The sequence below is a fragment of the Hesperophylax consimilis genome, chromosome 9, assembly GCF_061612785.1.
Source record: "Hesperophylax consimilis isolate HC1 chromosome 9, BYU_Hcon_1.0, whole genome shotgun sequence".
Taxonomy (NCBI): Eukaryota; Metazoa; Arthropoda; class Insecta; order Trichoptera; family Limnephilidae; genus Hesperophylax; species Hesperophylax consimilis.
In genome coordinates this window covers 21,878,168-22,323,758 of record NC_142844.1, presented here as the reverse complement: position 1 = coordinate 22,323,758, position 445,591 = coordinate 21,878,168, and the positions used below count along the sequence as shown (strand labels likewise).

The 445,591-nt window shown below is 33.6% G+C and overlaps 3 protein-coding genes across 3 annotated transcripts; 1 reads left to right on the top strand and 2 right to left on the bottom strand.

Moving 5' to 3' along the window:
• Nucleotides 1–11,511: 11,511 nt before the first annotated feature.
• On the bottom strand, nucleotides 11,512–12,648 carry LOC149421068 (uncharacterized). The gene has a single exon (XM_089635363.1). It carries the CDS (start codon nucleotides 12,518–12,520, stop codon nucleotides 11,852–11,854), a length of 669 nt encoding a protein of 222 aa, XP_089491489.1. The 5' UTR covers nucleotides 12,521–12,648; the 3' UTR covers nucleotides 11,512–11,851.
• A 6,013-nt stretch (nucleotides 12,649–18,661) lies between these two features.
• Tbc1d15-17 (TBC1 domain family member 15/17) lies at nucleotides 18,662–39,200 on the bottom strand. Its single transcript, XM_089635789.1, has 9 exons — nucleotides 38,915–39,200; nucleotides 31,175–31,367; nucleotides 30,302–30,742; nucleotides 29,607–29,769; nucleotides 26,836–26,932; nucleotides 26,216–26,632; nucleotides 25,441–25,628; nucleotides 24,567–24,693; nucleotides 18,662–22,141 (listed from the first exon to the last, which is right to left on the bottom strand). The coding sequence occupies exons 1-9, from the start codon at nucleotides 38,939–38,941 to the stop codon at nucleotides 21,815–21,817; spliced, it is 1,980 nt and encodes a 659-aa protein (XP_089491915.1). The 5' UTR covers nucleotides 38,942–39,200; the 3' UTR covers nucleotides 18,662–21,814.
• A 69,247-nt stretch (nucleotides 39,201–108,447) lies between these two features.
• On the top strand, nucleotides 108,448–396,785 carry dac (dachshund family transcription factor). Its single transcript, XM_089635788.1, has 15 exons — nucleotides 108,448–109,092; nucleotides 156,499–156,525; nucleotides 217,232–217,371; nucleotides 246,841–247,039; nucleotides 251,176–251,235; nucleotides 284,137–284,210; nucleotides 286,089–286,178; nucleotides 289,013–289,237; nucleotides 299,866–299,946; nucleotides 300,001–300,138; nucleotides 332,972–333,055; nucleotides 383,165–383,323; nucleotides 386,345–386,402; nucleotides 386,454–386,662; nucleotides 396,578–396,785. The coding sequence occupies exons 1-15, from the start codon at nucleotides 108,518–108,520 to the stop codon at nucleotides 396,706–396,708; spliced, it is 2,250 nt and encodes a 749-aa protein (XP_089491914.1). The 5' UTR covers nucleotides 108,448–108,517; the 3' UTR covers nucleotides 396,709–396,785.
• The last annotated feature ends 48,806 nt before the right edge of the window (nucleotides 396,786–445,591 follow it).

The following is a 445,591-nucleotide window of genomic DNA, read 5'->3' as shown; positions in this document are numbered from 1 at the left end:
TAATATAATGTATTTACAGGGTACCTGAAGGAATTTAACCTGCCATTTCTGAGTATATTTGGAGTAAAAACGTAAATGTCATTTTGATGTACGAAAATTTACTGTCATATGTCGCCACTGATCACTGTTCGCAGTTTTTTTTATTTTTTTATTTATTTTTTTATTTTTTATTTATTAACATTTAAACCTGCTAAACTACTTATGTAGTATGTCAGCAGGTACATAATGACAACATTTTTGCAATAACATGGTACAATGGTAAACAGTATGTAGGTATGTATAATTTTGATGGTAAATTAACAATAAATGATAAGTTGGTTAAATTACAGAATTGTATAAATATAATTATGTAAGAAGCAGTATAAGCCTCATATAACAAAAACAAGCACAATGAATTTAATATGAACAAATGAATATAATCAAGTAAATATAATCAACAAGTACTTCTATGGTTTTAATATACATAAGGTAATACAAATTTATAACGATTTTCCATTTCCCTAGAATGTGAATTCCAATTAGGAAAACAAGGTCTTCAGTAGTGCATCAATATAGGTCCTCATTATCTAATAGCCATTTCCTTAGATTATATTTGACTTTGGCTGTAAAAATGTTTATATTTTTAATTGTCATTGGTGGTTTATTAAATATTCTGGGTACAATAAAGTTTAGGGTTCTTTCACCGTATTTATTGATACATTTAGGGACCACCAATCCTTCATTTTGGGTGAATCTTGTATTGTGTTTATGGAAAACTCTTTCCCTATACAAGGAATCAGACTATATAAGATGTTGACTTACAATATTATAAAACAATAATCCTCTGACAGGTAAAACATCCAGAGACTTGTATATTAATTTAGTGTCGTTTCTGTGTGCATTGGTATATTTATGGATTAACAATTTTGTAAGGGAGTTTTGTAATGTTTGGATATAACTTATATTAGTTTTACAAGAATGTCCCCAAGAAGTGATTCCATAACGGATTGTGGATTCAGCCAGAGATAGATAATTTGAAAATACTTACAGGCACAAAATATTTTATTTTATAAATTCTACCCACAATAGTGGATCAAGTTATTCGCGCTCGTCTGCAAGGTGCTGTTGGAACGAGACCGAGTGCGTATCACGTGACCCGCTAGGTTGTATCCAGTGGCGACGTGTGATGGACTTTACTTTATTTTTGTTTTTAATAGAAAAAAATATCAGATGGACAGCCAAATGATATCTACATTTTAACTTCAAATATGCTCAGGAATCGGTAGTGAAAATCCTTCGAGTATATACGTGCTGGTTCACCTGTGTATACATAAATCAAAAGTGTTATGAATATTGTTAAGTTCTTTTGTATGCTATTCCTTAAATTCAGGGCTTCCCAAACTTTTTTCAACTGTGACGCCCTTGGGAAGTTGCCATATTTTTGCGACGCCCCCCCCCCCCCCCCCCCCTAAAAATCTAAGCCCCCCGCCGCGCCGCTCATTTGTACCAAGCGTAGTATTTTGAAGCCCCCCCCCCCCTGAACGGGTCACGTAGTATGGGTACGTTACCTAATAACAATTTGTCAGAAAAACTCCAAATAGTATCTAATTTTTTATTAGAAAATAAAGAACACAACATAAAAACAAAAATGGAAGCAAACAAAAAAGCAATTTTTTTCTTTGGTAGTGCTTGCTTTTCTGAGCATGGTTTCTCAAAACGAGGTTGAAGTTTCGAAATCGCCACTCTCGTCTCTGCCTCTAAATTTATTTTGATCTGTACTTATTCTTAATTACTCCGACTGCAGAGAAACCTGTCTCACACAAGTATGATGTTGCAAATGGTAATAAAACCCTTAACGCTGCAGTGCTGATGGAACGATATTCTCGCTATAAAGATTGCCTCACGACGCCCCTGGGATGATCCCGCGGCGCCCCGGGGCGTCGCGACTCACAGTTAGGGAAGCCCTGCCCTAAATATTAAAATTATATACAACATTTTGGTGGAATAAATATCAAAAGGCTTTACTGAACAGAAAATAAATCTAATTTTTTCCTCATCCACATTATTGCTTTTTAAAAAACATATTATTAAAATATTATGTACCTATATATCTATGCGAGAATAATAAAATCAACGTATCTTTTAATATTAAGATTAATTTTTGTTATTTCAAAATATCATTAAGTACAATTAAAAATTGTGTACATTTTCATAGCCAAATAAAAAAAATTCAAAAAAAAAAAAAAAAACATTGTTGATCGAAAAAGCAACCTTCCAAATCAAATACAAATGCGGGGAAAATGACCTACATTACGAAGGCAGTCTATTAAAATATTGGGCATCTACCTGCTAAATCACTAGTTAAATGTATAGGTTCGTGTCAAATGATGTAGGCAGATACCTCCCGCATTACACAAAATCTAATGCTGTTTGTAAACTAACTGCATAACTTTCACAATGTCTACTGCCTTCTCCCAATTCACACCATTTCTCGTTTTCTTGTAATCTGGTCGCCCTATTTGCATTTATTATGTTCTTACTTCTTGCCTACATGGGCATAATAAACATAAATCTTCCTCGCTTATGTTTTTTTAATAATATACTAGGTGTTACCCATGAAAAATCATGGGACGAAACTTGACTTGCCTAAGAAATATTTATCGTCTCCAAAGCAGAAAATATATATTTTCCCAAAAAAATTCGCAATAATTGCAAAAATTAGGTACCTTTAAAATTAAGAAAAAATTACTTCTTTGATGGCCTATTTTTAATTAGTTAAATAGTTTAAAACAAAGTCGATATCCGCGTCTGTCTGTTTATGCGCTTAGTTCTTCTAAACTATGCAACGGATTTTGATAGGGTTTTCACTATCATTTAGAGAATTTCTTCCGGAAGGTTTATATATATACAACATTTATAGAAAGTAGAGAAAATCGATGTTTTGTAATCAAGTCGTAATAAAATATTTTCGCGCGCTTACTTTGCTAACACTGTCTAAACCTTATGAGATATATCAAAATAATGTACTACGAAATTGTATACCTTAAAAAGACCTCACAACCCTAAAACTTTACCCCAAACCATTATAAGTCCCCGAACAACGCCCGGTACATGTCAGCTAGTATTTTATAATTTAAACACATAAACAAAGTACCACATACGTAATAAATTTTTGCTTCACCTTTTGATTAGAAAAATAATTATTCAGTTTGGTCAGATGTATTACAGGGAAACCTTTATTTTTACTGGTTGCTTTTTCGTAACATATTTGGATTAAGCAAAACAGACAGTCGAATGACGTTGAATATTAGAATGATCAAGGGAAAAATAATTTTATGAGTTGTAGGAAATATTTTTAGTAAGCCTCTTTATCCCGTCTGCTATGCGTGTGCTATTCGTATTTTTTTCAAATTGATTTTTTGCTATTGAATGTTTTTTTTTAATTACATTAGTAAATTATACCCGATAATTTTGTTTTATAAAAAAAATAAACGATATTTTGGGGATTGAGTTTCGTTTGAAATCGCTTTCGGGACGCGTCGTTTCAAAAATACGAATAATATTAAAAATTGCTTGAATTTTTATTGTTGTAATGCAATTGGCCTTAATATATAAATAGAAAACTTCGTCTTTAAATAATGCTTGCCGAACTCGATATTCGGGGATTTATTTTGCCCTGGTATCCCCAATATACCGACACCGACTGCAAAATTATCATTGTCAAGCTATAGGGTATATTGAGTATACTGGGGTTGGTTAAAACAGTTTTTCTTTAACTGCGTGTAGTAAAGTATCTTTTGTATTTACAGGTAAAATGTTTTTAAAAGTTCAATTATAATGTATCTAGTTCCTAAAAAAAAATACCCGTACAGATAAGCTACACTAAACACTTAAAGAAGACGGGGAAGTGTGTTTCGATTAAACCCTATTAAAAATGAATATTGCTGATTTATTTAAAAAAATCTCTGAAAATTATTCGTGATCCGATAAAAACGGGATTGCAGGCCGTTTCCAGTTAAACTTTTAGTACATTCCTAATATATCGCAACACGAGTTTATGCACCTGCAACAAGCCTTGATTTTTATGGACACGTGTTCCGCATCGCGATAGTACATTCCTCTTTTAATAAAAGTTTAACAGGAAACCTATCAATTCATTCGTTAAGGGCCTACAGCCTATTTTTAACCGGATTACGAATAACTTGAAGAGATTCTTAATAAATCAGCAATATTTATGTCAGTATTTTTTCTCCGTGTAGGCTCGATCGAAACAGTGTTTGGAGTTGATTGAAAAACTCAAATATAACTAAGTAATTAGTAATAATTTAAGTAATTTTCATCAGTGTTAATTTTCGTAATAACAATAATGCTCAATTAAATCATCACGAAGTTATTAAATATAACATGAATATTTTAAAACCTGTGTAAATGTCTTAAAATTGTACCCCAGGGGAATTTCCGACAACGCAGGGATTTTTTTAGATTTATGTCCATTTATTAATACATAGGTACTGCTTCTTCTGTTATTTAAATCTGTTATTTAAACGTTTTCTTTGTGATATGCTATTAAGTACTTTGATATATTAACTATGAGTATTGGGTAAAATCAACATAGTTTTACTACGAAATCATTTTAGAGCAGAATATTATATGAACATATATTTTTATCTTCACCTTATTTTTATGTTTTATTCTTAAACCAAAGAAATGTTATAATAACTACATTCTTTAATACAGGCTTTGCCTTTGTGGGATATTTTTTTAATAAACTTGTAGTAAATACCTCAAAGTGCAATAAATTATCATTTACACGTAACAAAAATAAAATTTCCTTTGATTATACATTAAACGGGACACAAATCAAAGAAGTAGATTCTATCAGAGACCTTGGGGTAATACTGGATGTGAAATTAAACTTCATTCAACACACTGATGCAATCATCAACAAAGCCAACAAAATGCTAGGATTTATAATACGTTTAACGAAACCTTTCCGCAACCTTAAGACTCTATATTCCCTTTACACAGCGTTCATCCGTCCCCACCTAGAACACTGCACACCGATCTGGACTCCTTTTTACCAAGCCCACATTGAAAGAATCGAAAGAATTCAAAAAAAAATTTTAAACACATTAATTATAAACAAAACTTACATTTCTCAAATTACGCCGATTCTATTAATTACCACAACTTCAACTCACTTCATACACGACGTTTGGTTTTTGACCAAATTTTATTATTTAAAATTCTTAACAATGGCCTCGACTCACCAGAGCTAATGTATTTAATAAATATTCATATTCCAACAAGATCAACACGGCAATCCCATTTGTTTCATTTACCTACATGTAGAACTAACTTTAGAAAAAATTTACCAATTCCACGTATATGTGCCCAATATAATACTAAATTTCAAAACATAGATATTTTTAGCAATACACTTCACAAATATCGATTAGAAGTAACTCGTACGATCGAAAATTAATACTGTAGTATGGAATGTATACAGAGCATCTCCTATCCTCATCCTAAATTCCTATTCCTCCCCTCCTCACCTAAAATATATATATATATATTTTTTTTTTATGTAATAAAACTCCATCTCCAATCAATATTAACATAGGAGACTTTTTTGGCTTGACTGTTTTTAACATGTATATATTTATATTTGTATTTTATGTATAAGCTGTTTGTCTCTTACCTTTACCAATAAATAAATAAATTATTTTGCTAGATTTTATTTTTATTTGTGTAGCTGTTCCAATGCATTAAAAATTTTACTAAAAATAGAACCCCCGTTTTTTTTTCCTGTTGTATCGCTCAAGTAGGTAGGTACCTAAAACTTGATCCCATCTCTTCGATTTTATAATTTCTATGGTTTTGGACTTTTCGGTGTGTGGAGTGTTTTTCTCTTTATCGACATGACAATATATTATTTTTAATTCGATATACCGGTCTATCAATGTTTGGCGACACCTCGCGAAAAGGCCAACGGTCAGATCGATAAGCCCGAAACAATGCAATATCATTTGCGTACATTGTCGTCCGCATCTAATAAAACGGCAGGTGTGGGCGAGTATGGAGAACCCAGTGAAAGCAAGCACCGGACCGGGCACCGAATGCATTCAGGTAGAAATACGTGCAATTCTGATTGCATCTCGAATAGATTATTATGCAATCCTGTACCAAGCTAGATTTACCTACCTTACTAACTTTAAGCGCGTAACAAACCATAGCTGGTAGGCCTAAAGTAAGTTGGTATCAGAAGCGTTTCGTGACTTTACTGCGTTTAAAAAAACTTTGTTTATAGATAATAACATTGAATTAATTTCCGGAAAGGGTTAGGTGCGTGTGTTTCAAACTCTGTATGGAGCAGTGGCGGTTCTTCTCTTAGGTCAATTGGTGTTTGACCCCCCAAAATTATAAGACAACAATAATAAATATAATAATCAATTATGTGCATCAAAACATTTAAAATGTAACGCGAAACAGCGGCGGCGGCGAGTGACTAGCAGTGACATCTGTTGTCTCTAATAGAAGCTTTCATTCACAAGTCCACACGATTCGCTGGGTCAATTTAAAGAATGTCCAATTTGGCATCTTCTGTCCCTACGCGCGCCATAGAATAAACGAGATGGCACTATATTTTTCGTCGAAGTAAAAATTAGCTTCCGAAGAAAGTTTAGGGACGCTTAGGTCATGACCGTGGGGGAGACAACACGGTGAATATTATATGTTTTACAGAGATGGTGACATAAACAAATGTCGTTTTTTCATTTTACACGCTTGTAGTGTGTGGAACAATGGTTGTTTTTCAATTGCATAGTTCGGGAAAGGATTAGAATAATTATTTATGTTGTTATCGATTTAGAATGAAACAAAACAAAAAACGTAAAAAATCATTGTCAAATAGAATCAAACACTGATTTTATTTATTTTAATGTTGTGGACAACTACATTAAAACTTAATATCTTAAAAATAATTTGCCGTAAGTACATGGATTGTGTATTTATTTCCAATTTATTATATTAACATAATATTTATTTAGAGTCCGCGACTCTAAAACTCTATAACAAATTGATATAGTTAATAATATATCGGCATTTTTCACAATATCAAATAAAGATTAGTCACACATTTTTTTCAAATGACCTACCACGACTGAATCCCTAGAGCCGCCTCTGGTATGGAGGAAAATCATGTATATCAAAAATGTTTTTATCATTTTACGAAATTCGGTAAAATATCACCCTCAAACAAGAAACGCCGAAACTTTCCATATTCCTTTACAACGAACCATCTTAATCTTCTCCCAACCGCTTGTGTTGTGCGAATGTGTCAACTATACAATATAATATCCCCTATAATGGCATGATTTTGGATATAAAATAAGCGATAGCCCCCATAATCCAGTGCAATTAGCGATTCGCGATCTTAATTATTCCTTTAGTCCCAATAGTTTTATACGTTTTATAAACTGGTCCCCTGAAGTAAAATCTGAGTTTCCGACCTTGGCGAACCTATGCTCACGCCGCCATTTTGAAAAAACCGGCCGAAATCGCGCCAACATCTAGTTTTTCCCAAATATCTCATTTCCAATGCAAATTTCGGCTAAAACCTTAAATAAGTATAGTAGAACATAAAATTACCTACATCTTTTATTACAATAATTTTCTTCTATCTTTAATAGGTACCGAGGTAGAACGTCGTAAAGGGGCGTATATTTTTGAAAAAACAAGTTTTTTGCGCGACTAGGTTTGGTTTTTTTGTAAATACCTCGTTTCCAGTACAATTTTGTGAAAAATGTATTGATACTTATTTTGCATAAAATAAAATTTCGTAAAAGAAATAGGTTTTTTATTGTTTTTTTATCTCCATTACCTATCCAAGCTCTAATACACCAAAACCAGGCGAAAAATTGAAACAGGTAAAGTGTTTTAAACTTGGCATTCCTTGATTTTATTTTTCTTTGATAATTATCGTTCTAAGAACATATACGTTGATAAAAATAGTCATGCCTGTGTCAGACCTAGCTATAAATATAGTATATGGCCTATTTCAGCATATCGGTCGCCATAAATTCCCAATGGGAAGACCACTAAAATATGCCAAGCCACTACATTTATACTCGCAGCTAGGTCTGACATCCCTATCAATGTACCTAATCACAACATAAATCTAAGATTATTTTTTTTATTTTTTTTACCATAAATATAAAGTTTTTTTACAGGTGCTTTTCGATGTCTGTCTCACTAGGATATGCCTGTGTCGCGACAGACGTATTGGATACATAAATTAGTGTTAACATATTATTTGATAAATATAATATTTCATTACATTAAATGACAATGTGAAAATGATAAAAAATAATAAATAATACTAATAAATGATAAAATGGTTAATCAGCATCTAGTTGGAGTTCATACTTATGAAGGGGTTTTTATAGAAAAAATGATCTTGGATCTTCCTTGGCTGATGATCCAAGACTTGGTGTCTGTTTTATATTTCAAAAAAAATTGTTCAGTCTAATGGCTAGCATGTGGGAAAGCATTATACAGCCTTGTTGCAAAATATCTAAAATTTCTCTGGCCAAAGGTTTTTTTAAGCGAAATGGATTTGTAAGAGATTATGTCATTTTGTTCTAGTATCACGAGCAGTTTAGACACTGTCAAAAGTAGTTTTGTGTTTGAAGAGGTATGCTAGTATGTTTTTGGCATAAAGTTTCCTAATGTCCATAACACAGATTTTCCTAAAGATTTCTTTCGAGCTGCTTGTGATCGGTAGTTTGAGGATAATCTTTGTTATAAGTTTCTGAGCTTTAGAGATTGGATCAATGGCGGCAGCGTTTGCTCCTCCCCATGCTATGATACCATACTCTATTAAAGATTAACAAAGTGCATAGAAGATTGTTTTGAGCTGGTTTAGGTTGAGAAAGTAGCGAGTTTGTCTAAAAAAGTAAATGAATTTTCTAAGTTTGTTTGCTATAGTGGTTATATGTTGTTTATTATTGATGAAACAAATTGACTTGAGTTCCTCACTATCCAAAAATAACTGTTTTAAATAGATATTTTTTAAATCATCTAGCTACGCCACCTACGGCAAGGTTACTTGCTTTAGGTTTTCATCTATTCATATACTAGTTATACCCCACCACGCGTTGCAGTGGCTCAGTCTGTCTGTGCAGACAGATAAACGATAGCGCGCTTTGTTTTTACGTCCAAAATATGGCGCTGTTTTTTTTAAATGCAAGCTGTTTTTCAAATTCACGCTGTTTTTCAAATTGTATATAAAACACGCGCGTATTCGAATGCAAAGTTGTGTCAACATTTCAAAGCAATTGGTGAAGAACTTTCCGAGTTTTAAGATTTTGAACAAACAAACATTTACATTTTTGTTTATGCTGAAGATTACATTAATTACTACCTGAGACAGATTTTTTTAAACTTGCATACTAGTTTGCAAAAACGTATTCTTAAAGTAGTTACTTTAAGAATATCCAATGCAAATAAATATAAATAATATATTATTATTTTGCACGTGTTGGCAGCCCCCACAGACATAGGAATTCAATTCATATGTCTATGGCAGCCCCGGAGTTTTGTAAATTTTACCTTACTACCGCCATCTATGTCCAGAATGTAAAAATAAATTCATGCTTTGCAATCAATTTAATAAATTTATAGTCAATAAAAATAATGTAAATGACTAATAGTCTATTTAGATGTTTCTTTAACGTTAAATATATTCGCTCTCCTATTAAACTTCAATTGGAATTGTCAAACGCGTTCCAGAATAATACAAATTTAAAACATTTTCCCTACTTTGAATAAGTTTCTTTATAAGTTCACCCTAAAGACAAAATTTGTATGTAAATTTAATATTGCAGATTATCACAGCAAGATGTCTGGAGCAACCTCGGAGACAATGCTAATAATTTGTTTGATAACCCAATTGCAGACGATCACAGTAATTGACTGGAAGATCTCGCCAACGTCTAAAGAATTAAAATCAAACCCATCTAATCTAAATTTGTATGACAAACACATATTTTTCATGATATGAGTTCAAAAATTCTTCAAAGCACTGGGGTAACCACCAGGGCACTTATTTATTACAAAAAATAGGGTAGGATACTGCACAAGAGAATTTTTTTCTTCAAAATGGCTTTTCTTCCAAACCGCAGTGGTGTTACCGTGTCGTCACTCATCTTTGCTCAACAATTGTAGTTATAGGAAAATTGGATTCTAATTATACAAGAGCAATGAATTTAATGTTACTCTTTTTAAACTACCAAAGATTTAACACATTTATTCAGAAATGTTCCTGGCGGGACAAGTGCACTCTTTCACTTTCAGAGCATAGCATGGGAAGCTTATAGTGCAAACAACGCCAATCTAAGAATACAATCATCACTGCCATGGCTGTCTGGATGGAGTCCCCCCTGACGGCCCTCTGGAGACGGTCAAATATCTTCCATAAATGACCATTGCATAATTGCTAATTAATATGTTCACGTCTTTTCTGTTTTTATTTCATGCATTGTTATTTTGTTTTACTTGTGAACTATGGAAGTGAATAAATTAATATTATTCAATGCTCATGGATTTTGAGAGAAACCTTGTAAATGAAAGTCCTTCTCCTCCATCAAAGCCTCTTTTCAAGAAACTCGCAGTCCTAGACATTGAGCCAACTATATATCGAGACAATTCTCATCCATATCTGGAAAAAAGGTTTGATAAACTCTACACAAAAAGATATACATACAATACTCAAAGCATATAAAATGAAATTCTTATAACAATAACCACCTCTTCACAGAAACAATACTCATACATCGCACCTAAAATATTCAACACCCCAAATAACGATATTAAGATCAACAACAATTACTCACTTTGCAACCGGTGTACAAAAATTGATTTCTGAAAAGGGGCGAAATTTCTTTAGGAACATATGAATCTATACCACCAGTAAAAAAAAATTGTATTTAAATATATAAAGTTTCCAAATTTCTCCCAATAAATCATAACCAAAATTTCCCCTGATATCATTAGATTTGTAAGTAGGTACTTACATGCCTACCTACCTACTTAATTAATAAACATGGCAATACAACGATCGATCACATTTAAAAAAAAAAAAATTATCAACCGTTAACTCGTCATGTGATGCGGTGTGGAATCTATTTTCATAAAAACTTACTTGTTTTTGAAAAATTATGTTTCTGTAAATTGTACCGTCTTACTGGGAAAAATGTTAATATATTTTTCATAAATATAGTACAAAATATAAATAGTATAAATCTATATCCAAGTATTTTCCCCAGAATAGCTATTTATATGAAGAGAAATGATTTTTTTAATCGTGCCTATTGGTTACTGCGGCGCGCGACAGGTTTAAAAGGCTACCATCTTTAACATGCATCTGAAACATAACAAATAATTTTATAGAAAGTCAAAATGCAAAATGCTCTAGTAGTCAGAGTTAAAACAGGACTTCGCTATGCTAAGCCAAATTAAGAACAAATAATCAAAGTTTCACTGTACACATTTATTTTTAAATAAGATAAGACTCATTGCATTTTCAATAATACATTATCGTAGACTGCAAAATATCATTGGCATGTCACATCAATAAACATACATTGGCAGAATAAAGCAATAATGTTCAATGTACTGGAATCATCCAACAAAAACAGTTTCATTGTGTATGTTCAAATGTCCTCCGTATGCATAAAATCGCCATCGGCTTTTTGTTCCTCCTTTAAAGTTGTTAAATTGGAATTTTTGATAACATTATTGATTTTTAAAAATAGTAATGTTCATTTATCAAAAAAGTTAACACTTGATGAAAATAAAAAAGCTAACCAAATTATATATTGAGCGGTATGGTGGGCCACATGTAAGGTTTATGTAAATCTTTATAACAATCGAAATTAAGTTGAAGCTTCGTCTCGAGTCCGTTGACCAAGGTAGCAGATTCTCCATATAAGCGAAGGCGTTCTTCTAACCTATCTGAATCAACTGGTTTGGATGGAGGCAATGTAAGATCTTGTTGTATTGTATCATTTTTCGCCTTGTCTCTCTTCATTTTATGCTGTTCACTAGCTTGCAGAAAATGCAAAAATTCTTCATCCTTTTCAGTATCAACTTCAGGATCATCTTCATAATCTTCCTCATCTTCATCTATACAATTGCTTTCTACGGTATTCCCGTTGTTGTGTGAATTTTTTTGCAAATAAATATTATCAACTATGCTGTGCAGTATTTTGTTTTCATAATTCAAGGCCTCAGCTTTCGATCTCCAATACGCAATTTCGTGTTTATATTGCCATTCTTTAATACTTGAAGAAAATTGAGCACAATTAGCAGCCGATGGCCAGTTCACCATCTGAGGAATTGTTTGTGGAGCGGAAGCAAAATCTTGTTCCGTTGGGTTTAAGTCTGATTGACTTTGTTTTCTCTTTCTTTGCAGCATACGTTTCCTGCGATTTTTAAGCTTTTTAGTGCGTTTATTAACTTTAGAATTCATGTCGAACATAAGATTTACTTTCTTTCTTTTGATAACAATGTCGTCAACCAAAACTATTGATATTTCAAACGTTTCGTCACAGGAAAGTTATATGTTACAAAAATCCAAACTGATACAAACTTCGTTCGCAATCGCAAGTGATGGAAGTTGGAAGTCACAGATAAAAACACTAAATTTGAACGTCAAATAGAGATGGGAAATACTAATGCGTTCTTGCGGTATACCTAGGATAAAATCGAAACATACGTTTCTGAGGCAGTCATAACCCCTACTCTTATGGTGAGAGGGTCAGAAGGGTCTATGAGCCAGTCTAGGACCTCAGGTATTGCACTGTGTACTAGACATGGGCAGATTTATTAATGGTAATGAATCGATTCAGTCTGATTCCCCTTATTCGTATTTATTTAGTGTAAATAAAAACTGAAATTAAAAATAATTCTTCATATTAATTTTTTATTCACAGCTATTAAAACAATATCAAACAGTCTTTCTGGAAGACTGCATTCAAAACGATGCGTGACAGGAGTGTATAATTTATTAATATATGATACTTTGACAAAAAAAACACGCGATATGTTAAAAAGTGACTAGGCTAGCACAGTTGCATCTAAGACTTGTTTGCAATTTAATAGGTCAACGATTATAATTTTTTTTAAATTTAACATTTATTATCTAGTATGTCACATGATCGAATTTAATACATTCATTCAATTTTGCCCACGTCTACTGTAGACCTCATAAATCTCGAATGAATTGGGCGAGCATTCGTTGACCACCCATTGGTCTGCACCGCACCGCATTCACACATCGCAGACTCTCTAAGACCACACCTATGTATTACGTGGGCACAGTGTCAGTGGGAGGACTTTATCCTATTGCGGACCAGAGTTTAGCAGGCAGTGCCCAGGCTGGCTCTCAGCGGGGTCGAGCACGAGATGAGCATTTCCCCAGTCTACCGATTGCCACTCAAGTTTCTGCATATCTTTTAAAGTGAGAGGTAATGGGAGGAGCCTTTCTGCTTCCATTAGAAGGGTTTTTGGGACTTCACGCGGCACGCAGGATCAGAGATGACATCATCGTGCAAACGTATTGTGCTTTTTTGCAGCGCCTTCTTGTATTTCCTCAGTATTCGTATGGGATTCATCCAACCCCGCATAGTTGAATTGCTGATTTTCTCAAAGGAAGAACAATTCAAACCGTAGTTGAGGGCTCCGCTTCCTCTCCGCACCAAATCAATTTAGGGATGCCACAAAGATCTGTGCTATCTCCGAGGCTGTTTTCATTGCACGTCAATGATCTCGTTGAATATCCACCAATTCATTGCTACGCTGACAATAGCACCTGGGGTAAGACCAATCTTGTCAGTTTCAGCGTCTCGAAAACCCGAGCGTGTCTGACTTCGGCAAAGAAGGAAGTCAATGGCTGTCTGGTGCAATTTGATGGAAACACCCTCCCCAATAAATACTCCATTGAAATGCTTGGAGTAATCATATCAGACCGGTTCAAATATCGGGGCTCTATAGAAGCCCGAGTAAATTTCACTTCCAAGAAATTAGGCGTTTTGTATAGGGCTAGCAGATTCTTCAATAGTAACCATCTGCCAACCCCATATAAATCTCAAGTATGCCCTACAATTGAATTTGGGGGGCACCTCTGGGCTGGAGCCCCACAATGAACCTGCTTGATTATGTGCAAAGGAGGGCGGTCCGTCTGATTGACAATCCATTTTTAACAGACTGATTGCCATTTCAAATACCAAAACGCAATATGGGCGTGCTGAGTCTGTTCCACAGGTATTTTGATGGAGCCTGCTCTAAAGAGCTGGCAGCATTGATTCCCGGTGCAACGGTGCATGTGTGTGAAACTCAACCCGTTCACAGTTGATGTTGGCTTCATAAGAACGGGGCGCTTCTTTGACTCGTTTTTGTGTAAGACGGCTTGTATGTGGAACGAGTTACCAGCATCTGTTTCTTCCTTCATGTAAATGTTATTTTGAATATAATATCAATACATTTGTGGGTCCAAAACGGTAATTATATGAAATTCCCTGAATAGAAAAAAATTGCAAAAATATGTTCCAAAAATTATTAAAAAAGACATCTTGTTTTGTTATTAAAGATTTTATGGATAGAAAAAATTCACAGTGTATTTTATGCAACTCAGGCATTTGTTGGGAGATTTTTACTATATTTTGAACGAGTCGTGTTAAATATTTTCAAAATAATGTTCTTCTAACTATACTAGCATGTTTTTTATGATTGTTAGTTTTAATAATTTCCAAATTTGATATTTTTTGGGTCTCCTGAAAATGCACCAAATCTGTAGACGTGACCCGTGACGTCACCAGTTTCAAAAAGCCAACTTTTGTTTCAACCGGCGCTGTATTTTGTATGGGAGTCGAGACGTTTTTTTATTCTCAAGATTACCCGCTTTTAATATTGAAGAACACTAGGTAAGATGTTAGCATCTCGTCAGTGATATTGTTATATTGATCCAAAGCACAAAAATACATACACGACCGCATATGATAGATGATCAGGTACATTTAAAAAAAAAATCACTTTTATGATCAATCAACAAAACAATGAAAGTGAATAATATCGTTATGTAATGTATGTATGCCATATATATTAGTTATTTCTAGTTCAATAAGTGAAAATGTAATTTTCTTTTATTTAGAATAAAACAAACAAAAAAATAAAAAAGAAATTTTTTTTACAGGTATTTAAAAACCGGCTTTACAGATTTTTCAATGGTTTTAGTATAAATGTGTAACAGGGTTGCCAATGCAAATTATATTCTAAAATTCCCAGAAGTGTTGAAAGGTTGTTAATATTCTCCACTTTTTTAAAAAATTTGCTAAGAAAGAAACCGAAAAATAGTACGTTCTCATAATTTTTGTAAATATATTTTTTCAATATGGTTGGACAATCAAGACACGCCCAGAATCCCCGAATTTTCACCACAAAAGGGATCTCCCAGCATAAAACCCAATTCTTGAAAAATGTTGAAATTCCCTGCAATTTGGGGAATTCTTCGTGAATTGGCAACCCTAATAAAGATATTGTAGACCATAGATAATCACGTAGACTGGTTCTGATGAATCAGCAGATTTAGTCGTACCAACCAACGGTGTGTTTGATTAGTTTTAAAATGATTATCAATAAATTTTATTTACAATAAAAATTATTTATTTCAGAATCAGCGTTTGCTGATCTATAGCAGTAATATTTTTCACTGGAGATGCTTATTTTCGCTTAGTAATTTTTTTTTTGCACGCGCACTATAACGTTCGTATTTAAACATAATTTACAAATCTCCCTTTCAAACCATCTTCTTCTTATTTTTGAACGCTCACTACGGATCCTTCGAACCAGATTCAATCTGTGTTGTCAGTGCTAACTAACACCTGTTGAGAGTGATTTATTTATGCACGTTCGTACTAACGAAGAGGAAGAATTAAAATTTGTGAAAAGACTGGAATACTTTCAATTATTTTGTAAAACATCACTACAATTTTTTGTTCACCCACTAAACAACTCACCGATGCGCCCAAATCCATCAGCCGCCAATAAATGGACAGCTGCCCAAATAATGGAACGGAGATGGCAAAAATAATAATTTTTGTTTTAATATATTATTATTAGTTTTACCATGTAATTGGAATATTGTTATCATATTATTCTTATTTCGGTAAATATTCGAGATCGCTGACCACGCTTAATACGTTTTTAAAAAAAAAATAAAAGCCTTTGATTCATCTTAATTACTATAAAAGGAAACCATATGCGTTTGAGAAAATTTTAATTATGTAAAATGAAATTTCGCTTTGAAAACTTCTTGCTTATGACTTATGATACTAAATAAAGGGATGGGTTTGTTATAGATCCATAAATCTAAACATCATATCATCCGACCACTTAATACATTTTTTAATTGAAGCAGTTGCCATGATGGTAGGTACTAGGTACGAATAAATAAACCACTTACTAGGAACGCCTAACGATGGCCTAACGTCTACTTTCGACCGCAGGGAACTAAAAATCACAAGCGACTATAAACATTATGGTCACACGTTTTGATTCTGCAAGAAAATCGAACGATGACTCATACTTGAACAATAAAGCAGACGGGCTTTCAACTTTCGTCGCTCAACTAAAAACTTGATCAACTCTGCTAAAAGGCTATTCACACTTGTCGGTTAGCTTTCAAGTGTCATTCAACACATACTTGATCAACTAAAATCGCCCTGTTTGACTCGTATTAGCCTTCAAGTGTCGGTCAATACAGACTTGATCAACTAAAATCGCCCTGTATGAATGGGTTATAATGGACCGTCTTTGAAATGCAGGCACCTACCGGAATACCGGAAAAATAGTGCGATAACAACCCATTACCAACCGTAGAAAAATTATTATTTCAATGACAATATTTTGACATTTCACCGTGTTTGTTCTATTATCAGTTGTCAGAAATTCTTTGCGAATCATAATATTATTATGTAGTTTGCTTTGGCTTATTTATCGAGATCTTTTCATACTTATTTAGTTTCATTGTACTGTGCAACGGTTTATTTATGTGTGCAACTGAAAGCTGAATTTATGGTTACAGTAAATAAAAATTATGGATTTAGAAAAAGTTTGTCGCTGTTGCCTGACTGAAAAGAGGGAAATAAAAAATATACACTCGTATCTAGAGATTGATGGGAAACAAGAGATTATTTCGAACATTTTCATGACTTGTCTCAATGTAGAGGTTAGTTTGTGAACTTTTCATATAAAAAGACTTATTGTGTTTGTATTCATTTTATTATTCTTCAGAACATTTTTTATTGCCCAGTGTTTTACCAACTGATAATTTATATATTTTTAATTCATTTTTAGATGTCCACAGATGATGGGTTCCCACAAAACATTTGCGTATTTTGTATAACAACGCTTCAAATGTCATTTTCGTTTAAAAAGGTGATTGAGAATTCTACAAATATTTTACTCCAATATTTGGAAACTAACGACTGCAGTGATCCAAATACCAATATCGATTTTCTCTGTGTCTCCAATGAAACAGAAGATGTTAAAAAATATTGTCCACAAATTGAATGCAATATGGAGGAACATAAATTAGAAAAATCTAACATTCCAAACACACACATTTATATCCCTCCTAGAGATAAACGGAAAAGCCAGCGAAACAAGGAATCTGATAAATATTTCTTTTGCACTGTTTGTAATTACAAATTTTTAGAACCGATAAAATTATACAAGCATTGCAACTCTCAACATCCTCAATCAGGAATGACCGGTCGACCGTGCGACTATTGTAACGAACGGTTTCAAGATTTCAAGACGTTATTAGTTCATAGAAGAAAGCATATAACTCCATACGTTTGCACAGTGTGCTGGAAAGGCTATATGGAATTATCAGATCTGAACGAGCATAGTATATCTTGTAAAGCTAAGACGGAAAGCACAGATGAGCCGCAAGTTGAAAGTATGCCAAAGAGAATTATGTGTCATATCTGTGGAAAGTCATATCCGACGACGTATATCAAAGTACACATGTTGATTCACAGTGAAGGCAGCATACAATGTAAATACTGCGGTAAAACTTTCAAACAACCGTGCAGCCTCAGTTCACATATTCTTTGGAATCATAAAAGAGAGAGGGTACACAATTGCGAGTATTGCCAATTGGTATTCATAACCTCGAGCGCCAAGAACCGGCATGTGAGGAAGATTCACAAAAAGGAGAAAAAGTTCACCTGTAATTCTTGCGGTAAGATGTTTTTCTGTTCGTCAGAGTTAAAGAGACATATGCTCACACACAGCGGAGTTAAGAACTATGTTTGCGATCATTGTGATAAGGCATACCAAACTAGGTACGGGCTGAATGTTCACCTTAAATCACACGAAGTACAGATAACATAGTTGTGACATGTATATGTAACATTATGTAGAACTAAGAAATGTAAATAAATATTAAATTATGTAATATTGTGTTTTACTTACAAATATTTTGTCTAAAAGCATCTTTATTAATAGAGAATACATTTGTGCAACAAAACCTGATTGTGTGACTATTGTTGGGTACCTACTGCGATTCTTGAAAGATAATGGACAAGTTCAAAGAAAAACACTTTTTAAACGGTACATAAAGTAGGTGTAATAAAATTTTATTTGTATAAAAGTTACAAATATAACGCTTAAATTTAAAATTCTAACAATACTCTTTCATTTAGTAACAAAAATAATAGTGACAAAGCTGACAATTTCAAATGTGTACTTTTCATGGTTCATTGCATACTAATATAGATTTCATGCATGATGATTTTATACATTATTTTATTCACATCACTTAAGATTAGGTCGGTTGTTTCACAGTACTTGCATAATGGAGAAATTGAACAATTCATCAAATTTCAAAGTTAATATTCGAGTTCTGTTATTATACAAGTACTGTGAAACAACCGGCCCACGATGAACTAATAACAGAACTTGAATTTCAACATTGAAATTTGAATTGTTCAAATTCCGTGATCCTTAATTATTTTAACAAAATTAAAAGAATCAATACTTAAAAAAGTGGTTTTCTAGTTTTTGATAAAATTGAGATGTTAATTTGATAAATCAATGATATTTTATGTTGACTTGAAAAAACTGCGTGCAGAAAAACAATTTTGATATATTTTATGCGTAGTTCTCAATCGATTTCAATATCCAAGTAATTTAAATTGAATTAATTTCAAACAATTTTTTTAATGCACTATTATTTAATAGAATATGTACTTACTTATTGCTTCATAAATTGCATTAATAACTCTATTCTATCTTTAGTAATTGAACTGATTATGCAAAAATACGCATTCAGATATTAAATTAATGAACAATTTGTATTTTTTCATTATTTTACAAAAAATCTTGTCATGGTAATTAAAGAAAACGATTCTGTTTTTAATGGAAATTTTGGATTTATCTACTGTTTATTGGACTTGTGAAGTGCAATGTCAAAATATATTTTTAAGAATATATAAATTCTATCAATCAAATTTCTATAGTGTAAATCTTAACATTAAAACACCAGATGGACCGGATTGAATTCTTTATTTTACATGCATACTTATATGTAAGTGCAGTAGAAAGTAAAGTTAATTGTCATTGTAAACTTGGATATCATTCCACACCCAAAAGTTGGCACACTGTATAATGTACCTTAATACTAAAAACTAACATTTGTATAATCCTCACATGTCCTGGAAACGGTAGGCATCGGGATTCTCCACAGAAATTCTGACGAACTCTAAATTTGCTCCCGTAAAGAAGCAGATCTGCAGATAGAGTAAGAGACATATGGGACGTGGATATTCATACACTTGAGATTAAAGATCCAAGATTATTAGATGCCTGCGTATTGACATCAAAATTTTAATCAGGTATTGTTCAACATTGTATTTGAAAATGGTGTTCTAACCATACATACAAAACTTAGTGCCCAAAGTGGCTGCAGCCAAGTGGAGTCCGCGGGTTTCACAGCTACATTCACTACTTTAATCTACTGCCAACGGTCCATCACATACGAATTTCGGCTTGCATATTAAGAGCGAGAGCGGTCATAGTTCTGCGTTCTAGTGACCGTTGACCGCTCAAGAGTTCCAAAGCACACAAGCGGCGTTCAAATTCTCGCGTTCTAGTTTCGTTTGGGTCTATGCAACATGTCACTAGAAAGTTCATCATCCGATGAAGAATTATTGCTCTTGTAAAGCTTAGCAGCTTCTAAAAAGAAAAGGAAGTATTGGGTGCACCCAATCAACACAACGCGAGAAGAACAAGGCGAATTTACTAGTATTTTTCAGGATTTACTTAAAGATGACCAACGATTCTATATTTTTATAATTTACATCACTTAAATCGTATAATAAACTCCTTTCCCTAACCAATTCAATTAACTTTTCCGTGTTTGTAACCTCAGACATCGCGGCGTTCTTTGCCTCGGCGGGAAAAGAACTCTTAGAATGCGACGTTCCGTTTTGACCGCCGCGGTCTGACTACCCGCTGTGTACGTTGTTGTTATAGTATCAGTACATTCTAATGAACGCCGAACGCGGAACTCGTAACTCCTGACCGCTCTCTGTGTGCTCCCGCTCTAAGATATTGCAGGAATAACATTGAATGGTTTACATGCAACCACCACAACAGGGCAGATTACTCGCGGCGTTGTGTAGTTGCCGAAAAGAACCGAACCCATGGTGGCATCATGCACCCCCCCACAACAAAATGGAACGAGCTTTGAATTTGCATTTGTATGGGCCTAACAACTATTACAATAGATTATAATGTAGTTTGTATTTTAAGGAGCGTGTCATTGAATACTACTATATTTACATTTACATGCTATATAATACACAACGTAAGAAAAATCTTCCGGAATAGGAGCACCGCAGAACATACTAATAGAAAATAGTTATTTTTCCTTAACTACTGGCAACAAACATACAGCTTAACATTTCTTCTTATGGGCTTTCCTTCTAATCTAAATTCGTTTATTGTTCAGCACCCTTTGAAGTTGATAACTCAGCGATACTACTCTCCAATTACCAACTGCGACAAGATTTGCAACTTCTGTATGCAAACATTTAAGGCTGCTATGAATTTGTAAAAATATTATATACACAAACAACATGTGTAAAAAATATATCAATCTTTATGTTAGCCTCTTCATATCCATCACAATTTAAGACAAGTGCAATAATATTTTTATACATAGAGTGTACAATGATTTTTTTTGTAGAAAACTAATTCAATATGCATTAACTATGCAAACCAGGCATTACCAGAAAACTAGTATTTGGTGATTTTCAGCTGCTTGATTGACATTTACATAATAGCCGCTAGGCTAAAATATAAGATTTGAAGGTGATCAGTTTTAAATTGCAATCACCTGCGAATTTATAGACATTATGTATACCTTACAATGCACTGCTATGTGTTGTGCTAGGATTTAGAAACTTAACAGCTAATATGTTCAAAATTTTGTGTTATAGAAAAATGTCCAAACCAAAACTTAGTCTACTCCTAGCCCATCTATAAAACCAGATGCCACCATTTTGTGTTTAGAATCAATATTCTAGTTTGACAACATTATAAACCAAGACAGAGGTTCTACTACATATACAACTGGGCACATTTAGTAAATATAAATATGCAAACCACAACTCCCCAAATACATCTTATGGCTTGAAATAATATGTATCATGGACCATTCAAGAAATAATACAACTTAAAAAATCATTCGATTAGGCAAGATATGTTACAAATAATTAAAATCTATAGATTTCTGATACGATACTTCATCTTTGTCAGTTTGTAACGAAATTCCGTTAGTTGAAGTTTCCGAATTGGTTTTCTTAAGCGAGTCTTTCCTAAGATTATTATCACTAGTCCGCGTGCTGCCGGAGGGTAGACAGAGGTCCTCGTCATCACTGCTGTCGGAGATGGCTGCCTGTAGCGGCTCCATGCCTAAAATTATTTTGATGGGATCGGAGAGCTGGGATGATGCTATTACTTGGTGATAGATGCCTTCTGCTTTACTCAAGATGTTTTGCAGCTCGATCTGCATGGATAGATCATTGACATGCTGAAAATAAACAAAAGATGTAAATATTATTTTCGACAGTGAAAAGAAAAGGGAGAAACCAATAATTTTTTTTTACAGTAGTCAAGTTTATTGGATGTAAAATATTACAATGCTGGCATTTTCAAAGGAATTTATATTCCATCACGTTGCATGCTTTGATACACTGTGTATGTAAGTGTTACTTCATGGATCAAATAAGCTACATCCGCGAACGGCTATAGCCGCCGATGGATCACATATCCCTTTGCAACCGGCAAAAAATTTCTTAAATGTGATGGGCCACACTAGTGAAGCTCTTAGTTGATTGAATAGGGCTGGGCGACTCACTGGTTAAAACACGTGGGCGTGAAGGTGCCCTGTATAAGCAGCTCTCGCATGTTCCTTCAACACTGGTTCCGTTCTCAAAACCAGATTTATTTTCTGTTGGATTTTTTCAAAGACAAACTCACGCTAATATGAAGCCAGTTGTGAAGGGATATGCGACAGCCACATGAATCGGATTAAAACAATTTCTTAATGGACTTCGAGGCTTATAACATATTGCTAGGATGTACACATGGCCACCAAGGATGTAATATTATGTTTGATAGTAGGCTGACATTTCATGCTCATATCGAAATGACGTGTAGTGCTTCACTGAAAATGCTGGGCTTCGTCCTATGCATTGCGAGGAATTTTAGAGACACCCGGGTTCTCACAGTGCTGTATATTGCGTTGGTTAGGAGTAGGCTTGAGAGTGGGTCGGTGGTTTGGAGCCCACATCAGGTGAAGTATTTCCTCATGTTGGAGAGTGCAGGAGAAATTTGTGAGATTCCCCTACCTGAGGGAGTATGGCTACTACCCGTGGCTCTATCCTACTTTCTCTTGGGCATGCTCATTGTATCGTGCATATTGTATTACACTTCTTCAAACTGATTGGTGGGCGGTTTGAAAATTTGACTATCATAGAGAGTATTAGTCTCAGACAGCATAGATTGTTTTATCTCCCGGCCTGCAGGACTAACTTGCCTGCAGGCACAGACATAGGAATTAATAGACGAGAAGATAATGGCGAGGGGTAAAATCATCTGTTGAAGAACGAAGGGCGTAAGGCTGACTGTGATTCGTCAATAAATCAATCTGACAGTAAATAGACATCTCGCATTATAATATCACCATTTACTTCTTAAAAGTAAAATCTGCTTTTGAATGAATAGACATTTTTACATGGGAGCGCAAATTACTCGCCACGTTATGAACAAATTTGCGAAGTCCAAATTCGGCAAAAAAATTCGGTTCTATTTTCAGAGTCGAATATTTCGTTTAAGTATTTAGTTAAGACACTTTTATAAATGTTCATAATTTACTTCCCAGCAACCAACCAGCTTTGTGTTTCGCGTCCAGACGTTTCTCGATGTGATAGTATATGTTTCTAAAACTGATCTATATTATACGATGTGAATATGCTTAAAATAAAGTAAAATAATGCTTATATATGGAATGTAATACGACAATTGGGTTTATTCTCTTTTTCACATCTATTTTTACAAGTTTTCATAGTACAAGTCAACATTTTGAGGTGTTATTTCGTAAAATGAACCGATGATGCCTCGACCATAGTTCGCACAAGAATGATGACGTCACGTTTTCTAAATTTCACTTGAGGCCATACGCGAGCACAGCCGGTTCCAATGGAACCGGTATGGGGAGTGGGGATAATACGCTTTTAATCACTTAGGGTAGGTCTACTAATATTCATATGTCTATGCCTGCAGGTCATGACAGTGGGGAGAGCAGTCTTGCTGTTGAACAGAATCAATTTGGATATGGACATATTTAGCTGAAGGTGAAGCTGCCTTTAAAAGGCAAGCTCTATTGATGCTGGTATACTTATTTATTATGTAATAACATTTTACTTAATGTACTTAAAAACAAATTAAAACATAATTTTGTAATGTTTTTAAAGGAATAAACAAATTGAATTGAATTGAAAGCAAAAAGGTGAGAACTATTACTAACTACGAACCCATTATGGTATTGGCAGTAAAAATTGATAAGGATTTATTTTTATTTTTTACTAACTGTACCCTGCCACGCATGGCTGTGGCTCAGTATGTCTGTGAAAAACTATGGCGCGTGTTGCTTTTACGTCCAACAGATGACGCTGTTTAAAAAAAAGAGCATGTTTTTACCTCTCACAGGTGGCATCTGCATAATATAAAAACATATGTTTATTCAAATGCAAAGTTGTGTCAAAATGTCAAAGCAATCAGTGAAGAACTTTCAGAGACATTTGAACAAACAAACAGATTTTGTTCAAATGTCTCTGAAGAACTTTCAGAGACATTTGAACAAACAAACAGATTTTGAACAAACAAACATTTTTATTTATATAGATTAGTGTACATAATAATACATAAAATAGTAAAGTAATTGAATTGTTCACCTTCAGAATCTCAGTGAAACCGTATCCATTACCCATCAAAATGTCCTTTTCCGTGTCTAAGATTGCAACTGATATAAGAAGATGGAAGTTGGCACACGGTAATCCAGTCCACAGAACTTCCCACAACCTAAAACAGATGGACAAATAAACTGACAATAATTCTAATATGTAAATGAAGGCAATACAAAAGCGGCGCTATAAAAATTATCCAATATTATTATTATGACATTGTAGTGGAATGCACTTAACACTTTCTCACCCAGCATTACTCTGAATACTGTCTCCAGGAGAGTCCTAACTGTCCAGAGCTAGTGGGACTATGGCATCCGCATTAGGCAACTTGCACACATTTTATAATGAGTTAGAAAAAAATGATCTTTTTACTAAGATTTAGAAAAAGCTACAAAAAAAATTTATAGCTTTCAAATTTTTTTTGTCAAATATTCTAAATCTTAGCATTGAGGTATATAGTACCTAAATATCTCAATGTAGCCATCTTGAATATTAGTTCTCGAAATTATGTTTATTATTGTTGACGTAATTTGCATGGATTAAATCATATCCGACAAGCGATAAAATAGGTACCATCATTATTTTATTTTAATAATTAAACATTAAACACATTTAATATGTGTTTTTCTTTTGTTTACATTTTTGACAGATATAAATATGAATAATGATTTTTAAAGTTTACTAACGTTGTTCATTCTATAGAGAAATTTCTGTTTGTGTCTAATTATTTTTCCAATGGCAATGATACCGAGGACAACATTTTATTAATACTTTCAGCTTCAAAAATCCTACAATTATAACATCCTGTGATTTTTATGGGTTTGCGCTAGTGATTATTATGATCAGCAAAGCAATGATTTACCTCATGATATCAGATTGGGAGAATTCTCTCTTGAAGAGGACCAGCAACCACCTGAAGCAGAAGTACATGTTCCCAGAGTCGTGTTGGGTGAGATAATTGGCCAAGTCCGGATTGGTGAAGGTAAGGAGCTGGTGTAGACTTTGCAACTGGTACTTCATGCCGGCTTGGTCGATTTCAAAATTGTTTTGCTGAAAAAAAAAAAAAAAAAAGAATTGTAATTATTTAATCATGTTGTAGTCAGGTCGAAAAGATACTTTCGCTATCTTGAGGGCGTTGAATCATTGCAGGACTAGCTACTCCTCGCGCAGCCGCTTCACTTTATTCCCCCAGCTCGTGTTGACTAAGAAAATCGATACATAATTGTGATTTGAGGAAATGTAAAGAAAATATGTTAAATGCCCCTGCACCCTAATACCTTCTACAGGCTCTGTGCGGCTAAAGTTTGAGACAGTTTATTTAACAGTCAAAAAGGCAAAATGAAGTGTATGAAATCATTCACGACAAAAATAATATTAATGCTTTACTATTGCTCGCGTTTGTCTAGCTCATATGTCGCACACCGTATCTGGATGAAGCTACACTAATATAGTTTTTGACTTTCAGTTGGGGCACGACATAGGCACTGTCAGTCCGGTTGTAATCAACAATGGATAAAGAAGCTCTGAATTTTTAACTGTAGTCATACTACCGTCACACGCAAAGAGGTAGCTGGAAATTTTCAATTCACATTTTGATAATATTTTAAAATAATTATTAAGGAAACTGAAATACTTACAACTTTATCCATGAATCCGACAAAGCACCAAAATGCGTCAACTTCATTATCCATCAGACACAAGATAGGAGAGAGCAAATCGCTCATACCTTGCACGTAGCCCAAATCAAAATTGTACATTACAAACGTCATCAGAATATCAAACAGGGTTGTTAAGTTGGGGTTATTATCTCCAGCATAATAAGGGTGAGTTCTGTCTGTCCTATTTACGTCTTTTTCTACGAGACTCTTCCTGTCGTGGAAGTCTGTAAACCTGCTCTCCTGAGCAGGAGTCAGAGATTTCCACTGCTGCTTCATGGTGTAGTACTCTTGAACTTTCTGCTTTCGGAAGACTATTCGTTCTACGTGAGACATGTCCCACGGGTAATAGTTGAGCAGGTATTTCCACACTTCGTATCGGAGTGATGGATGAATTCCCTGCAATATAAAACATATTATCAATTGTTAACTATCTGTGCGGTTATTCCCTTTCGCGGATGTCGCATTATGTGATCCATGGAGTTATTGTGTCAAAAGTGCTATGTAAAGGTTAAGATAAGATTGAAATTTAAAAATAATTATTATAACAACACAAGTATCGAGAGAAGTGATAAAATTATTGAGTGTAATCTGAAACTTACGCCTCTAAAAATAACATGCTTCACAGCCTCTACCTCTCGGATTCTTCCCTCATTATCTTGGAGAGATTCCCATTGACTGCTATTTAAAGGTGACCCCCTGAAATGTACAAAAACAGTGTTAAACCGAAAACTGCACTCATAAAACGTCCTTTAACCTTAAGAAAGCCAAGCTAAAATGCCCAAATGGCCCGCCGCACGCCGGCTGACACTATTTTCGTATAACTTACTTGTTTTTTGAAAAATTGTTTTTGTAAATTGTACTGTCTTACCAGATAATGTGTTTACACATTTATAAAAATTTGGTATATATATCCTACGTTGTTTCCCCAGTATAGCTACTTGTATCGAACGCAATGCTACCCAAAGGCTACAAAGCAGCTTTCTGACCATAGAAAGATAAGCTAGTATTTACGTCGCATCCCCTATCTTTTGCCCAGATGAAGCCAGGCCAAAAACTGACCGGCGACCGTCAGCCAATCACCGCGAAACACGAAATGGCTAATAAAATATTTCTCTGTTCACATATAAATGCGCAAATTAATGATAGATTTGTGTGAGTCTCGCCGCAGTAATATAAAATAAAAATTTACAGGTTGAAAGGCTGGACTGGCGTCTATGTTGTAAAGTAAGATTGAAATACGTAAACATTAATACTAAGTAGTTATAAGGATTTTCTCACACCAATGTCGGTCTGAGGACCCACTGATTCATATTCTACAATTTATTATAAAAACATTAAAAATGCTAGGGAAAAAGCAGTTTTCATGAGATGAAGCTGCGTAAAGAGTACTACTGAATAAATAATTTAATATTGACTATTAAAGTCATGTGAAAACACACGAAGCTGCACAAAAATGCACCTCCTTAACGTGGGGCAGTTCTTACGCGCGCACACTGATCTGTGCACGGTCCCGCTATCCCCTTTATATACTGTGAGAAAGCGGATCTCAAGTATCTCTCTTCCGACATCTACTCTGACCGCTTCACTCTGGACTGCTTCTCCGCTGGAACCACTACAACCGCCTTTGACATCTGAACTTGCGCTTCATTGGACTACCGACTGCTCTCTCTTTGGATATACGTAGAGATGGCAAAATTTCGTTTTAACTAAAAATGCGAAAAAATATTTATGTATCGAAAATAGGGCATTTATAAGTTTTCTTTGCGTTTCAAGGCATTTGAAAGTGTTTCCAGTGATTTCTATTTCGCGAATTAATGCGAAAAGCGTGATTTTGGCCGTATTTCAGCTAAATTATTCTATTTAGCGAAATAGGCGCGAATTTCCCGAAAATACCGGGTATTAAAATAATATGTGAGAATTTCAAAAAATCGATATTTACATTACGATTTTTTATAATTTTGTTACTATTTTATGTTTAAATATTTAATATTTTTGTACTGTAGGCTAAAATTGCTTTTTGACATTACACAAATTGAGCGAAATAAATTACGCCTATTGATGTTAACCGCAATCTGCATTTGTTGTGTTTGTGTTCGACCCGTACTTAGAGTTTCCTTCCTTATTAATTTAATATTAAAATTAATTATTTATAATCTTTCACATGGAAATACTTGCAAATGAAGGTTAAACATATATTTTACCAAACATACTTAAAATATGCGCTAAAAACATTCAGGAAATACATTTTTTTCTATTTTGCTACAAAACGCTAAATTATGCCTCAAAATGCTATAAAACGCTAAATTTCCAATTGTTAATGCTAAAAAATCTGAAAATTAATGCTAAATTTTGCCATCTCTAGATATACGACATCACAGCAACCGGATCAGACACTGAACCTATAGCAGCTCACCGATCAGAAAACCCAGCACCGCCTATTTACAGTCAATGTCTGATACAGCTACTTATAATCAGAGAAATGTTTTTTTCTCTCTAATCTTATTAAAAAAAATATTTACTTGAGTTTTATTATATTTTCCAGATAAATCAGCTTACTTCAAATAAATAAATACAGTATGCTTCTATACTTAGTTCATAAAAATCATAAGTTCATTCTTATTCAGAAAATTGAATTATGGATTTGACGCAGAATTTGCGTTGCGTTTTCTCACAGATAAAATAAACATGTTTTCAAGTGACGAAATGACAAGCTTGAATAATACTAAGATACATTGTTTCCGTGCCAAGCAAATAAAATATATTTTAGTACATTAGGAGAATATTTAAGGTTCAAAATACCATAAAATTGAGGCAAGTGCGGTGAGCTACTGGCATATCCGTTACATATAATTTGTGTCTTTTAAATTTTGTATGGAATCTGACACGAGTACCTACATAATAATATGTAAAAATTACTGTAGTCAGAAATTCAGTTTCATATAAAAAAAAATTAACAATGAAAGGAAAAAAGCAAAACTATATAGCAAATAAGAAATAAAAATCATTAGAGATACATTTGCAAAATGTATATCAAACTATTTTTATTACTTTTTCCCAATTGTCGAAAGTTTTCCATTATAGTTTCGATTCAAGTTTGTACATACAAAGCAAAGTAAAATGTGGTAAATATGAATGTTTATATTCATTGAACAAATAGTTTTACTTAAATAAGTTATATTTAAATGATAATTTGCTATTTTGTAATGCTATAAGAATCAATTAATAATTATTAAATTGAATATAATTGACGGTATGCAAATAACATGAACAATTTGGAAGTCAATAAGTGGTGAAAACAAAGTACATATTAAGAAACATTTAGTTCAAATATTTTGTTAGATTGCAGTTGATTGATAAGGAATATAATCACCTTAGCATTTTGGGTCGCGGGGGCAAGATTGGAAATTTGTTCACAAGTTCATATTCATCATTATTTTGTGTATTCGTATTAGTAGTTTCTTCCGAATTGCTCATCGCACTCTTTGTCACAGTGTTCACAACTTGTTCATTATCAAATTCAGGAACGTGATAAACTGCAAAGAGACAAATACAATGTTAAAAATAATGCCTTGTTCATATCGAGTACAAAAGTATAGTGTTTTTTTTTCATTAATATCACCACATCACTTGTAATTAATTGGCTAGAAAAAGATGCCAGTGGTTTTTTATTGAATTTTATGGTGACCGGATAAATCATAAAAATGATAATTCATCACATCTTTAAAAAGTTATACAAAGTGATGAAACAAAAACTTTATTAACTGGGTTAAGTAGGTTAGGTTAGGTTAGGTTTTGTTTTTTTTCATCGTTTTTAATGACTTTATATCACTTTTTAAAAGTGTGTTGAATAGTCACTGTGTTGAGTTAGCATGGAACCGAATTTTATGTATATATTTTTTTTATTGTTACACCTCACAAGAGCGCATCTGTCCGTACAGTGTAAAGACAGGGGAACTATGTTATGAGGTAGATGAAAGGTTTTTATATGCAATATGATGTGTTATGATTGATAACAATATCATGTAAATAGTAGGTGGTTCAAAATAAAAAGAAAAACTACTCAACGATAACGAGGTATATCAGATAGTTTCGAAAAAGCTTCTAAAGCAGTCTCATATGGCCGTTGCTTCAAATTGCTGACGATATTGCCCACAGAATTCCAAGCAACGTAAGTGCTGTGATCCTGAAACAGGTCCAGCTCGTTGAACGACTTATTGATGACTTGCATCTCAGCGTTGGGCTCCACAATCAGAATAGTGTTTTTGTCGTATCTGTGCTTCACAGTCTCGCAGTGGGACTTGAGGTGTTGAGCAAACGTGTCAGCGTTGGCCCACGGGAAGTAGAAGGTACAGGACTCGTTGCTGTTCTTCTTGGTCAAGGTTATCTGACGATTCTTGCTGGAGATCTTGAAGCTGTGAATGTCGTTCAGGAAGAACTGGATGATCCGGGAGTTGGATTGCGGATCATTGTTGAATGTCCCGCCGCTCAGGGTACGGGAACGCCTGCCTGAAAAATTAAAGCAAATTATTAATATAGAAGAATTTCAGAACATAACACCATCATGAATTATAATTTTTTCACATTTTTGGATAATCTATTTATAACATATAAAGAGTGTCTGGTGATTGCTTTGTTTTTTATTCAGCGATTGATGAAATTTTGCACACTTGAGCTTAAAAAAATTATGGGTTATGGCCTAGATGATATTTCAAAACCCACCCCATCCCCTTTTCTTGATAAAATTTTAAACACTTTCACATTCAAAATAAGAGAAATATAACTGTCTGTAAAAATTTGCCAGGCAACACCAGAAACTTCAGCTTCAGAAAGCTTCAATGATTCGTTTTGTCACTGTTCTGTTTTGTCATGTGCCCAGTGCATTTGCAGTATCGATCATCAGAGCAGATGGACGTTGCAAGAATATAAAAAAATGTTTACCAATTGAGTCCACAACGGCCCAGTCTGCGTCCTGCGCATCAGCCTCTATCATGATGAGGTCGTTTGGCCGCCATTCCATGGAGATCTTGTGGTCGAGGTACTCCACTATGGAAAGGCTGCCGCTGGCGTTGATGTCCGTCACATGGCTTTCCGATGCCAGCTTCAGGAGTACTCCATCTTGGATGAAGAGCTCCTGAAATCAATAAGGTAAAGACATAAGGTACAGGGATGAGGAAGCTTTAGTTGCAGGGACGGCTGCAGATGCATTGCTTGAACACAGCATAAAGAAAATATCAGTGAAAGTGAAAAAAGTTCATTTAAAAAATAACACATTGTAGAACTATTCAAATTTGATGGACATATTCATTAGATCTCCCTTTCTCGCTGATAAATAATAATAATAATATTTGGATGATTTGTATAGCGCCGTCTTTGTGCAAAATCATCTGTAGGGCGATGTACAAATATATAGTATATGTCTACAATCATATTTCTTATTGCTAACTGTAGACAGTCAAACTACGAGAATTATAAACTTATTGCATCCACTGGTTTGTTGATCAATAATACAAAACTATATGTACAATGCATTTGATCAATGTGATGCTGCGTTAGAATGTACACATATTATTATTATTATTTATATTTTGTACAGGCAGATAATATACAGGACCTCACTTACCTGGGAGGTCACTTGAGATTAACACTGTTTATTAGAGAAATTTAGATACAGTTTGTACACAGAGGACATAATTGTAAATTCCATTAATAATTCCGGTATTTATGTTCTTTAATGAGTGTGTTTAGGAGAGGAAAAGCAAATTTTATGTTCGGCGGCACTGCAGTACAAGGATTTTATGTTCGGTGCTACAACAGTACAAGGATTTTATCAGAATTTATCATCCTAAATGTGATTTGTCCCTCAGCATGAAACAGATTTCGAATAATGTAAAAACAATAAGAATGCTACTCTCAGGCAGGTATATTTAATTTAAGGGTGTTAAAGCGTAAAAAGGTAAGTTTTTAGTTTAATTCTGTTGGGCTTGTTACGCATCTTAGTTCCAGAGGGAATTAATTCCAAGCCTTCGGCCCAGAAACTCCGAAAGCGCTATCTCCAAACTTAGCATTTGGCTTGCGCTTAGGTTCCATCAGTCTGCGTACAGCTGATGATGTTGCTTATCTAAGAGTTGACTGCCTCAGACCAGTGCTTTCCGGGACGCATTGTTCGGAGATGTAAGGTGGGGCCGTTTCATTGATGGATTTAAACACCATCCAGCACAAATAGTACTGGATTCTTTTAGGGAACTTGAGCGGATCCCTGGGGTAACCTTGAAGAAAGTGTTGCGAAGTTAAGACAGTTTATTTTCGACCTTCACGGCCTATAAGCGTTTGGATAGATAGGATGACAGCCAATTGTTGATCTCGGAATTCAAACCAAATGTTTACTCTGATCTCTTGATAGGGAAGTCATGATCAATCGTGTCAAACGCTGCACTCATGTCTATGAGTGAGATAATTGCTAACTTACCTGAATCTATGGCAAGAGTTATGTCTGACAGCATACAAAGTAGTACGGAACTTTTAGTATGCAGATTGATGATTTGTGAATAATTTATTTGAGTTCAAGTGACTGGGTATTTGTGCAGCAGCAATTTTCTCCGGGATTTTTGATATGAAAGGCAAATTTAAAACAGGTCGATAATTATCTAAGTTATCGGCATAGACCAGTGACTTTTTAAGTATTGGTGTATGGGGTATACCCGTGCTGAGAGATTTATTTAAAACGTGAACTAGGAACGGAGCTAAGATTAACCTGTTAACCGGGGAATTCCGTTTTGAATTATGCAGCATATAACGGGCGCGAACTCTTTCAATAGGATGTGGCAGTACGTCACACCCGGAGGACGGAATTTCATATAATTATTTATTTTATTTATGCTTAAAATAAATGAAAATACAAACAAAAAAATGGAAACATCGAATTAAAAAATTTGAAATTTTACAAAAAATTGTAAAGATTACAAAAAATATTAAAAAGGTAACAATTACAGAACAATCAACAAAAGCATCCAAATAAAATGAAAACATTCAGATTAAAAAATTAAAATATGTAAAAATTCAAAACTCAATTTCCGTGTGATATGCTCCGCCCGTTTCAGGGCGCAACATATATTTTAAGGACGAATTCATATGTCCTACCCGTACCCGATACTGTTTACGTTTGACGTATTTATACGTCCCGCTCGGTTAACAGGTTAACCCATTGGCCTCAAACGACGCCGTTCCGGCGTGTGTACGGCGATGTGTCTTAAAATCAAACGACGCCGTCCCAGCGGGTCTAATGTCTGTCGGCTTAAAAACGAAAAAGGGATACATTATTGACATCTGTGTTTAAAATTTTAAATGCCAATCGCTCTGTAAATAATTAAGCATTCATTTCGTAGTAATTGGCAGGACTCCGTTGGTACAGTTTTTTACTGATATTTACGATCGAAATTTTGTTATATTTCAGTGTCATTGAATTTTTTCAAAATGGCGTTTGGTTCGGGAATTGACAAGCTTGTTCGTAAAATGCGTGGTGGGCGGCTAACATGAGCCCAAATTGAAAAAATATATATTATGGTAATAAGTATGATTAATGTAAAACTTTTCTTAATCCAATTATAAAAAAATGAAAAAAAAATTGGTTTTTATAAAAAAAATATTTTTATATCCTCGTTTAATCATATTATTATTATTTTTTTAAAACTGCATATATTTTTTACATACCTTAATTCAATGCACAAGTAAATTTAAAAAAATTGTTTCGTTTGCATGTTTAGTTTAAGGCAGGCAGGTTTAGTTTAGTTTAGTTTGATGCACTACGTCGTGTAATATTTTAAATTGAGCCGCTATCAATAACAACCGCTTAACACCATCCGCCTGTTTTGATATATGCAAGAAAAAAACATGGCCAAAAAGTGCCTTTTCTTTTATTTTGTGGATGTTCAGGCATAAATATTTAATTTTTTTTCAATCATTATATAAATAACTTAATTTTCCACATTATAAAATAAAATCGTAACCGAAAATGGGTTCGTAAGTAGGAGATTTTGAACTTTAAATCAGTTTTCAGAGGCTCATACATTGTTTTTTTCTGGGCTTATAAAAAGACTTATATAAAAAATACTTGATTATTTCAATGGCCAAGATGTATTCTATGTATTCGCAGTATTTAATTAAAGCATCTGAAACATTTCTAGGCGACCAAATTTTCAAACCAAAAACACATGATTTTGCATTACTACGTATGGCATCGCCTTAAAAGTTATGTAAGATTTAGTACACCACTGCAGATTTAAAACTTTGGTACAAAATTAATTCGGATGTGAAGGACAATTTTTTAGCTAAACAATTCGGAGGCCAATGGGTTAAGGATGTCAGAATAAGATCAAGATTGGATTGCTTATTTGGCGAGCTTGAATTTTTTTTTTATCTCCAGTGTTGTGGGTTTGAAGGAAGACAAATTTCCTTTAGAATTAACAGTGAATATTGGCAGAGGGGCGTAAGATGTGGAGGCACGAATAGATTCAATTTTTTCCCGAAAAAACTGTGAGAAGGCATCCGGGGTAATATTTATCTTCGTTGGAACAGTGACTTCGGAAATTACAGTCTTTATTGGGTTCCAGAGACGTCGTGGGTTGGTTCATTCTGAGTCAATCTTTTCTTTCCAATACTCTGATCTTTTGGAATTTGTTTTACTCACATACTGTTTTTGAGCAAGGATCCGCTCGTCGCTTGAAGTTACAGCTTATTTCAGCACTCATAGTCAAACCAGCCGTTAGACATTCGAACTTTTCGTGTTTTTGATGTTGTCGGAGCATATTTGTTTAACAGAAATGAAAGTGTTTTATTATACGTCTTGATAAGTTCTGTTGGCATCTTTGTTTCCCAAACATTGGGTGTACATAATAAAGAGGTCTGTAACTCTTCCAGAAAATCACTAAAGCTAAATTTACGTCATTCCCTCGATACAATTATTGTTCTGTTAGGCGGGTTAAAGTTAATATCAGTGCAATCAAGCCGATGATCTGATAGTCCTATATCCCGAATATCTGCTAAGAGCGTTCATAGAAATTAGTATATCTAATGTACCACCAGCATCGTGAGTTGGGACATCGACTAATTGGCAGCAACCAAAGCTGGCTAATATATCTAAGTATTTAACGGTGTTTGGTGACAAAACCGCGCTTTAGACAAAAAAAAATTAAATAACTCATTACAAAATTTGACTGAGATTGGTTTCGATCGGGGCATGTAAAGGGTGCACAACATGAACAACGTTCCTGAAGAAGAAACCCTGCATCCAATATATTCAAACGTGCTAAATGTACCAAGAGCTACTTCAGTTAGCCGTAACCCTTGTCGAGCTATTATCGCGATACCCATGTGATTCACGTAAGAGATGTTGTTTGATGGTTCCTCAGCACTAAGTCGAGCTTCTAGCACCACATACCCTAAAGCTTGAAGTCTCTTAATTGAGTACGAATCACTTTTCTCATGTTCTTCGTCTCCAAAATCGTCCACCACCTGTAGTTTGTTGTTTAGGGATCGCGCATTCCAGGAACCAATCGTAAGTTGTCTGCTTCTATAGTTGGCATGCCGTTTTAAACTAATCTCATTTAAGTTGTTGTGGAAATTAACAGAATGGCGGGGGGCTTGAGACGTCAGGTCATTCTGTTCGTCGGATGATGTGACTACTTGAACACCCTGTACTGACGGAGAGTTATTATTTTTATTAATTGTTGAAACGTGTTGTTTCTCCCTGCATAAATATTTTGATTTTGGTCACAGCGGCACCCCTTACATCTAAGTTTCACAATAGGATCACAGACTAGATTGTACAAGGTAAAAGTAAGCAGGCATAAGAAAGACAAAATACTGTTTATCAGCGGCGTTTGTAGATATCAATGAGGAAGTGTAGATGTATGCACCAATATACACAATCTTAAGTTTGTGTTGTTCGTCTCGATTCTAAATGTGCGACCTATAAGGATCCGCGAATAAAAATGAAATATATTTAAGAGGTGGTGCGAGAAGTTTCCGACCTGACACATAGATGGCACTAGCAGGTCTAATTTTGTACTGGTATTCTATAATATTATTCTTCACTAGGTTGAATCCCAAATATCACGTCAATAGCTCTCTTAGTATACGTTTGACACCCTTTTGTCATTTTAGTGAAAATGGAAAAATCGGAAAGCGCATGGTTATGAAATACTTCTATTTGAATCGTTTAACTCAGTTTCAAATCAAACAAGAAATGGATTCTACGCTTAAAGGCTCTTCTCATTTAATGGGTTTCAGAATTTAAGAAAGGTCGCAGGAGCACTGATGACGAACTATGCTCCAGACGCCCCGTTGAGGTTACAACTCCCGAAATGATGGAAAAAATCTATAATGCGAAAGGAAGATCGCAGATTAAAAGTAAGTGAGACAGCTTAGCTGTTACAATGTCAACTGAATGATTGTGCAATATTTTACATAACCATTTGGGTATGGAAAAGCTGTGTGATAGGTGAGTGCCACGTTTGCTAACAGATGACCAAAGACTGTTTCAACCGAGTATTTCGCGCTGTACAAGCAGAGTCCAAGCAAATTTTAGCGACAATCATAACTGTTGATGAGACTTGGATCCACCACTACACTCCTGAAAATAAACAACAGTCAAAACAATGGACAGCAATGAACCAACCCCAAATGAAAAAAAAAACGATTTTGTCAGGTAATAAGTTTATGGTAATTGTTTTTATTTGATTACCTCCAGGAGGGTAAAACTATCAATGGTGAGTACTACGCAAACACACTGTTGTTAAGTAAAAAGAAAATGACTACATCAATTAACAATATGGGAGGCAGATTTGGGTACCACCACCCCACGGACCATTTGTTAGATAACCAACACCTATGCCATAGGTCACCCCCAGTGGTTCGCTATGTTTGGTGATTTAGCAGGGGTGCAGAGGTTCATCGGGTGAGGTGTGTCCAGGATGCGCTGGCCCACCACCAAAAGTTAAGTTTATCAAATTCCATTCAGCATGAAAAAGAACATATTATATTGTAAAATGTTGGGATTGCTCTTTTGCAAGAAAACAAGTAAATAAAAAAATAAATTACATTTTTTTGAAAAAAACCTAATTGTTTTGAAATCCTGTTTTAAATGAGTAAGTATACCGAAATTTTTTAAAGAAATAAAATAATGAGCTCGGCTGACGTTCAACTAAGAGGAGGATTTTTTTTAATCGGTACCCGAAATAGAACATTAATTTGAATAACATATTGGATAGATTTCTCGCACTTTCAGAAAATTTTTAAAAATATAATCGGCAGTTCTATAAATAAGTATTCAAACAAATCAATTTCTTGGGTAGGCACTCGTTTTAATAAGAATTGGTGATCGTTTCTCACAAGTCAAGATAAGATAAGGCCATTATACAGGGTGTATCGGCAAGTACCTGACAAACTTTGACCAGCTATTCCTCAGCACATTTGGAGTAAAAAATGTTATGGGCGCTTTGCTGTCCGGTAACATTTTTTTTCCATTAAAAACAAAAAATAAATAAAAAATCCACACTCCGTCACTGTCATTTGCATTGTTTCTCGTGTTCAATGTGATAAAAAGTGTCCTCGCTCTTTCGTACACACTAAATAATAATAGTTAAAAATGAGACGAATGGTGCCGTGCCATTTCGTTGTGATTGTAAAAGCGCGCCAACGTAGGTACGTACGTACATTATTCAACGAAACTCGAACAAAATATTGCCAGACGGGTTTTCAAACTTTGACAAAGGATAAAACATTGGTGACATGTGGTGAAAATATGAATAATACATTTTTTATTAAAAAAAATGTTACCGGACAGCAAAGTGCCCATAACATTTTTTACTCCAAATGTGCTAAGGAATAGGTGGTTAAAGTTTGTCGGGTACGTGCCGATACACCCTGTATAGTTCTCAGATTTTAAGAATTTATGACAAAAGAATTTAATAGTTTACAGATGATAAAAGTTATTAGTTATTACTAATTCCACTGTCATCTCAGGAGACACATTCAGTTGTAGTGAAAAAACCAATAGATGTAGAAAATGTGAATATTAGGCTGTAGAGACTCCAATTCACCTTTGATGCCAGAGTCCCACTCTGTTGGAAACAAGGCTCAGATACTTGGGAAGACACACTGTAGAACCAGAGGACATGGCCACATATCCAATGAAAATCCTGGTGAACTTTATAAAAGGGACCAGTTTACTGAAGGTAAAATGGGAGATAGCATAATGGGCCTATGGCCTAAGTGCCCATGGGAACTTTACGTCAACCATCTCCTCTTAAAAAAATAAAATAAAAAATGAATGTGATGTACGTTATGAAAGGCGATTACGTAGATAGGTAATTATAAAAGAGCCATAATAACAACATGACACATTGTGTTTTGTAAACAATTACTTTTGTAAGGGATTCGTTAGTTTCATACGGTAGAGCGTGCATTTCGATATACGAACGACTTTTCATAAGATATGTATGATAAGTATGATTGGCAAGAGGATATAAAGGCTGTAAAGGAAAATGCCATGTGTAATCAACTTTCGAGCAAAGCAAGCGATGGGCATTTTGTTTACAAATTCATGGAAGTGTTGCGCAACTTCAACAGCACTTAAATATTGAAAACTTATAATAATATCGATGAAATATATATGCAATTTACCTTTCCTTGATCACGTGCCTCATCCATTGTAAAAATTGTGTTTATTATTATGACAAAGTAATGGTCTAGCAAAAAATAGACGCATAGTAGATTAAAACAAATGCACGTGCGTCACAGGATGACTCTACATTATTAACAATAAACTTCTGAAGCACAATTAAATAACTTGAACGGTTAAAAGTCGTAATTATTCAAAAAGTTTGATTCAACGAGGCGCAAACCAATAAGTAAACAGAAACACGATATTCATTGACAGAAAACAGAAATGACATTCTTATTTTGGTGCGTCATAGTTGGTCATAGTTATAAAGCTACTACGCCATCTACACGAAAAATACGTAAGCAGTAGTACAGAAAGCAGTCGGTAATGTAGTTTGCTGTCCGTGAACAAACTTCGCGTTGTCTTTTCAAAAATATGAATACGTGTAAAAGCTTACGCTACACAACGATAGATGGCAGTGTAAAAATATTGAAGTTTAGCTTTATTTTTGTCCTTGATAACTCCAATTCATCATCTCTAATTATTTGACTAGGTAAAAACATAACGGTAACCACGAGTGACTTGAAACTTTAATCAAATTAGTAAACGACTCAATGGATGCACTTATGATAACACTGATAACGTTCGGAGTACCAAATCATAGCAAGCGATTTTCGGAGTTCTAAAATCTATTTCATTCATTCTCCAGTCCAAAGGCTACATATAAATAATATTAGAAGTTCTAAACGTAGAAAAGACTCCGATCTAATTTGCATATTTAAAATAATCAACAGTATAACCGACTCACCTGAACTGCTACAACTCATTCAATTCAACACCCCATCCCGTAGACTCCGAAATAATGAATTGTTGTTCCTCAATCACCACTCAACTAACTATGGGTACCATTTTTCTTTGTCCAGAATGTCGAGACTTGTAAACTCAAGTCAGAGCATTGAATTTTTTGGTGTAAGAAAATGACTTTCAAAAAGCGATACGTAATGTGTAATTTTTCACAACTTAATCGTTATTGATGCTCTGACTTGTAGTTATTTTCTATATGTACATTTTCTATTTTACATTGTCTTTGCACTTCACATTCATGTACTCTCCATTCACTGTCATCTATGTTTTCTTATTCGTGTCAATATTATGGTTTTAATGGACATATTGTCCGTAAATTAATAAATAAATAAAATAAAATTAGAACTCTGGCGGGAAAAAAGGTAGAATTCAACAAGGTTACCGTCTTGAACCGGAACCGGAACGTAACAAGTAAATTTACAGACAGATGAAATGCCAAATAGTCTAGTTAAAACTTAAAACAGGACTTTGCTACGCTCAGTCAATTATGCCATCGGAAATGAATTCAGTTCTGTTGATATTTTTTGTATAGATAATATTGTTTTCCATAGTTCCATAATAAAACAATTCATTATTTCTGTTTCGCATCTAGAATCTTCGCTATAATTCGAACCGTAATTCCACTAAGCATAGTGTTTTATTTTATTTCTCGTCATCTTCCTTTCACATTTCTTTACTATTGGTAATTCCGGTTAAAAATGGGATTACAGGCTTTACGAATGAATTAACAGGTTTCCCGATAAACTTTTAGTAAATTACGAATATAATGGAATGGAATATAATATGGAATGCTATGGTTTATACGTGCCCGAAAACTTCAGCCGTAGTCGTCGACACGACTTATTCAAAATACCATACGGCAGAACAGATATTCTAGCACAACATAGCATGACAAGAGGAATGGTGCTATTGAATGAAATCTCAGAAGCACTAGATATATATATATAATTCTTCTTTAAATAGCCTAAAGTTTTTTTTGTATAGTAATTATCTTCATAGGTGTTAAGATTGTCAAATTGAGAATTGTACAGTAATTGGATAATCTATCTGTTGTGCAATAAAAAAAAATATATTATCGTGAAATCGAAACATCGGAATTCGTCACCGGTCGGTGGCTGAGTTGACATCGTGTTCGGCTCCCACCCAAGCGTAGTGTGTTCAATTCCTCGTCTGGCTAAGTCCTCCATCACAACACAGGCAACATTTTTCGCTTACTGTGGTGGTAGTAGAATATTTTCAAATATTGTTAGGTTATTCGTAACCCGGGAATGGTTGTCTTTCTTTTAATAAAAAATATATATTATTAAGGCAAATCGCCTTGCACTTGTGTTCCGTTATCATGACAAAATGTTCTTAATTTTTCCAAAGATTTATTTGATAACCAGTTAATTAATTTGTTATGGTCTGTTTTCAATCCAGTTTTTTACCGGATCACCAATAATTTGAAGAGATTTTATTAAATTAGAAATACTCGTTTTTCTTCGTCCAGTTGAGGACAAACACAAAACAGTAATTATTATTTTTGATTAGTTCACCTAATTACGTTATTTGTTTTTTTACCAGTGACTCACTTTCCACATGATTTAAATTACGTTATTTCTTTTTACCACTGTCTCGCCTTCCTCGTGATGACAGACGGCCACAGACTGCCTCGGAGATTGATTGACCTCGATCCATGACTACGAATTCAAATCCCGAAGTGCACAAGCAAAATTTGATTCATTGTACTCGTATAAGTGTTTTTTACAATTTACTTAATAAAAATAGTGTATGCGACACATTTCATAGTGTACGGAGAAAAATGAATACTGATTTTAATAAAGAAACTTTTAAAAATGTGACTGCATGCCCATTTCCTAATAAAATATCAGTCATTCAGAATATGTGACAATAACAAATCGTTTATGAACACATTTGTATTTAGCTTTTACCCATTCTTATTTGTTATTTACTTATGCATATTTAGCTTATTCATTTTGTTACTATTTTTGTTATTATCATTTTGTTAATATTATGTATTTAACAACTTTTGGTCAGAGATATTTTAGATATTTTGCAACAAGGCTATATAATGCTCTCCCACTAGTCATTAGACCATAAATGAACCACTCACTAGATCAATATCTTCGGGTTTTTTCGTACTGAGCCCATGGGTCCTAAAGTTTGCCATAGATAAAAGTCTGTAACTGAAAAATATACGTCACTATACGACATATTCACCATCGACTAGGACTGAACGAATTTTTTTTGAAATATAAAACAGACATCAAATATTGGATCATCAGCCAAGACAGATCCAAGATCAAAAATTTTATAAAAATCCCTTCATAAGTATGTACTCCAACTAGATGCTGATTAACAAATTTATGATTTATCATTATTATTTATTATTTTTTATCTTTTTCACAATGTCATTTAATGTAATGAAATATTTTATGTATCAAAAAATATGTAAACATTAATTTATGTATCAAATACGTCTGTCTCGACACAGGTTTATCCTAGTGAGACAGACATCGAAAAAAAAACCTGTAAAAAAACTTTATATTGATAATAAAAAAAAATATTTGAAAAAAAAACATCCATGTATGTAAATTTTTGGGCACCATGCCTGTTTTATGTACTCAAATAAAAATAAATAAATATATAAACACGTGTTCACGAAGGTGGCTTTGTCCTAATGAATATTATAATGGACGAGATGCGAAAATAACACAATTTTTCAGAACATGTGTTTCGGCTTCCTCGTAATTTATTCGTGTTTTTCTGATAGTTTGTTACAAAATTTGTCCAATCATTCGTTATAGGCCTGCATTCTCATTTTTAACAGGAAAACGAATAATTTTACCAGTTTTTTAATAAATTAACAATATTTTATTTATGTTAATTTATTTATAAGTACATGATATTTATAGACATTTTTTATAAAACTAGAAAAAAAAAAAAAAAAAAAAAATATATATATATAATTTTTTTTATAACCATGTTGGTTATATTTTCACCACATGTCACCAATGTTTTATCCTTTGTCACAGTTTTAAAACCCATCTGGCAATATTTTATTCGAGTTTCGTTGAATAATATACGTACGTACCTACATTGGCGCGCTTTTACAATTACAACGAAATGGCATGGCACCTTTCGTCTCATTTTTAACTATTATTATTTAGTGTGTATGAAAGAGCGAAGACGATTTTTGACACACTTGCTAATAACAGCTGTTGAACACGAGAAACAATGCCAATGACAGTGACGGAGTGTGGATTTTTTTATAATTTTTTGTTTTTAATTGAAAAAAAATGTTACCGGACAGCAAAGTGCCCATAACATTTTTTACTCCAAATGTGCTAAGGAATAGCTGGTTAAAGTTTGTCGGGTACGTGCCGATACACCCTGTATATATATTCATACACATTCAAACATATATTTTAAATATGGTAAATTTTCTCCGTGCAGCAGTTGAGACTCTTGTGCTATACTTATATAAAAAATACAAAATATGAAATGTAAAAGCCATGAAAGGCGTATATGAATAAACTACTAAAAAACGAATGATAATAATAATTCCTTTGTATTTTTCATCAAAGGCAACAGCGTAAGTTAGAATATAAAGAGTATCAACATCAGCGTCGGTAGCTAAATATTACAATATATTGTAAATGTATATATTATATTATGTTGAACTGTGAGAATTCGCGTATCTATCGAGTATCGAGTGTATTGTGTTTTCCATTTTCACATAGAGTACCTACCTAATAGCGATATCCCGGAGGGGGTAATATTATTGCTACATGGAAAACATCTCTGTTTGATAGTTCTCCTGATGTTTACTGCGGGCTATACTGAGGTGGAGTGGATTTTATAAAGAATGTAAAGAAAAGCTTTTTTCATATCACATTGTTATGTATATTTTACATACCAAGTAAGATATCTAAACTGTGCTAACTGCCTCGGACTACGAAAAAATATTTTCAAGTACCTAATATTACATGTCTTGTTTTGATTGAGTGCGCAATTAAATGAATGGATGATTCATAGATTTTCTCTAATGGAAAAGTGGAAGAATTCGAACTGTTATGTGAAAAATGATGAAATAATTATGTAACTACCAATAATAATATTGATCAATTGGAACGTGAATAATAATTTTCTGGAACTGTTGATGAGCATTTTTATGATACACTATACCTACGGTTCATTCACATTCGATTTGTATCGACATGATAGTTATTATTTTGACAGGGCAGTAGGTACCTACTTTTTTCAAAGTGTATGTGCTTTTAACTTTCACCACTAAGCGTTTGTTTTATGTGGATATAAAGCTATACATCATATTGGAACTTTGTTATAAAATGTTCCCGTTGTTCCCGCTCATTAGAAATCGAAGTTTTTTTCAAGAAATCTTTCGAAAATTGAACTTTAAAATAGATAGGTATTTAAAAAAGAGAGTATTTCGTTAGTGGGTACGTAGGTAAGTAGGTACTTACCCGCCTTTAAAACATCCCACGCGTCACATTTGAAAAGCTTCCATCGTCCGCCGCGGAATGCCTCTTACCTTACCTTCTGAAATATGGCGGCCGTTTTTCACCTTTCCCGCCAACCGGTCCGCGGGGATAATAATATCCCACTCGGTCATATATTTCCCTTTTATCGGCAGATTTTATTACCCACTCGGATCCAAGATTGAGGTCCTCCGCATTTGCCAGCCATGAGATGTCCATTTGGAGGGAGAGTCTTTTAAAATATGGTCACACTTGTACTAGGGATGTCATCGGGTATCGAAAAATGGCGGCGCGGTGGAAAAACGTAACCCTTTTACCTGGGATGGCACTTTGCGTATAATGTCGCATTTTAATGGGATGTCTCTATGAGAAATGAGTTATCTTTCGAAAGTAAAATCTACATACTCCACACATTTTTATGGAACGTAAGGGATCTGTGGGACTTTTCGTGTGATCATATTATTATTGTTGGTTTCATATAAAATGCCCCAAACACGTTTAAAATTTTAATCGATTTTCTGTATTCGTCGCAGTGATTTCTTTCACAGCGTTTTCTGTCCGAATTTTCTCAGTCAGATTTTAGGGTATATTGAGCCAAACACTTTCAAATTTCTACTCAAAATCTCAACAATAAAGCAGATAATCTTATCCCATCCAATGGAACTGCTCTGGTGTCATTAAAATTGCCTAGACTGTTTTGCTATAACTAAGAAAAGATTATATGTTATCAATTAAATTATTGTAGAGATGTTCTGCATTTCGATCAAAAAAGAGTTGATGTAGAAAATGGCTTAGGTATAAATAGTATTAGCCTCCATAGTAAAGTAATTAAAGTGTAGGTAGGGTAGGTAGATATAGCTTCATATTTGTTTTATCTATGGATTAGACAGATTCGAACGCTGGAAAGGCATAAAGAAAATATAAAATCTGAGATTATGGTTTAATGCAGCCAACTTTAAGTCGTTTACGAATCAATCCCGTTATCTGTGGAATAATGGTGATCGATGCGCGGAGATTAGGGCCGTTAAGCGTCACTCCAAGTGTCATATTTTTGAAAATAAAAGTTGATACTCCCCTATTTTTTGAATGTATAATATGTGATGGTGGAAGAACTATGGGTGTCGTGTATTATTGATCCCGGGGGTCGTACTTTTCAGATGTGAAGATGGACTATATTTTTTGCTGCCAAGTACCAAGTGTGCTACATGCTTCTTGATTCATAAGCGAAAGTTTAAAATCACAGCGTGGTAAATAAATAGTTTAAATATAAAATAAAGATTTTTTTACTTCTTTCCAACGTAAAAAATACACTTTCATTATCGCCCCGAAGGAGGACGAAGTTTTTTGTTTAAGTATATTTTTTAATCATATTGTGACTAATTTGTAAGGTTAATCTGTGATAAATTTTTACATAGGAATCATTATAAAACATGAACATATTACCAAGTATGAAGAGATGAGAGTGGAAAAAATTCTAGATTTAAAAAAAAGGCTCTATTTGATTTTTTCTATATTTTTATTTTTTTTTTCGAAATATCTACAATAATGACAGTTCTAATTGCGCTTGTAAGTTTTTAGACTTGCAACAGGTTATAATTTTTTATGGTCATAGACATATAAGGAAGAAAATAAAATCGGTAAATCACAGCGATTCGAAAAGTAAAATATTTTTTCAGCCTTTGTTGTAATAAATATTGTCAATTAATCTTAATTTATTGAAAATAACATCCTATAATATAACATTCCTGGACGCATCAGTAGCTACTTCCAGAATGATGTTCTGTCGTATAGGATATACGTATCTACTAAGATACCTGATCAAAATATGACAGGACTTGGACCTCTGCAATTATATAATCCCAGATAAAATGTGACAGAAACCTTTCGGGGATATGGGCACACATTGTGAGTAGATACTCGTATATTATATCCAGCGGATAAAAACCTATTCTTTTCGCCTCTTTCCACTCTTTTTCAAGCAATAATTCCAGAAAATATGGGCCGTATAACATTCGATAAGCGAGCAATAATCGGCATTAGGCGAAAATATGCTCTTGAATTATTGGGATCACTATTTGCTTTATATTTTATATGGAAAAGGCTGAAGATGAGCACGTAATCGCTTTACCCTATTATTTGAAATATGTCAGAAGATTTCTGATGTAATAATATATTTGTTTCTAAATCGATGTACTTACTTACTATCTAGGGCTTTTCAAAAATGATTTAATTTGTTTTGATTTATATACCTACTTCTAAGTAACTTTATTTATAACAGAAATATTATTATTAGTATAAGAACATACACGTAAGAAGAAAGAATATACATTTTTTGAGAGAGAGTTATATTAAATTAAATTAAGAGGTGAGAAACGTACACGTTAAATGTTTTCAAATTAAAACAAGGTAAGACCCGGATTGCTGGCAATTAAATTATAATTGAGTAACCTTAGGTTCATGTTATTTAATAACTTTAGTAAAAATAATTGAAAAAATAGCAAATTTTTACAGTGGGTAATATTTTAAAGAGATGCGTTTTAAAAAAACTGTCATAAAATCCAATTTAATAATTATTATTATAAATAGATAATTTGTATACCTCGATTTGAGTCGAGAATAAAATTTAATTGTAAAAAATAGGGAAATTTTGGCGATTTTTTAAACATACCGTAAATTACGTATTTCCAACAAAATTAGATACAAAGTTGTGGAAAACTAATGGCTTTGTTTTATTTCTCTATTTAAAGGTCTGGATATGATTTTAATTAACTTAGTTATTCTATAATTATTATGAATACCTAATAAGTTTATGATAGTAATCCACAAAAACAACGTTTCTTGTCTTTTCATAAGATATTTATTTATATTTATATTTATTTGAGACTGCTTGAGGAAGACCTTTTAACATCTCCAGCAGGACTCTCTCGGAACACGAAGGATGAATTCATAAGTCCGTCACTCCTGGACACTTGGATTAAACTCAAACAGATACCTATCTTATACAGGTATAAGGCACAGCTACTCAAAATACTCAAGAGCAAATAATAGTAAAAAAATCATTATAATACGTTAGGTCCATTATACTAATGATGTCATTCGTTGAAACTAAAGGTATCAGATATCTATTAATATTATTTGCATGTCATTCGATTTACTATTTGAGTGAAAATACGAACAAAATCGACCTTAGCCGGGAGTATAGCGTGGAAGGGGTGAAGGGGAAGGGGGGGGGGGGGGGTGGCGTAGGGTGCAGGGTGTCTTTGGGAATTATGGGGGTGAATTGTGATAAAGGACAATCCCTTTAGTCCGTATTGATGAAGGGGGCAGTATGTCATTTTTACGGTATCGTTTGGATATATTATTTCATTGTTGAAAGGATCTTGCATACTTGAGGGATAGATTTCAAAGGTGATCTCGCATTTTTATTATTATCTTATATTTATTAGGGTAATAATGGTGGAATTTAGAGTGGTATGAATGTGACGGAAGAAGGCTTTTCGTATTTTAAAAGTTTATTGCATCACCATGACTTAGATATATAGATAATTGGAAGGTAGGTATTCTGGAATTCTGGTAGTGAATTTGAATCAAGGAACACTTTTTAACCCAGTGAATTTAAATTTAAGCCTCCAGACATTAAACCGTGTTGCTTCTACTTTATTTCGACTGCCTACACCTACCCACTCTCAGTACCCCGTTGGTAGGTAAAGATATGTACTAGGTTCCTATAATTCCAAATGATTTATTATGTCTTTTCGCACGTAAACATGTTTAAGAAACAAAGTAAATCTTTAAAGAATTGCCATATTTTAGCATCAATTCCAATCAGACAGAGACAGGAATGCATAAAGTAGCTCTTAACAACTGTTGAAGGTAAAAACATTTTAATGAAGCCGTCTACAGCCAACAGCCAACAGCAACAGCCACAGTCTTTATCATCAAAAGTAATGACCCGTGCACTGCCATTGAATATTTTACGGACTGGTGCAGACTCAGCCGCAACGCTGAAAAATTGCATCTCACGGGACAATAAATGCTGAAAGGTTTCAGGAAGGACGAGAGCGTTCATTTACTGATCCTTTCCCTGCAGACAAAACCTCTGGAAAGTCTCGCCGCGCATTTAGCGTGCAGATTCTTCTGTGAGAAAGGGAGTAAAAAAGAAGGGGTGTTTCTAGGTTCTACAAAGGACGTGTGAACACCTAACAGCCCGCCGCGCCGCCTGCCATCCATATAATGTCGTATGTCCTACCTGCGAGCAACTCGTGGAAGTAGCGAGTAGGCACGTGTCGGCTACTGCCTCCCACCGCATAGAGGCGGAGGCCAGAGGCTGGGGGCTGCGGTTACTTCTCTGCACATTATGAAAGGAGCCACTTTTGTCTGCTAAAGTGGGAATATTCCGAGGCAAACGTTTGCCGCTGCCCTCCGCGCGATTGCCGTCCGGCGCTTTGTGATATTTGCGACGGCATCGTTTGATGTAAAAATAATTTTCGCTGAAGAGTGTTTGCGATATGTAGAAATGGTGGAACTGGAGTTTGTATGCATACTCTCCGGTTGGCATAGTGTACTTCACACTGGGGGTGTGACCTGACCAAGCGAGAGACAGATTAAAGGCATACAAACCAATGTACATTTTACCTGTTTGCTGACTTTCTCTTTGCATTTCACTTTGATCGTGTTTCAGGATATACACGGCGCATAGAGTTTTACATACCAATGCATAATTTTCTCTAAGAAAGTATAACACAAAAGCCAGGAAAAAGTGATATTTGGTTTGCAATAATAATGAAATATATCAAAATAACATTTTTCCCCACCGATTTAAACATGCTCATTCAAATGCTAATAAGTTGAAAACAATCATTCCACAAATCTATGCTGAGACTGCGATTCAAAAGTGGAACAAATGAGCAGTGCGAGTAGTGAGAATATGAACTAAAGAACTAATTTATCTTGAACAGTAACCACAAACTTCTATATGAGCAAGGTAGCCACCAACCATACATACAAACAAGCTGTATAGCCACTAAATTGAAACACACAACGATAACTTATCATCAATATATTCCATAATGTGTTCAAAATAAATCTACCTCACTTTAGGCCGTAAACACTACAAGTACTTACCAACATACATACTTAAGTATCTTCTTTCACACAAGGTATTGTTGATACGATACTTTTCACGCATTTAAATTGCGATGGTAAAGCTAGTCAGGTACCAGGGGAGTATGAACGAACCATGGTATTTGTTTACATCAATTACCTAAACTTAAAGCATCAAAGGGGTTGATTTGTGAGTAGGTACCCAGCTAGACGCCCGTACACTGATGACCCGAACACCTCCGTAGTGTTCCTAGTAAGGGTAGGTACCTATAAACACTCGAGAAATGAAATGGAAAAGGCAAAGGGAATACTTAAACTGGAATGACACAAAGGAGTTAGATTTATCTCAATCGTGATACACCCCAACCCTAAACGACGCTTTCTCATTGAATGGGAAAATTAACCCTTTGCTTCTAAGTGACTTTTCACAGCTGTGAGTGAGTACAAGTAGGTACTAGGTGTACATACACGCTGTAAGTCACGGACAGCCACTGCTATAAATACATTTTTCATGTGAATACCGCACAATAGTCCGAGACTATGGCTTCCGCAGTTGGGGTTTGTTGTGAGGCTGAAGATATTAGGGAGGGGAAGGAGATTGGAAAGAGGATGGTGGGGAAGTAAGGCTGTTCAGATTTCATCACCAAACACGGCTTAAGCCATTTCATTTCAGATTTTACACCAAGACGATACTGCAAATGTCTTCCATTCTGGAACGTGTCGCAAATAAACAAAGTGATTTGTGAAATGATACAAATCAATCAAATAAAGTTTCCTTGTCCACGTCAGGATTTGATTCCGCTACCTCCGGATTGCCAGTCGAGAGCCTTACCCCTCGACCACGGAGGCATAAGATATGGCGTCATAAAGTATTATTAAGTTCTGCAAGTATTTTAGTTTTCATTATTTGCTGTTTGCCTTGAACTCCGAAACAGCTGTCGCAATAATAAACATGAAAAATATATTTGAGCATTTTAAATTTTTATTTTACCTCATGAGCTATTCGAATTAAACACAGTACAAATAAATACTTCACTTTTATTAAATTAATAACAAATAAGCTTCGGAAATGTAAGTTGTTTTGCCGATTTGCACAATTTTTCAATCGACTACGTATGCGTGAACCTGAACGGTGATCTGTTTATCAGTCGACTAACATCAGAACACAATATTTGGAAAAGTTATTCTTGCTTATTGAAGGGCTTAAAATTGATTCGGAATATCATTACACCCTCGAGCGCGCCGTGTGACATGAGCTTTTTCTCGCAAGGTGGAAGGGGCCGTCCCATCCTCCCACACGTACATTTTAGGCTGGACCCTCAAATATTTTATTCAAATTCATATTATAATAGGTAACGTAAAAAAAAAATTGAGAAATAATATTTAATACCAATTTAATTTGATAACCTAAGCCTCTGCCGTAGGTCACCTCAAGTTTATCGCTATGTTTGGTGACTTAGCAGTGGTACCTGGGTTCATGGGGTGAGGTAGGTCCAGGTCTCACTGTTGCAGGGCGGGAGAGGCAGTTAAGTGAGTCCTTTTGACCCCTTCAGCCGGACTCTTTTGACTCAAAGTCTTGCACCGCGTTGGAAGGGATGGATTCATACATCACTCTTGGACACACAGACCACCAGTTATTTCCCACCCTCATACCCTTTTCTTTCCCTCCACGTGGTATCCCCAAAGATAACATGGGCCCTGAGGGAAATTATTTTTTATGTGTGCAGTTAATGTAAAAAAATGCCTTTGTCCTAGACTAGAGGTCAAAGTTAAAAAAATGAAACTTTCCGTTTGTCATGTCACAAGTTAAAACATTGAAATTATGGACAACTGTATTTGACCGTAGTATTTATGTGTTATGTATATATGTATGTATATATGTATGTTTATATTTATGTACCTCCTACGTCTGACTAGACACAGGTACATCCTAGTGGGACAGGCATCGAAAAATCATTTGTAATCATGTTTAACATAGATAAATATAACAACAACAAAAAACATAATCTAACATCCCCATAACTAGTACGAGTACATACCTATATACTTAAAATGTATTATCTCTTTTGCGTGTATCTTTGTATCTATATTATAATGCTAATTTTTATGTGCGACTTTTGATGCCAACCAGCGATTAGATATTTCAAGAAGAACTGTGGAAAATCAATTGTTTGTCACAACCGAGTCACAAAACTGCTGAAACGTAAATTTAATTTAAATATATGAAAAAAAAAACTTTTTAATATGTCTTCAATTTTATGAGATTTCTTAATTTTTAGATTTTTCTAACATGAGATACATAGGAAGTCGTAATACAATGTAGCCCGTATTAGGCATACCCTATCTGATATAATGAACTAATTTTACGGATTGCAAATATTGGGTTATTTTTACTAAAACTAACTAACCATAGTAGGCCGAGAGGACGGACCGCCAAACAACTCGGTCTTGGCACACACTCCTTGCCTCATTCACATTCATACATACTCTTCTATTATTCTCACTCTTGACATGGCCCGACTCAAGTATATGATTCACTTGACCGTGCCATGTATTCATCGGGCGTCCTCGACTTCTTGCACCATTCACATTTTGCGTAATATATTCACCTTACACTCCTTTCTTCGTTCATTCGCTCCACAGGCCCATTTATATTCAGCCATGGATTCTTTGCGGATCTCCACATTTCTCTCACGTTCAAACATGGTTTTACCACACATACGCCTCAGGGATCTCCTCTATACAGCATTCCGTCTACTCCCATCATTCCTCTGACAGTTCCATGTCTCAATTCAATTCAACTCAACTCAATTCTAAGGAACAAAAAATCTTTACTTAAAATCATATTAGCAAATCAAAAAAAAAACTCACACATTAACGGCCCACCCTGACGCATATGTCTGACGAAGGACGTTTCATAAATAAACACGGAGAAGAAAAATGAATCCTCCATGTGTATTGTGTATTCCGCGGTTTATCTCGCACAAATATAATATTCGCTCGGAAGGATGAATGACTCGGCGGCGGCGGGGCAGACGGCGGAAAAGTGTCAGGGGTAGGCAAAACCAATAATAAATAAAATAGGTTTTTATCAGCGCGCCCCCACGCCCGGTGTCTAGCGGTGATACGCTAGCTTGACGGCTGGAGTGCTTTTTATTGGCAACAGAAGACGACAGAACGTATTGGCACGAGAAGACGACAGAAAGTATTGGCACGAGAAGAGAGAGCCGCGCGAATTATCAACTGCTGGAACTCTCGAAGAAGGGAACGTTGATATTTGCCAGTGAGATTATGCTAAACTTGTGGAAAAAATATGCTCCCTTAACTCTCTCATGTGTGGGTACTGCGTTTATTGGATTTCGGGTTATATGTATATGCATGGTGTCTGTAGTGCAAGCGGGGAACTGGTGAATTTACATCACATTTGGAGTCGATTCTGTGGATTAATTATTTTTTTGATTTTAGCTTTCCTTTTTTGAGTAAATCGAGTCCAAAGATGGAATATTTTAGGTCAAATCTGAAAATCGGTTGCAGGGGGTTAAAAACAGCTGTTTAATATCTTTTTAGACGTTTGGAAAATTTTCATTCCCAAAATTTTTTTAACCCCTTAGTTGACGAAAGAAAGGAAATTAAAAAAAAATAATAATACAAATCTAAATGTAAAAAAAATAAGTTTTTAGGTTCTCAATGGGTCTCTGTGGCACAGTTTCCCCAGCTTCTCGCTTATACCACTATTTTCCAGACACCGTGTACATATAATGAGTTGATTACTGTGAGCCATTTCTTTTTTGAATCATTTGGTAAAATTTTGAGTGTCACCGCTCTGACGTCAGTTTTTTCGAAATATCGGTGCCTACCTTAAATAACTTTTTGGCACATTTTAAGGAGGCAATAATGAGTTTTGAAATTTTTTTCACTATGATAAAGCCATTTGAAAACATCCGGAGATTATTACACGTTACTTAAATATTTTACTCTTACATCGAAGGTTAGTTAGTAAATATAATTTTGTAACATGACCACCCTCATAAAATTTCTACGAAATAAAACACGACGCTCTGGTTGAGTTCTGGCTTAAGACAACTTACAAAATTTGCACAACTTTTTCTGCCGGAAATAAATAGGTTAACGCAAGTTTTTTTAATCCTACTAGCAAATAATCAATTTCTATCAAGAGCTGTACAACATGTAAGTGTCCATTCTATCAAAAAACTGAATGCAACATTGTTTGTTTCATAAATTGAAATATGTTTCAATCCAAATCTCGGTCGTGGTTAAATAGTAATGCAACGTAGATATTTTAGTAATACGAGTATAATAAAATTTTATGTTTCGAGTTGTTTTTTCACCTGGGGCGGCAGAAAACGAAAGAATTCACACATATATTACAATCGATGCCCATTTTTAGGCAATAAAAATAATAATTTTTAATCTCTAAACTTTTCGATTTTCGTCATGTTTACCCGTCGAGGCCTCATTGTCTCTGTTGATGGATCGGAGAGGCGTAGACATATAAGGCACAACAGCTACCAGTTACTATTACCAGTTGCCGGTGAAGTTACCCTTAACTTTCATACTATTGATCTTTATGATATATTTTTTTCATCTGGCTCTTTGAATTAAAAATGAAAGTCTTTTTCGAATGTATGTTGTTCGTCAAACCTAATTTCATAGGGGTGGTTCGTAATAAAATTAACTTATCTACCTATAAATATTATTAACAATATGTTTTGTATTAGTTATTCGAACAGTAGACCTCTCGCGCAAAAAAATAATGTCTCTTTTTAAATCAAAATTTTTCTGAAATCATAAGATTTGTAAGTAGCTTCTTAATTACCTACGTACTTGATTTAAGATTTTCACGGCCAAAAGTATTTTTGTTTTTTGTTTTTGGGGTGTTATGCCGTGTTTAGCGAAACACGGCATAACACCCCAAAAACAAATAGCAAAAAACCTACCTACTTAATTACAAACCATATATTTTATGCAAAATTTATTTTCTAGAATTTTACATTTAAAAATGTATCTCAATGACAACTCTTTTTTGAAACTTTCTACAGGAAGATGGTTCACATTTGAAAGAATGTGAACAATAAGAAAACGGATTACTTAAACAAATTTTACAGACAGTTGAAATTCAAAACGGTCTAGTTAAAACAGGACTTCGCTACGCTCAGTCAATTCATCTTTTTAGTTCGACTAAAATATAGGATGTTTGTTTTGGCCAGTCGAACTCTGTTTTTCTTCTTCTACGGAAAATCTTAAATACATTACTCTATAAAATTGTATCTACACCATGACCTATGACACTGTATATATAAGACACACTAGAAATGCCTTTCATATAGATTTGAATGGAAACCAATATCGCATGTCAAGTTAGCGCGCAGTCTTTCTATCTTACACTTGCCTGACATTTTTATTAATTAATTATGAAAAAATAGTAAACACAAATACATTTCACAAATAATTTTAATTCATAACATTACATTTATTGCACCATCGGAGAAGCAGCCTTGTGTTTAAAATATATTAGTTGAAGTCAATTAAGTTTAACTGAAGAATGTCTGCCTCAGAAGAAATGTGGTTGAAAATTGTAGTTATTCTCCCCAAAGGCATGATCATTGGTATCATATATTGGTACAATCCCATTTGATCAAAATTAAAATTTCACAACGGTGTTGAAACATAGTTCTGCATATGAATTTTAAGCAAAGAATGGTCAGACTTTTGGATCACGAAACACGCCCACATCGCTTTTCTTGAATTCTTCTTTATTATATGTCCTATGACACATATTATTAAAATATATTTAAAAAAGCATTGTTATTTCGAAGCTTCATAACTTACAATGAATATACTGTTACGAGATGAAAATCATGAATTTACACTAGAAATTATAAATAGAAAAATCCTTTCATTACTCCTTCATTGACGAAAATGTCTACTTCAGCACACTCTGTCTTATTTTATAGTCAACACATTTTGGCCAAATAGCTAAAATAAGCGATGAAGCTTTGAACAATACATTAATCTAAAAAAGAAAGACAATATGATATGATATTATCATTGTTAGTTACGTCAGTTTTAAATAATATGTTTTTTAAATAAATTCAACTAGAAAATAAAATCGACCTAGGACGTTTAATGTAGGGTAGAGAGTTACTAGTAAAAATAAATCCTTATTTAAATTTGATATTTGAAATATTCAATTGAACCACCTTGTCATTCAAAATATTATTTCTAAAAAAAACATTCAAAATTCAGACTACTCGGCACGCGCTGTCATCGCCAATATTGGCGAATATCTGGAATATATCCTTACGAGTACGTGCATTCACTACCCCCGGCATTAGGGTTACTCGCATTGTCCTTTTGTTGCTACCACGGCGCATCAATCAAACTTACGTCATGGCGTGAATGCGGCGCGGCGTGACTCTAGCCGTGACTTTGGACTCGACTTTTCCCGCGCGAGGCTAAGCTGACGGCGCGGCGGCAAATATGGCGGTAAGGAGTTGATGTGATGTCATAGAATATTAAAAAAATATATATTTGATCTAACCTAAATATGAATTTTTTCCATTGAAATTGATTATTGTTACGTTTTTTTGACGAGAAAGAATATATTGTAACAAATGCTTACCTTCTTTTTATTGAATTTTAACTATTAATTGCTAGCGATCAGTTGTCATGTCATGAATTTTGCACAGTTTTTCTCTTTCTGGAGTTTTAGGTTAACGTAGATTTTTCACTTACTGCCATTTCTACAGTGAGCTACGGAGCTTTGAAATATGTATTTAAATGCGTGATAAAATCGTGGTCTATATGCAATAAGGTAAATAAAATTATAAGTAAAATTGAAAAGTTGAAGTCATTTTTGTTAATCCATTTTGATTCAGTTCCATAATTTTTTTACAGTACTTTTATGCCAAGCCAAAAAAATCAACAACACAAAATATATACTAACCAGGTATACATTATAACCATCATGTTCCTTTTTTTAATGTGGATACTGCAGAAGGGTCACAACTGCTCCTAACCGTCTGGAGCCAGCGAGACTATGGCATCCCCAATTGAGGTATATTGTGAGGCTGAAGATAGTAGGGAGGGAAAGGAGATGATACGAGGAAGGTGGGGGAGTATCTGGCTATTCAGATCTAGTCACCAAACACAGCTAAAGCAATTTCAAGCAAATTTTAAATTCTGAAATTGTCTTACATTAGGGCGATACTGAGAGTATATTCTATTCTGGACATCATTTTGGAAATAACACAAATTCATCAAGTAAAATTTATTTGCGTACGCCGGGGATTTAAACCGCGACCTTCGGATTGCTAGTCGACAGCCTTGCCCCTCGACCACGGAGGTCGTCACACTAAAGTATATTTTGCAAATATAAAAATTAATCATAAAAATCTTCACTTTCGAAAGAAAAAGTTCACCGTCACTCAAATACACACGCTTAACTTTGCAAACAATACCTATAATAAATCTCCACTCTCCAAATAAATAGTTAAATACGCTTTGAAAAATCCCGTTCTCTTTTTGTTAAATCGGTGTTATTTTTCATATAAGAGCTATCTCTATTCCGTAGTATCGTATTCAAATTTTAATAGTAAAATATGCCGCAACACGGTGTTTGGGTCGTGAAAAAAATGTCGGTGCATTTTTGGCGGACGACATAAATCATAGTTTGACAGCTGTTCCCCTACTCCCCTTGCCCGCCTCTCCCCTATTCTGTGACCGCTCTTACCCCGGTTGACTTTCTGTCCCGCTTCCCCCTTTTACCCCTTTGTTGGGATGCCTTTGACATACGTCACGCTGGGATAATAGTAGACATGTGTGTTGATGGTTGCGATTAAGATGTTTCAGAAAGATAATAGTAGATGGTATAGGATCAAATTGACACCTTGTTTTCAATACCCATGGTAGAACAGAAATTACAAAAATCTTCTAATTCCCAACCCCTTAAGCCGCGTACTCATCTGCGAGCAGGAAGCGCAACTCCACAACTGTAAACGTTAGCAAAAATCATATTGTGTACGTTAGCGATGAGTCGTTCATGAACGAGCGGCACAATTGAACTAGCTCTTCTTGATGAGGCTTATTTGTACGACTCCCGGTAAACCATACCACGGCTCAATTAGTCCGAAATCTGCACTTGGGACATGTGTACCTACACCCACTAACTACGTAGCATCTTTTTTATCTCGTGGGAAGAGGCGGCGCGCGTACCGGTACCAAGAATTGTACGAGAATTCATACGCTTACGTTGGGTAGCCGCAGTGGGGGAACCGATTCGGGCGAGCACTGTATTCTCATTGCTCATGCACTCTAAACTCACGGCTCACGTTCAATTGAGCCGTATTTCAATAGAGTCAACTCTTTGGGTCGTATGAAAAATTGAGCTGGTCCCGTGGCTCCCGCTCTTAATAAAATGAGTCATGAACCATCATTAGTGTACATGGATGTGGACATTGCGTATACACTAGACCCTGGTTACTTTGTCTGCAACGGTTACAATTACAACTCGCAGATGATATTTACTTAAGGCGAGACAATACCCTAAAATAAAGCTAGAATCTTAACAATAAAAGTGAAACAACCGTGTAAACAAATTGCGGCGCACGGTCATAGTGTATTGGTCATACCTGCGGTAGAATTTGCCTTATCAAATCTGTAAAATAAAGTAGAAATCTTAACGACGTAAGTGATGAAGTCGTGTAAAAACAATATTTGGCGCGCGGCCCGGTGCAATGGACGGACCAACGGTCGACTTTACCTTAGCATGCCTTGAAAATCGATCTTTTCGTGGGGTTTATTTTAATTATTTCTGGTGAACATAATACTCGAATCTCAAATGTTTCTAGAGGGATCCCTCAAGAAGTTACTAATTCTAAAAAAAAGAAAATCGGGTGCTTCCCACTAACTTTATAGTTAACGTATGAAGAACATTTTTTTAAATTTTCGAACCGTCTGACATAACCGTTCTGTTTTTATTAATCTAAAATATGAATAATTTGCATCCATAGGGATCTCTCTAGAAACATTTGAGATTTTAGTAATATGTTCATCAGAAATAATTAAAATGTGAGCGTCGAGCAAACCCCCGTTATTACAGTCTTATGTCGCCTTAAAAATGTAGGTAAGGTCGTAGGGTCAAAACTGTGAAAAACTTGACTTATTACCACAGCGTGGGTATAGTTGATCCAGCTTTCAACCGGCTTAACTTTACCTACGCTGAAACCGCGCGTAATAATCTTATAAGAAAGGCGTTTAAGAGGAAACCGGGTGGTGTTTTTTCCATACAAACGTATTCCTCATTTCCCTCTCTGGATTTTGACACTAGAGAAAATATTTTTTTTACATAATATGAATATTGACTGCAAGCGTGTCGGTACGTTTTGATTTTTTTGATAAGTTACTTTTTATAGGAGTTATAACCCTTCAAAAATTGTTAAAATTGCCTTTTTTAACGCCATCAACAAACGTTCAGTATACAAATAAGACGATGTATTTTTAAAAAAAGCAAAACGTACAGACATAGAATGTTTTCTTTCAATACATTTGGTAAAAAAAATCTTGGAAATCGGTTCAGTTTTGGAGTAGAAAAATGAGGACTACAAAACCTCGATTTTGACTATTTTATTTAGGTATTATCAGGCTGAGGTGCATGTGTCCCTTTCTCTCAGTATTCGGGGGTGAGGGGGGACGGAGAGGGTTTTGTTGAATACGTATACAGTCAACGAAGTGATGTGACATTCTCAATAATTATATCGATACACTAGTCCACTAGTGTTGTCATGTCCCGAGTTATCGATGTTTTTTTTAAATTATTTTTCTGTTTGGTGACTTATCTTGAGTGTGCCAATACTTACCGAGCTTATTTACTAAAGATATTGTGACAAATTTAATTTGTTTACGTCAAATAAATTAATCGAAAAAAATTGAAAAAAAAAACACCTGTTACAGAGAGACCCCGAGATGATTCCGTTCCGTATTGCCGAGTTGGATATGGAACACAAAAATTAATTAAAATATTTTTTGATAACTTTTGAAGGTTGTACTCAACATAATATTATCCCTTTGTAGGACACTTTTTTTTAAGATACAACTACCGAACCAAAAAAAAACTTTTATATTTGACTATATATATTGTTCTAGATTTTTTTTTAAAATTATATTTTACAAGAAAATGTGTGATGGTAAGTAAGTACATACACCACTGATCGTTTGATGGAATGCTGGTACAGCGTATGTTCAGTGGTACATGCATCTACCACGTGTTGTTGAATCGATTATGTTATTATAATATCATATTATACAAATGAATATTGAAATATATGTATAAGAGGCACCATATTGTTTATTGTGCTACATATTAGGTACATACACATAACTAGTTTAGTTTTTATTTAACTTTTTTAATACGTTATATTATTACAGAAAAATGCACTTTTGGGAATACCTCCTACATCACTTGACATTTTCAATCTTCTTCAATGATCTAATATTTTTTGTTTTTAAACGCTTTATTGTAAAAAAAAATACTGTTTAACATCTACACAATGAAATTAAAACAATTTATGGTCCAGACCTTTCCCTCGCCGGTAAATTTCTTGGTATGCGACCGTCAATTATTTCTGGTAAAAGGCATTGGTGGTAGAAATTTTCTAACAGTGGAACGATTTTTTGCCAGATTTCATCGTCCCCCTCAATTTTTTCATACAGCAAACCTTTTGGACTCCACACAACAAAATAACAATAATTACGACGAGTAATATGTAACTGGCCTTGTACTTGGTAGAAGTAATTATGATTCCGTTTTAATGTTAAAGAATGGTCTTCCAATTTACAGTAATCAATTATCTTTTGTGCAATTCCCTCTTCTGGTGACATATTTGCTACACTATAAGGGCATTTAATTTCAATTATAGAATCCTCACCGATAAGGCCATCTGGACTTGCCGCTAAAAAGTTTTTGGTTTTATCGATAAATAGCCCACAAGCGGATACCTGCAAACTTGTTTTTTTTTAAAATTGCTCTATTGCTAGGCTTTCGACATGACTTTTTTATGTGTGCAGCAACCTGTATACACGCACCCACAAGTCTCATTTACTTGACCGTGTGCAGAAGATGAGCTCGGAGCAGGCAGTCACATGTATATAACTACGCACAAGTCGCGATGTGACTGAGGTGATGAGCGAACAGCAGGCGCTCTAGTTGCGAGTTGCGACGTGACTTTTTGTATGTTAATACCGCACAAGAGTCCGAACTGCTCCCGTCTGGAGCCAGTGAGACTGTGGATTCCCCAATTGGCGACTTAATTGGACTAGTATTACAAAACCCTGTAAGCTGATTTGGCCGTAACTAAGTTTTGGCCGTAACTAAAAAACCACAGCTTGATGCCGACAACCTGGGTAATTATCGACCTGTATCAAATCTGCATTTCGTAGCTAAACTACTAGAAAAAATTGTGGCTTCTCAAATAATCTCCCACTTAAATCTTAATAAATTAATCACAAATCATCAATCTGCATATAGGAGGTTCCACTCAACAGAAACCGGATTACTTCGTGTCCTGTCAGATATAACCCTTGCCATAGAGTCAGGTAAGTTGGCACTTATTTCACTTTTGGATATGAGCGCTGCATTTGATACCATTGACCACGACTTTCTCATTAAGAGACTAGAAGTAACGTTTGGCTTACATTCTAACATCAAATATTGGCTAGAATCCTATCTATCCAATCGCTCGCAAGCAGTAAAGGTTGGAAATAAACAGTCCAACTTCTCAAAACTCTCTTCAGGGGTACCCCAGGGATCCGTTTTGGGTCCACTTCTCTTCATTCTTTTTACAAATGACGTCGCAAAAATTATCGAGTCATTTGGCCTTTTATCTCACTGTTATGCTGACGATCAGCAAATATACTTTTACTGCTCACCAAATGAGATCGACGGCCTAAAAATTCGCACAGCTGAGTGTCTAGAAGCAATCAATCTCTGGATGTCCTCAAATAAACTTAAGCTAAATCCTTCAAAAACGGAGTTTCTCTGGGCAGCCACACATAGACGCCAACATTTAATAGAAAACTCACCAATCGCTATTTCCGGCAACGACGTAACTGCTAAAACAACCGTCAAACTTCTGGGAGTTTATCTGGATTCAGACCTTTCTTTAAAAAGTCAGGTAAATAAGACCGTTAGCACGGGGTTCTTCTACCTTAGACAACTTAAGTCAGTTCGTAGAAACCTTTCAACAGAGGCAACTAAATTACTTGTGAACTCATATATAGTATCACGTCTTGACTATTGCAACGGCATTTATGCAAATCTTCCTAAATGCGAAACTGATAAACTACAATCAGTGTTCAACGCCGCAGCAAGGCTTATCACCGGGGTACCCAAGTTTTCGCACATTTCGGAACACCTCCGAAATCTTCACTGGCTGAAGTGTCCTGAAAGGATCCAGTACAAGCTATGCTGGATGGTGTTTAAAGCTATCAACGAAATGGCGCCACCGTATATTACTGAGCTATGCATTCCGGAAAATACTGGTCTAAGGCAGTCAACTCTTAGATCAGCGACATCATCTGCAATTGGAAGGTTGAAAGAGCCTAAGCGAAATCCGAACACTAAGTTTGGTGATCGTGGATTCGGGGTATCCGGCCCCAAGGCTTGGAATAAACTTCCTATGGAATTGAGATGTATAACCAGCCCAACAGAATTTAGATCCAAACTAAAAACTCACTTTTTCAGACACTCATTTCCATAAATCCGTCATTCTATCCAAATATTTCTTTTTTTTCATTTTTTTATACCGTAATTGTTACATTATCTAGCGATTCCGTTCATTCAATTTTGCTATTGACTTGCCTACCAGTGGACAATGGACAATATCAGCGGGAACATAACAAGTTAATCGGTTTAATTGTTGGCAGATGAATCATCTAAATGCGTTTAAGATTGGCGATTGATTTATTTTATTCATTAATTTAATTCATTTAACATATAATATATCCAGCTAACAATAAATCCACCCTAATATAATAGAACTTCCTTCTTCTTCTGGCGTTAGTAAGATTAAATTGTTAATTTTAATTTTAGTTGTAAGTTGCCAAATATGTAAATACTCGTGTATATGTCGTTAAGATAGTAGTTATAGGCCTTAGTCGTAAGTCACTAGATATAAGTCTTAGAGATAAGTCAGTAGTTCTAGTATTAAATATTTAAGAAATATATTTGTACAGCGCCCTTGAGGTGATTTCTCACGAAAACGGCGCTATATAAATTAGCCAAATATTATTATTATTATTAAGTCGCCGCGTGTATCATTATTTCTCCAGGCAATTATTTTATATTATATTTAATTAATATTCTTTTTAATGAATATTATTTTTAATATTGTGAAACAACATAAATTAATTAAAATCAATTTACTTGCGCACGCCGTGATTTGAATCCGAGACCTCCGGACTCGAAGTCGAGAGCCTTACCCCTCAACTACGGAGGCAAAATAAATGTATCTACGTACATATTTGTAGTAAGTAATAATAATAATAAAGTTAAGTACAATACAATATTAAATAATGTAGACATCACTATTTTATTACGAATATGTACCTAGGCACCTACTTAATTTTTGGAATAAATGAATAACAGTAAATGAAATAATAAGAACTGATCGCGATAATTTGACGCGAAGTCGCTATCGGGCGCGGCGCGACGTTTCGTGCTTCGAACACCTGCAGCCACGCACACACACGCATTGGGGTTCACCAATACACCGATAGCGCTTTTGCTGTCTCCGCTGAGATGAACGAAATAGAAATAATTTTTACAAATACCTATCGTTAAAATTTCTCGGCGCTCCTGCGCGCTCTTAATATCTCCGTATTTTCACGGGGTTGATGTCCCCTAACCTCTTCGGACCTAATTCATTGTTTCTTTGTCAACAATAATTTATTTTTCTTTGAACATAATGTCATATAATAATCCTCACAAAAGAAAAAGAAAAAAAATAAATTAAGAACTAAAAGTTTTTTTTTTTAAATTTTCATGATAATGCTTCACTTTAAATATTCATTGAATATGGCTCGCATTTTACTAGGCTTTTGATCATCAGTTTTATATATTCAACATAAAAAATAATTATTTCCTTATATACCAATCCCAGCGAGAGGTCGTAAGTGGCGTCATCGTTGTAGTATCGTCTCTCTTTTTCGTTTTCAAACAATACGCTTGAGAAGGAAGAGGACGATTGTCGTTGACGCACATACAAGTATCTAGCTGCGACTAGCATATTATTATTTCATTTGTAAAAAGGATCCAAGCGTTTTATCATTGGGATTTAGTGCCAATGTCATCAGTATTATTTTGCTAGAGGATTAAGTTTGAGCGTCACCCATCCATCATCTTGTCTATTGTAGCTAATGCAATAAAATATTCCGGAATTTCATTTAGAAATCATTGATCTCAATACAAAAATAAATCTTTTAGGTCGGTAAGTAGTTACATGCTTTACACGAGCGGTGAGTCGTGGTGACTTTTCAAAACATTTGTTCAGAAATATATCAAAATATTTTTTTTCTTTTGCACCTTTTAATTTACAACAATAATCTAATATTATCTTACTCTTTATTTTATTAATAATCTAAAATTTATTTTACAACAATAATCTAATATATATCGTGCTTGTTTAATATTTAAACAGTTTTTGGACTATTCCATATCCCAAAGTCCTGTTCAAAATATTGTCATCTCCCTTGTCCCTATCCTTCCATAGAGTATTATCCTTCCTTTACATGGGAGGAAAGGAGAAAATAATATAGAAGACTTTTTTGGTTCAGCGAACAGAGCGTTAATTTACATAGGCACATACCTACCTAGATTATAACCCTTATAATCTAACCATGTGTCGATATTCTACGCGAATATAGCACAATAACAATAGTACATAACGTCTCATCTTAACAATCACTCTACATTAAGGCGATGCACTACGTTATGTAACATTTTGAGTCAAGCCGCTTACAATAACACCCCCTTTGTACATGGCGATAAGGTTTAAATTCCCGCTTAACACCATCCGCCTGTTTTGATTTATGCAAGAAAAAAACAACGCAAAAAAATGCTTTTATTTTATTTTGCGGACATTCATTTTTTGCCACATTATAAAATAAAACCATAACCGAAAATGGGTTTGTAAGTAGGAGGTTTTGAACTTTAAAGCAGTTTTTATAGGCCTGGTACATAATTTTTTTCTGTGCTTATTATACAAAGACTTATTATTAAAAAACTCAAATATTTCAACGGCCAACTGCTCGCAGTGTTTAATTGAAGCATCTAAAACATTTCTAAGCGATAAAATTTAAAAAAAAACATTATTTTGGATTACTACGTAGTGCATCGCCTTAAAGGACATTATAATTCTGTTCACTTATCTTAAGATTGAACTTATGAAGGTTATTCAAAACTAAGAACATCATTGTATCTATCGCATATTCGCCTTTAAACTCAAATCAATTGTTTGAATTTCGCAGAACTGATAATAAGTGTTGTTTCGTGGTTTATAGCCATCCATTACAAAATTAATTGTGATTATATGAGGTGTACAACTATAAATTTTAAGTGTTTCATGCGATGGTATTTATCAAGAAAAAAAACAACACAATCAAAAGGTAAAATTTTATCCATCCCTCCTATTTTCCTAGTGATTTTAACCCGATCGAATGAAATTTAATTTTCATTCACAATGCATTTAATCACCATTTGGGAATTAAACAATGTTTATATCCTTTTTGGTCTGTGCATAAATTATTAGGTTAAAAATCGAAACAAAATAAAGAGAATTTTGTAGATGTGAACTAAAATGTCAACTGAATTCATGATAGTGAATTTTGTGATGTTATCAGTCTGATGGCGCTCTATCCGATTTTAATGCAATCAACAATAATACAAATTGACAAATTAAAGTATAGATAGTATAACTATTCTATAAAACACTATTATGGCATATATAAAAATGTACTTGGTACTTATTAGGTTTTAAGAAAAAAAATACCATTTTTAACAACAGTTGAAAACAAGGTAAATCTTTATCAGTATATTTTAATAAGATATGTGCAAAATCAAAATCTTAATCTGAAACCTTTTTTTATTCCTTATTAGCATTATGATTCAATACTAATATTTTGATGAATAATAAATAAAATGGTAATATCACAACCTATCGCTCTAGTGGTCATATAACATAAATTTTTTTGTCAATACAATAATTGGTGTTTTTATTAACATTTTTTTACAAAAAATACAATATTTTTTACAGTACAACTCGTATATAATACTACGCAATATTTTTTTAAATACAATACAATATTTTTTACAATATAATACAATAATTTTTACAAAACAATACAATAATTTTTATAAAACAATACAATAATAATAGTTTTTATAATAAAAATTGGGGAAAACTTTAAAAGGTTAAATATTTTTTAATATTTTACTCGAAAATCAATAATATAGACAATAAAAATTAAATGGAAATTATATACATATATATCGTCTGTAAGTGGCTTCACTACAATTTGATAATGCCTTCGGAGGGCGAAACAGCTGTCATACCTAATAATAATTACTTTTGATTTGTTTAATAAAAAAGTGTTTTTTTGAAAATTTTATAATAATATTATTGTATGTATATACCTGTAAAAGAAAAAAGAAAAACTAAAATAAATATTCAGGTAATAATATTTTTGGCGTGTAAAATGTCAAAATACCATTTTTAAATATTTTATTAGAATTACACAGTTTAATTTCTAGGGAATTACAAGAAGCAGATAATTCCACCATAGAACACTGCATCGGGTCGCAAGTTGCACAACTACAAAAGCTAGCTGACTATTGAGTCTATGATGGGAACAGGAAATCTGGTCTACGACGATACGGAGTAACGAACCTGCCGAACAATGGGAGAGATACTCTTCAGAGAATTAAATAAACTTCCATCCAAATTTGTGCAGTAGGCTTTTGTTCGGCTGGGAGCATATTGGGCACTTGCCTTATTACCACGTAAGTACTTATTATTGTTGGGTTACTGAATATGGTTCACCAGTAGGTACCGTTCTAATTCTAACTCACGCTGGTGGAAGTAGTTTCCGAAAAAAACTAAATGTATATTCCTTATAACCTAAGAATATAATTGTTTTCTGACTTTTTCCGGACTGTATTTGCGAATATCATTTTCCAAAGCGAATGCAAAATTTGTATTATGTAATTGCTGAGAATTGTTCTAATTACTAATCCAATGTGAACTTTTTCATTTGTATGTAAAAGAACATTTTTTGTAAAGTTCTTACGTAGTCTTGTTGAAAATCGTTTAGTTTAAGGCATGAGTAATTTTATACAATCGCTAATATGACATAATTACTTCTGTCTTTTATGTTGTTGTTGCTTCTATGCTTTTTTTACATTAGCTCAACACAAGAGCTCCTAAGGAAAACCATTTCCCTTAGAGCCTACGCCATCATTGGGGATGCTGTGTCGTGGGGAAAAAAGGTCACAGCAACCATCATACCATCAATGGGTGTGTAGAAATCTAGAGGTTAGTGTTTCCAGGAGTGACAGATGCATGAAGTCCGGCTGGAGAAGTGAAAGGGTCAAACAAAGGACAAACCTTACCCCAAAAATTTAGGCACTCCTTCTAACCAAACGTACCCAGCGAATTGTGGGATAGGAACGAAGCAACAGCAAATGCTTCAAAGTTGCTTAATTCCTTTTCCATAATTCGAGGTACGGCTCGCGTTTCGGATCGCAAATATATACGCAGCATAACAGAAACAGTAATCATTTTTAATAAAATCTTATAGGTACTTATAAAATACTACACATGTTTAATATTTTCAAAAGAAAATATTTAAGATACCTAGGTACGCAGAACAAAAAATCCAAACAACTGAAGATCCCGTCATCGAAGAGACATTCGTTCAAGAATCAATAGGATTTCCCTTTTTTCCAAGAAAGAGAATATGAACGCATCTCTCAGTGGCAGGACCGTATTTTTCATATGAAATACTAAGATATTCGAACATTCTAAGCAGATAAATATAGATCGAATTCATTAATAAATAATGTTTACCAAAAATGTATTTAAAATGTACAAATGTACCTGATAGTATCCAGTAACTAGATCGTCATATCTGCTACATTTCGAAAACTTTGTAACCAATGATGTTACAGTAAGTACCACCCCAGTAGCAAGGTGAATATAATAAAACGACGTGTGTTCACGAACAATTTTATCCGTGTTCCGTTTATTCAGCGCCGTCGTACAATGTCCAGATTGTTCCCTGTCATACGGTGTGCGGTGTGCACCTAGCCAAATAAATGCTCTATGCTAGTACCTACTTATTATCTCGTACTTACCCATCACATTGTACTCATACAGATAGCTTCATTTATGATGGAATTTCGAAATTTTTGAAACATAATGATTTGAATAGATTCAAATTTTGTAGGTAAGCCAAGCGTAACATTATTGGCTGGTGATAATTTTGTGGAAGATGGCAAGATAAGAAGTTGCAAGGGATAAAATAGAATATGTATAATAATAAAACATAAACCTACCTTCTTTAATGGTATGTGTTGGGAAGTGAGTTAGCTAAGAGCTTCAAAGATGCACTCATAGAAGGCAGTGCAAAAGGGCTTGCTTGGAAGTCCGCAAGATGGCAGCTAGTAATCAATATCGCTAGTGCCAGTTAGGGTGCTTCCAGATAAACATGGTGTTTGTAGATCTCATTTAGCCAGCTTCTAGTTAGGTCGACCATCGAAGTCACTCTTGTAATACGCCAAGTATTGAATAAATCCCTGATTTAATAAAAATATTTTTTTTTAAATCTCCTTCCACGAAGAGTTGGAGATTTGTTTGTGGGAACACAACAATTTGTTACATAATATATAAGATAAGATTTATTTTGCAATATTCCAGGTTGTAGATAAATATACGTATTACAATTACGTATTACGCCGTCATCACATCAATGTGATGTCATTAAATTTTATTTGATTGAATTGTGTTATTTGACAATTTACAGTAAAAAAATAATATATGCTAAGGGAAAAATCCAGAGTAGAAGATACTCTCAGTATTGCCATGGTGTAAGACTACAGTTCAATAGCCAGGTATTTCTCCACATTCATCTTCCCCATTACCTACAGCCTCACAACATACCGCAAGTTGGGGATGCAATAGCGTCCTTGTCTCCAGGCGGATGGGAGCAGTTGGCACTACTTACATAAAAAAGTAATTACACTGTACAATGGGTACCAGTTTCCACTTTGGGTTGGGAGCGTTAAGGTTTCGATAAATAAAGTAGGTACTTCAGAAGTTAGAAGCTGACCGAGGAATGCGAACAAATTATTATTAATTATCTTTGACTTAAAGTTTGCATACGTGTTTTAAATGTAGATAAAAAAATATGGATACCATTCACCAATGTCCAGATTGTCCAGACCTGTCAACTCAAGTTAGAACCTTGAGTTTTTGCTGTAAGCCTAATCGAATTTTGTCAGTCATTACGCAAGTAATATTTTGTATTGATATGACTTAAGTCGTGAACTCCATCAAAACCTTGATCCTGTCTTGACTTTACATTATCTCTATGATTTTTGGACCAATTTTTGTCATAGCATCTTTTATTGTAATATTTTTCCTTGTATTGACGTGTAATATGTAATGTGTTAATTGGACTTGGTCCGTTATTAAATAAATAAATAAATATTACGCGGTCGGTGTGCCAGTTGATTTGTAATAAAAAATAGCTTTACGTTGATTTTCTGGGTTTCAGTATTTGTCGTTCATTCAAGAATGAAGCTGACTGTAGCAGATTTGTAGTACTAGTCCTTCTCCCCGTGCATCGGTGGGGATAATTTAAAGTGTTCAGTAGAACAAACGCCGTGGACCGCATTGTGTCTTGGATTATATGGCCGAAGAGAATTAACCCAAGATAATCAGGAAGTATTTTGCTTTAGAGTAATTAAACTTCGTTCATTAGATAGGTACCTATGTTTAAAATAAAAGTTTAGAGTTAAGGTGAAATTAAAATTTTATTTATAACTAGCACAATAGACATTATGTTCAACATAAATGAACACAAAGAGATAACAAATAATAAATACCAACCGTTCAAGTGTGTACAACAATATGAAAAAAAAATAACATCCTTACTAATAAACACCATGAAAGGTTTTTCAATTGATAAACGCCCTTGTATGTTATAACCTTAATAATACAGAAACTTACATAAAATAGTTCATGGAAATCTGTATACATTGCCTATCCAGCCAAAGAGGGTTATTTATCTGTTTTATAAACTTGAATTAATAATAATTTTTCGTCGAATTTCGGAAAATTTTCAAGTATTTTAAATGTTCTATATAATTTTAATTTTGAAGATGTCGTAAAAACAAGCACCATTTTAGAAACTATATAAAATTACATAAATTTTTGTATTTGAAGTATACCTAATATTTAAAAAAGTTGCAAAAAACAACTTAACAAAAACATTTTTAGTCAAAACGTCGAGCAATTTCAGGGAATTCTAAATTCAAAAAACACACTACTTAGGATGGGTTGTTTCGGAGATTTTGAAAAATTCTTCAAATTTCAAAGTTAATTTTGAAGTTCTGTTATTATTTCAGTTCTGTTAAGTAACTGGCCTATAATGATAAAATTACAGAAATTGAATAGGATATTCACAGAACTCGCAAATTAAAGTTGAAATTTGATGAATTGTTCAAATTTTATGAAACAACTCATCCTAAATACTAAAAAGTTCAAAATTTTCAGGTCACTTGGTAACGGTTAGCTTTTTGTTGTTTTCGTTTGACACGCGCGTGGGATTACGAACAGAGGGCAATGAAAATAATAATACATATTTGTAAATTGGTGAAAATCATTTTTCCGAACAAAATCATGAAATTGTAACATAGCTACAACCCACCATAAAATAATCCAAACCACCGTATCGTCCATTTTTACTTCATCTAAGCTTTGTGTTAGCCTACTGCATATTATATTACATACAGCGTTCTACAGTGCACTCTGAGTATGATGTACTTGAACAGTCCGCTCACTGTGTTTGGGGAAGTATGTTGTACTGTAGCGTGCACTGTTCAGTGGGGGCACGGCCCATTGTTGCTAGCGTTATTGTTTTGATAATGCTTCATCAACCGGCAGTGACCGCAGAGGCTGCGGTTCGAACGATCGCGCGATAGGGCCTGCCACCCATTTGCAAAATTTATACTCGCAGACAGCAAAAAAACAGTTCAAAAGTAAAAAACATTCGTTATTAATTAAGTTTCAAGCAGAATTATATGAATTTTCACAGTTTTATTTTATTCTTGTAAAAAAAATTTCAATTTTTTTTTTCTTTTAAGTTGTTGTGCGTGTTGATATTTGCATAATACACAAGGTGTCCTGGGATAGAGTACACTAACCTCGGGAGATGATTCTACATGATAGTATAAGTAAAAAAAATGATATATATACATTTTTAATAAATTTGAACGTTTTAATGTAGTTTTCAGGTAAAAACGTTTAATATTTGTATGGAAAAAGTTCTTCCACGAAAAAAATATTTTTGTAGAATTTTACCGTGTACCTGTACAGGTAAATTATTTTTAAGTGCGTTTGAATGTATTTGTGCTAACCTGATTAGCTAGATTTAGATTAAATTCAAGCTGATTAGTAATATTTTATAAACTGTGTAAAATTATTTGTATACATGAACCGACATAAATAGATACCCTCCGTTACATATTAGAAAATACATGTAAACTTGTTACTTACAAAAATGAAAGTTAACAAAATAATAGCACCCCGTAAATCACCCGTTCTAACCATATTTCCTTATTTTGACTCCACCTCCACACCTCTTAATACAAATCTCCACCTCCACCACCCTCACCAAGCAATATGTAATAATAATAAATGTATTTGTATAATTTAAAGTTAGTTTTAAAATGCTAATGAATGAAATGAAGAATCGAAACCGGTTGTAAATTAAAACTCTACAAAAAAAAAAGATTCTAAACGGTTTGGAACGACCGCTGGTCTCCTCTTAAAAACTTCTCTCCTCGTAAACAGTAAAGCAAATTATTTTATTCATAGTCCAGGTACCCAGGTATGAAATAAACGAAAGAAATATTTTTTTGATCTGATGCAACATTATTACCGTTGTGGCATGGTTGTCTACTTGTTCAACGTAACGTTACTTTGCGTAGCCTAATTATGGTAAAGTAAACGGATTTTTCCTTCTCGAAGCATTGTGGCATTACGATTTTTCATTTCTATTTTGCAATGAGGTCTGTGCTTTTGTATATAATGTAATACTTCTTTGAAAATTATTACCCTGCCTGCCCGTGTCCGTGCATAGTATATAGATCCGATCCTTTGACTGGGAATATACCGTCTGCTACAGTAAGAAGTCGATGTTTTTTTCTGTGAGAACTATGCAGTCTTTCTGTTGCAGAAATTCACGCACCAGGCGCTAACCATCGTAGCCAGGCAGCCGTTAGAACCATGATTAATATTTACACATTTCTACGATGCCAAACGTATTATGGCAACAACAAGACAACGTGTACTCATATTTTAAATTCCCAATGGTAGGTCCCAATGGCCTAGTGGTTAAAGGAGTTGTTCCAGTAAGACTGAGATCCTGAGTTCAACTCCCAGTTGAGACCGTGATCTTTTTTTTATTTTTAGATTCATGTTTCGTTTAGAATGAGTATTATCTTCTTCATCAATGATATATTAAATTCGTGTTTTCCATAGTTCGTATTCCTAAAGCAAAACATTTTTACATTTCTGCCAGCCCTGTTTGCCGGAATGAATTGACTAGATATAGATAATTAGATTGGGCAGCGGACTTCATTTCGGAGGCATTTCGGAGGCATTTCGAAGAGCTAAATAACGAGATTATCGAGGTTATGTTAGTGGTGCTTTTGACACTTAAAACATTATAAAAGTTGCACCGATTTAGGCTAAGATTTTAAATTTATTGTTTGTGAAATGAACAATCAAGTTATACACTTAAATGAAATAAAAAAATAATTTTAATTTTAATTAAAAAAAAAAAATATGTTAAATTATTTGGTCCTGTATAATTACTCACCTATTGAACAGAATTATTGACACAAGTCACATTCCAGCTGAACTAAAATGCAGCATCATAAGGCCCATTTTTAAACATGGAGATCACACCGTAATAAATAATTATAGGCCCATTTCCTTATTACCCGATAAGAAAAAATATTAGAAAAATATATATCTATAAATTTGGATAGATATTTAAATAATTTGGGCATTATTGATGAATGAATGTCAGTATGGCTTCCAAAAACAAAAAAGTTGTGATAAACTGCTCAAAAAATTTTCCAATTATATAAATTCAGCGCTTAACTCAAAAAAACCTGTACTAATTGATTTCCCAAAAGCTTTCGATACACTCAGCCATACACAATTAATCAAGGTACTCGATATCATAGGAATCTGTGGTAAACTCCTATCATTTTTCAAAAACTATTTAACAAATAGAAAAATGTATGTAAAGATTTTGAATGTAATGAGAAATTTTAGATTTATTAAATCAGGAGTGCCACAAGGGTCAATTTTAGGACCAAAATTATACATGTAATATAATATGTATTATATATGTAATTGCCATGTCTAAACTTTTTAAAATAGCCCGTAGATTCATTTTTGCTGATGATACTGCACTAGTTGTCTCTAATGAAAACCCTGAAATAGCTATTCAAGAATTACAAATAGACTTTAACGAGCTACTTAAATGGTCTCATGATGAAGGACTAATTATTAATGTCAAAAAAACTAAATGCTGAACTTGGGGACACTCGAGTAATATTAATATTAAATACATTCAAAATTTACATATTGCTATAATTAAAAAATTGTTAAACCTAGCATTTACAAACAAAGAAACAACTTAAAATTACTGTATGGCTCTGAGGGCCTACTTCCAATTAAAGGGCTTCTCTGGTTTATTATAATTATGGATAATCCGGGGAAAATGCGTGCAAAAAGTCATTGGTGCATAGTCACAAAATAAGATTTACTGAAAAAAAGGCCTAAAAATTCCACTAATATCAAATAAGTATGGTAGCAGAACACTTGACTATTTGATACCTGTGATTTATAACAAATTTAACGAAAACTTCAACTTAAAAAATAATGAGGAACCCTGCCCTAAACTGACAAAAAGTGGTTAATAAATGAACAAAACGTTTATCTATCCTAAATATTATATTTGGTATTCATATTTTTACTTAAGCTAATGTGTATTATGTTATAACATTAAATGGTAGAACCAACAGACAAGCTGATTGTCACAGTTTTGTGGGACAACCCATATCTCATATTGTATTAAATGTAATTATAATCAATTTAACAAATAAATAAAAAGAAAAAAAAGTTTGATTATTACTTAAATAGAAGCTCCAGATAAGTACTCTATTTGGAGATAACCTCCGTAGTATTCCTTAGTTCTGGGCCCAGAAATTGCGCGTTTCAAATCTGGCGCGCCTAAACAAAATTGTTGAAATAAAATGGGGATTTTCAAAAATCAGCATGGATATATCAATTTCGATATTTGTATGAACACGTGTTCCGCTATCCTCACAAAACATTCGCTCGTAACTGATACTTTGTTTGGAACTCTGTTAATTAATTCGTTAAAGGGCTGCTGTCCCATTTTTATTAACGAATAATCTGACCAGTTTTTTAAAAATAAATAAACAGTATTAATCTTAATTATAAGAATAAATTCATCAAATTTTATTTTCGACCGGGGAAATTTGAGTTAGTTATGAGTACACGTGGATAAATATTTAATTTAGGTAGATATTGTTAGATATTTAAAGATACATTGACTGTTAATTTATTATCCTCTGCTTTGTCATTTTAGCGCAAGGCTTTTAATTTTTCTCGAATTTGTATCAATCCATTCGCCCTCCCTACTTATTTGATACTCCTGAAAGTTTCAATTCCTTTCTTTCAGTAATGCTTGTATGACAGATAGATCGGTATCACATGTAGTAATTTATATCACGTAGTAATTTCCCCAAGGCTGGGAATACACGGAATGCTACAAGCAGTCGATATCGGCAGCTTTAAGCTCAAAATGAATCTCATTTCTCACACTATGTATGTAAATATATGTGAGTTATGTTTTATGCCTTTTATGAGATGTTTGGGATAGGGATTGCACCAATCTCATGTAGGTACATGCCTAAAATGCATCTACGTAAAATTAATGTTTCCACGCAAATTAATTAATTGAAATATATGCAGGTGTTTTTTTTACAATGATACTTATAGTTACCGTCACGTTAATCGGAAATTAAAATACATATTCGCCATACAAAACAAAGCGTGCAATTTGCATGTTCAGAATCGCACGTTGTTCGTCCAATAGTTGTTGAGATTATCTCGATTAACGTTTACGTTATTACAGAATAAACGGAATTAGCGCGCGTCTCATTTGCCCCGCTATATTGCAGCGGACCGATCGCTGAGCAGGGACAGTGGCGTAGCGATACATTCCCGGACACATTGAAATATTTGCTTGGTGTTTTTATTTATTAAAAATAATACATATACATAGACATATGAATATTAGTAGACCTGCCCTAAGTGATTAAAAGCGTATTATTCCCCACTCCCCATACCGGTTCCATTGGAGCCGGCTGGGCTCGCGTATGGCCTCAAGTGAATTTAGAAAACGTGACGTCATCATTCTTGTGCGAACTATGGTCGAGGCATCATCGGTTCATTTTACGAAATAACACGGCAAAATGGTGGCTTGTGGTATGAAAACTTGTAAAAATAGATGTGAAAAAGAGAATAAACCCAATTGTCGTATTACATTCCATATATAAGCATTATTTTACTTTATTTTAAGCATATTCACATCGTATAATATGGATCAGTTGTAGAAACATATACTATCACATCGAGATACGTCTGGACGCGAAACACAAAGCTGGTTGGTTGCTGGGAAGTAAATTATGAACATTTATAAAAGTGTCTTAACTAAATACGTAAACGAAATATTCGACTCTGAAAATAGAAGAAATTTATTTTGCCGAGTTTGGACTTCGCAAATTTGTTCATAACGTGGCGAGTAATTTGCGCTCCCATGCAAAAATGTCTATTCATTCAAAAGCAGATTTTACTTTTAAGAACTAAATGGTGATATTATAATGCGAGATGCCTATATACTGTCAGATTGATTTATTGACGAATCACAGTCAGCTTTACCCCCTTCGTTCTTCAACAGTTGATTTTACCCCTCATCTTTAATTTCTAGTCTATATATTCATATGTCTGGGTACATATAGTATGTTTGCGGAATGTTTCATAGTGGTGGATACTTTTAGTATCACCCCGTTGAAAGACCACAATTTATAATCAAAACATTGCTTGAAATTACCAGATCTAACTAATTACAACCGCCATTGAAAATATGACATAAACTTTTTTACTTATTGAACTACCTACATAATATTTCGAGGCTACGTAGTAAATGATGTATACGTATTGATGTTTAGTCAATGTGTATACGTCATTATGGGCTGTGTTTACCTAGAAACATGAAACAAAAAGTCAATGCAACTTTCACGCTAATGATTTATTATGATGATATATTATATTATTAATTATAATTATGGCGATTTTTTGTTTTAAAATCGAACAGAGTTATAGATTTCAATCATAAACTCCGATACGAAAATAGTTATGAGCTTCCCTCCCATTTAATTTCTCTCGGTGGAGGTATACATACATATAGTATATATTTTTCGAATCCAGGTAGTTAGTGTATACCACGCGGTGTTCCAATTACAAATAAATATTTTCAAAAAAAATATTTTCAAAAATCAATGATTGATTGATGATCTTGATTTTTTTGGTTTGACTCAAAATTGAACCTTCCTACCCAGGAACTGAACTACCCAGGTCGGCAACTCTACAAACCTCGCCAAACGACAATTGGGTAGTACCGAGTGTTATCCAATTTCAAAGAATGCACATATGTCCGCGTGTGTATCCGTGATTGCCACCATTGACAGATTACATTGTCATCGTCAGCGAGTCAATCTGCCAAGTTTTAGCTCGATCGAATTTCGGGAAATGGAAAGTGGAAATTTCCGCTTCCGATATTTGAGTTAATTCATATTCCCGAGAACAAAGGTAAAATTCAAATAGGTGTAGGTATTGACAACAAATTTCTTAATTTATTTTATTAAATAAAAATATTTAAACTTCCGGTTAAATATTTTTATTTATTATATATTTTTCCAGACTCTTGTTACCCGGGCTTTCGAATCGATGTCTGCTACGCCACTGACACTGTACAATATTCGTTCCCCGATAACGGGACACTTATTATGGAACTGTGAATAGTAATTATAGGTTCGTTTAAATGGGACATTGTCAATGTTGCAACAGCGATACGATTTAGAAATGCATCAGATTAAACAGTGTGAATGGGCTGATCTAATATGTGGGGAAAATTTTGGTACTACCTACTACCTATCTATTCTGGGGTATCTGCGTATTCTACTGTTGTTATTCGTGGGGTGTTTGTACCCTGTTCACACAATGCGGTAGAACGACGGGAAAGGGATTCAATTTTATACTTTGAGTAAAGAAACAAAAAGTTAGATATATTATTGTTAGTTTAAAAAATAATAAATAGTTTCAAAATTTTTGCTAACTGTTCGTGGTAGGGAAAACTGTAGCGTTCTAGAAATTCGTGATTTTGTGGGTTGGGGGAAGTAAGATTGAAAGTAGTGTCACACGTACATCAGTCGCGTACGTCGGTCGAGTACGTCGGTCACTTGCGGTAAAATGTAGGCGAATGAATGAAGATCTCTAGTGCAATTCGATACGCGCTGCGTAAGAGGACCATCGGTCCAGCTCATCAGCGCTTCGTCGCCGATCGACCGACGGTACTCGAGCCACTATTTCCAGCCTAAATAAAGTAAATTTGTAGTTACCTACTTATTAACTTAATAAGTGTCGTGCTGGACATTCGCTACTATGTCTTTTTGTTGCATCAATTTTTTTTTTCTCAAAAAAACTACATTATATGATTTAACAAAATTAAGCATGTAGGCCCTTCGTCCACAGTGTACGTAGGTATCTGGTACTCGATGGTCGCACGGTGTCTTCATCCCGTTGGGATATCGTGAATTTTGACGATATATTGAAATTGACACCTTTCATGATTGAATATACTCTTTCATGTTTATCTTGATAAGATTTGATTGTTATTTTTTTAATTTCTAATGCTAGTAATATTGTTTATAATAATATTTAATGTTGTTTCTTTTAAATATAAAACATCTCTTGGTTTTATTTTTTATTTTTCTACATTTTTACGTATATTTTTTTAATATTTAATGCTTTATTGATTTTTTACGATCTCGAAAGTAAAGAGTAAAAATTATAATTTTTTTTTCTTAACTAAATACAGTTGTCCACCTGGATCCTCCAGGAAACCATTATATATCTGTAGTAGTAAGAGGTTTCGAAATTTCAGCTGCAGATATCTGCGGAAATAAGTTTTTATTAATTTTACTCTATTTGGAGAGAAATATCAAATTTTTTATTTGTATTGAGAAGGTTTTGGTTTGATTTCAAAGACTCGTTTGGTTATTATTGCTTATTTTACATGTAAAACATCTTTTAAGTTATTTTTCTACATTTCCACATATTTATTGAATTTTTATATTTCATTCTTTATGGATTTTTAAGGTCTTAAAAAAAAATGGTTTAATATATTTTTTTAGGTAAAATATAGTTTGTCCACCTGGGTCCAAGAAACCAATATAATATATTTTATCCATATTTTGGAAAATATGTAGGTAATAACTATTTTAGTTAGAGGTCGCAAAATTTCAGCTCCGGATTTTTGCGGAAAGGTAATTTTTATTAACTTTACTTTATTTGGAGAGTTAATTTATATTTTTGGAATCTTCAGAGATCTGTATCGTGAATGTGGATTATTATTATTTAAGTCTACTTTTATTATTTGGATATTTTCGTATATTCTCGTCCCTTTCTAAAAACATTTGATGATGTTTTAAAGTTTTGAAAATGATAATGAAATGCACCAAAGGAAAATTTTGAAAACACAAGATTTATCAATATCAGAAAAAACAGATTTAAAAAAATAATAACAGATATGGACTCCCATAGTAATTTTTCTAATTTAGTGGAAAATCATGAATAATGGAGATGATTTTTATATTTGAAGGAAGGAATTAAAATTTTTCCGTCTTCTTCAATTTATACCTATTTCTCAACACACAGACAATAATAATAATCTACCAGTCCACCAATGAATGCTGGTACCTATCCTGATGTATGGCAGTGAGGTCCGTCGTCTCTGCCTACCCCTGCGGAGAAATGGAGTGTTGGTTAGTTAGTTACTTAATTCGTTGTAACGCTTTCTAATTTCAGTAGGTGCGAAACATTTTGTGATAAAAAAAACGTATACATAATTCAAATTCCAATCTACAACTAAGACTATTATTATAATTATTTTTAAATGGTTGCATATTACAAAAATAACATAAACAGTAATTAATATTCATTAAACCGGACACAAAATCCAATAAAAATAAAAAAAATAAATGGTATTCATAAATTATTGGCACTTTAAAAACTAATCAACTTGAAGCGTTTGTATGCAAATGCTACAAGTATTATCGATTTGGAATAAATTCAATTGATTGTCAATTATTGACTCTAGGGCTGTCCGTTAGCTGATTTGGGGGGATTTTAAACCCAGGTTTGAACCCTTGATCTCACCCCTCTTGTTAAGTTTTAGGTAGAAATTCCATAAACCTTTAGTGACCTCCTCCATGTAGCGATCCATAAAATTTCACTGTAAATTTTTTCATGGTTAAAAAAAATATTCTCATAAAAAATCACTGATCAATTTTTCAACTGATCAACGAATTTCAAAATTTAAGGGAAGTTGGTGCCACTGAAGTAAATGTGGGATAAAAAGGAGACAAGTAAGAAAAACATTGAAGTGAGTTAATCATTTCCTCAAATTTCAAAGTTAATTTTCAAGTTCTGTGAAAGTTCTTTTTTTGTTTTGTTATTAATTCAGTATTTTCAAGTAACTGGTCTATAATGATATGATAACAGAACTTGAATAGGACATTCACAGAACTCGCAAATGAACGTTAAAATTTTATGAATTTTTTAAATTCTCTGAAACAACCCGTCTTAGAGGTAGCTAAAGATTTTTCAAGAGCATTATTAAAGACGGGTTGTTTCACAGAATTTGAACAATTCGTCAAAATTCAAAGTTAATTTTCAGGTTTTGTGAAAGTTCTGTTTTATTTCAGTTTTAACAACTGTTCCACAATGAAATAATGATAGAATTTGAATAGACCTTTCACAGAACTTGAATTTTAATTAAATTTCATGAATTGTTCAAATTCTGTGAAAAGACCCATCCTAAGGACGGGTTGTTTCATCAATCAAAATTTCTATAAAAATAAACACTATAAATGTGAAAACGTAGGTAAGTAATATACCTACGCCGTATATATTCGTTCTTTTGAAATTCACGGGATCTATTTATTAAGAAATTAAGATTGGTCGTCGAAATTGTGCATTTCAACATGAAAATCGAGTTCATCTCCCCACTAACCTCCCCTACACAATTTTCAACCGATGTCGAGAACTCTCGAATTGGAATGAAGAATGACCGCCGAAATTTTATTTGTTTATTTAATATTATAATATCGAAAAGGAAAACCATTCATACGTAGAATATGCAGCTACACGTAGGCAGCTACCTACACGGAGATAACTTCCTGGTAATGTAAATATTGCTAATTTACTAAGAATCTCTTCAAATTATTCGTATTCCTGTTGAAAACCGGGTTGTAGGCCATGAATGAATGAACTGATAGGTATCCTGATAAACTTTCAGTTAAATATCAATATTCTCTCACGATGTCCCAACACGTTCATGCGTAGCATAACATGTCATTATATATTATTAAGACAAACGCAGGTTTAAATTTACTTTATCAGGAAGCGGCTTGCAGTCCCGTTTTCAACACGATTACCAATAATTTGAAGAGATTTTTAATAAATCAACATTAATCATTTTTCTCTGTGTACCTACTGTGTAATAATATTATATGAACATTCAACAGTAATCTTTGAAAATTATAGATGGCGCCACTTCTGTTGGAATGCGGAGCGAAACGGTACCTCAGAACCTTCACTTAGTAAATTGTTTTAGTAGGTACACTAAGGTTTTTATATTGACTTGTTTCTTTAATGGGGTTTTCAGTCATGTTTATTATCTGAGCTTTTAGTAATTTGTTTTTATGGCGAGAAAAAATGAAATAAAATAAATAGTACTATTAGATGTTGAATGACAGTACTTAATTAAAAAATATATATATTATAAGAAAGGCTTTCCGCACAGTTCTCCTGTACCAGAATAACAGAAGAGTATGTGAGAAGATGTTTGACTGTGAATGAAAACAGGAGAGTGTGCCAAGACTGGTAGACTAAAAAAATTGTGTGGTGGTTCACCTTCTGTGCTTACTCCTACGGGAAAATGGCGTGATGGTAAATTAGTCCACTGTGTTGTATCGAGCTGTGAAGTGCAGATTTGAGATAGACCTAATGATAGCTGAACCTCTGAAGAAAGAAGATTGACATATATGACAAGATGAACGTTATATAAATGTCTTTCTTGCTAAAAAATAATGTTTAAGGTGATGCAATGCGAATTAATGCAAAATCATAACATGTTTTGTTGTACAGGGTTTTCCAATAGAAGGTATTATTTTGAATAGCCCGCTATTTCGGTAGATGTTACTTTTGAAGCTGTCATTTTTTGACATTTGACAATTAGAAACTACGCCATTAATAAAAATGGAACGATACACGCTTCAACAACGCATTGAAATTATTAAAATTCACTTGAGTGAATCAAATGCAAATCACCTTGAGTGATGAGGCCCATTTCCACTTCAGTGGCTTCGTCAACAACCAAAATTGTCGCATCTGAGGCTCGGAAAACCCAAGAATTATTGTTGAAAAGCCTCTTTATCCTCAACGTGTGACTGTTTATTGCGGTTTATGGTCCGGCTGAGTCATTGGACCTTATTTTTTCGAAAATGAGACTGAAGCAACAGTTACGGTGAATGGATTGCGCTATCGAGAGATGATTAATGATTTTCTATGGCCGGAATTAGATGGTATTGATCCGGACATAATTTAAACAAAACGTTGCTACGTGCCACACAAGCAACGAAACCATTGATCTTTTACGATTGAATATCAAAATAACACCTCTTATTGGAAAACCCTGTGGTTACCTACTTTAATTAAATACTGCAGGTAGAACACATCTCTGTCTTTGCTATAAAAAAGCGTTTGTTTATTAGTGTTTTTATAAGTACATCAGGGCAATACTGAAAGTATCTTCTAATCTGACCTTCGGATTGCTAGTCGGGAACCTTACACCTCGATCACGGAGTAAGGAGTTCGTGATTCCGAATGTTACACGTCGAGTTGGATTGCCTTAAATTATTAATGGTCAAGTAATCCATAATAATAATTATTATTTTATGAGTCAAATCGGTTATCCGCATGGTAACTTCCACAAGTACCGGGGTGAAATAGCGAAGGGGTTGAAGTGGCACACGTGAATCAGCTGTGTGTAGGGGGTGGGGAGTGTGGGTGGGGATTCGAGAGTGGGTGGAATGGTATCGTTTGATAAACACCATGAGCAATATGATTGTGTCAACATTAGAAACAAACATATGAAACAACTTTGTGTCCCGTACCGGTGGCTCAAAATCCGAACACTGAACAGTGCGGGACACCCACTGACGAAATCGGATAGAGTTATATTATACTGGCATCTACTTAAATTATTTATTTTTATCGTATAGAGATTTTGATGAGGGAATTTTCATTTTCTTATTAAAGAAATGACGATACTTATTTGAATAAAATGCTTGTGCATTTTCTTAGGTTTTGCATTGAATTCTTTTCCCTTTAAGTCCCTTTCAGCATGTTCCAGTGTTAGCCGCGCATTCAAAGTTTTTGCAGTGCTTCGATAATCCGTGAGAAAATCCGATATATTTTTATATTCTCTTCATTCTTATTTTGCCTGAATTTTTGCAGATCCTTTCTGTACTCCCAGAGTGATTGCAATGTATTTCTGAGTTCCAAGAGTTTTTACAGTGTCTTATTTTATTCCATGGGTTTTTAATGTGCCTTGTTGTGTTCCACAAGTTTTTAAAGTGTCTTGTTGTGTTCCATTAATTTTTGCAGTGCCCCGTTGGCGTTGTATACCAAAAGTTTATACAGTGCCTTGTTGCATTCCATAAATTCTTGCAGTGTTGTATACCAAAACTTTTTAGAGTGCCTTGTTTTGTTCCATAAATTCTTGCCGTGCCTTTTTATGCACCGTCAATTTTTTGTTTGCCTTGTTGTATTTCACAAGTTCTTGCACTGCCTTGTTGTATTCCGCAAGTTTAGCATAACTGCTGCAGTGGTTGGCCTCCTCCCACACAACCTCTGCACCAGTCCGAGTGTAGCTTGCAACTTGCACTTTGTCACAGAGTACTGAGTGTGAGTACTGACTGCACCAGTGCTGGGTGGGTACAGTACTGGGTACTGGTGGCGGGTGTATAGAAACAATATGAGTGGCTGCTCAATATTGCATATTATTCTACCCGTACGCGAACATGGAGGCGGCAATATTGTGGATTTAATACTCAAAGTTTAGGCGTTTTTGTTAGTAGGAAAATGGTGGAAACATTGTTTCTGCTTTACAAGTTACAATGCGAATTATTACCAATTTAATAAATTCCCTATAAATTAAATCAAAGCATTTATTACAATGTAGGGAAATCTATCAGACGGATTGGCTGCTATGCGAATTTATTTTGATGATGCTGCATATAATCATAGGTGACTGTCTTTTATCGTACAATACAACAATTCGGAGGTCTTGTGATTTATATACTACTATGGTGTCTGCAGGCTTTATTTCTGATCTTCAATGGAGCCTCCGTTCGTGGGGTGATCCCATCCAGACTCCAAATATTTGACTATTTTATAAAATGTGTAGCGATCGTAGAATCATCTAGATTGTCTCGCTAAAAGTAAACAACACGACGAGCGAACTACGAGTGAACTACCTACTCGCGACGTCTAGAGCTACCTACGACAATACGTTGCGAGTTGGTCTAGCATATTTAAAAAATCTTTGATATACAATATTGAGCTTCCGGTGAATTCCACTGGCATTGCTTGTACCAGAGAAATAATATGCATTTGCGTTCCCAATACGAGTCGACTGAAGCGCGGTGCCTCGAAATGCACTGCGGGAGTTGAATCGTTTGCTGCGCTGCAGTTTGCAGTTAGCAATTTAATTAAGCCTATTTAGCGGCACTCATATTTGTTCTATTAATTAAATGGTCACCATTTACTCTGCACGGAAGGGCGAAGCTGTAATTGTTGTGCGGAAAACAAACAAACAAATCAATGAAAGGGAAATATTATGATACAAGGGTGGTATTTACTGAGTGCTTTCGGTGGAAACCCATTAATATCGAATAATAACGAGATATATTCATTTTTTGCTTCATAACATGATTTAATTTTTTCGAATGTTGTTTTTTTTTACTCTTTTAGAATATACATCAGTAGAATGTTCATTCAAGATCAGATTTTGCTTGAAAAGTGATAATGTTTGGAAAGAACAAAAAGTTCTTTCCCAATCTTATAAATCTTCTCCATCTTCTTATTGTGGTATCATCTCCTATTTAAAGATGACTATCATCAATACAATCTCCTCCGTGGTCAACGAGCAAGACTCTCGACTAGCAAGCTGTAGGCCGCGGGTTCGAATCCATAATAAATTTTATTCGATTAAATTTAGTTATGTCATAAATTACTCTTTAAAATAATATATAGTATATTTGCGCCACGTTCCAGAGTGAAAAATACTCTCAGTATCGCCCTGATGTAAGACCACCATTCAGAATTGTAACGTTACTTGAAATGGCTTTGGGCGTGTTTGCTGACCAGATCTGAATAGCCAGGTACTTTCGCACCATCACTTTCCACATTTCCTTCCCCCCCACTACCTTCAGGCTCACAACGTACCCCAATTGGGGATGCCATAGTCTCACTGGGTCCAGACAATTGGGAGCAGTTGAGACACTTGTGCGGTTTCACATTAAAAAAATCATCGCTCAGCGGGCTGATGACAGACACTGGAAAACTTTAGAAAACTTTCAAATAGTCAACCAAGTTTCAAAACCATAAGCTGTATCGATTTTTTCTGTCTCGTCGTACATTTATCTTCCTCCGGATTATTAATTAGGAACCCCTTGTATACGTTTCTAGTTTTCACTTCCTGGACAGAGGAATTATTCGAAAAGAGGACATTCTTTACACAAATTCTGTTTAAGGAAACGGTTTAAAGATGTTTCTTTACAACAACAAATTTTTCCTTATTTCTTGATATAGATTTTTTTTTAAAGAAAGACATTCCTGGTTTACGATTAACCTGACAATATTTGAAAATCTCCCACTACCACCACAGTAAGCGGAAAATGTTGCTTATGTTGTGATGGACGAATTAGCCAGCCGAGGAATTGAACACACTACGCCCGGGTGGGACCCAAACGCGATGCTAACTCAGCTACCGATCGGACATAGATTGATACTTTATTCATCACGTATACTCAATTTCAATCAATGATATTGGCTATTTGCAGCCACTATAGCAATACACATTCTTGTATTATTTTTCAGTTCGTAATTTTATGAAGCAAGCTGTTCGACTAAATTAACAAGATTTCTTTCACCACTTTCTCTTCGAAATTGAAATCTATAATAGTTTTCACTACCCATATTTATCACCTTATAGCAAGTACCTATTAACGATATTTCAATGTTATATTTCTTACATATCTGTGATTTAATAATTATGCAGAGGAGCTTCATACATTAAAATTGATACATTTAGCAAACGAAGGCATCACATAGATGCATTATTCCTGTATAAATTAGTTTGCAATGATATTCAATGCCCGGAATTGCTAAATAAAACAATAAAACCAAAAAAAAAGATCTTGCCGAAATTTACTACACTTTTATTTTTACAACACCAGGACACTGTCTTATCAAAATCCTTTTTTCCCATAGACATATGAATATTAGTAGACCTGCCCTAAGTGATTAAAAGCGTATTATCCCCACTCCCCATACCGGTTCCATTGGAGCCGGCTGGGCTCGCGTATGGCCTCAAGTGAAATTTGAAAACGTGACGTCATCATTCTTGTGCGAACTATGGTCGAGGCATCATCGGTTCATTTTACGAAATAACACGGCAAAATGTTGACTTGTACTATGAAAACTTTTTTATAAATCGATTTGAAAAAGAGAATAACCCAATTGTCGTATTACATTCCATATATAAGCATTATTTTACTTTATTTTAAGCATATTCACATCGTATAATATAGATCAGTTTTAGAAACATATACTATCACATCGAGAAACGTCTGGACGCGAAACACAAAGCTGGTTGGTTGCTGGGAAGTAAATTATGAACATTTATAAAAGTGTCTTAACTAAATACTTAAACGAAATATTCGACTCTGAAAATAGAACGAATTTTTTTGCCGAATTTGGATTTCGCAAATTTGTTCATAACGTGGCGAGTAATTTGCGCTCCCATGTAAAAATGTCTATTCATTCAAAAGCAGATTTTACTTTTAAGAAGTAAATGGTGATATTATAATGCGAGATGCCTATTTACTGTCAGTTTGATTTATTGACGAATCACAGTCAGCCTTACTCCCTTCGTTCTTCAACAGTTGATTTTACCCCTCGCCATTATCTTCTCGTCTATTAATTCCTATGTCTGTGTTTTTTCCTTTCCCCGTTCCAAGACTTCACAGTCTTGGAAATAAATATTCTGATCTGGGAGATATATTTCATCTTAAAAATAATCAATATAAATATTGTTTATTTCAATTCTTTTATATATCGAGACACAAATAGACATCTATAATTTCCGCAATATATATGTTTTTATTTTTATTTTGAATATCTATTTATGTGAGACTTCTTATCATTTTTACTAATGTATCTTATTTTATTATATGCTTTTGTTGTAACATTTAATATTTTTTCTTTTTTCATTGTATTATGTTTCCAATATTGTTTTAATTTTGTAGAATTTATAATTAATGTGATACTCAACTATTAAACCTTGTAGTGTGTAAAAGCCCATTATGGCGTGTAAAAATAAATAAATAAATAAATAAGACTGAATTTAATGTACCTGCGCGCTCAACACGATCTTCTTATCCAAAGTGGAGCAATGCAAAACAAACTGTAAACAAAAGTCTTGCTTGAATAGAATATGTAATCATTACAATAGCATAATATCAAAAATGGACATTTTCTACTGCGAGCTTAATTAGTATAAAAGTCTATAAAATAATTTTTTTGACACGTTATAAGTGACTTTTCTGATGTTAGTTCTGTTATGAATTTATTTATTTTTGTGTACTGTGTTATGATAATATCATGTTAATTCTCTTCATATCTTAATACAGGAAGAAATCTATAACTGGTTGTGTTTTTGGAATAGTGTAAAAAATTATAAAATTTAACAATTGATTTTCCATAGATTGACAAATAAATACAGAAATAATAGCAATTTTTTTTAAGTCAGAATACAAAACCAAATTGCATAAAATGGTGTTGAATTAATAATGAATTAATTTCATCGTGCTATTAAAGGTGGATAAGTTTAACATTCTAATTGCCAAATGTAAACAATTTCATCATACGCGCAAAAAAATATTACGAAATTACGACACGCGCTAAGATCGGAATTTTTAAACATTTAATGAATGACGACAGTCCTCTCATCGTCCATTCATTATCTGTTAAAATTATTTATTATCATTTATTATAATTTATTGTTATTCCCGGCCGTTGTGCCGCTAGGGACGATCAATATTCCCAACAGTGCGGCCAATTTCCCGCGGTGGTTTGTACAACAAATGGAAAAATGTATTTATTCTGGTGCGTCCGTGTTTATTTTTTCGTGTCTGGTTCGCGGTCACTGTCCGAGCTGGATTAATAATTGTCTCCCCTCTTTGCCCTACGGACTGGTCCGTTGCAGCACTAATTAGCACGAAAATATTCAGAACACTCCGTAAAAGGCCTTATCAGAAACAAACGATTTTAAAAAGAAAACCACATAATGCTAAATCCTTAGGGGTGAAGCATTAATTTTCCTTTTTCTTAATTAGATTCATATTTTGCACATGAAAAAAAGAGTTTTAATCTTAAGGCGATGCCATACGTAGTAATGCAAAATAATGTGTTTTTGGTTTGAAAATTTGGTCGCCTAGAAATGTTTCAGATGCTTTAATTAAATACTGCGAGTAGAATACATCTTGACCTTTGAAATTATCGAGTACTTTTTATATAAGTCTTTTTATAAGCCCAGAAAAAAAATAATGTATAGGCCTATGAAAACTGCTTTTAAGTTCAAAATCTCCTACTAACGAACCCATTTTCGGTTATGATTGTATTGTGTAATGTGGCAAATTAAATTATTTATAAACTGATCCGAAAAAATTTAATATTTATGCCTGAACATCCACAAAATAAAATAAAAGGCACTTTTTGGCCATGTTTTTTTCTTACCTAAATCAAAACAGCTGGATGGTGTCAAACGGGAATTTAAACCTTATCGCCATCTACGTAAGGGTTGTTATTGATAGCAGCTCAATTTAAAATACTACACGACGTAGTGCATCGTCTTAAGCATTTAGAAAAATTCAAACGTTAGGAAATCTTCGTAGCAGTATCATTCAAATTTTAAAAATTTTTATTGATTGGGAATGAGTGTCTTTTTTTAGGATACAATTGTACATGATGTTTTTTTCAAAAAGGGTTGTTTATTAATTGAGTTTTCAATGCGATTCAATAAACCGTTTTGTATCTTTCGACAAATTGTCCCCGACTTTTTCTCTGCTCTATTCTGGTTGCGAATGGCCATTAATATGATTGGCCAGATGCTGTTTGATTAGGTACCTGGCCAGATTTTATCTGCGGTGTAATTTATCATAACGAGTGTTAATTATGCACACGAGGGCGAGGGGGTGAAGTATGATAGAATGATAATAGTAACCCTTTCGATATCTGCGTCGTTTTTTAATGTGGCGATGAAAGTGGTCTGTGATTTTGTATGATCTGGCTTATTTATAATGAGGTATTTACATCATTAACACTATTAATAAAGGGACGCTCAGTTGGTTTAGACCTGATCATCATATACATAGAGTGATTAAACAGAGACAAGTGTATCATGGTAATATAATAACCTAGCTACATAACAGAAAATCAGTTTGCACAGTTTTTCTTTGTGGTATTTTGAGGACAATGTTACTATTCAAGGATCTCCTTAGCATCATTTGAGATTTGGAGCTGTGAAGTCCACCAAGCTGTCTAAAATTTTTATTTTTATTTTGTAAGAAACAAACAGCTTTTATACAATATATAATGATAGATATAAATATACAAGTTAAATGAAGTTTTAATATCTTGAAATTAATTTGGTGTTAAAAGAAGGGGAGAGGAAAAGGAAAATAGGAAGAGGATATGAGATGCTCCCGATACATTCCATACTCTCATATTAATAATCGATCGTACGCATTACTTCATATCGATATTTCTGTAGGTTATTACCAAAAATGTCAATGCTGTAAAGTTTTGTATTATATTGTGCACATATACGAGGAATTGGGGATTTTTTTCAAAGGTTTGTTCTACACGAGGGTAGATAAAATAAATCAGATTGTCGGGTTGATCTAGACGGAATATGAAGATTTATTAAATTGGTAAGTTCTGGTGAGTCCAGACCATTATTTAAGATTTTAAACAATAAGATTTGATAAAAAATTAGACGTCGTGTTTGGAGGGAGTTAAAATTATGAAATTTAATGGATTCGGTATAATTTGAGAAGTGTAAGTTTAGTTTATAATTTATGTGTTTAAATTTTTTTTTAATTCTTTCGATATGGGCTAGGTATAAAAGAGTCCAGATCAGTGTAAATATGACAAGGTGTTGAAAGGGAAAAAAAAGAATATTTATCGTAGCATCTTCATGATTCTAAATTTTACTCAGTTGTTGAAGACTGCCTTCTGTTGAAATCTTTTGAAATCACCTTCCAAGTACAAGCACTCAAATAAATTTATTATAATTACGAATTCGCCGGAAATGCTTTTGTTTTCTTCTCGTATTAATGTATTTCAGTACAAGTATTATGAATGTACAGTACCGGTCAGCTCAAAGAACCCGGGGCGACACGTCCCGGCTACCACATCACCTGACTTATGGATCCTTTTTAACGATCATCGCAATAAGCAACACCTCCGCACCGCCCCCGAAATTATGAGCGGCACTGTAGCTGTAGATGGGGTCTAGATTTATGATAACAGAACAACAAATTGCTGGAAAATAATATCAAGAGAAGCTGTAAAAATTGCTTGCGAATTCTGTCCTCGTAGAAAAAAATGTACTCACTTTTATACATAAAGATTACATATTCAAAATTAATCCTTTTCTACTTCTCTAACAAAGTCAATTTTTAAACACCGCATAAGAGTCTCAACTGCTCCCAATCGTCTGGAGCTAGTCATTGTATGGAATCCCCAATTTGGTATGTTGTGAGGCTGAAGATAATGGGGAGGGGGAGGAGATGGGAAAGAGGAAGGTGGGAGAGTGCTTATGTGGAATATTCTCTCAGTATCGCCCCGGTGTAAGACCACCATTCTGAATTGAAAGGTTGCTTGATATGGCTTTGGCCGTGTTTAGTGACCAGATCTGAATAGCCAGTTACTTACCCACCTTCATCATCCCCATATTTCCCCTTCCCACTTCCTTCAACCTCACAACATACCCCAATTGGGGATGACATAGTCTCACTGACTTCAGACTGTTGGGTGCAGTTGACACTCTTGTGTGGTTTCACATTTAAAAAAAAAAAATCATTCAGAGCTTATGAAATTTTTGGGGATGCTGTGTTGAGGGTCTTTTTGAGAAGAGGATGGATTGGTTAAAGGAGGGAGGAAACACAAAGGACGGGAAATCGTTCCACAGCCATGCTGTTGAACTCGAGAACAACAGAATCGACATGTTCTCTTGGTGACAAATGTCAACCATGTAGATATGAAAATATTGAGCGCTAATTTAACTTGTTCCCCGACTACAGGTGCCAAGGATCAGTGACCCTAGGTCCTCGGAGCATCTTTAGAAGGAATACCGGTAGAACAAGGGCAGCTTACCCACCTAAAGATTGCAATCCGTTCGTTAAGATGTCTCCAATGTCTTTCATTTATCTTCCCCTGGATGATGTATTCGATTAATGAAATCAATAGTTCGTATTTTTTAAATAATGATTTTTTTATGATTCTATTATTGGTATTACCAGTTACCATACTTCCCTACCTCCTTGAATAACAAAATGCACACTTTGTGATTTGTGACATGATGAACGGGTAATTTATACTCTTCAATCTTAATTTTAAAACACCAGTCATTTGCTCTTCCTTGTTACAAACTGACCACAATCCTTTTAGCATTTCGTTTCAATTAAGATATTTGCAGTATTTACAATACATCATAAACAAGTCCAGCATTATAACGGCCTCATAAATCAGGGCGAAACGAGTTGCAGTATTAAATGCTTAATGCAATATCGCATCTTCTCTGTCTCGGAATATAGAGACATTAGTCAAGGGCGAATGAGAAATGATTCTCTTGCCAGCCGTTGAAAGAATATTTTATTGGTTCTCAAATTTGAATTCTTTAATTGGCTCGGGAGATGTAGGTTGCCTCCGTTTACAAATGCACGAACAAAATGATTATGCATAGTATTATTTATTTATAACAATGTATTGCGACAGCTGCAAACCGCTTTTTGTAATTTCCAAGAAGCTTCACAGTCGACTTTGACTTCAAAACTGGCAGCATACATTATGGGACAAATTAAACTCGATGTATTTTATCGCTTTTACGGGGACTAGAAACTCAAGAGCTTTTATCAGAAGGCTGCTACTAGACCTCTATTACAATGGTAAACAATACAAATATGTATTTGTGGGGCACATTATGTTATTGTACTACCAGTACAAATGTTTGTGTTTCTTTTTTAATTTTGAACACGAACACGATGCCTTTTTTCCTCCAGTTTCCATATAGGTCGTCTTTTCTCATGGATTCAGGTCGTAAAAATTACGTGTGCAATTAAGATGGCGGTCATTGTTTTACGTAACTATATTATATTGAAATGTTGCATGTTTATTTCGGTTTATATTTAAAAGATAGATAAAAAGACCATAATATGTGTTTATTACCGATTGTGTACATGGATTAGAGTTAAGTATTGTAAATTGTTGACGACAACGGCAAAGGCAAATAACAGATGTTTTTTTATGATCTGTTGCTGGTTTGCAGTAAAGCAAAGATTCAGTATGAGGAATGATGTGAAAAAAGCACCCTGTAAAACGTCCCTAAGACGTCGCAAATCATGGCATCGAAACTTACGTCACTTTTATTAGCTGCAGGGTTAAGACTTGTCTTATGATGATCAACTTCTGATAGGGGAAGGGCACCAGAAGAAAAGGAAAATTGGTTTATTGCCTCCATTGCAATCCTCCGTGGTCGAGGGGTAAGGCTCTCGACTAGCAAGCTGGAGGTCGAGGGTTCAAATCCCAGCGTGGCAAGTATATTTTATTTGATTGATTTGTTTTACTTTACAGATGACTCAAATAAAATAAAACATAGTATATTTGCGGCACGTTCCAAAGTGGAAGATACTCTCAGTATCGCTCTGGTGTAAGGCCACCATTCAGAATTGAAACTTTGCTTGAAATGGCCTGTGACCAGATCTCAATAGCCAGGTACTTCCCCACCTTCCTCTTATCCATCTCCTTATCCTCCCCACTACCTTCAGCATCACAATATACCCCAACTGGTGACGCCATATTCTCACTGGCATCACATAAAAATATGTATTTCGTTCTGCGTAGATAAAAAAAATGCTTAAACATTTCATGAAACCACAAACACTGAAAAAACGATAAATAAACTCGATTAGAATAAATTAGTTAGGCGTTAAGAGAGATATAATCAGAAATCATTTCTAATATTTGTTTACCTTGAGGCTATCTCTCTGAATTTATATGCATGTTAGCAAGCAGAGATTTCCAGATATGAATTATGATAACGCTATATCGATTCGTTTGTTTAGATGAACATACTAATATTATTTATATTCACCTGGATCCGAGTGTTTCAAGGATTTATCAAAGACCAAGTGGCGTTTATTAATGGTTTTCCTGCAATTAATCGCTTTTTATTGACAAGTAGTTTTACAACCTGTAATTATCCAAGACAATGATGCAGTAACGCTTTGATGACGGTAATCTGTTAGATATCATGTTTTAACTCAATAGTTTGGTATTTCATCTGTCAATAAATTTGTTTGTACGTTTCGTTTCCTATTTCGAAAATCTGCTGCATTCACAAATCACTTTATGCAGGGCTTACTTTGACTAGGTGGCCAACTTTGAATAAGTTTTTCAATATTATATTCATACCTGTCCGAAGAATGTTTTAAAAAAGAATTCTAGTTGAGATAGTGACGTTTCTTTGGACAAATTGTATATTAGCATGGTTAATAATTAAGTACGTAGGTAGGACTTCCGAGGAAAATTTTGTTATGATTTATTAAATAAGACAATATTAGAAATATGTTTTTTTTCTGCGCGTGGTCTATTTAATGTTTACAGAATTACTAGTCATTTAGGTATGTTTATAAGGTGTTGGAAATAAAAGAGGCCAACTGTATCGGAGGCCGTACTGTTTCAAAAACTTGTAGCCTATTTGGTCAAGGTAACTTATCTTTAGGGATGTTGTATATTTGGTATTTTAATGAAAATTAGAAGATAACCCCGGGGAGTACGTTAGAGAGCATTGATTAACCGGTGAAACAGACACAACAGAGAAATCTTTCAAGCCAATCTGTGGCCTGTTTTAAGCGAGATTTTGTCGACCATATTATGCTTGGAAGTCTACACCGCGTTGCAATCACACATCGCCGAATATTTCAAGACAAACCTTGGGTACACTAGCTGTAGCAGAGGACCAGAATTTAAAGACAGTGATAAGTCAGGCTCTATCATTGGAGTCAGAAACGCATTGTGTATTTTTTTATGTTTGTTTGACATCTGAGATTATTTCCTATGAAAATAGAGAGTGAGGATTAATCATATCAACATGTTTATGTATTCTTCCAGCTACCTTGAACGGTGTGAACTTGAAGGTGACCGAAGGAACTAAATACCTTGGACACATAATCACCAGTTATCTGATGGACGATGATGATATAGATAGACAAAGACGAGCTCTCAGCGTTAAAGAAAACATGCTCAGTAGAAGATTTCGCCTTTGCAGTACCGCAGTAAAAAGGACGCTCTTCCTTTCTTTCTGCGCAACGTTGTACACGTGTGAACTATGGGCAAACTATAAAAAGAGTGAGATAGAAAGACTACGGGTCCAATACAACAACGCCTTCCGCACAATGTTTCGTCTCCCCAGATACTGCAGCGCTTCCCGTATGTTCACGGAGGGGCGAGTTCCCAGATATGCAGCCCTTATTAGAGTCAGGGTGGCAGGAATGAGGGAAAGGATAAGAAGCTCTGGAAATATCCTCACTATGGAAGCCCGCCTCTCTCCATCCTCCAGCATTGACGCACACTGGAGAAAAATACTAGCGCCTAATATAGTCACGGCTCCCTAAAGGCTTCAATTTTCTATTATTCTATTAATTTTACCATTTTATTCTATTTTATTTTCAATTTATTCTGTTTTTCTTTTTCTTTGTTTTTCTGCTTAATTTTTTGTTTTTGATCATATATTTTTTGTATCTCTATATGGAATGTGTAGAACTGCACTAACCTCCCCACATACCGGAATAAACACTTTTATTATTATTATATAATTAATAAAATTTTCGAACTGATATTTCTTTCATCTATTCTGTTCAGAAGAGCTTCATAAAACTAAGTAGAAAGATGATGTTGTGACTACGTTTAGCTGTGTATAAAAACATCCTTAAATTCAATATAGTAGATACTAGATCTGTACAAATTACGTCATTCCTCTACAAATTTACCCCCTACTAATAAACTTTATATAAATTTTATACGATGAACAACCATTTAACCTACATATCAATGTAGGCGACTCATTATGCTATACGAATCATGGATTGGCCTATTTAAGCGTATCGCTCGCTATACACTACCAATAGGAATGTATGGCAAGCGATATGCTGAAATAGGTCAGGCCACGTAAATATAACGCGCTTATAGCGTTGTCTATCACAGGCTCTCAGTTGTGTAAAATTTTAAACCCGTTTATTCGAAAGGCTCTTAGTATAAAAATCACGCAAAGATCGTAGTAAATATATAATGTACCTACATACTAACCTTATGTTATGTAGGTAGGTACTTTAATTAGCAACATAGTACAGATAACACCATGTGCGACGTAGGTATATAGGTATACACTCAGTAAAACGTAAAGAATGGAATTTAATATTATTATCATTGTGTAATATTTTTCAAGGATAGTTAAGTATCTCATTAGATAAATTACATTATTTTACACCTCTAGAAATCTGTTGTATGGTCTTGACGCCTCGTGGAGATTCTTTTGGCGGAAGTGTGAGCGGAAGGAGCTGATAAGACGAGATAACATCATAATAGATATCTTGTTGTTTGCGGTGTCTTCTGTTGTATCATTATCTCTCCTGACAAACAGACTTGTAGTACCTGCCTACCGTGTTACTCCCACACTACTCTTATTTGAAGAGACCAGACACGAGAGATACACAGAAGTCTGTATTTTTTTTTTACTGAGAAGACTTATTTTTTACGCACGTGGAAATGCCATTCCCACTCTTTTATTATTAACTAGCTGATGTGTTTCGGGCGTTGGACGGGGTTGTGAATGCTTTAAAGTTTAGAGTTTTTGAATTCTTGAATAAATATTGACTTTTCTCTCTTTTATGTTTTATATATTGTTAGGAAGCTTTGTAGATGCACGCACAGATGGCAGTGCATAGAGCTTGCGGGGAAGTCCGCAAGATGGAGCCAGTGGCCAGTTGTCGCCATGGACAGCGCGAAGGCTTTCAGATAATCTCACTGGTCCAGATTCCAATTAGCAAGCTTCTAGCTAGGTCGACTATCGAGTCACCAATATAATACGCGGAGTATTAATAAATCCCTGATTAATATAAAGAATCAATTATTTATAAAACTCCTTCCACGACGAGTTGGAGAACTGTTTGTGCGAATACAACATATATGAAAAGAATATACGTAGTGGGCTATCGAAAATCAAACTATTTTTTTTAAAGAATGATCTAACAGTAAACTGATAAACTGAATATGAAACAATGTTAGTAAAACATGTAACAGTAACGAATGTATGGTATGTAACTACCTGTAAGTGAAATACTACAGTTACGGTGGTGTGAACTAATAATTGTTTGTTGAGCAGAGTATAATCATTGTTATTTCTTGCCACGTTTATTTTGCTTCGTGGTATATCGCCAAACCTAAATAATTGTAAAAATAGAAGGTGGGTGTGGGTGTACAGGGTGTACAGGGTGTTATGGGACGTACTTGCCTTCTAAATTTCATTTAAATTTTTAACTCCAAATAATTTCAGGAATCACCGGTTAAAATAAGTCATGTACCTACGTCCCTTAACACCCTGTATACAAAATAATAATTATAATTGTAGAATTAGTTGGTACCTGCCTATTATCTGAACATTGGACATAATCAAAAACATGTGTACCGTTTGCGAAATCAAAAAATAACCAGTTATTAGTAGAATATGTGCAACGAATCAACGAAACTGTTTCATTCCCGTATTTGGGGAAAATTGTGAGACTGAAAGATATAGGGGAGAGTGAAGAGACTGGTTAGGGGAAGGTTGGGATGTGTCTGATTATTCAGATCAGATCATTTACCTAACATAGTCACAGCAATTTCTACATAGATTTAGTGGTAGTCTCAAACAATATGAATTAAAATAAATCTTTCTGTGTGTTAAACTTTTTGGAAATATTCCTATTCTAACATGTTGCATGTAAAAAAGTGACGTTAAAAAATACATTGTACACTGTGCATAACATCGTATCTTAGATTTCACTTCATCACTAATAAATTAACAGAGGTACTTACCAGAGACCTTGCGGTACCCGTGATCAAAAAATCTCTACTTCACATTTATATTTATATATATTATACACTCATTTTACAAACGTTTGATATATGTACATAATAATTTAGTGGAACATTAAACAAGACGTAAAACTTGATATTAGTTTTAAAGAAATTCAATTCAGAACAATAATATTGTGCTAAGCTTAATTATTAATATTTTTGAGGTATGTTAAGTGCAATTCTATCTACTATTTCTGCGAAAGTATTACCAACTGCATATAATCGAGGTAAAAGCGAGTATCTAAATGACTCAGTCCTATTATCAATAATTTTTATTATAAGCGAAGGATGTTATTAAAACGGATATTATTATAATAATATTGTTTTATCAGATCGATAAATAAACTTGTTGCTTGCATACGTACGCTTCTGAAAAACCTCCTATTCTTCAACAATAACTTACCATGCTTGTCTATTATTAGTTATCTTGGCCTCCGGATAGTAGACGGCTGCGGTTACGTTTATGAACGTCAGACTGCGCGGGCGTTCAGAATCACTGACCGTCTTGCAATGAGATCTGCGTGGCGGGATGGACCGTCGAAGGTCGTGGGTAGATTTGATATTTCGTATTCAAATTTATCGACCAATTTCTCAAGTTCAGATTAATTTATCTGTAAGCAGCAATGACGGTCAACTAATTGTATAAAGTGCTTGAATTCTCAAAAGCATTGAAATAAATTTGGACATTTTTTGACAATGGCTGGAGGGAGTTATTCGTAGCATAATTTAAAAAATGATTTCGATGTTTATTTCGGAGCTAGATTATGTTTTTTTTTTGCTTCAAGAGTTGGAATTGATATCAATAATGTCTAACGATGATTCCGAGAGAAAATCGGTCAAATTATAAATAATTTTTCATTTCTAAAATAAATGCTGACCTGTGTTCTGTATTCACCGATGTAGGTTCGATTCTTGACCCTTTCACACCCGCATTATTGTTTCCACATATATAAAATATGTAATACTTTGTAATAGGTACCTACCTCAGAAAATTATTTGAAAATTTCATGTCAAAAATGCACATTTACAATGTAGTGGTACAAACAAATAACATTTTAACTAAAATTCATTCAGAAATAATCTAGTATAGTAAATTTTTAAAAATTCACCATAGATACTAGCCGAAAACATGTCCGTCACTATCAGTGTTCATTTGAATGAACATTAAAATTAATTTACAATATTCTGGGAAATGACTGTGAACAGTGAATTGAACTGATGTTATTATTGTACATATGCGTTAAAATGTTTGTAATTCGAGTAGAAAATATTGAAATCTCACTTTAAATTAAGTAATCAACGACGGCAGAAATTCGATGAAACTCACAATCAGTCAAAATATTTATCGTTGTTGTGGCGGGAATAAGGATTTCAACCGAGCTGAAAAAATAGACGCCACAGAAAAAAACTACACTAAAACTAGAAAGCTATGTATAAAAAAAACAAAAAACATGGCTTTTCAAAATCGTTACGGTAAAAAATTAACAAAGTTCACGTAAATTTGAATTAACACTGGGGCTGAAAGGGTTACATGCTGATATTAAAAAGTGAAACCGGTTGGTAAAATATATATATATTTTTTTTACAGTGAATACCTCACAAGAGTCCCAACTGCTCCCGTCTGGAGTCAGTGAGACTATGGCATCCCCAATTGGGGGATGTTGTGAGGCTGAAGGTAAGTGGGGAAGGGAAAGAGGAAGGTGGGGAAGTACCTGGCTATTCAGATCTAGTCACTAAACACGGCTAAAGCCATTTGGAGCAACGTTTCAATTCTGAATGGTGGTCTTACAACAGGGCGATACTGGTAGTATCTTCCACTCTGGAACGTGCCGCAAATATACTATATATTATTTTTAGTTAATTAATTGTGAAATAACACAAATTAATCATAATTATAATATTTTTTATAGAAATAAGTACACCTAAATAAAATAAAACTTGTGCGCAAAATGATACTTTCTCATAAATCGCAAAAAATATTTTCGTGAAAAAAAACCTTGTGTACGGAAACAAGTTTCGTTGTAATAATAAAATAACATAATAATGAGTTGTCTGCATTACGTAATGAGGTCATCCACCCATTAGGTGCCATCGACCCACTTTCCCAACCTTCACCCAGAATCCGCTAGATGCCGCCAGCCATCCACCAACCTACCGCAAGCAAGCCAGCCACCAAGGCTGCTTGTACTTGTAAACACGGAGCAACATCTGTGGATGTCGCTAGTGAAGGGTGCTGATTGTTTTTTTTTTAAATTATAAATTTAACATTATGCAATCATTCACCTGAAAAAAGCTATCTGATAACTCTCGACAATTTTTTTGGCCGCCTCGCCCTACGTTATCCATTTATTAAATTAAGGTTTCGACCCTTAAAAATAATTTTTTTGAAGTGAAACTTCAGACTCCATACGGGTATGAGACTGTTAACACGATAGATCTTTTCCAAAACGGACAAATATACGGAAATATTTTGAAAAACGACAGATATGACTTCACAATGCCGATATATCTTCGATTCGACCCTATATAAAGCGTTAACGAGACGTTATTTGATATTATTCATTTGCCGTGTTTGAAAACGAAAATTTTCGCGGGACAAGTCAATTGAGGAGTACACGTTGTATACGCGGTTCTCGTCGCGCGAGATACCTCTCCTCGCGGTCTAGAGGCAGAGCGTTCGACACTCGTTATGCAGGACCCGGGTTCGAATCTCATATTTTTATAACTTTTAATTTTTTTATCAGATGCTACTTATAAATATGTCAATAGACAGAAAAAAAGAGAGAAATGAAAAGAGAGAAATGAAAAGAGAGAGTGAAGAATACTAAAAGTTTCACTTCCGTCGTGCGTAGGCTTGCCACACACTGTATTTTTTTATAAGTTGTGCCCTTTTTTAATTTTTAATTTTAGATATCAAGTACCTATTCAAAGCTGCTTCAGTGGCATTGGGACCGCTCATGATTTCGGCGGGAAGTTAGATTAGTGGCAAATTGAGATTGCTTATTTATTGAAAATCTCTTCAAATTATTGAAAAAACGAGACTAAAGGCCGCTTCCTGATAAACTTTTAGTAAATTCTTAATAAAATCCAAACACGTGTTCATGCACCTGCGTTGTCTTAATAATAAATAATGACGAAATGCAAAAATGTTAGGATTTTTATGAACACGTGTTCTGACATCGTGACAATTCATTGACCTATCAATTCATTCGTGAAGGGCTTGCAATCCAGTTTTTAACCGGATAACGAATAATTTGAAGATATTTTTAATAAATTAGCAATATTTTTTTTAGTAAGTTTTCTCCGTATATGTACGTATAACGTAATACCGTACCCTAAAAGAATGCCTTTTTAATGATTTTCGAGAATAGTTCTCTTTTTTCTTTGTTGAACACAAAAAATTGAAATAACACTCGAGTTGGTACTTGTACTTTGCCGAAGCCAATACAGTAGCCAATTTGATAAATCCATCGAGGTTGTCAGAGAGAAGGAGAAGCGAGCTAATTCAGATCTTGTTACTACTAAAATAGTATGAAGGAAAATATTTCATTTCTGAATTTTAGGCTTCACTAGTCTAATTCTAGGAATATCTTCCACCCTAAACATTTACTTGGGTTCATTTGATGTCCATACAAAGCTTTTATTCGCTGGCGTTTATTTCATTTGCAGAAATATTTTAAGTTGGTTAACCTCATTTCTGATAATAAATTAAACTACCCGAAATTTTTTCACCTTAGACAAGGTCATATATTGGAACACCATGATCAAACATATTAAGAATACGTGTTATGATGAATTCTGTGTTATCGTTGTGTTCTGTTAAATATCGCTGTGTTCTGTTAAATATCGTTGTCAAATTTGATCAAAAGAAAAAAAAAATTAAATTGCGCTGTAAATTTTACACTTCGTTACACATTCTTATTTAAGAGTGGTATGCAATCAATCTTTAACATCCTTAATAAAATGTTAAATTTAGTGGTCTCGAAACAAGAAGTAACGAGATTCTGTTTTCATTTTCGTTATAATCTGCGGATTACGTACCAAATACATCAGAATCCGGGTTATTCGGCACGCGGTTTTCACAAATAATAATTAACCGTGAAAGTTGCGTTCGATTTGGGGTAAAAAGTGGTGGCCGCGGCCGTAGGGTTCGTCACCCTCGCACTAGCGCCGCGCCCCCGACACACTATTATTCCAGGACTCTCAAACAAAGGGACAGGGGTCGCGAGTCGTTGGGGTATGAACATTTCTCTCTTCTCAGATAATCAAATATTTATTATTTATCTATACACAACAATGTAAAGCTTTCTATGAAACGTATTTACTCAGCAAACGACTTTTTTCGTTTTACTCCACTAATTGCCATGACAAATGAAAAAAAACAAAGAATTAGCTGAAAAAATAAATCACAACACATTTCGCACTGCGATGGAATCCGAATCTGCATTCTGACCACTCAACGGAAAACATTTAGTCTATTTTTCCACAGACACGTAATTTTTTAGTTAACTGATAAAGTTTAATAAAAATGCGATTTAAATAAAAATAGGTACAAATTGAAAAACATACTAACCCTTTGAAGAAAATAATTAAGTTTTTTTTGCGTTAGTGTTGTATTGATGGATGTTTCTGAAATATGAATACATCAAATATGTAGTATCATTGCCCGAATACAGCACCTGGCATCGCTTGAGATCACTGTTTACTCGAAATTATTAAAAAAATAATAAAAATTTCCCTGTGTAACCAACTCCACTGTATTGTTTTAGAATTATATAACTTTAAAATTGAAAAAGTCCTCCACAACACAGGTGAACTCCTAGCGTGGAGGACAATATACCATACCATTGTAATGCAAATATATTTAAGAATAAATTAAAAAAAAACTTTTTTACTAGATATTGATAAACTGAGAAAAAAGAAATGAACATTGTCGTCCTGTTTTACCATTTATTGTTTATAATAAAGTGTTTATTTTTTTTGGAATAACTTCCTGTCTATAATGAATTTAGTTCGGGTTGAATCTTGCGATCATACATTAAGATATTTGCCAATAAAAAATGTACGGTGAAACAATGAAGACAATGTTGGTAGTTCTTATTCGAAGTATGATACAGTTAAATGTGACCGAAGGGGATAGGGTCCCATTAGCTCAGTGGTAGAGCGGTGTCCAGGCAAGGCAAGGGTCCTGGGCTCGAGTCCTAGATGTGACCGTATCCTTTTTTGATTTTTCAGATTATCGTTTAGAAATCGCTAATATTGTCTTCAATAATTAAATAAAGTTTTTAATAAGGTTACACATTTCAAAGCTTCTTAGTTTAAATCAGGTACCGTAAATTGTTTTTATTCTGCAAAAACGAGAAACCTCCATATGACGTAAATTATAGCATATCAAATATTGTCAATATTTTATATAAACTTAATGTCATTGTTAATGCTCTAGTAAAACTTTTCGTTATTTTATTTAGGAATTGTATTTATTGCATATTTTTTATTAACTTCCTCCCTTTCTATTTTTTTTTGCTTTACTGTATATTAGGCCTCCTGTGTGTTGACGGGAATACAATAATAATAATATTTATTATTAGTTTATGACTATTGCTAATTTATTCACAATCTCTTCAATCATTAGTAATCCAGTTAAAATAGGATTGCAGGCCTTTAACGAATTAATTAACGGGTTTCTTGAAAAAACTTTTCGTGCTAAAAGCTTATAGTTTTTAGTAGAATTACCAATAATTTAAAGAGATTCTTAATAAATTAGCAATACTCATTTTTTTCCATGCAATAGATGTTTAAAAGTTTAACATTATTTTGTTTTTCTTTAATGTTATTATTTTGTTTATATATATATTTTCAATCTTACAATATTTTTATTTGTTCTTTATATTCTATATATTTTATCTGAGATCTGGAATAAACAAGTAAAAAAAAAAGCAATTCTCTATTTTCGAGACCCTCACACATATATTTTCCCCAAGAAAGCGAAAGATGTATTGAAAGCGTGTTAAAAAATAAGAAAATCATAGTAAAAATATATATTATTATAGATCGGTACAAATGTTACGCGTACCATTGGTTACGAACTTCACCTATGGCTTTTAGATCCGTCGATAGATTACTTGGCCAAAAACTGTCCCAGGCCCATGTCGATCTGCGATAGACGCGAATCGGACACGACGCTCGCCAGGTATTTACGAGTTTGAACCGCCACACAATATGTATTGCCATTGCTCCACATTCGGAGCGCATGGTTCGCGGTGCGCTTTTTATGCAGCCGATTGTGCCATGCAATATGCAATAAATTAAACGCCACTTTTGATACGATATGCCAATTCCAACGTATTAAAAAAAACTTTTGTTGAATAATAATTTGTTCGGTTTTGTTAGTTGTAAATGTCTATTTAGTGATACTGTAATTTGATTCTAATAATAGATACTATCTAATATATTATATGTTTTTCTTGAATTTCACTTAACTGTTGCTTCAGAAGTAATTGAACTATGACCCTCAAAAAGTGGTACACGGAGAAAACTTACTGTTATGAAATATTGATAATTTTATTAAAAATCTGGTCAAATTATTCGTATTCCTGTTAAAAACAAGACTGCAGGCCTTCGATGAATAAATTGACAGGTTTCCTAACAAACTGTCAGTAAAACACGAATTGTTATTAGGATGTCGGAACACGTGTTCATGAAAATTCTAATGTTGTAACATTTCGTCATTACATTTATCAGTAAAAGGACACCTTCGTGAACATGTTCTCCGATTCAATCTGAATCGGCTAATATTGTTTTAGGAAATGGATTATAATCACGATTTTAATAAGATTTCAATAAATCAGCCACAGTCATTATTCTCCGCGTATTCCAATAGATTTATTTTTTGTAAATTTGTGTAGTAATTTATTTAAAAAAAATGTTTTAAGTTTTTAAACCAGCAGGTCTGAGAGCATGGTGCAATTAAAGTCTGCCAAAAAAGGTACCAACCTAATGATGACATAAAATTAAAATAAAACAATATACTCATGTCAAATAAAATTAAAGGGAGGTAACCTGAAAATGTTGCACATTCAGTGGAAAGCTGAGTCACTCGGATGCAACCACGACAATGACGTTTAGAGATCTCTAGACCGAGGGCCAAATCCCATATCGTTCTGCACGCAGAGTTAGGCGAACGGTAGGCATATAAAACAGTTTAAATTTTTTCAATGGGTAGCTACCACGGAAAAAAGAAGTGCTGTGTTCCTAGGTATGTAAATGGGTAGTTAAGTACCTAACTATCCAATATTGTGTTACATTCTCGGAGTTGTTCGACTGATTCTATAGACCTGACGATTTGGGTAGAATAATATTTTGGATATAGTTAGTTTCGGGTCATTACTAAAGTTTAGTTTTTTGTAAATTTTCCAGAAGAAATTCTTTTCGTTAATATTTTCACAGTAAAAAATTTAAAAATTGTTAAAAACAAAGTTTTCATCAAACTTTTTACAAACCTAAATTTTATCTATAGCATATTCTACTTATTTCAGGAATTCGATAATTAAATAAAAAAAATGTGCTGAAATTTCTCAAAAATGGGGAAAAAGTATCTGTGAACTGTGAGATGTAGACAAATTATCTACATGTACAAGTGTCTTACAAATAAACTTGTTTTAAATTTTACAAAGCTGATTAAAATACATTAATGTGGGGAAAACGAAAAAAAAATCAACACGTTTACTAACTCTTAGGACGGGTTGCTTGACAGAATTCATCAAATTACAAAGTAAATTTTCATGTTTTGTAAAAGTTCTATTCAAGTTCTGTTATTATTTCGGTTTTGTGAAACAACTGGCCAATTATAATATAGAAACAGAACTTGAAAATAACCTTTGCACAACTTGAAAATTAACTTTAAAATTTGAGGAATTGATCAAATTCTTTGAAACAATCCGTCCTTAGTACCTAATACATGTAGATAGCCTTCTAAAAAAATTGTATTTCTCAAAAAACAATTTTTGAGAAATATTAGGTAGGTACCTAATTTTATTTGTCAATGCCATTTAAAGTTTGCTCCCTGAAGATAAACAGATACCTAATATTTTATTTGATCTGGTATCATGTTGGAATACAGGTTAGTACGTTTACGTCCCAGAATGATTATTTTATTACTCTTTGTCGTACGGAATATCATATTAATGTTCAGGATTTCAGGAAGTGGACGAGGGGTGTGGAGCATACAGTCCAGAGGGACGGGGAGGGGGAGCGGGAGGGTATTCGTCACCCGCGAGGCCTGATATTTGCATGATATTTTAAACTGCGTTCTTATTTTAAATCGACCTTTATTATTTGTTCTATCGTTGTTTCTTTGTTTTCTTTCAAAGAACATTGGTAGATGGGTACTTACCTACTTACCTATATGGAAATTTTAATGCCAATGAGTCTTGAAATTTAGTTAAGCCCCTAAATTGTCTTTGAAATGTAAGCCACCGCCTACTTAATATGACATACGTAGATTAGAAGAATGTCTTGGTTAGGTACCTACTTCGAACTTTTAAGGTTAGTTAGTGGACTAAACTACCTACCCAGGGTTCTACATAACCTTTTTTCACGCATGAATATAGTAACAAATAAAGGATTACAAATGATTGGCTTCATTCTCCTTAATGGCAGAGACTTAAAAAAATATTTAAAAATTAAAAATGTTTTTTAGATAATCTTTTTAAAAAAATTTCACGGTATTCAATGTTTGGATTTTGTCATTAATGCTTCTAATTTATTCCGGTAGTCGAATGAAAAAAGTTCTTCACTGATAAACATAATAATTATCTGCAAATGAAGTAGTTTAAAAAATAATTTCAAATTGCATGGAAAAATATATTTAAATCCAGTACGTTTTTAGTTAAAAATTGTTTACTTTTCTGAATTATTGAATTTTTAGGACGAGTTGTTTCATAGAATTTGAACAATTCATCAAATTTCAATGTTCATTTTCGAGTTCTGTGAAAGTCCTATTCAAGTTTTGTTACTGTATAATTATAGGCCAGTTACTTGACGGAACTGAATTAATAAAAGAACTTGAAAATATCTTTCACAGAACTTGAAAAATATGTTTGAAATTTGAAGAATTGTTCAAATTCTGTGAAAGGACGATATGTACAAATCTTTAAATGAAGGTATTTGAAATTCTTCGAATAAGCGATCCATTTTTATTATTTCATATTGGGAGAAGGTTAGTTTTGTACGCGGAAACCCAACTAACGATATTATTAGTAATTCAGATATGCGGTTTTAATATACAAATTTCTGATTCTTAAATTTTTTTTTTTTTTTTCAAAATTTTGAAACTTGACTGATTTGGCCCTTTCATTTCAGATTTTTATTGATAATTGGTCCTAGATATTTGATTAAGTTTTTTATTTTTAATATTTTGCAGTTCCAGACACCATCATTTTTATTGTTAGTATTGGATATATCATACAAAATAATGTCAAAGCTTTTAGGGGTATCGTTAGTGTGTATGCAAATAGAACGACACATGTTTTTTCACTATTCAGTGAAAGATAATGTCGAAGAACTTTCGAGTGTTAATGTTTTAAATGGCTTTTAATGTTACGTTTTCCTAATTAGTTTAGTTTATTATTAGTACCGTGTGGTAAGCGTATGAAAAAGTTTGTCCATGTAATGATTGAAAGAAAATATCTTTAATATACATATATGGTAAAAAGAATTGGTCCAAGCCCTGTACCTTGGGGAATTCCAAAGTCTGAAATTTCTTCCCGATTGAATTTTACTATCTACTTACGGGCGATTTTTGCAAGTGGTAGAAATAAAATATTGTGATTCGTTGTTTTTCTTAGGGAAGGTACAGCTTTTCAGCCTTTATGGAGTGCACGTCAATGCTGTCTTCATAAAAATAATACTTGTTAACAACTAAAGGAGAAAATAATTTTTAGATCGGTGTGTTTTTTTAAATTTAATTAATTACTCTGAAATAATGTTTACCTTTATTAGATTATTTTAACAATTTTCTGTTTTTAAAACATGTTTTTTTTTACTTTTCTAATCACGACTTTTAAATTGTGGTAAAAAAATCCTGTGACTGTTTTTATTAATTTGTGGCTGCCTTAGCTATCCATGCATTTTTAACTGAACAATCATTAACTTGTTTATTTGGTAGGTAGGTATGTAGTAAATGTACCTACTCATACCTATATTATATTGAAATTTAAAAATATATATATTTTTTAAAATTATTTTTAATTAAATCTGTGTATAAATTTACTGTAAGGTTTTATGTTCAGTTGTATCTATCAAATATTTTTTGGTTATTAAATAGGAATGTATTATTGGCTTTAATATGTAAGTACGTATTTTACTTAATCCGCATACTTATGGACAATTGAATGTTATACCAGTGAATGGTAACTACGATTTATTGGTTTACCATTGGTAACGCACTACTCGATTAAAAAGAAACATAAATAAACGAGTCGCTTAGTGACTAAAAATCTTTTTTTATAAAAATTGACAAATGTGTATTAAAATGTTACCATAACTTTTGTCTGTATTGCTTAATTCATTTTGTGTTTTCAAAACTTTTAAGGCTTTTTATTGTTTTTCATATTTAACATTTCAAAACTTTTATAGCTTTTTACTGTTCTTAATATTAATTATTTCAAAAGTTTTAAAGCTTTTTATTGTTCTTCATATTTACCTACCATAACTGTTTTTTTGTCTATCTATCAAAGTTTTTTTAATATTATTATGCTAGCCATAAGTATTTGTTGTTCTAAACTTTAAAAGTTTATCTGAAACACAACTTCAATGGGGAGGTAGGTAGGTACCTGCCTCTCGACCGGCGTCCACCCTAAAGTTGGGTTAAGAGTTCTGGGGGTTAGAAGGTTCCTAATTCCGAAGAGTCGAAGGGGTAATTTAAACACCAATATGGAAAAACAGTGTCAAACTTGAAATATGTAATTTCTATTGAAACACCAAAATGACATAAAATAAATATATTGTTTTCAATATTTTTTCAAATTTCTTTCACAACTTTTTTGGATATTTTAACGATACATTATATTCGTTTTTTCTTATTTTTTTTTCTTTTTTCCTAAGAAAATTGTCGTTTGAAATAAGACATGCAGATATTACTTCTTTATCTAACTTTTCATTGCATTTTACTTTTTGGAGGAAAACTTAACGAAAATTAAAAAGAAGTGTAATAAGTAAATAAGGAAATGAAAGAAAGAAAGCTCGGTGATTAGTGTTGGTCGGAGAGATGGGAGGCGCTTAGTGCAAGTGGCGAGTGGCGCATATCGATTGCCGGGTGACATTCTTTATCAGCGCGGCGGAGGGCGGCTCCGGCGGTGAAGGGGCGTGGCCCCGACAGGCCCGGCCAATGGGGAGCGCACCCGCCCAGCGCCAGCCAATGGCAGCGCGCCCGAGTGTGACGCCCAAGGGAACTCTACCTACGGCGAAGCCTCTTCGGTCTCTTTTTATTTATTACCATCGCGAGTGGCTCCCGCCGCAGTCGCTCGCGGCGCAGTCACAGAGCTTCGGAGCTCTCAGTCGCGTGTCGCGTCGCTAACTGTCAGCATCGCTTCCGTTCCGCATACGTACATACAGCTGAGAATCGTCAATCGGTACAGGTACTGAAGATACAGAATTGTATAGTGCGATGGAGTCCGCCGCGGACTCGGCTTCTACGGGCAGCGACCGCAGCGTGTCCCGCTCCCCGCGCCGCTCCCCGCTGGCGCCGCTGCTGCCGCTCAGCCCGCCCGGGCCGCCGCTGATGCCGCCGCGCCTGCCGCACCTGCCGCCCCCGGGCCTCGGGCTGCTGGGCTCGCTGCAGATGATGCACCACGCCTCGCCGCTGGAGCTCATGGCGGCCGCGCACCACCACGGCCCGCCGCGCTCCTACAACAGCCCGCCGCCCATCAGCAGCTCGGACCCGGCCGCCAACGAGTGCAAGCTGGTTGACTACCGCGCGCAGAAGGTGGCCGCCTTCATCATCCAGGGCGAGACCATGCTGTGTCTGCCGCAGGCCTTCGAGCTCTTCCTCAAGCACCTGGTGGGCGGGCTGCACACCGTCTACACCAAGCTCAAGCGGCTGGACATCGTGCCGCTGGTGTGCAACGTTGAGCAGGTGCGCATCCTGCGTGGTCTGGGGGCCATCCAGCCCGGCGTCAACCGCTGCAAGCTGCTCAGCTGCAAGGACTTCGACGTCCTCTACCGGGACTGCACCACGGCCAGGTACGTGCCTCTGCCTACTGCCTACTGCCCCTGCCCCTGCCCCTGCCCCACCAGTGCTTGTTCTGTTTTGTTTTACCTATTATTACTTCGTGTGCGCCTTTATTTCAGTAAGTTTATTGTTTTGTGTTATCCCACCTCGTCTACGACGCGTTACTTATAAATATATTATTCCTAGTGGTAGATAAAGTGGTGTTAATTCTCGCGCTTATTCCCTCCGAGGGCGAATTAATAATGTAGATGTAAAACGGTGGCCGGCGAAAGGGTTGAAGAAAGAAATCAGCACTGCTCTGCTCTGGTTAGAGTTACTTACATATTAATGGAAGTGGGGACCGAGGATTTAATTGCCTGGTTCCTGGCTCCGTGCCTCCCTCGCCTCGACATGCATTTTTAAATACTCATTTTTACCGTTCGGTTTAATTTAAGAATGTGAGACGAAGAAAATATTAAAAAGCATTATTTTTTATACCGGTCGTTCTATGCAAATAAAATGCAGACTGGTGTTGTGTAGGCCTAATATCGTCAATTACCGCCCCCCACCCACTCCCATTGTTTAGGATTTATTACATCGTATTGTTTCATTGCATTATTCATATTAATTACTGATGAATCATTGTTGTTTGTCAGCTAATTCCATCTACCTGCTCGTTATCCATATTTGGAATAATAATTAAAAATCAACTTAATCTGAACAGTTGAATTCAAGATTAATAAATTGATGTTAAATAAATAAGTTTCAAAATTTAGTTTCATTCAATTCATCCCTCGTCCAAAACGGAAAAAAAATAAATAATACAAATTCACGTTCGGTTGTAAAATTCAAACTAATCAACTGCCGCTTTAATTAACCTTTTTATGATTAAAAGAAACACAAATATTATACTTCTGAGTGTTTTTTTTATTGCCGAGATGATTTATCTTAAGAGATGCAGCCAGTGAAGTCTCACAGACGTTATTTCATAAACTGACCGCCTTTACTGATGATATAAATGAGAGATGAACACAGGTAGAAATGATCTCGGATAACTCTGCTTTGTCATTAGCGATGTGAGATAGCTTTTAAACTTTTTCTTGAAAAAAATTGTTACCTACCTCGATATTATTTACTTCAAAACAATAGTTTTAATGAAGAAAAAAATTAAAATTATTTTTTTCTCATAATATTTTTTTCGAAGAAATGTTTAGCTTTGTCGAATGATATATAGTACAAGGACATAAGTAGTGAGGTACTTACTTATAAGTTTTGTTTTTGATTGGTTATAAATAAAGAGGATAGGTACCAACGTATCTTAATTTATTTATGCTTTCAATTTTTTTGACAGCAAAATTAAACATCACATCACAAATCAAGAGATTTTTTAAGCCATTTATTATTTACGTTTCTGTATCTTACAGTAATTGTTTGCTAAAATAATGAACGTTTTCCTCAACTCATTGATTTATACGCAACGTACCTACCTTCATTTAGATAGCAGTAGGTAGGTACTAATAATTTAATTTATTTTTTTACCACTGCCTACTCGTATCTACCAAAGAAAGACTTCGGTTATTTTAATTGAACCATTTAGGCAGGTAGATATCATCAACACAGTAATAAAACAAAATTTCTTATAACTCAATGATTTGACTTACATAAAATATATACTTTTACATAATACCCACTGTACCTATCTTCAGTATAACATACCGATATCTAAAAAATTTAACATCGGACAAAATAATCCGTCACACGTTACCACGTTTTATAAACAATCATATCAACAAACATAAAAATATCTCTCATAACTTAAGCAAAATTGCGGTATAAAAAAATTACATAATTAAAATTAACTGTAGTATGCATAAATTATAATGAAAGAAAATGAAAAACAATGCGTGCAATATAAGTTATTGTTCCATGTTTTAGTTCAGTTATTTCTGGTATTAAACATTAAGCACATATTACGCAATTATTTCATTATTATCTTGGCTACTTCTGCGACTATTAAACCTTAAGAGTGTCATTCACGGCAGAGAAAACAGCGAAAAGGCGGCGTCAGAATGAAACTAATTAAAAAAAATAATTGTGTTTGCTTTACTAATTTTCTTTAAACTCTTATGAATATTATTTACGACATGGGGAAATGTATAAGTATTACCTAATTAGTTAATTCTGTAATAGGAAATATATTCACATTGAATCAAATGAGATTTAAAATTAAGTAAAAATTATAATTAATATCTAACATGTTAGCAATGTTAAATTATTATTTATTGGATGGTCCTTTCATTCATTTTTATTCAGTTCAAAAAATATATTTTTGCACATTCAAACATTTTTTTAAATCAGTAGGTTACTAGCTTAAATATTAATTAGTTTATAAATAGGTAGGTACCTACTTTATGAAAAAAAATTGTTTGCTAGATAGGTAACTATACTAATTTGTTTAGTCAATTTAGGTACCTATGCACGTGTTATTGAAAAAAAAAAAATTTCACAAAAGTAAATCGTTTTGCCTAAAAAAAGGGAACATAAGAGAAAGGTACCTACGTAAAATCACGATAATGTGAGATTTAATTTAAAAAAAAGTGAAAAACTTTTTTCACGACACGGCTACACAGTTTCATATCTTTTCAAAAATTAAATACATGTAGGTATTTTAATTTCGATATTGTTTTCGTGAATAAATGAGTGCACATTATCCAATTTTTTATCCGACATCTAATCGCGCTGAAACTCTAAAAAACACTTTTCAGTGACATATACCTACGCATTTCTCTAAAATTGGATGATATTACAGCAGTTAATTTACTAAATAAATATCGGTCCTACCTAGTCAGGATTCGACTGCAGTGCCTGGGGAGGAAAGTTAAATCCTCAGTCCACCAATTTTTTTTTTAATTTTAAAAGTTCACCGTTGTCAAGAGCCAGTACCTGGAGAGGATGGTTCAATCCTCAGTCAAATGAAATAAAAGTATTTATAATAAAACGAACAAAATTTTTCCGGTTTGTTTTTTTAGATAAGTAGATAGAATTTACAAAATTTTACAAAGCGCCAAGGAAAATATGCGAGGGACAGAAATAGTTGAATAATTTAGAAATAGCAAAAGGAACGATCTGTAGGTATAAACTTCAATACAAAAGTTTTCTGCTTTATCGCAAATTCTACTTTGTAGTTGAGACATCATAAATTTGAGCAAATACGTAGGTACTCTTAATCAAGTTCTGCTTTTTGTTCTCTATTGATTGTAAAATCACGAACCTATAGTAAATAATGAATAGGTAGGTACCTAACAGTGTACCTGTGGATCGATCGATTCAAGGCCCTGAAATCGATCCGATCTATAATCCGATAACAATGACAGATATGCATCAGATTAGTTGAGTTTTCGAAGTAAATAGTATAAACAAAAGGTACCTATACACCGACCAAAAAAATACCTGAAATCGACACAATCTGGTTCCAATGATATTGGTTTTTCGGTTTAGAACGATATGAGTAATGTGTAGACCGACCAATACAAGAGCTGAATCGATATAATCCCCAATCATCAATCAGTTTCCAATTTTATCAAATTATTTGTTTCCTCGGAAAAGAACTCGGATTATTAATTATTTTATATACCTAGATTGTCCTAATCGACACAATCCGATTCCAATGATATCGAATGATTTGTTACCTCAGAATGGGACGATTAGTGGTAGGTATACAGACCGACTGAATCAGATGAATTTTGACGGCATGGAATTTCGAAGTAGCAGCGTGCGCAAGTAAATTTTATTTGATTGATTTGTGTTATTTCACAATTTACTAATCAAAAATAATATATAGTGTATTTATGTGACATGTAAGAACATACTTTCGTAAAATCAACATGCAGACTTGAAACGTTGCTAGAAATGCTTTTAGCCGTGTTTAGTGACCAGATCTGAATAGCCAGGTACTTCGCCACCTTCCTCTTCTCCATCTCTTCAACATACTCTAATCGGGGATACCATATTATCACTGACTGATGGTTGGGAGCAATTGTGAGGTTTCACATTTTAAAAAATCCGATTCCAATAATATCGGATAATATCTATGTGTTTCTTCGGAATAGTGGTAGGTACCTATTTATATATAGACCGACCGAATCGAGACCCAAAATCCAAATCCGATTTGACCGATATCGGATTATTTGTTTCCTCCGTTGTGAGAACTGAGAAGTGATTGTGGTGATAGATTAGGGTGAGGCTGATCGCCCCCCGGAGCCTGGAGCCGGGCGCAGTCCTACATTTCTCGCTTCACTAATTGCCCAACGAAGATGATAAATCGAGGGTATTAGGTTACAACTGGTGGTATTTCAGACTTTAACTGAGAAGGACCTTATACTACTTTCAAATTATAGAGTTATCATAACAGTATATTGGAAAACAGCTATGGAAAACTTTTCAGTGTGCAATCTTATTGACATGGACTTTTGAAGTATCCAGTATGAAATTTGGGGACGCAATATTATTAATATTTTCAATAGAAATAAAAATAAAACATGGCGAAACCGGTTGGTAAACATTAGTATTGAAAATACGATCAGGAAAAACTAGATTTTTATAGTAAAGTTTTGGTTCGATAACACATTTTTAATTTAATTGTAAATATCTACAAACTACCGTATAGATAAATAGTTAGACAGTGTGGAACACTATAGTTTATATTCTGGTTAATTTATAAAAACGAATAAATTAAATATTCACTTTGTAGCGAATAATTTAACTAAAATATTGTATGATTATACGTTTATCTTGACAAAGAAAACAATACTCTTTGAAATAAGTCGATTATTTTAATTAATTACTAGTGGTGTAGGTACACAAAGTTATTTATTTAAATCTCTTAAATTCTTAAAATGTAATTCTATTTATATTAAATTCAAATCAAAAGACAGGTTAAAACATACTTTATCTATGGGATATATGGGACTGCATTTACCTCGCCACATTCTGATATAAAGATGTTTTTTTATTATTATCATAAATTATTATTTATAGCCATATTTTCGATTATGTCTGCTTGATACCTTTCTACATGGATAGAAATGATCCTGTTAAAGAAGTGATAGCATCCAACTTCCAGATAAAATATTAGTCAGTCAGAATATATATCAGCGAACACGTGTTCTTGTCTTAATAGATATGATGATGGAATGCGACAATATCAGTATGTTTATATCAATATCAGTATTTATATGAACATGTGTTCCGCCGTCCTCATAAAACATTCACTTTTGACTGATAATTTTTTAGGATATCTTTCGAAGTTGGTATTCGTTATAGGCCTGAAGTCCCATTTTTAACAGGAAAACGAATAATTTGACCAGATTTTTATTAGATTAACAGTATTTCATATCAATGGGTTTTTTCGTGTAGTTGTATAAATTGTTTATAATGCCGAATTCAGTAAAAGATATCCAACTCTCAAGTTCACAATTTTACAAAATTTTGCTGATTTATTTGTCTTATTTTCTCTAAAGTTCGTTCATCACTGAAATGTTTAGTCTTCTCTCACCGCCAGTACTGTCAGTATCACCTTTCCGCCGGATAAGGAGTTACCTAGCCGCAGAGTCTGTGGAGTTCCGACCGCCATGCATCTCACTTTGGGACTTTATTGTATTCGCGGATTTTGCTATTGCCTCACTTTATCCACGGAAGATTTACTCTGATTCCGTAGAGTGGAGGGTGCATTCTTTTCGAAAGATTCATTTCTTTTTTCCTAACCTTTACCCCATTTTGTTGCCATTACAAGAAAAGCAAGTTTCTTCTTCTTATTCTATCTTACCGTATATGTGTAGGTTACACCAATTATATCCATATAAAAATTTATAAATTATGCTAAAGAATTCAATTGAAGTCATTGTCAGGAATTAATTTTAAAAATAACTTCTTAGTTGCTATTCTAAAAAATGTTGAAATTTTCCCGGCGGAAACTTTTATGCTGTTCCTTAGATGGCCTCTCTAATATTTGGTTAGGTTTATTGTTTAGGTAATGACCAACGTATTTAAAAAGTTGCATATCTGCGTATAAGAAATATGAAGATAATAATCATAATGTTATTTCAATAATCAAAAAATTGTAACACACCTACATACCTACCTACTAATATTTATATTAACAAAAAGATTTGCTAATTATACACGGTGTCAGGAATTTCGAAGTACAAGTGGAAAACAAGTGAATATACATTGCATAACCAAAAAAAAAACTTTTTTTTTCAAATGTTGTTTTAGATTTTTTCTTCATATTTTTCGGCAACTACATGGTTAAAAAACATTTGAAGCCGGGTCTAAGCTTCGAAAATTTTTAAAATAAATTAATTAAACGCCTGCAAGCCAATTTTTTCAAATTTAACCTAAAAATTCCAACCCTAGACTCGATTTACTCGAAAAGGAAAACTCAAATAAAAAAGTTATGCTACAAAATCCACTTCAAATGCGAGGTAAATTTACCAATTTCCCCGCTTTTACTCGAGTTTCCAGACACCGTGTATAACATTAAAGGAACTACTCGTATTTAGGGTATGAAACACATGTAATTTTAAAAAAAACTAGTGTTAAGTTAAGTAAGGCAAAGGTTTTAAAAATCTCGCAAAACATTCACTTTGTTTTAAATTTATCAATCTATTAAGGAAAATACAACCTCACTGATAAATTTCTGAACTTTCAGACTCTACGTTTAAAATATAATGAAACGATAATTCATCCCATCCTTATTAAGTTGGTACCTACCTACAAGTAGGCTTAGACGCCTCCCAATAACTATATCTAGGGGCGCGGGGTTAAATAGCCACGGAGTTAGCAGTAAGATTTATCTGAAGGTTGCCACGGCCGGGATGCTGGGCGGGTGGCTGCCGGCCGGGAGATTTATCTGTGTTCCCACAGGTGACCTCACCGGGAGAGGGCGAGAGGAAGGGCAGACAGAGGGTCGGAGGGTTGACACTCATTAACCGCTACTACTAATCCTGATCTGGAACTTGTTTGATGATAATTGATACTTTTTACTATGTAGCATCGATGTTTCATTTAATACAGTAACTACGAGTAGGAGCAAAGGTTATTTTTATCGATTGACTTGAAACAAACCTTAAGGCGATGCACTACGTCCTGTAATATTTTAAATTGAGCCGCTATCAATAACAACCCTTACGTAGACGGCAATAAGGTTTAAATTCCCGCTTAACACCATCCGCCTGTTTTGATTTATGCAAGAAAAAAACATGGCCAAAAAGTGCCTTTTACTTTATTTTGTGGATGTTCAGGCATAAATATTTAAATTTTTTTCGATCATTTTATAAATAACTTAATTTGCCACATTATACAATAAAATCATAACCGAAAATGGGTTCGTAAGTAGGAGATTTTGAACTTTAAAGCAGTTTTCATATGCCTCTACATTTTTTTTTTGGGCTTATAAAAAGACTTATCTTAAAAATACTCGATTATTTCAAAGGCCAAGATGTATTCTACTCACAGTATTTGATTAAAGCATCTGAAAAGTTTCTAGGCGACCAAATTTTCAAACCAAAAACACATGATTTTGCATTACTACGTATGGCATCGCCTTAAGATTTTTTGGTGTAAACATGTGTGAATACAATTCATAAGAAATAAGTTTCAAGTTCACCGTGAAATGATTTCATGCAGAGGCGTAGCGATCATTTTAATGCATAAAAATAGGTGCAACCCAGAAATGATTAATATATTACTATATGTTGTACAACCGTTTTTGCTTGTGGCGCGTGTATGAATGTTCATTACGATAAAAAAATGAAATATGTTCATATTATTTAGGTATCATGTGAATGTGTCAGATTGTCTAGTTTGCTCCGGGCCCGGAAGTTTCACGATACGCCAATGATCTCGCTAATAAACTTCAAACATTATCATAGCGGCAAAATTAATTCACGCCATCATTATAATTACATACCAATTATTGCACTTTATTTTAACGCAGTATGCTATCATTTGCTGGTGTTCTGTGTTGTGTTTATGCATTGGTGTGTCATTAGATTTAGATGTAAAATTGATTATTATTGTGAATTTATAGAAAATTCATTTTAACTAATAAAGGAACCTTACGATATTGGCGTGAAGAATTAATTTTAATTTGAAATCGAATTGGTATGTTTATATTTGACTTTTATGACGTCAGAATAGGCGCAAAATTAATTATTTTCTTTCCAACGCAAACCGTGTTTAGGTATCTAAAGCTTTATTTGTAGCGAACATCGAAATATAACTAGGTACCGACTACTCCTACCGTAGTGTATCAATTACACAATAGAGACGAATAACTCCTATAAGATGTTAGAACGAACTCCATGTAGTTTTATTTATAACAGATAGTACCAACTTATAATATGTAAACTTTTAATTATAATAGTTACGCATTTTTTAGTATAATTAGTTAAATTTAAAAAGTTAATTAAGGTTTTTGTATTGACAGACGATTGTCTTAATATTTTTTCATCCTTGTCCCTTCTTAAATAATAAGATTTTATATTTATCCCATTTGCTAAAAACTGAATGTCACCCTATCTGTCTTTATTATGTACTTTGCTTTTTCTTTTGAATAATGATTAATGATTAGTTATTGTTGAAATATTGTTACAATATACTGTCGAATTACCCATCTGGTAACAACACATCTAATACTCATTTTTTCTTTAATTTTGAAATATTTTGTGTTTGTATGTAGAATTACTTTATGTTTGTGATACTCTTATGTTTGCTTCACTCAATAATAATAATAATAATACCTGGATGACTTTTATAGCGCCGTTTTTGTGCAAAAACAGATACAGGCTTAGTCCTAGTGAGGTTGATTTTTATGTGAAAAAAAGTGTTTTATGTATATTGAGATGCAATAAATAAATAAATAAATTAAATTATGTAAATACCTATCATATTTTTAATCTACGAAAACCTTCAAAGTAAACCAGGTAGTTAGAAGTTACAACCCATAAATTTATTTAGTATCAAAGCAGAAATGTTCCAAATGAACGCATCCGTTTTTCCGAAATCCCCAAAGAGCAGAGTTTCCGCCAAGGGATCCGAATGGGGAGCCACAAGCAACAAGTAGACGATATCATTCATTCGTATTCCGGCGACAGTCGTAGTAGGTAGGTTGTAAATAAATCGTCTGATTCTCCTTCCTCTCTTCTTCTCCGCCCCCACGTAGCGTTCCCCGCCGGATTGCATCCAGACCTAGACCCAGACCCATTCCCACTTCATTCATTCTCCCATTCATCCGTATTTCGGCATTTGTATTTGTACTACGACTGTGCGCAATCGTAATGCGACTGGGACGTCTGTGAATGTGAATGGAAAGGCCCGTTTTTCAAAGAATACCTCAAATATATTTTATTTTCAATACAGTTCGATGATGGGCCATTGATTTTTGTCACTCTTGCTTACTTCACTAGCCCTCTTCTACCTACGAACGTCGTAATCAGCTTACACTGTTACTAAGATTTATTTGGTGTTTTTTAAAAATATTTATTTAAATTAGTTTTTTGTTGTTTATTCATTTAGTGTTATTTATTTATTTTTTAATTACCGGACTTACATCCAATATGTTACAAAGCGACACGAGATTTAGGACAATGTACAATGCAAGAGTAAAGGAAGGTATATAAAAGCAGAGACAAACAGGGAAAACATAAGAAAATAGAAATAAAATAGTATAAGTGTCAAGTCAAGTCAAAACCTTGCTAAAACTAAAGTGATACAAAATATCCCCAATTGCATAGTGAGCGACAAAAAACATTCTGACTTATACCAAAAAACTCAAGGTCTTGACGTGAGTTGACCATTTTACATATATATAATCATATCATCATATATATCATATAGTTTCTGTCTTGAAAAATAATAATCAATAATATTTATCAAACACGTCTTGCATGAACTAAATACTGAAAACAGAGTTAAAAAATTATACCTAAACTCATCTTTCATCTTTAAATCTCTTATTCATAGTGTTCTAGCTTGCAGGATTTTCTTCCTTTATTTTGTTAATCTTGTTTGTTTGTATTTTACGCATAACACTTCTAAGGTATAAAATTTGTTTAATTATTTTGCAGGAAAAAAGATGTCTACTATTATTCTACTACTAATAATTCACTTAAATACATCATAAAAAAATAATGTCGTTCTATTTTTTCTTTAATTCCCGAAAAAATATAATTGCAAAAAACCATTTTTAGCAAACGGAACCCCTTACAATCCAGAGTATCCGAGTCCATTTCGACTGTCTGTTTCCGCCCGTGCACTTATTGCGGGCGCGGAGGGGCGCCGCGACGCTCGTGCCGTCTAACCGACGCCGGGACGCCCAATTCGAGAGGCGTCTCTCACTTTTTCGTATTCGAATTCAGTCAAGTATTTACATGTTGCGCGAATGCGATTAATCCAGTTTTATTTTTGAAAATACCTAAGATTGTTTTTTACCACAAAAGAATCAAGTAAGTCAGTAACTAGTGAGCTGATTCGTTGAACGTTTTTTGAAAATTGGTAGAAACTTTAAAATCACTGCTTTATTTATTACTTGCACAAACAGTCTGTAATATCAAGGATAATTTTAAAGCTCTGTTTAATAAATTTATACGAAAGATAGGTCGAGATATTTAGAGTTTATTAAAATAACAATATCTATTTACGAATTTCATTTCTTTGTAGGATAATGTATATAGTCTAGTCTAGTCTAGTCATCAAAAAACACGAGCCAATCAACTCATCAATAATTGCACCGTTTAATTTTTCATTGTACGATAACAATGCAAAAACTTAATTAACACAATTATAATTAAAATTTTTGTTCAAAAATCTTTAGTATTATTAACTGGATACTGTTAGAGAGCAGCTAGAGAAATATCAATAACACTTTTGTACAAGGTAGTATCTGCTTTTTGTCCTTCTATTATGTACGTTCTGACATCTGACGGGTGCAAAAAAAGAAATCTGAAGCGCTTTTAGATGCTTTTATTTTTGATTTGCTGTTAAAGTATTTTTTGAGTTATCTACCTACCAACTTTCATAGATTTTGTTGGCTTTCACATTATCATTGTGCTGGTAGACAAGTAATTATTGGCATTTATGTTTTTTTTTGGTATTCTCAATAGTTTTATTTCTTAATCATCCAAGACTATATTAATGTCTGAATGATTAAAATGGAAAACGTGAAACAGCGACGAAAAAAAAATAAAACTAGGAATTGAACCCAGTACCCTTTCATTGCTAATGAAGTGCTCTGATCACTGAGCTAATTCGATAATATATCATTAAGTTATTGGACTATAAATATTCATCAGAGATTTTAATTTTTATTAATATTCATTTTTTTTAGTGTGTTACATATCTTGACTTTTCTACAAGTCTCGGATGATTATTTATAGTGGAATAATTTAATGATTTATGATTGAATAAGCTCAGTTGTCATTGTCAGAACACTTCATCGGCAAAGAAGAGGTCCTTCGTTCGATTCCTAGATGCGACTGCATCTTTTTGTTTCTTTCCTGTTTCACTTTTTCAGTTTGCATCGTTAATATTTTCTTCTTCGATTAGAGGTTTTACTCCTTAAGTTATTCCATTATATATAGTTTTAATTTTATTTCATATCTCTTATTGCTTTGATTTTAATTACTTGTCATAACTACACGGTAGATGATCACCTAACCTGAAATTAAGTCTGATTTTACTTATGGATTGGTGTTTAGTTATGTGTATGTTATAATATTTCCATCTTATATTCTAATGCCTATTCAACCGGAACAAATTTCAACTTGAGCAAGATGTCCGAACACTCAAACTGCCAAGTCGACTAAGTTTGTTGTGACGTAGCAGTAGACACGTAGAATATTGATTTTATAGTTGTGACAGCTCAATATAAACACAAGCGGTACCTACGTTAACCAATATAGCCAATAGGTAGATGGGAAGGTGCCTACCCAAATTATGGGACGGAACGATGACGCGTCGATACTTAAATTAACAACTACATCTTTATCATTATTTTTCATTGTTTATCTTCGGGTCGTCTACTCCGCCGTTCAAGGGTTGCTTTTGGTAACATAAAATAACCACCCACAAGTAAAACTTTTATAGATTTGTAGGTATCCTAGCGTTGTTAAGTTATTAACTCACTTTGCTTAGATACAATTTCGGCTCAAGATCAGCAGTAGTAGTTACCTACTTTTCTACTTGTAGTTCTGTGAACAGTGGATTTCTATTTGATTACTTCGACTTGACGTTCGCAAGAGTCGCAGCGCTCATGCGCTCTGGTGGAATAAAAATGTACTGTCAAACAGGGCTACCATATTTACAGACAGACGAAATTGGTCGAAACAAAGGAAAGTGGTCGAGTCAAAACAAGACTTCGTCACGCTTAAACAAATATCAACCTACATACTTTTATTTTTAACATTACTCAAAAGCTTCCTGTTTCTTCCTTGAGTGTGTCATTGTTGAAAATGTCTTAAAGTTACGTATTTTCTATGAAAGTAGGCACATTCCATTTTACTTCATACGCACAACTTCATCAGTTTTTTTTTTCATTCCGAATATAATTATTTTTATAGTTTCTATCATGAGAAATCCACTTGAATTTATCCATCCACGAAATCTAATAAGTATAACTCTTAATTATTCTGATGTGTGTGTAATGTAATAAACGTACCTTTGCCATTGAAAGTGTCCTCCCCAAAGTAAGATAATATGCATTCTAATATTTATAACATAATTACAACTCAGTGAACCAACCCACGTTGGATTAACAACACTTTGATTTTACTTCTATTATTGAGATCACATTGTGAGATAGACTCGCAACTATATTTGCTGAGAAATAATAAGCATATTTAATGCTAATGTTCTTGCCATTTGATGTTCTTTGTCTATTATCAATCTCACGAATCTGTTGAATAACAGAAAAAAAATTGTAACAACTTTTTACTGGAACGGAATTATTGTTCGTGTGGGCAATGCCTCATTTAATTTTGATTGAGAGTTTTATGTAGATGCGGAAAATACACCTTTTTATAATTAAGTGAAGATAAATATTCATTGGGCACCTTAGTAGATTGTGTATCTTTACCGGAATAGTGGATGGCCAAGGAAAATGAAAACGCAGTCGGGTAATATTATTTATTAATTTATTATATAAATTACAAACAATACAAAACAAAATGAACCTTTGTCTGTCCAACTGGAAAGGATTCCCGTTCCAGGACAGCCAAATTGTGTATTTAGTACATAATACATAATATTCTTACAATGGATTGGCAATGCAGTCAAATTTTGAGAACATTGTTGATTGCATTCGAAGTGACAGGATGGTTTCTTTATCCTTGAAAGAATCGCAAAGATGTAATTTATTACCAGGGTCAATTTGGATAACATTAGTAATTGCATTCAGAACAGATGAATGGTTTCTTTCGGGACATCACAAGTCTGAGATTCTTTCCAGGGCATTTTGGAGAACATTTAAAATTGTATAGTTAGAATTTCCACATTTATAAATCAGTAAAAGACATATCCTATACTACTATATTTTTAGAATTTCTTAGGTAATAGAAATTACACATTACTAGACCAAAATATATGCCGTATGACATATTAATTTCCAATTTTAAAATTTCGAATTATTGTAACGGATTAGCGCTTTTTTATCAACAGTGTGAACCTATAGAATAATTGATATTCAGAAATTCAATATTTCGCTAGGTATTGATTATCTTGCATTCTGGTTTTCAATAAACAACCTCGTCTTATCATTGATGTTCTACCTAGGAACCTACAAGTTATATAGGCTTTGATATCGAAAGATATTCAATAATTTTCCTTACGCAGCGCGGTGGTCGACACTTGCCGACTTTTTACTCGATTAGAATAATGCGTGGCACCTCTGTACTTGCGTGGCGTGGATTATTTCTCAGTGTTGGCACCAACTTGCGAACGGCAATCTGGTTAACTACTGAGAGCGCTCTATTCTTGCTTGTCTGACATTTAAACCGTGCATAGGCTTGTTACTGCACACTTAGTGCGTCGGGTAATTGCTCGTAATATTTATTACCACTTCTCTGCATAACCTTCAATTACCGTAATAAAATGCGTTTTCCACCGCTCTGACGAGGATATAAACATTTTATTGAATGCGCGTTAATAACATTAAGAGACCCGAAGACAATGCCAAAATAAATTACACAACGATGTAGAAATTAAAACTATCTATGAATTAACCTTACGGTCTTACAGTGAACTAGCAATGGTGAAACAATGACTAGTTGTATTTCCGGCTTAATATGATTTATTTAAAGCCTTTATTACAACAAAAAATGAACAAGTGCCGTATAATTCGCTTTAAATCATACATTTCTATAAAAAAATCTTTCCATTAAAATGTTTAATAGTGCCAATTTATGTAGAGTAAAATCACGTTCCACTTTTTTATAGTTTTAATACTAAACTTGTCAATGTTCGGCACCGTAAACTAATCATTCTAATCTGAATAAATCCAGCCACTTCTTCAATAGTTTGAAAACAATTTTGAGGCATTTTAATTAAAAGGCAATAAATAAGATAAGTAGCAATTAATAATTTTTAACCGCCGTATTAATAATTATTATTCTTCCTCATTTATTGTTATAATTTTGTCTCATGATAAGATGCTTATGTGTCTGTGCCTATATGATAATCTAATTTGCAGTACCTATATTTAACCCTCGATAGCTAATGTTCGTCAAAATGACGAGCATCAAAGGCAAATCTCAACTTGTGTCCGCTAGATTCGTTCGAATTTTGGTTTTATGTAGTAGTTAAGCTCTTGTTATTTAGATACATACTACTATTAATGGGTTTGTCAGTTGTTCGAAAAAAAACTTAAGTAATTCGGTTGAATAATTTTTACAGTTTATAAATTTTCTCTTCACGACGTCAAACAAAAATGGCAAGTTTTCCCAATCGTAGTTCTGTTTTTAGTGTTGAAAAGTGAAATTTATTTAAAAAAGTAATGTTATTTTATATAAATGTGATTTAGTACCTAAATAACAATTGATTTTGTTATTATGTTGCGAATAATGATGACTTCATTATTATATATATTTCTACATAAAATAAAAATAAAAATGACCAAAAAAATGTTCGTCAAAAAGTCGAATGGTAAGCTTATTAAGCTACATTAACAACGTTAGCTACTCAGGGTTAAATCATATCGAGAAATGTTGATTTCAATCTATTTATATTCTGGTGAGAGCAGGACACCCACCGCCTATCGTCTATATCCAATATTATAAGTTTTAACCAACACCAGCTTCCATTTGTACATATTTACGAGTATTGATAGATGAAAACGTGCCGTAATAATTAATTGTTTGATACATCGTTTTGTATTCTGTTTATTGATTTCAAAACACGTTCCATTAATTGAAACGGAAACAACCTACACACGAACGAGGTGAGATGATTTAGAGACTTTATGAAAGATGGTCTCGGGGGGTTTTTAATGAAATAATTGATACTAGATAATAAATAATTGATTACTAGATTATACCACTGACGGTTTACCTCACAATTTCTGCTGAACGAAAAAAAAACTCAACTTCGAACAAATACCTATATGTATAAATAAAATAATATTCATTGACTGAGAATTCCTGTTTTAACTCAACCGTTGGCATTTCGTCTGTTTTTAAAATTTTTTTGTACGTGCCGTTTCTGAATTCGAAAATCTGTCATCCACTATCTTATTCAAGCAAACCTTTTTTTTTAAATTATTATTTGGTACAATATTTTTTTACATTTCAAAGTTTTCCAGTAATGTTGGCCTCACTGGGTGGCTTGTCCGTGCTGAGGCCTTCATTTTATAAAATGATAATATAATCTAAATACAATCTACAACATAAGATAAAATAATACATTTAATATATAATCTTGTGTGTTTGTGAGTGATTTGTGTTTATATTGGTTTTGTGTGATACGTGTAGGTTTTATTTTTATTTTATGCCATGACATTTTGGTAATATTGTCTTTTTTGTTCTTTAATCAATTTTGTAATTTTGTGTGTGAATTTTACCTTACTTTGACTAGATGGCTAACTCTGACCAGGTGGCTAACTTTGACTGAGCTTTTCAATGTTATAGTACCTACCTAACTAGCGTAGGTAGCACCTTTTTGTCTGATGAAAATTTTAAAAAAGAATTGTCATTGGGATACTTACGTTTCTTTGGAAAAAGTGTATAATTACATATTGAATTTAAAAAAAAATTACCTGAAATATATTATTGTTTTTCATTAAGAAGGTACGGTACCTAGGTTTTAAAGTATGTGCATACAAAATATTGTTTTTGATTTATTGAATAAAAAAAAAAAAAAAATGAATGAAGTCTACTACGTGGTTGTCGCCTGTAATTGATTTTTTTCCAATATTCAAGACCAAATTCTGGTACAAGTGAGGTAAATAACCTAAGATAAATGAACTAATTCATTTGTTCTGTTACTCCACATAGCGTAAATACAGAGTTGTAGAAATACTTTTATGACTTATTCATTGTTTGTTCATATTGGTACGTAGCCCAGTTTGTGTCTCTGAGAAAACTGTAAATAATTACTTACTAACAATAAAACATTAAAAAATACCGTAATAAATGGTCTAAAATGCTAGTAATTTGCTTTAAAGCGTAGATAACTCGACCAAGTGGGTGTGATTATCAAATTCTTATAAAAACATCCCATTGTTTCATAGGAATCATCAACTTAGATCCAACTAAAGTAATTCATTCAAATGATTTAGTTGAAACGTTATCTTTTAGGAAACGGCTCGAAATGGGTTTAACGTGAATTGCATTTGTTCACAAATTGTAAGAATATTTTACAAGCCATTAAATTTAAAATTTGTTTTATACGGGGAGATAAATAATCATTTTTTTTAATTAACGGCTAGCTGATTTCTAAAAAGTTAACTTAAATTTTTTTTCCATTTTAAACATTGTTTTGGCGTGTAAACAATGATTCAGAAAAAATAATAAAAGAGAAAATAGCAAGTCTATATCTATGTATTGTAAAGTCATTTGTTTTGACACTTTTTTTTTTCCGAAAAACTTTTTTCTATTTTTACTAATAGAAAAATATCACACCAAAATTTTTGCAACTTTTCTAAATGTTTACAAAGTTTTCTACGTTTTGCAGTAGCCTTGATGGCAATGGCGTTCTGAGCTGAAAATAAATGCTTTGCAGTAAAACTTCCAGATAGACAAAGTCGTGAAATTTTTTTAACATTAATCTATTATAAATTATATCAGAATCTGCTTCTAGGTACTTAAGAATTGATTCGATGACTTGCCGTGTTGTAAAAGACATTCATTTCACACCGAACCAACAGATCTATATTTATTAGCGTCAGTGGTTATTGAAGTTAATTATTACGTTTCGGACCTAATGGTGGCAATAAAATTTATGTAAACCATTGCTCGTTGCCGGAAAAGGAGTCCAGCTGATGAAACGCAGAGAAGATAATGTTATGTTATTAGCTAGAAAGGCCTCAATGTTAAATGGCCAGACCGTGGAATGAACAAGAAGACAAGAAATAATTCGATGTGGGCGTGTTTTGTGGTCCAAAAGTCTGGTCAATTGGGCCTTAAATTTTATATACATTCATTCTATATTGGCTAAACCATAAGTCAGTGGTGACATTGGTTTCCATTCAAATCAGACGGAAGATATTTTTAATGTGTATTATCTACTCAGAGGGCCAGACTATAAATTTTAAAAGTAATACATAAGTCTTTATACCTAATACCGACTCTTATAAGTTGGCACGTATCAAATATAAAAAAGAAAAATTAATCATTGGAGAAGCTATCTAATACCAAAATGTTGGTAGCTTACGGTCGAAACTGCGATGGTTACATTTTTATTTTGTGTCTTTATCTATTTAATATTTTATTAGAGTTGTTGATGTTATCTTCTTCAATGATTAAATATCACAACTAGGTTTATAAATAAGTCATTCCTAACAAAGTACAACAAAAATGGTTTTTGGTATGTGATTGTTACGAACTGAATATGACATTTTAAAGATAAAACATGTTTTTCTTTTTTATTAATTTAATTGTTTCAATAATAGTTATTGTGTTGAAATATAAAATCAGATGAATTTATAAACACTTAGGCAAAATACAATAAAAATAAAATACTTAGCATTGATTTATTTTATTACTGCCGACACAATAATAATTTTATGTTCATTTAATTAATTGGTGTGACCAATTAAACAATGAGTCTCGCAGATCATCTGAAACAATTCTTAGATAATAATTTGCCTGGTAATATTCAAATTAGTAAAATATAAATTTAATTATTCATCGAGGAAGTATCTACAGACATACACAAGTTACATAGACACGCGTAAATACTTTTGTACGTAGCAACACGTGATACACTCACACAGTGGAGGTTAGATTCGTATGCCCACAACACAAATAGTTACTTTCGTGTAGGTATATGTGTATTTGTTCTTACTAATACAGAGAAGTTCTGCGCAATTCCAGAGATACCAACGCACACACATACAATGTAAGAAAAGCAATTAAACAATAAAACTTATATCTCTGAATGATTCGGTTCCCTAACTTCTTTTGATTTCACATTAGATTTGTGCTATGATTTACAGTACTATTAAACGTCTAATTATCTCAAAATAATTCATATTTGAACCTTAATTTATTGTGTGTTACGATAAGAACAAAGCATGTGTTTTTTATGCTTAGAGACATTCATTAATTCACTGTCCGCAGTGTTGCCAAATAGGAAAAAATATTGTTACATAAGTACCTATTTCGAGAACAATAATAATATTATGCAAAGACAATAATATGTTCTCATGCACAGGTAGGTTTTATAATCGAGCGGTATTTTTTATTTTAAAAATGTTCCAATCACTTGTTCGAATAATAGAATTTTACACAATAGTTGTTAGCCAATCAATCTCAGAGGCCGAAAGTTATTTCAAGACGAATTTAAAAACTTGCATGAAAATTTTATTAAATTCTTGAACATAAAAGTTGTCCTAATTAACGTCCATTTCTTTTTGTTGGATACTATGGCAAACGCTAAAGATAACGGGTTGGTTGGCCACAAAAACGCCAGAAGTGATTGGTTTGTGCAACGAACACCTTCCAAGGCAAAGGTGAAATTCCCAGTTCCTAAAATTCTCTCCTTCTTTTGCCTAGTCTCCTGGTAGATAGCTCGAACTTTTGTATCCAGGAAACTTTATTAATTCCGCATCGGTAACTTTTTAACGGGCCGGTAATTTAAAAGTGCTGCTGCCGTATGGTATGTAAAAAATGATTCAATTAGCCGGAAAACAAAATGCTTCATTTTTATTATATTTTTGAATTTATGCAACCAGTTAGGAGTTGAAAATTATTTAGAAAACCGAACATGATATCGAAAATTTCACTGTTGAGACAAAAGCTGACTTTAAACCACTCTTAATTACAAACACAGAAATACGTAGTTAAAGCAAAAAATGTTATTCTTTTACTTATTGGCCTTATTGCTTTTTAACGGCTTCAGAATACTCTTCGATTTTTTTGGATAAAAGTTTAACTAACGTTGAATACAGAAAGAAGCATTTAAAACTTCGTCGTTAGATTGGAGTTTTTTGAGAAATCTTAATGAAAAAAAACAAAAGATTTACTTTATTTTTCTTCACTTAATGTAGGTACTTACTTTGTTGATTTTAACCTCACCCCATATCGACAAAACGTCTTGCAATTATACAACTTTACAAATAATAAACCGCCCTTATGTTTGACTTTCCTAATCTATTATATCACCCGCAAAGAAATAAATAATACAAAGCATTTACTCCTTAATGTCTTCACCGAGCAATCAGGGTTGGGACGTTTCAATCAGTGGTCGTAATTCATCGCACACACGAAATGTCCCAATAATTCAAAAAGGTGGCGTACCCCTCTAAAGGTTTATTATGTAACATAAATGCCAAACTCTAAAAGAGTTGGAATAACAAAAACTAACAATACAAGCGATTTACGACTCCTAAACATAAATTATTCAACAGAGAAGTAAAAATGCTAATTTGAACGCGATAAGCTCAGAACTACTTGGAGCAAATGATTTAAACTTTTTTTTGGTCGTTTTACTCTACACAGTTTTTATTTAATTTCTTTTACCCGTGATTGAATGACACGTGTTGAGCTGAATAGAAGTTTACTTAAAAATAAATAAGTAAATCGTAATAGATTTCTTTTAAACCTACATACTGGATATTGCGTTATAAATATTATATTCACCTTGAAAATAATGTAAATATGTTTAAATAAAATATTCATACTAGACATGCAAAAAAGTCAATAGATGTCGCACATTAAAATTAAAATAAGATATATTTATCTAAGGCACTCTCTAGATTGCATTTAATTGGAGTTGAAACTTGCGATCATATATAAAGAATGTCAATAAAAATGTGCGGTGAGAAAATGAAAACAATTTTATAAGTTCTTATTGTTCTTACGTAGAATGATATAGTAAAATATGACCGAAGGAGATAGGGTTCCATTAGCTCAGTTGGTAGAGTGGTGCCCCGGAAAGGCAAGGGTAGTGGGTTCAAGTCCTAGATGTGACCTATCTATTTCTGAATCTAATTCTTTAATCATTTGTTTATTTATAAAAAACCAAAGTTTATATTTCGAGCAAAACCGGGTAGTAACTACTAGTGAGTGACTCATAAAATACGTACAACCTTCTTGAAATTTAACAGTGAATTTTTTCACGATGACCCTGCAAACAGTAATCTGTACATCTAAAGTTACATGCTGGTAGTTGAGTCCGTATTACATGAGTGCGTTTTAATAGTCTATTATTTGGTTGCGTTTAATATTCTCATAACACTATTATTCCACATGGGAATAAAACGGAAATGAGATTTTCTCGTTTAATTTCATAACTTTATCTTGCATATTATTTAACGCCACCTATTGTTATTATCGAGTAATTGAGCAATCAATACGTCACATTTTTGTACACATTTTAGTTCTTGGTTAGTAATCAAACCATTTGACTACGGCCTTTTATTGCCTACAATTTTATGGATGGATTAAATATGGTAATCTTGTTGTAATAAAATTCACACACAATAATAATTGGTATTTTTTTATGTCCTAAATGATTGGCTTTATAATGGTCGGCCACTGTGAAAATGACGGCGAATCGAATTGATATAAGTAATGTGTTGTTTTTCAAACGTTCGTCATAATCAAATATTAACATTTATTCTACGTTGGGGGTGCTTATAATTTGTAACTAGGACTCTTAAGTATCTGTTTATCATTATCTCGGAGAGGAAACTCGTCAGAAATTTTCCTAGTTCTTCTCTTGAACAAGATATGAACGCATTTATGTGATCCTAAATGTATTTATTCTGACCGCGTAAAAATGCAAGCGTCACTGAATTTTCATTGAAAATAAATACATACCTTTTACGTCATAAATATATTTTTTTATGATTAAAATTCTTTGTTGCTGTCATTTGTCACATTTTTGTAAGATGTGTTTGGCTTGACAAGTGCGTCAAATGCCATGAAAAAATTTCGTAAAATTATAGGGATATTAAATAATTTCAATGGAAATAAATTCTACTAGTTGTTGTCAAAGTTATTCTTGATGCTTTTGTTGTTTTTAGTGCAAGGTCCGTAGATCGCAAATTTCCCTGTTGTTGTAATGCCGATAATATTTTAATAAAAGACAATTAGAGAATTAATTAAGAGCAATGCACATGAGAAACAGATAATGGATAGTAAATATGCATACCTCATATGGTAATAAAAAACTTTGAAACAAAACTGACTAGAATCTAAGTAGATGAAGGTACAAGTATCTACGGGAGGAGGTTAATACAAGGGTATTGACATGGTACAAAAATTTAGGGCATGACCGGTCGATACAACCTACATCCTAATAGGGCCGGTTAGGGTTGAATCTGTGTCTGAGGGGAAGAGAAATCCCTACTGCACTCCACCGTGAAGGGATGATGGGATAGGGAGGAAGAATGGTGGGAAAACTACCCTTGGTAGCTTTGATTCTGGGTGTACATATCACTACAGGAGGGTAGACATTATGGCTTCTTGCATACACGTACCTTTATTAATACATAAAATTTATCAGAGTTTTAAAACTATTTTCGATTCCGACCAAGTTGTAAAACTTAAATTTTGTATAATGTCAAAATATAGATTTGTAAAAATTGTTGTCCGAAAAAACTACATTTTAAAATAAGGTGAACCATCTGAACTTATTGTCCGAATCACAGAATTTTTAGTAGTAGGATTTGATGAAAGCCGAGCACCTTATCCGAACGTGCATAAATGAGCTTTCATTCATGGAGCTTTCGAAAGATGTGCTCCATTTTTAGCCGGAAAAAACTGAAAAGGCTTTGAGTGGCCGTCTTAGTTTGTAAAGTTTATGAGGTTATTACTGCCTTCCGTACAAGGTTTGGCCACAAAACAATTTAATATCGTGTTAAAAGTTTTAACTATCGGTTAAATAAATAAAGCGTCTGAATATAAATCAGAAAGATAAACATGCTGATTTTTTTAATGCTGTATTATGGTACGAAATAGGTTCAGTAATGCGTATATATTAGGAGCCACTACAGCTGTCGGGTAAGATACCTAAAACAAAATTAACATTTTCAAGAATATTTATTTGCTTTTATTCTTAAAGCGATTTTTTAAATCGCTTACAATTGTCTGTCGTTGACAGATTGCATAATAAAACAGATAAGTTAATACTTTTTTATGTGGATACCGCAACAACTGCCCCAAACAGTCTGGAGCCTGTGAGACTATGGCATCCCTAATAGGGGTATGTTGTAAGGCTGAAGGTAGTGCGGAGAAGAAGGAGATGGAGTATAGGAAGGTGGGGAAGTACTATTGTAGGCTATTTTGATCTGGCTACCCAACGCAGCCAAAGCCATTTCAAGCAATGTTTCAATTCTGAACGGTAGTCTTATACGATACTGAGAGTGTCTGCAACTCTGGAACGTGTCGCAAACATACAATATATTATTATTAAAGCGATGCACTACATCGTGTAATATTTTAAATCGAGCCGCTATCAATAACACCCCTTACGTAGATGGCGATAAGGTTTAAATTCCCGCTTAACACTATCCGCCTGTTTTGATTTAAGCAAGAAAAAAACATGGCCAAAAAGTGCCTTTTATTTTATTTTGTGGATGTTCAGGCATAAATATTTAAATTTTTTCCAATCATTTTATAAATAACTTAATTTGCCACATTATACAATAAAATCATAACCGAAAATGGGTTCGTAAGTAGGAGTTTTAGAACTTTATAGCAGTTTTCATAGGCTTTATACATTATTTTTTTCTGGGCTTATAAAAAGATTTATCTAAAAAAATACTCGATTATTTCAAAGTTCAAGATGTACACTACTCGCAGTATTCAATTAAAGCATCTGAAATATTTCTAGGCAACCAAATATTAAAACCAAAAACACATGAATTTGCATTACTACGTATGGCATCGCCTTAATTATAAATCGTGAAATAACACAAATTCATCAAATAAAATCTAATGCGAACGCCGGGATTTGAACTCGCGACCTCCGGCTTTCTAGTTGATCGTCTTACTCCTCGACCATTAAATAAACCATCAGTTTAAAAAAAAAATCTTGACAGATAGCAATAATGACTTTAATATCAATTCGAACGCCTTCTTGATATTATGACGTTGTCTTTGGGATTCATTTAGTTGAACAAAAGATTCACTGGTAATGAGTGCGTCGACCCTAAATAATGACGGTGTCTTAATTATGAATTTATTGATTTAGTACAGGTAGGAGTTAGAAGTAGAAGCTAGGTATAAAGGGATGTGGAAGATAAAAGACAGAAGCCGCTATCGCGCAACACAACCATAGGTTTTCAAAATGTTATAAGCTTGATAATAAAGTGGGTGTCATGGGAGTATCACAATTCTAGCCACATACCTAATCGTCGGAAAATATCTTTGATATCTCTGAATTCATGATATTTGCATAGCCGAAAATTTATAAATACCTACATTTACGGGAATAAATTTCATGAAGATTTTTGAAATATCCAATAACTGTAAAAAAATGTTTTTTGATGTTTGTTCCATATTTTTTCAATAAGAATAACATTTTTTGAATCGGACCTTTTTACTAGTTTACCTCTCGGACCTAGTGAGCTCTGACGTCAGGAAATTTGCCTGGCCTAGAAATTATAGATATCCATTATATAATTCTATTTACATCGAGCTTTGAAATATCTAATAACTGTTAAAAAATACGTTATTTTATTTGTTACGTATTTTTCAATCATTCAATAATATAAAAATAATGTGAGGAAAATTCGGTTATATTATATGAACAGGTGTGTGTTTTTCCTGCTTTGTCGACACCGGGCTATCAACAGCCAAATTAATGTTACATTTTCTGGTAAAGAATTAATACCTACCCATCAAATATGTATTATTTTTTGTTACAAGCCCGTGTAAATAATCAATGTATTCCATGGAAAGCACTCGATGCGATTTTCATTAGAGCTTTGTTTTGGAAACGTAGCGATAAGCTTTCGAGCGCTTTCTTTGTCATTGGCTGTATATTAGGCATGTAAAATCTTTATATGTAATGTTTGTTGATTGATACGTTATCGGTTATATATTTTATTAATAATTTTCGCTTACATTCGCGGCGGGTTAAGGCGGGAGCTCCCGACCGTAACCCGCTCCGACGATGCCTAATTATTATTGTTATCGGAACACGACGGTGCGGTTTTGGAATTATATAATAATTAATTATCAATATTTGTGAATTTATTATTAGATGTTGTTATTAGTCTATGCATACACAAGTAGATATGATATATGTTATTGATAAGTGATTTGATTAATGACATAATTTGGATGCAAAAGTTGCTAAAATTATCAGATACAAACATAACATGGATTATGTAATAATGATGCGATTCTCAATATATTATTACTGAGCTTTTTCAGATAGGGAAGGTTGGTAGAAATAAGAAAAAGGTTTTATCATTATTAACTTTATATATACAAAAAATTACACACATAAACTAAATTATTTGAAATGGATCTTAAAAAAAGATGTCATACTGTAAACTAGGTAACAACTTCCCGGTTTTGTCGGAAGTTTGACACTTTTTTGTGACGCAAATAAAATGGCGTCTTATCTAATAATTTGACAGAAAATTCTAAATTTTTACAGCTTATGATGGAAATAATAACGCAGCTCGCTGAAAAGCGTTGTTTCAGAAATTCCAAACATTAAAAATAGTGCGAATTTAATGATACTAACACTAAATATTCGTTAGTTTTTTTAGTGAGATATATAACTTAAACAGCAATCTAGAATATAATCAAACTATTAGTGCCTGACTTTTACACTCGAGTACGTCGCCACAATTTATTGTACTGTCGAGAAGTCATTCAAATCTGCATCGGAATTTACCCATGGGAAGATTTCCTCTTTATCTAACTATGTTAGATTGATGGCAAATTCGACATATTCTTTGAAATTTACAAGATTTTCGGGACTAGAATATCTAAAAGTCCCGAAAATCTTGTAAATTTCGGGACTTTTAGATATTCTAGTCCCGAAATTTACAAGATTTTCGGGACTTTTAGATATTGGTTAATACCGTTGTTACTTTTAGATATTTTCGGGACTAGAATATCTAAAAGTAACAACGGTATTAACCAATTATGTTAATTTATAACCGAAACGTTATAAAAATTTGAACTCGGATTAAATGTATAAATAAAAGACAAAAATATTTTCTGCTTAACTGTTAAAGATCAAAAGGTTGAAGAAAACATGTTCTTTATTCGATATTAACTACGTAGATCTTGGTTAAAAGGGTATATCTCGCATTTTTGCTTAAGTGGAGTTAAGTATACAGATCAAATGTTATTATTTATTATTTTTCTTTGTCATTTGAGTAAAGGATAATATCATTAATACTTTCTATAAGCGGAATGAGGATACGTGAATAGGAAGTTAAAGTAAAAAGGTGAAGTTATGTTTGAGTAAAGGGAAATAATTAATGATACATATTTTTACCATAATCATCTAGTAAAAAGAACGATAGAGAAAATAGCTTTACAGATGAATCTCTGGTCACGTTGACGTTTAATATGATTTAAGATTTTCATGGCCAAAAGTATTTTTGTTATTTGTTATTGGGGTGTTATGCCGTGTTGCGCTAACTTCTTCTTCAGCCAACATTTCGGACGTTTTGCTGTCCAAAACGTTGGCTAAAGAAGGAGTTAGCGCAACACGGCATAACACCCCAAAAACAAATAACAAAAAAAAGTTCACGTTTTACTAACAGCATCGGAATATTGATTATTGAAGTTTTACTTACAACCATTAGTTAACCTCAAAATATTATTATAAGCCGTATATTGTAGTTCAATATTTGGGTAAAAGGGTATATCTAAATACCCTAAAAATTTAAAAATAATAATAATTTGTGTACGTAACATCCAACACATTTGCAATATGCATCATTCGAAAGGCGATAGCCTAGGAACGGTTTTCCTAGAAAAATTGAAAACTTTTTCTTTTTTTCCAGAATAATTAAATTTTACTGAGATATACCCTTTTAACCGGTAACCAAGAAACTGTGACAATAAATGTTAATGTTTCGTGTAATCTTGTCTTATAAGTAGGTACCTATTTGATTTTGTCTCTATGGGATCTGTCTTTAGGTATAGTATAGGTAGTGGGTAGTAGGCTGTCGTCGGCTTTACTTTGAAGCCTCAGTGAATTTGAAGGCCGACCCATCAACCATAGTGGCACACTCCGAGCGCATGGCAGCCGGGCCGCCCTATCATTAGGCCAGTCATCGTGCGTCACATTCGTACGTCGATCCGCGCCCGGAATTCTAATTCATGACGGGTTACGGATGGAATGATTTAAAAAAACGACTGGATCGATGACGATTCGAAATATAACCAATGTTTTTATATGGTTAAATAATTTATTTGAATATATTAAATAGCTACCTTAACCAGAGACACTATTTGACCTGAAAAAAAACAGTAAACGCATTTTTTTTAGCGATAGTTTTTTTATTATTAGTTTCAAATATTTAAATAATTTTTATGTATGCAATGAAAATGGGTTAAAAAGTATGATTAGGTACGTGTTTTTAACATATGCTATTTGATGTCTTCGGTCAAAATGAGTGAAGACATACAAATATTACCTCGCTTATTCGCTTCATTTTAAAATTATGTCCCACAACCCTGTTTTGAATTTTAAAAAAAAACAAGTTAAAAATAAAAATAATAATAATAAGTGTTTTATTATCTTTTTTTGTTACAAATAGATATAATGATATCCTCACTGGGATCTCCCGTGCTGAGGATTTCATTAATAATAATTAATAATAATAATTATCACATGCTTATCTATGGTCAAATACAAAATATATACATTACATAAGAACATTTTTTTATCCCTTAATTGGCTCTATTTCTAAACGTCACCGGTTCAAATCCAGCGGAGCACATTTATTTGGACATCATTCCAAGTGGAAGATACTCTTAGTATGACGATAGTGTGAAACCACAATTTGAGACTGAATCCTTCACCTCAAGACTTAAACCTTTTTATCTTCCCATCACCCATTTTTCTTCCGGTACCCAAATTACAAAATAATAAGTGGGTGCTATAGCCCAACTAGCTTTGGTAAGTTTTGCGACTCGTTCACATAACGTAACAAATAAACTAGTAATGGCTAACACCGACTTTAAAACGTATTTACTGCTCCGTAAAGTGTTTGTAGATTTTAAGTCAATAATTCTTCATATTATTTTGGATGATGATCCCTTTTTTGCCCGTGGCAGTTAAACCCATAATCAATTAAGACGTTTTAGAACAATCATTTGAATAATCAAAAATACGTTCCAATCCAAAGTACACATTAAAATCATCGATCGTGTGCTGTCGGCCAAACTCAAAAATGATTTCGACACACGGGGCAATGATTTGGTATTATTTGAATTCGACTGCCAAACAAAGGCAGAATGGAGTATTTTGAATCTGATTGATGTGAGGTGTAATTAGGAAGACATTTTAATAATACCATTAGCAAGAGATGGTGAGGGAGATGTTACGGAGATGGGGAGGGGAAGGATCTTTTACTTTGAGACAGAGGTGGGAAATATATCAATAATTATTAATACAAATAACTCATTATTTCATTTACGAATATCAAAAAAAACTCAATGTATAAAGCCTATTTCACACTTTTATTTTATTTTATAAATATATTCTTTTTTTTTTTTACAACAAATTATGTTTTATTTTTGTGGAATTTTATGTATTTTTAAATGATATTTAGACACATTACAAATTTCGGATGATAAAAAATTATACCTTATAACAATCGGAAAATATTAATTAAATAAATAAAAAATGTGATTAAAAAAGTCTCAACTGTCCGGAGTTGTGACTAAGGACGGGTTGTTTCGGAGAATTTGAACAATTCATCAAATTTCAACGTTCATTTTCAAGTTCTGTTTTTATTTCAGTTTTGTCAAGCAACTAGCCTATAATGATATAATAACAGAACTTGAATAGGACTTTCACAGAACTTGAAAATGAACGTTGAAATTTGATGAATTGTTCAAATTCTCCGAAACAACCCGTCCGACAAATCTAATTTGAGGATTGTTGTGAGACTGAAGGAGAAATTGGATAATGGGATGGCGATGAAAAAGACTAAGCCTAGGTTGAATAAAACCTACAACCATCATCGTTTTTAGTAATAAAACCTACCAGCAACACAGTTTTTAGTAGTAAAAACTACCACCGATAGTAATAGTTTTTAGTAGTACCTAAAACCTACCACCGATATAATTTTAGGTAGTAAAATCTACCGCCAATATAATTTTAGTACTAAAAACTACGACCAATATTGATAGTTTTTAGTGGTAAAATCTACCACGAATTTTTTTTTTAGTAGTAAAAACAACCACCAATTTTGTTTTTAGTAGTAAAACCTAGCACCAACATAGTTTTTAGTAGTAAAAACTACCATAAATATTTATAGTTCTTAAGTACCACCAACATACTTTTTGGTAGTAAAACCTTCTACCATGAAGTTATTTGCAGTAAAATCTATCACCGATAGATTTTAGTAGTAACATTTACCAATACAGTTTTAATTATAATGAATTAATTCATTAAGTAATAAGTTACAAGCATTTTATATGCAAATTTCTACTGAAGACCGATAGTGTTCTTGGCAATTTTCTTTTCGATTTCGCTTCACCATCAGATAAATTCTTCCATTTTGTACTAATAACATCTAGAAAAGGGCAATTATTCGCAGATACTTAGATATTATTATTAAATTACTTATTATCCTAGTACTGACATCTGGTCAGTAGAATGTAGAATGATTGCATGTCGGACAGGATATGATTGCAAGATAGATTCACGGCAAGATGCGGTGGGCCAGGCGGAATTGATTATTTTTACTAGACCAAGGGTTTGTTTGTTTTCCACACGCGAGGTAATTTTAAACTGATTAAATGTAAAATGATTAAACTAAGAAAATCTATTAAACTAGGCTACCGCCTTTATTTGACTACTGTTCCATCACGAAGTGGCAAAATGAAAGAAAGAGAACTAAACCCAGATAAGAAAAAAAAACAGATTTTCAGCAATCTTGAACCATTCAAAATGTAGAACACACAACTTGCTGTTTAAAAGCTTTATATCTCGTAATGAAAATGACGCAGCGAGTTGTAAGTAAGTGCGTTGAACTAGAAAATCCAGACACCACAATATTTATAAATATCATAGTGCCACAACTCACCGTTCGATAGTTTTTGCTGCTTTAAACAACAGCTTTATAGTAATTTTTTAAACTGTATTCTTCATGTTCCATAATACACTCGTTAATAATTATAAATAGGAAAAGGTTTTTGACTCCTGGTTCCCGAAGAGGTCAGATCTTAGCCGTTCTCATTCCGCTTGTGTCAGTTTTAATTGCATTTTTCACCTTAAGCACTTTGTATGGATGTCGGAGTTATGGAAATGAACGTTACTCGCTTATATTTAAATGCTCTCGAGAACATTATTATCGATTGAGCTTTTTAACGAAATATAAAAAAAGATAGTTTTCACTTCCACAATTCCAATTGCTACGAATGACTTAAATAATTTACAGTAGAAAAATAATATTTGCTTATGTTATTCATATTGTACCTCCGCAATGTATTATGTCATTTTAAATGTAAACCCTTTCTACATAGGTATGTAAATAAGGGTCGTTTGTTACTACCTACTAACTTTCAGACCTTCCTTTTTATTTAGTTAAAACATGCAAATGTTTTATTTTAAAAATGGCCGCCGGATTAAAAAATGTTAAAAAATTCATTTTCAAAAGGTCACAAGTACCCACTTCATGATGCCAGCCGAAATTAAACCGTATCGTCTACACAAGCCGTCGAAATGAGTTTATCATTCAGATTTTTGGCGATTCATACTGCAGCCGTATTCAATTTCACAGCAACCGTTCTATTATACTTTGAAAAGTTGATACAATTTGATTCCTTCCATCAAAATAGACACAATGCAAGGGGCTGTTGAAAAAACTGCAGGGGGATGTGGATATTGAAATAAAAAATGGTTTGAAAACTGGCGGCCGACAGGGATGCATGTTGCAGGGGCGTGTCGTTCACAGCATGAACGATTAATCGCTGATTGTTTGTAGAAATTCATAAAAATTAATTAATTTTCAAATAAATAATTTTTTCGTCAAAATAATTTATTTGAGTCAACATAATATTTTTTGAAAAATTATAATAATTCCTCCCGGTTTGCTTTTAACTAATTTTCATCAGTGCAGCATTTTCATTTTTATATTATATCGGGCGATAATTTACATAGTTTCAAGTGAAACCGTTTCGCTTAAAACTTGTGAGTGCAAACAAGGCCACTAGTATTTATAAAAAAAAACACATTCAATTGATCAAAAAGCTTCGAAAAAAGCTTAATTAATCTTTTAAAAATTTAAAAGCATCACTCAATGTTTATTTATTAAAAAATAGATTGTTTTTATTGTATTTATTGTTGTCTTGTTTAAAATATTGCAAATTGATTAAAAATCTGTTGAAATTATTCGTAATTCGGTTAAAAAAGGGACTGCAGAACCACGAATAAATTGATAGGTTTCCTATTAAACTTTTAGCAATGTATTCTCGCGATGTCGGAACACGTGCTGATAAAAATGGTTATGTATTCGAGATTCGTCATGACATGTCACGTCATGAACACGTGTTCTAAATGTACAATGAATGTAGGAATGTACTAAAGGCTTAACAGGAAAGGGCCTGAAATTCCGTTTTTATCTGGATTTTAATAAATCAGCAATAATCATTTTTCACCTTGTATATATACCAAAGATATTAGAAATATACGTTTAATGGAGAATAATCTTGGATGTTATGTTCGGAAATGAAGTTAATTAATAGTTTACCGATTTAAAAAAAAAAAGAGTTTTCGTACGCCACTGGTGATATGCCAGCAGTAGGGCATGTGAAAAAAAAAACATTTTCAAACATGGCTACTGCAGTTGCGTTGTTTTGTTATATCATTGTGGAGAGTTTGGACCCTTAACAGGCCACTTATGTTGATATTAGGTAATATACTGGCTCCCAACAATGCTGGATGGTATCAGTTCTTACGGATCCATATTTGTGCAGTTATTATGCATTTCTGCATTGTAAATCTGCAACGGAAACGAAATAATTCCAATTAAACATAGCGGAGCAACGGGAGGAAGTCCCTGTCAGTTTGTTTGTTTTAACATTCAATAACACATAACATACCACGATGCCACGCGATATTAAATAAACGCTTTGTAATAAATAAACTCATAACTCGTTATTTGTTTAGTGGACTGGTACCATATCTATAGTAATGTGAAACATTCCCAATATAACATTATAGTTTAATCTAATTATTAATCCTAAAATATTTCTTGTTATCGGTGGTTGGCTGTCGTTATGGCAATCTTCATCCGCATAATTCATACAAGTATGGTGGGTTTCAAAGTCACAAAATACAGCGTATTCCTCTTTTTTATCTGATTGTTGCACAAAAGTCCAAACTGCCCATAGCCAGTGGGACTATGGCATCCTGAATTTGTGATACTTATCTTGTGAGATTAAAGAGGGCTGGGAAGGTAAAGAGATGGGGTAGAGAAAGGTTAGAACGTATCTACCTGGCTATATAGATCTGGCCACTAAACACGGCTCAAGTAATGTTTGATTCTGTTTGGTGGTCTTTACATGATATGTACTAACACCTTGATACTGAGAGTAGATATATACCACTAAGTAAATAGGTACCTACTTCTCCTTCTTTTGAAGTCCTGTCCTATCAGAGGTTGACTATTATAATTTATCAGTCATTCTTCTTCTCAATTGTCTTTTGGCCAGTCTTGTAATAAAATATCAGTCCACGTGATGTGACCAACAGCTACAACTTACCGTGATAAAATCTATGATCTTCGAACCATCTTAACTTCTAAGTTTTACGTTTAAAAATAACTGTGCTAGCTAAAGTCGTGATAATTATCGTTTAAAATCCACGTTTATCGTTAACAATCATCTACAAAAGCCACACCACACTCTTCACGTCCTTTCAAGTATTTTTTCTCTCTCATTTAAGTACCCAACGCACATCAAGTACCTATCTAATATTGCAGTTGGTAAAACGCGGCTACCTCATACAGTACTATATTGTATGAGAATATTCTGTATGAATTCTATGAGAATACTCTGTGTGTATTCTATGAGTGTTATGTATGTATTCCACTAGTGTTGTATGTATTCCGTGTGAGATATAAATGTGTTAACGTATTCCGAGCGCCGTCAATTTCATTGTTGCCCCATCATGATGATCTGTTACATTTAATATTAGTTCTTTTTATTCAAAAGAGATTATTGTTCCCGTGGCAATATTAGTTTTTTTGGATCCGTGCACCGTGCCATACCTTGTATCCACTCCCAGAATAGTAATTAACAATGGGGACTACCGAATTTAAGGCCATATTCATATCTGATGATGGCTAGAAGGAGATTTTACATTTGGTATGATCGTATTTACATTAAATAATATTTTTGAAGTGAAACTTCTTTACGCGCGTTATGCATTTTTGAGGACCGTAGTAAAACCGACTCATGACCGTCACGAAAAACCGTGATCATTTCGCTATAGGAGCCTAGCTAATATTATATACCTAGTTTAGGTCACTCTCCAAACTCAGCTTCGCGGTCTAGAGGCAGAGCGCCCGACTCTCGTCGTGAAGAACCGAGGTTCGATCCCCGCTTTAACTAATTTTTTTTTTCTTTTTGTGATTTTTTTAATACGAGGAAAAGTGATAAAATGCTCTCGTGCTGCGACTTTGTCAGGCATACATATAAGAAGATATCTACATGATTGTTGTCAAAAATGCACATTTATATTTTTTTATTGAGTAATTTATTTTTAGAATTTTTGCGATCGAACCTTCTAATTCTGTTTGAAACGATCGATTGAAGGAAGCGAATTTTGTATCGTAATATAATATCATACTCCGTTATAAAAATAAACGCGGGACAAGTCAATTGAGGAGTACACGTTTCATACGCGTTTCTCGTCGCGCTAGATACCTCTCCTCGCGGTCTAGAGGCAGAGCGTTCGACACTCGTTATGCAGGACCCGGGTTCGAATCCCATATTTTTATAACTTTTAATTTTTTTTTTATCACATGCTATAAATATGTCTTTTTAGGAATCTAGTTAAACGTTCATTTGTTAACAACACGCCTATAAATAAATTTATGCTTTTTAAAACTATAATGTACAGCATTCTGAATAATAATAATATGAAATGAAAAGAGAGAAGAATACTAAAAGTTTCACTTCCGTCGTGCGTAGGCTTGCCACACACTGTATTTTTTTTACATTTTTTTGATTTCGTCTACTTTCTATCAAGCTAGTTTGACCGTGTTGTAGCAAGTTGTCTACGACTTCATGTTTGTTCAGCAAAAACTTATGAACAGTGAACTTTGCGTCATGAAATTTGCACCGCTAATTTTCAGCTCGCCACTTCAGTTATATCATAAGGTGATTTTAAAAATCGGACTTTTTCCAAAAATTAAGTCAAGACATTGTTTGTTCCACATTATTATTTTTAGATCGATCAAAAAAATGGAACTCGGAGAAAGTCGGATATAAACACTTTCACACCAACCGTCTTTGTAGGTAAAATATTTTTAAAAAGATACTAGAACCTCTGTTTCAAATAACAGAATTGTTCTGAAAGAATTCCCTTTTGTTTGTGTTTTAATGAGTGCCTACTCGTGTTTGATTGACTCGAGTATTTGCATAAACACCCTCCGTAATGTCGGTAATTCTACATGGTGTAATATTTTCGCAAATTCTTTTCGCAGATATTCAACCCGGGTAAGTGCGGGTAGGTACCTACTCCGTACTCGAAGGGTAGGTACTTTCAAAAGCGAGGGTGGTAATTTTAAAAAGAGAAGGGGTTAGGAAAAGGCCGCAGTTGTAATATGAACGAGTATATCCAGATTTAAAGAATGTGATTAATTGCTGTAAACGAAAAAAAAATAATTTTTAGGATAGCTTGGGCTCACTCTATCTCACCCATAGTCAGGTATGATGTACAGGATGATTAAAATTTGGAATGAGAATTTTAAATTAGAACAATGCGGCTGAGTCGAGGGCTCAAACTGGGGTTGAAATAAGTTATTGTAATTCATTTATTTGTTTATCATTTTGTGAGGCACGGGATTCTTTTAATTTAACCTTTTTGACACGATTGCCTTAAATGAGTGCAAATAATATATTAAAAATTGTAGGTTGCTATCTATCTACCTATGATTTTCGTATGTTCCAGAGGTATTATTTTATTTTTCTTTTGATACATAAAACTTGCATGGGGCCCAAAAATTAAATAGTTTTAATAGATTTTTAACAAGTGGCAATAATAATTTATTTTATTAACAGAAAATATATTTAGAAAAGTGGCTTTAATTAGTCGTTTGACTGACATTAATTATATTTAGTTAAACACAAAGTAAGGAGATAGGTCCTTAGAAAGAAATAAATATATCAATTTTTTTAAAATATTTTAGTGTTTATTGCTTCAGTGTAGTTTTTCAAACGTGATTTGTAATCATTTCAACAGGAAACTCCTTTATCTTCTTGTAAATGATTATTTTTGCGTTCTATTGCGTGTTTCCTCGGCTACTTACTCCACAAACTCCTCGGGTCATTGAGGAGCTCTTGTTTGAATTATTGCAATCAAGTGGGGAACTCCGAGCATTTGAAGCGATCCTGTCAGACACTTCAAACGCAAAGGGAATCGCAGTCACGACATTCAGAATGGTCTTCTCTTAAGACACGAATGAACCATTCCACTTCTACCCTTTACCCTACTAAATAACCACCATGTAACAAAACGACTGCATTAAAACTGCATGCATTGCACAGTGCACACCTTTCCACGGATTCACGTAACCAAAATGTAATTATACATGCTAATCTATGCCTTATCTCCATGCTCGAGATTAAAATTACTTTAGACGTCAATAAGAAAAGTGCATTGAGCACGAATTACAAGTTAAATTTGTATAGTTGAATTAGTTTCAAAGTCGTTCGTAAAATGTACACTATAGCAAAAAAACTTTGTTAAAAAGTTTTTACATTTATACGTTTGTAGGTCAATTTTTATATCATTGATCAGCACTTTTTTATGAGTTTTCTTATTTTGCTTGGTTATTTTGAGAACAGGAAGCGAACGCATCAGGTTGCGGAATAACGTCAGTAAGTTACCTTCTTGTTCTCCAATTATTACGTCACACGAACACTTGAAATGCGAATATCGCAGGGAGCCAACTCGCATTGCATGGGGCTATTCAGACATAATCGTATCCTATCGATTTCGTATTTATGTAGGTATAACTTTAGTGCCTATTAATTGCTCCCTGCTTCTGAGGGTAATTCACTAAACGGCTCGTTCGAACGCAATTATTATTAAGTACATACGTACCTACTTATTTACCTGTAATATCGAGGTAGAACTTTGCTAAGGGTCCTCCCTTACCTATCTCAATGAAACCTTATAATACCTATATTTATTTATATTTGTTGGTCGTTCGGTTGTTTTACGATAACCACAAACGTTTGCTTTCAAAATTTAATTTGTATTGGATCTTGCCTCGCTGTACAAGTATTGGTCGCAAATTGCGATTCGCAATAATGATATTAGGTTTGTAAAATATATAGGATGTTAGGTAAATTTGAGATATCAAACAATTTGCTTTATATATAGAAATATAAGAGATCACATGTTTACTCCATGTTTAGTATGGAAGTAACAGAGGATATGCATGGATGGCAATGAATTGGCATTCTATTCTCTCTGCTCGCCACTTCGGGTAAATGGCGTGAGAGTTATCTAGTAAAGACCAGAATACCCAATTTCTACAGATTTATAACAAGTTTCTAGTCAACTCTTTAAGTTTTTAAGTTCCAAAAAAATACATTTTTGAACATAATATCTATACATTTGTTATGCCAAAACTTTAATTATATGAAATTCTATTGATAGAAAAAATTCGCAAAGAAGGCTCCGAAAATTTTTCAAAACAGGTTTTGTTCTGTCATTTAATATGTTATAGGCACGAAAAAAATCACAGAGTATCTTTAAATGAAACTAAAGCATTTTTTGTTCTGTTTCAAACGAGTCGTGTTTTACCAAATATTTTTACCATTTTCGCTTGATTATTATCGTTTTTTTAATACTAACGCGCTACCTCTAACATTTATATTTATATATCTCCCTTTCAAAACATCTTTGAACGCTTACTACGGGGCCTTAACCACCACCAAGCCGTTACATGTATTCGAGAGAAAAAATACGAATTTAAACCGTATAAATTAGACCTTTGAATCGTGATTCATTTAAAAAAAAAACATGCCTGACTTGCTGTTATAGATGCATATTCAATTGATCAATACTTCATCTGGCCAGTCGTCAATTTGTTGAGATTCAGCATGGGCAATAAATCAAGCAAACACATTTTACATCAAAAATCACATTCTTTTGCATCCGGCGATAATAGAACTCGTGACTGCGTGATTAGAAAACCAAACTTTCGATGGCTGGACGGTCTCAAGCCATCAAATAACGATGCTAAATTATTTAGAAGTAATAAAAAATTATCATCAAAGTTTTCATCTTCATCTCTAAAACAGTGAATTTTCGAAATATTTTAATGAAAACGAGCTAATGCATTTATCTAGAAAGTTAAGCACTAAGCCCTGTTTCTCTATAAATCATACTATTTTCTGCAGGGAAACGTTGAAAATCAAAGCATCCCTTTGTATGAAATTTGCATTCACTTCATCAGAATTCTTAAAACTTAATATCTACAATGTCTTAATAAGAACTACTTGCTATGTAAAGGTATCTAGAAGTATTATTTCAACATACCCAGACCTCACGTTACATAGGTTCCGATGATTGCAGTGGAAAGGAAGGGTAGCGTGCAGACATTTCCGTAATCAGAGGATGATTTATGATTACCGTAAAGGTATTCTACCTACAGCTTAAAAGCACTGGAAAAATAGAAAACAGTTGGTTTCGCATGTATGAAAGATACAATATGTTTTTTCAGTTCATTGAAATAAAAATTCTTATTTTTTTTGGTCTGTTAGCGATCAATATTTAACCTCAAATCAATATTAAACCTAAAATCACATGAATATAGAATCAATTTAAAAAAATCAATTTTTACGACCTACTTAACGATATGTGTGAACAAATATTTTTGAACAAAACAATCGGCCCTGGATCTGCATTAGTAAGTTTATTAAAGTGGTTTTAAGTAGACTTATTTGTAAGATTTGTTAAAGAAAAATAGTTACATAAATAACCTTTAATGTGTCAGCTAGACTTTTTTCTGTCATCTTTAAATCTTGTTTTTCTTTTCTTATTTATTTTATTTTTATTATTATTTAGAATATTTTATAACTTACACAAATTTATTATTTGTGTATATATTCCATCACCAAATTCATCTTGTCTCTTAATAGTGAGGAAATTATATCATTTTGTCTTCATCACAATGTAATAATAAATTTATATTTATTGTAAAAAATAAGATTTATTGAAAAAAAAAAAAATCATTTTCTTATAAGCAATTATTTTTTTTGTACCTTCGGACTTATTAACGTACCTAAATGCTGATGTTTGCATGTAAGTCAACTCCTCGATTCGTTCGTGTTTCGTTTTATACACGAGCATACGTATAAATATCCTTTATCGTCATCAATTTAACTCGAAAACTCCACAACTCTAGGAAAATGTTTTATAGGTATAATTTAATACGTATAAAAAGTTCGATACTAAAACCATTAGGCATTTTTATGGGTATTTTATCGCAAGCAGATTTTGATATGGTTAGCTTATTTATTGGGTGGATGACTCAATCTGATTGGAGGATATTTAAGGTGACTGACTAAGCAAGGCCAAGAGGTTAGTATTATAAGGATGATCATTTGGTTACGAACGGTATTTTATCACCTGCTTCACGCTTTTTATAGCCTTTAGATGAAAACATACAGCAAAACAAACCATTACTTAGTTATAATGTGTCAATTTGTCGCTAACGTGTATGCTTTAATTAGATCTATTAATTATAAAATAAGGCTTTTAGAATTGAACAGTTTATGACGAAAAGTATCTTATTCAACTTTTCTAAATCATTATTTTGAAAACGTACATTTTAGTACCTCTAATAATACGAATGTACTATCAAGGACTAAGTTAAATAAAAAAGTGTATTTTTTAAATCTGCTTTTACAGTTTCGTGAATCAAACAATTTCCATACTCTTCAAAATAAATTCCCAGAGATCATTTTTTGACAAAAGTTGATCCTTTTCAATCGCAAAAGGTTTACTGAGAATAACATAAATGTCTGAAAACATTTTGCGAAACATAAAATCGAATTTATCTACCCAAATAAAAACATTTAATTAAAAAAACCCCAGTTGAAAAACGTAGCGAAGGTCATTTTTTATTAATTTTCATGTGAATAGGTACCACACAAGAGTCCCAACAGCTCCCAACCGTAACGAGCCAGTGAGACTATGGCATCCTCAATTGGGGTATGTGGTGAGGCTGAAGGTAGTGGGGAGGCGAAGGAGATGGGGAGAGGAAGGTGGGGAAGTACCTGACTGTTCAGATCTGATTGCCAATCACCAGATCAATCAACATATCACGAAACACAGCCGAAGCCATTTCAAGTAAAGTTTCAGTTCTGAATGGTAGTACACCAGGGCGATACTGAGAGTATTTACCACTCTTGCCGCAAATATATAATTTATTATTTTAAATGAATAAATACTATTCTTTATTTTGATCTTCTTTATTCTATGCTGAAGACGTATTTGTTTTAATATTAATAAATTTGTAATATTTCTAAATGTTCTGTCGTTCAATTTCCTATACGGTCTCATGTAACTAATAGGAAGCCTTCCTATGTAGTTCCTCTTGAGATTTGCGAGTAGTCCAATGTTCGTGTTTTCTACGTATTGTAGAGAATAATTCCAAGTCTGTTATATTGTAGAATGCATTGCATGCGAGAATGTAAAACAAGATACATAATAATATCGTAGTGTTTTCTTCTTTGAAGTCTGAAGGGAACGGCTGGGCGACCTTTTTCACACTAAATTCAAATTTGTATTTGCGGCCAAAATACTTGACTAAACTGAATAACATTTTTTTAAATCAAAAAGTGTAGCAAATACCTGGTTCGGGTACCTATATGTTTCGTTGTTAATATTTCAAATTAAAAAATCATTTAAAATACAATTTTTTTCTACCTACTATTAAAATATAAAAAAGCATATTTATAGGTTTTTTTATTTAAATTACATACGACAGATTTACCTGGAATACAAATTTATGGTGTAAATATTTAAAAAAAGAAATTAAGTTTTTTTTTAAACATAATATTTGAAAAAAAAGTTTGTTCATTTTTTGTTTATACATAGTTAATTCAAATTTGAATAACAATATTATTTTTTCATAATTACCATTAATTCAGAAAAACTTGTAGAAATGGCCCAAAATCATGATAAATTGAATTCTTTAATGGCCCATATATTCTAATTTTAAACAAAATAAGAATAGTAGCACTGGATATTTGCTTTACTTTGTGATTAAAAAAAGAATTATTAATTTTGGTCAAGTATTTTGACTTCAAATCCAAAATAAAGTTATGACTGAAAAAGGCCGCGCAGCCGATAATATGAATACATGATTGTGATAATATAACGGACTTTTGATATACTTTATCCTTTGTTAGATTTAGGCAGTTAATGTCACATTCGAAGTTATTTATGTAGTATTTTGTAAAATACTTTCCTTGTGGTGAAACTTTAATAAACATCACGTAATCTTTGTAAGACCACTTTAATACTTTAATTAGATTTCAACAAGTTTAGTTTTTAGACATTTACGTGTTGTCTTTACTAGTTCTGCTTTAAATTCGAACAAAGTTTTGCGTACAAACATTTCTCTTATTTTTTATTAATGTTAGCTTAATAATACATTTCGTTATTTAATCCCTTTCTTACGAAATTGATAACTTAAAATTTTTTTGCTAAGGAGTAAGAAGATATTAAGGAAATATAAATAGGAAGCTTATTAGGCACTTAAATTAAGCAATTTCGAGAGAAAGATATAAATGAAGGTAACTCAAATACAAGCAAAGGGTTACAGGCATTAAACTCGGGGCATTATTTTTGAGATTAAGAAAATGCTTAATTTGAAATATGTATGTATCTTACAAATAATTCAAATTTAATCACTGCATTTTTATGTTAAATTTAATGAGAAAGATACATAATGAGACATTAATAATACCATGGAAATAGTAATAATAATATGTGAGATAACTTTCATATAATATTCTTGAAAGAAAATTATTAATAATTTCTTTTTAGAGCGCCGACAATATGTAATTAGACAAACAAGTAATTACAAATTTTAATTTCACTTAATAAGAAGAAGGTTGTGTATTTAGATGAAGTTTTTGAATTTTTGAAAATTGTTATTTTTATCCCCACGATGCAAAACAAATAAATTAGTAGATAAAATAGATAGATTCTTGAATAATAATTCTATAATCCAATCCTTCATCCTTTTCAGTTCTTTTCAATAGCTTTGTCAGGGATTATTTTCAAGAAGGCTTCAGTGTTTACGATTGTGAAACAATAATAGATAATGATGAATCGTTCGTTGTGTCATAATACCTTAAACTCTCCCAAAGAATGATGTGGAGAGGAGGGGGGGAAGGGTTAAGTCGGTGTAATTCTTTAATTGGTTCGTTCCTCGGGAATATACCATTTTTCTACTATTAAGCTTATTTGTTTACCCTAAATCATGTTATTCAGAAAAAAATAAGAAATGTAAAAGACGATTTAAAAAATATATATGTACATATAAATAAAAACGCTATTTTTGCATTTTTTATATAGTGTGAGCTTTCATTCAACACATTTAAGAGCTATTAATTATAAGGTAGTTTAGGATTTCCTGATAATAAACCCCCGAAAGAGTGAACGGAATTCACTAAAAGATGCAAACCCAAATTAAAATCATAATTTCATATGCCAAAGTTGTTAATAGGAAGAAAACTTGAATCGTTTCGCAGAAAGTTCGTTATGAATTTCATCCGAAAGACGGATTCAAAATCAAATATTCAGAACGCAATCCTAGTAAGTTAGGGGTAAATAAATAACCATGGCATCACTCGTTCCAACTGATGATGTAATTCAAATTTATAACGTACTAGACAAATCTACAGTTGTGATTACTGGTTAATTATTCATGCATGTAGATTACCGAAGGAAAGGCCCAAAATATTAAACGAATCCTGATTCCCATTATCAAATGTAACGCAAGTGATCTAATATTAACGAGCAATAAAACAAGGCAACCCTAAAATACAGAACACACGACCTTATACTCTTTCACTTTATTAATAATTATTCCAGGTATTCAAAAACACTTGTGATGTTCAAAATCAGAACATGAAAACAGTAAAATGAATTTCGTAAATATTAAATTTTGTTGTCATTGAATCAAAAGCTAAATAAAGTTAACAATTAATCAAACTTGATTAATTGCGCTTAGTGTAATTTCGTCAGATTATATCAGAGAGTAATCAGATTAATGACCTTTCTAAGTGAAATTCAAGGGTCAAATGACTCATTTTAAAAAGTAATAATAACCGGCTAAGAAATGTGTAAGGAGGGAGGGAGGGTGGATAATTCTCCTCTTGGGGGGGGGTGAGAAAGCGGAATATTTGATTCAGTCTAATTAACATGCTTATAACAAGCAACCCAAGACCTTCATCTTACATTTCTACTGCAAGGGATTGCTCGCGACCCCCAGATAAATTAAATGAAAAATTATGACATAAATTCATATTTTAAAATTGTTTGTTTACACCTTGAAATCGTGAAAGATGCTTTAATGCTCTAGTTTATAGTAATTTATCGAGCTGTACTCGTAAATTAAATTATTGACTTTATAATGATATTAAGTAGCTCTTTCAATCGATTCTGCAAATAATATTACTAACTATAATAAGTATGTATACGGCACATTATTTTTTATAGAACCGAGTGCTGTTTGATTTCGTAAAATATATTTTTTCTTTTGTTAATTTTTGTTGATTAATATATATTCTGTTTCCCTGTTTTCTCAACCCGAATCTAAGTTGCATGGCTGTCTTAAGTAGCGATGACTGGATGTAGAAATGTTATAATATCAAGTTACGCTCAGTGTTTTCCTTCATAATCCGCCTTCCGTTTGGGGGCGGGGGTGGCTTGGCGCCCCCTTTCAGGAACAAGAACAAGGGCAGATATTCCCCGCAAGGCACAGCCCCTCTTCTCAAGACTACCCCCCTCGCCTGGGGGTAACTGAACCCGAAATCTTGTAACTCGCAAATTAATTCACCAAAAATATGAACTATTAAACGTCATTAGTCAAGACTCGCAGAGGGTTCATGAAAATTTGAGCGTGTTTATTTTCGGAGGGTAAACATTGCGATGTGAGTTCTATTTGATATTTCCCGCGTTGCTTCTTGTATAGATTCTAGATTCGCGGTTTTGTCGGAGTTTATTATTTTTATGTAAACATTCATATTTTTCTAGCATAACCATTGTAAATCCAATGTAAACGTTGGATCATTTAGTGTATTTCTTTTGTAATCGTAAACGATAGGTGCTATTGATGATTACAATGCAAGGAGTCTGAAACTATTAGAGATGAGAATAACACAAACAATGGGAGAGATTTCACGAGCGAATTCACTTGAAATTTTAATCAAGTGTTTAATGGTGTGCGTTTATAGAAATGATTGCTCTTTCAATATAGAGAACTCTACAAGTCTCAACATAAATTCAGGATAACTGCCACATGCTAAAGTCTTAAGTAATAACATCTGAAATAATTCATATCAGATCGTTGGATATTTTTCAAAGCTTCCGAGAACGGATTGATTAGATTTTAATTTGTAGACTTGTTCCGGGATGTTCTGATATGCCCAAGACCCATTGACTCGGTGACCCTACTGACACCGGTGACACCAGTGACACCCCCACCGGACGCGGTGACATACAAATCAGCGGGACTAATCGCCAGTTCACTTGCAGCACATTAATACACTCGCACACTTAATGCACATAAACGCTACTGCACTGGTCTGCTGCTAGCTGACTATTATCTGACTTCAAAACGAGCGGAAAATCAAAGATAGCATGGAGGAGTACAGAAGAACCGTTGCGATTTCTGAATTGAACGAAATTACTCGATTTACACAGACTTTTGATTTTAAGAGGAAACAGTCCAATTATACATAGCTTCGTAGCACCTACCTAATCTGCAATTACCAAGATATTCGTTAGTACGAGTCTTATTTAACCTATAGAACTCGGGATTCGAACCCGCAATCTTCGATTCAAAGTAATATTAATAAACTACACTTCAGAGTTCATTTGAGCAATAATTGCGAACACACAGTTGCTATTCGATTTCATAATAATATCAGGTTAGATGTTTACCATTCTGATAACGTCATTCCACATTATATAGGAATTATGAAGGAAAATCGTTTCTTTGCCCACGGTTGAAACTATTTTATCAAGAACTTTTTGGAATCAATGAAATTAAATGCTATTAATTGATTTGTGGTAATAACGGTTACCAACAGGAAATGAACAGTCAGAGAAACAGGGAACGCATTCCCAAAAAGGTATCTGTAAAAAAACTGATTTATTGATGCCGACTCTTGACAGTCGAAATTATTGATTAAAAAACTTTTTGGAAACTAGATATTTAAATGCATAAAGTAATATCACACATTTGTATGGTGTTTATCCGTTCAAATTAAAGATTTTTTTAATGAAGTTTGGATCTACCTACTATTAGCTCAACTCGATTTTTTCTTAATAATAGTTTATTTATCAACTTTTCCATATTGCATGTGTCAACATGAGTAGCTACTAGCTATCCATAATCACATAATAATATTTTTCAAACTTTTATTAGTTAAAAATATTAATTAATGCAATAGTTTTGTAGCTTCCCATTACGAATTTTTTTTCTGAATTCGTCGGTCACAGACAAAGAAACATAAAAACAAGGCATTTTGTAAAAAAAACTGTTAACTTTTTTGTTGGGCCCAGCTGGGGTTCTAAACGAAACAAAAAACAAAATAATATTTATTTTCCTTTTGAAAATAAAATTATTCCATTCAAACAGGTTTCATTCAGGGCTTTATTCGCAAACCTTTGGTATTTAAAAAAAATATATATATAATTTAAAAAAGCAAAAAAAAATAATTAGTTGTTACTACAATACTCATTTTTCAAAATCAAAATCATTTTTCTGACGAAAAAGTCAAAACAAATATTTAGGGTGTAGAAATTATCTGAAAGATGTAAATAAAAATGTTTTTTATTTCTGTCTTCTGACTTATGCGAACGCAAAGGAACAAATTAAATACAGCGATATATTTATTTGAAACAATCGTTCATAGCAAAAGTAGTAAGGGTTGATGCAGATACCCATCTGACCGTTATGATTAATTGTTAAATTGGTTTCGCGGGATATTGCCTACAACCTTTGGGGCGTTTTTAATTTAGCCGATATCGTTTCTTCATTATAAAATATCGATTTTCTTATAAATAATATCATTTTAAGGTTTAAAGCACAAAACAAAAAAAATCATATGCATTTCAATGAACAAATACGTATGTTTTGAATGAATGTGGTAGAAACTTATATAGGCGCATGTTAGCAATCGTACCTATGTGATTATTATCTTCTAGTAGCGACCACGAATGTAATTAGTTTTTTAACCTAACCATTTTCTACGATTCATCACTAGGCAATCAATCATCCTTGCATTATCATCAGAGATATTCTGTTCTCCTGAACAGCTTTTTTAAAAAAGCTCTATGAATAACAATGGGTAATGCAATAATATAGCCAATCACCATCAGTCATTTCACTACGCGAAATCAATATGACAGTATGCATTTTTATGCGTTTTTATATCTGAACAATGATGTATTGATTCTGCATTCAACAATCGTAACAGTTTGGCCTTTTATCGTTTAACAATGATTGTAATATTTACCAATAACAAAGCTCCCGTTCGGTTGTTTTTTTAATCCACAATGGCGATGATATTTTTTTGGATTTTTAAGGGGTCAAATTCAACGCTTTTATTGTTCAGTTCAATATCATAATTGCCAGCTCCCCCAACGAATAATAATAATAACACAGATATTAGGTTCTGTTACGGGAATATTTTCATAATTCATAAAATAAACAGTATGACCTTTATTTATCGGTTCTACTGGCGGTATCTAATAACATGTAAGCCAAATGGAAGCAAATAATTAAATTGAAATTGAATCAGTCGTTCAAATGGCGGGGAAGCTTTTACCAGCTCTCAAATTATAAATTGTTCACATTTTGTTATGTAATGATTTTATTTTAAAATGGTGTAACGTGGGTAAAATTATTCACATAATACGTAACGAAATCGATAAACAAATTACCAATACATCTGGAATATAATATATCTCGCTTTTAAATTGCAATATATATTGTTTAATTATTGAAGACAATATAAGCGATTCATAAAGGAAAATTAGAAACAGAAAAATCAGAAAAAGATAAGGTCACATCTACGACGTGAACCCAGGACACTTGCCTTGAAGGGAACAGCTCTACCAACTGAGCTAATGAGACCTTATCTCCTTCGGTCATATTAAACCGTATCATACTTCCAATAAGAACTACAAAAATTGTCTTCATTGTCAAGATTCAACCCGAACTAAAGGCAATCTAGACAGTGTCTTAGATAGATATATCTTATTTATTTCGTCCTAAATGTGACCGTATCTTTTTCTGATTTTTCTGTTTCAACTTTTCGTTTAGGAATCGCTTATATTGTCTTGATTTATAATATTACAATTTGAGGTTTTACTCATTAAGTTATTAAAAAAAAGCAATATTTTTGTCTTAATTAAGACGTTAGAACTTTTTTTTCTTATTTTACAACTCTTTTTTATTAACAAAGCATTTCGGTGAACTCATTTCCTTGACTTATGAATATTTCTGTATTTAGAAAATTACCTACTCTATTAAATTGAAATCCGTCGTGGAGTTTAATCAATCAAAGCTGTCTAAAGTATAATTCTGTGTGCGCATTTTACAAATGCCGACCATTTATTTCTGGATGTACGTTTCGCATGTAAACCAACAATGGGCTTCCATAGAAATAATCAAATTTCTTGAAGTTTGTCACCTTTCTTGAAGTTTGTAATAGTTATTACACCAAAAAGCTTTTCAGTGTATAAAATCATTTGATGCAATTGTTTGTATCATTTGTGGACTGGGTTATTGATTGATATGTGGAATAAAAATGTCATTCTTGTATTTCTGGAGGGGAGTTCATAGTAAATGGTGCGATTTGTATTCTCATGAATGTTTTCAACTTTGTGCAAAAATGTAATATTTTAGATCTTCAGTTATGGTTGTTCGACTACTCTTTGAAATTAAAGTAAAAATGTCACGAGGTAAGATAGTATTTTGTATGCATGGTATGATGTTTTTCATAGTCGGCCTCCACTAGCAGATTGAAGCGTTCCCCGATAATTATCTTTCAACGAATTGGATGGAATTTTTTCTTTTTCAGGTGCCTGTCAATGAAAGCGCCCGACAGGTATGAACTCCCCTCGTCCCTCCCCCGCGGTCAGTTAGCCGGAAGCTTCCGTTGGCTTTCCGGGAGATTTCGTTAGCTTCCCGGGAGCTTTCGCGAGCTTCCCGGGGGCTCTCGTCGGCTCCCGGGAGCTCTCGGGCGCTCCGGTAGCGGGGCTTAGCCTGGGTGCGCTGCTTGCTGCAATCTGCAATCTGCTCCGGAACCAGAACATACCTATCTCTTCCGAACAAGCGGCAGGTTTACTTAGGACGGATTACCACGGACTAGCCTCTAAGCGCAGAACTTGCCAGCCACCGAGACTACGCGCGTGCGTGCTCCATTTTGTCAATAATCTCTATACTGTGATCGAACAGTCTATTCATCTATTCTCTACACCCAAGAGTTTTAACTAAAGCTCAGAATCCATCGCTCACACACATATATTAATCGACATCATTTCTTCAACGTATCTACAAATTCAGTTCTTCTTAGAGCTGAATAACGAAATAACATGTTTATTTTCGTCGGTAACAATGTACGTATTAAAATGGCTGCAGTTCTGCGCGTAGACGGTTTCAGCGGATCTTTGAGATTTTCACCGTCTCTCTCCGCGTTGATAATCCGTCCATTTTTCTTATCAAAAGCTTGTAGTTATGTGTTTCATTCGTGCAATTTTTTGTTATTGTCCAAAATGTCTTTGTGTTTATTCAGAATGTTTTATGTCGATTAAACTAAGTAATTATGCTAAAATCAATCAGTTGATAAAAATATTATCAAATTTCACCAATTTTGCAAAGCAAGTACCGCAATCCAGGTTACACCCCAAACTGTTGATAGTAAAGTTATGTATTTTATTTTCTAGTAAAGTATCTGCATACGATATTTAATTTACTTCTCTGCATGATCCGTATTTCGTATTTTGATATTGAGTATAAAACTTTTTGAAATGCTTGTATAAATGTATGTAAAATGTTGCCTACCTACTAGCTCTAGTATTGGAATTTCTTACGTATGCAATGTCTGGAATATTTAACGCAGCATTGGAATATTCCACGTCTCGATCAATATGTTGGGTAAATATTACACTTAAGTAACAAGAGATAAGAGATTATCATGTGCAATTATTCACATAAACCGTTGACATAACAGTGACTTGGCTGCGTAGAGAGCATTCATATAAAGTACGACGATAATCCTAGTATTGTCCGAAAGTTATAAACAGGGCAGCGCTAGTAGGTAGAAGATAACTAACTCTGAAATAGGAACAATGCAGTATTGGCTGAGGTCTTGGGCAGTTTAAAGGTGAGCGCTCACTGGACCGACCCCGACAGATCTAGGGATGGTGCAGCGGGCCCGAGCTAGTCATGCGTGGCGCTAGTTACTGCATAGTTTGTTAGGCGGAGGATTTCACGCCTCTCCAGGCTTGTTAGGGCCTTCTGGCGGAGCTTCCGTGGCTCCCGCTGGGCAGGACTAAGCCTCCAAAGCTCCGATACGTATATCCAGGGGTAGCGAAACCACTGACCGCGCTTACGATTAAATTTAATAGCAATGAGTTGACGAATAACAAAAAATAAAATAATCTTCATAATCACGTTTATGTAGAATCAATAAGAAAACTAATAAAGAAATATAATTAAATGATGTATTGGCACTTTATTCCGAAGTATCTGGCATATTAAAAGCAGTTAGTTACAATGTGGAATGCCATAATTTTACAAAACTTTAATTGCATTACGTCTTTTTTCAAACTGCTTAAATTCAATAGATTTTGGTGAATTTAGTCACAAATAAGAAAGTACCTTCATAACACCATTTAAACTCCACAAAAAATATTTTACACTATGCCCATTGGAACGAAAAATAGTTAATAATAATAACAGTGAAATCAATTTATTATGAAAGGGTTTTAATTTGTATACAAATAACAACATTTAAAAAGCTTTACATTGCATTCATATTTTTTGATTATCATATGATTTTGCCAAAATCATCTCTCAAAAGTGAATTTAACATTATTCGAACACTTTCCAAGAATTATTTCATTGTAAAGCTCGTCTGATATTATCCGAATAATTGTATATTTATTTTCTTATCATTCTTAAATAGTTGAGAGCCCCTGCCATCAAGTGCGATCCTACTCAACCTCTATTCGCTACTACTATAATAGCTGGCTTGTGATGCGAATAACCTTTTACCGTGCCCATTGTTCCTCTGCCGAATTGCGTGTAGTTTTGACAAAACATGACGACACGGAATGGTGTTGCCGTGCAGAATAAAAAAAGGAAAAAAGCTTTTTTTCAATCGGAGCGTGCTTACAATGACAACCCCAAACACAATGACAGTGGGACACTTACAATAAGGATATATTAATGCGATTCAAAACAAGTTTTTTTTTCATAGAAATCTGTGCGTTTTGTAAATAGTTATTATTACGTTCTCATGCATCTGTTTAGGAAATTTAGAGATTTTAAAATTTGACTAAGGATATCAATGACACTGACAAATAAAGTAACATATAACTAACGCATTTTTAATACTTGAAAACGTAGCATAAAAAAATTGGAAACCTCTCAGGTTTTGCGCTTAACTAATGTGATATTGTAAGACATTCAGTTCATTGTCCCATCGATTTAGAATCTAACAGCAAGTACTTACCTACTCATTTTTAGAACAATGTTTACTTTGAAGGTCTAAAGGAACTTTGTTATTACTACCAAACACAATTTATTATTAAAGTAAATTTGGTTAATATATTTTTGTTTTTCGTCAAAAACATATTTTTTAATTAATAATTTTAACTTTACAATTTTCCTCCTGAATACCGCACAATAGTCCCAACTGCTCCCAACCATCTGGAAGCCACTAAAAGAATTCCCAATTGGGGTATGTTGTGAGGTTGGGAGAGTAGGGAGGGGAAGGAGATGGGGTCAATTGCAGTAAACACAACCTTCTTTTATTTAAACAGTCCACAATTAAGCGGATAAACATTCCTTAAGTAGATAGGATAAATATCTTTGAAAAAAAACAACACAACAGTTATTTAATTTCATCTTAATTAGTGAACACATTAAAAAACATTTGAAGTTTTTACTGCGGAGATCTGAGATCTGGGAGAAACACAGATATCATTAGCCACAATTATCATTAAAATAATTACTGCTCGTTGTCGATTCAAGTTATTTATGAAGCATGTAATTTCGTTCCTCTAGTTAACGCCTGGCATACAATGGTCTCTAAGTTCAGTGGTTCGTGTGAGAATGCTTTCGACATAAGCCTCAATTATTGTTTTGAATAATACACAGAATGCAATATGCTTCATGTGCAGTTTGTCTGCAGCTGCGGATGTATTATATGAACAAAAATAATCCCATCAAATGATAAAAAATAATACATCGTTGGAACTATGAAATCATCCTTTAAAATAGCGAAACCTTTTACGCACCTTTTACGCACCCTTGAAAAAGCAACCATGGTAACTTTTTTGTACTTTGAAATGGATACTGAAAAGTGTATTTATTAATATTTTCCTTGCCTTAATGGAAAAAAGGCTGATAATTTTACGGAGACACATTGTGGAACCAGGACTAATAGAAGACACCCGATGACAACCCTGGCGAAGCATGGAAAATACGATGTAGAATTGTAGATCTATGGAATAATCATAGAACCTACACCATATATTATCAGGGGGCCTTATATCATGAACATGCCACAGATCATGAGTGCTCACTGTAGCTATCCAAACCGTCTTCATATCAATGATAATCTTAATATTAGCTTGTAAAAATGTGTTTACATTATTATGTTTTTTTATCGTGACTCGTGCATACTGAAACCATTAAAACCTTCGAGGAATAATTATTTAAGCAAATAATAATGTGTACCTAAAAGCTTGAAAAAAAAACGGAAACAGATTATAAACACTCTTTTATGATTTGTGTCGGTCGGGTAAAAAATCGTGTTTCGGGTAACAAATGCACACATTAAAAAATACAGTATTGTAATGCATGCTGGCTGTGGCTGTATTTCTGTACGATATTTTGTTTGTGTTATACATTATATGGTACGAGTTGAGTTTAGTAGGTTGTGTTGTTTGTTATTTAGCCGCTAGGGGCGCAGGGCTGGCAAAACCCGGTTCGTGGGCGGATGGAGGTGTCAGGGAGGAAAGGACGTTCGAACAGGGGTAAAAACATCTCATGGCATCACGTGGGCTGGAACAACTTAGGGTTGTGCTAGTACTTGTAATCGATTTTCATATTTGGGACAGCCGCGCCTCGCATCTGCGGGTTCTCAAGTGCTAGCCCGAACAAATATAATAGTGACGTTTATGTTTTACACGTGGAACTTTACATTAGGAAGTTGGTACTTATAATAATAATAAGAATTTTCTGATGCGATTGGAAGTAACAATACATCTATCTTTTAATATTAAAACTTTCCAATGTTAAATTTAGTTTAATAATTATTGAATTCTGGTGTCTTAACTTAACAGGTGACTTGAAAGCTTTATTTAAAATAAGGAAATCCGGCTTATGTTACATTTTTTCTACGGGTATTATACATTTAGGTGCTCTGAAGTATTAACGTCAATGATTTCTTCGGTATTATTGCACATATAAACGCTAACCTTACATTCGTATACAAGAACGGGTCGCTTTCACTACTCGTAGAAATAAAGATAGATTTAATAATATAGAAGAACACAGAGTAAATAACGTATTGCAACAAGCTTTCTTTCATATGTGGCTTGGGTTAAATTTGTGTTTTACATAAAAATAAATTTATAACAAGTCACAGTATGAAGTATCCTAATATTTTTATAAAATTAACGCTAACATACAACACGTTAATTATATAAATTAGAACAATGAGGTTATTAAGCATGAAACTACTGCTGGTGAATTTTTCCCAATAAGCAACTATTTACAATAATTATGTTTCTCACCTGTTTGCGTGATTCTACAAATAAATAATGGACGGTTTCATGCAGCGTTACGGCATACCTGTATGGTTTTGACTGAAGGCAAAATAACACTGTAATTTATGTGACATTTTCCACACCAAGGCATGGCAAAATCACATATATAAAAGTTTAAAAAAATTCAAAACACATTTTCAAACCTCAAAAATTGACATACCTGTTTTAATGGAGTTTTTTTTACTATTCAATCGTTTTATTTTATTTTTATTTCATATTTTACTATGAAAATAAGTTACTTAATATTAAATTATACAAAATAATAAAATATTGAATGAATAAAATAATAAATACTCTATCTTCTTGTTCTTAATCCTTGCTAATGATGTAGGTATGAGTAATAATAATAAATAAAATACTAGATAGGAAGAAAGTGTGTGGAGGAATTAGGAGATTTTTTTAAAATTAAGAAATACACTATTATTAAAGAACTAATGTAGATAGTTCAATCATCACCTTAAAAATGTACTGCCTACATACATGAAGATGGACAATCATTTGCCAATTTATAACTGTGTAAATTCATATTTTTAGTTTAAGTAAGTTTTAAATTCATGTTGTCTAATTTCATAAGGGAAATTCTGCCTTATCCCTTAAAAAATGGGTGCATTAAGTGGAATTGTCGGCCCTTAACAGAGAGCCCTTATCACGTATTTTTTCATGCGTTTCTAGATCTAACCCAGTACTACTGTTTCAAGAATATATTACTTAGTTGTCCAGTATCCTTTATCTGTTCCAAGTAATTGAGAGTATTTACGATAAGCTCCAGACAAACAAGAAAAAATGCGCTTCCACTTTTAAAGTTTGACTTACACTGTTAATGTCAAATGCACTAAGGTTTTATCTTTAGGACATCTACAAGTTTTTAAAAAGTACCAAGGCAATAATGATAAAATGGAAGAAAATATATACCTAAGTAATTGATTAACTATCACACTGTTTCCCCAGTTGGCAAATAGGATGAAGCGCTACATACACTGTATTGGCACAAGCTATTTGCTTATTTCACATGCATAGATCGTCTACATGACGCGAATCAAGCACTCGATTCACTTGATCGTACCTCATTTTACTTGAACGTCATCGATTTATACAACCAATCACTTTCGCGTCAGATATTCTTTTGGCCTATCTTGCCCATGGTAACCGGATAAATCATCACAATGATAATTCATCACTTCTTTAAAAAGTTATATAAAGTCATGGAAAGTGATGAAACAAAAACTTTATTAACTGGGTTATGTAGGTTAGGTTAAAAAAAAATTTTTCATCGTTTCTAATGACTTTATATCACTTTTTAAAAGTGTGTTGAATTGTCACTGTGTTGAGTTATCATGGAACCCTTCCCCATACATCAGTTTTATCCGTCCAAACCATCTAAGCGTCCTTTTCTCAATCTTGCTTATTACGCTTACATCGGTATTGCATTATGTTACGATTTCCACAATCATTTCATTGTCATGCATGTTTTTATCTAAATATGTTTCAGGGATCTCATTTCTATAGAATTCAGTCTAATTCCTTTCTTCCTCTGCCAGTTCAGTACCATAATTGAATTACATTAGAGTTGGTGATGTTTGGTATCTGCAAGTATCAAGTAGAAGTAATATTATTATTTTATTAGATATTTCATCATATTCATAATGCATTATTGTTTATCTGTTTTTCGTTATTCACGCTAGGATTAGGATTTTCATTTGATGGAAAAATAAAGATATGATATTGGATAAGTAATAAATTGATATGCAGGATAACTAATGGCCATGTTTGATCGATTATTGCGCAATGTGTTAATCATTTGGCTGTGGAATAACGCTTGTGTTATATGTTTTGCTGCCCGCTGTTTGCATATCTCTCGTAAAGGTTAATGTAGCTCTTAATGGAAAACTGCGTGATTTCGATTAAATACTCTCTATTCGGAAAACTCGTATTGATAATGTGTCGTCAATAATCATTACATGTATACATTTCTACCTGCTTATTAATACAAACATAAGTAGTAACCATGACAAAATATGAAAGCTCGCAATATCTCTCCAATCAGCTACATGAACGACGAAAGTCGTGTATGACAATCGTATATGCAATATTATGTATGACAATTGTGTATTCAATATCATGTATGGAAATCATATATGCAATATCATGTATGACAATTGTGTATTCAATATCATGTATGGAAATCGTTTATGCAATATCATTTATGACAATTGTGTATTCAATATCATGTATGGAAATCGTTTATGCAATATCATTTATGAAAATTGTGTATTCAATTTCATGTATGGAAATCGTGTATGACAATTGTGTATTCAATATCATGTATGGAAATCGCGTATGCAATATCATGTATGACAATCGAGTATGCAATATGACAATTTTATAACTATTTTTCATTTTTAACTTCACATGGGGGTCCAAGAGGAAAATAACAAATGTGCCATCTTTGGAGGGTGCTGTGTGGAGGAATGCTAATCAAAATGTAGATTTTACTCTGTATCGACATTGGTTTATGTGATTTAATTATGAGTAGGTACACTGAATAGATATACCAATAGAATTGCGCTGTGGACTGAAGAAAGTTCAGTTTTTCCAAAAATCTGTTAAACTTGATAAAATATTTCTTGAACAGATAATCAACTTCATTGGCCTACCTGAGGCCTAGAGGTCAATGGGTATGACGTAAATAATTGGCTACAACAGTTTTCTTTCAAGAGATCACTAATCTAGAAATTTTTCGTTCAGTGTGTCAAGTTTTTCATTACAATGAAAACTTTATGATTATTGTTAATCCACGTAATAATTGCTATATAACGTAAGATAAATCGATTTTGCATTTGTTTATGTAAGGGCAGTTCGTAATTGACTCTCATTCCAATCGAATCTCGTGCAAGACAAATTGTCACGAAAAGGAATTTATTTCTGCCACGAGTGGTTGCTCACTTGCGGGTAACCAGTGATAAATTACACGGTCGGAGTTATGACTGCGGCACTACGTGGAATGATACATTTTTATTTTATTTAAATTAGACTCACGCTGCCGGGCCCCAATTTGTTCCACCATTTGTTACACCGGGAGTTTTGTGCCTTATAGTTCTAAATACATTTAGCTCAATTACTAAACGAGTTTAAGAAAATCAGCAAAAGGGGGAAATCAGAACTAGCAATGAAATTTGATGTGAAGTAGATGGTTTAGAATTTTTATGAAGTGTTTCTACTTTGTCCGACTTTCCTACCGATTAAGCTTTGTTTGTTGATGTGCTTTAAGTTCGTAGTCAATATTTCGGTGTTTTGGATTCGCACCCCTAAAAATATTAGCGCTAGCCACGCTCGATTGGCGTCAGGGAGCGCCACTGTAGCGGAGCTAGCGATTTTGGCGCGCTTTGATCAAAAAGGCGCCAAAACTATCTCGCGACGTGAATTCTATTTTTGAGCTTTTGTTTGAAGCGCCTCTGGGAAGTCGCGTTAAATTTTTATCGTTGGATACGGGACAAGACCTCCTATGGACCTTCTGAATAAGGCTTACTTTCCCGTAAATGCACAGTTTATAGCTACCAGAAACAAAAAGGGTAATATTACCCAGCTACGTATGAATAATATCTAATAGCTCCGCAACTATTCGACAACCAGTCGGACGTGAAGTTTTCCACTTTGAAGTGGAGCAGTTTTACATTATTGCTCAAATGCTTATTTACATTATATTAAACGCCATTGATTTGACTATTGAACTACAAGCGGGCTTAATTTAATCAGCGCCATTAAGTATGATCCAATAACTAATTACCCAATAAAAATATCCGAACACCTACAAAATCGAATCACCTGCTCACGCGATAAGCAGAGTCCAGTGAATACCATAGCTTTATCCAATGGGGTCTCCTTATTTTTAGGCACAAATGAGTTGCTAGTTTATTTTACCTTATAACGCACCAAAATCTCAATTGTGTATTTAATACTGTACACTGAAAAGATTAACTTACAAATACAAGGGTGTGGTGGGCGTGTTGCTGTGCCAGAAGTAACCTAAAATTTTCCTCCATTCTGGTGAAATTAAGCAAAAAATTTCAAATATTGAATGTTTTCGTAAACAATAATTTCAGTTCCAGCGATCTAGGGATTGAAAGATCTACAAAATTTATCTTTCAGATTGCTCCCAATCATAATAAATTTCTAGAAATTTTCTGTTTGTTACAACTAATAAGGAAGTTTATATTAATTGTATTTTAAAAGCATTTACTTATGAATATCGTATCGCGATCATCGATTATTATATTGTGGCTTATTGTTAAGATGTAGTAGTCAAAAAAACTTCTATTGCAAGTTCATTCTGTCTCACTTCCCTTCGTTTCCACCTTTGATTGCTTAATTGGTGTCAATACTGTTGTATTGAGTCATTGAATTCCCTCGAAGCATTTGAATGCGAGCAATATCCTCCATTCCCTGAAATTATCATTAAATCCGTTTGTTGGGTGATGTACACATAATAGTCACGCACCGGTTGTTGTTTAGGGGAGGAATAGAAGGAATGGGGGTGGGAAGGAAGGGATGTAGAGAGGATAGAATGGGAGAGGGAGAGTTGCAGAATGAATCCGATTCTAGGGAGATTCAGCACAGCAGCAACAAGTGGTGAACCCTCACATTTCGGTGGGGTGACTTGGCCTAACCAAAAAAATAAGTTGCGTAATATATATATGATGTGTGCGATTTTTTAAAAAATATTTCTGCTTTTCACCCTTGTGTGTTTTAGGTCATCATTTCAAATTATGGAAAAAGGGAAGGTAAATTTAAACATTCATTTTATTTAAAAAGAATTTTTTTTAAATTATTTGGAATATTGGAGTCGAGCTGAGATTTTAATAGGGTGAGATATTGAGGGGAGGTAATTTTAGATAAGGCTAGATAGAATAGAGAATCATCTATATTTGGTATTTTGAAGGGACCTGTTTGTAAATTTGGTGATTAGATTGCTAAAGCGACATTGTAAAACACAGTGAAATGTAGTTTAAATAAAAAAAAATAGATTTTTAAAATTCGTTAATTATCTAAGCTTATCAAAATTTGATAAACAAAACAACACCAGGTGAAGGTGTATCTTATCTTAACTTGTTTGTAGCGAACCGTTTTTCTGGGTTGTAACATCCATCCAGAGCTATCAAATAGGATAACAATGTTCAATAATATTTGAATTTGTTAATCTTTGGCTGTCCCAGTCGACGTACATGAATACAAAGCTAAGTAGAGCGCTACCACTGGCACCGCTCTGGCTCCACACCCCCTCTGAGAGATCAGTGACTGCCTCTGTCTGTCTGTTATGCGTCCCTGGTAGCTGGTAGCTCTTCCAGGTCTCAGGGTTCGCCAAAAGAAACATAAAAATAAGTCAAAAAAATTATGCAGTAAATTTCTAATTTCACTGATTTCTTATTTAATTTGAGGTTGCATATCATCAGAAATATATACATCTTTACCCATAAAACAATTTTCGACGGGACTGCACCTATACCAGTCATATTCCTTGCGAACGCAACGTATTCTTATGCCTCGTTTTCCATCAATCACTTTTCACAATAGCTGTTGGTTTTTTAAAAGCCGTCCAATAATAATATTTAATGCCTACATGTAAAATTTTTAATTTTTATGCAGAAACTTTAAAAAAACCTGATTATACAGGTAGCTAGATTCTGATTATGAGCTGAGCAGAGTGAAGATTGTTCTGATGTTAGCTGATCTTAGATAGGAGAGATCACTAAAAGAAGAAGTACAGCTATAGGTGGCGAGAATTTGACTATGCGAGTTTTATCAGGTTCGTATTTGGCTTCATTATGTGTTCAAAAAGAAGACGAAGATTGCTGAAGATGGTTTACTGAATGTTTGGGAGCCCTGATGGCTCGCGCTGTTCAATGTATTTATCTCTGAAATTCCGAGTCGAGGTATACGAGTAGGTACCAAGTTATCGAGTACCAATGTAGGTGAACCGCACCATTATCTGCGTTACCTCGGATTGATGGAAGGAACAGCACTTGTTGTAGGCAACAGGCACTTGAAGAGATAGCTGTCGCCGTCATTATTCAGTTAGTATGAACGATCTTTAGCATTGCGTGGTGGAATGTTTTGATACTTCTGATATTTGAAGTGTGTACTAATTTAAATTAATTTCATCATTATCAACGGTTTATCCAGCGATTATCTAATGATTGAGCTAACTGTGCTGTTTCAACCGTAATTAAAAACAACTTCGTAAAAGATCTGCCAATTTTCTAAATAATTACTAAATGCTTACAATGTTGCGAATAACGATTTGAAAACTGCAATGTTTTTAACTTAAATAATTAATATGATTGATCTATTATAAATAGGTTTGTCATACAGAACCGTTTAAGAAAATACAACCCTCGGTTAAATAGGTTTGGTGCCCAAATAAAAACCAGCGGAAACGTTAAATTTTGTGCATCCGGGAAAGCCCTGTTTTTACGTCCTTCCCCAATCGAGGGTAATTTTCCTTGGCGAATTGCGCTTTTTATGTAACGTCGCGCATAAGGGGGATAAAGTCAAATGTTTATAAGGGAAGCTTTCATTGCCGACAAAAGAGCGTACGATTGATACAAGGATGTTAAAACAATCAGAAGGTAGGAGTGTAATAAAAACGGCACTATCTTTTAGCTCTGCACGTATAGCATATTGATTGGTGCTTGCATTGTATGTAAATGGAGATTAAATTCTGTGTTAGTATTGAATGGCATTTAAAGAATCAGATAACAATGTAGAACAACATATACGAGCTAATGGGAAAAGACATGGGTATGGAGTTTCCAAATTGAAGATATGAAAATATAAAGCATTTTTCACAGGCGATACCCCTGGGATTAGAACCCTACAGAGTCACGATATAAAGCTGGGGGAAGTTGCCAAGCTCCATTGAATTACAGTAGTCAATAGACAAAGAAACGGGGAAAAAACGAGCGAATCTAAACACCGGGAAAATGGAAAAATTATTGCGAGTTATTGACTCTGTCGGATGTTTTATTATTACCATTATAATTTGTCTTGTGCGGAAGGGAATAAAGAGAAACGGAGGAAAGAAATAGAACAGGCACCTCGCAGGCAATGACTAATGTTATTCCGAAATTGATAGACCCGATGAAGTCTCGGGACGAGCGCGGGGTAAGAGCGAGGAGTAATCGGAGGGGATGTTGTATTTGTTCCCCAGACGCTTGATATTACTTTGTGTAATTGGATTAAGAACCACTCCCGTTTGCCTAATGCTCCGGCTCCGGCTCCTTCGACTGTTTATTTAACAATATTAGATACGTCGCACCCATATTATCAATAAATGTTATTTAAATCGGGAAGCGTACAAAATTATTAATAACCAACAAGGTTCGTCGATTAGATATTAAAGTCTAAATCATTTGCTTTTCTCTGAGTAGGTAGGTACTTTGGAGGAAAAGATATTTAAAAAAAACAAACCATTTCGCAATGCATAAAACGAAATTTTAATTAAGTTAAAAATCTGGAAAATGTTTCGAGCTTTTAGGATCCGGAAAACGGGGGATGATTCCCCTTTCATTCCCGGTTAGTTATTTAATTCGGCGAGATAAAATCTCGGCGATTGAGATTTTTCTTTTGCTTCGGTACAAATGGCGAGTCATACATACCACTGTGCCCTATTCAGACTAGAGATAGCTGGCATTTAAAACAGAGGGCGTGAATTCCGACGAAATTAGCACTGGGGTGAGGAAAAAAAAATAATGAACAGGAAAAATACTTCCTTTTACTTCGCACTGGATAATTCTGTGTTCGTATTTATCTGCGTCAAACTCTCCATTACGGACTAAAAGAAAAGTTTAAAGTTTTTAATTTGATGATACAATTTTCGGAGAGGGGGTATTTAATTTGGCGGAGAATTCCTTCAACAACACAAGGGAGCATGAATGACTAGAAAAACTTAGTTTTTAGTCCAAACAAAACAAGCAACTTAAAAAATATTTTTAGTAACCCCGAAAACATTTTGTAAGTCGTAAAAATTTGTGACAATGTGTTATCAAGTATTTCATTTGAAAATGCAAGACATTAAGCTTTCACGGATAAATATTACATGAGGCTCGGCGGTTAAACAGAAATATACGAAGGCCAGGACCACTCAGAGACTCACAGATCCCAGATGTGGCGCAAGATTACGAAGATTATTATTGTTGGGGTGCGCGACGAGGGCACTAAACCATTTTCCTCGCGACTTATTCACAATTTTAATATTTGATGGTGAAAAAAGCTCTCACAGACAAGCGCGATATGTACCGCAGGCCAAACTTGTCACGCATAACTCACATTTCTCGGTAAAGTTGGATGGATTTTGTCCCCGGAATTGCGCCGCTGAGTGATACTGTGAATTATAAATCTTGTTTTACAGCCGGGATATAAAATGCTAAATTTGAGACTTGAGGGTAGCATCTGCCAAATGGATTCAGGCAATGCTTGGAGCGAGGCGTGGGCCACTTAGCACCCGAAATAATATCAATAACTATAAAGTCTCCTGGCTTTATCTTCCGTGTTGTCTCGTAATTTACACCAGAATATTCAGATGATTCGAAGAACGAGTTTAGCAACTTTGGCACATGTGTTGTCGGTGCTGCAGGAGATAACAATCACCTCGACGAGAAGATATTAGAACCAGTGACTCACTATGATGATAGCTAGAGTGAGTCTGATATAATAAAAGTTATGATGATGTTTCGCTTTCAAAAAATCACTAAATGTTAACTTATAACTTAACTTCTAAATACATTTTCGCGATTCCCTAATGTGGTGCCCACTAAACTGCACGAGAAAATGTATTTTTATGGCTAGTAACATCGCCTGTGCAGATGTTCCTAGTAAATAATGACCGCGCGATGATAGTGCACTTACAATTCTATTACGTGAGTAATTTTTCAGGCAAACTGTTTTCCGGTAGACACATTAACATACCACTGTGCAGTTTCGTTGTTGTTTGTAATTCTGACAGAATTGCTTATTCATAAGATATTAAACGCATTGTTAATGATATCTGATCTAAAAAACTGTTTTTTGTTAATTACAAAAACATACACGAAGTTTTGAAGCGTAATTTTGTATTTTAACATACTCAATCTGTTTCGGTTGAATGTTTGACTAACTAGCACATGTTGTATTTACGCAAAAAAAATCCAAATTTTCCTAGTCATTTTTAGACGCTTTGTAGACTAGTCAAAATGTCATATTTTCCCTGGAAATAAAAAAAACCTTTTTTTTAATAGTGCCCTAGTTACTTAAAACTAATAATCAATTTTGTAATAGCAATTTTAAATTAGTAGGTACGCCCTGAAACTAAGGTTATTAAAAATTAAAAAATTCACCTTTGCACACAAAGTAGATATAAATAATAATAATTACATTCTGGGTGTTGTGATGTTGCCAATTAAGTGTGATGAACCTTACAAAGGCGTTACAGCTGTTTAAAAGACATTGATAAATAAATAGCCATATTTAATCGACGGCATCAGAAATTAACATGCAGTTTTTAAATAATGGTAATCGACTACCAAGTATGGCATTTTATTAATATTGTAAATGATTCGAGGTGATTGGGGTCGCCCCGGGAAGGCAGATGCACGTTCAAATTAATAAACTCAAACATCATAATCGATCGATATTATTAACACACGATGTCAAGTCTTTATGAGAGCAAACAAGAGCTCCTAGTAAAAGAGTGTCGAATATTTATACAACGTTAATTGTACGCAATTATTTCAAATGTTCCCTTTTCAATCATATAGAGCAAAAGACTTGCAATAAAAGTATGTTCATAATAAATTACTGCCGATAGGAAATCAGTTATTTTAAAATAAATTCTGCGCCGCAGTCAAAGCCATACCTACTATTTAGTTTATTACCTACGTCAATGAAAACAAGTATTTTTTTAAACGTTTCCGCTATATTATTAATGCTCAATAAATAATCGTAATGAAAACGTGTCTGGCTCAAAGTAATGAATAACTAACTAGCTGCAATTTCATAATAGCTCCAATCGTACCATATATGTTCTTTTGTCATACCGTATCTTGACATGAGACACAACCCGACTTGTCATGATTATCAACTTACTGTGTCAGCTCCTGACTCCTTTTCAATGTCTAAAGAAGAGATTTCGCTGATTGACTGATGACTGATACAAAATAATTTGAAAAATATTTCATTTCTATATTTTACAATTCATAAATATTCAAATTCCACGAAGACAACATTGTATTTTATTGAAAAGTTAATATACATTTTATTAGCCCATATAATGAGAGCGTCCTGCATTTTATTGTATCCCATAACCCAATGACTGCGGCAGTATTGTAACAATAAAAATATAATAAATATCACACCTGTTCATCGGACTGTTGTATGATATATCTTTAACTGGATGCCCACCACGTGTGATTCTCCCATCGACCGTCATTACATGAACACCAATTATTAAAATCGAAGACAACCTTATGCAGTGTGGTGAATCGAAATTCTATGATTGCCTTGTAAAGTTAACCCGTTTGGAGACGATGTTAATTTTTAAATAGTATTTAATACTCATCCTTTTCCGGATTGTAAAATGATTGAATAATAAGGAAGAAAAAATATGGTTTTTGTCATATTTTTGACAGAATATTTCAAAGATTGGTGAGTAAAATGTGCAGAAACTGACGATCCGTTTGATAGATTACCCTATTTTAACAAGAGATTTGCAACTTTAGAGCAAAGACGTCAGATAATGGGAACGTTTTACTTATTGTCCCGATATTTTTCTGTGTTTCTCCCTTCCTGTAACATGGGTCTTGAAGAGACTCCTTCATTCTTCCTTCACACACAGAATCCCTAAAGATCACGACAGATGAGAGAAATTATTTTCATGACGCTATAGCCCACATTTCTAGAGTTTTTTGTGGTTCATAAAATAATGTTTCTACTTCGGGGTTAAGATTACCATATTAGAAATAAAAACGGAAATCTTATGGATGGGTTAATTATTGAATCAACACGTCAGGCCAATTTTAATAACTATAAAAACAGCTCATTACGCATCCTCTGAGTGGTTCTCTCAGAATCACCCCGATGAAAGACCACCATTTGGAATCCAAAAGTTTTGATATGGCATTACCGTGATTGGTTCTAGATCTGAAAAGCCCTGTAATTCCCAACCTTTCCCTTTCTTATCTTCTTTCCTAATTCCTTCAGCCTAACAACATACCCCAAACGGGAATGCCATAGTCCATCCAAATCGGAAGCAGTTTAAACTCTTGTTCGGTATTCACATAAAATATCCTATTAATATTTTATTAAAATTCCTCGAATTAGGTATATATTTTGGTGAATGAAGGGTTAAGACCTCGATGACGATTGCCCCCGAATCTCTCTACTAATGAATAAATATCCCAACCCATCCCTGGGAACGCTCAGGTGGCCGAGCGCAGTCAAGTTGGGTTATTAAACGGCGAGTGGCACTCCGAGGGTTATGTTTATTGAAATACACCTAATGGATGCGTATTACTTGATATCGACAGGTGATGCGCTGGGGCTTGGCGCGTAAGGGGTTAAAAATGACGAAAGTGGCGTTTAATGAAAGGTTATTGAAATATTTTTTGGAAGGTATATTAATACGTATTTAGGAGTCTTTGAAGTGCTTCTTTCCGGTTTTTTACTGGTTCAATTCATTGATGCGTTATATATATAACAGTTTCTGATCAATTGTAACAAATAGAGTTGTATGTTTTTGATCGTTAGTTGTAAGACATTTTAGAAGGTACTTATCCAAACAGACATATTGGCAATAGTGTAGAAAAATCGATATTTATAATAATGATAAATGTTTGTAACAAATAGGGGTATCGATATCCTCAATGGATCTCCCGTACAGAGGATATCATTATCATTTGATAGTATGAATAATATGAGGTACCTAAATATAAATATATTTCTCAGTGTTTTTATCTGAAATAATTCTAATTACATGGTTTTTTTGGTGCAGTTAAGTTGCTTCAGTTTCAGTCTGTAATTGGTATCAGTATATTTCCAATCTCCCCATGTTCGTGACCAAATAGAAGACAAAACTTATGTTGATAATGTGTGTGGTTCGTAAAATAGTGACCCGATTAGTTTAGGTTTTCTTGGTTTAGATTAAAATCAAAAATTGTATAAGTACTGAATGTTTACCATAATTCGTACTACTAATACTTAATATCTTGGGGTTTTTACTGTTTCCGATCACAAAATCTTGACACAACATTTGTGAACACTGATTCAGTCTGAGCAAAAACGCATACCTACCAAACAAATTATAAATAGTTAGTAGGTAGGTGTTACTAGAATCAAACCCTTTTAAATTTTTATTTTTATTTCATTTATAGTGCAGATACTTATTATTTATGGACAACTTTTGTTATTTTTAAATCGGGGAATGAATCTAATTAAGTGCGTACATCAAAATTGTTTTATTATTGGTTTTCATTGAAGTGTTATATGTGTCTACTGGCGGTATTATTGCTTTTATTTCGAGTGCTTTCGGATTAGTATCTAGATTCTCATTGCGCTAAACGGTAAACTGTAGCATGGGAAAATGTTAATTCGAACATTTGGCCTATTGCGTAATAGCAGAATAACCGATGATTGCGATTTCATTGAGCTGTAGTTAACGAGCTTCGTTGGAGTTCCAGTACCAGTTACAGGAACTCCGATGGAACTGGCAACGGGCAACAAATACAAATAACAGGTAACTGGTTAATTACACCAGTTATTGATGTTTTTCCAATAAAAGTCGCAACGATCAGAGGAGGTAATCGGCGATCATGATTAGACGGCGATTATTTCAATATAATGTCGCCAATTTTGTTACGTTTCGTCTCGAGTGTTTTGTGAAATGATAACAGTTGTACTTATGTTAGTAGTTACAGGTTTATTTCATCGACGTAGTTAACAATCTCCCGTTATAAAGGATTTGCAGCGACAAACATACCTACAGTGCTGTCTTCTGCTTCATCTCCACACATTCCTTCTTTTTTAATTTCCATGTAATAATTTGAGGAGCTCTGCACAAAGTAATCTGTCGAATAACTGAAATCTTTTAAAAAGCATCTTTGAATTAAGCTTTTTTCATAGTTTTATCATAAATTATCCCGAAACATTGAAAATAAAACTTTTTCCTCGGTTGTCGTAGAGAAATCGAAGGCTATTTAGTTCAAAGTTTTCTCATTTTTCTTGAATGTGGCTTTTTTCACAAAGTCACAACAACCATTTCGTACGAAATTAATTAGTTTCCCAATCAAAAAATATGAATAATTCATCGGTTCAACACTGTGTCAAAAAAATAAAAGGTCCTTTGTTCTGGTGTTAAATATTTCGTCCGTTTTTCTTTTTTTGGATTTGAAATAATTCAGAAGATCTGATGGAGCCTTGTTTGAGTCATTCAACAACACCTTTCTAATAAGGGTCATTCCAAGATCGATCAGATAACGGGCCAAATAAATGCGAGGTTCCAAAAAAGTGAAACATATCTCAGCTCTGCTTTGTTTTGTATGAATGGTGGACGATTCCACTCCGATGGAGATGATGGATTACTTTCAACACCTTTTCAGCCAAGTTAAAAGGTGTTTTCAAGGCTCGTTTCTTGAAAAATGTGACGTCTTTGGGACTTGTTTTAGTGTGCCTTGGTTTTAAGGGATAAACACCTTGTCTGAATAAATCTACATTAAAAACATTCTGAAGAAATCGATATTTTTTATTTTGTTTATTTCTGAATCTATCACTGCTTGCGATAGTGTATTACTGCAATAATGTTGTAAATATCTTGTTTTATACATCCTTTACAATTTTTACATATAAAAAAGTAATACAGGGTGTCCGGGTGTAAAGTGTACAAACTTCGGGAGGTGATTCTACATGATAGTAATATTGATACAGATAAAAAAATAATATTTTTTCGATATTTCAAAGTTTTAAGGTAGTTTTCAGGTAAAACAAGTTGAATGGTTTTGTATAGAAAAATATTTATTATCACATAGAATCACATCCCGAAGTTTGTACACTTTACCCTCGGTATAAACAAAATCTTCTTCCCCGTAGAAAAGTGACAAAGAACAAGTATTTTTTTATCCGAGACGAAAACAATGGTAACCTACTTACAAGATTTAAATCATTTACGCTTTCAAACAAAGGGGGTTCTTGATAATCGTATATAATATCATCCATTATTCAAACGTTGGTAGCCATATCATGTCAAAAGCGACATATTATAAGAAAAGAAATCTCGTTTATCTGCGGGCATAGAATCATTCAATGCACCCTCATAAAAGTATAAAAAATAGAGCTACCCCAAAGAAGAAACTCATTTCACCCACTCACGTAATCGTATCAAATAACTCGGGCATATTAGTGATGCTTCCATACTTTTTAAGATTTTTATTCAAAGACATCTTTGAGAGCTAATCCATTGTCAACCAGACGTACAGTATCTATTTCTTCAGGGAGGTTTTAGAAAGGCTCTATGAGTTTGAAAGAGGAATAATTACTTTTTATATTTGATAATTTTTACATACCTTTGAAACACATAATTTTTGCGGGAAATAAATTTTAATTTTATCACAACTCAATTATAAAAAATGTGTTAGAAATTCTGTTTGGCTATGTATTGTGCTCGTAGCACTTACAGACTCGTTGAGACATCGGATTGTATTACGCTTAAATCTGCAATGGTAAGGAAGTTGGAATTAAAAATAAATAAAGTGATTTTTACACCGTGCTTACTTACTCTCGCAATTTTTTTGCTTACTTTTCTGTAAAACCTATGCTATGGAGTGTTTTCATGAGTGGACACATTCTACCGATGTTCTAATCTGGCTCAGGTATTAAAAGCTTGTAATGGATTCGAAATTGCGCCCATTGATTTGAATTCAACCGTGCAGCCTTTGATTGTAGCTATTCGTATAAAAAAGTGCAAGTTCTGCATTTCTCACACCAGGTATAATTTTTTAATACAAACGATACACTCATACATCAAATCCGTTATGTGAGACTTTTTAAAATATTAAAATCGCTTTTAAAAATTCTGCGTCGAAACGATGGTAAGCACGTAGAAAAGTCTATATAGCTAACTAAGCAAATAATCGCTTACAATATCACGGGCAAAGTTTCTTCCAGACATCAAACCTTAAGTCTGAGAAGTCCAACCAATAGTCATAATAGACTGGAAGGAACCCTCGCACCGCCCCCCAGGGGGCGCAAACTTTAGCCTGGGGATTAGCAATAATAGCCCCATTCGGGGCGCTCCGCCCCCACACCCCGATCTTTTATACCTTGATGATTTCAAACGGATTAGTTGCCAGACGTATTAGATTTTAGAGTAACCATTACTGGATTTAACACATTCAATGAAAGCCTGTTTTGTATCGGTAATGTTTCTCACACAGAGCATAATAGATTTGCGCAAAAGAAACACGCTTGGGTGTGTGTGAATTACCTATGTTTGAAGATGCGCGTTGTTGAACAACGAAAAAAAATATAAAGGACGCAAAAATTACATGTTTCGCAGACGATTCAACTTTTTCTTTTCTTTTTGTTGGTACCTACCTAGTTAATCTTCATATTTTAACCATGCATTAATTAACTTGCTCCCCATTGAAACCCTTATAAATCATTCTCCTTTGAATAGAAATTCATTTTTAATGTCACTCTGATTAATTTGGAAAGTTTTGCAGCCCCCTAATGTTTATATTTTTAATTATGAACGGAAGTTTTCAATTGCGTTATTAGAGCAAAATGACCGAATGACTCTGGCTTTTTTTATTACTCTAGCACTGCCGGGCAGGTACCATTCAATATCGTCTCCCTCCGAAAAGTTATATTTTTCTTTCTTGGGTTTTATTTCTCATTAAAACATGACGTCCTGGTTTGTCTGTACAAGTTGCTCTCCCGTTCCTCCAAACCCCATTGGGTTTAAGACTCGAAACCTTCTCATTGTAAGATGGACTCCGGATTATGGTTCTGCTATTAATTAGGGTTGGGATATTAAGAATTCTAATTTAGGGATTTTATTTTTCTTTTTAATTTGATGCCGAGCTACTCGCACCGCGTCAGATGAGGGGAGGTTTACTTAAGGGATGAGGGAAGGTTTACTTAAGGGATGGTGGGGACACAATCGGGACGGGCCCATTTTTTTTATCAAGCATTCATTTAGAAAAATGAAACAGTTATGATTGATTACTTTCTTAAATGTATTTTTTAGACAACATCAAAGAAAATTTTCATAAAAATTCAGTCTTTCTTTCGAGCTGATAATGAAATACATTAATCGAAAAATTATAAGTAATGTCGCTTTAATGACTAGCCAAAATTAAATTACTAAATTCATTCGAAAGAAAAGTGATTAGTAAGTCTATTTAGGAAGATGTAGGTATGTACCTGTATCAACGGTTGGTGCCTAAATCATATTTGAAAAGTGCGGAATCCAACTGGGAGATTCCCAAGTCGTAAAAAAGGCTTTATTCAACCACACCCTTTAAAGGCAGTTTTAGAACTTCCCTTGATTCCTTCCGCATTTAACACCTGAGCCATTTATCCCCCAACGCAACAAACCGTCAGCCAAACCAACCAACCACCATTCTCTCTTTACAACGGCCTTAATTGCCTCGAATAAAACTTTACTCCCGTCTACTGGCCCTTATATTAAAACATAAAATAACATAATAATTTACACAGCAACCATCATTGGAAAACGCGTTATTGTTAATGAATAGAATACTTCAAACGTTTGAAAATAATTGAATATCAAAGGCTTAATAAAAATATGTTATCAACAAACAAAAACAAAACAATATCAGGTATCCAATAAAAATTTTAAAAATATATTTTTAATAGGGTAACTTCTAAACTCGCGTTCTCATTGCGCTATGTATATTTTTTCTTTCTTAATTCAATAATTTATTAGAATTTTCCTTAGCTTCTTTAAAGTAATTGATCCATAGAAAAACAATCCTGGCAGGAAAATTTTCTAACTCTCTGATTTAAAAAAAAAATGTTGTCTGTCATTGAATAACAAATTAGAATCGAAATAAGTTATATTACTATTTCAGGGTTTAGCTGCCTTGCTGAATTCGTAGATTCTTAAAAAATATCATACAACTTTGAAACGCACAACGCTATTAAAAAGGCCCCCCTAAAAGAAACCCCTTACCTAAGTCATATAAATTATGAATACGGTATTCTCCTTGTTTTAATTGCGGGCAAAAATTTTGTTAGAAATGCCACCCAACGCCTAATAATGAAATTAATGTTTTATGTATTCAGTATTACGAGTACGAATCAGTTTCACGGGGAAACGAAGGGCATAACTTCTCTTTTAATATAAGTGCAAGCTTTTAAGGGCTCTTTGTTCAATTCATCCTTGCAAGGAGAAAGATAAAATATATTGAAAAAGAAAAACCTTGACTTCTAGAATAGTAATTCATAAAAATATCGTAAATTCTTAAACTTTGTCTATCCAAAACCTCATTTGTGAATCAATGCATATTAAGTCGATGCAACATTAAAACGACTACATCTGTGGTACAGCGGTAAGATTCTGTTCTCTGTACCTTGAGATCGCTAGTTTGCACCCTTTTGTAAGCAAAGAAAAATCTATGTTTATAATATAATATTAAATTTTAACTTCGTTTCACATTTAACAACGAAGAGGTTGATTCGAAAGACTTTTACTATATTAAGTGATCCTATCTGAACAACCATGACGTTCCAGGTTTCTTTAAATTACTGACTCTCACTATAAGATCTATTTAAACTCAGAAAAGTAGCAATTCAACGCTCTATTGAAAAGTGATGCATAGTCATTAAAAGTGATGATTAAAAAAACTGGCCTATAGACCTAACCTAACGTAACCTATTTAACCTAGTTTTATTGATCAATTTTTATGACTTTATATCACTTGTCAAAGGTGTGAAGAATTGCCACTGTTCTAAGTTGTCCATTTACCCTCATCATAACCTAAAATGAGGATGTTATATCGAATAACGTGCTGTATTGTATGAAATATTCCAAAAAGCATGGAATGAGCCATGTTTTCACAATTCGCCTATTTAATAAGAGATAAGTTCCTAAACACCACTGTCTTTTTAAAAATTAATCACTATACATAAACAAGGTACAAGCACTTCCAAGCAAAGTGTAGGAATAAGATACGCATAACTGTAAGTATAATAAGTTTGTATGTTTCCGTATTTATTTGCAAAGATACAGCTTTGAAACTAACTCCAGGAAAGAGTTGTTATTTCTCCCGCGAACTTTTCCACTCACCTTTTCCACCTTCCGCATTACAACTTTCCACCTTCCCCTCTGCGCCCTCACTTCTCAGACACCCCGACTATAAAGAGCTAAATTGTTAGGGTGAAATAATTATTACCGCTGGAGATATTATTTAATACGTGTCGGGCGGTTAATGTATGGCCCACCGCTTTGGTACGGAGCTTTAGACATAGACTTTCAACCAGGTTCGACTCTAAGAAGAAAACAATGAACAATGGAAGAGCTTTTCTGCACTTGGTAGTGCAAGGAGAATTACTAATAAAAGTGTAGGAATTGAAACACCAGTGTATATTGTATACTATGTACTAATTAATTGCGTCAACCAACCAATGTATTTTTTTAGCTAAACATGGATTGAATATGTTTAACATTTCTATAGAAGAAATTTCAGAAGGATATGATTCCCATTATTTCACTCAATTGTCGATTTAAGCCTTAAACAAGATATACTAGATCATCAATCATCAGTAAGAGTGCCCCTTACATATTGTATTAAGATCTTCATTATATTTTTAATGAACATGGTTAAAAGAGCATACTTGTATTTTACACAAGATTATTCATTGTGCTTCATTCCTTCGTCCCGTCATGTAAATAAACTTTTAGAAGAAAAAACAAACTATATTTATCGAAAAACAATCTTCATCTTATATTATCAGTAGTATCTAGTAGAAGTAATTCATGTTCTACTTTATAACATTCCAATCATTTTGAATGACATGGCACCCTTTCATTAACATCACACAAAAAGTGATGATATGACACCACACACGTTCAGGATTGGAACTGAGGATCCCCCATCCTTATAGCATAAAGCTCGCAGAGCTGAGACAAAAGCTCATTCAATCAGACGAGAAAGAACTTCCCATAATTAATCGCCACAAGCTCGAACTAGACAAAGGGCCACGTGAGAAGAGAAGCGTTGAGATGAGGGCACCGCCATATTATCTTCTCGATCAATGTCACAAGATCTATTGTTTCCACGAGATCTTTTCTCGATATTCCGTCTGCAGAGAGTGAAAAGAGTCTTGTTGACATTCTAGGCCTACGACAAAATTGTTTTAGCCAGCTTTGTTTGTAGAAAGATATTATTTCAAACTGAACGTTCTTATCCGCCTTTTATTTAGAGTATCATAATCAGCATAGCTATGCCTTCAGAGTAGATGCAAACTTTTATATCATGATTTAAAAGAAGTTGCAGTATTTTGTTTAAATTATTAGTAGAACCTGAAAATTTTACTTTACTTTTCAGAGAAATTCGTTTTCGAGGATGTTGTAAAAATCGTGTTGTTGTTGGCGAAATAACTTTAAAAAACTTTATTTTTCAAAAAAGTGGTGGTATTTTACAAATTGAGTGATGATTAGATAACTTTTTATTATTTTATGTAGTAGCGGAACTCCTTTTTAATTTATTTTATTTTATTGAAAAATGTGTAACGGTAGGTGGTATTTTGAACGACGAGTTTTAGGCATTAAATTTAATGGCTATTCAAGCTTATGAAAATCATAGATACTGAAATATTTTGACGGTATTCAAGAGATTATTTTAAAACTCCAGAAAAAAGCGTGAAAATACAAATTTTTGCGTTATTTAAAAAATTCGTTTCATTGCAAATGCCGAATTATAAGGTTTATAATAATTAGTATTTAGGCACCAATCTCGTTACGAAAGATAGTTATCGAGTATGTATTACGCTTTGGAGTTAATTTTCCCTTTCATTTGCCTAAGTCTGAGATATTCACGTCGTTAAAGGGTTTTTCAATCCGGTTTTAAATAACAGATAATCTTGCAGCTCCTACTAATCCAGGAGGCCGGGAAATGGCGCTCGGTTGTTAATACGAAAATTCCCCAAATAAATCAATTACGGGCCCCGGCGAACAGTGAGACTTTGAGATATTACCTCGATTAAAGGAACTAAATTCCAAATAGCAAGGAATAAATAAATAAATCTCTGGTGTCGATATTCCTCTCCTCGGCGGCGGAAAACGCAAAAACCGATGATTCGTTTAATTATTCCGCTCAACTTGTGAGCCGCGATTAGCTAGGCCCACTATTGTCAAACTGTGGGGATACCAAGTATCCTGTCTCACTCACAAGTTTCACAAACAAGATTTTACTTGCAAATAAGGTTTTCTTACCGTTATGGTAATCCTTCGAGTCAGGTACATCTTTAACCCAAAATATTGGAAATTGATATGTATTTCAAACAAAAAATAAATTGGTAATAGAAAATTGTATCTAAATTTCAAAATTCGTTATGTTTATCGGTTCATACCTTAACTTATTTCGAAAAATTAACAATAATAATATTAAGAATTATCCTCTCTAATAACTTTTCAAAAACTATTTTCGTGCGAAAAATGTATAATAAATGATAAGCACATGGATTTGTCAACGTATATCTTACATTTTATCTGATACATAAGATTAAATTACGTAAACGTTGAAAATAACTTAAATTCAATTGCATTTTAAATAGTTTAAAAAAATTAAATCATTTCTTTTACATATAAGTTTCATACGCATGGCATTCGTGTCACACAGTTTGAGAGGCGCCGCCCTAGGCCTAAGCAGGAGGATAAAATCCAGATGGATAAAGCGAAGGAGTGAATATCTGCGCGACAATTATTTATCAAAGTTCATTCCCATTTTCTGCTCGATTTGTTGGCCTCTGTCAGTGTAGGTATTTACACTATTTACTACACTGGGGATTATAATATAGGCAGAGGAGATGTGATTAAGTGGAGGAGTTAAACTTTATTCTTCAGAGAAGATTTGTAATTAATTTCATCATTTGAATGTCTTCTCTTAAAAACATTTTAGATTTATAATATTTTTTGACATTTGGTTAAAAAAATCTTTTACCCGATGTTGTGATTATTGTGAAATACTATTTTATTTTTGCGCCTTTTAGAATATTGAAATCAAGTAGAAAAAAACAGCTCTCCAATATAGTATAACTATCAAAGTCATTGGCTAGTTAAAATTGCATATGATCGATATCAAATTGAAAACGTAACATTGTCTTTTTTTGCTGGTAAACTAACATGAACGAATCACCATTTCGTTTGTATTTGAATAGCAAATCGGAAATAAGTCGTCGTTGGGCTTTTGGTAATCGTGAGACTGAATTTCATGGTAAAATGTTAGAATCCCAATAGTCTAATGAATTATGTCAATTGTAACATTGTATTAGAATGCCGGTGTCGGCTTCGTCAAAGTATAATCAGGCTCCGTGGAGAAGCAATTTCAAACTTCTGTTTCTTTTTCAATGTCTTCTGTATCCAAGTTCATTGATTACTTTTTTCTTTGCATGAGTAAAATCGATTTTGTATTATGTTGTTCTTAATAAAAACAATGTTTCTTTGGTTAAAATGAAATTTTTTAAATCAATCTTGTGAAAATAATAATATTATTTAGTACACAAGAGTTTACGTCACTCTGTTTTTCAATTTAGAAAATGAAAAAAGATATTTTTAATACAGACATCAATACAGCAGAATTGATTTTTTGTTGTTTTAACCATATAAAAAGGTACACAGATGTGTTTTGTAGTAAATTACACGTTATTTCGTTGACTTTTTAAAAGTCTAAAATCTGAATAAGGTGATTTTCAGATGAACCGGTTTTTATTATTTATTTATTAATTAGTATATCTTTGGGCATTGAAAGAGCCCTTAACTGTGTATATACATTTAAGTATGTTGTTTTTAGAACTGTAATCAACTTTCTGATTGAAATGATGTGTTCGTAAAATTCAGATGTATATTTTCACGTAAACCATGTCTAGGGTTAAGAGAAGGGGTTATATTAGTACCTAATTTCTCATGAATATAAATGAAGAGAGGCAACTCGTCGCAGCTTCCTTCTGCTTTATGAACAACTGTTATTTAGGTAATAATTCGTTTGAAATGAAAAGTTAGAAACGAAGGGTTAATTAGTCGATGCCTGGAAACCAAATTCCGCATTCAATTCTGCGATTCAATATTGAACGTGGAAAATGATTTGGATTCAGGAAAGTTTCGTTCACTATTGTTTTCAAATCTACCTATCAGTGAGGTTATACCTTCAACAAGATGAGCTTTATCACATTTTGAAAATTAAACTATCATAATAAAATAAATAAAATAATGCTTTGAAATTATTCAACTTCCTACGATTTGATGTCTGCTACAAAGGAATAGTATAATTATGAAGAAATTCATAGATACAGCACGGTACCTATTCATTTTCTTAAGAATGCATTTTTCTAATTATAAAGGCATAATCTCAGGTCGTGGTCAATTTATCCCGGAGCGCATAATGTACGAGAAGGTACTGTTTATAATTGAATGAATGTTCCTACAAGCTCACATGTTCGCTCGGTTCAAATTTGACACGGTACTGCAATCAAAACGGCGGTAATGAATTTATGAAATGGAGTAAGCACTAAACACTCTTGAATACCAGGCGTAGAATGTAGAACGTAGAAAATTTATGGCAGGGAGGCGAGATTGTATTAGCTGGAACTCCGATAGGGATGTGGAAAGGTACGATTTAAAAATATTATTTCTATCAAGCAGAAATGGTTAACGATTAAGTATTTTATGTTATTAAAATCATTTAGTCAAGTCATAATAGTTTAAAATCTAAGACAAACATAAATTCACCCAAAACCAAAATATAAAAAATGGGGCAATGCAATTTAAAAATTCTTGGAGTATTTAAAAAAAATCATTACCTAGAGATTCAGAAATATAAATAACTATTTTAAATTTCACCTTGAAAACGCACTGAAAATGACACTAAATACTATAAACATATTAAAGTAATACTACACAAGTATAAACAAACAAATTACGAAAGTATTTTAATAACAAACACCCATACACACAAGCTTAATTATGGGGTACATCTTATTATATAATATTTAAAAAAATCGCGCATACTCAGTCAAACCTCATTGGTAAAAATTTTTTTTTAAAAATATGTTTCAATGTCGATTAAAGTAATAAAAAAATCGTAAAAGCAGTCTTACAAAGCTAAAATAAATATGCATAAAAGTGGGCGGGCATCCAATCGGTAAACCTTTGGCTGAAAATCAAATGTAAAACACGACGCTACGTCTCTGTAGAATATGACATTATAATATATGTTGGTAATGAGAATTTTTACATGAATATGATTTATATAGTGATTTCATTCAAAAACGGTCTGAAGATGATGAAAGTCAAGTAATTTACGAGGAACCTGATTCTTTTTGCATGAGATTTAGTCACCCAGTGCCTCACCTACTATCACAACTTAATTGAAATTAGTATGACAAAATAAAGGTCACTGTGTAAAATCACCCCTGTAACTAAATGGCGTCTTGATGAAATGCTGAAAGCTTTTTGGAAGACAGACAAAGGCAATCAGTACAGACACACGGGGAATGTAGGTAGTAGATATAACTATGGGGTGGGTAAGGGCGGGTACTGATGGGAGGGAGGGGCGGAGGGTGCAATATTGTATTACGCTCAGTGACAAAACTCAAAGGGTCGGAAAAACCTCTGCTAAAACACATGGTAGCTTTTCAACCGTCGTTTCGATTTACAAACGTTGATCGCCCTAACACACCGTTTCAACTTTCATTAGGCACTACACAAGCGTTTGTCGCTTTGTTATTCATTCTTCCATTCTACTTCGCCTCACACACTTTAGGGTAAGTTTATTCGCTATTCAAATCGGCCACGATTCACGATTTTTATTAAATTTGTTAAATATAATTATAAGACTGTTTATTTTATCACAGAAACGACTTTTTAATCACGTTTCGCTAATTCCCAACTCAAAAATGGTATTATAGACGATTTTCAAAACAAAAAATTGCAATAAAGTTTTTTCAATCATATAGTTTTAGCGTTTAGGGGTTACAAAAATCCAATTACCTACCGAAAATCGAAAAAAGCTTTAATCAACCATTTAGCTGGCCGCACATTTAACTTTAGCCAGTGCCGTGTTTTTCGGTCCCTTTTTGATTTCTTGTTCACGAAGCTATGACGTTAACATTCATATGAGCTATTAAGGGGTGACCGTTTTCCTGACAATGTCCCTTCTCTTTCCAGCGTACACAGGGAAGGGATTTTCAGAAAATATTAGTGGTGACGCGAAAAAACAATTCGATTTCAAATGCTTTTACTGTAATAACATTACTTTCGGTTTAAAACAAACTAATTGTATGGTATTGAAAAGTTTTTGAAAACAAACACTGTTGCTTTATGGATATAATTTTGTTTATACCGACTCCCAAACCGGTTCGAAACAACCGTAACATTCAAATATAATGTTACTAATTTTCAAAACTCTACTATTTATGTTCACTGGGAAAGTGATGGAGAGGGTCAGTCGGACATTAAAGCCAGTTTCAGAGCATCAATATTTTCATAAATTAAGAAAGTGGGGTTCTAAAATAAATTGGAAGGTGGGTGTGGGTACCGCCACCCCGGGAAGCAATCATTGGATAACCAACGCTTTTGCCATAGGTCACCCCAAATGTATGGCCGCTTTTGGTGACTTAGAAGGGGTGCCAGGGTTCATGAGGTGAGGATTGTTTAAGTCTTGGCGGCGGATGCATCTGTCCTTGTTGAAGGAAATCTTTTTACTTCTCCAGCAGAACTCTCTCAACCCATCGCCTTGCACCAATACACCCCTCGTACCTTTTTCCTTCCCATATCTTCCTCTCCTTGTTTTCCGTAAAAAAACCCTCCACACTACATCCCCAAAGATGACATGATGACAATTATTTTCCTCAGGGCCTCCTGTATTAAGTAAATGAACGCTAATATATAACTGCTTATTACCACATTTTGTGTTTTTTTTGTGTATCAATTGTTTGTTGTCGTAAATTCTTGTAAATTTTTAAATCAATTCGAAAAGTAAACAAATTTTCTTTTCGTTTGTTTTGAGTTCCTTTGTTTCGGGCGGTAGTGCAGGGTGTAAAACGAAGGCTGAAGCAATGACATGTTTGTCCAGCGTAGACAAACAGTATAGGGCGAGTCTGATTTGAATGTACCCATTAGGAGGTTAGAGACAATACTCGTTTAATACGCAATTTACCTTTGGTGAATGAACAGTTTGAACACGAAGGCGTGAACCGTAAACACGATTGGAACTGAAAAACACGTACGGCGCAAGGTGTGTTTGTTTGTCGGGGCCAAGAGAAATTATTATTGTTTTGTTTGAGGAGGAAGTGTTCATTTCCTTTGTCATATTGGGCGCGGAAGGGTGTTATTATTTCCCTATTGGGAAAATAGTCAATGTTATAATCGTGCTTTTTATAAATTCACCAGGAATAAGTTATCAAATTTCATGTAAGACCAGGTTTAAAGTTTTCAAAAACATTTGTGTAATTTATGAAGTTTTTTGAACTGTTTATTCGTACCACCGAGAAAAATGATTATTGCTAATTTATTAAGAATTTTTTTTTTTTTTTTTGAATTAATTAATGAGTAAAACCTTAAATTGTAATATTTAATATTAGAAGACAATATTAGCGATTCCTAAAAGAAAATTTGAAACAGAAAAATCAGAAAAAGATACATTCTCATCTACCACTAGATCGTATCTTTTTCTGTTTCAAATTTTCTTTTAGGAATCGCTAATATTAAGAATCTCTTTAAATTGTTGGTACTCCGGTTATAAAAGTGATTGCAGGCTGTTTCCTGATAAAATTTAGTAAATTCAAAATGATATCGGAATACATGTTCATGCACCTGCGTTTGTCTTAATAATATATATAATGACGTAATGCGAAAATGATAGGAATTTTACGAACCCGTGTTCCAACATCGTGATAATACATTCCTCTTTTACTAAAAGTTTGACAGAAATCCTATAAATTCATTCGTAAAGGGCCTGCAATCCTGTTTATAACCGGATTAGGAATAATTAGAAGAGATTTTTAATAAATTCGCAATTCTCTTTTTTCTATATGCGCTGTACAGTTTAAATCATCATGATAGGAATTTTATGAACCCGTGTTCCAACATCGTGATAATACATTCCTCTTTTACTAAAAGTTTTACAGAAATCCTATAAATTCATTCGTAAAGGGCCTGCAATCCTGTTTTTAACCGGATTAGGAATAATTAAAAGAGATTTTTAATAAATTCGCAATTCTCTTTTTTCTATATGCGCTGTATAGTTTAAATCATCATATCTACAAGTTAAGCATAAAATCTAAATATATTTTTATATTTTTTTATATTTTCATGTAATTCTATTTTACTGTAAATATGTCTTACATTCAGCTACAATCCCTCAATCATTTGTTGCAAGCACAATACAGCGTTCATATCCAAATCTTTTTGTAAGGAAATAAAAAGCTTATTCAATCTAATGTTGCACATAGGTATCCATCATTATTATTGTGTTTCCATTCACGTGAGCTCACCCTCCCCCACAAAACACACAGTCACTGAAATTAATTTCCCATAATACACTGCCTGCATAGAAATAAGGAATAACTCCAATAATATTCCAGGCAAATCACTTGGGAAATGGAAACGTGTATCGCTGACAAATTGAATAAGCTTTAACACGAAATCAAATGAAATGTTCACTTCGGTAGTGTTCGGAGACTGTCGGGTGTTTCCGTAGATTGAAGCTAGTGCTAGAGGGTTGAGTACCTTATATTCAATCAGGGAGGCAATTGGCTTGGTGACATTTCACTTAATTACCGCATTCACGGACAGTGGCCGATTCACGTTCCCAGCTTGAGATACAAAGCCATATTGGGCGTTGTTGCATCTGGCTGCCATCTTGTGAATATACCTCGTGTATGCAAATATCATTATACGAGTATTAAATATACCTTGTATAGTCGTTGGCACATAGTGAGTGATCCAATGTGTCTTGTCTCGCTAATTGAATGTGTGGAAATAGTTTAGTTTGGGACAGATAATTTTTGATTTATCTCGTCGATTTAAAGAATGGAGTAAAAGAACGAAAGCTGCACTTCCTCATTATATTTTACTATAGAACCCTGAGGCGAATGTGTGGTAAAATGATGTACGTATGTGTGAATAATGTGGAGAACCGCAAAGAATGCAAGGCTGATGTAAACGTAATGAGTAAGATTAAGAAATGATCAATTGTGAATGGTAGAAGAAGTAGGGAACGTCCGATGAAGAGATTTCAAGATCAAGTTAATCAAATACTTGAATCGTGTCATGTCAAGAATCATAAAAACAGAACCGAGTTGTTTGGTAATCCTCTCTTCACACCTTTGCTGCGAAACGGCTTGATGGTTAGTTAGTTAGTTAGATTTAGAACGGATCAAAACATAAAAAAAACTTTCTTGCTATGGAAATATCACGAAGTATATGAAGGTTTTGCTGTACATGTTAAAAATCAGCGCGTTTTAGAAAAACGGATAAAATCGCTGCAAATGTGAGGCTTTTGAGTTAAGCGTAAATTAAATCGATTTTTATTATGCTTTACATGTAAACTGACGGCGGTTTTTCGTTTTTATTTAATAGTTAAATTAAATAAAAAACAAAATTACGCAGGATTTTTGGATGCATATAAAACAGCTCATTAGCTGATATCACATAAGCGTCCCGATACCTATATCCTACATTATCTAACTAGTATAATATTTCAGGAATCGTTGAATATATCATTATCACCAAATATGAGTTTTTTTTTGATGATTTATAAAGCATTAAAATGTGTGTTTTTATTTGTATATTATCTGATCAAATATTTCATCAATTTCAAACTATTAATATTGCCATCTAAACCACTCAAAACATTCAAAATTGAAAATGAAATGTTTGCATGAAAATCACGATTCACCTGAAATGACATTGTCTCCGAGTACCACGGGTCTGATGGCATAGTTGACATTGTACACTGAAATTAATTGAATCATTTCGCCTGCCTTCTGTTTATTGATCGTATCCAGTTTAATGCATTGTCCCCTTTAGTGACTGCGCTACAATAACTACTGCATAATACCGGAATAATAATATGTACGTACGCACATAAATGCATCGCTTTATTAACAAGTCTGCAGGCTGGGTGAATGGTGCACGGTGCACTCTGTGTTCGGGATGACTGCGGGCATTTTACCACAGAGTCTGTAGTGTACCGGCGCAGCTGGTTGATCGGAGGAATGTTTGGTGTAAACGCAGTCAGGGACCACAAACGCATTCCTTCAGCCAATATCGCTAATTGTAGTATGGCTGTCATTAGTTAATGCAATTATTGCAACGTGTGGGCAGCTTTACTTTGGCACTAGGGTGGTAATATTTGCGCTCTACGATACAGCACAGGTACGAAAAATTTAGCCTAACCAAAATACTACTTTGAAAGGTCAGGTACTTATTTAAAGCTGAAAAACATTGTAGTCAAAACAAAAAAAATATAAAATGGTGAGCTTTTTGAAACTTGCACGACTTTTTGTCTGGAAAACAATTTGATATAAAAGGGTGCTGAAAATTAAATTATTAAAATTATATTTGCCTATTTCTAACAGTAAAATCAACATCACATATGAAAAATTAACGCCATGAGTATTAATGGCTTATAAAGACGTTACTTTCAATAGTATTAGTACATTTCACTGAAATTCGTTTACCATGCTTAACAATTAATTAAAAGTCGTAAAACCGCAAAAAAATCACAAAATTTTATTAACACTTTGACAATAATTGAACTTGAAATGCACAAGCTATTAAACTTAGTTATAAGCCACAAGTAATAATAAGCCAACATTATAATTCTAAGTGATAGGAATAGATTAAATGCATATTGCCCTCATTTATTATAAATGGAAATTTTCGCGTTTCCGGACAGTAAAAAAGATGAAAAAAATGAGTTTTGTGAACAATGATTATAAATTGAGTACCGGTATGGGCTAATTGACCTCCTGTATGAGCGTGGCTCAGTGGTTAGGGCGACGCGAGTCCTGTGGTCTGCGGTTTAAGGATGATCACTGATCACGTAGTATGGCGTTTCTTGTTACGGACCCTAAACGATTTGCCGTCTAAATAAACTACGAGTTTTACTTTCAAAGGAAGGTTAATACTTACACTAATTAATCGTACAATAATTGTAAGATAATGTGAATTGTATTTGAAAAATGGTAAAAAAAGTCAAAAAGAAGTTTTTTTTATCATCAAATTAAATTTTTTTACCGTCCATAATAATTATTATTATCTACTCTTATCTGTTCTGACGTCTGATCTAACCACTGAGCTATTTAAGTCAACCTGCAGAACGGCCGCGTGTCTTTATATAAACTTTATTATAAATTCCCAACAAAATTCATTACCATCTTCCTTCCCCTCCAAAAGTCAATAAACTTTACAAAATTCCACAAATTCGGGATGTCATAGTTTCGTTGGCTTTGGGCAGTTGAGTCTCTTGTGCGCTAATCACATAAAAATAAATACTTAGTTAAATAAATTGTTTTTAGAGTAAGATTTGTAAAGCATAATAGTAGAGGTATCTTTCGAATGTAGTATGGAATGATAACTCATTTAGATATTTATTAACTGTGTTTGTTCATTCTCTGAAAAATACAAAGATATACGATCATTATTGTACATCATTCCAATGATGGTAACTTTTATCCGAACATTTCCACAAATGCACCGGACTGTTCTAGCGAAATTTACCCCGACCTCAAAACGATATATCACTTATTAATGCATTTAGTTAAATAGGAATGCAGTTTATGCACTGTAGTTTGTGCACTGTCGGTCAGCGCCATAATCAATGCAACATGTTGCACCTATGCAAGTGCACCATTAAATGGGGAGCTTTGGAAATAACAGCATTATTGCACTTAATATATTGCTCGCACCATGATGAAAAACGACCCTCTGCTGTGTTGTTTGCTACGGTCTGACAAAATTATTACGTAGAATTTTCGCATATAAAAGGAAAAAATATTGTAGTGTAATAACTAATAAAAACGTCATATTTTTTGCCTCCGAATTAGTTCTCAATAAAAATATAAATTATTATTTTTCGGAATAACTTATTGAGTAAAACCTCAAATTATAATATTTAAATATTGAAGACAATATTAGTGATTTTTAAACACAAATCTGAAACAGAAAAATCAGAAAAGGAAACGGTCACATCTGGGACTCGAACCCAGGACCCTTGTCTTTCCGGGACAATGCTCTACCAACTGCGCTAATGGGACCCTATCCTCATCGGTCACTTTAAACTGTATCATACTTCGAATAAGAACTACCAACGTTGTCTTCATTTTTTCACCGCACATTTTTAAAAATCACTAATATTGTCTTCAATATTTAAAAATATAAATATTATACACGTGTTAAGGCGAAGCTTAATGCCGAATCAATACTTTGATTAATCTTTATAAAGAAGGTTTTCCTAACGTTTCGCTTGAGTAGAATACAAATAAAAAATATTACTAAAAAAAATATAAATGTACTACTATAAATTTTTTTTTCAATAGAAATGTATGAATGCGTAAAGGAAACAACTTTTAAAAAATACAGTATTATAGTTCAGATTAGGTATCTGTGACAGTTTTATTTGATTAACTTTATTGCTTTCTTATAAAATTATTTAAAAAATAAATAAAAACCTGTTTTGTGACCGTTATAATTATAAGGTATACCAAGAATATACACATTTTTGGCTTGTAGGTTCCTCTTGAGGGACGTACTTTAATCAGTGATTCCTGACATTATTTGGAGTATGTTTTTTTTTACTTTCAACAGAAAATGGTAACTCGGCTTAGTGACCAGTGACAACGTGTGGAAGAATCTTTTTAAAACCGTTTTTCAATAGAAAAATTGAAAAAAAAAATTGAAATGTCGAAAATTTAATTAAAATAATGTCAGGAATGTAAGTAAGTAAGTAAGTAAGTAAGTAAGTGAATGTAAGTAAGTAAGTCACTGGTAAGTAAGTCGAGTACCTCCCTTAACACCCTGTATATTCAATTTCATATAACAGGTAGGTAATAATAGTTCCTACCCGATTTCGCCCGAGTTTTAATATCTACCCCTTTTTTCTTATTTAACAATTCACAACAAGGAACGAATAAAATAACATGGCATCTTATCTCTCTTTTGACTATGTGACTAACAGATATTATTTAATGTTAACTCCAAAATTTACTACAGAAAAATTGCAAATTTCATAACGCTAAAGATATTCTGTTTTATAATGAAAAAATGTGGATTTCTACTGCAAAACGCGATTTTCAAATCCCAGTAAAATGTGAATAAATTAGGAAAAGCTATAATAAAGCAATTAATTCTCAAATTCATTACGCCAGAGCTCACCGTTCCAGAAATATTCTGACTTTAGTCGATCTTTATTTGGAAATGCTAAATATAAATACCAGGGAATTATGAATAACGAAGAGAAAAATAGTTATAGCCTGATTAATGAGTTGATTCTTCTGGTAGCCTTAGCAAACACTCGGTCCTCTATTGACTCGCCCGTTGAGTCGTTTTCCAAATAGACTTCTTGTGTTCCGCATTTTATCTGTTTATTTTATTTACAACATCTTGTCTACTGTTAACACCACCTATAAAGACACCCGCGCAACGCAGTGCGGTACCTTTTTATTTTATCTTGTCTATTATACCATAGTATTAAATGAGATAATACTGAAACAACTTGACTAATAATTGACCCTAAAATTTATTTTTATCGTTCTCTTAACTCGATAAGACACTAAAAATAATATTAACCATAAACTAGTATCGAAAGTCGTATACATATCTCGGACCGAAATTATATAATAAAATTTCCAAAGAATTAAATATCAAAATATGCAAAATTTCCTTCATCGGTTCAATTGGCTTGGGAAGGGTGGAGTCTGAAAAATTATTAAATAATGTCACTTAAAATTTTACATGGTTACCTGTTAATGGCTCATTTATTAAATACTTACTATATGTTTAATTTTGATAAAAAAAATTAAAAAAACTTTAATTTTACAGAATAAATTTTTAGCAATTTTAACAGCATTTGGTTCCTTAGAACGGGCAATCTGCCTAGCTAGGAACTAATATCGACCTACAATTCATAATAACACTTATACTTATCTTGTCATTTTTGCTACATATGCGTATCTAATTTAATGTAATAAATAAATAAATCTCGGTCTACATATAGAAATCAAACTATAACTACTTGATGAAAGAATTTAAAATATTTTAATTCTCAGATAGAAGACTTGTTTCCGACTTGAATTTTATTTTTATTTTTATTAGTATTATAGACAGCCCTGATTTACTTAGCCTAGATACTTTCCATATACCTATAATAGTCATATATATATATGAAGTTATTTTGAAAGGCAACAACAATATCAGAACTGAGTCATTTAGATACTACCTAGAATGCAAGCAGTTGGTAATACTTTCTCAGAAATAGTAGATGTGTTCGACTGCAATCAATTTAGTTACAAGAAGGCTATAATAACACACCTTATAAATAAATATGAATGTTGGCTTTTATTATTCATAGGAATGGGTTCTATTTTATAATTCCACAAAATTATTATAATATATGTCACAATATGTATTGCTTAAAACAGCGCTAAATGTTATTTTTTAACGATCATCTGCATATTTTTTTGTGGTAGAATGAACAGTATAAAAAAATCATATAAACAAATAAAAATAACATTAATTTTTTTTTTTAAATCTTCATATCTCATAATGGAAACGGTATGTATAGAGCTAAAACTAGTGTGCGGTGAGTTGAAAATTTCATAGAGAAAAATATGTGTTAATTTCATGACGCCATTAAAGTTTTTTCGACACTTCAACGTATTAGATAATCTACATCAATACTAAATATCAATTTTATTTTAAAAAAACATACAAATTTAAAAAATATATTTTAATCTCCATCAAATCATGATTAGATAAAAGTTTTTTTTTCATTTTTTTATCTCAAAACGCGTAGTTCCCACCGCCATGACGCTTGAGCCAACATTGAAACAATATAAATTACTAGTTCAGAGATAAGGAGGCGTTTTGGTTGCAACCAGAGGGAATACGGTTAGTTACCCAAGGAAACCAAAAATCGTCACTATTTACCTGCAAATACTATGCTGGTTACCTCAAACAGAAGCACCCAATTACCGCAGGATGTTTGCCCGGTTCTTACTTATCATACTGTTATTTATTGTATTCTAGCTTAAACTTCCATTATAAAGGTAGCCTTGTTCAATGGGCTGCCGTAGGTACTAGTAGATACCGGATGGAAGATAGAAAATGTTTCTTAGATATTAACGGTACATTTTTGAAAACCATTACAAAAACTGTTTTCTTAAGAAAATAGTATTCGCTATTTGATTCGTAGTAAAAAATATAAATTGATATTAATTTTCAAACATTTTTTTGGTTAAGTATCTATAAAAATAAATCAGAATCAATAATTATTACTAGGTACCGGCTAAATTATATGATATTTTGCTCGATTTAAGGTTGTTAAATCAAATATTAAAAAAATGTATTTTAGTTACAAGTTACTACCCGGTTTCTCTCGGGTTTAGTGCTTGTTGAAATATATTGAAATACACAGTTAAATGGATATTTGAAGCCCTCCTGCTCATGATGAAAATATAGTTGTGATACCCAAGAAAATTAAATGAATTCATGCAGATAAATTTGTGCAAATTTTGTGATGTCTAAGTTGACCGTTAGTGAGATTTTAGTAGGAGATCACATGTAAATTATCTTGTTCTTCTTACTGTGAGATAGTATTTTTCTATAAATAAAATATTCGTGCGTGACAATCTTGATTTGTTGATAACAGATTCGTAGAAATTCCATTAAAAACGAAAGATCCTCATCTGGAACGTAAATATGTGTGTTATTCGTTCAGTAAAATATCGCCATGGGAATATGACCACTTCGTGTAAACAAACGCGTTAATTGCTTCATAGTTTACATTGGAGCTTCTTGTATTTGTCTCGAGACGCAAAGTAACCAATGAAACAATTTCATAACTCTGTATCCAAATGCCTTGTTTACTGAAATTAAAAAAATGAGCAGCGAATGTTCCTCTGCTGTCATGATATGAAAATAAGTTGGCCACATCCCACGATTCTGTTGATATCGTTGTTTAGTGTTTCAAACAACGTTTTTCTGTTTGATTAATCTCAACGCCACTGCTATCTTTAACGAAACAAACCTAACAATTGATCAAACCACAAAGTAATTATGAATGATTATAAAATATGATCGGTGTGGCTGCTCTCGTTCATATTTATTTATGTATTATGAATTCCCACCGAATGTTTTCCTTCTAATGATCCGACTGTTTGCTCCGCCGAGTGGTGAGCGTCTGTCTTCGCGTTAATATTTAATCGGTTTATGAAATATTATAATAACACGCCATATTAGATGCACTTATTTATAGTTTACCAGTATTCACTTCCAGATGTCGAGATGTGTTCTTTTTCTATTGACTACTAACTACCAGATACTATCTGGCAGATAGTAAAGGTACTCAACTACCGTGCCCCTAGATACGGTACGGCTTCCGCCAGCGAACTGTTATTGTATTAACCATTAACTGTTAACGGATTGTGTTAACTGCCATATTATTTATAACGCGGAACACATGAAAAAATATTACAACTTAATATATTTGATGATTTCTGAATATTAACAACTTCGAATATTAAGTGTTGGCGGCTTTTGGGCTATGTGATTTTAAAATATGATTTATGTGTTATTCTGCGGAAAATAGAACTGACAATAATCGATTCCGTATCCTTTGAGAAGAAGCCATGTGTTGGGTTTTGATTGCGTAGAAAAAACAACTTATCTTTATTTATACGTCGATGTCTATAATATAAGCCACCCTAATGTTTCTTTTATAAATTCCTACTAATTTGGTCTTTCGTAAATGACATTAAAGGTGGAGGAGGTAGAAAGACGTCTGCTTTCGTAAATGAAACTTATGAAGGGGAACTTTGAATGCCCTTTCATTTAATTTATTTAAGGTCATTTAAAGAATCAACAAACCCCGAGGGTAGAGCTCGTTCGTGCGAACAGTCGGAACTCGGCAAGTTCTTGACGGATATTTCATGTAAATCTGGGTTTGTGGATCAGCTTTGATAATAAACTGATCGATTTGCTACACATGGTAACAATGCTGAATCATTCACTCAATTTCAGTTCAAATCATTTACGTACATTAAACGTCCGAATTACATTATCATTATTTTGATTGCTTGCTAAGAAGCTCTGTAAAAAATGGCAGCGCGAGCCCGGTGCATCTATGTCACGTTCAGCTAGGATTGTTTTTATGGGCGACGAAAACTAGATATCAAACAATTTACTTCGAGTGTCCATTGTTGATTGTTCAATTTTGAGAAGGAGTTAATAAGAACAGAAAAGACAGAATGAGAATCGAAAATGAGGTTTTTCATACAGGCAGCACGTGCAGTAGAGATATCCAAAGGCGCCACTTAAAAACGGTCTGGAAAGATCTATCTGTTCAAGTTTATTGACCTTCCCGTAAAAAAGGCTAAGCTTTTTACCCTGGCAACGATGATGTAGGCTTTGAAAAAAAGCACCGTTTCACAACAAGCCGTGAAGTTTGAACGACATCACCTGAAATGGGCGTTGATCTTTTGTTTGAGTCCCAATCACCTTACCTCGGATTTGTTTTATCTTTTTGGTTTTTTACACTTCTTTTTTAGGGGGCTAGAAAAAATATAAATGAACGAACTAACTAATTGTTTCTGCGTTCCTAATCGTGACCGTGTTATTCGAATTCTTATTCACGACTTGAAGAAATAACATTTGATTTTAAATTAACAATGGAATAATACAAATTTATTTAAAGCTTTGGGTATTTCCGATGCTGTTCCTAATCGAGAAATAACTTTGAAGAAAAACTGAATTAAGTATTTTATATGGAAAATTTTGTTTTGAAAAGTTTCACGATAAAGAACCCAGTCAATATTAATTAGATAGGTACAATGAATGTTACAATGTTAACATGGTGGTGTTTTTTTTATTGATTTATTTTTAAATATGTCGGCAGTATAAGAAGTGTGTGGTATGAAATGAATTGTATATGTAACCTGTTGGAGACAGTTGACATTTTGGTTACCTTTGAGAGAGCATCAACACGAACGCTGAATGGGTTGGGCAGGGGGATACATTTTGATATTGAAAGGGATCAAAGGAAGTTTTTAAAGACACGTAGGGCTGATCAACGTCCATTAAAATGCACTAGAGTTAATTATAATAATTTTAACAATCGAAAATCTTAAATATTAATCAATAATCAAAGAATACGTGAATAAGAAGAAGTAGGTACCGATAAATCTTCGTTGCTACGAGTATAGTCCTCGATAAAAATAATTGTTGTTAAAAAAATTAAAAACGTTAAAAAAAAATGTTTTTTTTTGTTAAATTATTTTTTTAATAATATTTCAGTTTATGTTTGACAACCCTAATTGAGTGCGTGTTACGGGGTGCGGGGTTCCCGGCAGTGCGGACAGACCGCGCGCCCCGCCCGCCGGGAGTAGGTACCGCCGGACAATTGCGTAGGGTCGCCACAAAGGAATTAATCAACACGTCATAATTGCGTTTCATTTGCCAAGAGTGACCGTCAAAATTCGCGAGCATATCCAAATCCACCCATTAGTGGAATACCTACAGGGAATGTGCCCGATGGAGAAAGGGTCCATATTCGAAGCTGAACTTCTCTATCAATTATGTCAATTAACTATCGTGAAACGTAGTAATCAAATATATCGCTTTTAAACATCACTACATATTTAAGCTGAACATCTCTTAGTATGATCTTGCCAATGAGAGCTTCGTTGTACCTGACCTTTTCTTGCACATGTGTCGTTTATAAGAAAGAAGAAGATGTTAAAACAAATATATAAGCATTGTGCATAATGATATGAAAATCACTTCACGTGCCCGCTTGTATTTTGCTTCACGAATCGTGACGTAACTCAATAAAAGGCTCTTATTAATATAGTACGTACCTAGTGAGGTTTATATTTAAAATGTAAGATCCTTAACTTAAAATAGACTTGCTATTGTATCACAAACATAAGATAAAATATGGCGAGTAAAAAACACTCTTACGTTTCCACTAAATTCTTAATTCAAACCATGTTCATGTATGACAAAGATAGACAGTCAAAGAATATGTGCGTATGAACGAAATAAATGATAGCAGGCGGCGTTTTCGTATTTGCGTCGAATACTACATTCTATCACGGGTGTGACTGAGATAACAAGATTCGCTTCCTCACTGAATACTGTATGAAACGACCTACTGGTTTTAGGTTGTCCTTTTTATACTTATGTGTTGCTACGATCGCTTTCTCACTTTCTCTAATGGCTCCGAAAATCTTCGGGTAAGAATCGTATTTTTGTGTCTTTTATATACGAAATCTTATTTCTTGGCTTTTATTTTCTTTTTTGCCGAATAATAAAACATTTCCTCATCACAGAGAGTCTCTTTTTAATGCAATTTACTTAGACCTTAAGCGACGCGTAGCAAAACTACTAATACTACGAAATCGAGAGCACTACAATTTTATTGACTTGCCACTTTCAATTTCTACGACGCGTCCATATCATATTATATTATAACATCATTATTTGCTGTAAGAGAATAAATAAATTTAGTGAAACTTGTACATTGGGATCATTTCTAACTGAAAAAGACAAAATTCAAAATGAAAAAAGTGTAGGTACATTAAAAAAAATTATTCAGTTTTATGCTCAATCAACAAAACAATGAAAGTAAATAATATCGTTGTGTAATATATTTATGTGTAATGTATTTGTTATTTCTAGTTAAATAAGTGAAACATGTAATTTTCTTTAATCTAGAATAAAAAAAAAAAATTATGGTTATATATTTTGTTCATTTATTGAGATATGATCGTTAAAAATTATCTGGCTAATAGAGAAATATCTATATATCTAGAACATTAAATGTCTTTCTGCTATGAGCTTTCTACTAAACACCAACTTTTTTCCATCCGCAAATGGATATATTCGAATCAAACACAGCAGTAACTGGACACAGTGTGTGATATATAAATCCACATAACATCGACCTGTCAACGTCAGGCGAGTTACTGACAGATCAATTGTAAATCAGTTCGAATTTTACATCGCTCGAAATACTGCTCCGATTTGAATGGATCGCCAAACTCGTTTCGCTTTTGTTTGGCGGGTAAAATGATTGGAAATATGGACGCCAACATATATAATACATATAGTAACTCGATTTCAATTCATATAAATATTAATTAGTTTTTTGTTCATTAAAATACAGTCAGTCATTTCGAGTTCTGTTTCTTATATTTGTATAGTTGAACAATATCTAAAAGCCAACTTAAGTAATAAGCCAAGCAATCAAATACATGTAAAAAACCAAATCAAACTTTTTAACTTTGTTTAGAACGAAAGAGAATGTTGAGTTTCTTTTATGATTTTAATATTATGTACTTGTACCAGTAAGCTGGTGAACCTTATCTCCCTAAATAACGATTTATCGTCTGCTGTATATTGTACAACATTATTTCATATTGTGTCTTTCACTTAATCAAAACGAAATGACACAACTGTCGATGCACACATTATTCACAGCAGTGTTATCGTGCCTTTACGCGCTTCGGCAACACGCGTGAGACACGTGTTCTAACCCCGCACTCAAAGGGTTGACGACGCTCATACATATTGCCCAGTATGGCGTCAAAGACGTCGAAAAATGAAAATTTTTCATTTGGTAGTAGAATATACAGAATTCAAACTTTTTGAAGTGGCAAATGCAGTACATTTAGTAGAAGCAAAATTAATTGTTTTTAATGTATATATAATTTTCACAATTTTTCTGTTATTTATGAGAATAGATTCGTAGACAGAGGCATTGACGGCCAGAGGCAGAGGCCCGACAGAGGCGTTTGACGGCCGGCATAGTCCAGTGGTAACGCATTGGACTGCCATTCCGAAGGTCGCGGGTTCGAACCCGGCGTGCGCAAATAAATTTTATTTGATTAATTTGTGTTATTTCACAATTAATTAATTAAAATAATATATAGTATATTTGCGGCACGTTCCAGAGTGTAAGATACTACCAGTATCGCCCTGGTGTAAGACCACCATTCAGAATTGAAACGTTGCTCCAAATGGCTTTAGCCGTGTTTAGTGACTAGATCTGAATAGCCAGGTACTTCCCCACCTTCCTCTTTCCCTTCCCCACTTACCTTCAGCCTCACAACATCCCCCAATTGGGGATGCCATAGTCTCACTGGCTCCAGACGGGAGCAGTTGGGACTCTTGTGAGGTATTCACTATAAAAAAAATAAAAATAAATTATTTTGGCGGTCTTAAAATGTTTCCAGTGGAAAAGAGAAATGGGATATTTTATCAAAATTTTAATAATTCCATCCTTTCCATTTTATTCGGATCTGTAAGTGACAGTTCCTCCCCGGTAAATTCTTCTCCAATTACCCCCAGCAGTTATAAGCAGTGGCGGCTGGTCACATAGTGCGTTCGTGTGCAGCACTATCTAAATTGTAATGGCTAAAATTAATTTATAATATCTTACTGAAGACTATAAAATCTATAAAAATCATTTAAAAATATTACTTACCAATACAATGCAATGAATATTATCAAGGAGAGCGATTTTAATCTCTCCAAGTATAAAGTACGGCCGCTGCGCGGCGCTCGCATCGGCCGTGTGCACAGATTTGCAAACGAACGAAAATACGTTTTTGTATGTATTTTTTAAAACACTGCAAGCTCGTCAATCTACCCATTTGTACCAGGAATTCACTGATTTTCGTGTGTCACACGCCGCCGACATAACCCGATGATTGCCGAGGATTACCGATTGATGAACCTTGACCCGAGGTTACACGAAAACATCCGAAGTTCGTCGAACTTCGAACTTCATCGATAGTGGACAATATGGATCACAGATCAGCTAACGTCGTTATCGCGAGCCGTGACGTAATTATTGTGATTGTTTTGGTAATGATTTATCGAGTAATTTGATCAAGCTAAATACTGAAATTAATCCTTTTAATTTGTAAGTTCATAAGAAATAAAAATGAGTGTAATCAGTGTCGAATATATAAGAAATAATAACAGTTTGTTTGAAAATAAATTATTAATTATAAAATTCCGGTCCACCTCGCCCAGTGCTCGTGATTAAGCAAGAGTGTAAATCTAAATCAAGAGCTTTTACTCGAGTGTTTGACAAAAAAAACTTAATGATAAAGCTTTTTGGTTGAGTGGTTGTGACATAGTTAATCATTTTTTTGTTGTTTTTCGTGTCTTGTGTTTGGTGGAGATGCAACTTGGAGGTTGAGTGGGATTAATGATTTAACGCATCTATCAGAGAAGTTGAAAAAGCACAATTCATCTACTTTACATTTACATATGTTTGTCATATTGTTTTTATTTTGGATTGTCAGTGAACCACCACCTTTTTAGGGCAGCGGCCGCCACTGGTTATAAGTAGTATACTCGCAGGTATAATTTAAGAGTTTGCAACTCGAGCAGAAGTACAAGTACATTGAATAAATCATCAAAGACACAGCATTCAATTTTCCTTACGGAAGTCACCCTTCCTTTCTTGTACCGTCTGTTGGTAACAAAATAATAATAAGTATTACTCGGGTTTCAAATCTATCCCCTCCAGATCGTCCTTCCATTATTTGGCTTCATCTGACGTCACTCGAAATAAGGAAATTCATAAGTTCGCAAAGGAAATATTAAGTAATTTAATTCCAGAGATCTGATAATTCCCAAACAACGGAACAACCGTAACGATTTACTATTGGGAGTGAGTTAATAATTCTGTAGGGTTGGACGATTGGACTGCTCAGCTTTCGTCTTGGTTTCCCCTTTGAACAAATGCCTTTTGTGGGCATCTCCGATATCTGGAAGGTAGATGTTTCTACCAGATAAACTTGGCTAGTAATTAAGTTTAGTATTGAAATTAAGAAACAGGGGCGCTAATCACTTGGAAATGTCCCTTCAGGCTGCGAAGGGAGGTGCCCTGGCACGAGCTTCAAATGAATAACTGGCCGGTTTTTTATATTTTCAATTGGGCTATTTATTCAAATGCATCTATTACTGAGGCGCTACAGTTTTTTCTTGTATGTAATTATTTTGTTTATGAGCGTGTTGTTTTAAAGATCAAGATGTTTATAAAGATGTAAGAGATTCTGCATAACATTATATTCATTAATGAAGAAAGGAATAGCTAAGATGAAGATCTCTTCTTTTATGTAAGGAGATTATGAATATTTATTTTATCCATTGAAAACTTATATTTAGAAAGGACTTGTAATAATTATTTTTTTTGTTTCCTGAAACAAACCACTAACAATCTAACAGCGGAACATACTTTTACAACTCAATTAATTTTCTTTCCACAACATTTTTATTGCAAAAGAAAAAGTTGGATCATTATTCCGGTACAAGGAAAGCAGGAGGTAGCAGCGGTAATATTACGGTAACAACGTCCCGATACACACAACAAACAGCACACCTTGTCCAAAGTTAATTGCCAAACTTTCCGCTACATCCAGTATCCAGTGCCTTCGCCGGGGCAGCACAACTTTTTTATAGAAATTCTATGCAAAATTATTGCTAATAATAAAGTAAAATAGGTTGATCTTTGTAGTTCTTGAGCGGCCGCCGCGCTCTCTCCTTGCGAGACTTTAATAAAGCACGGAGATAACCCAATAAAGCAGCGCGCACTTTGGAATAAATTTCACATCAACGGGAGAAATGGGAAGCAGTAATTGGATATGATACCAGAAGACGCCATAATAATTGAAAAATTAAAATGATGGACATCATTGAAACGCGGAAACGTTCTTTTCATGGAAAAAAATATGCTTCTTTGCCTAACAAAATGTATTTTCACCAAACTTTTGAGCGGGAAAACTAGTGGGGAAATTTAATAAAAATGTGGAAACGAGAAATCCGTGCTCCTCGATTTCCACGACCATCTTGCACACGTTTTTCGTAAACTTCTTACTGTGAGTAAATATATGTCTGTTTTCCTGTAAATGGTTACTTGCTTTGTTGGTGTATTATATATATATGTTATATAAACTTATTATAACAATTGAGTCCCGACTACTCAGAGAGTCTAATTTTAGATTCTGGACAGGTTTTTTTTATTTTTTTTTTTTTTATTTAGTTACTATATTACATTTTTTTAAACATTTTTATAAGAATTATATATATTTATATGATTAATTGATATAGATTTTTATAGTCCTCCTCACTAGGAGATCCTGTGCTGAGGGGGACTAGGTTTTGAATAATTTTTCAGCGACTTCTATGGTTCGACTTCATGTTTTGGGTAAGGGTTTCCAGAAACTTCTACGACGATGTTTTAAATATGCTAGTAAGTTCTTTTTCCGGTAATTCCTTAAGCCAAGATTTAATGTTCTTAATGCAGTTGTTTTTTGTTTTGATTTGTTTGATACTAAGTGGGAGTTTGTTATATACCTTTACTGCTAAAAATTCAGAGCTTCTTTGTCCAAAGGTAGAGTTACACTTTGGTATAGTTAGTATCTCTGTTTGTTTGGCTCTGGTATTATGAGTATGTGAGGTGTTTTCCTCAGAATTATTTTTGAGGTGTTGTACCAAAATGTTTTTGGCATAGATTTTCTGTATGCTTGGAACGTCAAATTGTTTAAAAATTTCTGTTGTTGATGTCCTTATGGGAACCTTTAGTATGGTCTTTATGATGCAATTCTGAGTTACCTTCAGCTGTTTTATATGTTTTGATACTGCTGAGCCCCATCCTATTATTCCATATTCCAATTTGGAGTGGCATAAAGCATAGTAAACTCTCTTTAAATCCGTAGCTGACAAAATGTTCCGTAATTTTTTGAAGAAGTAGATGAGTTTAGTTAACTTTTTTGAAGTACGATCAATGTGTGAATCCCAGTGTAGTTTATCGTCAATTTCAATACCAAGATATTTTATGCTTTTGGTTTGAGTTATAATCGAGCAGGAACATTGAGGAAATTTTTTTTGACATTCATGTAGTTTGAGTATATGCTCATTCATTGGTTGTCCTCTTTTGTTTTTGGAGAAAATTAAATATTTGGTTTTATTCACATTTAATGTAAGGGAGTTTGCTTTAAGCCAGTTTTGAAGAACAGTTAGGCCATGTTCAGCCTCCTTATATGTGCTTGTCCAATCTTGTTCATGGAATAAAATTACAGTGTCATCTGCAAAGCTCATTATGTTTCCTTTGATGGGAAGATTCATAAGGTCATTTATGTAAATTAGAAATAGTATAGGTCCTAATACGCTTCCCTGGGGGACACCGTACTTAATTGGTAGAGTTTTGCTCCTTCTTTTACCAATTTGTACAAATTGTTCTCTTCCCGTTAAGTAACTTCTAAGTAGGTTTAGGGTTGTTTCGGTTATTCCATTTTTTTTTAGTTTTAAATACAGTATTTCGTGGTCAATGGTATCGAAAGCTTTTTGAAGATCAATGAAAACTGCTAGGCATTTTTTGCCTTCATCCAATTTTCTAATAATTGTATTTGTTACATTAGCTATAGCGTCACCAGTACCCAGGTTTTCCCTAAAACCATACTGCGTAGATGATAATATTTTATTAGAATCCAAAAATGTAAGCATTTGTTTTTTTATAACTTTTTCTAATATTTTTGATAGTGTAGTTAAAATACTAATTGGTCGATAGTTTGATACATCATTTTTGGGACCGTTTTTATATATTGGAATGATCGTAGCAATTTTAAGACAAGCAGGAAAAATACCATTTGATATTGACAGATTTATAAGATACGTCAGTGGGTGGATTAACTCATTTTGTAGATATTTAATTGATTTGCTTGATATCAGTTCATTTCCCGATGAAGTATTTATATTTAGGGAGGCTATAATATTTCTTATTTCATCACTTGTTATCTTGACAATATTGAGGCTGTTTTCTTGATTTACATCGTCAATCCTCACTGTATTTTCGATAGTACTAATTGAATTTTGTTTAATTTTATTTGCTAAGTTTGAGCCTATATTGCAAAAATAGTTGTTTATAAAGTCAAGAAGTTTGTCCGGGTGTTCTGTAAAAGATGTGGGAATCTCATCAATGTTTAATTCCTTAATGCTATTGTCATTATGTGAGGCTTTAGCATTAGTTATTTCATTTATGATCTGCCAGAGTTTACGTGAATCATTATGACATTCATCAATCTTGTTTTTATAGAATGTTTCTTTAGCATAACGTATTACATTTTTACATGTATTACGATATCTTTTGTAGAATCGAAGTGTTAGGATATCATAAGGGTTGTTTTTGACTTTTTTGTGCAGTTCATCTCTTTTTCTGATTGAGTTTATAATATTCTGACTAATCCAAGGTTTAATGTGTAAATTTTTATGAGATAACTTTTTTTCTATGGTTTTGGTGTTTGATAGGATAATGTTCTGTAAAACTTCTATAAAATAACTCCAAGCAGTATCAGTATCATCTTTTTCCAGAAGGCTTGTCCAGTCATTCACTGTTAACTCGCATTTGACGTTTTCCCAATTTGTTTCAGATTTCGTTAGGAGTGATTTCTTTTTTTGGTTTACATATGTATTTTTTTTTGTAATTGATAGAATTATTGTATAATGGTCTGTCAGTGTGGTAGTACAAATAATGGCTTGAGTTTTTCTATTAGTTTTACAAAAGATATGATCAATGCAAGTTTTGCTTTCATTATATACACGTGTTGGTTCATCAATTAGGCTTTTAAATCCATGGTATGCTAGTGTTTGCATATAATCAAATTTTTTTGGATGGCCATTTTCAAGAATATCAATATTTATATCACCGATGATAAATACATCTTTAGTTCTTTTTAGTAGACTTAGTTGATTAGATAAGGAGTTGAGGAATGGTTCTAGATTTTGTGTAGAAGGAGATCTATAAATTGCGAGTATTGTTGTGTCATTACCGATTGATATACTTAGACAGTTTGCATTATTGATACAGATCTCTCTGACATCAGCTTCTATATCTTCTTTAATATATACGATGACACCATCATTTTTTGTGTTGTTCATTATTGTAGAGTAAGAGACATAATTCCCAATTTGTAGGGGGTAGTATTTATCAGTTAGCCAACATTCAGTAAGAATAATAATATCCCATTTTAAATTTAAGCTTTTCATCAATATTTGTAGTTCATCAAAGTTTTTATTGATACTTCTAATATTCTGGTGCATTATGTTAAAATTATTGTTTATGGATGATATGTTTGGTATGTTTGTTGTTAGTGCGTTATTCATTTTCTCAATTTAAATTATTAAGTGGATTAAGTAATGTTGTTCATATTATTCACTAAATTATTTTCACCATATCATCAAGGTGCTTAATGTAGATAATTTTATCATCTTGTTTTTTGCGTATCATAACTTTACCCTGTTTGTACCATACATATTGGTAATTTTTTTCTTTTGATAATTGTTTTGTTTTCCATAGGATTTCTTTATGATACGGGCTTAATTCTTCCCCGATGAAGATTCGAGATGTCGCCAGATCCTTGATTTCATTATAATTTATTTCCTTTTTCTTATCAAGGAGGGAATCTCTTTTTCTTTTATCGGAAAAGGTCACAAGAAGTTTAGGAGGGGCTTCATTTCGTCTGTCTGAGACTCTCGTGACGTCAGTTATATCAGTGTGTAAGAGGTGGATTCCTGCTGCGGCAGCAACTTTTTTAACAATTTCCACAGGTTGTTCGCGGTTTTGTTGTGGAATTCCTGCTATTTCCAAACTATTAGATTTTGATAACGTTTCCAAATCAGAAAGTCGGATTTCAAGTTTTTTAATAATCATATTTTTTTCCATTTGGTCTTTTTTTATATTTTCAAAATCTGTTTGAATCGCTCGATTTAAATTATTTGAGACCTCAATTTTTTTTAACATCTCATCGTATTGAGCACTGATAAAATCAATACTTTTTGTAGTTTCTGTAGTTTGTAAATCAATTTTTGTAAATATATCTTTTTTCAGGGTTTCAAATTTTTTATCAATGTATTCAATAATCTTATCCATGTTCAATTTATCTTCCGAAATTATTGGGGTTTTGCTACGTGTGCTAGACATCACTATTTTAGTAAGTTCACAAATGCCCCTCTTTAATTATGCTTGATGAAAAATTGATGGTGGCAATCACTATTTAATATTTGTTTTATTGCATAGACAAAGTCACTCAACTTGACATTTAATATTTTTTTACTTTAATTAGTTTTTGCGCAAAAATCACTCACACTTTGAAATCTTAACTAAAACTTTTGATCCCACAAAACGTAGAAGGTTTAAACTTTAATTTAAATCTATTTATTGTGGCTTTAAACAACTCCTATTAATTTTTCGGCTAGTTTATAAGGGACGCGGAAATTTCAGATCTTAGCACTGAGGTGTATACAAAATAACAGATGCAATAATATAAAGCATTAATTATTGGTAACCTATCTAAAAACCAGCTCTGGGAGTATCTACGAACTGTAACATCCAAACTATTTCAAACCGAAACCATATTTGACATTTGCGTTATTATTAAGCACCGAAAAAACGATCCGTGTAAAAAACTCCGCGTAATATGCTTTTTAATTTATCAGTTATTATCGGGTGAAATTTTGTTTGTCATCTGGGAACAAAAAATGTAATATCATTCCCTCACAATATCACGTCCATACATGTTTGTGATATCCATGCATTACCATTGTCGAATGACTTTTGAATAGAAAATTCATCCCCTCTATAAAAAAATAAGGTTTTTGCCGCGACAATAATGGATTAGCAAATTGAAGGACCGTTTTATTTGTGTGAAATGATTGATCTCGTGGTTGAATGTAACTAAAATTTACTTTTTTAAATATGTGAATGATCTTTATGAGCAGTTCTTTCCACACGAGGTGATTCGACTGAAGTAATGAAAACGGGTAGGAGTTAATGAACTATCTAACTAAACAAGTTGCTATCAATTTTACCTGAACAGTTTATGCGCGTGAACTCATCATAATATGGGTTTCAGGTACTGGCTACTGTGCGTTTATTTCCGTAGCTAACGGTTAAAAGCTCTCGCATAAACCGTGGTAGGTAATTGGTCAGTGATATGTTACCTAAAACTGTTGAGCGACTTGTTGCGCATTTCCACGGATGATGAGCCTTCCATCGACTTCCTCTTGTGGACTCCACGGCCATAGCATAGAGGATGTAAAGTCATTACTTCCGGGAGGGTAGGTGGCGCTCTCTTGCGGACATTTTAGCAACTAAACCACCTGTAAAACGCGCGGAAGTGATTTACTCGTAATAGCACAGCCGCGATGAGAGTTTTTTTACTAGCACTTGAGTATGGGAATTGCGTTTAAACACTGACCACAATTATTATTGTCTGTTTGCATATGGTTATGTTCAACTTTCCCTCTAAGGGTGCATATAAACAGGAAAAAAATTCCTCGAGCGATCAACAAGTTACGAGAAAGGAACAAAGTTTTGAAAACTCGGAAATTTTGTCCTGTTTATACGCAGCATAAGTTGTGCGGCCGCACAAATGTTAAGAATTGTCTTTCATCTTCCGTATTCATCTTGATGAATTTCCAATATTACAACATTATCGGACGAGAAAATAGTTTTTTGGAATGTAATTTATAACGTGATATGGTTTTATATCGTTTCTTAGTGTCATTATACAGTACACATATTACCATTTACGGCATAATTAATGTTCACTCATTTACAAGTGCATTGTCTGATAGCTTTACGACAGTTTAAAGTCAACAGATGAAATCATAAACAGAGTTTATTTTGTTCTCATCCCCATCTGTTGGTCCCATGGGCTGATACACTAACATACGATGATTTAGAATTAAAACATTACCTAAAATAATAAACATTATAAAAAAGGTAACAAAGTTTTACAAATGCGTTTATTTTTATTTGTTTTTTTTATTGCTACGGATTATAACGTCTTGGATACATTTTAAATGCTCTTGAAGTATAAACAAATCTGTTCTCAATAGAAGTTACCCTCAAAAGTAATTCATGCCTTACACATTAGGGAACATAAAAGCATAGAGTAAAGAAGAAAACTATGCAGAAGTGCCTTCCATATAATTTTGAAACTAAACAAATGTGCTATTGACTTAATAGCTTTTCGTTCTAGACTATTTAACACACCGTTTGTCTCTATTACACTTGCCTAAGATTGTATATCTCCATCCAATTTGAATTTCATAATCATGGTGAAACACACATTTGTATTTAAATATATGCCCAAATTGGGCATATATTTGTATCACGAAACACGCCCACAAGGCATTTCTTGTTATATTCTTTATTCTAAGCATAAACCCCTCAACTTCCCAAGGTGTAGCAAAGCCTAATAGTTTTATTTATTTCAAATATTTACATATGTTTATGAAGCTCCTACGAACAAAATGGAGATACAAATGTTCAGTAACAGGAAGATTTTTTTCCAAATATTAAAGTAAGTAAACAAATTAGACGATAACTTACTAACACATTCTTCGCCTTCTACGTGTTTATAAACAAATAAACGTAAACAAATTTACGACAAGGATGTTGAATGATCCCATGAGAACGTTTTTTTATGACGGAAGTTATTTGGAAACATTTTTTTAAGATTCGTAGATACGCCCTAGTGTTATATTGGGTACCTACTTCCATACAGACGAGTTTGAAATTACACATTTCAATCCCCTATTATCTATGTTAAAGATTAAAAAAATGAAATTCCTCTGAATAATATTTAAAAACTTTTAATTTTTTTTTTTTTTTTTTTATTTATTAAAAGTATACAATACAGAATATAGTATATTATATAAAGCATCGTACTCCCAGGAGTTAATAAACTCATTGCGGTTTTTTCACTCATTTAGGTAATTTGTGATTTTTTTTTTGATTTTGTGAATCACTTCGTTAAGCATAACATATTGTATCTAATTATTATTTTTTTTATTATCGGTTTTTACAGACGATCTCACTTACGTGAGAACAATCCAGTTATAAAAACTCAGTTGACATACAAAGACACATTAATTTTCATATACCTAAATAAATATTAAAATATAAAACAAATAAAAATACAAATTCAAAGTTAAAAATATTTATGAAATGCACATATTACAGAAAAGTAAGAGACGGAAGTAAGACATAATATAATCAGTGCAACATATTATTTAACAATAGTAGTTTTTTTTTCTGAATCCAAATAAATTATCGACAAAAATATCTACTTCAGCACACTCAATCTTATTATACAGTCGACACATTTGGGTCAGAGGGCTAAAATAGGCGATATTATTGTTAAATATTGAAGACAATATTAGTGATTTCTAAACGAAAATCTGAAACAGAAAAATCAGAAAAGGAAACGGTCACATCTGGGACTCGAACCCAGGACCCTTGTCTTTCCGGGACAGTGCTCTACCGACTGAGCTAATGGGACCCTATTCCCCTCGGTCACTTTTAACTGTATCATACTTCGAATAAGAACTACTAACATTGTCTTCATTTTTTCACCGCACATTTTTATTAATAGGGTCCCATTAGCTCAGTCGGTAGAGCACTGTCCCGGAAAGACAAGGGTCCTGGGTTCGAGTCCCAGATGTGACCGTTTCTGTTTCAGATTTTCGTTTAGAAATCACTAATATTGTCTTCAATATTTAAATATTACAATTTGAGGTTTTACTCAATATAAAGTTATTCCGAAAAATAAATATTCATTCTAGACATGCAGAAAAGTCAACAGATGTCGCACATTAAAAATTAAAAATAAAATATAGGTTTATCTAAAAAGACGCTGTCTGGATTGCATTTAGTTCGGGTTGAATCTTGCGATCATACATAAAGATAGTTGCCAATAAAAATGTGCGGTGAAAAAATGAAGACAATGTTAGTAGTTCTTATTCGAAGTATGATACAGTTAAAAGTGACCGAGGGGAATAGGGTCCCATTAGCTCAGTCGGTAGAGCACTGTCCCAGAAAGACAAGGGTCCTGGGTTCGAGTCCCAGATGTGACCGTTTCCTTTTCTGATTTTTCTGTTTCAGATTTTCGTTTAGAAATCACTAATATTGTCTTCAATATTTAAATATTACAATTTGAGGTTTTACTCAATATAAAGTTATTACGAAAAAAAAAAATAGATATTATTGTTGAAAATATTCAGGTGAAAAACGCTATGGTGTCTTAAACAATGGGAATTGGGGACATATATTTCAATATTGCTAAGACATAATGAGGTATCAAGATGGCCGTGGATAATTTTATGCAAACATTTTAGGTCAGTCAATTGCCTTCTTATTTTAAGTGTATTAATTGTAAAGTATTCACGACGTGCGTCGTATGATCTTAGATGGTCATGTAGTACACAATTGAAAGATAATAGTATAAGCATTTTTTTAAATGATTCTATAATGTTTTCATACTTGCAATAATGTGGATTCCAAATAGTGCTTCCATATTCAAGTTTACTTCTAATTAAGGCATAGTAATTGATTGAGGATCTTTGAATAAATCAATCGAAAGAAGACAAAATAGTATGATTTAAGTTTGAAATCGTCAGTCTAGATACATTAGTGCTATCCGTGGTAGATGCCGGACCATCCCCCCCATAAGCGTGACGGCTCAATCCAATCTAATATCGGCTAATACCATTTTTTTATTTCCTATAAATATATCCGGAAGCGGGAAATGAAAATATATCCCGAGTCACGAAGCTCGGAGGAAACTAAATCATCGAATGCCTCCTCCCTTGCAATACATTACATTGTTACTCGAACATAATAATAATTGATAGCTAATGTCCAATTTCTGGATTGCCTTCGTGTTTTTTAACCATTTTCTAGTATTTAATAACAACATGGAAACAATGAATCAGATACACGAAAGAGAAAAGAGATCATCAGAAAAAGATTACTATATTCGGATGAACAAAATCAAATTTATTGACCTGTTTATAAATGCCAAATAAACTTACGTCATGTTTACCAGTATGTAGGTACTAGGAAATGTAATTGTATACTAGTAATTTGCAAATTTGATTCTCGGAGCTCGCGTTGATAAAAAAAACTCAACGTTTGTGATATAAATCAATAATTATTTGCCATTAGTTTGGCGTCAGTCAGGGCTACATAAGCGTTTAGCCGCCAATATATTATTACATAATTATTTGAATTTCTTTTTTATATGCTAATATTATGAAATGGTTTTGTAAATATTTTATTACTGTCGCTAATACGCAACGTTTATAAATGGAAGAATTAAAAGGCTGTAAAGTTTAAGCAATAATATGCCACTTGTAAAGCAATAATTGAAAAATATATATTTGAACATTTTCCCACCGCTTAAGTAATTTCCGTAGAACTGGTAACCCCGTGTAGGGCATAAAAATCTCTCCTCGGACCCCAGACACATAAAACAAAAATGCTTGTCGTCTCCTATTACAGACTAACACTTTATTCTCCTTTTTATTATGGTTTGCCGTGGGGATGTGTTTCCACGTCATTTTTTCCGGTTGGTTATTTATTTATTTAATTCTTTTTATTAGCGAAAGCTTTTATTGCCCTTGGGGTGTGTTTTTCGGAGATTACGCCAAGGCCCTCGTGTTTTACGCTCTCGACTGTTGAAGTATGATGTTGGCTATTCGGGACATGTGTAAGCGTTGTCTTTTATGTGCTATTTGACGATGCCGTTTAAGTTTTAATTTGCAAGATCGGAAAAATAATGATTTTATCGCAGGTTCTATCCATCCATTCTATTGATTTTTTTACAACTCGTTTTGTCATTTTCCTAGACGGTTATGAACAACATAAAAACATTTTACCGCCCTTGTCGCTTTTATCATTAGGTAGGTGTACTAATATTGCCTTTGTCCGAAAACTCCTAGAATGACAAGTAACAAAACATTGATTTCAAATAACACGAAATAGGCTTATTGAATGCATGTTCGCGTTTAGGTGATTTTACCAAAACACAAAAGGAAAATTTAGCCGCACAAATAGAAACTAGTGAACATTCAGGCATTGTGTGCCAATCTCTATTCCTCTATTGACTGCACTATTGGTGGATGACCGATTGATATGGCTTAGCAAATATTCAAACGCAATACCATAATACGGTGTCGGTTACCACACATCACTCCCACAAACCTCGCCACATGGATGGGGTGGGGGTGGGGGAGTGGGTGTGTGGGGAAGTGCTGGTGGAAAATATACTTGTTTCAGGATATTACAGAAGAGTAAAGGAATTCAGGGTTTGCGTAAGATAAATTTGTAGTTCAGCTGGAATATGATTTTTTTGTGTGATATCGTATAAGAGTTCAACGGAACAATGATAACATTGTTATTAAATACATCATTTAGGGATAGCTAAATCCGTTTCAAGCAACGTTTCGTTCGGGAATGTTTGTCTCTTGCCGGTTCCATACTGAGGACATTCACTCTAGAACTTGTTGCAAGTATCCAATAAATCAAATCAACTATGTCCCTGGCGGTATTCAAACTCGCAACTTATAGATTGAATGGTTTTCTAAAAATGTGTTGTTCATCGACACATCATAAATGTTTTTCTCAAAACATGAAAACTCAATTAAAATTATTGCTGATGTTTTGAAATAATTATTACGGAATGATTGCCATCCCTCAGAGCGAGTAAAAATATTGATGTGTTTGTGAATGCGACCAGCGCTGGACATCCGGACTCCTATTGACAGAATGTGGACAGTCAAACAGACATTCACAGTAATGGATCGTCCTGTCGTAAAAAGAAATGGGGTTGAATGTAATCTGATATGGCGATGGCCGTTCCATATCATAACGCAGTGGGTGTATAGAAGAATCACACATTATATTTATTTGCGAGAGGAAAGAAAGTTATATAAACGAGATTAGAAGATATGATAAGGAATGTTTATAATTCTCGATAGAAGAAGCTGTATGTATCGAGTAACTAATTTATCTGAAAATTATTTACTAATAAATCCGAGATTTTATATTTATGATTAGGAATTTTATATTCTGGTTGATTAACCGGAATATAATAAACCGACAAAAATTTTTTTTGTACTTTTTTCACAAAAAAATGAAAACACGATTCCACTGTTGCGGAGCTCCTCAAGGTTCTGATTAAGTACCACTTTTGTTATAATTTTAAATAAACGTTCTGTCCTGTCATCTCTCTTAGGAAGCGCTGAAATTATTGTATGCTATATCTATCCCTTTATTGCTGAGAAAACAATGGAATAGTACGTAAAAATAATAATATCACGAAACAATCGCCGTGAAATATCAATTGACCCCAGATCCGGTTGGCGTGCAACCCAGCGAAGATACCCTGTGAATTTATGGCAGAATTAAACTCTCAGTCTGTCTCACTATTTCATCTCATACAGGGCTTTCTGAATGGGACAAGAAAATAAGGAAGGAGAAAGGTATAAATCATCATATTCCGTCAATAATGATTAAGATTCGAAAAAAAATTTTTGACAATGGAATTTCGTTTTAATATTTTATAGCAAATATATAATTTTTTTTAAATTAAAAAGAAGAAGTATAAACTGTGCTAAGAAAATATACCTTAAATTTTGTTATAAATTTAACTTGTTTTGTAATACATTAAAAAAACTCTTTTGATACACGAGAACGGTATATTTTTGTTCATTTTGCGGCTGGCAATAACTCTTCCATCCCTCGCAAGGGTTGAGCAGATTTAGCAACATTGTTTCCATCCCCTCTCGCGTGAGGCCGTTGGAATGATCTATGCCACCTTATTAAATCCTCGTTTCTTATCTCACGTCCTCTCACCTCTGCGTCCTTTGGTCCAGCAAAACCGTTAATACATTGTCCTTCCAACGGATAAATCATGAGGCAGGTTTTTCGTGTGATCTTTTCACGTATCTTGTCCCCTTATGAGGGTGAAATACTAAATATTTCACCCCCGGTATTCTCAATACCTCTGAGATTATTTTACAAGAAAAATAATTTAAATATAGTAAATCTTTTTGCACGAAATTCTTGTATCCTTTTATTTTATGTTTTTCAATTATTGTTATTTGCTAATTTCTACCAAGCATATTATGTATATTACATGTACGATAATATTTAATTTAAAACTATTCATGTATATTTTTGCTGTGTTTAATTGTTGTGTGAATTTTTAACCCTTGAAATGTAATCCATGAATTATTAATATGAGCACAAACGAGATCTAAAATATATTATTGTTTTGAGTTGGAGCAAAAATTTTGCCGTCCTACTGTTTAAAAATCAATATCTCATTATCAATCGAATGATTTACCTTTTTTAACTGTTATTTCTAACCCCAATTTTTTCAATATGCTACAAAACACCTTGTGCGATTCTTTTGTCACACATAAAAACACACTAAAAAACAAATTTTATTTTTTATACTTATTACCCACAAATGCATTTTTTTCACTTCAAAATAATCAAAACCAAACGATCTTAATTCTTCTGCAAATTTTCACACCTTTACCTCACAACCAATTATTGTGTTTAAAAACAACTTCTATACCACAAACCAAAATAAAAATTCCAAAAGCGTCAAGCGTTCCAAAAGGTATTACTTACTTACAGTAGTTGGAGGAGCTCATGCATCTCATGATTATTTTATTGCATAATAATTGTTTACCTGTTCTGTTTTGGTCTATATGGCGAAATGGGTTTTCAATAATATTTAACACTCTGAACTAATTGAAAACTCATTTCGCTTTTAGTTTAACAGATAAACATGTAAATAAATCCAAACTGGCTAATCAAAGTTCTAAATTCTGAACGCACACAATCTGTTAGCATTGCCACTTTCTAAGGCAGTGGCTTGCTAAATTGAAGACTTACGGAATACAACGCTTACTCCTAGTAGTCATCTATTCCTGTAAAGTTATTATCATTTTTCTAAAATTGCCTGGGATCAGATCAGATCCACTTAAAGTAGAATACCCCTCAAACATCCGACAGTACTGACTTCTAAATCGAAGTCTTACGGAATTCTACTTCTAGTAGTGCTTAACTATGTCTGTAAAGTTCTTCTATTCTTTGTGGCATTTTATAAGGATCAGATCCACTGAAAGTAGACATCTCTCAAATATTCGGCACTATCCACTTCTAAATCGAAGTCTTCTGGAATGTCAAATTTACTTGTAGAAGTATCAGTTAAGTTCTTCTAGTCTTTCTGGTATTCCTCCAAGATCAGATCAGATCAGATCCACTCAAATAGAACACCCGACACATGAACACACTGAACCCTGACTGAGCCCCGAGCCCCTTGGAGCGGTGTGGAGCGCCACCAGTACTAACACCGTTGTGTCTCTAACCACAGTAACTGTCTACCACTCCGCAGCTCCAGGCCCGGCCGGCCGCCCAAGCGAGCCTCCCTGGGGCTGTCGCTGGCCGCAGCGCACTTGCCCCAGGGGCACCCCTTCAAGAAGCACCGCATGGAGAACGGGGAGTACTCGCCCTACGAGAATGGCCATCTTGGAGGTGAGTCACAATTCATTACTTTATTCCTTATTGAATCTTGTCAATTTATTATTGTGTATCTTTCGTCAAAGTTTACTTATGATCAATTCGCTCTTTATTTCTGGATTTTATAAAGCATTCGCTTTTTTTAAAATAGTAATTTCTCACTCCCTTTTTTAATCAATTTTAGTACTTCTCCCAGACTTCCCATCTGAATTTCAGAAACTGCATCAAAGCTCAAAACTTGTTCAATTGTTCCTTATTGATTGTCTTAGAAAACTGTGTGAAATTAAACTTCGAAAATTTAGTAAATATATTTAGATAATACTTCATTATCATCGACGGTAAAGATATACATTCAAAACATTTAAAACGTAGTTATACACACTGCACACAGCAGCGCATCTCAAGGTAGTCATAATTTCATTGGACTGCAAATATAGCCAGCCGAACTATAAGCGTTAATATCCCACTGTCACCAATATCGAGATATAAATAAATGGGATCCATTATTAATCTGTCAGTCTTACTTCTCCAATAACACGACACGACACGCTTCGTTATCTGTGCTGAAGAGACGGGGGGATAATTATTTGATGTTCTCTTTCAGCGTATGTTTAATGAGGTTAAACTTATGTTCACAAGTAAACTCGTAAAAGTACGAAATATATGTGTCCGAAGTCACATTTCAAGGCGGTCTTAATTTCCCTTGTAAATTCAAAGCCGCCACGTAGAGTAGTGGAACAAGAGCTCGCAGGCTTGCTGTCTGGGAGAGATGTGCCTGTTGTTGGGATGAATCCAGGATAGTTATGCGAGATCACGACTCTAATTGCGCTCTCTTTGCGGGCGGCGACAGTCGCGATGAGTCCTCCCAGCTTCCCCCTCTCCAAACCGGATGATTGATTACTTCGCGTCTTTTCCTGAGCTCTATTTAATCACTCTATTTCCTCTTCCAAGCATTTATACATTTGACGATGTTACCGTGTTATTATATTTCATTATTCTTGTTTGTTCGCAGGGTGTGTTTGAATATTTTGAATGAATTTGTGCCTGTGTTTCGGTGATTATTTCCCTCTCCTGACGGTTTGTTTATTTCTAATTTAAATGGGACGGGCTGAGAAGTATTTTCCCCTCCCCTCGCCCCTAGCCCCTCGCCGCAACCCGGAGGGTAACAGTTGATACTTGAATTATCAAGGAATCGTTCATATTATATTATATTTGTTTCAATCATGATTCGAGCTTTGTAATAAACGGGGATTACGAACGCCTATGTTTTTGTTTGAATTACGCTAAAATCGTTGTCATTAAAATATCTGCCTACCTACCCTTCTAAGTATGGGTAGTATAACAGGATACTTATTTCAATAATTTAATTTGGTTTCCTTACGATTTAATGATTGAGATTATTTTATTTGAGTTTATACAACGTGGGAGAAAAGTTTTTTTTTGTTTATGTGTACCTATACCTTGATGTTTTATGATATTTCAAAATGAAAGCGACAATTTAAAGTTTCATTAAAATATTCTCCTAATACGTAATTTATATTGATACAGTGGTATTTGTGTAAATAATAATTACCGCATATATTATAACCTCTCATACTTCTAGTGAAAGCACTTTTCTCGGTTATTGCTTTCAATAAACAAATTTCCTTCGAATTTGTGAGTAGTAAATATTTGGTTTTCACCTTTTGACGAAACGATGACAGAAATACGCTATGGTAGGGATGGGTAGGAGGTATTCCGGAAAGGGTGGTGTGGGGTATGATGGGGTAATGGGGAAGGGGGAGGCTTGTAATCCTTTTTTGAACGAAAAGGGAAGAGTATTAACCCTTTTCCTTTCCAGTGCCATGCCCGTTGTGTGAATGAAGAAACGTTGTGTTGATAGTAATTAAAGGTTTATATTATCCAGTTGTGATTATTAGCTGGAAGGAAGTGATGTGAACGTTTGTGTAGGCAGTAGGCACTTTCCGCATTCAGGGGAGGGGGGTCGGGTGGTTTGTGGGTTCGGGCCTTGTACCTTTTGTTGGTGTGTGTTTGCTTTGTGATTGTTTTTGTTTACATTCCAAATGGCGCCGGAGAGTACGGATTAATTATTTTTCATTTAAAATCAAATCACTTCTGTATTGTTCACATTTTACTGGTCCTTTTATGTTGTATTTAAGCACTGATTTGACATTTTTTTGAAAATTAGACATATGATCGCAATTATAGTTAAATCATTTAGCTAAAACTAAACCGGGTGCAGGTTCAATTCTTATTCTGTGTTTCAGGCTAGTAATTATTGCTTATAATAATTTAAAACTAAACCAAAGAATATTATTTGATACCAACTTAAAAGTAAACTTCTTTCAAATACGATTTGAAAAGATGTTAAAAATATATTTTATCACCTATAATGATTATTTAATACATTTTCAGAATTTAAAAAACAATTTCTCAATATCATTCACAATATTTTGTACAGTGATAATTTTGTATTGAGGGAACAATTTATTAAAAAAGTTTTCGTAAATGTTTGCTGCTTTGCGTGGTCTTTTGAAACGTTTTATCACTTTTGTTGGTGTGGTTTAAATTTACCTGTGAATTGAATTGAAATGGTTGTTAATAGTTGGTTCGTATTTAATGTGGGTCAGAGGTGTACCCGGCGGGGGGTGGCCATAACAAGGATACCCGCGGAGTCCAAACACCAACAGGACTAAAACAAATAATAAACAACCCGCCGGGTCCATACTTAATGACAATGCGGTGAATATGGAAGGAATCGGACTTCAACACAGTAATAATCAATAAGGAGATATGAAATAAAGACAAAAAATAGATTTCATTAAACTAACCATACTAAGAATATGAAAAAGATACAACCGGGAGGTAAAGATACTTGGTTGCCTAACTTCAGCGTGATTATGTCGCAAAAGGAATCGGGGTGAAGAATTTCTATGTATGCGTCGTTTGAACTTGAAATGTCTGATGCATGGATTAAAATCGTGTACTTATATTTATACAACTTTTCAAAAAATCATATTATTGTATCTACAATGATTTAAATCATAAAATTCAATGAAATCAAATGCAGAATAATTATATTCAAGACCGGTATCAAATCTTACCAAGCTGAAACAGAAAAGGCAATAACACTACCTGCGCTATTTCAGATCAGAACTAATGAATAACAACCAGAAAACTCAAAGCTGGTATCTAATTAGGCACTTCACCACACTAGGAAAGTTTCAAATAATACAATTTTTTTAAATTAAATTAAGTCGTGGGTGCTTTTTACTCATTGGTTAATATTTGCTTGCTATGTATCTCAGTCGGGATGCAAATTCTACCTGGACCGCGTGACCTAGTACTGTCAATGGGAGAAAATACAATTTGCCACGCGGCACAAAGGAAACATAATATAGCTAAATGGTTATTATAATAGAAGATCCCAAGAATTCGTTCCATGGTGGGAAGACTACCTTACCCACAGTGGCTCGGAATTTTGAAACCCACCCCTGCGTAAAACAAAAAAAATCTCATTAGTACCAAAGATTTTTTTACCGCTTTCGTTGATTTTTTTCAGTTAGTTTTACTTACTTATTTATTTTGCTAAAACGTTATACAAACCAATAAATTGCAAAAATGATAAAGAAAATTAAAAAAAAAAACAAAAATGGTTACATGTAGGTACATACAGTTAAAACTAAAATAATACTTCATGCTTAAATTCGTTGTAGCACGTTTAGAAAATATCCACATTTCTTGCAAAGCAAGTGTAGTATCTTTCCAGAGGCATCACCATTGGTAAGTTAGTTCTGTATCTGCGAAGATTCTGAAGTCTGTGTTGGCGGCCTCGCGTGAAATTATCCTAGAATCCTATTTGAGTTAGAATTTCTGATTTTGACAATAAACCGTGCAGAAGCTTATAAGCAGCAACATGACATCCCTCCTAGAATCAAGGCTGCAGATATCCAGCATCCCAGTTATAAATTCTGTTGGAAACAACCATAGGTAAAAACCGAACTCTCTCATGTAGAGGTATCGTAATTATTTTATTTTCTATTTTCTTGTCCATTAGTACAAATACATTATCCTCTGGCCCCCATATCTGAGATCCACTCTAGAGAATGCTACGCACTAAGCTAAAGTAAAGCAGTCCTATAACTGCAAGTTTGGTCAACTCTTTTATAAAATTTGGTTTTAGCTAAGATTTTTTTAAGTTGACGTTTTTGAAGTGCCCATTATATTAAATTTTACAAATTTGCTATCTCATTTGAAATGAAATAACACAAAACTGGTCTAGACAAATATTATTATGATTATTATGAAATGTGACAGAACAAAAAAGTTTAATTATTAATAACCTAAAAATGTATCACAAGTTAAAGGTTCAGGTTTGTAAGACAAGAAGAGGGATAAGCAACAAGATATTACAAGGATTTTAATAATAACAAAAAATTACACGCGCAAAGCTGCCACAAATAATAGTTTTTTTTAAATTAGATTCACGACAATGTCTATATTATTATGTAATGAACGCACTGTTTGATCTGTCCTTCTTGTTCTGTTTTATAATGTTCCCACTATTTATTTACTGATCTAATAATCTGGTAAAATATAATTTATTCAATGTAATTTTTCAACAGATTGTTAATTATTCAATAATGTTATAATAGAGAGTCAATATTTTGAGTTAAATATTCTTTCTCGTAGATAATTAGGTACCTACCCACCTAACTAATAATATTCTGGTCTGTACAAAAAATATAGAAAGGTCTGAATGGTAGGTATCTACCTACAAATCTTTATCTCTTACGTTGGTTACGTAGGTATACCACCACCTTATCTGTGTCTTTCAATTTTTCTGCACGATCATCAAATTCACACCATGACCTTTTAACGTGCTTACACGCATTCACCTTTCGAACTAACTTTGAATGCATACCTTCTAAATAAGTAGATCGCTTAGGGTCATTTTCGTGGTCTACGATGCATGGAGGCAATAAGCGATGATGTAGGTGAATTGGATAATATGTTTGATAAAGTAAATCAGATATGAACGTTTCGACTTTCTTAAATGTTGTTTATATAAGCATCTTCATAATATTGATTAATATTAAATCACAGATGCAAGTTGGAATACCAAAACCAGATTTATTATGCTTGTGTTAACCAAGAATTACTTCTCAGATATTGTACATACGTAAATTGTGTCTTAAAGTTGTGATCGAGGTCCTATTATATTTAGATTGAAACTTACCTCATTTCACAATAGTTCTTGTCTCGTTTCTAAAATGTGTTTCGTAAGATAAACAACGATAGAAATTCTCAAGATTATTGCACATATTTCTGTGGAGTGACAATTCTAGATTACACGCTCTACCTCAATAGGAAATGTGTGATTACTGAAGCATTGGTTTCTTCATGCAAAATAGAGAAGTCAATGCGCATGTTCCCGTATAATTAAGTGCAAATTGTGGGAAGGTTAGATTACTTCATATTCATAGAAGGTTTCCCCGAGTGCTCATTACACCAATGAAAGAAAAGACTCCACTCTGGCGCCAATCACTTTATTCTTAATTTTGTTCAAGAAGACGGTTTCATCTGCAAAAGAGCTCTGACATCTTCTGTTTGACGGGTAATCTACACAATTAATGTTTATTTATCTTTCAAGTTAAAAATCGTCATCATCAACAAATTAATACACGCAGGCTATAATACGAATTCTGCAGTTGAATCTTGAGTGAGTGCTCGATGTAAATGTAAAATACCGTTAAAATTTGTTAAAAATTGAAATATTATTTTTCAGATTATGATTATCATACTAAAAATACGCAATTTTAATATTTTCATTCATAATTTTTGATTTAAAAAATGATCTAAAACAGCATATTCCGAAACGGTTCCATCTGGTTACAACGTCATTATGACATAGAAAACGTCAATGTCTGGTAAGACGGCTGTCACCAACATCGCCCGGCGTGACGTCAACGCCGCCGAATTCATAAATAAAAACGAACATGTCGTTTTGGCGAAAAATTAAAAAAAAGACCATTTAGGTCATTTTTATTATTTTTTTCAGAATTAAATTGGCTATGGGGGGTGTCATAGTCTCACTGGCTCCAGAAGGTTGATAACAGTTGGTACCCTCCTGCTGTATTCACATTTAAAAAAAGCATATAATTTCAAAAGTTGAATCGTCAGTTAGAGCTCGATATAAATGTACAACAGTAGCTGTAGGTACTAACTGCAAATTGCGATGTGAATCTTTCATAATAAATGCGTGTATCAACTTTCCCAGTTAACAAGTTCTTATATGCATTTGTCTCGTGTCTGTTTTGCGTTATAGCCATTGCCACGAACGGTATAAATAATTTGCAATCAGATAATTAAATATGCAAAAGGGAAACGAATGATATAAAAATTAATTGCATCTTTGAAAAGCAACAAGCTGTGAACGCTTTGCTTCTCGTATGAAAAATTCCTCTCGGGCTCGAACCGGTTTGGCGGGAATTTTTTCAAATTAAACGGCCACATTTCGAGATTTATTCCGCTAAAATGCCATTTCAAAACAAACAGTAGTGATTTGAGCAATTTTGCATGAAACAATACATAAGGTAACCAAGGTTCTAGATACTTCAATTAATAAATCATGACATGTACTTATAGATTTCGTAACCAAATTATTTGAACCCGAACACAGTACTCACACAGATGCATCGCTTGCATAGAACACATTTCAAACTTGATATCGACTTCGTAAAAAAATCATTGAAATTGAAAAAAGTACAGCTTTAATATTTATGTGACAAAAAAGACTCACTGGATAAAACAATTATAAACAGGACAAAAGGGCTGTTCCTCAAGAATATCACTGTCGGAAAGATTACATAAAATACGAATGCACCAATATCTACAAACAATTTTAGTTTATGTTGTTTGGGTAAACTCTAATTGCGCAACCCCTGGAAAAAACCACAATATTATTTGCACCATCTCTTTTATCAATGTAATGTAAATGGTCGCAATTTTGATCATTTATGAATTAAAGATATTTATTACGATGTTTATGTCACGTTACCTATAGCATGTTTGATTTTAATTGTGTAATTAATATCAACAAAATGTCACTGTTATTAATAATTATTATTGTGTCTTGTTCATTTGAACAGAATCGCAAAAGGGCGTATTTAATAAATTATCGATCGTTTAATATGTCAGAAAAAACACTGTTGGAATTAACCCAGCGCAAAATATTTGCATTCAGTCATAGCTGATTCCAGCGTAATTTAAATGCCAAGTATAACTCGTATTTGTCAGTGTGGAACTGATATCGCATGTTGAACTATAAAAAAATATTCTGTTTTATGAAAAAAGAGGGTAAGTGTGTATTATGTTGTTATGTTTCATATGAATATGTTAAACACTATGTAATTATACTTCGTAATTTATCTCGTCATTGAAATAATCGGAATGTTAAGAATTTTAACATTGGTTCAGTGGTCTTAAACATTTTAGTTATATGAGTATTTCTCAAAATAAATGTACGTAACGAAAATGTAGTTACGAAATAGTGTTACGAAATAGTCATAAGACGTAACTAAATAGTAAACATAAGGCTTGTTTACACAATGGCAAATTTTATTTTACTTTTTTTATTATTTATTAAATTTAATTTGTTGTCGTCTTTTTTAAATGTAAGTAATTATCCTTTACTTTTTTATTTATTGTACATACTACAAACATACATAAACTCACGACCCAAATACTTGTATTTTGTTATACCCGTTGTAAGGGGCTTAAAAAAAACAAGGGAGTACAAATATTTTTTTTTTAATCAAATTATCAGCTCCCAAATTTAAGTACCTAACACGATATTCAACAAATCTTAAGAAGTTAAAGAACAGGCACTGTTTAAACTATTAAAAATTTAATAACATACAATTATTTAGTTTGAATCACTATCCATTAGCGTTTTATAAATTTCTTCCTCATCTTTATAATAATTGAAATCTTTCCAAGACACATTTGGTTTCACAGTCAGTTTTTCAGTCTTTGGTTTATCACTCCGCTTTGGCGCATGAATATAGTCATTTAGTGATAGAGATTTAGAGATAAGGCCCTTACGAACCACTTTCTTTTTTGTATGGATATTTTCCACTTTTTCGTTTTTAAGAATAGTCACTCCACATGGTTTATCTTTGATTTTGTGAGAATCTTCAATTTCATTTTCATTATTCATATTTTCAATATCAGTGTTATTTTCTATGGCATTATTATTTCCTATTATAACATCTCCGATGTTGTCATCAAAATTATTGAAATTAAATTCTGCTTCATTAAATGTTATTGCATCCGACAAATATTTATCAACTGTAATTATAACTTCGTCAGTTACTAAATCGTCGAAAAAAATTATTGGCATTGAATTTAAATCAGTGGTTAACCCTTCTATCATATGACTTTTTATTTCTTTACTTTGTTTTTCTGTGTCATCTGTTTGTATTATATCAATGGGATATTTTTGTTCTTCTATAACTTGTTGGTGTTTTACTGTTGTTTTTCCTTTTCCTTTTCCTTTATTTTTTATTTTTTCTTCATCGTGTTGTGTAGAATATGTTTCGTCTTCAGTTATTAATCCTTCTTCTTTGAGGCATTTTATTTCAGTATCATAGAAAGTACGGTTTGCAGATATAAGTTTTGATGAAGATGACATTGTTGCTTTTTCTTTTTCTGTGGGTTTTCGTTTCTTGCCTTTTTCCTTATTTGATGAGTCCTAAAAATTAAAAAAATAATCATTGAAGTGTATTTTATTAATAATCCCATTGATACTATTCGAAATTTCAGAATTCTAAGGGGTATTATTAGATTTTTACCTGCGTTTCCTTGTCTTTGATCCTAAAATGCGTTTTCTCTTTAATATCTAATCTCAAATCAACTTTCACTCCTATGTTTTTAAAACTCTCTCCGTCATCTGTTATCTTTAAATGACCTTCATTCTCAAATTCCATATCTATTAGATTTGAATCACTACGTAAAATTAAACTGATATCACTTTCGGTCGTAGTAGAACTATTTGTTCTTTTGAATCTTTTAGCTGGTGGGTATTGTTTTTTCAAGGCTTGACGTATGTAACTACATTGTGCTTTTGGTTCTGATAGGGTGTTGGATAGAAGTTCGTGTTCTTTTGTGTAGTAACAATTGCAACAGATATTTTTATTGCAATCAAAGCAGCTCAGCAATTTATATTTAATTGACGTGTTGCCATCCGTTGAAATTTGATGCAGCTTCATTGTACCTTTTATAGGAACAATGTTTTCAGGTATCATTTTGGTCATCTTTTGAATGTCGTTTTCATTTATATAAAACATTTTTACTTTGCTATTAACCATTAAATAGTCATATGCTTCTTTTGCGTTGGTTATATCATTGCCGTGTGAAATATGATTGTCAAGTTGTCGTTTCAATGCTCCACCAACCCCATCAGCTGGGCCTTTTCCATGAGAGGCTTCAAAGAAATTCCAAGTTGCATATTTAAATCCGTAATCTTTTATATTTTTTTGGAACAAAAAGAAATTATGTTTTTGGCGGTACTGAGTTGCAGGACTATCAGAAAAGATATGAATCTTTTTAATGTTAAAGTATTTGCATAGTTTCATTATTGGATCCAAATGAGCCCAGATTGCTCCAGGACCATGTTCATTATTTGGGGATATGGAGCATATGGATTTGGGATTCACATTTTTTCTGTAAAGTACGCAAGTGTGCAATGTGACCTGATTCCTGGATCCTCCGAAGTGTACAGCCTGAATTTCTTCCGACTGCTTGCATGAAAAGTTTTCTGAAAAATCACAAATCAATGCAGCTTCGTCTTCATCAAGGTTTTCAATACACTTTTTCCATGCTAGGTACTGATGCAAAACATTGAAGTAATGAGTTTTAAATTTTTGTACATCATCTTGAAATTCTTTAACTAATGTAATCACAGTTCCTTTCACTACTTGTTTTGAATACTTCTTTGTCTGCTTTTCTTCAGATTTCTTTATTCCAATTTTAGTATAGATATGTATTCCCATTTTCCATTGAAGCCACTGCACGGGACTATCTTCATTTATGGTCAAATCAATATCTGGTTTCTTATCTTTGCATTCAGAACACTCGGAGTACATGCATTTGAAACATTTGCTGCAAGTGACATTTTTCATAAGTTCATCAATGTCAGATGTTTGAAGCAAACCTAGCTTCTTCAACGATTTTGCTTTGAAAGATAAATTGCAATGCTTTATGCAAGCACAAGTATTCCTATCTTGAAGTCTTGGTTTCACAACGGAGAACGGTCGGAACCGATAAAAAGTTTGTATAGATGCTTTACCACCTTCTGTCCTGTATTTTCTGTAGAGCTTGTATATTGGTTCAATTAAATATCGCTTTTGTACTTTTTCTTTGTTTCTCGTTATGCACTCGTTTTTTCCCGCGCTAGATCTACTTACATCTTCTCTTTCAAAGAAATCTTTGATTTCTTTCTGGTATTTCTTTTTAATTTGGTTACTTGATTTCGTCATTCTAATTCTTCCTTTCAGCCCAAGAACATTAGAAATAGCTGTTTTTAATTTGTGTTTATTTACTATTTGGTTTGTAGCTACTTTTTTTAGTACTTTCTTTTCTCTGGGATCTGCTTTATTGAACTCTGTCTTTAAAGAATCTGTAATTGTATTTAGCAAAATTAGCTTTCTTTTCACCTTATCTTTTTCTGGCGTGGACACATTTGGTAAAGTTTCTTCTAAAAAACTATTTGATTTCGTTAATGGTGTATCGTCACACCGTGGAGTTTCAGTAGTTTCAATGGAAATAGCATCATTATTAGTTTTAGTTTGTTTATGCAATAATATTTTCAGAATGTTCACTTGCCTTTTCATCCGATTACAGCACTGTCTTAAATTCTTATTTCGACTTTTTAATCGAGTATTTTCTTCAGTCAGCTTTTGTAGTCTTTCCTTTAGGATTTTTTTATCATTTTTTCTATCTTCAAATGTATTATTGTCTTGTGTCATAGGATTAGCCATTTTCTTTCTTTCAGCTCTTTTATCATTGGCTTGTCTCCACTTTGCTCGTAGCTCTTCTTTTTCTTCTTCTGTAAGAATTTCTTTTTTCTTTTTGATATTTTCTTTAACTTTTGTTAAATGCTTAATTCGGATTTCCTCATATTTATTTGGCTTTTCCTTTTTCAGTCTTTCTCTGTAAGCTTTTTGCCTTTCGGCATTCGTTTTTGGGGGCATTCCTAAAAAAAAGTTATGCTGTAGTTATGGTTTTATCAGAGTAAATAAAAATAAATTTATATTTAAATAAGCTTTTATAAAAAACTTAAGGCACTTATAAATATTGTATAGAGCGCCTGTAGAACGGATAGTGTGTATGAGTGCCTAAAGCTTATTTAAAATAAAACCAGTATTGGACGGCTCAGCTTGATCTTCAAGTACTTGTCATTATGTATAATGCCATATAATCGCGATGATAAAACATACAAGTCCGACGAAACCTGCTCTGCCATTGACCATCAGGAATTTCCAGCGCATCCTATGTATTACAACCTACCTACTTTCCAGCGCCATCAACAGATCTGCTCTATGGTATAATAAATTTTATTTTTTTCCTATTATATCTAAATACATATGTATATTTGTGCATTGTGCATAATATATTACATTATTACCAAACTTAGATAAGACTTTCATAAAAATGCTAGACACACTAACAATATACTTACGTTTTCTTAATCACGTTGTAACTGTGTACACTCAGCTTTACATTGAACTTTTTCGTTACGTTACGAAATTCATAACAAACGTTACGAAATTGTAATAAGAATTTATGTTATAAAAAGTCAATGGTTTGATAAAATTTAAAAGTGTTAATATGTAAGCTTAGCAATGTTCGTTCCGCACATATTACAAAAAGATGAGTAGAAAAAGACTTACCGTTTTGTGAAAAAAGGCTATAATATTTCCTGTTACGAAATAGTGGTCCCACTAAAGAAACACGTTGTTACTGATTTTAACAATTAATGTTATGGCGGAGAAGTCAGACCAACAACTAATCAGAAAGAGGCTAGTGTTGCCCATGTTAAATTTTACAAATGGGTTCAAAAATTACGGTGGAAGTACTAATAAAACGTAACTAAAGAGTAGTTACTAAAAAGTAAATGACTATGTCTCATTTTGTTTTTTGTGCATAAATTATTAATTTATTATGAAACCCCATAGAAAATTACTTTGTACAGAAACTACATTTAATTAAGACCCTAAAACTTACAAAAAATCACAAATTATAACGTTATTATCGCATTTTATGAAGTATAAACAAATGAGGTGGGTAGGGTGGCAATTTTATTTTGTATGGAAGGTAAAAATCGATATTTTTTAAAAAATTAAAATATTTGCGAATTAATACGATTGTAATGTTTATTCTTCGATATGTTAAAGTGTAATATTTATTCTACAAAATGGTGCATATTTTTTTTGTATGATTAATTAAAAACATGTGTAATTTTTGAACTGTTTCTAGGCACACTTTATTTTTCCAAAATGTACACTTTTTTTGAGAAATACTCATATGTATAAATGTATATATTGTATAGGTACTGTAGGTAGGTACTTACCTAGCTTGTTGATGCAAGATGACTAGGAATAGAAAGGTTCCATCTGCCATGGCAGTGTCACTCGATAATGAAATGTAAAATAGCTATTTATAGACCCTCACAGCCTCCGTGGTCGAGGTTAAGGCTCTCGACTATCAATCCGGAGGTCGTGGGTTAAAATATCTAAATAAGTTGAGTTAATTACTAATAATAGTATATTTATGGTACTTTCCAGAGTGGGAGACACTCTCAGTATCGCCCTGGTGTAAGACCACCGTTCAGAATTGAAACGTTGCTTGAAATGGCTTTAGCCGCGTTAAGTGACAAGATCTGAATAACCATGTACTTCCTCACCTTCCTCTTCCCATCTCCATTCTCTCCTTATTACTTTCAGGTCACGACATACCCTGATTGGGGATGCCATAGTCTCATTGCCTCCAGATGGATGGAAGTAGTTGGCACTCTTACGCGGGATTCACATTCAAAAATGTCAGATGAAACCCCTTATCAAAAGGGTCGAAATAAAGGATTAAAAATCAATCCTAATGGCTAATATTTGATAAAAACACATATCGAGTCAATCTCTATAAAAGTTAGTTTGTCTTACCATTGATAAAAAAATATTCTTTATTTATTTACTCAAAACACTAGCTGCCAAAGGTTTTGTATCGCTTCACAATACATGCATCCAGGGTCTAGGGACTCGAATTGGAGACCTTATAATAAACTGAGTTGACCAATCTGGGATCACTACAATAATAGCAATTTGCCTAATTTTAAATTGATAGTTCGAACGTGATTCTAACAATGTCAGATATTCTTGTTCTCTGCATGGAATTGCCCAGTGTTACGAGCGCTCGATGTAAATAGGCAGATCCTAAAAAGGTTAGATTTTTATTAATACGAACCAAATATGGTCATGATTATGATTGGAAATCTTTCGATTCTTGAGTATGTGTTATTAAAAGTTGGTGAAATATAATGTTACTAAGAAACTAACATTATTTACAGAATTTTATAAGTTCCATGAAAATTCGTTTTAAAATCATTGGTGAGATTGGAAAAACTAAACTAGACTTTAAAAAAATTATCCTTTTTTAAAAAATGTGCTTTTTACTCTTCCACTTTGGAGTCTGTCAATATTCCGTTTGGGGAATCCATCTCCTCTTCGATGATTACACTAAATTGTTCCCTGATGGATTGAGCAGATATATTGAGTGGTGGTATTTTTGGGTGTGTTCTTTTCTTTTATTTAATTTGACCAATTTATAGTAATATCATGGCCGTTTACTTGCGTTGGGCGATCGATGATGGGTTTTATTGGTAACTCGTATGGCGTTTTAGTATTTGACTGCGGGCAATGATGAAATTACAACAGAAGATACGTAGAATTACAATATTTGTTGTATTATACATTATATGTACCTAGTTTATAACGCAGAGTGGCGGATTCGATTCCCGAAACATTTAAAAATGAATAATTAAATCGACAGTTTTCGTTCGGGAGTAGTTATTGCTTCAGGAAAATCAGCTCCCTGCCATTTTGTAAAGAGGTTTTTGCAAAACCAATTCTTTCTCGTCATTCCTACTACATTATTGTGGGATAATAAAGTCGCTAACTTGAGTAGGTACTATAGTGTTAGGGTGAGATCGCAATAGACAATGTTTTATATACAGTAGTGCGTACTCGCTCATTATTTTTTCTGTACCGAGATCTCGTCCAGTTCAGAGGTTAATTTGTTATAAAAATTGTTACTATTATCGTGCGTTCAATTGACTATAAATTAACTCAAGGGTTATTCCTAAATTCTACTCTCCATAGGAAATCATCTGAGAAATTAATAAATATAGTATGTATTCTTTATTTTACTTCTACGAATTCTGGATCTTCTTTTTGTGCTAATTTTGACGGTAATAGTGGTATTGTTTATGTCCTGCTGCCTCCTCGACAGCTCTATTATTCGTTCGTCTCTTCAAAAGTCTCCCGGCAATCCACTTCGTATTTTGTATCAGATGCGGCTTCGTATATTGTTTTCACGTCTATTGGGAATCGATGATCGATTTTATTAGAGGTGTTTTTGCGGCCATCTTTGTGAAAAAATCTATAATAATAATTTGAATCCAATGGGTACTCAGCAAGCTTTAACATAATAATATGGGTGTGATAAAACTGTATTATGTTTGAAAAAACCAATTATTATTTTCACAACTCTACGAACTAGCGAATAATACTTAACAATCTTAACATTGTTTGGTTTCGGACATTTTGGAGTAGATGTTTTTGCAGCATGCACATTCCACAAACGCGGTTTGTTTAGATTTTGCTGAACGATATAACTTTTTTTTACAGTTTTGGTGGTAACTACCTATTGGTTTAACCGATTATTTAAGATGGAAGGTATAACTGTTTCCGAATACATAGAACAAAGCCAAATATTCTTACACCGTCTTTTTTACAATAGCTTGGAAAACTACATTGTTTGTCATAGTTTTCTTATCTTGGATTTAAAACGAATTACAACAGTAAATGGGTGCACATCTTCGAACTTAAGTTTTTGATCAATTACTCAACGTATTATATCTACGGCAATTTGCCGCCATAAATTGTACATTTAACATTTATAAATTCTAATTTGAACGGTCTTCCATATATGATTGATTCACCCAGACTTCAAACATCATAATAAATAACAGAATGTTTTGCATACTGGATACAGGTTGCCCCAACATCCTCTATCATCTGTAATTTTTTATTGCCCCCGGTGGGACTCCTACCCCAGTTTACCTTTTGTGTTTTAGTGCCGTAAATTACCGAGCAATGGTACGCTCGGCATTTGGGAGAGTTATTCTGATAATTCCAATATCGGTGTCACCGCGAGTTTTGAGTGGAAGGTACATAACTGGCGGGGTAAGGATTATCCATCTACGTAGATATCTATGGAAAAGCTCGGTTGCGATTGGAATGCTGGTATTCCGTTTCTGTTTTTCTCTGTGGATTTAGTAATATTATCATTTTATCCGCCGCGCCGGTTAAATATCTCCTTTGGGCGCGCGCCCTCCCCGCGATGATTATACGATTGATATTTTTGGAATTCGAACGGGCTCTGTTGGTGGAATAGCCTCGGATAACTGTCATTATTGAAATCGTACCCGTAGATATTAATTTACATAAATATTAATACGAAAGAATACGCATTCATAGATAATTTAATAATACGTTTAATATACGCACAGGTTCACATTTATATACACTGCCATTGGGATTGGAGGCGATTTCAATAATTTAAAATGACTTACGGCAGTCGCGTGTTGATTGATGCCAATTCGTTGATCTATCGAACATTCAAAATCCATTTTGGTTTTATTGGGGTTCTTTTGTTTCTGTCTGGCCACGTGACCGTCGCGTGTTGAATGATAAAATTGCGGTTTTGCATTTTTTTTACATTTATTGAAGTGAAACTTCTTTAGGCGCGTAATGGATTTTCGGGGACGGAGTAAAACCGAGTCAGGATCGACACGAAAATGCGGGTACCCCCACCACCGCTCACCGTTCACTGTCCCTCTCTCACCATATGCGCTTGTTGAGGTGGGGGAGCCGCTCACGAACGTTCTCTCTCTTCTCTTCTTTCCTCTCTCTCAGACACCAGCGAACTGCGCCACGCCAAGCATCAGCTGCTTGGTTAGTATACTGCGTCGTGAGTGTAATACGAGTGAAATACGTAATTGATTGTGGTTCATACGGTTAATTTGAAAATAGAGAGAGAGGAATAAATTAAATTTGAAAATAGAGAGAGAGGAATACTAGAAGTTTCACTTCTGTCTTGCGTAGGCTTGACACACCCACTTTTTTCCTTATAATTCTGGAAATGTCCGCCCACGCAGGTGCACATCAAAATCATTGATACAGAATATGCAATCTTCCTTTGAGGTATCCACTTTTTACATCGGTTTAAATGTAAGAACTATTTATTTAAAAAATATTTTACAACTGTTCAAATAAAATGTATCGCATTCTTATTGTATACTTGTAGGTACTTATTTTTACAAGCATTCAAAATTATGTTACCTATGTTGTTTTTTTTTAACAAAAAATAATAATGTTAGAGGTGTATATTGTCCATCTCTCTCTCATACGGTCATTCCTACCCTAGCGATAGACCGAGACAACAACAGTCATCCTTTCTTCCGAGCCGATGATCACCTCGGATGTTCAATCTCATTCAATTATGACGATAATAGAAATTGATTTGTTAGAGTAAAAATTACGTTCAAACCGACGACGGGTCGATTATTTTTCGAATTCGAACACAATCGAATGTTATCCGAAAGGTAAACATTCGAAATTTGAAATAATAACGCGTGTGGGCCGTTTCCGGATGAATTGGTTCGAAATTCAAATATCAGACTTGACAGGTAGGGCCGTACAGCGTTTTCAATAATAATTATTGACTTAATATCCTTTGTCTTAAGTGCATAATGAACTGTCAAAAGTCTGAAGCGGTTTGTTTCAGTGGTGTGCCTACACTGCCTACAGTTTAGTCGAATGAAAATCTAACAGATCTTTTACTTAGGTAGTTAGGTTCCGACTTTAAATTTTGAATGTTGTTAAAATTCATGAAATGGAAAAATATCGTTAGTTAAATGGATCTATTTGCCAATGCTGTAAGATTGACTTAATGCAAAAATTCTCTGAATTGCTCTCCGAAGTACAAGTTAATGGGAAAGACTTCATCCACCGATGAACATTATGTGAACACGATGATGATGACGATATCATAAAAAGAAGTTCATAAAAAAAAATACGAAAAAATCGTTTTTGGCATTACCTATGTCTACTATGCAATAGAACACCTTAGCAGAAATATTCTCAATCTTAACGGTTAACTACTGAAAATATACTTACGCTCTTTTAGTATTAATTTTTATTATTGAATGGTTTTGGTATTTACATTTTAAAATCGTGTGGTAGGACGGGCGGGTCGGTTCGTGAAATTTATAAAAATGTGTTATTTTTAGCTCAATAAATGAACTGCCGTATGACAATAAAATTTCTGTAATGTAATGAAATCCAAATTTCTACATTGTATTTGTTATTAATTTGAAAACTCCCTTTTAGTTTGCTATTTAATCTGAAGGGGTCGTCTTTATGATCTCTTTAACGGCCCAACACCTCGGGTTATCGGCCCCACTTAACCACTCTCATCTGCCACGTACTGTACTATGTATGTACCTGTGCCTGTATACTATACACAGGCGTTAATCGTTAATGGATAATCTAACTTGTACATTAAATCGTTTATCGTAGGTCAAATTTTTCGCGTTCCGTCGCCGGTCAATCAAAAATGTAAAATGCACACATTTTTGATGTGTGAAGCAGGGTCGTATTAGTAGTAAATAACACCAATGTTTGATATTGCCACTAGATGCAGGCATATATATGTAGGTACTTGTTTGTACTATGGTTACCTGACCACAGACATTTGCTTATGGGTAGGTTATGCTTTGCGGCCTTCTGTGCTAGACAAGTAATGTGGAAGAATTCAAAAATAGATAAAATCATTGTTGTTTTTGAAGTTATCTTAAATTACTGTAGTGCTATCTTTGTAATTTTATTCCTTAACTATCTCAGACCGCATATTTACAATTTACAATTGATTGGAGCCAGTGGTAATGTGATCCTTAGGTAAACTTTCTTAAGTCTCTTATCCGGATCTGTCGAAAACTGCGCACTTAGTTGAGATGACTCAATAGGTATAGCACAGAGTCATGAAATCAAATAAATGTATATCTTTCTATAAAGATATTAAGACAGCCAAAAGAAGGTATTCATGATTAGAAAGTAAGATAACTTGATTATTAGATATTGTTTATGGGAATAACTAACGATAATTTCTTTATTATGTTTGTTATTTTATAGGTTTGGTTTTTATTGAGTGATTAATGGAAATCTCTGCTTCCTATCACGCAATTCAATACAGCAATAAATGTACACAAACAAATACTAGAACCTAAATACCTGCACCTACACAACATTTTGTGGTTATATTATGCCATCAGAATCGTCGAGATCACCTGGGCAGCCGCTGGTGGCCCACTCTCTTGGTGCCCGATTTACCTACAAAGCCTGCCATGGGGCTTGTGTTTTGTCTTCGAGCCACTGTTTTATTAGAGGTACTTTGAGGATTCCTATTGTGACTCAACTGAATTTTCTATTCTTGAACGCATCACAAATATTTTTTTACATCATTGATAACTCGCATTGATTAATCTAATATACCAATAACGCTTACCTGCTTCCACTGATGCAAAAAGATACCAACCAAATGAAAGAACAAGCTTAAATATCTTAATAACACATCAAGCGATAATTAATGGCCTCAGCATATCCTTTGCAACTTTATTGCAACGAAACTTCACTCCGTACAAGATGAACTTATTTGATGGGGTATGTTTCTTTCGGCGGGAAATAAAGCCACCCACAGCTCAGTTAAATGGGGTAATAAAGTAAATTGCTTCAGTTGGGCGCAGTATCACACTTGACTATGCCACCCCTCGTATAGTCGGCTAAAGGCCAGTCATTTTTGGTTGACCGGACACAATTCAACATATTTAAAAGTTTTTACTTATAAAATCATGTTTCTATATTTATAAGCAGACAATATAAAAAAATAGTTTAATTTAATTTTAACATAAACCAACCCACATGTTATTTGCACTCCAGAAACTCATCTCATCATTTTAACGGTATTTTCAAATAATTTGGTGCGAATTTTTAAATGTATCTAATATTATTATTTTTTTTTACTTCTGTGAACAAAATCACAAATTAGATAATTTTATAAGTACGTTCCGATGCTAAAATTTATATCATTTTCTATTTCAAAGATTTGATCATTTTCACGAGATCTTTCATATAAATATCCCACCAGCAGAGTTGAAGATACCTGATAGCTCATCAAATATGAAAATGTGATAAACCTCTGCAATAATCCGTGTTTATTGTCACATTTGACGGCTTATGGTCGTTGGGCATAGAGAGTTAGGCTTGCGCTAAGCCCCGTCCGTGAATGACGCCCAAATCCGAATGTGACAAAGACATAAAAACAATGTTATTGCTTATAAACCCACACAGGCTGATGTCTGAAGGTTGAACCCGAAAGACCCCAACTCGAAAGATTGCCCTAACTCGAATTATACCCTAACTCGAAAGATGCTCAAACTCTGAACTCGAAACGTATTCGGTTCAGTCTTAAGTATTTCTGGGGCTCTTAATTTTAGTTCATAATATGACAACCTGATGAACTCATAACTGTGGCGGTTGAGGATTTTATCCCACTTTATCCTATTTAATGATTAACGTGGAGGCTATAGTGACCTATGCTTTGAGTTGGACTTAAATGGTCATCAAATTTAGTATTGCCATATTATTATAAGTATCTACTGGAAGGTATAAGTGTCATTAAATCAAATATTTTGATGATGGGGCAATCGGGTTATGAATTTTTTTTGGGAAAATTACGAAATTTTACTGATTAATACTTTTTTACCCCGCTAAACGTTATAGTGCTCATTAATATCAAAATGCAATCTTCACCTCTATTTACTGTTGAATCCTATGAAGTAGGAAGGTACTTATATAAAAAAAATTGTTTGTCTTAATAATACAAATAACTCGCCTGTTGATTTCTGGAATATCTAAAATGAAAACATGTTATTTGTTTCCAATGTCAGTTCCATCGTGAGCTATGGAGCTTTGAAATATCTTTCTAACTGTTAAAATTGTACAAAAAATTGCTCATTACAAAAGAATTTTGAAATTAATGCAAAGTTGGGTAGTAATAACTAAATAAAAATTGTGGAATTTAAAGAAATTTGTTTAATGGCTTTTGTAAAGGTTAAATTCACAGATATTTATTTTTGTTTTTTATTTATTTTATATTATAGAAAAAGCAGTACGCTGTATACAGTAATGAAACAAATAACAGAAATAAATATTTCAAGGTTGGTAATTATATGTTGTATGTATATTTATTAAATACCGGGTGACATGTGTGGCGTACAGACGGATGTTGGTGAATGTGTAAATATATATATATGCGCATTAAACAGTTTATATCATTGAGATGATGCTCCTTTTAAATTTGGGCAGTATTAAGATTATATTAATAGCACGGTTAATTGGCGAATTAGGTGCTGTATTTGTAATTGTGCGTCTGGAATAACGCTGTATGTCATGCGGTTCCATGATAACTCAACACACTTTTAAAAAGTGATATAAAGTCATTAGAAACGATGAATTTTTTTTTCGTAACCTAACCTAACCTAACCTACTTAACCCAGTTAATAAAGTTTTTGTTTCTTAACTTTCCATGACTTTATATAACTTTTTAAAGATGTAATGAATTATCATTTTGATGATTTATCCGGTCAACATGTCATGCATGTCTCAATAAAATTAATTAAGGACAGAAGTATGTATTATATATCTTTGAAGTTGCACACATTATATAGCTTCCCGTAATCAGAATGACTTAGGCTAGCATTACACTTGTAAGTTTTTTCGTAAATTTACGACTTCTAGCCAATGGGCGCATTGGATTTTCAAAATGCAAGATGCCCATTGGCTAGAAGTCGTAAATTTACGAAAAAACTTACAAGTGTAATGCTAGCCTTAGAAAGATGATGTTAATCCAATTTTTCACGTGTACCTAATAATATTTGTAAATAATATATGGATTTTAAACTTGATAATGTGTATCGATATTCAGTTCGTATGCCTTGTGCTTACATTTCCTGAATAACAGTTCAATAGCTCAGTGCAAGCTTCTCACGTTCATACGATATGGGAACTTTACTACAGACGTATATAAATACCCCTGTTTCCATACAAGCAGCGATATTGTAAGCTAACATGAGATCGGTAATCACCTGCAATAGAATACGCTCGAGCCGTGCGGATGTATTAACATTTTGATAGTACAGTAAAAACGAGTAATAATACCTTGGAGAGAGATGGCAACTTATTACATTGTAATTAATGCTAGTTTGTATCATTTGGTCCAAATTTTAAAATCAAAAGCGATAAATTTAAGTTTATTTAACAACACTAATTTTTTAATCATTATTTTATAGAAGGTTATGACTTTTTGTAAACGCTCCATTTTATAACCCCACTTAATAACTCATACGAATTCGCTTGTACTCACCCCACTGTTCGTAATGAATGCCTCACTTAGTAAATGCGTTTCTTCAACACTCAACCTGTAACAACATAATATTAGGTAGAGTTATATCCGTATATGGTAGATCCTCCACTTCCGAAAGCCTTAGCGAAAAGTTATTGCCTAAAAACATGCACGAGCCGAGCGTCCGTTGGCACTTTTACAAGAATTGTGGTATCTTTCGAAGGTCGTAAAAGGTTTTTTTTATTTCCACTAATAGGTAAATGGAGTGGTATTTTACAAGATTTATTTAGATTATTTATAGCTTCTGTGGTTTTTAAGTAATTTAATATATACTATTTTTAGGAACTGTATCGTCAGCATAAGAGATAATCATTGACCAGGTAATGAATGAATAAATATGTCATTTAAATATAAAATTAATAATATCGGTCCCAGAACGGTGTCTTGTGGAATAACAAAATTTGGATTTTGTTTGTCGCTAGTTTTGTCATCGATTTTAACAAATGTTCGGTTAAAGAGACAAAAAATACTGCCTAACAACGTTAGAAAAATAAATATATTTACATTTACAATCTATTATCTATAGTGAAGAAATAATAATCGCAAATTCAAAAGACATTTTGAGTCGTGTTCTCCAGACAGCCCAATTAATTTTGTATTCAAGAAAGAATTTCGGAATTTTTTCAATAAATTTGATCAATTCTCCAAAATAAAAGAAAACTTGACCTTACTCCTTAAACACCAAACACGACGATGACGCACTTCGATCGGTAAATAATACTATTGTCATTCCATTTGATTAAATTTCAATGATTTTCAAATGTTTCTCACTTTAAATGGAAATAATGAATTTTCCTGAATGTTATTACAATATTCACAATAACACCCGTTAAAAGTTACGTGCATGCATTTTGCAAAAGCAACCAGCAAGGTCCACGGTCAACGCATTAAGCTTTTCCCAGAACTTGCAAAATAAAACGTCTTTACCAAAATTGCGTTGCATTCTCTATCCCAATATTTGAAGACTGATATCAGAATTGGTTCTTTTTACCTGGAGGCATTGATGTTTTGCAGATTAAATGATTCCAGGGTAGGTGCACCGGTTGCTGGTTGCTGGCCAGTAATAATAATTACAGGCTGTCATAGTCCCCAGACACGGACCATCGTGAAGTTAGCCGGGGTTGGTGTCACTGCGGCGAGCGGGCCTCTTCTTCTAACTTCACAGTTGTACAGTTCAGACGCGATTTCGATTAAATTTTAATTAAATCCCACCATAATTATAATCGTGAGGAGTGTGAGTGATGGCGACGGGAAGATAAATCTGCCAACTAAATAGTATACACATACGTAAACACACACTTGAAATACATTTCATCGTATGAGTAAGCTCATTATATCACTTCATACTACTCATCTACTGCCTATCATTGAATGTGTATGAATGCTCTCACAGCTCTGAACACTTCTTTCACTTGCTTTTTTAATGAAATTAAGGTTATGTTATGATTTCTATATGTCAAAACATTGAGATGAAAATTAATGGTTGTTGCTGTTTGTTTTTTGATGTATTTATTAATTTATCAGTGAACCACGACGAGCCAATTAATTATCTGAAACATGTTAATAAAATTATCAAGATGATAGCAAATGTTGTTAAAAATTTTTTTTAGTCAGTCAAATTGCTATTTTCAGTTATTCATACTAAAAGTAACATATCACAGACTTAATGCTGTAGAAATGAGATCCCTGGGGCGAATGTGTGGTAAAACCAGTATGATCGTGTGAGAAACGTGGAGATCCGCAAAGAATGCAAAACTAACGTTGGAAGATTGGGAAAGGGACGCTCAGATGGTTTGGGCATGAAGAGCGAATGAAAGAAGAAGGAGTGTAAGAATACATGACGCAAATGTGAATGTTAGAAGATGTTGGGAACGTTCGAGGAAGACATGGCACGATCAAGTGAACCAGATACTTGAATCGAGTCATAATAATATTCATGAATGTGAATGAGGCAAGGAATGTGTGTGTGTGTCAAGACCGAGTAGTTTGGCGGTACATCATTTGCTTTGTGGTTAGTTTGTTAGTCAATGTAACAAATCGTTGAACTAAATTAAAGTCCATTAATAAATACGTAATATTATCAAGTGGAATTGAACGTGTTTATTTTTAAATTTATTAATTTTCTAAGAAATGGAATATGCAGAGGACCTGATTTTTTCTAAACTACCAACTGTTAGGTCTGCGGTATCTGATATCTGGTATTTGGTATCTGGTATTTGTTATCTGGTATCTGATATCTTTTATCTGGTATCTGGTATCTGGTATCTGGTATCTGGTATTTGGTATCTGGTATCTGGTATCTGGTATCTGGTATCTGGTATCTGGTTTCTGGTTTCTGGTATCTAGTATCTGGTATCTTGTAGAACCACTTCTCCCATTTAGTTATTTTCTAGATTTGTTTTATTTAATATTTTGTTTTGTTGTTTCATCTCCTCCTTCACAAGGACGCGCAATGTCCTTACTTTATGGTAAATATTAAACTAAATATTAATTTAGCAACTAGATGATTTTTTTGCTTGCCGCTTATTAATTCATTGGAAATTACTCAGGACTGGTAATTTTAACAATTCTTCAAATTTCAAAGTTCATTTTTAAGTTTTGTGAAAGATTTTTTCAAGTTTTGTTATTATTTCAGTTCTGTGAAGAAGCTAGCCTATAATGATATAATAACAGAACTTGAATGGGACTTTCACAGAACCCGAAAATGAACGTTGAAATTTGATGAATTGTTCGAATTCTCCCAAACAACACGTCCTTAGAAATAATTAAAAAATATTCGTTTTGTTCAAAGCATTATATTACGCTTACTTATTACTTAGAAACCATTTTACCATTACAATTTATGTAGGTTAACCTTAACCAATGATTGAATATTGCAATAATGCAAATTGCATCTTGTGCGGAAAACTAGATATAACCCGAATCATTTATTGTTCCTTGGCTCTATTATTACTACTTTCAACTATTAAATTATTAAACCTTTAACTATTAAAATAAATTATTTTATTATGTTTAATGACTAGATCTGAATAATGAGATATTTCTTAACCTTCTTATTTTTTATGTATATCACTTAAAAAAACAGTTTTATTACAGATCGATTTTAAATTTTCATGGCAAAAAGTATTTGTGATTTATTTTCCGGTTATTATGCCGCGTTACGTTCCTCCTTATCTAGTCAACGTTTCGAACAACTTTATTGTATTCTGCCGTGATGATGGTCACTGCAACGGTGTTCTAAACGTCGGCAATATAAATAGGAAGCGTAAAACGGCATAATATGCCAAAACTAAATGACGTTTGATTTTATTACAGTATAACAATACCAATATTTCTAGTATAATAATCTCTACCATCTGTTGAATTGAGTTCAATCGTATCAAACAACCACAACATAAAAAAAAACTCCGTATTATAACTGTCGATTCAGGTTTACAATAAAAAGGTTCCATCTAACTGTCAAATTAACCCTCAAATGGCAGACTCCACATCCTTACAAAAGGGTATCAATTCTCGTTATAACATTCCTTGATTGTTTGAGGTTGATGTCTGCTAATACTGTCTGGTTGTGGACTGGTACTAGGGATCATCTGTCCATGTCTATAGGCCAAGCCAAGTTTAGTATCATTCAAGCCCGGCTCGCCGAACTGCAATTATGTATTTATTTTAAAAGCCACACATTATTTTCGAATAAAAGGTAACAATTTCATTTGGTCTTGGTACCGTTGTTTTTTTCTCGTGCAACCCTCGCCGCTAACAAAACGTTTGGCCCATTCCTCTAAATGCGGTGCATTATCACTGGCCATTTGATACTGCAGCCGTTCCAAAAGTTTTAAAATTATTTATTCGGTATTTTTTCCGTTTTTATAATACGCGTTTTGCCAACTCAAGTTGTAGAATAATTAAAAAAAATTATTTTGATTAAATAAAATTGTTTAAATTTATCCACTGTCTCTTTTAAACTTAGGTTGGATGTCATAACCCTGGCAGAATAAGGTGCGTCCAATAAGACTTTTATTTCAATTATCTACGATACTAAACTTCTTGTAATCTTTATTTATTTATTAACGCCCTTTTTAGGAGCTTTTACCTATGAATATTAAGATAAATTTATTATTTATTTAACAACATTTTATATTTGTTTAAAGATAAATTGAAGATGTCCACTGACTTGGTATAATAATTTCCCTTCATTAGTAATCTAGTATTACGTTGAACGAATCAAGAATTTATTAAAGGCTCCCGTACTCAAATATATTTCATACAAAGAGAAAAAACTCAAATAGTAATCCAAGACTTTACAGTCCATAGAAATAAGTTCACGTGAAAGTAGCATTCTCCAGAATAATGATGGTATCTACAGTAATTCATTTTTCAATTTACAGCTTTGTATGTTTTATTTTCAAAGTTTGTCATTAATTTTAATCGTCCTTGTAAATCATGCATTTGAAGGCCTGTGTTTTAAAAGTCGTGCATTTAAATACGCGCACCTTATTATTTACGTCACCCCTTCTTTGATTGATGATATAAAAGTGCCACAATTTTCCTCCGCAAACTAAATTCACGAAACCACAAATTGCAAAACTTGAGGAATCTCCACTCTGGACTCCAGGTAGGATGATTGCAGTTGTTTGATGATTCCATTTAATAGGGCTCCATTTCAATGCGGACTTATTCGTCTTTTATCCTTTTTCACCGGCCATTTTCTGTGATTCGATTGTTCCCCGCGTTTTTTATCTAGATTTAATGACATGAAATTTGTTCGATAAGTGGATAATTCGTACGGACGAAAGGGTCTACCATGTGTCATTTGTGGGATAATGATGTGTTCCAATTTAATTTTATGGAATCGCAAACATTTTGCACCTGATGATTGCAGGTTACGAATGACACCAATTGGCAACTAAAGTATATATTTGCTAAACATTTTATTGGCCATTGTTGCAAACCTTTTTATTATTTTTAACATTAACTTGATGATGCTCCGCTCAATCAACATCTGGAACCAGACACAACAAAAAAATCTATCTGAATCAGCGCATTAAAACAACACTTGGTTAGGTTATGTTCAGTTAAAATTCAATTCATCGTAGTCTTTTATCGGTGCAAGGCTATTGTTAAAAATGTACGAACTATTAGCAAAGTTCACCACCAGTTACTTTACAGGCTCCTGCCTAGCACCTAGCGGTCAGAGGTAAAACTAGGGCTAACAGATAAAACCGATTTTTTGCTTATCAATTGGCTTTCTTTGACAGTGTTTGTTTTGACAATTAGCTTGTCAGTGTGTGTTACTTGATTAGATTATAAAAAGCCTCGCCGACTGGATTTTTCACTTCTCCTCTCTTATAAAATAGTAACAAGCAGTCATTATTGTCGACAGACCATTAGTAAAAGTGTACCAAGCCCAAACAAATTCTTAACAGCTATATTTAATAATACCTGACAAATGTATTTCCGCACTGTGAGAAGGAAAATTCTAACAAGTAGGTACAATTTAGATCAAACATCGCTTAAACGTATTTTGTCCAAGGTGTACGTATGTAGCTACATTGTTTGTCAACCATTTAGGTATTTGCAGTCTGTTTTACGGGTGTAGTTTAACGAGATAAAGGGCCCATCAAGCCATAAATCAGGCCACAATCCTCGATTCCTCCTCAAGCGCCGCTCGTTCTAGGGGCCCTTTTCAATTAAATCCCATTTCATGTAATTGAATAAACGCGGCAATACAATTTTACGGCGTGGATACCATTTGTTTATTGCGGTCTAATGTAAGGAAATTGTATCTCCAATAAAGGTAACTCCCCCCCGGTCAGCGGTCACTGCATTGTGTGGTTTACCGAGGGTAGATATTCCTAGTACCTTAAGAGCTTAGTATTTCCACTGACCGCAGGAAAGTGCTTAATTGATGGTCCCTAACGATTTGAATCAAATAACATTATGAAACAAATATGCCGACGATTCGGTTGGTCGGAAGTAGTACGAGTTTATTTAAAATTACGTAACACTAAAAAACGATCACAATTACTCAATTAATATGACTCAAAGTTGTTATTGGGATTGTTGGCTTCAGTTTGGATGCAGCGTGGGTTAATAATTGGGTTTACTTAACAATTGAGCTCTTTAGATGCCATTCATTCTCACAAAAAACTTCAAGATATTTTTTTTTCAAAAGAGTAAGCATCATCTGTGATCTAGGGTCAAATATCGATTAAACACTTTGAATCTATCATTAATTATTATCGTCCCCGTAAATCGAAATCTAACAATTTTCACTGATTTGTTTACCTGTTTATGTAGTGGAATTATGGTGATTATTTTAAGAAAGAGGATTCAAAATTTTATGAAATGGCATAGGTAATTACCACAAAAATACAAACTCCGCACTTATGATAAATTGACTACAGATGTAGTATTTTGTCACGTAACATGAATAATTAAAGGCGAAAACCTTGTGTTGAGTGTTAAGATAGCACTATTTGTCCAGTGGTAATACAGTCCGCGTATGGGACGGACTCCCCTGACCCATCTCTCATAACCTCCCCCAAAAATTGTAGCCGTGAACCTCCCTCAGGGGTAGTATTTGGGAATTCGCCCGCGCTCGGTGCGATGGGAGACCGCAGAGTCCTATGTAAATTGTGGCCGGTGTTATTGTTACAAACACAAAGATTAGGCACGAATTAACACCGCCGAATGGATGCGTGGTAAATAATTTCGGCGCAGTTATTATTTGGAAAAGGGTCAAATACTAAATACGAACCGTAGACGGTGGCCATTCAGTGAATGGAATTACCAGCGGTCTTGTTTGGCTTTGTGAGAAATCCGTTTACTTGTAGTGCTAAGCGCTTTGGAACATTTCGGCTGTTCACGCTTTCAGATGAAAGCCAATTAGCGAGGGACGTGGGCTGTGAACCACGTACTTGTGAGGAAGTCGGACTGTATTAAAGTTCGAAAAGCTGCCTTTGCGGAATATTATATCAATGTTTACTATGCATTGATAGAGCAAACTAAATTTAAAAAAAATAATAATGCTGTTGGTATGTGGTTTATGATTTATATCACTCTATTTTATATAATGTTATTGCAGTATTTGAGATGCTGAAGATCTTTCAAAAACAAGCATTGTCAGTTTTAGAGACGAACAGAAATTTACTTTTCGAAAAAACGCCTTTTGTAAACTTAAAAAATTTCGACAACTGTCAAAAATTAAAAAAAAAAAAATACACTTTTCAAATTTAAAATTGCTAATAAATTGATTAAAATAAAATATTTGGAGCCTATTTTATCGCTTGCCTGAATTGTTCTCACAATCAGTTCCAATTTTGAAAATGCACAGCAAATCCCTTTGTTACCTCCGTTCATTGAAACGGAGTTTCAGACGGAGTCATAATTAGTATTTTTAATTATAATCACCCAGAAAACTCAAAACCTGTTGTTTCGTTCCCAAACTTTCTTTGGGAACGAAATGTTGTTCTTTGGGTGAGGCAGAGATTTAGACGGATCTTTTAATAGTATGTACCTATGCCTTAAATTTGAATACAGATGTACTTTTTTCACTGTCCAGATACTCAGATACTAGTTAGTGTCCAATTTCTCTAACCTCATCTACGTTTGTTATTTTTGTTCCAGCTGACATATCCCGACTGGAGAAGTCACCACTTCTCGCAAACGGCTACAACGCACCACCCACCCACCTGGGCCACATGGGCTTCATGCACGCACCACATGGCCTCCTGTCACCAGGGATGCCACCACATGGCATGCCGCGACCAGACGGCTCTATCATCAAAGGCCAGCCCAACATGCCAAACATGGAGGCACTCGCAAGGTAAATTTCGTCTTAAATTTTGCACATCCCTGGCTTTGGTGGTTTGGACTAAACTTCAAAATGGTCCATCGAACCTATTTCGTGATGGCTGTTTATTTTTATACTTCTCGCGTTCTGAAGCGGAAATATATGAGGTAAATAAATCAATATTGGGTCCTCTGGGAAAACTGTTTGCTTCAAGACGATCTCTTTAATATACATGTAATTAGAAAATTTCATACGAATAACTTACCGAATTTGTGTAATTATTACAATCTTTGTTGAAAAATACACGAATAATATTTCCTTTTACTATCGGTACGTTGTTAAATCGTATGTTTTGAAAATTTTATGGATTCGGTTTTATTTTATGAACTGACAAGTCATGTAAATGAGATTATTTTATATAACCTAAGCTTACCTAATAAGGTGACAGTGTTACGTTTTCTATTACACGGGTACCTTCTCGAATTACAAAATATTATGCAGATTCATTCATATTATTTTTAATCTCGTCACTTGCGACTCACGACTCACCTTTAAGGCTCTTATCAATAACACGAGCCTGCTTTTTATCAAGACATTGTGATTGTATATTGTACATACTTTTTGTATTATGCAATATACTATTATATCCAACTTGTAGATAATACGATGTAAGGAAGAAAAAACTAGTTGAATGGGTAATAAATCTATTAAAAAAGTGTTTGATAATATAATGATACAGGAATATCTATCTCCGTCAAATAGAATTCAAACACAAAATAGTATTTTTTAAAACTCGACTCGTCCTAAGTGAAATATACTTCATATTGCTCGAATGATACACCACCATTCAGAAGGGAAAATTTGCTTGAAATCACTTCTGCTATAATTGGGAACTAGATCTTAACTGCTAGGTAGCAACTTTTCGTTAACTCCTTATCTCCTTAACCATAAGTTTATTGTGGGTGAAATAGCACAACAGGCTAAGGCAGAGGAAAACTTGTATAATTTTAACATCTTTGAATACCTACCTACCTTAATGTCTTCTATAAACAAGTTGTAAATTAAATTGCGTTTTCTGCGAAGAAATAGTAAAAAATGGATAATGTTTGTTTTTTTTGTCTTTCTGGGTATAAAAACACATAAAGACACTATTTTTTTCTTAGAACAATTTAGTATACTGAAAGGGATTAAGGTAGCGCTTGAGCTTACCGGGCAGAGGTTAGTCTTGTTAGAGTCAAGTTGAAATAATGTGGGGCCAAATTTGTTATAGGATCAGCGGTTCTAATCCGACCGAAGACAGTCGCAGGTTGGAGGCCACACAAACGTCTTCTTCATTTGACTCTAAGAGGATTAACAGTCGACTCTACGAGTGTGCCACGTTTGAAGAAGTCTTAGAAATGTAAGAAACGCATTACGGTTCAAGTCCCATTTCTTTGAGTGGTCTAATGTGACCAGCAACACGTTTTTTTCTCCTGAGCTGGAACACACTTCATGACGTGACATTTACACAAAAATTTAAACAAGTTAACGTAAAAGCTTCTTGGCTTCGAAATCTACGAGACTGGTTAGAGTGGAGCTCCAATCTGCAGAATTTTTTGATGATTGCCTCTATGACACCAGTTTCCGTCAAAAGTGTTTTTAAAAGCGGTATAAACTTCCATTCCACATTCAGGTATACATTGACTGATTGCCCTGAAGATATAAAAATGAATACTTTTACACTGAGAAGTGCTAATTAATATTACCATAGCTTTTGTATGTGTTTGCGGGTACAATGAACTGATTTAAAATCACGTCATTAAATCAACAACCCACGCTAACACGTTTGTATTAATATCAATAACAAGTAACTCAAGTTTTTTTAATACATTTGATCTCCACCATGGTATAAAATCATTATAAAAGAATAAGAATTATTATGATAATTGTTCTGTTTGTCGCAATAATAAAAATAATGGTAATCACAAATTAAAAAAGAACTTTATCTCGATGTGTCACCTGTCTACGTATTAACACCTTCAAACTGGTTTCGTACGTTGTTTTATAATGTCTAGTTAGAGAGAAACGCACTAGCAACGCGGGAATACATCTGATTATAACTACAATAATAATTAAAAAAATATTCATTACTAATATTTTAGTGAGAGAATCAGGAAATATAATATAATATAATATTTGTTTGGCTTGGCGAAATTTCCGGAAAAAGTGAGCTTTGGCATCATTTATTTACCTTTTTCTGTCTAAATTTTCACGCAGCATCGTTTTCACCATGACCTATGCCATAGGTCCTGTGGAATATTACGCTAACCGTAAAAAACATCAAGCCACATTGTGCAATAAGAGAAAAACTAAACTAAGTCCAAACTCTGGTGAAGCCTACTAGTATAGCCTCTAAGGTAACGCCTGTAAGGGATTTTGAAAAAATTATTATTATTAAATAAGTCTAAAGTCACGGTGTTTGAAAGAGAGACTACAAAAACAGTGTGCAATATAGTTGTGAATGATGAATAATTAGATCAGGTGGATGAGTATGAGTATTTGGGAGGAATGTTTACGAGAGATGGAAAGGCTGATATGGAGATATTAAAAAAAAGATAACTTCTGGTTACTCCATTAATAGAGGACAGAACGCGGTTGGCACTAATAAAAAATTGTCCAAAAACTCGAAGCTAGCAGTCCACAAAAGAGTGCTGATGATGCCTATCCTGGTGTGCGGCAGTGAGGCATGGAATTGGCAGTGGAAGGATGAAAATAGACTTAATGCTGTGGAAATGAGATCCCTGAGGCTTATGTGTGATAAAACCACATACGATCCTGTGATACGCTTAGATGGCTTGGAGATGTAGAGGGAATGAACGAAGAAAGTAGTGTAAAGTGAATATGTATATGATAAATACTTGAGTCAGGCCATGCAAAGAGTAAGAATAATAGAAGAGTATATATGAAACGGTGTATGAATGTCAATGAGGCAAGGAGTGTGTGCCAAGACCGAGTTGATTGGCGGTATATCCTCTCTGCCAAACGGCGTAATGGTTAGTTAATTAGTCATTTGTTATGTGTAGGGAGTAAAAAATTGGTCTTGAGAATGTTATACCAACCAATGCCAGTGGATCGAATATAGCTGGTCAAAATACATCACATGACTCACTAACACATGTTAATTTTACTAGCGCACAGAGTAGAGCCGCCACTGGCTAAATTTTATTTCATATATTTTAAAAATGCGATAATCGTGACACTGATTTCTCGCAGTGTGAAAATTAAATCCGGTTCATGACTCGGTTACAAGCATATTCATCATAAAACTTAATTGAGATGAATCTAATCAGCGATAAACGCACAGAGCTTTTCAGTCGTCTGTTTGAAATACGCCGTGAGGCTCCGAAGAACTAGGGAGGATGAACTCTCCTTGCAGACCGTGCAGGAGTAGGACGATGCGGGAGATTTGCATATTAATTGAATGCGCGACTAGTGCCTGTCATATCACCGGCTCTTTAGGAATATCTATTTTCCCTGTTAAAGATGTCTTGCATACGTGTTGTATGGTAGATTGTTTAACTACTGTGGAGTTATGTTAGCATTTATCAGTTTCCGTTGATAATCCTACCTACGTAATCCATTTAAAATCGCACAAGGACAGTTACTACAGACGTAAATGATTAATAAGAAAAATTTCGTGTTTTTGTCAAATTTAAAATATTTTTATTTCGTCTTTTTGATTTGTTGATATTTTCAACTCTAATGAAAATCAAAGATAAATACACTTAAAAGTAAAGAGCGTGTCTTCAATAAACGGAAAGACGTAAATGAAAAGAGTGTGTATACTTTAAGCGTATCTACAAAGCAATTTTTCTTTTGCTGTAATGCCTCCGCCGTGTAGCTTTAATTTCATCCCCGCTCTAAGAGGGCTGCGAAAAAGAGAAATTTTAATGGTTATTTACGTTTGAAAAAAAGTATTTTTTACGAACGAATCTAATTTACACCAGAAAAGGAAGGGCCATTTAAGAAAATTGAGATGAGGAAGGAGAAACCTTAAAAGAAAATTGTTTCTTTCACCCATCACCCCGCAAGTGGGGGGAAGGGGGATATTGTTTTTGTGTTTTCTCATTTAGGAGGGAAAAAACGAAAAATGATTTGCCAATTAAAGCTGTGCCTTTTGACTTTGACAGGTCTGGGATTTGGGAGAATTGCAGGGCAGCTTACGAGGACATTGTCAAACATCTGGAAAGGTAAGCTCTTCAAAAAGGAGATCTTTATTTTACCGCTTACATTTTAATAATGATCTTAAAAAGTATTCAATTAGGTAAGTGATTTGAAAATATTGTAATTTGGAGCTTTGATAGAAAATTCCGTAAATTAAAAATGTGCTTTGTAGATACGTACACCCACACGGAGAAAAATAATCCTGTTAAAAAAGTGATAACATGCCAATTTACTGTTAAAATATTAGTCATTCAGAATATATCGAGATCAAGTGCTCTTTTCCTAATAAGTATCATGACGGAATGCGACAATATAATTATGTCAACATCAATATCAGTATTTGTATGAACATGTGTTCCGCCGTCCTCATAAAACATTCGCTTTCAACTGATACTCAGAAACTGTCATTTTTCTTTCAAGTCTATAGTCCCGTTTTTAACAGGAAAAAAAAATTACCAGTTTTTTTAATAAATAAACAGTATTTATTTACCAGTTAGTTTTCTCCGTGTACCCTTATTTGGAATATTCCTCCTTTATGCCTTGCGAAAATAAGAACGCTTGTAGAAACTAACATTGAATGAATCCATTCATCTTATTATTATAACCGTGATATTCACACACGCCACAAATTTCTCAAATAGAGAAAAACGCTTTATAATTTGGCCGCATCGACATACACAAATCATGGCAGTTTAATTTAGCACAAAACTATCGTTTCTTTTTCATTTGAATCAAATAAATATCTAGCTGATATGTTATGACAGAAATTGATCATTTATCTACAAAGAATTGTAAATAATTTACATGTTATTGGTCAATGATTATGTTTCGCAACAAAAATCACCGCGTATGTTATCATATCATCAATACGATCATTGGGCCGGTAAACATGAAATCTCCAATTGAGATTTATGAATGCTGTTAGCCGCCATAAACAAAAAGTGACAGCAGTAACTAGTAACATCCAACCATAAATCAAGTCAACGCATCCAGCGGGGAAAAATACAGTCCACCAGACAAATGCTTTCAAAATAAAAGGATGCAGACTGGACCGAAATGGAAGTACGACTATTTTACCAAAACCATGTTAGTAAGTCGAGTTAGTGCCGTTTAAATATTTTCCTGCCGTTTTTTTCCCTTTTCATTCTTTAGTTTCCTGCGTCAATTTCTCTGTATTTTTGACTGAGCGTAGCGAAGTCCTGTTTTAACTCGACCATTTGGCATTTCATCTGTCTGTAAATTTAGTTGTTAAGTTACGGTTCCGGTTCAAGAAATAAAATTATTTTATATTATGGTACCTATTGGCCTGACGAAAGTTCAAAAAAAGATTTGAAAGAGATTGCGACATTTCTATTATATCGACATATTTTAAATTGCAAAATCTTATTCATAATTGTTTCTTATTTGAAATTTAAAAATTTTTTCGTAAAGTATCTATATTTTTAAATTCTTTATTTGAGTACTTTACTCACAATATTTAGCATTTCAGAGAAAATTTTGGATTTGGTTAATTGCATAAGAGAAATTTAGAATTCTACTATTTATAAACTAAAACAATAAAATAAATAAATTGTGTTCTTTTGAATAAAATCTTCATTAAATAATATCCTCCTCCTCTTTCAATCTAATATAGCATGTAACTAAATCTTTGTTACCTTAAAATTTATTTGTTAACACTTGAAAGGTAGTATCATTATCCAAAAATTATCAGTAACAGACCAGTGAGTAAATGAACCGAAGAATTACAAACTCTTTCATCACTAAAAAAAATATCAGTCGTACATCCGAACGGATAAAAAGTAAAGACAAATAAATCATTGGCGGTTTGAGAGGGAATTTGGGAAAAATTTCATGACCGTAATCCTAGGGCGATTACTATTGGATTATTTTATTATTTAACCCCTTGATTCAAATTGGATTGCATTTTAAACATACGACGATTAAGAGCGCCTTTTGGTATTTATGATAAAAAAATCATTTTTCGTAGGTTAATTTGATTTGTAGATACACCATTTTTAGTAAATAAACGCTGATATTTCAAAAATATTTCTTCACTAAAAATTAGTATAGTTTACTCTAATTCACTGCGTATTAGCTTGCTTGTGTATCTTTTTATGGTGGAATAACTTATTAAGTGAAAACTCAAATTGTAACATTTAATCTTTGAGGACAATATTAACCAGTGGAGGCCGGTGGTAAACATATGGGGGGGTTCACCAGGGTACAACATTAAGTCCGACAATAAATTTAGAATTAAGTACACACCTATTTATAAAAAAAACTCTATTCTCAGCTCCTTTTGTTTAATGATAATCTCCATGACCCTCTTGTTGAAATATGTTCAATGAATAAAATAAATGATCACGTCATTGCAAAAATTCCCTAGATTTCTTACCTATTTCCAAAAAATCCCTTTATCCCTCTAAAATTCGAAACCCTCAGATCTGGAGACTTATCCCCAAACATGACATCACTACGAGATAATGATGCTTGACAACAACTAATAACTCATCTCAAAATGACATGTTGTATCTTGTTTCGAAGAAAACTGTAAGCGAAACATTGACTGAAAAGGAGTATATGTCAAATTGAAGACACAATATCAACAACAATACCACACATACGCATTCCCGTTTAAGATACTAGTAATCAATCCGTTCCTTCCGATGTGGTGGTAAAAGTAAAACGCCTTCCGCGATATGCTGATATTGGGAAAAAATCGCACGTACCGACGCTTTCGACTGACCACAAATAAAGTATAAATTCTGGATCGCAATCGAAAAGGAACTGCTGCGAACATAAGCACGCAGCCACATAGGCTCTGTAAGTTACGCATGATTGATAGGTACCTATCTTGTGAGGTTATTACCGAACCGAGTTTTATATTGTGATTAGCCATGTCTGTTTGTTGATTGTTCGGCGCTCGGGGACATTTATTAACTGATTAACCACTCAAACAAAAGATGAGAAATATAAAAAAATTCGGAAGGAACTAGGAATTGAACCCTGGATCTCTGCTTTTCCGGGTCTTTTGACCATTGAGCTAATTCGATCATATGAAATTCCGACATTTTTTAAACTGTATTATATTTCGACAAGAGCTACCAATATTATCTTCATTTTCTAAACGCATAATATGATTAGATACATTATTATTTCAATGAAAATAAGTAATTTTTATGATATCTTTATATATGATTGCAAGATTTAACCCCAATTAAATTGCAATCTTTATAGTTTTTGGATAACTAACCTACTGTAGTGACTATAATAATTTTATAAGGTAAATCAAACCAATCATTATCAACGTGCAGACTAATTAATATATGCACTTTTATATTAATGCATGCACCCGGATTCAAATCTGCAACTTCGCAATTCATGACAATTGCTTATACCGTACTATTAAACAAGTCAATGGTCACAATATCCGTTTTTTTACATAAGCGTTTCTTAAAAGAGAAGCATATTATTGTAATTAAACTACGTACGAGTGCAATCAATTTAAATAATGAAAATAAATGAGACGTTCTTACACCCGGATAATATAATATTGTTGAATTAACTTGATCCAACAAAATAAAAGTGATTTTATCGGTCATAGACTAATTCTATTACTTCATTGATTAAACGAGTCTCGTTTATAAACGTTCATTTTAACTAAACAAGCGATCCGTATTCAAATGCGCTGACATATCTTTTCCCTCGCATTCCGCCTTTTCCGGCTTTCCCAACCGGAGCGGGCAGGAGCGGGCAAGTGCGGGCAAGTGCCGGAGTTGGTCGGATAGGGCCGTTCCGTGTCGGGTCCGTGCCCAAGCCGTCCATTAATCCCTGCGCGGGCTCGTCGCCTTCGTAATTCCGCAATTAAAGTGTAGGCGTTCTGACGTACGTAACCTGACGTTGATGCATCGCTACATGGCTGAAGGGCTCCGTGTAAACGGGGACTAAGCATCCCTTCTGGATCGCCACACATCGGGCTGACGGGGCCGTTATTCAGGGAATCTACATACATCGGCCGAATGACATGTATGGGGAATAAATGGGGATGGAATAGATAGGGATTGTGTGTGTAGATAGCGCTGGTACCTACGATCACACCCCTTCCCTCCTACTCCTCTATACCCAAATCAAATGCGTTAGAGAGATAGAGATTTGTCCGATTTACAAGTTGCTAGATTTGAGACATTTGTTATGGAGTTTATCATATTATGATAGCATGAACTGTTCGTTCTTAAAATCAATAAAAGTAATTTTCTGTTAACAATTGATGTCATAGGTAGATACATACTTTATCACTACAAAATTTGAGTTTAGGTATTATTATTTTTTATAAGTGATATTGAGACATTGTCACTAGGCACCTATTTCTCACCGAACGGAGTCGGTGACATTTCCCTGAAGTTAGTGTTCCACAGTCGGCGATTTGCATTTATTAGAATGAAGAATAATTAATTAATCCCGTGTCAAAACAAAACACAAGCGCCATGGCGTGGCGATGAGATAACGCGTAATTAATGAGATTTGCCTTCCATTCGCCTCAGCTGACTTATGCCCGTTATTTGCATATTTCCATAGTCCGCTGCTACCATGTTCCCTATGCCCTGCGCCTTGTTCCTGCCCCGTGTTCTCCATCCCATTGTCAGGGGATTGTGTCGCCGCAGCCTCTACATATGTTCCTAGCGGGATTTGCAGTGACCTCCCGCAATAGTTTGATATCCTGGTGGCTCTAGTTGATAGAAGGAAACAGTGCTCAATGAGATCAAAAGCTCGGGGCAAATGTGATTTTAGAAATCCCATACCTGTCAATGAAGAGAATAAAATAATATGTTATGTAAGAATTTTAAAACCGTTAATAACATAATAATGTAGTAAACGTGTGAATATTTTAAACAATCGAGAAACAAACGTGTACGTAAAAACCTTACTAATAGAAACGTAAAATAGAAACTTATATTTAAGAGCCAGAACATAATTCATTGAAAGTTAAACATTGCTTATGCATATGCTAACTCAACACAGTTCAATTCACTTTTAAAAAGTGATATAAAGTCATTAAAAACGATGTTTTTTTTAACCTAACCTAACCTAGTTAACCCAGTTAATAACGTTTTGGTTTCATCACTTTCAATGACTTTATGTAATTTTTTAAGGATGTGATGAATTATCATTTTGATGATTTATCCGGTCACCTGCTTATACAGCCAAAGAGGGTTGTTTATCTGTTGTATAAACTTGGCATATTTCATCGTTTTTCGGAGGATAAGGTATTTCAAAAGCGCTATATATATATCTTCTTCTTGAAGATGTCGTAAAAACAAATACAAATTTTTGAAGATGTCGTAAAATTCACTTTTAAAAAGTGATATAAAGTCATTGAAAACGATGTTTTTTTTAAACCTAACCTAACCTACTTAACCCAGTTAATAACGTTTTGATTTCATCACTTTCCATGACTTTATGTAACTTTTTAAAGATGTGATGAATTATCATTTTGATGATTTATCCGGTCACCTGCATATACAGCCAAAGAGGGTTGTTTGTCTGTTGTATGAACTTGGCATTTTTCATCGATTTTCGAAGGATAAGGTATTTCAAAAGTGCTATATATATATATATATATATCTTCTTTTTGAAGATGTCGTAAAAACAAATACCATTTTGAAAACGTTTTTTTTTCGTATTTGGAATACACATTAATATTTATGAATTGGAATATACTAAAATATTTATAAGTTAAAAAGGAATATTTTAATGGAAAAATGAAAAAAAAAACATAATTTTAATCCAAACATTGAAAAAAATGTAGAAATACAAAATTTATAAACTTCATTTTAGTTTTTGCAAGAAAACTGTGACTACACTCTTCATCTCGTTAATACAATAAAAAAATATAACAATTATTATTACCAGAGAGTGAACAAAAAAAATCACTCTATATGCATTGAAACAAAATACACTGAAACCTGAAATCCGTGTTTTCTTTTTGCAAGAAAACTGTCAACTCACTTTTTATCTAGTTTATGAAATGGAAAATTATAAAAAATATTTCCAGAGAATAACCAAAAAAATTTAGTATATCTGCATTGAAAAAATTACATTTTAGAAACGAGTTATTTTTTTTTATTTTTTTAATTTTTATAGTGAGTACCTCACAAGAGTCCCAACTGCTCCCGTCTGGAGCCAGTGAGACTATGGCATCCCCAATTGGGGGATGTTGTGAGGCTGAAGGTAAGTGGGGAAGGGAAAGAGGAAGGTGGGGAAGTACCTGGCTATTCAGATCTAGTCACTAAACACGGCTAAAGCCATTTGGAGCAACGTTTCAATTCTGAATGGTGGTCTTACACCAGGGCGATACTGAGAGTATCTTCCACTCTGGAACGTGCCGCAAATATACTATATATTATTTTAATTAATTAATTGTGAAATAACACAAATTAATCAAAAAAAATAAAATTTATTTGCGCACGCCGGGTTCGAACAATGCGTTACCACTGGACTATGCCGGCCGTCGTTAGTACGGCGTTAGTTCGGAGTTAGGCCGATATAAGCAATGTATGTAATATAAAAACCTGAAGCTACAGGGTTACATTTAATAATATTTTCATCAGAAAGTTACTAATTGAATGGGTATGACACATAGTAAATTGTTTAATTGAAAAATGTCATAATAGGGGAAGGGTAGGTAATGCCAATATTTTTTAATGTGGTAGTAGGTGCCTGAAAACTTGAATTTAAAATTCATTTATATGAGTGATGGTGTTTTCCTTCCCAAAGAAGTCATTCAGGAGAGAAAATTCGTCATTTGCGAGTCATGTTTACGTGATATAATGAGTGTTCCGGTCCGCAGCCTTTCTAAGCTCCCAGCGGGTCGTGTAAATAGGCGAGGAATATTTAGATAAATGATCCCCCATTATGTTGCAGCGTGGTGTCTTTGCTGTTAATCTTTTTATCATTTTTTCCGGTTTTATTCACCGAGTTTTTGCTTTCGCCGTCTCATTATTCATATCCTTTGCGGATCATTCATTTGGCTTTCGCAGGCAAATCTACATCACGGTCTAGAGCGCGACAAAACTCACCCTCACCGACAAGGTAAAACGGCATTCTTCTACAAAAAGGCAACACAAACCAACCATAAAACCCTGAGATTACATCGCAATGAAATAACCTTTCTACTTTTTCTTTGCTTCTTGTTGAGGTTTTCAAACAACTTCGGCCAGGAGTTAATGTTATGCGTGCCCACGAATGGTGTAGCGATGTCTCTTGGCGTACTTTTCCTGGTTTTACATCATTAGTTTCAATTGTACACTTATTTGTTTGTTTTTAATAATCTCCCAGGAGCATTCGTTTCCAGTTTCGTCTCGTTAGCGTCACTAGACAATCTCAATTGTCAACATGGGCGGGAGAAAATAAATATACCTACGGCCAAGTAAGAACACACTCAGACCACTTTCAACTGAACTACACGAATTTAACAGATAATCAATTTACCTACATATAAAATATTACCAATAGTCAGTAGTTTAGAATCATAGAATAAAGAACACAAGAAATGGGCGTGTTTCGTGATACAAAAGTTTGACCATTATTCGCCAAAATTTCAAATTTGGAAGATCTGTCTTTCAATTCAAATTCAAAATTAAAAGAATGGCAAAGATAGGTACTGGAAGATGGAGTAGGTACCCAGTGTTGATTGGATCTGATTGTCTAAAGGTACTTAGTTAGTGGCGACATTTGCATCCATTCAAATCTTCATGGAAGGCATTTCTATTTTAAGGTGGGTATGCAAAGATATTAGAAGAACGAGATATGCTATGTTGGCCGCCGGACCGTAGCCGGAGTACTACCTAATTAGGGTACTTTGAACGGTATCGGGACGTGTACGCACAGAAATCTGTTCTATGTATTAGTGCGGATACCTTAGCGCAAGCGAAGGTGTGCAGTAGTATTGGTGAACAAAACCGGCGACACTCGGCAAAACAATTCCACTCAGTACGAACTGCGCGTAGCACATCTCGTTCTTCTAATATCTTTGTGGGTATGTCTACCATTCCTTTCTCAATCGTCCTGGTGAAAGACCACCATTAAAAAAATGAAACCTCCGTGGTCGGAGTGTAAGACCCTGCACTAGCAATCCGGAGGTCACGGATTCAAATTCCGGCGTGCGCGAGTCAATTTTATTACTCTAATTTGTGTTATTTCACAATTATTAATCAAAATAAATATATAATATATTTGTGGGACATTCCGTAGTGGAAGATACTTTCAATATCGCCCTGGTGTAAGACAACCATTCAGAATTGAAATGTTGCTTGAAATGGCTTTAGCCATTTTTGGTGACCAAATCTGAATATACAGGTACTTCCCCACCTTCATCTTTCCCATCTCCTTCCTCTCCCCATTACCTTCAGCTTCACAAAATACAATTGATAATGCTCTTGTGCGTTATTCATATAAAATAAGTGAATAAATATATTTTAAGCGAATCATTGTTTTTCAACTACGCACACACTCGTAGATAGATATTATGGATGAACTTGGTTGACGAAAAATATGGCGTTGATATGATAAAAAGCGTAGAGATCCTGATTCAAATTATACCAGTAATATTTTAACGTGATACAACGTTTTTTGCTGTATGACTGGAAAACTTAAAGTCATTGCTTCCCGGGCGTCCTCCTCTCTCCCCCTCCTACCTCGCGCGGCAACACCTCGTTATTTTGTCATCATCTTTCATCCGGATGTCATTTTCAGGCGGGAAAAAGTCTACGTTCGTATTTGGAACGCCTTTCGGGATTAGTTGATTCCAAATTTAATAAATTCGAATATTGTGTGCGTAGGCAGTGGCTGTAGGATTACAGGGGTTGACAACCTTTCAATGAAACACGCACACCCTTACAAATACGCACTATCATTGGTCTGTCTGGTTTAAGAGAACTTCTGAGATTCTTAAGCTCTATCTCTTGCGATATCCAGGTACTTTAATTGGCAGTAACTAGGTATCTAATAGTTAGCATGTTTAAATCTTTTAACTTGATATGCATAAAATGGTGACCGGATAAATCATCAAAATAATAATTCATCACATCTTTAAAAAGTTATATAAAGTCATGGAGAGTGATGAAACAAAAACTTTATTAACTGGGTTAATTAGGTTAGGTTAGGTTAGGTTAGGTTTAAATTCTTTTTTCATCGTTTCTAATGACTTTATATCACTTTTTAAAGGTGTGTTGAATTGTCATTGTGTTTATTTATCATGGAACCGAATAAAATACGTGAATTTATATAAATTATAGTGATCACAGTTCATCAATTAACATCTTTCGTTTGTTTTATTTTTTTTTAAATATATCCTTAAAAACTTTAATTTTTAGTGGCATGGTGTAATGTAGACTTCAGCCTCGAACTTCGATTTTATTGTATCCATTTTCAGAGATTTTTTGGTATTTGTGATAAGCTATGAAAGAATGAAACATTTCTGTCTATAAAAAGAACAATAAAAAGATATTAATTCATAAAAATACTATACTAAAAAGGGGGTGCTTAAATTTTTTTTAAATTTAATCTTTTGATCAGGTTGATGATCTCTGCAAAAGTATATACAGAGGATAGATGGGTAGTTAGCATGACATGATGCCAGCTATTATTCGTTCGGATCTTTGGCTTCTTATCTACCAACTGGTTTTATGAAATATAATGTCATTAGCACCGCGGAGGGACGCTTTGTGTGTAGAGGGGGTTTGAGTTTCATAAAAAATATCGTAATACAGAATAATCTAAAGCTCATTTGATCTTTAGAGGTTTTGGCGAACGTGAATTGCATTTGTTGGAAAGTCTTCATGGGACCATCTTCTACTAAGGTTTTCCTCTGACTCTTCTTCCTCTTCTTATATGGTGCTGTTGTTTAGTGATGTACGTGGTTTAAAACTAATTCGATGCATTTTAACAATTCTTACTTCGATCAGATTTTTTAAATGTTCGATCCTTGTGTTGTGGCATTTTTTTCCCTTTGAGTCCATTGAAGTTAGATATTGAAATATAATTTCCAAAAATGCTTTGAAATAATACACAACAACAATCGAACTCGCTCACATGTTGCAAAGCTCTTTAGTTTATAGATCATATATTTTAGAAAGTGATGAATAATTTTAGATTGATTCGAGGAAAGGAAACGAAAACATTGTTTGCGACAACTGTATATTATGTTTATTACATAAGTATTTCTTTAAAACTATTCTGTAGACAGCCTTGGACAAAGACTTTTCTTAAATATCTTCAGCTTGGCTGATCGATTCCTGATGGCTCACACCCGCCCGAAGCTGATAGTTCTCTTTTTTTCATCCCATATCATTTGGAGATGTGCTAGATAGCAATGAATGTCTCTTGAGACATCATTTAGTAGCTTATAGGTAAATACGAACCAAAAAAGACTGTTTTTCTGAAACGTTGACAGGTCGACATCAAAACAACATCCACAATTCATGATTCTGACATCGATATCACATCAGTCGAAAATCTAAAATAGTCATTAAAATTCATGAAAACGTTTAATAATTATTTGTTTGGGGAAGCAGTCACCTAGCCACCTACCCAGCCATCAAGATCCTTGCAGTCCGAGTTGACACGGAGTGACGTTTCGCAATAAGGTCCCTGCAGCTGGATGATTAATGGCACACCCCCCGCTTTTGATATTAACTCATCTGCTAGGTGCCTCCCCCCACCCAAGAGGGATCACCCCCAGCTTTTTAGAACACTTTTGAAATGTAAAGAAGTATAATTTGAAGCGGATAAAGTAGGTAGTTAGTTACCTGATTATACTAAAGACGTATACACACAACTTTCTATCAATGAAATTTTCCATTTCCCGATGTTTTCACACTGTTTTCAAAAGGTGATGCAAAAAATGTCATTTCTATTTTTTTAATAATAATAGGTACATGCCTAATTTTAAAACACAATAATTATTCTGTGTTTTAAAGGTAGGTGTAAAATTTTTCTGTGTCTTTTTGTCTTGCGTATTTTGTATTATATTCTAATTTTGCTGCATTTTTTCTCTCAAATACTTTTGTGGATGGTAATGGACGGATTTGTACTGCATAAATGTTTTTTATTCTTACATAATTCGTCAATTATAATTTTCAATAAAAATATATATGAAATCCTATCTCACTACTCTTATCTACGTATTTAAATTGTTTTTATAATATCTACCTATTTAAAATAGAAAGGTATTTGTAGCTTCCTTCTTGCTCTAAGTATATCATATTTCTTTCTTTAACCTTTTGCCGGTTAATTTATTGCGAACCTACATGACATGCCCATTCTTATTATAGTTGTGCTGCCAATTTTGGCAATGCTGAATTGGTCTGCAAAAATTACAAAAAGTACACATTTATTTATTCTAATGGATAATTATAATTAATAGTTCTCTTGTCTGTCCAAGCGAAATATAAAAAGGGAGTTTTTTTATTAAAAATTTTAATTGAGCTGTTTTAAGTTTTTTTGGGTGGTTTCCATATCACGAATTAATTTTAATTACACAATACGCGGTCAAATTAGTGCCGTTGCAAAAAACATATAATCGATCTAAAGTGTAATATTAGTAATAACAATTAACTATGCTGTAGTAGTTGTTGAGAGCCTTCAACTTGGTGCAAAGTTTCACACGACCAGAGCTTAGAAAGAAACCTAATGCCTAAAAGATTGTGGTATATATTATTCTTTTTGTTCCGATACTGGTATCAACCTTTTTATGATCATTTTTATAAGTAGGTACTCGTAATTAGGAGGCAACGGTTTGTGGTGTCGTTTATGGGATTTTAATTAAACCATTTTTCTTCAAAGCATACGTTTAGGTAATAAAAAAATATGTAATTCTTTCTGCTTTAAAAATATAATCGGCATAACTTTTTCAGTTCTGGAACAAGCCAAAAAATATACTATGTACTCTTCTATTAACTGGTACCCAACTATACGCATGTATTTTGTATATACGATACTAATATTTCTTATAGTAGGTGAGACAAATTATTCCTCAGAATAAAATTATGTAGTTATATATTCCGTTATTTAAATTATTAAATAATCCCTAAAATTATTCCTAATACGAATTCAGACAGTGACACCTCTGTCGGATTCTTTTTAAACTAAATTTTTATTTTATTTTGTGGGTGTTACCCAAATCTAAATTCTTTACGCGGAAGGCTGGATCTTAAAAACTCAAGCACTGTAGTAATTTTAAGTAGGTTCTAATATTTTTCCAGATGACGAAGTATGTGACTATACCGCATCATTTAAAAATGCACAGCTATATCACTGAGAAAATTGAAACATCAACCAAATTATAAATTAACTACTCATATCTCAACACCGCGTAATATGGTCATTATACCAACAACATTTTAAATATTGTGTTTTCCGAGAAACGTGGTCCGGGAGCGGCCCAACAAAGAGACTGCGCCTATTATTTTATGCACAATTTGTAGCACTCAATCAGAGAGCCGTCACTTGATTTACTTTAGTCAGTTAGTTAGTTAGGCGAGCGCTAAGCGGCTTGTCGGTGAACACGTGCTCCCCGCTCAGTCATTAGTCATCCGGATGCTAATTTACTCTTTAGATTCTGGACATTTTTGTAGAGACAATTTGTACCGATTCACGTGTTTGTAAATAGTCAAGGTCCCTCAAACGGTGCGATTTCAGAATAAAATTGTTTTACGTTTAATTTTCTATAATTTTTGTTGTATAAACACGTTGTAACTACACATCTACTCAACAAGTAGGTGTTCCCTGCGAAAATCTATTTTTTATGAGTTAATGGCAATAACCGAAAGTTGCATTTTTTAGTATTTTATAGCCCATTTTGATGAAAATCATGTAATAGGTCACAAACTAGCACGTAAATGCCGAAACGGTAATTATGTGAAATTTCCTCTATAAGAAAAAATCACAAAGTAAGCTCCGAAAATTATTAAAAACACGTGTTGTTATATTATTAAATATGTTAAAGGTATGGAAAAATTCACAGTGTAACTTTAAATGCAACTAAAGCATTTCTCGAAAGATTTTTGCTCTATTTCAAACGAGTCGTGTTTTATTTTCGCATTTACATACATCCTTTTTAAACCATTTTTTAACGCTTATTACGGGGCCTTGAGTTTTAAAAGTGTTGTATGTTTTGTTTACCTGTAATCATAATTTAAAACAATGCTTTTCTTTAGTGCTAACGGACTCTTTATGGATAGGTAAGTGCCGACCATTTATAATACTTATTTGTTGTTACTGGGAGCCTTCTTATGAGCAAACTTCAACCTCGGAAAATAATTTGTATTTATTTATTGGTACTAATGATAAATGAATACGTAAGAGGTATATTTTAATCTGGATTTGATTCCTTGATTCAAAAAATAATTTTATATTCCGTTACCCTTTATGGAATAGTACTATTTAACTTCATTTATCAGCTAAGTGTGGCCAAAGAAATATTTGATAATTATTAACTCATTGATAATTTTAACCAAATAATTAATTTGAACACTTTACCTTCAAACATTTGACAATCGTTGAGAATATCTTCGCACCCATTTCACGGGACATTTATGATGCTGCGTCTCGTCCTCCCCTCCGTAGTTCCTCTCCCCGTCCCTGTCTGCCGCCCGCAGGATGGGTGAGACAGATGACGGCGCGTTAGTCTAATTTGCTATCTAATTAATCTTACTCGCAGATGATCGCTGAAAGGAGATTGCGCCGACGGAGATGTTTTTGTTGTTTATTTTTAAAGGCGAAACTATCTGTCATAATGTTCCAGGTTCAAATTTAAATTTAGAACAAATTTATTCTATGTCTAAATAAACATGTCTTGTAAAACATAAGCCCCATTATTAGAAGGTATCATTTCGATACAAACTTTAGATGAAAAATCACTTTTAATCAATTATCTCACATTTCCCAAGTAGCCGGAGTCATTGAGACATGTTTAGGGTATGTTATGGGCTGAAGGAAGCACGGAAGGGAAGAAGATGGGTAAGATGCAGGTCAGAAAGTAGGTACCTGGCCAAGTATCAGATCAAGTCACTGAGACGGCCATTTTAAAAGCAACGTGCAATACCCATATGAAAATATATGTACATGAAGGTAATAATAATAATAATAATTGGATAATTTGTAGAGCGCCGTTTTTGTGAAAAATCACCAGGTACATAATTATGATAAAACTTAATTAGAACTCTCGCACTGACGCAGTTTTTTTGCTGTCCCGTCTTTTTCATACGAAATTAAAATTTGGATTTGACCAAAATACACAACCAAACTAAATATTTTTTTTATAATCAAATGTATACTAAATATCTAGTAAGGATATGTGCTGTAGTACTTATTTGTGTTTTAAATTGTTATACCAGTATACATATTATAGGCCATTCGTTACTGGGACCATTTTTGTGAAATATCACTTCAAGAGTGAATGATCTATGATGTCGGGCAGCTCTTCAGATAAAACTGTTTTCAAGCCTCAATTTTTCACAGTCATCCAGAAAAGATTTGTGTAAAATAATTCCGATGAGAAAGTAGAAAAAAACTTAAGGAGATGGTCAGATATTTTACATAATTTCTTTTCGAGGGTTCCAAAATATGTGAGGGCGTGCATTTTATAGTTTTACTATGTAAAGTATCAATTCGTTTAAAATGTAATGGCTGGACTGAACTTTTAGGCCAAAGGTGGTGCATAAAAAAAGCGAAAGAGGAAAAAAATCAAAAATTAATAATTTTTTAATGAAGTACTAGTATTTATTTAATTATTTGGCTGTTAAAAATAAGCCGACGTAGCACAGTGGTTCAATCAAAATGTTCGGGTTCAATTCCCGTCAGCGGCATTTATTTTTTCTCGGAAGATATTTTCAATTTGTATTTGTGTTTCAGGCTAATAATTATTGCTTATAATAATTTAATAACTTATCCAATAGCCAGTTCCACAGCCATTTTCTGAAGGATATATAAATCGGCCATGTGACAATATTAAGAAGGACTTAACAGCCTTCAACTTTGTATTAATAAGGCAGTGCATTACGAAATAATCGGATTAAAGGCCCTGCGTAGATAATAATAAATAATGTTACCAGTTGTACAGGACAAATTCATTTCATGCTAATTATTGCATAGGTGTAATAAACGTATAGGGAAACTAACCCTATAACAACGATAAAAATATTTTTGTTTTTAGAATTTGAATTAATATTTTTTATGGTAAGTAAAATACAATATCGACAATGTTAGCGTTACTCGGTACGCTATCCGAGCTGAATTCCCTATCTTACAGTTATAAAGGTACGGTTAAATTTGTGTAAAGGTGAATTAACACAGAATTTTCGCTCTAAAAACTTATTGTTATTTTGAGGTTATGTTATGTTAGGTTAGGTTAGGTTAGGTACTGCGTTCATTTGACGATGTAAACAACATGCATTAGTTTTTGATACGTTTTATATTGAGAGCTTTTGGACATATCACGTTTCTACGAGAAAAGTACATCACTATTCGAAAAAATATGGTTCGAAAAGGCTTAGCTTCAATCAAAGGTTTAGTTTCCTGTCCAGGCGTTACGGGTTGAATTCTTTGAATAGCTTAGTACTTCATATCTGCATCACATTTTCGCTCAATTTGGTGGCAATAGGAAGACATCAAATTTAATTGTGTCAGGTTACCTACAATTGTTTGTCTTTCTAAAAAAATGTGCAAAAATGTTTGGCGAAATCACAGTAATTACTCCGCCACTGCTTAAAAAAAGTTCAAACCTCGCAGAATCCACTCAAAAAATCTTGCTGACTTGGTCCCGGAGGCGGCGGGAGGTTTTTTGTTGGGATATGTAAATGATCTCCCCTCCCCACTACTGCCACCCGCCCAGCCCGTCCCGCCCATCCCTCCCGCCCTCCCCCCACCCCGCCCAAGGGCCGCCCTAGCCGGATTCATATTGACACAGACATCCATCGCCTGGTGGTCTTGTTTGAACTTCTGTTATGCAGATTTTGAAATGCAAAAAGCCGTACTGCACTGTGCATGCTTTTGATGTCGTTAGGGCTTTCTCTTTACGGCTGTATTGTAATTTTTTTCGCGTCTATATTGAAAGAGGTTGATACTATTTGTAGTTTCCAAAAGTATTAAAGAAAATTAAAATATTTATTTTTACGTCTAATAAATGCAAACATATATTTCTCTAAAACCTCGATCAATGAACTCTGGCGTTATGAAGTTAGCATTATTTTGTCTGAAATTATCTAGAACGACGCAACTATTTCAATTTCAAACGTCAACTCTATCATGAGCTATGGATCTTTGTTCGAAAGTACTAGTATTATCAATGGTATGACAATCGTGCCGAAGTAGTAATAAAATCACATTTACTTAAAAAACAAAATCAATTCAAATGGATGTAATGAACAAAATAAATTAATAATATATGTAAAAATAAACATTTGACACGAAAACAATGAATTTCATGTTTAATTAATAATGTAATTCAGTTCTATAAGTAAGTCTGGAAGGGTATATAGTTGCCATGTTAATGTTTAATTGATATTCGTGACTCAAGATCCGAGTTCTTTCCTTTTAAATGTTATGTAAATATTTGGACAGGTTCCGTAGGTGGGCATTGGATAAGTACTTACCTATCTGCATACGTTATAACTGTTTCTCCTTACCGTGTGAATGAGAACGTTCTTAGATAGTATTGGTGGGTACTTGGTATTTTAATATATTATTTACTAATCTTTAATTAGGATAGTTATGACATTTGCATTAGAATATAATTTTACTCTATAAATACAAAAAGGTACATTACCTGCTTGCAATTCGTGTTACTTAAAACAAAATTTAAAAAAATTAATAGTGTATTTTTGCTGTTTTTTATTCACGAAAAAAATAAATAAATAAATTACTTTAATGATGGTATTTTAATTTTATTTTTATGTTAACCAATAAACTTTCGATAAAGATTTAAAATGTGCCATTTTCGATTTGCCGCCAAAACGACATGTTCTTTTTTATTTGCGCATTCAGAGGCGTTGAGTCACGCCGGGCGACAGCCGTCTTACCAGAGATTGACGTTTTCTACGTCATAATGACGTTGTAGCCAGTTGGAACCGTTTCGAAATGTACGGTTTTCGATCGTTTTAAAAAGTTATACTTACAAACATTTATTACGGTATTCATAGTTTGTGACAATACCCCATTTAATAAGTTTCTTTAACCCATCACCTTAGGGTTAGCGAGGAGGTAAGGCGCTAATCTTTTTAATTGATTAATCTTTTATGTGAATACCGCACAAGAGTCCCAACTGCTCCCAACCGTTTGTTGGGACTATTGGGACTATGGCATCACATGTTGGGGTATGTTGTGAGGCTGAAGACACTGGGAGGGGAAGGAAATGAGAAAGATGAAGACGTAGAAGTACCTGGCTATTCAGATCTGGACACAAAACACGGCTAGTGTAATTTCACGCCATAATAAAATGTTATTGTGCACGCCGGGATTAGAAATCGCGACTTCCGGATTAACAGTAGGAGCCGTCCCCATGATCACGGAGTCAATGTTTTATTTTATGTTATTTATTTATTAAAGGACTACTGTCCAATAATTATAAAATACATTCATCAGATAATAAGAAATGATTCAAATAAAAGTTACAGTGAGAGTTGGCTGCATTAAAAAAGCTTAGCGTTGTATACGCTTCCAACAGGCAAGGAACAGCCCTGTCTCCTTTAGGCCTAATTATTGTCACTGGCGGAAGAAAGACAACAAATTTAAATTATGCTTGAAAAATAATATACATATGTTACTTATTTTTTATTATTTTTTTCTTAACTACCATACAAGGCTAATAATGGAAGGACTAGGAAAGTATTATTTAGTAGAAACAAATAGTAAAAAGATGGAAAAAAACATTTTTAAGGGAAAAAAAGCAAAGCACTTATATAAACCAGAAAAAAAGTAAATAAAGTCTTAAATTAAATTAACAATATAAAGTCTTAAATAAAATATAATTAAAAATCTTATTATCACAAAGTACGATTAAAATACGTCATTATTTATTTATTTATATATACGCCTAAAAAGGCTTTTACATAGAAGTGATACATGATGCAGTGCACATAGGGGAATATCTGTATTATACAGGAGATACTGACAGTAAATAGATGTAATCCATTGTAAAGAAGGTACAAAATACACAATTACAGCGCTACCTCCTTCTTTAGTTAAGTTTCGGACAGCATTGCAGTGTCTATCATCAGGGCAGATGTGTAATTTTTTTGATGGACACTGCAATGTTGTCCACATAATATCACGGCATAATACCCCAAAAACAAATTACTATAAAACGTTTGGCCTTGAAAATGTCAAATCATACAAAATACGTCATGTATAATTATACCAATTACCTAAGCTTTGAACTCAAATTGCAAATTAAACTAGCTTGTAAATAACCTCTATAGTTCTTTCATCCCCTCATACGCTCGACTACAACATATTATAGTGTAGTGTAAACACCGCTTATTTCAACTGCATCCGTAATAATTACAGTAACGGCACCAACAATTATTACTCGTATTCCCATTGCCAACATGTGTAATGTCCCGAACACTCACATACCCTCGAGGGGTAACGTCTGCGAATTTACCGCATTTATATACATTATGCAGCAAAATACATTACAACTGAAACATATTCAAAACTTCCATTACCCTTTTAATAAAAACAAAGTAATTTGGCGTTCTCATTATGAATTTTTACACCTGATTGTAAGTAATTTTTTTCATTGCCTTTCCTTATACCTACGCATTCTAAGTTTTCATAAAGGTTATTATTTCATTTGATGTTCATATTTTATTACCGGCGACTGTTTTTTCAAATTTTTATATATTTTTATTTGGCGTTCATATGTTTTGCACTTAACTGTAGGTGTGCCGTGTTGCCAAACCTTTCTTTCGGCGATTGTAATGATGATTAAATAGGGTCCTGTCTATCAGGAAATAAACATCATGATATATAATTAAAAAAATACGTAATGACTTTCGTAATTATTAAATTACTTATTATTCCGTCATGAATCGCAAGGATTCAATTACAAATGTTAAAAATAGGGAGGATGACTTTAGTCAATGATTCAATTTATTATTAACGAAATTCGTGGATTATAGGATCCTCCTTCAAACAACAAATACTGTCTAACATTTATGGATTCCTAATTAAAACTAGTAGACAACAATCGGTAGGTAGGTTGGTACTGGTTTTATGATTAGCAATAATTTTTCGAACGGTGGCTCTTGCTTAATGGAATACGCATGGATATTTTTGGCTTGTTTTCTACACAGACGCAACTATTTTTAGTTCTTTTCCATCATGAGATATGGAGCTTTGAAATATGGAGCCTATTTTTTTAAATAGGTCTATCCGAATTTCACTTTTGTCTTCGGTAATGAATGAATCTTGGTAGCTGAATTTAACCCACTTCCTGACATCTAATGAGCTGAAACTCGACTGATAGACTCGATGTCAATAACAATGCATTCTATCAAGGTGTCACTCACGTACACACACGTGGAAATATCGCATTTTTCTTAAATCGGACGAAATTACAGCAGTTAATGTACGAAATAAAAGTCATTCCAACGCGATTGGCATGTAGAAAGGTCGGTAACGCAGTTGAAACTGGTTCCTGGAAAGTAAGGTTTAATCTTCAGCCAAACTTTGATGAAAATTTAAAAAAAAAATTAAATAAAACTTTTTTTTAAGTGTTGAATTTTCAATAAATTAAGTTTAATAAGGATGGGTTGTTACACAGAATTTGAACAATTCGTCAAATTTCATAGATGATTTTCAAGTTCTGTGAAGGTTCTATTGAAGTTCTATCACTATTTCAGTTTTGTGGAACAACTGACCAATAACGATATAATATCAGAACTTGAATAGACCCTTCACACAATCTTCTTTGAAATTTGATATACTGTTCAAATTCCGTGAAACAAAAAATCCTTTATATTTTTCAAATGTTCCAGGCAATTAGAATTTTAAAACTTAAAACTTTAAGGACGGAGAAAAATGAGTTTTGCTGATTTATTAAAATCGGGTTAGAAACGGAATAGCAGGTCGTTTACTAACAAACGTTTAGTACATTTCTAATATATAAGAACACGTGTTCATACACCTGCCTTAATAATAATGACGAAATTCGGAAAAATTCGGATTTTTATGAACACTAGAAGACATTTTATTAGGCAACCTATCAATTCATTCACTAAGGGCCTGCCTGTCTCGTTTTTAACCGGACTACGAATAATTTAAAGAGATTCTTAATGAATTAGCAATATTTTATCAGTTAGTTTTTTCCGTGTGTCAGTTAAAAAATTGTGATAGGTTTTTTCCAGGCCAACGAAATTGATAATCTGTTCAAAAAAAAAAAAATCTGTGAAAATCTTTGTTCAATTTCACCAGAAGTAAGTTTATCTTACTTCGGTCACCAAGACGATTCAACAAACTTCTAAAAAACAGTTAATAAGGATTTTATTTGCTTACATTAACTCTATCTTAATAATTTCGTATTTTTTAGTTCGGTCCTGCTACCTTGTGGAGGAAGAGCTGTCAATAGTTTGAAAAATGACCCATCTCTCGGGCAGATATTATTACAGTCCCAATGTGTTACATGTCCAGTCACAACACTGCGTTTATAATTCGGCCGTAGCACCTAACCAACGCACAACACACGTCCCGCAGGAAAAACAATAAAAAACTTTCCGATCCCTTATCTGTCGCGGCTGATAGATGCTATCGGAGGGGAGGGAAGGACCTTCGGACTTGCGTGAATGGGGCGGTAAAAATTACTTTGAAACTGACTGATGTGCAAACTATGTTGCACTGTTGACCGATTGCTTTCAACTGAAGACAGACTGAAAACTATGAAATGTTTAAAAGCCCAATAAACCGTAATTTTTAGTGATCGCCATTGATGTGATAATTGACAAAAATGGCGATTATAAGTTAACGTAATATATTAATAAAACAAAGAAACTGAAAAACTTTGTGCTAAAGTAAAAAAAATGATTGTACAGTGAGCTCTGGCATCTTGAAATTTGTACATCGAGTTTCTATGTGAATTTTTTATCTTCCTTTTTTTTACATTAGTTCCCCACATGAGGTCCTGTTTGACTGAGGATTCAACCATCCTGCCGAAGGACTGATTAAAATGCAAAAACACCGCTAACGCTTAAGCCAAATCCCAATTAGATGGTACCGAGATTTATTTTGTACATTAACTGCTGTAAATTTTTATAATGTCCTCCAATTTCAGCGAAAAGTGCACGGATGTGGTGCGTGAGTGCCACCAAAATTATTGATAGAATGCATTGTCACGACAGCAAGTCTATCTCGATCGGACGTCATTCATTCATTATTTTTTTTCATTCATCAATCAAGAAAACAAAAACGAAATTCAAAATGATGTACTTAAAAACATTAAAATAACTATTATTGAAGGTCGGGCAAAGCAGTGTAGTAAATTCTATTAAAAAGTAAGTAACTATTTTGTATTCTCGATAATGAAACTAAAACTTCGGTAACCCATAAATATATAATTTTGTCAGAAGATGTTTCGTTTTGTATTTAAACTTAAATTAGATTAAAAAAATATAATTTTATAATTCGTTAAAGGTTGTTTTCATCATGCCGAAAAATTGTTATCAAATGAAATAGAAGAAAAAAATATGTATAAAAAACCTGCAACTTGGCCCTGGTCCGCACCTGCGCTGTTTCGTCAAGATCACATCTTGGTGACGGCTGTTGACCACTTAACACGTCCAATCTTATTCTCGGGTCCCCGGGGCTGGACTTTTTATGTTTTAATTTTATTTTTTTGCTCCATTGTGACATTTCTCTTCCGGGGGGACTTTTGATGCCTAGATTCTGTAATTTTGTGTGATGTTAGACAATGTCACATCAGTTCAATGTTTGGGTACCGATCACAACAACTACGCACATATTCATCAGTGGCGGTCCGTGAGTATTCAGTGAGCTAGAGCAAAAGATTTGGGCTTTTAGCTTTTAATACGACAAAAGATTTGAAAAAATACTACATTTTTCTCACTGAAAAGTCACGGACCACCACTGATATGCACATTTTTTGTATCACATACATATAGTAAGTTATATGTAGTTTGTAGGTAGATCTTAGTACCAATAATACAGTACTTGTACAGATTAATTGCTTGCATGCAACATGTTTAAAACTTGCTTACCTACTGAATATCTTTTCAATCACTTTGGTTTTTAGAAACCTTCCGAATATTCAAATTCTATGATCGTATACCACGTGTACGCCAACAAGTGCAACAAGTCTTGTTTTCATTTTTCATTAAAAACAATTAGTGGGCGTAAGAAATACTGTTTTTAGTGATGTTCTTGAATAGCATCAACAACAAAAGCGTCCTGCAACACAGAATCCTAAGTAGTTTTGGGTTGTTCTCAATCAACTCAAATTGCACGCCCTATAACGGCAGCCAAGTGTTGTAACATTTTTATAATGTACCTGCTGCTAATAAACATATCGGTACATTAATTTCCTAATAAGAATTATCTTTCCAATAAATTAACAAAACACAACTTCTCGTAAAACGTATTACCCAATATTTAAATTACATGGAAGCGCACACGGAGTTATAGGCCTTTGTATGGAGAGTGTCAGAAAGTCTATAAACCGTTTACTAAATGGTTATCTGCAATGGAATTCCATTAATTCTACAATTAAATGCCCCTTTTCTCACTGTACAATGGAGTTAAAAATAAAATCAAAGTTAAACATGAATAATAATCCGGTCGTAATATAAGTCAAATTACACGAAACCCCACATTATACAAAGAAAGTACATTATAAAATACACCTCTTCCGAATCGAGCAATAATTTATGATGCGTGAACTTCGATATTAAAGATATTAAAACGTGAAATTCCCTTCATTGTTCTTTCCTTACCGTTCTTTCATTACAACACTTAAAATTATTGCATTACTTCCTCCTGCTTTACGGAAGTGTTCCACGCCCTAAACGTATAAAAAGAAGTTCGGTGCTTATTTTTTAGAATCTGTCCTTCATTGTGGCAATATTAGTCCCCAGAAGGCAGCCTAATGACAGCCTCGGTACACACGGAGAATCCTCCCTTTTGATTTGATATTTTCTCCACGTTCTAGGTTCCTTCATCCTCCTCGCCCCCTGGTACTTCGTGTTTTCTCTTCTAATATTCCCAGCGCTTAGTGTACTTTTATTGGGGCATTAAGTGATGTAATTTTTTTCCATATTATATTATTCAAATTTAAATAACTACTGTCTTTTTCCGACCCCAATTTTTGCAACCGCGAAAGCTGTCGCTTGGCTCCCCCGCGTTTTGTCTCTTGTTCTTCTTATAAATGATCCCATCTCAGCAGTCATCATGTTATTGCACTTTTTTACTTTTATATGTTCCTCCCCTCGCTTTGGCGCTAAGCAGTACAAATTCCAAACTTTTATTCCACGTAATGCATGTACGTCGCTGCGAGTTAAATAGCTATTTGTCATTGGCACTCTTTCCAACCATCTTCCGTCTACCGTCTTCTGTTTTCGTACTCTAAAATGATTTTTTTCATTTGCACCATCTGGCGGGGTGGGGTATTCCTACTTATAATGAGATAAATCGCTTTGGCAGCGCGGTTGCTTTGTGCTCTACAAGAATCGTGAATAAAATACGAGATTTGTTTTACGGACGATCGTTTTGTTCATTAAAAAGTGGTGGAAAGCTTGTTGAGAAATATAATTATTTACATGATTAGGTATATAGGATTCTTCCTGAACTTCTTGAAAGCTAACCTTGTAATTTCCCATTACATACCTTCTATTTAAAGACATATTATAAGACGCTCAATACAAAAATGTTCAGAACTATAAGCCACATCAGAACAAGAAACCCTAGTGAGGAGGACTGTAAAAAAAATCATTCTTATACTTTCTATGTTTGTGCTCTATATCTACATACATATTCCTTAAAATGCTTATACATATGGCCTATTCTAATGATCATCTTGTACAAACCATGCTTAAGTACAACATAATTTAAATAAAAGATTCCATTGGAACCACCACAGTATGTGTTGAACAAGAAAACCCGAGATAACTAATTTATTATTTTATATTTAAGTTCTAATCATTCGGGAAAGATGATGGATTAGAATCGAAAATAAATAAGATACGGAGATGAACAAGTTGATAAATTCACATATTCTAACGGATTATATCATTAACATTTTTTAATAATATTTATACTGTGGTAACACAAAGTTAAGACTCTTCCTTTATTCACACTTATTTTGAAATACGAGTAATTACACATTTTCTATCAAATGTAGGTACCTCACTTTTTTCTACTAAATAATAGGTTTTATAACTCATCCGATCTCAAAGTTAATCAATACTAAATGATATTGTTTTAGAGGTCTACCAGATCCATCCATTGATTATATAGGTATTCATTCGGCGGTTGGGTCGATTCAACTACTTACACCTACTAGAGGACTAACCTATAAATACCTGTGTACGTATTAAATTATTCGTGTATGAGTATGAGATAGGTATATTGTATTGTGTAGGGTGTATTCTTTTGAGCGATACAATAATAAAGATGATTGATATTGTAACAAGTTCTTACTGACAAGTGGATCGTTTTACATAATCATTAAGCCCGTCTTATATTATTTTCGAGTCCATAAAACATGAGTGAATATCGTAAGTCCGCTGGGCCTTCGGTCAAAGTCAAAACTTCATCAAGTCGTCTAAAAAATGACCGTGGCACGAAATAAAAAGGTATTTTCATAATATTATCATCTTACAGAACTGACAGAAACTGGTGAGCTTTTTGCGTATGCTGCTTGAATATAACAATAGCTTACACGCACCGGGGAAGACATATTATGAATAATTAGAAATATTCGTGGTTTTTATAATTACACTCCGGTATCGTTTCGTATGTAACCTTCGCGATAATGAAAGAGCTGAAAATCTCAAAACAATAGCAGAGCAATGTAATAAATCATTTGATAATCAGATGTTTCGTGAAACCTCAAGGTTACTCAATACTATATATTGGTTAACTCCGAGAATTTAAGTTTTGGTCGATAGACATCTGTTGAACTCATTTTCCTGTGACTACTTCGTGCTTCCATATTCGTATCAAGCATGTTACTTCATGTAGGTACGTTGCAATCCCTTTGTATGTTCACATAAAAAGCTTCCAAAACGTATTTCCATACATCCCCGTAACTAATACAAGGAGCGAAGGTTTGCAACCTCCTAGCATGTGCAGATACTGCTGAGAAAACTTTCCCTACTCCAAGTACACAGCGAAAGATAAATTGAATCCCGCATCCCATCTTTCTCGTTCGCACTCAACAGGAAGCTTCCTAGAAAAGGACGAAGGCATTACTCTCCCGGCGGCTTGTCCATTGTTCGCGGAATGGTATCTTTAAATCATAATCATACAACGAAAGCTTTGTGTCGGAGTAGAGTTTTCTTATACGCGCTGTAACTATGCGAAATAAAGTTTCAAATTTCATTCAAGATTTAATTTCGGCGTCGGGGTATTCTTGTGTGGTATGCAGCAAATATATTGCCATATAAGGGATGTTCTTATTAGAAATGCGCGATACTTTTGAGGCACAGTGGTTTCCTTTGGTGGGGTAATTGTGCTTCGTTCATTTCGCCTGCACTTGTGGATGAGAGAGCAGTATTGTGTGTACAATGTACATGCTATGTAGATATCTGTTGCTATTCTACTGGGTACTCGGGACAATGCTTACGGCTTCTTATTGTTGCAGCGAGGAAACTTTATGAAGTTTGCAGACTATGTACGGGTTGTTTATGGTGTATGAAATGTATCTCTTTGGATTTGTTACCTTAGTTGTAATTCACTTCTTACAATATACCGAACTCTAACTAAAATTTGAAACAAGAAAGCGATAATAATGTACAGATCAATCAAAATTCAATTTTCTCAACTGTCACACATTATTGAGGAGAACATTTCAAAAAGCTATTAGTGTAAAATTTCCTTTCATTGCTTTTCCCGATAAATTTAAATATGCCTTTTCTCTAAGGTGTCATTTAGTCACAAAAAAGTCTTAAAATGCTTAGCGCGATATAGCTGTCAGGCGGAAGATGGATCTGGCGTGTTCCGGTGTGAAAAGGAACTGCGACTGGCTTATGGGTTTCGGAAATATATTGACAGTAGATTTGAGGGGTCGCGGTCGGAGACTCGTCCGCCCTCTTTTATTTCTTCTTTTCTTTTCTTATTCAACCCCAACTGATATTTTTATTCGATTAGTAACCCCAAAGGTATTTTTAGTCGTCTTTTGCCCGTTTTCTTTCAAAGTAAGTGATGGTTGCACATTCAAAGTATTATTTCGTCAACTTTTTTGACTTGAGACCAATCACCGTGCACTTTGGGGGAGGGAGTATTCTTGTACGCTTTCAATCCTTCATGAAAGTGAAGTTGTATCTTTTTTATCCTTTTAACTATCCGGGCACGTGAAAGTAAAATTGTACCTAGTTGAAATATCTTATAAAGTAATAAATTGAAACAACCGATACAGGGTAAAGGTAAAGTGTTTCTTTTTTATGGTAATGTGTATGAACTTGTTTTGGAATATATAAAGTATTATTAAATTCACCGTGGAGCAAAGTTTTAGTAACACCGTCTCCTGCGACCGTAAAGACTTATCAAATTCAATCAGAAGCTTTCGGCATCTGAACATTTCAATCCCCGCAGAGCAGTCCAACCCTTCCTCTCCTCTAACCACCCCACCCCTCTCGTCTAGCTCCCACCCTCCCACTAATTCCTCCCTCCGCCGCCCTCTCCACGGCAAATCCTCCCCACGCCGGGGTAGGTACAATTTCTCTTGTAAGGTGCTTAATCCTGTCAAAACACAGCGACTCGTCTCCTCCGAGATGTGTCAAAATCCCCCGTTTCTAGAGTTTTGCATGTGTGATTTAAATTAAATCATTTTCCGTTCCATCGACATCGATTCGTTTTTATTATTTAAAATAGCTATTCCATTTTACAGAGATAAATTTAATTTTTTTAAATTATAAGATATATCATGTGTTGGAGGTTTAAAATTTATTAACCTAAGAATTTTTAAACGCAGTTCTTCTTCAAATCTACTAAGATACTCGTAAAACTTTTGGCTTTCTAATTCCTTCGATATTTCTACAAATTTTGATAAGTTGAAACTCTCTAAGAACCAATTGGAAATCTCGGGTAGCTTAATGGAATACGATCCGAGTAAAGTTTTGATTAGAATCGATGTATGAGCAGTTAACGAACGTGAAGACTAGCATATTCACCTCCTGACATAAGTTACGGGTGACCTTTCCCAAACACACAAGATCCTTGTCTTAACCACATCAAAACAATCCCTGCTATAACTAATAACTACTACTACACACAAGTGCATCTTGACTGATCTTCAAGATGTTCGATAAATGTTGGGTTAACTTCAATGTTTCCAATATTGTTCGGTATCCGACATCCCCAACTTCGTGTGTACATTCATACTACCAACTTAGGTACACACACGGCTCCTACCTACAGACTGGAGTGGTGTTTGATTGGCTTCAGAAACACTCGCCGTGTTGAGGAGTTTTGACAGGAGGTAAATGAGGAAATCACAAGAAGATGTTTCAATAGTACCTTCCCCAAAATAATAATTATCATCTCGATTTAAATACGATCTCTTTGCTCGAATCAGAATCATGTATTGATTTAGTATTTAATAACCAATTAGAACAACAAATGTAGTACCCATGTCATCGCTGTGAAAGAAAGGCAATGTTTAAACTCTTGATACAATGTATAGCAACATGAGAGAGCACAATCGTACAGCTAAATGAGCGATACAGCAAGTTGCCAACCAGCGGGGTTCCTTCCTCCGTGAATATTCGGATTGTGATACAAAAGTCGTTTCAATTGAACATTGATTGATACAATACGTTTTTTCCTTGGCTCCTAACAATGGGTAATATATCGGCTCCTGTTATTCGGACACTACCTGTGCCCTACGTTCTACAAGTTACCTGCTGGGTTCTTCACTACCGGATTTGTATTCAGAGTGAAATATAGAATTGGAAACGAATGCTGCTATCATTGTTATTGCCGTGTTGAATCCAGTAGTTGCTAAGTATATTTGATTAATGAATCTTCCGCTACAAAGTGATCCTATTGAGACTTAAGTGGATTCTCCTTCTATTATTGTTACTATCGACTTGGAATCAGATATGGAAAATAAGTTCCAGGGTTTGATTGATGCACAGGGTTCCCATGAAAAGCAATCAGGTTCACAATAGGACTCGTGAATGGGTGGAATGATGTTTGTGAACAGTTTGTGTATTTCCATCAATCGTATTGTTGAAATGTTACACCTCGATAATGACCATAACAACTAATGTTTTTTACGACTGTTTTCAATTTACAAAATCCCAACCCTACTCATTACAAGAACTTAATTAAAATTGGAACGTTTACCAAATGTAAAAAAAAACTTGGTAGATAGAGGTACCTATGGGAAAGTGAGTTTCTATATTCCACCAAAAACTCTCTAATAGTGAGCTCCGACGTCATTAAATGCATGCTTATTTCTATCCGCAAAATATGTCACCGCAAAGATTTTAAGCTCATAGTCTCATTTCTAACAAGTACTGTGAAGATTTGAAAATCCATTTAATTGTTAAGAAAAGACTCCAATAGATGTAGTATTAATATTGTTCTTTCATGTTTTTTGTAATGTAATAAGTTTTTAGATAATAAAACATATTTCAATACCTAGGTACCCCATTTTTTCAATTTCATATCTCTTGTCAATCAATCATTGAAGCTTTTCATCTCGATAATAATGTAACATCAAGGAAATTGCATTTTTGCGTTTCAAAACCGCGGCAGACATAAAAGAAAATTATTATTCATTCGAGTTGTCTAAATGTAAATTGGCGCAATATCAACTACCTGCCGCGAACTGAACATCCCTGAATAATGGAAATAAATTTCAACTATGAAATGCAAATTCCCCGCGCACTTCACAAGGATGCGAGATCGGACTTCGCAGGGCCTCCATCCCGCTTAGGAGCTTTTACTTTCCCAGTGAAAGAAGCTTTGCCAGCCCCCAGTAAAAATAAATTATATCAGACATCATAATCAAGTTGTCAGTGGCTGCTGTATTTGAATATAAATTATTTTACGGAAACATTTCACGGGTCGGGAGCGTTCCTTAACCCTTCCCTCAAGGCTCTGTGGGGTGGCAGGGTGGAGAGCGCTTATTGCTTCTGGGGGGGCGCGTATACGCGTTAAAAGTTGGCCAACATCTAAACATAGACGCACTCCAAAAGCCGCTTTGGTGAGCTTTCTAAATTTAACTTCAAGGTTTTTCTAATTCGTAGTCGAAGGAAATCGATCAAGATTGGGTGCATTTTGAGGTTTTCTACGATTTCAATTAATAATATATGTGAGATGTTTAGACAGCGAGTATGTAACTATTAAACTACATGCAGGGTTAAATATAGGGAACACGTACTTCTTTTTAAAAGCCCGAAAATACACACTTACCATCACAACACAAGAGCTTACCAGAATGATATTGTGAGTATACCCTAATTTAAAACTGTTTTTGCACAGAGGAACTACACACCTCTTTACTCAGCTCTATGCTTATTCACTTCCACTGACAAATAATAAAATAGATAAAAATGCAAATGATTTCAAAAACAAATCAAAACCTGGCTTAAAAAAATCAAATAAGAGGATTAATACAGCAAGTTGAAAAAAACGTCATAAGACCTGAAATAAACAGTATTTAATAAAACCTAGTGCTCTTTAGCTCGGGAATCTCTGGCGAAGACTAAGAAAAACTTTACGATTTATATGTATTTTATTTTTATCATTTGTTATTATGTTATAAATAATAAAAACAGGTTTATTTTTATGGCACTAAAACAAATAAAATGAATCACGTTTACACAGCGTCTTGTATATTCTAAAATTTTCTTCGGACTTTTGGTATTGCTTCGCTCGATCGTGCCGTGTATTCTTGGAGCGTTTCCGACTGTTCCAACTGCTCACGCGTTCTCTATTCACCTGACACTCTTTTTCGATTCTCCTCCACATGTCTAATCCGTCCCTTTCAGAATCTTTATTTATTTTCCTAAATCGGCCATGTACTCTATTTAGAGCTTCGTAATCGTAATCGGGTCCTATCTACAACGTTATACAACACATACGCCTCAGGGATTAAATTTCTGCTGTTCTAATAAAGAATAAACCATTGATAATATATAATACAAAGGCAATATTAACGAATCATTTTTAATCCAAATTTTTAACAAAAGAAAGCTGAATAATATAACAGTATAGTAATTACCTGAAAAGGTTGAATGCACACATTTTAGGATATCAATAAAAAAATGATGTAGTATCTTGATGATTGATGCGGCTGTAATTTCACAGTTTTTGTAAAAGCAAACCTTACATCCGGAACACTACCCCCGCAACGCACCTCTGGACAGATAGTCTCATCTTCCTTTGAGGGTATATTTAATAGCTCCTTCTTTTCTCATAACCAGAATTCCGACTGCAATAAGGTGCGCCCCGCGGTTCTGTTTGGTGGTAGATGCAAACAAATATTACCGGAGGAGGTTTAATTAAAAATCCCATCGAAAAGGCTCTTTTTTACATTCTATCAAAACGTAATTGCACCGGGATTATTAGAAAGGTGGAATCTTGAAAATAATCTGAAGATTTAAACATACATACGTACCTATCTACTCACACCACTATTATTATTATTTTTTTTTTTTTTAAATAAAAAAAAGTCATACGGTACATACACTTCACTTAAATTTATGCACGGAGAAAAATTGGTATTGCTGATTTATTACAATCTGGTTAAAAATGGAATTGCAGGCCGTTTCCTATGAAATTTTTAGTACATTCCTAATATTTTGGAACATGCATTCATACACCGTCCAGATAATATATAATGCTGAAATGCGAAAACGAAATTTTGACAGGATTACGTAAAATTTGAAGAGATTCTTAATAAAAAGCAATGTTTTGTATCGGTAAGTTAACCTCAAGAATTGCTAATTCTACGTGATTAATATAAATTTATGGAATTTATTATAATTTTTTTTAAGTTCTGCCCTTTTTCATTACATAGAATACATGCGAGCCATCTCACGCGTCAAAATTACATAGTAATCTTTAAAAATAATTTTTTGAAATAATTAACTTTTACAAAATCTTTGGTTTTATTCAAATATACCACAAAATCTATTAAAAACTTACTATCCCTTCCTAGACTTCCCATTTTACTATCGATTCGGTGAGATAGTACTTATGCAAAAAGGCTGCAAGTAATATTTTGTGTTTACAAAAGCCGAGGTAGCGGGTATGTATCATCCGTGGCAACTTTACAGTGAGACTAAAAGCATTTAGTCGTTAAAAATTACAGAGTTGCAATCATAACGGGATTTATTTAATGGCACGGAGGCAGTTAGGCGGTTAGGGTGGGCAGGGGAGGGGCGCTACGCGGAGCGGGGGCGGTAAGGTAAGGGAAGCTTTTTCTCGAACACTTAAGTATTCTCCCATGACTGAGTATTCCTTCGCACACATCTGCTACCCCATTTCTGACCGTATTTCTTCATTACCATACCATTTTCATCGCCTTCTTTCTAACAACTCAATATTATCAGAATTGCAGTGGGTGTAATGTGTATGTTAATGCATTTTTATTACGGATGCAACACCTTTATCCTGGCTACTGCTTTATAATACTTACAGTCTGTGTTTTATTCAAATGTGAATATATTCGCTAGTTGTATTTTGAAATGCATTGGAGTTAAATTGTATGATGAAAATTAAATTTATGAAAATACTTTTTCACGATATTTGATTTTATTTATTTCAAACAACAGATTTAAACAAATGAACTACCTACCAACCATTTCTGTAAATATTCAATCATTTTTTTTAAATGTGAATATTGCGCAAGGGTCCCAACTGCTCTCAACCATCTGGAGCCAGTAAGAATATGGCATCCCCAATTGGAGTATGTTGTGAGGCTAAAGCTATTCAGATCTGGTTACCAAACACGGCTAAAGCTATTTTAAGCAACGTTTGAATTTTAATGGTGGTCTTACACCAGGGCGATACTGAGAGTATCTACCACTCTGGAACGTGCCGCAAGCATTGATGTATTTTATTTAGATGAGACATGAAGCGAAAAAAGAGGTTCTGCTTTTTTACCTCCAACTGACCTCTAACTCTCCCAACACGCTAACTAAAACTACCGAATCTGGTGGTATGCACCGCTTATCGCGTTCTATTAGTGATAATAGACTCTATGGCCGAAAGTATACGGTATATTATTTTAAATGAGTAAATTGTGAAATAACACAAATTAATCAAATAAAATTTACTTCTGCACTCCGGGATTTAAACCCGTGACCTTCCGATTGCTAGTCGAGAGCCTTACCCCTCGACCCCGAGGCCGTCAACTTGTTATCGATTGAAGTATCGATAAAACAGTTAGATTAAGTTTGGTATATGTATTTAACAATTTTAATGCATTGGCGTATTTAATTATTATACATCAGTATGTTTCACTTCTAAACAGAATTAAAAAGAAATAATGTTCCATCGAATTCACGTGTTATTATTGCATTTATCTGCAAAACATAACACCGGTAAAACATGTACATATGTACTTAATAATTATGTGGTTGGAAACGGTGGGGAACTTGAAGCGATCATTAAACATGTTATCGACATAATATTTAAATATTTTTATTGTTTGTGCTCTGCTAATGAAATAATTTTATTTGTTTCAGAATGCGAGATGAAAGAGGCGACATTGATAGAGCATTGGCTCTAGACAACAAAACAAGAGAAGGATCACAAAATGGTAAACATTCGATAGATTATTTATTATCTGTAAATTATTAACTTTGATGAACAACCAAAGATAAGAGCCAAAATGGCGAATTATGCAATAATCAGTCTTAGTTAATGTATCAATTTAGTGGTTACTATTAAAATCAATATATTTGCCTTAAATTAATGTCAGAAAACTGAGTAATTATACGAGTAAATGCGAAAAAAATATTTGTACATGCTACCGAACAAAAATTAAAACTGCCCACTAACGGAAAAGTAGGTATGTCGATGGTTTGCGAACTTTTGTAAAGGAGAGAAATTTTAAAGAGATGTGCATTGTAGGAAAGTATTTGGCCATTCACTATACATAGTTAAAGCAATTCCATGAAAGGTTTTGAATCTAAATTAATAAGTATTTCATCGGAAAAATACTGTATTTTCCAATCCGATTTCCTCTCTTCTCAATACATTGACCAATGAATTGATTAATTAATTATGTCATTCGAATCCAGAATTGTAGAATTTTTCAAGCATTTCATCCATAAGATAAACCAGAATCCGTTTAATTTGAGTAAATGTAAAATAGGTTTTGATGCAGTGAGTGAGTGTAAAATGTTTGTAAACCTGGATTCAAACGATCTGAATAATTTTAATCACGATCGAACCCATTCAGTACAATATTCCGACTGGCTAAGTGCTAAACTCCTAAAAGACCGTGCGAAATAAATCCGCGATACGAAATGGATTTGAACTCGGAACCTTTTCTCGTGTGACGGATGTGACGTCATTAATAACAGACCGCGGCCGAGTGAGATGGGTCGCTGCGGCTGCTGCGGGTCAGGATTGATTAGCGGATCGCATCCCAGCTGGACCAAACTGATATCAGATCTGTGGGCTTTTATTCCAATGGAAAGGAATTATCCCATTTCAAAGATACAAAACAGAACTCTCTAGAAGCTAATAAAGGGATTGATGCCTACTTGTACATAATTCAAAGAAATTTTTTTCTTATTCCGAATACAACTTGTTGAGATTCCAATTACCTGAACATTTTACGACACAATTTGAATCAACAGAATATGAGCTAATTTCTTTAACTTACCGTTCCGTTTGTTAAAATAATCATGTTCCGTGGTGATTGGTCACTTTTTTCTCCTATTTAAAAAATACGTGTTTATATTGGAGTAAATACACATTTTTTCAATTATGTAATTTGTTAAGAAAATAAAACAGCCATGATCATGCACTTAAAATTAGATACATAAATTAGTTTGTTTAAACAATTACTTATAAATAATTCATAGAACACAAAGAAAAATGAGTATTGTTCATTTAATAAGAATCTCTTCAAATTATTGGTAATCCGGTTAAACACGGAATTGCAAGCTGTTTTCTAATAAATTTTAGTAAATTCCTCATATATCGTAACACGTGTTCACATATCTGCATTTGCTTTGATAATATGTAATGACGAAATGCGAAAATATTAGGACTTTGTGATAATATATTCTTATTTTACTAAAATAAATCTATTAATTAATTCGTTACGGGCCTGTAATCCCGTTTTTAAAAAGATTACCTATAATTTTAACAGATTCTTAATATATTTTTTTCTCATTTTCTTCGTGTAACATTAATTAGGTTTATATTTTCCTAATATTATTTCAAGCGACGTTAAATGGTTTTACAGGACCTGTTTGTACAGCCCGCCAGATATCAAAACATTTTTGTAATCTTTATTAGGTATAAGGAAAACATTATTTTTGTTATTATTTTTATACCGATTACTAATAACTTAGCTACGTCCTATTTTATAATAAATGGAAACTGTGTGAATTATTAAGATTATCTTGTACAATTTTCCCCCGCTCTACCCTAAACAATATTTCCGCTGTCCTCTCCGTAGGGATCAGCAGTTACTACAGAACGCAACACATCCCCATCATGTCAGACAACCACCCCCGTCTCCTCAAGATCCACAACACTTCAATAACAGGCATGTATTTTTTTTTAAATTTTCGCAGTAATTTTGCGATTTTTAAATCCAGTAGTTTTGCCTGCTACCCTCCCTTATCCAAATCCCATAGAAAAAATAACAATAATTCAATTACTTACAAAAAATCCAAGGCCTGTGTTTTTTGTAACTTATTTTTAGGTTGGATTTAAATGAAAATTTTTACCTGTTATCTTGTTAGCACTAATTTTATTCGTGACAATTTTTTTAAGCTTTATTAGGATGTATGGTAGACTAACCAAACCTAGTAAAAACTGAAACTAATTTTAGAAAAAGTTTTTTTTATCGTCATACCTTTTCGCATCCTTCTTCAAGTTAAATGATTTATAACGGTTTCAGAAGAATAAATACTCGTTTTATAATTTATTTTTCAAAAAACAGTATGATCTACAATGGCGTTCTATCATTCAAAATAACTCAAATTTTTTGAAAATATTTACAAAAAAAGCTTTTGCCCTTGAAACAATTTCCTTCACAGAGAGTTTTTTTTTGTGATTCAAGAGAAAGCTACAAGCCAAAAAAGTATATATTTTACACATTCATCACAAATATAGGTAAAAGGCATTAAAATCGCTCGACAAACGTAGCCTAGAAACGCTCGATTTTGATTTTGCTCGAAAAGTGGTTTTTATTTATGTTGTAAACAATTTCTATTGGTTTTTTTTTAGTATATACTTAAATTTTTTATTCGTTTTCTACTGAAAAGAAACGATAGGAAAACCTTAAATTTATATTTTTTATTCATAAAGTAAATCAATTCATTATAGATGAATCGAAACTAGTGATTTAGCATTAAAATTTGCCTTAACGTTAAATCCCAAAAAATGTTTCAGTACATTTATAGTAACTTTCAATATTCGTATTCATTTCATTGTGAATGCGTCAAATTGCCTAATACATCACAGCCCACATCCTTAATCTATTATGCATACCTATTTGTTAATTTATCCGAGTACACACCATCTTTCGTCCAACAATCGCGCAAAACAAATGTTGTGCATTATTTCAAATGAAAATATGACCCCATCATTCTTCTGTGCCCCTTGCCCCTCGCATTGAATATTTTATTTGGGATGACCATCCAATTAGTTAATTAACAAAAAATAACAAACACGGCCCAGAATAAATTCTACGGGGTTAATTAACGCAACCTATGCATACACCTGTTCTCGTGTTCAATTCGCTTCTTTAATTTACGACAATGGTCAGCCGCGGTTGATTGATTGCAAGTGAGGTCATTATTATGGATAGTATTATTATCAAGCTGTATCCCATTGTAATGCGCTTTTTGTTTTTCTAATGCGCATTTTTACTGTTGTTTTTTCGGCGGCAGTTAAGTGGTTATTTTCGTGATTTTTAAACAACACTACGTGCGCATGATTCACTCATTCATAAACGTAGTAATATTTAATCATGATGCATGCACTAATAACGTAGTTATGTATTTATTCACACGTGAATTTACGACAGACGTTAGCGTATTAATAGCGTCAGATTCATTCCGATGATATGAATAGATTAGTACTGAAATTCAAATGGCTTTTTAACTCTGGGTTTGTCACACAACTCTTTAAATAAAACTCTAGGTCAACAAAATACTTAAAACAAAAGACTTTTCTGTGATAGATACAATGATGACTTATTTGACAGACGATAGGAATTATTCTGAACCTCGACATTAAGGTTGAAATAGTGTTTAATATGCACACAATCCCTGTATTATCGACAGCTATGTGCCACCTATGGGTAACATCTCAAACTATTATCTGGTGCCATCTATGAGTTACCTCTCGAACTACTCTCCGAAATATCACAAAAAGTAAGGTGTCCATCGTTTGATTCACTTAATTACATTTGACAAAAACATTTTCTGATGGTGAATTTAATCAATTTGGAGAAAATACGTAACTTCCCAGTGTTCAGTATTTTAGTTTGCTATCAGTCACGAATAGTTCCAAATCTAAATAAATATACTCCATACATTATATAAAAAATGTATTTCTATACAATATGTCAGCAGTAAGGCCACTAATTTTGTTCCATCACGCTTTCTAATCATCATCATCACACCCCTGTTTCAAAACTCTTGCCGCTGAGAGCTATTTTGTGACTTGTTTTACTATTCATGCATCGTTTATGAGAAAATAAAGACCTGGAAATGGATCTGTAGGAACACCACTAATAGATTCATTGTAACATCTACATTTGTCTCATAAATAATACATGCACTAAAAAAATATTGAAACGGATCTCTTGGTGGTGGGACAATATCAGTGGTACGCTTCTGCATTGCACTCGAACCTATCTTTCCCTTCATATTTAGTAAACACAATGCCAATTAGTTTAATTTACCATCTTACTAAATTATCTTGTCTTCTTATCCTCGTCTTCTGAATTGGGGACCTATCGCCTCGATAACGCGCCTTTAGGCGTTCCTGTCCTGCGCTATTTTGCGGCCTATGTTCATAGCATGCCCAGATTTACCAGCCTCTGGAGTAGCTTTTTCTAACTCTGCCTGTGGTGGCTAAATGGACGACATCCCTCTAAAATCCCACTTAGTATATTTCCAGTAGTAATCGTTCTTCTGGCGTTCTTAAGGTGATCGCACACATACCACTCCGACACCTGATTAGCATTGAAACAACACGCTTCAACGCACATAATTGAGCTGGTGAAATGAGGCGAGGCGATGCAGGTCCGATGCCGAGCTGATATGTTGTGCGTAATATCCCCTAAAAGTGATTCACAATAGTTACAGCTCTTATATGAAGACGTAATCAGACTTATTTTAATTTTTGAAACACGTTTTTGTCTAGGTTCCTCGAACGGCCACAGTCCTGTCCTCAACCTGTCGAAGAGCGGTGGCGGCGGCGGGGCGGCGCCCGGAGCGGCCGGCTCTCCCACGCGCAGTGACGCCTCAACGCCGCCGCCGAGCGCGCCGGACGCCCGCGACCTCAGCGAGCGCGACAACCTCAGTGAAGACAACAATAGCGACATGGAGGACCACGAGGACAAGGATGACCACGATGGTCGGTATCACGGTAAATAATCATTTAACTATAGATTAATAACCAAACACTTTCACTCAATCTTAGCAACCACTGTTTTAAATTTACTCATAAGCACACACTACGCGTGATCAACAACGCTGTTAAATAATGTGAACCTAAGTTGATTTTTTCCACATATTTTCATGAAAACCACAGCTTAGACTTTTTTTCTTGTCAAAGCGCTATTTTATTTTTTTCTGGGTCAGCCGTAAATCATAATATAAATAAACAAGATTTGTTTAATCTCTGCAGGTAAATTTTTTTTAAGTTTTACTTTTCCACATATTTTTTCTGTCTCGGTATCAAACGAACGAATTCGTGTAAGATGGATTTGCGTGTGTTGCTAAATAATTACCTGCAAACATTATTTTGCTTATTTTTCATTGGTGAAGTTCGGACCTAACCTAACCATTAACATAGATTTTTGTCATTGCAATTGTAGTGTCTCTCTGATAACAACTAAATTGGAAACTTACTACTTTAAAACTCTTTTTTCTAACCAAAGACTGAAACTGACTGAAGACTGAACTTTTTTAAACCATGAAAAAGAGTTTTAATCTGAACCGTAATCTTTAAATTGGCGATACAATTTTTGAATTACTTTTCGAACATTTTCTTAGATAAATTTATAAAATCATGTTCCATTGCTACGAAATTGAGTCACGTAGAAGCGGAGCTGCCTATTCCAAGATAATACAACATTTTGCAGAATTTAGTCCACATTAAATTCACCCAGTATGCAGGCACATTCATTAAAGCTCGGCTCGTGTAACAAGTAACAGGAGATCATGCCAGACTAAAGGTTAGAAGGTTAAAAATGAATCCATGCCCTTACTTGCTTACATGCTTCAAATCGGATTTGAATTAAGAAAAAGCAATTCCGAAGCAAATTGGCAAACAAAATTCTGTCATTTTTACACTTTTGTGCCCTGTTCGAATTGAGATACTTTTTCTCGTTAATGACAATGCCTTTAAAAAGTATGGCCGATAGCTGCTATTGTTGTCCCGGCAGATGTCATTGGATAGGACAAGAAGCCCGAAGCATTTTTATATATGAAAAATGTGAATATAATTTTCCTAGGTACAACACACAACAAAGTTCTGACCATTTATAATTTTTTTAGTGAATTTCAAAATGTTAAGGTATTTTTTAATGTAGAAGTACCCAATGATAGAGATAAAAAGTTAAATTAATATTTAATAATACCTGTCATTTTGAGTCGAGTCGAGTATTATAACATTTATGCTTGTTAGAGAAGACCTCATAGTTTTACACGTAGATTTTAAGGTTTAAAAAAATTCTTCAAGCTATTTCCTTAAAATACTCTTGTCAGAATCGAAAACTTAAGTCAAATAAAGTGCACTCAAAAAATACAATTTTATGCATCCCAGTGATGATTGTCATTTTTACCTAAATTTACCAATTCTTTTAACTTTTGCAAGCATTCATATTAAAGTGGTGAAATTTCGCTGTTGACTGATATATTGATGATACTATTTTCCATTTTAAAATGATGTGCATTATACCAGAATAAGGTTTTAAAACACAAACATGTTAAACATTACCTTGAAAGGCCAAGTAAGGAGTAACTCCTGGCTACATATTTGCGTTCTGTGTGCCCTATCGTAATTCCATATCATATTCGCTATTAGAGTGGAGCACGTCGCTGAATAATGGCCCCACCAATAATCTGTGTAATAATATATAAATAAATAATTTCACCCGTTGAACGGAATAATAATTGTAAGGTGAAATCGCTTTTAACACAGGCCTCAACCCCGCGAGAGCTGAACATAATCATAGAGTGTTATCATAGACTTCATGACTTTTTTCCAAGCGTTTTTAACGCATTAACACTACTTACTGACCTCTATTACACAGCGATAAGTTCACCGGCTTTGATCACATAACTCACGTGTTCAAAATCCGATACTTATGAATAAAATAAAAGTTTATGCGAGCTTTCTTATATACCTATAGTGTAAATTAAATAGTTCTTAGCATACAGTCTCCAGCTATGTAAAGTGACCAGCAGAGTACGGACAGGCACTTTATTACATTCCTCTTCTACTCCTTCTCCCCCACTGCAAAGATCACACTGCATTTCAACATATATTTTTTAGTTTTTAATTGGTAAATCCAAAGTTTATACAAAAAAAGACATCTATTTCAAAAATAAAAACAAAAGTAAGGTTTTTCTACCTCCCTTAGAACATGAAAACCAATACCTATGTTTCTAAGAATTTATAATTATTAGTAAATATGTTTAACAACATACCGTGGAAATGGTTGTTTGAAATAAAACCTAATTTTAATAAAACTATGAATCACGTTAAATTTCAGTTGCTAGAAATAAGAATATGGATCACGTTGTCGTACTACAAGTGCAATACGTATGTAGTAAAACATTAAATTCACTGATTTGTCGTATTAACAAATTAATCTGTAAAAAATGAGAGATTTCTAACAATCAAGCTGAATACTACTCAGTTTTGTAAGATCTGTGTAATAAACAATTTTGAAAAATAACAACTGAATTAAAATATTAAAAATAATAGAACAGAACCAGATACCATTAGAGAGGATATCTTCATGAAGAATAAAAAGTGATATCGAAAGTGTTATTAGCGTGATTTTGATCTATACATTTTTAAATCATCAAGGTGAAAACCGCATCGCATAAAATACTAGCAAATTTCGGTCGTAATAAAAACTATACAATGTGAGCACATGAATTTGTTTCAAAAAAATTATTTTAATAATTATTGTTCTACCGGTTGCGGAACGCACCTTCCTTCATCAGGAGAAAAATAAATCTGTTTAATTTCGTTTTTTTTTTAAATTATTTTATTTTTATTTTAGTTTTAATATTATACCTTTGAAGGGAGACCCATTTGAATCCGGTAGAGCAATAATCATTAAAATTAAGTGCTTTCGAACATTTACGTAGTATTGTAATTATGAAAAGCTACAGAGTAAATGCTTTTTTCGATTACGTAATAAATTTTTTTCGCAACGACACATCCATGATAACTTTACCTCATAATTTACAATCATGTCCAACAATTATTTTAATTTACCGGAACCAAAAACATTCAAAGTCATCTTGGTGATATACCTTGATGTGCATAATTACAACCTTAGGAAGTAATTGAAAGTGTCTTCAATACATCAATGTTGCAAAAACAATGCAGCGCCTTGGCATTTGCAGCAATTGTGCGAAGAGTGATATGTTACCATTCACATCTGACTCTGAAAGGGGCACCATATCTCCGGAGTCGGTCGGAGTCAGAGTCAGGGAAGTCAGTCGGAGTCAAGAGTCACAGAACACGTCAGGCGAGTCATTAACATGACATTCTCGGCGGTAACGAAGATTCCCATTAATAGGCCTGCGCGAGATAAAGGATAATTTTACGCCTCGAGATGCGAAAATAAAGTGCAAGTGATATTTGTAATAAACAACGTTTTAACGCAATGAATGCAAAATGTGAAAACTGATGCCATCTTACAACTAATGTCATGAGATGCGTTAAACATAAATCTTCTTATCAAATCATAATATTTTCACTGTTGCGGGATTATCTACTTGCGAGAGATTTCACACAATGTTAGTTACATTTCCAGAATGCAATGATAATTAATAAATTACACTTTTAAACGATATGAAAATGCTTAAATTGTCAGACAGAAAGATTTTCACTGACATGGTATTTCTATAAACAAATTAAATTGATGCATTTGATAACCCATAATTGCTTGCATTCTTAAGCTTTCGGATTCCACCAAGTAATACTAGAAGTCAGGAAATATTTCAGTGCTGAAATTATTTGAATAACTACCATGTGTATTCCTCTCTGTCCAGAATACTATCGGAGGGAAATAATTATACACTGTCACTGGACATTTTCAGTTTATTACTTAACAAATACAAAATGTTTCTACTGAAGCAGTTCAGTTACGTATAAAAACTATGTACTTACAATTATTAGCTATATGTAAGTTTAAGCAATCTTTAATTACTATTCGTAGAATGTAGAAGTAGAAGCCTATAAAAAGTGCGTTAATACTAAAAAAATAAAATTAGCTTCATGAAGAAATATTGCTCAATCTTATGATAGGTATTATATTATAAACAAAATTAAAATATGAAAATTTCAATCCGTCATCTTGTCATTGATGTCAAGAAAAATGGCTGTTCCAATTTCAGGACTTAAGAGCTCAAGGTTCAAGTGGCGATTGAGGAAGGATACATTTTGGTGAAAAAAAAATCTCGATATCGAAAGAATATCGCAATGAAATAATAACACTGTTTTTAAATCGCGATATTTCAACGAGAACGCATAAATAATAAAAATGACAGAATGATTCTTTAATCCGACAATGCTCGCATACAGGTATTGCCGGTCCAACGCGTGTTCACTGCATATAATACTGCTGATATATGGAACTGGAGTTCAAAAGTCATAGCCCGGTACGAAACGGCTACACCGGGCATTAAAATTGATCGCATGTATAATTGTATTCACGCATTGGCGGATAAATCGAAGGGAATCAAAGGATTTTAAAAACCCTTATTAATATACCAATCATTAATGATGTTAATGATGATCTTCGCGTTGATGATTTTTAATCCTCAATCACTCAAAGGGTTCATTAGTCAGGACTTGTAATTAATAGGTTTTCGTAATCATAACGGCACTTAAATTATGCAGATCTTTAAAGATAACAATTTTGATTCTCTGTGGCTTCTGTGGTCGAGGGATAAGGCTCTCGACTCGATTCAAATCCTGGCAGGCTCAAGTAAATTTTATTCGATTAATATATGTTATTTCACCATTTAATCATTTTGGCATATGTGCAGCACGTTCCAGAGTGGAAGATACTATCATTGAAGGTTACACCCGCCCTGTCCCACCCCGGTATAGGTGACTTATGGTCACCCCTTCGGAGCTCTCGCATGAATCTAATTTTTGAATAAACGGCTCTACAAAGTATATAAATGAAGCTAGACCTTCAATGGAAGATACTATCAGTATAGCCCTTGTGTATGACCACCATTCAGTGTTGAAGCGTTGCTTGAAATTCCTTTAGACGTATTTGGTGACCAGATCGAATAGCCAGGTAATTCTCCTCCCCATAACCTCCAGTCTTACAACATCCCCGAATGAGGATGCCATAGTCTCACTAGCTCTACGTGATACTACGATATCAAATTAGTAACATAATTGTTGTATTGTTTTAACTGTTTCTCTGCATTTATACATTTGCATTTATACTACGTTAAAAAAGGCGTTTGTGTTTCTGAAACTATCTAGATAACTGAATACTGAGTTTTTCAAAGGATTATTGTCGATTCCTGTTGTGCCAAAATAAATTAATCGTAGTACCTATTTATCCTCTTATTAGATTCAGCTAAGAATTTTCTGCCAAAAATAAATCCCAAACTGTATCAAGGAAAACACGTACAAAATATAATAGCTTTTTCAATGAAGCTTGATTACAAATGTTTTCATTGTGTGTTTATTCTCTCAGTACAATACCGACTGTTGGCTGTTTATTAATGCATCGATATTTACGACTTTTAGGAGCTACAGTAGAAGCGTTTTCCATTCGCTTCGCAAGACAACAATTAAACACTGATTCGTGTGCAATCAATTTAATGTGGTACCCCTGATTGGCTTTGCCTGGAAGTTGAAAACCATTCAAAAAGTCGGGATAAAGATACTTCAACTTCTTTCAGGGTTATGCCAAACATAAAACGATTGAACTTCACAGAGTAGGTAACGTTTTTAGAGGGAACATATATTTTGCTGGAAGTGCCTTCACACATTTTCAAGCATAGTCTTGTCGGTTTAATAGGTCAGTAATAATAAGTATACTATTTTACTAATTCTTCAAACAAACTGCAAGTGCTTACGAATACTTAATAAATGTAGAGTAAAGCTTTTGTCTAGCAAGCCGGGAGAAGCGGGTTCAAATCCCGGCATGCATTTATTTAACAATTTACTAATTTAAAATAACATATAGTATATTAGCGACAGGTTCCAGTGTGGAAGTTACTGATAGTGTCGTCCTCGTGTAAGATCACCGTTCAGAATTGAAACATTACTTGAATGGCTTTAGCCGTGTTTAGTGACCAGACCTGAATAGAAAGGTACTTTCCCACCTTCCTCTCTCCCGTCTTCTTCCCCTCGCCACTATTTTTTTGTGCATTAAAGATTGATTCCCTGAACCCTAGTGATTTTTGCACGAACGAAAATTGCAATTCAAACCTTTTGACCTATCGTCTCATTTTTCAGATTAATCTCAATAGCTCAAGATGTGAACTTAAAATGGTAATTTTGAAATAGTCATTTAAGACTTCTTTGCGTTTTCTTTAAATTATGACGTCATTTTAAAAATAAAAACAATAATTTATTTTTAATTTTAGAATAATATAGTTTTGAGCAACCTGACCATAGAGAATAATTAAATACGCAAACCCTTCAGCCGCAAGCTCACGCATTTCTGTATTTATATTATGAACAAATCGTTACTGCAAAACAAACAGTCGTTAAGCCTTAAACCAATCGCCAGATAAATCGAAATCCCATACATCGCGAGATCCCCGTTTGGTTCACATACAGTCCGCTCTTATCCTGCCCGCACCGGCCTCTTGTTCATTGTTTTTTGATCTCGAGCAATAAATAATGTAGGAGCCCTGTTAGCAAGGAGTATTGGCTCCGATGAAAACATCGTTTTATAATGCACCACCACGCAATATCCATGTAATACGCAGTACTGCAAATGATATAACTTTCGTGTATTTAATGCTTCATAAATCTCGTCAAAGGTCGTGTTTTCATTAAGTTTCACAGCGCTCGTTGAAAGTGTTGGTTGTGTTTTGACCTTAGCATCTCAAAGTTCAACAAGTAGGTGCTGTACCTACTTACCCTAATTTTACCCAATAATTAAGCCCCCGCATTTCAAAATTCTACAGATTTATAACATATTCCCATGAAAAATTTTAAGTATTTATGTTCGTAAAACATATTTATTTTGTTGAGAAGATAATTTTTTTAAATTTATTTAGCCGAAACGGTAATTGTATGAATTTCCCTCAATACAAAAAAAATCGCCAAAAATTATTAAAACACATTTTTTTGTTAATCAATAAGTTATAGGTATAAAAAAATTCAGGTCTATGAAATTAAAAATAAATACAATTTAGGCATTTCTCGAGAGAATTTTGCTATAAACTAGTCGTGTGTTATTAAATATTTTAAGAATTTTCGCTTGACTATCATGGTTTTTTTTAATACTAGCGAGCTCCCTCTAACATTCGTATTTACATATCTCCCTTTCGAACTATATTCTTTTTCTATTTGAGCGCTTTCTACGAAGCCTTAACTCACTATTCATTTCGCCAAAAATAAATACTAGTTAATCATTTTAATATATTCACAATTTGTGAATATATTAATATGATTAATATGACTTCATTGCATGTAATCAACAATTTACTTTATTAAGAAAACCATTGGGTTTCAATTATGGACAATTTGCTGAATTCCTAATAAAAAGGCTAATTTTTTTCACTTTATTGTTGCATAAAATAATTATTTAATAACATAATTTTAGATGAAATTTTACCGGAGTAACTGATCGCTGCCATATTAAATGTTAGTGGTCATCGGATATATTTGTACGCTGTGTTGAAATTTGTTTTCTTACATAATTAATATTTATACTGGGACATTCTAGGAAAATTTAAAAATTCTACTAAAATATTTGCCTAAAATTTGTTAATTATATAATTATTCTCAACGTTAACCAATGTTATAATTATTCTTAACTCATCTACTAGCGCAGAAAAATTACCAGATATTATGATTGGGGATCATTGCTTTACGAAAGTATTTACAATTTAAATTTATTTTCGAAATTCCGAAATCTCTCCAATGACAATATACAAATACCAGACAAATTATATTCATACTAATCGAACAAAAAATGTTGCACCACTTATAAAAAGGATAGCCATTCAAAGAATGGGTATAGAAACGGACCTTTAAAGTATGCCACTGGACCTGGTTGAGTGAAAACATGCGGGTTATCTTAGTAACGTTCTTCACTCTATTAATTCACCTAAGCATTTAGACAAAACAAATACGCATTACGAATAAAATAATAATAATATAATAAAATAATAATAAATGATCGAGGTAGTTAAAAACTTTTCAGATGATATCAAAATGACTTTTGGTTTAGATAAATGTAGAACGATCCATATAGAGAAAGGCAAAATTGTAGATGGGGACGAGAGTATATTTAGAAATTTCCAAATTACTAGTATGAAAAGGGATGAGGTTTATAATTATTTAGGATACCCACAATCAAATAGATTAGACCATAGTAGTATTAAAAATGATATTAGGATTAAATTTCAAACTAGGATCAGGAAAATTTTAAAATGCAATCTATCTGCTAAAAATTTAGTAAAAGCAATAAATACTTGGGCAATACCTCTATTAACGTACTCATTTGGCATAATTAAATGGTCTAATACAGATTTAGATAACTTAGAAAGATTAATTAGAACTACGCTAACAAAGTTTAATTGCCATCATCCAAATTCAGCTATAGAACGAGTTGATTTACCTAGAAATTTAGGAGGTAGAGGTATAGTCAAAATAACTTCTTTGAAACATAATCAGGTAGAAATGCTAAGAACTTTTTTCCATAGGAAAGCTCATAGCTCAGAAATGCACAAAATAATTTGCAAGGCAGATATAAATATTACACCTTTAAATTTATACGATGAGAATGCCAACATTTTTATAAATCCCAACCAGGAATTATTAGATTCCTGGTCAAATAAAATTTTACACGCAAAACACTTCAATTATCTCAACCAAACGTATGTTGACAAATTTTCGTCAAACAAATGGTTGAGTATTGGAGAGTTGAGCGCAGAAATAGAAGGATTTATGCTTGCCATTCAGGATAGAGTCATTAATACTAAAAATTATTGAAAGCATATAATCAAAGATACAAATCAAATTGATGATTTGTATAGAAAATGTTTGGCTTTTCCGGAAACTATAGAACATATTATATCGGGATGTTCTATATTAGCACCGTCCGAGTATACATTTAGGCACAATCAAGTTTTAAAAATAATTCACCAAAATTTGGTAATTAAACATAACTTGATTGACTGTCGTAATGTAGTACCATATTATGAATACGAACCAAATTCATTTTTAGAAAACGAATTTTATAAAATATATTATGATAAAACTATACTAACAGACCGAGCGATTAGTCATAATAGACCCGATATAGTTTTACATGACAAAATTAAAAAAATAACTTATATCATTGATGTCGCTATTCCAAATTCCTGTAATATTCAAAAATCTGTTAGTGAAAAAATAAGAAAATACACAGATTTAGGAAATGAAATAAAAAGAATTTGGCATTCTCAGACTATAAAAATATTACCATTCGTTATTTCGGCTACTGGCATTATACCTAGCTCTCTAATTAAAAATTTAGGCGTATTAGATCTATCAAAAAAATTATATATAAAGATGCAAAAGTCGGTCATTTTGAATACATGTAGGATAACAAAAGATTTTTTAAATATTTATGTTGAGGGATCAGTAGGATTTATAGGCCCTGTTAGAAGTTCTACCGAGCCGAACCCTCTGATATGAAAATATCTGGAGTCGGTGAATTATTTTCCCATTTGATCTCTGGTGAGTTGACGTGTTGTTCTTGTATTGTTTTGTATTTATTTTGCTTATATAATGCACTTACATAATGTTGATTGACTAGATGATCATTTGTGGAAAAGTGAGTGGAAGGGTTAAGTTTTTCCTTTGGGGAAGATTTAACCCGGACAACTAAATCGGAAGTTAAAAAAAAAAAAAAAAGTAATCTGTAAAATAATTTTGGTCTTATATGATAATTAGTTCCAATAAGTAGTCAATAATGTTACGCATTATGAAGGTATATTTCACTTACTCTTGCACCGACAACCGTAATTAGTATTTTTTATGGTCATAAGCATAGAATAAAGCAGAAAACTCGATGTGCCTTCGATACAAATATGAATGGAAACAAATGTTCCATTTAGCCCAATAGCCTAGCGCTCTGTCTCACTTATACTCGCCCAATATCATAGATATTCATCCCATTTGAATTTCGTAAACACAGTTTAATATTGAAAAATTTAAGCCTCGATTAGGCAAATATTTGGAATACAAAACATGCCCACAAGGCTCATCTTATGTTATTCTTTATTCTCTGATCATAGGGCTAGATAGCACAGACTTACACCTACTAGAAAACTAGAGCCCAGAACAGAAGTGCCATTACCGGTAACCATTTAATATAGAACTACTTTTTGTACATTGAAAAAAAGCCGTGTAAAACAATTATTAACGGCAAAAAGGCAAATAATCGATCTCCTTTATTGGAGTCTCAGAAGAACGTTACCGAGGATTTTAAGTTTTTTGCTAACATGAATGAGTTGTTCAGTAATTCCAAATATTAAGCATCTGTACAGCCAAAATATGCATAATTTAACTACATAAAATGTTTTTATCAGTAAACTTTTTTATTGTTCCAGATCTCAGCGACAACGAGCGCGACCTCCATAGCCCGTCTCCCTCGCAAGCCCTGAATTATTCGTCCCTGGGCGGGGGCGGCGGTTCCCTGGGTGGGCCAGGCCCCGGCGCCCTTCCCGGCGGGGCGGGGGCCGGAGCTCTTCCCGGAGGGACGGGTCCTCTGGCCCCTGACGCGGTCTGCTCCACGGAGACACTACTGAGGAACATTCAGGGTCTGCTAAAGGTGGCCGCTGATAATGCCAGGCAGCAGGAGAGGCAGATCACCTACGAGAAGGGTAAGTTTCTATTTTTTAAATAAATCTATTCGATTTTCACTTTTGTTTATGTGAACAAATGAATGTAAACCTTTAAAGTGGAAATCAACCCACTTCCCGATATCGGATCCAGCTAAAACTCGGCAGATAGAATCGTCGTCGATGACAATTGTCGATGACATTTGGCAGTTGTTAGCGCGTTGTGACTCCAGTCCCCGGGGAGAAAGGTTCAATCCTCAGTCAACCCAAGAAATAATAAAAGTGATGAATTTTTAAATAATAAAAAAGGAAGCATCTTTGTTTTTTGTTGGTTGATTTTTTATTATCATAGTTGTCTTTGGCCAGTTATTTCACAGAATTTGAAGAGTTCATCAAATTTCAATGTTAATTATCAAGTTTTGTGAAAGTTCTATTCGGGTATCATGTAGCATATTCTTGACTAAGCTAGAACAAATTACACTATAGTGGTAATCACCGGTGGCGGTACGTGGCTTTTCAGTGAGTTAGAGTGGTATGCTGCAATTCTGCGCTTCCCTGAATCCTGAAAATCATCACGCAAAAAAAATGAATATAAACAAAATATATTCAAAATTTTCAGCTACGACAGAATCGTTAATGTCGTATTTTTCAATATTACCATTCCAGATCACTGAAAAGTCACAAACCGCAAAAACCGGACTTTTTCTAAATGCCTACTTTCTGGTAAGAACCTAGATTTTTTTTTAAATACATACAATTACAATGTCGTTGAACGTCTCATCCTTATTGTAGAAGATATTCAGCAAGATTTTTTTGGTCAACCTCTCCGATATTGAAAAATGTGAGATATATTTGAATAACAAAGTTTTTTATATTTGTAACATTTATAATGCCATACAAATATTAAACGTTCATTCGAAACAAAGAATAATTTTGCTCGTGAGTTATTAATGGCTTTATTGAATAAAAGCTTTACCAATTGTTACTCAATAAGGTGAAATTTCTAATTTAATTCAATATCACCCAAAGTAACACTGACAGAATAAACACTTTTATACATTTTAGCGATGATCAACTGCCATCTAAACTATGGTTCAATTGGATGTTATTAAATTAATATGAAGACCGAACATAGCACTGATAAAAATACTTGATGTACTTATTAACTCGTGAAAATACGTTTCCTTGATAACTCGTCTTCCTCAGAGCATTTCAATAAAGAAGCAAAGGGCCTTTATAAAAACAAATCCTTGTTTTCGACCAATAAAAAAGCTCTTGCTAATAAACCAATAACTTCCAATATAAAATAACAAAGAAACTGGCCAAATCAACAATAAAAAAGGGTGGAACCAATTAAAAACACAGTGATACAAGATTCAACCGTTTATGACTATATCTCAATGAAGGAATCAACAAATATTTTTAACTGCCGTTGTATTTTTGTGAGGTTATATAAATATATCCCGCCCATCTGTTGTTGAGCCCTTATTCATTTCGTTGGCTTACTAAGTAAAATAATTTTCTAAAAAACTTACAGTTTAAAAATATGAGTATATATAGTTATAAAATATAGTTTAAAAAAGAGGTATTTTCTGAATCACAAATATATTCACTAAACCATTTACAATAAAAAATTACGGAAATATAAGATATGATATGATAGTGAGAGGACGGAGTAACGCGTAGCCTGGAGAGTGACGAAATGCCAATAGCTATCAGCTGGCGGCCGTGAGGATAGCAGGAAGCTAAAGAAGTTCAAAGTTAAAAGTTCCAAAAAAAACCAAAGTTTAGTTAAATGTGTTTAGTGAATGAAACATTTTTTAGAGTAGGTACTCGGTACAGTACGCATGATATAAGTTATCAGGGTCTATTTTCCATGTTGATCAACAGACGTACCTATTAGCAGAATTATTACAGAATTATTAAATATTAATTGGTTCTTATTATTATTGTTGTTATTATTACTATTTAATGTGACCATTTTAGGGAGTCATCGTGAAGAGTCATTCAAACCATCAGACAAATTTGATAAAATGTTGCTGGGTTTTAAGGGCACTAAAAACGAAGAGGATATCTTTTTGTTATTTTTACTGTCTGCTTTAGATGCCATTCGCGAGAAACTATGTGAATCAGTGGATATAGAGGGTTAATCAGTAGGTGTACAGGGTGACCTGGATACTAAGTAAACCTGTAAAATAAGGCGTAACAAATTACGCACGAACTGATACTGTGATTCAGATTGTCAAATTATTCGACAGTAGGCGCAAATATTTTACTAGAACTACATACAAAAAACATTAATTTAGAAAAAAATTTAGTCATCTTGAAAAACATGCTCAAGTTGTAAGTATTGTATCTATCTCTCTGTTACAAATTACGGCAGAAAGAATACATTCTATTACCCATTTTTGTAACATTCTTCAACCTAACCTAACTTAACCTAATCTAAAAACAAGGCATGAATTTATTATTGTAATAATTTCAGGGATGATCTTCTTACTTATTTTTTTCTAAAAATTAATAAGATTAAATAACGTGTTTTACAGTTTAGTTTTAATATTACCATAATACAATAAAACCGTACCACATACATATAATAAATATCTAGTTATGATTTTGATAAGATATTACTAAAATATGGTTGGGTATATTAGTGAGTGTATATGTGTGAAAACAAAGACAAACTTTAAAAAAAATACTGGATGCCAAAAATCGTAAGTTTTTTAAATACATGTATTTTTACAGTAGTAAGTGTATATGAGATTTTCTCGGCCAAAAGTATTGTAGATTACATATGTGTAATCATTACATATCTGCCCTGATGATGGACACAATGCTGTCCAAAACGTTGGCTAAAGCAGGAGGTAGCGCAACACGGCACAATACCCCAAAAACAAATCACTATAAAATGTTCATATGTTTTTAATTTATAGAAAACATCCAATTTAAATATTTTCACAATGGTAAAAGCTTTATGTGCGGTGAGTACGGGACACCCTCTTCATCGCTGGTTCGTATACCTGCCGGCACCGCTGCATAGAGTCGTAAAACGGCAGGAATTGAATAAAATGTTGCATTTTACTGTCGTATTTATCAATTGGATCGATAACAAGTGAAGGACGTGGGGTGATCTCGGTGTAAACATTAATTTACAGTCTGAATAAATGTTTACTGCCCTTTGCTTATTATTTCGCCATACTTTGTACGTTCATAGCACCTACCTGACACATTTTATCCTTCGGAGACTCTTTTGCGATGATTACACATATTTTTATGGGTTTTACCATTATTAGTTAATTATGAACGTTAAAAATTTTCAACTTTCTTTACTGAATGTAGCGAAGCTCTGCTAAAGCAGGGCTAGTTAAAACTAGACTGTGTTGCATTGCGTCTGTATGAAATTGTTTGCACTTTCCCTTTCCGGTTCAAGATGATAGTTCTGTTAATGGTCCATTAAATATTATTTTTCACATGTGAAATGGTCCAGTTTATTTATTGGCATTTTTTTTATTAGCAAGTCTGAAAAAAAATTGAAATAAAGAGGTAATTATTGTACTGTATATTATCTCCATATATAGTTAGTAATAACACAGATCATTGCAGTAATGTATTATATATTTGTACAGCGCCCTTCAGGTGATTTTGCACAAAAAACGGCGCTATACAAATCATCCAAATACTATTATTATTATTATTGACATAGTGAAGTTTCTTTGGACAAATTGTGTAATTCTTTACTTAAAACCATTCCACAAAATATTAACATGAAAACATATGAAACTGTTTACTGCGGTTTAAAGTGAATGATCCACCAAGTTTTCACGATGTATCCCATATTTTTAGGTTGCATAAATTGTGCATATTATGACAAGCGATCCCTCAAAACGTGTTTGCAAATTTGCCATACTACTCCAAAAATATATAAATATAATTTTTTGACGCGCAGTCGTTCACAGAACTACCAGTAAATAAAGATTACCGTATCGAGTGTTATATACTCGTAGGTATCCATCAATAGTATCATTACATGATTCATTTGACGGAAAACACACATATCCTTTACTTTAGATGGTTTCGTCTTTTTCAAATGATATTTTTTTTTATATTTCCCTTATAGATATTAAAAAAAACTTAGTGCCTAGAATAACAATGATGTGACATGGTAAATAACTGGAATTCAGAATGTGTCAAAAAGATATCTATTATCTTTGATGTGTCTACTTTATTTAATTTTTTGATTCATAGTTAAAGTATTACAAATTAAAGTAGGTACCAGCATATTTAAATTAGATAAAAGACTGCTATTCACCGAGCAAATAAAATAAATGTAAACCAGATTGTGGTAATATTCATAAATTATTAATATTGGATTATTGATGTATTTGCCATTAAATAAAAGCAACCACGGAATCCCCGCAGCAAGCTAGTTTCATTTCACAGCGTAAAGTTTAAATAAATATCCAAGGCATTTATTGAGATGAGGCAGGGAAGACAAGAATAATTCCTAGGAGAATATGGCATCGCAACAGCAAAGTAAATAGTACTAAGCGTTTAATTTGTAGATTGATGCACGCTCGGGTCGTGGTATGGCGAGATGCTGGGAAAAGGTACACAGACAATGGGATATTTAGTTAGTGATCTCTCTCTGCTGGCAACGTCATTTTACTTGGCCAGATCCGCTACAAACAGCAAGAGGAATTACATGGATTAATAAATAATACGTCTTTCCTTTGGATACATCATTAATTCCGCAGAGATTAAGCCACTATTACTCTTTGATACTTTGACTATAAAACGCATTTGATTTTTATTGACCAATCTTTTCCGACTCTAGACGATTGAATATTAATTTCATCGTTGTTGCATATAGTTGCATATTTGTCGCTCCGTCGTAATAATTATCGTAAAACAATACATATCAGCCCCAATCATCATACATTGCATAAATATTAAACTATTGTCGTGTGTGATACAAAAAACTTTTTGTGTTGTGAAACAATACTAAATGTACATCTATAAACTATATTACCCACGGAACATGCAAGACCAACATCAGAAATCATACAAGGTAAAGGCCTCCCTTTCCCACTCCTATTTTTCTTGTGATGAACACAATTGTCTGATCTTTCTCGTTAAAAATTACAGTCAATTCGTTGAGTACCAATTGATCGGTACACAAAATTTTTATTATACCTGTGCGAATAAAAGCAAACTCTTTTGAAAGGAAGCTTGATAAGGACAGTGAATTAGGTTTTGTCTGTATTATTAATATTATATTTTGTCGTATTTATCAATTGGATCGATAACAAGTGAAGGACGTGGGGTGATCTCGGTGTAAACATTAATTTACAGTCTGAATAAATGTTTACTGCCCTTTGCTTATTATTTCGCCATACTTTGTACGTTCATAGCACCTACCTGACACATTTTATCCTTCGGAGACTCTTTTGCGATGATTACACATATTTTTATGGGTTTTACCATTATTAGTTAATTATGAACGTTAAAAATTTTCAACTTTCTTTACTGAATGTAGCGAAGCTCTGCTAAAGCAGGGCTAGTTAAAACTAGACTGTGTTGCATTGCGTCTGTATGAAATTGTTTGCACTTTCCCTTTCCGGTTCAAGATGATAGTTCTGTTAATGGTCCATTAAATATTATTTTTCACATGTGAAATGGTCCAGTTTATTTATTGGCATTTTTTTTATTAGCAAGTCTGAAAAAAAATTGAAATAAAGAGGTAATTATTGTACTGTATATTATCTCCATATATAGTTAGTAATAACACAGATCATTGCAGTAATGTATTATATATTTGTACAGCGCCCTTCAGGTGATTTTGCACAAAAAACGGCGCTATACAAATCATCCAAATACTATTATTATTATTATTGACATAGTGAAGTTTCTTTGGACAAATTGTGTAATTCTTTACTTAAAACCATTCCACAAAATATTAACATGAAAACATATGAAACTGTTTACTGCGGTTTAAAGTGAATGATCCACCAAGTTTTCACGATGTATCCCATATTTTTAGGTTGCATAAATTGTGCATATTATGACAAGCGATCCCTCAAAACGTGTTTGCAAATTTGCCATACTACTCCAAAAATATATAAATATAATTTTTTGACGCGCAGTCGTTCACAGAACTACCAGTAAATAAAGATTACCGTATCGAGTGTTATATACTCGTAGGTATCCATCAATAGTATCATTACATGATTCATTTGACGGAAAACACACACATCCTTTACTTTAGATGGTTTCGTCTTTTTCAAATGATATTTTTTTTTATATTTCCCTTATAGATATTAAAAAAAACTTAGTGCCTAGAATAACAATGATGTGACATGGTAAATAACTGGAATTCAGAATGTGTCAAAAAGATATCTATTATCTTTGATGTGTCTACTTTATTTAATTTTTTGATTCATAGTTAAAGTATTACAAATTAAAGTAGGTACCAGCATATTTAAATTAGATAAAAGACTGCTATTCACCGAGCAAATAAAATAAATGTAAACCAGATTGTGGTAATATTCATAAATTATTAATATTGGATTATTGATGTATTTGCCATTAAATAAAAGCAACCACGGAATCCCCGCAGCAAGCTAGTTTCATTTCACAGCGTAAAGTTTAAATAAATATCCAAGGCATTTATTGAGATGAGGCAGGGAAGACAAGAATAATTCCTAGGAGAATATGGCATCGCAACAGCATACAAAATATTATCATAAAGTTGATACTAACAGATAAGTAGTTACCTATTTAAAGCTATTGAATATTGGCGTAGTTATTATTTATTGTCGGTTATAAATTCATATTCCGAAAGCCTAAGTTTAGCGTAGGTACTGGATTGAAAACAGCCATGCGCGAGTTCTACCACTCCGCCGTGGAGCACGTTATGGAAATTAAATATGTCCTCGATTTGATTAGCGAAAACAATCGAAAAACGTTTCCTTTATGAACGATTCCTACTCGTACCTGCCGCTTTTGGCGTTCGGCGTTTCCCGCACGGCAAGTGGTGGGCACTAGGCATGCGGCTATGGCACCTCCGAATGTTCCACATTCGCCGTAATAGCGCGCGTAATGTCTGTCCTACACGACCGGCGAGATACGGCGTACCAGCGCGCCGCAGCTCGTGCAAAACCCGTGGAAATCATGAAAATAAATAACATCGCGATATCAATTAAACAATTATCCTGTCCCGTACAAATCGCGCGTAATCACAGGTTATGCAGGTCATAACTCAAGCGGGCGAGCCGGTCGCCTCCGAACCGAAACGTCTCGGGCGCTGTAGCGCGTCACGGCGCGTCTGCCATTCTGGCTCCGAGGAGATCCCGACTCGTTTCAATGACATGTTTCCGCGGATGATGTTTTCTTACGAAACGAGAAACGATGCTCCCCGCTGCAGATGCCCATGCCACTTCCCCGGCAATCATTCCGCTGTGGCCGTGCTCACGCTCCTACTAGTAGATCTGTTGCGAACCAAATCGGCGCTTGCACTCGGCCAGTGGCCACAAGCTTTGATATTTCGATAGAGGCATTTACCATTTAACTGCACATTTATTGAATGCGAGTTGAACGATCATTTAACCCACGACTCTAACAAACGATTATTTTCAATTAGAGACGGAACCAATATTTCAACTTGGCAATCCGATGAGAAATTATTGACACGGCTATTTAAAATGATAGAGAACAATGTAATTCCGAACAGAGTTTTTCACGGAATTGGTCAGAAATCATCGTTGAATGATTTCTAATGTTTCTTTGTAAATTTCAACGCAAAAAAACTGTTTGCGGAAAACGTAATAAAATTCAATGTCAAAATGACTGAGAGGTATATACCTCATCTACCTATGTAGATAGGAGGCAAATAGTCACTTGTCATTTTTTCACTCAGTCAAATACAATCGTTATCTACCACTCAAAGAGGGAGTGTTGTTTTGTTTCACCTAACTGCTTTTTCATTCTCTCTGTGTACGGTGGAACCTTTCTGATGATCTTTAATAATTTCCATTACAGGAGTATGTTATTTTGCCAAATTTCAGCCATATCCGTATGTGATACCAAGGAAATCATGCGTATCTATTTAGCTGATTTATAGCTACTATTTAACATATTTTCTATCTTATCCAGTTTTTACAAACAGTTTTAAAACATTTAATTAGGCATGTGTCTTAATTAACTTGATATCATTATTTCACTAATAAACAGAGATTACTGCAGATTCCACAAAAGCGGAGCAGTGTTCCGGTTTTACTCGTACAGAATTCTACACAAAGCAAAGATTTTAATTGGAACATCACACGATATGACAATTTTTATGCTGAATTCAAATTCCTTGGGGTCAGATGGAATTCTTGTAATATGAACTATTTTACTACTAAACTAATAGCCAATTTTAGGCTTTCATCCAAAACAAGGATAATCTAAATTAAAATTTCAAAATCACATAACGAGACATTTTGTAATTCCATTTCAATTTGACTACATTCCATTTTGAGTTTAATTGCCTCTAGATTGATTATTATTGAAGCCATCAATACACCTTGACGGGATATGATTTTGAATATTGTTATTTGAGACATTATCATAATTCGGCAAAGGTGGGGTGAGACGGAAGATGCTGCGAGATTGTCTTATCATCGCGTAAAAGAGAGACGAAGGTTGTTGGGTTATTATACCCTGGGGTTATCAGACATCGATACCTCTTGAAGAAGCAATAAGTTACCATTGCTGTCTTACTCTTTCCTCATTTCAGCCAGATTTTGTGAATAATATACCTATTACAGCGTTGAGAGTTTTGCCAAAATTGAATAATAAGAGATTTAAATATTATTTAATTGAATACTTTTTTTTTTTTTTTTTTGATTATTAATTCGTGTAGGGAGGTAGGTACTATGTACCTATTAAAAAAACAATTTGCGAAAAACATACCTATAGTACTAATGTCCAATATTTGCAATAGTAAAGCAACAATTTATTAGAAGTTTGTACAATCATTACTTTTATTAGTAAATGAAAAATTGTCACTTTGCTTGAACCACTACAACGCATCCTGTTTTCGGAACAACCGTTTCTTCTCCAGGGCAAAATATATTAACTTAACATTAATGGGTGACCATGCCAAAACATAATAAGTGAAACCGGTCAGCGTAATTAATAAGAATAGTGGTTGAAACAAAATAATATTGTTTCATTTATTTATAATGGATAACCCACAAATTTATAGCTACATTTAAAACTATTATTAATGTTTGTTTGTCAGTTATGTAGGGTTAGGAGCGCGTTTATCAGTAGGTCGTTTATTGTTTTCCGTATACATATTTTAAGTATAATATTAAGTTAAGTATAATTATATTAAGGTTAGTATCATAATATTAATTAAAATATCATAACATTAAGTTAGGTATCATAATATTGAGTTACGTATCATAATATTAAGTTAAGTATCATAATATTAAGTTAAGTATCATAATGTTGAATATGTATATGTATAAGTATCATTATGTTGAATATTACAATATTGAGTTGCGTATTATAATATTAAAATATAAAGAATTAGAGATTGCTTACAATCAAACTGTTTGCTCAGTTTTGTAAGGTTTGTGTAATATATTTAATTTTGTAATTTCTTAAAAACAATAAAGTAATTGAATAATTACTTTAAGTATGTTTTACCATTCTATAAATTAATGAACATAAAATACTTTTGTAAACACCAAAATTTAATCAAATAGGACTAATAAGTTTCAAAACCAATGGGTTTGAAATATGTCGATCCTTTTTGATTAAATAATGGTGTACACACGGAGAAAAATAAGTATTGCTAATTTATTTAGAAGCTCTTTATTATTTTATCCGGCTATCCGGTTAAAAACAGGATCGCAGGCCTTTAGCGAATGAACTGGTAGGTTTCCTGTTAAAACTTTAATTAAAAACGAATATATTATTACAATGTTCATAAAAATCCTAATATTTTCGCATTCCGTCCGTTTTGTCAAGACAAACGCAAGTGCATGAACAAATGTTACGATATATTAGCAATTCCGTTTCTAACCGGATAACCAATATATTTAAGAGATTCTTAATAAATTGGGCAACACCACAGACATAGGGGCAACACTCATTTTTATAGTAAAATTGACGCCACAAAGTCATTTTACAATTATCGAAGAAAGGATTTCATTGAACCTTTTCTCGTTCTCTTGGTCTGTGACTCGATATGACATCGTATTCGACAGTAATTTAACATCATCAACATTGTTTGTATCAAATGATTTCAGATCTAAATATTTAAAAATTAATATAATCATAAAAAATGCAAAATATTTACATATTTATTGAAGCTGTTCGACGACTGTGCCAACCCAAAAAATGGGCTTTGAATGGATATAAAAAAATATTGATAATTTATTTCGCTCCGAGGCATAATATGAAAAAAATAGCTATTTTCTTTCGGGGAGAAAAATGTACTGTAATAACACTGAAATAATATTATATTATGTTCGTCTTTGTACATTTCCATACCGCGCCTCAAGCCTTCAAGGGGTTGTTTTTCAAAATAAAGAAACTCCAACTTAATATCGTATTAAAATACAAAACACAAGGGCAATTACGGTTTGATTTCGATGAAATCGTTTTGGGCAGATATGCAAATCAAAGTTGTTTGACGGATTCGATTATTCCCGGGAGACGAGTGGGAGGGAGATGACGAGATAAGTCTCAAGGCGTCGAGAGGCTCAGCATCTTTAAGGTATTCTGATAAATAACTGAAGGGATAAAATGGCTGTTATTATTCAGAAATGAATAAAAGGCGCGTAGGTGCTTTCAAAGGAAATATTTAACAGTAAAATCTTGAATCCCGTAATGCTTGGAAAATTATCGCTAATATCATTCACGGGAATGATACATAGCTTTATCTAATTGTTTACATCTCTTATTTTGGATTGTACTCAATCACGTAGATATACAATATACAGGTTGTTAAGAGAGGTACCTGACTTACCATAACCAGTGATTACAGACATTATTAAGATTAACATTAACAAAGAAATGTTGTCACTCGGCAGAGTAGCTGCCTAACTCCCTACTCCGACCACAACTGTCTAATTCCTACTGATTTCGTATGTTTTCAGTTGAAAAGAAAAAATTCACCGGAGACCAAAATGTTATATAAAGTTTTTACTCCAAACGGGCTTAGGATCACAGGGGCCCAACTACAAAAACTAGTGTTTTGAGTTAAGCTTGGTTTCGGTAATGCATATTCATATCTGATCATATTTATTAGTGACACGAAGCTCTACTCGTACATTGAACCATTTAAATATTAGTTGGGCATATCAGTTGAGCGCACAGTTGTCATATGAGCATTCAAATCTTTTTTGTGTTTATCTCGAAACTTTGTTTTTGTAGATAGGCCCCTGTGATCCTAAATCCCCGAAATAACCTCGGGAATCAATAGTTATAGTAAGTCAGTCTCTATAAATATCAATGATAGGGGATTAGAGGCGCCTAGATGGAAAACTGATGCTGTGGACCACTCGACAACCGAACTCCACATTTTTTTTAACTTTGCTTCAAAATTACTCATTTTTTAGTGGCTTTAGAATTTTATTTCTTTGCATTCGAGGCGTTTCTCTTTCGACCGGATATCTTAAGAGGCATTTACTTGGTACGATTGCCTTTTGTTCTTTCCGTTTATCAGCCGCCATATAGAATGTTAGCGGTGAAGACTACCACAGAAAGCTCTCACACGTGGTTTATGTCTCGGCTAAGCCGGCGGCCACTTAGCGGGGACGCGAACACCTTATTGGTTTTCGATGTTTGATAAAATGCAAACAACACAATCCGAATGCATTCATATGTAAGCAAGACGCGATAAGACATGGGGAATCCAATCCCGCCTATTGTTTTAGGTCAACGGCTTGCCCAATCACTTAGAGAAGACATATTTTAGGCTGAGATTTTTCTTTGATAAAAGTGATCGAAACGTTGCAACTTTTCACAAGTAGTTCCGAACATAATAAATAATGATTTCAAGGAGTCTACCACCTAATGGTTACAATCAGAACACTGAAACGAAACGTTATTTGAAATGACTTTAACCGTGTTTAGCGACTATATCTGAATATCCAGGTACTTAATCAACTTATCATTTCAATACATACCCCAAATGGGGATGTCATTTACCTACCGAATTGGTATCTAAAATTTTTGAGACCATAACATCAGAATAACTTTCCAGAGTGGAAGTTACTCTCAGTATCGCCCTTGTTAAATACCACCATTCAGAATAATAATAATAATTAAAAATATAGTGTTTTATTTTCTTTTTTTTGTAACAAATAGATATAATGATATCCTCACTGGGATTTCCCGTGCTGAGGATTTCATTTATATATTATGTGTAATTTAATTATAAGAAAATTAATATTACATCAAAGTTACATATGAATTTAATTATGAACATATATCATGTAGTATAATTTTTTTTTCAATTAAAACATTGCTTGAAATGGTTATAGCCGTGTTTAGTGTAGGGTAATGATTTGCGTTTTTTATTTTGTTTATTCAACTGTGGGTAATAAATTAATATAAATAAAACTCTTTATAATGTTATATTTCATACCGAGTGATAAAAAAATATTACAATACCAGCTGTACCCCGCCTCACGTTGCTGTGGCTCACTCTGTCTGTACAGATATAGAAACAATAGCGCATGTTGCTTTTACGTCCAACAGATGGCGCTGTTTTATAAAAAGCATTTTTAACCAACAGATGGCGCTGTTTAAAAAAATAAATGTTTTTATCTGAAACAAATGATATCTATATAAAAACACGCGTATTCGAATGCACCGTTGTGTCAAAATTTCAAAGCAATCGGTGAAGTTCTTTCCGAGATTCTAGATTTTGAACAAAACGAACTTTTAATTTTTATTTATATAGATAGAGTAATAATCTTTGATTTTGCATATGATTCGTTTCTTAGAACAGGCACTGGCTAGTTATAAACTAATGTTGACTGGGCTATATTGTAAACGCTCGACGTACATGTATGTACTTTTCCATTTTTTTACTATAGGTACTGGTATTTGATCATCCTCCAGATAGATATGATTTGACATTTTTACGGCCAAAAGTATTATAGTGATTTATTTTTGGGGTATTATGCCGTGTTGTGCTATTTTCTTCTTTAGCCGACGTTTTGGACATCATTACAGTGTCCATCATCACACATCTACCCTGATAATGGACACTGGGACACAGAGCAGATGGGTGACAATGGTTACTGTAATGCTGTCCGAAACGTTGGCTAAAGAATAAGGTAACGTAACACGGCACAATACTTCAAAAATAAATCACTATAATCCTCCAGATAGTTTATTTTGACTATGTAATAATTACAATAGCGAATTATCCAAGGTTGATATTTTCAGTTGCGAACTTACCAAACACAAGAGGTCCATAAAATAATATAACTCTGATGGTTTGTTAATAATGTTTATGTCTCTATTGTTTACATCTCTATTATGATTTGATTTATATCTACAACCTCTCTCCATGGCTATAAATGTATTGTTTTGTAAATTTTTCGTTTATATAATCTTTTGTTTGCATAATTTTTTAAATTCATATTCCTTTCTTACAAATTTAATCAAATTATTCCATATTATGATGTCTCAGTAGAGGTAAAGTCACAAGGAGGAAATCTATAATTGGTTTAATTTTTGCTATATAATACTTATGTACAAAGTGATTAAATGTAAACTGTCGATTTCCCGAAAATTAATAAATAAATAACTTAAATTAATAAATGCTCACAATAGGTAGAAAACTCGACTAAATTATCCATAGATTCTAATACTGAATAGTATACTCGGACTTTATAAATAAATTAATCGAAAACACACGTTATCATATGGATAAGCTACCGAGAGAATGGTGAAATACCCCGTATTCTAATAAACAATGTACACATAACCATGTTCACATTATTTGGATTATATCTGTGTACATATATTTATTATGTTTCAAATGCATTCAATAATTCTAGAGATAGACGATATGATTTTTACTTTATTTATTTAATAGAATAATAATTATATAAAACACTGTTCTGATATCTTCTCATGATACGTTATTAAAAACAGTAGTAGATAGGTACAATATACATTTCGGTTACCTCTTGTGAGAGTATTTATCTCGTGCATACTCCATTCCTCTCCCTCGTGTGGCATATCCCTCCATCCTTGCTGTTTGTCCTGCATTATGTCACCGGGGCCCGTTCCCGCCACAGCACCCAGGTCCGATAGCAATCTTCTATTTGCCCCGTAAATGTGCTTCTATTTGGACAGCCGAGGTGGCGCTTTATCGGGAAGGGAGGCAAATAGTTACTTGTCATTTTTTCACTCCGTCAAATACAATCGTTATCTGCACACTCAGGGAGGAGTGTTGTTTTGTTTCACCTAACTGCTTTTTCACTCTCCGCTGTGTACGGTAGAAGGTTTCTGATGACCTGGGCTTTATTATTCACGACGGCAATTTACCCTGCGGAATGAGTTGGAATGATTTTAAATGTCGCATGGCGATTAGCAAAAAGCTTTACATAATATCTGGCTTTTTGATATTAGAAACAACATATCATTGTAAGTTTTTTTGTTAGGATACAAAACATGGAGTGTTGTATTTGTTATTTTACCTTGTTTGTTATCTAACCTAACCTAACCTAACCAATATCTAGCTCCTCCTTTTCCACTTGCGTAGATTTTCTATTTCACTGAACCAATTATTTCGGATTGATATTTTTGTATTGATTGCTTGAAATGCTCATAATTTTCTTGAATTTACAATTTCCGACTGACAAACGTTAGGTATCGAATTATCAGAATTTCCATGAATTTTATCATGATGTCGGAACTCGGAACACATGTTTATGAAAACCAGAATATTATTGCATTAAAAAATGATATATTATCAAGGCAAATTGATAAAACATTCTTAATTGAAGTTTTGTTTGTAAGGTCTGATAATTTATCGTAAGGGTGAAAATCAATTTCTCTCCGTGTAGTTACCACCACTTTTATTTGAGCAGGCTTTCAATTCACCCAGAATCTCAGATAACCTTTCCAGACTGATATATTTTGGAAACCAACATTATGTTTATTTGATTTTATTAAGCTCTTGTTATAGTTTTCTTTCTAAACTCTGTCTCATACGTTTTCAGTAGTGGCCAACTAGTAGCCAAAACCTATTTCACTCGACTAGACTTTTCGATTCACTTAGGCAACCTTTTGAGACTGATATAATTTGGTGCGCAACAATCGCATTATTTGATTCATTATACTTTGCTATCATTTTTATCTGTGCTCTCCAAACACCATTACCACAATCAGTCATAAATGTTCATTCGCAGGTTACATTAGTACACTTTATCTTATTCTAATAACACAGCTCTCGAGGGTATCGTGTAAAAGGCATTTACATTTATCAGCTGCGTGGAAAACACGCCACAATTAAAACTCGTATACGGATATATTGTAATCTCTCAAAGTGATATTTAAACACAACAAATAATATAGTAAATGAACAAACAGATAAGATTCGTAATTAAAACCGGAGAGGAGGGTTGTCAAAAAACATCGCAGAATATTTTTTTTATGCTGTGTATTCGGAATACGGCGCGTCAGCTGAAAAATTAATTAATTGAACAACCTTTTTCATTCCTCATACTCACTTTGCTGGAGAATTTCATAGAAATAATAAAACCACTCTGGGATTTCAATGTCTATAGAGACATTTTTTATATTTATATTTTGGGCCTATCTACCTTTAATCTTTCGTTTAAATCAAATTGAAAAAATAAATCATATTACTTCACACGCGTTTAAAATATAACATTATGTAACCAAAATACACAGAGGCTTTAATTTAGGAACCTACTGTTATAAAACATATTTTAAAAGAAACATTTTTAGGCGACAAAAACATCACTTTTTTATAGTTAATCAATTGAAAAACATTTAATGGCATTATTATGAACGTATTAAAATTATTATTATTATGAAGGTAGTTGTTCATTTGAACTATTCACTCGTCGATATGTAGCTGGTCCAGCTAGTACCCGTGTATATTATACTAAATTATGCAAGGGTATCTAGTACCTACCTGGCTTCTTTCTGCAAGTAGCGATCAACCTAACACAAAGTAGATACGAAAGTTTGCTTTATTGAGTTATTGTTGGGAGTTATTATTATCCTTAACATGAGTGTACTTTATGGCAAAGATAATCATATCTATTAATACTAGATACAGGCAATAGGTACTACTTACAACTAATACTAATACACAGTCCAGAACTATGTATAGTGGTTTTGCTGTTGTTTGCTTTGCACACACCAAGGGCGGAGATAAAAATCATTAATAAAAAATGTTGGTTTATTGACCGTAAAATGCATTACCATTTTGTTGCACTACCATATAAACCACAATGTAATTCATTCCTTGTTAAGAAGTCTGTTTTAAAGGTTTCAATACAATTTATCCATACCTACTCTATGGACAATTTATTGTTCAAGAGTGTTGGATCGTGTTTGATATTTATATCAATATACTCTTTCTCTTCCTGAGTTTTTTCTGTTGTCGTCTGTAGCATGCTATTCTTCTTTCTTGTTTATTCCTCAGTTAATTTATTTCAGATATCCTCGGCTAACAACGCATTCTGTTCATACCTTCATTCTGCATCATTATACATGTTGTCAGTAGTTCTCGTGTACAGTGACTTGAGAAATGAAATAATAGAGCTCAGACCGGTCGGTGGACGATTTAACATCGCGTTTGAGTCCCACCCAGGCGTAGTGTGTTCAATTCTTCGGCTGGCTAAGTCCTCTATCACAACACAAGCAACATTTTCAGCTTAATGTGGTGGTAGTAGGAGATTTTCAAATACTGTCAGGTTATTCGTAACCAGGGAAAATAAAATTTCCAATAAAAAAAACGTAGTTATATATTTGTAAACATTTTCGTATTCAATTGAATGACTTATTGAATCGAAACAAAAAATGAATTGAAGTAACGAAATCACGCTATTTATGATATATTAACTGCAAGTGAGAGAGTAAATCTGTGGCAGAAAGTACCTCAAATTTGAGCAAACTTAATTCACACAATTTACTGGGAAATAGTTTAGATAGACAGTATTATATACTTGATTTTCTTTTTCATTTTACGCATTTTCTCCACGAGTCGACCATGGTCAAAAGGCCTTCGGGGTTCAGATCTGAATTCATTAAATTATTGATGCGAAAAGAAATTAATCTTGTAATTCGGGAGGCATCATAACCCAGGAATGCGTGGGAAGGATGGGGTGTGGAGGGTGGCTCCCCAGGGGCTGAGATAGGAAAGGGGTGGGTTAAGGGTTATTGTCTGTTTGGATGAGTGTATATATATATATCATGATAACCGTTGCAATACGAAAATTCTTATTGCCACTTGATGATGTGAATAATACTATATACCTAATTGAGAATGCTTCCGTTTGGATCACAATTGGAATTAGTGAGTTATCTCTCCACGTATTACTCATTAAAAAAAACATTACGTCAAATGGCTTTCAGGTATAAAAAATATGTTTTTCTTCGTTTTTTAATGAAACCGTAGTAAGTTAAAGTTTTTTTAATAATTAACATTGTCATTTGTGTAAATGTTATGAGTTCCAAAACATTTGCATGGCTGTACTCTGACAGTTCATTGATTCTTCGGTAAGTGGAATTAACAAGAACAACATAATACAATTCGCCGAATAATTTTAACCATGCCAATCCTATCAACACGTGAACTTATTATGAAAATAGTGTAGAGGTTTCATTATTTACGTTTGTAAATCTTTCCTCTCAGGGTTGTTTATGTTTCTACGAGTCTGTAACAACCCTTCACCCCCCGAACATGTAAAGTAGAAGAAGTAGTAGCAGGGGATGTGCTCTAGTAACCCTTATATTGTTTTATTCCATAAGCTACAATAACAGTCGTACCAGCGTCTTTTCTCTATTCCTTTGGGGGTGCGCATTGAAACAACAAGTAGTTTTGCTGATTTTAGTGTTTGGTGAATACAATTAAATTGAATTTATGTACTCACCTAAAACTTTAGTCCTCATTATTTAACATCGTCTTTCTTTAACATTTTTTTTGTAATATAATAAATGTGTAATTTTTTAAAACACTATTATTACCAAATCTCGTCTCAAATAAATGTCGTGTTCCATGTTCAATATGTTTGTCAGAAAATTTAAAAAAAAGTAAGCATGTACAAAAATTATTATTTATGTCATTGAAGAAGAAGATAATACGAATAAATCTAAGCGAAACATGAAAGAGAATAAGACACAGAAAAATAAAAAAAAGATAAGGGCGTCTTAAACCACTAGACCACTGGTACATATTTATTAAACGTCTTATTTGTCGATATCATATTTCAAATTCAGAATTAACAAAATCATTTTGCAACAAATTAACCCATATTTTTAGCATCTACCGTTTTTATATGATTATAAAGTTTCTAATGAAATTGGTTTGTAACCTTGATAGTGTCTCATATAAATATATCCGATTTTATTTTAATGGGTTACCTTGGGTACGATTCTTAGTTGTGCCCGTTATCTTTTTATTTTTCTGTGTCTTGTTCTATTTCAAGTTTATTTTAGATTTATAAGTATTATCGTATTATTCAATGATATATTACATTGATGGGTACAACCATTAAAATAAGATAAAATAAAAGTTATAAATTATTATTTTTTTGGTTCGAACAAATAATGTCATTCTCTTACAATTTTTTGAATAAAATTATATGTAGTATAACAACAAAATACTTGACTTTACCTAAAATACCAAATTTACTAGAAACTTAAAAGTGTTTCTTACTTGCCACATTTCTGTTCATTTTGTGAGACAATAACAACTCTATATGTATCGTAACGTCATTGGATGATAATATTATTTTGCTTTCTTACTACTTAGTGGCCACATTTCTGTTCATTTTGTGAGACAATAACAACTCTATATGTATCGTAAAGTCATTGGATGATAATATTATTTTGCTTTCTTACTACTTAGTGGCCACATTTCTGTTCATTTTGTGAGACAATAACAACTCTATATGTATCGTAAAGTCATTGGATGATAATATTATTTTGCTTTCTTACTACTTAGTGGCATGGATATTGTTAGTAAACACTCTAAAATTATCCTCTCTATTTTTATCCTTTGATAATAAAATTATTACTTTTAGTAAAAATGATGGTTACAGAACTGTTAATACTGACATCAACCTCTGCTATGTCAGCTGGTAAATAAATACATATACCTACGCAGATAGTATCTGTAAAACTTGAATGTGTAACATCGCCAATGATATTAATCTTTTTCTTGCTCGTTATACACAAAGTATGCAGTGTCCATTCCTTTGTTCAACAGCTTATTTAGCATTGTCGAGTATTGCACGACTTTCCTCGGGGGAATAAATTGAGACGAAAAAACACATGCAGCGGGATACGGAGCCATATCGACGAAAAAATCTCTCTCGATTAAATTCTCTTTACATAGAAAATACTTAGCAGGTACCAACTTGTGTACCTACGTGATATTACCACCAAGCTAGTTTTATATATACTAACAAGAGAATGAATATTAACACTTACTTTATGCGTCCTGAGCGAAAATGATTTTTTTGTTACCACGAAACCCCGTGAAAAGATTGTCTTTGCTCAAAGAATTTTCATTCACGTGTGAGAAAATTAATTAGATATATTGACGGTCTCTGTGGTTGACGGGTACAGCACTCAACTACCAATTCGTAAGTTGCGGGTTCAAATACCAGCGTGCGCAAGTCAATTTTATTTGATTAATTTGTGTTATTTCCAATGGTAAGGCCACCATTCAGAATTTGAAAATTTGCTTGAAATGGCTTTAGCCGTATTTAGAAACCAGATCTGAATTGCCAGGTACTTCCTATCTGCTTCTTCTTTATCTTCTTCCTCCCTGTAATAACATCCAGCCTCACAATATACCCCAATTTGGAATACCGTAGTCTCACTGGCTCCAAACGGTTGGGAGCAGTTGGGAATCTTGTGCGTTATTAAAAAAAAAAGTTTTATTACACTAAGGTATTCGATATATAGATGTCATAATAATAGTACGGTATACGAGTAGAATGTTTGCACCGTGTTTGGTGGTAAATTCTCTCAGTAATGCCCTGTCGAATGAGCACTATCAAATTGGAATTAGCTGTTGTAGTGACCAGTTCTGAATAGGCATGATTTAACTATCCAATTTCTCATCTCCTTTCCTTTTCGCACTCCTCTCATCCTCATATCTCACCTCAAATTAGTAATGCTGCAGTGCCTAGGTCTTTTGTGTTCGTGGTGTAAGTACTGATCGATAATCACCTACAAAATGGCACCCCTCGTTTTTGATTCATTGATTTTTCTTGATAAGGAAAACCGAAAATATATTTTTTGCCAAGATTAAGTTTTTTTGTTAGGTAGATTATTCTAAAATGATCATGTTTTATATTAACAAGAACAATGTTTCTGAACCACATTATAATATTATTAGCAAGTCAATGTTTATATGCAAAGGTCCTTCGTTTGTCCAAGTCCTCCTGTTAGCTTGTTTAAGCCGTGGTGAGATACTGCATCGGTCCATGATCTTATCGCCAGCGCAATCTGTGGCCGGCACTTATAAATAAAATAAAGTTATCGCAATGTTCCTGGACTATCTTATGAAATCTGCACCACGTGACCATTGTCTCATTAAAACGTTCCCCATTCACGAATCTGGAATAAACCGACGACCCCGGAGATTCTGGTCGTTAAAGAATAAGTGAATAGGGACGAGTGGAGCACAGTGCACTGTACAATGCAAATATAGAAATAACAATCATTAAAATACCTTTACAAAATTATATCTATTTTTTTTTAATTGAAGTCTTTTTAGAAGTAAATTGAAATAAACCTTTAATTTTTTTACTTTAATTCTTATTATTAAAAATTCTAGTTCAATTTAGTATGCGTTATTTATTGTGATTTATAAAATAATTAGATAAGATGTCCACATTCCAATTCATAAAAATGTCATCACAACGTTTTTTATACGTCAATAAAAAGAAGGAAGGAGCTTTCATAATAAAAATGGAATAGTTTTTTTGTTAGGTAGATTATTCTAAAATGATCATGTTTTATATTAACAAGAACAATGTTTCTGAACCACATTATAATATTATTAGCAAGTCAATGTTTATATGCAAAGGTCCTTCGTTTGTCCAAGTCCTCCTGTTAGCTTGTTTAAGCCGTGGTGAGATACTGCATCGGTCCATGATCTTATCGCCAGCGCAATCTGTGGCCGGCACTTATAAATAAAATAAAGTTATCGCAATGTTCCTGGACTATCTTATGAAATCTGCACCACGTGACCATTGTCTCATTAAAACGTTCCCCATTCACGAATCTGGAATAAACCGACGACCCCGGAGATTCTGGTCGTTAAAGAATAAGTGAATAGGGACGAGTGGAGCACAGTGCACTGTACAATGCAAATATAGAAATAACAATCATTAAAATACCTTTACAAAATTATATCTATTTTTTTTTAATTGAAGTCTTTTTAGAAGTAAATTGAAATAAACCTTTAATTTTTTTACTTTAATTCTTATTATTAAAAATTCTAGTTCAATTTAGTATGCGTTATTTATTGTGATTTATAAAATAATTAGATAAGATGTCCACATTCCAATTCATAAAAATGTCATCACAACGTTTTTTATACGTCAATAAAAAGAAGGAAGGAGCTTTCATAATAAAAATGGAATATTTTTACATACACGATCGTATAGAATTTTAAATCGGTCTCGTTTCTTTTTATTCCGCCGCCCCAGATGAGAGCCAAAGTTAGTCCCCGGTGGCAAATTGGAAAATATCCCTCAGCCATGAAGATTGTTGGCGACATTATCGTAAAAAGGACATATCTGGTTACAAGTATAAAAACGAACAACTTCCCCTCCTCACTTCTTTAATCTGCATTTCGTGAATCTGGTAATCGCATTTGATATGCATATCATATGAATATTCTCGCAGCCTCTTGCTCCGGGAGCACGGACATACCTAGCGGATGGAATTTACCGCTGTGACTGTGGGTGTGAGAGAAGCCACCCTGGCGTACCCACAAACAAGATGATATTACGGGGCCACCCTTAAGTGGCATAAATTAAATTGCTTTTTTCACGATAAACCTGAAATATTAAGACAAGTGTAAAAATTTCATTATCTTTTCACGCAATCCCGCAAAAGCTCTTTGCCTCCCGAGTGCAATAAGATGCAGTATTTTTTAATTTTATGTTACCTTTATGGCAGTAAAAATGTTGTTATAATTAGTTTGTTTTTTATTTTGTTTCGCTAATAGAGAAAGTGTGTCGTTACCGTTTGATGGGATGACTTTTTAATATTTGTTGGGTCAAAAAATGTGATGAAACAGGTAAGGCTTTTAATTAATTTTTGCCACTTTGTCGGCCTTAATAAATTAACTAGAACAAGCTCATTTGAAAACACAAATGCAGTTAATGAATTTTTATGAGAAAACTGTTTTTTATGTATTTATAACCTTGAGCAGTAAAAGAGTTGTGGCTTGATATTCCCGGAATAATTTTCAAAACAAGAGATCTTACTTTTTTAATTCCAACTTTTTAGATAAAAACTTCTTCATTTCTCTCAGAACATCTGCAGCATTTTTCGGCAGCATCCCTAAGTAAGCGGAAGCATAAAGCTTCGGCAAGCGCCGAGTATTGTGTTAAATATAAAATGAATCCAGCAAACCGCCGAGGTACCATTTAACTTTACTGTTATAGTTTTCATTTTTAAACCGAAAAATTGTAATACTCACCGCTCTTTTATATTATTATTCTCTTAGTTTCGTATGCAGGGTGATGACGCCAATTTCAACCGGAAGCTGCGGAGGCTCTACACCAGAGGCTCGCAAACTGTTTTGATGATGTACGAATTAATCAAAATTCCACTCGCTTTTCACCAAAATAATCTTGCACATCGGATACCAACAATCCTTCTCGCGTTCAACAAATACTTTATGAAAAAATCATCATTGACAGAAAATTAGTAGTTTTTCGGTTTCCACTCTTAAATTATACCATCATCAGCTATAAATTTATTGCTTAAATCATCAGCCTAATCGTGAACCCATTGATACGATCCATACACTTTTGGTCAAATGCAGGTACCATTTCTCTTCACTCTGAATGATTTTTTTTGGTTTGTCTGTGGCAACTGAAATTCTTCACTTCGGAAAAACTTGGAAAATTCTCAAAGATTTTTCCAAAAAGCGTAAGATAAGGTTCGATACCAAGCTTTTCTGGAATGGTGAAGCATTTAACTCGGTTTCAAAATGCCTTTATAGGTATCTGTAGCAGTTATCTGCAGCAGGATATGTATTAGTATATAATTTTTCATGGCAGGTTCTTAGACGCTTCTATTTTAGGAATTCTTGGGAAATTTAACATTTTGCATTAAATTATACCCACTTTGACCACAGTTTGTGCACCCTTATTTCAGTCTCAAGCTGAGAATAATACTACATACTTAGAGCCAGGGCTAAGGGTGAGAGAACGGAGTAGGACGAATGATCCGCGGTTAGCTTAAGGGCAAAAATAGTATGCAAACTTTTGGAAGTAACTGCGTACAACCGGAGGGTGGAATTTATTGTTTTGGGGTAGATTTTTGTAAATCTTTTTATCCTATCAGGGAGGGGGATTAGCGAGGGAGTAACAAGACTAGCATAATCCTGAATGCAATGGAAATTTGAATGCTTTTTTAGAATTTAAAAAATATATTTTTGATTATGTCACAAGCTCTGTGTGTTAGCTCCAAATTTCTACCCTCCAACATCAAGAATTACGAAAATTATTCATTTGCTGGTGTCATTAAATCATAGAAAATAGAATAATATAACCTTAATAGCAAGTGAAGTATGTTCAGAGATAGATGTTTGTATGGCATTGATTTTCTTTATACTCGAGATGATTTATATCGATAGTTTTGAGGTAGGTCTAGAAAGTCTATAATGACATCCAAGAGTACCTTATATTGCTCAGTTTTATTTTTTTTAAAGTTTTTTTCCCATGAAAAAAAAAATTATAAAATATTTGAAGCATCCCTGTCGACTATCTTGTTAAACATCGGAGTAGGCAAATGATACCACACCCTCTCCCGAATCTGCTCAGCGGTGAAATAAGGAGATTACTACATTATTATGCCTCTGCAACAATATGATTCGGGATTCCCCGGATTTAAAACGAATTTCTCCCGTTTGTCTTATAGCACGTTTATTTATTCACCATTACTTTTTTGCAACCAGAAATAATGACACTGAGCTTATTTTGCAGGATGAAATGATAAGCGTATTTTCCGAGATATAACATCACAAATATTTTAAACGTTTCTTATCATGATTTTAATCAAAAACTTTAATTGATTAATTAATTAGGTGCTTTTAGTTGTTTCTTCAATGAAATTTAACAGATTTTTTCAATTTAATCCTTTTCCTATGAGATTTCGGTAGATTCATAAAGCTTCCAATATAACTACTGGCCACATGTTATTTGATCAAAATTTAATCACTCATCTTTGAAACAATCCATACAGTTAGATTTCGTTTACTTCTCTCCGTTTCATCTCCAATAATCGCCGAAGTAATTCGGAATGTTCACATGTACTAAGCCAAGAAAACAAATTACTCCCGCAAGGAGATCAAACTACCAACTCAAGTGGAAAAACACGGGTACTAACCTCCTTTCATCCCGTCAGTTAAATTACAGATATTTTAATTCGTCGATCTCAAGATAAACATTTTCTCCCTGCCTGCGTAGCGAATTGATAATTGAAAGAAAATAATATCCTTTGTGAAAACCTTTAAGGTTGCCAAGATTTACCTAAACACTTGAACGATTCTACTCGAGAAATTTCCGATTCTAATAAGCATCTAAAAAGTCTTTCACAGTTTCAGAAATGTATGGTTTTTACTGTAAATTGTGTCTGTTGTCTTAAAACTCTAATCCATGTGATCCAGTTATTTTATAGTAAAATATATGCAAATTGATTTTTGTCGTAGTATTATCACGTACACATATAATACATACTTAAATAATTATTTTGTTGCTCATATTTTCCGTTACAGCTTACTGAAGATAATAAATTTCTAAGATGTTCCATTTTAATTCAATATAATGCAAATGCATAATACGTATGGGCTGTAAAATGGTAAAATCATCCCTTAATTGAATAAATTTTCCCCGAGTGGTTCATGCATGGAACCTGCCCCGTGTAATTATTTTACACCGAGGGGTGACTTCTTCGCCAACTTCTGTCTGATTTATCATAATATTTCTTGTTGTTTCATTCGCAACTTTTTTCTTTCTTTATGAATTTATGTTCCCCGAGGGAGGCATGAAACGTATTAAAGCGCATTTAAAATCCAAGTATGGCTAATTCCTTTCTTCGCTTTCAGACATATTTCAGCTGATAATTTACTGTTATTGCTCGGAATCTTAGCGCATTTTCTCCTAATTCAAATCTTAAAAATAAATCAAACTTAAATAAAAAACATTAATGGAAAGCTCATTTGATTTATCACATTTATTGTAATATCAACATTATTTCTACTGGCCGGAAAAGAAGCCTGGAAATTTCTTATAATGAAGATATGAATCAAACGCTTTGAGTTTGAAAAAAATAAAGATTGATGCGCTAATTCATCGTTTTACTTAATTGAACATACCTATGCACATACTATTATTTGAAAATATATATAGGTTTTTGTAAAAAAAATGTTTGTGTAGATAATATATGTATATGTTTTTAACAATATTGCAAATTGTTTATCACGTATCCTACTATGTGGATTATCAAAAAATATATCGAGCCGCGGATAATAACATATTACGATAAATTGACGAACCTTCTAATTGTGTATCGAATACTTTTAAATGGTTCGATTACTTTCAAGTATAAATTAAATTATGGTTTGAAAAAATCCCATCAATAATTCTGTCCTTGATGGCCAATGTAGGTATTTAAAAAAATGAATTTTAAGGGAGATCATTTAAACAATTCTCTATTATTATGATTGTGGTCGTCTAGCATTTTTTTACAATGAGCCTTAAGGAGCGGAAATTACATTTAGATTTGGCGGATTGAATTACTTCGTAAAGTTCAGTCAAGTATAATAATATAATAAGGGATAGCATAAAAAGGGCACAATTCTTTAATCTTGAATGGATTCTGGTTACTTTTTGGTATGGTGTCTTGCAGAATACGTTGCGGAGTGGGTATCTCGATCTAATTTGGAGAAATTTAAGTCCTGAAGAATTAGGAACCGATCGGTATCCTAATGTAATTTATATAACGCCGCAATAAGCCGTAACATTATATCATCTCGGGTCGTGTAAGAATGGCTTATAAATCGCCAATTAAGCATCTGGTGTCTTCAGGGATGCCGGAAGCACACGGCAGATCTCGGGGTTGGGGGTTGGGGGTCGGGGTACTGGGGGGAGTGGGTATCGATGGCCCGGCGCCAATAATAATAATAAGATCATAGGAAGGTAAACTTTTACCACTTATCCTTTCTGAAACCCGGGCAATCTGTCGCAAATTGAGCAAGTGAATAGTGTTGAATTATTTATATATAAAAATAACCGATTAAAAAAGGTGTTCACATGGGCGAGTTGTTTTTATTGGTGTCGTTTTGTTGAAAACTTATCTCTGAGGATGACTTACAAATAATTTAGTAACACAAAAAAATTTAAAATCCAACGAATAAAATTACTTAATTTACGTTACAATTATTCATAATTAAGAAAGGAGGTTAAAATAATAACCTATGAATGTATTAGATATTTTAACTAACTACTAGGCGTAGTAATATGTGAAAGCTTTAATTCAAAAAGCTTTGTTAAACAATTTAAATTTTGGCCATATGTTTACTGACCTGGTAAAGCAGAAAATATGTTGCTTGAAGCAGTCAAAAACTGAACTCTGGCGTAATGAAATTGGCACAGATTTTTTTTTCCGAATTTCGATACTATTTCAACAATTTTTTACTCAAAACATCATATCCAACGACAACTATGGAACTTTGAAGTGAAAAACTGTTAAATGCCATAATTTTTTGTTGGGTTATAATTTCTTCATAAAATGTGTGCTTGAAATGCACGATCACTTTTATGAGTTACTCGGGACATTCGAGTAAGTACCTACAAGATTCATTCTCAATTTAACACTACAAAATTATTCAATTTAAAAAATATATTTTCTAACTCTCCATTCTGCGAGCTTTCTGATTTGGGTACCTCTGAATCATCTACCTACAATAGGGCTCATGGGATCCGCTCCCCTCAGCGCCGTTTAAATTCAAATGTCGTGAAGAAACAAAACAATACATCGGCGAGATATTGTCTTCAGATAAAAGGTCGCCGAGGCTCTATTCGTATCCGCTCGCCGCGCCTGAGATCACCGACCAGATATCTTATTGTGTATCGTGTCTCTTAATCAGCTAATAGCGAGCCATTTATACATGGACTTATTAGTACACGAATATTTTATTAATATTAAATTTAAATAAATTAATAAATATTTTTATTAAATTTACTTCGCTTTGATTTCATCACCTTAAATACCTGAAAAAAAACCCTTGACTCTGTGCAAAAACGGGCGGTCCGTTTGATAGATTCCCCAATCTTAACAAACGGACTGCAATCTTTAGAGCACAGGCGTCAGGTAGGTATGCTGTCCTTGTTCTATCGGTATTACAATGGAAGATGCTCTGAGGAACTAGCGTCATTGATCCCTTCGGCACCGGTGCGTAGTCGGGATACACGCCAAACGCGCGCCCAACATTTGTACACGGTTGACATTTGTCACATGAGAACGGGTCGCTTCTACGATTCGTTCTAAGTTCAACAGCTCGGCTGTGGAACGAACTGCCGGCCTCTGTGTTTCCTCCCTCCTACAACATGGGACTCTTCAAGACACATTTTCACTCCTTCCTCTCCACAAAAAGACCCTCCACACAGCATCCCCAAAGATGACATAGGCCCTGAGGGAAATTATTTTCTTCAGGGCCTCCTGTGTGGAGTTAATATAAAAAAAAAACTTTGTTAAGGCAAATTTGTACTTTCTAAAATTCTAACAAAATAATAGTATTATGTCTTTCGAAATAAGAATAAATTTTGTATATAAGCAATATGGCGTTTAGTCCTTTTTTAAAGTTAAATAAATATTTAGAGAGCTCATGATGGATTTGCTATTTCAATCTGAACATTCTTTGTTAAACTAAAAAAGTTGGGAAAATTCGCATTTGCCAGAGCTCACGGTTCGAAAGTTTTTGCTGTTTCAGCACAAAGATTTTCAGTTTTTATGTACAAGGTTCACATACCAATGAAAATTTCTAAAAATAAATTGACTTATTTGAAATACTTATTTCGGTTGTCATTCCATATATCTTCTCTGTAACTCCGGTTAAATGTACTCTAGAAACTTTGCTTTGAATTTAAGTTTCATCGTTTTCAAAATTGAAATGCTTATTTGATTATTCGAGAATTAAGTCCTCACTTATAACGAAATATCATGTTTTTTAAATCATATTATATCATATAGAACATTTTTTTGGAAAAATCTGATAGTATTATTACGCTAGCGTCTGGACGATCTAGGCCCTCTGATTGGTCTAATTCAAATCGTATGTTTCGGGTAAATCCCGAATAGGGGGTCTGCAGGCATAATTCGACCACTCTGCCCCTCTGGCGGTATAAAAACGAACCAAATGACTGGCGCGAATATTTAAATATGCAGCTAACAATATACGCATAGTTACGCAAAATTATTTGACCATTAACAAGCGTTTAATAAGTAGATTTCTTCAGGAAGCTTATCACTTTGTGATGGCATTATTTATTTTATTGAAACATAAATAACTTTGTTTACATCACTTAATTACATACAACCTCTACATGTTATATGAACGAAGTTCACCTCATCAGGAGTAAGTATACATTGAAGTCAAAAATTAAATATAGATTATAATTGGAAAGAAGAAGTGGAAGTAGGGGGGAGGGGTAAGAGTGGGCGTAGTTTATCAGAATTAGGAATTACAATATCGTTAGACGGGAAAGACCAGTTGAGTGGGAAAATATTTAAAAGAGGGTTTATATTTTTTTTTGCTTATTAATTATATCTGATTTTATATTGACACGTTTTTTTATTTCTAAAATTTAAATATTATTTATTTGCGATGCTTTATATCATGTGTGAAGTATTTTAAGACCTGAAAACACAAATATCATATAACCATAAAACAATATATTCATAAAACAAATAGCATTTATTAACGTTTATTCTAATAAATTGATAGTTGAAATACTAAATAAGTAGGTGTATACTTACTCCTGATGAGGTGAACTTCGTTCGTGAAACATGTAGTGGTTGTATATAATAAAGTGATGTAAACAAAGTTATTTGTGTTTGAAATAAAGTTTAATAAGATTACATTATTTTATCTTTTTCCGTTGTATATCAATGCATATCTACGCAATAAAATTTAAACATTATATTTATTGGACAATTTGCAGAGCGCAGCTTTTGTGAGATATCACCTCAGGGGCGCTATATTGTAATAATCTATTTACAATATATACTCACTCTGTGAATGACCTAATATGTACCTATTAAATGTAACTATTGTTAGTATCACTTAAACTGGGCGAAGGCCAACCAAGTACCGCCCGCAGGGCCTAGCAGGAAAAAACCCGCGGAGCGGGTTTTTAACTGCTAGTACTGAATAAGTACCGAAGACATAAAACATCAACCGTTGATATTTGAAGCCGACCGAAAAGCTTGTGACATCACTGTATACACACGGCGGTAATGCAGCACTGACATCCGAATTATAAATTGTATGAATCGTGTCTCGTATGACGTCACGAGACACCATTGCATACATTTCCCAAGTTCACTTTGAAAGATTGTAATTTTGTCATTTTTAGCGATATCGGAAAAATAATTTTTCTTTCGTTATTAAATATTTAAATAACAAAATATTATACATTACATTTGAAAAAAAGAATTAATATCAGATACGTTATAATTAAGACTTTTCCGTTTATTATATACAAATCGTATTAAAATTATTACTAAACAACCATTTAATTATTTTTAAGGACTTGATATGATGAATATTCATTTCCATCTTAGTTTTGTAGTATCACGCTAGTGTATGTTTTACCTAACCACCCCGAGTATCACATTCACTACAGGTAGCCAAGATGTTTCAGCAACGCAATTAAGGTAACAGGGGGACAACATACTCCATTCTCCAGCGACTCGTGTCAGTCCATCCCCGAGATTTCACCGATTAAAACCTCATCTGAACCTTGCTGAATTTAATTAACTTACACACTCAGAAAAATCATGACCCTTACTATCAGACAACAAAACAACGCTGTACAAATATCTCTACGACTTTTGCGTGGTGGTTACGTTTTGTTTGTATTAAATTGTCTTAGTTCTATTGAATTCTAGGGTTGAGATAACTTTCTAGTAATGGGCAAGGAATTGTTTAAAACGAGGGGATTTTAAGGGAGTTTAATGCGACTAACGGCACCCCTGAGAAGGAGAAATAATTATTGTATCAAATAAATTGCGAATTAAGTCCTTCTGAGAAACAACAAGGTAAGATTTAGTCTCAGTTCTTAGTACCTACAAAGTACACTGAACGAAATGTTTATATCTCAAGAAGATGTTAGTCGTTGAAATGAGCTTATTATAAGGATTTAATTAAATTAAAGCGCAATTATTTCGTTAATTTTTTCATCCTTTTTTCGTTATCATGTACGATTGTGCGTTTTCAAGCAGCAATTATAAATAATTGTAGCTAAATCATTTCCTTCCCTATTTTGTTGAAGTTAGATAATGAATTTTAATCATATTCATAGGCTCTGCATGAACAGTTTTCATAACGCTATTAACAATGAAATCAAATTATTGCTCTGTGATACCAATTATTCCAATGCGAAACGTAGATAATGTGCTGTCAATGTACCCTAAAACCTTAGGTGAACAATTTAATTTCCACTTAAGGACGTTGGCGGAAATTATAAGGGAGTCATCAGGAGCTCACGACTGAATGAAATCAGTTTAATTCAATTACCTGCCTCGATCTTCCGCAGCATCCCGTCATCCCGAATGCTAACATAAAGCCAAAGTGCGTTCTCCTCTTACGATATATGCAGGGAGATACGGGGAACAATGGATATAGCACGATTTAATTTGGCCCAATAGGTGTTCGTTACGGACATGCAACGTTCGGAGCGATTTTCTTTACATTGTCAGCGTAAGAAAGCAACCCTCTTAATAAGAGCCCGATGGAAATTCTGTAAACAAAGCGTTTATTACTTGTTTCAAGAGTAATTTCTTTCACAAACAGTACACTACAAAGGACCCTCAAGAAATATAGCGGCAATAAGCGATTCAATAACAATTATTATTGTTAGTTTATTTATGCCCATGGAATAGGTGAGATTGGGGGAAAAATATTTAGTTAGTATTACGGTTGGATACTATTTATGGAGTACTCTATTGTTTTTGGGAACAACTTATTTACTTCATAATAAGATTCTCTAATAATACAATTATGTATAACTAGTTATACAACTTTTATTTTCTAACGGCATAATTTTTCTAATGAAGTAAGAAATGTCATAGTACTCTTAAAACTCAAATAAGATAATAATTTTCTATGAAATAAGAGTACCTTATTTTGGGGCCAAATACTAACATTATGCACACTGTACAAACCAAAATTTCACCTTTTTAGGCTCTTATACCCTTAAATTAAATATATCTACCGTAGAGTACCATTATTTTTGCCTATAACCTAATCACAATTTTATTTTTGGATTAAAATTAAACACGTCAATTTGTCTCTTACCGAGGGACCCATCACATTTAGGAAGATAAACTCTAGCCAAATCCTCGTACCGCTTAAAATTTGCCTTTTATTTCCAAAATATAGATTAAATAACAGCATTTCCAACAGCACTTGTTTTAAATTATGTCCTATGATGAAAACTAAAAACAAATTTCTCTAAATAAACAGTGTTAATCTCAAGTGTCCTGTATATTATCTACATAGAATATAAATAAAAAGCATCACGTTCATTAGTCAAATGTATTGCACGTATCAATTTATATTAGTGATTGACCAACCGGTGGATGCAATCTGTTAGCTATAAGTTATAATAGTTTGTCTAGTGTATAGTAAGTAATAAGGTAGAACATTATTTAAATATATTATATATTTGAGGTGAATTTTCACAAAATCCGTGCTATACAATCATCCAAATATTATCGTTTAATATAACCAAACAATTAGCCATCTTCAACGATATTCCGCATATTCAAGGCTCTTCAGTCGTAATTGTGTGTGAATTGCGAACCAACATCCACTCGAGCCAATCGAGCACCATTCAGGAGTTTACGAATGTAAATACTCTTCGATGTATCAACATCTTAGTGCGCTCTCCCAACACGAGTGGCTATTATTGTTGAAAGCGATATTGGCTAGGGCTTTCAAGTAGTCTAGAGATTTTTTATTTATTTAAGGTGCACATTTATTCCCATGGTTGCTTCGTGTAGAATTGAAGAGACTCTTGGGAAGATCCGATTGCTTTAGTTCATTCTGTTCCTGTTGAGAGATGCTTTGTGTCCTGCCTATTGTTTCTCATCTTGTTTTACATTTCTGTTGTTTCAGCTGAACTCAAGATGGACGTTTTACGGGAAAGGGAAGTAAAGGACACTTTGGAGAGGCAGCTTGTTGATGAACAGAAAATGAGAGGTATGTTTTTTGTTGTCTTTCTTTATTTTGAATAACTTTCCAATACAAATTGAAAACCCTTCCATGCGCATATTACGAAACGATTAAATTACACTTTCTTCGATACTTGTTTTGTTTAACAGTTTAAGAAATTATATCAACAACTAACTTGCCTACAAATACGTTTAAGAAACGTTTATCTACATACCTAAATATAGTGGTGTACATTGTTATAATTGCCAATAGATAAGTTGTGGCTTTAAGTAGATGATTTGTAGTTGGTATTTGATGATGACGTATTTTTTGTTCGTTAAAATACATTGTTAATAACCAACGCATTGGCCATATAAATATGACAATTTAAGTCAATTTATGATTTTTTCTTTAACGACTTGTCACAAGTTTAGTAAAAGTGCAGGTAACGGTAAAATGAAGGTTAAAATAAACGGAAAAACATTTAATTAGAAAGGGTTAAATAATTACGAAATATTTTAAAATAAAAAGACGTTAATAAATTCCGTTAAAATGTAGAATGTTAATATTGGTTTCATTCACAGCAAGACAAAAATTTACATTTTTTTAATTTAACTCATTCATGTACATCACGACACAAGCAAGGGTCTCTTTCAAATGAATTACCTGTACCTAATTATTTATCGGAAAACATTTTTTTGGTTAGTTTTTCTTGATGCGTTCAAATGAAATATTTATGGACTGCTTACCACTTCCTCGTTGTATATTATTGTAGTAGAATCGTACGGTGTTACTAGTTTGATTTTGTGTGTATCCCTCAATACATCGCTAAAGATCATAACACCCGCCAAGCGTCTAGCGCCTAGCTGACTCTACTTCGAAGGGTTGTATTAACCTTTGTCTAAATGCCAGCCATATTGTCTGAGACGGCACCATTTAGTATTGTGATGACTGCTTTTTGATTGTTGATATTCTAAGTGCTATTTACCTTTGGAAATACATCGTGTTAATGTTCGGTGCTAACTGCCGATACCTATAAGTTATGGCCATATCATTCCAGTAAACGAATCAGTTTCGGTTGGTTAATTCAAATTCTCAAATGTCACGACATTTTTACATATACATAAAAATAAAACGTGAAAAATGCGGAATAAAATTTAAAAATACAATAGAATTTTGGTTACAATGTATTTTCGACCATGAATTTTTTCATGCATTTCTGAAAAATACGTTGCATTTTTTTTCCGGAAAATCAACAATACGATAAATTTTATTTAGTAAAAAAAATATTTGTAGGTAACCTACCTACCAACGTTCAACATTCTCGACATAAAAATGCGGCAGGAAATACATTTCTATCACAAGTAAAATTAAATTAATACGAATAGGTAGCAAATTTAAAAAAAAACTGTAAATTAAAACTTTAAAAAGTTATTATTAACAGTTGTTTCGGTGTTCAAGGTCTTTATTGAACTGGGCATTTTAATTTATTTAATGAAATTCAATTGTGTTCTACGAATTAAACACAAAATAGGTAGCCAACATCAAATGTTCACGGAATATTTTTCGCCTTTCATATCCCGTAATTACATTATATGATACCAAGTGTAAAAAAAGAAATTATGTTGGTATCACGTTCTCTCATGTTATTTTTCATGAATGTATGTAGGAACGTAGGTATATTAGAACAAGGGATCAGAATGTAGGCAGAGGTGTTTGGTATCAAAATAATTATAATGTAATCCGCACTGCACGAATGTGATGCCGATTGATGACAATACAGGGTTGATTTTCATTCAATCCCCACAACCAATGATGCTCTCTGCTTTCCTGGTATTTTGTTTCAGTCTGGGTAATTATGTTATTTGGCATTTGAACAAAGCATTCTTCAACATACAAAGAACTAAATATTATAACATTCAATTCATAATTTTTTATCTGAAAGCCGTACTATGTAAGATTAGTTTTAGATAATAAGAACCCAAAACACCTACAATTTTTGTAAATCACTATTTTAGCAAAAACTTATTTTAGGTTCAGGGCGCTAATTAGCAAATAAAAAATAGCAAATCTCTAATATTTTTTATGATTATAGAGATTTAAAAACTTGGGCGTAATCGTTTTACTTTGCCAGGATGTTAATTATAGAATCTCATTAGTAGTCTAAATAAACAACTCCACGGATAAATGTGAGTATTGCTGAATTATTGAAAAATCTCTTCAAATTATTGGTAATCCTGTTTAAAAACGAGAATACAGGCTACTTCCTGATAAACTTTTAGTGAATTCGCAATAATAAAGGAACAAGTGTTTATGCACTTGCATTTGTCTTGATAATATATAATGACGAAATGCGAAATTGTTAGGATTTTTATGAAAACATGTTTTGACTTGACAAGTGGTATTTTCCTAAAAGTTTATCAGGATACCTATCAAATCATTCGTTATTGGCCCGTATTATTTTTAACCCTATTACGTTTAATTTGGAGAGATTCTTAATAAATTACCAATTTTTTTATCTGTAAGTTTTCTACGTGTGTAAAAAAGTATTGAAATCAAATCTTTAAAATTTAAGCCACGATATTAGAAATTTAATGACGAACAACAATTCTTCAAATTAGATTTAATTCAATTAGTAAAACAAACGATATTTTTTCCAATTTCTAGTAGTTACTCAACTAGTAAAATTTAATACAAAGAAATGAATTGACATTCGTAGACGACGGCCGCTAATGGTTGCCTGTTGACTGAGTATCAAATAACCTTTATGACATTTATACGGTGTACACTCCACAGTGCATCCCCCTCCACCCCTTGTAAATATATCTAGCTTTATCATTCCTGCCATTAAAGAAAGGTCCTTTTAAATGAAGCAATTACTTGTAATTACATATCCTCTTTCTCTGCGAGCAAAAAATATCCATTACCAGGCTGTCACCGAGAGTGATATGTTTTGACTTAATTGACACGAATTTTAAAAATTAATTCCATTATGACCTTCTTGGTAAATTTTTAATGATGTCTTCCGCGCGGCATTTTTAAGCGAGCTTTGAAAACGTATTATATTTTCACTTTGAGCTTTTTCATAACATGGGTTTTTTAAAATACACATTGACGTTTTGTATTATAATTTGAAAGCTATAAACCTATTCATTTCGGTATAAAAATAATGATACTTATAATTCTAACGTACTTCTACTTAAAATATATATTATCCATCGTAAAAGTGTTAGGAAACAACGCTGAATTTATTTTTCAATACCAGGAGTCAATAAGATTCAGCGAGGTTAATGCTTTCAATTATCTTTATCACCTTGACTTCCTGCTTGATGCGGTTCATTTACCGCATTGTATATCATTATATTTTTTGATAATTGAATATCACCCCATTATTGGAAGTCCATTCTTATTGTGGACGCGTTACTCCGTGACACAAATCGTATTGAAATAAATAACTGAAATAAATTTTGAAAGCGTTTGAATAATGGACTCATTTATCGATTGGTTGGGTTTCGCTTATTTCAATCAAAGTACCAACCTACACAGGAAGATATTTTGCCCTAAGTAAAAAACAATAGTCTGCTCGATGCACCATTGCATTTATCTACATATATTCAGGAAATATTTTTTTTACGTTAACTCTAGAGCAGATCCGTAAAAATCACGGGATATTAAAAATAGATGAAAATTTGAACAAAAATTAAAAAAAAAAGAAATTTAAAAGAAATCTGAGAAAAAGTTCCAAATTAAAAAATTTTACATAAAATATTTAATTATAGATACCTACCTACTTTGTCGCTTGTTTGAAATTTTCATAAAGTTTCAAATTATAAAATGACGATTCAAAGCAAATTTGATTTCATTGAGCCAGATTTCACGCGTACCTACGTTCGATGAATTAATAATAATATTCTATTCGAGAAGAAAAATTATGTAAGCAATATTGTTATTGTAAAAGAAAAAGAAAATCTCGTTAAAATATGCGTTGGGCTCTCGATCTGAGGACCATTTTTCAATGTTTTTTATATCATTGTATTAGTCTCCAAACAAAATATAATACTTGGCGGACGATTGATGACAGGAAAGTGTCGAAACCAAAGGCTCCCGCCCCCGCCCACGTTTTGTTTCCGAACTCTCGCCCCCAAATATCAATCAAACTGAGGAATTTTTCTGTTGAAATTCGCTCGGTCAACTACCCTCCGATGGGAGAAATATTGCGAAGTATAAATCACCGGGGGTAGGAAGTCTACAGCGGCCAGTGTGGCGGCTGACGGCTACATGCGTTCTAAAGGCAGGAGACTGTGGAAGGCAGATTTCTCTCGATACATCCATAAATCATCGGACATACATGTACAGTATGTGTTTATTTATTTCATATGTTATCCTTTCTTTTTCCTACTGCAGATAAGAAAATCTGCTATAGACTACAAAGGTACCCTCTTAAATATCACTAATATGGCTGATAAAGATATCGAAATAAAGTTAACTTAATGGAGGACTGAACGCGGTTAGCGCTAACAAAAAAAATTCAAAACAAGCGAAGCTAGAGAAGTGCACAATGAAGTAATGGTACCTACACTTAGCAGTGAGACAAGGAACTGACAGAGAAAGGATGAAAGTACACTGAATGCTGCTGAAATGAGATCCCTTATGTGTAGTAAAACCGTGCATAAACGTATCAGTAAGGACTCTTAAATGGTTTGGACTTTTAGAGCGAATTAACGATTAAAGGAGTGAAAGAATAATTTATGACGTAAATTTGAATGGTGTAAGAAATAAGTCGAGGACACCCAAAGTAGACATGTCACTATGAAGTGAACCAAATACTTGAGTCGGGCCATGTCAAGAGTCAAAATAACTGAAGAAGATGTATGAATGTGAATGGGGCAAGGAATGTGTGCCAAGTCCGTATTGTTTGGCGGTCTGTCCTCTCTGCCTACTCCTGCAGTTAGTTAGGTGACGTGTTAAATGCCTTTGAAACATTTAATCTAAAATAGAGAAACTCTAATAAGTGTCAATACTGACTCGTTAAGTGAAAAGACAAAATAATTTTATTTTGCATTTGTGTGCATTTTATCGATTACTCATCGCCATAAAGAGAGTAGCTTAACTTTGTATACCTTACCCACTTATATATTATAATTAAAAGTATCGACTTAAAAATAACAATCATTTGTTTTTAAATTTACTACCCCGGATGGGAACTGTATGCTTCTAACCAATTAACGTAAAAGAAGGAAGCAATTCGCCAAATGTTTCTTCCTAACAGACAGCAGACATCACGCCTGCAAACTTTGACAAATGATACCCCCCGAGATTATGATAAATCTAGCTTTAAATAGACGAGTACGAATTGAGTCTGTTTGCAGCTTGGTGATTTATTCGCTCTTGAATTTGTTCGACGAAAGCGTGAACAGGGGCTGATTTAAATGTGATTTAAAAAGATTACATTATTTTAAAGAATCCACTAACATCGTTGTATTCTGGTTTTAAACGCAGACATCTCTTACCACCTTCGTAAAATACCTAAATAAAAATTATTGCATTTTAAAATATCCAACACTCAACAACAAAACAACATTTCTAAATCATACCGACCTACCACAGCTAATATGTAACATACTAATAACCAATTCCAAATATACCTAAAACCAACATAACCAAGACTTGACATACCTAATATGTACCAAATTCAAACCTAACCATGATATACACATTATAAGATGAACAATATAGCCTCTTGTAATGTTATCTCAAGTTTTTGTGTGTTTATCATCTGCATACTCGATTGCTTGATTATTAAATTGAAAAAATTACGAATTTATTTATTTACTCTTTTATTACGCCCATGGAGTTTTGACATTTGGTACATTGAAATATTTACAATTTTGTTTTGTTTTTGTTAGTAGACACTTCGTTACACAAAAATAAAATAACTATCAAAAATAATATCTTGACACAAAAAAAAGTTGAAGCATGTTTTAAGAATTAAATTTGTTACATTAAAATATCGATGATTGGTACATTCATATATTAGCGAGTTTGATCAATAATTTGTCTGTGAATGGTGAAATATGTCCTTATGTCTAGTGTGTCGAGTAGGCACTCTTAAATTGACCAGACTCGAACAGAAGTTCGCAACAGTAGAACTATGATTTAATATTTTTAAAAAAGAAATAGGTCGCTTATCCTACACTGATCATCAAGCGTGTGTATTTTTAAGGTTTTTAATAAAAAAAGTGTAGTTAATTTGTTCTGAGGGGATCTTTAACGTACAATTAATAAATCTTAAAAAGTAAATGGAATATCGCATAATTGAATAGTATTGGTGATTTGTTTCGACAAAAAGTTATTGATTTACGTTTGTTAATATTTTGAAATAGATTGTTCCTTACACACCAATTATAGTATTAATTTAAATTTGATTGAAGCTATTGGCAATCAAGAGTCGGCGATTCCACATCAAAACTGTACGTACTACGCTAAGTACTCCATAAGTGATTATATTCTGCAAACACTTAAGTAGTGTAGCTTTCCGTTTCCCTGTTTATGATTGCTATAAAAAGCGGATATGTTATCTTTCGCCACTGATACAAAAACTGGATTCTGCGAGGCTGATTGATACGAGGTTCACTGCCCTTTCGAGACGTTCGTCTTTATTTGCCCTGCTCATCAAACCTATCTTTGGATGCTGTAATTATCTTGTCTCCAGTCAGCCAGACCCTGGGAGAAACTGCTGGGAATGGAGGGTCCGACGGGAAAACGGCGCTATGCGCATGACAAGAGTCACTTAATTTCCGTGTCGAATGAAGATATTGCATGAAAGGTAGTTAGCATATTAATTAGAATTCTAATGATAGTTGTGCGTCGTCAAATCATTAGCAGCCCATTATTTACATTGCAACAATTAATTTATCAAGATACAATGTACTATGTTTTTAAGAGTTCTCTAAGAAATGCAGTCAAAAACGTCAATCTACACAATACTTACATTTTATTATTACTATATCTGCAGCGATTAGATAGTTCAAAGTAACCATTTTTACTTGATAAATTCCTTTCTATTCGGACTTTAATCTATTCAAGTTTTCATTTAAAATTTCGACGAATGTATTAAACATGTTGTTACATTAGGTACCTATTCACTTTAAAAAATTGAGATTTTTAGATGAATGTTAGTTAGGAGAGAACTTATTACGAAAATCTATACTATTGAGCACAAATCTGAAAGCGGTGGCTTCATGAAATTTTCATAACTGAATCTTTCTGGAACATCAAGATCAACGTAATAATTTTCAGTTGGAAGTGTCATACTGTCATTTTTTGAGACAGAAAATAGTCATGATTATGTAGGTAGGTAGGTACCTGTTTGACAAATGTTTTGAGATTCGGGAATCTGGGTTTACCACTAATCTACAATATAGTTCTGACAATAAGGGAACAATATCCTTCCTTCACATATGCGAGTACTTCACAATATTGTAGGCAGGTTTATTTTCGTGTTCCCGTGTTCGCGGCCCTCAATTAAAGCGATAGCTATTCTGGACGGACCATAACAATCAATCAGACAGGCCACTAGCACTGGCCAGTCATATGGGGAGGCTAATCAAAGCAATAAACCAAATACGCATTCATAATACAAATTGCATTCATATCGGTGCGGTATTATCGCATCGGCGGGAGTCGCCCGCCATTATTATTATCTTAAACACAATGGCGAGTGGCAGTGATGAACTTTCCACAAGTTATTATTTTATTTGTAGTGCTATTTCACTGTGAATTTCGATATTGTACAAGCAGATTATTTTAAAGAGCGCACGTTTTAATGTATGTATTTGTGTATACCAATAGTATTGAAAGTTTCGAAAAAGCTTTTTGAATTTATTTGGAACGACCGCCCACAGTCCCCTCATACCCTACATAAGCCCAAAGATACTGGGTGCTTAGCGAAGTTAAACAATTTTAAATATTTATTTTCACCTATCATCAGACGGCCGGCGTGGTCTAGTGGTATACGCTTTTGACTACAGATCCGAAGGTCGCAGGTTCGAACCCGGCGTGCGCAAATAAATTTTATTTGATTAATTTGTGTTATTTCACAATTAATTAATTTAAAATAATATATAGTATATTTGCGGCACGTTCCAGAGTGGAAGATACTCTCAGTATCGCCCTGGTGTAAGACCACCATTCAGAATTGAAACGTTGCTTGAAATGGCTTAGCCGTGTTTGGTGACCAGATCTGAATAGCCAGGTACTTCCCCACCTTCCTCTTCCCCATCTCCCTCCCCTCCCCAATACCCTCAGCCTCACATCATACCCCAATTGGGGATGCCATAGTCTCACTGGCTCCAGACGGGAGCAGTTGGGACTCTTGTGCGGTAATACTGTAAAAAAAAAAAAAAAAAAGTGCTTACCTACTCTAGTACTAATTTGGACTAAGATTCTATCCGGCAATTTTTCAAATTTTTTAATAGTAAAAACCATTGATTTTTATTCATCCGGTACACCAACCATTAAATAATAAATAATCTCTTTTAAATAATTTACCTGTACTTACGTCTTTTCACCAAGTATATTCACTATCATTTAATATTTGATTGAATAAAGTACCTATCTAAATTTAAAATCGACATTTAACTAGTGTAGGTTTTTTTTCTAAGAAATTACTAATATGGAATTAAAAATATAGCATCTCGTCTTATTCTTTTATTTGATTGTTACAGTTAGAGGGTGTATCTCAAAGGTCCATAACTCATAATGAAAATAACATTGAACTCAAAATGTTAACATTCCATAAAATCTGTGCAATTTTTTAATTAAAGCCATGGCTAAGTTAAAATGTTTCGCTACTTTTGGACACAGATATAAATTCTTTTATGAGTTGGTTGTTACTAAACTAGTAGTTCTGTGAACAGCAGACTTCGCGTACTGTTGATTACTCCAACGGCTTATAACGTTCATGATAAATAAATAAATTAATAAATACTTTCAAACACGGCTACCATCTTGATAGGATTGACCGGACACGGATCATACGGATAAATTTACAGACTGATGAAATGCAAAAGTGTCAAAACATGACTTCGCTACGCTCAGTCAAAAACGATTTTAAAGAGTAAATAAAACTTCAAAATAGCAGTTATTTTGGATTTGCTGTCAAATTAAGAAGATGGATTTATTTATTCATGTATACAGTCCTGAAGTCTGCAGCCAGTAGGACTATGACATCCCCAATCGGGGTATGTTGTGAGGCTGGAGGGAGCGGAGGTAGAAAGAAGTGACACAGCAGTGAGTTTCAATTTGTGCAATAATGCTCTCTCAGCAGGCGATACTGATAGCACCTACATTCCTATTTACTGCTCTGTCAAAACGTTTTATTAAATTTCCAAATTTAGTTGCTTCTGAAGATACAAGTTAGTCATTGTAATTAATGTTGTGAATGGTGCATCACTTTGTAAGAAAACAAAGTTTCACGTCATATCTCCCAAAATCTTATATTTTTAAATCAAAAAAATATTTTGGTAATTTTAATTCACAATTTGCGCCCCTGATGTCCGAACCCTTCACCACCTACCACACAATACCACTTGTATTCAGGGAAATATAGATTTGTATAATGGGAGTGGTTGTGGGCGATGGGACTAGACTAGGGAATAGGCATCGAACTGGCTATACATGGCTACTACCCCGCGAACAATGGACTTGCACTCGTATCTCTCAACTCTGCACCCTTGCAGTTTATGTGCAATACGCCACAATACACTCGCCGAGTGTTACGAGATGCAAAACGATGTAAATTATCATTATTTCACGATGAAAATGTGTCTATTTTGTCAGTCTATTTTAATCAGGTATCTACACATTTTGCTGAAAAACGAGATATTTCTCAGATAGGAAATTTAGTACCTTTAAAGAAAATTGTCATTGCGTATCTAGTATTTATATTTTAAAACCTAATCTCACCGAACAGTAAAGCTCGCGTCGAAAAAATATCTCTAATTTTCTCATATATAATAAATAAAATCCAAAATTTCCTCTGAAATCTACAGAAGATAGGTTATTTAGACAAGAACGAAACTCTTTGCAAACTTTCTTCAGGTAGGTAGGTACCATAATACCTACTGAAAAAATGCTTATAAGAACATTCAAATGAACACGATTACAAAAATTAAAAAAAATAACCTTTAATGAACAAAACGGTCACCAAAATGGAAACGAAATGTACAAAAAAAATTACAGACGGACAAAATACAAAACGGTCGAGTTAAAACAAAACACACGGAGAAAACTTACTTAAATAAAATATTGCTAATTTATTAATGACATGGTCAAATTATTCGTATTCCTGTTAAAAACGGGAATGCAGGCCTTTAACGAATGAATTGATGGATTTCCTTGCAAACTATCAGTAAAACACGAATGTCGGAACGCGTGTTCATAAAAATTATGATATTGTCAAATTTGGTCATTATACTTATCAGGAAAAGCGCAGCTGCATGAACACGTGTTCCGATATATACTGAATGTACTAATATTTTATCAAGAAACGGCTTTCCATCACGTTGTTAACAGGATTATAATAAATCAGCAGCACTAATTTTTCTCCATGGATCGCTAAACTCGGCCAAAATACGCAATATGTCCAGGTTAAAAAAATTAAGATATTTGTTTAGCTGTAATAATATGTGGATATTACAAAATTGAAGACAGAAATGAATCGCATACGCTAGTTTGCATCTAGTCACATCCGAATGCACCCCGCCCGATGAGCATCCGTGAGGATGAAGGGATGGAGGCTGCCAGGGGTGGTTTTACAACATATCGCGTAGCAATGTGTCAGATGATAGATAATTAGCGACGATTGCGCAACCCAGTTTATTATTGCGGACTCAACTGATCCTATTACAGAGTCGAGGGAAGCCAGAACTGCCCTCGGTATATTGTATACAAATCCGTTGATGATTTCCATTTGCGTTCCGTATGGTCAATGGGTAATTATATCTTAGTTCATTGGCATATGCAGATTATGGAAACGTTTGGCCTATTGTTTTGGAGCTCAATTCAGTATGAAACGTACTGCATAAACATATTATCTTTGCACACGGAATAAAGGGTTGATTTTTAACACATATTAATAATATGAACTACGCAGCTTTGAAGATTCAAGCAATTTAAAATAAAAATCATGTCTTCACATAAAAAATCTTTTTTGAGTTTTTTTTAAATAAGTGACTTAAGGAGCACTGGGACTTTTTTCTTTCAAAATCATATTTATTCTCTGAATTTATTTCGAAATTCCAAAAAAAGTTTTTTTACTTGGACTATCACGTATTTATTATTATTCACGAAGTTAGTTCACATTACCCCCGAACACCTTGTATATGGCAAATAAATGTAAGGACTGGAGGACATTTCTATTTGATGGCCTCTTTAGTGGAGAGGTAAAGCTCCCGACTAGCAATTTGGATGTCGCGGGTTCAAATTCCGACGCGCGCAAGTAAAATTTATTTGATTAATTTGTTTTATTTAACATTTTATTAATTTAAATAACATTAGGTAGATATTTGCAGAACGTTGCAGAGTAGAAGATACTCTCAGTTTCGCTCTTAAATTTTATTTTGGAAAACATATAGTGATAATATTTTATTGATTTTTAGTGAATAAGTATATAGGAAATAATTAAAATAGTAATAATAAAAACAATTGCTGAAATATCTTAAACTATGTTTGGATACCAGATCTATATAATCAGGTACTTCCTCACTTCTTCCTCATCTCCTCCCCCTCCCCACTACCTTCAGCCTCACAACACACCCCAATTAGGGATGCCATGGTCTTCAGACAGTTGGAAGCAGTTGGGACTCTTGTGCGGTATTCGCATAAAAAATAGCACTTTACGATTCAAAAGAGGCAACGATTAAAGAAGAAAATATAAAAGAAGTCTTCCGTTTAAACAGATTGCATATTTTTGTCTAATTAAACGTTTCCGGAAAGCAATAACTACTAAAAAGCCTCGCTGCCTAAAATATGCAGGATCTCTATTTTTATATTCGCTTACCTGAGGCAGTAAAGTTTTAATTACTAGAGATATAAAAAGTCAAATATCCCTCTGAATGAATATCAAAATAAAATTTGAACGGTGTTGGTAGAAAAACAACTAATAAAAACCCCGACATCACGAATGTGTCTCGTATATTTTAAACTTAACGACACTGTAAATTGAGGCTTCGAATTAAAAATTGATAGCGATTTACATCTGTGTCTACCAGAATATGTTTATGCAGGTACGAGATAATACTATGTAGGTTTGTAACATGTGCGAGAAGGGTGGCTTATTTATTATGTATTCGGTGCGTACATTGTACATTGATCCTACCTTCGTTTTACAAGGTCATAAAAAGGGCATTTAAATCAAATTGACGTATAATATTATTACAAAGTTCAAAAACAACACCGATGAAAGTTGTAGCACGTTCATTTATTATAAAATCAGGACATTTCAACGTCAGCCTAGTCAGTAGTAAATTATAAAACTTTACACTTCGGTTCCCCAGCTAATATCTGCCTGTATTTCTCCTCTATTGTATTTGATTGCCTAAAAGCAAATACTGTAGAATACTTATAAATACATCTGACATTTCCTACAAATAGATTATAATGGCAGTGTGTTTCATGAGCGTCTCCCAGGGACGCGAGGTCTTGAGGTTGTATTTCTTTTAATTGATTTTATGTCAAATAATTTCTTTATTATATGTTAAAAAATTATAGGAATCAAAAATTTTTAAAAAAATGCATTAGTTTAGGTAATTTGCATACGACCTTACTGCTTTTTTGCTTACGGCTGTTAGAAAATACGAATTAGAAAGCGCAAAACACTGCCACCAAGTAGGTGAGTATTTGCTAAATGTGTAAGGAGAAACAATTTTTTTTTATGTTTTTGGGATCCTAGATGTCAAAAGCGATTTATACAAAAATACACATTTAAAAAATATTTTTAGAGATATATACCGGGACTGCAGGAGTCGTAAGTAGGTATTGTATTTGTCAGTAAGTTCCATTAATTTTATATTCAACCATATCAAGTTGATTTCAAGACTCGGAGTAAATATAACATTAATCAATTTACCATCAATATACCCTGAGCAAAGGGGGAAGAGGGAAGTCTGGCAAATGAGAAATATCATCTGAAATCCAATATTCTACGAAATGATTCACCACCCTTCCATCGACATTAATCCTTCAATGCGACGTGGTTTTCCATAAATATATCAGGAAGCTTTATCAAGAAACGTGAATCTATATATATTATTAACTTCAACAGAAACATTGACTAAACTGAATCTAATATTATTTGATTGAGTTGAAACATTTCCTCTTTTTGTGTTTTTACGGCACGTTCCAAATTACGACAATCAGCGTGACCTTTGTTTAAATTACTTTCCTTTTTAATTATTTATTTGATCCTATTCATTTTACAGATAGATGAAGTTATGAAAATGTGAATTAGACTACATCGTATTAATATCATTATTGTTTCGTATAGTTTAATGGTTTATAATGTTGAGAACATCTCACTAGGAGATCATTTGCCTCAGGTTGTCATGTGTTATATAATATGTATGTTGTAACGTATTATTTATTTTTCATTGAAAAGGGAAAAAAATCACAACTCATCTCATGAAAGCGTCAAATAAAATCAGACGTCCTAACATAAATAAACACGTTGTTAGTTTGAGAGCTTTCTTTATAAAATGTTCTTGTGTGATGAGGGATCCGAAATGGAAACATTATTCCAATTATTCCTGTAATTATGTTTATGCTGAATCTGCGTCTCGAAACACGAAACAGTTCCTTCCCCCTGAGCTTATGAGAGAAGCAGGCGTCAGAGTATTAATTAATATCAGATCTTAAATCAACCACCGTGAAATGCCAGCTTGGGAGGCGATGTAATTTCACTGAAAAATGTTTTAACTCCTGATTTAATCCTTGATGTCCAAATTCGTCCACAGGTTTTTAAAATCCTCTAAAAACATTATTTGTGACGTTAATTTTTACCATAAAAGTGCAGAACCTGCCTAACTAATCATTTTCTTTGTAATTAGTCATTTATTTAATATGAATAATTTTCTATTCTGTAAACAAAGAGGCATTTCAAATAAATCCTTCAATTATTTGTTTATTTAGCTCAACGCCAGGCATGTTAAATGTTACAGGTGTAAAAGTACGTTATGAAATGTACGTAATTTTTAAAAATTGATAGAGCAGGTATCCAGGTAATTGTAAGTTCAAGTGCACATGTTTTCGGTCGGATAAGAATAAAAGCGATCCGTGTCGCCGTACGACGCGACGCCCGCGTATCTGCACGGCGATCACGTGCGTCGCTTTGCGGTCAGTCAGAATTCCGCGGTGTGGTCGGTATGTCAGGAATTCCATTAGGTGCTAGTCGGGCACGACTGCCTTGCCAGCTTGCTGGCTTACCGGGCCAATCACCATCACTATACGCTGTATACCACGTACTTGGCAATTGCCGAGAAATGTGGGATTTTTCGAATAGTGCGAAATACCTTGAAAAAAAAAGTTCTCGAATCTCGACTATTTTTTGCAATAAAGAGTTGTTGACAATCATCAAAACTGTTTAGCCCTTCCTAGAATAGAAAAAAAGAGCAAAATCCTATAAGTAGATACAAAACGTGACAGAACATTTTTGAACGAATATGATGTTCTTTCAAACTCAATATATTGTTTATGTTTTCACCGTACGAAGTATTCTGTATTTACCACTTTTTAGCAATTTGATTTTAATTTCGAAAAAACACAGAAGATTCGACTCACGCTGCCCCATATCATGATTAAAATGGCGTGCGAGCTGAAAATAGTTCTTAACTTTTAAATTTTAGACAAAAAAGGTGTGCAAATTGCATTACTCTCATTGCTGAAGGTTTATTTTAGGACACATTAACAGATTTTCTACATTACAGTAAAGATACCTATCATGAAGAAGTTGTTTTGTAATGCTTTCTGAGTAAAATGCAGTACGTTGTTCTCAGGTATGAAGATCATTATTACGAATTCAGTTTGGTCTTTCTGAGCACGGATCGTGTTGTGTGTGCGCACAGTGGTCCAAGATGAGAATCCAAATGAACCGTTTATGTCTTCATTGTGTCTCTTCGGCGGTCGCCACCAAGAGATGTGATCCCGAGATACCCTAATCTTGCCCAGCGTGCGCCTTCGCCCCGCTCTGCCCTCCTGTACACGATATCGTTAAAAACCAACTTGGGTTAAATACTACTCGCTGCTACCACATACTTGCAATACCTAAAGAATTCACTGCCGACTTAACTCAACCTACCCAGCTATACGGTCCTAGTGGTTATTTCAACAGACTCAGCGCAATTGGAGAAAAATAAACGAACTTTGGATCTCAGTTCAATTTCAGCGCCTTTATTTATGTATTACTTTTCTTTACCCGCCCCATAAGACAGTTTTATTTACCAAATGATAAACACCTATAGTCTAAAAAGACTTTGCGTAAATAGGTTATCCTTGTGAAGTGGTTCATGAAACATACAACAAAAAACATTATTTATAGTAATTCATTCAAACACTTGCTCTGCACTCCCAACACGGAGAAAAATGATCCCGTTAAAAAAATGATTCCATGGTACTTTCCTGATAAAATATAGGGGAAGGGAGGGCAGGATGGAAGGCTTAACTTTAAGATGTAAAAAAAAATATAACAACATAATATCAATCATTTATTTCAACAAGTCTTCAGAGAGATCTTACATGCTTATAAAATTGAGTTATTAAAAATAATTAAAATTGACTATAAAATCTGTTAGGACTCATAAAAGAAAAACAGGAAAAATTCCATCTTGCCCTAACCCTGAGGGCAGGATGGAAAGCTTATAAGGGCAAGATGGAATGAATAGGATATCCTTACATTTTACAGTTGACACATAAAAGACAACCGTTTTCTATGTCTGAACATAGTTCATGTGCCCAACCACAACACTATGGACACTGTACCCAGTTCTCTGTGGGCGGTTCCACATATGCTTTTCCACATAATACACACAACACATCGTCTTGTGTTGACTGCTCCGCATGTTGTAGTATGTTCTCATCTTTTTCTGTCCTTTTCCCCTTTCTCTTACCCTTTCCTTTGCCCTTTCCTTTGTTTTCCTTGCCGTTGATGACCGGATTAAGGACTAATTTTGGTTTCGCTTTCAGCTCCTTATTTTTTTCAATAGTTTCTTGGAATGAAGAACTATTTATGATTTCTGATTTTTTACATCTCAATTTTCGCTTCTTTATGGTAGGAGTAACTTTTGGTGATGGAAGTATTTTAATTGGAGAAATTTAGTACAAGGTGGATGGATGTTCCAAACTCCTATCAATAACACCTAAACTTGTTTTAAATTTACTGTCTTCTGACATCGTATTCTGTGTATTATCAAAATTAAGTTACACTTCTTCATCCTGTTTTTTTTTTCATAACCATCATGGACAGTAGATGTTTCATTGGTAATATTGTCTACAATATTGACGAATAATCATTTGTGTCGGTATTTTTGTCTCCTTCATCAGTCACAATGAAATTTTGTTCGCCTTCAATTACTGGAGCGTTTTCATAAACAGTGGCCGGTGCAATGTCTAAATCTGTAAGCAAATTTCTATATTATGGGAAGATGCCAGCCTTTCTGAACACACTAGTGGCATTTTGCACAGTAGCACTTTTGTTCATAGGCGATGCATACTAGCCTAGCTATATCAAACTGATTTAATCTTCTTCCAGGATGATTCTTTTGAAAAGTGTCTAGGGCTTGAATGAACGGTAAACCGAGACGTCCAATGGTTGCAGCTTGTGGCTTGATGGGAGGGAATACTGACCATGAATATATATTTTTCTCGAGCTAAATTTAAAGCTTCTAGATTTTGATGAGTAACATGATTATCTGGAATTAATTAAATAGGTCTATCTGCTGTTGGTCTTGTTTTCTCAATAAATATTTGTAGCTGTAAGCTGCGCGTATTGTAGTAGTTACAGCTTCGTCCATCACTATCTGCATTGTTTCTTCAGTTCAAGATCCTATGTTTCTCATTGTAATATACTTCATAAAGGGAATCATTAATATAATTAACCATCTATAAAGAGAATCATTCTCAATTAGTTGAAAAAAATTAAAACAGAAATCAAAATAATTGCACGAGGGCAAAATGGAAACTATTCCATCTTGCCCTAAAATGCAATTTTCCATCTTGCCCACAAGCTAACTGCCAATAATAATATCAATTTCTTGGAAAACCTTTGATTTTTTTCCTCTTTAAATATCAATTCATACAATCTATTCCTTATAGTTAGTGTTTATAAAAACAAAATTGTAGTATTACTTACTTTGTATGAGTAATCACACTTTTAAAGTCCACTGATTTTGTAATAATTCGTCGCGAAAATACAAAACCCGCGTGCAAGTCGCTTGGTGGCGCGAGCCGAACCGAGTCACCGGACATAAATACAACATGGCCGCTTATATCTGTGTGCGTAGAGACACGGGCACTTTGTCGCGTGGTTGGCGATAGGAAGATAGTTTCCATCTTGCCCGCTCCTTCCATCTTGCCCTCCCTTCCCCTAAGTCATTCAGAATATATCGAGAACACGTGTTCTTTCCTAGTAAACATCAGTATGTCAATATCAATATCAATATTTGTATGAACACGTGTTCGGCCTTTTAATAAAACATTAGATTTTGACGGATACTTTGTTACGAATTCTGTCAATTCATTCGTTGAAGGCCTGCAGTCCCGTTTTTAACAGGAAAACGAATAATTTTAAAAGATTATAATAAATTGACAGTATTTCGTATCAGTAAGTTAAGAATGCAAAAGATTTTGTATTATTCTGGTAAGCAATGCAAGATGCGTTTATTTTTATAATCTTTCTGTAGTGTAATTTTACCTTTCAAAATTTAAATAAATACAGTAGTGTAGTTCTTACCCAATTGAAACGAGCTTCCTGACGCTTTGTGCGGAATTTATATCAGAAAATGGAACATGGAACATTTTGACGTTTATTTAAAATCTTTTTGGGAAAACACTGTTTCACATTACACGAAGTTATTCATGAGTTATTCTTCTGTGATTTACTCTGAAAGTTCTGTGATTCCAGCAAATATATTAGGATTGAAGCATGCTTTGCAAAAATTATTTCAACAAATGGTAATTATCGTATTGAGAAATATATGAAATAATTACTGATGGTATAAATCAGTGAAATACGATACCACTCTTGTGTTGTGAATGCATCCTAATGTATCAATCCAATATTTCATCGAACACCACAATACCGGTCCTTTTATACGCCTGACGAAATGAAGCAGTCAGATAGAAGTAATTAGCGGCGGTTATTCGATACGAAATCTTCCTTTTGGTCCTGCATAGAAACGCCGCCTTATCTTAAGACGCAGAGCATACGTATATTCATATTTATTATTATTTAAAAGCACTTAGCATTAAATCAAATCAATCCGATTAAGGGAAGAATTAATTTTCGTTTTGTTTCATTTTATTGTTTTATATTGATATAAATTAAAAGACAAGCTTCTAGTTAGTTTCTAGTTCAAAAGACAAATATGACTCGAATAACATTTCTGAGAGATGTCACCGCAAGGGCTTTATATAAAACTTTAAAATAAATTACATTATTTATAACTAGCTACCTCAAAAATACAAAGCCATTTTATTAAGATTGAGACCTTAAAAATACACAATTATTATTAGTTCTTGATCTTGAAATAAGTTAAATTAAAATAATTAGCGTTAACATTATTTACAATGCTTAGGTATTCGTAATAGCCGTTCAGTGGCTGAGTTTCCATCGCGTCGGGTTCCCATCCAGGCGTCGCGTCGTGAATTCAATTTCTCGGATGGCTAAGTCCTCCATCACGATACAAGCAAAATTTTCCGATTACTACGATGGTAGGGAATGTTTGCTTTCCTACAATCTATTCATAATTTTAGGTAATTAGGTAGGTACCTAGAACACGCTGAAATAAGGTAGCTTTTCACAAATATTTTATCTATTTATGAATTCGACTGTCTTAAAAGATGCGTTTTGATGGCCTCCGTGGTCGAGGGGTAAGGCTTTGTCTAAGAATCCATTAGTCGCGGGTTCAAAACCCAGCGTGCGCAGGTATATTTACTTTTGGCCAGAGAAATTTTAGATATTTTGCAACAAGGCTATATATTATATAATGTTCTCCCATTAGACATTAGACTGAACGATTTTTTTTTGAAATATAAAACAGATATCAAGTCTTGGATCATCAGACAAGATTGATCCAAGATCAAAAATTTTATAAAAATCCCCTCATAAGTATGTACTCCAATTAGATGCTGATTAACCAATTTATCATTTATTATTATTATTTATTGTTTTTTATCATTTTCACAATGTCATTTAATGTAGTGAAATATTATATGTATCAAATAATATTTAAACATTAATTTATGTATTATACGTCTGTCTCGACACAGGTTTATCCTAGTGAGACAGACATCGAAAAAAAAAACCTGTAAAAAAACTTTATATTGATAATAAAAAAAAATGTAATCAATTGTTGTTAGCTCTCAATCAATCGATTTAAAATAAAAATATATAGTATAATTGCGGCACGTTTGAGAGTGGAAGATACTTTCGATATTGCCCTGGTGAAAGCCCGTGTTTGGTGACCAAATTTGAAAAGCCAGGTACTTCCTTAACTTCCTATTCACCTTTTCCTTCCTCTCATTATTACCTTCAACCTCACAAGATACTTTTACTTAACATTGGGGATTCCATAGTTTCACTGGCTCTAGGCGGGGTTGGGAGTAGTTGGGACTTTTGAGCGGTATTCACGTTAAAAAAACTTAATGTAGAGTAAACATATTTAGTTTATTTTTGTTTTGAATGATTGGTTAAAAGTTTTAAAACCTTCAGTAACCTTCGTCAAACGTTTTCATGGATACTCTCTGCAGTCGCCCTAGCAGATTTTTATTTATTTATCGTATGAGCGAATGAATATTCGCTGGATGTAGTGAATATGGGTGATGTCCAACCAAGCGATGCCGTAGGGGAAACTACCCCTAGCAGTTGAAAGAATTAACCAGTGGGGCAAGCAACTATACCCAGAGACTAGGAAGTGGTACAACCTCATCACCATTAGTGACGCTTCATTAAGTGCCAATATTTCAGAATGGGGATCGCCGTTCTGTGCCCTAATCGCGGATTTATTTGTAGATTTGTATTTTTGGAAGGGTTTTAAAAACATGGCATACAAATAGGTAACTTATCGCCGCTGACCGTATTCAAATTGATGACAATATAATATTAAAGTAATTCTCTTTAAATATGAAGATAAATTTAAAATGATCTGTGCCTCACAGTTATTGAACGAAAAAACAATAAAATCTTATTGTTGAAGACAATATTAGCGACTTTCAAACAAAAATCTGAAACAAAAAATCAAAAAGAGTTTCAGTCGCATCTAGGAATATTGTCTTCAATGATTAAATACTCGTATTACAATTTGTGGTTTTACTCATTAAATTCTACAAAAACATCAATACAGTCGTATTTTTTAATATTATGATTTCAGAATGACATTATACGTCGACTTTCAATAATTATATATTTAATGTTAAGGTTGTTTTCAAATCAAAATCAATAATAAAGTACAATCAAAGGGATCTAATCCAATCCTGAAAGTTTCTCTAATTACTGTAGGGAGTACGTTCTTGGTAAGATGATGAATGCAATTAGCTATTCTTAGTGCTTGCTAAATAATACATAAATGATAGGGACATAATGCGTACTGGGCCAAGGGAGGGGTTCAATAAATGGGGTGGGTTGGGGGTGTTTCAGGGACAGAAGCAAGTCAGAAACTGCTGAGAAACTTCCTAACAGACCACAGCAGAAACGGAATATCCCTTAGAGAATATTACGTACCAACATACCTCGACTTGTAGATGTGCAGGAAAATGTTTTACATCACTAAATGTTATTAGCTGACGTGAAGTTCTCTTCTTGTTTATGCTGCTCTGCAAAATTGTCCTAATATATTCTAAATAGTTTAATGTTTAGTGTCGTAATGTTGTAATAATCATTCAATTCAATCATCCTTGTTACCAATAATTAGTTAATTAGTTATTAGTTAATATAAAAATTGTGTTTGCATTTCGAAGAATACCATTTTGACGAATCTATTTGCTCCTAGAAAAACGATTAAATACGATTTCACGGACACATTTACAAAAACTCATAGTCCACGAAGACAACTTTGCGAAAAAAAGTTTAGCTCTGAGAAATTTTCTCCGCTTTTTCCAACCGAAATGAGCATTTAGTACAAACCGCCCTGAGATACGAATATCGCTCGATTCATTCACATGAAAACCGAATCTTCAGCCTTCCGCGAATATCTTGTGAATTCAATTGTGATTACATTTAACCAACCGCAAATTCAAGGAACAAATCTTCAGGGAATACAACGTGGGAGGGGAGGAATTGATTAGTTGTTCGTGTTTCCGGTCCTATCCATTACTTAAACAGTCTTTGAGAGCTCGCTACTTGGCGAAACAGTCAAACATCTGTATTGGGAACATTATGAGGAATAAATAAGGCTTAAGTTGCTGAATAAACCAACCGATTCGTAGAACAAAGGGGTTGTTTGAATCATAAAGTTATGTTATTGATTTTATATTTGTATCTACCATTGTGTTATATTCGGTGGTGTGTACTTTGTGTGTTATTTTTGTGTTTATTCTACGTCGAACATAACAGGAATGCAAACAATTTTGCAATCATTGATTTAAAAACGCGAAGGTTTTCTCAATACGTTAGGCTGTGAAAACTTTCATCGATAAATCTATTTCACCTTCCATTCGAGCTTTCATTGAAAATTGTTAATAATTTTATATCAATCATTTGATGTAATATAGTTTCTCAAGTTATCACGAACATGGACAGTTTTTACAAACAATTTTCGCCGACAAATGATCAAAAGCACACACTCGCATTCGTGTTCACAGTCGTGTGATTCCCTTTAATATGATTAATTTGTTCGAGCGATTTAAAAGCTTTGTGCTTTTAAGTCATAACGGAGCTTTCAGCGTAATGGCTAAAGGACGACAGGAGTCTAGCGATGTCACCTATAATTTCGGAAAAAAATGCCACCGTACCTGTCACGAGCGTTGAAGGGAGGAATCATATTTCATTGGTTTCCAAAACGAACACAGATATAAAATAAACTATTATTCCATATCGCAATATTTTATTTCATGTAATTTCCGGTGTACTTTGATGCATTATTTAACAATTATGTTAAATAATTTAATAAAATGATACTAATGTGATTAGCAGACTTGTGAAACAATTAGGACTGCAAAGCCGTTTGAAGCATTCGACAAGAATGAGAGTGTTTAAAAATAGAAGCTTAATTTGATTTCCTCTTGAAAAAAAAACCTACGTTCAATTCATGTAAAAAATACAAATGACAGTGTAATTTCGTTTCCGACTATAGAGCACAATAATCAGAATGTTTGAAGGTTCCTGTAAATAAATGATCAATCATGACTTCAAAGCCTTGTGGCGATTAAAAGAACTTTAACGCTGTCGTCATTCAATAAACACGAAAGGCTTCCTCTAATAAATTGATATCGTGTTTTTTATTTCTATGCTTTGACACTTCAAAAAGTAAATAAATATTTGATCGCATAAAGGAAGGTTGAACACGTATTACGAGCATATTTAATTCGTTTTTTTTTCAGTGAAATAAACTTATTATTATTATTAATGGACAAAGGACATGTTAATGTGTGTTGAAAAATTTTATATTTAACTTGAACAAAACTTTTCATTAAAACCGACGCAAATTATTACTGGACCGCTTCCAATGACAATGAAAAATTTGAAACGGCGATGCATTATATAATCAGATTTGATGTCGGGGCGAGCAATCGGAAAATTTTACATTATTCATTTACTATGCCGCCATCGCTGTGAAAATATTTAATCACTGTAAATTATTTGGGCTGTTGCGTGAATAATACACTTATATTTAACTATACAATAATAAATAATACATACTGTTTATGCATGTGAATTTTTCCGTATCGATTATAATACTGTTGCTTAAATGCTGTTTTGATTTATTTGTTGACTGGTTATTTGTCGTAAAACACAACGCGTTTTATCATAAAGCAATTATTGTATGTACATAAGGATAGGTAAATGTAATTAGTTTTTTATACAGCAACCGCAGTTTTAAAATATTAATTAACGAGTGACGCATTATAATTAACTTCAATCAGAATATTTTTCTGAAAAAATAATTTGATGGTGTTTGAATATTCCACTTAAATATTTTAAAGGGATTACAACAAAGTATGGACTATCAACTTCAATAAAAGTATTTTATATTCAGATAAATAATCTTCCTGTCGTTGAGTATTTATTATTGTCTTCGGCAAAATTGTGGACATAAAATAATAACGAACGAGTTGAATTTAACACCGCAACTATTAAAGCATTTGTTGAGGCATCGAGTCGACGCGCCGAGCGCCGAGCGCCCAGCGCCGCAGTGTATTGCATTGTACTGAAGAAAAGCACAATTTATAGAGACCCTCTGAGATCTGCAATCGTAAAACAAACCACAATGTAATTATTTAGTATGCAGGATAGAAGTTGATTCAGATGCCATAAAACGGTTTGCGTGGCCCGATGTATGCGGACTTCGACTCGCACATTTTATATAAGTAATAAAATCAGAGTCGTTAATGGCTCCTGGGTTTAAATACACTTTCGATCTTCATTTTTGAATCATCTTCGCTGGACCACCGTGCAGGAGGTGTTGTAACTCGAAGATACGGGATGCTGAAGCCCTTTCAACTAATTTAATGTCTCTTGTATGCCTATAATGATCTCTTAAATTATATATGTATTTAATAAGAGTAGTAATATTTTATAAATTATTATTTCATAAAAGTTTCAATTTAAACCAAAAGGTTATCAAATCAAAAATTCTGCGAAAAACCAATTGATTTGGTGTAACGACATCAGTTTGCTTAATAATTATTTGAATTCCCGGAATGAGAGGGCGCCTTTTGAAAAAAACATCATTAAATTAAACAAAAACTTCCCTTTTATCCACTAATTAGTTTAATTCACAAACCGGTTTCGCTTTGCCCAAGCTTCATCAGCGTACAAATTTATAACTGAACAAAAATACATAGTGTAGGCATATAATATGGACAATGTAGAACACTGAAATAAATAGTGCAATAGTTGTATAGGAAATTATATTTATGTTCTTTTTAAAAGTGGTATAAGCTATTTTATAAACTGTCTCCCTCTATAATATATAATATATACCATACACTGTATTGTATATCTATAATACGAGTATGTTGAAACCGGCTGGGTATAAACTTAGTGGTTAAAAAAAGTGATTTTTTAATAATATGCGAAACGACGCCTCGCGTTGCGTCGTTTCTACGAAAGTATTTTTTTTTACTAATATTACTTGACCAATTAGGTACTAAAAAAAGCTCAGTTAATTATTGATAATATTTAAAACTTTTAACTATGGCAATTTCTTAAAATAAAGTTGTTTTAAAACCCTTTGAAAGGACCACACCATTCGAGTGTTTATGCACATTTACAGATGTTTACCCGTTTATTGAGTGCTTCACAGGAAGCTTTCTCCGAATTTACAAATATTTGTCTTTAGAGCGCTTAATAAAATATCTTTAGAAGTCCGTAGAAATAAACACAATTAAAATTGTATTGTTCTCCGAATTTAATGCATTTTAGATAGCATCACACTTTAATTCTGATAATATTTTGTAAATGAACTTGAATGAAGTTTTGTTCGAAGTTGGTTAATTAACAGTAAAATGATTTGTTAAAAAGCTAAATTAACAAAACGATTTAACGAATATATTTTTTATGTTAGCTTCAGGAAAAACAATTAACTTTTATTAAAACCGCTCGTGTCATATTGTGGTATATCTGTTACCAAATGACACGTCCTCTTATATTATAAAATATGGTATATTTGCTGCACGTTTTGATGCGAAGATACTTTCAATATCATTCTGGTGTAATACCACAATTCAGTATTGAATACTACTACCTTCAGCCAAAAATATTCTTCAATTGAGACTGCCATAGTCTCACTGCATCAGGGCGGTTGGTAGCAGTTGGGACTCTTGTTCGGTATTCACATAAAAAAGCTTTTTCCTTGCATTTAAAGGTTTACATACAATCTTACAGTGAAGTGACAATAAGCATTACATACGTCTAACTAAATGTATTTTTTATAAATGTTTCGTATAAAGTGGTAAATAAAGATTACAATAAAACACCATCGGTAAGCGATATTTAAAACTACCTATGTTTGTGATAAAATTTATTTTTTGTATCTGAAAGAATGTTTCATCTGCTTTCAAAAATAGTAATTTATTTTGAAATTAGACCTTTATAAAGGGGTTAAACTTTAGTAGGAGTAAGAACAAAATAATTTGATATCATGTCATGTAACATTACCCCTCTCAAAGAACTCCAGTGTTTCATTTTCATCGATTCATTTGTATGTTAATTCCCACACTGTCCAGCGTCTTTCATCATTTGGTTTATTTAGTTTCCAACTAACCTCTGCTCTGTTCCTGTCTCCTGTTACCCCGGTAGTGTGAAAGTGTCTTAATCTAGTTGGAGGTACATCTCCCTTTAATTATTTCTCCTTGGTCCTTGGTGATGCTGCCCAAGACTGACCATGTCAAAGGACCCAGGACGACCGTTATGAGAGAGTGGTGTTGAATTTCTTCCTTCTGACCGACCTTATTAAATGCAGGGATTCTCAAATTTAAATGAACTCACATCTCCAAAATCAAGAATTAATTATTTCAATCTTAAGATACCTGATATAGGCTGAAACCGGTACAGTCTAATAAAAAAATGAAAAAAGTTTTTAAATGGTTTTTTTCAAAAGATGAATTTGATCAATGTCAAAATAGAAGTAATACAGTATTAAACTGCAATAATGGTAAATATTCTCGTCTTCTACTGGTGATCTCTCATAAAGGAAGTTAGCTATCATCAATCTAAAAAAAATATCCATAAAAAACTACATCACTGTGTACAATTTCATTATGGCTCCACGTCTTAACTACTGCTTATGGATTATTTTTTTTTGTAATGAAAGAGAACGCCGCAGTATATATAAAAAAATTGTTTATAAAATACATGATTTGTTTAGACATAAAATATAAAATGGACAGACTTAAAAAATAATAAATGTAGTGTTTAAAATATCTTAGATTGTAATTTAAGATATTTTCAGAAAGTTCAATGTAACGACCCCCAGCTTCAGAGCACCTGAGTTAATTGATTGCCACCTCTTTGCGAACTAGTATTGTGTTTCTAATTTGGCTCATCGGAGGAAGTGGGAGGGAAAAGCGGTAGGGAGTGGGCAGGGAGGGGGTAAAGGGGAGGAAGGCGCCGACTGGACACGTTTAATTAATGTGCCACCCGTTTTATTGGTCGAGTTGACGGTAATGTGAGCTCCTCTCCTCTGCTGATACTTTGTCCCTACGCTTTGCATAATGTATGGCGGAATGAGACGTGATGCTACCATGCTTCTCGTATCTTCGTCCGGAGTTTTGAAGTATATAATGATAGATGGTGACCCCTGATCTCGTGTGTACTTTACCTTTGGTGTGTATTTTGATACCTTTGTTCAACGCACAACTCATACATTTTATTAACGTATATTATTTACAAGCATCAATACCTTGAAGACCGACTTAAGATTAGAACTTTGCAAAATTGTAGTAATCGTAAAAACCAAGGAATTATTAAACAATCACAAATTTTGTCAGAGTTTTAAATAATTTGACTTTATTAATGCATTTCACGCCTATTTAAAAAAATATAAATATATATATTTATATAATATCATATTGAGATGATATTCCAAAGTAAGGATCGTGAAAAATTAAATAAATGCTTCATCGCATTGAATAATTTGATCTCGAAACGCCAGTCACCATCTCGGGTGATTGATTAGTTAGTATTGCATTACTGAAAAAAATATCTCTTGATCACCCCTATCTCTAATCATCACAATATGATTCTCAAAAATATATATCAGGATCGGTAGGTGTTTCATATTTAATATAATTATTATACAGAGTCTAGGAAGGAAGGCAGCTTCTAGGTTCGCATTTCGGACTTAATCAAATTGCAGGACCTCAGAGGGTGGGTCTGAAATTACGGGGAGGGGGTTCATACCTCCTAGCCCTCTGAGCCATATCAATCATTTCCCTCTCATTCCATGTTGTTTGTTTTTTATACTGTTTGCAGGAATTTATTTTAAAAGGGGCGCAGATGCTTCTGACATCATTTTCCAACCTCCCCCAGCCCCCGAAGTGACTGCCCCTTTCACACTTTGTAAAAGGTGTTATCCTAATTGAATTCAAAATATATTATAAGAACAACCATCAAATATTCGAATCAACTGAAACATCATTCATAATATCATTATAGAAAAATTCCTTCCTTCGCGTTGCACTTGTAAATTCATTTTTTAAATAACACTGTTTACACTTTCTTTAAATGTTTTAATAGTAAGTAATCACTCTGTGGTGTGACATTATATGCAGAAATCAGTGCGATTTGAAATGATATATTTATTTAAATATTCTTAGACAGCCTTCTTTGTCGAGGGGTAACGCTATTTGGATCTATATATAATCCGGAGTGCGCAAGTAAATTTTATTTGATTGATTTGTGTTATTTCATAATTAATTAATTGAAATTGTATAAGATCCACCATTAAGAACTGAACGCTGCTTGAAATAACTCACTAGCTTCAAACGGTTGAGAGCAGCTGGGAGTCTTGTGGGGTATTCAGATAAAAAAAAAAAAACGATTGAGCTTACGTATCCTAAGAATCGTCAACGCAGTAAACGTAAGCGAGAGTTTTATTTCATATCCTTAATTATAAATAAATATACTGTATAAAACTTATTTCTAAGTGCATAAGTAGTATTATTTTTAAAAAAATCGACTTTTAAAAAAAAAACTAATGCACACTTTACAGCGTGCAGTAATTTAGCACTTCATTGTTTTGTGTTGTTTCAATATTTAAATTCAAACTAATTATTTTATGGTAACTAAAGTAATCAGAACTTCTGGCAGCCTCATAATTTGAAAATGACTCTTTCTTCACAAATCAGAAAGCAACCATTAAGACAAACACTCTTAACTAACGGAAAGTCCAAAATACATTATGATATCCCTCAGATAAACAAAATTCGGGAAAGTAACGAAATGAACTTCAGTTAATCTAATAAGATGAAAGAAAACCGTGATGATTGAATTAGGCGGGAAACAAAAGAGCTGAAAACAAAGATGTAATCGAAAACGATGAGAATTAAATTCCATAGTCAAATTATACTGCGAAAGAAAAGCAGCAAGTAATTAAGAATTATAGGAGAGCCATCTTTAAATCAACGCCCCCCTCCCCTTCAGCAAATTTCAGAGCAGAAAGGCGCACAGTGCTCAGTATTTTATATTTATGATAATTCTCGCGCAGTTCCTGTGAAAAATCACGAGAAAATCTAAATGAGGACGATTTCCAATTTTTTTAAATTTTTATTTTCACCAACATGTATTATATAATGAGGGTAACTAAAAAGAGTAAATTTAGTTTTTTGAGAGCTCTAAAAATGTCAAAATTATGAATTTTCCAAATGAACTTAAATAAAACGTGTCTCGTAAAATCACACGAGACACGATTCAATACGATTCATAATTAATAATATATTATGAAAATTTGGAATATTACACTTAAATTCAAAGCAAAATTACTTAAATTCATTGAATCGAGTACTCTGTAAGGAGTCACAACCGATATTAGTATTTTTAACTATTAAGGCGATGCCATGCGTAGTAATGCAAAATCATTTGTTTTTGGTTTGAAAATTTGGTCGCCTAGAAATGTTTCAGATGCTTTAATTAAATACTGCGAGTAGACACATCTTGGCCTTTGAAATAATCGAGTATTTTTTATATAAGTCTTTTTATAAGCCCAGAAAAAAATAAAGTATGAGGCCTATGAAAACTACTTTATATTTCAAAATCTCCTACTTACAAACCCATTTTCAGTTATAATTTTATTGTATAATGTGGCAAATTAAGTTATGTATAAAATGATCCAAAAAAATTTAAATATTTATGCCTGAACATCCACAAAATAAAATAAAAAGCACTTTTTGGCCACGTTTTTTTCTTGCATAAATCAAAACAGGCGGATGGTGTTAAGCGGGAATTTAAACCTTATCTCCATCTACGTAAGGGTTGTTATTGATAGCGGCTCAATTTAAAATATTAGTGCATCGCCTTGATTTGATTTTTTTTTATTTTTTGAGCACTATTGGCATGACGTCAAAAAGTTCACCTGAATTACTGCACACGTGTGATTTTTCTGAGCAATCAAACACAAGCTAAATACTGGAAATAATTCAGAAAAAAATGCATAAGGTCTATATTGCGCTGTAGCAGATATAATATGATAAAAACAATGCAACGCCAACTCAATATTTCAAGTGTGTAGCAATTTTTGGTCTACAGGTAAAAAGATTTAGTATAAAATGATACGAAATTATGCACAGTGTCCGGGGGTAAAATACACTCCAGGAGGTGATTCTACGCGATAATAAAAGTAAAAATATAAATAATTTTATCACGACATGTTTATTTTTATTATAAATTTGTGTCTCTTTTCTTAAATCAGTGAATACAGCAAGATGGAAATTGTCGCTTTTGTAAGCCTAGCTGTGTTGGTTGACACCTCGGCCGAGCATTTTCATTAGCGTTTGTCTACCTTTTATATTTATACAGGATAGGGGGAGAGGCAGGGGAGTGGCGGGCAAGGCGGACACCGGGGCAAATTGCAATGATGATTATGAATTTACTTAGCAAAGTGACGAGCGGGGAGTGGGTAGAGATTAGATCCACAAAGAAAATTCGTTTGAAATGGTTGAGATGTGAATTTTCGCTGACAAATATTTGGAGAAAAATGAAAAATTTCGTTTTTGTTAATTTTATCACAGGTTTTTGTTTATTTATTTTTCTTATCTCAAAATACGAAGATTTGAATCTACGCAAATTTCCTTACAATTACAAATTAAATTAATAAATTATTCAAAGAGTAAAGTGATTCGTGGAAATAACCTTTGTAATGATTATTTACTTGATTGCATTTGCAAGCTAGATTACGAGTATAATGTAAGCAATTTAATATGACAACCGTAATATTTCTTACCATAACCGGCACCGGTGCGCGGTGTCCTTTATAATTCGTCCGGCGTTCGTCCATTACGGGCCGAATAGTCGAACGGTATTAAACGCATTATAAATTCACTTGCAGAAGTGATATAGAACCGTAATTGCGGCAATGGAACCGCCTGGCGCGCCCAATAGAACCCATAACAATGTGTTGCGCAGAAATTAAGAAGCCACTGCCGCCCGAGCTTACCCACAGGTAAATACATAAAGCATCTTAATGAACGTAAAGACCAGCTGTGTGTCTGGTTAGATTGCTTGCTTACAGCCTCGTGTACATACTAACTGCCGAATATTGCCACCCTTGTCTTTTGGACCCGACCCCCGCTCCGTCCTGCCCCGTTCTACTCACTCATTCCACTTTCCATCACAACTACCTACCCATTTCTGATTACTTCAATCTCGATACTGATTTTTCTTAGTGCAATATGATCACAACTCTTTCATAATTACAACTATTAATGATCGATATAAACCTACCTACTGTGTAAATAAAACGGTAAAAAGTTGTAATTATTACTTCGTGTTATGGAAAATGAATATCAAGTATTTAGTTCCAGTATCTGTGCATTATAAGTTACTATAACATGCTGAGAAATGGTTCTGGTTTATCGGAAATAAATTAAGAATTTGTACTTACCCGATGACCTTCTCACGGAATAAATAAATAATACAATTAAAATATTCGGAATGTTAGTATATAATTCGATCGCCTTTACCTCGTAAAACGAAACGATTCGTCACACTGCTTATAAATCTAAAAACAAAATCACTACCATTATAATACATCGTTTGCATATTTGATTAGCCAGTGCATAACACAAAACAGACTAGTTCTAATCTTAGCGTGTAATTAAAATTGAAGTAATTTTCCGAACACCCGACGCCGTGTGTTATTATCCATAAGACCCGCCTCACTAGGAGGATCGCATCTTATATTCCATTACTTCATAGTAATTGTACACATAATAACCGTCAAAACGATATTTGGCCTCCCCCGTCTTGTAATACACCTCACAAAACTAATTTGTTGCAATGTGTGCAGAGAATACCCTACGGCTACCGTCAATTTTGCATAATATCTACCCCCAAATAAATGGTCGTCCAGTCAATACCTATCTACTAAGCTTTTCTTGGACTTTATATAACTGAGACTTCAGCGTCTCTTGAAACAAAACCGCATACTCAGCACTAGGAACAAAACAAGTGCATTCTTCCAAGTATTATAGCAAAAATAATGTAAGAAATTTGTTTTTACTCTTTTACTCAGTGGTTTTATTTCCATAGCTAGTTTCGAGGCTAATGATCTGGTGGGGCTTAATGGGTCCTAGATTTATTCCCTAGTAAGAGATGGAGCGAGTCTACTTACCTTGCACCCTTATTGTTTTCGGATATTTAACTGGAGGGTTGCCGCTCGAACTTAAACCCTTTTTATTAGGTGGGGGCAGCGGTCTGTGCGGTCATTTACGCGCAGATTTGTTATAAGATTAAAGGAAGATTTTGGAAACTATTTGCATATTGCCGGATGTGGAATATTCCGGTAGGCATATGGCGAATTGCGTTATAATAGTTTGGACAGTGCATATTAAGGCTTACATCCCCTATTATTTATTGATGTTGGATTCGTATGTATGCCTACAGGAGATGATCTGTTTTAGGGTTCCGAGTTACAAAATAATGTACAAATTTTCAATCGCAATAAACCATTCGCTCATTGAATGATTAATGTCCGCATTAATTATTACCTTTAGTAACCTTACAGAAAGAACAAAAATACTTTGAAAATACCATTTTATCTATGCATAAGAAGTAGTTACATAATCTTAAGGCCCCCTGATACTCATCTCGTCTATTTGTAAAGGCCGCTTCACGTGAATACATCCTCAGCGCAAGTGGGCTCATCTAGACTGTTAATTTTTCTATCTCCATTAATCCGGCGTAGCACGGTATGCAGGCATAAATAATATATCCTCCTCACATTGTATCCTCGTGCATGGAGCATCCCATTACCTGTGTCCACGGTTACCCCTGTTCCTAGAACGTCAACATCCCATCAAGGGACAATCAAAAGGCTGTCTCCTGGCGTATTTATCCCTTCGTATTTACCTTGTGAAACCTCATCTGCATCTACGTAACTAACTGGCATTCATTTAACTTCCCATACAAATACTAGAGTTTCAGTCCCCGTGCAAGCTGAAACGTCTTCTCGATGAAAGGATCCTCGCTGGGCATTTTTAGTATCTTTCCTGGTGCTTGTTTACTCTGGTTAATGACTTGCTTCCGCAAGGTTTATTTGCTACTCGCGAGGACGAATCATTCCGTTTTATTTAGTCAGAAACGAAGGCTACGTTTGCACAGTTGATACGACTCGGCGTACGAATGCGACTTCGCGGGATGTTATTTTCAAGTGGGCTATTCAAAATGAGACAGATGCACTACTTTGACTTGTTCACATACTGCACCAGATTGCTCGTACTTGTTTTGACCTGAGGCAAAGCAAAAATATATGTCCTCTCTTACATTTCTACAACCTACTTTTATGCATTATTTTTTTTACACCGAAAATTAAATAAAACGTATTACAAAAAGCAAAATGTCGCGAAATGAATTAAGTTTTGTAATAAAAAGCGTTATTTCTACTTAATTGAGGGTGGGTTGTCAATTTAATGCATTTCAAAGGAGCGCTTTGATATAAATTTGGATTTTTTGTCAGATTACGTACATAAAGCTGGGCAATAATTACAAACATAAAATAACCAAATCCTCGGTAAAAAACGGAATTCATCTCCAAACTCTGAGCGCACGGCAAGCTATGTATTTAAAATGTTTGTTAATAGTATGAGAGAGAAATAGACCAAGTGACAAAGGAATCCTCCCCGCACTCACCACCTGATACATGTCCAGCATTTTCCACCCCCTCCCCCTCTTTATACATCCCTTGCAATTTGCAGTGTTGCATTCATGCTTTTATTTTCATTTTTAATTTATGTATTTTCTCGGTGCATCGTGTCCCGCAAATTGTTAATTACGCAGTTATGACATGCTCAAATAGCTTGTAATTAAAAATGAACAATCTAGTTTATTTTATGTTGTAATTACGTATCCCGGATACTACGTATATTTAAATAACAAGAAAATGTTACCTCGCATTTGTCATGAAACTTCTCCCCATAATCAAGAAAATAAAATTTGCGTATCTTAGCAACGTCCCCAGAAATTATAAATTCCATTTTTCTCCACTTATTATGAACATAATTATTGATATGTAATTTTGAATTGATCAATTGGTAGGTTCAGAACTTGAACCAATTGGCCGAATAAATCTATACTAGTAGACAGAACTTTTAGAACATAATGAAAACTTTCAACTAAATCATCTGTCAGCAATAATAATCGCACATTGCCCATCTAACAAATCAATATCAAAAGTTTTTTTTTACTGTGGTGTGCCAGGAAATTCCAAGCTCAATTTAATTCCAAAATCAAACGTCAAGTGTCCACTTAAATTTTTTTTGTGTCGCATTAAATAAGTATATAATAACAATTCTTCCAGATTTCGGTAGTTTATACAACTGTTGTTACTAATAATATTATTTTGTACACGAAACCTGTAAATAAATAATGCTAAAAATAAAATTATTCATTATGACGTAAAAATTTTGGACATTTCTTAAGAAGTTAATTTTCATCACTTTTCTTGAGTAAAATATTATAAAAATTACATCAAAATAATGTAGATAAAACTATCTTTTTGATGATACCTCAAATCTATTATTTCCACAATCAATTTATATAAAAAATAATGAAAGAAAACGCTTTGACACTAAAAACGCGACAAATATTTCGTTGGCATTCCACAGAAAAATTCTTTGTAAAAAATCTGAAAAGCTAGAAGTCATTCCGGTATTTGCTGCGTAAAGAACGAGAATGGCCCAAGCGATTGTGACCTTGTTCTTCATACAAATTCCTTATACATAAGGGTCACAATCGCACAATTTTTTATTTTTTTTTAAATTTGTAGATAATGTGCAGCACTCACATATGCGGTCCCGGCATATGACGAGAAGGCATAGCTTAAATGAATTGTATAAACTTTGTGTTCAGCTAGGGGTATTGTCACATTTTACGAGATTTCATGTATTTTGACCATCTCGATAATATTGACAATTGTGTTTATATGATTTTTCACAGAATGGGAAGTTGATACAATAATCTAAGTGAAAAATAAACAGCTGCAAAACATAATAACACGCCAAATTTTTAGGAATATGTTTTAACTTTTAACAAGTTTTTAAAAAAAAAAATCTCTCTTTCTTTCTCAACCTCACAATGCTCGGTGTTCAGAACAATTAAATGCCATTAATGATTGATTTAATTAAACTAACCTTTATTGCATGCCTGCTCTATTGAATAAGACATTTGCCTTGCCTGACTGAATGCCAGCCAATACAGTTGACTGAATCAAATGTATCGAGTTTCAAATTCAAAAGCATTATAATGGCTGTGTTTATAATTTTTTGTCGGATTCAAACGTGTTTACAGTCTGATAGATATCACGATGTAATTCCGATCAAGAGGTAACAATTATTATTCTGTCAACAAATTTGAAAAAAAAATAGATAGCATATATTTGTCATTCAAATTTTACACATTGCTTATAATTTTTTTAGATATCGAATTTATGCAGTAGTAAAAATATTTTTACGTACTGGGTTTTCCAATAAGAGGTGTTATTTTGAATAGCCCTCTATTTCGGTAGATGTTACTTTTGAGGCTGTCATTTTTGACATTTGACAAGTAAAAACTACGTCATTGATAAAAAAGGAACGATACACGCTTTAACAACGCATTGAAATTATTAAAATTCACTTGAGTGAATCAAATGCAAGTTATCTTGAGTGATGAGGCCCATTTCCACCTCGGTGGCTTCGTCAACAAGCAAAATTGTTGCATCTGGGGCTCGGAAAACCCAAGAGTTATTGTTGAAAAGCCTTTTTATCCTCAACGTGTGACTTTTTGGTGCGGTTTATAGTCCAGCGGAATCATTGGACCTTACTTTTTCGAAAATGAGGCTGTAGCAACAGTTACGGTGATTAATTGCGCTATAGAGAGATGATTAATGATTTCTTATGGCTAAAATTGGATGGTATTGATCTGGACAACGTTTACTTTCAACAAGATGGCCTTACGTGCCACACAAGCAACGAAACTATTGATCTTTTACGATTGAATATCAAAATAACACCTATTATTGCAAAACCCTGTACACTATTTGTATACCAGGAACCAAATTATAATGAACAAAGACTTACTTATTAAATGGTTTTCTGATATTACAAGTCTTGAATAATATGGTTTATCTAATTTCCGTTAATGTAATTGTAAAAAAGTTGATAAGATCAAGCTCTAGAGCTAATCATATCTAACGATTGAATTTTATCTTAAATAATAACCTAGATTTTGGCAAGCAATTCGAAAAAGGCCACTTATATATTATAAATTGCGAATTCCTTTTGAAATACGAATTAATTTGTAATGAAACTCCTCTAGTTATAACATTTAATTAGTCATATTACCTACTTTGTAATCATTAATAAGAACATACCACTAGCCAACTAATAGATACTAATTAAAGGTTGCTTTTATAAAATCCATGAGCGACTTATCGTCTTATTAATATTTATTCTCCAGTGGACCTTGGAAGAAGCTATACAAAACAAGACACGTCACATTATAATTATCCCTTATTTGAGTGCATTGTTTGTTATGGAATATAAAAATGGCTTAATGAAGTGTGCTTCCTGCAACCCGAATGCGGCGCTCTGGTGGTCTGTCATCTGATATCTTCTACCCCCTACCCCTTCCTCACCCCTTCTTCTACCCGCCTTCAATGTCTCTCATCTCCCCTTCATAAGGGAAGGTGAAACCTTCAATATACCTACTTCTTTCTGGTAAATAACTTCACTTCTCTTTGACAAAACAATTTTTAAATTTCTGAATCGATAAAGATATTTAACTATCTCAGTATGCTGGTACTTGCCTATTTTTATTTGTATCTACGATTTTTGTTCTTGTTTATCTTTGTTTAACTCCTTGCTAAAAAAAACTCTTTGATCTTCATACATCATTACTTCGCATGTTTGTTTCGGATTTACTACGTAATATTATTAAATGTTTACATTATATTATAGCTATCATAAGCACCAACAATATTAATATAATTATCAAAAGTGCGCTAATAATGGTGTAGGCACTCTAAAAATAAATATAATTGAGATATCAATTTCGAAACAACAGATCATAAAACGCCTTCTCTCCTTTCGGAATAAGCTCTTGGCGATTTAAAATAATCTTTTATTCTCGTATACAAATAATAATATTATCCGAGTTAAGTTTCGGCTTTGTTTAAGCCTATTAAAGAGTATTATTTGCAGAAGATTTGACTCGTGCCCAAAAGCAATAAAAAACTTGGACGCTTTTAAGGTGGTCCATACATTAAGATGGGTTTTTTTTGTTGCTCGTGGTCGTGAGACATTAGTTTTTTAACGAATTTTCGAATCAAGGATAATATAAAAACAGAACTCAAATAACCTGTTGCAGAAAAGACAATTCGATTTGAATTTATCCATATCGGCCAAACTATTTTTCTATGTTTAGTTTTATACCAGCGTAATAATATAATTGCGGTATTATAACACTCGTCACACGCAATTTTGATGTCTGTAAATCAACTACATTGATTTTAACTTTTTTTCAAAAGTGTGTATAATACTTTGGACCAGTAAGTACGTTCGTAAATGCACGACGCACAATGCACATGCCATAATGTATCTCTCTATCGAACTTGCAATACGGTTCTTGGCTCTGAACTGCGTGCCGCTGTTTATTGAAGTATTATATTCGTTCTGTTATTTTCAGCATATCAAATGTCTCGTTCCCGTTGAAAAGCAACAACTGTCATTGGTCACAGAGAAGCCCCACGACCCACGACGAACCTCGTGTAAAAAAACACTGAACCTCATAATGCAGCTCCGTTCTGTTGCCACAAGGCACAATTCACAATGCACAGGGGGCAAGACGAGGCAAGGCGGTGTAAACCCAACTTAACCTTCGCCAGTCCGTTTGTCATGGTAGGGTGAATGCCTAATTGCTCGGACTGATTTTCTTCGACGTACGAGTCAAATGCTTGAACTTTAAATTCTTCTTTGCAACTCATATCTATGTACTTTTGATTTGTACCTACGTTTATTTCCTTCTGTTGAAAATGTGTTTTGTATATATGACAATCCAACCTCATGCCTCAATTTAAGATGTAGTTCAATTAGGTAAAAGTAAACACGGAATCATGTAATATAGGCATATTTAAAAAAAATATATAATTCGTAACTATTGTACTAAAAAAGAAAGGGTTTTCCCGAAACCGTTCGACAGTTGAAATAAATTTGTTGAATTAGTACTCAGAAGTTACGATAGATATCATTTTATGTTTAGCACGTCATATTTAGATAATGTTTTCAAATGATGCTTTATTTTAATATTGCATAGTTATAATTATAGGTGCTGCGCTGCGTACCTAAATTTCACCCGACTTGATCAATTTTTATGTAGTCATCATTCTTATCAAGTAAACGTAAGTGTAATTTAGATTTTTTTATTGCATCATCTAATTTAACTACTCTCGCGAATAAATTGGTGATAATAGCACCAAATAAGCGGCGTTAATAGGCCAATTCTAGAGAGCGAATATCCTCGGTATCAGTTATAAGTACCGTCCACGGTCAGAGCAAACAGAGTAACACATAAAGTCAGCTTTCGCCAGATCAGTCCATGGATGCTTCGGTTCTTGCGATGTATTATGTCTCGAGATGTTATGTCATACTAAAGATTTATTATTTCAATCATCGTTCCCAGCGTCTTTTTATACTCGCCGACATCGCTTTCCGTTTTATGCCAGAGTCGGGCGATGTAAAGAAACAATACGAGAGAGTCGCAATAATCTGGAGCGCCAAGAGTAAGTATTTTTATGAAGCCCTTTTATAGGTAATACGTATATGACAATAATCGTCCCGGACATATATCTCCTTTATGTTTGTCCTCCGCCATCAGGGAATATTATGACATATATATTTTACGCGTACGTAGGTACTATCTTCTGGGGGAATTACCAACTTTTGTACCCCGCTCTCGCGACAAAGCGAGTCGTTAAAACTTAATCAAGTGTGCTGACATCAAATTTTATTAAATGTGTTAACTATTCTCTGATATTTCTGATACTAGGGAAAAGACAAATTTAATACAATATTCAATGATAAATATTTAACCCTCTGCGTTACTCCCAAGAAAGTGGGTATTTTGATTTTATGGATACATTGATGAGAGTAAATGACGGAAAAAGTTTTTTGATATCTAAATATTTTATTATACTTAGAATGGGTTGTTTCACAGAATTTAAAGAATGAATCAAATTTCAACGTTCATTTTTGAGTTATGTGGAAGTCTTATTAAATTGTTGCTATTATATCATTATAAGCTAGTTGCGTGATACAACTTAAATAATAACAGAACTTGAATAAATCTTTTCAGAACTTAAAAATTACTTTGAGATTTGAAGAATTTTTCAAATTCTCTGAAATAACCTGTCCTTACTGTAAATATCATGGGAATTCCATATCGGAACAATAATCGTCGATAAGTTTTCTTAGGTGTCTAATTATTTCGAATACTCGAGATTGGGTGGTAAAGTGCAATCACAAATAACAATAACACTCAAATAAAGTAGTTATAATCGAAAAATGAAATCCCGGTAGTAAAATATACACCAGTGCTCATTGGGAGGGGACACCGGGGCGCAATGGAACGCGGGGCGAGAATATCAGTGAGTTTTCGGGCAATAAAACACGATCCCCGGATTTGTTGTTCCTTCTTCCCAAATGACGGTATTTATGATGCGACTGGTGTAAGACTGATAAAAGTAATCGGTCCAGTGACTCGCTGCTACACACATTCGCGCTGCTTCGGAATAAAGAAATTATTTTTTTTGGGGAATCCGATATGCGTGTAGAAATTATTTAGCGCTAAAAGACCATCAAAATTTAGAAGATGTTGTCATAATATCATGCTAATGCCACCTCTTAATAAAAATTTACTAACGCGAAATGTTACATACTATAATATAAAATAGACCGCAAATAAAGTACCTCATAAAATTATAACCACTAGATCGTGGAGACTATTTTTTTATGTTTATAAATGGATAAGCGTCCAAAGTATTGATGTGTATTGGTTTTGACCTCAGCAATAAACTGATTTATGTATCCCCTCCATTAATATTCAATTGTGAACATTGCAGTTAAACTATCATGGGATTATAAATGACTCCATATAAAGCATACGATTCACTACAACCGAGCTGACATTAAAACGCTATCATATCTTGTGACCCATTAAAAATCTATTGATATCCCATGAATTTCGCTAAACCAATGAAAGGCCACACACCCCCCGTGGAATATAATAAAAAGGGAGATAAAAAACATAAATGTCGACTCTCCATATTTTGAGAAAGCGTTCGGCTGCTCACAAAAGCCATTTCCCGCGCCGTGGAGTGGAAGCACCCGACCGGAGAATATGTTGCATTCGCTATTTTTCTGGTATATTTATCTTTATGTGACGCTTTTATCTAAATCGGCGACGACTGTCGATTGATTCAATACTCGCTCGCGTCATAAAGGCCCCGCGTCAACTCAACCTTCGGGTGGGGGAGAATCGACATCGACGTGTCCTCTGCTCTCTACTCTCTGCTCTCCCGCTGCTCTGAGAATTCCACTTCTCGCTTTTTGTGGCTTTATGCTTTAAAAGCACAACGTAAAGCGAAATGCTTGTTTTCCGTTTAGAGCTTTTACGCGTTCGTGTGGTTTTGTTAGTGCATTTTCACTGTTAAGATCACTTTATATTGTAATAATAACAGTAACACAACATGAATGAAAGGGAATCGAATAAATAATTGAACAGCTATTTTAAAATTTAAATCGTAAATACCTAATTCAAATGAATATAGGTAACTTATTTTTATAAATAATCAAACTTTGTCACTCCCAACTCTTCTAAAATATCAATCAGGAGTGTTTATAAAATTTAAGTTATTTAAAAAAAAATTAAACTAAATAAGAGAACTCTGTGTCTTAACCAATTTCTTTTCTGTATATTGTAGGAACAAGGAACTAGTATCTTTCACGTAATAATATCCACATTTTTTTATTATTTCTACAATCTATTTACGGCATGTGCATATTGTTATAATTACTAATATTGTAATTAAATAATCAACATTGTTAAAGATTCATTATCATAATTTAAAAAATGATAACATCCAATATTTTAGTTGATTCAGAGCTATTGAATAGCAGCTATTCTCGGAACAAAACTATTTTTCCCATTACAGCGTTATTCGATATTCGTCCGCCCCCCTCTCCTCGCATTGAATAAAAATCATCATCCGAAAAGAATCGAATTTACAATCCCCAGACAGAAGCCACTGCCGTCCCGTTTGGCCCCGTCCTTCCCCGGAACATGAAAGGAGCCCCCGCCTAGATAAAGAACGGGCATAAAAAATGAAAACGATCTTTCATTCCATTTCGTAAATCCTTTTTGTAAATATTACCCGATGAAAATTTGCTCTCCATCTTATTATACGCGCGGGAAAACGCCGACAAGAAACGAATGAAAAAATGTTTTTCTTTCGTTTTCACGGCAGGCGTTCACGGCAGCACAAAGACTCCTAAACACCGGAGGCTCGATTTGTTTTCGGCTTATTATTATTTTTTACTCTTGTTTCTCAAGCGTTTCGTTTTGACCAGACTATTTTTCTATTATGAAAATGTTCTCATTCTAAACCCCTGAATGAAATTATCTAAACTCCTTTGTAGCTAAATTATGATATTCTTGATTAAAAAACAACCTGATTTATTTTGACTTCAAAACAGAACCGCTATGAATATCTCTCAGTCATGGCGTATTGTAGTTTGCTAAGATTTTTTGTACAAAAATTGTTTTTCAACGTCAATAAATTTATTTATAACCATATTTCAGTACTTATTTCAATACAATATTACAATTATTGATGCTTACATATACATGCGTAATCATTGTATTGTTGTGGCTATCGTACCCTTCTACAAATGCGGTCTTGACAATATGATTTGCGATATATATATAAGTATAGATTTAGATGATAATGTAGGTGAGTTTAAGGCGATTCACTACGTCGTGTAGTATTTTAAATTTAGCCGCTATCAATAACACCCCTTACGTAGATGGCGATAAAGTTTAAATTCCCGCTTCACACCATCCGCCTGTTTTGATTTATGCAAGAAAAAAACATGGCCAAAAAGTGCCTTTTATTTTATTTTGTGGATGTTCAGGCATAAATATTTTATTTTTTTCGATCATTTTATAGATGACTTAATTTGCCACATTATACAATAAAATCATAACCGAAAATGGGTTTGTAAGTAGGAGATTTTGAACTTTAAACCAGTTTTCATAGGCCTTATACATTATTTTTTTCTGGGCTTATAAAAAGACTTATTTAAAAAATACGCGATTATTTCAAAGGCCGAGATGTATTCTACTCGCAGTATTTAATTAAAGCATCTGAAACATTTCTAGGCGACCAAATTTTCAAACCAAAAACAAATGATTTTGCATTACTACGTATGGCATCGCCTTAACGTTGGTTAGGTTAGGTTTGCTTGAATTTTTTTTTGTATGTACCTACGTCATACTATTAGTTGGTTTGAGGATCTCCCTCACGAGAATATAGCCCAAAGGAATAAGAATTTTCCTTACTTGTATTCTTTTCAGTATAATGTCCTGAGTAATATTTCCATTGTGCCTGGGCTGGGAATACGGGGGAGGATAGAATGAAAAATAAATCGCTACAAAGTTGACTCCATGAAATGCGAAATATTTTACTAAACTCAATTTGCATGCACAAGTCTGACAAAACGCAAACCTGCGGAAAAACTGTGTATACAGTATTATATTTATGATGCGGAATCTTATAAGTCTATACGCCAATTTATTTTAATTTTTACCATTACCTTCCAATGATACTTATTTGTTCACCGTAATTGTATACAAATGCGGTATTTAAGCAGTAGCTTTCATGTTCCTACTTTTACTAAATTGATAGTTATTACTGAAGTCGAAAAATGTGACAGTGACGGGGATGTTACGATTCGCTCTGTAAATAAATAAAAAAGACTTTTTATCACCCTTTAAATGTTGACTTAATTTAAATTATCACGATTTTTTTTTAAATTTGTTTGATTAATAAACGAGCCTTCTGTCTGTAATTTCGGTTCACACATGGTAATGTAATTACACGGGGCCAGTGTCATTATATTCGGATCAACCTACCGCCGAGAGATCTTATCACGAAGGCTTCGCGGGTGAAGGTGATGGGGGGAGGGCGTCGGGACGCCCCCCTCCACTCTAAAGTTTAACATTCAAACCAATCGCGTCAAACCACAATCAAATAATGCGAGAAACCGTAGTACTCTCCCTTTCTCTCGTAATAAATAACAACGAAAAAATGTCGGAATAATAACAATATCGCTCGCTCTTTCGCTCAATCGACGCGGAGGAAGATTCCAGTTACGAAAAAAGTACTAAACAGCATTGCACCACTCAATCAAAATGTTGTATTTATTTGAACGGTATTTTTTTGCTGCTTACGAATACGATGTTGTTTTTACTCTTGTGCGTGTTTTGACGTGTCCTTTTTTTCGGGTTGGTACGAATTCGCCTTGAGGGATCAAGATAAGGCTGTGGCGGGCACCTGTCTCTGTCGGAAACCCCGCTCCCCGCCACGCTACCGCCCCGCTCTCCGCAGGGGTAGGCGGCCGCTAGGAAGGACTGCAAGATGGCAGTCGGATTGATGGGTGATCGATGTGTATGAGTGTGTACTGGACAAACTGCCGACGGGGGAGGTCAATAAAAGATCGAGGAAAAGCAAAAAAAAAATAGTTCGTTTCAATAACAGTTTTTTTTCGTTAATATCCCTTTTTGCAATGAATTGAGAATTGAGTAAAATTTTTAGAACTTAATATATTTTATAATTTTGAATACTTTTGAGTGATTATTTTACTCCAGTGGTATATCAAAACGTGTGATCAATGAAATTAAGGACGGGTTTTTTCACAGAATTTTATAAAATTCATTAATTTTTTTAGTTCTTTGAAGCAACTAGCCTATAATGATATAATAACAGAACTTGAATAGGACTCTTACCGAACCCGACAATGGACGTTTAAATTTGATGAATTGTTCAAATTCTGTGGAACAACCTATTCTTAATGTTTCATATCATTAGATACATAAATCGAATTGTCAATCACAAATGTGAATGCGAAAATATGCTAATTAACAGTCATTAACTTGGTTTTCTTAAATGTCGTTTTTTCGAACTACCCTGTATTTTACTTTATATATATATATATATATATATATATATATATATATATATATATATATATATATATATATATATATATGTATATATGTATTACAGTAAATTTATGTGTTTACCATTGTAAATTTAAAATCTGCTTATAACCTTTCTGTACATCTTTTTATTTTATTTTTCCTTTTTTTTAAATTTCTCTACTCTCTTTTAAATTTTAAATATTAATTTCATCTAAATAAAAAGTAAAATTTAAATTTTATAAACTCATATGTCAATAATTTTTTACTATATTGCTATTTTTGTATTATCATATTTGAATATTCTTTCAGTCTATTCTCTAAGTTTATATTATTTAAAATACAAGTTAGCAACTTCTTATATCAACCAATAATACTTTTCATATTATTTATAAAGTACAATAACTAAGTAAAAGTCAATACACTAGACTAAACATGAATCGCTTTTAATAAATATGCCTATTTCTGACTGTCCTAAAACAGGTAATCTCCTAGTTGGACAGCCAAAGATCACTGTAATATGTAATATGTCATGTTTTTTAAAAAAATAATAAATAAATAAATAAATATATTATTTTCCACAATTTGACCATAGCGCAGTCTTGTTTCAATTCGGCAGCTTGGCATTTATTGCAGTTTAAAAAATTTGTTCCATTTTCGGTTTCGAAAATGTGCTGCATCCGCTTCATTATTCAAAAAAGCCTCACTTTGCCTAGATGGCTAACTTTGACTAGTAAGTTGACTAATTTGTTTTTTGAAAACCTGCTGAATCCGCTTAATTTTTCAAGTGCTCAGTAAATTAGTTCAACGACTAGATGGCTAACTTTATCTAGGCGGCTATTTTTGATTGAGTTTTTCAGCATTGTGGTACCTACCCACCTGAAGAAGATAGTGACGTTTCTTTCGGCAAATTGTGTAATTCCTTATTCGAAATTAAAAAAAATTACAATAAAAAAAATTATTAGTGTTATAGGAATCACATGATTCCAGATGAATTTTTTTTTTGATTTATTAAATAAAAAAAGTCAGAAACCCACCTTTGTAGACGTGAGTTCTACACTGTTCACATAAGTACTAGTTATACTCGTACATTTAGCGGCTTTCTTATATCTGTTCCAGCTGTACCAATAGAAGCAAATTTTTTTTTTCACTCACGTCAATATGTTTAGCGTTGCCATAAATATATGCCTTCTTTAGTTTTTAAAAGTGTTTTTTTCTTCTACATGAATTAAAATGGATAATAGATACTAAATCATAGTAGTAGCATACAGTTTGACTTAATCATTACAAATGGAATTTTTCTTATTAGAATCTAACTAGAGATAATAAAAAATGCAAACCTATTTAAGCTTTAACTTAATTTTACCATATTTCCGTCCCCGAATTGACCACAACTGTCCACATTGCTTTCGTGTGAGTATATTGGTGGCAACCGCCTATGCACACACGCAAGCTAAGGTAGTATTGTGGGGCACGGTCTCAGAAGGGTAATTTTAATATTATTTCCATAATAATCCATGGCGGCCGATGTCACGACCTTATGCTTTCATGTGTTGTTGTTTTTCTTGTTTTCTCACAGAACTGTATCATATAAATAATATGTTCGATGTAATCACGCTATGGTTAGGTTATTAACTCCTTCCTCGTTGATTGGCTAAGAACATGCTCAACTTCAGGCAGAGGTTATAATAAAATATGAAAGCATTATTCATCTCTTTTAACAATAATTATATATTTCCTACTAATCAATTAATTTAAATATTACTATTTTATTTTGTTAAGGCATTCATAACAATTTTATAATAGCTGACAAACATAACTAAGCGTTATGAACATATATTTCAGCTTAAAAATTCAAATTATCGTTTGGCGGAAATCATTCCTATTCACTTAACTTTCTTGTATTATTTTTTTTCTTTTAGGTAATTTCACAAATTAACAAATCAACAAATTCTGTAACTTCTAGATTATGATACGAGATGTGGATACTAAGGACGGGTTGTTTAGCAAAATTTTAATAAAATAACTAATTTTAACGTTAACAAGTTCTGTTATTAAATCACTTTGGGCTACCTGATAGAACTGAAATAAAAACGGACTTCCAAATTAACTTTGAAATTCTGTGAATTAACCCATTCTAATTAATCTATGGATTTAAAAATAAAATCGTTCGTTCGTCAGCTTTTCTTCTATGACCGTCTGCAAAGATAGGTGTAGCTACAGTGGCAAATCGTATTAATGTTGAATGTTTATTTATTAGTATTTTAAACCCAAGGCTTTTATATGTTTTTTAAAACAACATAAAAAAATAAAATACTTTAAAATGCAGGAAAAAAATAGTAGATAAGGAATAAAATGTTAATTTTGTATTATCTTAGATTCTGTAAAATAACTCGAAACACCAATTAAGTTGATAAATTGTTTTGCTGATGTGCCCGCAGTAGTCTTATATTTAAAATATCTACATTCTTTCTTTCTTTCTTCACATTTAATCAATTCTATAGGCTTCTCTGGGGCCCAGGAGTTGAGTGGTCTTGTACATAAATTATCATCTATTTATATAAAGTTTGATAACGAGATGAAATTTCGCACACTTCACCTTTAAAACAAGAGGAAGATCATTGCCTCCACGACCTTGCGATAAACCACCCCATCCTATTACTCGGCCTATTAAGGCGATGCCATACGTAGTAATGCAAAATCATGTATTTTTGGTTTGAAAATTTGGTCGCCTAGAAATGTTTCAGATGCTTTAATTAAATACTGCGAGTAGAATACATTTTGGCCTTTGAAATAATCGAGTATTTTTATATACCTAAGTCTTTTTATAAGCCCAGAAAAAATAATGTATAAGCCCATGAAAACAGCTTTAAAGTTCAAAATCTCCTACTTACGAACCCATTTTCGGTTTTGATTCTATTGTATAATGTGGCAAATTTAGTTATCTATAAAATGATTGAAATTTTTTTAATATTTATGCCTGAACATCCACAAAATAAAATAAAAGGCACTTTTTAGCCATGTTTTTTTCTTGCAAAAATCAAAACAGGCGGATGGTGTTAAGCGGGAATTTAAACCTTATCGCCATCTACGTAAGGGTTGTTATTGATAATGGCTCAATTTAAAATATTACACGACGTAGTGCATCGCCTTAAAGCAAAATTTTGTCACTTATTGACGAAATTTTGCGCACTTGACGATCAAAATAAAAGGAAAATTACTGTATGCATATGATTTTTGGAAAAACTCTGCGTAGAGCACGGGCAAGGTCGGAAATTCAGCTAATGTTCTGATAAAATAAGTTTTAAAAATGTAAGGAGAAAAATAAGCATTGCTAATTAATGATAATTTATTAAGAATCTCTTCAGGTTATTGTTAATCTGGTTAAAAACGAGTTGCAGGGCATTTCGTGATAAACTTTCAGTAAACTCCTAATAATTGGAACACGTGTTCTTGTACGTGCATTTGCCTCGGTACTATATAATGATGAATTGCGAAAACATTACGATTTTCATGACATTAACTAAAAGTTTATAAGGAAACCTGTTAATTCATTCGTTAAGATCTGCAATCAAATTTTTAACCGGATTGCCAGTAATTTAAAGAGATTCGCAAAACTCTTTTTTTCTCTGCGTGGATCTCATAATAAAATTATGTAAAAAATCTATTGAACTTTTTATGGATAATTAACGATACACAGTTCGATTGAGACAGAATTTCTGAAAATTAATCAAAACTATTTTCGATACAACCAATTCTATTGTTTGGGTTTTGATTAGTTTTACATATCCATTACGATATTATATCCTTAAACGTTCAGTAGTGTCAAATCATCATTACGAAAATCCTCATAGTTTAGGACTGAAACAGTTAGCGCTTTAATCTTGGCGTTTATTCCCCCACCCGCTGCCCCCGGGCGGAGATGCGCCACTGGAGCCACTCCACAGGGGGCCCCAATATGCGAGGGGCACACTGAACACTTACCCGGCGCTTAGCAATCTGATATATGGAGGTATTAAATGGAACCCGTTGGCGCTAAAATGACTTATTTAATTTCTTATTCATTATTACAACAATCATGTGTACTATTATTTGTTCAACATACATTTTACTTAAAATTGCACGGCAAAGGTTTTACAAACATTTTATTATTATTTATTTATTGAGTTACTTTATGCACCTACATGAACTAACATGTTTAAATTCAATTAAGTGGGTGAAATTAAGTGTTATTTCGTGTAATTATGTGTAATTATATATTATAATAAATAATCTGTAATTCAAGTAGGTGAAATTAAAGCGGGATAATATCGTATAATGATATGTAATAATTATATATATTATAACAAATAATTAGTAATTCCAGTAGCTGTAATCAATGTGGGTGTAATTTCGTTTAATGATGCGTTATTATATATTATAATAAACAATGTTTTATTCCAGTATGTGTTATTAATTAGGTGTAATTTCGAATAATTATGTGTAATAATTGTATATTATAACAAATAATGAGTAATTCCAGTAGGTGTAATTAAAGTGGGTGTAATTTCGTATAATGATGCGAATTATATTAAATTATAATAAACAATGTGTAATTAATTGAGTGTAATTTCGTATAATGATGTGAAATAATTATATATTATAACAAATAATGAGTAATTGCAGAAGGTGTTATTAAAGTGTAATTTCGTAAAATGATGCTTAATTATATATTTTAATAAATATATGTGTAATTCCAGTAGAGAAATTAAAATGGATGTAATTCATCCTTGTGTAATTCCGTCGCTGTGTAATTCCGATGCTTTAATTTTGGCACGGGAAATACTCGCCTGTATAATTTCGTCCTGATACGAAACCTGGAAAAACATTTTTGTCAACTGATATTGTTTCATAGTTCCTTTTTTCACATAAAGGAAGCATTAAATTCCGTCTAAACTTATATAATAGACAGCATAAATTGAATAATATATCTTTTTAAAAACAATAATACTTAAAAAAGAATGTAATACACGCATATATAACACGTTAACTAAAAGTCAAGTAAACTTAAACTTCAATTCAAGATCTACTGAACTAATGAATCGGTACCCAATCAACTTAAAACAAACGAAATTCAAACGACAAAAATGAATAAACTTACCTAAATCGTCAATGTATATTACCTAACATTTTTTGTAATTAAGAAATAATAATTGATTTAGAAAAATACGTTCAAATGTGATTCGAAAATTTAAATAGTAAAAAAATATTCCTTCATTGGACGACAGCACTCTGCTTCAATCAATAATATTTTTCTGATTGTTCTCGATTTCAATTAGGGGCTGAAAACGCACCGTCACTTGCGGTAGCGAACTGAGGTGCTCAAATCACGGCCGGATTTAAAAAGTTCAAAGCGATCTTCCATATAATATATTACAATGGGTAGGTAAGTAAGTACCTACCAATACCCACTAGGTACCTAATCACTCCAATTCGCATCGTTCTCCTTTCCATCCATTGTTTCTTAGAGTCAATATTGGCCGGACCGCGCGGGGGACTTGTATGAAAACCGCCGACAAACGAACGAAGCTGAATGTTATTAGTTTTTTTCCTGTGCCGCATTATTAGCTTTCGTGATTATTTATGCTTTATTTATGGTTTTTGCGCTCTTTTGATATGATACCGAGATGTTTCGTTTGTTCTTTCGGCTCCTCTGGCATTATTGGTGTGGCATTGTTCCGTTATATTGCGAGCAGGAACATAAAATGTGTGATCTGATACGAGTACAAAAAATTCATTTAATCAGATAATTAATAGGTACCTACCTATTACAACCATCCATTGTTTCTGAATCAAATAAGTTATATACTTAGATAACGTATTTTGTCTGATGTGTTTTATTTAATGAAAAATTGGTGTTAGGAAGGTTGCAGGTATGTACTGCTTGTTTTATGTATATTTTCGTCTTGATTCTGGCAACAAAACTATCTAAATAAATGCCTCAACATAGAAAGCAAAGATGGCTGCCGATCTTTTTAAATATGATATCTTGTGTGATAAATATTTATTAAATTCGTGACTTCTTATAACAGCACAATATGAAAAAAATTCTAAAAGTGGACAATATTAATAAGAAATGCGAAAGAAAATACAAATGATAATGTATTAGTATGAACAAGATGAATATAAGTATACCCGCATTTACCGCTAGGGGGCACTGTCAGCACTTACGTATTTTCATAAGAAGGTTTTGGTCAATTTTACGTAATTTTGAAAAAGTCTAATATTATGTATTTCTGTTGTTGCAGTTTTATACCAGAAGAGATTAAAAAAGGAGAGGCGTGCCCGGCAGAGGGCCCAAGACCAACTAGATTCGGAGATGAAACGGAGGTCCAAGATCGAGGAGGCCCTGAAGGCCTCGGGGGCCCCGGCAGAAGTCCTGCGCATCGTCACAGGAGATATACTAGGTAAATAGATAAATACTAAAATTGTACAAAATTTATATACCTACAAGACTAAGTTTGGGGTGCTTTGAAGGCCGTCAAACCTTTAGAATTTTTAAAATTTGTTTTTCAGACCGTTTCTTCTTTTGATCAAATTTTGACAGCTCGGCTACTAACAATATAATAATGCTTTACAGCTGATCAGAATTTGATAAAAGGCTGAAACGGCCCGAGAATCAAATTTTAAACGTTTACTTGTGTAAAATGAAAATAAAATCAAACAATACGGCATTTCGGACGTGATGTAGGTAGGTAGGTAACATTCTAAAATTAAAAAAAAAGTTTTTATCTCGATCCGTTGTAAGAAGCTGAATCAACAAACTTTCAAGTTTACAAATGTTACAATTATAATTCTAATTGATATTATAATATCCCGTGATAATATATCGGGATATCGTAATATCACGGGATATTAAAATTGATATTATAATATCCCGTAATTTTTCACGGGTACGTACCATTTTCAGAGAGCCTATAAAATCAGTGTAGAACTACTGCATTAAAATAAATAATGATAAATAATACTCGTATATACAAAAAAAATGTCAAAAACCTAGCCTTAAAATTTACTTGGGCCAGGAAAGCATAGACATAAATAATCTAAATACTTACTAATATTTACTAAAAAATTAGCTTTAGTACTAATAAAAAAACTAGTAAAAACAGTTATTGTATTTTCCAATCCTTGAGAACTGTATAAAAAATACTCCCGGTAATGTTTTTAATATGTTTTGTTTAAAAGTACAATTGAAAATTATTCGCCTGTGAAATTTTTAATGCTGTATTGATGTTGGTATTTAGATACTGGTTCATTGTGGATTACATGCCTTAAAAATTTTCCTCAGGCCTTCTACGGCCAATCTTTTAGCTCTAAGGGGTGGTTATGGAAACTTAATAAGCTGCCTACAAGGTTCTGTGGAGAAAAAGTCATGTATTATCCATTAGCAGTAATGTCGTGGTTAAACAGTACCTTATAACTACTTCTTACCATGTCTATTCATGTAATATTGTTGCGATTATTATTTTTATAAATAAGTAATATACTTTTCCAAAAAAAGTAGATACCATATTTGATACCTACATTTTTTCCCGCTGAACAAACGCAAGAATAATAAAATTATTAAGAATCACTTATTGAAGCTTATAAACCTCCCTTTAAAATTTTGATATTTAAGGATATCATATTATCTTTGTCGATGATTTAATAAAAGAATATTTCCAAACCTCCAAAACTCGTAGAGGTGTTCATTCCAAGTCATTGAAAATTGGAAAATGAATCTTTCATAAATAGTAAAAAAAGATTTGGCCCTAAGTTTGAACCTTGAGGTACCCCGCTTGAAACCACAAATTCATGATGGAAATGATGTTTCGAGCTGAAAGGGCTCCCTGATTTTACTGAGAATTTTGTTGCAAAAATCTTTGGCTATAAAAATATATCTCCAAACATCACTTCGTAATAAAAAATTGCTTTCTGCATTATAATTTTCATATAATTAGGATTTTACAGACTTGGTAATTTGTCCTTGTTAATACTTGCCTTAAAATGTGAACAAGAAACGAGTACCATAATAATTTTAGTATCGGTCCCGCTATTTTAAAGGAGCTTCATTCAATGAAAATGCATCCCGTAAAAGCCGTATAATAACTATCACATTATAACCATATTAATGCTGCGCCTCTATCCCCGGCATATTTTCTATCTAAGAACGTGCATAAATAATATCTTCTACAGTATCCGCGATCGGAGGTTTTACAAATCAATTAGCAGGTGGAGGAAAGGTAGCTGGAGTAAATTCAATGCCGACGTCTCGGTACTGGAGGCTTCTAGGCTACGAAGGCTTCGACGGAGTCCATCATAGGGCCCCGGGGCGACCGGCTGAGATACCTACAAGTATACCCACCTAATGATTGGCATTTACTGCACAACTTATGGAAATGTCTAGAGCGGGTAATGGTTAAGCTACCCATCAAATTCCGGTCTAATTTGAGAACATTATATATTATCGGACAAGACACAATATTTACATAATATCGAGTTCACTTTGAATAGTCACAATATCTACTTATAAGGAAATGTTTATGTTTAGTTCATTGAATGGCTGAATATATGGATACATTATTTATATCCTTTTCTTACTGTGGCTGTACGTTTCTGGTATGTGACCAAAAAGTAATAGTAGGTACCTAATAACAATTGCATATTTTATTGAAGGGCTCTGTGATAAGAGAAAACTTAATCGTTCACCGAGAATAACACCTCATGATAAGTAGAAGATTTTATTGAATACCTGCTAGTCATGGTAACGTTTGTGGAGATATGTTCATCATTATTTAGGTATCTATAATCCTCAGATTACACATAATGAAATATACCGATAAACAAACACATTACCATTAATAGAATCAAATGAGAATTTGTAAAATATTGTAAATTTTAATTTTTAACTAAATGCCCCATAATGGGGTAACATAGAAATAATAAAACTTGTCATGTAGGACATGTAGGTACATCTGGGACGTTCCTGCTAATGTCAGAATGTGTACCCGCATGGTATTATTCGTACTTTTGTTACTGTCAGTAATAATTATCATTGATTCAATCATGCGTATAAATTGCCATGAAAGTAACATAGTAATCTATCAAAATAACTCTAGGCTAGTTTATTGTGCAGACTAGACCAACGAACATATCTTTATTGTGTAGACTAGACCAACGAGAAAATCTTTGCTCAATAATGCCAAATCAGGATTATTATGTTTTATATCTAGATTAATTAATAGAGTGAACCTACGTCACTGTTGAAGAAAGACCCAGGCAAGTTCATATAGCTATTTGATTTGTACGCAAATATGCTTTGAGTGGCTATTCTTTTCATTAGCGGGTGCAACGTATTTTGTTCGGTTAGTATGAATATAACGCGTCTTGTATTTTTATAATTTAATGTTTTAGATCCTCTTAACTTAAATCGCTTCCTTTTCCCCTAGAAACCCTGAGCAACTCGGATTCTTCGGCGCCGCGCGACAGCATCGGTAGCGGCTGCGAGTCCCAGCAGAACAATGTGGTGCAACCCTGTCACGGCAGCGGCGCGGCGAGCAACGCGGGCAGCGGGGCAGGCAGCGGGGCGGGCAGCGGCGCAGGCAGCGGGGGCGGAGGCGGGGGTGGTGGGGCGCGCCCCGGCGGCAGTCCCCCGCGGGAGGGCGCCCCGCCCCCCGGGCCCCCCGCCATGGACAAGCAATGGAACTACCCGGCTACCACACTCGATCTCATGACGACGGGAGCCGCCTTCTGGCAAAATTACTCAGGTGAGACAGCTTCCGAGTCTTTGACATTACACATTATTTGAAGCAGTCAGCGCAAAAGTGACAGAAGCAAAATAATAATGTCTAAATAAGATAAATGCGTGAAAATTTAAGATATAATACGAACTTGTACAATCAATTATTCAATAGGTATTATGACTATTTGAAAAGGAAACCTTTACACCTATGCTTACTTCATTTAAATATATTGTCGATTATGCCACTTATCCGTTGACCAAATCTTTCGAGTATGTTTTTCTTTTGCAATTTGATTTGAAAGACTAATATCGATACCCACGTATTAGAGTTTGTGGAGCATATCTTTTGATGTTTCGTCATAACCACTAATTTTCCATCTTTCTGAGCTGCACGCATTCCTGCAACTATCATTCAATAACATTTTAGAGCTTAGAATGTTCCATTTGTATAATCTCTTTGTTCCGCTCGTGAGGCCTCCCCTCGCAAGTCCTGTGTGGGGTGGTGGGGTGGAGTAAAGGATGTAGGTATAGGAACCCCACCCACCCATCTGAAGTAAGGAATTTTATTAAAAATTCGATTCGTACCCCATATCGCTCGCATAGCTACGCTGCAAATTGCTCAGACATACGGAACGGCGGCGAAGAGAGCTCATTTTATACCTCGGTAAGTTGAAATTGATTCCAGCTTATAATTGAACCGCGGCTAGACGTACGCGAGGGTTCGAGATGATTGGGAAATAATTCCAGACTCTATGGCCGTATTTACCAGACGAAAGCGATCAAAAACAAGGAATCTGGAAAACATAAAACACTGGATTTAATCCGCCATCCGTTGGGGATAATTGAGCCGAGCCGCGCTAAAAAGTGGATTTTTTTGGGGAGCAAGACGCCCCGGGCTGCGCCGTATGGGTTTTGCACATCGTCGGGCCTTTTTGCCCTTTTTAAAAACCCTTACTATCGATTAGTGGTATGTTGCGTCTAGCCATGTAAGGTCCTTTTCAGTCAGTATTTTGAACAGGTGATGAGTTAGTATCATCTCATTATCTTAATTAAATACAAACTAGAGGTCTCTCGACTACAGTTTTACCATTAAACACAGGTAACACTTTTTAATTCTGCACAAAACCAAAATCGTTTAGTTTTAATCAAAACTCAAATCACAAATGTTTTGTTTAATAGTTATGTAAAGCTGATTGATAAAATTAATATTGATCCTCGTATTAGGTAGATTCGTGGTAATCGGAGCGTACGTTGTAAAGGGAAAAATATTCCCGCTGATGCCTAACTAATCTCTAATAATAGCCAACATTTTAATGGAATAGTTCGCGCCCCCGGCCGCCTCTCAGAAGCAAAGCAGACTCCTGTGAATCCCACTTTATGCTCCTAACAGCTAACAGTGTCAGGATGCATTGTCGGGACATAAATGGTTGCCTTTGTTGTCTTTTGCTACCTGTGCCGTCCTTTTCTCATTCGGTTTTAATTCATTTTGCTACTGTGTTGCGCCAACAAATGACTTTTGGTTCGCTCAGTGACTACCGTAATGATTTGCTGTTTTGGAAATGATTGATTCGGATGTCTTTGTGCTGAGATGATTGAATTTAAAAGTCATAGACTCGCTACTTTTCACTTACTCGCTCTATTTGTTCATTTTAAATCAAGTAGTATTGCATATTTGTAATAAGCATTTACTTTGTGGCTCGTCATAATTTACAATAAAACATATACATTTGTTTTAGACCACTTTAATTAAGTTTTAATATTCTCCTGACAAAGGAAAGGTGCTTCCGAAACCGGTAGAGTGCAATTAAAATTAAAGTGGTCTAAAACAAATTAATATCTTTTATTGTCATGTAGTATTGTGCTAAGCTTTTGGCCGCTCATCTAATTTTATAAATTATGATGCAATAAGCCACACTATCAGTTATATATATAGGTTTAGAATAATGTTGATAGGCTTAAGTCTATTATTACTGTAAAGTTAAAGAGTATGAACGTCTAATTATTTATCTTTGAAATGCACAAATTTTCAATTAAATAAATTCTAGACGACCTTATTTTAACAATACCATTCCACCCTTTAAGAATCAGCCGCCCAAAAAACTAGGAGTGTTTCAATTAAATATTCAAACATCTTTTAAATTCCTCTAATGGTAACTTAAACTATTTTATTGTTACGTAAAATGTCAAGCTTTCGCCGACATCTCTGAACCAGCACTTCTAAGAATTCTTCCCCATCTGGAAAAAACCAAAATCCCTTCGAGGGCGTGACAAGTTCACACCGTGACAATCCATTCCTCACAATCGAAATGATTGTGACGACCTATCAAGAAAACTGCTTCTTAAATAGACTGTAAACTACTAAGTTTTGTATTTTTTTCTCTACAACAGAAAAAGAAAAATCTCACAGGCCTCCACGTTTGCGTTCTACTGATTTTCGGTTTGAATTAATTTCCAATATTCAAAACTGAATACTTTTAAAAGAACCTTTGTTTTTTTTAATCGATTAGTTTAATTTTTAGATTTACCTTTATTTTAATACCAATAACTTGTTGACAACTTACGTAAAACCTCAACAAAAATGATCACATTATCCTATGTTTCTCAATCGATTACTAGGGAATAAATCAAGAAGATAGATCGATTTGAAGATATTTCCATTATCGTGCCGATTGCTTGTCACGACTTGTCCATATTATCTAATGCCTCAATTACTTAGGAAAAATATTATTAATCCATTATTGGATCTCGTTTATAGAAGTAATTTGTGAAAGTCAATTAAGACCACCATTGAATAGGAAAGAGAGAACAAAGAAGTAGGTACATGAGTTTTTTTTAAGCAATCTGTATGGTACAATTATTATTTAATGTGTTGATAGACTCTAATCGTTTCGTGAGAATCCTTTCCAATACATTCCCACCTACTCAGTTTGTATAATAATATGTTCTCCATACCTACTAAATATACGCGTTTAATATTGATAAAACAATATTTAATAACAACACGATTGTGTGGGGTATGCATTGGGCAACCATACACATACACAATCCAACCATATCGAGAAAATACAATAATAGTCAAACGAGGAACTATTTAAAATTACAATAACAATTATGAATCAAATAAATTAACCAATAAACGTGTACAAAGTATGTAACAATAAAACATGCAAGCATATGAAGTTAGATAAAGGAGATTTTTTATAAAATACAACAATTAATTGGATGCACAAAAAGTGGATTCAAAATAATATGAGAATTTAAATAAAATTGTCTACTTCTGGTTATTACTGTCACGCCATTTCTTCACGGTTTTTTTCTAGAACTAAGACTCCTTAGATCGATTAGATTTTAAAAACTCATTTATGTTATTAATTTATTGGTTGTTTTCGTTAATGTGTGATTAAAACGGCTTTCTTTCTTATCAGCACATTTTAAGGCTGCGTAATTGATTAATTACAAACAATAGTTATTGTTACAAGATAGGCAAGTGTTTAAATTAGATATTAATGAAAACACGTTAGCCAGAGTAGGCAAATCACTTGAAATACCTTTGTTTGCGGGCCAGCCTGTAGATAGAGAAAGCATGTCCGTGCGGGCACGATTCGGGAACTAGCCAGAATATAAGCTGGATGAATTGGTAATCACCTACAATACGGACCTCCGTGGTTTGTGAGGAACAATGGGCCAATAGCGGCTTAAATCCGGCGGAGATACTGAGAGGCTTTGCTCGGATCCTTGACACTAATACACCTGCATGAATATTCATCCCCGAATTGGAATCAAATCCTCTGGATCCCTTAACGAGAGAGTTGTAATAATGTTTAAGTCACAATAAATGAATTAATTACTGTCATCGGTTTTCGATAATGCTAATCACAAAACTTCATAATTTAATCAACTAGGTACCTTCCTTCTACGAATTCAAGGTTCGAATATTTTGGTGAAAATAATTTTATTAAGTCAAAAGAATAAGAGAGTTTTTACATCTAGTGTAAACAAATAAAATTAAATTGACTGTCTATCGAAGTATACCAATCAACCAAAAATGTTGAATTATACCTGGCGTTTTCAATAGACTTGAAGGTGGAGTTTGAAGGGTTATCCATATACCAATCATTGCACTCTAAGTGTGACTGTGTCCTTCGGGATTTCATTTCATTTTAATATAATATTGCATTTTATGATTCGCTCAAGGATGAAATTCGGAAGTCCCGAATGGTACAGAGACAGAGAAGTAGTAAAGGCTAAGCCGCACCTCTGGCCACCTCTCCTAAGCGTCAAACCGCACATTTAATTGTTTAGCCCGCGGAGATAATCTCGCCAGAGATAATGGCATTTCTCTCTCTCACTGCAAGAGATGAACTTCCAAATTAACTAGACTGTGCTCCATATCTCTGTTGGCGGGAGCCAGGGCTGGCAGGTAGTAAGGTTTTCACTTATCAATTTATCAACATTTCTTTCAGGATTTTTGAAATGTGAATGTTGTGATAGTACTTTAAATTTTGTAATCAAATATTTTTTATACTAATATTGAATACCCGGATATTGGCGCACCCTACTACTCAAGGTTTATACTTTGACCAACTATAACTAGAAAAATAAATTAGGGATAAACGATACGATGATTTATAGCAAATTTTTTTTTTTTTTTTTTTATTTTTTTTTTTATTAACAAAATTTTTGATACATATACAATTCAGGTACATACATATTAATATAGAATGAAAGAGTAACAAAAAAATCCCACAAAGGCGAAGCCTGAGCGTGGGTATTATAGTGTAAGGATAAAACAGTGGTGTTTAAAATATATTTTTTTAAACTTGTTAAAAAAATAAGAGAGATAATTAAAAAAATTATTATACATCTTTATAACCCATCCGCTCTCGACCGTCACGTTTGTGTGAGTACGAACAAAAAATCAAATTGCTCTCCGTTTTTCATTTTAACACAACGTTTTGGGTCTCTTTTCCATAAATGTATTTTTTATAGAATTATGTGTACAGTTATTTTTTTTCTCAACATCACAGAAAATATTTTTAAAAAATCTCTGGATCGAAAGGGAGTCTACTGGTTTCCAGCTTTTGACAAAAGCTTCACTCAAACGTCTCCTGTTTTGTCGAACATTTGTGACTCTGTTCTATCCACCACATTAATATTTAAAGATTTGTAGGAGTATTTAACATAAGTCTCATCGATGATGTTTTGACTTTATGTTTATGATTAAGGCTCTAATACTTTGATAAATTAATAAAACCATTTTAAAGCATTTCCTCCTTTTTTTATTATTCATAAAAATATATACATAATATATTACAGTTTTAATAAATATATTTTTTTTAAACTATGGGTAAATATGTTTCTTTGTTTAGGGAGTATCATCATAAGTTGTACAGATTAAATAATTTCGGGAATACTACCATGAACATAAATGTGGAAAAAACAGTTTCCTATGCTCTAATTATTACATTAGCACATATTTTACAAACTGTTTTTTTTAAATGCATACAATATTATAATACCACACACAGATTATTATTGTCCCGTTTTTCTCGGTCTGGTGTTCAATGACTCCATTACTTCCTTATCTCCGTGGATTTAAAGTAATCTGTGTTTTGTTAGATTCTATTTTATTTCATTGTAAATAAGTATTTTTATTCTAGTCAATATCTCTTCCTACCTCTATTCTGCATATTTTCTCACTTGGAATAGTTTATTAAAACTTTTGATATTAATCGTGTCACCTGTATAAGATTCACCTGACTTCCCAAGTTGAGTCCCTGCTAACCCTGTGGGTCTGGGGTACCATTCCCCAGATTTCCCATCTTCAGTCTGGCGGCTATGAGCGGTGTCTATTTGCATTTACACCGGGGGAGGCCGTTGTGTGTATTAGATCTTATTCCGACTCGACTGTTCATAATTCGCTTTTGCTTTAAGGGTGACTGCATTACTTAGGGCGCCAGCGGCTGTGCAGATATTATTACTTCCTTTTTCAAACGATTTTTCTTACATAATTTCATATTAAAAAAGCATTGATGAATTTTCAGATTTAGTATATAGATCGCGACAATTACAACAGAGTACAGTAAATAAAAGCATTGTAATATTTTGTTTGTAAAAACCAAAAAAATTGTTTATTTTTCAACCAGACAAGTCTGCCACTCAACTTCTTATATGAATTAATTAATAAAAGTATTGTTCCTATTTTTCTGAGCGCACTACCCCAAACATGTATTTTATAATTAAATGTCTACTGAAACACATTAAAGTAATAAATAATGATATTCTGTTGATACAAAAATAGACCCTAAGGCTCAACAAATGTATCTAATTCCAGAGTAATTTAGCACTCGTAGATCTGTCGATAATTTTAACCATTCATAATATTTTTTTATATATTTCTAAACTTTTAATATGGCAGGAACTCTTCATATAACAACGCTAAAAACATATTTTTTCCTTAATAATACACTCGTATATTTTGACTCCGATATTTTTATTTGCTAACCCTGCTATGAAACGCACGAAAAGTGTCCCGGTAAAAAACACCAGAAACGTTTATATTACAAGCCCCGAGGTGTTGCGCATTTCTCGTTCTGCTCTGCTCTGCGTCTCTGAAAATCGTATCCATTATATAAAGTGTTTTAGCTCTGGGATCTCGTTTGCATTCTCCATCCACTGCCCGCGGCCATAGACGGAGAAACGAATTTGGTGACGTTTAGAATTAGTATTGTCACCCCTTGTTTATGCTGTACACACGCCATGTTGGTTTTGACGGGAGACATTTAGTGATACCTCCCTTTAAAACAACAAAAAACGCGGGAACCTGTTTAGTATTTTACTTTTATTATAATAACAATAGACAAATGCCAAAGTTGTAAGGTGGAAATCATAGAATAAAGAAAAATACAAAAAATGCGATGTGGGCATGATCCAAATTTATAGGAGATTCTCCTTTAAATTTAAATTCACAAATTGGGTCTATCACATAGAGATACTCGTACAATTAGAGGCGCTATTGCGTTTAATCTTGTTCCACTATTATAACGCGATAAGCGGTGAACGTAGACCGTAATCGGTAGTTTTAGTTGGAGCCTTAGGAGAATTGGAGGACAATAGGGAATACTATTTTTTTCATTGGTCGCTCAGTATAAATTCTAAACAAATGGAATGGCGAATACGATCTCAGGCAGAGTAAGAAAGAGAGAGAACACAATGTTATTGGTTCATTGGTTGATCTAATCATCAAAATATACTATGACAGTGGCGACATTAGTTTCCATTCTAATCTAAATGAAAACCTTATTTCTATTTGAAGGCGTATGTCTATTATTTATTCAGTGGTGAAAATTCTCAATATTGTATTATATCTGTAGTCTATTCGATACTCCAATATACTTAAACGTGACCTGCTCTGCAATTCGTCATGTGTCTAGACTCGATAAAACACCTAAAATCACAAAAAAACTACCCGTAGAATGATGGTGCATATTTTAGGGATATAAAAAATGGCGAAGTGTTTTATTCTAAACTAGCCCTAGCATTTAAAACATGAATCGAATTCCTACATCTATTTTGTTGTTAGAATATATAAAAAGTCAGCATTGCGAATTATTCCAGATTCAAGGGCGTACCTGCTTACACATTCATCCCCGGCGCCCTAAGGGATGAATTGATAAGATTGTTTCCTTTGAATCAGCCTTTTAAGAAGCAACAACAGAACGATTTCGGCTTTCTCATGGTGACAGGGGTAGCACACCTACCGTCACCCCGCACCCACACCCACCCGTCACCACCCCTGCCATCGTTTTGCTTTGCAAAACTTTATTCAATTTCACGCAACGATGGCTGCTTATTACAATTTACAATTTAGTATAAAGCGTTATATTTTTTCATTGCTTAGGATGCTCGTTTTCCTTTTTCCGTTTGGCTCGCCCCAAGACACGTTTCTTTGAATACCATTTCCTTTTTTCGTGTCAGTTGTTTGTTTGTTGCTTATATAAAAAAGTTTACCTAGAAAATAATTTAATATTCAAATATGTTTAGATTTTAGGGTAATTTTACTAACACATTAAACTTGTGAATGCTTAATTAATTATTTGATTAGCTTTAACACAAAATTAAATAAAAAATATTTACTAATTATTGATTTTTATCACTCCCAGCTGGGCTTTTACCAAATTTACATTTAAGAAAAAAAAAGAAATATGAACAAATTTTATAGTAAAAACATTAATTTTATATTACGCTAGATTCTGAAATAATACTGGGAACATTACTGAAGAGATAAACCGATATAAATGTTTTGCTAGTGTGTATGCCCGAAGTAAGTTAAAATGTAGCTTACTTCAAATACCGATTTTCTTAATCAATTTCATTGAACTGTCTAGGGCCCAAGAGTCGCACAACGCGACTTTATGATACTTTTCAATTTTTCATATTATTTCTCACCGGAGTAATTTTTAAAGTGTGTTCCAACTCTGGAACGAAATGCAAATAAATTATTTTAATAGTCAATGCGCACATGCATGCATTTTAAAGTTTACAAAGTTTTTGATGTGTCGCTTCTAGATCTAAAGTAATGAATCTCACTCCTCAGTCCTTGAGGTCGTTCTTTTTAATAAGTAATGAAAAATAAAACTTGAATTACACTAATAACATATCCACTTGAAAAAGCCTTATTGACAGATCCCATTTAAGCCCGACGCAGATAGAAGAGCCCATCCGGTATAGAAATCTAATAAAAATGCCCTCCATAAACGATTCCTTGAAAGAGTTTACATATTTCTTTTGTTCCTCCGTTCCCCGAGTTTCCCAAAGGATTTAAGAAGGAAGGTACTCGGAGTTTGAACGCTAAAATTACCCCCTTTTTTACATTACAACTCAATCGGAATAAAATGATCTTCTTTTCTTTGTGTTTCCTAATATTTTTCCGCGTATTTGTTTCCAGCCGGCGAAATTATAATATCCACCCCCGCCTCGAGAGCCCTCTCGCGTAATTTAAATTTCTGAAACAAACTTTTAACTCTGCTTTCTGCTCTTTAATATGTATTTTTCTCTTTTTACATTTCTATTACCTGTCCATGTATTGGGGGGCGCATTTAATTTCGAAAGTTACTGTTTAAAAAGTCGTAAACATGATGATCCGTAGCCCGGAGTCGGAATCGGATGAGCTCGAGATAACTTTTTCAATAAAACATTATCTTCTTTTTGCCTTTCTTTTCACGCAGCATGCTTTATTAGTTCCTTTTGCATATCTCAAATTTATTTTATTCTGCTTTTATAAATAGCTTTGCATCACGTGTTACAGCAAATTTCACACGGATTTTTGTTTAGGAAAGAAAACCAATCACTTTGTGGCTTACATTAAAATATGAAAATTTAGTTAAATAATCATACTGTCCTGAAAAGGGTAAGGATATAACCGAAACTAGTTGATACAATGTATAAATTACTGAATGAATGTAACGATGTAATGTTTTAACTCGACTATTTTGCACTTCATCTATCTGTAAAATTGTTTCAAGTTCCCTTTCCGGCTTAGGAAGTCTGTTGCATCTACTTTCTTATTTAAGCAAGCGTTACTTTAGCTAGATGGTTAACCTTGACTGAGCTTTTCAGTTATGTAATACCTACATGTAGAAAGTTTGAAAAACCGATTAATTTAATTGAGATAGAGACCTATCATTTGATCAATTGTGAAGATCTTTCTCTCATTCGTGAATCTTTTGGCGCCCAGCTTTTGACTTAGGCCACTTTTCAGCGGTTCTGAACCATCGGACTATCCTCACAACCTTTGTTTCTCTTTCCCAACCATGTTTGTCATCCGATGAATCGAATAATTTGACTGTATTATTTGTGTGGTATCTCTGTCTAAAGACTGTGAAAGCTTTTGTGATATTTGTGATTATTTGTACTAATTTGAGTGTTTTGTTTGTTTCAGAATCTCTCGCCCAGGAGATCGAGATGGAAAGGAAGTCACGTGCCCAGGCTCTGGACCGCGACGTCAAGTCCCCTCTGGGCGACAGACCGGGCTACTACAAGAGCTCGGTGCTGTTCAGCAGCGCCACTTAGCTCGGGGCCGCCCAGCGCGAGCCGTCCAGCCCGCCCGCCCAGCCCGCCACGCCCCATGCGCCCGCTCTACCCGCCCTACCCGCCCTACCCGCTCTTCCCGCCGAGAGGAAGCCTCTCATCAGCGTCAAACCCGAGTTCCGGGAGGCGCCGGGACGCGCAGGACACTGATCGACGGCTAAAAGTGTGAACGCACCCTTACTTAGACTCTCCTAATAAAGCCTGATAAAATCTTGATTCGTAATAATTATTCAAAGTCATTACAATAGTAAAACTACAAAAACGCACTAGTACATGCACGATGGGAATTGGAGATTTTTCTCTCACATATTTTAAACAAGTAAATGCTTGTTAAAAAATAAATTTCACCGGGTTTTTTGTGGTTATATTATTATGTACCTACGGTTTTAATGGGTCTGGGTGGAGTGTTACTAAGTTAAAATCTAGAAAATTAATTGCATAGAACTTGTAAATATTCATTCAGTATATTCGTTTTCTCTTTTAAGAGATATGTAATCAATTAGATGAATTTAATATTATCTATAAAATATTCGTATTAATTAAATTAAATTTTTCATCGCTCGGAATGAAATTCGCTTAGTGGTTCATCGTCTTTAACACACACATATATAGTTATTGTAAAGTTGATGATATTAGAGATACTTGTTATAAAATGAACACCTCATTTTATACTTCGAGCAGTTATTCATTATGTGAAATTAATTCAAAGAGTTGATCATGACAAAATATTATAATTTAAGTTTTCACCCAACAGAATAACATATCAAAAAAACTTCAGATTCAAAATATTGTTCGTAACTTGTGAATTTGGTATCATCATTTTGTATAAATATTGTACCCAACTCATTATTATTTCATAATAAGATCCATTAATGAAAATATATAAATTAAAAGACTGCTTAAAATGCAAATGTAAGTTTTATGTATTAGCCAAAAATATGTTTATCTTATATTTATTTTTCAACATGACTGACTTGACGCATGTTTCAAATGAAAAAAAAAAGAATTTTCGAAACATCATTAAGTGGGTCATGGTATATTTTAAATATTTAAATATAGTTAAGGATATACAAATTTGTCGATTTTTTGCCGTCAAAGCAATTGAGGGTCATTTTTTAGTTGGATGAAAAAATTCGCTTAGGGAACATAATGAAAACATAATTCTTCCATATATCATAAAATAATCGAACATTTTTTAACGCTGAAGAATCCTGTTCACTTTAAGCCATCGCTATGGTATTTAAATTGATTTAGAATATATTATATTGTGTTGATTGTACAAATTATTAATATTATATAAGTTATGTTGTGAATAATTGAAATTCGAATGTAAAAATTTCATTACGAAGTATATAATTTCTTATATTCTTGATTCATTTGTCTATGCCATATATAGTTTGTAAAACATTAAATTAGACGTGAGTCACCCATTGTTACTGCCATTATTAAATTAAGGTAAAGATTTGAAAACAATACAAAAATAATTTGAATAAAACAAAATAAATATGTCTGCAGTCCGCGTCCACTGGCGACGACAGAAATACGATTGCAATAGTAAATAGTTTGTGAATAAAGTGTAATATTATATAAAATGGCTGACGACAGTTGACTGACTTCACGCTGTACTTACGTTAAACTAATGATTGGTAGAATAGACAGTGTCATTACAAATAGAATAATATTAAAATAACTAGATAAGACTTTGAAAGCGTTCTTCTTAAACCTTATAGCTACTTTTATTACGCAATCATTATCTTAAAATGGAGAACGACAACTATCATTACAAAGATATTATGTAATCAGTAATTATATAGATTATGAATAAGTGGTATCCTTTAACACCGTAAATCCCGATATCAAGTGAATAGTTGTTATATGTTTAGGATCGATCAGTGTGAACGAATTTGACGAATGAATGGTTTAACTTATGTTTTATTATCCTGAATTCGTAGTGAAAATTTTCCTTTAAATTGAATAACGTACTTAGGTAAATCGTTCTAAAATATGCAAATTGTTTTCTGACTGTGTGAATCATACATATTTTAGAGGATCTCAGTTGTTAATTCACAAGTTTTCGCTTTCTCTAAGTATTGTGAAACGCATTAATGAATTATTTTAAATTATCATTGTATCTATCTTAGCAGGATTGTTTTTCTTAAATGTAAATAAATTATGTGTGTGTGCCTTGTATCGTAGATGAAAAGACAAAAAATTAAAAATCAACTTTAAATCGAAGACAAATGCATTTTATATTGTTCACCATTTCCAATTTTCCTATTTCCATTACTAAAAAACAAAAACACAAATCGTTAAATTAGCACTCTAAAAATAACCAATGGTGCATTCAAAATTAACGTACAAACAAACATATTTATATATATATATATATATTTTTTTTTGTATTAATGCCACGGTTCCATGATAACTCAACACAGTGACAATTCAACACACTTTTAAAAAGTGATAAAAAGTCATTAGAAACATGGATTTTTTTTTAACCTAACCTAACCTAACTTAACTTCACCTACATAACCCAGTTAACAAAGTTTTTGTTTCATCACTTTCCATGACTTTGTATAACTTTTTAAAAATGTGATGAATTATCATTGTGATGATTTATCCTGTTACCTAATTCCACACAGGAGGCCCCGAGGAAAATAATTTTCCTCAGCGCCTATGTCACCTTTGGAATGATGTGTGAAGGTTCTTTTTGAGGAGAGGAAGGAGTGAACATGGGTCTTGAAGATAACCACGTTATAGGAAGGAGGAAACGCAGATGCTACAAATTGTTCTACAGCCGAACTTTTTAACTCAAGAACGAGTTATAGAAACTTCCCATTCAATAGTCATTAGTTAGTTTTGAGTCTAGGATCCAACCGCTCTGCAATGGAATTCTTCTAGTTCATAAGGTTTGGATTTACGTGACAAGCTCTCTACAAAAGAAAAGAATTCTAACTACACTCCCGTAATACCTTAATTCGTATATAGTAGAGAGTGGGAACATTTACTACCACTTCAATTTATACTAAGAACTCTTTTTGAACGTAAGATTTTAAATAAGCTAGGAAAATTATAACCGAGTTCAAAAAAAAGCTGGATTATAAAAATATTAAATTGTTTGTTGGATCCTTAAATGTGTAACTAAATTTACATCGTCTGTCCTTGGATAAAATGGAATCTTATTATCATTGGAATGAGGGAATTTATTTGATATTGTTTTGCTCCAAGTCCTCTTACAAAAATAAAACCGGTTTTTATTGAATGTTTTGATTAAAAAATCTTTAATTTGAAACCCTAACCGTCCATCACATCAAAGGCAAACAAAAATCATAAATCGAGGAATTTTCATATATCCGTACACGCCTATTTCGTGAATTCCAACGTTTTGTATAAAATGAAATATTTCGACATTACAACATAAAATATCCCCGCGGATTATATTTCTAGGATTTTTTTTGGTATTCTGCGTTACAAATGTTTGGGCATCAAATAATAGTAAAGGGATGGGGTCCGTAAAATATGAATACAATTTGGGGTAGGTACTTCCTTTGCCCAAGGGCGGTGGAGGGGCGGTTGACCGATGTAATATCGATGTGCAATCGGCTGAGTTATGAACATCCCTCAAGGGTTGGAACGAGATGCAATACATATTTAGGTATCTACGTAAGTGTACTCAAATAATCCCATTCGACAACAGATAACCCGTATCGACGGTAAAACACTGAATGAAATGTGATAAAACTTTTATTTAATACAACTATCGAATGGAAAGTATAATCAGGGTGTAGTCAAATACTGATTACGGTAGAATTGAGATTGCCGAGCATTTTGAAACAAATTAACTTAAATAATTGTAATTATTACCTAATGATGAGTCTGAATTGGATTGCAGACCAGTTTAATAATTATTTAACAGTTTATATTTTATCAGTTTGTACATGTGTAAAAAATAAAAAGTGGGTGTGTCAAGCCTACGCAAGACAGAAGTGAAACTTCTTTTGTTAAACCGTATGAACCACAATCAATTACGTATTTCACTCGTATTACACTCACGACGCAGTATACTAACCAAGCAGCTGATGCTTGGCGTGGCGCAGTTCGCTGGTGTCTGAGAGAGAGGAAAGAAGAGAAGAGAGAGAACGTTCGTGAGCGGCTCCCCCACCTCAACAAGCGCATATGGTGAGAGAGGGACAGTGAACGGTGAGCGGTGGTGGGGGTACCCGCATTTTCGTGTCGATCCTGACTCGGTTTTACTCCGTCCATCGAAAATCCATTACGCGCCTAAAGAAGTTTCACTTCAAAAACTAATAATAGTTTTCCTCTTTGTGACTTAACCTCTAATAAGACAACATACAAAAATAAAGATGATTATATGTAACAGAGAATCGCTCACGACAAGTAAGAAAAGTATTTATTTGATAGGGCTTGGTTCTTTCTGGTGGTAATACTTGAAGATGTCATATTATAAAAGTAAGTCAGGGTATACAATTAATTAATTAAGTTCAATACTGAAGTGTACAGGGTGTCCGGGGGTAAAGTATACAAACTTCGGGAGGTGATTCTACATGATAGTACAAATAGATAAATGACTTTTTTTTAATTCAAGCGTTTTAAGGTAGTTCCGGGACAAAATTTGTGCGTGTAGAAAATAATATTCTTTTATGGAAAAATATATTTGTATGGGGAAAAAACGCAATTACTAAAATGGTTATTTGTCTTTTTTTGAAGTGAAACTTCTTTAGGCGCGTAATGAATTTTCGGGGACGGAGTAAAACCGAGTCACGATCGAAACGAAAATGCGGGTACCCCCACCACCGATTAAAGTTCATTTGATCTAGTCAAAGTTTTGAAGTAACATATAAATGCTTCTTAGCTCATCCCGACAACTGGCGTTGGTGGTGTAATGGTCAGCATAGTTGCCTTCCAAGCAGTTGATCCGAGTTCGATTCTCGGCCATCGCACATTATTTTTTTGTTTTTAACGCCTTTTTCATTCAATATCTTATTTTTTAGTAGGTCAGAACATTTTTTAAAAGAAAATAATATTGCAAAATAATAAAAACACTTATCTCACTGTGATAAAACATTACTCCGCTAGAGCGCGCTTTGCGTTATTGTGTTGGATTAAAATTATTATCTAATCCGTATATTATGATAATTGTATTACATTTATTTAATTAATTTATTTATTTTGATAATATGTAATAATTTTCAAAGTTTTGAAGTAACATATAAATGCTTCTTAGCTCATCCCGACAACTGGCGTTGGTGGTGTAATGGTCAGCATAGTTGCCTTCCAAGCAGTTGATCCGAGTTCGATTCTCGGCCATCGCACATTATTTTTTTGTTTTTAACGCCTTTTTCATTCAATATCTTATTTTTTAGTAGGTCAGAACATTTTTTAAAAGAAAATAATATTGCAAAATAATAAAAACACTTATCTCACTGTGATAAAACATTACTCCGCTAGAGCGCGCTTTGCGTTATTGTGTTGGATTAAAATTATTATCTAATCCGTATATTATGATAATTGTATTACATTTATTTAATTAATTTATTTATTTTGATAATATGTAATAATTTACAGAAAAAAAAATTAAAACTATCTCCCTCTGATAAAATATCCGTTCGCTAGAGCGCACTACGCGATCTTGTGTGGGATTCTATTTCTGTACATTGTACATTATTTTTAAAAATATATTATATTGAAGTGAAACTTCTTTAGGCGCGTAATTCGGGGACGGAGTAAAACCGAGTCAGGATCGACACGAAAATGCGGGTACCCCCACCACCGCTCACCGTTCACTGTCCCTCTCTCACCATATGCGCTTGTTGAGGTGGGGGAGCCGCTCACGAACGTTCTCTCTCTTCTCTTCTTTCCTCTCTCTCAGACACCAGCGAACTGCGCCACGCCAAGCATCAGCTGCTTGGTTAGTATACTGCGTCGTGAGTGTAATACGAGTGAAATACGTAATTGATTGTGGTTCATACGGTTTAACAAAAGAAGTTTCACTTCTGTCTTGCGTAGGCTTGACACACCCACTTTTTCTTCTACCGTCATGTAGAAACACCTCCCAAACACTATGAATTCCCCCCCCCGGATACCCTGTACAAAAATTGAATATAGATAATTTTAAGAAATTTACACTAACTAAAAATGTCCCTGAATGTAAATGGGGCAAAATTTAAGATAACTAATACTTAAAATCTAGAAACAATAATCAACTAAGTATGCACATCAAGCCGGAAATGTGTACTAGGATATGTGTTGAGGCACTTATACTAGAGAACAAACACTTACATGTAGTAAAATAAGTAAAAATGTATCACCCGGAGTAATGAAAGCTTAAAAAAAATATGAGAAAAAACAATATGCTATAAATATAATAAAATTTTAAAAACAAAATAATAATAATTAGCCGTCCGAGTATAAATTAGCATAATCATGTTTTAAAAATAATTCACCAAAGTTTGGTAACTAAACATAACTTGATTGACTGCTGTAATATAGTACCTACCATATTGTGAATACGAACCAAATTCATTTTTTGAAAATATATTATGATAAAACTATACTAACAGACCGAAAGATTAGTCATAATAGACCCGATATAGTTTTACAAGACAAAATTTTAAAAAATAACTTATTTCATTGATGTCGCTATTTCAAATTCCTGTAATATTCAAAAATCAGATTCTAAAAAATAAGAAAATACACAGATTTAGGAAGGTGACTGGATAAATCATTACAATGATAATTCATCACATCTTTAAAAAGTTATATAAAGTCATGGAAAGTGAAAAAACTTTTTTAAATGGGTTAAGTACGTTAGGTTAAAAAAAAATTTTTCATCGTTTCTAATGACTTTATATCACTTTTTAAAAGTGTGTTGAATTTTCATTGTGTCGAGTTATCATAAAACCATTAAGGAAATGAGATTAAAACAATTTGGCATTCTCAGGCTATAAAAATTTTACCATTTATTATTTCGGCTACTTACATTATAACTAGCTCTCTCATTCAAAATTTAGGCGCATTAGATCTAGAAAGAATTTATATATAAAAATGCAATTTAAAATGTATCTAATATAATTATTTATTTGTCATTTTAAATACATGTTGGATTACGAAAGATTTTTAAAATATTTATATTGAGGGATCAGTAGGATTTATAGGTCCAGTTAGAAGTTCTACAGAGCCGAACCCTCTGATGTGAAAATATCTAGAGTCGGTGAATTATTTTCCCATTTGATCTCTGGTGATTTGACGTGTTGTTCTTGTATTATTTTGTATTTATTATGCTTATATAATACACTTGCATAATGTGGATTGACTTAATAATCATTTTTGTGGAAGGGTTTAGTTTTTCCTGTGAGGAAGATTTAACCCGGACATAAAGTCAGAAAATAAATTAAAAAAAAATAAAGTTAAATAAATTAAAACTTCGAAATATTACGAGTTTTATAAGTAAGACTCTGGGTAAAAAAAATATTAAAGTTGAATATCTACAATCACTATGGGCGCTGAGCTGCTGATTGTCAACAATATTATCGATTAACATAGAGCATTTCTTTAAATAATAGTTTCTCATAATTACTTACCTGCTGAAGTTAGTTGACTTCATAACCAGAAATGCACACACAGCCTATAAAGCGGGGTAGGTTTTGTCACCCCTTCACTTATTGACAATCAATTGACATTTCACTCCCACCGCGGACAAAACGTTTTCCGAAGGGTCACACCAGCCTCGAGGGATGAGGAAGGGAAAGGAGAAACGCAGCAATAGCCCCGGTCAGTCATATGGACACATCGTGAGGGCGCACAGTCATCCCTGCGTACGCTGACATATCGCTACGGGCGATTGGGATACGGTAGAACGGCGTTATTTTACTCACTTTGGGTTACTTGATTCAACTTAAAACAATTTCATTTTTATTTAAAATACTTTATATTGTGTACACTCTGTTTTTGACTCCTACACCAAGCGTATGCCTTTATTATGTTTATTTTTAACACTAAAACTATTAACATTTTAGAAAGCACTGCTGATGTAAGCGTAATGAGTAGAACGGAAATGCAGGACTGTTCTTACAGAACACCCTACCATAAATAAAATAACCCTAATCTGGGTACCAAGACATAAAGGTATTGAGGGCAACAAGCGGGCTGACGAACTAGCAAGGAAAGGGGCGAAAGCACCACTTGTAGGATCAGAGCCGGCCGAAGGAGTAGCAGCTTGCCACACAAAATTACATATTGATGGGTGGGTCAAATCCCAGCACCGCAAAGAATGGGAGATGGCATCTAGAATGAGACAATCCAAAGTACTCATAAAAGGACCAGACCCTAAACGAACCAAGAAACTACTCTATATGAATGTTTGGTGATCTGGTGAGGAGGCACAGAATGAAAGATGTTGTCGTGAAGGTCAGAGTGTTTATTTGATGAGTCAGGGCCGTGATGAGATGACGTAGGACAGATGTTGTATTCTCCGGATGCAGGCGGTGATGGCAGGTCAAGCGCGGGTCTGTGAGTCGACGCCGGGCGCTGGTGACCGGACTCGTTGTCTGTCAGGCACTGGCGATCTTGGCAATCAGTACTCCAGTGCTGACGAGAAGGCCGAAGGTGCGATGGACCTTTTAGGCGGTTGAGCGGGAGTTGAGCTGACCAGTGAGGATGCTGCGTGTCCTCGTGGTGGTCATGGTGAGTGGATGAAGCGCTGGTCAGAGACGCTGGAACCAGGGCGCTGTAATCCATGTAGCGTTGGCCAGGGACGGCGATCTGGGCCAAAGCGCTATGATGATGTCCCGATGGAGTCCATGATGAGAGCCGGGAAGAATGTCCTTCGCACAAGTGAGGTGCGCAGATTATCACTCGTTGATCACCTTGTTAACTGATGGCAGATTGATGAATGACTGACTTCTTCATGCTGTCGATTTTAAAAGGTGAAGAAGCTTCTGGAACAATTTGGTTGCTATGTAGAATTTTCCAAACAAATAAATAAAAGAACATCCAAGAAGTTTGTTTGGAACAATCGAGACTTCTAGAATTTCGTTCGAATGAAGTAGTTGCGTAATGTTAGTAGTTCCACTACAAATGGAAACTCGCTGAGGAAACTGGTAGTACTACTGACGGGACATCTCAGAAGACACATGCAAATATTGGGAGTGGAAAACACCAATAGATGCAGGAAATGTGAAGAGGATGAAGAGACTCCAATTCATCTATGGTGCCAATGTCTTTCCCTGGTGGGAACTAGGCTCAGATACCTGGGGAGACATACAGTAGAAACAGAAGACATAGCCACATACCAAATAACAACCCTGGTGAACTTTATTAAAGGGACTGGGTTGTTGTTAAAGGATTGAGGTAAAATAGGAGATAGCACAATGGGCCTATGGCCTAAGTGCTCACGGGAACTACATGTAAACCACCTCTGCTTTAAAATAAAAATTAAATAAAAAATGAGTAGAACAGATTAAAAAAGCGACGCTTAGATGAGTAAATACTTGAGTCGGTCCATGTCGGTGTCAGAATAACTAAAGTGTTAGACGATGTATCAACGTGAATGAAGCAAGGAGTGTGTGCCAATACAGAGTTGTTTGGTGGTCTGATCTGTCTGCCTATCACAAATGACATGATGGTTAGTTAGTTGGTTAGTAAGTATAATTAAAGTAAATTAAAAACAATTGAAATACGAATATTTAAAAAATTAGCGAAGGGTATTTGACTACCGCCAAACATTAATTTTGATTAAAGCAACGGGTAATCAAATAAATTGATCCCGCTGTACAAAGTTACAACACTCTACCCGGGACCTTTTCCTCTCCCACAGCTGAAATGGGTTTGCGAGTGGATTTCAATGAATATTGAGTTTACATATCACCGGACGGATGGGGTAAATTTTATTGACATATGTATAAAAACACCCTAAGGCTATTGACTTTAATATGAACGCAATGTTGGATTTTGACCGCCGCCCAAGGCGACGTTCAAATTTGTAATGGGATGTTTATTTGATTGCAATTATTTGGGTTTGAAGTTATGATTGGCATTTTTTAGACATCTTGATATCTCAAAGTTAATTTATTTTTAAGATAAAATAAGTAAAAAGAATAAACTGACTAAAAAATTGAAATAATTTAAAATTTGGTAAATTGATTTATAACTAAGCCAGCTTAGCCAAAAAGTGGTTAACTAACTAACTAACCATCACGTCGTTTCCCCGCAGGGGTAGGCAGATAGGACGGACCGCCTAACAACTCAGTCTTGGCACATTTCTTACCTCATTCACATTCATACATACTCTTCTATTATTCTGACTCTTGACATGGCCCGGCTCAAGTATCTGATTCACTTGGTCATACCATGTCTTCCTCGGGCGTCCCAGACTCCTTCTACCATTCACATTTGTAAAAAGTAGTTTCTATAAATATTTCAAACTAACAATAAATCAGCAAGTGTTCACTTAACAATTTTGAGACAGGTCCCATTATAAAATATAGTATGGGTAAGGACGGGTTTTTCACAGAATTTGAACAATTCATCATATTTAAAAGATAATTTACAATTTATGTGGAGGTTCTATTCAAGATCTATTATTACATCATAATTGGCCAGTGGCTTCAAAAATCTGAAATAATTATAGAACTTTAATAGAACCTTGACAGAACTTGAAAATCGACTTTTAAATTTGTAGAATTGTTCAAATTCTTTAAAACAACACGTCTTTGTTGTATTTTTTGAATGAATAAATAATGCAAATATTTTTTAGGCAAATGAATCTCTTTTCTACACCAAAAAACGCGCACTCGATGTATTTGTAGAGAAAGGAATTAATTAAAATCAACATTGATCAATTGAATTAATTATTTTATAAGCAATAATTATTAGCCTGAAACACTCATCCACATTGAAAAATCTCCTGATAAAAGATACATGACGCCAACGGGACTTGAACCCGTGTCCTTTCGATTATTTTTTGGTAAACATTAGTTTACCAAAAAATTATAATAAAATAATACATTAGTTAAAGACAAGATTTTTTATGCATTGCACAATGTTTCACATCATTTGAAAGGACACGGGTTCAAGTCCCGTTGGCGTCATGTATCTTTTATCAGGAGATTTTTCAATGTGGATAAGTGTTTCAGGCTAATAATTATTGCTTATAAAATAATTGTTACCCCTTGTTCTATGCCTAAAAAATCTTGTCTTAAACATTAGTTTGCCAAAAAATAATAATTGAATTAACACTACTTATTTATTTGAATTGGGAGAACTTATTTGAATTGGGAATAATTCCTAATATCCGAAAAACTTAACGAATAGGTACATAATTTAAAAATATTTTTTGATTTCTTGGTCGACACCTTTTAATGGATGACTAATATTAATATTAATTTACGTGGTGGTTTTACCGTTTTCTTGATTGTAAATATGTATGTCCACTAATGCATAACTGGAAAATTTTAAATTATGAAAAATAATTATTTTTCGTTTAATTATACGAAGTGCGGCAAGAAAGCTTCCTTATTTAAAAAAAAAAACACGAGAAAAAAGTATTCAAAAATATAAAAAAAATTACATGCACCTCCATGTAAATGAAGAAGAATAATGATATCTCCAAAACTTTTTATTGATTTTTTTTTAAATAAGTAAGGACCGGTTGTTTCGGAGAATTTGAACAATTCATCAAATTTCAACGTTAATTTGCGAGTTCTGTGAAAGATATTTTCTAGTTCTGTTATTATTTCAGTTTTGTCAAGCAACTAGCCTATAATGATATAATATCAGAACTTGAATAGGACTTTCACAGAACTCGCAAATTAACGTTGAAATTTGATGAATTGTTCAAATTCTCCGAAACAACCCGTCCTAAGTTCCCATATACATATGATCGTTGATGATTCAAAGCAGGCTGTTCTCTAAAAGCTTCATTTAAAAAGTTACCTAACATGTGGTACTACTGTAAAAGTGGATAATTAAGTGATTTTAACAACTGAACCACTCTTTAAAATGTGGTCATTTCAACTCGTAATAAAATACTATTAGATTTTAATATTATCAAATTCTCTTCTCACTGGATATTGACACAAGTGAATTTCGGATCCTTTTAGCGTTAAAAGAATTCATTTTAACATTTTCTAATGAGATTAGTATCTTCTAGTTGGTTGCAGTGGCCATACTAAGCCAGAGCTTCCCCTCGAGACAGACCTTACCATGATATTGTTTTTTTTTCGTTTTTTATAAGTTAATTATTCTTACCTACCAGATGAACAGACAACGCATAAAAATATGTACTGACTAGTGCAACGACAACGTATTCCTTACAAAAACCTATACTTTTTCGTCACTGTATATATTAAATATAATAATTTTGGTGATGTATCTGTGTCTATGTATAACTGGGATTCAATCAATTTTAGAAATGGGATAAGCTTTGATTTTAAAAATTGGTATTCACTGTGGCAACGATTCCGACAAGCGATAAAGTAGGTACCACAATTAATTTTAAAAATAATATTTCAATATTTGAAATTTGTATTTCTTTCTTTTATTTTTTTAAGAGTCGTAATTTTACAAGTTTACTAACGGTGTTCATTCTGAAGGGAAACTTCTGGTTGTCATTTGAAAGGCAATAATCCAGAGGTAAATATATATTTTAAAATACTTTCAGCTTCATAATACCCACAATTATAATAATATCCCGTGATTTTTCACAGGTCTGCGCTAAACTTAAATAAAAATAAAACGTAAACTCGGACTATGCCAGTCTTAGAAATTCCTTTAATTTCGTTCTCAAATTTCTTGGAAGTAAACTGTAGCCGATGTTTCATGATTCAATCGCTAATTTGATTTTAATTAAAAAAGATTTTTTTTTCTCATTGGTACCTTATTTAATATTAAATAATTCAATTACATTTTTATAGTTATTCAAGATTGAAAACTAATTTAAAATGAATTAATACATATTCCTTATTCGTAAGGATGTTGGTGTTATCAGGTACCTTTTGTATTAGTTTTTAAGCCCTTTATAATGCGTATCGCCACCCCGGGAACCATTCATCGGATAACACATCTGCCATATGTCACCCCAAGTGGTTCGCTACGTTTGGTGACTTAGCAGGGATACCCGTGTTCGTTTACCGTGTTTGTATTGACCCATCGCCCTGCACAGCAGTGGAAGAAATGGATTCATACGTCCGTCACTCCTGGACACACTGACCTCTAGATTCTTATCCACCCCTCACATCTGTTTCCTTCTCAGAACTTTCTCCATTTATTTCCTTAAAACGATCCTCTCCACAGCATTTCCAAAGATGACAGGCCACGAGGAGCTAATATTCCGACAGACCACATAATTCTAAAAATCTAGTACCTAGTTACGAATTTTGCAATTACGAGTGAAATGGTAATAGTTATTTCTGCCCAATGCTTCCGGAATATTTTCATTACTTGTAAATATAGGGACCTTTTAACTAAAATAAAATAGCTTGACTACTACAAGCAGGTTCAAATGTTTTTAAAAGCTTCTTACTAATTAAGTTTCTTAATAATTTCCAAATTTTATGAATACCGATCTCTCAAACACAAACATTTTTGCTTCTTGCTTACACAACGACACCAATAAAGCACCGAAATAAAACAAGACAACCAACATCCCCCATAAATCTCCGTTGCAATTCTCAGAAATTTATCGCTCTCGCTAAAATTAATTTCATTATAACTGCGCCGTTACAAGACCTATTCTAAATGGAGAAGAATTATAGCAGAAGACACGTCATGGGCGTACCGAGAACAAGCATTGCCCCCGCTTACCTGTGCCCGGGCCCGAGAACTGGGAACTTGGGCCCAAGTTCCAGGTTTCTCTCCCACCCTTAGTTCGGCCTCCTCTCCCATCTGGGGTGTTAGTGAGGTGTTTCAGCACATAGTATTTTCATTAAAAGTGACACATGTAGTGAGTTAATATAACGCACATAAATATCGGGCGCTTTACCTTTCGGATATCTCGACTTTGGTTGTGTTCTGTGGGGTTGTTTCGTTGGGTACAGTGTGTCATAGCCTAAGTGTGATGTTGTTATCACCCTTATATTGCGAAAAATACGGACTTTTATACAAAACAAAATTTAAAAAAAACATTTAGAGAAACCTTAAATTTAGGTATGTTAATTCGCTATTTTAATAATATTACAATTATTTAATATTTTTATACTAAGCCATAATAAGAAATGAAAAGAATTAACCTGTAAAAATATATTATTTCATAAAGTAGATACATCTATTTTGATTAATATATATAAATATATATATATAAATATATATATATATATATATATATATATATATATATATATATATATATTAATCAAAATATATATATATATATATTTATTTTTAAATGTAAAAAAAATGTTTGACTGAGGATAAGACTGTCCTCCCCAGGGACTGGCTCTTAACTGCTGTGAACTTTTATAATGTCTTTTGAAACATTAAAAAAATCATTTTACTGAGGATAAAACCTTCCTCCCCAGAGATGCAGTGAACCACGCTAATAACTGAGCCAATTCCCGTTTGGGTAGAACCGAAATTTATTTTATATATTTTGACCGGTCAGTGGCTGAGTTATTATAGCATTTGGGTACCACCCAGACGTAGTGTGTTCAGTTCCTCAGCTAAGAATTGAATTGCAGAATTCCTCAGCTTGCTCTCCTCCATCCAACACAAGCCACATTTTCTGCTTACTGTGGTAGTAGTAGCAGATTTTCAAATATTGTCAGGTTATTCGTAACCCGAGAATGTTTGTCTTTCTTTAAAAAAAAAATGTATATATTAACTGCTGTAACGTCATTCAAATTTTAGAGAAATACTTATATGTCCGCATATGCAGGCGTGATTGTCACCAAAAGTTGATAGAAAGCATTGTCATCGACAACGAGTCTATCTGCCCAGTTTCGACTCAATCGGATTATCGGAAAATGGGTTAATTTCCGCTTGGTAGATTTGCATTAATTCACGAAAAAATAATCGAAATTCAAATAGATGTATTTAAATCTAATAGCATAGTTTTAAATACATCTATTAAAAACTATGCTATTAGTTTTAAATAGATACATTTGAATTTCGATTATTTTTTGTAATCGAAATTCAAATACATCTATTTGAATTTCGATTACAAAAAATTATCGAAATTCAAATAGATGTATTTAAAACTAATAGCATAGTATTGTGTAACCAAAAATTTAGATTTTTTTTTATAGATTGCCGGAGAACATTTCCAAGTTACAATTGTAAAAACCAAAACAACATTAATAAAAGGCATAACTTTAATTAACCACCGAAATCGAGCATTATTAAATACGAAATTTAAAAATCCCAGCAATAATAATCGGTAAATAAGATAACTAACATTATCTCCCTAACAACAAAGTTAATCCACCTAACAATTAAAAAATCTACATTTACAGTTGTTCATAGAATACCTAATACGCTAAGCCTTGCTTTAGTGTAAGACCAATATTCAGAATTTGAAACGTTGCTTGAAATGGTTTTAGCCATGTTTAGTAACATGAACTTAATCGCCAGGTACTTTCCAACCTTCCTCTACCCCGTTCCTCCTTTCGGCATTACACAATCCCATAATCCCTCTGGCTCCAGTTAGCGAGGAGCAGTCGGGACTCTTAGCTCTCAAGCGATGAAAACGAAAGTATGTAATTTGTGTCCCAAAAATTTCATTCATTATATTGCTTTAAAATATTATGTAAATTGTACCTATTTGATAACTGCTTATTACACGCCTAATTTAATTAATATATTATATTCTTTAATTCTACCAACACTGAATTTATATCGTACATGAAAAATGGCAACATAGAAATTAATTAACTATTTTAGTTAATTTTATCTGTTCACCCGTCTAACTTGTCGACGAGTGAGCTGTAGCGCCTCCATAGATCACCGTGGAATATCTTCATTTCTGTGTGGAATATCTATAAGGACTTTCTACCTGTGGGTCCCACGGCAATAATTCACATTGCAGACATAATTGGAATTTTCTCAGCAGTTTGTGGAACTTACGCGCTTATACTGTCATTGAAAGCTATGTACCTACCTATTTAATATGTGTAAGAATGTACTTCGGAATTATCTTCTCTACATTTACATTCTTTGGAACTGTTGAAATATGTGGAAATGTTAAATAATATATATTATATACATTATTTCAATTACCTATGTTACTTGAATTAATAGCTTATAAATTACAATAAAAATCTAAGAAAATTCTGTTTTCATTAAACGCACTTTTATTGATAAATGTTATGTTTTAACTAGTAGTTCTGCGAACAGTAGAATTGGCGTAATATTGATTACCCCGACTTGACAGCTCACAACAGTCACAACACTCATACGCCCTGGCGGAATAAATATGTACTATAAAAAACGGCTACCATCTTGACAGGATTAACACATAAACGTATCACAGACAGACTAAATAAAAAGTGGTTGAGTCAAAACAGGACTTCGCTAAACTCAGTCAAAGGGATAATTTCATCAACTGTTTTTTTGTTGTAAAAACGTGAATTTTTCTGATTCTGATTATTGCACTAAAAATGTGTAATTTTAATATTTTCATACATAATTATTTTAATAACCGCACATTACGAAACGGTTCCAATTGGCTGGCTACGACGTCATTATGACATAGAAAACACCACTTGCTGGTAAGACGGCTGACACCAGCGATGACCGGAGTGACATAAACGCCGCCGAATTCACGAATAAAAACGAACATGTCGTTTTGGCAGTAATCAAAACACAACATAAAAATAAAATGAAAATATTTTCATTATCGTAATTTTTTCAAGAATATAAACAAATACTGCAAATACCCTATTATTGGTCGTACTGAGGTACATATTATGAGAACTCAAAAAGTGATTGCCCTCTACTAAAATACTGCGCATTTATTTATTTGTTTTACAATTTTTTACAACTTTTGAAAATATTGTAAACTTACTGGGTTACTCCGTTCTAAGGTGACTAATGTGTGAATTAACAATTTGGTCAAGTTTTTATAGTATGTTGATTTTTTTAAAGTAAGTTTTTGTAAGCGTGTTAAAGTATCGTTTTATATTTTTAATATCGTCAAGGAATATTTATAAAAAAAACTAATGCAAATTTGTATCAGAACTGAATCTGAAAATCATGTGAAATAATAAGTACCGATTGAAAAGAAGACCCGATGTCGCCAATATATGTAATATTATATGACTTTTCAACTCCTAGGCTACATAGCTAAAGGTCAATGAAAGGATTATCTAAATAGGTGATTATGATAAATATATTGAAGAAAAAGTGATTATCTGTTTTAAAATTATTGAAGTAAGATAAAAATGAATACGTTTATCTTTTCATTGCTTTTTTACCGGAATACCTATGCATCATCAATTAGGAAAGATTGATTTTAATACCTCTTAGATTGGTTATATTCCAACGACAAAAATTAGCACAGACCCATTAGAAATCACGATATATTCATAGAGACGCTATTGCGTACTAATGAAACGTGTTCCACTATTATTGAGCGAGTAGCAGTGCACAGGGACAGGATTTGGTAGTTTCCGGTCGTTCGGCGTTAGAGCGTCGAAAGTCAAATTGTACTAATTGGAAGTAAAAAGGTGGAACCCATTTTTTCGCTTCGCGTCGCATCTATGGGGACAGTCTGAAAACTCAACAAATAAGTTCCAACTTTGAAAATGGCAAATAAAATAAATTTAAATTAAAGTTAGGTACTTTATCGCTCGTCTGAATTCTCCAAAACAACGCATTTGTTTTCGCTAACTGACTACTACCATTATTGCACTTCGCGTAAACTAGATACAAAAAACACCTTGACACAGTGTATTCCAACAGCCGCATATTTAAATGGAAGTTGTGTAATTAACATGGTAATATTTCTCCTGGAGACTGCGGCGCTGCTAGGGCAGGGGGGTCCCGTCGGCTCACTGGGAATGATTTATCTCGCTAAATGTAAATAGCACACAACACACACCTCAAACCCCCTCCCTACACCTCACCTCTCAGCTTTAAATTCAATTACCCCGCGATGCTTCGCTTTTAACTTCAAGCGGTGAAACAGTCACTTAGGAATGAAGTTCATGAAATTGTTTGTAAACTGACCATACATAAGTTTCACATTATTATTAGATAAAATACTTTATAATCTCCGAAAGTTCTTCAGCGATTGCTTTGATTTTTTGTACACAGCGTTGCATTCGAATACACTTGTATTTTTATAAAGAAGTCACGTGTGACAGGTAATAATTTTTTTTTTGTAAATATGCTTTTTGACAAATATGCTTTTTGAAAAAAAAAAACAACACAACATCGCGTGGCGGGGTACAGCTAGTAATGAAATGAAATAATAAATTGCAAATCAAATAATACTGAGCTGAACTAAAATTAAATACAATAATCAAGGCGGTAATGAAGAAAATTAAAAAAAAAACTGTAAATACGGTACCTTCTATGAAGTACGTTTGCACATACTGATGTGTGTATTATAATTGTGATGTGTATTACGTATATGTGTTTTATTGATATTTATTATATTATATTGAAAAAATGATTTATCTAATTAAAACCTAAATCAAATTATCAAGATACAATAAGTATCAATGAATAAATTAAAGTTAATTTTTAGAAAAAAAATAATGAAAAATTGTAAAAATGAGAGATTTCTTACAATCAAACTGAATACTACTCAGTTTTGTAAGACACTATGTAAAATAAATATTTAAAAACAACTGAACATAATAATAATTAAAAAAAAATATATATATATATATATATTATTGTAATATTAATTTTTTGTTCTTTAATCCATCATTTTGTTTTGTCTATAAAATATTTTTTGTTTCCCTCGCTTTTTATGTAGTGGGTGATTGTTGAATGGTTTTATTGACTGGTATTTGTGGTGTCTTAGTCGAAAGCTTGTGTTTACCATCTGATTTTTTAAGGTTTTTTGTACACTTGTCTAATTAGTCTATTTATGACATTTTTTTTAAGTTTGGTTTTTTGGTCAAAAATGTAGATTAGTAGTGTTTTTTCGTATAGTTGGCGTATAACTAATACGTCAAATATGTTGAATATTTGGTCTGTGTCAGTCATTCTATATTTTTTAACTACTATCTTTAAGATGGTTTTCTGTGCTATTCCAAATTTTATTATTGATCGGCAAAGTGCAAAGCATATTGTTTTCATTTGTTTTACTTTATAAATGCTTCTTATGGTTGGGAAAATGTGTCTTTTTTAATGACTTTATTTGCAATTTGTTTGTTTATGTGTGAAAAGAATATTAATAATTTTGTATGTTGGTACTGCCCTGATGTAAATGAGTGTAAACAAAGCCGGTAGTCGAGAAATGTATGAAAAACGTTATTGGTGCTTCAAGAAGACAAATAGATATTATTAAAGAATGAAGAGTATCGAGCGTGCAAGCCAGAAGATGCAGTCCACCTGTGAAGAAGCAACTATGATCTTTTACACTAGCGAATTATGGATAAGGTACTCACAAGGTGTCTTGAACACACCCCGAATACGGTATAACCACGCTTACGAGGCTATGTTTGCCTCCCTTGGCGATGCAGCGCATCGCAGACGTTCACATAGGGAAAGGTGCATAGGTTCGCTGATTTAACGCGCTAAAGAGTAGCGTCCAGGCCATCACCCAGTTGTACAGCTCACCCCTACACCATAGATGGAGAATTTCTCTCAAGCCACCGTCATACAAGTGCTATAAATAAGTAAAATATTTTATTTAATATTGTATATATTTATAATAATTTTATATTCTGTAATTTATTTTGCAGGTAGGTATTCCATTATACAGCAGACAGTGTATTTGCACCGATCTGTTCAGTTGAATTAAACAAACATTATTGTAATTATTATTTTTAAATAAATTATAAGTCACACCTAGGTAGTTATTCGAAAATAATTCGAATAAATGCAGCACATGGTGATGGGTATACACTATACAGGTACCTACTGTAATTTTGAAATTGTCGTGTTTTTAGAATTTAAAAATTTTCAAATTTAAAATAAATATATATATACTGTAGGATTCAAACTGCAGGCAAAACCACTAGCCAGTACTATCTAATAAGCAATAGGTACCTACTATACAAAATACCTTTTGACACACTGGTAAGTAAGTACCAGTGCACATTATGAAGTTGGGTAAGGTACGACTGAAATCCATATTCTCCTAATAAATAGTAAAACCTGAGCTATTTCGCTAAAATCATGTTAATATAAGACTGAACAGTTTCACCGTGTTGTGCAAGAATTCACTGGTCTGTCGGAATCAATTACCTCCTTTGATAATTGGCAAACGTGATGCAATGTTGTCATTATTACATGCTTTTGACGGCTCCAGATAATGGTGAACCAACTTCTTTCAAATAATATTTTCTCACGAATTCCAGTTCTAAAAGGGCATTCATTTATCAAACCAACATCCGAAAATAGCATGTAGGTATTCTAAGGTATTCATTTAACATTATCATTAGATCTGTATGTTGGAAATATGTATGAAGCTATTCCTAGTAAACGTTTCGAGTAGGTTAGTATGCAAAACAACGACCTACAAAAACTTTTGACGGCATCCGTGGTCGAGGGATAAGGCTCTCGACTAGCGATCCGAAGGTGGCAGGTTCGAATCCCGGCGTGCGCAAGTAAATTTTATTTGATCAATTCGTGTTATTTCACAATTTATTCATTTTAAAGAACATAAAGTGTACTTCTGGCACGTTCCAAAGTAGAAGATACTCTCAGTATCGCCCTGGTGTAAGACCATTCATTCAGATTTCTAAACTTGCTGGAAATGGCTTTAGCCGTGTTTGGTAACCAGATTTGAACAGCCAGGTACTCCGCCACCTTCCTCTCTTTCCCCACCCTACTACTTTCAGCGTCACAACATACCCCAATTTAGGATGCCATAGTCTAACTGGCTCCTGACGGTTTTGAGCAGTTGTGATTCTTGTGCGGTATTCACATAAAAAATTAGTAGTACCTACCTAAAAACAAATCAAAGCAACAATAAAAAATAATGATGCTAACGGTTTCTGATGTAAATAATCCAAAGCGCCTAATTGTTGGCAATTCTGATAACACCATTTTTATGAGATACTAGTGGACCCAGGAAAGCTTCGCTATTGCAAATATCTTATTCGGGAGTCTCCGATTTCTTGCACCATTCACTACTGTATACCACAATGTTACTGTTATATCTCATCTCCGGTGCAGAGATATTGCGTTAAGCATTCCTCGGGCGTCCCTGACTTTTCTACCATTTACACAACTCTCTAAACACTCCTGGTAGCAATAAGAACAAAATTTGAAATTTTCAGCGAGATCAGGCCATATTACTAACTGACGTGTACCCGGCGTCGCTTGGGGTTGTGAATGATTTTAAGGTTGTCAATTCTAGAATAAACATTGGCTTTTCTCTACTTTTTATAAATATAATATGCATGTAAACCTTCCGGCTGAAAATTTCTAAATGATAAATAAATAAATAAATTTCTATTGAAAACCCTATCAAAATCCTTTTCGTAGTTTAGAAGAACAAAGCGAACAGACAGACGCGGATAGCGACATTATTTTATACTATTTAGAGAAGAAGATTCAGCGTTGTAATCCATAAAAAAGAAAAAAAAAACCTTTTTATTAATTAAAATTTTATCAAGAAGTCAATATTTTATCCTTTTAGTTTCGAACATAGGCGTTTTTATGAATAAATTAAAACGTTTATTTATTTATTCAAAAAACAGTTTTTAACATAAAAAAAAACATACTATGCACATCTCATTAGGGCATTCCTGTATCAAGATGTGCAGCTTTACAATTACACCATTTAAAAAAAAAATACATATACGTAAACTTAATATAATAATAACATTAAATTTAAACCCCAAAAAGAAAAGTTTATGACACGGTCGTTTCGAGACCGGTAGACAAAAATAAACAAAATTTTAGTAACAAATATACGAAAAATAAAACAAAAATGTCAACAAAAGAAGCATTGGTAAGTAAGTTGGCAACAATAATATTCTTCTGTTAACTAAAGTACAATTTACCTGTGCTGGCTTATCACACACGAGTATAGGGTAACCATATTAACAATTACAACATGGATAGTATGAATAATAAATTATAAGAAAAAATAAAATAACTACATAAAAATAGGTAAATAATAACCGATAGGTAAGTAAATAATATTAAGTAAATAGTAAGTAAGTAAATAAATTAGCTAGATAATAATTAAAGTAAATAATAATACGAGAATGAAGTAGATAGTAATAAGTACATAAATAATAAGTAAATATTAATACTATATAAAAATAATAATAATAACAAAAAATTATTTTTCAAAACTATATCTTTTCATAAAGTCTATATTTTTACCCATTTACTAATGGGCGTGTTTTGAGAATCAACCGTTTACTCTACATGGATTGGTTAACAGTTGTGTTAGGTTTGAAACACGTTTATTAGTAAGGCCCGCAATCTTACACTTTATTATTAACACATTTAAAAAAATAGCTCACCCTTATTTTTTTGGTTTTAGTGTAGTCACCCGGCCACCCTGTATATTATTATCATGTAAAGACAGAAACACCTCCCAAAGTTAATTCATTTTACTCCCGGACACCTTGTATCTTATAAAGATCTCAGCTTTACAACAAACAGCTAAAAGATATTGTTTGTCAAGTATGCTTTATTATTATTAAATTTCGTGTTATCTTGTAAAATAAGTATTGCGTAGTACACAAAAATGTGAGAATAAAACCGCAAAAATTTGCAAAATGTCCGTAAATCTCACATTCCATGATTCCTATTGCAGACTGTGTGACGGTCCTATAATCATTTTCAAACGGTTCCATAACATCTTGCACTGCCACAAAACAAACTTGAGCACCAATCAAATTGGGTCGGTTTTTTTAAATAAAAAAAAACGTCGGGTCTGTATTACTGAGACCCCAAATCTAAATGGTGAGAGGTATCTAATAGTCAACATTATATTAATGGGCATTTCATCAAAATAGTAATTTAATCCACATAATAGAGGCTTCGGATAAACGGTCCCGGATCGATATATTTTTTTATCGATCTCAAATTGACGGATTCTAATCGACGTTTTATTTTCGTAGAGCTTTTTTGAATTGAGTCTCATGATATATGTCCCGGAGATATGATTTATTTTTTATAATTAAATCGAAGTTTTTATTATTTCCTCCGATTATGTTTCACTGAATGATTTTAAATGAACACCATTTATTAACCACCCACATTTTATGACCTACTCATCTATTTTATTATGGTTTTATATTCTACTTACCACCTTAATTGAACACTCAGGTACAAACTCGTGAGCCGAAACAGTTGTCCTATTAAAAACCTTATTCATAGCGAGTGAACAAACGAAAGAAGTAGTAAGAAATGTGATTGAATTATAATAAAAATATAACATTTCCGGCAACCTCCACATTATCACGGGTTAGCGATTTCAAAACCCGACGTGGGAAAATAAAAAAAATATATATTTATATCGATTATTTCACAGGATAATCAGAGAAGTTATTATTCATATAGGTTATTTCACAAGAGTATTAGAGGAGTTATTATTCTTGCTATCGTCCGTATAGTTTCTTAAAAAGAATTTCGTTGGACAGCGACACAATAGAAGAAATTTTTATTTTTATTTTATTAAGGTATTAGAACTAGGAGGAGGCAACATAGGCTGGAATAAGAAGTCAGCTAGAAGAGATAGGAATAGACTAGAAGACGAACCTAAAGTTCGAGAAGATGCAGTAAGTGGAATGAATAGCTAAAAAGTGACTAGAAGAGACTAAAAGAGACTAAAAGAGACTAGGAGAGATAAGGTTATTTTGCTCAAGAGCGGCGGTATATGGGTCATCCAAGTGTTATTATTATTATTATCAATAGAGACTAGATATGATGAACTCGCCAAACGTCACAGCGGTGCTGCCAAGGTCTGTTATCTATGTGAGGATATTGTGTCAGCGCTTCATTAGCAGCAGACACATACCTGGACGGATGACGAACCTCGTGCTGGCACTGTTGGTGGACGCGGTAGACACTCGCCACAGCAGCTGGTCCAGTTTCTTCACCACCTAGGATTCTTGCTGAAGAGTCTCAATTTTCTATCTTCGTCGAACGTCACAGCGGTGCTGCCAAGGTCTGGTGTCTATATGAGGATATTGTGTCAGCGCTTCATTAGCAGCAGACACATACCTGGACGGATGACGAACCTCGTGCTGGCACTGTTGGTGGACGCGGTAGACACTCGCCACAGCAGCTGGTCCAGTTTCTTCACCACCTAGGATTCTTGCTGAAGAGTCTCAATTTTCTATCTTCGTCGAACGTCACAGCGGTGCTGCCAAGGTCTGGTGTCTATATGAGGATATTGTGTCAGCGCTTCATTAGCAGCAGACACATACCTGGACGGATGACGAACCTCTTGCTGGCACTGTTGGTGGACGCGGTAGACACTCGCCACAGCAGCTGGTCCAGTTTCTTCACCACCTAGGATTCTTGCTGAAGAGTCTCAATTTTCTATCTTCGTCGAACGTCACAGCGGTGCTGCCAAGGTCTGGTGTCTATATGAGGATATTGTGTCAGCGCTTCATTAGCAGCAGACACATACCTGGACGGATGACGAACCTCTTGCTGGCACTGTTGGTGGACGCGGTAGACACTCGCCACAGCAGCTGGTCCAGTTTCTTCACCACCTAGGATTCTTGCTGAAGATTCTCAATTTTCTATCTTCGTCGAACGTCACAGCGGTGCTGCCAAGGTCTGGTGTCTATATGAGGATATTGTGTCAGCGCTTCATTAGCAGCAGACACATACCTGGACGGATGACGAACCTCTTGCTGGCACTGTTGGTGGACGCGGTGTATTCTCTCGCTGCAGCAACTGGTCCAGTTTCTTCACCACCTAGGATTCTCGCTGCAGAGTCTCACCTATTCCTGTTCTTCATTTTACTTAACTTAACTTCACTTAATTTTTGTAAAATTTATATTTTTTGTAATACCTGCATCAACTGTAAAGCGCCCCTGAGGTGATATCTCACAAAAGCGGCGCTATACAAATTGTCCAATATTATTATTATTATGATTAGCCAGATACTTCACAACCGTTTTTTTACAAGCACCCGCTAAACTGTCAAAGCAGTTTGTCAGCAAGTAAATTACACAATATTAATTATAACACTAAAGCACACATTTTACGAGAAGCCACAATATACAAAATAGATAAAGTAGAATAACATTTCAAGTGACGAAAATATAATGGCATAAAATACAATGTCAGATAGATATAACATGCTCATACTATCAATGGATTCTAATGTATTTATTAACAACACCAATAAAATAAAATTTGATCTATCAACCAATATTTTAGCTTTTAGTTCAGTGGTGAAGGTTGATTCGCATTATTTGAACATATTTATGTATAATAATTTACTATACATATTTATAACATATTTATATATTTATAAGACTTAGAAATATTCTTAGACTAGAAAACCTAAAAAGAGTGTACTATGCAATTGTACAATCTATATTACAATATGGTATTATTGGCTGGGGAGGGACTTATAACAATATATTAAATCCACTTAAAATAGTTCAAAGATTGATAATTAAAGTAATATAATATTGAAAAAACCATCCAAATTTTCTACTGAGATTCTCTTTTCAATATTCAATGTACCCACAATAGACAATATATATAAAAAATATTCAATTCTACAAATTTATAAAGAAATACAGTTAAATAACTTACAATTCAATTCATCAGCAAGATATCAAAAAACTATCAAAATTCCAAAACTTAATACAAAGCACACACAAAATACCTATCTCTATCTAGGTATAACATATTTTAACATCCTTCCATTATATCTAAAAAATATTGAAGATATTCAGGAATTTAAAATAAAATTAAAAAATTACCTAAAACTACTATAAAAGTCCATATCTTACTCTTATTATTATTTCCTTCAAATCTTGAAACTGTATTATTGATAAATCTTGCCTATTTCTTACTTATCCCTTTGGTTTTGCAAATATATTATTTACTTACTCACATGCAGAGATGTGCAAAATGGGTACCCAAAACCATTTGAAATGCAAAATGGAAATGGGTCAAAACTTTTCCATTTGAAAATGCAAAATGCAAAATAGTTTTTAGAAAAGCATTTCAAATGCAAAATGCAAAATACCTATTTTCAAAATGCATTGAAAATGCAAAATGGTTTCTCAGGTGAAACAATTAAAATAATCATAGAAGTTTTAAACAATTTTGTCATTTAATAATGGACATCAATGTAGAACAAACATATTACATGATGGTAAATCCAAAAACACCACGACTACAGATTATGAAACCACAAAAAAATTGCGCGGGACTAATGTTGCCAACGTAAAAACATGGAAACTGCTATCTAACATTTAATATTACAACGTCATGGCCATGTTCAGTATTTTTTGTAATGGTATCACTCAATTGCCAGGGCTCCTACCAGGGAGCAACTTGACAAATGTAAATTATCTCTCATAGCGAGGTTGAGGACCTTCTGATATTTGGGGCTTATGAAAAAAAGATGAGTGGAGAAAGTAGGAAGAATGTTGCAAAAAAGCATTTAAAATGGAAAATGCATTGAGAAAAGCATTTAAAATGCAAAATGGTTTTTAGAAAAGCATTTAAAATGCAAAATGGAAAATACCCATTTTGAATTTTGCATTTCCATTTGAAATGGATTTATTTGAAATAAAGCACATCTCTGCTCACATGATTCCATATAATTGAACTAGGATTCACTCACCAAACACAAGAGCCTCGTCTCTTTATGGTGAGGAAAAACTATTATTATTTACCTTTATAACACTGTATAATATGTATAAATTGTATATTTATTGTAAAAAACATACAAATATTAAATAAAAAAAATAAAAAAATCTGTTCCGTTCTCCCTCCCTCCCCGTATCCCACTTCATCCAGTTTTAAAGCATACTCCAAACGATGATTCAATAGTTACACTGCGCGTTGAAAATTTTGTTTAGAAAAAAATCATATTGAGAAGAAAATATTTACTGGACAGGTTTACTATACGTACCTGCGCGGTGAAGATTTTATCAACGAAAACCAAGAGCTGTTTTCGTTTCTTTGAAAAAAATTATTTCCGGTATATCCGTTTTAATAACGCAGATTACAAAGAAAACAATGAGCCCCGCGAATAATCAAGTTGTGAAGCCAAAAACATTAACACGCTTTGATCTTAATTTCCAACCCCTTTCTTTCATTCTTCCGTTTATTATTTTACCGAATGGAACATCAGAGTTAAATAAAATCAGTGTTAATGTTTCCCTTAAAACAACCCTTGCTTTGTTACAGATTAGAAGAAGACGTTTCTCCCCGGGGGTGTGGAGGTAAGCCCGGGAGGGGAGGGTCGGCCAAGGGTAGATTCTGTGTTTGTGCAACGCAATTGGATTTAAATGGGGATAATTGACTGGCAAGAGGAATTAAGGGGTTTAACACTAAGACAAAGAGCTTTTACTTCAAAGCGCTGTTCGGAGGTGCCGTGAGGTCAATGGAGTGTCTTGATATTTACCAGTAGTGAATATACCGTCTTACAACGTTAACACCTTCAAGGAATCTATTTTTTCAATCCAGTATTAATCCAGATATGTTAGCCAAGTATTTTATTTAATATTCCGTGGTTTTGATTACGAATAAGTCCCAGTTTCCGACCATCCACATGCTTCAACACAACTGACAAACGTAGTCCCTGATCTCAGCTGTTTCGGCTGTCTCTAACCATATCTATCGTCCATACATTTCCCCTCTGGAATTGCACTGAGTATTTTCAGAGGAAGTCTGTCTTTAGACATGTAAAAAGAAAGATTCTACAACGATCACTTGCAATAAATTATTTATAAAGAACACATATATAAATATCGAAGGTTTTAAATACTATAAAGGGTATTTTTAATCGATTTTTCTCAATAAGTATTCCTGATTTAAAGTCCCTTTAGATTATTGTCACTATGGTTGACATGGCGCGGCAGGACACGGCTGGGTGCGTATAGGTGCTGAGTCTCTGCAAACTGTCTGGTGTTGCCAAAGCAAGCATCAGAATAAACGTTTATGGATTTTTAAATACATCTATTTGAATTTCACTTTTGTTTTAGAGAATGAATTAATGCAAATCTTCAAAGTGTAAATTAACCCACTTCCCGACATTCGATCGAGCTGAAGCTGAGCTGAGCAAATAGACTCGTTGTGGATGACAAAATCATTATATATACTTTTGGTGGCAATCAAACACACACACATCGATCTTATACAATCGGGATTTCGCTCGGTTGGTAGAGATATCGACTCCAGTTCCTGGGTAGCAAGGTTCAATTCTGTCAAACCAAAGAAATTATATTTTTTAATACACTTGTAATTAAAAATAGAAATATCATTGTAAAAAATATATTTTTATCGGTTGATTTTTTAATAGTCATCAAAATGTTGAAAATTATTTTTCTTAACATGTTGAGCACTAGTTTGGTACTGCCAAAGCAAGCGTCAGCCTAAAGGTTAAGAGTTTAAATCCAACAACACCCGCGCATAAACTATGCAATAGCTATAGATAGGTTTCAACATATTTTGGTTTAACTACTTCGTTCCATGGAAAATAATTCCTTAAATGCATGATTTCTTCGATTTGAAAGAAGTGTTTAAGACAGGAAAAATAATATCGAAAATGTCTATCGCGTTATCTATTTTTTTCATGAAAATATAAACATGACATGAATAACAGAAAATAGCAAAAAAAAACAGGAAGAGATATAAAATGTATGATTCTTTTATATCGTTCGTTTTAAATTAGATGGTTTTAACACTCGCTGGCAAAAAAAAACTTGCTGGCAAAGTGACACTATACAACTCTTTGAAAATTTATTAAGTTGAAAAGTTAGCTATACAAGTTAAAAGTTAAGTTTGGTGGTATTTTGATTCAAACAAATTTACATAAGGTATAATAGTGGATTATAGTTCTATCACAAGATGTATTTTGGAGTGTATGTTTAGTTATTCTTTTTGAAATTTTATCAAACATAATCTGAAAAAAAAATTTGTAACTGAATCTAACTTGTCAATAGGTACCTATTTTTGCTATATTTAAAACCGTGTACAAAACCATCTGCCCAACATAAGACTTCCCTTTACATAGTATTTTATGGTGCTCGAGTTACTGCACCAATGATGCCAATAAGTGGAAAACCGATTTGAATGAAAACTTGACTTAACTTTGACTTATCGTCAATGTACATACAAAAAATTCCACTCACACGCCTCAGACTTAATTTAATAAAATCATACATATCTACAGACAAATCACATAAAAAAATATTTCAGTTTATCGCTAAATCATCTTAAAATTAGCAAATTTCAGCATAAAATGCGTGATAATCTAATTCCTATGTGACAATAATAGAAAAAATCAGGTTTCTCGATTAATTTACTAAAATAAATATTATTACGAACTTGAAAACTGATTCTACAGATTCAAAAAAATTATGAATGCCCCGTTAGGTAGGTACTGGTATAAATCTGACACCATTAAATCAGACCTTGAAAGGGTTGATTTCGTCTTTCTTAAAATAGGGGGGCTGTTTTATAGATAGAAAACCATTACTAAAAGATTGTCACCGTTAAAAAATATTATTTAATGACACTAATTTTCGTAGAATTTTACATTTGCCACATTAAAATGGTTTATTAATTTTAACTTTACGAACGGTTCCATAACAAAACAGAAAAAAAACAGAAAAACGATTTATTTTTTCAAAAAAACAATCAACAAATTTAACGTAACGCAACCAAATATGGTCTGAACTAGCCGAACTTTACTCAACCTAACCTATTATTTTTTACGTTCTGTTTATTCAGTATTCTGTTTTATCTGGATATCTTCACAAATATGTATAAATTTATTAGATAACTTCCCACATTTAAAAAAAATATGGTTAAATAAATTAAATAGATTTTTTTTAAATGCCGTAAAGTCATTATCATTAGGTAATCAGAATTCATAGCCACCAAAACCTCAGAATATTAAAATAAATGTAATGTAAAATCCACATGAGTGAGTCGTATTTCCATCGCTCGTTTATCTAGTTTTATTACTCAGAACAATAGTAGACTGTTGTAAACGCAAAAACGATCTCTATCTTTCGTTTTAACATAAATTCGTGTATCGGATTCGTTATAAAATTTGGGTTAACAAGGTCATTAAAACTTTTTCATTGTTAATTTATCAGCGATCTTGTTTGATGCACTTACCTGTAAGTAAAGAAATTATTCGTCTGTAATTTAATTATGTGTTTTGAATTTAAAAAGAATCCTTCTTGTATTCGGAAATCCAAGTAAATTAATCATTGATATTTGGATAATGTTGAATTGTTTCAACTGTTTGAAGATGTACCCGGTAGATAGTATTAAGACCATCCCGGATGAGTAAATAGATAATGAAGACATCGGTTAAAAGGTTGACTATTTAACGATCTTGACAGCTTCGCAAAGCGGAGCACCATTTCGGAATAATTTCACTGTAACGTAAATGGATGGTGGGAAATTATGAATTAAATAGATTTAAATTTGGAATGCTAAGTGCTAAAACGGACCGAGAGGTTGTATGCAAATATGTTTTCGAATAGCGAGAACTCTTCCTATAGATACAGACGAAAGATGGCATCTTATATATATTCTACTTCCAAGGTTCCCGGCATAAGACTAAGTGGAAATTGAAATTGTATTAAATGACGGGGGGACGTCTGGGGGGAATGGTTATTGCGGTTATTTCAGATGTTCTTTAGCACTTTTAATGTACATTATCGATTATATTTTACCATTTTGTAACTTGGGAAAATAATAAAATGATCAGTTCATTCCGAAAAATCCATTAATTGCGCATTATAACGTAAAATCAATATCCTTTGAAGGAATTTGCTTTTTTATCTTTCCACGATTATTTTTCGGCATTCGTAAATAGGTTGAGGTCACGGGTTCGATTACCGGTGTGCGTAAGTAAATTTATTTTGTGACAACATCTGAATAGCCAGGTATTTCCCACGTTCGTCTTCCCCTCATAACCTCACAACATACCCCAATTGGGCAATGCCATAGACTCACTGTCTTCAGACGGTTGGGAGCAGTTGGGATTCTTCACCTACCTGCTGAATTTTACTAAAATGTTTTATGCGCATATCATTTTACTCGACACGACTTCTTGTAGTGGAAATTATGTAAAATATACAACTTTCAATGTATTATTTTGTCCATATTTTATATCCCTGGGGGAGTTCTTTGTGATGAAAGAACATCCATCAAGAGTTCTTCTCTGCTGTTCTGATCTGACTTGATGGCTGTCGCAAACTAATAATCGACGCTATGACGTAATGAAAATAATGCAGGTATAAATTTTGAAAATAATTTCTCCTTTCAGTTAAGTTTATAAAGACGCAAAATACACGATCACTCTTGATATCCACACAATATGCATGACTTGTTTGAAAATCGCGAGATCTTCAAATGACAAAAAAATGCCAAGAAGCAATGGCATTACAACATATATTTATTGTACAGACCCGCTGTAGAAATCTCGAAGTGGCTAGCAGAAAAACGTCAATTGTAGTGCTTTCGATTTCGTAGTTTTAGTAGTAAAATGTCACTCTTCGCGTGCTACCTCTAAGTAAATTGCATTAAATATTGTCTAGTGCCCTTGTGTATGATGAGAATGTGTTTTCATGGTACGGCAAACCCTAGAAAAAGCCAAGTAATAACATTTCATTTGTAATTCCACGCATTATTATTTTTACAAATACCATTATTTTGATTGTTTTCCAATCCCTCCATCACAACACAAGCAACATTTTCAGCTTACTGTGGTGGTAGTAGGAGATTTTCAAATATTGTCAGGTAATTCGTAATCCGGAAATGTTTGTATTTCTTTTTTAAAAAAAAAAATTAAAAAATTAAAAAAATTACATTAAAATTAAAAATGAACAAAATGAAAATTTAAATTAAGACTTTAATGGAAAGATTAAAGTGTTTGTTACTTGCCATGGACAATTATTATAAATCTATATGTATTTTAACGTCATTGCAGAGAAATTTAAAGAAATATATATTTACGAAAAGAAATAATTATTGTTACTACCCGACTTAACAACATTAGAGTAAGTATCACAGACTTTTTTTTACATTAGGATAACTTATGGAACTAACCTAATTATAATATGTAATCATTGACAAAGATAATATCAACAACTCTCAATGAAAATATGAAACAGACAGACACAAAAAATAAAAAAGGTCCTCTAATCTTACCAGGACTGGCACTCTACCAATTGAGTTAATGCCACCTAATTATATTTCGTTATATTTATCAATCTCAGACTTCGTTTATTGAATTTCTAACATAATTAAATGCATATACAGGGTTTTCCAATAAGAGGTGTTATTTTGATATTCAATCGTAAACTATCAATGGTTTCGTTGCTTGTGTGGCACGTAGCGCCTTTTTGTTGAAAGTAAACGTTGTCCAGATTAATACCATTCAATTCCAGCCATAAAAAATAATTAATCATCTCTCGATAGCGCAATCCATTCACCGTAAATGTTGCTCCAGCCTCATTTTCGAAAAAGTAAGGTCCAATGACTCCGCCAGACCATAAACCGCACCAAACAGTCACATTTTGAAGATAGAGAGACTTTTCAACAATAACTCTTGGGTTTTCCGAGCCCCAAATGCGACAATTTTGCTTGTTGACGAAGCCACCGAGGTGGAAATGGGCCTCATCACTCAAAATGATTTGCATTTGATTCACTCAAGTGAATTTTAATAATTTCAATGCGATGTTGAAGCGTGTATCGTTCCATTTTTATTAATGACATAGTTTCTACTTGTCAAATTTTAAAAAATGACAGTTTCAAAAGTAACATCTACCGAAATAGCGGGCTATTCAAAATAACACCTCTTATTGGAAAACCTTGTATTTGAAATTCGCTTGTTTTCGTGAATAAATGAACTAATTTATATTTTGAAGTGGAAATTAACCCACTTCCTGACATAGATCTTGCTGAAAATCGGCAGATAGACACGATGTCAATGCACTCTATCTACTGTTAGTGGCAATCACGCATAAACAAGCGGACATATACACATTTATTTGAAATTGGATGACATTACAGCTGTTACTATACGAAACAAATTTCGGTTCTACCCAATCGGGATTTCGCACAGTTGTTGGTGCGGTTACTTAATTTTTCGTGTAAAGTGTGCCTAAATGTAGTAGACATTAGTTGCATATGCGAGTAGTTCTAAAGATTTATATTCTTTACATAAAAATGTAATTTTGTACTACTAAATAAAAACATACAGAAAACAAATATATTTTAAAAAAGTAAAAAAATAATTTTTAATGGATTGATTTTTCTTCTATTTTTTACTGTTTAACATTTTTTAACGTGCCTTGCCTAACCGAAAAATTAAAACTCAATAACTGAGGGTTAAAATTATGAAGGTGAAATTTAAGATTTACATATATGTCTTCTTCTGCATAATTATATTAGTAAACTTATTATCAATAAACCCCTTACGTAGATGGCGATAAGGTTTAAATTCCCGCTTAACACCATCCGCCTGTTTTGATTTATGCAAGAAAAAAAAATGGCCAAAAAGTGCCTTTTATTTTATTTTGTGGATGTTCAGGTATAAATATTTAATTTTTCTCCGATCATTTTATAAATAACTTAATTTGCCACATTATAAAATAAAATTATAACCGAAAATAGGTTCGTAAGTAGGAGATTTTGAACTTTAAAGCAGTTTTCATATGCCTTATACATTATTTTTTTCTGGGTTTATAAAAAGACTTTTATAAAAAATACTTGATTATTTCAAAGGCCAAGATGTATTCTAATCACAGTATTTAATTAAAGCATCTGAAACATTTCTAGGCGACCAAATTTTCAAACCAAAAACACGTGATTTTGCATTACAACGTAGTGCATCGCCGTAAACAGTTACACATAAAACCAATAATAATGGCAGTAGATAGTTCAGAGGTACTAACATATATTATTAAAGTAATTCACTTTTATGTATGTCCCATCAATTACGTATATTATTTTAAACCGATATTAGTTTCGTAAGTACTTATATTTCTGCATAATTGTGTAGTGTGTGTCATACTTAATCCGCCATTTAAAAATAATTACAATAATTATAAAATTCTTTTTAACAACACTTTAAACGTAATGCAAGTGCGTGTATGAGAATAATATTTGAAGTCAACCTCTTATATTAATTAGTTCGCATAAGATAACTGTACGCCATATTTGATAACGGCACGATTTAATTAATTAAGTTTTTCCCTTTTAACGGAAATTATGCAGTCCGTAATGTTTTCAAAATAACTTAATATGTATATAATATTTCGACCCCCACTTCATAATTCATTAATAACACATTACGTATCAATTAAACATCTGTACTTGGATAACTAAAAACTCACAAATGATAAAGTCTGGCGTAATGAAATATGCACAGAGTTGAGCTGACTGAAATTTCTTAATGTTATTTTCATCACGATAAATGATGTTTTAAAACATTTATTAACAAAATTCCTTATGTATGAATCCATATCTTGCAAATTTTATGTTCAATGAGATCTGTAGTCAGATGTGGGTAGGTTAATTTGTGGGTTTAACATTAAAACATTTGTGAGAAATTCAAAAGTAAAAAATTGAAAAGAAAATTCATAAGTATTACCATCCTAAGCAAAAACCTTTAGCTGTATTGGGATGAATGGATATAACTTAAAATATTATATTTAGGTCGGAGACCCATCTAACTCCAACAAAGGTCTAACACCATTTTTAATATTTCATCAATCTCTGTGCTCAAGTGGTAAGATCATTGGTTACAGACTTGGAGGTCGAAGGAATTTTTCGTAGCCCGAAGTCACCCGAGAGAACTAAAATCGCAGCTAACGAAAAAGTTATTAATTTTAAGATTAAGGGCAATTCTGCTAACATCCAAGAGAACTGGAATCACAGTTAAGGTAAAAATCTTTTAGATTAAGGACAATTCTTTTTCATTAAGTACCTATAACCGGAATCTCCCCTAAGTTTAGCATAATTATCTAGACAATATGTCGAGAAAATAAATTAATATTACGATTCACTTAACGAAATTTTGTATATCAGACGAATGCACCTATGAAAAAATCAATCTATGACGACAATACGGACTCTCTCTTGATGAAGGTGCAAAATTGAGAATCATAAATTTTAGCTGAACACATTTTAAAAATGATCAACCACATTTTTACAGTGGTATTGAGTCATCACAGCACATATTTGACTAATGTGTAAGTTTACAGCATGCCCCTTTGCTACTCATAGGTTGCCACATACTCGTGCTCATTTCACCCAACACACGCGTTACAATATCCTTTAAACACATTATTATTTGTTGCACAAAACACCAAAATAATATTGCTCTAATGAGGCGTGCTTCGCACATTCAACTGTGAGTAATCCAACTCAATTGCAATGTCATTGAAATTTACGCACAATATTACAACACTCAGGAATTACTACGTTACTAATACAAGACGGTGTATTACAAATTAAACTATATATACGTACTATATTGGTTTAAATGATGAAAAAGAGCAGGAAAAGGAGAAAAATGTACATTAGGAGTTGAAAACTATTGAAATGAGCAAGAATTACACTATCTCGCATCCAAAAAAGTATGTTCCTCTAATAACCCAACCTAACCTAACCTATTCTAATCTAACCTTTAATAACCCAACCTAACCTAACCTAACATATCCTAACCTAACCTAACCTAATCTAACCTATCCTAATCTAACCTATAATAACCCAAATGCAAAAAATTGTTGTTTATTGTCATTAAGTTGAAACAAATGATTGTTTTTTTTTAAATGCGTATTAAAAACGGTAGTTGTAAACAACTGAAAAAAAAAGTTGTAAACAACTTTTTTAGTTGTAAACAACTTAAAAAAGATTAAAATCTGAAAAAATAAATATTTTAATCTTGATTTCTGTGAAGGGTTTACTAAGTTATTAACTGGTTAATTGCTAGGGAAAATATTACAATTATGTAACTCGATTACAAAAATATATTTTTTTAATCTTCTGAGATCTGTAACAAATATATACAGATCTACTTTTCACGCCTTTACAAAGGTAAGTATTCCAGATAAAACTGTTTAAAAGTTACAATCCAAAGCTATTATTCCCCTTAATCTAACATTCTCACGGTTCAGTAAATCCACGAATAGAATAATATAACTTTAGAGAATATTTCTAAATCCAAAGATATTAGAGTACAAGTCTAAATCCAATAAAAACTGCCAATAAAAATTAAATGTGTTCTCGAACCCAAATTTCTCATATCTCCCATCAGCTCCGATAAAATTAAGCATAAAAATTCTTCTTCAGTTCCGATCCAAGAGATTTCGTTACAGGATAAAAAAAAAACTTTCCTAATAATAGGCTTCCAAATTTATATGGGTTATAATATTTGTGTATAGCCCGGGGAGCGAGTATTCGTTTCTTTGCAGCCAGAAACAATATATCCAATACCCTTTTTGATGTTATTTTCCGTTATTATGTTTTGAGCATTAAAATACGTTTTGACCGTGATGCTTTCATAATTCTATTGTTAAAGGTGTTAAATTGTGTACTTAAATTTAGTGTTGTACGTTATTTGTAAGTGAAATAGCTCTCTAAAGAAGATTAATTTTTACAACTCTTGACTTGTAGTTAAGAATCATATCAGATATAAATATCGCGATATGAAACATATTCTACAATATAAGATTTTCGCGACTCACTGAACAACAAATTGTTTCTTTCTTGATTGCTTGATAATACATATTTAAAAGTCGCTAACGAGGTATCTTGGACAATTAGACACGGGCATTTGTTATACCAGGTGTCTGGATGTGCCTCGTTGAAATGAATATGAAATAAATGTTAAATACCTGTCTTTTTGCTGTACCAATATTTCAAGCCAGCTCGAGTTTCGAGAAATGTTGATAAGAAGATCTCCCTCGTCTGCGTATTCCATTAAATCCCATTACTACAGCGGCAAAGCGTCCAGACTGGCTGCAAGACGATATTCCTTCTAAAAAATAAAGAGACCTCTTTAATAAAGACGGCGTCTAAAGACGGTGCTTGAAAATAACTCAAAACTCTGAACGCAAAGACGGGAGATGAGTCTAGCCTTACTCATACGAAACATTTCAAGTATCTATTCAGAGCTTGGATGTTGAATCTCTGTGTATATTTGCATACTTTTTTAAAGTTGTATTGTTACATTTATATTGTCCTTGTTGCTTTGAGAATAAATTATAAAAAATATCTTGCAAATTTACAATTTATTCATAAATTTAGAATTTTTTTAATGATCTTGTACGAACCAACTGTGACCATGACTCTGACCCCAAATTGTATGAATTTACAGCAGTTGTATATAGTAGCATTTATATAGTAGTATATTAATATGTCGGTCCTACCCAATCGGGGTTTGGCTCAGATGTTAGAGCGGTTGATTCCGGTCCCTGGGGAAGAAGGTTCAATTCTCTGTCAAACTAAAAAAAAAGAGTAACAAATACTTATAAGCAATAGTTAGTCGCCCAAAATATTAATACAAATTGAAAATATCTCCCGAGTAAAAATAAATGCCGCCAACGGGAATTGAACCCGTGCCTTCTGATGTCCGGTGCTCTGTATCCACTGAGCTATGTCGGCTTATTTCCAACCCGCCAAATGATTCAATATGTACTAGTACCTCAATCAACAATTACTGCTTATTATATTTTTCCACCTGTAAACAACCTTCTTTATTTTTGTAGGAAAGGCTTTGTTAGTGCTAAATTTCTCACTAGATGGCGTCGAGACATATGGTATCTTCATTTATTGGTGAAAATATTTTTGACTTGTCAAATATTATTATTTTTTAATGACAAACTTATATTTATAAGACAATCCTTATAAACATTAGTTTATCATTAAAAAATAATTTTAAAAAAAGTTTCAATAGACATATTAAAAGTTTACAGCATTTAAGAGCCAGTCCCTGCGAAGGAAGTTTCACTCGTAATACATCTATTGATAATAATAAAAAATCCTATATAATATTAAATAGAATAGGTTGATTTTCTTAATCATTTTATAATGTCTTGTAGTAAATGAATCTTTTCAAAGGTGCAAAATTTTCTAGACGTTACACATCACTTACATGACTATTACTAGTTTTTATTTCGGTCTTTGTACTTTCAATGCGATTCAATAAAAAATTGGTTTTACTGAAATGAGTTAATTTTAAAACATTAGAAATAAAAATCAATTTAATTTTATTTAATTGTTTCTAAAATATGAAATTAACGAAGTTGAAATGAAACCTTACTAATTAATTACTAATAAATCGTTGTTTAGCATTAATTTCTTATAATGTCACGTTCATTAGCGCGCTACTAGCTCTGTTATTTGTAAACAATACATTTGTTGGCAATATAATACACTCGTAATTCCTGTCGGGCCCGAAGCACCAGCGCACACTGGAAACGTAGCGCCGCCCACGTCGCCGACTGCATTCAATGCACATTGGACATAATGCACATGAATACTCCGAGTGACCGTACGGCTACAGTGGATAAAGTGTACCCGCAGCCACTTGGAAGTACTGTCCGCGCCTATCAGACTTATTGCCGTATTAATCTGGCTGAGCGATCCTTTGTCGGATGCTGGCGCATGCTAAACTCGCAGGATACTGTTGAGGTAGGTACTGTGAAAATGCTGGTGTGAATTGTGTAATCAAGTTCTTTCAAATGCTACTTACCGTAAAAAGAGAATATAAAGATAGATTTTCAGCAAAATGCCAGTGGGATTATGATACCCCTTTTTGGTAAATTTTGTATGATGGAAGGAACGGCAGTGCAAAAAATACAAAATGATAAATTAGGTTGTGTGTTATAACTGGCTACCCAAAACTAGTTAAGGATCAAAAACTACCAAAAAAGAGGTTCTTTATGTAATCTAGGAAAATCTTCCACTCCGGAACGAGTAGCAAATATGTTAACAAAAAAACCAATGAATTCAAATACGTTAGTTTTATTTGCAATTCATCAAGATAATATTATTTAATTTTTTTTAAGAAAGACGCATTCTCGAGTTAATAACCTGGTAATATTTGAAAAAATTAACTCACGATGCTGGGGTAGTACTCACAATCTTTTAGCAACATTTTATACAAATTAAATACGTGTTTTCATGATTATTTTTATTGAAATATATATTTAAGGTTAAACGCAACGCTCGTTGTATTCTACGTGTTCACAGATGGCGTTAATTAATTAATTTTGTTTAAATACGCTTTTGCAAGGTATTGCTTTACAGTATTAAGACAAATTATTTGTTTGCGCACTCATATACGCAATATGAATATGAATAAATAGTTTTGTCCATATAAAAACTCAATTCTATCGAGAAAGGCATACAAATACAATATTGGATTGAATCATCGGTAAAATATTGTATTTGTGTGCCTTTCTCGAAAGAATTAAGTCTTTAAACGAACAAAACTATTGATTCATATTCATAATGCCTGTATACGGGCGCAAACAAATGATTTGTCTTAATATTGTAAAGCAATACCTTGCAAAAGCGTATTTAAACAAAATTAATTAATTAACGCCATCTGTGAACACGTAGAATACAACGAGCGTTGCGTTTAACCTTAATGTAGATATACAAACCTCACAACATTTAAATCTCAAATAAAAAGCTGTATACAAAACAAAAGGAGATCAGAAATTGATAATATACTGTCATCAAATACAGACTGAAACCAAAACCACTAAACTGAACAACATAATTATAGTCATTTCAGAAAAAAAATAGTTTGTAATTCATTATATCATCGATAGGTAATACTAAATTTTAATTATATTTAAATGAAGTCCTCAGCACCGGAGATCCCAGTCCCAGTGAGGATATCGTTTTATTTATCTGTTACAAAAAGGGAATACAATAAAACACTTATTCCGTAAGTACATGCCCTTTGTAGGTTTCTCGTCATATTCTAAGAGTTCAGTCATTAAAACTTAATTAATATTCAATTATGACTTGTTAGTAAACATCTTTTTATTTCTCCACACACTTTATTCCTATTTATATCTTTTTGTTATTAATACTTACACATAACTACATTTATTAGTTAAGATTAAGAACTATTACTTAACCTTATCACTTGTAGTAAAATGTACTGCGTATGAATAAATAAATAAATTAATAACGATATTTGTATCGATCACGCCACATAAACTAATACCTTTATAAATTATAAGTTTTCCTCAAGTCTGCATACATACGTTTAAAGTACCTACCCACCTTAAAACAACCGTTATTTGCACACTTTTCAAAATTGTCATTATAAAATCTGCAATCAACGCCATTTAGATGGCAGTATGGTGATACTATTTGATGTAAAAGATTCATAATAATTATAATGTTTCCGTTAGGTGCCCGTTAATGGCTCTCAATCTCACATACAACATGTCAGCTCCCTTCGATATCCGCCAATAGCCATTTTGTGGGGAGATGTGGAGTGGAGTAGACCCTGACCGCTGGGAATTTAATTTATTAAATAATGTTAAACAGTACATAATAAATTCAATAATATTTCAACGTTTTTTGTAAAATGTGTAATGCATATGTGTATATAAGTAGCCACACTGATGAAACGTTTTAATTTTTGTGGAATGTGGTCCGGAGACGATCAATGTCACTTGTCAATAAGCTTACGTCATCGGCAATGTGCATCAAAATGCTATTTACGGAGCTTCAATCAATCCGTCAATATTTACCCAATAATACCCCTATTGAAACATAAGCTAAAATATGCGAATAGAGTGATAATCTTTGGATTTTTCTTTCCATATTCTGGACAATCACAATGTAATGCAATTAGAAGTAAAACAAATATCATTGAACAAAATGAATTCCAAAGGGAACTATAGATAGTGCAATGAACTAAAGATTGTCAATCGCATAGCGTAAACGATCAAATCGCTGCGGCAATGGCGCTTGTCTATGGCGTCTATGAACTCAATCAAAATACACTGAAATTCTCCCGTATTAGAAGTCTCGATTGTCAATCGCTTCAATTGCCTCGGCAAATGATCAATTGACAATTGGCAATCGTAGAAATCACGTACAATTGTGTAACTATTGAGATTTATTGATATTGAGCGTCTCCGGTATATTTAGCACCTCACACAAGCTGCTCAGTATGCAGTATCTACCTAATGTTCGTCTGGAAAACTATATGACCATATCCTCCCGAATGTGCAACGTTATAAGACGTAGGTACTTATTAAAGGAGAGACAGTATTTGCTACTGCGCTCCTTAAATAGAGAAGTTAGTCGAATACAACTAGATAAATTAATACTGTTTTGCGTTTTACGAAATCTCAGTTATTTTTAGTTCTTTTGTTACAGACAAGCTTCGCATAAAAACAACGATAAGTATAATAATCTAATTACCTATCCCTAATTTTGAATGTTACAGATATGCAAGTATTAAAAAAATAATTTATAATATCGATTGTTAGTCCGTCCCCGGTAATGTTAGTATTATGTTCGATAGCATTACTCGCGATAGTAAAATGTTCGACGGTATGATACCTTCCGTTCCTTTATTCTCAGAACGCAATCATCGCTAATTTATATCAACCGGCGCAATTTCAATCATTTATCATAAAATTATATAAAATATTCCGCGCAGTTTGTCGGCCGGAACACGGATGGTGAATTCCTCCGTTCGATGTCGATGGTGCGGACGAGATGTGTCCATGTTCTTTTAGTTTTATTGCTGATAATTCCAAGTTGCTTGCACACTTCGATTACACACGACGACGGTGTGTGCTGTGTGCGTCAATATGATCACGAGGAGGACGGAGACGAGATTATATGGATAGATCACAATTGTATTTAATTCCGCCACTAAGCCGCGCACACACGCAGATTGCTTTCAAATTTATCTGTGATTATCTCAGCGCTTATAATCTTCATCTCCACACCTTATAAATTCCAATGGCGTGCGATTCATGCTAACGGATTGACGTGTACTGTATAGAAATAATAAAGGGTGTCCGGGGATAAAGTGCGCTAATTTCTACATCATGGTAGAAGTAAAAAGGATAAATAACTTTTTTCGAAATTCCACCGTTTTTTTCCCATACAAAAATATTTTTCCATAAAACAATATTTATTTTCCCTTACAAACAATTAATCTTTTTTACCTAAAAATTACCTTAAAATCATGTAGAATCATCCCCAACGTTTATGTACTTTACCCCTGGACATCCTGTATAAATTTTAAGGCGAAACTTAATGCCAAATCACTATTTTGATTAATCTTAATACGAACGCGTAAAGGAAACAACTTTTTTAAAATACAGTTTTATCGCTAAGATTATCTGTGACAGTTGAACTTAATTAACTTTTTTGCTTTCTTATAAAATTATTTACAAATTAAGTAAAAACCAGTTCTTGCTTTAAATCGAACGTTTCTAGACTCCGTTTATCAAGCGATTTTAATGCCTATTACCTACGATATAAAGTATTCCAAGAATATACACATTTTCGGCTTGTAGCTACCTCTTAAGAAGATCATCTGTAAGTGATTTCTTTATAATGTTATTGTTATTCTTGATAATGCCTTCAGAAGGCGAAACAACTGTCACGCGTAATAATTATAACACAGTTTCGATTTATTTATAACAAAACATTTTTTTAAACTTGAATAAATAATAAAATTAAAATGGAGTTCTACAATTTTAACTTGATTACAAAAAATAAATAATCCATTTTCGCTTTCGTATATTCATCAGAAATTATCATTGGCTGGTTGAGTGGTTGAGTCCTTAACTACTTAGTCGAATCTAACGTAACCTAACCTTACCTTAATAATATATTATGTAGTATACAAGTGAACCTATATTTGCAATTTTATTATGTTTACTTCCTCGGTTTGGTTTTGGTACTTTTGAGTATTAGGTGATTGAAGATAATGCTATAAAACGTATTTGACAACTTGTCCAAGAGTGAATGTAACCGCACGCTACTGACTTGTGTTCTTACGTTTATAGGGCAGGTATTATCACACGATCTAGGTTGAAAACGTTCCAAGGTCACTAAATTTTTTTAACAGCAACTTTTATCACGTCTTTCACCTACAATTTGTTTACTTTTACTGGTGTGTAGGAAATCTATGATTCCTTACAAAATTAATCAAAACATTAAAAAATTATATATTTCTCTTATAAAACGAGTTAATACTATTATTAGGAAGCGATATTAATAAAATTTTGCTCCAATTAAAAAAATTGTGTTTAATGTGGCAGGTGGGTATGGGTACCGCCGTCCCGGAAACCATTTATTAGATAACCAACACCCCTACCATAGGTCACCTCAAGTGGTTCGCTACGTTTGGTGACTTAGCAGGGGTACCTGGGTTCACGAGGTGAGGTTTATCTAGGTCTTGGCGACGAATGCGTTTGCCCACCTACTGCGTGAAGGGCCGAATGGAGAGACTAGTTGATCGAGACCATTTGACCTCTCCAGCCAGACACTCTCGACCCATCGACTTACACCGCAGAGCGTAGCTCCCCTCATACCCTTTTCCTTCCCAGTACTTCCTTTCCATAAAAATACCCCCTACACCGCACCCCCAAATATGACATAGGCCATGAGGGAGCTTACTTTCATCAGAGTCTCTTATGTAGAGTTAATGTAAAAAAATATATATATTTAACCGTATTTGAGATCAATTTGAAAAATAAACAAATTTTAGTGCATACAGAAGTACTATCCTTGTGGATCAAAAAAATCACATTCTTATTAGACGGTCAATTCTTATGTTATAAGTTTAATTTTTATTAAAAAAAAATATTGGACTCTTATGGGGTTATAAATGTAAGAAGTGTTATAGATGGTTATTTATTAAAGGTTATAGATGAGTCAGGAAATATAAGAGATGTTGAGAAGGTGTCATTGACTCGTTTATTACCGAGATGGACGCCCTTATACCTAATGTTAAATGTTAGCATTTAATTTATTCTCTCAAAAGCTGTTGTCGTACATGATTCATGTTAAAATATAATATTATGTACCAACTAAACTCACACGAATAGTCGACCAGTAAGACAGTGGTGTCCACAACCTTTTTTCAGCCCAAGAGACCGAGACATATTTCATGTTTAAAATAATAGATTTAAAAAAATCTAATCCCTCCAACAAGCTAACACCACTGCACATAATTAATTAATATTAGTCAGAGCATTGATTTGCTTGTATAAATGGTCGCAATTATGATGCCATGACCAAGGTTATACAAAAAATATATATTGTTACAATTGAACAATATTTTTTCGTGCACGATGGCTCTACGAGTAAATATGTTTTAAAAATCATGTTATCTAAGTCTGAACATTAAAAAAGAAATAGGTACATACTAACTTGAAATATACTAACTCGATGCATAAATAAATCTTGCTACTTTTTATTATGTTTATTTCTTGCTAGAGCAATCCCAATGAGTTACAAAACTCATTGTAGGACGAGAGGAACTTACAATACGGTGGGAGTTAAGTACAATTTTTCAACGTTTCATGTACAATTTTACGTCGGTATTTTCATATCAAAATTATAAGTTTCACATACAAAACAGTATACAAATAGAAGAAGAGAGTTTAAGTACAGTAATCAAAAATAAACGAAAAAGAAACAGACGGTACCGTAGCGTTGTTTTTTTTAATCAGATCTTTATTTTTTTACGGAGGTTAGGCTTGAGGCTTCTAAGGTTTTGATGTTTTAAGAAAGATGATATCAAAATTGACAAATATTTTAGGGGATGGATCATTATTTGGAGTGAGTGATACCATTCGGTGTCGGAAAGTATCTAGAAAAAGCTTTTTTAACAACATCTAAAAATCCAGGTACTTTTTCGACCTCCTCTTCTACAATCCCTTTCTTTCCTCCAATTCCTTGAACATGAAGATGAGCCACTAATGAAATATGGCTTTTCCTATATTTTTTGATTGGTTTGGATATACAGGTACTTTTTTCTACTTTCCTCTTCGGTTTTCCATTCCCCGCCCCAAATTCTATCTGTCTTTAAGAAGGCTTTCGCGGTCGAGGAGTAAGGCTGTTGAGTACGAATCCGAAGGTAGCGGGTTATAATCCCAAAGACAACGAATTAATTAATTAATCCAAAAATTGATTAATTTGTGTCGTTTCGAAATCAACTAATTAAAAAAATATCGTAGCTTGTTAAGCACACGTTCCAGAGTGGAAGATACTTCCAGTATCGCCTTGGTTAAATACCACCAACTAGAATGGCATAAGCCGTGCTTGGTGACCAGAACTGAAAGGCTAGGTACTTCCTCAACTGTTTTTTCCTTATATCCTTTCCACTTTAGCCTCACAGCATTGGAGATGTCATAGTCTCACTGGCTCAAGACAAGAGCAGTTGGGACTCTTGTGCGGTGCTCACATAAAAAAATATGGTGTGACGACCAAAGTATTTTTTTATTCAAAGGAAATCCGGAAAAATTCCAGAAATCGAGTGGAGCACCACTTCGCTTTGCCAGGAGCGCATGAAAATGCATCGGTACATACATTAACATATTTAATGCGACCGGAGTACCACGCAGTATGGACGGGTCTTGTTGTTGAATATGTAAGGAGTTAGGGCGGGGGACAGGGGGGCAGCCAGGGAGAGGGGGAGGGCGGACTCCTCCCAACCAATGGTCTCAGAAGGCCCGCCCACTCGAACCGAATCCTAATCGCACTGCCGAGTCGGAGAAACGTAATAACGTAACAGAGGAATGCAGCATGAAGAGTTTTGAGGCCAACCGCAGTTAATGATGCGTCCCGCGCGTGTTTTGATGGATATCTTCATTCTAGCGCGTTAACAAGGCGTTTTCTATTATATCATTATTCACACATGACCGGTAATAATATGACCAACAACTAGACAGTCACTAGTCACTGGTCAGTAGTCACTTCTGCTGCCTTCGTAAACTGACTACAAAAAATGTGCAGCCACAAAAAAAAGATGACCGCTAAATTTATTCATATTTTCTTAATGGAACGCTCTAAAGATTTTACCAAGTTTTTTTATTGTTACTAATACTTGTGCATCTTGTTTTTTTGTTAATGTGGGCGTATTTCGTGATCCAAAAGTCTAACCACTCTTTACTTAAATTTAAATGCAGAATTTTCATCATCATTAATATCAATGTTTTGTAATAAAAATTACTAATGCAAATTATGATATATTCATTTCGATAAAATGGGTTAGCGATATACCCACGATGTCAAGTGAGTGTAAGAGAGACAGAGTGCGTGCTAAATGGGCTAGACGCAAAACTGGTCTCCATTCAAATCTGCATGGAAAGCATTTCTAGTGTGTAGGTACCTATTATAGATTTAGTGTTTTTTTCATAACATGATAATCTGGTAATTTTAAAGATGACAAATCATTTTAAAGACGACATGTTTGAATTGGTGTGTGCACACCGTGCAGTATCAAAAGTTTCAAAAAATATTTTGAACTGGTTTGGAACATCCGCTCGCAGTCCCCTCTTACCCCGCAAATAGTGGGTGCGTAATGACGTTGATGAATTCCGTTATAATTTAGACTCGCTATTAAATACGAAAAAGTACGTATTTTCAGTTTTTTTTTAATTCTACAGATTCCTAACAAAAACAAAAAATTCACCACTATACAAAGCCAAGATCTATTTAAAATAAATAAGTGGTTGTAACTACATATTCAGAAAGCAACAGTAAGTTCAGGCATTTTTTTTTATTTTTGAATGTGGTATCTTTCCTATTCTATATCTTTGCTCTAAAAGTCTAATGGGAGGATCAAATATCATAAACTCATTTTGTTAAGTACATTCCTTTGAATTTCAGTATTGTTTTCGGTAAGAAATTAATGCAAATCTTGAAGCGAAATTTAACCCACTTAGCGACATTCGATCGAGCTGAAACTCGGCAGATAGACTCATTATCGATGACAATACAGTCTGGTGCCAACAACGCACACACACATGGATATATTCTGAAATAAATGTACCGCAATGTACTAGTAAGTTTTAATTTCAAACTAGAAGAAACGTGTTAATCAACGCAGGCCTGATATAAAAATATGGGTGTAGCTTCACGGGTAGCCAGTAACAACGTACTTAATCTGATGTTTTTTGTTCTATCAATCGAACAAGAGATTGAAATGATGGAAGTCTATTGAATTCATTGCTTTTCGAATTCGTGCTTAGACCAGATGTACCTACCGATCTATAACTATTAACTGTGGTACAAATGACGGATCCGGAGTCGGCATTGAATACACAATGAACACGATTGAAAAATTATTCACGCGTTACTTTCAAAGTCAATCATAGTCCTGCCACTTTTTTATTCGGCCCGTAGCCAAGCATTCATCTCGGGCCAATATTAATTGATATTCCATAACAATGGAAGTGGTAGTCTTGGGTTTTGTGAGGCCTTCGGGAATGGATTAGACATTATTAGACAAATATCCAAGGCAAATAGGAGCCGGTACTAGGAAGATTATGATTGAGCTGCCTCTCGGCCAATAAGCCCCTGAAAAGGCTTGTCCGTCACTTAATTCAGGCCAATCAACGCGCCGAATAATTATTTTTACAGCAGCGGCATTTTTATAAGAAGATCATTGAAATAGTTTAAAGAGATGATTTCTCCAATTTCTCTGAAATCATTACTTAGGCATGTGACACCACATTTATTTTAACGAAACGATTCCTCCAATATCTCGGAAATCATCACTTAGGCATGTGACATCGCTTTTGGTTTAACCTGATGATTCCTTCCATATCTCGAAAATCATCTCTTAGGCATGTGACATCGCTTTTAGTTTAACGAGATGATTCCTCCAATATATTGGAAATCATTACTTAGGTTTTTACTGCTTCTGGACGCGGCCAACACACTATTAATAAAAATTGTCCTTTATTTCCTCGATTTTTTTTTTTCGCGTGTATTTTACTACTTTATCTACTCCACAATTATAAGTCACATGATTTTATCTGAAACTAAAAAAATCATGGGATAGTCATGTACTGCGCCACTGTGTACTAATAACTCGTTGAAACGTGTTCCACTATTATCATAACTAGCAGTGCCCGGAGACTGGATTCGGTAATTTCCGGTCGGCTGGCAATAAAACTTTTAGAGCGTTGGAGGTCAGATTAGACTAACTGGAAGTAAAAAGTGGAACCAATTTATTCGCTTCGCGTCTAATTCAAACAGGATAGATTGAATTCTCAACAAATCAGTTCCATATTTGAAAATAACAATTCAAAATATTAAATATTATTATAGGTAGGTACCTACTTAATTGCTCAAATTCTCCAAACAACAATTCCAATTTTAAAAATTATTAAATTCAAAACAAAAGTTCTAAATTTCATTGAGGGAACCGGAGTTGCAGACAGAGGCACAACCGAAATTAGTATTTTATATTAATATTTTCAACCTGTCTAAGAATGTTATTCATATGTTTCATAATACCTACCTAAGAATCGTGCAAATTGAAAAATGATCTCATTATGTGATAGTATTATTACGC

Bases quoted from the DNA above. Each gene is read 5' to 3' on its own strand.
- LOC149421068 (XM_089635363.1), bottom strand. From the start codon at position 12,520: ATGTTCGACATGAATTCTAAAGTTAATAAACGCACTAAAAAGCTTAAA.
- dac (XM_089635788.1), top strand. From the start codon at position 108,518: ATGGAGTCCGCCGCGGACTCGGCTTCTACGGGCAGCGACCGCAGCGTG. The intron at 217,372-246,840 runs GTGAGTCACAAT...TTTTTGTTCCAG, and splicing joins CGAGAATGGCCATCTTGGAG to CTGACATATCCCGACTGGAG. The intron at 289,238-299,865 runs GTAAATAATCAT...TTATTGTTCCAG, and splicing joins CCACGATGGTCGGTATCACG to ATCTCAGCGACAACGAGCGC.
- Tbc1d15-17 (XM_089635789.1), bottom strand. From the start codon at position 38,941: ATGGATGAGGCACGTGATCAAGGAAAG. The intron at 31,368-38,914 runs GTAAATTGCATA...TATTGATTTCAG, and splicing joins AGGCACGTGATCAAGGAAAG to GAGCTCTTCATCCAAGATGG. The intron at 24,694-25,440 runs GTAAATCATTGC...CATCTGTTTTAG, and splicing joins TCCCAATCTGATATCATGAG to GTTGTGGGAAGTTCTGTGGA.